Here is a 573,217-nt window from a genome sequence, read left to right as displayed (position 1 = left end):
ACGAACGCTGAACGCATTGGTAGGAATCAGTCCTCATTAATTTGCATGCATGCATGTGCAACTCCAGCTGTGAAGCTTTGTCCCACCAGGGCCTGTGCTTCTATTTTTCTTTTTTGCTGCATCTCTGCCCCCTTCAAAATGCACATGAGCAGGAGTTCAATTCAGGCCCAAAGGCTGCTTAAGAGAGAGATGCAAAAAAATGAGACAGGCAGCCTCGTTCATTGTTTATGGCAACTTGTGAGCAGGGAATTCTTGGGCCGGCTTGCCTCTGAATCTCTCAAACGGACAGCCTGCTGTTTATGCGCTTGCTTATCCTGCAGTGCTGGTCCAGAGGCCCTTGGTGCTGGTGTGGAGCGCGGACTCAGTTCACATCAGCCTTGGAATCGGGCAAACGAGAGCCAAAGACAGGAGCAAAGCGAGGCTGGGATGTGTGGCAAAGCGAGCCATTTCACCGGGATCAAAGGAGTAATTCCAAATGAGAAGCCTACAGACTTGCACACTGTCGATGCAACAGAGGCTGGAGAAGAGGCTCTGAGAAGCTGGCTTTACTCCCCACATCCACAATTCTGGTAGCAATCTGAGCTGAGGCTCAGCTGCCATTTCCACAGGGTCCTTGACTTTCTAAAAGATTCTTTGCCCAAGTGGACCCAGCACGCTCCACACTTGGCTGCGACTCAGAAGACCCGCAAAGTCCCTTCCAGAGCCCTGAAACTCTCTGCATTCTTTGTTTGAAATGGCGCCTGGCTGATAAATGGAAGTGGGTCAGTTCTCAGTTGCAGAGGAGGTCTCGCTATCAAAGGGAACATTTTACTGCTGCAGACCCCCCTCCTCCCTCCCTCTTCAGACAGCTACTCTTTCAGCCATTGTCCTGAATGAATGCATGCTGCTCATATGGGTTTCTTTTAACTTCTGTGAGCATTTTGGGAGCTGCTCAGCTCGGACCGTATAGTTAACGTCTGTATAGTAAAAGCGATGGTTTACCCAGTAGTGATGTATGGAAGTGAGAGCTGGACCATAAAGAAGGCTGATCGCCAAAGAATTGATGCTTTTGAATTCTGGTCCTGGAGGAGACTCTTGAGAGTCCCGTGGACTGCAAGAAGATCAAACCTCTCCATTCTGAAGGAAATCAGCCCTGAGTGTTCACTGGAAGGACAGATCCTGAAGCTGAGGCTCCAAGACTTTGGCCACCTCATGAGAAAAGAAGACTCCTTGGAAAAGACCCTGATGTTGGGAAACATGGAGGGCACAAGGAGAAGGGGACAACAGAGGACGAGATGATGGGACAGTGTTCTCAAAGCTACCAGCATGAGTTTGACCAAACTGCGGGAGGCAGTGGGAGACAGGAGTGCCTGGCGTGCTCTGGTCCAGGGGGTCACGAAGAGGCAGACACGACTAAATGACTAAACAACAACAACAACAACAGCTTGGACTGCGCAAGAAAGGAAATGGCAGAGCCAAGAGAGGAGAGTCAGACAGACAAAGAGAGGAGTTTGCCTGAAATTCAGCCCCTCCCCAGCTCCTAGAGGCCGAGGTCCCTTTGCCCTCCCCGATAAAATATTTGAGGGGGCTGGGCCCCCCAAGGTAGATGGGCATTGCCATTCAGATGGTATGGGTGAGGCCCATCATGTGATCAATTATGTGGGGGTGAGGCTTACTTGCCCCCCAATATTTTATTCAAGTTGGCACCCCTGCTCCTGAGGTCCACACTCTTAGCAGCATAAGGAAGAGACCCCATTGTACCCATGGCTTTGTTTTGACCCTCTCTCCAAAGTCTCTGTCTGCTTTCAGGGCTCAAAAAGGATACGGTAGATCTGGGGAAGCTTCAGCCAAGGGCCACCAAAATGATCAAGTAGTTTATTTCTCACCAATGCTATTTTTCTAGAAAAGGAGGTGCCAGAACTCACCATGAACACCTCCCTTGTTCTCTGGTAATGGCAATGGCGCCCACCTGAGAGGTGCTGGAACTGAGTTCCTGTGAGTGCCGGCTGGAAAACAGCCCCTCTCCTCACAGAGCTGTAATTCCCAGCAACCTTAGTAAACTACCATAGCAAACTTTGACTGTGCTTCAAAGGCGATTTAAAGGCTCAACGTCTACACAGCCGAAGACAGATGGTACGCTCCACAATGACCGGCATTTATTTGCATGAGGTGGCTCAGTGGACAGAGTTATTTGCAGAGGAACAGCAGCTTTTGCACGATGATTTTCCAGACTGAGATGCTCAAAGCATTTCCCATACATTCTTTCAGAACTCTTTATGACGACCCTCTATGACAGCCCATAATCCCCATATTGCTAGTGGCCGTGAAAAGGAGAGGTCTGTGTCGTGTAATGTGAGATGCAAATAATGAAGGATTTCTCAGTTTGGGCATTTGTTTTACCTAGAAGTGCTGTGCTTTATTTTACACACACACACACACACACACACACACCCTTGCTCTTCCTATTATTTTCTGTTTTCAGAGTCTCAGTCTGCAGGAGATGCCATTTCCAGGCAAGTCCTAATTTAAATGCAATCGCATCCGATGTTCAAATGCTGTACACAATTTCAGGGGCTTCTGCGTTTTAATTAGAAGCCTCCTTTGCTCTGCCTAAAGCAGTGTGCTGTGCAGAAGCAGATTAGTCATGTAAAAATATATATATATAAATAGCAACTTCGATTTCCTTCGCATGTTTCCTTAGTGGAGGAGCAACAGAGCAATGAGTGAATGAATGCAGATGAACCGGAGAAGCCTCTCTCTCTGCGTGGATTCAAAGTTCTCTTATGACAGGTTGTGAGTAAAGCTTTATTTTACAGCTCAGTCTGGGTCAAGTCATCCGTCTCAGCCACGTCCAGTCAGGAATGCACTTGGGGGGGGGGGGAATCGCTTTGCTGCAATAGGGCTGTGAAGAGCACAGAGGCGGCTCCCCATCCTCAGGACACTTCTTCCCCCCCCCCCCCCGGAGGTGGCTTGGATCGGATGACTTTGCGGAAGGAATGTGAGAACTTTCTACTGAGGCCAGTCCTTGGGGTTAAGGGACAAGTTATTCTCTGAGAACCTGCATTTTCAAAAGAGCTGATGAAAAACAGAGCATGCTGTGAGCTAGGAGGAGGCCGATAATGCTTTTAAAGTGATAAGGAAATTCCCTTTTGCCTCTCTTGTAATGCCCAAACTGAAGGCTATCCAAGAAGCTGAATGTTAGAAGCTTCGAGACCAACCAAAGGAACTCCTTGCAGGGCACAGTTGGGATTTGCTCCCATCAAAGGATTGGGCAAATGCACAGAAGATAAGGCTCTCATTAGCCGTTAGTCACGCTGGCTGTGTTTTACCTCCGGAATAGCAGTTGCCTGAGCCCTCAGGAGGGGAGAATGTGGGCTTCTCATTTGGGCATCTGGCTGGGCACTTGGAGAACTGGGTGCTGAATGAGACCGACCTTTAGCCAGCCAGAAGCTAGGCTCTTCTTACGTTCTTGTTGAAGGTGAAAAAGTCCACTGATGGCAGCAAGCCTTTCTGTAGAGGGAGTCACTTCGCTTCTCATCCCTCACTGGTTTCTTAAGAAACTTTTCCGGAAGATAGTAAGCTAGGAAGCCACCTCATACTGAGATAAAGGTAAAGGTAAAGGGACCCCTGACCATTAGGTCCAGTCGTGGCCGACTCTGGGGTTGTGGCGCTCATCTCGCTTTATTGGACGAGGGAGCCAGCGTACAGCTTCCAGGTCATGTGGCCAGCATGACTGAGCCGCTTCTGGCGAACCAGAGCAGCTCACGGAAATGCCGTTTACCTTCCCGCTGGAGCGGTACCTATTTATCTACTTGCACTTTGATGTGCTTTTGAACTACTGGTTGGCAGGAGCAGGGACCAAGCAACGGGAGCTCACCCTGTTGTGGGGATTCGAACCGCTGACCTTCTGATCAGCAAGTCCTAGGCTCTGTGGTTTAACCCACAGCGCCACCCGCGTCCCTCTATACTGAGATAGGTCCTTGGTAAATCTATCTCAGAATTGTTTGCACTGACTGGCAATAGCACACCTGGATTTCAGGGAAGATTCTCTCCCTGTTCTACCTGGAGATGCTAAGCAGGTTTGAACCAGGGACCTTCTGCCTGCAGAGCAGACGCACTGGTCCTGAGCTACGGTCCTTCCTCAGTTGTGCTCCTCCAGCCTAGGAGAGTGGGAGCACTCAGGCTCCACAGGCTAGCCTAGGTTCTTCCTCGGGCAAGCATGGAAAAGGAGGCTGCCCCACCATGGCAGATTCACCTGACTTCGAGCATCAAGCCCAGGAGAAGCTCCTGAGGCACTTCCAAGCATATCTCTTTGTCCGCACAGTAAGATCCTCGAAGGATGCTCATGCCTTATGGTCCCTTTGGATGGATGCAGCAAAATTCTCAGAAACACTCTGCCATGCCACGCAGCCGAGCGGAAAGCCCATTTCTATGCAGAGATGTAACTGGAGACAATCGTCTCAGGGAATTTGCTCCGAGGGCTGCCAGACGGCCTGTGCAGTTCCTCTCCAGAACTCTAGCCTCTCCTGATGCGACAATAAACTCAGAGAATCGTCTTGGTTTTATTTCGCTCCCAAAACGCCACCAGCACATCTTTCTGGGAATTAAAAGTCTGATCGCAACCAGCTGTGCATCATGTTTTAAACTACCTTTGCCAATGTTTGTATTTTAATACTTGACTGACATTTCTCTTATATCGTCTGGCTGCCTTCCTCTTCATGCTTCGGCACTAAGAACAAGTTCACATGTGCAGAGGTGCGCACACATTGCCAGACAACTTTGTCACAGTTCTTTTATACCCTAAACAGTATTCACCAACCTGCACTTTAGAGCCAAATTGGAACAAACAGCAAGCTGCAGAAATCCCAATTGCCATTTGTTCCGAGTTAGTGCTGAACTGTGGGTTTTCCTGGGGGAAAGCGGTGAGGTGTGGAAAAGTCCTAAATTTGGCTTGGTCTACCCTTGCATAAAGGGACGCGGGTGGCACTGTGGGTTAAACCACAGAGCCTAGGACTTGCCAATCAGAAGGTCAGCAGTTTGAATCCCCATGACAGGGTGAGCTCCCGTTGCTCAGTCCCAGCTCCTGCCAACCTAGCAGTTTGAAAGCACGAAGTGCAAGTAGATAAATAGGTACCCCTCTGGCAGGAAGGTAAACGGCATTTCCAGAAGCGGCTTAGTCCTGCTGGCCACATGATTCGGAAGCTGTACGCTGGCTCCATCAGCCAATAAAGCAAGATGAGCACTGCAACCCCAGAGTCGGCCGCGACTGGACCTAATGGTCAGGGGTCCCTTTACCCTTTCATGATCCCTCCTGCAAAAGAGGCCAGCTGCTGGATCAGACCAGAAGCGGCCCATCTAGTCCAGTCTCCCACTCTCACAGTATCAACCAGGTGCCCCAAACGGAAGCCTAAAGAACAACCCAAAGGCAACAGCAGGGCTCTCCCTGCCTGGGATCTTGGCCTCTCTGCTACACTGGCTCTCATGCTTCTGCATCATGCGCCTTTGGGGCTGGGCAAGAAGACAACCTAGTGAGTGAGTTTAAGACCCTTCCATGTTTGCACAAATGTCCAAGGCTGCATCCCTCTGTACACTCTCAGTGAACTCAGAGGGATTTACATATGAGTGGACAATCATTCTCCCATTAATTTGGATTGCACATTTACCGTATTTTTTGCTCTATTGGACGCGCCGGACCATAGGAGGGGGAGAATAGGAAAAAAACGTTTTTTTTTTCTTGTTCTCCCCCTCAAAAACAAGGTGCGTTCAAGAGCAGGCCTTGCCGCTGCCCCCCGAGCTTGTGGGGCTGGCGGTGGGGGGAAGCGCTACTTTCCCCCACCGCCAGCCTCAAAGATCCCTGAAGCCTTTGGAGCGCAGCTGCACTCCAAAGGCTTGAGGCTTCAGGGACATCCTTTGTAGCCTCCGCAGGGCTGCGGAGGCTTTGCACAGCCCTCCCGAAGCTGGAACAGTGAGCCGGAGGGCTGCACAGTGCCCCATCTCGCTGCTTTGGCTTCGGGGACAGCAGGCTGCTATCCGAAAGCCTTGGGAGCCCGGTGGGAACTCCTGCCAGGCTCCGCAGGCTTCCGGAGAGCTGCCCGAAGCCTGGGGTGCACAGCACCGTGCTCCCCGGGCTTTGGGCTTTTGGAGTTCCCGCTGGGCTCCGCAGGCTTGCGGATAGCTGCCTGAAGCCTGGAGAGCGAGAGGGGTCGGTGCGCACTGACCCCTCTCGCTCTCCAGACTTCAGCGAAAGCCTGCATTCTCTCCATAGGACGCACACACTTTTCCCCTTCATTTTTGGAGGGCGAAAAGTGTGTCCTATAGAGCGAAAAATACAGTAAGTGGCACGGGCTGTCTGCATTCTCCATTTGTTGGATTCATCTGGGCTTTGTATTTCCCCTGATGCAGAAGCAGGGATCTCCCTTCTATCTGATGTATCCTCTAACTCCTTAGCTTTATGTTACAGAAGCCCCCCCAAAGTAGACTCAACCATCCCTTGGGAGACAAGCCGATGTCACACCCAATTCTTCCTTTCCCCCCTGCTTTTTACAATGCACTACTCTGGTGCAGAATAACAAGGGGACCGATAATGCGCCATGCTGATTACCAGAGCATGTAATTTAATGCCAAGTCACTGGAGAGGATGTGCGGAGCCGAAAATGAAAACTGTAATTTCCTTATCACCAGGAGAACTCATTCCACTGCAGTTATTTTCTCTCTCTCCAAACTAACCTTTGCAAAATACAACAATACAGGTGATGCTCACTCTCTGGTGAGACAAGGCAGGGCGGGGGGCGGCGGGGGAACATACGGCAGCTTGGATGAAACCGAGGAACTCAAATCTTCCATTCTCCCTTTTAGCAATTGGGTTGGTTCACCCCTGAGAGTGTGGGTGAATGGGCTTTGATGTCATCTGGCATCCCAGAAGCAGCAGCAAAACTCCCTTGCAACTGCCCTGAATTGCGAAGCAGCTGTTCAGCTGAATAGCTCAGCTGGTTAGAGCATGGTAATGCCAAGGCTGCAGGTTTAGTCCCTGTAAGGGAAAGTTCTGCATTGCAGGGGGGTGGACTAAATCATGGGTAGGAAAACTAAGGCCCGGGGGAGAAAGGTTGTTTTCTGCTGCTCCAGAGAAGCGGACACGGAGCAATGGATCCAAACTACAAGAAAAAAGATTCCACCTAAACATTAGGAAGAACTTCCTGACAGTAAGAGCTGTTCGACAGTGGAATTTGCTGCCAAGGAGTGTGGTGGAGTCTCCTTCTTTGGAGGTCTTTAAGCAGAGGCTTGACAACCATATGTCAGGAGTGCTCTGATGGTGTTTCCTGCTTGGCAGGGGGTTGGACTCGATGGCCCTTGTGGTCTCTTCCAACTCTAGGATTCTATGATTCTAATCGCCTTCTCAATCCGGCCTGCAGATGGTCCAGGAATCAGTGTGTTTTTACATGAGTAGAATGTGTGCTTTTATTTAAAATGCATCTCTGGGTTATTTGTGGGGCATAGGAATTCATTCATATATTTCCCCCCCAAAATATAGTCTGGCCCCCCACAAGGTCTGAGGGACAGTGGACCGGCCCCCTGCTGAAAAAGTTTGCTGACCCCTGGACTAAATGATCCTCAGAAGGTGTGGCTTCTCCTTCATTGGAGGTTTTTAAGCAGAGGGTGGGATTCTTCAGCTATAATTTCTGCCTTGCAGGTACAGTGGTACCTCTGGTTGCGAACAGGATCTGTTCCGGAGCACTGTTCACAACATGAAAGGAACGCAACGCATGTCTGCGCATCTGCGGGTTGCAATTCTCTGCTTCTGTGCATGCGCATGACGTCAGTTTGCGTGTCTGCACATGCGCGAGCTGCGAAACCCAGAAGTAACCCTTTCTGGTACTTCCGGGTCGCCGCGGGATGCAACCTGAAAAATGCTCAACCTGAAGCAAACATAGCAAGAGGTATGAATGTAATTGGGTTAGATCATTCCAACTCATGATTGTATGACATTAGGAAACTTGAGTCACGGAGCCAGAAAGGACCCAGAGCACACACACACACACACACACCGACATAAGGCAGGGCACCGACCACCCCTCCAACCAGCCTACACAATCCAGCAGCCTTCAACATGCCACAACCAGGGAGAAGGTGCACTGCAGCGCTAAGAGCTTCTAAGATTCAAGTGGCATTGAAACCAAGTGCTAAAAGGAGGGGATTGAAACTGGAATTAAGGGACCAATACTCCAACATGTTCTGACCGGACTTGAACTCACACTTGTCAAGAACAGAGAAGTCCAATGTCCACTTTCCTTATGCAATGTTTGCTCAAGCAGAGGGTTGGGATCAACAGGTCCTGGCTATGAAAATGGCTGATAAATTTCCACCAATAACCTGCACCTGCACGCCACTGCTCTAACGCCTAACACACACACACACTTACTTCCTTGGGAATTCAAGATATGAAATAGTTTTTGCATTGTGCTGAAAAGGTTGCACATCATGGAATCCTTTGGTGTACAACTTCCAGAGGCTTCATTGCTCTCGGTTTTTGTTCCAGACCCACATCACATGAGGAAGGGGTGGGGCGAATCCTGTCTCTTTTATAGCAGGCAACTCCAAATAAGCGTAGGTTAGACTGGGTGAATCTGTGCAGCAGTTTATTCAAAAGATTTGTGAGCCACAGAGAGAAGCAAACATGACTCGCTTTCCCATAAATCCAGGGCGATTAGCAGAATCTGTCCAATTAACGTCACCTAAGGTCAAAGGCTGACTCACTTCTGAACCGGGGCTGCCCAAATCTTGGCCTTTTGCCTCTCTGTCTGGCATCGATCTTATGTTCTCACCATCCCATAATCAGGAAAATGACAAAATTAATTGCCATGACATGAGACTCACTGCAGACACTTCCACACACTTTTACTGCTCACACACAGTATTCTCTCAGTTACTCCACATAATAAACCGCAGAGTTAATAAATACTCCTATTAAATAAAAACAATGACACTCCTGCCTTCTCCCCTTGATGGAACAGCTATTAAACATCTGCTGCAATTTATTCATGCTTCAGTTTATGCGTTTCGATCTGAATTCAGCTGAGCTGGGAAGAATGGGCGGCTTTCTGCAAGCTTGGCTGAGAGGTACCTCCTGTTCTGCTTCTCAAAATATGTCTTCTGCCTGTCCTCAGACACTTCTAGACAGTCACATTTCTGTCTGTCACACCTTCAGGTAAATGTTCTTTGTGCAATAAGAGTGCACCTTCATAATCCGTTCAAAAGCCAACAGACTCTTTGTGATAAATAACAAAGGCCAAATATGCTGCTGTGCGACAAATCCCAAAAACATGTTGGTGGCAAGGAAAAAATAAACAATAGAAAGGATCATTCCTGGATCCAAAACCAAGTTTGGGGCAAGAGAACCCCAGCAGAGTTTTAAAATCACAAAATATGCAGCAAAGTAAAACATGGAAATATAAGCTGTTAGACGTTTAAAATATGCCCTTCTATGTTCCTTACAAAGTTCCCCTCTTCTCCAGCGTAGAAAAAGACAACACAAAGCTAAATATGGTTTACTTACAAACTCTCCAAAGGTCAGATTCATGTGCTTTTCCATACGGCATTCAGACAAAGTTGCACAGGCAGTAAAACCTGGCTTAGTTACAATGGTGAAAGTTCCTAAATTATTGGTATAGGAACCCAAAAGAGGCTTGTTAGAGTCGAGTGGTATGAGCTTGGAGCAACCACGGCAAGCTACTCAGGTAGAAGCTAAAGGTGAGCAAAAGTCTTGATTACCTTAGACCCTAGCAAAGCCTGGCAGGACAGCTTCCTCTATGGTCTTAACCTTTTGGGGACACAGGTGGTGGTATGGTCTAAACCACCGAGCCCCTTGGGCTTGCCAATCAGCAGTTCGAATCCGCTGAACAGCGTGAGCTCCCATTGGTTTGTGCCAGCTCCTGCCAACCTAGCAGTTTGAAAGCATACCAGCGCAAGTAGATAAATAGGTACCACTGCGGCAGGAAGGTAAATGGCATTTCGGTGCACTCTGGCATTTGTCACGGTGTCCCATTGCACCAGAAGCAGTGTAGTCACGCTGGCCACATAACCTGGAAAGCTGTCTGTGGACAAACGCCGGCTCCCTCGGCCTGAAAGCGGAGATGAACACCACACCCATGTCGAATTCGACTGGATTTGACCATCCAGGGGTCCTTTACCTTTTACCTTAAACCTTTCTTGCTTTAATTAGACTTAAGCATGTTGGTTATATGGGGCTGGCTATCCCACAAAATGGTCCTTTCACGATAAGAAAATTGATGGAAAACACAGAATGGTAGCCACACGGCACAATCACGGCACAAATTTTGGGGAAACAATTTGGGACGATTACACTGGAAAATGGCCCACCGCGAGATCATTCTGTTCTCTCTCATTGAGGGCTGAGACGCCAACACTCAACCTTCGCGAACCCATCGTGTCCTGCAGATGGTTTGGAACTACAACTCCCAGCAGCCCCAGCAGAGTCCAAAACATCCGTAGGGCAGGCAAAGCTCAGCAACAGTGCAACAGGTCCAAGGTTCAATCCCCGGCCCTGGAGGTCTCTGAGTTGCCCACCCCTCCTGTAAACCACCAAACCCTTATGAGTTGCCGAAGGGATAGGGATATTGCAGGCTCCAGCTGTAGCTACAGGTGATGGTGGTGGGACTAGCAGCTTCCCGCTCTGAAAACATGACCTTATAAAAGGGACCCCTGACCATTAGGTCCAGTCGTGGCCAACTCTGGGGTTGCGGCACTCATCTCGCTTTATTGGCCGAGGGAGCCGACGTACAGCTTCCGGGTCATGTGGCCAGCAGGACTAAGCCACTTCCGGCGAACCAGAGCAGCGCACGGAAACGCCGTTTACCTTCCCGCTGCAGTGGTACCTATTTATCTACTTGCACTTTGACGTGCTTTCGAACTGCTAGGTTGGCAGGAGCAGGGACTGAGAAACGGGAGCTCACCCCGTCGCGGGGATTCGAACCGCCGACCTTCTGATCGGCAAGCCCTAGGCTCTGCGGTTTAACCCACAGCACCACCACGTCCCAAAAACATGACCTTAGAGGTCCCCCAAATAAGGCCCACAGGCCGGATAAGGCCCGAGGGACTTGTTTATCTGGCCCGCGGTGACCCCGCTGCCTGCTGCCGCCGCCCGCTCTTACTGGCACTGCGCTGTGCAGCTGCCCACTTCCAGGTCGGAGGAGCACTGCGCACATGCGCAAGCATTATTTGCCCATACACAAGCGTTATTTCTGGTGCACATCCGGGTCGGAGGAGGCCTGTGCACAATCTATTTCCGGTGCTCCTCTGATCTGGAAGTGCGCCGGAAATGGCGTGCAAGCACGTGTATGGGCATGTGCTCCCCCATTCTCCGGCGCTGGAGACACTGGCCCGAGGCGCAATAAGTTTGCTGACCCCTTAGGCTCACTCACTCTGCATTTTAACAAAAGCTACAAACATGCCCTGATTCCACTGCCTGACGCTTATGAAAATAAGTGGTTCTTTATGGCAGACAGAAAGCAAAAAACAGGCCCAGTCCAAACCAGTCCCACCGCCCTTGCCTGGCTGTTGTTGTTTTTTCAGGCACACAATTTGATTAGTTGGTGAAAGAGAGAAAAGTAATTCGATTTCTAGAGCCGCCTGCTTTGGAAGCAAACGGCCCAGGCTTCATTTGACAAATGCGGAATTAAACCTACACACAAGCTGGCGTGATGAGTAACAATGACCAGCGCAGGTAGGCTGGTCAGGAGCAGAGAGAAAGCCAGAGGACCATTGTGAAGGCATTCGCCGGTTATCAATTTCTTTGGGGAGAAATGTCTCCTTCTCCTCACTTTCCTATCTCAAGGGAATACATGGCGGAGGAGTAAGGTTTACCTTCCTGCCGGAGTGGTACCTATTTATCTACTTGCACTTTGACGTGCTTTCGAACTGCTAGGTTGGCAGGAGCAGGGACCGAGCAATGGGAGCTCACCCCGTCACGGGGATTCGAACCGCCGACCTTCTGATCGGCAAGTCCTAGGCTCTGTGGTTTAACCCGCAGCGCCACCCGCCTCCCTCTGCCCTATATACTTGGGTGCAATTTCCCTTTGAGTCTTGTGGGAAGAGATAAGGAATCTATTCTTTGCCTCTTTGCTGATCTGCACGTGACTTGCTCTCCCAAACTGAGTTGCCGAGTGTTGACAAAAGGCCCATAATAACCCATATGCAAAATGGGGTGTCATGTTCTAACAATGCCAAAACAGGCTAGTTCTTCCTTCCTCCTCACCCCTCTTCCATCCACAAAATCCATGTTCGACACAAGACCTCGGTCGTTCAGAAAACATGGCAGTCCCTGTGCCGGACGTGTTGCTGGTAATGAGCCATCCACTACAGAGGCGTAGAAAGGTCAGGTGGTACCGGGTGCGAATTTTTAAAAATCTTTTTTTGTAAACTGCTCTGAGTTTTTCTTTTTCTCCAATGAAGTGGTGTATAAATTTTATGAAGTACTAACACGAATGATAAAATATCATTCAGTAAAAGTCTTGGCTAAGCATTCTGCCTTATTAGCCGACTTTGTGATTCATCTTTGCTTGCTACAGTGCGAAAGACTGCAATATGTTTCGGCCGGACTGTGAACTTGCAGAGACTAAATATTTAATCGTGTTAGACAACGTTAGCCAACATTTTCTGATAATGCTTTCCATCTGATACGAATTTGAAACACAGGAAAGGCCAAAGCTATAATCTAATGCAGGACTATCATTTCCTAGTCTACACCCCTGACACTTTGATTCAGGCGTCTTGCGTAAACAGACAACTCCTTTCAAAGTTTTTGTGTTTATTATTGCAAACTTTAGGCAGCAAACTGAAATCCGCCTTTTGCAATTATTCTCTGCCCTGAAGTAAAACAGGCAGGAGCTTCCTGCAAAATCCTTTTGCTGGGTCTGGTGCGGTTCAATGTGTATTATTTGCTGACTGGATGAAGAACCAGGCAGCAAACCTGCCGAATGTGTGGCTGATGCTAAAGTAAGATGAATTGCAAGCATTTCGAAAGAGGCAGCACACTTAAAAATATCTCAGTAAACTGCAGAGCTAAGCTGATAGGGTAAAAAAAAAGTTCAGCAGGGGCAAACGGAGGGAAGTGCTTAGCATGGGAAGGAAGGGTTGAGCGAAACCCCCACATGTTGCTTTCCTAAATCAATGGTTCTATTTGCAATCGCTTTATTTTTTAGCATTCGTTTCAGTGCCTGCATTTAACCAGCCTGCTCGCTGTGCTAAACCGAAGCAGCGCGGGGACTCACTTCCGCGGCGCCAGAAATCGCGTCTGCGCATGCGCAGACACCAGAAATCATGTCTGCACAGACGCAGGTGCCGAAAATCGCGGGTGTATGTGCTCACATGCCCGCGCGATCCAGCCCACAGAGGGATGTTCAACTCCAGTGAACCGGCCCAGGCAAGGTAAACCTTGCCGACCCCTGGCCTAGGGCTTGCTGATCAGAAGGTTGGTGGTTCGAATCCCCGCAACGGGGTGAGCTCCCGTTGCTCAGTCCCTGCTCCTGCCAACCTAGGAGTTCGAAAGCACGTCAAAGTGCAAGTAGATAAATAGGTACTGCTCTGGTGGGAAGGTAAACGGCGTTTCTGTGTGCTGCTCTGGTTTGCCAGAAGCGGCTTAGTCATGATGGCGGCATGACCCGAAAGCTGTCTGCAGACAAACGCCAGCTCACTCGGCCTATAGAGCGAAATGAGCGCGCAACCCCAGAGTCATCGCGGCCGGACTTAATGGTCAGGGGTACCTTTACCTTTAATGAAGAGTAGTGAGGTGTGGGTGGCGCTGTGGTCTAAACCACTGAGCCTCATCGGCTTGCCGATCAAAAGGTTGGCGGTTCGAATCCCTGCGACAGGGTGAGCTCCCGTTGCTCGGTCCCTGCTCCTGCCAACCTAGCAGTTCGAAAGCATGTCAAAGTGCAAGTAGATAAATAGGTACCGCTCCGGCAGGAAGGTAAACGGCATTTCCGTGCACTGCTCTGGTTTCGCCAGAAGTGGCTTAGTCATGCTGGCCACATGACCCGGAAGCTGTACGCCAGCTCCCTCGGCCAATAAAGCGAGATGAGCACCACAACCCCAGAGTCGGCCACGACTGGACCTAATGGTCAGGGGTCCCTTTACCGTTAAGAACTTAACACAAGAACACAAGGAGAGCATTCTGGATCAGGCCAATGGTCTCAGCATCCTGTTCTCACAGTGGCCAACAGAAAGGTGGTTAAGAAAGCCCAAAAGAGACTCTACCTCCTCAGAGTATTGCGGAAGAATGATGTCAATCAACATCTGATGACCTCCTTCTACTGGTCCACAATAGAAAGTGTCCTTTCATACTGCATCACGCTGTGGTACGCTGGTATGACATCAACTGATAGGAAGTGCCTACAGAGGGTGCTGAATACAGCACAAGATATTATGGGCTGTCCCGTGAATACGCTGGATGACATTGCGGAAAAACGTTGCCTCGGGAGAGTGAGGAAAATTCTCAGGGATGATTCACACCCTGGCCGGCTGTTAGGCTGCTGGATGAGAAGATAACAACAGGGCAACTGACTTTTGGGTTTGGTAAACAAGGGGAATTAAGACTAAGAGAGCTGAGTGGGGGGTGATCATGTAATCTCAATTGTACAAGTGACAATAAAGTATTTCCAATTCAGTTTCAACCAGATGCCTCTGGGAAACCTGCAAACAGGATGCAAGCACCAGAGCCCTCTCGCTTCCTGCGGTTTCCAGCAACTGGCACTTGGAAGCATTTCTGTCTCTGACTGTGGCGGCCGAGCCGAGCCATCGTGGTTAGTAGACAATGCACAACTTCTCATATCACACCCCTCTCTCAACACCTCATGCCTCGAAACTGGAAGGTAAGTGTCAGGAGAAAATAAAGTTGGAAAGCAGACAGTTTGCTCTTGGGAAATGCAGACCCACATTTATAACATGGTACGATATAAGAACAGGCCACCGGCAGCCCAGATACACGACAACCGGGTCCAAAAATTCCAGAGTGGAAGGAAGGAGAGTCTCGCTAAAAGTACAAAAGGCCTTTAGCATCAGGAGGACATTCAGCCCTTGCCAACTTGCCTGCTATTTTGGGAGGATAACAGGGCTTGGGGGAGAGCCAAAGAATTGGGCATAACATGGCGGCGTCCAAAGTATAGCTGAGTGCTTCAGATCACTCAGAAGGGGAGAACACATGCATGCCTGTGAGGACAGGCCCTCCAATTGTCCTGCAGCTGCTCAGTGCCTGAGTCTATCTTGCCAACTTCCCCTGCCCTGTCCCAAGTCGGAGGGGAGCTCTGTGATTCCCCTATAAAGATCGCTTGCAGTGTTTTGGGCTTTTCAGTTTAGAGAAAAGGCAAGTACCGTATTTTTCGCTCTATAGGACGCACTTCCCCCCTCCAAAAATTAAGGGGAAATGTGTGTGCGTCCTATGGAGCGAATGCAGGCTCCTTGGCTTCAGCGATAGCAACGGGAAGCCTCCGAAGCGCAGAGGGAGTGCTCCCTCCTCGCTCCGGAGGCTTCGCATTGCTTTCGCTGAAGCCTGGAGAGCGAGAGGGGTTGATGCACACCAACCCCTCTCGCTCTCCAGGCTTCAGGGATAGCCGCCTGAAGCCTTTGGAGCGCAGCGGGACCTTGCGATGTGCTCTGCAGGCTTCGGGTTCCTTTCGCTGAAGCCAGGAGAGCAAGACTCTCCTGGCTTCAGCAGAGAGGGAGAGCTGCGCAGCGCCCCTTCAGCCAAGCGGGAGGAGAAATGGAAGGGGCTCCGTTTCTCCTGCCGCTTCGCTGAAGGGGCACTGAGCAGAGAGGGGGATAATTTTTTTCCCTGTTCTCCCCCTCCTATGGTCTGGTGTGTCCTATAGAGTGAAAAATACGGTAAGAGGCGGCATGGCATAAGTTTCTGAAATTTTGCACGGCACGGAGGAAAGTGGACACAGAAAAGTCTTTCTCCCTCTCATATAACACTAGAACTCATGGACATGCAAGGAATCTGAATGTTGGAAGATTCAGGACAAATATAGGGGCACCCTTCTTCACACAGAGCAGAGTTAAACTATGGAACTCCCTGCTACAGGAGGCAGTGATGGCCAGCAACCTGAATGGCTTTAAAATACGACTACGCAAATTCATGGAGAAAAGGACTATCAATGGCTGTGTGATAAGAATTTTAAGGTCTTAGATGTATAATAAATGTTCATAAATGATGACGTGATGCTCTGGACTTTGTGATTTGGATTTGGGTCAGGGGGAGATTGGAGCTGTGGAGGCCTTTAGCCTTGAAGGGACTTTGGAACATGTCCTGAAACATCTTTTGGATTTTAGTTCTGACTATGGAGTATGGGCTGACCTGTCAAGAAGGAATAAAGGAACTGTCAAGATGGAGTCCCCCCCGGATCTACTCTTTGGTACCAAAGGAAGGAAACTAAGAACAAGCCCAGCAGAAGATAAAGTAAAATCTATGTATAAATATGAAGAAGATCTGCAGAAGGGACATGGAAAAGAATTAAGAGCCTCGGATAGAAGATCACCAGGTTGATGGGCTATATAGAACTGATAGAAAGGACTGACAGAATCCGAGACCAGGGAGAAGAGATGGTGGAAGAAGATTGGAAAAAATTTAAAAAATCTATTCAGAGAAATATTGTAAAATTAATGATTGTTAGGAAATGTTGGAATGAAATTACATGACTTTAGTAGAAACATTATAAGGAGTTAATAAAAATAAACTTTAAGGTTTTGATGGTAAGATAATGTTAAAATAAATTAAGATAATTAAATGACAGAAAGCAGTGAAAGAGGGAAAGGATTTGCTGATATAGTTAATAACTGGAATACAAAAAAGGGAGGTGTGAGGAGGTCGAGGAAATAAGTTAATGAAAGATAAGGATAAATATTGGATGTGTTTTTAATTGTTTTTGTTTCTTTTTGTGTTTGTATTGTGTTTTTTTGCTCTTTTTTATGTATTGATTTTTCTTTTTTTCTTCTCTCTTCTTTCTCTTGTGCTTTTTCTTTTTCTGTAACTTTGAAACTTCTAAAAAATATTATTTAAAATAAAATAAAATAAATGTTCATAAATGTACCAGCCAAGCACGTACATAGATCAGCACAGGAAGACTGACCTGAAACCATTTTTGGCTCCCAAACTGAGCAAATGTTTTCTCTGCAAGGTCAAAGGAAAATGGAAAAGCGTCCCCATTGTCTTTTCCTTCACAAATCGTGTCTTAAGGGTATGTCTGTGTATAAATAGGGTGAGCCTGTGACCTGGCTCAGTAACTAAGTATTTATCATTGCAAAAGACTGGCCAGGCTCCCCAGGGTATCTAATCAAGTGAGCATTAACAGGTAAACCTGTCAGACGAGCTAAACAATGCACTCAGATTTCTGCTGTAGACCACCTTTTCTGTGATGTAGGTATGATGTATCTGGGGGTGGTGGTCTTGGGTTACACCCCTTCTGTGAGGTATGTATGGTGTATGGAGGGGTGGTCTGGAGCTCCAGGGCAGGGAATTTAAAATGTCTATATAAGGGCTGGCACACCTGGGTTCCTGCGTGTGAGGGGAGAACCCTGTTGCAACAGATCCTGCCAACCTAGCAGTTTGAAAGCACGTCAAGTGCAAGTAGATAAATAGGTACTGCTCCAGCGGGAAGGTAAACGGCGTTTCCGTGCAATGCTGCTCTGGTTTGCCAGAAGTGGCTTAGCCATGCTGGCCACATGACCCGGAAGCTGTACGCCAGATCCCTCGGCCAATAAAGCGAGATGAGCGCCGCAACCCCAAAGTCGTCCGCGACTGGACCTAATGGTCAGGGGTCCCTTTACCCTTTTATCTATGATGATGATGATGCTGTTTGTCTCAGGCCTGGACAAAGAGGAGGTCCAGGACTTGAATTTAGGAACCCACCATTTCTCAGGAGCCCACGAGACTTCATGCTTCCTGTGTGGGATAAAAATAATCCTTCTGCGTCAGCTCTGCTCACTGTGATGGACAAGACACCCAATTCCTCTGCGAATCCTTCTCTTCTCTCATTAAGACAATTCCCCGGGGAGGCCATCAAATTAATTTTGGCAGAAAAATAGAAAGATGAGCAGTATGGGCTGTGTGCTTGAATAGGTGCCTTGAATTGCTCTCCTTGGTTCACTGCCTTCCTTGCTCTGCACGGATGTAGCCCATCGTGGGGCATTCCAGCACTGGGAACGAAGAATGTTCTTTAAGAAAAATCAAAGGACTGCAGAGTTGGAAGGTACCCCCAAGGCTCATTAGTCCAACCCCCTGCAATAATGGAATCACAAGAGGAGGACCAGATGTTTCAGGCACCAACTGGGCAGGGGGCAGGATGGAGGAAAAGTGTGCAGGAGATGAATTTCATCAGTTTCCCCCCAACCTGTTGCCCCCCAGTCGCTCTGGACTACAATTCCCATCAGCTCCATGGTGGGTCTGGCTTTGTTGGCAGATTCAGGACAGATCAAAGAAAGCACTTGTTTTTTACCATATGTGGTGGGATTCAGCAAGATTTAAAAAAAAAATGGGAAATGATATATAATGAGTTGAAGAAAATGTTCCATTTAACATTCGTAAAAAAAACCCTGAAGCATTCCTATTAGGGATTGTAGGAAAAGACCTGCCAAGGAAACTAAACATCTTCATGTATGCGACAACGGCAGCAAGAGTCTTAATAGCACAAGGATGGAAGAACGAGGAAATCCCGACTAATGCACTGTGGCAAGAGAAACTGATGGATTATGCAGAATTGGCGAAACTGACACGCAAACTATGTGACAAGGACAACCGTGACTTCAAAGAAGAATGGGAACCTTTTACAAAGTATTTAAAGAAACAACAAAATGAACTGGATTCCTTGGCAGGTTTTGAATAAACACTCACAAACTTTTTATTGGTAATATACAGATAGATAAATTAAGGATTCATACAATGTTACAATATGCAGAGAATAATAGGTGTTGAGAAACCAGAGAGAGGAGCTGAAGGAAGTCTTGTGGGCGGGGTGAGTGGGTGGGTTTTCCTTTGTCGGGGAGGGAAAAAATGGGGGGGGGGGAGGAAGATGATGTATGTTTGATAAATTGTTATGTGGAAATTTCTAATAAAAAAATTTAGAAAAAAAGAAAAGAAAGAAAGCACTTCTTTATACAGCGCAGAGTTAAACTTTGGTTTTCCCTCCCCCAGGAGGCAGCAATGGGCACCATCCTCTATAGCTTTTGAAGAGGGTGAGACAAATTCGCAGAGGAGAGGGCTATTGGTGGCTATGCAATGCTTCTGACTACCAGTTGCTGGAAACCACAGGAAGGGAGAGTTGGAGGAAGTCTAGGCGTCAACCGTTGCACTCTGACCCCTCCACAATGCAGTGAATGAAAAACAAATATTGTAGCTTATGCAGTGGGGATGAGAATCCAGATTGTCCTTGGGACAATGTTGGGAGATGGTGGAATGAACTTATATGACTTTAGTAGAAATATGATAAGGATTTAAGATTTTAGGATTTAAGTATTTAAGATTTAAGGTTTTTTTAGATTGAAGTATAGATAAATTTTAAGATTTTGATGGGAAGATAAGGTTAAAATAGACTAAGATAATTAAATGATAGTAAGCAGTGAAAGATGGAAAGGATTTGCTGACTTAATTATTAACTGGAATACAAAAAAGGGAGGTGGAAGGAGGTCGAGGAAATAAGTCATTGAAGGATAGAGATGTGAAAAATGGATGTGTTTTTAAATGTTTTTGTTTTTTCTCTAGTTGGGTGGAGGCATTGTCTTCTTTTTTGCTTTTTTGATGTATTTTTAAATTTTTTATTATTATTTCTTTTTTCTCTTTTTTATATATATACTGTGTTTTTTCGTTTTTTCGTTTTCCTCTGTAATTATAAAACTTTTAATAAATATCATTCTAAAAAAAAGAGAGAGAGAGAGAATCCAGATTGCCCTGCTCCTGTCTTGCTGCTTCTTTCTGCTAACCATGAGCACAGAAACTGAGACTATCAGCAGCCACTCTCTCAAAAGGAAACCCTCACAAAAGGAAATTAGCCCAGGGCAGCAAAATGTTTGTCAGCTTTCCCAGACAGAAAGAAGCATCGCGGCCCGTCAGAAAATGGAACAGTGCTGTGCAAAATTATGGAAACTTCCCTGGTGCCAGCCCTGAGAAGACTGGTTGTCACATGCTACTTGACAGGGATCCAAAGGGATGGGTTGTTGTTTTTCATGAGATCAAGAGGTTAGAGAAGATGTATGCCTAGCAATTCTGGTGCAGCAGACCCAAATTCTTAATCAGTAAGTCAGCGTACGTTGATTCAAATCCACTGAGCAGGCTGAAGACACAGCAGAATTAAACATTCTGAATCTAATTCATCTTTGAACTGAGGTTTTCTGAGCACCTGATCAGAATATTGTTCTGCTGGTTTTGGTAACACTGCGGACACTTGATATGATATGGCAGTAGATACTAGAATCTGTAATTTGTCACCAGCCAATAGATTTTCACCAGCTATTCCTGCTCCAGGGTCTCCCTTTCATCTCCACACCTGGGGCATCGCATAACATTTGCATGTGTCAATTTACATGTATAGACTCTTCTGAGACCAGCAGGTCGCTAAGATCTCAACAGTATTTGCAGAGCACCCACTGACTGACCTTGGGCCAGCCATTCCACCGACCGTGCCTGCGTCACAGGGTGGTTGTGTAGATAAAGCGAGGAGCAAGAAATAACAGGCATCACCCTGAACTTCTGGGCAGAAGAGTGATATATGAATACTGTTAAGTTGTGGGTGAACATATCAGATGACACAGCGATTCTTCAGACAGCTCTTGTTTATTCACAGGCCAGAACAGAACTGAACTGAAGCCTGTTTATATAGAGCTCAACTACAAGCAACAGTAACAACTTTCTGTAACTATCCAATCACTGAATGTCACTTTCAATCCCTTATTTGCATATGCGGACCTGAGTGAAAACTACCTACAATATCCCCCTGCTGGCCCAGGGTGAGAACTTCAATACATAACAAATACATATCTGTGGCAGCGGATGTGGCTTTTAAAACTATCTCATCCCGAGACCTGTCAGGAGTAAGCATGGACCAAATAGTATGGGAAACAGCCCTATTAGAAAAATTAACCAACAAACTGAAACTGACACTGGGACAAACAGAAGAAGATGCCTTCACCCCAGTATGGCTCCCCTTTATCACATACACAGCCCAACAAGACAATGACAAAAATCCACCAACAGCATACAAATCAATATGGCGAACCTGATCCAAAACACCCACCCACCTCACTCACACATGAAAACAAAGACCACCACAGCCAACCACAAATAAACAGTCACATCCTAGGCCAACCCCAACCTCTCTCACCACCAAAGGAACACAAGCAAACAGCAGAGAACCTGCACAAGCAAGGCTGACACCAAACCCTACATATATTAAGGAAAATAGAAACATCGCCACCCGACCCCACCCCCACCCATCTTCCCCCCCCTCCACCTCTTTCCCCCTTTTCTTCCCAATGTCTCAACAAATGAAACTGATTCGTAAAAATGTTACATGGGGGGGGGGGGATACGAGAGAGAGACATTTTGTAAATCAAGAAAATCTTTTAATAAAAAACAAAACCATCTCATCCCCTTCTTGAGTTGTGTTTTCAGAAGGAAATCTTAGGAAAGTCATAAAGAGGGAGCAAGGAGAGAGCGGTTCAGGACTGGTTTGGCACAAGCAGCCCCAGCAAACGCCACGGGTTTTCAAAAGGCATCACACACAGAGAGCAGCAGGTGCTTTTGCCCGAGGCCCAAACACACTCAGCGCTCTGGGCTGGGCGGCCGAAGATGCTGCAGGCTGCTCCTGCCTGCCAATTGCTTCTCCAACCCTCACCCCGGAGGCAGGGATTAAAATGCATCCAATGGCCTCAGGATCCAGGTCCCATTTATATCAATGAGAGATTTACCACTGACTCTGGGGTTAACTCAAGGCGAAATCAAAGCTTCTTTGCTGTGAGTCAGACAGGGAGGATGCAGAGCAGAGAGGCTGTAGTGGAAACGCGGAAGACAATTGTATTTCGAGGAGTTAGGTGGCATGTCCCTTTCCCTTTAACATCCCCAGTTTGAGGACTGATGGATTCTTGTGTTTCACACACCTGTCGGGAGTTTCTTGAGTTCTTCTGTGTTGCAAGTGGTGGCTGGATGCCAGCTGCAGGTAGTGGGAGATTCTCAGCCGCTCTGTATTAATCATGAGTAATGTCAGGTGCACTTGATTACATCAAGGCGGGCTATAAAGGCCATAGGTGGGAGGGGCCCGGTGAGCTTCTGTCCAGATCAAAGGACCCGATTCTGGCAGACCAAGAGTCGGGGTCTTTCTCCTGCTGCTCTACCTGGGGCTCCGGGCAGCTGAAGGGGAGATTGGGTAGCCTCTTTTGGGTATATTTTATGCTATGCTTTGCATGTCTGCTGTTTATTTGTTAATAAAACTGTTTTGGTTCCCCTTCCACCTCCTCATTCCTTTTGTCCTGCTATCCTTGGAAAGTACTGCTGTATTTGGCAGCACAGAAGTGGGCAGGGGAGGGTCCGCTGGCATCCCCGTCTCCCTCCCAGCTGCTTCCCTCCCCTGATGAGCACTTGGCAAGGGCAAACCAAGCAGCCACCTGGAGCTGCCACCTGCTGGAGAGGGGAAGAGGGCTGAGGACCCAAGACTGTCCTGCTCTGTGGTGTGGAAAGGCATGGCCAATGCCCAGCTGGGCTGTAAGACAAAGCAAGGTTCAGGTAGGACACTGAGAAACTCTGGGTTCAGGCTGAATACAGGATTCAGGCCACGCTCCTCTGGGGAAGAATTTGAGTTCTGATGCTCTTCCAGCAAGGAACAAGCTGAAACCCGAAAGCCAGTGTAATAATAACAATAATTTATTATTTATACCCTGCCCATCTGGCTGGGTTTCCCCAGCCACTCTGGGCGGCTTCCAACAGAACACTAAAATACAATAACCTATTAAACAATGTTGTTGTTGTTTAGTCGTTCAGTCGTGTCCGGCTCTTCGTGACCCCATGGACCAGAGCACGCCAGGCACTCCTGTCTTCCACTGCTACCCGCAGTTTGGTCAGATTCATGTTTGTTTCTTCGAGAACACTGTCTAACCATCTCATCCTCTGCCGTCCCCTTCTCCTTGTGCCCTCCATCTTTCCCAACATCAGGGTCTTTTCCAGGGAGTCTTCTCTTCTCATGAAGTGGCCAAAGTCTTGGAGCCTCAGCTTCAGGATCTGTCCTTCCAGTAAGCACTCAGGGCTGATTTCCTTCAGAATGGATACGTTTGATCTTCTTGCAGTCCATGGGACTCTCAAGAGTCTCCTCCAACAATAAAGGCTAAGCAGGGCTGCCTTCAGAGGTCTTCTAAAAGTTTGGTAGTTATTTTTCTCTGTGCCATCTGGTGGGAGGATCCAGTGTGGATTAGTGATTTGTGTCAGAACAGGACCTGGGAAAGAGCAGGGTTCAAATCTTCCCATAGAGGCAGGATACTCGCTGGGTGACCTTGGGCCACTCGCTCAATCTCAGCCTAACCCACCTCGCAAGGTTGCAAGGATTAAGTGAGGAGAAGGAGCAGACCCATATCTGCCAACTTGAGCTCCTTGAGAGAAAAGCTGGGACAGAAATGCAACACGATAAATCCAGACATATGTAATAAACTCTTGTGGAGGAGTCACAACTAAAGGATTCATGACAGGTGGCCATCCAACCTCTGCTGAAAACCTCCAATGAAGGCGTTCTTCCTGGTGTTGAGTCGGAATCTTAGCAGGAAACAAGCTGGCTCCATCTTCCGTGGAAGTTTCGTGTGGTTTGAGATGTGCTCTGCTTCCTTTTATGCACACACACTCGTTTCTTTTTGGTCCACCGCTGCCTGTGCTCCAAGTGGGCTTCCAGGTTTTTAAAGCAATGCAAGAGGTGGGGTGGAAAAACCCCTGCCAAGCTCATTTATCAGAAATGGCAGAAGTGGGATAACTGCTCTCTCTCTCTCTCTCTCTCTCTCTCTCTCTCTCACACACACACACACACACTGCCAGCAGAGAGCCTTGGTTCAGATCTGAACGGCAGAGAGCTGCCTTCAGATCTCCACCCACAGAGAAGTGCGATCCTGCCGACTTCAACTAATGAATTGCAATCAAGACTCACCAGGTTTGACTAAATATAGTCATTGGCCACATCCAGCTGCAAAAAAATTTAAAGGGCAATCACACATCACCATACGCTCCTCCAACTATCAGGGTATTTTGTTTGTTTTTTTAAGGTGTTTTTACATCGCTGTCTTGACTGGATCACATTTCCAATCACTTCTTAATTGAACTTTTAATATGCTCTCTGCTAATGCTTGCTTTTGATTGTGCATGAAATGTTTATGGAGTAGTTTTGAGACTTCAGAATAACATTAGGAATGTCACATCGCCGGGTGGGAGGTGGGGGTGGCTGGCTGGCTGGCTGGCTGGGACCCACAATTCTGGGGGAGCCAAACACATCCTCTGCACTTTCTTGCGCTGCTCCAGGGACATTTCTCCCAAGGTTGGTTCACTCCAGGTATCAGAGCCAGAAAAGCACCTGCCGCAGTGGGAAACTGGGAGGAAACAGGGCAGAAAGAGGCTCAGCTCCCCTCACCCAACTTTCCACAGCCCTGGAGCTAAGAGCCAACCTTTACTCCTGGCTCCTCAGAACAGTTAGCACAGCCAGGAGCCAATGGATTAGCTAGCCTTTCTCTGTCTCTCCCCCCCCTCCCTTGGTGTGAATCTCTGCTGGAGAAAGGATGCTCCAAATGGCCCTGAATCATCAACATGAGGCATCTCAGAGTCAAGTCCTGCTACAGCCGTCATCCTCTTCTCCAGCTCTGGCCCAGAATGAACTATTTCTTGCTAGTTTTGCTTTCTCACTTTGTTTTGTGCATATGTGTTTTAAAAAGCACAACACATCTTCTCCTCTCCACACTCATTTTCTTTCAGTTTCAGGTGGAGGGGGGTGTCAGGCATCTGAGATATTATTATTTTTTCAACGCACAAGCCCTTTCTTCTATTTATGGAGACAAAAGTTTGTTATTTCCTCTTAGATGAAATGAAATTTCCTAATTAAAAAACAGCGCTGTTGAAACCGGATTCCTTTTCCCAGGTGAGAACAGCCTCTCCCGTTTGAGTGCAAATGCCTACCAATTTATCTTTCTCTCCCAAATGATCCTATTAAATATTTAAGTGCATTTGGGAATCCAGAGGTGCAAGTGTGCATCTGATAGCACACACACCCCCATTTCTGGTTACTGGTGCAGAAGAAAATAATTAGCAGATGAAGCCATTTGGACTCCCATCACTCTCATTCAGAAGGAGTTGAGCCCCTGTGTCTTCCAGGGCCCCGATCGTTAGAAAAGAAGGCAAGCGTGGAAGATCTCTCTTTAGGGAATCTTGCAAAATGGAACAAGAGCTGCCCTCTGCTCTGAGCACTTTTTCCAACCCAAGGCTGAGTGATATCAGCATCCAGGCACTCCACATCTAGGGTTTCAATATCTAAAAGACTGCTGAAAGTCAAGGGATGTGAATGCTAGTTCAGGAGCAATGCCCAGAGCCCCAGTTACCTTTCAGCCTCAGTCCCCCCTTCTATGAAATAGGAATATTAAAGATCCGCCTCAGACAGTTGTGAGAACAAGCAAGATAAACTTTCAGTATCACCATCCTAAGCCTGTTTACAGGGAAATAAGTACCACTGAGTAAGGATGCTTCAAAAAATGGAAGAATTTAGCCAGGTCGGCACACTTTTCCCCCCAGGACTTCTTTGTTCAGGGAGGGCTAAGGCAGGGGGCTTATGTGAAGGGGCTATAAGAATTTTAAGGTCTTAGATGTATAATAAATGTTCATAAACGTACCAACCACGCACATACATAGATCAGCACAGGAAGACCGACCTGAAACCATTTTTGATTCCCAAACTGACCAAATGTTTTCTCTGCAAGGTCTAAGGAAAATGGAAAAAGCCTCCCCATTGTCTTTTCCTTCACAAATCCTGTCTTAAGGCTATGGCTGTGTTTGAATAGGATAAGCCTGTGACCTGGCTCAGGAACTAAGGAACTTTATCATTACAAAAGACTGGCCAGGCTCCCCAGGGTATCCAATCAAGTAAGCAGTAACAGGTAACCTGCCAGACAGGAGATAAACAACAACAGGAGATAAACAACGCACTCAGATTTCTGTTGTAGACCACCCCTTTCTGTGATGTAGGTATGATGCGTCTGCGGGGTGGTCTTGGACTCCAGGACGGGCAATTTAAAATGTCTATATAAGGGCAGGCACACCTTGGTTCTGGGTCCTCCTCCTTTCCTGTGTGTGAGGGGAGCACTCTGTTGCAACAGATCAATAAAAATCAGGCTTACGAGCTGCTTTGCTTCTCAATATTCCCTGCTTGGTCTCTGTTATTTTCTCCTACCAATAGGGAACCTATGTGAGGACTCTATCAGTGGCGTAGCGTGGGGGGTGCAGGGGGGGCCGGCCGCCCCGGGCGCAACATCTGGGGGGGGGGGCGCTCGCACTCGCAGCTCTCTGCCCCTACCTGGCTCACTCTCTCTCTCACACTGCAGTGCTGGCTGTGCGAATCCGATCCGAGCCGCCGGGTCGCCGCCCACTGTGGAGGGGAGGGTGCCAGGCGTGCGGTGCGGAGCGGAGAGAGAGCAAGGGACTATCTGGGGGAGGGACAGTGCAGCGGGGGGGGGGGGCGCAAATTACTTGCCTTGCCCCGGGTGCTGACAACCCACGCTACGCCACTGGACTCTATATGGGCTCTTGGATACCCCATAAGGGAAAAGGGCAGATTTTTGTTTACAACACTAGGAAGAAAAGAGCTCAGAGCCTTAAGGAGGGACAGGAGGGACTCTAGAATACAGGAGTTGCAGTGTGTGTGTGTGTGTGTGTGTGTGTGTGTGTGTGTGTGTTTAAGGCCAGAAAGCCTCTAACCTTAGGCCCGTAATCCACTTACTATATCCAGGCCACAGTACGTGACAGAAAGCAGGCGTACCCTAAGAAAGTGTCTGCTCACGAGATCTGCCCAGGTGGCTGCAGATGCTCCTAGAAAGCAAGTCAAGACACTGACTCTACGGAATTTATTATTATTTTTTTTAAAAAGGTTGCAAGGTCTCCATTCCATTTGTGCTGGGGAAAAATCCGTCCAACGGCTGACGTTGCAAACCAACCCACTGAATCTTCTAAAAACATCGGTGTCTGCTCAGAGTAGACCACTACTCAGTGGGGGCCAAACCCCCAGTGGTGGACCTCTCTGATGCTTGACCCCCAGGTTCCCTGAGTTGCCGGTCACAGTAACCCTTATCGATTAAAATATTGATTGTTGAGATGTTTCTGTTTGGGGGCAGAGAAGCAACCTTCTGCAACGCACAGCAGATCACAAAATGGCAAGGGCGGAGAGCATATTCATGGCTCAGTAGAAGCCTGCCAGAGCCAAGGGGTTGCGTTCAGAAGACTAAGCACCCTGGTCTTTCCTTTCTCTAGTACTATCCCCTTCTGCCATTGAGGGGGAAGGTGGGCATCCATACTGCCAACTTGTCAATCACTTTCTCTGACTCCCCCCCTTTTTAGGGGGGGGTCCAGGGCATAACCAGCCCAGCTCAGGAGATCTTCCCCACAAATGGAGCCATTCACCCTGTTCTCTCTCATTTGTGCTGGGAACCCTTTCAGCTCAACTCGCTTTTCAATCGGAAGAGAGAATATGCAAAGAATGAAAAGGGAAACTCTCCAGGAAGTGGCAGAGCAGTCTGACTTTGCCTCTCCAGATTTGGGGCGGGGGGAGAGAGAAACCCGTCTGCAGCAGTGAACTGGCCACCAAAGGCTAGACCCATTAGGCTGCATTCACACAGCCCCATTGCAACCTAGGTCCAGCTGCCCTATGGCCTGCTTCAGCCTCTCATCCCAGGCTCACATGGCCTCTGGGGTTGCTTCATTTGTTCTTGGGTTAAAACGAACCTTTTCTATGACCCTTCCCTTCCACATCTGCCGGGCACAATTGACAAGGAAGATATAGCCACAGGAAACAAATTGCAGAACTGTTTTCACAGGCAAGTCTCATGGGGAAAGCCCTGCGGGGTTGAAGAGAACATGGGTGGGTGCAGAATTATCATCTGGTCCGTTAATATTCCCTGGGTTTTCCATGCATTAGGGAAATCCAGTATCGAGGCTCAAAGCCTTAACCACCTGCTCTGTATTCTAAAAGCAAGATCCATGGATATTCATCACACTGCAAGATGGCCTCCTGCTGGCTGCAGCGCCTTATCGGAGACACCAGTTCTGCTAGTGTTTCCTCTGAGGAAAATACTCAGAAGTACAGCTCGCCTGAGGTGACACAGACAGACAGACAGACAGACAGGCATCTGCCCCAGCAACAGCCACATTGGTCAGAAAGCACTCACACCAGACAGCAAGATCTTCAGAGAAATAACACCGTAAGGATATTACAGTGGTAACTTGGGTTAAGAACTTAATTTGTTCTGGAGGTCCGTTCTTAACCTGAAACTGTTCTTAACCTGAGGTACCACTTTAACTAATGGGGCCTCCTGCTGCCGCCATGTGAATTCTGTTCTCATCCTGATGCAAAGTTCCTAAACCGAGGTACTATTTCTGGGTTAGCGGAGTCTGTAACCTGAAGCGTCTGTAACCTGAAGCGTCTATAACCCAAGGTACTGTACTGCCATTGAAAGGTAAAGGTAAAGGACCCCTGACAGTTAAGTCCAGTCGTGAATGACTCTGGGGTTGCGGCACTCATCTCGCTTTACTGGCCGAGGGAGCCAACATTTGTCCGCAGACAGTTTTTCCAGGTCATGTTGCCAGCAGGACTAAGCCGCTTCTGGCGAACCAGAGCAGCACACGGAAACACCGTTTACCTTCCCGCCGGAGTGGTACCTATTTATCTACTTGCACTTTGATGTACTTTCAAACTCCTAGGTTGGCAGGATGAGGGACGGAGCAACGGGAGCTCACCCCGTCGCAGGGATTCGAACCGCTGACCTTCCGATCGGCAAGTCCTGGGCTCAGTGGTTTTAGACCACAGCACCACCCGCATCCCTTATTACTGCCATTAAACATATGCTTTAAGGCTGGGGTGGACTTGAATGTCTACCCCTCCACCACTGAAGTTTCCCCACTGCACCCAACCAGCCTGTGATTATCATAAGAAGAGAGGAAGGGGCTGCAGGATCAGGCCAGTGGCCCACCTAGTCCAGCATCCTGTTCTCCCAGTGGCCAACTAGACGCCTGTAAAAAGGTCTATAAAAAAGCACTCAAAAGCACAAGAGCACTCTCTCCCCCTGAGTTTTCCAGCAATTGGTATTCAGAAGTATCGTTGCTTCCAGCTGTGGAGATAGACCATCGCCATCGACTGTCATCTCCTCCATTAATTTGTCCAACCCTCTTTTAAAGCCTTCCTCTTGTGGGAGGGAGTTCCATAGTTTAGCATGTACTTTAGCTACGTGTTGCGTTCAGTGCCGTTCACGTCATCACAGTGGATGGAGTTATAAACTTCCGGCGTTGCTCCTGGCACTAAACCGCAGGGAAGAGTTGACAGGCAGCGATTCTCAAAGGATGCCCAGCCACAGCAGCCGTGTCTGTGGCTTTTGTTGCCATGTTGTTGTTGTTGTTTAGTCGTGTCCGACTCTTCATGATCCCATGGACCACAGCACGCCAGGCACTCCTGTCTTCCACTGACTCCCGCATGCCGTGTTAAACCTGTTGAAACTATCAAACGCTCAGTCTCTTTGCTGGACGAAGAGGATGCGATGGGAGGAGGTGGCAGAGCCGCTCAGAAACAGAGGCTGCTGTTTTGTTTTTGTTTTTGTATTTTTATTAAAGATTTTCTTGATTTACAAACGTATGTGTAATGTCTCTCTCTTGTATTTTTTCCATGTAACATTTTTACAAATCAGTTTCATTTGTTGAGACATTAGGAAGAAAAGGGAGAGGGGGGAGATGGGGGGCGGGGGGCGATGTTTCTATTTTGCTTAATGTATGTAGGGTTTGGTGTCAGCGTTACTTGTGCTGGTTCTCTGCTGTTCACTTGAGTTCCTTTGGTGGTGAGAGAGGTTGGGGTTGGCCTAATGTGTGGCTGTTCATTTGTGGTTGGCTGTGGTGATCTTTGTTTTCAGGGGTGAGTGGGGTGGGTGGGTGTGTTTCGGATCAGGTTCGCCATATTGATTTGTATGCTGTTGGTGGATTATTGTCATTGTCTTGTTGGGCTGTGTATGTGATAAAGGGGAGCCATACCGGGGTGAAGACGTCTTTTTTCTGTTTGTCCCCATGTCAGTTTCAGTTTATTGGTTGATTTTTCTAGTAAGGCTGTTTCCCATACTATTTGGTACCATTGGTCCATGCTTACTCCTGACAGGTCTCTCCACTAAACATCTTCCAAGACGCCAATGCCCATTGACAACACAAAGAACTCATAACCCACCTACTTTCAGCAGCCAGAAACAGAGGCTGCTGTTAAACTGTTCTCAGCGAGGAGCTGCCATCCCAGCAGTCTGGAAAGCTACAAAGAGAATTTCGCCAGAGGGAAGACTTTCCTGTCGCCCAGGAGGCGTGCAAACAACTATCAAAGGAAGGTGTAGAGGGACAAGGGGCAGGACGAGCCCCCCCCCCGCAAAGCTTGCATCTGCCAAGCACCCGACTCTGCCTTCTAGCAGAACTGAAGGAGAACCTTCAATCAGGCTGATGGGTGACTTTCCAGGTTGCAGGAATCTGAAGAGGCTTTTGAGGGAGGGTCCTGAGAAAGAACAGAACAATTTGCCCTGCAATGCTGTGTGTGTTTACTTGGAAGGAAGGCCCAAGTGAGTCTGCACAGGATCACAGCTTGAATTCGGGTGCAGAGGCTGGTGGCTCCCAGAGATGGGTGGGAGCTGGAGGGCTTATTTGGGGAAAGCATGTCACACAATAATCTTATTTATTTCGTAAAATTATTACACTGCTTGATTGTAAAAAAACAAAAACAAAAGACCCCGAAACACACACATCAAAGCGGTTTACAAAAAGATTAAAAAAAACCAAAATCAGGAAAAAAATAGCAACACATATCAAAAGTTAAAATACTGAAACAGATTAAAATTCACACCAGCAATTCTAAGCATTTGGGGAGGCTTGCCCAAACAAGAATGCTTTTAGCAGGTGCCAAAAAGAATACAGGGAAGGTGCCTGCTTGATCTCAGTAGCCAGGGAGTTTTGAAGTTTAATAATAATAATAATAATAATAATAATAATAATAATAATAATTTATTTATAACCCGCCCATCTGGCTGGGTTTTCCCAGCCACTCTTTAGGCACTGCCACTCTAAACAATCAAGTTCTTCCAAATGTGGAAATTGCTTTGCAAAAAAAGGCATACAAAAATGTGCATGTTGTGAGAAATTTGCATTAGAATGCTGATAAATTTTCACTAGGGCTCAAAAAAAGGAAAAAATTGCAAACTTAGAAATGAACTTGAAACTGGGGGTGGGGGTGGGTGGGAAACGAGAAACTTGGAGAAAAAGACATTGGCAAATACACCCATCCCTCATCTGGCCCATGCCAGACTTGAATTTGCGCCCCTCAAACTAGAGTCAGGTCTGAATTCCAGGTTGATTCGCACAGCGGTTTACTGCTGTTGTTTTGTAGTTCATTGGTCTTAGAAAGAAGGATGCTCCAATCTTTCTGGCATCCCAGTTCACACTCCCACACTTCTTGTGAGTCAAGGACCCGCCACCCGCATATGAGTATAATAAGCCACAAAGACACATTATTTTAGGTTAATGGGCAAAATTAGGCCACAACTTTTACTGGTTACAGCATGTGAGTAGTATTGGCTTAGGCATTGGATGAAACAGCAATACAAGACTCCACAGGAGTCATATCAGGGTTAACAAACAGTGGGAGGAGCTTGTTGATGCAAATACAACTGGAAGCTTCCCCATGATGTCACCAGGGGTCGTGCCCTGGCCCAAGCCACCAGCAGGGCATCGGACAGGATCCACGACCGCCGGATTCCAAAGAGGAGGGGTAGATGATGGCCATACCCAATCTTCCAACACAGCACACATATTCCAATGCCTAACCACCACCCGAGCCAAAGGGCTCGTCGTCAGTACCCTCACTGCTGCAACCAATTCCTAATACTTCTGGTGATGTCTGCCAACCACACATCATTCCCTTGATCGGAAAGATTGACGTCATCATCACGAAAAAGAACCAGACTGCTGAAACAGATGTCAGGGTGTGCGATCACGTGGCCATTCATATATAGCAGCTTGCGGACCACCACACCATTCAAAAGTTTCCTGGATTTGTCAATAGCAGGCACAGACTGGGAGCTGAGCGCTGCCGCGGCTGCTTAAATGCGGCTAGCCCCGCCCACCAGCCAGCCCTATTGGTTGGCCAGAAGGTTTGGCCGCAGCAGCTGAAGCAATCAGGAGCAGGGAGCCTTACACGCCCCCCTGCCCCTGTGGGAAGCTGCTCCCGCTCACAACCCCTCCTCTCTGGGAGGAGGAGAGCCCTTCAGAAACAATAGACGTGGCTCTCACAGTGTTTGATCTGGGCAAAGATCCCCATGGGTCTCCCATACACCTGCTTGGCTGAAGGCAGGGGGCAGCTGCGAGTCCGTCCTGAGCATAGCTGTCAACTTACAGATTTGAAAATAAGGGACCAGCAGCCTCAAAAATAAGGGATCAGCAGCCAAAATAAGGGATTTTCAGAGCACAGGTAGGTTCAACCTCTGAGCCCCTCCAAGCCAAAGGCAGAAAGCCCAGCCAGCAGCCAAACAAAGACTCAGACAGTGGTTCCCACAGCGCAGCAATCCGGCAAAGGGGATGCAGCAAGGAAAACCACCATCACCTCTCCGCTGGGAAGCGCTGAGCAAAGGCGAGTCCCCAGGCAACGCGGCCGATTTGATCGGCACAAGGCATGCAAGCTCCACCCCCCAGTCGTTCTTAGACTCCTTATTGGGCGAGCAATGCAGCCAAGCAACCCAGTTGGAGCCTCCCTCCTCCCTGGCCGGCAGGGAGGGAGGGAGAGGAGCTGCTTCCTTTGAAACCCGGGAAATTTAAGGGACATCATCAATAAGGGACAGCAGCGAGACACGGCGCTGGGATAAGGGACTGTCCCGCCAAATAAGGGACGGTTGACAGCTATGGTCCTAAGGCAGGCAGGATGGGATGCACGTCCCATCTGAGAGACGTTCCCTAAAGAACCAAACTTCCCGTCTGGCGCTGAAGGAAACAAAGACTAGGAAAGTCCCCCACGAGGAACCTCCTTGGAAAAAGCTCACCATTTCGCTAAACGCCATTTACCGAGCATGGGGTGAGCTTCTGCGTAACACAGTGGTTCAAAATGCCATGGCGCCGTGGGTGGCAAGACCATTCATCCCCAGAGAATGTCTCTGGCAGAGAGCGTGCGCTTCCTTTGTAATTACAGATTCCCCCCCATTCATTAAGGGATCAGTCAGACAAGGTCCATGCGCAAGCCCACCCCTCAGATTAGCCTGTAGATCACAACTGCTGCTTTCCCTGCGGGAAACACTGAAATTCCTCGGCAAACGCCCCTTTAAGTGTAACAGGCGAGCGAGACCAGAGACAAACTGCGAAGCGAATTTTGTCTCCCTCCAGCTGTCCGTCTCTCCAGCTTGAGCTGCCCTTGCTAACAATGCACAGTGTCATGTTTATCCTCACCATTGGAGGCAATCGAGAAATCAGAGAAAGGGTCTATAAAAAGCACTCAAGCTATTAATACCTGTATGCAAGGGAGAAAAGCAGGACTGAAACAAGACAGGGAGGGATTATTCCTGGCTGTGCTGAGCTTAATTTGTTAGGGTTTAGAGCTGCCGGATGCCAGACAGTTCCTCAAATGCGCCAGAACCCAGATTTGTCTTAATATCAAGCACTGGCTGATATTGCATGGTTTCCGCACCTGCAAGATGGCTGGTTCGTCTTCCTCAGTACTGCCTACACTGATTGGCAGCAGCTCTCCGGTCAGTGCCTCTCCACTTATGAACCAGCCCATCCCTGTGGTCTTCATCAGAAGCCCCTCCGGAGGAAGGTGCAGAGGGTGGCCACACGAGAACAGGTGTGATGGCCTGGGATTCAGACTCAGAGGCTGAACCTGAGGGATCCCAGCCTGCACAGGAGTCCCCGCCTCCAGAACCAGCTGAGCCGGGGCTGGGGCCTGAGCCTGAAGGGTCCTCACCTGTGCTGGATCCTCAGGTGCAGGCACCAGCTGAGTCTGCTCTGGCTCCTGAGGTGATGGAGGACCCATTGCCTGCAGGTGCTCCACTCTCAGCCCCGTCAGGAGAAGGTGAGGTTGCCTCTGGGTCCGGTCACCCTCCAGCCTCTCCTGAGCTGCAGGGGCTCAGGGCAGAGAGGCGGAGGGAACTAAGTTCCTATAGGAGGAGTGCTTGCCTCCAGGCCAGGAGAGGCGAGTCACCTGAGCATCGGGGCTGCCCTGTGCCTCGGGGCAGATAAAAGCCGGCCAGCCCCAGTCCCAGGTTGCGGGAGCAATGTTGTTACTAGCCTGTTCTTGCCTGCACCCTGTCCCTCTCTTCTGCCAGAGTTCTTGACCCCACCCGACTCCCCGCCTTGGACCCAGCTACAGCTTTGACGGACTGCCTCCATACCGCACCTTCGACCTCGGACTGGACTCGGACCTCGCCTCTCAGTTAGCCCCTGGGACCAGTACAACAGGCCTTTTCAGTGGTGGCTCCCCATCTGTGGAATTCCTTCCCCAAGGAGACAGGCCTGGTGCCATCCTTGCCAGTCTTTGGGAATCACCTTGCCTCCCTCCAATGGTGGTGCCCATCTTTTAGTGGGGAGGGTAGGACTTGACCATATTAACAGACCCTCCAATTGTCCCTACTTTCCAGGGATGTTCTTGATGTAGAGAAGCTGCCTGGTTTCTGATTGGATGTCCCTATTTTCATTGGAGAAATGTTGGAGGGTATGGAGTTATCTGACCTTCGAGCCGTCGGAAGGCAATCCTGTATAGGGAATTTTTTTTAATGTTTAATGTTTTATTATGTTTTTATATACCGTATTTTTCGCTCCATACGACACTTTTTTCCTCCTAAAAAGTAAGGGGAAATGTCTGTGCGTCTTATGGAGCGAATGCATGGTCCCTGGAGCCGAATTGCCCAGGGGCAAAAAGCAGGTTATGCTTTTTTTTTTGAAAGAGGGAAGTGGGTGTTGAAACAAAGCCGCTGATCAGCAAGCGATCAGGAGGGAGATAAGGGAGGCTAGCGATAAAGGAGGCTGCCTGGGAGGGGGAGGTAAAAGCCCATGGATCCTCAGGATTTTTGCACTGGGTCACCCCAAATTCACCATCAGACCACATAGCATGTCCATGGCTATACCCTGCACCAAAAAAATCATGCATCCACTGTTTCGTGGGGCCGCAATGGTGCAAAAACGTGGTTACAATGCACGGACCCATATGGATCCTCAGGATTTTTGCATTGGGCTACCCCAAACTCACCGTCAAATCACATATCATGTCTGTGGCCACAGCATGAACCACAAAAATCATACATCCACTGTTTCATTCAGAATATTTTTTTTCTCTCGTTTTCCTCCTCTAAAAAATAGGTGCATCTTATTGTCAGGTGCATCTTATGAAGCGAAAAATACGGTGTGTTGGAAGCTGCCCAGAGCGGCTGGGGCAACCCAGTAAGATGTATAGGGCATAAATAGTAAAATTATCATTATGGAATGAGACATCCCTATTTTCATCGGAGAAATATTGGAGGGTATGTATTAGTATGTTACTGAATGACTATTTTGTATTGTTAATTATTTTAATTTATTTCTGGTTTTAAATTGCTTTTATTTGTTGTATTTTATCCTGTCGAGTTGCTTTGAGTTTGTTTGCTTTTTAACTGATAAATAATATTACACCCCCCCCCTCATTGTTTTAGGCCTCATCCGGACTTTCTTTTGTGCTGCGTTTCCACAAGTCCAAACTTTAAAACTCCACATCGGAGCAATTTTATTTTTGTCTCAGCACTTTCCTTGGGAAAACCCACATTTTACTACTGAAATGGAACAAACAGCAATAGGATTTTCTGCAGGTTGCTGATGCAGAGGTAAATTGCAGATTTCGGTGGGGAAAGCTTTGGGACAAAAATAAATGGAGAAACACTCAGATACAGAGCTTTAAAGCGCAGATCTGTACTTTGAAAGCGCAGCAGAAAAGTAAGTCAGGATAAGCCTGTCAGGACATATATGTCGTATTTGTTGTTTTCGTAAACAGCTTGGAGACTGTTTCAGTATTAAGTGGTTTGCAAATACCGTATTTTTCGCTCTATAGGATGCACTTTTTCCCCTCCAAAAATTAAGGGGAAATGTTTGTGTGTCCTATGGAGCGAATGCAAGCTCCTTGGCTTCAGCGATAGCAACGCGAAGCCTCCGAAGTGCAGAGGGAGCGCTCTCTCCGTGCTCTGGAGGCTTCGCGTTGCTTTTGTTGTAGCCTGGAGAGCGAGAGGGGTTGGTGCGCACCAACCCCTCTCACTCTCCAGGATTCAGGGATAGCCGCCTGAAGCCTTCGGAGGGCATCGCGAGTTCCCGCTGCGCTCCGCAGGCTTCAGGTTCCTTTTGCTGAAGCCGGGAGAGCAAGACTCTCCTGGCTTCAGCAGAGAGGGAGAGCTGCGCAGCGCCCCTTCAGCCAAGCGGGAGGAGAAATGGAAGGGGCTCTGTTTCTCCTGCTGCTTCGCTGAAGGAGCGCTGAGCAGAGAGGGGGAGAATTTTTTTCCCTTTTTCTTCCCCTCTAAAACAAGGTGCGTCCTATGGTCGGGTGCATCCTATAGAGTGAAAAATACGGTATATGCAAGAAATCCTGGCCATTCTGTCTGCTGCTTTTAGACGTGACCCAGACACCTTCCAACCATTGTACCAAAAAATTTGATTGCACAGTGGTGGGACCACGAGGACCAACTCTGCTGCTGAAACTTGAAGCAGCTCTCGCTTAAAACAGAAAATCATTAAGAATTTACAATGAGCAACAACAGCCAGTGTTTTGAGGGTGGGGCTTACGGCAGAAGCCCCATTTGCGTCCTGATGCATTATTTAGTCCAAACTACTTTTGAGTCCCTGCGAGGAAAAGCAAAACAAACAAAATTTGGAAAAAGAGATGTCGCTGCCAGCCTCCTGCATTCCCATGTTTTCTGTACTCCTGCCTTTTTCAAGACCTCATTTGTGGTCACTTCTTTTCGGTAAGCCTAAAACCCTGCTGGTGTCAGGCAGGCAAGCAGGCGCCTTCGCTGTACCCTTTTCGACACCTGCTAAAAACATTTCTGTTCAAACAAGCTTCCCCAGATATGGAGAACGCTGATGAGTTTTATAACCTGTTTTTAGTTTATCGCTGATTTTAATTGCTTGTCAGTTTTAAGTAGATTTGTATTGCTTAATTGATATTAATTGTTTTATTCATTTTGTAAACCACTTTGAGGTTTCAGAAGATAATTGTGCTTCAGTTTGTGCATTGGTTCAAAAAGTGCAAACTAGATACCTTCTTGTTATAATAATAATAATAATAATAATAATAATAATAATAATATTTATATCCCGCCCATCTGGATAGGCTTCCCCAGCCACTCTGGGCGGCTTCCAACAAAAGATTAAAAATACATTAAAATGTCACACATTAAAAGCTTCCCTGAACAGGGCTGCCTTCAGATGCCTTCTAAAAGCCAGATAGTTGTTTTTCCCCCTTGACATTTGATGGGTGGGCATTCCACAGGGCGGGCACCACCACCGAGAAGGCCCTCTGCCTGGTTCCCTACAACCTCACTTCTTGCAGGGAGGGAACCACCAGAAGGCCCTCGGCGCTGGACCTCAGTGCACAAATGGAATTTCTTCTCTGTCTGCAGCCACCCCAAAGCTTGGTGGTGAAATAAAAAAATTAAGGTCTTATGTATATAATAAAGGTTCATAAATGTAGCAAGCATACACGTACATAAATATATAAACCAGCAGCACAGGAGAACAGCCATGAAGCCATTTTGACTCCCAAACTGACCAGGTGTTTTCTCTGCAAAGTCAAATGGAAAAGCCTCCCCAATGTATTTTCCTTCACAAATCCTGTCTTAAGGGTATGTCTGTGTATGAACAGGGTGAGCCGGTGACTTGACTCAGGAACTAAGTATTTATCATTACAAAAGACTGGCCAGGCTCCCCAGGGTATCTATCAAGTGAGCATTAACAGGTAACTTGCCAGACAGGAGGTAAACAATGCACTCAGATTTCTGCTGTAGACCACCCGTTTCTGTGATGTAGGTATGATGTTTCTGGGGGTGGTCTTGGACTCCAGGGCGGGCAATTTAAAATGTCTATATAAGGGCGGGCACACCTTTGTTCTGAGTCCTCCTCCTTCTCCTGCGTGAGAGGGGAGCACCCTGTTGCAACAGATCAATAAAGATCAGGCTTACTAGCTGCTTTGCTTCTCAATATTCTCTGCTTGGCCTCTGTTCTTTTCTCTGACCAATGGAGAACCTGCAAAGGACTCTAAAAGGGCTCTTGTGTCCCCCATAAGGGAATAAGGGCAGATTTTCATTTATTACCGTGGCTAGTTTGGCCCTTGGGTTCCATAATAGCAGCTACAACATGCCAATGTGAAAAGCTCAAAGGGGAAGGGGGGGGGGAGGTATTTTAAACCACATCCTGTAGAGCAAATCAGCCTGCAGATGCTCCCTCTCTGGTCCAGCCTTAAACTGACTTACCTTTGGCATCTTGCGGAGGTTGGGAGACAGCTTCAGGCAGGTGACGTGGCCACGGTCATCCCCGATGATGATGATGGGGTAGATGGCGTTGAACTGGACATGGGTGATCTTGTTCCTCTTCTTGGCCACCACCGGCTGGTTGCAGATGGGCTCGTATTTGTTCACGCTCAGGTCGAAGACATGGGCCTGGCGGGAGACACAGGCGACGGCTGAAGAACGTTCCTTTTCTATTTCTATTTTTTATTTATACTTTTCAAGTTTATACCATTCACTAATTTTTGCAATCATTTTGACATTTCCAAACTTGACCTCCTTCCCCCTCTCTCTGCGGTTCCTTAATTTTTCATATCTTCTGCATATCCAAATGAACTTAATTTGCTCATTTATTCATCTTCCTTAAATATATACTCTTATGAAACTGCAGGTTATTACAACAATCCTGCCAATGTGGTTTTCCCCCCCAAAAAAAATTTATTGATTTTAACAGATATAACATATAAAACATACAAAAGAAAGAACATTACAGTACTAAAAGAAAAAAAGAAGGCAGAGGACCCCGAGCTGCTGCTTCCCTCCCGAGCCGGGTGAGCATGAAACCCGGGAAATTTAAGGGACATCATCAATCCAGGACAGCAGCGGGACATGGCACTGGGATAAGGGAGTGTCCCGCCAAATAAGGGACGGTTGACAGCTATGCTCATAGGTAAACTGGTCCCAAGTCGTTAAGGGCCTTATATACTAATAGATATACCAATAGTAACACCTTGAACCTGGCCACTCCCCCCCCCCCAAATATTTCATATCTCTTCAAAGGCCAAGGATGTTCTCTTTCCAGTGTGCATTTATCCTTTGAAACAGGAAGTACATTAAAGAGGAGCGAACAACAATACCCAACACGGAAGACTGGCAAATCCTAATGGTAGAATATCTGCAGCTAGCGAAAGTGACAGGAAGAGTAAGAGGCCAACCAAAACAAAAAGTCTACAAGGATTGGGAATCTTTAAAGAATCTTTAGAAAACTATGGAATAAAAGGAAACATCTTGGCAGAATTAGACTGATCCCTGTATTGTATAAATGTAAGTTCGTAGGGAAGTAAAAAGAAATTATATAAGAAATATGTAGCTGTGCGGTACAAAGTAATGGATAGATACAGTGAGATTAATTGGAAGTCAGTTTTAAATATCTTCTCTGTAAGTTTTATAATTGTGTTCCGTATCAGGAGTATATATGATGATATTATAATAATCTTCTTGTATCTTATAGTGTGGTGGTTTGTTTTATTTTTCTGTTATTTGTTTGTTTGTTTGTACGTCTGTTTTCTTATAAATGTATTTATTTTAAATTCATAAAGGTATATTTAAAAAGAAAAAGAAACTGAGACCATAGCAGCCACTCTCTCAAAAGGAAACCCTCACAAAAGGAAATTAGCCCAGACAGAAAGAAGCATCGCGGCCCGTCAGAAAATGAATTCTAATAAATAAATAAAGAGGAGCGAACAGGACCAGACGGCCATCTGTCACGGCCGCTTCAGCTGAGATTCCTGTGTTCTGTTGCAGGGGGTTGGACTAGATGACCTCGGGGTCTCTTCCAACTCTGCAGTTCTGTGCTCCTCCTGCTGCTGGCAGCTGCCGCATTTGCACAGGAACAAGGACCCCATGCACCTGTGGCTGGAGGAGGCTGGCACCAATACAGCTCCAAGGCGGGTGGAAGCACATCACTCAGAAACACCATTAGCATCACCGACTCTTAACTGCCCAAGCTAATGTCTAAAATAATCAGGCAATCAGCTCTTAAGTGGAGGGATTCCTGCGCTGGCTGACAAATGCAGAAAGTACACACACACAGAGACACACAGACTTGCTGCCTCCACAGCTCTTGGCTATTCAGGGCCTTGATGATACAATCAAGAGGGCCAGGGAGGAAATTAATGGAGAAGGAAGTCAAGGGGTGGGAGAGAAGCAAGCTGAGCTAATGGATTTAAACAGGGAGGGGATGCAGAGAGGGGGGGGGGGGACTGAACATGATGGAACCTGCCTCCCTCCCTCCGCAATGCCCAGCTCAGCTTCAGAGCCAGAATGTGGGCAGTTTGTGTGTGTTATGTACTGAGTTGAATAGGATCCAGAATGCAGCAGTCTGATTGGTCCTAGAACAACAGGATCCAGAATGCAACAGTCTCATTGGCCCTAGAACAATAGGATTCAGAATGCAGCAGTCTGATTGGTCCACAGGAGCCACCCAATCCAGCTCCAGGTGGAAGGGAATCCGCAACCTGATTGGCCTACAGGTGAATCCCGGAATTAGCCAATCACGTGGAGCCCATTGTGTAAATAATGTATATAAAGCAGACATTCTGGGGGAACTTCCATCCCTCCTCACCACTATGAGCTGAATAAAGAGCATGAAATCCACTCCCGACTCCGAGTATTTTTCAGTGTGTGTCTTGAAATCAGCAGTGAGCAGACCTGCCAAGGAAATTCAAGAACATCTTTATGTACGCGACAAAGGCGGCAAGAGTCTTAATAGCACAAGGATGGAAGAACGAAGAAATCCCGACCAAAGAACTGTGGCAAGAGAAACTGATGGACCATGCGGACTTGGCAAAACTGACACAAAAAACTAGGCGATAAGGACAACTGTGACTTTAAAGAAGAATGGGAACCTTTCACAAAGTACTTAAAGAAACAACAAAATGAATTGGACTCCTTGGCAGGTTTTGAACAAACACTCACAAACTTTTTATTGGTAACATATAGATAGATAAATTAAGGACAGACACAAAGATGTGTTGAGAAACAAGAGAAAGGAGCTGAGGGAAGTCTGGGGTGTGTGTGGGGGAGGTTGGGTTTTCTGTTTTGGGGGAGAAGAAGAAGAAGAAGAAGAAGAAGAAGAAGAAGAAGAAGAAGAAGAAGAAGAAGAAGAGTAGTAGTTTGGATTTGATATCCCGCTTTATCACTACCCTAAGGAGTCTCAAGGCGGCTAACATTCTCCTTTCCCTTCCTCCCCCACAACAAACACTCTGTGAGGTGAGTGGGGCTGAGAGACTTCAGAGAAGTGTGACTGGCTCAAGGTCACCCAGCAGCTGCAGGTGGAGGAGCGGAGACGCGAACCCGGTTCACCAGATTACGAGACTACCTCTCTTAACCATTACACCACACTGGCGGGGGGGAGGGGGGAGCCAATGTGGATGATGTATTTTTGTTTAAATTATTGTGTTGAAATTTCTAGTAGTAATAATAATAATAATAATAATAATAATAATAATAATAATAATAAATAATAATAAAAATAGAATTCACAAATGCATGGGGAAAGGTCTTTCCAGGGTTCTTAGACATGAGAGTTGCATGGATCCTCCACGTGCAGGAGCAGACTACCTCTGTCTGACTGGGTCCTGGGGAAGAAACTAGGAGGCAGGGCATTTGCCTCCTCCTCCTCCTCCTTCTTCCCCTGTAGCATTTCTGTCTTGCTCAGACCTTCTCTATTCTGGCTCCGCTTGGCACATTTCTGCAGCAGTCCGGGGAGGTCCCCAGTCGCTGTTATGAAGAAAGAGCCATCTGTAGGATGTTGTTTTGAAGTGCACAGGCAGGCGCTGACAAATGCAAATTGCTTTGGATGCTGGCTGCAGGCTTTCCAAAACACGACAGCCACACGCAGGCAAGAGGCACCAGGGACAGAGGCTGAGAAGCTCGCAAGCGGGCAGAAGGTCAGAGATAATCAAGTCCCTGAACTTTCCAGCCACAAACTCTGGGTTCCGTGAACTCCCAAAGACAAAAGCTTATTATTTGTTTATTGACTCAGCTACAGAAAAGAATTGCATTTCTCCCTCTCTCTTCTTTTTTTCCTGGCAGAAACCAGAGAAGGCACTGGAAGAGAGTTCAGAAATGCACTTATTGGCGCTCCTGAAATAAAACTGTGTGATTGGCCTAAGTGTCAAAGCAGGAGTTGGGAGCAGGTTGGCATAACTCACACGGTGTCAGCATAGCTGTCAACTTTTCCCTTTTCTTGCGAGGAATCCTATCGGAATAAGGGAATTTCCCTTAAAAAATGGAAAAGGTGACAGCTATGGGTGTCAGTGAAATTAACTCTTTATTCAAAGAAACAAAAACTGCTCAGGCCTAGTGAGCGCATCTTCCCTTGGATAATTTGAGAAGTGGAGACAGCAATGGCTTAGCTGTGATTCCTGCATTGCAGGGGTTGGACTAGATGACCCCTGGGAGCCATTTCAATTCGACAATTCTCTGATTCCTCTTAATTCTCTGTTTTGTGGGCGGGGAGAGAGATTTGTTCTGTTTTCATCTGGTTTCCAAGAAATGTTACTGAAGGTTATTGTTCATGTTTTTATTCTGTTTATATGAAAACAGCTTTCTCCAGACTTTCCTGGGCTCCATGATCACTGCAGATGGTGACAGAAGCCACGAAATTAAAATGCACCTGCTTCTTGGGAGAAAAGCAATGACAAACCTAGACAGCATCTTAAAAAGCAGAGACATCACCTTGCCAACAAAGGTCCGTATAGTTAAAACTCTGGTTTTCCCAGTAGTGATGTATGGAAGTGAGAGCTAGACTGATCACCAAAGAATCGATGCTTTTGAATTCTGGTGCTGGAGGAGACTCTGGAGAGTCCCATGGACTGCAAGAAGATCAAACCTCTCCATTCTGAAGGAAATCAGCCCTGAGTGCTCACTGGAAAGACAGATCATGAAGCTGAGGCTCCAATACTTTGGCCATCTCATGAGAAGAGAAGACTCCCTGGAAAAGACCCTGATGTTGAGAAAGATGGAGGGCACAAGGAGAAGGGGATGATGGAGGATGAGATGGTTGGACAGTGTTTTCAAAGCTACCAGCATGAGTTTGACCAAACTGCGGGAGGCAGTGGAAGACAGGAGTATCTGGCATGCTCTGGTCCACGGGGACACGAAGAGTCGGACACAACTAAACGACAACATGTAAACAGCTCAGAGATTTCATTCCACTCGGTGGTATTAAGATAATTACAAACAGATTTCTGCGCCACTAGAAAAGTCCACCATTAAGTGATTAAAAAGTTGTACCTCCCTTCATGTTGGATAATAAGTACCTTTAATTTTAAATTTATGGGGTTTAATAGATTTTATAGTTCATACGCCACTTTGTCACGATTTTGCAGCGTTTTTCTCAAGTTAGTCAAGAGTGAGGTTTTTATTTCAACAATCCGAGGTGTTTAATTATGTTGTGCATGTGCTTCCAATTAATCAGTCTTAAACCATCCTAGCCTTGATATGGCATGAAGCCGGCCTGGAAGTCTTATCGGCGAGCGAATGAAAGGCCAGTCTGTGTCACCAGATCTCCTCTAATCAGCGCAAGGATCCAGGATGAGTCAGAAATAAAGGCAGCAGCTACAAAGCAAAAGATCTGGTAACCTGGCAACATCGGATGGAATCAATACGGCAAAGAAAGGTGAGGGATGATTAAATACCAACATGGCCTTTATATCCTGACGTGCATCTTTCTGACATGCAGCTTCCGCTGGCCTCGTGGCCGATCCTTTCGCCTCCCTCTGCTGAGGCAGAGCTCAGCGTGCCCTGACACAAACATGCCAGGGTTTTAAGCTGGCAGGTCCTTTGGGGAGAGGGGGTGATAAATTCAGCAACAGGCTTGGGGTGCAGGAGCATCTCTGGTTGTAAGGAGGACAGAACCAGCCAAGGATGCTCCTGTCCCGCTCCAGAGACCACGTTCCCAGCAACGTGCCAATAATAATAATAATAATAATAATAATAATAATACCCCGCCTATCTGGCTAGGTTTCCTCAGCCACTCTGGGTACCAACACAACACTAAAAACAGAATAAAAAGCAAACGTTAAAAACTTCCCTAAACAGGGCTGCCTTCAGATGTCTTCTAAAAGTCAGATACAGTGGTACCTCGGCTTACATACGTTTCAGGTTACATACGCTTCAGGTTACAGACTCCACTAACCCAGAAATAGTGCTTCAGGTTAAGAACTTTGCTTCAGGATGAGAACAGAAATCGTGCTCCGGCGGCGCAGCGGCAGAAGGAGGCCCCATTAGCTAAAGTGGTGCTTCAGGTTAAGAACAGTTTCAGGTTAAGAACAAATTAAGTACTTAACCCGAGGAACCACTGTAGTTATTTCTTTTCTTTATACCTTAAGGAAGGGCATTCCACAGGGCGGGCGCCACTACCGAGGAGGCCCTCTGCCTGGTTCCCTATAACCTTACTTCTCGTAGGGAGGGAACTGCCAGAAGGCTCTCGGAGCTGGACTTCAGTGTCTGGGCAGAACGATGGGGGTGGAGACGCTCCTTCAGGTATACTGGGCCGAGGCCGTTTAGGACTTTAAAGGTCAACACCAACACTTTGGATTGTGCTCGGAAACGTCCTGGGAGCCAGTGCAGGTCTTTCAGGACTGGTGATTACAGTCATACCTCGGGTTGAAGTAGCTTCGGGATGAATATTTTCAGGTTGCACTCTGCGGCGACCCGGAAGTAACGGAGTGCATTACTTTGGGGTTCCCCCGCTCATGCATGCGCAGTCGCTCAAAATGATGTCATGCGCATGTGCGGAAGCGGCTAAACATGACCCACGCACGTGCAGACGCACAGTTCCATTTTACATTTGCTTCAGAATGCGAACGGGCTCCGGAACGGATCCCGTTCACATCCAGAGTTACCACTGTATTAAGATTCTTTTCTCCAAAATCCCCCACACCATGTTCTTCTGGATCAAGCACAAATAAAGCCCCGCACAGAGCAATCCCTGTGCTAGATGCACAAATTAAAAGGTGGCTAGAAAATCTGCAGAGCCAAAAGAGGAACGGAAAAGCGTCTAAGTTCATAACAAGAAGTTTGCCACATAGCTCCTTCATTAGCAACCTGTGCCAGACAACTGATTAATAGGTGGAGACGCTGTGCCCAGACTCGCTTTTCCATTAAGGAGGTGTTGAAATAGCACTCAGCCAATCTACTGGAAAAGACTTTTCTTTACTTGTGATCTTGCAGCTGGTAGCCAGTACTGAACTAGCAGGTCTGACTTAGGGCTTGTCCACACTTCCGCTTGGCTTGCGCCTAGAAAGCAGTAGTTTTGCCTCTGCCCCGCTGCTTTCTCCCAGAAAACCCACTCTTTAGTGCTAAATTGGAGCAAACACCAGTCTAGAGAAAACCCAATTGACGTTTGCTCTGATTCAGCGGCAAAGATCAGGTTTTCCCAGGGGAAAGCACTGGGGAAAGTGAAAAAGTGAACAAGCTCTTAGTAGAAGGCCAGTTTCACACATACGATGCAAACAGGATGCTATCTTTTAATTTTGTATGGACTGCATGCCTGGGAAGACAGGATGAGTGCCACATTTATTAAAGGGCTCCCTGGCTAGACACACATCATTTGCCAACTGGGTGATGAAAGAGCCTGAGGGTTCTTTATGTTGCAGGTGATGGAAGACAACCATCAACACTGCGGAGTACAGAAAACAATATCCTAAATATAGACGCTGCATCCTGTGAAGTCAACCACCTTTGCAAAAGACTCTGAAATCTCTGGTTAGATTTTTAACCTGTGCTCTGTTGGAAAGGCTGTTCTCTATCCAGACTGGGTGGCATATAAGATTTATCTGTTTTATTTATATATACATATGCCCAAATTAAAACCGAAAAAGTCCTCTTCCTTTGCGCAGCGCTGTCAAGCGAACAAGAGGAGAGGAAAGAAATATTGGAAAGAGCAAAGCAGTCAGAAAAGAGATGACATTTCCTTGCTGCATATTAAGAACCACCCAACCCTTCCTTCCTTCCCCACGGAGGCTCTTTGGATCGTGGAATGAAATGAAATGAGAAAGCTGCGTGGCACACTGATTTTTGAGCGTTTCTTCTTCATTATCGCAACGATTCATATAAGCAGCCAAGCAAGGTAGCCCAAATGTGTATTATTGGAGACGGAGGCTTGCTTAAGGGAGTTTGCAGGTGGGGTGAAATGTGAATTGGAGTCTCCTGACTCGCATAACCCTACACACACGTAACTGGCTGTAAAGTAACGCAACATTATATATAATAAAACTGTAATTGTATTAAAAAATTGCAAAGCACAGTTCCTGATGCAATAACGTATCATATTAATATTAACCTTCTATAAGTTTTTATTGTCATAAAGTCCAAGGATAGTCAAGTCCAAAGCTTGTCAAGTCCAACGATTACAATGTACAGTTCCTGTTGGCGATGCCATTTCATATTGATATCTTCCTTCTGCATCATCCTATGTCTTAAAAGTGTAACAAATGAACTTGCCTTCTGCATAGTCCTATGTCTTGAGAGAGTAACAAACAGAACTAGAAGGTAAAGGGACCCCTGACCATTAGGTCCAGTCGTGGCCGACTCTGGGGTTGTGGCGCTCATCTCGCTTTATTGGCCGAGGGAGCCGGCGTACAGCTTCTGGGTCATGTGGCCGCTTCTGGCGAACCAGAGCAGAGCACAGAAACATCGTTTACCTTCCCGCCGGAGCGGTACCTATTTACCCACTTGCACTATGATGTGCTTTCAAACTGCTAGGTTGGCAGGAGCTGGGACAGAGCAACAGGAGCTCACCCCGTTGCGGGGATTCGAACCACCGACCTTCTGATCGGCAAGTCCTAGGCTCTGTGGTTTAACCCACAGCGCCACCTGCGTCCCTTCAACAAACAGAAGTACATAGTAACTATAAAGCAGTCACGTGTGTGTTGTGGAATTCTGAACATGAGTTACGTAATGAGGCAATTGTGGTGTGCTTTCACATAACCCTACAGCAGAAAAGTTGTCGATACTCTGTCTTGCGATGGTGTCCTTGTGCCCTTGTACAAGGAACACTTCAAGTATGACTGAGGCACCTCTTGTGCCAGGGTTGCAAAGTCACTTTTATTAATTACAGAAATTCCTTCCAATAGCACTTTAGAGACCAACTAAGTTTGTTATTGGATTGAGCTTTCGTGTGCATGCACATGAAAGCTCAAACCAGTAACAAACTTAGTTGTCTCTAAGGTGCTATTGGAAGGAATTTTTTTATTTTGTTTCGACTACAGCAGACCAACATGGCTACCTACCTGTTATTAGTTATGGGACATGGTTGGTGATCATTTCTAAAAGGTGGTGGGATCCTAACTCCAGGGTCCAGGAAGTCACATGCTTGGATTCCAAAGTACTGCCCTCAATCCTAGATACAGTGGTGCCTCGCAAGACGAAAAGAATCCGTTCCGGGAGTCTTTTCGTCTTGCGGTTTTTTCGTCTTGCGAAGCAAGCCCATTGACGGAGTAGCGCTATTAGCGCTATTGGCTAAAAAAGGGCTAAAAACGGCTTTTTTAGGGGGGGGGATTAGCGGTTTTGCTGCTAAAATGCTTTTAGCAGCTTAGCGATTCAGAATAAGGGGTTTTGGAGCAAAAAAAAAAAAATTCGATTTTTTTCCGTCATTTTTCGTCTTGCGAAGCAAGCCCATAGGGAAATTCGTCCTGCGAAGCGCCTCTCGTCTTGCGGGTTTTCCGTCTTGCGAGGCATTCGTCTTGCGGGGCACCACTGTATATGCTTGTGGTCATGGCCGTAGCTGAGATTTGCTGCAATGCAGGAAACTCAACTAAAGCATCCAAGAGGGATGGCTATTTGTTCAAATGTTCTGGAGAGGTTGCACCAGTTTGCAGCCTTTGGCACCAAATGGGACATTAGAGAAGTGGTGAAATACAGAATGCGTAAGTTGAGGATTGGGACGCGGGTGGCGCTGTGGGTTAAACCATGCAGCCTAGGGCTTGCCAATCAGAAGTTCGGTGGTTCGAATCCCCACGACTGGGTGAGCTCCCGTTGCTCAGTCCCAGCTCCTGCCAACCTAGCAGTTCAAAAGCACATCAAAGTGCAGGTAATAAATAGGTACCGCTCCGGCGGGAAGGTAAATGGCGTTTCCGTGAGCTGCTCTGGTTCGCCAGAAGCGCCTTAGTCATGCTGGCCACATGACCCGGAAGCTGTATGCCGGCTCCCTCAGCCAATAAAGTAAGATGAGCACCGCAACCCCAGAGTCGTCCGCGACTGGACCTAATGGTCAGGGGTCCCTTTACCTTTAAGTTGAGGATTAATGGCGGAGACTCCTGATGGGAGCAGCGGCCTTGATAAAAACTGACATGGGAAGCCAATTTGGGTTGCCATTTGTTATACAAGCAACTGATCAGTGCTGTTTTGTTGTTACCCTGCAGAAAAGGGCAAACCTCCTTCTTCTGACTGACAGAAAGTGGTTCAAAAAAACCACTGGCAGCTTTCCAGAAGGTCGTTGCGGAGTTTACAGCCTTCTGAATCTCAAAAGGTTGCTCCGTTTAGCAAGGAGGAATTAAAGGCCCCAGGAGCATCCATCGAAGAAGCATTTGAGCCACTCAAGGAAGGCACTTGGCAGGCTGGTATTTATCCTGAGGTCATTTGTCATGGCAAGGATGGCTCCATTACCACCGACGAAGGATCTATCCATCTCAAAATATCTCATTACTACTCAGTCTTCGTGGTCAATACATTAAACTGTCTTGCTTATTTGTATGCCTTTCTTTTCTTTTCCTTTTTGAAAGAGAAGCAGCTTAATTCAATCCTTTGCAACATGGCAGAGAAATTATTTAGCCTTTGATACCTTTTCTGAGAAAAGGATGCGCTTGACGACTCGCATTTTCAAGCTCGCGCCATTAAGGGCCTACCAATATGTTCTGCAAATCCATGTAAGCGAACCCCAGCAGCCCTCGTCTATCAAGAGAGACGCTCAGGAAAATCAAGAGTGCGAAGATAAGAATCACTTTGCTGGGTCTGCCAAATAAGGCAGCTTGGGGAGGAAAAAAACAGAGCAGGTAGCATTTGTGTCCAATCCATTGCTAGGAACCATCCTATTTTGGGGAGAGAAGTGATCAAAAGTCCAATCTGGTATCCCGTTCATTAGAAAACTCTCCCCAACACTGCGTGAGATTCTAAAGCAGTGATGGTGAAGCTTGTTTAACGCAATGGGCACGTTCCTTTCTTGAAAATTTTCTGGGGGCCACATGGGAGTGGTGGGTGGGGCCGGAGTCCAAAATGGGCGGAGCAATGCATGCAATATTTTACCTTTGTGCAGTAGGTTAGCTTCTTCTGCACAGCCCCCACGCAGAGAAGCAAGAGGCATCGCCAGGGTTCGAACATGTATTCCAGGCAGGCAAAAATGCTCATGGGAGGTTCAAAGGAGGGCTGGTGGAAAGAGGGAGCATGGCTAAGGTATGCTGCCTCTGAACATGGAGGCTCCGCTATGGTAGTTCTGCTCTCCCTTGAATCTATGTCATCGTCTTTCTGAAAAAGGCATCCAAACCAGTGGCCGCCTCTGCATTCTTGTGCCTGCAAGTTCCATAGTTACACTCCCTGCGAAGAAGGGAAAGCGCTTTCGTGCAACTCCACGCCTTTGTCGAAATACCGATGGCAAATACACCCATGTGCAAATTAATTGAAACAAAGCATGTTTATAATCTTGTACTCAAAACAAACATGAAAAGTCAGTTGATCATTACAGTGTCGGAAGCCTGCAGCCAATAGAAGGAATGATGCGCTTGCCGCAATATATTGAGGTTCTTCAAAGAGAGTTATTCCAGAGCTGGAAAAGAGGCATCCTGACAGTCCTGGGATATTGCAGCAGGACCTAGTTCCCTGTCACATATCGAAAGTAGTGAAGAAATCCGTGACAGAGCAGCAGATACAGGTACTTGATTGGCCAGAGAATTCCCCGGACGTAAATCCCATTGAGAATTTGTGGGCTATATGCAAAAGTCGCCTCTGTGCTGTAGACTGTAAGACTATGGAGAAGCTCATTCAGGCTCTGATTCGAGTGTGGTACAGGGATCCGAAAATCAACAGTGACTGTTTGAAACTAGCAGACTCCATGCCAAACTGTGTTCAAACGCTGCTTAAAAATAGCGGAGGTCATATCTGTTACTAATGTACATATATGTGAGATTTGTACGTGTATGTGTGAGTTTTGTCTGTAAAACTATGGTTTTCCCAGTAGTGATGGATGGAAGTGAGAGCTGGACCTTAAAGAAGGCTGATCACCGAAGAATTGATGCTTTTGAATTCTGGTGCTGGAGGAGACTCTGGAGAGTCCCATAAACTGCAAGAAGATCAAACCTCTCCATTCTGAAGGAAATTGGCCCTGAGTGCTCACTGGAAGGACAGATCCTAAAGTTGAGGCTCCAAGACTTTGGCCACCTTGTGAGAAGAGAAAAGACCCTGATGTTGGGAAAGATGGAGGGCCCAAGGAGAAGGGGACGGCAGAGGACGAGATGGCGGGACAGTGTTGTTGAAGCTACCAGCATGAGTTTGACCAAACTGCGGGAGGCGGTGGAAGACGGGAGTGCCTGGCGTGCTCTGGTCCAGGGGGTCATGAAGAGTCGGACATGACTAAATGACTAAACAACAACAACATGTGAGTTTTGTACAATAAACTACATTGTTTGTTTCAATTAATTTGCACAAGGGTGTAGATTACAAACCTACGCTGACCAATCACTCATTAGCCCTCTGAAATAGCCAAGCAGCCCTGGGCCTTCACTCTGGCCAGCATCACTACAGAGGGCAACTTTTATTTAACCTGTGGTTCTCAAAGAGTTCACCTCCCTTTCTTAACCTTTTATTTTAGGTTATGGTTGCGGCAGAGAGGAGAACAGTCTTCTGCCACGGCAAAATAGGTGGCTGCTCCTGAATACCAAAGTCCACCCTCCCCTGGCAGTGCCTCGTGTAGCTTCATGTATCCCTATTAAAGCATATTCCTTTCCGGAATTGATGCCAGCAGCACTTCATTAGGGGACGGGATTGAATTATCCGCAGTAATTGAGCTGAGCCATTTGAACAGGAGGGACAAAAAGGTTATGAGCGATTCTCAGCTCCCCTGATGTGGGGTAGGAAAGACTTTATTAGAAATGAATCTTGGGCACATGTTTAAGCATCACCAAAAAGGTCTATTCTGCTCCGGTGAGCTCAGCTACTGCTGCAGCCTTTCCCAAACACGCTGGTCCATGGAGAAAGGACCGTCTTTAAGAATAACTTTGCCAAAGATCTGATCTCCATCTAAAGAGAGATGTCTTGCAGCCGCTCCTAAGGGAAAGCTGAGTTTCTCCCCCTGCCAATTTTTTTTTTTAATCCATGACCATTGCATGGATACAGATTGTTCAAACCTCCAAAGAGAGGGGCAGGAAGGGAAGAAGGAAACTGTTCTTTCCCCTGCCTTTGGTTGTAGCTGATAAACAAATGTTTCCAGGTTGGGGGCATGGGAGAAAACACCCTTCCATGGCCCTGGATTTTATCCAAGGAAGCGAGAGAAAATGCAGGACATTTCTTCACCGCTTCTTCTGCTTTATGCTGAATATTCTTTCGCTTTATGTTCAAAGGCAGGCCTTGCACGTCCTGATACCCCACTAAGTAAACGTCAGCAAGCTTGCTTTCTGCCGCTCCACTGGAACCAATGGGTTCAAATTGCAAGAAAGGAGGGTTCCGACTAAACTTTAGGAAGAACTAGCAACATCAACCCTGCCGTGTGGCAATCCCTTGCAGATGAGCATGGTGCCAGGAGACAGGCAGTCAGGTTGTGCATCCACAGCAGTGACCAGAGGAGGAATGGCCGCTGGGAGGAGCAAAGAGAGAAGAAATGCCCTGGTGTATCTGCAGCAACACAGCTGGATGCCTTCCCCTGCCCCGGCTGCAACAAAACATGTGTCTCACCACAGCAAGCACTGCAACCGTCCAACAGCTCCAAAGTTGCACTTGTCCATTATCTCCCAAGAGAGACGGTTGCCAATCAAAATGTCCAACAGTAAGGGCTGTTCGACACTGGGCCTACAGATGACCTTGGAAGGTGGTGGCCTCTCCTTCCTTGGAGGTTTTCAAACAGAGTTTGAAGCTTTAGCTGTGAATCCTTTATTGCAGGGCGTTAGACTAGAGGACCCTTCGGGTCCCTTCCAATTGTACCGTTTTATGATTCATTGGTTTTTCTGTTCATTGCACCAGCATCGACATCCACCACTTGCTGCCCCTGTTTCCTGTCCACCTGCGGTCCCTGTGTCCACATCTGCCAGTGGTACTTTCCCCAGGGGGGAATGGCCAGCTAACAAACCAAAGATGGCAGAGGCTTTAACACCAGTGAAGTTAGCAAAAATGTATCATACTCATGATAATAAATGCTGGAAATGTAAAGAAAAAGAAGGAACCTTTTACCACATGTGGTGGACGTGCCCCAAGGTAAAACACTTCTGGGAAAAGATTTATAATGAACTAAAAAAAGTGTTGAAAAACATATTTATTAAAAAACCAGAAGCCTTTTTACTTGGTATAGTGGGGGGTGAAATCCCCAAAAAGGATGTTACTTTTTTTCTGTATGCCACAAGAGCTGCGAGAATATTGCTAGCAAAGAATTGGAAGAAACAAGATTTACCAACTATTGAAGATTGGCAGATGAAGATGAAGGATTATATGGAACTTGCCGAACTGACCGGGAGACTCCAAGACCAGAGAGAAGAGACGGTGGAAGAAGACTGGAAGAAGTTTAAGGAATATTTGACAAAATATGTTAATATTTAAATCTTAGAATAGCTTTGGAAGTGGATATAGGCTGTAGGGTTAGAAGTAGAAGATAGGGTATTTTAAAATAGTACTATTTGTAAATGATATAATGTGAAGTTATTTTAAGTGGGGGAGGGGAGATGGTTAGAAACTATGATATATGTAAACTGCTAAAGTAAAATGAAAATCAGATAGGTGGGGCTTGGGGAAGCCCACATAACAATGTTTAGAAAAATAAGGATATGATAAGAATTGGTTTGTATTGTTTGTTTTTCTGTTTGTGTTCTTTATTTGTGTTATAAAATGAATAAACTTTTTTTTTGGGGGGGGGGGGAGATGGCAGAGGCACCACCTACAGGTGGTCAAGGGCTTCCTGCCATGAGAAGTCTGGTCTAGTACCTGTGGGATGTCTGGATAGGCACAGAATATCCATCTTTTCCTTAAGATGCATCAGCATCACTTCTGAATGGTTGGTTATATGCATGTCAAAGCCAAACTGGGATTAACTGAACAGGGCCCACAGTCAAGCTCACCTGAGACACCAGCAGGACCCATCAATCCATGCAACAGATGATAGATAGGCAGGCAGACAATCAGCTTACCTTCCCGTCAGTGGTAACCGCAGCAAAGACGGTGGAGGAATATGGAGCCCAAGCAACATCTCCAACAGCAGAATTGAGGTCGTAGATGAACATGGGAGTCCTGCAAGCAAAAGACCCTGGATGTCAGCAGATGCCACCTTCTGAGTCAGGGCTGGGCAGAATCCGCTCCGGGCAGAAGCAAACCAAGAACAGGCCCAGGCAGAGAGGCAGGCAACCGCGCGAGGAATTTGAGCCAGGCCACTGGTTTAAAGGAAAGGGTTATAGATGGCACACAGAAAGCGGACGTGGATATTCCAAAAAAAGGTAGGTTCTGTTCAGTTCCGTAGAAGGTAAAGGAAAGTTCCCTGGAGGCAGAAAAATTTAACCAGTCTGCCCAGAAGGTCTTTTTTCTGCTCCCCTTTTGCTTTTAGGGCCATTGAGGCCAGTGGGCAGCTGAATAAGTCCTCTCTGGTGTGACCCACTGCAGGGCGAGGATGAAGGTTGGCACCCACATGTGGGCCAAGGAAGGGCATCTTTTGGCCAGAGTCTGCCAGGGGCATTTTGCTCCCCCAAGGGGCTGCACTGTGTGACCTCAAAGCTGTGCCCCCAAAAGGCAGCTCACCTGCAGTGTACAACTGAGTGTGATCCAGCTGTTTGCTCCAGCCACCATCCTCAAGAAGGGGTTTGGGGGGGGCACCTTTTAGATTAGGGACTGCTTCTCTGGCCTCCCAACCCATCTTGCCCATCTGCTCAGGCTGCTTCTTGTGCCAGCCTTGCTGTCTCTAGTGACACATCACCTTTGCAGAAGGAAAGCTGTGGCCATCCCATAGCCGTGGAGAACAGCCACAGAGACTCCTGCCCATGTGGGCATAAATTATTTTCTTTATTTCATAAACTTTATATACTGCATGATTACACACACACACACACACACACACACACAGAGTGGACACTCGGGTTGAGAACGTGACCCATGCGGGAAGCACGTTCTCAACCCGCAGCGCCGCATCTGCACATGTGCGGGTTGCGATTCGGCGCTTCTGCGCATGCGCAAAGCGCAATTTAGCGCTTCTGTGCATGTGCAAGCGCTGAAACCCGGAAGTAACCTGTTCCAGTACTTCCAGGTTCGGCACGGTGTGCAACCCAAAATCGCACAACCCGAAGTGTCTGTAACCTGAGGTATGACTGTATACACCCACACCCACACACAGCATCCACTATCCGCCCCCCCCCCCCCGCTAAATCAGTTTCCTAAATTATAAATAAGAAGCATTAAGAACAACAATTTAAGACACTGAAAAAATAACCACAGGCTAAAGACAGATTAAAACCTGCATCAACTCTCTGAGCAGGCATGTCCAAACACACACAAAAAATTAGTTTTTTAGCAGGTGCCAGAAAGAGTACAGTGAAGGTGCCTGCTTGAGATCAATAGGCAGGGAGTCCCAAAGTTTATCAGCACAAATCACAACTGCCCTCCACCCCCCCCCCCCGGTGCACGGGGATGACGGTAGGGCAATGCACAGACTGTGGCTGGACATACTTTATGTTGTGGTCCCAGATCTTCACTGTCCAATCTGAGCTGCAGGAAATGAAAACCTTGCTGTGGAACGGGTTCCAGCTCACGGCATCAACGGCCATATGGTGGGCATGAAAGATGTCCAGGAATTGCGTCGAGTAGGACTTTGAACACTGCAAAAATACAAGGAGTCGGTGACATTCTGCTGCTCAGCTCTCTGCATTATTTCCTCCCCCCCCTGGAGACGAGTTTTCACTTAACACCTGATACCTGCTTTCTCTCTCTTCGGCACACAGCACGGAGCCCTGATCATCACAGTAATTTCCTCACTCTGCTCTGCAATCCTGAATCCGGCCAGCGAAATTGGGCTTAATGGAAGTATTTTTAGAGCCAGGCTGTTTATTAAGCGTCCATTTCCAGCCCCGTGAAGAATTCCTACTCGCTCCTCGGGAGACGCTGCCGCAAGCTAATGTATAGCAATGCAAAGAACCCGGAGTTCAGATTTGGACGTCAGATTCGGGTGACTGCAACTTCTGCTTCTCATTTAACAGACATGTAGCATAAACAGCGTGCTAGATGCTACACAAGCGACAGAACTAAGGCCATCATGGACTAGAAAACGCAGACAAGGGAGATGTTGGGGGGAAAGGCTAATGGCTGTTCCATGAGTAACTGGGCAGAAGAATTGTCAGACCACGTTTTCCAGAGGCCTTCTGATCATTGGTATTTCCAGAATTTGTTATATTAAAGGGCTTGCAAAATGCCCCCCAAAGTCTGGAAGTACAGAGAAGCGGACACGGAGCAATGGATCCAAACTACAAGAAAGAAGATTCCACCTAAACATTAGGAAGAACTTCCTGACAGTAAGAGCTGTTCGACAGTGGAATTTGCTGCCAAGGAGTGTGGTGGAGTCTCCTTCTTTGGAGGTCTTTAAGCAGAGGCTTGACAACCATATGTCAGGAGTGCTCTGATGGTGTTTCCTGCTTGGCAGGGGGTTGGACTCGATGGCCCTTGTGGTCTCTTCCAACTCTATGATTCTATGAAAGATACCGTTCCCAAGAGATATTTCTGCACGTTGCAAAATCATTCCAAGGGCACAACACTTTTGGTCCAATTCAGGTCCTATGAAGTTTCCCTAATTTGGGTCCTATGCAGAGGGATCCCTTGGGGCAGCGGGGGTAGGGGGGGGTCAAGAAGTCATTGTTCATTCTAGCCAGTCAGGCAATTGATGGCTATCTGTTATGTACTGAGTTGAATAGGATCCAAAAGGCGGCAGTCTGATTGGTCCTAGAACAATAGGATCCAGAATGCAGCAGTCTGATTGGTCCACAGGAGCCACCCAATCCAGCTCCAGGTGGAAGGGAATCCGCAACCTGATTGGCCTACAAGTGAATCCCGGAATTAGCCAATCATGTGGGGCCCATTGTGTAAATAATGTATATAAAGCAGACTTTCTGGGGGAACTTCCATTCCGCCTCACCACTATGAGCTGAATAAAGAGCATGAAATCTACTCTCGACTCAGAGTATATTTCACTATCCATTGAGGAAACAGAAACAAGCTCAGTGAGGATCCTGCTCAGAATACTGAATTTTATGGCCTAACTTGGGGGCTGCTAATTTGGTCTTGATCCAGAGCCATCCGGGCTAGGAGCCACCTACTAGAACAAGCCAAGTTCCCCAGAAAGAGATAGTCTGGAATCATAGAAGAGACCCTGAGGCTCATCTAGTCCAACCCGCCTAAAATGCAGCTTCTTTCAACTCTTGCCAATACATTGCTTTGCACAGACTAATAAGGCTACTGTTCTGGATTTGATTCTAGAATAAGGAAAACCAATCGCACATATATTTACTAAATACTAGACCAGTTCATCTTAAAAAGCAGAGACATCACCTTGCCGACAAAAGTCCGTATAGTTAAAGCTGTGGTTTTCCCGGTAGTGATGGATGGAAGTGAGCGCTGGACCATCAAGAAGGCTGATTGCCAAAGAATGGATGCTTTTGAATTCTGGTGCTGGAGGAGACTCTTGAGAGTCCCATGGACTGCAAGAAGTTCAAACCTCTCCATTCTGAAGGAAATCAGCCCCGAGTGCTCACTGGAAGAACAGATCCTGAAGCTGAGGCTCCAAGACTTTGGCCACCTCATGAGAAGAGAAGACTCCCTGGAAAAGACCCTGATGTTGGGAAAGATGGAGGGCACAAGGAGAAGGGGACGACAGAGGACGAGATGGTGGGACAGTGTTATTAAAGAGACTAGCATGAGTTTGATCAAACTGCAGGAGGCAGTGGAAGACAGGAGTGCCTGGCATGCTCTGGTCCAGGGGGTCACAAAGAGTCGGACACGACTAAACGACTAAACAACAAAAGACCAGTTCATGGAGGAGAGGGCTATCAGCAGCTACTAGTATGTTCTTTGCTAAAAAAACACACAGAGCATTACTGTATTTCAACAGAGAGCATTGTTCTTCCTAGTTCGTACCATAGGCCACCCCACTTCTAAGTCTCACACGAACAAGTAAACCCTGCAAGATCAAAAAATAAACCCATTTTACAGAGGCTGAGATGGAGTCAGTTGGCCACAGCTGGTCAGCAACTTTAAAGCTTATGTCAGAGTTGAACGAGATTGAATTCCAGCATTCAAACTTGGCAAGACCAAATGCAAATCTCTGCTGCACCTTTTCCGAAGGTCACTATCTTTGGTAATCCTCACCGAACTCTAGCCCATGGCTGCCATTAATTTGATTTGAACTGATTTTATAATGAATTGATTTTAGAATGCTGTATTATTTTACTGTTGTTAGCCGCTCTGAGCCCAGCTTCGGCTGGGGTGGGCAGGATATAAATAAAATTGTTGTTGTTGTTGTTGTTGTTGTTGTTGTTAATAATAATAATAATAATAATAATAATAATAATAATAATATCTCCAGTTGACCAGTTCTGCCTGAAAGCAAAGTTATTAATTTCTGACTCGTGGGGTATCCCAGGGCCTTCCAGATAAGCTGATCTTCCCTGTTAAATTGCCTTGGTTCAGACGACAGAGTCGCCTCTTTGGGTGAGTTGGAAGTTCCAGCATCCCTGAAATTTTTATAAATGATTAAGGTGCAGGAATCTTTCCGAGAGGCTGAGCTGCTGGTCCTGCACATAATTATATTGCTAAAAGCGCACCTGCAAAGCAGCAACCCTCCATCATTGCTAATGATTCCTGAAACCAAAGATCAGTATGTTTCCTCACCAACGCCTTCCTTCCGGCAATCAGGCCACGGGCCATTTAACAGAAGAAGGAAGAAGCTGCCTTGCCTGAATGTTTGCCTCTAGTGCAGAAGAGGTTTTACAAGGCTGGAGGGCCAGGAAATATTAGCATTCGGATGGCTGTTGATGATGGTGCTATCTTGGCAGGAAGGCTCCCCTTAGCCCAAACCACATATGGCAAGAAACCTATGAGGTCCGGGCTCAGAGAATGACCAAAGCAAAATTATACGGACAACTCATTAAGGGCAGAACTGCACCTGCTTCCATGGGCGTAGCCAGAAAGTTTGTTGGGAGGAGCAGGACTTTTGGGGGGAGGCAGAACCAATATGACTGGTCAGTTAGTTAAGTATTTCTATTGTTCTACTTGATGGGGGGGCAGCTGCCCCCATGCTCCCCTTGGCTACGCCGAATTTATTATTATTATTATTATTATTATTATTATTATTATTATTATTATTATTTATTATACAGCTGTCTCCCATTAAGGCTTCAAGGCCGGTGTCACAAGGTAATTGGGTGGAAGAGTTGAACACCTATGGTCTTAAGTCCCCATGAAACCTAGACTGGTGGGAGCTCTCAAGGTCAGTGTCTATTTGGGCTTTTGACAGAATCCTGCCCCTACGGAGATTTAAGTGTAAGCCTTTATGTTCATTACCTGGATAAGTTACTGTTTTCTTACCTTGTGAGCTATTTTGATCTGTGCAATTATTTGGAGTTTTTCTCTCTCATTTTAGTAAAATATGAAATTGGGTCTGGTCTCAGTTCCTGAACCCTTTAAATTTGACCACGTTTTTCAGAGCAAGGGTCACCCACCACAAAGCAGATGTCCCAGCATTGGTAACCTCACAGCTGGATTACTGCAATGCACTCTACGTGGGGCTACCCTTGGGCTGGTTGGTTGGAGGTTGCAGCTGATGCAGAACAAGGCAGCTAGATTGCTTGTGGGGCAGCGGTGGTGGCAAACAACCAGTAGCATATGGACCCTCTGCTTGCCGCGCTTTCACTGGCTGACAATCTCCTGCTGGGCCAAGTTCAAGATGTATTAACATCAAAAGGCCTATGCAGCTCAGAACCAGGTTACTTGGTTAGATTGGTCTCAACTAGGGCCAGGGCCTTTTCAGCACTGGCCCCGACTTGGTGGAACGCTCTGTCACAAGAGACTAGGGCCCTGTAGGACTTGACATCTTTCCGCAGAGCCTGCAAGACAGAGCTGTTCCGCCTGGCTTTTGATTTGGACTAAGTCTGACCCTAATGTTTCCCTCCCCTTACGGTTTTGATCTACAGGCTACTACTAAAATGAGGCTGCATTTTAAGTTGTATTTTAACCTGTATTTTAAATTGGTTTTTTTCCCCTATTATGTTTTTACTGTAATTTTACTGGTGTTAGCCGCCCAGAGCCTCGCTCTAGCCGGGGAGGGCGGGGTATAAATAAAAATTATTCTTATTCTTATTATCCCTTATACACCGAAAGATCCTTGCGGCTGGAGGTAATGTCCCTCCTGCAAATATCTCGGAAGCCTGCTCTGCAGAAACTTGGAGCAGGGCTTCCAGTGTGGCTACCCCTCTTCTAGGGAACAGCATTCCTGTGGAGTTAGGGAAGGAAACTGGGTTTCTGGAAACAGTGGGATACATTTTTGTTCCCAGCTGGATAAACTTGTCCTTTCTGTGAGTGACTATTTTATATTGTTTTAGTTTAGTTTTCATCTGATTTTCGCTGCTTCTACTGCACATCACCTTGGGATGATTGCATAGAAGGCAATTAATAGATTAAGAAGGAGAAGAAGAGTTTCCACAAAACTTCTGCGCACAAAGTCGATGCCCTTAGTTTCTTCTCCTCAAATCCCTGCTCCCAGCTCCCGTCAAGAGAGGGGTTTTTTTGCCTGGCAGATTCATAAGCAGGGCATGCACGCGGCGTACGTGGCAGCCGTTTAGGGCAGCACGTCTGCATTAATGCAGAAACAATTTATCTGCAGAAAAGGGCAGCAGATAGGGCTGGGTTTGTAATTAAGATAATCACTTCTTGGCTTCCAAAATGCTATTAACAGAGCTACTCTCTGAAATTTGCCATAATTGTTCTGCAGCCAAAAATTAGAGCATTATTGGGCTGATTGTCGGAAGGCGTTAAAGGCAACGGCATTCTCTTCCAATAACCATTTAACAAACAAGCTCTACAGGCAGCATGGCTGGGCTTGCCGCTCCTCGTTCTTGCGCAGTCTTAAAAAGCTAGATTTTTTATTTATTTTTTGCATGGTAGGGAGTTTGGCAAGGCCAATTTCATTTCCTTCACCGGGGCAGTTCTTCCTGCCCCAAAGTGTCGCTCACAGTCTGGTTCTCCCGGAGGGGGGGAAATCCTCCTCAAACTCAGCCAGTGCAATCTGTTCCCTTGCTTTACTTAAACATCCCATCTTGAGAGGATTCTGGCAAACGCCATGCAGGCGTCGCCGCAGGCAGACACAGAAGCCTTTCAGAGCATATTTTGGGACTGGAAACGCCAGACATCATTCTGCAGAAACAGGCAGAGCAACAGCTTGCAGAGAGAAGGGCCTTACTTTGTAGATTTTGCCTTCTTCTGTACCCACAAGGAACAAATAATCAATCTTCTTGTGAAAGTCAAACGAAGTCCCACAACCTGTTTGGAAGGAGAGAGGGGTATAGATAAGAAATGAAAGTTTGTCATTGAAATATACTCAGAGTCGCAAAGTGATTTCATGCTCTTTATTCAGCTCATAGTGGTGAGGAGGAACGAATGAAAGTCCCCTCAAAGTATCTGCTTTATATACATTATTTACACAATGGGCTGCACATGATTGGCTAATTCTGGAATTCTACTGTAAGCCAATCAGGTTGTGGATTCACTTATATCTGGAGCATGATTGGGTGGTTCCTGCCAACCAATCATACTGCTGCATTGTTCTAGGACCAATCAGACTGCTGCATTCTGAATCCTATTGTTCTAGGACCAATCAGACTGCTGCATTTTGGATCCTATTGTTCTAGGACCAATCAGACTGCTGCATTTTGGATCCTGTTGTTCTCAGTACATAACAGTCATGGAACTCTGTTAGGGCTCCATTTTCCCTGGCAGGATCTAACTATTCAACCTGTTGTTTAAGAAGAGCAATAGCTCCAGATTCACCAGCCGTTTAACTGGGGAAGGGAGCAATCACAGCTCCCTTTGGCCAATGCAGGAGTTATACTGGAATTCCGAAAAAGTGAAACAAAGGGGCTGCAGTTTTCGGCCCAGGAAGAAAACATGGCCATTTTTATCTAGCTGTGCTGAAAAGAGAGGCTTTGCCAAAGCAGAAGAGAGCTGTTGGATCCTGAGGTGTGCACCCATTCTGCATGGGAAACAGCTGTGTGCCCGCTAGCTCCCCACTCCCTTCAACCTCTACGATAACACGGCTGGTTTTGCAAAGACGTCGGTAATCCTTTAATAATCTCTTTCCTCCAGAGGAAACTGCTCTCGGAAACATTCTGAAAGTCTGAGTGACCAAAGGGAAGTGAGCAAAGCGTAACTCTGTGGAGGGAGCCAGGTTTCTTTTTGGAAGGGCTAAGAGTAAGGGACGCGGGTGGCACTGTGGGTTAAACCGCAGAGCCTATGATTGCTGATCAGAAGGTCGGCGGTTCAAATCCCTGTGACGGGGTGAGCTCCCGTTGCTCGGTCCCTGCTCCTGCCAACCTAGCAGTTCAAAAGCACATCAAAGTGCAAGTAGATAAATAGTTACCACTCCAGCGGGAAGGTAAACAGCATTTCCATGTGCTGCTCTGGTTTGCTAGAAGTGGCTTAGTCATGCTGGCCACATGACCCGGAAGCTGTACGCCAGCTCCCTCGGCCAGTAAAGCGAGATGAGCGCTGCAACCCCAGAGTCCTCCGCGACTGGACCTAATGGTCAGGGGTCCCTTTAAGAGGGCTTATTGGAAGGAAGCTGCCTCTAATCACATGAATGGTGGATGCCCATGGAGACTGGCTCCCGAGGGCGGCTGAGCCACTGCCCCATCAACCTCAGCCTGCCCTTGTCCAGCCCCCACCGGCCTTCTTTCATACAACCGGTCCCTGGGGATGGGGGACCTGCAAGTTAGCTTCTTCAGTCTCAGTGTCGCCCCTAGTAGTTGCAGTTGGAGATTCTGGCCACTCCATGTCGTGCTGGTCTCTCTGACCGGCCCCAATAGGCATCAGCAGAAACCACTGCTGGTGGAAACTCGATGTGGGGCAGCTTCTTCTCCGCAGGCCTACAGTCCTTCTGATCAAATGAGGTGGCCTTGCCTTCTCATAGGATCACTGTGGAGTTGGGAGGGACCCCAAGGGTCATCCAGTCCAACCCCCTGCAAGGCAGGAATATGCCGCTGTCCCATATGGGGATCAAACCTGCAACCTAGGCGTTATCAGCACCATGCCCTAAGCCAGGGGTCAGGAACCTTTTTCAGCCGTGGGCTGGTCCACTGTCCCTCAGACCATGTGATGGGCCGGACTATACAGTCATACCTCGGGTTACAGACGCTTCAGGTTGCGTTTTTTCAGGTTACAGACCTCCAAAACCCAGAAGTACTGGAACGGGTTACTTATGGGTTTCGGCAGTCACGAATGCGCAGAAGCGCTAAATCGCACTTTGCGCATGCACAGAAGCACCAAATTGCAGCCTGCGCATGCGCAGACGTGCCACTGCAGGTTGCGAACGTGAATCCCACATGAATCATGTTCGCAACCCGAGCGTCCACTATATTTTGAAGGAAAAAAATGAATGAATTCCTATGCCCCACAAATAATTCAGAGATGCATTTAAAATAAAAGGACACATTACACTCATGTAAAAACACACTGATTCCTGGACCGTCTATGGGCCAGACTGAGAAGGCGATTGGGCCGCATCCAGCCCCCGGGCCTTAGGTTGCCTACCCCTGCTCTAACCAACTGAGCTATCCAGGGTACAAGATGGCTATCACATCCCCTCTTCATCTTCTCCCAGATAAGCACACTTGGCTCCCTCAACCGTTCCTCATAAGGCTTGGTTTCCAGACCCTCTCCTGAGGACACCCCACTTGGGTTACTTTTCTGTGTGTGGTTACTTGGGAGCAAGTCCCACCGAGCTCTGTGGCACTGGCTCCCAACTAAGTTTGCCCGGGACTCCAGCCCTCGGTGCCAGCATCAAACGGGGTCTTTATGGGGCACAGGAAAGAGAGATTTCAGCCCATACCAAAAGTCTGCAGCTGCAGGCCCTCTGGCCCTTCCACCGTGCTCCCTTCCACGAGAAGCTTGATGATGTCTGTATGAACCAGCTCGTTCTGTTGGGGAAAGGAGAAAGAGATCAGAACAATTGCCGGCACTGGCGTCACAACAATGAGGCACCGCTCTGAAACAGAACACTTTGTCAAGGGGGTTTGAAAGAAAAGGAGAGAGAGAGAGAGGAATCAAAACTGCTGAATGTTTCCTGGCGGCGGCTGCCAGTTTGCGGGAGCTGGGTCTTAATGAGAAGTTTGCGAGTCTAGCATGTGCCCTTGCATCCTATTATAAGCACATCTGGGCTGTTCTCTGAGATCAATCTGAGGGCAGTTCCATATCCATCACAAAAGCTTTTCCTCTGGCGCAGAAACATGATGGGGGTGGGTGCTCCAGATGTGTCCAGCAGGGAGGCTCAGACAAGGCAAAGAAAAGATGAGAGCTCTTTCCTTTTGCCTTCAGGAGCACAGGGTCGCAGAACCATAGAACTGGAGAGTTGGGAGGGACCTCCAGGGGTCATCCAGTCCAACCCGCTGCAATGCAAAAATCTCAGCTGACAGAGGCTTGGATCCCAACTAGCTCTCCACAAATAGAAGAAATCCTTCCATTCATGAGGGGAACTGGGATACGGCAGAGGATTCCCCTTGAGGACAGGGGTGGGCAGCATGTTGTTGTTTTTTGCTGGTGTCCCCTTCTTTGTGCAGCCCCCTTTACCACCTCCTCCTTCTGCTCCAGGGGCCCCAATCCTCTGGAGAAGACATTTTCGGAGTCCAGGGGCCCCAGGGGGAAGGAGAGATGGGCGAGAATGCTGCCAGGAACCTTCCGAAGACAGGAACACCCAGCTAGCAAAACTCTGCTCACAGAGCACTTCCACCAGTGAAACCTAGAATACAGTGGTACCTCAGGTTAAGTACTTAATTCGTTCTAAAGGTCCATTCTTAACCAGAAGCACCACTTTAGCTAATGGGGCCTCCTGCTGCCACCGCGCCGCTGGAGCACGATTTCTGTTCTCATCCTGAAGCAAAGTTCTTAACCTGAGGTACTATTTCTGGGTTAGCGGAGTCTGTAACCTGAAGCGTATGTAACCTGAGGTACCACTGTATAAGAAGATCATTCTAGATAAGGGCAATGGCCCATTCAGCCCAGCATCCCATTCTCACAGTGGCCAATGAGATGGTGGGACAGTGTTCTCGAAGCTACCAGCATGAATTTGACCAAACTGCGGGAGGCAGTGGAAGACAGGAGGGCCTGGCGTGCTCTGGTCCAGGGGGTCACGAAGAGTTGGACATGACTAAACGACTAAACAACAAGGCAAACTAAAGGCCCAATCGCCTTCTCAATCTGGCTCACAGATGGTCCGGGAATCAGCGTGTTTTTAAATGAGTAGAATGTGTGCTTTTATTTAAAATGCATCTCTGGGTTATTTGTGGGGCATAGGAATTCATTCTCCCACTCCCACCCCCCCCCCCAAATATAATCCGGTCTCCCACAAGGTCTGAGGGACAGTGGACCGACCCCCTGCTGAAAAAGTTTGCTGACCCCTGCTTTTATGTGTCTTCCCACATTCAGCCTTGCTGGGTGTCCACCTTAGTTAGGGTACCAGCCACAATTTGGAAGGCACAGCCCTTTTTAGCCAGCAAAGGTTTTGCTGTTAATAGAAGTAACACACAAAACAGACATCAACGTTTAAGGGCTAGATTTCACTTCTTCCTAGAGAGGTGTGCTACAATTGGAAAAATCAATGCCTGCACAGCCCTTTCAGCTCCAGAATTGCTGCTTTAGTCTATTGTGCTTTGAAAGTTCCTCCTTTCTTCAAAAAAAAATATAATGGAGTGAATGGGGGGAAGTAGCTTAACATCCTTGGTCTGTACTCCATGAGAAACTCTCAACAAAGCACTGCCAAAGAGCTGAGATCTCTCACCTCAGGAATAAAGCCAAAAAAAAGCACCTGCGTCTCTATTTTTGGAATCTGTTTCAAAAACCTGAATGCCTTTGCACAATGGAGACGTGGAAAGAAGAAGAGGCTTTTCACTGAAACCAGAGACCACAGCGTTAGTCAAGGAGTGCGGCAGGAGAGTCAAGTGAAAGGTTGGCCACCCAGATTTATTAAGGTGGTAAAAGACGCCTGCTTCTTGGGAGAAAAGCAATGACAAACCTAGACAGCATTTTAAAAAGCAGAGACATCACCTTGCCGACAAAGGTCTGTATAGTAAAAGCTATGGTTTTTCCAGTAGTGATGTATGGAAGTGAGAGCTGGACCATAAAGAAGGCTGATCGCCGAAGAATTGATGCTTTTGAATTCTGGTGCTGGAGGAGACTCTGGAGAGTCCCATGGACTGCAAGAAGATCAAACCTCTCCATTCGGAAGGAAATCAGCCCTGAGTGCTCACTGGAAGAACAGATCCTGAAGCTGAGGCTCCAAGACTTTGGCCACCTCATGAGAAGAGAAGACTCCCTGGAAAAGACCCTGATGCTGGGAAAGATGGAGGGCCCAAGGAGAAGGGGATGACAGAGGACGAGATGGTGGGACAGTGTTCTCGAAGCGACCAGCGTGAGTTAGACCAAACTGCGGGAAGCAGTGGAAGACAGGAGTGCCCGGCGTGCTCTGGTCCAGGGGGTCACGAAGAGGCGGACACGACTAAATGACTAAACAACAACAAAATGTGGCCTTTTGCAAAGAGAGCAATTGGAGGTAGTAGTGACTCTGAATACCAGTTGTTGGAAGCCACAAGAGGGGAGAGTGTACTTGTGGTTGGGTCCTGCTTCTCCTATTTGGGGCAACTGCTTGGCCATCATGAGAACAGAATACTGGACTCCTCTTTTGTTCACATGAGCGCGGCTGACAGTGCAACTGACTCCCTAAAGTTTGGGGGCAGCCACATCAAACACCTGAACAGTCCTGCAGAGAAGCATTTGAACTTATGAAGCAGACCAAGAATGGAGGCAGACTGGTTCAGTGCCTTAATGTTCTCAATTTTGTCAACTCCTCTTTCTTTTTTCCTTTTTCCTTCTGTGATGGAACTCCTACTTGGGGACTTCCCTGGCTTTTTTCTGGCCCACGTAGGACCAGTCTGGATAGTTGGCCTTGGAGAAGACGACGTTTTCATCCCAAAAAAAGTTTTTGAGTTTCTGCTGAAATGAGGCTGCATTTTAATGTATTTTAATCTTGTTTTTTAAGTTGCATTTCAATCAATTGTTTTATATCCAGTGTTAGCTGCCCTGAGCCCAGGAAGTAAAGGTAAAGGTAAAGGGACCCCTGACCATTAGGTCCAGTCATAGCCGACTCTGGGGTTGCAGCGCTCATCTTGCTTTATTGGCCGAGGGAGCCGGCGTACAGCTTCCGGGTCATGTGGCCAGCATGACTAAGCCGCTTCTGGCGAACCAGAGCAGCGCACGGAAACGCCGTTTACCTCCCCGCCAAAGTGGTACCTATTTATCTACTCAGGAGCAGGGACTGAGCAACGGGAGCTCACACCGTCGCGGGGATTTGAACCGCCGACCTTCTGATCGGCAAGTCCTAGGCTCTGTGGTTTAAACCACAGCGCCACCCGTGTCCCTATGGCCGGAGAGGGAGGGGTATAAATAAAATTATTTTTGTTGTTTTGTTGTTGTTTTTAAATAGGCATGTGCACTTAGGAATGGTGAGGCCTAATGCGGGAAAGACGAAGTCCCTTCTTTCATAACAGCAGCATCCCCAAACCCCACATTAAACAGGGGCAGGAATGATCGGCTGACAACATGCTTACCTTAACCAGAGTCCAGGACACAATGCGCCCATCGGAAGAGACGGAGAAGAAGTTCAAGTTGTTGTCCATGTCATCTTTCTGCCACTTGACCTGGGAAACAGAAACACAAAAGATTTTCCAGCAAATGAGTCAGTTGAAAAGGTTTCATTTGGAATTTACCGAAAGATGCTAAACTCTGTTCTTTCTCCATTCATCCAGTTAATCCACAGTCCAATTGCCCCCCCCCCCGAGAAGCCCTAAAATTTCACCTTGGTTTGCCTTTCTGCTTAGAGACTTATTCTGCTAGGCCGGTTGGGTGCAGGGTGCGTCCAGCACTCCATTTAGAAGGAATTTGTGCATGAAAAAAACTTGGTGGATCATGCCACCAAGAGCCACCACAGAGATTGGGTTTCTAACACCAGTTTGCAAACTTCCTCGCAGGAAAATGGATTGTGTTTTCTCCGTTTAAGCAAACTTTATACATTACGTAGATCAAGGCAATAGTCTAAGGTTGCAACCATATACTCATTTACCTGGCAGCAAGTCCTCCAAAATGCTCGTTTTCTCCCACCTTACGTCTAAAGTGGGGCAGACAAGAAGTTACTGCCTCGTTTTGCATAACTCTTTGGCTGCTTCTGCAAGGAGAACGGAAATCCACTCTGCATTTTAGCCACCCATGTAGAAAACCAGAGAGATTTGCCTTTCGGATTTTGACAGTTCAGAAGAGGGCAGTTAGAGGAGGATAAACACTTGGAGGTCTGTAAGATAAATCTCAGCTTGATTCAAATGCCTCATAATTGATCCAATTTCCAGATGTGGAAATTCAATCAGGCAGCAGAATAAAAGATGGCCTGGCTTGCAAACTGTCTGCCTGGACCTCCCGATGCATCTATCAGCCGGACCAGCCATTTCCCAATAACATTCTGCGCTGCGTGAAGGTGGCATTTGTCTCTGTCAAAGCCGTTCTGTAGATATAGATCCCTGTTAGCATCGCCTAATGTAAATGAGCCCCATCAGCCGAGAGCCTAGTGCATATTTCTTATGTGACAATCTATTCATACCATATCAGCTCTCCCCCAAAATAAAACCGCAGGCTGAATGGTGGATTTCTGAGCACTAGGCTCCTCTCTGCACTGATTCTGCTCTTAAAGCAGTGGTTGCATGCCAAGGACCCATGACCCCGATGCAATGAAATAACCAGACAGGACAAAGAGTATATATTGGGTCAAATAGGCCACAACTTTTGTTGTTCTTGTTGTTTAGTCATTTAGTGGTGTCCGCCTCTTTGTTACCCCATGAACCAGAACACGCCAGGCACTCCTGTCTTCCACTGCCTCCCGCAGTTTGGTCAGACTCATGTTTGTAGCTTCGAGAACACTGTCCAGCCATCTCGTCCTCTGTCATCCCCTTCTCCTTGTGCCCTCCATCTTTCCCAACATCAGGGTCTTTTCCAGAGAGTCTTCTCTTCTCATGAGGTGGCCAAAGTATTGGAGCCTCAGCTTCAGGATCTGTCCTTCCAGTGAGCACTCAGGGCTGATTTCCTTCAGAATGGATAGGTTTGATCTTCTTGCAGTCCATGGGACTCTCAAGAGTCTCCTCCAGCACCATAATTCAAAATGCTTTTCCTTAGGACGTCCCTATTTTCATCGGAAAAATGTTGGTGGGTATGGAATAGGATGTCCCTCTTTTCATCAGAGAAATGCGGGAGGGTATGCACTTGGCCATGAAACTCGCTGGGTGACCTTGAGCCTGTGGCTCACTCTCAGCCAAACCTGCTTCACAGGGCTGTTGTGGCAAATGTGCTCCAATCCACCATCAGCCTGGATGAACAGCTACATTAGGAGTAAGCGACAGACGCTCATTATGAGAATAGCCTATGATTACCAGATGTACCCGTTTCCCGGGGACGGTCCCCGGATTTACAAATCTGTCCCCGGACAAAACCCGTCCCCGGACGGATTCCTGCATTGCAGGGGTTGGACTAGATGACCCTAGGTTCTCTGCCCCACAGAGAACCCTGCAGGCAAATCTGCAGAGGGAGATCTAGGGATTGCCATGTGGCCAGTGGGCAACCACCTTTCCCCGCTCAAGGACGGGAAAAGGCCAGAACATAAATCCTCTTTTCAAGGAGTAGCATGCATTGGCATGCAGTATTGCACAATATTGGCCCATTTAGAGGTGATATGATATGCGGGGGCTTCTACTTCCCATTGAAATGCACATGGGGACTCAATCCCATCATGCTATGCCATTTCACTACAAAGAGCTGGTATTATCACACCCTTTATCTTCTGATAAGTGGCAGAACTCAAACATTTGCATTTAAAAGGAAGCCCTGATAGCTTTTTTAATAATAATAAAAAAATAACACTGGAGAGATCTCGGGTTTTCTTTTTAATATGAACCAAAGCTATTTATCGGTATCATTCCATCAAGCCTTATTCACAGCCCCAAGTCCTATTTATTTCTCAAAAGGAATCCATTGAAGTCTAATCTGTTGCCGTGAATGAAACAGTCACAGTATGGTTGCACTTGAGAGAAAGCAAACCAGGGTAGGAAAAGCTAGATTTGGAAGAGGAAAAGAAGCTGTGAACAAGCTTCTTGGTGGCACATATTGTGCTGCAGGTCCAAACTTTGGGATGGGGTGGATTTGGGAAAAAGGGGGGGGGGCGGCCTTGGGATCTACCTAGACAAAGTTTCATATGTTTTAAATGTTTGGTGTATTACTGTATTTTAATATTTGGTTGGAAGCCGCCCAGAGTGGCTAGGGAAGCCGGGCGGTGTAGAAATAAATTATTATTATTATTATTATTATTATTATTATTATCATCATCATCATCATCATCATACTGCTCGATGGAATTGCATCTCAGAGGTGTTGGCACCTGGCTTTGGAATGCCCTCAGTAAAGAGCGCTGACTAGCACCCGCATTTACAAACTTTTCAACATCAGTTAAATCCATTTTTTCTTATTTCCCCTGGCCTTTCAAATGGTCCTATTACAGTAATTTGTTTCATTGGTTCCCCTCCTTCTCCGTTTTGTTGTTTGGATTCAAGTTGTTTTTAGCGTATTGTATGTGAACGATTTCTATTGACGCCTGTTGCACGCAGCTCCAGAATCGATTTGGATGGAGGACAATGTATAAATATTTTGAATAAATAAAATAACGGAGACGTTTGTAACCAGCGAACAAAAAGATGATACATCTAATTACACCAAGGTAAGCCTGTTATCAGTGAGTCATGAGTGTGGGAAGAGTCGCTTTGCTGCATGAGGTGACACCTTACCTGGCTCCAGGGCAGGGAAAGGTAGGGCAGGATCTGTCCTCAGCCATCACCTGCAGGAGTTCAGGGTTCAGAGAGGAATTCCCAATAGCCTGCTTTGCTAGCATGCAGTGGGAATTGTGCTTCCAAAACGGATTTAGAATATGTTCCATTGCCTTTTTGTTTTTTGAGTTTCATTGCTGTTCTTATTGTTCTAGTGTTCAGTGTTATCTTTTATTGACTGCACAATCCCCTGACATTTCTGTAGCAGAAAGGTGGTTAGCAGACGGTTATGTATGAATGAATGAATGAATGAGATATATCCCCCTGCCGCAGATATATCAGCCACAATGAGGAGGCCAGGGCAGCCACTCTCAGGAGGGGGAGCTGGAGCCCTGGATATAAGCCCCAGAAGGCGGTGAGATATTCCCCAAGAAGACAAGAACGACAGGCCAAGTAACTCAGCTCCATTCCATCTGGCAGTTTTAAGCTATTTTATTTTCCTGAAATACGCTTTAACATTCTTCTTCCGGTTAGAAAAAAAACTGCTCTAAGCTCAAAGCAGCCAGCAAAATGTACTTCATAAGATGTGATCAGTTTGGTTCTGTGATAAGAATTTTAAGGTCTTAGATATATATTAAATGTTCATAAATGTACCAACCAAGCACATACATAGATCAGCATAAGAAGGCCAACCTGAAACCATTTTTGATTCCCAAACTGACCAAATATTTTCTCTGCAAGGTCAAAGGAAAATGGAAAAGGCTCCCCATTGTCTTTTCCTTCACAAATCCTGTCTTAAGGGCACATTTAAGATATGAATAGGGTGTGAGCCTGTGACCTGGCTCAGGAACTAAGTATTTATCATTACAAAAGACTGTCCAGGCTCTCCAGGGTATCCAACCAGGTGACCACTAAACAGGTAACCTGCCAGGCAGGAGATAAACAACGACAGGAGATAAACAACGCACTCAGATTTCTGCTGTAGACCACCCTTTCTGTGACGTAGGTATGATGCGTCTGGGGGGTGGGATATAAATAAAATTTTATTATTATTATTATTTTATTATTTTACTTTGCAAAGTTGGTATCACTAGATCAAGTTCATTAATTTAGTTTAATTAATTAAGCTAAATAGTTTAAAGTGGATTTTGAATCAGTGTGTAATCAGTTGTTACTGTTTCAAATGTTATGATTATCTTCTGTAGCGGGTTGCGCAAAGTGCTATTTTGAATAATAATTTTTCATAGGGAAGGGAGCGCCGGGGATGAGTTTATAGAACCAAGGGGAAGGAGGCTGAAAAAGATTGGGAACCATTGGCATAGAAAACCCTAAAACTTTCAGAAGTCAAGGGGAAGGTGTTCTGAGAGCACCTCCCCTGTGAAGAAAACGGCGAGTGTGTGGATTAAAGTCCCGCTTTTGAAACGTGGTAGATTGCATGAACATATCAAAGGTGACTGGCTGGCAGAGCTGACGGCAGGACACAAAGTCCTTAGATCCCTCCCCTTTGGCAGATTAACCCACCTGTCCGGAGGAAGGCTGAACAGCAAAGTAGGTCACACAGCTGGATGCAAAATGGTACTGGTGTGTGTATGTGCAAAATAGGCCTTCCATCAGCTTAACTTGCTCTCCAGTCACCCATTTGCACGGGGTGCCATTAATTAATATTTTTTTCTTTTTCTTCTTGGTAGGCATGGTGCTCGCTCAGATCTGACACCCTAAGGCTCTTTTTGCAAAGTGTGTCAATGGCTGCAGAGTCATTTCATGGTGATCGTGCTTGTCAGAGGACTGCCATCGGAACAAGGGAGGGAGGCAGGGGGGGCCGTTGGGATACAGAGAGCCTCTGAAGCTCCTGAGGAGCAGTTCCTCTTCCAGCAGTGGGAAAAGCCACACCTCCAGTGGAGAAGAGAAGGAAGGGGACAGCCAAGCGAGGAAAGGGCTTGAGGATGCTGCTGAGAGCCCCAGTGCCTCACCTAGCCAGGCTGGCCAGGAGGGAAGCACGCCCCTTCCGTCACCCAGATTGCGCAGCGGGGTGAAACACAAGGAGGGGAGGAGGAGGCTTGGGGTGACAAAGTTCTTATGTTGGGGGAGAAGCCGGAAGGGGCCACTCCTGGATTCTGCAAGTGACTGAGACGGACATGAACTTGGTAGATCTGCACTGTAAATAGTAAAGGGTAAAGGGACCCCTGACCATTAGGTCCAGTTGTGGCTGACTCTGGGGTTGCAGCACTCATCTCGCTTTACTGGCCGAGGGAGCCGGCGTACAGCTTCCGGGTCATGTGGCCAGCATGACTAAGCCGCTTCTGGCGAACCAGAGCAGCGCACGGAAACACCATTTACCTTCCCCCTGGAGCGGTACCTATTTATCTACTTGCACTTTGACGTGCTTTCGAACTGCTAGGTTGGCAGGAGCAGGGACCGAGCAAAGGGAGCTCACCCCATCGCAGGGATTCGAACCGCTGACCTTCTGATCAGCAAGTCCTAGGCTCTGTGGTTTAACCCACAGCGCCATCCGCGTCCCTTGTGCACTGTAAATAGTTTTGCACCTAAATAAAACCTGTAAAAGACAGGTCGGAGTCCTGCCTGGTTACTCATGAGCAACCACCACCAGCATCTGACAGTGCTTTTCCAAATTGTGAATTCGACCACTGAGAGGAGGCGGAAGGCGCAAGCAAGATGATGAACCAGTAGGCTTTGGAATAATTGGAACCAAGGCAAAGTCAAGGCTCAAGGGGCTGATCCAGATTTCAGCAAACTTAGGACCATGGTTTCCGGTCCTAAATCACTCAGGATGCAGTTGAACTTTGGAACTCGCTTCCACAGGAGGCAGTGATGGCCACCAAGTTGGATGGACTTTTAAAAGGATTAGACAAAGTCATGGAGAAGGCTACAGATAACTCCCAGATATGGGGTTGGGATGCCTCTGAACACGAGTTGCTGTGGGTTGCAAGGCGGCAGAGTGCACTCAGATCCTGAGAATGCCCTGTAGTCCTGGGAGATACACAAGGATGCTGGGTGCTGTTGCTCACCCTTGAATCTAGTCTTCTTCTTCATAATAATAATAATAATAATAATATTTTATTTATATCCCACCCTCCCCAGCCAAAGCCGGGCTCAGAGCAGCTAACAACAATGAAAGTAACACAGTTTACATAAAATCGCAATCAATTAATTGAAATACATTCTAAAATCAGTTCATTCTAAAATCAATTCAGAATCAAATTAATGGCAACCATTGGGCTAGAGTTCGGTGAGGATTACCGAAGGAGGGGGTCAGGCTGTGCCTTGGCTAAAGGCCTGGTGGAACAGCTCTGTCTTGCAGGCCCTGCGGAAAGATGTCAAGTCCCACAGGGCCCTGGTCTCTTGTGACAGAGCGTTCCACCAGATCGGGGCCACAGCTCTGGTTGAGGCCAGCCTAACCTCTCTGTGGCCCGGGATCTCCAAGATGTTTTTATTTGAAGACCGTAAGGTCCTCCGTGGGACATAGCAGGAGAGGCGGTCCCGTTGGGTTTTAAAGGGCATATTTTAATGGTCTTTTATCTGTTATCTTTTCAGTTGCTAGCTTGCGGTTTTAATTCATTGTTTAGAATTGCATTTACTGTACCAGCATTTCTAATTGTGCAGCTACTTTCCTGCAACAGGTGTCACAGACATTTGAGAGAGAGAGAGAGAGAGAGAGAGAGAGAGAGAGAGAGGTATGTGTTTATAATCATATACTTCCAGATTCCCCCATCACAGTGTTACATGCAAGAGATGTTGCAGCGTTTATTACCGAAGCAGTAACAACAGTGGATTTATTCATTCAGAATGGTGCCATCAATATGCACCGTGTGTTGCAGAATAACGTAAGCAGCAACAGCAGCAGCAACAGAAAGGTCCCTGGCCCAAGAGGATTCCAACATCTATTTCGACAACAGGAAAGATGAGAGGGCGAAAAAGAGAAAGGGAAGAGGTGAGGGAGACAAGAGAGGAATGTGTTTACAGTGGTACCTCTGGTTGCGAGCGGGATCCGTTCCGAAGGCCCCTTCGCAACATGAAAAGAGCACAACCTGCTGCGGTGCGTCTGTGCACACGCAGGTTGCGATTCACCGCATGATGTCATTTTGCGCTTCTGCGCATGCGCGAGCGGCGAAACCCGGAAGTAACCCTTTCCGGTACTTCCTGGTTGCCGCGGGACGTAACCTGAAAGAATGTGACATGAAGCTGTGGCGATCACACAGGGTCCCCAGACGTTTCACCGTCTATTGATCCCTGTGCCACCACTTTATTTCTCGCTGCCACCACCCAGGCCCTACCTGGTACAATACTGAGTCCAGTCAGGGTTAAATCGGAACATAAACTTCTGTTTATTTATTGCAGTTTAACAAGCGTGTGGTTTCATAAACGGTATCGGTCAATTACAATCATGGGGTGCCTATCCAGACCTATAACTTCCTCTACCTGCTCTCACTCACTAGAGCAGTGTTTTTCAACCTTTTTTGGGCAAAGGCACACTTGTTTCATGAAAAAAATCACGAGGCACACCACCATTAGAAAATGTTAAAAAAATTAACTCTGTGCCTATATTGACTATATATAAAGTAATTCTCTTGAATAGGAATCAAATAAACACAAAGAAAGTATTTTATAATTACTTTATTATGAAATAGTAAGTAAACAGAAATATGAAAAATTATAAAATACTTTATTCAGTGTGTAACCTGGGCCTGTTTGGCTGATATTCTGGCTGGAATCGAAGAAAGACACACACGTAGCTCTTCGTCAACAGCTCTCAGTCTCTCTCTGTATTTAGTTTTTATAGCAATCATGCTTGAAAAGCTCATCTCACACAGATATGTAGTGGAAAATGGGAGCAATGTCAAAATAGCTTTGTTTGCCAGAAGGGGGAACTCCTTGGCAGTATCCAACCAAAAACTGTCCAAAGGTAGATCAGCAAATCTTAGCTTGAAACCACGATTTTGTCTCAGTTCCGTTAGTTCCTCCTGCTCCTGTAAAGTCATGTCCTTTCCACCAACTGATGCTGAGCTATAAGGATCCCTAACCCAGTCAAGGCATTCAGTGGAGACTGAAGTGAAATAAAATGACAACTTCTCCGGTCCTCCTGGTGACTTGAGTCGCGACGTCTTCTTCTCTCCGCTGCTGCGCACACTGTGCTCAGGCAGGAAGGAAGTCGGAAGATGATGTCCTACTGTGATAGGTTCAGGCTGGAGTCTGGACCAATCACAGCCCGGACATCAGAAAAGTGGAGGGTGTCCCCCTGAGGAGCGCCAATTGGCGCCCCTGCTGGCCGAGGGTGGGGTCAACCCCCCCCATACCCAGGACACAGTCCGGCGCCCGCCTAGTGGGCGAAAAATTGATTTTTTAAAAAAAAAATCTTTCGAATTTTTCAATTTTCCCCACGGCACACCAGGCAACATCTCGCGGTACACTAGTGTGCCGCGGAACAGTGGTTGAAAAACACTGCACTAGACCACCTCTCAGATATTTACTTGTCTTCCTAGCCCCTAACTGTTCCTGACTCAGCCTATTTCGCTACACTAACTCAACCTGCCCACAAACTCTATCCCTATTCACTCCCCCTCCAACTAACCACCCAACTCCCAACGAACTCCTCCCTTTGCTCCTCCCAGAGCTGGTTTTATAGTCCCTCTGACTCCACCCCCTGGGTTCTGATAGGGTAACCTGTTTAACTATTTCACCTCCAGCACTCTCATATGGTAACGTCACAGTGCGTGACATCATTTTGTGCTTCTGTGCATGCGCGAGCAGCAAAAACCCGGAAGTACCAGAAAGGGTTACTTCCGGGTTGCCGCGGGACGTAACCTGAAATAACGTAACATGAGGTAAGACTGTACTTGAGGATTGTTTCTCCTGGTGGTGTAGACTATTTGGGGGGTGGAGCAATGAAACCAGCAACATCTGGGCTTGTGGGGGATTTTCAAGTGGTGGTGCGGAGACACTCAGTGACATGCTCAAGGCCGCCTTCTCTTGATCGTTTCTCGTGTTTGAAAGCTAAGCCATGGCACAGAAAACAGATTCGAAAGCCAGGCTCCGGCGCTGCCTTGCCTCAGGTTACCCTGAGCCACCCTGCAGAGCCCAGCCCAGCGCTTGCGAAGGCAGCACCGTCACAGAGCAGCTAGACAAGTAATCCGGGGACACGTTCAGCGCCAGGCAAGAAGCCGTCTGCAGACCTGACGGTCTCCGTGCCTGGAGAGCAGTTTAGAAAGAAGCGAGAGCATTAATCACACGCAAACAAAAGACCCAGGAGCAGCAGCGTCGGCTCCACAATGGCTTTGTCCCTGAGTTTCAGAGACTGCTGGGGAATATCCAAGCAACTCCAGTGTTTGGGAGAGTTTGCAGGTCTGGTTCAGTGCTTTGCATGTCCCAAATGCGGCAGGGGAAGGTCTCTGATGCAGCCCAGCCTTCCTCCACCTGGTGATTCCCAGGTGCTCTGAACTACAACTCCCATCAGCCCCTGCCAGGGCACACTCCACAGCTGGCTTATTCAGAATAGGGCACTTCAAAGTGTACGAAAAAATCAACTGCAATGTCAACCTTAAGTTGATTTTTTACCTCCCCACCAACATGCAACAGCATTTGTGTGGATCAGGCTCAACAAGACCACCACATGAAAACAGCACACATTTTAAAGTGATCCAAATAATTCAACTCGTGCAGGGCCCCTGTATCTCAGAACCGATTTCCTGTTTTCATATTCTGTAAGCCGATTAAACATCGTAACACTGTTGGACTTTAAAGCCGGTCGTAATTCTGGCGGTTCAATAGCATGACTTATTGTATTTGTATCTTAATATATATTTAGTTTTATTCTTTCTAAACCTTTTGTATGTTGCAAATTATTAGTAGCAGTAGAATTTCTATATACTATATTTGAATGTAAATACATACAGACACTGTTCTTCAATAACTAATGAGAGTGTGTGTGTGTTTTCCTGTAGTTGATATCAGCATGAAGAACCAGACAACCACCACTGTTGTGACCTGTCCTGCTCACCTTGCACCCCTGGTGCTCCCTGGGAAAGTTTTTAGGATAATCCTCGCCCCATTTACCTGGGAATAAGACCCAAAGCATTTAATACAGTTTACTTCTTACATGGTGGTTAGGATTTCCCCTGTAAGTTACAGCAGTACCTTGGTTACAGACACTTCAGGTTACAGATTCCGCTAACCCAGAAATAGGACCTCAGGTTAAGAACTTTCAGGATGAGAACAGAAATCGTGTGGTGGCAGCAGGAGGCCCCATTAGCTAAAGTAGTACCTCAGGTTAAGAACAGTTTCAGGTTAAGAAAAGACCTTCAGAACGAATTAAGTTCTGAACCAGAGGTACCACTGTATTGCTAAATGTAGCTATTTTAAGGCAGCTGCCATCGGGCATCAAGATTATGGGACCCGTGTTTTCTGTGACGCTTCAGACCTGTGATGCTCTGTAAAAGCAAAGAGGGGAAGCAGAGATGCTTTCTACCCCTGCAGAACTTTTCAACAATGTGTGGCCTCTCCTCCTAGCTTCTCCATCACATCCCCTTCTACCCCTGAAGTGAACAGGGCCAAAGCCCTGCATGTTTGGCTTTGTCAGAAACAAGGACGAGCCACAGAGGCCCTTTGTCTGACCGGGGGTTTCAATGCGGTCATGAAAATGCCAGGCATCAGAGGAGAAACGGCTACCCAACTGGAAGCAGGTTGTGAGTCAAGGACCCGCCACCCGCTAGGAGTATAATAAGACACAAAGACATGTTATTTTAGGTTAATGGGCAAAATTAGGCCACAACTTTTATTGGTTACAGCATGTGAGTAGTATTGGCTTAGGCATTGGATGAAACAGCAATACAAGACTCCACGGAAGTCATATCAGGGTCAACAACCAATGGGAGGAGCTTGTTGATGCAAATACAACTGGAAGCTCCCCCATGACGTCACTGGGGGTCGTGCCATGGCCCTAGGCACCAGCAGGGCATCGGACAGGATCCTTTAACAGAATACCCAAAAGAGGAGGGGTAGATGATGGGCATACATACCCAATCCTCCAACACAGCACACATATTCCAATGCCTAACCAACAATACCAGAAAGTTGTGACGAATTGCTATGAGGTAGGCGAAAAAACCAAGAGGCTGGTGCCAATTTGCCAAATGGATTAAAAAAGTCCTACCTGTTGGCTTTTTGCAGTGTAGTAGCGCAGCAGAGAGCTTGCTGGGGAGAGCTTGCATTAAAAGGGACTCAAAAATAACTTAAACAAGGTTTTAATAAGAAAAACAAAAACTCCTTATACACCAAATACATCTACAAACAAACACGACCCAACCACCAACCCATCCCCAGGGTAAAATGGCAGAGCTAGGTGCTGCTCCTTATATACTGTGGCCAATTCCCAACACAGTTTAATCAGTGCAACTCAGCAGCACCTGCTATGCCTCACAGCTGCAAGGCTGGATCTCGTTAGTTCACTCTGGCCCTTGCTCCGGCCCCTTAAAGGTATACACATTGGGTGAAACAATGATGAACCTTTAGATTTAAAGAAACAGTTCAACACTACCAGGCGCCTTGAGCAACCAAGGCAAGCAACCACAGGTCCATAGGAAGGTCAATACGCAAAAAGAAGCTGAACTAAATGGGAGGGAGATCCGAAGAAAGCAGGAACAGGCTGGGAGCTGAGCGCTGTCACTGCTGTTTAAATGCAGCTAGCCCCGCCCACCAGCCGGCCCTATTGGTTGGCCATACACGCCCCCCTGCCCCAGCGGGAAGCTGCTCCCACTCACAACCCCTCCCCTCTGGGAGGAGGAGATGCCTTATTGATGGCACCCCTTGCCCCCTCTCAAAGACTCGTTTGGAAGACTCGTTTTCAGAAAAGAGGGTGCGGGCGAGGAAGAAAGGAAAGGGACAGAGATATATGCTGAACAATATTCAATAGCTGGGAAGATTTATGTATGTTAATGACATGCCGACATCTTTTAAAGAAGAGAAGAAGAAGAAGAAGAATTTAGATTTGATATCCCGCTTTATCACTACCGTAAGGAGTCTCAAAGAAGGGACGCGGGTGGCGCTGTGGGTTAAACCACAGAGCCTAGGAGTCGCCGATCAGAAGGTCGGCGGTTCGAATCCCCGTGACAGGGTGAGCTCCCATTGCTCGGTCCCAGCTCCTGCCAACCTAGCAGTTCGAAAGCACGTCAAAGTGCAAGTAGATAAATAGGTACCGCTCCGGCGGGAAGGTAAACGGTGTTTACGTGTGCTGCTCTGGTTCGCCAGAAGCGGCTTAGTCATGCTGGCCACATGACCCGGAAGCTGAACGCCGGCTCCCTTGGCCAATAAAGCGAGTTGAGCGCTGCACGCTCGGTCATGACTGGACCTAATGGTCAGGGGTCCCTTTACCTTAAAGGAGTCTCAAAGCGGCTAACATTCTCCTTTCCCTTCCTCCCCCACAACAAACACTCTGTGAGGTGAGTGGGGCTGAGAGACTTCAGAGAAGTGTGACTAGCCCAAGGTCACCCAGCAGCTGCATGTGGAGGAGCGGGGAAGCGAACCCGGTTCACCAGATTATGAGACTACCGCTCTTAACCACTACACCACACTGGCTGGGAACGCCTTGGTGAGACACTGCGGTTTATCCAGGGATCAAGCCAGTTTTCAGAAAGAGCAAGGGGCCCACTCCACTCACCTGCCACACGGGGTCGGTGTGCTTGCCAGACTTGGTGGTACTCTTGTAGCCAGGCTGGGAGCTGGCGGGCTTCTTGAGGTTGTAGATGGCCACATTGCCATCATAGAAACCCACCACAATCAGGTAGGGGTGGTCCACGTGGATGTCAAGGCACATGATGCCGCTCTCACTGTTGAAGATGTACTCCGGGAAAGAGGGGTTCTTCAGGGTGTACAGTAGGAGCATCCCTCGGCTCTGCTTCACAAAGTCGTCTGGGCAAGAGAGAGAGAGAAAGGGTCAATTGGCCTGGAGCAGTAAGGAACTGCATCTTCAAAGGCTCATCTCAGCTAAAGGCCATCGTCACCCTCCGCTCCAGGCAAGGAAATCTGCAAGTTGCTAGTGTGGATGCCCCCAACAGGCATCCCTGATGGGGAGCAGGGGGACAACCAAGACCCTTATCACAGCTAAAAATTGGCCGCTGTTTCTTTAATGCTAAAAGAACTAAGTCAGCATGAGTCAGCAGCCTACAATGACTCATGCAACCTTTCACCAAATTGTACCTGTATATATAGAGCGGTCAATGTTAGTGCTGGGTGTTGGTTGGTTGGATGCTAGAAAGCTGGTTGAGTTTGATATGTATAAAGCTGTTGGTGGTGGTTGGAGAAGATGACTTTTAAGAATACGAGGAGCATTCTGCAAAGTAGTCTTTCTTAAGGACTCTTTGTGCCAACTAGGGTCTGAGGACCAGGCAAAGGAGGTCAGAACCTTTTTGACAAACACTGACAACCCCTTAGGCTTATATTTGCTTTAAAGGGATTTGGGTGGATTGGACAAGAGGAATCCTAAACATAAGGTAGGTCAAGGCTCAGATTTGGTGCCTTGATGAAAGATGAAGGCTCTTACACCATATTAGATCTGTAAAACAACAACAACAACAACAACAACAACATGATGCACCTGGAATTTTCTACACACTCTATAGAAATTAAAAGAGAAGAGACTTGTTACCTATAAGCTCACAACCTAAAAGACATGATGCGTAACAGGGGGAAAGAAGAGAAGGGAAGAGGAAAGCACAGAAATGCAGGTACCAATTTTTGAAGCTACTTAATCTCAACAGTGTCGTATGATCTGAAGGGATTGGAGGACATTTATTTAAAGGCTACCCAAGACCTAAAGTTTCTGGGCAGCAAGAAGTAAGAGTACATTAAAAAGAGCATTTGAAAAGTACATAAAAAGTTAAACCACAAAAACAAAAACTTGAAATACAGCTTTTAAAAAGCAGAAAAAGACCACTATTATAAATCTAATAAGAACAAGGCACGGCCGCACAGGTGAGGCTGATTGGTAATTCACAGCACCTGGTGGCAAGAGCCGGGAAGGAATATAAGGGCAGCATTTCCCTTCGGCTCTTTGCCACAGCAACACATTCCCTGCCTTGCTGCACTTGACTCCATGATTCCTTGCTTCTTGATCCTCAGACCCCTGACTCCGTGACTCCTTGCTTCTTGATCCCTGGACCCCTGACTTCATGACTCCTTGCTTCCTGACCCTCGGACTCTTAGCTTCCTGACTCCTGGCTTCTGGACTCCTGTTGCTGCTCCCACCCCACCAACTTGCCCCCGGTCCCAACGTCCTGAGCCAGGACTTCGATCGCCCGTGAACTGGACAGTGACAGCTTCCAGCTCAGTTCACACACAACACTCTTAGTTGTTGTTCTCCTCCCTAGCAGCTGGGGGGGGAGGGGAGCACCCATTTAATCCATAGCACATCTTTGGTTATACTAATAATGGTGCTTAACCCATCAGCCAAAACCATTACCCAGACAAAGGGACTGGGCTGGCAAGCTTGCTCGCATACAAAGGAATGCAGAGCAATACACTTGGTACCAGCTTGGCTGCAGGAGTTGCCGGAAGGAGGGTACAAGATGCCATCCTATCATCTTAGGGAATTCTGCTCCGGATTTGTGTACGTTTCCTGCTGCATCAACAAAAGTGCTGTCTTAGGCAGCAACATTTGGTCTTCTCCCAGTAACATGACCCTGTCCAGTGTGTGTTACAGTGGGCGCAGGTGGCGCTGTGGTCTAAACCACTGAGCCTCTTGGGCTTGCTGATTGGAAGGTCAGCGGTTCGAATCCCCACAATGGGGTGAGCTCCCGTTGCTCTTTCCCAGCTCCTGCCAACCCAGCAGTTCGAAAGCACATCAGTGCAAGTAGATAAATAGGTACCACTGTGGCGGGAAGGTAAACGGTGTTTCTGTGCGCTCTTGGCACTTGTCACGGTTCTGTGTGCACAAGTAGCGGTTTAGTCCTGCTGGCCACATGACCTAGAAAACTGTCTGTGGACAAACGCCGGCTCCCTCGGCCTGAAAGCGAGATGAGCGCCACAACACCAGAGTTGCCTTTGACTTGACTTAACCGCCCAAGGGTCCTTTACCTTTTTTTTACAACTCCATTTAAATTATAGAACTTTCAAAGAGAAGTCAGAGAGAACCAGGAGTGAATAAATTAATTAGGACCACCCAAAGCATGAACACATGGACCACAAGGGAAGCAGGAGCAACTGCGAGGTCACAACTGCATTTTGGAAAATACTTTTCCAAGCAAGATCTAATCTTCTGGACGGCGGCTACTACATTTCTCATTCACATAAGTTACCCCTTACTCATCATGAAAGCAGTCATTTCCATGACTACTGGTGAATCAGACCCTGGTATATGCCTCTGTCAGGAGAAGGACACTTGCGAATGAAAGGCATACCAAGAAATATTAAAGGAACTAGTACATTCAGCCTTGAGAAAGTACTGTGATGGGGACTGATGCATGAAAGCAGCCTCTGGCTATTATAAAACTGCCATTAAGGAGATTGGGACCATCTGCCCCTTTTTGATGCCGCAGGAACAGATGGACAAAAGCATAGACTGCTGAGAAGCACCACAGACTCCCATTTTCAGGGTTTTCAGATAGATAGGCTTCTGTTTGGAACAGTTTGTTTCATGCAAACTGCAAACTGGGATTGCATTAGTGTGTGTCTTTGTCATTTCCAATTCTTAATCATGTGGATCATGATGCAAATTTTTTTTATGAAGTTTAGGAAGCCAGGGTGAATTCAGCTGCTTTATGAATACGTCTTAGGATGCAAAACCAGTCTTCTTGGGGGCAAATCTCCCGCCAGACTTCCCTAACTTGCTCACTAGTCTGAGTTAAGGAAGTTACGTTGGCAAGTCTTGGTTTTGTTTTTAATTTTTGGCACCGTAACACTTTTATCGAGATACCCCTAAGCTGGAGTGTGGCGCTAACTTGCTGCATTCTGACCTGTTTCCTCCTTAGTTTGCTCATGATATTTTTGGGTTTTTTAAAGGCACTCATTAAATTCCACCATATGAAGTTATGAAATGCAAGAGGTTTGGGAAAACTCAAATGAATAATTTGTTGCCACATTTCATTAGCATATTAGCCCAGGTGAGAAGCTTCCAGTGCCCTTTTCTGCAGCCTATTATCATATCATTAAATATACAATATACATATAAAAGTTCACAGATCATTACAATAAAAGCATCACAGAATCAGCCCTTCCCTTAAAAGTAAGCAGCCCTAATATAGAAGAAATTTTCCAAAGGGCTGAATGTGGAAAGCTACTGATTCAAACCAGTCATATGAAAGTTGGCAAGTTTTAAATAGATGTGGACACGGACACACACAGAGAGAGAGAGAGAGAGAGAGAGAATATGAGTGCAATGCATATTCAACTAACATTGAAAGCATACGATGTCCCCAAAGAATCACAAGAACTGTAGTTTCTTATCACAGAGCTACAGTTCCCAGCACCAGTTGCAGATCTTGGGCTCTCAAATTTCAGCTACGCCTTGTGCAATGCTGAAATGTGCCCCCTCCGCGCCTCTCATGCTCCATTATAGAGCATTTTGGCACCCCCTGCTACGCAGTGACCAGTGCAACCATACCCGTCACACACCCTAAAACGGCTTCTGTGGCACCATTAACTTAGGGTTGCCATACATCCGGAATTTCCCAGACATATCTGGAATACTGTGGTTGGTAGCAATGTCCAGACAGAAATCGCCCCCCGCCCAAAAAAGTCCAGGAAAATCTGGACGCATGGCAACCCATGTCGGTAAACTTTGGGTCTGGATTTTCACTGTTTGAAATATGGCAACCCTAAACAAACTACTGTATTTTTCCACACCAGACCATAAGACGCACCTAGTTTTGGGAGGAGGAAAGCAAGAAAAAAAATATTCTGAATCTCAGAAGCCAGAACAGCAAGAGGGATCGCTGCGCAGCGAAAACAGCGATCCCTCTTGCTGTTCTGGCTTCTGGGATAGCTGCACAGCTGTATTCGCTCCATAAGATGCACACACATTTCCCCTTACTTTTTAGGAGGCAAAAAGTGAGTCTTATAGAGCAAAAAATACAGTGGTTTACAGGATTCTCTGTGCAGAAACTGTTTGTTTTAAATGTGCACTGAATCTGCTTCATACACTTAAAGTAGATTTAAGTGGATGGTACAATTCCACTCCAGGGTGATGGTCCGTCCTCTGACACCTCTTTTTGCACGACACCTTATGCTAGCCTGGTTCACACACTGTGCTAAGCCAAACACACATGCATGCAGGCTCTGGGCTCTGGAAGGGAAGAACTGAGGTTCCTTTACTCCACCCCAGTCATCTTGCTGATATGCAACCTGAGCTATGCCATGGTTTGGCTTGATGTGTTATCTGAACCCCGGGCTCATGGCTTAGCTCTCCGGGATAAACCATGAGCTGTAAACCAGAAGCGAAAGCTTGGCTACTGCTCATAAATGGGCCTGGAGAGAGCTAAACCATAAGCCCAGCTTCAGATGGCATGCTGAGCCAAACACACTAGGCTGAAGGGATCGCTATCGGTCTGCTTCAACAACAGGAGAAAGGAAAGAGGTTCTCTTTAGGGTACGTTTAAGCTATTTAGTAGCTGTTTAGTTGGCAAGCTCGGGCCTAATTTAAGCTGGTGGGCCATCTTAAACTCTTCCATGATCCTGGAGCATTTTACGCACCTCCATTCAATGCCAAAAGGGACGCGAGTGGCGCTGTGGGTTAAACCACAGAGCCTAGGACTTGCCGATCAGAAGGTTGGCGGTTCAAATCCCCGCGATGGGGTGAGCTCCCGTTGCTCGGTCCCTGCTCCTGCCAATCTAGCCATTCGAAAGCACGTCAAAGTGCAAGTGGATAAATAGGTACCGCTCCGGCGGGAAGGTAAATGGCATTTCCATGCGCTGCTCTGGTTTGCCAGAAGCAGCTTAGTCATGCTGTCCACATGACCCAGAAGCTGTACGCCGGCTCCCTTTGCCAATAAAGCTAGATGAGCACCGCAACCCCAGAGTCGGCCACGACTGGACCTAATGGTCAGGGGTCCCTTTACCCTTTACCTTTACAATTCAATGCCAAGTAGTGATTTCACCATGATCACAATTGATTTCAACTGTGATTCCCAGGTAGGGAGAGGCCCCTGTCCATGTAGACCAGGCATAGGCAAACTTGGCCCTCCAAATGTTTTGGGACTACAACTCCCATCATCCCTAACTAACAGGACCAGTGGTCAGGGATGATGGGAGATGTAGTCCCAAAACATCTGGAGGGCCAAGTTTGCCTGTGCCTGATGTAGACAATGGACCAATAGTCTGGATTCATATTAGGCAATTTACTATGTTCTTCCTATGCAGAGAGCACTCTTAGCCAGCGTGTCTACAACCCCATGACATGGTTAAGCCACAGGAATCTGCCTCCTTCCAGGAAAACAGATGAGCACAATTCTGGAAGTAGAACCAAATGAGCATTAACTAGCATTATCACATACTCAACAGATAGACAATGAAAGACAATGAACTAAATTAGCCCTTGCATTTCCATCCTCTCAATTTAATTTTAAAAAAAAGTTTTATTGAAGCATAGCGACAATTACTAACAAGCCAAAAGCATAGTAGTGGGGATATAACATCATACCAAAGAGGAGGAGAAGGAGAAACACAGTAATATATCCATATTTCTTAAGCTGGCACGAATGGTGAATGTTGATCATCTAAGTATAAAGCATAAGATGATATAGAAGCTGGGTTCTGCATCACTCTGGACACCTACAATTTGTATGTTATTTTTTCAGCAATAGCCAAAGTCTCTGAGTTTTTATACCACAAAGACAAATCTAGATTTTCAAAAATTTTCGTGGCTGGACTACTGAAATCCTAGTTGCAGGTAGCATCCATGGGGAAAGTTCTTTAGAGTGACAGGCTCTAATTAGAGAGCTGAGTATATCACTTTAGTGCTTCGTTTTGTTTGAACCTCCTGGACATGCTATCTTTTAGGAGGATTTTTAACATTCTGTTCTTCCCCCCTAGCTTACTGCTCACTAAATATTTAACAGTGCCATCAAGTGGCAAAAGCTTTTGTTAGCTCCAGATTCTTAGAAGCACTCTGTGATTTGCAGCAACCAGACAAGTGAGAGGAGCTTCGGTGCAGAACATCTAATTTGTACATGTCAGCCTTCCTCAACCTGGTGCCTTTGAGATGTTTTGGACTTGTTTCCTTGGTGTGAGGTTTCTCAGTTGGAGAGTTAAATAAATGCTTTGCTTTGCTCCTCTTCAAACCCTAGTGCCAAGCCACTCTCCCTGTCCAGACACCTTCAAATGCACAACTGCAGGCTGCTATCGCAAACACCTGCATGCAGAAATCACTACGCACCTCTCTGCCAAATGGACAGGTGCAGGGTTGCTAGACCGCCGGGGCTGACCTGAAGTCTCCAGGGCTACCTGCCCCCCCCCTCCAGCTGGTGGTACAGGGTTAGGCTCCCTAGAAGGGGTCGAGTAAGTTTAGAAAGATGGGGGTTCAAGAGGTGAGAGAAATATTGCATGTAAAAACAGCAACATAATTGCATTATCATAAAGGGAAATATGATGGGCTAGGAACACTCCCCCCCCGATACATCATCTATCAAGAGGCAGGCTTGGAGCGCTGATTATGTAAGGCTAGATAAACTGATAATTGCAATCACAGCCAAACACCACGGTGAGCTGATTGCAGATTGCCAGCTTTCCCCTGACATTGGTGCTGTGTTCATGTGACTGCCTTAGAGCACGCTGAAGTTACTGGAGTTTTCCCCCAGTGCCGTTTCACAGCTTTCCACATTCACTGTTCACCCCGACAAGGCCTCTTTAGTGTTTACATTCATTTCTGTGTTTTTGGTGGTCTTGAAGGGAATGGGGGGGGGGGCTTTATGCCATGCAAAGGTGTTCACAGTTTGGCTAGAGAAATTATGAGTGGTTTAAGGCATCCAAGCAATGTGAAGCTGGTTTGAGAGACAGGGCATCGGGCAGTAGCATTTTGTGAAAACTACAGGGTGCATGTGCATTTTGGAGAATACAGTGGTACCTCGGGTTAAGTACTTAATTCATTCCGGAGGTCTGTTCTTAACCTGAAACTGTTCTTAACCTGAAGCACCACTTTAGCTAATGGGGTCTCCTGCTGCCGCCATGATGCCAGAACACGATTTCTGTTCTCATCCTGAAGCAAAGTTCTTAACCCGAGGTACTATTTCTGGGTTAGTGGAGTCTGCAACCTGAAGCAAATGTAACCCGAGGTACCACTGTATTGTCTGAACACAGATTAAAAGCCAAGCATTGGAAACACATCAAATACAGAATGAAGTGTGAGCATAGCCATGCACTGGGAATATGCTTTATCACGAGCACATGTACACATGTGTGTGCGTCTGCACAAAACAGTACACTGAACATCACCCGACAAATTAACTGAGATTAGCAGCAATCTCCACAAAGCCCCAGAGCCTATCTGAAGCTGAAGCTCTGGATGCAAAGCAGCGAAGGCCTGGAACTGAATTACTCAGTTTGGGATTGCATCCTCATCAGCTGGGGAGCAGCATGTGAAAAGCGATAAGGAGGCCTTCTAAAGAAGGAAAAGAAATTGCTCTTTCCAGAGCGAACTGAAGAAATATGACAGGTGAGATTTGCACACTGAGGAAGGAGCCTGTGGTGCAACAAACTTGGAATGTCTGGGGGCAGACCAGAAAGAAAGTTGCTTCCTTCTCTTTTTCTCTCTAGCCAGAGACAAGTGAAGTTTTCTGTGTTCTCAGATTCACCACTTGATTGGAATACAGCGGAGGGAAAACCAACCTTTGTTTAAAGAAGATAAGCAAGTTTCCATCCCTTGTAGCTTGGAAATAACTAGGGAGAACTATTGATCATAGAATCATAGAATTGTTGAGTTGGGAGATGCTGTCTAATTGTAGAGTTGGGAGATGCTGCAACAACAAACCTAGACAGCATCTTAAAATGCAGAGACATCACCTTGCCAACAAAGGTCCGTATAGTTAAAGCTATGGTTTTCCCAATAGTGATTTATGGAAGTGAGAGCTGGACCATAAAGAAGGCTGATCGCCAAAGAATTGATGCTTTTGAATTCTGGTGCTGGAGGAGACTCTTGAGAGTCCCATGGATTGCAAGAAGATCCAACCAATCCATTCTGAAGGAAATCAGCCCTGAGTGCTCATTGGAAGTACAGATCCTGAAGCTGAGGCTCCAAGACTTTGGAAGACTCCTTGGAAAAGACCCTGATGTTGGGAAAGATGGAGGGCCCAAGGAGAAGGGGATGAAAGAGGACGAGATGGTTGAACAGTGTTCTCGAAGCTACCAGCATGCGTTGGACCAAACTGCAGGAGGCAGTGGAAGACAGGAGTGCCTGGCGTGCTCTGGTCCATGGGGTCACAAAGAGTTGGATACGACTAAACGGCTAAACAACAAACAACAGAATTGGGAGAGACTCTGAGAATAATCTAGTCCAACCCCCTGCAATGCAAGAACATGCAGCTGTCCCATACAGGGGTTGAACCTGCAGCTTTGGTATTATCAGCAACATGCTAATTGGGAACCACTGATCCAGGTTATTTCGGAGCATGAAATTACCTCCTTCAGCAGCTTCCATGTTGCCCAGCTTGAATCCCGCCCCCCGGCCTTTGTCATTCCCTCCCCCTCCAAAAAAAAAAAAAAACCTTTTCCATTTGTCTTCAGAGAACACACAGGCCAGTGTGGACACTTGAGATTCTACCTAGGTAGAATAAGATCCATCCGTGAGCGTGGGAGCTTTGAGCGTTGCCATATTTGACCTACGCAATCTGTACGGGGGCTCACTCATGGTTTGATTGTCCATCAATTTGTATCAAGACAGTAGGATCCACAAAAGAGATTGACGCAGTGCTCTTGTGTTTGAATCCTGTTTGCGGGTTTCCCTTTGGGGCCTCTGGCTGGCCGGACTAGATGGGCCATTGTGGCAGATGTTCCGGCACCACTTATGTTCTTTCCAGGCATTTCTGCTCTTTCCATAGGGAAGGGTCTGAAGCAGAGCACATCCTTTGCAAGTAGAAGGTCCCAAATCCAATCAATGGTGCCTCCATTTTAAAAAAGAAGACGACTTTAGGTATCAGGTTGGGAAAGACACCTGACTGAGACCTTGGAAAGGTCTGCTGCTAGCAGGTCAGAGGGGCCAGAGTTCACCCATCTATTGCAGTCCAGATGGGCTGCAATGTCCATCAGCTGTGATGGCTGGAGCTGATGGGAACTGTAGTCCCAAACATCTGGAGGGCAGCAGGTTAGTTAACGCCAAAGTAGACAATATAGAATGACTGGTAGTCCGATATTAGCAGAGCCAAACTAGACACAACAAGAAAAGCAAGTGGCTTTTTAATTAGGATTGCTTATTCTGGACGAGTTTAAATTGCCCTGCACACTGAGACTGGCGGTGATGAAAAGGAGATTGGAACTGTTCAAAATAAAAAATGAATAAATGAAATAAGCTCCATGTCATGTTCACTGGAACCGGCAGCTCAGCTCCATGAGTCTTCCCATGTTAGAAGCAAAGATAAACAGGAAGGTTCCTCTTTGAGTGGGAGCAGTAAAGTGCTTTGAAATTGCAGGATAATTTGAACACAAACAGCCAGTGACTGGAACAGCACATTCTTGCTGTAAGGCTATAGCACTTCATTGCAAACCGATGTTCCTATTGCTCCTCTAAAGGCTCATTGTTAGGGATTCCTCCAGCGCTCAGCGGCCTTACGATTGAAATACAGGTGCTTTTCGGAGCAAAAATAGCCCCTGCTTCAAAGTGGGAACAACCACTCACTAAATTGCAGGCTGCGCAATACACTTCGCATTGGAAGAAGTTCTGGATGGAACTCTTCCTTATTCCTGTGTCTGTTATTTAAACAGTTCGTGTTTAAAAGGAAATCATCCCAGGAATGACGAGGGCACAAAGAAGCATGAGGCTCTTTCGAGGGTAAAAGGGCACCCAAAGAAATGCAACATGAATTCCCAAAATGCATTTTAAAGGTTATCTGCCCAGGACTTGAATTGGGAGTGAGACAGGCAATCCATTTACCACAAGAACTGGTTTATAAAGCAAAGAGTAGCGTTTTCAACAATGGAAGAAAAATTATAACATGGTACTGGGCATGGGAATTCAGCATCCCATGAATCTCAAAAAAACAAAAGTTACTAGCCCTCATGGACAGGAAGGCAAGCTTATTCCAGTGAGGAATAAGATGGAATAAGAAGAGGCAGAGTCACAGCCCCACAGCACTGAGGAGGGGCCACCAGTCCTACAGGCATCAGTGATGGCAGGTGAGGGATCCATAGGGATCTACTGCCACCCACTGGAGGGTGCAGATCCAATGCCTGTCCTTGCTCCTTGCCTGTAATTCGCTGTGCTGCAGTTTTCTCAGGCTCCACCTGCTTATTTCCCTCCTTGTTCATAAATGCCACAGGATGGGGCTACATTGCTGGCCAATTAAAAATGAAATTGATATACTGGTGGCCTGGAAGAAATTAGACAAAGTATTGAAGAACTTAAATGACTGAACTGCAATCCAGCTCCCGGCTACGATTGACGACACACTTCGGGACATTATTCTCCATGTGCTATATTTGTTCAGAGGCCGTGCAGTCTAATGAGGGTCGTCAGCTTCACACGTGCCTAGCGATGCTTTATGCTTTGGAAATGTATTAGTACAAGGGATTGCATTAGAGCATTCATTCAGGCTGATTCGCAGAGGCTAATCTGCAACCTCCAGCAATCAGGCAGGAGAGTCTTTAGCCTGCTCTAATGATGATCTCTATGTGGGACAAGAAGCTACATAGAATCATAGAATCATAGAGTTGGAAGAGACCACAAGGGTCATCGAGTCCAACCCCCTGCCAAGCAGGAAACACCATCAGAGCACTCCTGACATATGGTTGTCAAGCCTCTGCTTAAAGACCTCCAAAGAAGGAGACTCCACCACACTCCTTGGCAGCAAATTCCACTGTCGAACAGCTCTTACTGTCAGGAAGTTCTTCCTAATGTTTAGGTGGAATCTTCTTTCTTGTAGTTTGTATCCATTGCTCCGTGTCCGCTTCTCTGGAGCAGCAGAAAACAACCTTTCTCCCTCCTCTATGTGACATCCTTTTATATATTTGAACATGGCTATCATATCACCCCTTAACCTCCTCTTCTCCAGGCTAAACATGCCCAGCTCCCTTAGCCGATCCTCATAAGGCATTGTTTCCAGGCCTTTGACCATTTTGGTTGCCCTCCTCTGTACACGTTCTAGTTTGTCAGTGTCCTTCTTGAACTGTGGTGCCCAGAACTGGACACAGTACTCCAGGTGAGGTCTGACCAGAGCAGAATACAGTGGCACTATTACTTCCCTTGATCTAGATGCTATACTCCTATTGATGCAGCCCAGAATTGCATTGGCTTTTTTAGCTGCCGCGTCACACTGTTGGCTCATGTTAAGTTTGTGGTCAACCAAGACTCCTAGATCCTTTTCACATGTACTGCTCTCAAGCCAGGTGTCACCCATCTTGTATTTGTGCCTCTCATTTTTTTTGCCCAAGTGCAATACTTTACATTTCTCCCTGTTAAAATTCATCTTGTTTGTTTTGGCCCAGTTCTCTAATCTGTCAAGGTCGTTTTGAAGTGTGATCCTGTCTTCTGGGGTGTTAGCCACCCCTCCCAGTTTGGTGTCATCTGCAAATTTGATCAGGATGCCCTTGAGTCCATCATCCAAGTCGTTGATAAAGATGTTGAATAAGACCGGGCCCAAGACAGAACCCTGTGGCACCCCACTAGTCACTCTTCTCCAGGATGAAGTGGAACCATTGATGAGCACCCTTTGGGTCCGGTCAGTCAGCCAGTTACAAATCCACTGAGTGGTAGCATAGTCAAGACCACATTTTACCAGCTTCTTTACAAGAATATCATGGGGCACCTTGTCAAATGCCTTGCTGAAATCAAGGTAGACTACATCCACTACAGCTACAGTTGGAACTGGATATGGAACAACTGATTGGTTCAAAATTGGGAAAGGAGTACGACAAGGCTGTATATGGTCTTCCTGCTTATTTAAATTATATGCAGAATTCATCATGCGAAAGGCTGGGCTGGAAGAATCCCAAGCCAGAATTAAGATTGCCAGAAGAAATATCAACAACCTCAGATATGCAGATGACACAACCTTGATGGCAGAAAGTGAGGAGGAATTAAAGAACCTTTTATTGAGGGTGAAAGAGGAGAGCACAAAATATGGTCTGAAGCTCAACATCAAAAAAACTAAGATCATGGCCACTGGGCCCATCACCTCCTGGCAAATAGAAGGGGAAGAAATGGAGGCAGTGAGAGATTTTACTTTCTTGGGCTCCATGATCACTGCAGATGGTGACAGCAGCCGCGAAATTAAAAGACGCCTGCTTCTTGGGAGAAAAGCAAGGACAAACCTAGACAGCATCTTAAAAAGCAGAGACATCACCTTGCCAACAAAGGGCTGTATAGTTAAAGCCATGGTATTCCCAGTAGTGATGTATGGAAGGGAGAGCTGGACCATAAAGAAGGCTGATCACCGAAAAATTGATGCTTTTGAATTATGGTGCTGGAGGAGACTCTTGAGAGTCCCATGGACTGCAAGAAGATCAAACCTCTCCATTCTTAGGGAAATCAGCCCTGAGTGCTCACTGGAAGGACAGATCCTGAAGCTGAGGCTCCAAGACTTTGGCCACCTCATGAGAAGAGAAGACTCCCTGGAAAAGACCCTGATGTTGGGAAAGATGGAGGGTACAAGGAGAAGGGGACGACAGAGGACGAGATGGTGGGACAGTGTTCTCGAAGCGACCAGCACGAGTTTGACCAAACTGCGGGAGGCAGTGGAAGACAGGAGTGCCTGGCGTGCTCTGGTCCAGGGGGTCACGGAGAGTCGGACACGACTAAACAACTAAACAACAACAAATGATGATTCACAAGACTTTACGACACCATCAGGTTGGTTGCCCTGCCAGTGGGCAATGCCTTCACTTTCCCAACCCAAGCATCTCCCAGCTCATTTGCACAACCAGAAGCTATGCCTGGCCAAACATCCAACTCAAAGTGCAACTTGCCACACAGCCAAGTGGCTGTCAGATGAAACCTGTCTTGTGGCCAAGCCATGAAACTGCCTAGTAACTGGGATAGATGGTCTGTCAATCAAGCCAAGGCCTGCTTTAGTGGCTCACCAAAACCTCAGGTGAGGATGAGGAAATCTGTCCATTTCGGGTTCTCTCTGTTTCTCATTTTTGTAGTCATTGGTTTGCCACATTTCCACACGAATTTCCTTTTTTTGTTTTTAATGCCGTTACGAAAATTCACCCGCATTTTTGTGCCAGTTTCTCTTAATATATAATTTTGCCTACCGCAGAACAATCTGCAAAGCAATTTCCCCTAATAACAACCCGTTTTTGTACGTTATGCCTGCTTGTTTTGTATCTTTCCCATATACATATATGCATATCTTTAGTCTAGAATATGCATATATTTTTTTGTACACACTAGTTGGCTGCAGAACAGCACTTCAAAATCTGGGTAAACATCTATTTCCAAGGATGGCTGTGTTTTGGTTTGCATGTTGCTTTTGTTCTGGACCAGGAAGAGGGCAGGATGGAATGTGAGAACCCCAGCAGAAAATGGTTGCTGACTGTATTAGTTGCTGAAAACCAGAGGGGAAAGTGCTCTCCTGCTCAAATCCTGCTTGCTGGTTTGACACAGGCATTGGGTTGGCCACTGTGAGAACAGGATGCTGGACTGAGCAGCCTATGGGCCTCATCTTGCAGGTGGTGGTTCTTATGGGCTCATCTGGACAAGTTTTCAACAGCGTAGCAGTGCAGCTCCTCTACTTCTCCTGACTGTCCCAATGAGAAATGACAGGATCAGCAGAAGGCGAGCAGGTCAGCGGCAAAGGCACCTTAATGCCTTGTGCTCTGGTTCCATTTGTGAGTTGGGTGTGGAAAAGTTGGGGTCTGCAGCATAACCTCCTTATGCTACGTGTGCCTGTCCATGCCACCGAGTGAGCAAAACAGGCGTACACACATGAAGACTTACGATAACAACAAATGCCGATGGTCAGAAATGAATGAAAGCAGGTTTTCTCAGGAAATAATAATAATAATATATTATTATTATTATTATTATTATTATTATTATACCCCGCCCATCCGGCTGGGTTTCCCCAGCCACTCTGGGCATCTTCCAACAAAAGATTAAAATACCACAATCTATTAAACATTAAAAGCTTCCCTAAACAGGGCTGCCTTCAGATGTCTTCTAAAACTCTGGGAGTTGTTGTTCTCTTTGACATCTGGTAGGAGGGCGTTCCACAGGGCGGGTGCCACTACCGAGAAGGCCCTCTGCCTGGTTTCCTGTAACTTGGCTTCTCACTGTGAGGGAACCCCCAGAAGGCCCTCAGTGCTGGACCTCAGTGTCCGGGCAGAACGATGGGGGTGGAGATGCTCCTTCAGGTATACTGGGCTGAGGCCGTTTAGGACTTGAAAGGTCAGCACCAAAACTTTGAATTGTGCTTGGAAACGTACTGGGGCCAATGTAGGTCTTTCAAGACTGGTGTTATGTGGTCTCGGCTGCCGCTCCCAGTCACCACTCTAGCTGCTGCATTTTGGATTAGTTGTAGTTTCCGGGTCACCTTCAAAGGTAGCCCTACGTAGAGCGCATGGCAGTAGTTCAAGCGAGAGATAACTAGAGCATGCACCACTCTGGCGAGAGAGTCTGCGGGCAGATAGGGTCTCATCCTGCGTACCACATGGAGCTGATAAACAGCTGCCCTGGACACAGAATTGACCTGCGCCTCCATGGACAACTGTGACTCCCAGGCTGTGCACCAGCACATCAACAGAAGCACGAAAGTATTCTGCTTCTTCGCTCTGACATTTTAGAGTAGCATAAGAAGGAAGCAAAACAAGCCTGGCTCCAGATCCTTGGAAGTGCCAGGGTGAAGACATGTGGCTGTCAGGGTTCGAGCCAGAGGCTAGCCCCTGCGTCACCTCCTTGCACTGCCTGGAACTCAGTATTGACAGCAGTGAGCACAGCTTGCTCAGCAAGTGAAAAAAGAAGACTGTTTTGATATGCATTGACCATGCCTTCCCCAAAAGCCCAGAGGCAAGGAGCAGTAAGAATAGCCGGACTCGGCAGACAGCACAGAGAAGAAAGAGACAAGGTGTCCTATGTGTCAGAAGTGGGCAGGCTTGGTCCAGGAGGAAACGCATCAGCCCTGGCAGGGACACCGTTTGAAAAGCTCTTCTTGCACTATCAGTTAAGAAGAATCTCCACCGTCTCATTTAACTTACAAGAGCCGTGTCCGACGATAAACAAATCCTTGTACTTGGGGTTCCTGTAAGAAAAATAGGTATAGGGCCATTAGCATTTAAGCCACCTAAATGGTATGCAGCGCAACATGTTTATACTGTGCACGTTAATAATAATAATAATAATAATAATAATAATAATAATAATAATATATGATTTATACCCTGCCCATCTGGCTGAGTTTCCCCAGCCACTCTGGGCGGCTCCCAATCAAGTGTTAAAAACAATACAGCATTAAATATTAAAAACTTCCCTAAACAGGGCTGCCTTCAAATGTCTTTTAAAGATAGGATAGCTGCTTATTTCCTTCACATCTGAATCTGGTCTACAGATGAGGACTGTGTTCCTGGAGACACTTATGAACAGCGGTGTGTCAATGTGGGCCTTGTGTGCTCAGGCACTTTGGAAAATTCCTCCGGAATATTTTAAGCCAGATGAAAAAATATGGGACCCTCGCCCAGTGCTTATGGATGTGGAGCAGAGATCCAGATTTACATCCCTTTACACCCATTCATATTTGATATTAAAGGCCTCTTTGGCCTCCTGACTTGGCTTCCCTAAGCTTCTAGTTCAGCTTGTTAGGAAGATTTATCGGATGCTAGAAGCTTTGAGATGGAGGCACAGTTCATTAAAGCCAGCGTCCATTGGTCAGTAGTAGAGACAGTGCTTTTTTCTGGGGGGTACGCATTCCCCTAAACATTTTGTGAATCTAAGTTTGGCCTCATTGAGGGGCAGTATTTCAATATGAGTAGGAAAATGAGAGTACCCCTAAACATTTTTTAAAGGAAAAAAAGCACTGAGTAGAGCTCCTGTTGTTCGGTCCCTGCTGCTGCCCACCTAGCAGTTCAAAAGCACCTCAAAGTGCAAGTAGATAAATAGGTCCCGCTCCGGCGGGAAGGTGAACGGCGTTTCCGTGCGCTGCTCTGGTTCACCAGAAGCGACTTAGTCCTGCTGGCCACATGACCCGGAAGCTGTACGCCGGCTCCCTCGGCCACTAAAGCGAGATGAGCGCCACAACCCCAGAGTTGGTCACGACTGGACCTAATAGTCAGGGGTCCCTTTACCTTTACCTTTAGAGTGCATGAATGTTTTGCATCCAAAAGGTTCCACGTACAATCCCTGGTAAAAAGGTAAAGGTACCCCTGCCCGTTACGGGCCAGTCTTGACAGACTCTAGGGTTGTGCGCCCATCTCACTCAAAGAGGCCGGGGGCCAGCGCTGTCCGGAGACACTTCCAGGTCACGTGGCCAGCGTGACAAAGCCGCATCTGGCGAGCCAGCACAGCACACGGAAACACCGTTTACCTTCCCACCAGTAAGCAGTTCCTATTTATCTACTTTCACCCGGAGGTACTTTCGAACTGCTAGGTTGGCAGGCGCTGGGACCGAGCAACAAGAGCGCACCCCGCCGCGGGGATTCGAACCGCCGACCTTTCGATCGGCAAGCCCTAGGCGCTGAGGCTTTTACCCACAGCGCCACCCGCGTCCCCAGGGACAATCCCTGGTATCTCCAGCTTAAAAGGATCTGGTATAATGTGATGCAAAAGGCCTTCACCACAGAGTCTACAGAGGAACTTGCCATCAGCGGAGACAACACAAGGCCACATGAACAGTCAAACCCAGCATAAAACATCTTACCTATGCTCCTAAAAGAAATAACCTTACAATTTCCAGGAGTGCCATTATCCTGGCTATAGGTGGCAAAACAACTAGACTGGCTATTTCCTGGAAAACCACTGAATTTAGGAAATATTGTTGACAGGATTAACTAATAAGGACACTCAGGAAAAATGTTTCTCAAATTCTGAACTCTGCTTCAATTTAAAGAGAATGTTGTCCATGTGGAATGTGCTTGTTGCTTGTTCAGGAATATGCTAACCAATCAAGCGTATATGCTGACGGTTGCTCCTTATATCGATTGACAGTTTTCAGGGAGCCAAATTAATTAACTAGCTAATTTAAATACAGCAATGCGTGATTTTTGCTGTGAAGCTGATTTGTGCACACCAGGGGGAAGAACCAAGCAAGAATGTGGCAAGGTATGGTCTCTGGGCCATACACCGAATATGATTTTTTTTGTCCAAACCAAAGGAGGGAAGAGAGCTCTTGTGCCCAAATCCTGCTTTTGAGTTTCCCAGAGAACAGGATGCTGGTCCAGCAGGCACTTCTTATGTTTGTATTTTTTCTTTGGAATGAACACAAAGAATGATTTCCTCTGTTTCTGTCACCCCCTGGATTAGCTGTGGGATCCCAGGGCCATGCAACAGGCTGTCAGAAGGACCCCAAACCGTAAGACCTTCCCCCTGCCAACAAGAATGTCTCCCTTTTGCTTGGAGGCCAAGAAGAAGCTGAGGGAAAGGGCAAGATGCACATTGTCAGAAATATGTTTAAATGGACTTATAATAAATGAGACTCTGAACCAACTGGAGATCTTTAGAACATCTCACTGGATTTTAAACTAAACAACTACACTGATTAATTAAGGGATTACATTTACATATTGCAATCGGTGATGTAAGAAAATAACGGTATGCATTTCGTTCAGCAACATCTGGTATATAATAATAATAATAATAATAATAATGTTAAGTTGTGGGTGAACATATCAGACAACACAGTGATTCTTCAAACAGCTCTTGTTTATTCACAGGCCAGGGCAGAACTGAACTGAAGAGCTCAGTCAGCCTGCTTATATAGAGATCCAGGACAATGTTACTGTAGCAACTTTCTAAAACTATCCAATCACTGAATGTCACTTTCGATCCTTCATTTGCATAACTATCTACAGTATCCCCCTGCTGGCCCAGGGTGAGAACTTCAGTACATAACAATCTGGTAATTATTATTATTATTATTATTATTATTATTATTATTATTATTAATATACCCCACCCATCTGGCTGGGTTTCCCCAGTCACTCTGGGCAGCTTCCAACAAAAGATTAAAAATACATTAAAACATCAGTCATTAAAAACTTCCCCAAACAGGGCTGCCTTCAGATGTCTTCTAAATGTCAGGTAGGCAATAAACAACTATTTTACTTTTAAAAGACACCTGAAGGTGGCCCTGTTTAGGGAAGTTTTTAATGTCTGATGCTGTGTTGTTCTTGATATTTGGTTTGAAGCTGCCCAGAGTGGCTGGGGAGACCCAGTCAGATGGGCGGGGTATAAATAATAAATTATTATTATAGTTTTTTATTTCTTTGATATCTGGTGGGAAGGGCGTTCCACAGGGCGGGTGCCACTACCGAGAAGGCCCTCTGCCTGGTTCCCTGTAACCTCACTTCTCGCAGGGAGGGAACCGCCAGAAGGCCCTCGGCGCTGGACCTCAGTGTCTGGGCAGAACGATGGGGGTGGAGAAGCTCCTTCAGGTCTACTGGGCCGAGGCCGTTTAGTAATCCACCTCCACTTTATTGTCCCTTTAACTTTTGCAAAAATGTCTTTGCAGGGTCACCTGAAGGCAGCTGTTTTCAAGTCAGGGATATGAGCAGGTGGAATGTTATGCTAACTTTCACAAATGCATTCCAGAAAAGCCCATTTGTGCCAAGCAAACACATAAAAGTGTGTGTATTACAGTGACATTAAAAAAAAGGAAGACTGGAGGCTGTGTACTAACTGGGTAGCTCAAGCAGGTCTCTTTCACCCACTTCTGCGCAAAATTTTGTTTGAATCCCCAAGCAATGAAGCAAACAAAAGCAACCCAGGCGATACCAAACGCATGCCCTCCTTTCGAAGCGCTCTTAATGAAGCAATTGAAAGCTGCATGGAATCGACTCACCAGCAGAGGGCAGTGACTGCCAATCTCTTGGCTTTATCATATTGAAACTTCCACAGTGGAAGGAGGGTCCCCAGGTTATCTCTGTACTCATCAGACGTGTCTTCGAAGTATTTGAAATCTAGGAAGGGGAACAATCACATTCAGAAATAGGTTTTTGATTCATGTACGGCTGGGCCAACGTGATCTACAGTCAGCGCCAGTTTTCACTTGACTCAGGTATAATAATAATAACAACAACAACAACAACAACAAACAATAATAATAATAATAATAATTTATTATTTATACCCTGCCCATCTGGTTGGGTTTCCACAGCCACTCTGGGCGGCTTCCAATAAAATATTAAAATACCGTAATGCATCAAACATTAAAAGCTTCCCTAAACAGGGCTGCCTTCAGATGCCTTCTAAAAGTCTGGGAGTTGTTGTTCTCTTTGACATCTGGTGGGAGGGTGTTCCACAGGGCGGGTGCCACTACCGCGAAGGCCCTCTGCCTGGTTCCTTGTAACTTGGCTTCTCGCAGCAAGAGAACCGCCAGAAGGCCCTCAACACTGGACCTGAGTGTCCAGGCAGAATGATGGAGGTGGAGATGCTCCTTCAGGTATACTGGACCGATGCCATTTAGGGCTTTAAAGGTCACCACCAACACTTGAATTGAGCTCAGAGACATTCTATGCCTATGCTGCATTTGAAGCCAATGTAATTCTTTCAAGACCGGTGTTATGTGGTCTCGGCGGCCACTCCCAGTCATCAGTCTAGCTGCCGCATTCTGGATTAGTTGTAGTTTCCGGGTCACCTTCAAAGGTAGCCCCATGCAGAGCTCATGGCAGTAGTCTAAGCAGGAGACAATCCGCGGGCAGGTAGGGTCTCAGCCTGCGTACCAGATGGAGCTGGTAAATAGCTGCCCTGGACACAGAATTGACCTGCGCCTCCATGGACAGCAGTGAGTCCAAAATGACTCCCATGCTGCTCACCTGCTCCTTCAGAGGTACAGTTGCCCCATTCAGGACCAGGGAGTCCGCCACACCTGCCTGCCTCCTGTCCCCCAGAAACAGAACTTCTGTCTTGTCAGGATTCAACCTCCATCCGTTAGCTGCTTTCCATCCTCCAATCACCTCCAGACACTCACACAGGACCTTCACTGCCTTCACTGGTTCCAATTTAAAAGAGAGGTAGAGCTGGGTATCATCTGCATATTGATTGACACACAGCCTAAACCCCCTGATGATCTCTCCCAGTGGCTGCATGTAGATATTAAAAAGCATGGGGGAGAGGACAGAACCCTGAGGCACCCCACAAGTGAGGGCCCAGGGGTCTGAACACTCATCCCCCAACACCACTTTCTGGATACGGCCCAGGAGAAAGGAGCGGAACCACCGTATAACAGTGCCCCCAGCTCCCAGCCCCTCTAGACGGTCCAGAAGGATGTTATGGTCGATGGTGTCAAACACCGATGAGACATCCAGCAGAACTGTGCAGCAGACACTGACAGCTAAGAATCAAAGAATCAGAATCCTAGAATCATAGAGTTGGAAGAGACCACAAGGGCCATTGAGTCCAACCCCCTGCCAAGCAGGAAACACCATCAGAGCACTCCTGACACATGGTTGTCAAGCCTCTGCTTAAAGACCTCCAAAGAAAGGGACCCCAAGGGTCATCTAGCCCAACCCGCTGCAATGTGGGAAGTCCATTTCCCCCCGATGTGTCCTCTTAAAATTAGGGATGAAGTGAATTTATTTATTCCGTTTACATTCCACTGCTTTCTCAAACGAGCTCAAAGGGTCAGGCATGGTTCTCTCCCCTTCCTCATCTAATCCCCACAACAATCCTGTGAGGTACTTTAAGCTGAGAGGCACTCACTGGCCAAAGGTCACCCAGCTGCCAGCTGAGGATGTCCCCTCCTTCATCCCAGTATTATTGTGCTATGGGTTTGTTTTGTTTTGTTCTGTCCTGCACTCCACTCTGCCTGCTTCCCAGTTTAACTTGGATAATTTCTCAAATTTAATTTCAGACTGGGAGCATATGCAATCTCTATTCCACCACCCCCACTCTTCTGTTACTGATGAGCACACACACATTTAATTAAATCGCGGCGCAAAGGGGAATCCATTTGAACCTGGAGAATCCTGCTACATCACTGCACACATTCACTGGCGCTCGTCGGTGAACTGTTAAGGAGGGAGGGAAGGGTAGGAGCTACAAATTGGAGGAGTGTGGATTTGCGGTGATTTCAACAAAATACGGCAACAAAAAAACGGGACTCCTGGTTACTCCAAAGGTGTCACACACCTTGGGCAATGTCGTCAAAGGTGTTCTGGTTGACCATCCGCTCCACGATCTTTGCTGCCTTCGTCACCTTGGTAATGTCATCACTCTGTTGGGAGGAAAAACAAAACACAAAGAAGGGTCATACCCCTGTCGTGCTGGAAGAAGAGGAATTAGACGGAAGACCTCTGCCGCTGGACTCCCTTGCATACCTCTCTGTTGGAGGAACTGGACATGAATAATAGTAAATAATAATAAATTTTATTTATACCCCACCCTCCCCAGCCAAGACTGGGTTCAGGGTGGTTAACACCAGGTATAAAACAATTGATTAAAATACAACTTTAAAAGATTAAAATACAACATTAAAATGCAGCCTCATTTCAGTAGAAACTCAAATCAAAAACTTTTGGGGGATGAAAACGTCAAATCTTCATCAAGGCCAACTATCCAGACTGGTCCTACATGGGCCAGAAAAAAGCCAGGGAAGTCCCCAAATAGGAGTTCCATCACAGAAGGAGAAAGGGAAAAGGAAAGAGGGGAAGGGGATCAAGTTAATTCCAAGCCAAAGGCCAGGCGGAACAGCTCTGTCTTGCATGCCCTGTGGAAAGAAATCAGTTCCTGCAGGGCCCTGGTCTCATGAGGAAAGGGGTTGGTTTCTTTCACGGGCACAAAGCACTCCATGGATTAGATAAGCTAACAGGTACAAGGTCAGCCAGGACAGTTGTTATGGTAACAGCACAGTGCTGTCTATATAAGTGATTAATGCAGACTAGTTCAGCAGCCTGGGGTCTTGTGCTGAGTTTCAGTCTGTGAATCTGTTTCTAAGTTGGGCGTCTGTGTTATATCTTGAAGCTGGAGCAACAGAGATAACTTTGCACTTGTACAAACTTCCATAAACTATGACTTCTATACGATTAAGCACTACTGGGAGCAATACTGGAAAAAACCTGAAGCATAATCTTCTTGGTTTGTCTCCATATTTCTGTCCTCGAGGCTCCATAATTCATCAATGGAAACCATTTTTTCAAGAATGTCACATTTTAAAGTTCTGGTGGCTTTGATCTCTGCAGGCATCTTATCTCTAAGAAGCAATTCTGTAATCTTGTCAAACTAACCCTTGGCAGACAGTCATCCACGACACTTCCAAGACAAGACTGACAGACTCAGCTGCTGTCTAGAAACCTATCGCATTTAACATCTCCTGGGGTTCCTTTTGCGGAATCAGAATTGCCCAGAGAAGCCACGGACTTGCAGTACAATCCTAACCGTACCTACACAGAAGTAAGCCTTATTTAAATCAATGGGCCTTACTCCCAGGAGGAAAGGGAGGTTAGGACTGCAGCCTTAGTGGAGCTCCCTAACCTGTTATAATTTATTGAAGTGTGAGTGCCTAATACCAAATGATCCTAGGGCAAATATTTCAAAGATGAATGCCTCTTCCAATATGATGCTTGCCATGAAATATAGACATGCATAATCAAAAAGTAAGAATATATGCTTGCTCCAGATTATTTTTACCCTTGTGGAAATTTGAAATCAAGATATCAAAACTCATTAATCAATTAAAATTTAGCTCAGAGATTCACTTGACAAGCGGACAGAACTATTGCACCAGGAAATTGTTACGATATGGATGCAATGCAGCTGCAAACTGCTAGCTTGAAAGCATCACATGATGGAATGTTGGGACTGTTCCGTGGGAAACAGAGGGACAGTCAATTCACAGGGCAATGCACCGGAATTAGCTCAGAGTGTAATATGAGCTCTTCCTCTTGTTCTTGTACAGGAAGTACAGGAAGTCTTTGTCACTCGACTGCTGGAGTTTGAAGAGTGCAGTCATGTTTTCTGTAATGCTCCAAAGACAGAAATAGAAGCATGTAAATATGTTTCTGTCTATCTCCTTTTCCCTGCCGGGAGTGCAGGAGGGAGGGGGTGTGTTCTTCCCACGCTGAGAAGAATCGCCTATCGAGACCTAGCCTGGATCTTGCTGGGGAATGCAGCCAGGGAGGTCAACAGGAGACCAAGCCGGGTGCCTGGGAGTGTTTCCAGTTACTCCCGACATAGGCTTGATTTCCGACAGAAATAACAAACCCTCTTGCACCTAGCAAGCTGGAATGTCAGGACCATGTATCCTGGGTTGTCCAACCATCATGGACTGTGAGCTGAAAATGCTCAACATTGCTCCAATATCAGTCTCTACAGCCACAGCAAGTGCTATAACTCTCCAATAATTTGACTTCATCCTTGAAAGCGCACTCTTCCATTGTCTTCCAAGATGTGTGGATGACAACCAAAAAAGTTGCAAGAGTATCACCATCATCATCATCATCATCTATACTCTACTCCAGGTTTCCTCAGCCTCGGCCCTCCATATGTTTTGAGACTACAGTTCCCATCATCCCTGAACACTGGTCCTGCTAGCTAGGGATCATGGGAGTTGTAGGTCAAAAATATCTGGAGGGCCGAGGTTGAGGAAGCCTGCTCTACTCCGTCCCCCCTGACTGTGCTTTTGGAACTCAACTCTGCTGGGCTCCTCAACTTGAGAAGATTCACCCACACTGAACTGTCTAATCACTTTTTTATTAATAAATATTTCAGTTGAACAAAATAAAATAGAAATAGAAAAGAAATTAAAGAGGGAAGGTATATTATAGCGTTATATATGCAAACAACTACAGTTCCATATACGCTTGTCTAGTATATAGGTAAAGGTAAAGGGATCCCTGACTGTTAGGTCCAGTCGCGGACAACTCTGGGGTTGCGGCACTCATCTCACTTTAGTGGCCGAGGGAGCCGGCGTACAGCTTCCGGATCGTGTGGCCAGCATGACTAAGCTGCTTCTGGCGAGCCAGAGCAGCGCACGGAAACGCCATTTACCTTCCCGCCGGAGCGGTACCTATTTATCTACTTGCACTTTGACATGCTTTTGAACTGCTAGGTTGGCAGGAGCTGGGACTGAGCAACGGGAACTCACCCCGTCGCAGGGATTCGAACCGCCGACCTTCTGATCAGCAAGCCCTAGGCTCTGTGGTTTAACCCACAGAGCCACCCACGTATATAGGTATATCAATGTTATTATTATCCAAATACATAGATACAGTGGTACCTCAGGTTAATAACTTAATTCGTTCTGGAGGTCCGTTCTTAACCTGAAACTGTTCTTAACCTGAAGCACCACTATAGCTAATGGGGCCTCCTGCTACCACTGCGCGATTTCTGTTCTCATTCTGAAGCAAAATCTCAACCTGAGATACTATTTCTGGGTTAGCGGAGTCTGTAACCTGAAGCATCTGTAACCTGAAGCATCTGTAACCCGAGATACCACTGTAGTGTTATTCATACCCAGATATTTTTTTTTATAAACACGTTCCAAATATACTTGTCTGTACATAGCCTACAAGCAATCCGTTCATAAATTGCGAGGGTTGTCATATTTTCAATCCATTGACTGAAGGGTGACATAGATTTATCTTTCTAGTTCATCCATATGTCTTTTGGCCATAGTAAGGGCACAAAAGAATCCATTTACGTTGTCCAGTTGTCAAATTCCATATGACAGGTACATAATTCAAAAGAATATTTTCCTCTGGAAATTTTAACCTTTTCCACTCAGTCATGTTTATACAGCTCAATTCTTTCTCCCAAAACTTAGTGAGCAAAGGACACTGTCTGTGCTGTGATCTTGGGCCAGTCCCTCGCTCTCAGCCTCGCCCTACCGCACAGGGTTGTTGTGAGGACAAAACAGGGGAGAGAAAAACTATGGACAGCATCTTGATCTCCTTGGAGGAAGGAAGTCGTGTTTAAATGCAATGAAATAATAATATGAATAATGCCCTCCAGTAAGTCAAGAGACTTAACTGATTATAGGAAGAGAGCTGTTTTTATGTGGGCCCTGATTCTTCGGAGAAGCACTGTGTAACTGCGCAAAGGGAGTGTTACAAGTTTGTGTGTCAGCAAATAAATATCCTAAGATAATTAGGATTCTCCAGCAGCGAGACGCTCCCTGCGCAAGGTTCGCTGAAGCCACCAGCGCTTCTGATTGGGCCGCCCACTGTTTCCAGGTGTGATTTATGCTGTATTTTATTGAAATGAATCTTCCGAGGAACTGATATGCCTAATTTATCTCCTTTTAAGATCCTTTTGGAATTGATTTTCCCAGCAACGGCTGCTGACTAGCAAAGTCCTGAAGTGGCAGGGCCAGCTTACCAGCACACTAATTCCTTCCTTCTGGGGATATTTAGCGGCATTATTTTATACAACGGCAATAACATTAATGGAAGCATCCGTTATGACTGCGTAATGGTCTGGAGCTAGGAAAACAAACGGCCTGGGCCAGCCATGATATTCATCCTCGATAAAACTGTATGTTTATCTTGGAGCAGCAGGCTGCCTACAACATATAACTCTTCCTTCATGGCCTTTTAATTACCTAGAAACAAACAAACTGCTGTCGTGAGTAATACTCCCCGTGCAGGGGTCTCCGGGAATTTGGTAGGGGAGTAGCTCACATGCCCAAGAAGAAACGTGATGCAGCCCAGAAATGGAACAAAGATCTAGTTTTCTGCAGGATTCTGCAAGGGCTGATACACTTGTCCCATTGGAATTCCACAGACAGCAACAGTTCACAGTCTTGTACAGCAGAGGACTCTGCCATACAAAATGTGCCCTGCCCAAAGAAAGCTAGTAGGTCAATGACCAGGGAAAAGGGCAGGCAAGAATCCTGAAGTGCTAGTTTGCTGTGTGCAGGGAGTATTGTTCTATATTGCTATGGCGGCATTTTTTCATCTCCGCCAAGCTAAGCAGTTGGCTCCTTATCTCTCTCGCCCTGACCTAGCCACTGTGATCCACGCGACGGTCACCTCCAGATTGGATTATTGTAACTCGCTCTATGTGGGGCTGCCCTTGAGACTGACCCAGAAACTCCAGCGGATGCAGAATGCCGCGGCGAGACTCCTTATGGGGTCCTCGCTACGAGATCATATTCATCCGGTACTATACCAGCTGCACTGGCTCCCAGTGGAGTCCCGGATTATTTTGATTGTTGTTTGTTAGCTGCCCTGAACCCAGCTTCGGCTGGGGAGGGCGGGATATAAATAAAATTTATTATTATTATTATTATTATTATTATTATTATTATTATTATTATTATTATTTATTACATGTATTAGTTTCTATCTTTTTTTGTTCCAATGGATCCTTGCAGTCACTGGGCATGGGGAAGCCTGCTCCCCCTGCTCTACTTCTGAGAAGACCTAAGATTCAAAGTCAGGGCAGGACACACCCCTGCTAACCATCCTAGCCCCTCCAAGTTTCGCTATTATCTAAGAATAGTCCTGGATTTACAGATGCCATCTTGGTTTCTGATGTGATCCCGAAATGTCCCACTTTTCCTTAGGACCTCCCTGCTTTCATCGGAGAAATGTTGGGTGGTATGGAGTTATGCGACCCCCCGAGCCAAGGAGATAAGCAGCTATAAAACCTTTAGAAGACATCTGAAGGCAGCCCTGTCTAGGGAAGTTTTTAAATGTTTTATTATGTTTTTATATATATTGGAAGCTGCCCAGAGTGGCTGGGGCAATAAATAATAAAATGATGATGATGGAATAGGGCGCCTCTATCTAGCAGTTCGAAAACATGTCAAAGTGCAAGTAGATAAATAGGTACCGCTTCGGCGGGAAGGTAAACGGCATTTCCGTGTGCTGCTCTGGTTCACCAGAAGCGGCTTAGTCATGCTGGCCACATGACCCGGAAAAACTGTCTGCAGTCAAACGCCGGCTCCCTCGGCCTGTAAAGCGAGATGAGCGCCGCAACCCCAGAGTTGTCTGCGACTGGACTTAACTGTTGGGGGCCCTTTACCTTTTTATTTTCATCAGAGAAATGGGTTTGCCATCCTTGGAAATACACCCTATAACTGACGGACTTTGACTCTTCCCCAGTGCGAATGAGCTAGCTTGCTTTTTTAAAAAAAAAAAGAAAAGAAAACATGTGGTCAGATAACATGACAAAGCTCTGTTTTAATGCCAGGAGGCTATGGGAAGGCCCATAGCACAGCTGTGGAGCATTTGCCTTGTTGTTGTTGTTTAGTTGTTTAGTTGTGTCCGACTCTTTGTAACCCCTGGACCAGAGCACGCCAGGCACTCCTGTCTTCCACTGCCTCCCACAGTTTGGTCAAACTCATGCTGGTAGCTTCGAGAACACTGTCCCACCATCTCGTCCTCTGTCGTCCCCTTCTTCTTGTGCCCTCCATCTTTCCCAACATCAGGGTATTTTCCAGGGAGTCTTCTCTTCTCATGAGGTGGCCAAAATCTTGGAGCCTCAGCTTCAGGATCTGTCCTTCCAGTGAGCACTCAGGGCTGATTTCCTTCAGAATGGATAGGTTTGATCTTTTTGCAGTCCATGGGACTCTCCAGAGTCTCCTCCAGCACCAGAATTCAGAAGCATCCATTCTTCGGCGATCAGCCTTCTTTATGGTCCAGTTCTCACTTCCATACATCACTACTGGGAAAACCATAGCTTTAACTATACGGACCTTTGTTGGCAAGGTGATGTCTCTGCTTTTCAAGATGCTGTCTAGGTTTGTCATTGCTTTTCTCCCAAGAAGCAGGTGTCTTTTAATTTTGTGACTGCTGTTAGCGTCTGCAGTGATCATGGAGCCCAAGAAAGTCAAATCTCTCACTGCCTCCATTTCTTCCCCTTCTATTTGCCAGGAGGTGATGGGCCCAGTGGCCATCATCTTTGTTTTTTTTGGTGCTGAGCTTCAGACCATATTTTGTGCTCTCCTCTTTCACCCTCATTAAAAGGTTCTTTAATTCCTCCTCACTTTCTGCCATCAAGGTTGTGTCATCTGCATTTGCCTAAAGGTAAAGGGACCCCTGACTGTTAGGTCCAGTCGTGGCCGACTCTGGGGTTGCATCTCGCTTTATTGCCCGAGGGAGACGGCGTACAGCTTCCGGGTCATGTGGCCATCATGACTAAGCCGCTTCTGGCGAACCAGAGCAGCTCATGGAAACGCCGTTTACCTTCCCGCCAGAGCGGTACCTATTTATCTACTTGCATTTTGACGTGCTTTCAAACCGCTAGGTTGGCAGGAGCAGGGACCGAGCTCACCCCGTTGCAGGGATTCGAACCGCGATCCTTCTGATCGGCAAGTCCTAGGCTCTTTGGTTTAACCCACAGCGCCACCCACATCCCTGCATTTGCCTAGCAAGCTTCAAATCAGGTTTGACTCAATGAAAGGCAGGCACTCCCTGTTCCCGTTGTCCCTCTGCCGTTTCTCACGGCCATGTCCACCAGCCAGCAGCAAACAAACCCTCCCTTCCTCCCCATTGCTAGCCTGTTACTCACTGGTGCTAATTAATTCCCAAGCGTCTGAGAGGCTCTGCCTCCTTCCTCTGAGTGACCAGTCTGAATAGTTTAAAGGCACATCTGACATCCGGGCAGACTGCGCTCCGAGACCAGGCGGGAAATGGCTGGATTGCTCAGCACTTAATGGATGCTTAATTTCAGTTTTCATCTACGGCTGAGCTAGCCATGACATCTATCATCTCTAATTGGCCGGTGCGCGCCTTTCCCCTGCTGGCTGTGGCTCCTCGGTGCTTCCCATGCAGGAACTGGCTCACATCCAAAAGCTGGCTGGTTTCTGTTATAAAGGCAGCGCCAGGAGAGTCATAGAATCATAGAATGGCAGGGTTGGAGAAGAGCGCTCTAGTCCAGCCCCTTGCAATGCAGAAATCATAGCTAGCAGAATCAAAAAAAGCTGATGGTAAGGTAAAGGTAAAGGACTCCTGGACGGTTAAGTCCAGGTAAAGGCAACTATGGGGTTGTGGCGCTCATCTCTCTTTCAGACCGAGGAAGCCGGAGTTTGTTCACAGACAGCTTTCCGGGTCATGTGGCCAGCAGGACTAAACCGCTTCTGGTGCAATGGAACACCATGACGGAAACCAGAGCGCACAAAAACGCCATTTGCCTTCCCACTGCAGTGGTACCTATTTATCTACTTGCACTGGCATGCTTTCGAACTGCTAAGTTGGCAGGAGCTGGGACAGAGCAACAGGAGCTCACCCTGTTGCGGGGATTCGAACCATCAACCTTTTGATCAGCAAGCCCAAGAGGCTCAGTGGTTTAGACCACAGTGCCACCCCCATCCCTAAAAGTGCAATAGCACTTAAACTGTTAATTACTGCAATTTTCTGGGTTGGCTAATTTGAGCCTGCTGCAGATAAGGGGAGGCAGTGGGGTCTTTTATCAAAATTTTGCATTCCCCATAATGACAACTGGGCCTGCCTTTGACTCTTCTATCTGACACAGGAAGGCACCCTCAGAGGTTGGTTCAAACGGTTGAGATTGCTAGTTCTAGGGTTGCCATATTTCAAAAAGAGAAAATCCAGACAGAAAAGTTGTTGAGCGTTGGTGGGTTTGGGGCCAACGTTTTGAGCTTCTTTTTTTGCAAAATCTCAAAAAGAGTTTTTGAGCTATTTTAAAAGAACATCACCAAAAACGACACTGCTGACATGGGTTGCCATATGCCTAGATTTTCCCGGCCATTTTTAAAGCAATTTTCACAGTATTCCACAGTTTTCACAGTATTCCAGCTGGGAAATTCCAGACGCATTTACAAGGTGTATAACTTTGTGGGGTCCACTTTGAAACCTCCTCCCCCATTTTGACAGTGTTTGTTCACACCCAGTCACTTGGGGGCTCCCCCAGATCACTTGCAGCGCATTTGGTGAAAAGGTGAAAACCCTTTTTCTGCCTCAGCTCCACTTCAAGTCCTGGATTCATCAGGTTGCCGCAGCCGATCACTACAATCTCAGTTCTGCCCAAGATAGAAACCAGAAAGGCTGGCATGGGGCAGTGTATTCACAAGATAAGTCTGGTGTCCTTAACCTGTTGAGATAAGAAGAAATCTCCCCCCTTTCTTCCACAGCTGCCCAATTTAATCACTGGGGGAAGTTTGGGCCAATATTCTCCACTCAACCACCTGGAGCTCTGAGCCAAGCATGTTCCCACCCCTGCGCCCACCACCATCCCGTGGCTCTCCTAGAATTAGCAGCAGAAAACAATCAAGAGGCAAAAGCAAGAGACAGATATCGACAGTCCAAGTGCCAATTTCAGGCTCACAGTGGGAATTAATGAAGCGTGCAGAAGGCAAGGCAATAATGAAGGCCCCCCCCCCCCGGTGGGGGCAATATCTATTTCCTCCTAATGATCTATTTCTGGCAGCCTCATTCTTCTGAGCCAATAATAATGAAGCTGACACAAGACCCAATCCTCATGTGAAAGGAGACTCCCCCCACACACACACACATGGTCCCACTGAGCCCCACACCCAACAAAGAAGCTGCCAAATGGGTTTTTCCCATTTTCTAATTGCCTGTAACTGCAAACCCTCAGTGATTCTCACACCCTGGCAGGAGGGGGCAGCGTGGGGCAAAGTTGATAGCAGGCTGGGGTCTCAGGAGGACACGCCCACGGTTGGGATCTGGAGGAGGGGGGTGTAGGAATTTAATAAAGAAATAAAAAATATACTGTTGTGCAGCACCAGGTGATTCCACCTGCTCTCTCTACAACTGGGATGAAAACGGGGACATGTGTGTGCGCGTTCAACCTCTTCTCCAGCAACAGCTGGAATGGAGTATTTGTAGGGATCATTAATCAAAAACACCAATGCTGGCAATGTAATTTTCCTGTTCATCTATAAATACTGGGTTTCCACACAACCAAATGTGTGATTCTAGCCTCCCTTCTCCCTGCGGTGCTGCAGTGCCACACGGTGCTCTTACTGTTCTGACAGCTGAGACGAAAAGAATCAGGCCCAGCCCAATAGACAGGATACTGGAAAAGATGTCCTTTGGCCTGATCCAGAGGACAGGCTCTTGTGCTGCTAATTTACATAGAAGAAGAAGAGGAGTTTGGATTTGATATCCCGCTTTATCACCACCCTAAGGAGTCTCAAAGCAGCTGCATGTGGAGGAGCGGGGAAGCGAACCCAGTTCACCAGATTACGAGTCTACCGCTCTTAACCACTACACCACACTGGTGGTAAAAAACAGGCAGCATGTGATGAACCATGTACACATGGAACAGGCCAGGTCAAGGGCAAGCATCCTCCACATTGCTTTTTGGTCACACTGCATGGACAGAAGCAGTGCCTTTTACCAGCTTTGTCTGGTTGGCGAACTGCAGCTGTTCCTGTGCAGGGAGGGCTTGACCACTATAAGCCATGTGTGCAGAGGAGGGCAACTAAGAGGATCAAGGGTCTGGAAGCCAAGCCTTATGAGCAACGGTTGAAGGAGCTGGGTCTGTTTAGCCTGGAGAAGATGAGACGGAAAGGAGATATGAGAGCCATCTTCAAAGATCTCAAGGGCTGTCACATGGAAGAGGGAGCACGCTTGTTTGCTCCTGCTCTGGAGGGCAGGACTCGAAGCAATGGCTTCAAGTTACAAGAAAGGAGATTCCAACACAACATCAGGAAGAATTTTCTGACAGTAAGAGCTGTTGGACAGTGGAACGGTCTCCCTTGGGAGTTGTAGACTCTCCTTCCTTGGAGGCTTTTAAGGAGAGGTTGGATGGCCATCTGTCAGGGATGCTTTATTTGAGATTTGTGCATTGCAGGGGGTTGGACTAGATGACCCTTGGGTCCCTTCCTACTCTACGATTCTCTTATTCTATGTGTTGGCAACCTTGAGGCTGGATTTCTGCAATGAGCTCAATGTGGGGCTGGCCTTGGGGCTGGTTCAGAAGCTCCAGCCTGCGCAAACTGCAGTGGCCAGATTGCTGGATCCCAGGAACCCCAAGGGCTGCGAGGCGCAGGCCTGAGAAGCCATGGAGCAGACTGTGGAGGGCCTCCAGGTGATGAAGTCCCAAGGGGATCTCCGATTCCTTTAGCCCGGCCTCTGCAGACCCTCGCAAGGTTCCACCTGCACACAAAACAGTCACACATCCTGAACATGTGGAGATCTGAGATGGGGCCCGATGGCTTTAAACCTTACAGGAAAACATTTGAGCTGAGGTACCACTGGAGAACATGGACTAGGGCAAAAACACAGGGGCAGCAAGTATTTCACCAATGATATAGGGGAGAAAACACCTAGGATGAAGGGAAAGGGATGTTGAAAATATAAAAGGCACAAAGCATTGCCGCGTATTATCACCACAATATGCAGGAAGAGCACCTGAGATTCCAGCGACGTCAGTTTTCTTCCCCGCATCTTGTCTTCTTTCTTTGCAACTGGGGCCTTTTGTTTCTCTTTCTCTTTTGACTTTTCCAGTTTCTGGAGCTCCTCGACATAGGCATCGTAGATTTCCCACTGAAAGAGACCAAGAGTGAATGGTGAGACAGCAAGGAACATCACAGAACTAGTCACAGGTAGCAGAAGGCACTTCTTAAAAACATTCCCCACCCGACTTCCACCCAAACCACCAAGAAAGATGGGTGATAACAATGTAAGAGAAATGTCACCCTAGAGCCCTGTGGCCCTGAGCACATAGAGAAGAGGAGGAGTAGGAGGAGGAGTTTGGACTTGATATCCCGCCTTTCAGTCCCCTTAAGGCGTCTCAAAGAGGTCAACAATCTCCTTTTCCCTTCCTCCCCTACAACAAACACTCTGTCAGGTGAGTGAGGCTGAGAGACTTCAGAGAAGTGTGACGAGCCCAAGGTCACCCAGCAGCTGCATGTGGAGGAGTGGGGACGCAAACCCGGTTCACCAGATTACGAGTCCACCACTCTTAACCACTACACCATGCTAGCTCCATGCTAGAGAGGCAAAATGAGTACTCCAGCAGGAACAGGACCAGAGCTGGAGGGAAGACTGGGGCAAATCCACAGGTGCATGTTGGGATGCAGCCAAGGAATCGGGGGCAATTGGCAGGCCCCCAGCTGGCCTGTGCCAGGCGATCTCCAGTCCTTGGATCAGCATGAAACTGCAACCCTAGCTTCAGAAGCCTTCAGAAGCTGGGCATGCACACTCAGCAGAGTAAAACACTGTGCAACAGAAGTGGCATGGAGGGGTTGCGTTGAGCATATTTACAAGTAGTTTATTCAGCATACATCAGGACAAAATGAAAACATGTATTCTCTCCTTCATGTCTAAAGCAAGACAGCAAAAGCTATATGCAAACGGAAGTTCCCGGCAAGCTGTGCTGGAGTGTAAACAGACATGTGACACACAACAGTCTCATACCTGTCCCTTAAGGTGGAACGGAATATTCTAACAGTGCACACATCCATCCATCCATGGGCAGAGGCAGTTATAAGCCAGATAAGGGAGAAGGAGCTGGAAGAAGGTTGCAGGCAAGAAGGAGGTGAAGCTGGTAGCTGGGAGGGAGCAGGGAAGCAGGAAGGCAAACAGAGAGGAAGAGAAAACGTGGAGCCACACAAACACAGGCCAGTCAAGGAAGAAACAAGGCCTTTCCTGGGCGGTGGGTGACAATTCTGCCCCTTCCTCCTCCCACCTGCAGACACAGGTCTTTTGCCACATGAGATTCTGGAAAGGCTCTTGACTCAAATTCAGTAGGATAGAAAAGGGACTGTTGGCAGGGAGTTGGGGAACGAAGAAAGGAAGAGTTTGAAATATTACTTTATATTCATAAAATGGCCCAAGATGGGGAAGAGAGATGTGGGATTTTGTCCTCTGTCTAAAACTTCAGCTGCGTTCTGACAAATTTAGCGAGTTGCTACTCTGAGCCACTCAAGCTGTGCTCAGCCTGAAGAGAATTCCACTAGCGAGCGAGCTGGAGATTTGCATTTATTCCAGCACTTTGATTAGAAACGCGGGTGTCCCTTTAAAGGACCAATTTGATGTAACAAAGATGCATCCCTTTCTCCATCTCTCCATGTCCTCCTAGGAGGGAGAGCCGCTGAGTCTGTGCATTGTCTTATCTACTGCTGTGTACCAAGTACAATAGACAAAATCAGTGGTAATTGGGACAATTGTCACAGGGACCGCAAGAAATATGTGTGGATCAATTCAACTTCTAGGCAACAGTAAGATTTTAAAAAGGGAAAACGTAAAGAAACAAAAACTGGTTGAATTCCATCCCACACACTTGAGCAGCAAAAATGCACTTATTCTAATGGCACTATTGTTTCAAAGATGCAGATTAAAGAGACACCCCCAGGGAGACTTTGGGGAGGTGATATGTTTCAGCATCATTTCAGAGCCTGCCACAGATGTGTTTTCATCTACACCAAGACAGAGAGATGGGCCTCCACATTTCATCCTGCAGGTCTTTCCCTGGTACCTTCAAACACACCCAAAAGCAAGCAGATGCTTTTATCTCACACACAGGAGAGAATGAAGGCTGCTTACCTAAAGTCACTTACCTGGGATGTACCATATTTTTTGCTCTATAAGACTCACTTTTCCCCTCCTAAAAGTAAGGGGAAATGTGTGTGCGTCTTATGGAGCGAATGCAGGCTGCGCAGCTATCCCAGAAGCCAGAACAGCAAGAGGGATTGCTGCTTTCACTGCGCAGCGATCCCTCTTGCTGTTCTGGCTTCTGAGATTCAGATTTATTTTTTCTTGTTTTCCTCCTCCAAAAACTAGGTGTGTCTTGTGGTCTGGTGCGTCTTATAGAGCGAGAAATACGGTACATTTGAGGAGGCATGGATTGTGCTGTAGGGCATGCCATGCTTTCAATCAAGGATGTGGGTGTTCTCTTGGCCCTGTAATCCTCACAGGCCATTAAGAACGAGCAAAGGCACTGAGGGACTGGCAGGGATTAGATGCACAGACCACCTGGGCATGTCCAGTGTTAAGTCAGAAGACTAAAGGGATGAGATTCCGGCTCCATCCAACTTTCTCTCCCTTAGCTGTCACCTCAGTGGCAGAGTGGGAAGCAGAGCTCAGCTCCACCACGAACCCCCTGGCCCAAAGTTGTGGTGGCTGGTCATTATGGGAACAAACACTTAGAAACTGGTGGCTGAGCTTTGGTTTGTCTGTTTTCCCCTCTGCCCTCCATGTCCCTTTCTCCTTCTGTGTTGTAGGGTTGTAGGTCTTGTGCTGACAGTATGTAAACTGCTCTGAAATCCCCCTTTTTTTTGCTGAATGGTGAGGCACAGATGCTCTAAATTAATATATAAATAAATAGCATTTACCTGGTTGGCAGTGTCAGAGAAGGTAGCTCTCGGCGGTGGCTCCATCTGACATGCCCTGTCCTGGAAGAAAGGATTTGAAGTAGCACACAGTTAATCCCGTTGTCAGTGCAGGATATATATAAAAGTTGGCTCTTGCTTAGCTGCTGAGAAACCGCCTGAGACTTCAGCAGCGCTAGTGGAGTGTGACTTCCCCCCACCATTTATCCAAAAGGTCTGTGCGCTGCGAGGGTATTGCAAATGGATCTGTGTTTACTATCAACGTGACATTTTATTTGTGTCAAGAGCTGGCCTGTTGCTGCGATGACCCCGGGCTCACGTGCGTCCAGGGAAACAGAAAGCACCTCGATAGGAATGTACAAATGGAAGGATCATTGGTTTCGGCAGAAATTGCTGCAAGTTTGCCGCAGGTGGATAGGCTTTACTGCTTCTGCCTCCGAGAGCAGTGCAACACGCGGGCTAACTTATGGCATTCTAGAATTATAACAGCCTATGTAAAAAGCTTGGGCTTACCTCTCTCTGGGGAAAGGGGCTTTTAAAGAAAAAGTTCAAAGCAATCTAAGTTTTCTTCTTTGCACCTGAAGTCTCTGTAAGCAAGGGAGTCATGAGAACTCTGGGGTGAGAGAATGAGACAGAAGAACTGGCCACTGGCTGGCTGCCCACAAGTCAGATTCAGCTGCACTAGAACTAGAAGGGTGTTGCGGAACTGAAGCTGGGATCTAGAAAAACAGGGGAGGGTTAGGCTGTGGCAGAAATGGGGAAATGGGAGACCAGCAATATCTGGAGGGAGACACAGATGGTCTGATATAAAAGCTTTGTGTGGAGCTGGCCAAGGAGCAGAGAGGGCAGAGCTGGTAGCTTTGAGGAGACGCTGCAACAATTTTCTGCTTTCCACATCGGCACGGCAAGACCTATTACATAGAATCATAGAACTGTAGAGTTGGAAGGGACCACATGGGTCATCTAGTCCACCCCCTGCAATGCAGGAATATTTTGCCCAAGGTGGGTTTTGAACCCAGAACCCTGAGATTAAGAGTCTCATGCTCTACCGACTGAGCTATTCCTTTGTAACAGTAGTTCTACGGACATCTCAAATGCCACTAATGAGTGCTTCAGATGCAGCATAGTCATAGGATGTTTCTGAGCACAATTCAAAGTGTTGGTGCTGACCTTTAAAGCCCTAAACAGCCTCGGTCCAGTATACCTGAAGGAGCATCTCCACCTCCACCGTTCTGCCCGGACACTGAAGTCCAGCTCCAAGGGCCTTGTGGCGGTTCCCTCACTGTGAGAAGAAAGGTTACAGGGAACCAGGCAGAGGGCCTTCTCAGTGGTGGCACCAGCCCTGTGGAACACCCTCCCACCAGATGTCAAAGAGAAGAAGAACTCAAAGACTTTTAGAAGACATCTGAAGGCAGCCCTGTTTAGGGAAGCTTTTAATGTTTAACAGACCACTGTATTTTAGTACTTTGTTGGAAGCCACCCAGAGTGGCTGGGGAGACCCAGCCAGATGGGCGGGGTATAAATAATAAATTACTATTATATTATTATTATAGGAACATTAGAATCTGCCTTTCACCAAGTCAAACCACTGGTGTACCTAGCTAACCAACTAGCAGCATCTCTCTGGGGTTTCTCTCTCAGTACTATAATAATTAATAATACCCCGCCCATGTGGCTGGGTTTCCCCAGCCACTCTGGGCGGCTTCCAACAAAACACTAAAATACAATAACCTATTAAACATTAAAAGCCCCACGTGAAGATGCCTGGGATTGAACTTGAGTTCTTTCGCATGCAAAACAGATGGGCTACCACCAACCAGTCCCGTTACACACAACGCTGGAATGAGTTTGCAATTATCCTGAAGTCACTGGTATTTTTATTGTTATGGATCACATTATTATTCATTACGATATTGCTTTCTAGTGTCTGAAGTGCTTTAGGAGTCTTAATTGCATCGTCAGAGCAGATGGCCCAGTAAATCTGTTTGCTTCTCTGCATCTGAAGCCCACCCAAACCCACAGCCTCTGTGTGGGTAGCAGGCATTTGGTCTTTGAAACAAAAAATGAGAAAGGGCACGTCCCTGTTCCTGAAATCAAAGTCAAGGGCAAAAGAAGGCAATATGGGAAACGCTGGACCTGGTGGATCTTCAAGCCGGATCCAGGAGGGCTGTTCCTTCATCCTCTTAACAGTTTCCATGATGCAGAAAGGTTATTTGGAGAGAGACTTCCAACTTAGCTTGCTTTTGAACTGTCAAAGCCAGTGTGGTGTAGTGGTTAAGAGCAGTAGTCTCATAATCAGGGGAACCGGGTTCGCGTCTCCGCTCCTCCACATGCAGCTGCTGGGTGACCTTGGGCCGGCCACACTTCTCTGAAGTCTCTCAGCCTCACTCACCCCCCTTGTTGTGGGGGAGGAAGGGAAAGGAGAATGTTAGCCGCTTTGAGACTCCTTAAAAAGGGAGTGAAAGGCGGGATATCAAATCCAAACTCCTCCTCCTCCTCCCCTTCTTCTTCTTCTTCTTCTTCTTCTTCTTCTTCTTCTTCTGTCACAGCCTGAGAAAGTACCCTAATAGCAGAACAGGCCTGCTAAAAAATATTCAGACATCAGCGTTCCCTGGCTCATCACCTTTCATGGACCATAAGCAGCTGCTTTATGTGCTGCCAAACTCATGGTCTGACTAGGTACAGTTTTAACCACCCTGACTAGCAGGGGGTTCTCCAGGTTTTCAGACTCCAGTCCTCATGATTCTGAATCAAGGGCTGATATAATAGTGAGACAGAAGGAGACAGACTGCTGCTCTATCTAGTTCAGTATCATCCACACTGAATGGCAGCAATGCCTCTCCAGGGTTTGAGGCAGGGGAGACCCCCAACCCTACCTAGAGATGCCAGGAATTGAACGGAGGACTTCCTGCATGCAAGGCAGATGTGCTACAACCCTTCCCTTCTAGAAAACAGCCTGACAAACAAGCGGTTGAGGACAGACCCTGAAAACTGGTGCTTTTGAGGTGGGCAAGGAAGAGTTTGTGTCAAGCATCCACAGAGAGCTTGGAGATGACCGCCATGGATGCTGCACATGCGTAATTCCACCATTTCCAGGGCGCCAGAAACCTCTGGTAGAAGAAGCATCCCTCTTTGCCACTGTGCTTCTAGCTGCCAAAGGCAAAAGGTGTCTTCTATGTCCATCAGCAATTAGCACTCGATGCAGAGAGATGCCCGTAGGCATATGAGAGGAACTTTAGCCAACAGACAAGGGTGTGAAGAGACCAGGAGTGACAGCCTACCCTCACAGGGTTGTTGTAGGTCTGGGAGGCTCTCTCGCTGAAGTTGAACTGGTTGGTGAGCTTTCGTTCACCCACCAGACGGGGACGGTATTCTTCTTCTTTCTCTTCCTGTGCTGCGGCCTGAAAGAGGGGGAAACGACCACAGAATTGTAGAGTTGGAAGGGACCCCAAGGGTCATCTAGTCCAACCCACCCATCTCTTTTTTGGGGGGGGCAGACTGGGCAGAACTAGAAAGGAAAGAGAGGGACATCACAGGCACGTTTTGGTGGTCCTCCTTTGGCTGGGGAGGCAGCACCATGAGGACCTTGCTGTCACCCACCTGGGCAGGGGAAGAGGAAGCGGTGGCAGCAGGGTGCTGGAACCCTGGAGGGCCATCGCTGCCTATCGGTGAGGCAGACGGACCCACGGTCCGATTCAGTATAAGCTTCCTATGTTCCAATGTGTGCGGGCCCTATCCACTACCCCTCCTGGCACCCTTGGCCACTGGGTCAACCATGCCAGTCCCCCAGCATTGTCACCACCCAGAGGTGGGTAAGGGGCTTGCCTGTCCCTGCCCCTGCTCATTGCTGGGGGGGCTACAGAGAGGGCAGGAGGAAAAGGAGGGGAATGACTCTTCCTTGTGTTTTTTAATATACAGTGGTAAAAGGTAAGGTAAAGGTACCCCTGCCCGTATGGGCCAGTCTTGACAGACTCTAGGGTTGTGTGCTCATCTCACTCTATAGGCGGAGAGCCAGCGCTGTCCACAGACACTTCCGGGTCACGTGACCAGTGTGACGAAGCTGCTCTAGCGAACCAGCACCAGCGCAGCACACGGAAACGCCGTTTACCTTCCCGCTATAAAGCGGTACCTATTTATCTACTTGCACTTAAGGGTGCTTTCGAACTGCTAGGTGGGCAGGAGCTGGGACTGAATGATGGGAGCTCACCCCGCCGCGGGGATTCGAACCACCGACCATGCGATCGGCAAGTCCTAGGTGCTGAGGTTTTACCCACAGCGCCACCCGCGTCCCTAATATACAGTGGTACCTCGGGTTAAGAACTTAATTCATTCTGGAGGTCCGTTCTTAACCTGAAACTATTCTTAACCTGAGGTACCACTTTAGCTAATGGGGCCTCCTGCTGCCACCACACGATTTCTGTTCTCTCCTGAAGCAAAGTTCTTAACCTGAGGTACTATTTCTGGGTTAGCGGAGTCTGTAACCTGAAGCGTCTGTAACCTGAAGTGTATGTAACCCGAGGTACCACTGTATATCAAAAGCACCCTTAACAAACTATGATTCTCGGGGTGGGGGGAGAAGAGACATTTTCTGATTTTCCTCAGGTGGCGAAATGTCTTGGGCCAACCCTGAACAGTTCAAGCAAAGTCAAAAATGAAAGCAATACAAGCTAGCTGCTTGCCCGTTGCCACGAAGCCTTACCGGCTGGTCTGTTTTTTCTCCTTCTCCTTCTCCTGCTTCCGGCTGCTCTTCTTCCTTAAGCTCTTCGTCCAGGGCCTCAAAGTCCAGAACAGCCGATGGGACAGGAAGGACAGCTGAGAATCATAAAGAATCATAAACAAAGCTGTAAAGCTGGAAGGGACCACGAGGGTCATCTAGTCCAACCCCCTGCACTTCAGGAAACTTTTGCCCAATGTGGGGCTCAAACACACGACCCTGAGATTAGGAGTCTTGTGCTCTACCAACTGAGCTATTTCGGCTGAGAATAGAACAAGACAGTGTGGCAAACACAGCAGTTATTGCAGCAACCCATATCAGAAACACCGGGAAGGGGTGGGAGAGAGAGTGAGTTTTGTGTCTATAGGTGCAGTAGCTATGGCACTGGGTGGAAGACAAGCATTTAAGGCCCGTCGTCTACAGCTTCAAAGATGTCCCAGCTTCAGAGTGCATCAAAGCAAGTTCTCCATGCAATGCACAATTCAATTATGTATTTCACTACTACAAGGGTTGGTGGTGGCCACTAACAGAGGCAGCTTAAAAAGGAGACTAGGCAAATTCCTGGAGAGGTTGGGCATCATTGGCTTTACAGGATCTCTTTGTTTAGAGGCAGTCACTGAGAAGCAACAGTGGAAGAGGACTGATGACTTCCAGCCCTGCTTGTGGGCTTCCTAGTCAGCCACTGAGGAAAGCAGGATGCTAGACTACTGTAGGTATCCCACTGGACTACAGTGATACCTCGGGTTAAGAACTTAATTCATTCTGGAGGTCCGTTCTTAACCTGAAACTGTTCTTAACCTGAGGTACCACTTTAGCTAATGGGGCCTCCCGCTACCGCCACGCCACCACCACGTGATTTCTGTTCTCATCCTGAAGCGAAGTACTTAACCCGAGGTACTATTTCTGGGTTAGCAGAGTCTGTAACCTGAAACGCCTGTAACCTGAAGCGTCTGTAATCCGAGGTACCACTGTAATCCAGAAGGATACGCCACATGTTCCTGATAGCAGAACTAGGAAAATCCCCTCTCTGAGACCACAGGGAGTCATTACAAGTCAAAATAGATGACAACAACAACAACAACTTATTATTTATACCCTGCCCATCTGGCTGGGTTTTCCCAGCCACTCTGGGCAGCTCCCAACTAAATATTAAAAACACAATACAGCATTAAACTTAAAAAACTTCCCTAAACAGGGCTGCCTTCAGAAGTCTTTTAAAAGTAAGATAGTTGCTTATTTCCTTGACATCTGATGGGAGGGCATTCCACAGGGGCTAGATGCACCAGTGATCTGGCACAGCCTTAGCCAGATCTATATATACTAAGTCAAACATATCTGCTCCTCTCCTGAGCACCAGTTTCCCATTATTCCTACCTCCCGCCAAACTGCTGCATACCCCCCTGTCCAGAGAAGGTATGTCTGCAAGAGACCTCCTACAAACGTTTACCTGTTCAATCATGCTAACAGGGCCCCATGAGACAGTGTTCTCCCACCTAAGGCTACAGGCACACATTTCCTCCGGCGCCCAGAGTAGGTGTGGCGGGCGCATGGCTCAATCGCTCGCTGTCTGCTGACCCACAAAGCCTACCGATAGTCAGGCTCTGCTTCATGCTCTGCCTCCGACCCTCGTCCGAATCTCGGAAGATCAGGTTCCCATAGAGAGTGAAGTGCGTGGCCATCTGTTCCACCACACTAGTCTGCTTGTAGGATCTCTCCTATGGAGAAAGAAAAGACACAGCCACGTTTCTCTTTCATTCATAAAAGGGTTTCTGTACCGCTGTTCCATAATTTATCAGAGTGGTGTGCAGTGATGAAACATAAACATCATTAAGTCTCACAAGGAGGTCAACAGAACTCTCCCCCTTCATAGAATCATAGACAACTGCCTAATGCCTGGAGGTAGGGTTGGTGTTTTTGTTTTTTGCCAAAGCCTCTGAGTGTGTGTGTGTGTTTGTCCAAAGTTTGGCAAATCCCGGACATTTCAGCGATTTCTGCCCGGAAACTGCTTTCGACACCCGATTTCCAGCTACGTCTAGGAAATTCCAGATTTATGGCACCCCTAGTCCAACCCCAAGGGACGCAGGTGGCGCTGTGGGTTAAACCACAGAGCCAAGGACTTGCCGATCAGAAGGTCGGTGGTTCGAATCCCCACGACGGGGTGAGCTCCCATTGCTCGGTCCCTGCTCCTGCCAACCTAGCAGTTCAAAAGCACGTCAAAGTGCAAGTAGATAAATAGGTACTGCTCCGGTGGGAAGGTAAATGGCGTTTCCGTGCACTGCTTTGGTTGCTTTATTATTTAGTATGCTTTATTATTATATTATTATTATATTATATTATTTATTATATTATTATTATTTATGCTTTATTATGTGCTGCTTTATTATTATGCTGTGTATTATTATTATTATTATTATTATTATTATTATGTGTAAATTATGTTCTTAATGTTGTACACACTCTTGGGATTTTAGGATAAAAGCCGCTATATAAATTGAATAAATAAATAAAATAATAAATATATCAGATCTCCCCCGATTCTGAGAAGCCTCCCATCAAGCCAAGCTTCAAAAGCTACCAGATAAAGTCAGGCCTGTATATGTTTGAAATGAAAATTCACAAGGGAGAAATTGCAGAGGAGACAGCAAATTGGTTCTTCGTTTAATCCCCACTTAATGCCTTATCTCCTGGCAACCTAGCAGTTCGAAAGCACGTCAAAGTGCAAGTAGATACATAGGTACCACTCCAGCAGGAAGGTTTCCGTTTCCGTGCGCTGCTCCGGTTCACCAGAAGCGGCTTAGTCTTGCTGACCACATGACCTGGAAGCTGTATGCCGGCTCCCTCGGCCAGTAAAGTGAGATGAGCGCCACAACCCCAGAGTCGGCCACGACTGGACCCAATGGTCAGGGGTCTCTTTACCTTTAAGCTCCTGAAGGTAATGGGGCCCTTTATATGTCCAGCTGTCCTTTGTCAATGGCGACAAAAGTCACTGTTTTTTGTGTTGAATACATGCTATATGGTGATTTATAGACCTAATAGATATCTAAAGCCATTTGCACATGTTGCCATGCAACCAGCCCATGCAGAATCTAGGTACCCTATATATAGAAATGAGCAAACCAGGGATATTTTAGGGAGTAGGCTAGCAGGCGGGGGCCCATTACTTACATCATTGGAGCCTACACAACACAAAACACTGTTGCTGTATGTATGTTTTATTTTATTTGTTTTTTTATCTTATATTTTGGAAATGTACATCCAGTATTTTTCCTTTAATTTTTTTGGGGGGGGCCCCAAGAGAGTGGGGCCCTAAGCTAGAGCTTGTTTAGCTTATATGTAAATCTGGCACCGGATGTGAGCTCCATCCCTGCCTTTCCTCTTTACCTAGACTTTCGGCTATTAAATAAGCTGTATTAAAAGGGGGGGCTGTTATTATTATTATTATTATTATTATTATTTTATTATTATGCTGTGTATTATTTGGGGGAAAATTAAATATAAAAGTTATGCAAAAATTTAAAAAATAAAGCAAATCTTGTCTTATATAACACAATCCTATTAAAGGCCCCCTGAGCTCAATGGAGTTTTCTCCCAGGGAAGCAGGTATAGGAATGCAGGCACACTGTTTCACTGCATATGTATGAAACCACTTTAAAGCGAAGAAAGGCAGTGTAACAATATTTAAAGTAAGCTCGCTAAATTCAAGCATATTGATATGCTATTTTTCTTTTGTTTAAAGCCTTTGCATTCTGCCTTCTTAACTTCTAAGAAATTTTCAGGATGGCTTCCAAGGAGAAACTTGAAAACATCATTAAAACACAAGGAAATGGGAAAAACATAAACATAGTAGAATATGGAATGTAACATAAAAAGGCATGACAAAATCTCAAAAGCAACCCTAAAACCAACCTCACTTATTCATAAAAAATCTGGACAAGCTATCTATCTATCTATCTATCTATCTATCTATCTATCTCTGGCACCTATAATCATACAAATCAGGGGACAAGAAAACATCCCTGCAGTGTCAACAAAGAGAAGGCTCTCTCTCCTTCTGCTACCCACCAAGCCTCTGTGGAAAGGGCTTCTAGAGAAAGACCTCCAAATATCTCATATTTGGATCATGATATTTTGCTTCCAGTTGTATTTGACAGTTGACATGCAATGGCATCAGCCCTCTTTGGTAGCAACATGCAATGGTATTTTTGTATTTGGCAGCTAACGGTATTTTCTATGTGGTGTTTGTCCAAGTCAAAGCAGCCAACAGTTGCCAACAAGCATTATGCTCCCAAAATTAAATATCCCAAATGCAAATTCAAATAGCAGGGTTTTTTTAAAAAAGCATACATTAGTGAAGCAATTGCCCACATCTCATATGAATTTCATTGAAGGGTAAATTACTCACTTTAAAACTGTATCTGACAATGTTCTGTGGAGCATGAGGATTATTGGCTGTCAGGATGCGAGTGATCTCTTCTTTCAATTCCTGCAAAAGGGGAAAAGCTGGCTTAAAACACACATACACCCTTTATAAAGTTAATATTCAGATACATTTGTACCATCCTGTAATTCTTCATGAGCTGTATTGCCACACTGAACTTTTGCTGAGAGCTGCAGGAGACGTCATAAAATGATTTCCCCCCATTAAAAATAATGACAGTACTGATTTGATGTATTTCATGAAAATGTTAGGTTCAAGTGAACATTGCAGGGAGAAGGAAATAACTGAACTTTCTTGATATATTCAGGGAGGGTGTATTATTTTCTTTTGGGGGGAAGGTAAATGTTATGATTCAATGTTTTTCATTTTGTGTGCAAAAATGAGTATTTCCCTTCAGCCAGTCATGCATGCTTCTTGATAAAACAGTTCTCCTTTGTGGGAGAAAACACACAAAGGATAACCTGTGGGACTTATATGACCTCATTTGCAATCAAACAAGCAGAATCCCTTTGGCTTCAACTTCCACGTTCTTAAGATCTGGAAAAGGAAAGGCTCATTTGTTTGTCGGGTACAATTAAACTAACCCACGGCCCACAACTCGAAGAGCTGTTGGGCAATTTTTTTCACGGGGTTCCAAAATCCATCGCAGTTTGGGCTGCTTCCAACAAGGAGGGCCTGTTGCTCATGGGATTAATATGCTCATGGGTTCAATCCCCGTTCCTTCAAGTCTCTTAAGGAGGAGAAATAGGAAAAACTTTTGCATAAGACCTTGAAGAGCTGCTGCTCCCGCCAGTCAGGTTAGAGAAAATATTTGGTGGCCCTCCAGCCCATGACGTTAGCACTGCAAACAAATAATAGCTCTCCTATAAGATCAATAAGACAATCATTTTTCATTTTTATAGCACTTAACTTAAACCTCTTCCATGCCTCATCCCCAGGGGATCATGACTTGCCTGAGCTGGTCAGAGCAGGGATTTGAGGCTGGGTTCCCACGTCCGTTCTCGGGGTTATTATGCATGTACCGTAGGGGCCACCAGATTGGCTGGAACGAGACCCTGTAGTGACTCCCCTCCAAAATATACTTACAGCATCTGTCAGCTCCAGCTGGTCTGGGGGCTTGATTAATGTCTTGGCCTGCGCCCATTCATCTGCCCCCCCTTCCACCTCAGCACCGCCTTCGTCATCCTAGAGCAACAGAGTTAAACAACAGGGTGAGGTGGATTCTGTCTTGCCAGGGCAGCAAGAAATGAACAAATGCCTAATGGAATGGTCTCAGTGATGCGGTGCACATTTTTATTCTTATTTATTTATGATTATTAAAGGTAAAGGTAAAGAGACCCCTGACCATTAGGTCCAGTCGTGGCCAACTCGGGTTGCGGCGCTCATCTCGCTTTATTGGCCAAGGGAGCCGGCGTACAGCTTCTGGGTCATGTGGCCAGCAAGACTAAGCCGCTTCTGGCGAACCAGAGCAGCGCACGGAAATGCCATTTACCTTCCCGGCGGAGCGGTACCTATTTATCTACTTGCACTTTAACGAGCTTTCGAACTGCTAGGTTGGCAGGAGCAGGGACCGAGCAACGGGAGCTCACCCCGTCGTGGGGATTCGAACTGCCGACCTTCTGATCGGCAAGTCCTAGGCTCTGTGGTTTAACCCACAGCGCCACCCGCGTCCCTTATTTAAGATTATTATTTGTAAAAAATAAATAAAAGGAATGTATAAAATTTAAATCATTGTATAAAATTTAAATAAAATAATGAATTAAGGAAAGAAAGAAAAAAGAAAGAAAGAGAAATGAAAAAAAAAAAAGAACAAATGCCACTGTGGTGTCTTTATGGATTGTTTGCAAAGGAGCAGGCTGGAGGCACCATTCTTTTGTGATTCTGTTCCTACCTGCCTAGGAGATATGGGGTTACCAACATGGTGCCCGTGGGCGCAATGGCACCCTTGTGAGCTTCCGCTTCATGACATCCCTCCCCTCCCACAAAGTGCACATTGCTGGAGGAGGAGAGGAGTAAAACTCTTCCCCCGCTTCTCTCTTCGGCAGTAGGTGCTTTTCAACATCCAGACCAGCGCCTGAGTCGCCACTCGGAGCCTTGGAAATCACCCGAGCAGTTGAACGGAAGGAAGGAGGAAGGGAAAGGGACAAGAAGGTGGGAGGGGAAATGGAGTGAGCTGGGAGACTGGGTGGAGACAAAACAGAGTGACTGGAAGCACAGAGAAAACGGGGTGCTGCAGGAGTCAGAGGACAGCAGGAGAGACAATGGAGTGCTGTGGTCACAGATCTACTCTGTGTTTTGCTCTTATCATCTTGTGTACAAATGTGACCCTGGAGAAGGGAGAGAAGCAGAAGGACCATGACAAAATTTCATGGACCCCCAAAGGTTGGTGACTCATGGGTTATCTAATTTAATAGTAACAAGAAGATCCAGAAGATGATGCTTGGAGTCTATAGTTCAACTCCATGGCACTGAGGCGGTGGTTTCCACAGTGACCTCTTTCATCACTACCTATCTTTATTACAGTCTGCATCAAGCCTCTGGAGATCTGGGATGAAGCACCACCAATGACCCCCACCTCTGCTGGTCCTTTTCCGCTTGCCGTTTCAACAACTTGCTTCGGGAAATGCTGCATTGTGACAGCCTTTATAGCTGCAAGGGCTTGCAGAAATCACCTTCCATATTGTATGTCTAAGCACTGCAGAGGTTTCTGGCTTTTGCCCGACGGGTGTTTTCTGAATGCAAAGTTAAGCACCAGGAGCTTGGTTGGAACCGTGTCTATAGAAAGGTTGGCTTCAAATGGGAAGAGGAGAGGGCAGGAAGGAATAACTTTCTGCTCTGCTGTTTTCTGGTCTGCATATCTTTCTGGATTAGTAACTCCTGCTATGCTGGGTTTTTGAGCATCTATTTGTGGTCAATTAAAAAGCAACAACCTAACATTTAAGGCATTGTTAAGTGATATAACATAGACCAAACCCTTTCTGTCTGTCCCATAATATTCACTGTCAATGGACATTTCATAATCAGCTTTTCCAATCTGGCAGTTCAGGAGCCACAAGAGCCTGACCAGGTATGGAAAAGAATGTGGGTGGAAGATCTTGAGGGAAGACTTTTGTCCCAAGGGCTGAGGGAGATTTTGTCATTTGGCGGATAACTTCTAATCAACATCTGTTGACTGAACCCACTAGGATTAGGGTGACTATCAAAGTCACTACCATTCCCGTGGATCATTTATCCCCCCCCCCCATTTTAATTCTCTTTTCTTTTTAATCATCTAGGTTTGAAGAATGACACTTCCAGCTCCTCTGATCATCTTCTGTCCAATTCCTGAATTAGTCACAATTCAATGCATATTCCATTGATGATCTCTAGACAGTGGCTCCTCAAAGGCTTCACAAAATAAAGTAATTTCAAAGTGTCACTTCTGTGAGATGTTTTAAATATGAAGATAGGAGAGGTGGCACATGTTAAGAACCACGTTCTTCCAAAGCTAGCTGGATGTGCAGCACAGCAAAAGAAACACCTATTCTCTTCTGCAACAAACAGAATAAAATATTTAATTATGGGTCAGGGGTGGGCAATAAGGGCATAAGCAGTGCAGATTGTGATTGCCTCCCCTCAAAGTTTCATGAACCATCAAGCTTTTCTCAGACAGATAAGCAGTTTCCAAACTCCACTGTCTGGACCTTCAAAAATGTTATTGTTTACTGCTTGAGTTCCATATAGTGTGGTGTGTTCAGGGTAGAGTGGTTACCCACCAGGCAAAAATATTCCTCTTCTTTGGCTAATTAAACAATCTATGGGATTTTAAACTGGGGGGAAGGTTATTGTTTTTGTTTGTTATTGTGAATTTTGTGTAAACAGCCCTGTGATCTTCGGGTGAAGCTCGATATAGAAATTTAATTTAATTTGAAGATGATGACGATAGCACCCCAAACCTGAGATCATCTTTATGATGCTACAGAATTCTCCATATTTTTGCTTAAGAGAAAGTCTCTTTTCTGCCCAATGTCTTCCTTTGCGACTCTCTTAGGAAGTTGGCTGTGCCTCACACACAGTCATGTCCAATGGGTGCTAGAGTAACTTTTGCTGAATTGCAGAGTTCCTATACAACTGACTTGTAAGGTTCCGGCAGGTGTAACCAGACACAAGCCAGGACTCAGTCAGGTAATCCTAGGCAGGCAGTTCTGGGCCACTTACTCCCTGATACAGATGTCTCCAAGGTCTCTGTACTCTATCTGGACAACACATGGTACTGAGAGGCAATGAATCACTAGGCTATCCCTTGTCCCTGCCTGCTGCCCCTTCTGTTCCAGGTACTTGCCACCAACTGTTGTTGGGGGGTCAGGCCTTGCACACACCTGATGCCCAACACATAGTGGACACATAGTGTCACCGCGTGTGCAGTTCCTGGGAGCTCTTTGTCCCATTGGTAGCAAGAAACCAACTGCAGGAGAAATTAATTTAAATTTATATCCATTACTGGTGTGCAGCACAGAGCCGTTGATTGAAATGAATTCAGGGGCTTGGGGCAATTTCTCCCCTTTGCTCTGAAAGGCTGCCATGAGCTGAATTTCAATACGTCAACCTCCCTTTTCAATCCGGTTTTCCTAGAAGCGTCGCTCAGACCTGTGCCCTGTATGAATGCAGCGGATACGGAATCCAGGGTCTAATTGGATCTTCCTATGCATGACTGCTCTCAGCAAGGGTGAATGGAATATTGATCAAAGGAGCGCTCCATTCACTGTCCGGCATGCACACAAAACAGGGGGTGGGTCTCTGGGGAGCCCTCCCCCCAAACACCAAGGAAAAGACTTCAGGGGAGAAAGCGGTGACTCCACTTGGGAGCAGCTGCAGCGTTATGCATTCTGCTGCGTCCACAGTATCCTTTTTGCTTAACGCAAAGCTGCACACAAATATGCCTAATAATACGAAAAACTCTAAAGGCTAATGAACAGCTTTTTTAAAAAAAAAAAATTAGTTTTAGCATATGCCAGATACCAAGGTAACACCAAGGCCACCTTTAAACGTTGGGTGTGAAATTTTGATGCAGCAGATTCTTATAGATAGTGAATTTTAGAGGGAAGGCTTGCTGAAGAACTCAAACCATATCCTTAAAATGGTCAAGAGACAGCGTTTTATACCAGCCTGATCCTTAACCCGTGTGCATGGAGAAGGGCGTGCGACTTTCTTTCATGTAGTTTAGAACATGATGGACATCTTTCCAAATTTGGGGTGTTAAAATGGGTAGAATGGAGCTTTAGGTTATCCTCTTTGATGGCCCAGTGCAGCATCTGTCTTCCCATGACTTCAGATGAAAGCCAAGACCACGTCTCAGTTTTGTTTTATTTCGTATTCCGTTTTTCTTCATTCTTTTTGACCGGGTGGGAGCTGTTCATTTAACTCAGAGCTAGAGAAGCTGTGGCTCCACGTCCCCCTGCAGTTCCCATTCGCCCTAGCAGCATGGCCAATGGTCTGGGGGCAGGGCTCAGCAAACCTTTTCAGCAAGGGGCTGGTCCACTGTCCCTCAGACCTTGGGGGGGGGGGATTATACCTTGAAGAAGAAGAAAAGGAACGAATTCCTATGCCCCAGAAATAACCCAGAGATGAATTTTAAATAAAAGGACACATTGTACTCATGTAAAAACACACTGATTCCCAGACTGTCCGCGGGCCGGATTTAAAAGGCGATTGGGCCAGATCCGGCCCCCGGGCCTTAGTTTGCCTACCCATGGTCTGGGGGGATAGGAGTTTTAATCCGTCAACAAAATGGAGGACCACAGGTTCTCCACCCCAGAGTTAGCTAGTTCTCTCTCAGGGTAGAAAGATTTCTTTGTTCCTCTGAAAAGGGAATGCTCCAGGAAGAATAAGAGGAAGAAGAAAAATGCCCAGTGCTATTTCTCTAGAAAAAAGAGGTGCCGGAACTGAGTTCTTCCTGCTGAAGAAAAGCCCCGAGAATGCCCTTCCTCTTTCCCCCTCCTTGCCTGCAAAGTGTGCCAGCAACCGTTTTTTTCTTCAAAGGATTGAAATTTAGACCATTAATTCACCTTTTGTTCATTATATTTCCTATACATCTTTGGGGAGAAAGCTTGCCTCCTCCCTCATTGTGTATTTCAACAGGATAAGAGTTGTAGGCAATGCCTTGAAGAAGACTGATGCTCAAAACATGCTGGGATGATCATACGTCACCCTGCTTTCAGATACTTTATGCTTGATAATATAAAATATTAATCCTGCACCTCTGTGATTTTTCATATTTTCTTTCTTTTCCCAAGTACAGAAGTGGCCAGATCTGTGAAGGATGCTTTGGTCCTATGACTAAGAAGCATGTGAGAAGCCTCCCCAGGACACAGCCCCTCTGCCCACCCCTCACCCCTCACTGGCCCTGCCCCACACTGTCCTCAAGTGCTGCCCACTGGCTGAAATCTGATAATGCCTCTGCTGGCTGAACCTTCATACTGGAGAGGCATATGCTGTGTGGGGGTGTAAAAGCCTCTGACTTTTGCACGACTGGAATGTCGTTCCTTCCAAAAGTAAGAGTCACATCCATGGCTCTGCCCACTTTTGCCTCTTGCAATCTAAAGGTCGCATTCTGAATACACACTGTTATTGTTTTTTCCTTTATGAATTTCCATTTAAATCAGTGAGGTCTGCTCCCTAGTAAATTCTTTCAGGTGCTAGTGGACAAAAGAAATTTAATCCAGCTCTCTCCCAAGTCTGCCATTTTAAACACACTCATATTCCAAAACCAACAAACAAAAAGCCATTAAGATTGCTGCCCTGAGTTGCAAGAAAATGAATTTAGAATTGAATCTCTTACCCGTCTCCTTATAGTTGATTTGGAAGGTTTAAGTGTAGGCTGGCTCTAAAAAAAGACATAAAGATGGGGTCAAACATGGTCAAATTTTACACAAGGCCCTTTGACAATCAAAGAAGAACTAGGAACAGTTGTCAAGAATGGCTACTTTAGCCAGAGATCCCAGTTCGTTCCACAGAAAATATTTTTTAAAAAAATAATTCTGTGTCTTTCATTATCTACTGAAACACTTGAATCCATGGTGGTACACGTTTGCTGATAAAAATAAGCAGAATGCTACCAAGAGAACTAGGCATTACAGTCATACCTTGGGTTGCGAACGTGATCCGTGTGGGAGGCACATTCACAACCCGCAGCGTTCACAACCCACAGCGCCATGTCTGCGCATGCACGTGACGCAATTCGGTGCTTCTGCTCATGCACGTGAAGTCGTTTTGCACATCTGCACATGCGTGAGCACCAAAACCAGGAAGTAACCCGTTCCGGTACATTAACATTCGCACCAAATACTTTTTTGGTTTCAAGGTTTTGAAAACTGAGATGTGTATTAGATTTGTGTAAATGCAGTAATATGCACATTGAGGACGACAACCCGTGCTTTTTTTCGGGGGGGACGCATACCCCTAAACATTTTGTGAATCTAAGTTTGGCCTCATTGAGGGGCAGTATTTCAATATGAGTAGGAAAATGAGAGTACCCCTAGACATTTTTTAAGGAAAAAAAGCACTGATGACCACCAAGCAGGCCTGATATTTTGGCCCACGAAAGGGTCACATTTTAATAGTCCACGAGACCAAGCTGCAAAGAATATTCTACAATGATCTGAGTGCCAAATGAAAAAAAAGGCCCTCTGTTCACATGGGGGGGAGGGAAATGGTCATGATCATTTTCTTGTACAATGAGCATACTGGATGCTAGTTTAATGGGATTTAGGGAATACAATTGATAAGAGATTTCCAAAGCACAGATTAATTTAGACCCAATTCAACCAGCAAATTGCTAATTTAAAGCATGCAACAAAGCCTGGCTGCCATTAGCCTCCACAGATGAGTCTATAAAAGTATTTATCTGGCAGGAAAGGCATTGACAAGACAATTGGAAGCTAATTGTTTTGGGCAGTTACACATATTTCAATTAACTTGACATAAAATGCAATCAAGTAAATTTCAGTAAATTTGTTTTAACTATATGGGGGAAAGACCCAAAAGCAAAGCTACACACAAGAAGAGACTGGACATGCAGCAAAAGGCAATTCAGCCCTAAATCTCTGGTCTGGTTCGCATCTCACAAACCCAGGATGAAACGGCTAACTTGTACCTGGACTGTACCAATTCAGATTACAGGTGGGGGAGGCACTTATTTTTAAACCCTGCCATATAAAACCATACCTGCTCCTCAAATTCTCTTTCTCTTTCTTCCTTTGCATCCCTTATTGTCTGCTTGCATTCCTTTTGCCAAAGTTTGTCTTTTTGTTCTCATTTGAACAAGCACTTTCTGAAATAACTCTTCATCCCTCCAAACATTTCAAGCATATCCCTTCCCCAAAGAGTCCTGGGAGCTATAATTTGTGAAGGCTGCTGCAAATTGTCGCTCTGTGAGGCTTGAACTGTGTATTATTCATTAAATTGATATCCTGCCCTTCCAATGAAAAGAGCCCATGGCAGTCAACAACAAGAGACCCCTGGTATAGTGTGTATGTAAAGGTAAAGGTAAAGGGACCCCTGACCATTAGGTCCAGTTGTGGCCGACTCTGGGATGTGGCACTCATCTCACTTTATTGGCCAAGGGAGCCAGCGTACAGCTTCCGGGTCATGTGGCCAGCATGACTAAGCCGCTTCTGGAGAACCAGAGCAGTGCACGGAAACGCCGTTTACCTTCCCACGAGAGCGGTACCTATTGATCTACTTGCACTGGTGTGCTTTCAAACTGCTAGGTTGGCAGGAGCAGGGACCAAGCAACGGGAGCTCACCCTGTCGCGGGGATTCGAACTGCCGACCTTCTGATCAGCAAGTCCTAGGCTCTGTGGTTTAACCCACAGCGCCACCTGCATCCCTGTATGTATGTGTATGTAGCCATAGTCTAAAGTGGTACAACTCGGGTACAGGTTTACAGATTCTTCTGCTGTTTTGTGCAAACTGTCTCTCTTTCTCATGATGAGCAATCAAGGGGCTGAGTAATTTTAGTGTCGGATGAGCAGAAACTGTTTCATGACATGCTGACATTGAAAAGAAGAAAGAATTCAATTTTACTCCAACCAAAATTCAAATCATAAGGAAAGTTTACACAAGGTTTGTCGAGCTCACAGGGCCCCTCATCACTTTGTTTAGGTGCTGGGAGTTGGCCCCCTATCCCTGTTGCTCATCCCCAGTGCCCCGAAGAGGCCCATGCATGCAATGCAACAACCACAAAACGGGAAAGGTCACATGTGGATGGCCACATAGAATAAAAAAGCCATAGTTTCCCATTCCATTTGCCTGGAACCAGTGCAAACCCATACAGCACAGCTTTCCAAACTTTTCATGTTGGTGACACACTTTTTGGACATGCATCATTTCCTGACACAGTAATTCAGTTTTACTAGCAAACCGGAGGTGATAAACTAACCCCTTTCTAGCCCCAGGAGGAGCGTTCGCATGACACACCTACACACTGCAGCCAACACACTAATGTGTCGCCACACACAGTTTGGAAAGCTCTGCCATGCAGGCAGAAAGCTTGCCTCATATTAAATATATCTGTGTTTGCTGAGGCACCAGCCTTGGCTAAAGCCAGGGATAGGATGCGGCCATTAAGCATGAAATATGTTCTCTTTGGGCTTGAAGACACCTAGAGGTGATCCTGAAAGCTTTTAAATCCTGAGCACTCTCCCTGAAGTATACTGAAGTCAAAAGAAGTAATTTCAGAGCCGCAGCCAACAAAGCTATACATCCTGCGATCTTCTTGGGCTTCCATCTTGAAAGAAAGCGCTCCTCAGGACATATAAATGTCAGCTGCTTTAAACCCAGCGAAGTTGCATGCTTAGTCCTGTTCAGTTCATCTGTTTATATTTATAACTTGTTTTATTTGCAAAGGCTTGGAGAAGATAACAGCAGTTGCAGCAGGGAATATGGCAATCCATAAAATATGCATAATGTTGTAACATAAAGCATTACTTATAGCTTTGAGAGATAAAAACGTGACTATAAAAGCATACTTTTCAGAATATACTGCCAAGTTTTACTTGTTAGCTAATTATAGGTTCTGAATAAATAATATATTAGCATCGCTCTCTATACCAAAATGCCTTGAACAGAGACTTAGGGACAATAAAGCCTCTGGGAGTTACAGCTGAGAGTGGCTCTTATGTCAAGAAAGGTTGGGCAGAACGAGTGGCCACTGGCTGGGATGCTCAGAACCATTGTCATCCTGTGTTTATTATGGTCAAGAGGCCAGAAATAAACCATGCGGTAAACCAAAATCTTAAATACAGGACAAATACAGAAAAAGTAACACAGCAAAAGCAACTCCATTAAAACCAGAGAATCCAGAGAGTGGCAGAGCAGGCAGAAAGGAAGTGCCTAGGACAAAAAAAGGCAGCTGCTTCCAAGAGGACAGGAGGAAAATGGGAAGGAGTGAAAGGTGAAATACAGTTGGCTCAGTTCAGGTCCGAGCTCAGCCAACCAAGCCGCTGCTCCTTCTAAAAAGAGAGAGATGAATAACTCAGCTTAGTCTAAGGCTACTTTAGACCTGGTCACACTTGCAGTGACACTACTGAGAATGTGATGCAATCCAAACACCTACTCCAATCTCTGTGAGCCTCCCGAGCCTACATCCATGCACCCTGTAGTTTGCTCCAAACTGTCGGCATGCAGAGGGTTGCAAGGCCAGCTGGCTAGCCCCAGCTGGGTCGTCTCCTTCCAGCCGTCCCACTGCAAAGACCCATCTGCTCTGATGTAAATCAGCGACCCAGGCTTCAAAGCCAGGCACGCTATATCAGCAGAGCAAACTGCGCACACAGAATAGGCCTGAGGCTTGTAGAAGCCTACTACAACTACGGATTTATTAATCATAAATCAGGACAAAGAAACATGTCGTCTCTCTCTTTGTCTTGTCAGAGAGACAGAGAAAAGCAAAAGCTATACACACAACGGAAGTTCCCAGTAAGCCAGTAAGTACTGGTATGTACTTACATACCAGTAAGCTGGTATGTAAACAGACAAGTGGCATGCAACAGTTCCATGTCTGCAACTAAAGGTGGAATGGAATTTTCCAACACAAACAGCTTTCCCATGTATCTGACTTTGTGGTAGCGGCAGCAGGGAATTCTGGTGGTTTTATAGAAGCAGCAGTGGCAGCTGGAGGGCCTCACCCACCTTCCACCCTGGTACCAGCTAGAACACTGCTGTGGCAGCATAACTGGTGCCAGAGACAGTGGGAACTACAGTTTCCCAGGCCACCAGCTGGATCATTTCACGGACCCCAATATTTCTGGAAACTATGGAGCTAAAGGCCATATGGTTTCTAGGACACGATGTCCATGCAGAAGAGTTAAAATGCCCCAGGAAAACTACATTTCCCAGGGAAGGGCCAATTCCAGTTTTGTGGTGGCCCTGGGCAACCCCCTCTATCCCTTCCCTATTACCAGGTCCTTTCTCCTTCTCTCTTACCTGTCATTAGGCACTCATTTCTTCTGCTCTTTTCTTTCCCAGAGTTTGAGCTGGTTCTGGGTGGGCCTATTGGGTGGCCCAGCAGTCATGATGGGGTGATGGGGTGAATGGTGGAGGTGGGAATGGGATGGGCCAGCAACAAGGCAGGGTGTGGCTGAAAGGAGTACTGGTTGGTAGCCATTTGAGTTCCCCTACAATCAACACAGACAAAGTGTTGCTCCACAATGATGCTACAGAGTGGGAGGAGAGGGTATATATATATAGAGAGAGAGAGAGAGGTTGATACCCAATGCAGTATCCCTGGGACACTTCCATGGCAGCATTCCAACAGTTGCCAGAGTAAGTTGGAGAGAACTTCCTACTGGCAACACGGAATGAAAAACCAAGCAGTGTTTTTACCAATGAGGCAGAGGAAGAATGTGTGTCTGAGCCTTCTTAGGAACCTTCTGCAACCAGCTAGGTTCAAAAGTCCTGCTCTATAATCACCAAATGCAATGCGCTCTATGTGGGGCTACCTTTAAAGGTGACCTGGAAACTCCAACTAATCCAGAATGCGGCAGCTAGACTGGTGACTGGAGGCGGCTGCCAAGACCAAATAACACCGGTCTTGAAAGACCTACATTGGCTCCCAGTACGTTTCCGAGCACAATTCAAAGTGTTGGTGCTGACCTTTCAAGTCCTAAATGGCCTCGGCCCAGTATACCTGAAGGAGCGTCTCCACCCCCATCATTCAGCCCGGACACTGAGGTCCAGCTCCGAGGGCCTTCTGGTGGTTCCCTCACTGCTAGAAGCCAAGTTACAGGGAACCAGGCAGAGGGCCTTCTTGGTAGTGGCACCCGCCCTGTGGAACGCCCTCCCACCAGATGTGAAGGAAATAAGTAGCTATCTTATCTTTGAAAGACATCTGAAGGCATCCCTGTTTAGGGAAGCTTTTAATGTTTGATGCATTACTGTATTTAATATTTTGTTGAAAGTCACCCAGAGTGGCTAGGGAAGCCCAGCCAGATGAGCGGGTCTGGGGGAGGGGAATTCTGAGAAGCTTAAACTCCATGTAAGTGTTTCATGGGCCTTTTCTTCTCCAGTGAGCCCCAGGCTGTGGAATGACCTCCCCTGTGGTGTGTTCTGCATCTTCACTGCATGTTAAGGCCACCTCTTCAGTTAGGCCTTTGGGTGTGGGGGTATCTTCCCTCCTTGCTGTTCTGAGCTGCTGATTTATTTTTTGTCACGAGTTGTTTTGCTGTTTAATTTTCATGGTTTTAATGCAAATTGATTTAACTGTGATATGTTTGCAAATCACCCTGGGACCATCAATGGTCTTCATGCAGGTCTGTAACTGAGCCACTGGTTTCAAATAAGAGAGTTGCATTTGCCACTGCTATGTCAGTCTGCACATGGGTCAGGCGCAGTGCCAGCTCCAGGTTCTTCCATTCCACACCATTTCAGAACTGGGTATTGCAACTTGCAATCTCTTCATCCCACCTCATGTTCTGTCAGAGCAATGGTGGCAGTAGGGAATGCAGATTCAACCTTAGACTCATCCTGCCCGGTAACAGCACTTTATCTTTCTGCCCTTATTGCTGTGTCTTTGGAAAAAGCAAAGGCTGATGTGTACTTAAACCCGGCAGGTAGCCCATTTCCTAATCCTGTTTTAAATTTCAGCAAGCCTACACATACCAGTGAAAGGCTACTATAACAAGCAGAAGAAATGCAGTTCTTAGTGTTCCCTGCAGCGGCTACTAGCAGAGCAGCTAAATCACCCCTATTCACCAGTGTGCTTAAATCTGCTGCCTGAGACACACAGAGCTGCCATTGAACTTTTGGAAGATAGTTTTATAAACCTCTATAAATAGCAAGCATCTCTGTAACCACCTGCTGGGTTATGACTATAGTCTTGGGAGACTGCTCACATTTTCTGCAAAACTTCCTTGCAACACTTTGCCTTATGTTTCACAGATATGATTCATACACCATTGAATCAAAGTTTGCCCGAGTCATTAGTTTTCATGATCCCAAAACCAATCACCCAGGGTTGTTTGAAAAGCACCATTATTTGACAATGTGCAGCATCAACAAACTGATCTAAATTGATCCTTTACGGTATGTTCAAGCAAATGTGACTTTTGGCAGATGAACCATTAGAGCAGTTGAATGTATTTGAGGTCATTCCAGAAATTCTTCTTGCCTTCAGTTTTGCTGGGGCAGACATAAAAGGACTGCCAGGCAATCCAGTACATTAGAGCAAGAGAAAACCAAATGTTTTCTTTGGATGTTGCAAGTCCTTTGAGAAATATGTACTGTACAGCATTCCATATCTCAGCTTGCAGGGTCTCCTCGGAGCTGTCCAGGATTCTGATCTGCCAATTAAGGACCCTGGTCAGCTCCATGTGTGCCTTACAGACTGAGCTACAGTTGTTCTCAGCAAAAGACCAGCCAGAAGCTGCCCCATTCTGATGGCTCTGCCCCCTGGAAGAGCTGTCTGCAACCCTTAAAGGGCCTGTAGCTGATTCTGGAGTCACATACTCCTACGTGACTTTGAAGCAACAGAAGGTATAAGGCAGTCATCCCCAGACCAGGAAGGCATAGTAGAGGAGATGTTGAGGCCTTCCCTCTTTGGAGTGGGGTGACCTGTGAGTTGTCCAAATCGGAGTCTACCTTGGGGCCACCGCAAACCCAGATGCAAGGCAATTGATAATAGAGAACTGTTGTGCTTTATAATGATAGAGAACATTACAAGGTCGTTGCGCGTGTGCGCATGCACACACAAACACCCCTCCACACCTGCAACTAGTGAATAAAACTGAAAGTGAAGTACATCTATGCTAATCCAACACTCAAGAGACAAAATATTTTCGTTGTTGGAAAAACGGAATACAAATATTAAATTAAATCAAATCACCTGGGGAGCAGGGGGAGCATACACACAGGTCACTAGGGTGAGGTGGGTTGCAGCTCCATCTAAATTTAGTTACGTCTAAATGTATCTCTCTATAGTTAGCCAGTGCAGCATAGTGATTAGACTGCCAAACTAAGACTTGGGCGAGACTAGGGCTCAAATCCATGAAGCTCTCTGGGTGGCATTGAGGTATAGCATCTGCTTCTCTCAGACTAACCTACCTCACAGGGTTGCTGTTTTGGGGTTTAAGTGAAGAAGAGGGAGAACTACACGACACTTTGAGCTTCTTGGAGGAAAAGGTGAGATATACAGTGGTACCTCTGGATGTGAACGGGATCCGTTCCGGAGCCCCATTCGCATCCTGAAGCGAACGCAACCCACGTCCGTGTGTCTGCGCGGGTCACCATTCACAGCTTCCGCACATGCGCGTGTTGCCATTTTGACCATCTGCGCATGTGCGAGCAGCGAAACACGAAAGTAACGCACTCCGTTACATCCGGGTCGCCATGGAGCGTAACCCAAAAATACTCATCCTGAAGCTACTTCAACCCGAAGTATGACTGTAAGTGCAACGAATAAATAAATAACAAATGCTTATAAATTGAAATACGTGCACATTTTATGCAGATCAGCATAAATTTTTGTCCCTTTTTTAATGACACCCCTCCCCTTTAAGAGGCCACCCTGGCCATGGGCTGTCCCCTTCATGAGGGGATGAGGAACAACACAGGATGGGGGTGCTGCTGATGTTCATCTCACCCGTATCCTTGAGGGGAAAGGTGGAAAGGATGCATGTGGGAATCTTAAGTGCTGTAGGAGGCAAATCACCATATCTGTGACCTTTTATCAGCTGGCAAAATATTAGTAGTCAGTAAGTGGTGCAGTTGTTGTGCTGACTCACAAAATGTGATTTTTCTCAAGGAAACTCATACCACTGTCAAGCCAGGTGTTCCCCATTCTATAATTGTGCCACTGGTTTTTCCTGCCTAAGTGCCTAAGTGCAGACATTTGTCCCTATTGAAATTTATTTTGTTAGTTTGGGCCCAGTTCTCCAATCTGTTAAAGTCATCTTGAATCCAGTTGCTGTCTTCTGCAGCATTAGCTACTCCCACCCCCAGCTTGGTATCATCTGTATATTGGATACACATCCCCTCAATTTCTTCATCAAAGTCTTTTTATACATTGAACAACAACAGGCCCAGGACAGAACCCTGAAGCACCTCTGTTGTAACTTTTCCCCAGGATGATGAGAAACCAGTGACAAATCCACCCAACAGTTACCTCATCCCATGAGAAGTCCAGAGGGCACGAAACAAGAATGGGCCTTTTCTGTGGTGGCTCCCTGCTTGCATGATGCTCTCCCCAAAGAGGCTTGCCAAGCACCTTCATTACATATCTTTAGGTGCCAGGCAAAAAACATTCCTCTTCTCCCAGGCTTTAGCTAACTAAGCAATCTATGGCCTTTTAAACTGGGGGGGGGGGGGTATTTTTTTTTTGTCATTATGGTATGTATTTTTTGCATTTTTATATTGCAAATGACCCTGTAAGCCTTAGAGCCGGCGTACAGCTTCCGGGTCGTGTGGCCAGCATGACTAAGCTGCTTCTGGGGCGAACCAGAGCAGCGCACGGAAACGCCGTTTACCTTCCCACCGGAGCGGTACCTATTGATCTACTTGAACCTTGACGTGCTTTTGAACTGCTAGGTTGGCAGGAGCAGGGACCGAACAATGGGAGCTCACCCCGTCACGGGGATTCGAACCGCCGACCTTCTAATCGGCAAGTCCTAGGCTCTATGATTTAACCCACAGCGCCACCCGTGTCCCTTAAGGAAGTTCGATTAGCTTCAACCAGAGCCAGGGCCTTTTCAACTCTGGCCCCAGCCTGGTGGAACGCTCTGCCTCATGAGACCAGGGCCCTGCAGGATCTGATTTCTTTCCGCAGGACCTGTAAGACAGAGTTGTTCTGCCTGGCCTTTGGCTTGGAGCCAATTTGATTCCCTCCCCCTCTTTCTTTTTTCTTCTCCTTTCTCCTCCTGCGATGAGGTTTCAATATTTTAATGTTGTATTTTAATTTTGTTTTTGAGTTGTATTCATTCAATTTGTTTTTATTATTGCTTGTTAGCCGCCCTGAGCCCGGCCTTGGCTGAGGATGGTGGGGTATAAATAAATATTATTCTTATTCATATTCTTATATTTAATACTATTATTATTAAATATAATAATGTTTAATTATGTTTTTAAATATGTTGGAAGCTGCCCAAGGTAAAATTATCATTCTGGAATGGGACATCCCTATTTTCATTGGAGAGTATGTCAACAACAACAACAACAACAACAACCATCACGGGGGGGGGCAAGTGCACCTGGTGACGTCACGCCCGACCCCCCTCCTTCCCTCCCTCCTTCCCTTTTCTGACCTGCCTGCGCTTGAAAGGCTCTTTCGGGGGCATATCTGCGGCTCTCCTCCCTCCGCGTCAATGGCCGGCGGTGGTCGCCCGACTCTCTTCCTTCACTATTTCAAATCCTCCTCTCTTTCTTCTCACGCCCGGCTTTCGTCGGCCAGCTGCCGGAAGTTGATCTGGGCATCCATGGCAACCAAACGGAAGTGGTTTCCATCGCCGCCGCCGCCGCTCCTTTCGCCCACAGAGATTGGCGAGAAGGCGCGCCCGCCTGAGATTGGCCGCCTCCACCGTCCGTCTCCCTCCGTCCCCGAGTTGGAAGGTCAAAGAGCCAATGGGCGGAGAGAAGGACTCCTGAGGAGGGCGGAGTCCAGCCCGAGGGAGAGCGAGCACCGCCTCGTCACGCAACCCCGCCCCTCTGATGAATATGCAGATTTGGTGGGCGGGGCGAGTGACGAGGCTGCCGGAGAGCCTCCAGGGAGCGGAGCGGCGCTTCCCCCCTCCCACCCGAGTTCGCGCGTGCGCACTGAGAGGGCGGAGTCACCGCGGCCGGCGGTGGAGGGTTTTTCTGAGGCGGCGGCGGCGCGTCTCCTTCTCCTTCCTCGCCAGGAGCATCTCTGAGGGGATGAGGCAGGCAGCGGCGGCGGCGGCAGTGGCGGAGGGCGAGCCCCAGCGACACTGAGGCGGCGGCCGGGCCTCCTCCTCTCCCTCCTCATCCTCCTCGTCCTCTTCCAGCTGCCGGTTCTCGCCCGCCCTCCGCCCGCTCGGCCTTCCCGGCCCGGCTCCCTCTCCCGCCGGCACCATGATGGAGGAGATCGACCGCTTCCAAGTGCCCGCCGTGAGAGCCGAGATGCAGCCGCTGGTGAGTCCGGGAGCGGCGGAGGTGCCTCCCCTCAGGAGAATAATGGGGGGGAGGGGGGCTAAGTCGCCTCTTTCCACCCCCCCCCCCTCAGCATCTTCTCTCTGAGGGGGGGACGACATGACCACACGCACCTGCTGCTCTTTCCTTCCCCATTATTATTAATAACATTATTCCTACACCCCCGCAGGACTCAGGGCGGTTCAATATGAGAAATATTTGGGGGGGGGGGAATAGGGTGCGAGAAGCCCTTTAAGCTCCCCCCCCCCGGTGGGAGGAAGGGGCTCCTCACCCCCCACCCTTAAGGGGTCTCGGGGTTGCGCGGCCGCACCTCTGCGGCAGGCTCGGCCCCGGCCTTGGCTGGGGGGGGGTGGATGGATGGATGGAGGGGAGACGCCCTTCCAGGCCTCCTTCGCAAAGGACACGGCTGGGGGGGGGGGAGGAGGAGAAAGTGATCAGGGGAAATGGGCGGGAGGGAAGGAGATCGTTTGGGGGGGGGGGGGCTGTTTCTCCAGCCGCACGCAGCAAACCCCCCCCCCCAATAGTCACAAGGTGTATTCTTCCTCTTCCTGCCTTGGACACCGCGCACCTTTTGGTGGAGAAACATCCTTTCCCCGTTGCTTTTACTTGGCCAGGATTGGAACTGAGGTCTCCTCTGTGGCCCCTCCTCTCCTCCGGCTCCCCCCCCCCCACGCTTCAAAAGGAAGTTTTGAGAAGATGACACCCCACTGCGTTTTTGATGGTGGGGTGATTGACCTGCCTTTGCTCCCACCAACCCGCCCCCCCCCCAAAAAAAAACATGCACAGGTGAGAAGTATGGCATAAGAGGAGCTGTAGTCCCAAGGGTCTCTGGAGAAGCTTTCTTCAGGGGTGTGGTTTTTTGGGGGGGGTGTTTTGTGGTTTTCCGTGAGACTGTTATGAAGCATTGCTTAGAGATCTCACTCTAGTGGATATTAGGATCCCAATGGAGCCCTGAGAGCCCAGTGCCCATCTCAGGTGCACAAGGTCAGGGTCAAGGCAATTTTATTTTTAAAAGATCAACAGAGGCAGAAATCCAAAACGGATATTTTTCTCAGGATTCAAAGGAAATCTTGTCCTTGAGACTGGTCTCACTTTAAGGCACATTGCTGTGCTGGCATAAGGAGGAACAACATCTACCTGTGCTAAGGTTTCTCAAACCCCTCTGTAGAAGGAAAGGGGGGTGGGAAGCCCCTTTTGCTATCAACTACTCTTTCTGTTGCAGGGAAGCTGCTTACCCTCTGTTTGCTCAGCTGTTTCTTCTCTGCAGCTTTGCTTACCCTCCCTTTTCCTGAAGGATCCCCCCCCCCCACCTTAGCTTGTTCTCTTAGGTATGACATGATGATCTCGTGCTCTAGGGATCTGGTTGCTCCAGGCCCCTTTCATCAAGAGGCTTTGGGAAGCCTCTCTTGCTTCTGGTAGGCACGGAAGGGACCGGAACATGACTGGATGTTTTGGGTCCATGTCTGGCTGGCTTGATGACGTAATCCTTTTGTAAGTGTGTAGGGGAGAGGGATAAATATTGCATGTCGGTAGCATCTACTGGCAGCAAGAGAAAGAACAGATTTGTTACCATTTGACTGTACCTTCGTGCTCAAATCTGTGTTCAGAATCTTTGCATGCCGAGAATCACTACTAGTCATTTTTGCTTTTAAGAGAATAGCCTCGCTGCATGACCAGAGTTGGACTAGGAGGGAAAGGTTGCTGTTTGAAGCCTGGGTTCCTTGCGAGATGTGATGGGTTAAATTAGAAGCGTAGGGCTGTGTGGTAGGTTGCTGTCCCTCGAAATGGTTCTGAAAGAGGCTTAGGCAAACAGTTTTCAGAGATGCTGCCTCCCGCCCAAAGATTCCATATGTAGACCAACTTCTGTGCACCTCCCAATCAGGGGTTGACTCCCTTATTGTGTGGGTGATAAAATGTCACCGTGTCATGGAGTTCATTTTACAGAAGGTGAAAATTGGTTTCTTTGCATTCCTTCTCCTTTCTCACTGACTGCTCCGTATAGTGATTACCAGTCTTCTTGCTTCACACACTCCCTGACACACGCATGTTTCTGATTCCTACTGATTTGTATATGCTTCCTAAACCCAAGCCATTCACATTGTTTACATTATATTTTAAATTACTACAAGGCCGTGTGCTGCAGCTTCCGGGCACCTGCAGTACTTCCAACCATTTTGTTCCATCCTCCACACTCACTTTCTCTTTCTGCATGTACATACATCATTAGTAAGAGATTCTATCCCATTTTCCAATCAAGGGCTTTTTGTCATCTCTCAGATAGTTTGTAAACACTAATTTGATACAGAGAGAGAAGCTAAGGACCTATTGGGTTTGGATTTCCTATATTGTAGTTTAAAACACAGCTCATAGTAGTCATTTGAATTTTAGGGAATCAGAGGGAGTGTCTCCTGCTTTCTCATCAGTAATCATTAGTCTGAACATGTGTCTTCATTGGCAAGCCTTCTGTGCTCCTGTTTGGATGTAACTTTCTTCCCCTTTTCTGTTATACTGTGTTGTTTTCTTCTGCAATGTTAAATGCTAAATGGAGATTTGACTTCTTTTGGCCTCCATTAGTCTTATGAAGTTCTTCTAGTAGTTTTAATTATTTGTCTGTTTACTGACCAGCCTTTAATTGTAGAGGAATCCTTTAATTGGTTATTCTGGCAGGCTCATGCTTTGCTCAGATGTTTAACTTCCCATACAGTACCTGGTATCACCATAACACGTAAAGGTGGTCTGTAATGTCTTGGGAGTTAAAATACTTAAAGCATCAGGGTATGTTTCACTCTCTGATCTTGAAGACTCATGATTGTGAACTGAGTGGTGCAGTAACAGTTCAGCAAAATGTCCCATTAACTGGAGCCTTACAAATTTGAACGCCCTGAAGCATTGTGTCTAAGCTGTATTTCCCCCTTCTCAGTTAACCATATGCAGTTCCTCATCCTTGCAAAAATCTACTTGTTCTTGAAAATAGTGGCAAAAGTGTTGCTTAAACATGAATTTTAGTTTGAGATTGCATTATGAAAATGCTTGAATTATTCAGTTGGCATTATTTGAGGGGATAACCAGCTTACTGCTTCAACATCAGAGGCCTTGCTATACATTGCACCACTTTGAGAGGTATGGTTGGTTGGGACATGGGATGAATCTTTTTTCTACTCTAGTATCCAGGTTATGCAACTCTTTCCTTAGAGAAATGTGTCTGGCTCTCTCTGTTCTAAGCAGGAGTGGGGAACCCTTTTCAGCTTGAGAGCCACATTCCCTACTGGTCAATGTTCTGGGGGCCACATGGGGGGTGGGCAGGGCCAGAGGCAAAGTGGGAAGAGCAGCACAGGTAAATTTTACCTTGGGGCAGTAAGCTGGTTTCTTTCTATACTCCTTTTTTTATTCCAGTCATTAATGAGGTTTAAAGGCACATTCCAGCCAGGCAAAAATACCCAAGGATTGTGTGAAGCAGGGATGTTGAGAAGGGGCATCGTCTGGAGAGTGTTTCCAGGAGCAGACAGAGAGGCCTGGATGGCCTCATTCAGCTGCCAGTCCTGCAGTTTCCCACTTCCACTTTTCAGCTTCAGGCTTGCTGCTTAAATCTTTTTTCTTTTATTTTGTTCATGTTTTAATGTGCTTTGATGCTTTTATCTTCCTGCTTTAAAAGTTGTGTTAACCTGCCCTTATTCTATCATATATATTTTTTAAAAAAAGATCTGATTGTAATTACTTTGAATGTTTTTGTAAGGTTCTTTGAATCTATTTATAAAGAAAAGTGGAGTAGACATATTTGGCTGAATTCAACTAACCTGTTCTGTTAGTGGAAGCCAATGCAAGGACTCGTGCTAGCACAATAGGGTTTCACCCCCTCTCCAACCCCATGTCTCCTGCAAAACTGCACTGGAAGGTCAGAACATTGTACAGCAGCAGGAAAGGGGAGATTGTTCTGATAGCATTTCTCTAACAGTGATGGAACAATCTCCCTAGTGCTTGGTTGAATTCTGCACTTTAACTTTAAAAAAAGGAGAGAATAAAGTGACAATGGAGATGTCAAAGAATATAAGGTGTTGTGCAGCCCATAGAAACACTGGTACCTGCCTTGGAATCATTGTTGGGGTTTGCTTTATTTTGCTTCTTTAGCAAATATAACTATCATATTTTGAATTTTTGCTGCTACAAGAATATAAAACTTCTTAAGAGAAACTATGCCATGATTTTTGCAGAGGGTCTATTCCGTAGCTGCAAAATTCACAAACTATTCAGCGAAGCATGTTATGTATTCAATCTGCTGTCTGCCTTTGTGGTCAGTTTCTCTTGATATTCCATGAACTTTGTCTTACATTTTCACTCTGGCTATTGGAAAATGGCTTTTCAGCCCCTGGATAAGAACCTCTAATGTGTACAACATCTTGCGTGCTCTCATCTGCGGTCCTTGGAAATTTGGAGTACAGGCAGAAATGAATTTTAGATATTTGTGCAAATAGCAGATAAAACTGAAGCTCTTAGTTGTGGCTCATAAAGCATGAGATATAATCACTGTTGCCTGTCTTAGCTTTCCTTAATGTCTTCATGTCAATAAATACCTCTTTTCATCGATACAGTGTTTTGTGTGCAGAAAAGTGTGAGTGTGCATATTTTCTCTTATAGCAAACAGGACTTTAAGGGGAAAAGGGCAACCTCCAGAACTTACCAGTTTTGTAAGCAGGAGCTGGCAGAAGTCATGGTCCCCAAGGACTGGGGGTGTCCTGAGGGAAGAATGCAGGTTGGTAGAGGCTGCTCTTGATTTTTCTGTGAGTCTGCCTTCTCATATGGGGGACCCGTAGAAGGAAAGGTATTGTGCTTGCATCAGGTCTGCTCTTTTGTTGGGAGCACACTCCATAGTGCTTGCTTGTTTAGGTAACAAGCCTTAATTGCTTGTTCTCTTCTCTGGTCCCCTCCATGCAGAACACTTCAGCATCTTTGCTCTTCTCTCTCTCTCCCCCCTCCTCCTCCCAGAAGATGGAGGAGAAAGATCACCTCTTAATCAAGGCACAAGTGCTCTTGCAAGTGAAGTGGCAGGTGGTGGCAATCCTTCCTTGGAAAGGAAGACTAATTGCCTTCAGTGGGATTCCTGCGTAAGCACGCAAAGAGTTAGGCTGCTGGTATGTGAGGTTTTCCCCTCTGTGTTGCTTCCACTGTGTTTTCTGTATATTTAAGCTTGGACGTAAAGGGTGTGGGCCAGTACCTCTAACTGTTGTAGTAAGCAAAGTCCACTAGAGGTATTAAGAACTGTGTAAAAGTGTAACTATGGAGAAGAGGCTGTTTGCACATGAATATAGTGCCTAAATTTCAGCCTTACTGGAAAACCAAGGAAAAGCTGCCAAGTGCTACTGTTCTTTTTGCTTTAGATGTAGAAACTATAGCATGCTGCTATTCAGGTAGTCTTAGGAGATGGAAGAGTGTTCGTTACACATGACATTATCTCCTGTTGGCATATTTGTTCAGAAAACATTTTGATACAGCTAGATAATATTGTATACTTTTTTTAAGATTCCACATAGGTATTAGACTTAACTGTTCTCCATTTTTAAGTTAACTAAATTATGATTTGCAAGTTCAGTATCTATGAGCAGCAAGCCAATTAATTATTTGGGAATCTGTCTTATCTTGACCTGAATAAGTATTCATTGATTATGATCCATTGTAAAGCAATTCCTTTTTAAAGGTTGGTATAATGGAATAGGATAAATCTAACACGGGATTTACTCATATCAGCAGTAAAAATTAATATAAATCATGAATACATTATTAGCTTTTTGGTCACCTCCACTGTTTTAGCAGTGCCGGTTAGCTTCATTCAGTAGACAAAAGATTGTTTTGTCGGGACAGAGGAGAAAGCCAGGAGTTGGTATTTTAATGCTTCAAAGGGAGGAAGAGCTAGATTATAGGTTCAAGTGGTTCCTTACCCTTTATATTGTTCCAAGACTGATTTATAGGATGGCTTAATATACAGTATTTATTACATTTCTGTTACCTTTTCTAAAAAGGGTGTACAAGAATAAATGTGTAGCTTAATATAAAATAAATAAAGCAGGCACTGAATGATTGCCTACAGAATTGCTTTAATCAACAGTAAGAGATGCAAAACCGTAATCAGTAGATGTTTTACCAATAGATGTGGATTTGCTTCCATGCATCTGTGAGAGTGGTATATACAGTAGCTGTCAATGTTGAAGAAACACCCAGTTGCTTGGCTGCCATGGGTACCTTTAAAATCCAGTCTCTTCTTTCCTCTCCCTGTATAGCAATTTGGTGAACATGGGGAAATTCTCTACCAGAGTTTGTGAAAAGGAGGTCACTTACAGCTGATCATGTTTGGAACAGACTATTTAGTTTTCCATATCTTAAGAGCATCTGATCCTTGCTTCCCTACTCCATGAAATCTATGATTAATCCTCGTGTGTGTTTTTCCTGATAAGTGCTTATTTTTGGAGTTCAGACAGCAGTCATTGGAGAGGTAAACTGCAACACTTTTGAACTCCAGGATTTCTGCCTGAGGTTTCTTAAATGTAAATTCACCTTAGTTTGGGCTGGCCTGTGTAGCTTGATAATGCAATTACAGATGTGTGAACTGAGAGCTGAGTGAACCTTTGTAGTTGTGCTTAAAAACTCACCTGAAGCATTTCTAGCCTAAACTCTCCAGCCACCTGACAGTTAAGCTAATTGATTCTCTATCTGTAAATAGCTGTGGTATCACATGATACCTTACTCCATCTAGTAACCTGGTTGGACAGTTACTGGAAGAATAGAAGACCTGGTTGGACAATTACTTTGAAGAATTGAAGACTTAACTCTTACTTTTTTTTCTTCAGTAACTTTCTTCTGCAGTAAAGCAAGACTTGAAAGACTGCTCCATTTCCGAGCAGGTCCTACCCTTCTAATTATTTGAGTGAGTAGCTGAAATAACTACTTAGGACTCAACCGAGGTTACACATGCAGGTAGTTAGAAGTTCAAGAATAAATAAAAGGATTGTAGCTTTCAGGAGGCCATATATGCTCAGGTGGAAAAGCAACACCTCTGGCGCAAATCTCACAGAGTAATTCCATTCAATATGAGATCAGGGACTACTGGAACATAGAATACTCCTCCTAGATATGCAGTAGGCAACCAACCTTTGTTGCATATTCTTCTAGCTTTCCTTTTTTTGTCTTGCCTCATGCTGAGAAACGATTCAGTTTTAGGATGCCATCCATGAACTTGGCTGCTGACAGTGTAGGTGAGTCCATGCAGGGTGTGGACTCATCCAGTCTGTAGAACGCAGAAGAGCACTGTGCTCCCTCCAAAGATTCTTCTGTGACTCAGCTGGTTTCAAATGAGTATTCTCTACTCATAGTCTTTGGTAAGCCAAACAAGTACGAAACAGCTGGGGAAGTAATTCAGACTGTAAGCTCCTCTTACAATCTGAATTAAGATGAGAAACATCCCAGTTCTGTTTGTTGCTTGGAGTGAAATACCGTTTGAGTTGGGCTCGCTTGGATGTAGAGAGTAAGATTCTCAGCAAGACATTATTTTTGAGATCTATATGGGTGAAGTTACTCTGTTTTCATCCCCGGTCCTTGCTAGTGGTGGCTTTACCTCTGACAGCCAAATTGCTAAAACCAGAATTATCTGGGGAAGCCACTCCAACTCATGAGTGCATTTCCTTTCCTAGACTGTGTTTATCTAAACACCAATGCATCAATGAGTATTTAACTCAAAAGCTCACTTCCAGCATATACCTTCTCTGTTTTCTTGCCCTCTGGGGCCAGCATAGCTACAAAGACTTAAAGCACATGCTTGAGAGTAAAAAGGTGGGATTAATATGACTCCTTGAGCTAAACAAAACCTGCTTGAAGGACGCGTTGCCCACTCCTGTCCTAAATCCATATGCAGAAGGTATAGCTGCCAGTGTGCTGCTTTTGTAAAACTAGTTATGTGCTTATGCTTGCTTAAATTGGGCTTTGTGTGCTCTTGCTAAGAAACTGCTTTTTGATTTATTCCCCAGGTCAGTTTAACCTACTCAGATCTGAAGTACTGTATTGTCGGTGACCAGAACAATAGGGCTGCTTGCTGATTGTGCTTTCCCCCTTTTCTGATATTGCTGTAAGCACTAAAAAACCTCCTTTGATCCTGGCTGCAGTAATATGTTACCAGCCAATGCTCTTGGCAGTGGACCAGTGCTTCTGGGCTTCATTGGTAGAAGCTTCTTCTATTGAAGTAGACTGTAATGTACTTTTGCTTGCCTGTATGGGCAGTGATCATAAGCAGAAATCAATGGGACTTTCCTTCCATGTAGATGTGTCTTGAATGTGAGAACTGAACAACTTAGGATGGTGTGTTTAAACAAATATGTGAGGTTAGTGGGAAGCAAAGCCACTTTTTTGAGCTTGAATGCACACATTGATCTACAGTTGCAAGACTAAGAGGAGCCTTCCCCCCAGAGTACTGTAGGATATGCTGAAGTAAATAGTTGAGTGTCACAGTTTTTTATCCCACCCTTCCTCCAGGGAGCTCAAGGTGTTGAACATGTACCAGCACATTGCCCTCATTAGAGGGTAGCTTAGACTGAGTCACAGAGACTGGCCCAAGGCCAACTTGTGAGTGTCATAATGGTGGTCTGCTTTGAACCCAGCTCTTCTGGATCCATTCTCTCTTCTACGCAACATTGATTCTCTTATTTTGGCTTTCTCCTATTTCCATGAATATTCAGATACTTCTCCAGTCAGCTTGTGTATTTCTGTTTCTCACTATTGCTTGTTTTATCCTCTTGTGTACCATGTTCAGTCATATCTCGGGTTACAGCCACTTCAGGTTGTGTTTTTTCGGGTTACGCACCTGCCGAAACCCGTAAGTACCAGAACGGGTTACTTCCGGGTTTCAGCAGTTGCGCATGCGCAGAAGCGCTGAATCGGAACCCGTGCATGCACAGACGCACTGCTGTGGGTTACAAACGTTCATCCTAGAGTGCACAGATCACATTCGCAACCCAAGCATCCACTGTACAGTGGTGCCTCGCAAGACGAAAAGAATCCGTTCCGTGAGTCTCTTCGTCTTGCGTTTTTTTCGTCTTGCGAAGCAAGCCCATTAGCGGATTAGCGCTATTAGCGGCTATTAAAGGCTTAAGGGATTAGCGGATTAGCTGCTAAAAGGCTATTAGCAGCTTAGTGCCTTAGAAAAAGGGGGTGGGGAGTGGGGGAAAAAACCCAGGAATCGCAAGACATTTTCATCTTGCAAAGCAAGCCCATAGAGAAATTCGTCCTGCGAAGTACCTCCAAAATGGAAAACCCTTTCGTCTAGCGGGTTTTCCGTCTTGCGAGGCATTCGTCTTGCGGGGCACCACTGTATATATTTGCCACTTGCTCAACTTCAGACATCAGCATTTAGCTTAGGGTAGCTCATGTCAAACGCAACTATCCCCACAATGCCATCTCCTGTAGTGATTTGTAGTAATTACTATTGTTGTTGTAATTCATTACCTGCTCTTCACTCTGAGGTCCAAGAGCAGGTTACAACAATACAACATGAAAAACAAATTTTAAAATTACAAAGAATGCAATTTTCAAAAATGCGGTGGACCTTTAAAATATGCATATCGGATGTGAAAGGCTGGAGTAAAGAGGTGCATTGACCTCAGGTTGTCTAGTCTGCACTAAGCAAGCTTCTTGCTAAGAACAGTTTCTTTGTCTTCCTTTCTGGAAAAGAAAACATTTGACATAGCAAGACTCCTATGCCATTTTTTAAGAGAACACTTCAAACTATGTGGCTGACTTGAATAAATGGATTCTAGCCCTCAGGTGGTCAGTGAAGGTAAGGAAGCAAGCTCCTTTTATCTTAGAAAAAGAGTGGTTATTGTTTGTTGTTATTGATTTTGATCGCTGGATATCAGTCACTGGCCAGGAAGCTTGCTTCAGGGACCTTGTGGGAAGATAAAACTAGAACTGATAAAGGAAGAATTGCTGTTGGCAAATGAAACCTGTCAAATCCTAAAATTCAAAACAATGTCTGGCCAGAGGCTAAACTTCTAAGAAAACAAATTATTGTCCCAACACACAGGGTAAAGTTTGAATTGCAAATAAATAGTAGTGTAGAATTTCCCCTTTCATTGACTATCTTGTAAGACTGCATTCAAGAGTCTTGTGCATTGTTGAAAAACAGTGCAGCAGCAAATGTATTCCAAGGCAGAATGCTGTTTACAAGGGAAAGAGACACATCATGCTGGTTGCTCATTCTTTGACAATACACAAAGTGCAGGGGTCTCTAAATCCATCATGCATATCAGATGAAAATACTTGGGTGAATTGGCCAACAAAAGAAAATAGATTTACCATCCCTTATACATAATATTTATGTAAAAATTATGCTGAAATTCTGGTTTTACTATGCTGGCTGTTTAGCCGTAATAATAAAGATTCATTCCTATACATTGAGTACTCTAAAATAGCTTTTTGTACCCAAAGTGCTTCACATACATTCTCAGTCATTCTTAATAGTAGCTCTGTAAAAGTAGGTCAGTACTATCCCCATGTAAAGTTCAAGGGACAGGGTTAACTGTAGTTTTTCTAAGACCAACTAATAGCTATATGGATCAGGTAATACTTGAACTTCTTAGGTCACATTCCTGTCTACTACATTGACAGTTCTTTTTTTCTAACTATTGTACATAAGCCATCAGTTTTGCTATCACAGATACAACTAAGAAGATGAGGTGTTCTTACTTCAACATATTGTCTTCTCCTTTTGTCTAAAATAGGAATGTGCAGAATCTCAGCATAGGAATTTGTAGAATCTCAGTAACTAAATCCATATTTGCTTTTGAGTAACTGAAAATGGTGTGGCATTGAAATAATTATGATAATAATAATAATCATTATTCATTTATTTGTACCCTGTCCATCTGGCTGCGTTTCCCCAGCCACTCTAGGCAGCTCCCACAGAATATTAAAAGCACAATAAAACATCAAACATTAAAAACTTTCCTAAATAGGTCTTTGATGCTCATTTGGAAAGGAGTTCTGTGTTTGCAGATTCACACATGTTCATACATCAGTCAGGACTGTTGATGACTTGTGGAAGACGGTTGGTAGTCCACCATATCTCAACCCATGTGATGTATTACCAGAGTAAGCAGAGCCCTAGCAGGGTCTGCAGAGATTTCCTGCTCCCAGCAGAACAGCTTCTTCCAGAGTCCCCAGTTAAGGGGAAAACTCCTCTCCCACACAGTTCTAAGAAGAGGAGGTTAAGGGGTGATATGATAGCCATGTTCAAATATATAAAAGGATGTCACCTAGAGGAGAGAGAAAGGTTGTTTTCTGCTGCTCCAGAGAAGCGGACACGGAGCAATGGATCCTAACTACAAGAAAGAAGATTCCACCTAAACATTAGGAAGAACTTCCTGACAGTAAGAGCTGTTCGACAGTGGAATTTGCTGCCAAGGAGTGTGGTGGAGTCTCCTTCTTTGGAGGTCTTTAAGCAGAGGCTTGACAACCATATGTCAGGAGTGCTCTGATGGTGTTTCCTGCTTGGCAGGGGGTTGGACTCGATGGCCCTTGTGGTCTCTTCCAACTCTATGATTCTATGATTCTAAGGAACAATGTGTTTATTGTCTCCAGACACAAAAGCTAAACACTACTCTCTATGCAGTTCTTCTGGTCTCTAAAGTAAAGGTACCTAAGTACAGAGAGATCCGCTCACACTATCCCCAGGCTACCTAATGCTGCTGTGCAAAACCCACAGCCTCTTTTCCTGACATGCACAGATTCAGAGTCAGACCCTGACACGCAAGCACAATAGGACTTGCACAGGACACGACAAGACATAAGGAAAACAATAGTGCTAGAGACTATTATACAAGTCTCTACACATTGGCATATTTTCTGAACCAATGGGAATGTGAATGACTCAGCCAGTCATATCCTCGACCTCAGTAGTGTTGCTATGGTAGCCCAGTGCACCTGACATCCTTATTGCAGGACATCCAGACCTGGTAGGGGGGATTGTACTCCTCAAGACATGAGCCCCAGCACTGTAATTTAACCCATTGTTCACATTACACCAACAAGGAATTCCATGAAGCTTGTGCTTGCAGAGGTGCGTGCTCAGGGTAACTAAATACCAGTTAGTTATCTGTAATGCCCTTTAACTATTTCTTACTCTCAATAAAGATGGATTGTTCTGCCCTTTCAACCTGCAGCCTCTGGGGGAAGGAAATCTAAACTCTGCTACTGCCTTTGCCCTAAGAAGAGATGTGTGGTTGTACTCATGAATTAAATGACATGTATTATAGGGGTGTGATCTTATTGGTAGTGCTAGTTATGGCATCTGTTCTATCCTCTGGATCTGTAGTTCTACAATGGAGGGATTAAAATTTTAAAAAATCCTGCTACATCCTTACAAGTGTATATGATTTGCCAGCCCACCAAAAGAAGCCACAGTTTTTTGCCCAGTCGCTGTGAATGATAGAGCTGCTTAGAGATTGGGATGGCATGTTAGCTTCCCAGAAGGAGGTGCTGTTTGTCCTGGGGAGATGGCTAAGAGCAAGGTTGTCATAATGGCTTGGAAAAGGGTGAGCGCTCTGCATGTCAGGGTATTGGATGGCAACAGCAGTACTTTGAAGCAGGTTGCCACATGCGTCTGGCTGGAAGAAAGACTCAGAAAAGCACAGACGTGAATTCAGTCACTGCAGAGGGGACGAGATACAGAGTGCATTATTAATGACGCCATCCTTTGTTGGAAAGCAGAGGGAGGCGGCAGTCTATTTGTTATAGTCACTATGCTGAATGAGTTATAAGCAGACCTATTAAGCCAAACAACTGAATCACATTTTCTTGAAAGATCTCTGCCAAGGAGGAGATTGGGGCAACAAGAACTTCAAAGGAGAGCTTCAGTTTGCATGATTGTGGCATTTCACTCCATTTAGTAGATGAGGAAGTATAACTCCGGTAAGGCTCTGACCTATCCCAGCATGTCACTTTAGGGTAGCTCAGTGTCTCTGGGTCTCAACATCCATGAGGAAAATCTTCATCCCCTCCAGTAAAGGACCTTGTTGCCTCACAGAGGAGGTGGGCAAATATAACAACTCACCTCCCTGCCAAAGCCATCTTCTTTGCTTTGTACTCTAGACCCTGGCCGTTGTCCTGGCTAAATGGCACTCATGTTGTTGGAAGGATGGAGCCCCTTATTAGTCAGCGCTGAAAGCCTTTCGGAAAGGGCCTGTTGGTAGATATACTAAATCTCAATATATATGCCTATTTCCTGCAGACTTGCCAATCAGAATCGTAGGTTTTGAAGGTATTTGGGGACAAGAGACCTGTCAAATCTGAATCAATATGCCTTTATGTCTTCAGACTCTTGAATCACTGCTCCTACCTGTAGTCCCCAAACACTGGTTGCCTTGGGTCTCAGTAACAACTCTGTGAAGTGATTGGATAAGCAGGTCATTACATACTTCCACCAACCATTTCAGTTAGTAGCCTTTCTAGGACACATAACATGGTAAAAGATTTGATTTTTTTAAAAAGGTTACTGCTCAAAAGGACTGTGCATCTGTCTTTCTTGATTTTGTTAGAGTAGAACCAAAGGTTACTTTTGTGGGGTACTGCTAACCATTTCTGATGACAACTCCTTTTTTCTATTGACTTAAAACAGTTCATTGTTGGGAGAGTAGCATTACCAGATTGACTATTAGCATATACTTGCAAGAGCTCCTTAAAAAAATTAAAAATTGAACGGCCCCGCTTCTTTCCAGCAGCATTCTTTTGAAATGCAAAAATAGCCCCTCTTGAAATGTAAATAATCTCCCTGGATCAATTAACCATGTCTCCTTGGTGAAAAATAGGCATTGTTTTGGCTTCATGGGTAGGGAGATGAGGAAGAGACCAACCACGGAGTGTGAGGTGTCCCTCTATTATGCAATAAGTAGCTTCTCAAGTACAAAGGTAGCTGTCCGAGTGAAGATGTAGTTCTGCCAGCAAAGTAAGTTGGGATGTATTTTTTATTTTATTTTTTACATTGAAGTCTGCATTACCCCATAGACAGCTGGGATGCAGATACACTGCTAAATATGCATGTATTACTGGATCAGCTGATCCCCTCTAATGATGATGGTAAGCCAGGAGGGAGATTTCGGCATTCAGAGTGCCTGCTGACCCTTCTCTCTGAAATGCCAGAAGATAAGAAAAGGAAAAGGGCAAATTCAATTTGTCTTGCACAGTAGCTTCAAAAGATTCTCTCTCCTCTGTTCAGGAAACTGCTGCTGGTTGCTTAATAGGAAGCAGCCAGTAATTTTCCCTATGTAAACGGTTCTCCTTTTGCAATCTTTTTTCCTCCAGAGATATTTTTTTTATTAAAAATGCTATCTTGCAGACCTCTTTCAAAATCAAGTGTCCTGTCAGTAATGTGCATTGACTAAGCTATTCGCTTGGGTTTCCCATTTTGATTGACTATGGAAAGTATTTATTGCAAGCCTATATACTAGTAGTGAGCTCATTCTCCCAGTGTGGATCATGGTGTAACCAAAACAGCACACCACCCTTGTACAGAAGGGGTGGGGTGCAGGGTTGGGGGAACCCAAGACTTCCAGATGTATAAAACACTGAGACCAAATCCCAAAATAGCCTGAGTAACAACTGAACATATTTTTGGAACTCCTGTTTGCTGAGGTGGGGAATGGGAGGGACTATCCAGGAACAGAAAGTGTGGTTGGATAAGTGAACAGAAACACAATGCAGTACTGTATTTCAGATTCCAGCTAGGTCTTTAAAATGCAGTTTCCCAGCATTCCATTGAACTCTGATCTAACCAATCCAGGGTGAGACCATGCAGGTAAGCCCTGGCTTGAGTGCAGTGTCTGGAAGACGGGCAAAGGTTTAGTACAAACTCCTGCATTCTATCTCGAAGTGCAACCTTTTGCTTGCTCCCATATAGATACATAACTGTATATTTGGGGGCAGTGGCGTAGCGTGGGGGGTGCAAGGGGGGCCGGCCGCACCGGGCGCAACATCTGGGGGGGGGGCGCGCTCGCGCTCGCAGCTCTCTGCCCCTACCTGGCTCACTCACACTCTCTCACTGCAGTGCTGGCTGTGCGAATCCGATCCGAGCCGCCGGTTCGCCGCCCACTGTGGAGGGGAGGGTGCCAGGCGTGTGGTGCGGTGCGGAGAGAGAGCGAGGGACTATGCGCGGGGGGGCGCAAATTACTTGCCTTGCCCCGGGTTAGGGGGCGCAAATTACTTGCCTTGCCCCGGGTGCTGACAACCCACGCTACGCCACTGTTTGGGGGGGCTGTTTTTGTTTGTTAATACGTTATGTATTTTTGTGTTTTTATGTTATAACCTGCCCTGTGATCCTTGGATCAAGTGTGGCATAGAAATTAATTATGTGTATAAAAAAAAATGATTGACATTCACCTTATGGGGGAAAATAAATAGTTGGACAGGGCTCTATTGCAGCAAGGGCAAAACTCTGCCCTGGCAACAGAATTTTGGCAGATTTTGGCAAAATACCATTTTTTTTCAGTGGGAAAAAAGGTTGTAATTTAATGGTTTCTAATCTGTTACCTGAGAGACATTCCAGCTCAGAGATATTAAACCGTATTTCAAGCATCTGGGTAGGCGTGTCTAAACAAAAACCAAGTTTCTTACAAATGCAGAAAAGGTACAACATGACACCTGTAGCAATGCCAGTTCTGCTGATCAAAGTAGTCAAGTGAGCACATGTAGAGCAAGGCGTTCTTGTAGGTAAACTGGTCCCAAGTTGTTAAGGGCTTTATAGACGAACAGTAGCACCTTGAACCTGGCCTGCTAGTATATCAGCATCCAGTACAAATCTCTGAGCACAGGTGTTACCGTATCAGGGGGTCAGCATTTTTTTTTAGCAGGGGGCCGGCCCCCGATCCCTCAGACCTTGTGGGGGGCCTGACGATATTTTGAAAAAGAAAAAATGAACATATTCCTCTGCCCCACAAATAACCCAGAGATGCATTTTAAATAAAAGGATGCATTCTACTCATGTAAAAACATGCTGATTCCCAGACCATCCGGGGGCCGGATTTAGAAGGTGATTGGGCCGCATCCAGACCCCAGGCCTTAGTTTGCCTACCCATGCCATATATGCTGACATGGCCTCAATTGTGCTTGCCTGCAATTGCGCCGAAGCATTTTGTACTAACTGCAGCTTATGGGATCTAGTGCGAGGGAAGCTCCACAGAGAGCCCATTGCAGTAATCCAGCCTTGAAGTAAACAATGCTTGAACTAGTCTGCGACAAGGTTTTCCTGGTCCAGGAGTGGCTGAAGCTGTCAAACCTGTCACAGTTGGTAAAAGGCACGTCTAGCCACCAAGAAAGCCACTTAATTAAGACAGATTCCACCTCAATACTCAATGCCTCTCCATTAGCAGGAGACACCTGCTGGGAGGTGATACTTATTGATTCCTCCTTCTCCTGGCAGCCACCAGCACCAGTTTCCATACTGTTCTGGAGAGTTCTCCAGCCTTCCTGAACGGCTTTTAGGGGGGGGGAGGGGGAGGCCTCCATGTTTCCTTCCTCCAGTGTAAGTGGATCTTTGCTCATCACATATCTGGATCTAGTCCTCTCCTTGCGGCCAGCCTACCTGCGCTTTTTAGATGGCGCAAGTTATTAATGTTGATTGCAGCTGCAGTCTGAATTATATGGTGTTGCCATAGACAACAAGCATTTTCAACATCCTTCTTCTCCCTCAGCCAGTGTTCCCTGTAGAAATTGGGGTGGGTGTAACGTAAATATTAAATAATGCTAAGAATTCTGTTTTAGGGTGTTTTCATTAGAAATTGGAATCTGGGGGTGTGAAGAAATATTAAATGGAATGCTGCAGTCTTACTTGTAGTACAGCTCTTCTTTTGACACTGTATCAGAAAGTCAATTTATAGCTCAAGGTTTGACTTCTTGGGGGATACAAGCCTTCTTGGTTGCTGACTTTGTTATTTATGAAGGCCAAGAAATAGAGATTTCTGCCGCAAGGAAAATCTTATTATTTCTCCAGTTCCATACTAAGAAAAATGGTATTGGTCAGGAATTTCAGCTGAAGAATCTGATGCTGTTTGGTTTTTCTGATCCTAGAACTGTGCTTGTCAAATTACTGAGAAAACACTGCATTGGTTGTGGCTTGCAAGACACATTTTCCCACATCCAAAAAGCAATGGGAGGGGATCCAGAGGACACAGTTTTGGTCCTTCTTTGTGGCCACTGTAATTCAGTTAACAGATTTGACTTGAGACCTGCCTAGTTATATTATGAAATCCATATTAGGACAATACTTTTATTAAACCAACCAGATAGGGTGCAAGCTTTTGAGATCTCATAAACTTTTTATCAGTCTGGAGAGAGAAGAGCTTGGTTGATGTTGAAGCTATAAGAAGAACAGTGTGTATCTACTTATCTGTTTTTAGTTCCTCCATCACAAAGTATAACTTCTTGCAGCTCCATAGGACAGAATGGGGCAGGGAAGAGGAGGAGGATGCATATACTCTAAGGAGGTGCAGGTTGGTGGGCAGGTAAAGGTAAAGCGACCCCTGACAGTTAAGTTCAGTCGCAGACGACTCTAGGGTTGCAGCGTCATCTCGCTTTACTGGCCAAGGGAGCCGGCGTTTGTCTGCAGACAGCTTCCAGGTCATGTGGCCAGCATAACTAAGCCACTTCTGGCGAGCCAGAGCAGCACACGGAAACACCGTTTACCTTCCCGCCGGAGCGGTACCTATTTATCTACTTGCACTGCGTGCTTTCGAACTGCTAGGTTGGCAGGAGCTGGGACCGAACAATGGGAGCTCACCCCGTTGCGGGGATTCGAACCGTCGACCTTCTGATCAGCAAGCTCTAGGCACTGTGGTTTAGACCACAGCGCCACCCGCATCCCTTGGGGGCCAAGCTAAAACAGTGTGTGGATGTTTGCTCCTTTGGGAAGAAGAAGATGCCTCTGCTGCCTTTTTGTTATACCAGTTGATGCAGTGGTACTCCAAAGCTTAAAAGGGAGTCTCGAGGACACTTGGTTCTGATATGTATTTCACCAGCACAACATAGGTGCTTGACTGAGTTATTCTACTGGTTGAGCACCTGCAACAGATCATACTACACCAGTTCTCTATTGAGAAAGATACCATTGCTCCTGCAGGTTGGTATTTATTTTCACATAGATGTTTGAAGGTGGGAATGTTACTTGGCTGTTCAACTTTGAATATGTGAAACACTGTATGTGTGTGCATACACGCAGATATTACTGCCACACAGTAAAATGTATGGATGTTGTCTTGTCAAGACAACCATGCTACCCTAGGGAATGTCTCTTGAAAGCCCACATACAGAGAGAGCCTACTTTCACATGCAGAAATGTCATTGGGGTTGCAGAGACTAGGCAAACAGAAAATGTGCTGCATTCTCATCTGAGCAACCTTCTAGGCATCATATGCCAGTGGTGAGCAGAACCAGAAGCAAAAGTGGGTGGAGCAGTGGTGTACGGTAAGCTAGTTTCTACAGATGCTCAGATGAATTGTGGGGGCATCTGGTAACTAGAGCCTTATATGAAGGTATGCCCTTGATGGTCTCTCAAATACAGTGCACTCCTGATCTCCTCACAAGATGGTTTCTGAATTCACCTCACGTGTTAAAGCTGCAAGCTTTAATCTTGCCTCACTTAGTCTTCAAAAAATTATTTTGGTTAACTATTAGTTTTGTATGATTAGATTTCTAAGGTTCACTTTTCCAGTGCTATTATTAATTATTTACATTTCTAGAGTGAATCCCAGCCTTCTATTCTATTTTCTAAGTGGCCCATTCCTGCCATAACTATGCTTTGTTTTTGCTTTATGTGTGTTGGAACAGTCATCCCTAGCACTCCATTCTGTATGGTTGTCTAGTCATATTTTGACCAGTAAACATCCCCAAGTATCTTTCTTACAACTCTTGATTGATCAGACCTCGCCTGAGGAGGGGTTGTGCAGAAGGAGCCCCAAGACACACCAAACAGTAGAATTCCAGTAATAAAGCTTTATTAAATCAAATAAACAGCAGCTGATCTAAGTTCCTATTATAACGCTGTATACTTACGTCACCTCAGCTGTCTAGACTGCTCATAGAAAAGAAATTGGAAGCTGGTGTCTTGGCAGTACACTGCTGCTTAAAAAAAAAAGTCTCGCCCAACTTGCTTCTGTACTGTGCTCTTACAGCCATGCGCCTGCCATATTTTGCCACACATTGGGCATTTTGTGTGTCTGTTGCTTCAGTGCTAGCATGGCTAGGTGGCCTTGGCCACATCTCCTTGGCAACGTCTTCTGTCTCTCACGGCTTCTGGCCTGTTGCCTAGAAAGAAACTCATACAAACCTATTCACTCCATTCCTCATATCAAGTGTGTTGCAGACATGTTGGCAAGCATGTTGTGTATCAATATGCAGTCGGTATACACTGGTAAAGGTAAAGGTACCCCCTGACCATTAGGTCCAGTTGAGGACGACTCTGGGGTTGCGGCGCTCATCTCACTTTATTGGCCGAGGGAGCCGGTGTATAGCTTCCAGGTCGTGTGGCCAGCAGAACCACAGCTGCGCACGAAAAGCCGTTTACCTTCCCGCCGGAGCAGTACCTATTTATCTAGTTGCGCTTTGTGCTTTCAAACTGCTAGGTTGGCAGGAGCAGGGACTGAGCAACAGGAGCTCATCCCGTTGCGGGGATTCGAACCGCCGACCTTCCGATCGGCAAGCCCTAGGCTCTGTGGTTTAACTCACAGCCCCACCCACGTCCCTGGTGTTATCCTCCAAATAATCGGCGTGAGCTACATCACTTTTCAATTTTAAATGTGCTAGAAGTGTTGGTAATTTAACTCGTCAGCGTAGGTTTACCTTCCTGTAGTTGGCTTCCTGTTTTGTTATGACAGAGAGCATATTCATCTACTGGCTTACCTCAGGACATGACATCTGAAGCCAAAACCAGCTGATTTTCTTGGCCATCTTGCTTTACCATATAGACCAGAATAAAGGCACTGCCACTATCGATCTGCAGACACCTCAGACTGCAATCTGGGAATCAAAATCCACTTAGAATAAATTTTCTAGATGTAAGGGACAGAGCCAAGACTTACATAATTTGTTCTTTGTCTTGTCAACCACTGTAGTGCAAAGCTAGGCTTAAGGCTGATGGTGTGATAGAATGTGCCCAGTCTAAAAGGGTGGAATCACTCATGAAAAAGAAGAGTCAAATAGGCTGGTGAGACCAGCTCTAGCAGCAAAACCTCACTTTCTGCATATTTTGTTTTTAAGTATTAGTGGAAAAGACTCGAGTACCCTTCAACCTTGCAACAGCACGACTGAGAGCTTAAAACTCCTTCTTAGCTCCACAATGTTTTCACAGGCATAACGTAACAGGTTGAATGATAACTGGGCTGCAAAGTCAGAGAAACCAGAAACAGTTGAAGGCAAAATCACGTTTGCCAGAGTGGACTGGAGGGTATTCAGTTAATAGGATGATCCACCTATTAACAGAATATCCTCCAGTCTACTCTCCAAACAGAAATTCATAGTAAATTGTTGTTATTGTTATAGACAAGCCCAGGGGGTATGTAGTGGGGAGGAGAGAAATAGTGGTAATTATGTGATCCACTGGGGAAAAGAAACTACTGTAATTCTGATCATAACTCAAAAGGGATATTTTAGAATTGGAAAAGGTTCAGAAAAATGAAAACGATCAGAGGAACTGAGTGACTTGCCTGTGAGGAAAGGTTGGAGGGTTATGAAGGGTTTTTTGTTTAGAGAAAAGGTATTAAGGAGTGACATGATAAAAAATTATGAAATGATGCTTAGCATGGAGAAAGTGAATAGAGAAGTTTCTCTTCCTCTCTCATAACACTAGGACTTGTGGGCATCCCAATGATGCTGAATGCGGGAAGATTCATGACAGATAGAAGGCAGGCTGGTTGGTCACTGTGAGGATGCTGGACTAGATGGGCTATCGACCTGATCCAGCAAACTCTTCTTATGTTCTCGTATCACAGGCTTTTCCGGCAGCTGATTGGCTTTATATTTTAAGCATATTTAGTCATCTACCAATTGAGAGCTGTTAGTAAAAACGCAACACTCAAAGGAAATAGGAAAAGTGAACTAATTCAGGTCTGTATTAAAGGTGTGAGGCTGAAATACCCGGACAACTTGCTCTATCACACGTGGATTATTGGAAGATTTTATATGTGCCAAAAAAACCTCACCAACCTCTGCTATGTCTAAAAAGTACTATGTATTTTGGAATGGACCACAGTTTCCTTCACAGGTGTATGCAACATGTCGCAACCATCTTTGCCACCATTGGTGTTAAATGGAAAACTACAGTGGTAATTTTCTGTTCTACGTAGCTTTGTCCTCCCTGCCTGAACAGGCAGGTTCATGACATTACTGATGTGTTTGCTGCTGAACTCCCAGAAAAGAAAGTTAGTAGCTTTTGGTTATTTTGAAAGAAATGTTCATCCAATTACATTCTACAGATTGCCACTTGGAGCTGCATTGCGGCTCCTTCTATTTTCTTACCCCTGGTGGCTATTTCAGGATAAATATAGGAGCCTCCATTAGTGGAATGAAAACATAGGATCTCTAAGAAGGAGATTTCTCATTTCACGTGTCCCTTAATTTCTGGAAATATTCCCCATCAGGTTAAACTGTCCAGGTTTCTGCAGGCATGAGAAGTTTGTTAATTTTGCAACTCGTCATAGGTAGCTGGTTATACGTGGGAGAGCCAGTGTGGTGTAGTGGTTAAGAGCGGTAGACTCGTAATCTGGTGAACCAGGTTCGCTTCCCCGCTCCTCCACATGCAGGTGCTGGGTGACCTTGGGCTAGTCACACTTCTCTGAAGTCTCTCAGCCCCACTCACCTCACATAGTGTTTGTTGTGAGGGAGGAAGGGAAAGGAGAATGTTAGCCGCTTTGAGACTCCTTTGGGTAGTGATAAAGCGGGATATCAAGTCCAAACTCTTCTTCTTCTTCTTCTTCTTCTTTAATTCCTTTTTTATCTATAAAAGGATCCTGTTCTTCCCCTGCCCACAAAGGCATGCTTATTATCAACAACTAATACTCTCCTAACAGTTTGCAGTCTGAGACAGTTCACACTTCAAAATAAACATTCACAGAACTGTGTTGAGTTTTTAATCCTAGAATAATTTTCCAATTTCTTTATGAAGCCATTATCTGGAGAGTGTCAGTTGAGTCAAATGATGTTCAAGTCAGATTCCTATAAGCCTTTCTGCAGATTCCAAGATGTGTTCCTAATGTAGCTATATTTATCCAACTCAAAACTTGCTTTGCAACTTCTCTGCCCTCTTGGAGGTCAACAGGCATTGTTCCCATTCTCAGTACAACAGTAAAAAAAAAAAAAACACAAGTTGAAACAGATCAACAGTTATCAAAATAATAATAATCAGTTGCTGCTTGTAAGACAACTCATCTTCCAGTAAAACCTGTAAAAATGGGATGAGGCAAACTTCCAAGAAGTTCCAACAAAATACGTTGGTATCTCGGTTTTAGAACAGTCTGGTTTAAGAACGATTTGGTTTACAAACTGCACAAAACCGGAAATAGTGTCATGGTTTGCAAACTTTACCTCTGTCTAAGAACGGAATCCGAACGGTGGAAGGGCACCGGCAGCGGGAGGCCTCATTAGGGAAAGGGTGCCTTGGTTTAAGACCGGTTTTTAAGAAGGGAGTTACAGAACGGGTTAAGTTCGTAAACCAAGGTACCACTGTACAGTGTTGGAAACTCTCTAACTTCACTGGGCTCTGCGTTCAACAAGGCAAATAACCACAGATTGAAGGTTTTCTTTACTCACCAAAATTGCAGCACACCCCATAGAGCATAAAAAGAGCCTTGCTGGATACCACCAAAGGCCTCTCTATTGCAGTGCCTTTTCCTACAGTAGCCAGGCAGAAGCCCATAAGCAAGACATGAAGGAAAAGCCCATCTTGGCATGTTGCCTCTGATCCCAGAGGACCATGACTACTAGCCATTTGATAGCCTTATTGTCCATAATCCCCTTTTAAAGACATCTAACTTTGCTGCTACATCTTGCAGCAATGAAAAGATCCCTGACTGTAGCCCATAAAATGGAACTTTAAAGACAAACAAATTCTAAGGTGTTTCAGCACTCCTCTGTAGTATGGAGAAAGTTCTCCCCCAAGCAACCGGAGACTAAACGGAAGCCTTTTTTGGTTTGAGTGAACAGTCTGCACTGTTAAGTTGTTCAGTTGTGACTGCTGGAAACAACACTTGTTTATGAGAGGTTAGAGTGACATTCCTATATAATCACCTGCACTAGAATATTTATTGAAGAATTGTGAAGCCTTGAGGCAAGCAATAACGTAAAGTACATTGTTTGCGGTATGCCCCCCCCCTTTATTTTTGTTACAACTATTTGTATCTCAGCTTTCAGGATACAAATCCTTACAAGTAACACAAAAGTACATGTTTTTAAAACCACGATAAACAATATCAACCTATAAAATGCCATCATACTCCTTTAGAGCCAGTGTGGTGTAGTGGTTAAGAGCAGTAGACTCGTAATCTGGGGAACCGGGTTCACGTCTCCGCTCCTCCACATGCAGCTGCTGGGTGACCTTGGGCCAGTCACACTTCTTTGAAGTCTCTCAGCCCCACTCACCTCACAGAGTGTTTGTTGTGGGGGAGGAAGGAAAAGGAGAATGTTAGCCGCTTTGAGACTCCTTCGGGTAGTAATAAAGCGGGATATCAAATCCAAACTCTTCTTCTTTCCACAGGGACGTTGATGGTAAAATGATCCTGGGGTGGAGGAGAGTGCTACTGCAGCAGGCTGCTGATGCCTTCTTCACTTGTCTCGCCTCCCTCTTCTTGGAGTACAGTGGTACCTCGGGTTACATATGCTTCAGGTTACATACGCTTCAGGTTACAGACTCCACTAACCCAGAAATAGTGCTTCAGGTTAAGAACTTTGCTTCAGGATGAGAACAGAAATCGTGCTCCGGCGGCGCGGTAGCAGCAGGAGGCCCCATTAGCTAAAGTGGTGCTTCAGGTTGAGAACAGTTTCAAGTTAAGTACGGACCTCTGGAATGAATTAAGTACTTAACCCGAGGTACCACTGTATTTCCCATAGCATTGTTGGTGGTGAAATCACAAGCAGGTGTCCTGCTTGCAAAGAGGCCCTACACACAAGCAGGAGCTCACACATCAGAGTTATTTTGCAGGCAGTTGTTGCAAGAAGCAGATGCAGCAACAGAGGCTGGGCTGAAAGCATAGGGCTATATTAATCTGTCACTCGAAACCAGTTTAAATTGTTTGCCTAAACAGGAAAACAGTGTCTGCCAATTTTGCATTAGGAGTTCCTGGTATGAGATATGTGCAAGAGTACTTTGGAGCTTCCTGTTGAGTAAGATCTAATGCTGTTCAACCTTAGCACTGACTGTGGCCTTAACTTGGAAATGTAATGAATTGGGCTGCATAAGTACCTCTGGGGCTGTATTATAGCGAGCCTTTGGTCCATCTTGACCAATGTTGCTTATTCCGGCAGTGACTCTTCAAGTTCTCATTGTTGTTGTTTAGTCGTTTAGTCATCTGCGACTCTTCTTGACCCCCTAGACCAGAGCACGCCAGGCACTCCTGTCTTCCGCTGCCTCCCGCAGTTTGGTCAAACTCAAGCTGGTAGCTTCGAGAACACTGTCCCACCATCTCGTTCTCTGTCGTCCCCTTTTCGTTGTGCCCTCCATCTTTCCCAACATCAGGGTCTTTTCCAGGGAGTCTTCTCTTCTCATGAGGTGGCCAAAGTATTGGAGCCTCGGCTTCAGGATCTGTCCCATGATAAAGAGACTTAGTGGTTTTTAATGGTAGGTGTTGTTGTTGTGTTGTATTATACTATCAATGTACATTGATTTATTTTTGGAGTTAAGATTAGGACTGGGATAAATTGTGTTCACAGAGCCCGTATTTTATACAGTTTATATATGATGTTTGTATGTCAATTTGCAGTGTGCTATGCCTAATAAAGGATTTTGAATTGAATTGGAAAAATTGGATCTGTCCTTCCAGTGAGCACTCAGGGCTGATTTCCTTCAGAATGGAGAGGTTTGATCTTCTTGCAGTCCATGGGACTCTCAAGAGTCTCCTCCAGCACCAGAATTCAGAACCATCAATTTTCGGCGATCAGCCTTCAAATTCTCAGGCAGGGCTATTTGCTTGGCTCAAGTAAATAGGGTTCCTTTTAACTGGAGATGTTTGTGACTAAGGACCAAACTTGATAGCATGTTTATTGCATGATTTCATTTAGCATTTCTGCATGCATTTATTTTAAGTAGCAGCCCATGGGTTAAGCTGAGCAGAGTAGACCAATGTGGATTTACCTCTCTTCCCCCCAACCCAATAACCCCTTCCCAAAATGTTTTGTATGCCCTGGGAAGAAATGCTCCATTGGCACAAATGGAGGGTTCTCCCACCTTACTCCAGCTGAGTTTTATTTCTATAGGGTGATTTGCACTGCTGTTGCAGCATGGAGAAAATAGTTATCCCCGTCCATGATATCAGCTCTGCTAGGAGGTCTCCCCACCACCACCATGGGGTTAAAAAAAAATTAAATAAAAAACCACACATCTGATATGCTAATTGCAGTCCTGAAATGAAAATTATGTCTAGTTTAGCTCTCAGTCCCAAGCAAGCATCTCCCATTAAAGGAATGCTGTGACCCCAGTGCTGATCACACACAAATCCCATGAGGCCATGTTTAAAATTCTAAAGCTAGATAAATTCATTACAGTAATGCAGTTAACATTGCATCTAGCTTGACCTTAAACCTCAGACAGTCTGCATGTAAATCACATGCTGCTAACCACCGAGGGCCGAAACTGATATGTCACTTCATGTTGCATTTTTCTTTTTAAATTGCTAATGGTAGAGGCAGGGGCCCCGATTTTCACCAGAAGGGGAGGGTTAGCTTTTTTCTCCCCTACTGCAATCCCAACAAGTTGCCTCCATGGAAGCTTTTCTCCTGGGGCTTATAGCAGGTACAGGTCAGGATCATGTTTTGGTTTTTGTTTAAAAAAACCCAAAAGAACAGAAAAAAGAGTTTTAAACCCTCCACTTGCACCAAGGTGCTAATTAAAAATGTTCCTGGTTAATTGCTAATAACAATTAAAAAGCCAAAGCTGCGACAACAGTAATATTCCTATCATTATGGCTGATTTGGCCCTGACCCATTGCATTTTCTAAAGCAGAGGAGGGCAGTCCTGAGGCTTGAGGGATATTGTTTGTGTATTTTTTCTAGGACCTTGGTAGCCATCATTTGGTATGAAAGAAATACATTTTGGATTAAATAATTCTGAGCCCAGAAATTTGCTTTAAATCCCTAAGGCACACAAGAATCCCTTCCTAGTTACCCCAAGCTTCCCTCATTTCAACAGTACAATTAAGGCAGGTGGAGTCATTTTGTTACTCCTATTATTAAACATTTGAGAGTCAGAAATTATTGATGATATGCTGTAAATCATGCAGACACACCAGTAAATCCCAATCTACCTTCCACCCCCTCCTCCAAAGGCTAACTGGAAGCTGGGAGGAGAAAATGTAAAATGAATACTTCCCAGGTGAGTGGGTGTTGACCTAGCCAATATATTAGAAGCTATCCATACTTGGGTATCTGTTCACATTGGGGGCCAAAAGCATACACCTAGAGCGTGAAAAATATTTTTGTTGAAGTGTGGGTTTCCTTCTGGTTTGTGGGTACTTGTACCCTTACCAGCTAAGTTTCTGTCCTGTGTGTATACAGCCAGCCTCCTTGCATTGGACTCACATTCTGCTGCACAGCAATAAAATAGAGGCTTTCAGGAACAAGCCGCACCTTCCTTCACCTAACCTAAAGCCACTCTGCATTTGCTCTCTGACGCGTCTCCCATTTTTCCTCTTCTGAAAGCGAGACACTGCTGTGCTTCCTAGGAGGCTCTCTTGGCTTTGATTAGCTACTATTGAAGTTTTCACGCAGGCTCTGCTCTCCTTGGGCACAGCAGGTGGCCTCTGCCTTCTCTTAAAGTTCTGCTGCTCTGCTCCTCAGCTCCCAAAGTTAAAACATGTCCGTCTGGTTTCGCTCCTACCACAAATGCGCACTAACAAACTTGTGGAGTGCTTTCTCTGTTGAACGATCCTAGGGTATCCTGCCAGGGTAGATAAGGAAACTAGATGTCCTTAATAATAATTTAAATAATAATTTTATTATTTATATCTCCACACTTCCAACACCCAACAGTAAATGACATAGTTGTAGCCAGTGCTCATTTTTCTCAAAAAAGAGGTGCCAAAAACTGAGTTCCGGCTGGAAAAAAAGCCCTGGTTGTAAAAGCATGAAGTGCCTTATTTTCCATTGTTACTCAAAACCTATATCTCTGGATAAGGTACAGCAATACACAGACCATTTACAAGAGTGCGTCTGGGAAATGGAGAATTAGGGAAGCACAGGGTTTAAGAAACACAACCCAATTATTCACTGAAAGGGAATTTGTTGCCCTACCTGTTCCAGTAATGCAGCCTTGTTTGATCAGTAACCAAGTTTTTGGTCTAACAGAAATTTATGAGCACTGAAAAGAAGGTAAAGGATTTTAAGATTTGCCCCATTGGGCACAATGGTTTTCCTACTTGGGAACTGGAAGGGACTTATCTTTCACAAATACTTCTCTCCCTGTTCCTCTGGATTTATTGGATGCACTCTTTTATGCATAATCGTGGGTGCTCAGCACAAAATTGTAACCAATGATGGCGTTCCAGCTTATTGGAGCACAGCTGCTTAAATTTTGTTGGTTTTGGTTTCTGCATTTTTTACCCTGTCTTTCAAATGTGCTCCCCGGTCAGCTTACAAGGTTTCAGAATAAAATACATAATGAAAGTCTACAACCACGAACGAACAAAAATTCACAGTAGTCCTAATGAAACAGTAGACATACTCAGACAACTAAAACTGGAGTTAAGCCTGCCTCAGTAGCCCTCAGGGCAGTTTACAGAAGAAGAATAAAGTCACAAGCCATTTTTAATGATGCCATGCTAGAATGACCTGCAAACAAAATGAGTTTGCACTCCATACTCTTACGTGCAACATAAGTTTTAGGGAAATAATGTGCCTTTAGTACTGTAAACCATAGAACAGGGCCTAGTTAAATCCTGCTATCCTGAAACTTGCTTTCTTTGATCACAGCGGTTTCTGTGTTCCAGTCGCAGTTCTGCTGCAGGAACCATGGGATACGTTGTGAATTCTGAATGACTGAACTGGCTGTGTTACAGAACTTCTGCGTTCTTTCTTTGGATCTTCCTCCCAAATCACTGGAACTAGCGTTTGGACCTTTATGTGCTTCTGTTTAGTCATTTTCCCAACTCCCCACAGCATCTGGAAGCTGAATTGTAGTTCTCTATAAATTTCAGAGGAGTATCTTGAGTTTACTTCAAGGAACTAAACCCTGGTACATACCATATACAAGAGTATATGGGATGGCCACACAACCTTTTAGCCAAACCACCATTGTCATGTGACTCCTGGTGGGTTGCCCAAGGGTGAATGTGTCACTTGGGCAAAGAAAAAAAGATTACTCATCCCTGCTTTTAAGCATCTTGGGACCCCAGATCCTAGTATCATGAGTAAGTGATGATAACTTCTGGCTATCTATGTTTTCTGCACCATGCATTTTCTGTCATGTCTCCCTTATTCACTTTTTTCCTAAAGTGGAAAGTCGCAAATGTTTTATCTTTTGTTTGCCCTTTTATACCCCTTTCCCAACACTCCAGTATCCTTTTGAGATAACATGACTAGAACTGGAAGTCAGGTAGAAGTGGAAATTTCTAGTCTTCTCCCCTTGGATCCTGGAAGATGGGGAGAGGAGTATGCATGAGGCAGAGACTTGCCTCTGCTTGTTCTGGATACTTCAAACCACAGTTCGAAGAATCCGCTGAACTGAACCTTTGTCTTTTCTTTTCTTTATCTGTGTGCTTCATAGGTACCAGGTGTTGTAGCGACAATTTCTTCTAATAGTAGAGGGTCTTCTTCCTTGCCAGAATATGCTGTTCAGACCTGTTAGTTTAGTTCATGAAGGTCTTGCCTGTAAAGCTTAAAGAGGAAAGAAATTGTCTGCTGTTTAAATTATTTCTTTTTTAAAAAGAAAAATAACTAAAGGTTTTATGGCAGAGTCTTCAATGGATGGCTTTCTGTAGTTTATTTCTTGCTACCCACTATCCTTCTTGGTCTGCTTTCGGAAAGCTGCAGGCAACAATGGCAAGGGCTTGGCTGTTTCCTCAATCTGCAGTGTTAATGACCTGATTTATGCCATGGAAAGGGCACAAGCACCCCCTTATTATTTATGAGGGAACTCATGCAGGCAGAAAACAACAGAATGGGTTTTCAGAGAAGTATTCCATTGTGCACAATGGGGCTCATTCCCTAGAATGGAACATTAGGATTGGAGCTCACCCCAAAATTGGAGCACATTTTGGGTTGCTTGTACTCCATAAATATTTAGGGTTGAATCCAGTGAAATAATTTCACAAGCAGAACACTGGGGTCATAGTGGATAGCTCCATGAAGTGTATGGAAGGAATAAGGAGAATTCCATTCTAAGGCTCATTATGAAAGGAATGGAAAATAAAACTGACAATGCAGTAGAACCTCTACTTACAACCTCCTCTACTTGGGCCTGATCCAAGTTGCAACCGCAACAAACCCAGAAGTAAATACCAGGTTTGCTGCGATTCGCGCATGCACAGAAGCAGTTTCTGCGGTTTGCACATGTGCAGAAGCGGCTGCCGCCGCCTACACATATACAGAGGTGTGTTGCTGCCGTATGCGCCTGCGCACACGGCGCTTCTACCAGCGACCCAGATTGACTTATGGACGGACCTCCGGAACCAATTATGTGCGTAAGTAGAGGTTTCACTGTATAGTAATTGTGTTCACACTTGGAATACCGGTGTATAGTTTTGGTCACTTCACCACAAAAAGGATATTTGTATAATTAGAAAGAATCGGGAAAGTGCATCAAAAATGATCAAGGGGGCGGAGCAACTCACCTATGAAGAAAGATTGCAGCATGTGGAACATTTTAGTTTGGAGAAAAGATAAGAGGTGACACGATAGAAGTTTATAAAATTATGCAGCACATGAAGAAAGTGGCTAGAGAACAGCTTTGCTCCCTCATAGCGCTGGAACTTGTGGACAGCCAAGGAAACCGAATGTTGGAAGATTCAGGACAGAGAAAAGGAAGCCCTTATCCACACAGCACATAGTTAAACTATGGAACTCCCTGCTACAGGAAGCAGTGATGGCCACTAACCTGGATGGCTTTAAAACAGGATTAGGCAAATTCATGGAGAAGAGGGCTATCAATGGCTACTAGCCAAGGTGGCTGTTCTCTGCCTCCACAGTTGGAGTCAGCAATGCGTCTCAATACCAGTCTCTAGAAACCACAGGCAGAAAGAGTGCCCTTGTGCTTGAATCCTGCTTTCGGGTTTCCCATAGGCATCTGGTGCCACTGTGAGAACCAGGTGCTGGACTAATGGACCACTGGCCTGATCCTGCAGGCTCTTCTTACATTCTTTTCAGAAAGCCTTGTGTGACCATTTCAGGTGCTTGCAACATTCAAATTCCCTGACATTGTACTGCGATGCTGGCTGGGTCAAGAGCTTGGATTGCACAGAGTAGATTTGTCCCCTTACGGAAGAGTGGATGCTTCTCTCTCTCAGCCCCCAGGATGACACACTTGCAGACACGAGCGTAGACATGCGTGCTTTCGACAGTACAACAGCACATGTAGTGCCTCCCAAGTGATTCCTTCCACGGTATGTCAAGGCTGAGACGTACTGGAGAGGCTGGGAGGCATCTTGCTGAAATGCTGCGTCTTCCACCCGCCAGAGTGCATGTCGGTTGAGTCACTGGCAGTTGTTGTTCCTTATTTTCCCTGCAGAAAGGAGCAGACAGAAGATGCCGTCACTGCTGTTTGCTTCTGTTCCCAGCGTTGACTGCGTGTTGATGAAACGGTTCCTTCTGCCCCCAAAGAGCTGCTTTGTGGCCACTTGTGATGATACGTTCTGAGGCTAAACATGCCTGTCCTCCACCGCTTTGTCTTTTCCTAGCTGCTTTGGGTAACTTGCACTGGAATTGGGGGGGGGGGGGGCCTTGAAATATTTTTGTTTACTGGGGCCAAGCCCAAAATTTACTAGAACAGGAAACCAGCAGCCATAGACACCTCTTTAACGCAATTTAAGAGGGACCACAGTGCCTGGAATTATTTCAGAGCCCCTTCTGAGCAGTTACTGGAGCTTGGAGAAGTGGCAGTCGGCATAAAATAAATAAAGCTGGGTGTGTGGCTTGGAAAATTAATAGGGCTGCACTTGGAGTTTTCAGTCCATTCTTGCTAAGCACTGCGGAAGTAACAAAAACATGAAGTCTCCGCTTGATTTGCCCCTGTGTAGTTCATACCCCACAGGTCAAGTGAAGTATCATCGGAGCAGAAGAGCACCCACAGACTCCTGAAAACAGAGGAGTTAAAAGCTGTTGCATTAGTTGGTGTCTGGTTCTGGCAGCAGAGATGGGCTACAGGGGCTGGGGAAGTAATGTCTGGCCAAGTCTGGCAGAAGAGATGCAGAAATAAAAATATTTCATGCAGTTGGGGGGAATAGCATTTGTGATTACTCGCAAAAAGTCAAAGGTGAATGAAAATACAGTTTTTGTTAAACATGTAGCCTTAGTGAAGCATTCGCAGGCTGTGGTTGATGTGAGCTGCAATCCAAAACTTGGAGGGCACCTGGCTGGTGAAGACTGCCCCCCCCCTTTTTTAAAGGCAGAACTGGCTTGTTGTTGGTGTTGTTTAGTCGTTCAGTCGTGTCCGACTCTTCGTGACCCCATGGACCAGAGCACGCCAGGCACTTCTGTCTTCCACTGCCACCCGCAGTTTGGTCAGATTCATGTTTGTAGCTTCGAGAACACTGTCTAACCATCTTGTCCTCTGTCGTCCCCTTCTCCTTGTGCCCTCCATCTTTCCCAACATCAGGGTCTTTTCCAGTGAGTCTTCTCTTCTCATGAGGTGGCCAAAGTATTGGAGCCTCAGCTTCACGATCTGTCCTTCCAGTGAGCACTCAGGGCTGATTTCCTTAAGAATGGATGCATTTGATCTTCTTGCAGTCCATGGGACTCTCAAGAGTCTCCTCCAGCACCATAATTCAAAAGCGTCAATTCTTTGGCGATCAGCCTTCTTTATGGTCCAGCTCTCACTTCCATACATCACTACTGGGAAAACCATAGCTTTTAATATATGGACCTTTGTTGGCAAGGTGATGTCTCTACTTTTTAAAATGCTGTCTAGGTTTGCCATTGCTTTCCTCCCAAGAAGCAGGCGTCTCTTAATTTCGTGGCTGCTGTCACCATCAGCAGTGATCATGGAGCCCAAGAAAGTAAAATCTCTCACTGCCTCCATTTCCTCCCCTTCTATTTGCCAGGAGGTGATGGGACCGGTGGCCATGATCTTCGTTTTTTTGATGTTGAGCTTCAGACCATATTTTGCGCTCTCCTCTTTCACCCTCAATAAAAGGTTTTTTAATTCCTCCTCACTTTCTGCCATCAAGGTTGTGTCATCTGCATATCTGAGGTTGTTGATATTTCTTCCAGCAATCTTAATTCCGGCTTGGGATTCATCCAGCCCAGCCTTTCGCATGATGAATTCTGCATATAAGTTAAATAACCAGGGAGACAAAATACAGCCTTGTCGTACTCCTTTCCCAATTTTGAACCAATCAGTTGTTCCATATCCAGTTCTAACTGTAGCTTCTTGTCCCACATAGAGATTTCTCAAGAGACAGATGAGGTGATCAGGCACTCCCATTTCTTTAAGAACTTGCCATAGTTTGCTGTGGTCGACACAGTCAAAGGCTTTTGCATAGTCAATGAAGCAGAAGTAGATGTCTTTCTGGAACTCTCTAGCTTTCTCCATAATCCAGCGCATGTTTGCAATTTGGTCTCTGGTTCCCCTGCCTCTTCTAAATCCAGCTTGCACATCTGGGAGTTCTCGGTCCACATACTGCTTGAGCCTTCCTTGAAGAATTTTAAGCATAACCTTGCTAGCGTGTGAAATGAGTGCAATTGTGCGGTAGTTGGAGCATTCTTTAGCACTGCCCTTCTTTGGGATTGGGATGTAGACTGACCTTCTCCAATCTTCTGGCCACTGCTGAGTTTTCCAAACTTGCTGGCATATTGAGTGTAGCACCTTGACAGCATCATCTTTTAAAATTTTAAATAGTTCAGCTGGAATACCATCACTTCCACTGGCCTTGTTATTTGCAATGCTTTCTAAGGCCCATTTGACTTCACTCTCCAGGATGTCTGGCTCAAGGTCAGCAACCACCCTGCTTGGGGTGTACAAGACATCCATATCTTTCTGATATAATTCCTCTGTGTATTCTTGCCACCTCTTCTTGATGTCTTCTGCTTCTGTTAGGTCCTTACCACTTTTGTCCTTTATTATGGTAATCTTTGAACGAAATGTTCCTTTCATATCTCCAGTTTTCTTGAACAGATCTCTGGTTCTTCCCATTCTGTTGTTTTCCTCTATTTCTTTGCATTGCTCATTTAAGAAGGCCTTCTTGTCTCTCCTTGCTATTTTTTGGAATTCTGCATTCAATTTCCTGTATCTTTCTCTATCTCCCTCGCATTTTGCTTGCCTTCTCTCCTCCGCTATTTGTAAGGCCTCATTGGACAGCCACTTTGCTTTCTTGCATTTCCTTTTCATTGGGATGGTTTTCGTTGCTGCCTCCTGTATAATGTTTCGAGCCTCCATCCATAGTTCTTCAGGCACTCTGTCCACCAAATCTAAATCCTTAAACCTGTTCCTCACTTCAACTGTGTATTCATAAGGGATTTGGTTTAGATTGTATCTTGCCGGCCCAGTGGTTTTTCCTACTTTCTTCAGTTTAAGCTTGAATTTTGCTATAAGAAGCTGATGATCTGAGCCACAGTCAGCTCCAGGTCTTGTTTGGCAAGTTACCAGCTATTAAAAGGCTGTGTTGCTTTAATCGTACGAAAGGGAACAATTCATGTGAGAAAACTGCATGTGAAGAAGAGCAACAATTGCAGAACACAATCTAAGCTAAAGTACCAATAATGTTAGGCGTGTTGGAGTAGTCCTGTTGCTTTTCAGAGTGGCTTAAAATGCTCTGCTGTCATAACCACACTTTTCTTCAAGCATATTCCGTGCACAGCTAAGGGGCTTGATGCTGGAAGAAGGGTTGGTTGGTATTATGGTTGTGGCATTTTGGAAAAACCATTTCACTCCGTTTCTCATATTGTTGGCAGGGAATCTGTTGCTTATGCACTCTGCCTCTTTCATAATCCTCTTGCAATCAGAGTCTGTCAAGTCAGGTACCTTTTTGCATGAAAGGGAGCTTGGTATATATGGAGTAAAATGGGGGGTGAGATTGAATGTTGCCACCCTTACAAAAAAGACATATTCTAATTTTCCTCCACGTTGAGGTCAAGAGTGGTGCTTCCGTTGGCAATATTCCTTGAATTTGTAATCCACAAATCATGCATCTACACACAAGATTGTCTGTTTAGTTTCTGGTGGGGGGAAATGAATAGGTTTTGTCAGTCTGCTCTAATTTCGGACCTCGGCTTAATTCCTGAAGAGTAGCCATGGTTTGTTGGTAGCAAGAAAAGATAAAAACTGTTCCAGCTCCTTAGGAACTGACAGGCCTATTGTGACATGAGCTTCAGGGCAGCAGCTTACTCTTTCAGATGTTTTTAAAAGAATTAAGATCATTCGTAGCTTTGAAGTTGGCACTGAATGCATTTTAGAACATTTTGAATCAGCAGTGGAATTCTGTTTCTCGGTAGCATGTGTTAGGGGATTCCATGGAATAATATATCCTAGAATGCAGTGTCTCATGGATATTGTGCAGATTGCATGGAGGAAAGAGTCTTCAGTCTTTTTTTCTTGAAAAGAACTTTAGAGCAATAAGAAAAGCACCTAAACAAGCCTCAAACAAAGGGTTAGGAAGTGAAAATTCTGTCTTTGGTGATTATAATTGGGAACCTCACAAGATCCAGTGCCCTTCGTTTCTGTGGGTTCTACATAGAAGAGCTTCTTGGTGGATTGTGCCCAGGCAAAACCTATTTATATGCGCAAGCATTTTAAAGTTTTAAGATGGAATTAGTCTGCGTTGATTCTTTTATCTGTCTCCATATGTTTGGCGAATATGCTTTGTTGTTTTTGGTATACTGTCGTTTTCATAGGTATAGATGAAGAGCAGGTAGAAGAATAATAGTAATTAGTTACTAAATCATCATCTCCTTGACATAACAGTAATGTCAGTCCGTTGGGGCCAACTCTATGTGAAGTGTTGACGTCTTCTAGGAATCAAGGTGAATCAACCAAAATATTTTGTACAGGCTGTTTACCACCTTTCACAGCTTAATGGGTTTCGGACATGACCAGCGTGGAGTGTATTTGATCTAGTGACCTTGAGATGTAACTGTCCCCACTCGCAGAATTCTGTTTGCAGCCTCCTGGATGATCCATCATAGAAGTCTACAGGCCAACATTTTTAAAAGATAGCAACCTTAATTCAAAGCAAACTTAAAGTATCTGGACTCTAACCTCTTGAATATAAATCAAGTATGCTTTTCCTGCCTCGCCAAACGCAAAAACCAATATGTTATCCCAGCTCTAATTTAGAAGGTACAAAACATTAATGATGTGATATCTTCCCTTGTTCAAACATAGCTGATGGTTTTCCTTTTCTTCCAACAGGATCCAACAGCAGCCTCTATATCTGACAGAGACTGTGACACGAGAGAGGGAGAAACTGTAGCTATGAATTACAAACCATCCCCCCTACAAGTGAAACTAGGTAGGTTTTATGCATCTGGGCATATATTGAAGGAGCTCTGTGGTTTGGGTACTTGGCTATGGCAGTTGCACATACAGTGGTACCTTGGTTCTCAAACTTAATCCGTTCCGGAAGTCCGTTCCAAAACCAAGGTGCGCTTTCCCATAGAAGGTAATGCAAAACAGATTAATCCATTCCAGACTTTTAAAAACAACCCCTAAAACAGCAATTTAACATGAATTTTACTTTCAAGCAAGACCATTGATCCATAAAATGAAAGCAATAAACAATGTGCTGCAGTCACACAATCAATCAGTAGCTTAACTGGGTTCCACACAGTCGCAAAAACAACAACAAAAAAAGAGCTACCAAAATGCAAAGTAAATAGCAAAAACAGCATAACGCTCAAAACGGAACTGTGGCACTCAAATCAGAAGTGTAAGACTCAAAACGGAGCACATTCAGCTTCTGAAAAATGTTCACAAACTGGAACACTTACTTCCGGGTTTGTAGTGTTTGGGTTCCAAGTTGTTTTAGTCCCAAGGCGTTTGAGAACCAAGCTGCCACTGTACTTAATTTCCTAGAACTTGTCTCCATCTTGTTTTCCCCTTCTCTCTCTGCCTCTCATGGCAAATGTACACTGGCAACATACACTTGTTTCACCATCATCTCTTTCCTTTAAAGAAACCTTGGAACTGCATGTGAGAGTTGGGGGGGGTGGTAAAGAACAGAACTCTTGGTGCCCACACTAAGCTGCAGTTCTCAGGATTTGGGCTAGAGGAATCCATGACAATTCATCTTTGTATGAAGCCAGTATGATTTAATGGTGTACACATACAACATTCTTTCTCCTCTCCCACATAAGAACCCTGTTGGACCAAAGACCTAGTCCAGTATCCTTTCCCCCCACAGATTAGAAACCAGCAAGCAGGACAGGGGGAAAATAGTCTTTCTCCTACTGCTGATCCTCAGCAACTGGTATTCAAAGGGATAATGCCTTTGATCCTGAAGATGGAATCCAGCCATCATGCCCAGTAGCCATTGAAAGACACATTCTGTTGGAATTCCTGCTCCATGATTGCAGTCATGGGATTGTTGTCTTTCACATGTTGGTGTATATTTTGACTCCACAGAGTGAGAAGTGACGGAGACAGGATGTTTGTGTTACTGTGAAGTGGGACTATTGTCCCTTGTTCTTTCTCTTTGCTGTCTGATGCTAGAGAGAGAGGGAGCCATGTTGCAGTGCTCTGTGTGTTTATATGTAAATAAAGTAGATTAGCCAAAATGCTGAGTCGCTGAGGTCTGTCACGCAAGATGTGCAAACTCTGCGGATCCCTAAATGTGCCGGTGTCGGTTGGCCTCGGTTGCTGTGATGTTTGGGCTGAAGAAAGCTTTTGAAGCTCCCAAACGAACGACCAGGAGGGAGAGAACATGCCAGTTGGGCATGTGTCTCTACCAGTGTCCTACTCAAGTGTAGGACGAGCTCCTGACACATTCTCCATGAATCTGTCTAGTTCTCTTTTCAAAACATTCACATTTGCCTTCTCCTCATTTCATGGTGAATTCCATAAAACAATATACCATGAGAAGAAGAATTATCTTTTGTCTGACTGACCGACCGACCATTCAGCTTCATTGAATGACACCAGGTTCTAATATCATAGGAGTGGAAGTAGTGCCACTGATAGGAACCACCATAGGTTTTACCATTTTATTAATTTATTTAATAAATTTTTTGCACCGCTTGATGGTAAAAAACAAACAAGCCTCAATGCGGTTTACCAAAAGATAAAACACTTAAATTGATGAGAATTCACAGCCATACTATGTGTTGTTGTTGTTTAGTCGTTTAGTCGTGTCCGCCTCTCCGTGACCCCCTGGACCAGAGCACGCCAGGCCCTCCTGTCTTCCACTGCCTCCCGCAGTTTGGTCAGACTCATGTTTGTAGCTTGTAGCCATACTATAAAGCACCCGAAAGCTGAAATACTAAAACAGATTAAAATTACCTCAACTTTCTAAGCATCAGGGTATGCTTGTCAAAACAAGAATGTTTTAAGCAGGTGCCAAAAAATACAGTTAAGGCGCTTGCTTGATCTCAGATAAGCAGGGAGTTCCAAAGTGCAGCTGCTGCCACACTAAGCAATAGAGTTCTTGCAAATGCAACCATGACCTACTATTTGAAATTGATGTACTATGCAAAAGGCATGTAAATAGATATGTCTCTAGTTGCTGTGGGTCACTGATAATGTTGCAACCTTGAAGACACCTTCTTGTTTGGATGCCTTGCTTGTTACCCATATCGGTAGGATTTTCCCTGTTGCCACTTCGCGGCTTCTGTTTGGTCATCACCCCTGCCCCCATTTATTTCTACTGTTATTCTGCTCTTATGCAGGCCTTCCAATGGGGACTGATAATTTTATGTTGTCTGTTTGCTTTGGCATTTGTGCTTATTTTGGGTGACAGGTCATTTTTAAGGATAGGCACCTTGTCATTTGTTTGGGAAGTTATATGGTAAATGGTAAATGACATAGCCTTGGGAGTTAGAGGCAAGAGGGCTCATCTGAACAGATGCAAGGCATGAAATTAATAATGGCAAGCCAATGAAAACATGTCAGAGCTAGGAGGGGACAAAAGGTATCAAAATCCTTCTATAATAACAAACGTCTTTGAAAGTCCGTTTTGTAGAGCAGCAGACTTGGGGGCGGGGAGCAATTCCCAGAACTGCACAAACTGTTGTTAATGAAGCTTATGCAATCTTAAGTAGACCTTCTGGTTTCTAATGAAATCTGTTGATTCCTGGTCACCTCTACTGAATATCATGTGCTTAACTTGTAAAATGCATATTACAACTCCTGTAAAAAGTGAAGATCTAGTCCTAGAAGGGAAAAGAAAAGCAGGTGAGATTTTTCAGATGTACCACCAACTCACTATGCTTAATACTTTGCATTTACATAGCATATTAACTTACATGCATTACCTCAGTAATCATTAGACGGGGAGTAGGGCGCTGTGGGTTAAACCACATGCCGATCAGAAGGTCAGCGGTTCGAATCCCCATGACGGGGTGAGCTCCCGTTGCTCCGTCCCTGCTGCTGCCAACCTAGCAGTTCGAAAGCAAGTCAAAGTGCAAGTAAATAAATAGGTACCGCTCTGGCGGGAAGGTAAATTGTAGGAAAATGGTTGCTTATATATATTGGCATGGAAAGAAGTTTCTTACTGGACAAAGCAAGATGCTGCTTGGGGCATGAACAACGCGTGGACAGTTCATGCCAATGTAGCGATTGGTCCATGTAACATGATCTTAGGGGGCGTGATGTACTGTACATTCTTTATCTGCTAGCTGAGAGATTGTTGCAGAGAACTCCTGCAGAGACTTCAATAAAGGTGGGCAGCAGCTTTTGAGCTGTGTGAGAGAGCCCTTAAAAATCCAGCTTGGTGTGTGAGATTCTTTTCAAGCTAACTTGGTGAAAAACTGCCTCATCCCAGAGAAGACGAGCTGGTTCTCGTCATTTGGCGCCCCGTGTGACTGACTTCGGACTTCACGTTGCTTCTCAGCGCTCACCTACGCCCGTGCAAGGGCTCCAGACGCGTCCTTCATCCGTTCTTCGGATCCCAGGTGAGAGCGCTCCCTTACGTTCTGCTATCATGGGGCAGTCCCTTTCACCACCACAAAAGAATTTTTTTGATGAACTTAAGTTTCTCCTTGCCAGCAACAATCTTGTTGTGAATGATGCTGATCTCAAAGCCTTAATTGAAGTTCTTGACACCCATTTTCCCTGTTACCCCCAAGATGGTACGTGGGATTTGACGGAATGGGAGAAAATAGGACATTTTTTTCAAAATCACCCGGAGATTGATGCAAGAATTTTACATGCTTGGTGCCAAGTTCACAAGGCTATGTCTTTTCTAAATCCTGCAAATATTCTTCTTGCGGTAAAACCTTCTGCACCTTCTGTGTTTTTGTGTCCCTGCCTGCCAACGGCACAAATTCTGGACCTGCCGGCTTCTGTCTCTTCGAAAGCTCCAGATCCTCCCGTATCTACAGCTCCCCCACCCTCCCTCTCTCTGCATTCCTGGCCTCTCGGCGCCATCTCCACCCCCTCGTCCACCCCTCTTCAAGCAGCTCTTCCGCCGTTAATTGCCTTTGATTCTGCTACACCTAATCTTTTCCCTGTGCTTGCTCCCGGTGGAGGGCCTCACAGACTTGAACAATTTGACTTGCAATTTATAAAAGAGTTCTCTTCCTCTGTTGCCGCTGCTGCTGGCATTGTGCCATCTCCTCCAGCCCCAGCCATGCTTACACAGGCTGAGGTACTCGATGGACTGCCGGGAGGGAGAAATTTCCTTACCATTGCTCAGCAATTGCCCCTGGATCCTCAGTATTGGGAAGCTACCACCGTTGCCGTCACTCAGGATGCTTTGGCTTCAGTCCCAGATGACAAAAACAAGGGAGGGGGTCATTGGGGCACTCTTAAAAGGCAAGTTCAGGATGTGGCAGCCCAAGAAGTGATTGTACGTCAGCTTGCAATTGACAATGCAAATAAAGACTGTAAGCAAGTGCTACGCCCTTTGATGACAACTCCTAATATGGCCATTGCAGATATGCTCAAGGCCTGCCAATCTGTGGGCAAGGCTTGTCTGCTGTCCTCCACTGGATTTCAAAATTTTGCTAAGGACAAAACTTGAGAAAAGCTTGCAGTGGTTTTTCTTCTGCCATGGGGGGGGGCAGAGGCACCTGTGTGATTCAGTTCACAAAAGACAGGCCGCACCGAAAACATATTACAATCTTTTTTCCTCTCCCCCTGCACAGACTCTCACATAGAGATGTTGCTTTTCACCTTTTGGCTCTGTTCCCAGAAATATGTTGCAAATCAATGTACCTAGACAAGGTTGCCTTAAATCTGAGAAAGTGAAAGCATCTTTGTTCTCGGCTCTGGATTTTTTACAGCGATTTTTTTTATGGCTTGGCTCGTGTGTTTTTTTTTTTTGTCTTAGAGGAAAATGCATTTTTTAAAAATGTTTTGTTGTTATGGGAAAAACCCCATACTTTGAAGACTGACAACGGCTCTGCATATATTTTTCTGGCTTTTTCTGACTTTTGCTCTTTGTGGGATATTAAGTTGCTTTACAGGACTAGCAATCATTGAGCGTGCACATTTGACTTTTAAGACCCTCCTCAATAAGCAATTAGGAGGACGTTTGGCTCCTGTCCCTGAAATACCTAACACTGTGCATCAAGTGTTATTCACCTTAAATCATCTGTTGTATCCTCACAACAGGAATTTTACACCTGCTGAGCTTCACTTCAGGAGGGAAGAAGTGTTGCAGCACCCTTTAGTGTCTTACAGGTTGCTTCCAGACCCAGAGTGGAAAGGTCCAACTCCCCTGATTTCCTGGGACACCAGCGTCTTGAAACCATTCTTCACGCTGTCTGCCAGTGGAGATCTGCCATCTGACTTCAATCCACATTGCAGCTGGAGACATCGCCACATTCCTTCCAACTGTGCCTTCCACAGCTGTTCCTGTGTTTCCTGGCATGCTGAAGGGCCATCTCCGTCCTTATCGCATTGGCCCTCCTACTCACTGGGAAGCCAATTTGATTACCAAGTACCAGTACAGTTTTGCTGCATCTTGCCTGAGGAATTGCTTGGGTTTTATTCCCCAATTACGACTACCCCATTTGTGTTGCTACCTACAACTGGGGTTGGAATTTTGATTCAGTACAAGGAACCGTGAATGTAGCCTATTTACAGCAAATGGGCTCTTGTGTTTGCAAAAATGGTTGTGTTGCCTCTTCTGGATTGTGGTTTTTACATGCCAATAATCGAGCCTCGAAATATCACGCAGGTTGCTCTGAAGCAGCCATTGGAGTGATCTACCATTCTCATCCTTATTGCCCCCATGAACAATCAGTTTGGCATGGGCCCCACAACTCTAAACACCTGCAGAACTTTGTAAGACGCTGCCGTGATGCTCCCTTACAAAAAGCAAGAAAACCTGAGATATATCATCAGATTTGGAGTAATAATATCTATATTAAGGACATAAATCATTTTGCTTTTATGCTTAATCTTTCTGATTGTTGGGTGTGTATGCATATTCCTCCTTATTCAAAGCGGTCTGGCATATTATTGCATGTTATTTTAGTAAATGCTTCATATAAGATTAGCAATAATATGAAGGATGTTTGTATAAGTTTATCTCCTGTGTTTTTGTCGCTTGTAGAAACAGCGTCTCATTGCTTTTTTTAAAAAATTACAATAGCAGTAAATTTTTAGGTCATTATCCATATGTTTTTGGAGTTTGTGCTTTAATTCATTTTCATTTTTGTATGTATATATCTGATTAATCAAATCAATATTTCTGCAACAATTAATTGTTGGAACAAATGATAGCTCATAATCCTTTGAATCCACCTGAGGGTTTTGACCCATGGGAATGGCTTTTCTCTTGGTTACCTAATGGTGAATGGTTAAGAAAAATTTTGTTGATTATAATTGCATTAATTGTTGGATTTATAATTCTCTGTTGTTGCATTCAATGCTTACCTTCCTTGCTTGCTCAATGCAGTGCCTGGTGGAATAAACCACGTCCAGCCTCTGGGCTGACTAGAAGGATTTATGTGGCACAATATAAACGCTTAGCAAATTCCGTGTATGATGCTGATTAAAATTGTTTTCATTTGCGCTTAAATATATAAAGAAAAGAGGGCATGTAGGAAAATGGTTGCTTATATATATTGGCATGGAAAGAAGTTTCTTACTGGACAAAGCAAGATGCTGCTTGGGGCATGAACAACGCGTGGACAGTTCATGCCAATGTAGCGATTGGTCCATGTAACATGATCTTAGGGGGCGTGATGTACTGTACATTCTTTATCTGCTAGCTGAGAGATTGTTGCAGAGAACTCCTGCAGAGACTTCAATAAAGGTGGGCAGCAGCTTTTGAGCTGTGTGAGAGAGCCCTTAAAAATCCAGCTTGGTGTGTGAGATTCTTTTCAAGCTAACTTGGTGAAAAACTGCCTCATCCCAGAGAAGACGAGCTGGTTCTCGTCAGTAAATGGCGTTTCCGTACGCGGCTCTGGTTCGCCAGAAGCGGCTTAGTCATGCTGGCCACATGACCCGGAAAGCTGTACACCAGTTCCCTCGGCCAATAAAGCGAGATGAGCGCCGCAACCCCAGAGTCGGCCACGACTGGACCTAATGGTCAGGGGTCCCTTTACCTTTAGGGAACCTCCAGATGTTGTTGGACTGCAGCTGCTATCAGCCCCAGCCAGCATGGCCAGAGGTTGAGTTGTCGCCCAGCAGCTTCTGGAAAGCCACAGATACTTCATTCCTGCCTTAGCACAATCCTGTGTAAGGTTCAGCATTATTTGTATGTTGCAACTCTGGGATTGAGGCGGAAAGTGTGATTTGCCTAAGGCTACCACATGAGTTTGATTTGAACTGAGGGTTCCAGGTTGGCAGCTCCGTCTCTTGTAGCATTTAGATTTTTTCCCCCACACCTCCCAGTGTGGAGCATGACTTTCACTCCTTTAAGTATGGGAAATCCATAGATCAAGAAATGCCCCCCAAGGTTTGAACTGAACAATGCCATGAAATTTTGTTATATCTTGCAGGATGAGTTGAGTCACCCCAAGTAATTATGAGGCCTCCAGTGCTGAATTGCTACAAGCTTGTCTTGTGCTAATATTGGAACACTAAAGTATTAAGCATTAGGGACTGCCAGTTGTAAACCAAAATTCCTTCTCTTGACTATGTTATCTGCACTACAGCTACTTTAAAAGTGCTTTGAATGTCTACATAGTGTGGGTAAAGCACCTCTTTTAGTGGTGATCATATCAGAACATGAGCTGGAAAACTGCAACTAAATGTGTATGTACATTGCAAGAAATTAATATTACTAAAGCCCTGGTCTGTTTGCTGTGTCCTTCATTTCCACGTGTCACCAGGAGCTGTGTTAACATGTGAAAACCTTAAAGCCATACAGTCTAGAAACATATTTGTTTCAAAATGAAAGCCAAAGTTCACACATTTCAAGCAGATAGTTGTGCACTGAGCTGTCCGGTTCAGAATTGTGTAGGCACATAATTCCTCTTCCCTCCCATGAAGTGGTTGTGTTAACTCCAGGCTTCAGTGACCTCAGGTTAATGGATTGTCTCTGCTTTTCAGAGGCTGTCTTTGTGGATGTCAAAGGAATGATATGTTTGGGGAAGTAGAAAGGAGGCGGCAGAGACTGACTTGCACATGTCATGTGGTGGTCTTGTCTATTGAATTGTATTGATCCATCAGGGGTACTAAATTGCTCTGCTGACTGGAAGAGGAAATAAGGGAAGGAAATACTAATCATTGTCCATTCAGAAGGTGACACAGTTCCAGCATTCAAGATAATGGCCTCATGTTCATGTCTTGACAGTTTGAAATCTTGATTGATGCACCCCTGACTTGGGAAAGGGAGTCTGCACCCTCCTCCCTGCATCTCCCAGTTTCCCAGAGCAAATGCTATTTTTCCTCAAGAGTACCTATGCGTTTGGCCTTTATGGGAAATAGAATAACCACCACAACTGTATCAAAGAGCAGGTAGAATCATAGAATCATAGAGTTGGAAGAGACCACAGGGGCCATCGAGTCCAACCCCCTGCCAAGCAGGAACCACCATCAGACCACTCCTGACATATGGTTGTCAAGCCTCTGCTTAAAGACCTCCAAAGAAGGAGACTCCACCACACTCCTTGGCAGCAAATTCCACTGTCAAACAGCTCTTACTGTCAGGAAGTTCTTCCTAATGTTTAGGTGGAATCTTCTTTCTTGTAGTTTGGATCCATTGCTCCGTGTCCGCTTCTCTGGAGCAGCAGAAAACAACCTTTCTCCCTCCTCTATGTGACATCCTTTTATATATTTGAACATGGCTGTCATATCACCCCTTAACCTCCTCTTCTCTAGGCTAAACATGCCCAGCTCCCTTTGCCATTCCTCATAAGGCATCGTATTTGGTACGATACCAAATATAGGTATTTGAGCATTGCTATGAACCCACCGACCACCACCCCACTCCCTGAAAAACTCAATGAAATGCTAATAACATAAGAAAAACCTCTGGATCAGGCCAGTGGCCCATCTAGTTCAGCATCCTGTGCTCACAGTGGCCAACCAGGTGCCTATGGGAAGCTAGCAAGCAGGACCTGATTTTACAACAGCGTTTTCCCCACAAGACATTCCCAGCAACTGGGATTTAGACATGGAGGCAGAGCATAGACATCATGGCTAGTAGGCATTGATAGTCTTTTACTCCGTAAATTTTGTTTAATCCCTTTTCGAAGGCATTCAGGCTGGTGGTTAAACAATGCCTTTGAACAGCCAGAGTCAAGTTCAGAAATGGATTTGATATCATAAGAAACCTGTAATGGTCCATCTGGTAACAAAAATGTGAAACATCAGGAAAATCAGCCTGCTTATTTGAAGATTTAAAAAGGTAAAGGGACCCTGACCATTAGGTCCAGTCGTGGCCGACTCTGGGGTTGTGGCGCTCATCTCGCTTTATTGGCCGAGGGAGCCGGTGTACAGCTTTCCGGGTCATGTGGCCAGCATGACTAAGCCGCTTCTGGAGAACCAGAGCAGCGCACGGAAACGCCATTTACCTTCCCGCCAGAGCAGTACCTATTTATCTACTTGCACTTTGACGTGCTTTTGAACTGCTAGGTTGGCAGGAGCAGGGACCAAGCAACGGGAGCTCACCGCCGCAGGGATTCGAACCGCCGACCTTCTGATCGGCAAGTCCTAGGCTCTGTGGTTTAACCCACAGCGCCACCCACGTCCCTATTTGAAGATTAGGCAACCACTGTATCACCAAACCTAAAAATGACACTGGGGAATTGCAGGCCTCTCTGCACGATATCTGCGCTCAGTGAATTGCACTAGTAAAGCTAGATTACAGATCACCTTACGAATAGGTAACTGTTTAAACAAGAATCAAAGAAAGGTAAGAAGACTACCTTCACAGTGGTGGGAAGTGAACACACACACACATTTGCATCCCCTTTGGGGTTGCTGCATTCTGCTTATAAATCATCTGGAGTTAGATTGGGCAGTAAAATAGTAAAGTTTTTGGTGGCATGAATTATTAAGTATGCCAAAACCTTGAAAAGATACAAAGAAGGGCGCAAAATACACCGGTACATACAATATCTAGATATCCTGTGGACATATTCAGAATCTTTATGAAATTCAGTTTTCCAGGGTCAGCGTCAGGTCCCCCATAAGGCATAGTGAGGCAGCTGCCTCAGGCAGTGGCATGTTGGAGGACAGAGCTATGTGCCCTTTGCCACCTCTACTTCACATTAATGCACAAGGTATGGAATTTGCTGCCGTGTGATCAGCACTGCCTTCGATAGCTTTCAGAAGGAGTCAGACATATTTGTGGAGAATAGGCAGTATCTGCAGCTATTAGTCACAAGAGCTAAATGGAACATTTTAGAGTTGGTATAAGTGGAACCTGCAACATAATACTGCTGTGTAGAGTGCTGGTGTTCAGAACTCAGCCTTTCCATCCAATTCCACCCCAGCCCATTCTCCCCCTCCCATCTCTGACCCAGATTTCAGCCCTCCCCACCCCCCACCCAGCAGTGGGTCAGCATTCCACAGTACTGAGTGTGCTCAATCCCTGTTAGGCTGTTTTGGTTTCTACTTTTCTTTTTCTAAGTAAATGACTGGAAAAATCAATGCCATTTGTGTGGTATCTCTTGTTGATTTCTTGAGTACTGAAATTTCCCTAGCATCTTCCGTAATGGGGCAATTAATGCTGATTAGCTATTTTTGGGATCAGGCTTTCTGGGCGGATTCTTCTGAAGGATGCTATAATTTACCTGCTTGGCTTCTAGCTCCTGTCTCTAAAGCTGCAGCTCTCCTTCTCCTCAGAATTACCGTATTTTTTGTTCTATAAGACTCACTTTTTCCCTCCTAAAAAGTAAGGGGAAATGTGTGTGCGTCCTATGGAGCAAATGTAGGCTGCGCAGCTATCCCAGAAGCCAGAACAGCAAGAGGGATTGCTGCTTTCACTGCGCAGCGATCCCTCTTGTTGTTCTGGCTACCGAGATTCAGAATATTTTTTTTCTTGTTTTCCTCCTCCAAAAATTAGGTGCGTCTTATGGTCTGGTGTGTCTTATGGAGCAAAAAATACGGTAAACAGGGACAGTTGTCTTCCATTAAGGGACTCTAATTCCCCTTTAATCCTTTGTCTTCCTTTACGGCAGAGAATAAGTATCTGTAGAAGCCAGAATGCTACCCCATCAATGAAAAGTGCTGTCTCTCGTGGGTGGACTAGACGTGAAAGGAACAAATTTAGGGTTCCCTATGTTGCTTAGGGCTTTATACTGTGTACATTCTTAGATTAGAAGTGGGGGATTTGTGGCCCTCCTGATGTTGCTAGACTGCAACGTCCAGCATCCCTTACTGTTGGTTATGCTGGGAGCTGAATTTCCACGATATTTGGAGGCCCTAACTTACAGCTTCTCTGCTCCAGTTCATAGAAGCAACCTGCTTGCTTTCTCCTCAAAAGAGCCTGTGCTGTCCCTGGAAGCAGTTCCCACAGCCCTGAGCAGTGAAGCAGAAATCCAATTTTAGCATCTTTTGTCCTGTTTCTTACTTTATTACCTCCATAGGCTTGTTCAGACATCAATCATGCTTGCAAACAAGATGCTGAAAGCACTTACCTGTGGCAGTGCTCCATGTGGAATAGGAAATTATGGAAAACCTTAAATTTACTTATTTATTTATTTTATTTATTGAATTTATATACCGCCCTATACCCGGAGGTTCCTGTGGGTTCTTGTTTTTTTTTTTTTTTTTTTGAGCACAACGTACCTGGCACAATTGCTTAAGTTTCACAAGGCTCAGGAACTTGCCCCTTGTATATGAAGCCTCTGACATGCTCCTACCGCCCTTCTTTGCACATCATGATAATGTGCTTCTCCCTTACTGCGCAGGTCCCCGGACTGAACCCAGACCATGGTTTGCTTTTGTTCCAAACAAACCACAAGGAGTAAGCCAGAAGTAAACAAAGAACAAATATTTGGACCCAGATGGCATGTCATAATATGGCTTGTTTGAGCTACACAGGAACCACACAGACTCGGGGAGTTGTGCAGGGACCCAAGTGGCACATTCCCAATTGTATCATGGTTTTTGTGGTGAATGAACCAGGCCACTGAAACAATCTGTGTTTAATTGCACTGTCAGAAAGAGATGGGAACGTTCTGTCCTATTCGGAGCTCCTCTTCTCCCTACCCCCAATTCAACAGTCAATTTCCTTGGTATCTCTTTGCCTTCATGACAAGAGTAACCACCCACAGCTACCAAATATTCCCAAGCAAGGCAACAAAGCCAACCTTGCTGCCTCCATTGCATCCCTGTTATGCAATGTGGCTTGACAAAAGCTCCAAGGGCCAGATAGGGAGTCTTGGAGGGCCACATTGGGCCCTTGAGCTTAAGGTCACCCACCTTAGGTCCCCAGAATGCTCTTCTGTTGCTTTAATTTATATTCCGCAGTGAATTGTTCACAGAGTGACTCACAGGAAATCTCAAAATACAGCAGCTTAAGCAAGATGTCTGTGTGAGCGGGCATGAGCTCATACTAAAACCCAAGCACCTGCGAGCTTGCACCTTGTGCTGTTGTCTTTTGTTCATGCACTCTGGTGCACAGTCCAGCCTTCATGTGACGTAGTTTAGGCCTTTTAACTCTCCTGCATCTCCATTTATTTTGGTTTTTAGGCAGCAAATCCTTCCTGACCCAAGGAAGGTTGTGGGAGAGCCTGGCTTTCTGAGGAGGCCTCAGCTCTTGTGGACCTACAAGCACCATCATCATAGTGTTTAAATGCTACTCCTTGTGTGAAAAAGTGTTGCAGTATAGCATGCACACTTTTCCTGGGTGATAAATGTTCCTTTTCCCTCCCAGAGCATTGTTAAGAGATAACTGCTCCTGTGGAGTTGCATTGTGGGGCTGGTAATGGTGTTCTCCCTTCCTTATGACAATGGCGCTATGCTTCAGTCTGGGTTTTTTCTACTGTGTTTGTCACTTTAATGGAAACATAGTTAGTCATCTTGAACGCTCCTTAATGGAAAGGAGAGGGTGGCACACAGGTGTATTCATAATAAATGATTGGCGGAATACTGCAAGCTTACCTTGTTCACTCTTCCAATGGCCCTGGGAGGGCTTGTTCTTGTTATCCTACTGTTTGCAGCAGCTGGGCCATGAGCACTGCCGTTTTATAGGAACAAGTTGCAGGTGACCGTAATCAGCTCCCATGGACAAATCCATGAAGCCCATGGTCAGGGTCAGACCAGAGGTCCATTGCACAGTATTGTCTGTACTGATTAACAGTGGCTCTTTTCCTTGCCCTCCTTGAAGATGCTGGGGGTTGAAATTGAGACCTTTTGCATTCAGTATGTATTCTTCCAACGCATTTGGAACCTCACTGAACAGCTTGATATGCTCCTTCCTGTCTTTTCTTTCTCTCCTTCTCCTCTGTTTTCTCCATCTTCCCTCTCACATTCTCAGTGCTGCTGGCCAATCAGTTCTGCTGTCTTAGTTGTGAGCGGCATGTCCGTAATGGCTGTGTACCAAGACCACCGTCAGAGGCTGTATGTGTCTGAATACTAGTTGCTAGGAAGCACAAGGAGGCAGGGAGCGCTGTTGCATTCAGACCCTACCTGTGGACTTCTCAAATGCATTAAGTTGGCCTCTGTGAGAACAGGATGCTGGAGTATAAAGGCATTTAGTCTGATCCAACAGGGATTGGCAATAGGCTCTTATTGGTTTGGTTTGGATGCTATTGGGTTATGCAGGTGAGTGGCCAGGGAGACTTTGAAGTGTCCGCAGTTCAAACCCTCTATTTTATTTTATATGAAAATCTTGTGCTATTAACAAGAGTTAGTGGGGTGGAATGATGAATTTGAACCTGGGAAGTCTCTGGTTCAGATTCACCTTTGCTACCTGAGCGAGCTAGCTTTTTCTTTAGATTTTAACACCACCCCAGGTATGAACATGCTGGGTGATCAGGAGCAATATTTTATTTCCTTATGTGTAATAAGCCCCCTCCAGGCATGCCAGGGTGAACACATGTGAGCTTAAAGTGGGAAGATTCACACATGCAATCTCTGTCCCAATGCTTCCCTCACCCTCTGCACTGGCTCTGCTTTAGATCTTCTTGCATTGAAAGGTGAGGTCTGAAGGGTGATTCTAACCATGTTCAGGTAAAGCCTGAAGAGAACTATAATTCCTGCCTAATAAGTTATTCCACAAATAGCTGCCACTTCTTGTAAAATGTGATATGTACATGAATAAACAAAAATTAATTTCTTAGCAATATTAATGGGGGGAAGCAATCATTTTGTTCACTGTTTCTTAAATAACATATTGAGAGTTCTTGTGATCCTAGAGTTTTCTACATGATACTGTTTGAAATGGTGGTTAATGGCATAAGAAGTGCCCTTCTGGATCCAACCAGAGACCCATCTACTCCAGCATCCTATTCTCATGGTAGCAAAACAGCTGCCCCAATGGGAAAGGCCACAAGCAGGACAGGAGCTTAATAGCCCCCTCCTGTTCATGTTCCTCAGTGACTGGCATTCAAGTGCATCTTCTGATCCAAGAGGCAGCATAAACCTGTCATGACTAGTAGTCATCGATAACCTTACGCTCCATGAATGCGTCTTAATTCTTTTTTAAAAGCTGCCTAAGTTATTTGATTTTGTACCAAGTGCTGAGAGAATATTGTTCTTCCAAGGTGATATTTTGGTCCGTAATCTTGGATTCTCCAGTAGCAGGTAAACTTGTTAAGATTTCACTTCTACTTCTTTAAAAAGGTCACCTGCCCTAAAGAAGATTAATTTTTGTGGCAAACCTAGCCTTTTCCCTCAGGACCCCCCTTGTGAATCCCCTGGGCTGACATTCATTTTCCTTTCATTAGAAAGTGAAACTGAAAATTAGATCCTGGATTGCATTTCCTACAAAAGCCTGGGCTGAGAGAATGAGCTTTTGGATTAATGCCTAGTCTTTCACCTCTGGAGGCCTGGAGCAGGCTTCTTGTTAATGGGTGACTTGTGGTGTTCACCACCACCCTTCTCCGATCCCTTACCCCATTCCTTTGGGAGTGATTGCCTGCATTGTGTGAAGAAAAGACTGGTGGGCATATTGCTACAAATGATACCCCCTCCCCAAAAAAGATCTGTGTGAGTTTTGCATGTAGTGTCTCAAGGACACCCAAGGACATATTCACATCAAGCTCTTATTTTTAGAGGTTCTGACTTCATTACCATCTATGAAAAGAGAATAGGACACAGAGTTCTGGCATCCTCACCACACACAGCACCTACAGAGTGACATATCCCCCAATAATGCACTGGATATCCCTGCCTCATACTAGTGCTTTAACAGCACATGAAATTTCAGTACTTAATTCCTGATGGCGTGTGGTTTAACTGCAGTATATCTTCTGCGAGCATGCTAGGAACTCTGTAACGTAAGCTGCTTACTGCCTGATTCCCCTCTTTCACATCCTTGAAAAAGGGTTCATGAACACAATTGAAACAAAGCAGAGACGCTGGTGGTAGGAGGTTCAGCTGATCATGTAAATTATATTTGGAGTGTTCTGGTTGGGGTTGCACTCCCCCATCGGGATTAAGTTCAGAGCTAATGGCTGCTTCAAGACCCAGCTTCTGTTCCAGATGCCGGTGGAGTCTGTGGCACAGAGCACTTTTTACCAGCTGTGATGTACTAGCTGCTTTTGATCTTGGACAGGTTGATCTTGCCACTGTTATTCGTCCTTTGGTAATATCTGGGTTGGATTGCTGCCTTTGAAAAGTCTTCAGAAATATCATCTGGGGGGCTGGATCATTTTATGTGTGCAAAGGATCAATGCTTTGTGTATGTTCATTCCCCTTCCCCTTCACTAGGGCCCCCAAATCTACCTAGGACGGGAAAAGGAGGGTGGCGGCAGCGGCCTCTAGCTTCTCTGTGGAGAATCATCTTCCTATCAAGTTGGGCACAAGACGAAGTGTCCCAGCATGCCTGTCAATATCATTATGCTAGTTGTGTCCATCTTGATCGAAGTGGATGTAATTAGAGTCACGTTCTTGCAATACTTTTGGAATAAATGATTCATAAACCGCTCTGTGCATCTAACAAGAGAAGAGAGGGTAACGTCTTTCCTGGGATCTCAAAAGATGAGATGGCATCATGTCGTGTGGCCACCAAGCCAAGAAGAGGGATGTTAATGGCCAGCAGACTCACTGGGTGCTTACAATTCGCTTGTAGATGGGATAGCCTTCCCCTAATATAAGAACTGCACCAAGGTTCTATTGCAGTACGAATAGACGCATGCACACAAAACCCAGTACTGTTTAGGAAAGCTTTTAATGTTTGATGGATTACTGTATTTTAATATTTTGTTGAAAGCTGCCCAGAGTGACTGGGGAAGCCCAGCCAGATGGGTGGGGTATAAATAATAATAATAATAATTTTAATAATAATAATAATAATAATAATAATAGTATTACTGCAGTTGGGCAGGAGGGGGAGCTGGTGAAGGGGTGCCTGTGATAGAGCTGATCCTTTAAGGATGTCGCCTGCCTGACACAATCTCTTTTTAGGCAGACTCTTAGAACCTGCTGCAGGTGAGCCAGTGGCCTGACTGCAGTTGCCCCTTTAATTTGGCACTGCCTTCCAGAGAACAGAGAGGCAGCACTGTTTCTTTTTGTGTGAAGGGGCAGAGCTGTGCTCTAGCTGGAACCCAACGGGACTGGTGATTAGGCCTGCTCTGCTGCTTCACCACCCGCTGCTGGAAAAAGCAAAGAGAGTTGCTGGAGCAGCTTGGTGGTGTCCCACTCGACTTCTTCCCCTTTCCCCACAGGAGACTCAGCACATACAAATCAAGAGAAGTCTCAAACTGGTATCCTCCTGTATCCTGAGTATTCTCCAAGAGCTTCTCCCCTGTTTTCCAGAGGGCATTTGTCAAAAGGGCAGTGCATCTTTTGGCTCCTGTGAAATCAGAGCCATGATGTCAGCAGCCTACAGTGGTTGAGTGTGGGACATGTTCTCTGAACTGGGAGGACAAAGCATGTTTTTCTTGACATCATGTGCCCTTTAAATAAGCACACAAGGGCTGTGTCTGCTGTCTCAGGCAGAGATAAAAGCTGCATCCATGGAGGTCTTGGCAGACTTAGGATATCGTTTAGTCATGCTTGTAAGGCATTTGTGGATATAATTAAAGAGAGCCAGCGCAAGGGGTGAGGCATTGAGTGATGGGTTTTGTAGCCATTTCACTGCTGAGAGCCTGCTTTTATATACACTGGGAACAATTCGGAGAGAAGTATTAATGCTTAAGGCTCATCAGTCTAAACACAAAACTTTCTTTGAATTGTAACCGTGATCTATCAACATAGGCTTTAGAAATGTCATTTTCAAAGTTCTGTTTTTGATATGCTTGTTTTGATGCTGAGAATAAACGAAGCGTTGACTCTCTTTATTCAGAACAGAAATGAAGATGCTGAGACCAAAGTGTTGTGTCCAAATCGATTTTTTAAAACTGCTAGATCAAGAGCGTGGTGTAGCTTGATAAACAGCTTTAACCCCTTTTAGGAACTCTTAATTGTTTTGGAGAGAAAGTAAGAAGCCTCATGGGTGCTGTTTAGAATTGGCTTCTTTCAGCAGGTTAACTGAAGTGATAAAAAGCAATAAGAACCTTGAAGAAAAATGGAACAACATAATTTCCCTAAATACCAATCTATTGATCTGATTGCTCTGATGTGCACAAAAAGAGTTTTTTAATTTCTTCTTGGGAAACAACCTTATTGGCTTTTTCAGAAAGTGACTTTGCTGCTGCAGTCTCCAACTTTTTTGGATAGGCTATCCTGAAAAGGAAAATATTCCCCCATTTGATCCTAGCTAATTGAGGGGTGGAGCAGAATGCAACAGCAGACTCTTCCAGATCTGCAAGCAGCTCATCCCCATCCCTTCATTTGTTTCCCCCCACAAATGATTCTCAAAGCAGCTCATAGCAATAAGAACAGCTACACATCACAACAGCATCAGCAGGCAGTTGGCAGAGTGCTGCCTTGGGTGTGTCTTTGGAGAAGCAGGTTGGGAAACATTAAGAATTCTGTGCTGTTAGGCAAGAAAGAGCAGCTTATGTTGTGTCCCATGTGCTTTTATTTATTTATTAAATTTCTATACTGCCCTTCACCCGGGATCACAAAAAATACATAGCATCATAACAAACAAAAACAATACCCCACTCTACCCCAAGCTTGACTTGTGCAGTCATACACCAGTTCCTTAGTTGTAGTAATGCTGTGCTCCACACAAGGGACTGAGCAGGAGTCATTCTTAGTTGGCTCAGTCCTGTCCTATCCTGCCAGTGTGTCCAGAACAGAGTTTAGGGTGGGGCTATGCAGATGAGAGCAGGCTTGGTTTTGAGTTTAGGGTGGGGCTATGCAGATGAGAGCAGGCTTGGTTTTGAGTTTAGGGTGGGGCTATGCAAATGAGAGCAGGCTTGGTTTTGGGTTTAGGGTGGGGCTATGCAAATGAGAGCAGGCCTTTTTTGGGTTTAGGGTGGGGCTATGCAGATGAGAGCAAGACTTGGTTTTGTGCAAATGCAAGTTTTAAGTATCCCTAAGCAACCCATGGTCCTCCTCACCTATGGGAAAGAGGAAACCGTCATCTAGGAGCCACTGCAATAGGAAGGGCAAAGCCTGCAGTCCCCCTATCCCCCAACACTGGATGACTTAGGATGGGGCTGTTGAAGTGAGTTTTGGCACAGTGCTTGCATTCCCCCCCCCCCCTCAATTGTCATAATGATGGGCATAGTACCAGGCCAAACAGCATGTGAGGTGGGAGTTGTTTTTTAATCCAATTTCCCCTTCCCTGCTATGTTTGCTGTTTGTTTGCTTTGGAAGGCATGGAGGTTATAATTGTTGGTCTGATAATCTTATAACCAGCCTGAGCTATATTGATGAGATAACTTTCTTATCTGTGCAGAGCTCAGACACACACGCACCCGGCTGCCTCCTGGGTATGAGGCAGGGAGGGAGCAAATGCTCTGCTCCAGGCGGGAGATGAGGTAGAAGATGGCTTCTATTTGAAATTTATTTTCATTTAGTCTTTGTTAGGCAAAGTGACTGGCTGGGATTCTGAATGGAGGGATGTGGATGGTTGTTCAGCTGTGGTTGAATAGTATAGCATTATTAGTTTTTTGTTTGGTTACATATTGTATTTTATTTGAGTTCTGTTTTGTACACTGCTTTGATATTCATTTGAATGAAAAGTGAATATTATAATATAGCTTTGTAGGAAGCGATTAAGGCATTTCCTAAATAAAAAAAAGTCAAGTAAGTTGCTCTGAACCTAGTCGGTACAGTGGTACCTCGGGTTACATACGCTTCAAGTTACAGACTCCGCTAACCCAGATGTAATACCTCGGGTTAAGAACTTTGCTTCAGGATGAGAACAGAAATTGGGCGGCGGCGGTGCAGCGGCAGCAGGAGGCCCCATTAGCTAAAGTGGTCTTCAGGTTAAGAACAGTTTCAGGTTAAGAACAGACCTCCGGAACGAATTAAATACTTAACCTGAGGTACCACTGTACGTAGATCAGTGAGGAATCAAGCCTGGCAAGCTGCCTCATCGTCATGGTTGCTCTTGCTTCAGCTAGAAGGGGAAACTGTCTCCTATAGTATGTAACCAGGGTAGGGAGTACAGGCATGACTGGCAGCACAATTTGGACGCAGTTCTTGCCAACACAAATCACTTTACTTCACTGACTGCCATCCCTTTTATGGCAGGGCATAATGAAGGGTACTCTTCTCTCAGGGCTGACCCTCCTGCATTCTGCATCATGCTACAAAAACTAAATGCTGTGCTTCTCCTCTGAGTGAAAGGCTTTGAGCTGCCAACAAAAGAGCGTAGCAGGTCAGGAAACAACCGTGGCCTTTTGCCGTCCTTTTCCTGATGTTGAATTGCAGACAAGCGCAAGGCTTTGTAATTCCCTGAAGGCCTTGCATTGCCCTTCCTTTCACCTCCCTATTAACAAGCCACGCAGAACTGTGAGAACAGGATGCTCGTCTCCGTCTCTCTCCAACCAACCCTCTCTTTCGGGTTACCATTCCGTTTTCATCTGCTTGCATGGCACTTTAAAATTTTTCATATGTCGCATTTGTTTGGAGCAAACTTTACAACGCTGTGTGTGTGTTGAGCTGTCAGTCAAATGAAATGATGTTCTTTTGTGTGAAAATTACCTAAGAATCCGTGCTGCTTTTGTAAGGTATGTTAACTCTGTGTCGCATGTGATGGCGCTTCCTTGAGACTGACACGGAAACAGCCTTGATAGATAGAGACCTTACAATTATTTCTCTTTTTAAGTATTTTTAATATAATCTAGCTCACAAATACAGATTAATATAATACACTAAAGCAATCAACACCGGTAGAAGGAGTGCTGTTTGGCAGGTGTCACTGATCTTTTTTTTTCTCCTTTCTTTTTTTAAAGTAAGTCTCTAGCCCTCCTAGAAAGCAAGGTATAGGGCAAAATGTGCAGGTACCTTCTAAGCAATTTCTATGTTCCTGTTGCTATAGACCAGGGATGTCCAACAGGTTGATCGCGATTTACTGGTAGATTCCTGCAATGTTTTTGTCGATCGCGGTCAATCCCTGGTCCCCTTCCGGCCCTGCATTCCATTGTTGGAGAACAGAAGATGGAGTTTACAAACCGAGGCTGTTTTTCCCCCAGCGATCCTTTTGTGAGTTGCTGTTTCTCTTTCTCCCCAAAATACTTTAAAAATGTGGCGCTCCCCTCCCTAAAATAAGCAAAGAAACTTCATCCTCCCCCTTCCGGCCCTGCACTCCATTGTTGGAGAATGGAAGATGGAGATTACAAACTGAGGCTGTTTTTCCCCCTGCGATCCTTTTGTGAGTTGCTGTTTCTCTTTCTCCACAAAATACTTTAAAAATGTAGCATTCCCGCTCCCTAAAATAAGCAAAGCAACTTGCAACTTCATCCTCCCGAACCCCTTCGCTAAAAAAACCTCAACAACTGTGACCTTAATCCCCAAAAATAAAAGGTGGCTTTTTCCTTCCCTAAAAAAAGCTGAAGAACTTTGCCAATTTTTAATTCTGTGAGTAGATCGCAGTCTCTTGGAAGTTGGCCACCCCTGCTATAGACGGCAACAACATGTGGGGAGAGGGTGTAAGTAAAATCAATTTCAGGTATTTTCCTCCAGCCCGGGACCAGCAGGGCATGTCTAGCCTCTCATGGAGGTTATGAAAATTATCCTACCACCTCTGAAATGACCCTTGGAATTACTAAATTAAGCCCGCAACTTACATGGGGGTTATGTCCCAGAGCTTACACCTAAAGCCAGAATCGTGTCGAGTCAAAACTTTGGGTTCAATGGCAGGCAGGGTTGCCAAAGTCCCCAGTTCCTTTCCGCCCCCCTTCTAAGTTTTTTTTATATATTTTTGCCACCCATGTAAAGCTGAGTGGGCACACATTAAATATGCATATGTTGTAGGTTTACTGTATTTCGCAAATAGTCAAATGCACCATTTCTGTTCTGCGTGTCAAAGCAAAGCTTCTGTTTGGTCACACTGGAGCCCACATCCAAGCAACAAAAATCATAAGACCCTTTTCCTTTGAGATTGCAAGCATCCTTTGTTTCATAGCCCACTAAGAATGTGGAAGTGGTAGGATAATTTTCAGAGAACGGGATTGATAGTCTGTGGCTAACCTTGCTATAATTAATCAGCGTCAAAGGAGAAGCAGCCTCGCTAACTTGGATGTTAATGTCTGCCTTCCTTCTGCAGAGAAACAGAGGGAGCTGGCTCGTAAGGGGTCCCTGAAAAATGGAAACATGGGGAGTCCAGTTAACCAACAGCCCAAGAAGAACAATGTGATGGCACGAACAAGGTAGACCACTTCACAATATTCAAGTGCTTATTGTATTTTTTGCACCATAGGGCGCACCTGACCATAGGGCGCACCTAGTTTTTAGAGGAGGAAAACACACACAAAAATATTCTGAATCAAATGTTACACTAAACTATTTAAAGCAGCAAAGCGGGCGGCTCCTGTCCGCTTTGCTGCTTTAAATCGAGCCTCAGAGGAGGGTAGGAAGGGGAACTATGGCTTATCTAAGTCCAGTTAATAATGCTGAGCCTGACTTATGGCCATCGAGATTAGCCTGGCCGTCTCAGTGGAAATCTGGGGAGGCTGAGGTGGACTTTCCAGTGGTCAAAGTGTGGTTGTGTCTTCCTGCCCGGCATCTTTTTCCTGCCCTCTTTCCCCCCTGCACCCCTGCACCCTGCTTCAAGGGAAGGAAGCGGAGCCATGGATCCTCTGCTCGCAACTGCAGTGGATTCCCTCCACTTTGAAGCAGGAAAGTGGGAGAGGAGCTCCCACTTTGCTGCTTCAAAGGGAGTCCAGGAGGAGGGAATCCTCTGCAGCCGCAAGCAGAGGATCCATGGATCCCCTTCTTTCCCTCCTCCGTGGTTGCTTTGAAGCAGGAAGATGGGAGAGGAGCTGCTTGCACGAGTGTAAGCTGCTCCCCTCCCACTTTGCTGCTTCAAAGGGAGCCGGGGAGGAGGGAATCCGCTGCAGCTTCCCCCACCTCCCGGAGAGCCCGCAGAAGCTGCCAGCTCTTTAAAGGGGCTGCGCAGCTTCTCCTGGCTTTTCTGGGAGGTGGGAGAAGGGACTGATGCAGCCAGTCAGTCCCTTCTCCCTCCTGGGAAAAAGCCCGCAAGAGCACACAAAGCTTGTGTGCGGCTCTTGGGGGCTTTTCCCGCCTGCCTCCCCCCCTGCATTCGCTCCATAGGACGCACACACATTTTCCCTTGCTTTTTAGGAGGGAAAAAGTGTGTCCTATAGAGCGAAAAATACGGTAATTTGTAAACCATACCAGTGGACCTCAGTTTGGGTAGGCATGCCCTGTTGTTCATGCAGAACTCTTTTGGGAGTAGAGTTTTGTCAATAGCCACTAGCTTAGAAAATGGGTTAAATGACTCCATAGTTCTGCTTGAGTTAAGAGGTAAATCAGCACCTGCTGATATAATTGTGTCTGCCTGGGAAAGAGATCAATTGTGTAGCTTTTCCCTAGTATAGGTAAGAGCAACAAGTGAGAAAGCTGCAAAATGTCCAGCCTTTTGAAGCACATTTCAGCTCCACAAGGATGGAAAAATCTTACCGAAAAGGGTTTCCTGTTCCACTACAAAGGTCAAATTAATTTAGCAATTTAAGGGCAATGTTAATTCCAATTCTGCTGTTGTGATTGTCATTGAATTTCAGATATTTCATTTCATTGGCATTTTGCCCCACTGTTCTTTACACACCCCACAACTGTGTGTGTGGGGGGGGGGGAGACAGCCCCCCCCCACACACACTGTGGGCAACAACTTTGTGTACCTGACGACGTGGATTATAGTCCATGAAAGCTAATGCCATAATACATTTTTTGAGGTACTCTTTTTGTTCCAAAGTGTTTACAGCAATGTGAAGGTTTGGGAAGAATTTTGAAGTGTGAGCATCTTCTTCGGTCATGGAAGCTCCTTTGTGGTAGCTTTTATTTTTTTTTTATTTTTTTATTTTTTACAAAAATGTCAAAGATAGCTTAGAATTCAGAAAACCAAACAGTACTAAAATACCATGTTTAAAAATAAAATGAACAGATAACACCATTGGAGTTAACTAATTTTAAATGTCTAGGTATTAAGAAAAATATTGATATGATACATTATTCCTTTTGTAAACTGCTTTGAAGGTGTGTGTTTTTTGCAGTCAAGTGGTATATAAATTTTATGGAAGAAATAAATCCTGGAATTTTATGGAATAAAATACAGTGGTGCCCCGCAGGACGAATGCCTCGCAAGACGGAAAACCCGATAGACGAAAGGGTTTTCCGTTTTGGAGGTGCTTCGCAAAACAAATTTGCTATGGGCTTGCTTCGCAAGACGAAAATGTCTTGCGATTCCTGGGGGGTTTTTTTCCCTCCCCCCCTTTTTCCCAAGCCCCTAAGCCGCTTAACAGCTGATCTAAGCCGCTTATCAGCTGATCTAAGCCGCTAATAGCCTTTTAGCAGCGAATCCGCTAATCCCTTAAGCCTTTAATAGCCGCTAATAGCCGCTAAACCGCTAATAGCGCTAATAGCACTAATCCGCTAATGGGCTTGCTTCGCAAGACGGAAAAAACCGCAAGACGAAGAGACTCGCGGAACGGATTCTTTTCATCTTGCGAGGCACCACTGTAAATCAATCCTGGAAAGCTCCACTAGGCAAGCCTTCTGGAGAGAACATTCCATAAGTGGGGGGCAAACGAAGATCTTATCACTCAGGTTCATAGAGGAGGCCAGTCCTTCAAATATCCAGCTTCCAAACCTAAGAGACTACCAGATTACAGTAGTCTAATCTTGATGCCTTGAGGGTTACTCAGATTGTAGTTGGAAATAGGGGGCTATGTACTACTCACACCAGTCTTCCCTGTATTCTGTAAGGTATCTGGATTCACTAGAGCTGACCATATTTGCCAGATGTTTCATGCTTCCTTTTACAGCATCCCTAGAACTAGATTGCTACCATTTCTCTCAGCAGCTTCTACCTAATCTCCACATCCTGCCATACTAGGTCCTCTGATATTCTGAAACTAAAGGAACAGCTTCACACACCCCTTGCTCCTTGCTTAACTTCTGCTTTCAATGTTTACATGGTGATATGTATAATGTTTTCTTTTTAATTTCAGGCTGGTTGTTCCCAATAAAGGCTATTCCTCATTAGACCAGAGTCCTGATGAAAAGCCATTGGTAGCACTGGACACAGACAGGTATGGATTCAGATGATTGCAGTAAAATACAGTTGTTCTCTTGGAAATCTCCTGAGAACCTTTTCCTATTTTACATACCACTGTGATCAAATCAAATTTGCCCGGCCAGCATGGCAAAGTTTCTCAGTCTCCAGAGCTAAAACATGGAATTTTATTTATTGTCTGTATTTCACAGGAGGGATTCAGTTGCCTATTGGGAAATTAAATCCAGTTTAAGTGGGTTAAAATGCTTGTCTCCCTAACACAACAAATCCATTTGCAAAAAGAGCCTGACTTCTTAGCAAAGTTGAAGTCAAAATGCATTGAGCAGTGTGGAATGAAAGAATGATTAACGGGGAGACCTCATAAGTAAATCGGGATGCATGCTCATTGTATATTCTCCCTGCAAAAGAAATGGGGGTGGTCAGTAAAAACCAGGTTGTAATCTAATTTCCACATGAGCTTTGTGCAAGTAGCTCTGGAGGAATGCTCAATAAACAGGTCCTCTGGATGTGCCCAAATTTCTGGGGGAGGCCTGCCAGTAGCCACTCCTAGACTCATGCACAGTGTACCTTCTGAATGAGCGTCAGGTGTGAGGAACAACAAGAGAAGAAAGGCATTGCTTGAGTGCTACTTGGAGGCATCTGGGTGGCCACTCTTGGAAGCAGGTGCTGCTGTTGATGGATCCTGCAGATCTGCCTGCATGGTCACTCTGTGAACAAGAGTGATGTGGCCAGTGAGCTCTGGAGGATCCCTCTCACTCACTGGGTTCTCTTTCCTCATTGTGCTTTTTCTTCCTCTGCAGTGATGACGACTTTGACATGTCCAGATATTCCTCCTCGGGATATTCTTCAGCTGAGGTGAGTTCCTGTGCCTTCAATTCATTCCCCTTAGTAAGATTCAGAAATATTTTTCTCTTTCCCGAAGGGACGCAAATTTCTGACTGCTGTTTTTACAAAGGCAGCATCCCTTAGTGGTGGTTTTCTTTCGCTGAAGCAACCAGTCGTCCCTGTATTTCAGCAGCCCAAATCCAGAAAGTGGCCTAAGAAGACCTTTTATAGAGTTTTATCACAGAAGTGAAAGAAGCCTAAGGACAACACCTTGATGGGATAGGACCCCTATGTAGCTCATTCAAATCTCAGGTGTTACCAAAAATGTTCTTGTCAGACTACCGTATTTTTCGCTCTAAAAGACGCACTCTTTCCCTTCTAAAAAGTAAGGGAAAATGTGTGCGCATCTTATGGAGCGAATGCAGGCTGCTCGGCTAAGCCTCCGCAGGGCAGCGGGATGAAGGCACCCCGCTGCCCTGCGGAGGCTTCACAGGCTATCCCAGAAGCCAGAACACCTCCGTGTGCTCTTTAAGGGGAGTGCGGCTCTTGCAAGCTTTTCCCTGAGGAGGGAGAAGGGCAGCCCGTCACTAACAGGCTGTCCTCCTCTCACCTCATAGAAAAGCCCACAAGAGCCACGCTCGCTTTAAAGAGCGAACGGCTCTTGGCTGGCTTTTGCGAGAGGTGGGAAGGGACAGAGGGCAGCTTATTCCCCCGCAGCGTCTTCTGGGCAGGGGAAGCCTTTATCCCGCTGCCTGGGAGAGGCTTCGGCGGCTATCCCAGAAACCAGAACAACAAGAGGCTATCCCATAAGCCAGATCCCTCTTGCCGTTCTGGCTTCCGGAATTCGGAATTCTTTTTTCCTTGTTTTCCTCCCAAAAAAAACTAGGTGCATCTTATCGTCTGGTGCGTCCTATAGAGCGAAAAATACGGTACTTTGTATCCAAAGTAGACAAGTGACACATCAGCCCAATGTTTTCCGTCTGCAAATGGGAATTCCACCACCACGTGGCCCCTAAATCTGCTCTAGGGATTCCTCCAGGCCTCTGAGCAGTTCTGAGGAAGACTCAGGGTGCTGGGGGCGAGGGTGTCCCACCGCATAAGTGAAAATCCTTGTGCTAATGGGGCATGTTAATTGGATTACACACACAAATCAAAAGCAGAGTTGGTAATAAAAATGAGTAACTGTCAACGAAACTTCAGCAACCATGCTTAAATTTCAAGTAAAAGTAACTTAGGAGGCCTGTAATGATGATCATAATTTTGTTACTTATACCCCGCCCATCTGGCTGGGTTTCCCCAGCCACTTTGGGCAGCTCCCAGAAGAATAGTAAAAACACCATAAAACATCAGACATTAAAAACTTTCCCAAACAGAGCTGCCTTCAGATGTCTTCTAAAAGTCAGAAAGTTGTTTATTTCCTTGACATCTGAAGGGACATCTGTAAGTCATGTTCCATATCCATTTGGTTCTCTGGTAGCAGAGCTGGGGAAAATCTTTGCCCCGGTAATTTCACCCTCACCTGGTTACTTTCTAGGGTCTCAGGCAGGAGGATTTCCTCCTGCGAATTGGAGAAGCTGTGAATTGACACCTTGTGCAGAGCTGTGGCTTCCGTCTTAGCACTTGTCTCTTTAAAAATGGACCAGGCCGTTGCCGTTCAGCCATGTTGGGTATGGGAGATGATGTTGGACTGTCAGTTCCTTGACTCGTTGACTCTTTGTCTGCAGCAGATCAACCAGGACTTGAACATCCAGCTGCTAAAGGATGGCTATCGGTTAGATGAGATCCCAGATGACGAGGACCTTGACCTCATCCCTCCGAAGTCGGTCAACCCCACTTGCATGTGCTGTCAAGCCACCTCCTCCACTGCCTGCCACATCCAGTAATGAGGGAAGCCTGGCAAGGGTTGATCAGTGCTTTCCACTATAACTGTAAAACTTAACAGCCATTGCTTCCTCCTATGGTAGGACGTGCACCTCTTTGTGTTCATGGAGCCAGGAGAAACCAAAAAATAATATATATATATATTATTCATTTTATGATCCTCTTCTCATTTTTATTTTAAAACTACAGTAAGTGAACCAGATACGGCTCCTTGGTCTGGAAAGCCCTTTGGATCCCTTTGGACTTGGGCTCAGCTTGTAAAATTCATATACAGGAGTTTGGAGGGGGTGGAGGAGATCAGATGTAGCTGCTGCAGTTAGCCCTCCCCAAGTTCACTCTAGCGGGCAAGAGTTGAAATCAGAGTTTGAAACGCAAAAGTCTCTGACCAGAAATGAAAGAACGAGCTGGAATCAATCTTGGGGAGCCTATGTCTTCTGTGATGGACTGGCCCTGAATAAGGAGGTGGGATCAGGAGTGAAGTACAGGAAGGGAAGATCTAGTCAGCTAGGAAGAATCAACATTAAAAAACTGATTATAGACAAGATGCAAATGGCAAGAAAAGTTGCATTTGCAACGTGCTTCCAAATAAGAAGCATTAAGCAAAGGATAATGCATTGCACAGCCTAATAATACAACATTTTCTGAAAAATTAAGTCTACCCTTATTTGTCCTTTGCTTGTGTTTGCAATCCTGAATACCAGCCTGTCATTGTAAAAAAGCAAAGCAAAACACCATGTAGTTTATCGGGTTTAAAGTGTTGCCTGAAGTTCCCATGAATGGGAGTTGAGAAGCGTTTGTATGACTTTGGAGACAAAGTCCGTGTACCCATACCCTTTTAATGGCAACGAAAGAGATGCTTTGCTGTTGCCTGTGTGCCCCTGCCTGCATTAGCGGAATGAGATTTTTCCGGCTCCAGGGACCACACAGGCTGTGTTGGTCAAGCTTCTATCGCTGCCTGGCATTGTGTAGAGCTAATCCCAAAGGCTGTGTGTGCTCTGCGCATGCAAGAGATTGATCTTAAGGTGTTGGCTCACCCAAACATACACCCAAACTCGTGAGTGGCTCTTCAGCTCCCAAAAACCAGGTGTTTTGATTGCCACAAAGTGAAACTTCTAAGCCAGGGAGGGAAAGGGACCACCCTTGCTTCTTCTGCTCATCATACAGTGCCTGTGTTGCTGTCTTGACACCAGCATCACATTGCCATCATTAACAGACTGGTGCCCTGAGATGTGTCCCATCAATTATCAGCATGGCTAGCCAGTTTGGTGCTTGGGAAACTCTCCAGCATTTGTATGGCCACAGACCATCAGTGGTGATGGAGGCATGCAGAAGCAAATTGGCAGATTTGATTAACTCCCGTATTACTCTGCTTGCTAACTCAGGTTGTGTCAAGCTTTGTAACAAAACAGATGAGCTCTTTGCCTTTTTTTAAAAAAATGATTTGATACTCTACCTCTTTAGAGGGCTCTATTGGCCAAGCTTCAAACGCCATAAGCACACGACAGATTGGTTTGCCCTGTTCCTCGGAATGCCAAGTTTCTTGCCCCAAGTAGACTTTCCACTGGAGCTGTGCTTGTGAATTGCCACAAATCTGTTAGAGAACAAAGAAGTGGATTTCAGTCTCCTCCCACCCAATGCAGTATTCTCACCTGGGGGGACTACATATCCCAGTATTCCGTGCAGGTCGTCCTTGTGTCAATATGCAGAGTGATCTCTGCTCTTTCCAGAAGAGTATTGGTTGAAAGGCCACTGTCACTCCCATTTGTTGTTCCAGGAGAAATAAGGAGCAGGAGGGGTTGCAAATGAAAACAAAGATTGCCTCATTGAGATTTGGGGGTAGGGAAATGCCATCAGGAGTTTGGGTTCTGAGCAAGGTGTTTGAAATGAGATGACTAAGACCTAAACACAGGAACAAATGAGGTGCAAGTGGTGAATAGCAGCCCAGCAGAGACTGAAAACTCTGAACCTGGAGTGAAACTACCTTATCAGAAATAATACCTAGGCCTAGGATGATTGATTTGGAAAACACATTTTAATTCCTTTTAAGAGCTTCTCCCCAGAGATTAACTAATCCATATTTAATTTGCACACCGTATTTTAAATTGTTAATGCACAACCCCTAGTTTTTATTTTCTTACTATTTTCCACCAGCCTTTTGGATTGTGACAAGAAGGGCTGCGCTTTGAATTTAACCTTTTTCGTGCGTGCATAGAAGAGATGAGATTTGAAAATATTTGTCCTACATGTTATTTTACTTACCTGTGAGCTGTTCCCCCTGGTGTGTGCATTTCCACAGCAGTTCCCTTTTCCTTGTTCACCAAAATCCTCAGTAGTGACACAGTTTTAGTGAGGTCAGTGCAGAGACATAAAACGGAAAACAAAACAAAAAAAACCTTTTGGCTTCTCCTGGCTCCTAGGCTTTGTGTCTGTATGTTTTCTGAGGAGAGGGGTGGATACAAGAGTGGGGGAGAATAAGTGATGCGGTGTTGCCATCAGGAAAGCTGGATGTATTGACCGAAGCCCATGCGGCTGCCACAGAAAGCTTGCCAACAATCCTGCTATATTGCAGTTTCTTTGGGCCATTTCCCACATTGCACAGAGACCAAGCTGGGCATCAGTTCAGCCCACCACAGCACCTCAATGGGCATATCAGCCTCGGCCAAGCTGGTGCCATCCACATGTTGCGGGACTATAGGCCTCCATCAGTTCTAAACAGCACATCTTTGTATAGCCCAACTGCTGGAGGGCGCCTGATTGGCAAAAACTGATGTATCTGCAGCACGTGCTTCCTGTGTTTGCATTCAGGCTTTTCATCTCCGGGTTATGCTTGAAAACGGATGTGGCAGGGGGCCTTCTAAGAAACTTGAAGCAGCTTTATAAAAATTAAGGAGTTTACATTATGGCTGCCTCTCAGTCTCTGCAACATGCAGGCCTTGGCTCTGAGCAGTCATCTTTCCATCTTTCGCATTTTAGCTTCAGATTTTAAAGAAGGGAAGAGCCACACCCATAGGTTGTGGGGATGTACTTAACTGCTTCCTAGCTCTGTAATTCAGGTGGGGGTGGAAGGAAGAGAACATACTCTGGAAGATTCATTTGCCTTTTGGAAATCCTGAAGTAGGAAGAGCTTGCCACCCCAGACAGTTCTGTTTGGAAAGAATTTGTTCCAGTTGGATCACACTCCCCATAAGCAGGATGGTATTCTGGAAGGAAGAGGATTTGGTGTCTATAGATATTTTGATCTCAAAGCCTTTCTGGACTGCCTTGATTTACATTAGAGCATCAAATAGCATAAAGGAAGGGCCCGGTTTCACTTGTGGCCATGCAAATACCTGCTAGCTTAAATGCTGCAAATGTACATTTAACCTGCAAGCCCCCATTAGTCATTCAGTCTTAATTAATGGTAAGCTTATGTCCTCATTTTGAATGCACTTGGATATTGGCTTCTTGTTTCTGGTGCTGCTGGGGGGAAATATGTGAAATGAGGCATCCCTTCCCACAAGTTGCTCTGGGCAATATTCTGCCTGTCAGTCATCTCCCTTCCTCTCCCCCCCCCCCAACCCAAAACATTCTGAAGACTCGAAGCAGCGACTGATTTTAACCAGGCTTCCATCACAGGGTGTATTTCTACCTATGCACCCACGATACAAAGTCTCAGCCTCCACAGCTGGTGGAAGTGCTGACTTTTCCTGCTGCATAATGTCTAAAGGCCATATTTTTCATGCAGTGGAGCTGTGGATCCTCCTCTTGGGCTCCAGGGTGCTTCCTGGAGCGAAAAACTTCTTACGGTAGAAAACCCAACAGTGCTTGCAGCCAGATTGAAGTGGGTAGTATCTCTTGGCTCCACCTGGAGGGAAACCAATGAGTCTGCTAATCAAAGCAGCAGGAGTGGTTAGCTGCTTTCGTCAAGAGACCACAGAAGCTGTTCCCAGTCAGTGGGTACAAGAAGCAGAAATTGCTGATAAAAATAGTCCATCTCTCCCTGGACACCAAGAATTGTATACAGCAAACGCATTGCTAGAATTGAACAACTTTAGCTCAAACAATGGAACTTCTCATTTCCCCCATGCCACCACCACCACCCCAATATGCTCTGGGGGGGTTCACCCAATCCTCCAGAGCATTTTTTGTGGTCAGGGGGGACGTGACTGCAGTGGTACATGCAAGGAGGAAAGGGAGTGGAATTCCTCTTACATGAGCAGAAACAATTGCAGTCATGCAGCGACTTCATTGGATACAATCCCAGCTATCCAGCTTCCTGCAGCAACATTGGAATTGATTGCATACATAATGGCAGGGTGCAGCACAGAGACAAAAGAGAGAAGGCAGTATGTGCCCCTGCAGGTAGCTTGGCCAGAATGTCTTTGTGGGTGGCCGGATGGTGTCTCTGCATTCCTGCAGCCTATGCTGCTCTTGACTTCCCGGCAGTGCAGCCTCCCGAACAGCTAGAGGAAAAGACAAAGTGGGACAGTGAATCCCCAGGGCACAGGAAGTAGGAGAACAGAATAACCAGCAGGATCCTTGGGGTAGCCAGCACACAAGGAACATGAAAATTCCTCCTTTCTTGTGCGCACAACAAACTAAGTTGCAATATTCAGTTCTCTTGTATTTCAAGCTCCTTCTTGAGTCTGTTGTTGTTATTATTATCTTCTAAACCTTGCGGAAATGTGGCTACTCTTAGTAGAGAATGAAATATGCCTTGTTGCATGTTACTAATTTTTGGACATGGCACTATACCTTTCAGGTCTCCTGTTCTTTGCTTACCCCCTTCCCTTTCTTTCTTTCTTTCTTTCTTTCTTTCTTTCTTTCTTTCTTTCCTCCTTTCCTTCTTTCCTTCTTTCCTTCTTTCCTTCTGCCTGTGACTTTCTCTGCTTTTTGTGCTCAGAACTTGGTAATACCTGGATCCTTTTTGCTCTCAGCCTCTTTTCATACATACAACAGGACTGGAAGAGTTGCTCCATTACACCCAAAGCATGGCCTGACAGTCATTTTATACAGGCGTACCTTGGAAGTCGAATGGAATCTGTTCCAAAACATTCAGAAACCAAAGCATGGCTTCTGATTGGCTGCAGGAAGCTCCTGCAGCCAATCGGAAGCCACGGAAGCCCTTTCAGACATTCTGGTTCCAAAGAACGTTTGCAAACCAGAACACTCAAGATGTTCAGGATCCAAGGTATGACTGTATTGAGGACTCCTGTGGGTTTGCTTCATGTACATGAAGTTACATGTACACACATCATTTGGGAGCATGTAATTGTTTTTGCCTTGCACAAAATATGTCAAAAGTGGCTTCTGAAAAGTGAAGCCACTTGGTAGGTTTTGCTCTACTGCATTCCAGCACCTTGGAGTCTCATGCAGAAGGATTCCGTCTGCATGGCAGGCAGCTTCTTGCAGATTTGCCTCCATCAAGATTCAAGTAAGTCAGCAAACCATGGCCCTGTCTTGCATTCTGGGACCTGTAGTTTTTCACCACCCCACTTCTCAGAGTCAGTGGCTGCTTCAGAGTCTGTGAATTGCAGTTTACAATTTCCTCTTTGCATTCTTCATCAGCACTGCAATTCTTTTAATCCGTCATATCAAGTAGACTTCCGCTATTTTCCGAATCCCGCACTTGTTTGTGCCTGTAGGAGAGACCCCAGGGTTCTTCCAGTGGTTATCTTTAAGGGAAAACGGAGCTTATTTTTTCAACTTCATGTTAGACGATTTGGCTGTGACACAGCTGTTTCCATAGCAACAAATTATGATCTAAGAAGTCGCCTGACATCAAGGGAGACCAAGATTATGATAGAACTCATTAAAATTCATGCTGGAGACAGGCTGACGCTCTGGGAGAAATCTCACATGCTGAAGGGATGCTCAGTCTCACATGTCTGTGCTTTCCATGTTACACATCCGGACATCTGATGCCTTCTTAAAGATGCCATCTTTTAGGGCCTCTGCAAACTCTAAATAGTCCAATCTCTCTGGTCTCGTTGGTCCTTGGCTCCTTGTGAAAAAAGCACTGAGATTACTTTATCCATTTGTCGCACACCTGAAACTTTTAAAAGAAATCCTAACTGCTTTCTGCATCAGTTCCATCCCCTTTCATCACAACCTTAGCACACATGACCTTGGGACTGCTCTGATCTGTGCTCAGAACATGAGTGAACATCTCAAGGAAAACTTAACGCAAAGCAATGGCATAAGTAGGGGTCGGTTGGTGAGGGAGGCTTCTAATCCCGCAGGAAGAGGGAGGGCTACAGCAGTCCCCAAAATGCAGAACTGGCATTGAGAGCCACCAAAGCTGCTTGGTGCTTTTAACTTGAGAATTAAGCGAGCCGGTTAACTACCGGGAAAGAACCTATCTCTTGTTCATTGCTATTACACAGAGGATACTATATAGATGTACATTTGGAGATCAGTAAGGACATAATCTGGTCATGCCAAACTAAGGATCGCTTGACTTGTGGAGTGAGTGGGGGCACCCCTCAGCTGCATTGCTGGAGAATTCCATGTAAGCTTTTAAAAGTACTTGATCTTGTCTGTGCCCTCTTCAAACCTCACCGCTGGGGGAGCATTCAATCAGAGCATTGCCCTTTCCTCTTGGCTTGACATGCTTGTACAGTGGTACCTTGGTACTCAAACGACTTGACTCCCAAACAAATCAGCTCCTGAACGCCGCAAACCTGGAAGCGAGCGTTCAGGTTTGTGAACGTTTTTCAGAAGCCAGACGTCCGACGCAGCTTCCGCGGCTTCCGCTTGGGTGCAGGAAGCTCCTGCAGCCAATCAGAAGCCGTGCCTTGGTTTGCAAGCGGTTTCGGGAGTCGAACCGGATTAAGTTTGAGAACCAAGTTGCCATTGTACTTCAAAACAAGCAGTCTGGATGCAGTCTTCCCTTGGCTTAAGGGATTCTGTCTCATCTTAGTTGATCTTTGAATCCTTGCCCTGATACACTACCGACTGCTTCTGTCTCCCTTTGGGTTGCAGTCTCCGCTCTGTGTTGTTCTGTGTTCCTGTCCTATTGGAGGGAGGAACCAAACTCTTTTTCTCAACTGCTTCTGTAGCCCGGGAGCAAGTGCCGATAGGTGACAGCTGAACACTCTGCGGCTATTAGCCAAGCAGGGAGACAGGTTGTCTGAGCACTGTCTCCCGTTGGGCTTCTTGTTCAGTGATGGCAGCTGTTCTCTGAAAACTCTTGGATCTGTCACGAGCACAGCCAGGAGTCTCTTCTCTGCCTGGCCGAGCCCACCAGTTCCAACTGGCATTTGAAGCAGCTCTGGCAAACAGGGAGATACTGTGACATGTCACAGCATCCTTTAGTAAAGCTCTGTGTTGTACATAGGCAAGATCAGGGTCCCTCTGTTGATGTGCTGCAGTGAGGGAGTTAGGTGAAAACACAAAATCGTAGGATGCCATGCCACATATCCCCCTCGGTTTCTAAACAAAAGTTTAGCGAGAACTAGAGGAGTTGCAGGCAAATAGGGGGTGGTTGAATGGCCGCAAGAGCCGTACAAGTGTAATTTAGTTGTCACAGGTAAACCTTGGTATCCGTGTCCAGTGGTTAGTTCTAGACTCACAAGCCTTGTTAAATTGCACAAATCCATCGTTCACACCTTGATTTTTCACAGTTAATGTTTTCTTTCCCACTTCCTCCACACCCCCCCCCAAAAAAAAACCCCAACAGTCCAGGTCTGTTCTGTTGAAATGGCCCTCCCAGTTGGCTCTTTCCTAACCTCGCATTTCTGGCACACAGGGCCTGCCCTGAACACCCTGAAACAGCTGCCCCACACATTCCAAGAGAGGCACGCCACAGCGCAGTGATGTGTTGGAGGATTCTGGAGCGCAGTTCCTTCGTGGGCGCGCATAGAAACATGGCAGCCATGCCAGCTGCTTGGGTGTCTTGTGCGTTTGGTGGTTACCGTGGCTGCAAGTGGCTCTGTGGGACATAAAAGGTGGCTACAAATTGTTTTCCACTCCTCACCCCGGCCAATCCTTCACTCATGGTTGTTTCTTTTAACCTGTGTTGTAGCAATTGTCTTTAACGGGACGCTGGGAATTCTTTCGGAAGTCTTAGTTGACCTGTCTGTGGCTTTTGGGCAACCCGCACCTCACTACCAACGGCGGATGGGTAAGATCTGCCCTGACCTTTTTTTGCGCACACGACAATTCATTTGGGAGAAGTGGAGGGGTCCTGCCCATGGAAGAAGCTCGCAGGAAGCAACTGTTTTCCTTTTTATTTATTTTGTGGAGGGCGAGGCGACCTTTGTTTTTTCGTTTTTACCTTTTTGCACTATCTGCTGAACCGCGCCTGCCCTCCACTCTGCTCCGTGGCAAAGTTATCAGGGCTGCTGCATCAGGACGTGATGCTGTTCTGGTACAGCGGACATGATCCAGTGCATGACTTCTGTGTTCTCCCTGTAATATGTGCCATGACTGTGTGTAAACGTATTTGCAGAGGAAGTGGTGTCTTCGAGAGAAAGCAGTCTTAGAGGAAACGCGTCTTACGTGTGTCTGTGCTCCCAACAGTGGCGTAGCGTGGGTTGTCAGCACCCGGGGCAAGGCAAGTAATTTGCACCTCCTAACCCGTGGATTTTAGCACTTGAGTGCGAGCGCCCCCCCCCCCCCGATGTTGCGCCCGGTGCGGCCGGCCCCCCCTGCACCCCCCACGCTACGCCACTGGCCCCCAAACTGGAAAAACGTCTCTTTAAATGCCAATCCTTTCAGGAGTGTACCACCTCCTCAGAACTGTGTTCTGCAGGGCCAGAAAACCTGGATGACTGGGCATCAGTTGCTGAGACTCTTCCTGCAGGAGGAGCCCTTGACATACATTGCTGATCACGAGCCAAGCTTTGAATTCCCACCAACGTCTGGCTCTTGGGTGTGCCAGACAACCAAAAGTGAGATGGGTACTCAGTCTGAATCAGCCTTTCCCAATCGCAGCTGGCTGGAGCTGATGGGGAATTGTAGTACAAAACGTCAGGAGGGCACTAGCTTGGGCATAGCTGGTCTAAACTATTGATTGATTGGAAAACCATGTTGGGTGTTAAAGCTTGGCTCTGTTCTGCAATGCTTTGGGAGACACCTATTGCCTCGCTGCCCTTTTAACCTTGCCACAGAAACAGGTTTAGGGTGGTGGAGTTGGGACTCTCTCATATTGGTTTATGCCCACTCATAGTAAGCCAGCCTCCGTCTTCTAGCAAATGTTTGTCTTGACTTTTGCTTTCTGATTCAAACGATGTAGTACAGTCCTCATTTTCCCATCATGTAGAATACTGCCTTAAACAGATCCGTTCAGTTGTGTATTATTATTTTTTTATTATTATTATTGTTATGATTTACCAACAGTTTATGCATTAATTTATTTTTGAAATGTGGTTTTTGGAAGACATGAAACATGTATAATATTTTTTTAACATTTCCATTGCAGTATTTATCATTGTTACTGGTTGTGTGTAGTGTAACAGAATTAATATTAAAAAAAAGCATAGATATGAAACCTGCCTCTGCAGCTTCATTGGGTGTCTCTCAACCGCTGGAGAAGAAGAGAAGAGGACGACTTTCTCCCTGTAATTCCAAAAATCTGTCAGCAAATAATATAAAAACCTTTTGCTTGCTTTTGAGCCTAAAACATGATGCCCAATTACCCTTCCACATCCCTTGCTGTCGTTAGTGTGCAACTTCTCCAGTACCTAACAGGTGTGTGACCTGCTCCTTTTAGCTCGCGCACCACTTTCTCAACTGCCCCGTTTCAGTCAAGTTCATTTTCTGCAGGACATACAACCTCCATATTGTTGGCAATAGGTAATATTTATTGCAATGTAGACGGACCTTGCACATCTGTTAACAGAAGCTGTCCTGATCTTGAACATTCCATGACTAGCACCCTTCAGTAGTTAACCCCAGGAAACTTGTGAGCTTGAGGGGCTTGCATGCAACAGCCTAATTTTTAGCCTGTGACAGATGTGCATTACAGACACACTTTTAACCCACCTCACAACACGGGTGTATGGTCTCTAAAGGAAGCTACGTGGCAGAAGGTTCTCCAGGGGTGCCATGTGGCAGAGCATTTGCAGGAACCTGGCCCTTCCACAAACAACCCCCCCCCCACTCCATCCCATTGTACGCACCGCACAGAGAGACCAAAAATGGACTTACGAGGCTGGGGTTTCCTACTTCCTGGCAAGCCTTGCTGCACCTATGCCATTTGCAAAGCAGCTGGCCTGAACAGATCTATGAAATCTAGTTAAGCTGTTGCCGCACTCTGTACAGGCCCAGTTCTTGAATCATGTCCAAAGCAGGCTTCTCTGTGCTTCCGATCCAGTCAATTGTGTCTTGTTTTTTCACGCACATATTTCTATAAAAATATGTATCCGTGCCCCATAGCAGAGATGAGAGTAGAAATAGGGACTCTCCTCTTCTTCCTCCCTCCCCACCCCATGTGGCGGTTTGATTTAAACCATTGGTCCTCACTCTTAAGGGCTGGTTCAGAAGATCCTTTTGCAGTGCTGTTACGTGAATATTCCACCAGTGAGGGTCACTTGTGCACCGATTCCACAGCAGGGAGCAAAATACAAGCTTTGATCCAGATGTGGACTTCCAAGTGATGCTTAGTGTCATTGTGCAGATGATTTCAAATGGTGCATTAAAGAACTTTGGGGACTTCTCGGTCAGAAGATGAGCAATAGCTGACAAATTTCCCTACCAGAAAAATTGTTTGCTATTACTGATCATCTGTGATAGAAAGTGCAAGGGAGTGTGTTGTGCTCTAGTGTGCGCTTGCAGAATACACTCGGGTGTGGGGGTGTCTGTACCCCGTGACAGCTTAAGTATACACCATAGGATATGCTTCTACACTCTGCAATGTAGCAGCTGCTCTCAAGAGGTTCTTTTGCAGACGACTTGATGTGCGAAGTTTAAAAAAAAATGCAAAAGCCCATTAGTCCCCACAAGAGGGAGCATTTTGCAAACTCACAGGCTCTGTGCTCTGAAGAGGAAGGGCTGCGCAGATCCTTCCTCGGGCAAGAGGACGCCACAGAGCAGCTTCCTCCCATCCATTACCTGCCACAGTCTTCTCCTTGACCTCACTTTTCTAGGTCTGCATGACCCAAGTGCTTTTGGATAGGAGAGATTCCGCTACAGGTTTTGCTAGCATCTTGTCTGCCTATCACAACAGCTTAAAAACAGTAATAAACAGGATAGCATGCAATGTGCAGCTAGGCAGTAGATCGCTTGCTAGGAAGGGAGAGAGGATTTCCAAGGCAGGACTCCTCCAGTGGGAGAGGGGACCTCCCGCTGCTTCTAGGGTGCAGCAAGGCGCAGATTCAAAGCGAGTCAGCCAGCGCCCCTTGCCACAGAACCAGCTGCTTCTCCCACTCAAAGCCTTTGGCCCTTATCCCCATCATGCCTGTCTGGGTCTTCTCCCCCCACTTCTGCAGCACTGACCCTGCCAACTGTGACATCACACATGATGCAAGAGGCTGGCTGCTGGGAGGGGCTATGACCCTCAAGAAAAGCCACTCGCCAATTTTGCCCCACCGGCATGAAGAGCCCCTCTCCCCTTCTGACCACTTACGGCAGCAACAGCGGGGGGGAGATCCGTGAACTCGATGAAGTTGAGGCTCAAGACGTCCCTTCTGATGAAGTGTGCCCCACCAGTTCTCCCAGTGACTGTTGTGGTGACTCCCAAGTTCTTCAAGATCTGCCAATCCCTGAGTCAAGATGTTCCTCTTCGCCAACAAAACCAAGACCCCCATCAGCACCTACACAGACTCCTACAGGGCTCCGAATACCATGAAGAAGGCCTACGATGAGGCTCCGTTGGCCCTGTGGAGTGAAAACAAGTTCCTGACGCAGGTACAACGCTTGGGGGGGGGGGGCATTTGGTCTAAAGCAGCCTTTCTCAACCTGTGGGTCCCCAGACGTTGTTAAACTACAACTCCCATCACCCCAGGCTACCAAGGCCAGAGCTCAGGGGTGATGGGAGTTGTAGTCCAACAACAACTGGGGACCCACAGGTTGAGAACCGCTGGAGACATGACAAAGGTGTGTAAAATTATGCATGGCACAAAGGAAACCGTCCGTCCCCCCTTGTAACACTAGCAGCACTCCAAGGAACGAGGGACACAGGTGGCACTTGGTCGAAACCACTAAGCCTCTTGGGCTTGCTGATCGGAAGGTCATTGGTTCGAATCCCCGCGACGGGGTGAGCTCCCGTTGCTCTATCCCAGCTCCTGCCAACCTAGCAGTTTGAAAGCATGTCAGCGCAAGTAGATAAATAGGTACCGCTGTGGCGGGAAAGTAAATGATGTTTCTATGCACTTTGGCTTCCATCACGGTGTCCCGTTGCACCAGAAGCAGTTTAGTGCTGCTGGCCTCATGACCCGGAAAGCTGTCTGTGGACGAACGCCAACTCCCTTGGCCTGAAAGCGAGATGAGCGCCACACCCCTTTGGCTGGACTTAACTGTCCAGGGATCCTTTGCCTTACCCTTACCTCTCCAAGGAAGCTGAGTGCTGCAAGATCCCAAAGAGACAAAAGGGATTGTCACACAGTGCATGATTAAAAGTAGAGATGGCCACCAACTTGGTTGGCTTTGAAAGAGGATCGGACAAGTTCATGGCAGAGAAGGCTCTGTTGTTGGCTATTAGCAGGATACCTCTGACTACCAGTTGCTGGAAACTACAGAAGGAGAAAGTGCTCTTGTGCTCCCCCTCTGCTTGCGTGCTTCCCATCTGAGCCTCTGCTTGGTTGCTGGAAGAAAGGGCACTGGACCCGAAGGGGCGCTGGCCTGATCCAGCAGGGCTCTTGGGTAAAACTCCCATGTGGCAATAATGCCTCTGCACAAAGGGGGTCTAACAAGGCTTCCTGGCTGCAAGAGATTCAGGAGCCACACAGAGTTGCTGGGTCTCCCACCGTGTCCAGCCAGGTGCCCCAGGGAAACTTTGAACAGCAGGTTCCTTACCTTTGTCGCTATTTAAATTCATTTTGTGAGTTTGAGGTTGCAGTTAGCAATGGGGGGTTAAGGGGATGGAGCCAGAGGCCTTGCAGGGGGAAAAGAGCTTTGAAGAGAGTTATAATGAGAAGGAAGGGAAATTGTGCATTAATAGGCTTTGAGAGAAGCAAGTTTCCCCCCGAGTTTTGGGACAAGGTGGGCTCCACACCCAACCTGAGCTTATGAATAAGGCACTCATCATTAATTTTATTTGTATCCTGCTTTTCCACAAAAAGAATAGTGCTCAACATGGCTAAAGGGATGCGGGTGGTGCTGTGGGTTAAACCACAGAGCCTAGGACTTGCCGATCAGAAGGTTGGCGGTTCGAATCCCCGCAACGGGGTGAGCTCCCGTTGCTCCGTCCCTGCTCCTGCCAACCTAGCAGTTCGAAAGCACATCAAAGTGCAAGTACAGTGGTACCTCGGGTTAAATACTTCATTCGTTCCAGAGGTCCGTTCTTAACTAATGAGGCCTCCTGCTGCCGCTGTGCCGCCAGAGCACGATTACTGTTCTCATCCTGAAGCGAAGTTCTTAACCTGAAGCACTATTTCTGGGTTAGCAGAGTCTGTAACCTGAAGCGTATGTAACCTGAAGTGTATGTAACCCGAGGTACCACTGTAGATAAATAGGTACTGCTCCGGCGGGAAGGTAGACGGCGTTTCTGTGCGCTGCTCTGGTTCGCCAGAAGCGGCTTAGTCATGCTGGCCACATGACCCGGAAGCTGTACACCGGCTCCCTCGGCCAATAAAGCGAGATGAACGCCGCAACCCCAGAGTCAGCCACAACTGGACCTCATGGTCAGGGGTCCCTTTAGCAACATGGCTTATAACAGGAGTGCACCAACTACTGGAAAAAGAATTTCATAAGAACGTAATAGCAAATATCACAACATTAAAAATCCTCAATGTTTTGGTACTATAAATGTATCAAGCTTACATTATCAACGTTCTGTGGCTCCATGCCTCTTGGCAATAGCAAAAATAACAAGGGAGCTTGGCCGTGGCGATGCTCAGAGCCCTTCTCCTGAAACAACCTCTTGTAACGTTTCCAAAGGAGTGTCTGGGAAAACTCACCCCATGATGTCGCTTCCATGCGCATGCCAGCTTAGAGAGATCTGGCGGCTGGGGGCTTGGGGGCTTTTGCCGTTTGGCCTGGGGATCCCACTATGGCAAGTCTGGGAATGGGAGAGGGAGCTGGCTCCCCAGGAAAAGATGAAGATGGTTGTGTGAAAACACCAAAACCTTCCTGGGCTTTGGTCTGTCATTGGGAAGGCAGCGCCCTCTGCTGTGTAGATGGCACACAGGCAGTAAAAGCTCATTCAGAAAAGTGGTTTCTGTCCAAGGCTCTGTCCCTAAGCTAGCTTCCCAGCTTGCATGCTGCCAAACCGGACCCCCCAACTGGTGGTACACTATGCACTGCTCCCCCCCCCCCAATGTTTGCTAGGTTTCCATCGAGCAAGACCTGCCTTTCCACTAGTACTTATTTATTTAGTTATTACATTGATATCACAGCTTTCTAGATCATGCCAGAGCCCTACTCCCAGAGCCAGCACCCAGGACGGCATGAGCCACGCCACCCTGCCCAGTTCCTCCCAGTTCCGCCGCTAGCCTCACTGGGGTGGTCCAGGTTGGGCAATCCTGCTCCAGCAACCATGCGCTTGGCTTCAGTCTTGTTTACTAGGTCCTCCCAAACCCATTGTGCGTGTATTCTTCACTCGTAGATGCCTTGGGCAGTACAGTGGTATCTCAGGTTAAGTACTTAATTCATTCCAGAGGTCCGTTCTTAACCTGAAACTGTTCTTAACCTGAAGCACCACTTTAGCTAAATGGGGCCTCCCACTGCTGCCGTGCCGCCAGAGCATGATTTCTGTTCTCATCCTGAAGCAAAGTTCTTAACCTGAAGCACTATTTCTGGGTTAGTGGAGTCTGTAAGCTGAAGTGTATGTAACCTGAGGTGCCACTGTATTGCATGCAGTTATTTCACAACAACCCTGTAAGGTAGGCTGTAGAACCAAAGAGTTGGAAGGGAATCGCAGGTGTGGCTTGTACTGGGCAGCCAACAAGCTAGATATTTTACATATATTTTTGTATACCCTCCCCTTTCTCCAATCTCGAGCCCAGGGCGGCATAGCATCAATCACAGGTGGGGAACTTCAGGACATCTTAGGCCTGATAGCGGTCCCAATTTGATATGCAGGGCTGTTTCCTTCCTGCTACGCTCTGCTCCTTGCAGGTAAAGCCACCTGCTTCTTCTTTGCAAGTCCAGCTTGAATTTTGCACTGTTTAAATCTGCTACCCAATGCCATCTGCGCTGCCAGAGTCAGGCCCACTCAGGAGTTCCCAAATTCAGCTGACAGCAGCTGAAAGGAGCACAGCATGCATTATGTCATAAACAAAGACCAAAGCCCTATAACTTGCCCGATAAGTATCAAATTCAAACCCCACAATTAATTTAAAAACCATTAATGGCAACAACAACCCACATAACCGCACCCCCAGTGTGGTGCAGTAGTTAAAGTTTCAGACTAGGATCCGAAGATATAAATGCAATTAACAAACTAGCCCCAAAGAGTGCAGCTTTTGTGACCCAAATGCCTCAAAAACTGCAACCATGCAGCTTTCGTGATCCAAATGCCTCAAAAACTGCAACCATGCTATGCTTAAAATAGCAACTATGGGGGCATTTTTCATAGTTTGTGTGAGTTGGCATTTGATTATTTGCTAAGTTTATACGCTGCCACTCATTTGTTAAGGGGTGCTGTGGGTTAAACCACAGAGCCTAGGACTTGCCGATCAGAAGGTTGGCGGTTCGAATCCCCATGACGGGGTGAGCTCCCGTTGCTCGGTCCCTGCTCCTGCCAACCTAGCAGTTCGAAAGCACCTCAAAGTGCAAGTAGATAAATAGGTACCACTCCGGCGGAAAGGTAAACGGCGTTTCTGTGCACTGCTCTGGTTCACCAGAAGCAGCTTAGTCATGCTGGCCACATGACCCGGAAGCTGTACGCCGGCTCCCTCGGCCAATAAAGCGAGATGAACACCGCAACCCCAGAGTCAGTCATGACTGGACCTAATGGTCAGGGGTCCCTTTACCTATTAAAAAAACAACAACAGTAAAACAACTCAAAACTCCACTCAGCCACAAGATGTTGCACAGAAACGTCATAAAACAAAGGCAGCCACGAAATTATGCAGCAGAAATAACATTTGCCTGTCCGCAATTTAGTTTATTGAATGCATTATGATGCCAAACAAGCCCAGAAAGATGGGGTGGACGAAGGGGCATACATTAATGTGGTTAAAGTTTGTACGTATTTCAAAACTGGGAGGAGAAAACTATGAATAACAACTGCTCCGTGTAGCAGTTACTGGGAAGGGTGGTGAGCTGACTCCCGTGCCTTGCAGACTTGGCCTTGAATCCAGCTCCCTGCTGCGGTTTTTAAACACAACAAAACTAGCAGCACTCCTTATCTTCATCAGCAGATGTCCACAGACAAATAAGGCGGATGCGCTGAATTATCTTAGCTGCGGAACTTGTTTCTTGTGACTGTGTGCTATATAGTCAGTTGACTCAATGCTGGGCAGGGTAAGGAAATAACTTCCACAGTGGTTTAAATTTTTAAGGAACGCTTTGACCTTAAAAGCATGCTCACGTCCTCCTCTCCAAACCCCCAGATTTGGGAAGCAGCGGTCTAGTAGGTTTTGCACACAGCAGGAATATAACAGCCCATACCAGTCCCAAAGCTGTGACTGAGAGCACAGGCAGGAGGCTAATAGGTCATTTTAGCAAGGCGGCCAATTGACGCCCGCAATCCCACCTCCTCTGCAGGGCGGAAGTGGCTTTGCGAGGGTATCTTGGGGAGAGGAACATAACCCTGCTGGATCAGACCCATGGTCCAACTTGTGCAGCATCGTCTGTGGAAAACTCATAAGCAGGATCCAAGCGCCAGGGCAATTCTCCCCACTCCTGTGATTTCCAGCAAATGGTATTCAGAAGCATTGCTGTTTCAAACTGGGGGTGCAAAGCAGAGCCACCCTGGCTACTAGCCATGAGTAATAATAATAATAATAATAATAATAATAATAATAATAATAATAATAAATTTTATTTATACCCTGCCCTCCCCAGGCTCAGGGCAGCTAACACCAAATATAAAAACAATTGATTGAAATACAACTTAAAAAACAAGATTAAAATACAACATTATAACATTAAAGCCAGGGAAGTCCCCAAATAGGAGTTCCAACGCAGAAGGAGAAAGGGAGTAGCCCTCTCTTCCCCCATGAATTCGTCTAATCCTCTTTTAAGGCCATCTAGTTTGGTTGCCATCACTGCTTCCAGTGGGAGAGAGTTCCATAGGTGAACTCTGCGCTGGGTGAAGAAGTACTCTCTTTTATCCATCCTAAATCTTCCAACATTCAGCTTCACAGAATATCCACGGGTCCTAGCATTATGAAGGAGGGAGGAAAAGTCTTCTCTATCCACTTTCTCCATGCCATGCATGAGTTTATAATCCGTTGTGTCCCCTCACCCTTGCCTCTTATTCCACTGAGAAGTAATTCAAAAAGTCTAGCTTAAATATATCTCTTTGAAACTATACTATTGCACCCAACTTAAATACTAGGCAAAGCAGCTTAAAAAAAAACAACTACTTCTCAACCCAGCTGGCCCTTGTAGCTAAGAAATGGTGTGGGGGTTTTGTATTTTCCTCCTCCCTCCCCATCCATGGTTCTTTCTGTGTCGTGCCTTTTAGATTGTAAACTTAAGGTGTTTTTTTATTAGCATTATTGATCTGAAAGCCACGGTAGGACCTTTTTCATACGACATGCAGGATTTATATATACAGTGGTACCTCGCAAGACGAATGCCTCGGAAGACGAAAAACTCGCAAGACGAAAGAGTTTTTCGTTTTCTGAGTTGCTTCGCAAGACGGATTTCGCTATGGGCTTGCTTCGCAAGACGAAACGTCTTGCGCCTTTTTTTTAAAACCGCCAATGCATTCCTATGGGAAACCGTCAATACACAACGGTGCTTCGCAAGACGAAAAAACTCGTAGAACGAAAAAACTCGCAGAACGAATTAATTTCGTCTTGCGAGGCACCACTGTAAATAAACAACGTGCAATTAAGTCAGCTGGCAGAAGTCTAAAACAGATTGGAAGGGCTGGATATAGCTTGTTGGACCTGCTTTGTGTGAAAATGAGGTGCAAAAGTGTATTGTATTAACTGAGCATTTCGTATAAAACAGCCAGAGGGGTTGGACTGGGCGCCTCTTGGGGACCCTAGAATTCGATGGTTCTGGGATGCAAGACTCAATGGCCACTTCGGCTAATCTAAGCAGGGGGACGGTGGCGGTTCTTGTTATGCATTTACACCCCAGGGGAAAATCTCTCCTTGTTCTCAAGCCCTTTGACACAGTCCCCCTGCCTGACACCCCCGCCATTTTTTTAGCTCACCTGTATTATGCCCCCCTCCCTGACTGTGACATCACAGCTGATGCAAACAGGGTCAGTGTCAGGGAGGGAGGCTGTGAGTTTAGAGAGCCATTAGCAGGTTGTAGTTTGTTACTAGAGTGCAAAGCGTCCCCTTTCTATTTTCTTACCTTAAACTCGCACCGAGCTGTTTAGTGGACCCTTTAGTTTAGCGTGGCGTACGGGGAGGAAAGAAGCCCTTTTGCTAGAAAACATAGCAGAGAGTTTAGTTTAGGCCCCCAGGTGGAAATCTTCAGGGAAGGTCAACCTGTGGCAAGATGTTCATCTTTGCGCATAAGACAGACACCCCCATCAGCACCTACAGGGACTCCTACCGCGTGCCATGCCGCACCGACAACTCCTACAAGGAGCCAAATCTCAGTATGGGCGACATGAGCCACTGCGTGTCCAAGGTAAATCTTGACGTGTGTCCGGAGTCAAGGGGGTGGTGAGGACACAAAGGAACTTCTCAAAGAAGAGTTGCTTTCCTAAAGAACAACTGGGGACCAGTTTACCGAGGAGATCCGTATGTGTTCAACCACTTTGATCCAGTGGCATAGCGTGGGGGGTGCAGGGGGGGCCGGCCGCATCGGGCGCAACATCTGGGGGTTAGGGTTAGGGGGCGCAAATCCACGGGTTAGGGGGAGCAAATTACTTGCCTTGCCCCGGGTGCTGACAACCCATGCTACGCCACTGCTTTGATCAGCTTGTTGAATGGTCTCTTTAAATCTGAAGGTTCATTATTGTTCTGCAAGATGTGTATTTCTTTAAGGGCCAGAGCAAATAACGTGACCCAGTTTTACAGCTGTGAAGCAGTATAGCAGGTGCTGTTAAGTTGTGTTAATTAAGCTGTTGGGTATAGTATATAAAGAGCAGCACCTAGCTCTCTCAGTACCCTGGTGGTTGGGTCATGCTTATTGATATATTATAATTAATGTAAAAGGAGTTTTTGTTTCGTTATTAAAACCTAGCTAAAGTTGTTTTGTGTTCCTTGTAATGTGTGGTCTCCCCAGCACGCCTTCTGCAGTGCAACTAGTCTGCAAATAGCCAACACAGCTGACTTGCCATTGCTAGAGTTGCCTAATAATAATAATAATAAATAATTTATTATTTATACCCCGCCCATCTGGCTGGGTTTTCCCAGCCCTCTGGGCGGCTTCCAACAAAACACTAAAATACAATAACCTATTAAACATTAAAAGCTTCCCTTAACAGGGCTGCTTTCAGGTGTCTCCTAAAAGTCTGGCAGTTGTTATTTCCTTTGACTTCTGGTGGGAGGACGTTCCACAGGGCGGGTGCCACTACCAAGAAGGCCCTCTGCCTGGTTCCCTGTGACCTCGCTTCTCGCAGGGAGGGAAACGCCAAAAGGCCCTCGGAGCTGGACCTCAGTGTCCATGCTGAACGATGGGAGTGGAGACGCTCCTTCAGGTATTCTGGACCAAGGCTGTTTAGGGCTTTAAAGGTCAGCACCAACACTTTGAAATATGCTCAGAAACGTACTGGGAGCCAGTGTAGGTCTTTCAAGACCAGTGTTGTGTGATCTTGGCGGCTGCTCCCAGTCCCCAGTCTAGCTGCCGCATTCTGGATTAGTTGTAGTTTTCGGGTCACCTTCAAAGGTAGCCCCACGTAGAGCGCATTGCATTAGTCCAAGCAGGAGATAACTAGAGCATGCACCACTCTGGCAAGACAGTCTGTGGGCAGGGAGGGTCTCAACCTGCGTACCAGAGGGAGCTGGTAGACAGCTGCCCTGGACACAGAATTGACCTGTGCCTCCATGGACAGCTGTGAGTCCAGAATGACTCCCAGGCTGTGCACCTGTTCCTTCAGGGGCACAGTTGCCCCATTCAGGACCAGGGAGTCCTCCACACCCGCCCGCCTCCTGTCCCCCCCCCAAAAAAAGTACTTCTGTCTTGTCAGGATTCAACCTCAATCTGTTAGCTGCCATTCATCCTCCAACCGCCTCCAGACACTCACACAGGACCTTCACCACCTTCACTGGTTCTGATTTGAAAGAGAGAGAGAGCTGGGTATCATCCGCATACTGATGAACACCCAGCCCAAACCCCCTGATGATCTCTCCCAGCGGCTGCATGTAGATGTTGAAAAGCATGGGGGAGAGGACAGAACCCTGAGGCACCCCACAAGTGAGAGCCCAGGGGTCTGAACACTCATCCCCCCCCCCCCACTTTCTTGTAGGCATATCGTGGAGTGGGGAGTGGGGTCCGGAGGGAGCACACTTCCCCACCAGCAGGCAGCCACAATCTGCCTGCACGCCTGACCCTGGGTTGCAGGAAAAACTCCCCCTCAGACAAGTCATAGCTGTCCAGAACATCGTTCCCTCGGTCTGACCTTTTGCGGTCTCAGCAGTCAGCGGTGTCCTGTCTGTGACCTTTTTCCCTGAGACCATTTGTCTCCTTCGTCATACACTGTGCAAGGGGAAAAGGACGCTGTGGAACAGGTGCCAAAATAGCTTTGTGCCACCCTACGATCTCGGGATGGAAACAAACAAGATGAACTTCAACAGGGAGAAATGTAAAGTATTGCACTTGGGCAAAAAAAAAATGAGAGGCACAAATACAAGATGGGTGACACCTGGCTTGAGAGCAGTACATGTGAAAAGGATCTAGGAGTCTTGGTTGACCACAAACTTGACATGAGCCAACAGTGTGACGCGGCAGCTAAAAAAGCCAATGCAATTCTGGGCTGCATCAATAGGAGTATAGCATCTAGATCAAGGGAAGTAATAGTGCCACTGTATTCTGCTCTGGTCAGACCTCACCTGGAGTACTGTGTCCAGTTCTGGGCACCACAGTTCAAGAAGGACACTGACAAACTGGAACGTGTCCAGAGGAGGGCAACCAAAATGGTCAAAGGCCTGGAAACGATGCCTTATGAGGAATGGCTAAGGGAGCTGGGCATGTTTAGCCTGGAGAAGCGGAGGTTAAGGGATGATATGATAGCCATGTTCAAATATATAAAAGGATGTCATACAGAGGAGGGAGAAAGGTTGTTTTCTGCTGCTCCAGAGAAGCGGACACGGAGCAATGGATCCAAACTACAAGAAAGAAGATTCCACCTAAACATTAGGAAGAACTTCCTGACAGTAAGAGCTGTTCGACAGTGGAATTTGCTGCCAAGGAGTGTGGTGGAGTCTCCTTCTTTGGAGATCTTTAAGCAGAGGCTTGACAACCATATGTCAGGAGTGCTCTGATGGTGTTTCCTGCTTGGCAGGGGGTTGGACTCGATGGCCCTTGTGGTCTCTTCCAACTCTATGATTCTATGTGTAAAGGTCACAGCCCAAAATGTATCTGCCTGGCTTGCATATTTGTCTCAATACAAGGAGGCTCCACAGGAATGGCAGCAGCTCGCTTCAGCCCACCTGTGCGCAGCTCACATGATGATCAACACCTGTCTTGGGCCTTCACTTCACTTTCTGAACATGGCCCAGGAGGAAGGACCGTATAACAGTGCCCCACTTGAACGTTTAGTTTGGCATCTCCTTACATATTGGAACTCCCTGCCTATTGATATGAGACAGGCGCCTTCAGTGCATTCTTTTCTGCAACTGACGAAGACATCTTTATGTAGACAAGCTTGCTGAGACGTTTAGAAAATCTGCATGAGTTTTAATTTGTTTTAGTCTTACTTTATTGTGGGTTTAACTTTCTGTATGTTTTAAATTATGTTTGTACTTTTTTGATGATCTTATTTTATCTTTCTGCATAAACGCTTTAAGGTGTGTGTGGGTGTGTGGGTGTGTGTGGGTGTGTATGGAAATAAATACACAAATAAACCTTTGGAAATGGAGCGTAGATGGTAATTTAAGAGCAGTAGCACATAAGGCTGGGAAGGTTAAGTCTGTAAGATTTGGATTTTGAGAACAGGAGGGAAAGTATAAGATCCAAGGAAGTTGTTGAGCCTTACTTATTTTATTCATTCATTCATTTATTATTTATTTCTCTTTTTAAAAACCCTCAAAACAGTTTATGAAAAGAAAAAAACAATAAAAGCATGAGGGAAAATACAATAGTTTAAAATATACAAAGCATTAATATACTAAAACAGGTTAAAATTCACATCAGTTAAGTGGCTTTGTCTTGCCCAACGTAGCCAAAGCAACTTACAGCCCAACAGAACGAGAATGTTTTTCGCAGGCGCCAAAAAGAGTATAGTGAAAGCGCCACTTGATATCAAGAGGCAGGGAGTTCCAAAGTGCAGGGGCTGCCACACTAAACCATCCAGTTCTTGCAAATGAAGAAGGGGTCTTATTTGGTACCTGTCGAATCAAGATGGCAGAATGAACCTTTCGAAAGAAACTGTGCTGATTTTAACCACTGACACAAATAACACCTCTGAAATGGAAGGCAGAAAGAGGGGGGGGGGTCTTCTCCAGATAATAATAATAATAATAATAATAATAATAATAATAATAATAATAATAATATTTTATTTATTTATACCACGCCCTTCCCGGTTCAAAAACCGGGCTAAGGGCAGCTAACAACAAATTTAAAACACTTAATTGTAAAAGCGGCATAAAATACAGTATAAAACCATGAATAACAATAAAATTCAAAGTTCAGAAATCAATTTAGGGGAAATCCATCTAATAAGCATTAGATGATCCCCAGGGCTGGCTGAATTGGTCCTACTTGGGCCAGCAAGGAGACCTGGGGAGAATTAGCTGTGGGGTCTCAGAGTGGGTGATCTTCATAAAAGGGCAGGGGGAGGGAAGAGAAGAGAAGGGAAATAAAAGATCAGGCTGAATTCAGATTAAAGGCCAGGAGGAATAGCTCTGTCTTGCAGGCCCGATGGAAGGAGGTTAAATCCTGAAGGGCCAGAGCATTCCACCAGGTCGGAGCCATCACTGAAAAGGCCCTGGCCCTGGTGGAGGATAGTCTGACTTCCTTAGGGCCCAGGACCTATAAACTATTGTTATTCATGGACCTTACGGTTATCAGGCTCCTATTAGCCCCTGGCCAACTTGGCTGATGGGCCAGGATGGTTGAGAGTCCAGCAACAGCCCCTGGAGAGGTCTCCAGCCCTGCAGGAAGCGAGTTGCCCAGGGCCACCACATCACCAGCACCCCCAAACAGGGCACCCGAGGGTTCATGAGTCTTTTTTCTGCCTTGTAGGGCTTGAGCGTGCCCAGAATCGACCACCCGATAGACCAAAACCGCCTGGAGAATATGGTGAAGAAGGCAGTGCAGGAATACACCTATAAGAACTGCATAGACCCAACAGCTTACCGGCCGTACAAATATTGGGTGACCAGGGAGGAAGGTATGTTTCGCTTACTTGTGCGCAAGGGGTTGCTTCCATAGATATATTTGTTAAATTTTCTGTTTTACAATTCAGAATATACAGTGGTGCCCCGCAAGACGAATGCCTCGCAAGACGGAAAACCCGCTAGACGAAAGGGTTTTCCGTTTTGGAGGTGCTTCGCAGGACGAATTTGCTATGGGCTTGCTTCGCAAGACGAAAATGTCTTGCGATTCCTGGGGGGGGGGGGGTTTGCTCCCCACCCCCTTTTTCTAAGGCACTAAGCTGCTAATCGCCTTTTAGCAGCTAATCCGCTAATCCCTTAAGCCTTTAATAGCTGCTAATAGCCGCTAATAGCGCTAATCCGCTAATCCGCTAATCCGCTAATGGGCTTGATTGCAAGACGAAAAAAACGCAAGACAAAGAGAGTCACGGAACAGATTCTTTTCGTCTTGCGAGGCACCACTGTACATTTAAACAACCTTAAAATATCAATGACTTCCCTTCTTCTCTTCCCATGGCTCATTTTGCATAGTATAAGTCCCTGCATATCTTATGTTAACTAAACCGTTCAGTATTCCATTATTACTTCCATCAAAACTTATTTACACTATTGAATTGATCTTAATGCTGCCGATGTTTTCAAGTGTACACAATTCCCTCCCCCATATATTCAAGAAACATTTTCCAAACTTCTTTAAACGAATGTTCTTCTTGTTTTCTTATTCTGTAAGTTAGATACGCAAGCTACACATATTCCATCAGTTTAAGTTGCCATTCTTCTTTGGTTGGGATCTCGCTCGTTTTCCATTTTTGGGCTAACAAAACACAGGCAGCCGTAATGGCATACATAAATAACCCTTTTTGACACCTGGGAAGCCTTTAGGGCTCCCTTCGAGCTTTACAATTCTATGATTCTATGACTTATTAAAAAATATTTATTGATTCTTTTGAATTCTGGTGCTGGAGGAGACTCTTGAGAGTCCCATGGACTGGAAGGAGATCAAACCTATCCATTCTGAAGGAAATCAGCCCTGAGTGCTCACTGGAAGGACAGATCGTGAAGCTGAGGCTCCAAGACTTTGGCCACCTCATGTGAAGGGAAGACTCCCTGGAAAAGGGAAAGATGGAGGACACAAGGAGAAGGGGACGACAGAGGACGAGATGGTGGGACAGTGTTCTCGAAGAGACCAGCATGAGTCTGACCAAACTGCGGGAGGTAGTGGAAGACAGGAGTGCCTGGCGTGCTCTGGTCCATGGGGTTACGAAGAGTCGGACACGACTAAACAACAACAACAATAATTTCATTTTTAAAAATGTCAAAGCAATTTACAATTATGTATGCATAAAACCATACAGCTGAAATCCATATTTGAAAAGGTTAAAAGCAGGCATTGATTAGGCATACAAGTTACCAGAAAAGAGATTCTGACTTGTAACTTGAACCCATTGGTCATCCAGCCTTGAGGTTTGGAAGGCATGGACTACAGTGCTCTCAGGCTATCCCTGTCCAGGAATGGCCATCGTTGGTCAACCAGACAGAGCTGTTAAACCAGCCTGTGATCCACATTGACTCTTATTCCCAGGCATTTCCTGCCCCTGACAGTAGAGATGGAACATAATTTTCTATAGGTAAAGGTAAAGGGACGCCTGACCATTAGGTCCAGTCGTGGCCAACTCTGGGGATGCAGCGCTCATCTTGCTTTACTGGCCGAGGGAGCCGGCGTACAGCTTCCGGGTCATGTGGCCAGCATGACTAAGCCGCTTCAGGCGAACCAGAGCAGCGCACGGAAACGCCGTTTACCTTCCCACCGGAGCAGTACCTATTTATCTACTTGCACTTTGACGTGCTTTCGAACTTCTAGGTTGGCAGCAGCAGGGACTGAGCAGCGGGAGCTCACCCCGTCATTGCGGGGATTCAAACCCCTGACCTTCTGATCGGCAAGTCCTAGGCTCTGTGGTTTAACCCACAGCGCCACCCGCGTTCCATAATTTTCTATAAGAGGCATTAAAAAAAGAAAAAGTACCTGCTGAGAGAGGCAGCAGTTTTTACACACTTAATTTCACTTGTCCTAAATCATTTGCCTACATTGGATGTCCCTGTTGAGTTCGAGCATGGTGAGAGAGAGAGAATTTTTTCCCCATCTGCTCTCTCCATGCAATACAGGATTTTTACACGCTCATATCACCTCTTTTCTCTAAACAGAGAAGACCCAAAAGCTGTGACATTTCCTCCTAGGGGAGTTGCCGAAACCGCTTCATCATTTGGGTGGCCCTTTTCTGACCCTTTTCCAATTCTACAGCATCTCTTCTTAGGCGAGGTGACCAGAACTGCTCACGGTATGGCCAACGCAGTGGCACCATAGATTTGTACAGCCAATGCTTTGGTCCTCAGTTCCTTCCTTTTTTTGCCCCCTCTGGGCTTTCCATCCTCAACCCTGGCTGCAAAACTCTCCCGTCTCCTTTTTAAATCACAGAGAGGTTCAACCCGGTCTTCATCGGTGACAACAGGTACGCAACGTGGAGAACGGGGCCCTACAACAGCGCGGCGTGGAATCGATACACCACGTACCTTCCACGGATCCCTCGGGTAAGCCTTGTGACTTCGCGGAGATCCGGGGTGGGGTGAAGGTCCCAAAGGAGGCCCCTGCTGTGGACAGTAACTGCCCCTGCGCACCTGGCAGCAGAGCGGCAGAGGGCCAGGCTGCAGCGAAGTCACTCTTAAGCAAGTAATATCCAAGGCAATCACATAAACAGAAACACTGGAAGTCACAAAATATGCACTCTTGATGGATTCTCTAGAAAGCATACAACCAAATAAATATGTCTTATAACCACTGACTTATGACCACTGCTCCATAGCAATTGTTGTTATCCCGTATTTTTCGCTCCATAAGACGCACCTGACCATAAGGCGCAGCTAGTTTTTAGAGGGGGAATGCAAGGGGGGAAATTATTTAAAGGGAACGCTGAGCAGAGCCTGTATGCATCCCAGGCTGTGCTCAGCGCTCCCTTTCACGAGCCGCGTGGAGCGTGTGTGTGGCGCTTGCAAGCTTTTCCCCTCCTCAGGGAAAAGCCCCCAAGAGCCGCACACACGCTTCACGCGGCTTGTGAAAGGGAGCGCTGAGCAGAGCCTCCTGCCTGCATTCGCTCCATAAGACACACACACATTTCCCCTGACTTTTTAGGAGGGGAAAAGTGCGTCTTATGGAGCGAAAAATACAGTACTTTTCCATTCACCATATAGATGGGTTTATGAAGCAATTCTGTCTCCTTCTGCTCTGCTGAAGAAGAATTCCACAAAACAGTAGGTATATCCAGAATCACTGTTCGCAACTTCTGTTTGCGAACTACTTCAGCAGTGTTGGACGCCATAAACAAGGCTTTACAGCCTGTGTTTTCACCAGATAAGAATCTGATACACTGCTTCTTTCAGAGACTTATAAGACTTATGTTTATTTGGTTTTATGTGTTCTAGAGAATCCCTTAAGAGTGCATATTTTGTGACTTCCAGAGATTCAGAAGTTTTCTGTTTATGTGATTTCATATATTTCATATTATATAAAGAGTGTATATCGATATTGTATCATTGTATTTGGTCATCGTGTTGCCTTGGATAGTACTGACTATTGTTGGCAACACAGGGGTTAAATTGTTTGGTTACTCTTAAGCAAGGCCAGCTCCACCATCAGACAGAGTTGGGCAGCAGCCTTGGGCGGCAGGTGCTTGTGGTGAGGAATTATAGAGTTGGAAGGGACCCCAGAGGTCCTCTAGTCCACCCCTCTCCTGCAATGCTCCGCTAAAGCGTCGCTGACAGATGACCACCCAACCTCTGCTTAAAAACCTCCAAGGAAGGAGAGCCCAGCACCTTCTAAAGGAGTTTCTCCCACTGTCAAACAGTGTCCCCCAGCTTAAATTTGTGCAGCTGGTTTTCCAGCCTAGAGGAAGAAGAGGAGGAGTTTGGATTTGATATCCCGCTTTATCACTACCCAAAGGAGTCTCAAAGCGGCTAACAATCTCCTTTCCCTTCCTCCCCCACAACAAACACTCTGTGAGGTGAGTGGGGCTGAGAGACTTCAAATAAGTGTGACTGGCCCAAGGTCACCCAGCAACTGCATGTGGAGGAGCAGGGAAGCGAACTTGGTTCACCAGATTACGAGTCCACCGCTCGTAACCACTACACCACACTGGCAGAACCTTACATTGGTTCCTCATGAAATTCCTTTCCCAGTTTGGGCCCCGGTTCTCCTGCCTCCATGGAGCATTGAGGGGGACACGGGGTCCTGAACTTGAGCATTGCGCTGCATCGTGCCAAATGCACGTGTCCCTGCATAAATCCCAGAGAAATGGGCTCACACTGTGCAATCTTTCCTTGCAGGAGGCTGGGTTAGAGTCGATCCTTCGCGGGATGCCCATGCAATACCCTCCGAAACCTGAGCGTCTCAACAATTACGGTAACTCCTCTGCAATCTTGCATGTCCTACCTGGTTTAGGAACATAGTAAAGGTAAAGGGACCCCTGACCATTAGGTCCAGTCGTGGCCGACTCTGGGGTTGCGGCACTCATCTCGCTTTACTGGCCGAGGGAGCCGGCGTACAGCTTCTGGGTCACGTGGTCAGCATGATTAAACCGCTTCTGGCAAACCAGAGCAGCATTGCACGGAAACGCCGTTTACCTTCCCACCGGAGCGGTACCTATTTATCTACTTGCACTTTGACGTGCTTTCGAACTGCTAGGTTGGCAGGAGCAGGGACTGAGCAACGGGAGCTCACTCCGTCACGGGGATTCGAACCGCCGACCTTCTGATCGGCAAGTCCTAGGCTCTGTGGTTTAACCCACAGCGCCACCCGCATCCCTGTTTAGGAACAAAGGAACCTGCTTTATACTGAATCAATGCTGTCTGTCTGCACTGATGGACAGAGGCTCTCCAGGGTTTCAGGCAGGAAGTCTTTCCTAGCCCTGCCCAGAAAGGCTGGGTATTGAACCCACAACCTTCTGCATACAGAGCTAATATTCTATGCCTGAGCTATGGCCCTTCCCTTAGTTTTTCTCCACATCATCCTGCAGGTCTCTTAGTCACCCATCACTGTCCTTAAAGCCCATCTGATCCATCATTCTTTGTCCAGCCCCCAGATGCTTTTGGGTGTTGGGGTCATAAAAACCAGCAGCTCATCTTTTGAGAGTATACTGCGTCTCAACCTGGAGATTCGGTTTAACTGTCTTGGCCTAACAGCCGTCGGCGAGTTTCGTCATCTGTCAGCTTGGATAACAATCCCTTTTAAAGGCACCTGGCTAGCAGCCATCGTCATCACAAGCAATCATTGCGAATGCCCCTAGTTTAAATTGAGCTGTGATTCCTACATTGTGGGGGGTTGGTCTAGATGGCCCATGGGGTCCCTTCCAACTCTGCAATTCTATGCGCTGCGAGAAAAGGGGCTTCCTTTTCTCTGTTGCCCTGAAACAACTGGTTTACTTGGCTGGCTGGCAGGCAGCCTGCATCCGAGTGTTCGCTTCACTGTAGTAATAATAATAATAATAATTTGTACCCCACCCATCTGGCTAGGTTTCCCCAGCCACTCTGGGCAGCTTCCAACAAAGATGAAAAATACATTAAAATGTCACGCATTAAAAGCTTCCCTAAATAGGGCTGCCTTCAGATGTCTTCTAAATGTCAGGTAGTTGTTTATCTCTTTGACATCTGGTGGGAGGGCATTTCACAGGGCGGGCGCCACTACCGAGAAGGCCCTCTGCCTGGTTCCCTGTAACCTCACTTCTCGCAATGAGGGAACCGCCAGAAGGCCCTCAGCGCTGGACCTCAGTGTCTGGGCAGAACGATGGGGGTGGAGACGAGGCCGTTTAGGGCTTTAAAGGTCAACACCAACACTTTGATTTGTGCTCAAACTTACTGGGAGCCAATGCAGGTCTTTCAAGACCGGTGTTATGTGGTCTCAGCGGCCGCTCCCAGTCACCAGTTTAGCTGCCGCATTCTGGATTAGTTGTAGTTTCCGGGTCACCTTCAAAGGTAGTCCCACGTAGAGTGCATGGCCGTAGTCCAAGTGGGAGATAACTAGAGCATGCATCACTCTGGTGAGACAGTCTGCGGGCAGGTAGGGTCTCAGCCTGCATACCAGATGGAGCTGGTAAACAGCTGCCCTGGACACAGAATGGACCTGCGCCTCCATGGACAGCTGTGAGTCCAAAATGACTCCCAGGCTGCACACCTGGTCCTTCAGGACCAGGGAGTCCTCCACACCAGCCTGCCCCCTAAGAACAGTACTTCTGTCTTGTCAGGATTCAACCTCAAGCCATTAGCCGCCATCCATTCTCCAACCGCCTCCGGGCACTTGCACATAAAACTCCCTCCTAGTTTTCCAGGGGCACAAGCTCTCCTCTCTCTCTCTCTCTTCCCCACCCATTTTCTTCAGAACGGGAAGTGGTGGTGAACATGCTGAACAGCTTGTCTCGGAAGCAGCTTCCGTCCATACAGCACCGTTACACCATCCCGGGAAGGATGCCTTATCAAGGCTACTACAGCCCCTGCACGGGACGCCATTACTGCTTGCGAGGGATGGACTACTACGTCGACGGGGCGCCCACCAACGAGCGACAGATCAGCCAGCTAGTTGAGAAGATTGTAAGGTTCGGAGGGTTTTGCAGACCACACCCCAACTCCTCCCTCTCAGGGCTCTTGCAGGGGGGGGCTTGGAAAGGGGGGGGATAGAAAAGACTCTGTGCTGGGCCCGGGGGTAACCCATGAAACACAGTCCAGGTCCAGTCCAGAATCCGAAGGTTCTGCTAGGAGTCAGTCCGACAGGGCCAAGGCAGGACACGAGGCAGGAAACCAGGCAAGGACAGGCACAGGATCTCAGGCGGGATCTGGCATACAGCAATGTTGCTCCCGCAACCTGGGGTGGGGTCCGACAGCCTTTTATCTTTTGTCAGGGTAGTGGCTGGTCCTGATCCCCTGGCGACTCACCTCCCTGTCTCGCCCGAAGGCGAGCACTCCTCCTGCGAGTACTCAGGTCTCTCCTTCTCTCAGACCTCAGTCTCTCCAGCTCGGGAGACTTCGGTGGGTTACTAGACCCAGGGGCCATCTCAGCCTCCCCTGACCCAACCGGTAGTGGAGCAGCTGTAAGTGATGGCCCAGCTGGAGGCAACAAGGTCATCCCCGCATCTAGAGCCAGGGCAGGCTCAGGCCCCTGACTCGGCCCAGCTGGTGTTTGTTGCAGGGGAACCTGTGCAGACTGGGACTCTTCAGGATCAGGCCCCAGACTTGATTCAGATAATGCCTGAGGCAAAGGATCCGGTGCAGACTGAGACTCCTCTGGCTCCAAGTCCCAGCCCATGACCCAGGCCATCACAGACTCCACCATAAGCTCCTCATTGGAACATATACACAGGGTGCACACTGCAATGTGTCCTCATGTGGGGTGGGTTTTAATAGGTAGGAGAGGATAAATGAATTGCGATTCATCCCCCCAGGTGCCCACATGTTTGTGTTGAACAGACATAACATCAGCTTACTGTATGCATTTAAATGCGAAGCTGAGTTGAAAGTCCCATCCTTAGCAGTAAATTAAAAGCGTATGAATTAGGCTGCAAAGCCTTCTTTTGAACAAGTCCAACTGCAGAGCAAGATGGTTCCCCCTTTTCTTGCGCTCCTTAACAAAGAATCAGACAGCAGGCTGTGAAGTAAGTTTAAAATGGAGTTTACTTACTCATAGCTATGCACTGGGTTGTCAGCAACCGCAGCAGTAAAAATTTGCAGGTAAAATACTTGCATTTGCAGAAGGAATAGCCTCAGGCATGCATGTGTGTGAGCTGGAGCAGTTAGACTAATAATAATAATAATAATTTATTATTTGTACCCCGCCCATCTGGCTGGGTCTCCCCAGCCACTCTGGGCAGCTTCCAACAAAGATTAAAAATACATTAAAATGTCACACATTAAAAACTTCCCTGAAGATGTCTGCTCCGAGCACTGATCGAAGAGAGGGAAGGAGGGGGAACAGGAAATACTATTATGTTCCTTTCCCCTCCTGTCCTGAGGGGGAAATGACCTCACACAGAGCCCTCTCTACCAATTACATGTCTATGGCTTGAGTCTTCCTATCAGCAATACAGCTCTGTGATCTTACCTCCTACTCATTCTAACTGGCAAGAATATGTGTTGTTAGATTTGGCTGCTAATCTCCCACATCAATTGCATGCACAGTTTTATTAAAGCACCCAAAGTCCCATCTTTGACTCAAAGGTTTTCAAAAGGATCTCTCGGTCGAGGTTTGGTGAAGATGCCAGCGGTCATCTCTTTGGCAATACAGTGGTACCTCTGGTTGCAAATGGGATCCGTTCCAGAGTCCCGTTAGCAACATGAGCAGAACGCACCCCGTGTCTGTGCATTCATGGGTCGCAGTTCACCGCGTCTGTGCATGCACGTGACATCATTTTGAGCGTCTGCGCATGCGCGAGCGGCGAAACCTGGAAGTAACCCTTTCCAGTACTTCTGGGTTGCCACAGGACGCAACCTCAAAACGTGCAACCTGAAGCAAACGCAACACGAGGTATGATTGTAGGCCAATTCAACTAGGCCATTGCGCAGGCAGCGGTACTCACCCTGACCCTGACCCTGACCCCCTGATGTGCTTGGTTTTCCCTTGAACTTCTCGCTCTGCAATACCTTTGGAAAAGCTCTGCTTGTCTTTCATCTGTCAGATAGGTTTCTCCTGCGCCAACCCCAAATCCATAGTCCGCCAGGCCAGCTCCCTGCATGCTCAGCCACAGCTACATACACTGACTCTGTGAAAGACAAAGCTACACATCCTTCTTTATAACTGCCGTGAGAAAGGGGACCGTTTCCAAACATAAAGACATACCCACCTGGTTCCCTTGTAATCTTTAGCGCCTCCAGCCTGGTCAGCAACCGGTCAGCCTAACAGTTCATAGTCAAGGTAAAGGGACCGCTGACCATTAGGTCTAGTCGTGGACGACTCTAGGGTTGCGGCGCTCATCTCGCTTTATTGGCTGAGGGAGCCGGCGTACAGCTTCCGGGTCATGTGGCCAGCAGGACTAAGCCGCTTCTGGCGAACCAGAGCAGCGCACGGAAACGCCGTTTACCTTCCCGCCGGAGCAGTACCTATTTATCTACTTGCACTTTGACGTGCTTTCGAACTACTAGGTTGGCAGGAGCAGGGACCGAACAATGGGAGCTCACCCCGTCATGGGGATTCAAACCGCTGACTTTCTGATCAGCAAGATGTGGTTTAACCCACAGCGCTGTGCTCCTCTTTTTATGAGGGCTCGATCCATCTCAGTGGGAGCACTTCCTTTCCTGCTTAGAATTCCCACTGCATTTGCAATGTCTGGTCTCGTTGTCGTGGTAAGGTGCAAATGTTTCCCTATTGTTGACCTGCACTGGTTGTGGTCAGGCAAGAGCTTTGATTCATGTTTGCTCTCCAGGAAATCGACGGTCATTGGTGTGGCTACTGTGTTGGCTTCTCGCAGCTTCAGGCTGTCAAGCAATTCAGCAACTTTCCTCCTTTGGCTTAGAATATAAGATCCATCCTCCTAAATTTCAATTCTGACACCCCAATAGTGGGAGCCACTTCCTAGTTCTTTCACCTCCACTTCTTTGCCTAATAATAATAATAATAATTTATTATTTGTATCCTGCCCATCTGACTGGGTTTCCCCAGCCACTCTGGGTGGCTTCCAACAAAGATTAAAAATACATTAAAATGTCACACATTAAAAACTTCCCTGAACAGGGCTGCCTTCAAATGTCTTCTAAATGTCAGGTAGTTGTTTATCTCTTTGACAACTGATGGGAGGGCGTTCCACAGGGCGGGTGCCACCACCGAGAAGGCCCTCTGCCTGGTTCCCTGCAACCTCACTTCTCACAATGAGGGAACCGCCAGAAGGCCCTCAGAGCTGGACCTCAGTGTCCAGGCAGAACAATGGCTATGCTCCTTCAGGTCTACTGGGACGAGGCCATTTAGGGCTTTCAAGGTCAGCACCAACACTTTGAATTGTGCTTGGAAACGTACTGGGAGCCAGTGTAAGTCTTTCAGGACCTAAGTGTCTTAAGTGGCCAGCAGCCTGGGAGGGAGGGGTCAATTAGCCATGATTGTTAATTCACCATGATTGTTAAGTGGAACCTGTGCAAAAGCAGAGTACCTCTACTGGGAACCAAAAACAACACACACACACACCCAACACATTAGGAAATGGTCATCAACTTTGCGCCCTGGCTGTGAGAAGCTGCTGACCACTCTTGGGCACAGAACACTGGGCTGGTTGGGTCTTGGTCTGATCCTGCAATGCAGCTCTTCTCTAGTGTCCTGCTTTCCCCTCCAAGTTCTTCCCCATGGCTCTAGCTCTGATCCACCCGCTGAGATGCCAGCCAAGCTCTCCTGCAGCCCTTTAATGGCAACCTCTCTCTTTCCCCCACTGCTCTTCCAGGAATTTCCCGTACTACGACCACCACCACGAGATGACTCTTTGTGCACGAATGCCCGACCTGCCGCCTGGTTTCCCGTATATGAACCTTAGGTGAGGAACCCAAACAGGTTTGGTGAGGGGAAGGAGCTGGGCTGGGGAAGCGTGGTTGCGCACAAGGGATGTGTGTTGCCTGGGGACCGTTCCCGGAGACCAAACCTCGTGAACAGATTTTCCCCAAGGATAGCTTGGTTGCCAGCAAACCAGATAATAATAATAATAATAATAATAATAATAATAATAATAATAAATTTATTTATAACCCACCCTCCCCGGCCAGAGCCGGGCTCAGGGCGGCTAACACCAATAAAATCACAGTAAAAATATAATGGGGGGAAAGGGGGGGGGACCAATTTAAAATACAGGTTAAAATGCAGTTTAAAATGCAGGCTCGTTTTAAAATAGCAGATAAATCTAGACCATAAGGGGAGGGAAAACATAATGGTCAGACCGAGTCCAAACCAAAGGTCAGATGGAACAGCTCTGTCTTGCAGGCCCTGCGGAAAGATGTCAAGTTTGCAGGGCCCTGGCCTCTTGTGACAGAGCGTTCCACCACATCGGGGCCAGTGCTGAAAAGGCCCTGGCCCTAGTTGGGACCAAGCTAACCTCCTTGAGGCTCGGGACCTCCAAAGTGTTGTTATTTGTGGACCTTAAGATGCTCCACGGGGCATACCAGGAGAGGCGGTCCCGTAGGTACGTGGGTCCTATAGCCACATAGAGCTTTAAAGGTCAAAACCAGCCCCTTAAACCTGACCCTGTGCTCCACCGGGAGCCAGTGCAGTTGGTAAAGCACTAGATGAATGCGATCCCGTGGCAAGGATATTGTAAGTAGCCTTGCCGTGGCATTCTACACCCGCTGGAGTTTCTGGGTCAGCTTCAAGGGCAGCCCCGCGTAGAGCGAGTTACAGTAATCAAGCCTGGAGGTGACCGTCGCATGGATCACTGTGGCCAGATCAGGGCGGGAAAGGTAAGGGACCAACTGCTTAATACGCCGGAGATGAAAAAATGCCACCTTTGCTGTGGCTGCAACCTGCGCCTCCTCTAGCAGGCAGCCAGAGGCGGAGTCTGGATAATAGGATCAGCGCCTGTTGGATCAGGCCAAGGGAGACTGGGTTACACAGTCAACCTTGGTTGACTGGAACAACTGAAACACAGGTGCTACCTTCTGCTGGGGGATGAACGCAACCCTGCCTTGGTCCAGCAGGAGAAATGAGGCAAGGAAGGTTTCAAAAGTCACACAGCGGACCTCTGGGTGATGTTTTCAGCATTTGCTCTCTAGTGCGTCTTCCTCAAGAGAAAGTCAGACCCCTGCTCTGGTCAGATCTCACCTGGAGTACTGTGTCCAGTTCTGGGCACCACAGTTCAAGAAGGACACTGACAAACTGGAACGTGTCCAGAGGAGGGCAACCAAAATGGTCAAAGGCCTGGAAACGATGCCTTATGAGGAACGGCTAAGGGAGCTGGGCATGTTTAGCCTAGAGAAGAGGAGGTTAAGGGGTGATATGATAGCCATGTTCAAATATAGAAAAGGATGTCACATAGAGGAGGGAGAAAGGTTGTTTTCGGCTGCTCCAGAGAAGCGGACACGGAGCAATGGATCCAAACTACAAGAAAGAATATTCCACCTAAACATTAGGAAGAACTTCCTGACAGTAAGAGCTGTTGGACAGTGGAATTTGCTGCCAAGGAGTGTGGTGGAGTCTCCTTCTTTGGAGGTCTTTAAGCAGAGGCTTGACAACCATATGTCAGGAGTGCTCTGGTGGTGTTTCCTGCTAGGCAGGGGTTGGACTCGATGGCCCTTGTGGTCTCTTCCAACTCTATGATTCTGTGATTCTATGATTCTATGATTCTATTCTAAGTGGAGTGCGCCTCCAGGGGTGAAGTCAACCAAAGTGACCTCCTTGGGGTGCGAGCTTGGGGAGTGTGTCAGTGGCGTCACAACAGGGGGCAGTGCGCCCTGGGTGCCATGTCTGGGGGGGGTGACAAGAAGACACTCCACAGGGGCTCGCGGCAGTGTGAGCAGCCATTGCGCCACTGCAGCCGCATGTGGAGGATCCCGCAGCCGGCGAGCAGAGGATCCCAGCGCCAGCAGCAAACCTCTATGTACAGCGCATGTGCGGCATCGCACGCATGTGCTGTACGTAATGACGATGCACATGCACTGTACATAGCGGTTTGCCCCCAGCGTTGCTCCAGCACTGGACGGACAGCGATCCTCCACATGCAGCTGGAGTGGCAACGGAGGGGTCCTGGCACTGTCCATGTGGACATATGCCCTACATAGCGACGCCTTGCCTCGGGTGTTACGGTGCCCTTGTTCGCCCCTGCAGTGTGTAAGGGCAGTCCTAGGCTGCCCGGATGACAGGACCCCCTTCTCACCCTCGCTGATGAGGGCTTGAGACCCATCGGCTGCCCTCACCTGGCTTAGCCAGCCAGTTGAAGCTGCTCCCAGGAAAGGAACGCTGTTTTGCGCTGGCAGCTTCTAGGAGCCACAGGTAAGAGCTGAGTGCAGGGCGAGGACCAAAGGTGGACAGACTATTCCAGAAGTAGCACAACGTGTGTCCACCCACCCCATAGGTAAAGGTAAAGGGACCCCTGACCGTTAGGTTCAGTCACAGACGACTCTAGGGTTGCGGCGCTCATCTCGCTTTACTGGCCGAGGGAGCCAGCGTACAGCTTCCGTGTCATGTGGCCAGCAGGACTAAGCCGCTTCTGGCGAACCAGAGCAGCGCACAGAAATGCCGTTTACCTTCCCGCCAGAGCTGTACCTGTTTATCTACTTGCACTGGCGTGCTTTCGAACTGCTAGGTGGGCAGGAGCAGGGACAGAGCAACGGGAGCTCACCCCGTCGCAGGGATTCAAACTGCCGACCTTCTGATTGGCAAGCCCTAGGCTCCGTGGTTTAGACCACAGCGCCACCCGTGTCCCTCCTCCACCCCATACACCCCTCTAAAAGGTATATCTGAAGAATATCAGAAGATATACTGCAGGGACTGACTAAGCCATCCTTCCGCAGCCTAGTGCTTTCCAGATGTTTTGCTCCCACCAGCTGGCTGCGGCTGATGGGAATCGTAATCCAAAACATCTGGAGGGCACCAGACTGGCAAAGGCTGCCATAGTGATTGCTTCTGTGCGTCTGTGTCCTGGAAATGAGGTGGATTTCTCTGTTTGCCAGGCAGTTGGAGGCTACCTCTCTCTGCCAGTACAAATAAAATCTGGTTTTTTGCTTTCCGAAATCCCTACACGGAGGGCATTTAATTGGGAGCTTCACCATGAAGGCAATGGGGAGGCAGTATGAACAATTTGACAGGTATGTGTTGAGCAGGCATGTCTCTCAATACCTGGGGGGGGGGGGGATATATATTGTATTGGCCCGAATATAAGCCCCACTTTCCCCCCAAATTCCAACCGTCTAAAGTTAAAGTGCAGCTTAAATTCCCGACCTTACAAAAATTGGCTTTTACGATACCGCTGCTGAAATAGACATACGGCAAAACGGACCAAAAAAATGTTTTATTGGCGATTTGCAAGCTTGAGACTGTTAATTGGCCATTTATGGGTGTGAGTGGCTGCGGAATTGAAGCAATGAATACCGATTTGTGATTTTAGCAATTGTACGGTAACGTTGCGGGCTTGCAAGATCAAAGGCTTAATTAGGCTCGGAGTTACAATTCTACCAACCGCAGCGGTTTTCAGCTTGTACCCCGTGCATAGGCAAACTCCGGCCCTCCAGATGTTTGGGACTACAATTCCCATCATCCCTAGCTAACTGGACCAGTGGTTGGGGTGATGGGAATTGTAGTCTCAAACATCTGGAGGGCCGGAGTTTGCCTATGCCTGCTGTAACCCAATTTTAAGGGAGCGGCTTATATTTGGGTATTGTCTTTTTTCTCCCCCCCCCCCCGAATTTTAAAGGTGTGGCTTATTTGTGGGTGCGGCTTATATTCGTGCCAATCCAGTATATATCCACCTTTCCCTTTCCAGGGCCATTGGGGTGTTTGGGTGGTTCCAGATAAAACACCTACATGGATATAGCAGGACCACAACAGCAGTCAGGTGGGGGGCAAAGGGGCACCGCAACCAACTCTCAGCCCCAGGCCTTGGACATTTCCAGGTTTTCGATTCCTGTGATGTTGCAGCACTCACTGGAGAAGTCAGATTAGGATAAAGGCCTTGATTAGGATAAAGATTCGTTCTAAAGTTCACAGGGTGTATAGATGGTTTGTTTACTGAAGGCACTTCTAACCTGCCCTTTAAGCATAAAACAGGCCAGCAACAAAAGTTAAAAATTAAAAAGAAAAGAGCATGGAGAAGGAGGCTAGAGGCTGCTGCTCACATTGCCATCTTGGCACTTTAACTCTGTTTAACCAAAGACGTTTCTCAGTGCAGCTTACAGAAATAATCAGTGCTGAGTAGTCCTTCTCCTCCAACTCATACTCTAAAAAGACATGGCAAAAAAGGGAAAAGAGAGGTGAAGAAAGATGCATGCATGTACTGTATCTTGTGGGTCTCCATTCTAAGTTTCTCCTTGGTTGCACTCACAAAGACATAGCACACAAGGAAAAAGGTAGAGGAGGGAAGATATATCTTGTCGAGGTCCACCTTAAGCTTTTTCCTGGTTGCACTCATAATGTTCCCGCTTCTGAGAGGCCCTTCTCATTATTCATCGTCTCCTGGAGCTCTGCCCTGTGACTTCCTTGTACTAGTCAGTTTGCCTTCCACGTCTTGCAGAGCTTTCAGCGAGATGATCGCAATTGTGGCGTAAATTCTGAGCTTGGGTTGGCAGTTTTGAGTGCATGTCTGATTTCAGTATTTGCGTTTCCAAAAGTGTAGCAGTAAAATAACGAACCTCCAGGGGCGTGGAAATGCAGAGCATCAAGAAAGTGATGTCATAGCTTTGCGAAAGCTGAGCTGGTCCAAGTGTGAGCAATTGCCTGGTTAGATAAAGTCTGCTTAACAGCCGCCCCCCCCCCCCGCCCCCATGCCTCCTTGGATTCAACGATGGAAGTAAAAAATGAATGTGCCAAAAGAAGCACGTTCAAATTGCGCTCGAGAGGAACGCAGATTCCACCCCCACAGATGCAAATCAGTCCTACTTATGGAAAAAGGGAGTGTCTCTTGCAAAATTGCTCTGTCTGTGTGCTGACACCGGTCTGGAATCTGGAATCCTGTGCCAGAAGGAGAGGGGAACAGTCTAGAAGGGCCAGGAAGGAAGGAAAGAAGGAAGGAAGGAAGGAAGGAAGGAAGGAAGGAAGGAAGGAAGGAAGACGGAAAAGTGGTCCTTCAGAAATGAGTCATGGGCATAATTGGCTCTTTAGGTTGTTTTTACTATCTCAGCCAGCATCAAGGAAATAATGTTGAAGACAACGCAGAAAGAGTACTTAACCTCAGTTAAACTTTCATATACAGTGGTACCTTGGTTTACAACCATAATCCGTTCTGGAGGTCAGGTTGTAAGCCAAAGCAGGTTGTAACCCAAGGAGCGCTTTCGCCAATGGGGCCAAAAAATGGGTTGTAATTTTTTTTAAATGGTTGTAATCCAAAAAAAAGGGACACGCACTTCCGAGTTTGACGTGGTTGTAATCTAAAATGGCTGTAATCCAAAGTGGTTGCAAATGGTATACATTAAAAAATACTTCACCAATGTGCTGGCGCAAGGAAGGAAGAGGCAGCCATATGGGCTGTTGTGGTGGACATGCCCAAAGGTAGTAAATTTTGGGCAAGTGCTTAATGATATAAGTAAAATTACACATTTAAAAGGTGAAAACTTGAATGCTTGGTACAGGAGAGCATGCTTGGCTTATTGCCCTTATGGAAAAATGGGCTCGCAAATCAGGACTAGCAAGAGGAACAAAGCACAAATATACCTTTGCGGGACAAGGGGGACTCTTCATTGGGTTTCCAAAATCTCCAGAAAACCAAAGACCAGTTTCGAAGGTTTATAGAGGTTTACTGTTATAAGTCGTGGTGCATGTATGGGAATACAGGTTTTCATAATGAAATTTTGTGCTTCTCCGGGCAAATAAAGAAAGTTTTTTTAAAAAAAGTTAGTTATAAAATATTTTTAATAAATAAGTAAGTGTGCATCACTACCACCTAAGTACAATGGAGACAGCTTGGGAGGCCCCTTACTGAAATAGTGTGAGAGAAAAATATGTCTGCATATTTCCTGCATCGCAGGGGGTTGGACTAGATGACCCGTGGGGTCCCTTCTCTACAATTCTACATGTGGTGAGTGTGCATGTGGTCTGTAGGTGTGCTGTATGGGGTTGTATATCTCATATGTGGCCCATTGAGTTGTGTCTGACCAGCAACGGGACCCGGAGGTCAAAAAGACACACGCACAATCGCAGTCTGCAAATCAAAGTCATAGTCTGCTCCATGTAAAACCTTTTTTCTTTCTCTCTCCCTGCCAGGTGGGATACAAGCCATTTTAAGAAGGCTGGAGGGGCACAGAGGGACAGCTTTATCATTCATCCTGAATTTGTTTCGGAATCATTCCCCCATCCACCGTGTTGGTAGTAGAGAGTTGAGACAGGCTGCCATTAAAATTGCCGCTGGTGACTAACTGTGCCTCTGTCCCTTCCTTGGCCTCACAGAGTTCCTCCTTTCACTTGTTGTTGTTGTTTAGTTGTGTCCCACTCTTTGTGACCCCCTGGACCAGAGCACGCCAGGCTCTACTGTCTTCCACTGCCTCCTGCAGTTTGGTCAAACTCATGCTGGTAGCTTCGAGAACACTGTCCCACCATCTCGTCCTCTGTCGTCCCCTTCTCCTTGTGCCCTCCATCTTTCCCAACATCAGGGTCTTTTCCAGGGAGTCTTCTCTTCTCATGAGGTGGCCAAAGGATTGGAGCCTCAGCTTCAGGATCTGTCCTTCCAGTGAGCACTCAGGGCTGATTTCCTTCAGAATGGAGAGGTCGGATCTTCTTGCAGTCCATGGGACTCTCCAGAGTCTCTTCCAGCACCAGAATTCAAAAGCATCCATTCTTCTGCGATCAGCCTTCTTTATGGTCCAGCTCTCACTTCCATACATCACTACTGGGAAAACCAGAGCTTAACTTTTTCACCTCCGTTCACTGCAGCAACCAAATCACCGGTCGGGACCAAAGTGTGGCTCTTTTGGCCCAGGGAGGACAGCATCATCTTCCTTTCCACTCCACAAAAGGAGAGATTTTAACCTGGCTCAGAATCCGTGACTGCCCTGTGGGAAGATCTGTGTGCAGCTGGATGGCTCTTGTGCAGTGGTCGGCAGCCTAAGGCCCATGGGCTGCAGGCAGCCCAAGGGGGTCATTTAACTGGCCCATGGACCCCCGCTGCCCGCTCGGTCAGCTCCCATGCGCCGTGCTAAACCAGCGCAGAGCAGGGGCCACTTCCCGTGACACTGGCCGGCTTCCCATTGGCTGCGAGAAGCTCCTGCAGCCAATGGGAAGCTGTGCATGCCTCTGCGCCGGAAAGAGCGCCAGAAATAGCATTTGCACATGCATGCATGTATGTGTGTACACACACACACACACACTAGCCCACCGCAGCGTCTGCAGGACCGTGAACCAGCTCAAGACACAAAAACTTTGTCGACGCCTGCTCTTGTGTAATAATAATAATAATTTATTATTTATACCCCGCCCATCTGGCTGGGTTTCCCCAGCCACTCTGGGCAGCTTCCAACAAAACACTAAAATACAATAGCCTATTAAACATTAAAAGCTTCCCTAAACAGGGCTGCCTTCAGATGTCTTCTAAAAGTCTGGGAGTTGTTGTTCTCTTTGACATCTGGTGGGAGGGCGTTCCACAGGGCTGGGTGCCACCACTGAGAAGGCCCTCTGCCCGGTTCCCTGCAACTTGGCTTCTCGCAGGGAGGGAACCGCCAGAAGGCCCTTGGTGCTGGACCTCAGTATCCGGGCAGAATGATGGAGGTGGAGACGCTCCTTCAAGTATACTGGACCAAGGCCATTTAGGGCTTTAAAGGTCAGCACCAACACTTTGAATTGTGCTCGGAAACGTGTAACCCCAGAAGCCAGTTTCAAAAGCCCTAAGTGTCTTGTACAAACGTAACAATGGAAGAAGAGGCTGCTGGGTCAGCCCATTGATCCATCTTAGTCCAGCATCCTGTTCTTACGGCAGCTAATCAGATGCCTGTGAGAATCCCGCAAGCAGGATTTAAGAAGATTCTGCTTCTGGGAAATGATCCATAATGAATTGGAAAAAAATATTTTAAAGTACTTTCTCAAAAAGAGAGAGAGAGAGAGAGTCCTTTCTGTTGGGGATAATTCAGACTGAAATTCCCAGGTATCAAAAAAGGTTATTTATGTATGCTACTACTGTGGCCCGTGTTTTGTTAGCCCCAAAATGGAAAACGAGTGAGGTCCCAACCAAAGAAGAATGGCAGCTTAAGTTGACAGAATATGCACAGCTTGCAGACTTTACATATATAAATAAGAGAACAAGAAGAATGCACGTTTAGAGAAGATTAGAAAACGTTTATTGAATATATGGGAAATAATTGTGTACTGCTGAAAACGCTGGCAGCATTCAGATAAATTCAACAGTGTAAATAAGTCTTGATGGATGCAATAATGGAATACTGATTGGTATAGTGTTTGTAAAATATGCAGGAATTTATGATATGTAAAAGGCACCGTGGAAAGGGAAGAAGGGAAGTCACTGATACCTTAAGGATGTAAAAATGCGTATTTTTAAATGTAAAACAGAAAATTTAATAAAAATTATATACGGCAAAAAAAATAAGAAGATTCTGCTTCCAACCCCCAAAGTTATGCATTGATGTGCTGCTATTCTTCCCCAAGCTGAAGCCTTTGTAGATTGTTCTGCGCAGAGCTGTTCTTTGAATTCCATCAGCAGCACCGCTTGGCTTCTGTCTGCATTGTTATCAGGGACAGCCAGGGCCGGATATACTATGAAACCCTAGTAGACCCAATGGAGCCGCACAACTCAAATCATTCTATGATGCACCATGCAGGTATCGTGCACCATTTATCTAATTTTCATCCCCCCGCAATAATAATTTGCAAACTGTAATCATAGAATCTTAGAGTTGGAAGGGACCCAAAGATTGGAAAAAATTTAAAGTATATTTACAGAAATATTGCAAAATTAATGCATGTTAGATGAATATTGGAATGAAATTATAAGGTTTTAGCAGAAGTGTTATTAAGAATTATATGAACACTAAGTGTTTAATGTGTCAAATTGGGAAATTGAAAGTTAAATTATGTTATGATAAACTACAGACTAAATTGGAGAAGAGGGAAAGGATTTGTTGAACCAGATAATTTGAACTAGAATACAAAAAAGGGAGGTGCGAGGAAGTCAAGGAAATAAGCTAATGAAAGATCTGGATACAAAAATTTGGATTTGTGTTTTTGTATTTTTTTTTTCTTATGTTGTATTGTTGTATTGTATTTTTTCTTTTCTTTATTTTTCTGTTGTTGATGTATTGTTTGTTGAATTTGTGTATTGTTTTTCTCTTACTGTTTTTCCTTTATAAGTATAAAATATCTAATAAATTTTTAATTAAAAAAAACAACAGAGGTCCTCTAGTCCAACCCCCTGCAATGCAGGAATCTCAGCTAAAATGTTATTCGCACTTTGACATGTGAGATAATCCAGTACAGCAATTTCATTCCAAATATGAGATGTAGTAGTTAATTTTAAAAAATAATATTAATGTTGTGATCTGTCATGGATAAACCCCATTGAAAAAGGTAAGAGGGGTTCCCCAGGCCTCACTGCTGGTTGTGAAGGGGCCCCCATGACAGTTCAAGCTTCAGGGCCCCCCAAATGTAGGTCTGCCACTGGGGACACCCACACCATTTCCCCCCATGACTTACCCCAAAGGATTATGAAGACTGTCGTTTCCCCCTTGCAGAGCCACAATTCCCAGGACCCTTTTTTCCATTTTTTTTTAATTGATTTTCCAAATTTGTAACAAACATAAATAACAAAAAAGACAAAACATTACAATATAAAACACAAACAAACATACAAACATTTATCCTAACTATTATAATCATACTTCTGTTGCCATTGTTAAATGACTTCCTCAAATCCCTCTAGCTGAGTTTCCATATAACTCAATGTAGCAGTTTTGCAATACTAATTTCCAATAAAATTATCTTAATCAATTAACATCTTTCTTTCTTATCATATTCACTTATATTCATAGTATTATACAATTTAAAACATTTAACTCCTAAGCGAATTTGGTACTCACAAATGCTACTACTTATGTTATCTTAAAATATTTTACTAAATAGTCCTTAAACTTCTTCCATTCTTCTTGGTATTCCTCCTCCTTCTGTTCACGGATTCTACCGGTCAGGTCGGCCAGCTCCAGAAAATCCATCATCTTCATCTGCCACACAACTCCCAGCACCCTTAACAAACTACAGGCCCCAGGATTGTTTGGGAGACGTCATGTGCTCTAAATGTGCATTGGATGTGCTTTAAATGTACCGTGTGGATCTGCTCAGAGCATTATTGTTACATCTGGTACATCTAGCTCAATATTTGCGTCGACTGGGTTTCAGAAGTGGTCCAGCTCCGAGGGCCTTCTGGCGGTTTCCTCACTGCGTGAAGGGAAGCTACAGGGAACCAGGCAGAGGGCCTTCTCGGTGGTGGTGCCTGCCCTGTGGAACGCCCTCCCATCAGATGTCAAAGAGATAAACAACTACCTGACTTTTAGAAGGCGTCTGAAGGCAGCCCTGTTTAGGGAAGTTTTTTATGACTGATGTTTTTAATCTTTTGTTGGGAGCCGCCCAGAGTGGCTGGGGAGCCCCAGCCAGATGGGCGGGGTATAAATAGATTATTATTATTATTATTATTATTATTATTATTATTATTAGCAGCAGCAGCAGCAGCAGCAGCAGCTGCTAATCATCAAGAGAGGCTGGGGACAGATCCTAGGACGTTTTGCAGCATTGTTAGCTCAGACTCATCACAGATCAGAGCTCAGCTGAGGTCACCTTGTTTTCAATCGAGACAATGCACACATTTTGTTGCAAGTCAAGCACTGAGATACTGAGTGATTCATACTTTTGTAAGCCAGCCCAACCCGGTTTATTGTGGAAGGAGTTTTTCTAGGTTCATTCAGCTCCTTCAGATGAGACTGCGAGACAGTGACCTTTTCTATCCGCCTGCTCTGGAAGGGAGGACTCAAACCAATGGCTTCAATTCACAAGGAGCCATGGATTCTTTAGTTGAGATTCCTGCATTGCAGGGGGTTGGACTGGATGACCGCTGGAGATCCCTTCCAACAGTATGATTCTAGGATAAGCCAGATCCGTTTCCTAACTGCCTGGAGTAATGCACCATCAGTGCTAAGCCGAGGGGGTGCAAAATTCAGAAGATCCATCATTGAGAAGAGCCATTTGGGGATGCCTAATTTTGGGCCCATACTGTGCATGGTATTAGAAGAAGAAGAGAAGAATTTGGATTTGATATCCCGCTTTATCACTACCCGAAGGAGTCTCAAAGCAGCTAACAATCTCCTTTTCCCTTCCTGCCCCACAAGAAACACTCTGTGAGGTGAGTGGGGCTGAGAGACTTCAGAGAAGTGTGACTGGCCCAAGGTCACCCAGCAGCTGCATGTGGAGGAGCAGGGAAGCGAACCCGGTTCACCAGATTACAAGACTACCGCTCTTAACCACTACACCACACTGGCTCTCAATTATGAAAGATTACTCAAGTATGTGATAGCAGGTTCCCCAAGGACATGCCCTGCCAAGCCCTAGGCCTGCCAGCAGAGCAACTCTGCATGGTGAAGAGGTCTGCACACATGACATGAAGGCTGGCAACATCATCCCCGCCACGTGGGAATCCCTTGCGGACGACCGCAGTGCCCGGAGACAGAATGCCAGGTTGTGCATCCCTAGCAGTGACCAGAGGAGAAATGACAGAGAGAAGAAATGTCACGGTGCACCTGCAGCAGCACAAACAGACGCCTTCCTCTGCCCCAGCTGCAACAAAACATGTCTCTTCCTCGTCGGTCTCTGCAGCCACAGCAGGTGCTGCAAGTTCCAAAGGTTTGACTTCTCTCTTCCATGGTCCCCCAGACAACTCCACTCATGTTGTTGTTTAGTCGTGTCCGACTCTTCGTGACCCCTGGACCAGAGCACGCCAGATACTCCTGTCTTCCACTGCCTCCCGCAGTTTGGTCAAACTCATGCTGGTAGCTTCAAGAACACTGTCCAACCATCTCGTCCTCTGTTGTCCCCTTCTCCATGTGCCCTCCATCTTTCCCAACATCAGGGTCTTTTGCAGGGAGTCTTCTCTTCTCATGAGGTGGCCAAAGTATTGGAGCCTCAGCTTCACGATCTGTCCCTCCAGTGAGCACTCAGGGCTGATTTCCTTGAGAATGGATGTGTTTGATCTTCTTGGGGTCCATGGGACTCTCCAGAGGCTCCTCCAGCACCAGAATTCAAAAGCATCAATTCTTTGGCATTCAGCCTTCTTTATGGTCCAGCTCTCACTTCCATACATCACTACTGGGAAAACCATAGCTTTTACTAGTCGGACCTTTGACGGCAAGGTGATGTCTCTGCTTTTTAAGATGCTGTCTAGGTTTGTCCCTGCTTTTCTCCCAAGAAGAAGAAAACTCCACTCATAGAGTCACCCTAGTCTCTGCTGGACCGCATTCCCAAAAAGAAACGGGGACCCTGAGCTCGAGCGCCTGAATCCATTGGACTCTCGCCTCCCTCGGAGACCGTGATGGCTTGCAACGGGAGTGGATCTTGGATCTACAAGAGATCCTGCAAGAGCAACTCCAAAGCAGCCGCCGCTGCGCTTTCTTGGCGCTCGCCTGCTTGCAGCTGGGGCCGGCGGAGAGGCGAGGCGCGGAGGCGGCGGCGGCGGCGGCGGCGCGCACGGGATCCTCCTCGGGGGCTGCTCCTCCCCTTGGCAAACTACATCTCCCAGACTCCTCTGCCCTCCCTCTTCCCTCTCTCTCTCCCCCCTCCTCCTCCTCACACCTGAAGAGCAGCCCGGCGGCGGCGGCGGCAGCGGCAGGAGCAGCGGCAGCACCAAGTCAGCAGCCCGGCGGCGGAGGCGCCTCTTGCGCCGGGGACCCCGGACGGAGGTGGGCAAGGCGCGCGCGCGCGTGCAGGGGGGTGGCCGCCGGCTCCGGGTTTGCAGGCGCCTCGGGGCGGCGGCCGGGCCGACCTCGGCTGCCCTCCCTCCTTCCCATGGCCCGATAGGGGACGCGTAAACAAGCCGGAGCAGCGCCTCCCAACCTCCCCATCGCGGGCCCACTTGGCAAGGCTGACAGCGCCCTCCCCCACCCCGGGTGGGGGTGCAGGGGGAGGTGGGGGCTCCTCTCTCCCTGGCCACATCCTGACACGGTGCTGGGTCCTGCCCTCTCTCTCCCCGTTGCCAGCGCGCGTGCTGAATCTCCAAGCGCTCCGCCTGACAGGCTCGCTTTGCAAAACGCTCGGCGGCTGCAGGTCGAAGTTGAAACTTCTGGCCTGTTGCAAGAGTTTGGGGAGGGGGGTTGTTGTTGTTGCTCTTGCAGAGCCAGGAGGAGGGAGGGAGGTTTGGAGGCAGCCCGATTTGGGAGTGGGGGGCGAGAGGTCTTTTCTGCCTCTTTGCAATTCTGGGTGGGGGTGCCTGGAAAGTTGCACAACACCCACCCACCCCGTTCCTTCTCTGGAGTGTTTACAACCAACAAACCCCCTGCCCGGATGAAGGCGCACTCTGTGACCCCCATAAATAGCGTGCCTTCCCTCTTGCCCAGAGCCGGAGAAGGAAAGTGGGGGGGACGTGGTAGCCAAGGGGTGCCGGATCAGCTGTTTCCCAGCGCGCAGCCCCTTCCTTGAGTCTTCTCTCTCGCTCCTTCCACTTCCCTCCCCGCCTTCTTAGCTGTTGACTTTGGTCGAGCCGAGGGAGAAGCTGTTGATCCTCTAGTTAATAGATAATACGCCCAAGTTCTTCGTGGAACACTAAACTCTTGTTTCCTTGCAGCCGCCGGCGGGGGGGGGGGGGGTCCTTGCCACGTTATCCAGCAAACCCCAAACTGGTTCCCCAAGGCAAATCTCCAGCGACGCAGGCTGGATGCTCCTTGCTCGCTTTTCTTGTGGGTTCACGAATCCCGGGATTAATATTGCCTCCGGCTGGATTTGGTGTGCGTTTTTTGTGTACAGCAAGTCACCTCTGCCTGTCACTGCAGCGTGCATCTGTTGCGTCCTTGGAGAGCTGCCAGGGAGCCATGGGAACCTGTCAAATTATGTGTCATTCTAACCCAGTTTGCCTCGTGCTCTGACTGGTGGCTGCTCTCCTGGGTCTCCACTTCCTGCTTGTTCCTCCTGACTAGAGATGCCAGGGGTAGCCTTATGGCAAGTCAGGCTTCTCATCTACTCTACCTCCCTCAGTGCTGTCTGCACGGACTGGCAGCAGCTCTCCAGGGTGTGAGGCAGGGAGCCTCTCCTAGCCCTGCCCGGGGATCGAACCTGAGACCTTCTACAGGCAAAGCAGATTCTCTACCGCTGAGCTACGCCCCTTCGCCTGTATGCCCGCAGCCCCAGAGCTACAGTCATCCAGGCAGTTGTGTGAATGTAGAAGTGGGCAGGAGGAGAAGGGGGAAATCCCCATTCCGGAGGCAGGTTCAGTCCTGCCAGTGAAATTTGCCCTTGAATAAGAAATGGCACTTTATATTTTAAAATCATGGAATTGTAGAGTTGGAAGGGACCACGAGGGTCATCTAGTCCAACCCCTTGCAGTGCAGGAATCTTTTGCCCAACGTTGGGCTCGAACCCACGACCCTGCGTTTAAGATTCTCGTGCTCTCCAAACTGAGCCGTCCCAGAAGGTGATGTCTTGTCTGCCTGTCTCATTTCTGGATTACTTAAGGAAAGGTGAATGGATATTATAGTGTTTATCTTTTCCTTTCTAGTGATTTGACAGGGAAATACCAGCCCCACCCTCCCCATCAGAGGTAGAAGCAACACACACACACACACACACACACACACACACACACATTTTCTCCTAGTCCCTAACTAGCAGGAAAAGAAAAGTGTCCTGGTCTAGTTTTGGCTTGTCAAACTTAGCAGTAAAGTCTAAAAGTAGGGAAGGAATCCGTCAGGTGCTTCACAAGGCAAAACTCTGCTTTTGCTTAAATGCAACCAACAAAGCATCTTGCCTTCTCCCCCCCCCCCCGACCCCCGTGTCCCTGGGTCTGTAGGGGGCGGGATTGTGGAGAAAGACTGAACACGGACACAACTTTTGTGTGTGTGGTGGAGCCACCCTGGAAACAGCAGCACTGTGTTCAATTCAAATGTATCTCTTTCTTTAGGGCTCAGCCGTGGGGTGGTGATGGTGCAACTTTGATGCACAGCACTGACTGGCTAGTGCCTGTAACATCATCAAGAAACTGCTCCCTCCCCTGAGCAGTTCCGCAATTTGAAAAAGCTTCCTTTTGAAAAATACACATGAACAGTCAAATGCCTTAATGTTCCTGCAGAGTTTAAAACTGAAACTGCAGATAGGCAGCTGGCCTGAATCATGAGAGGAAGCAAAACTGACAGAAGGCTCTGATTTGCCCCAGCAAATGAATGTTTATAATTTCGGTTGCAAAGCCGGGCGGAAGCTGAGCAGTCCCTGTGGCGGCTTAATTTTTTAAATATCAGTTCCTGCCTTTCCAAACAGTTCAGGGTGGTTTTTACCGCTTGCTGCCTTTCAGATGCAGCTTTTCTGGGGAAGAGGAAAATGTACCACCAAGATAAAACTGACAGTGTAAATGCATATTAATAGTGCGCTTAAAACAAACACGCACACTCAGATTACTATTTTTAAAGTTGTCATAATGACTGGAAATAAACAGCTGCTGTACTAAAAAATGAGGGGTTCTCATTTTAAGCCTCATCAGGGCTAAGTGGCCTTCCTAAATCAGTTCCCTCGTTCCCAAAAGTGCCTCTGCATAGTGAGAAGCCTCTGCTTGACTGTAGCAGCTAGTGGTTCCAGCAGCCACCCACACAGAGCTCCCTTCCAACCGTCTCTCTCTGCTGTCTTTCCATCAGCCACATGCTCTGGTAGTGCCTGCCTGTACTTGCAGGAGAGGAATATGGCAGTCAAAGGCACTGCGATTCATTTGTCTGGTTTTTGCCAAGAAAACAGTCAGAGGTAGTACGGGGGATGTGACTGAGCCAAGGGGGCAGTGATAGCACTGAAAGAATCCTGGAGGGGAGTGGGTTATTGCATGTGTCTGTGACAGCTGTCAGGCCAACTGGGCTGCTACAGTCACCCGGAGACTTCTGGCTGTTTTTGGCCCTCATTCACAGGCTCCTGCGCACGTACCAGTTCTGCAATTCTGACGAGAGAGCCCTTGAGGATGTGCACACTTACCGAGGTGTAAGCGGCTTTGAATTCAACGAGACTTTCTTCCATGTAAACATGTCCAGGGTTGTGCTGACAGCCCAATTTTGCAGGCTGTCTGTTATTATTTAGTTGTGCCCAACTCTTTGTGACCCCCTGGACCAGAGCACGCCAGGCCCTCCTGTCTTCCACTGCCTCCCGCAGTTTGGTCAAACTCATGCTGGTAGCTTCGAGAACACTGTCCCACCATCTCGTCCTCTGTCGTCCCCTTCTCCTTGTGCCCTCCATCTTTCCCAACATCAGGGTCTTTTCCAGAGAGTCTTCTCTTCTCATGAGGTGGCCAAAGTCTTGGAGCCTCAGCTTCAGGATCTGTCCTTCCAGTGAGCACTCAGGGCTGATTTCCTTCAGAATGGAGAGGTTTGATCTTCTTGCAGTCCATGGGACTCTCCAGAGTCTACTCCAGCACCATAATCCAAAAACATCCATTCTTCGGCGATCAGCCTTCTTTATGGTCCAGCTCTCATTTCCATTCATCACTACTGGGAAAACTATAGCTTTAACTATACAGACCTCCTCTTCTCATGAGGTGGCCAAAGTATTGGAGCATCAGCTTCATGATCTGTCCTTCCAGTGTGCTCTCAGGGCTGATTTCCTTCAGAATGGATAGGCTGTCTATAAGTGGGTAAATGCTTTTAATGGATAACACACAAACAGATATGATCAGCTGGGAACATCTGCTCCACGAGGCTCGCCGAAATGAATGGGGCAGTGCTGTAAGGTGGAAATACATGCTCATTTTCTGCAGGATCTTAGGGCGAGCTGTTCTCTTGTTTTTTTTCTAATTAGGCGTCCTGAATGTCAAATGACTGTAATGCTTTTTAAGAGGCGGGCTGTGTTGCTTAGAAGAAGCCCTCTAATTTCCCCATCTGCCGTTCTCTCTTTCCCCTCCACCTCCCAAGTCTGTAATTCAAGGAACAAAGTGAGCAAAGGTTTGTGTACATCAGCCTTCCCCAAGCTGGTGCCCTCCAGAGATTTTGTGCCTCTGCAGGGCACCATCTTGGGGAAAGCTGATGTGCAGAATGCATTCACCTCATTTGATCCAAACAGGAATAGGCGAGACTTGACTCTCTTTCTGGATCAGGAACGGAAGCCTCACAGCTCCTGTTCTGGCTCCAGTGGTGCCCTCTACCAAAGAGGTTAGGGTCAAATCAGTGTCAATTAGGAATTAGACCTGGATCATCAGGGAAGTGTGGGTCCAAGGCCCATCACTGCAAATGGAGATGGAGATTTTGCAGGACGTTAATGAAGCTATGCAGGGCTGCTAAGACTCCTCAACCGTTTGACACCTGCTCTGGGCTCTGAGCTGTCCTAGGAATCAGCTTTGCATTTCCGAGCGATTTGACAGCAACCATGAGGACTAGCCCCTTGGTTTGAAAACACTTTTCCTCAGCAGGAGACCCATGAGGCACAGCTGTTTCCCGCTGCCTCTTCAATCAAGCTAAGCAGTTGTGATTTAAGGCAGAGGATTTTCTTTTAAGACATGCAGGGAGCAAAGTATCACATTGTTGATAGAATCAAATTGTTGATTGAATCATAGAATTGTGGAGATGGAAGGGACCCAAAGGGTCAACCCCCTTGTAATGCGGGACTTACACAGTTAAAGAATCATATACTATGGTATCTTGGCTTAAGAACAGCTTAGTTCATGAACAACGTGGATTAAGAACACTGCAAACCGGGTAGCAGGTGTTTTGGTTTGTGAACTTTGCCTTGGAAGCAGAACATGTTCCCCTTCCTATTGAGTGTAAATTGAGTCCTCCGCTGCTATGGGAAAGCACACCTTGGTTTAAGAACGCTTTGGTTAAAGAACAGACTTGTGTGGCGAGTTCCCGACCCCCCCAGGTGGAAATAATGACCATGACACAATTATTAAGGTTAATGGGCTAAAAAAGGCCACAACTTTATTGGTGATGAGCGGTATTGGCTTAGGCATTGGTCCTAACTGACTATATCCGACTCCAGCCCGTCCACTTGAGGTCCGGGAAGGGTTAACCACCAGTGGGGGGAGTCCTGCTGATGCACATCAACTAGGAACCCCTAGGGGGCGTGCCTCAGGCCCTCACCTCCCCAGGCTTTGGACAGGGCCATGCCCCCGGAATCTTTTCTCGGACTACCCCTCAATATGTGGGGCAGGTGATGGCTCTTCCTCCCCTCTTCCACCTACAGAGCAATACCAATGCCTAACCGCCAATACCAAGGAAGTTGTGACGATTTGCTATGAGGTAGGCTAAAACCAAGTGGCTGGTGCCAATTTGCCAAGTGGAAAAATTCCTACCAGGCCCCCCAACCAAGGTCCATAGCAAGGTGAGGGAACGAAAACCTTATAGGGTGGGAGGGTGGGAAACAGGAACAGCTGGCAGGTGGGGAAAGAGGGGGATCCCCACCATATCCTGCCTTTATAGGGCAGGCCACGCCCCCGACCCAGCCGATTGGCCAGCCAGGGGGTGACACGGCTGGGAATCCCCCCAATTGCATGGGGCTGGCCTCCACCCGCCATGTGAAGCCCACAACCCCACCTCCTCCTTAAGGCGGAAGTGGCTTTCCGGAACGGATTGAGTTTGTAAACCGAGGTACCACTGTATATCATTTTGGGGCAGCTGATGTCTGAAGCCTTCAGGGCGGGACATGCTAGCTATGTGCTTAGAACAAGTCTTCAGACCTAGTAAATTAAATACAGCCTCACCACTGAAATAGGTGAGCCCCCCAAGGGCACCAAAGAGCTTCCTCTTGTTTAATTTTTGCTACACGCTTTGGGCTGCAACACTGGAGAAATCTGGCATGACACCTGTGGACAGGGTTATGTTACTATTAATTGTATTTATTTATTGCATTTATATCCATCCTTTTTCTCCAAGGAGCTCCAAGTGATGTAACTGGTTTTCTCCCTCCTCATTTAATCCCCACAACAACCTTGTGAGGTAGGTCAGACTGGCCCAAGGTCACCCAGTGAGTTTCAGGGCTAAGTGAGGATTCGAACCCTGGACTCCCGGGTCCTTGTCCAACACTCTAACCGCTGCACCTCACTGCTCCAGCAGCTTGATGAGTCACGGGTTGTCCAGGTCTCCCAACTCTGTCAAGATGGGCACAGAAAGTGTTAACAGGATCAGGTTTAAGGTGCTGGTTTTGACCTTTAAAGCCCAATGCAGCCTAGGACCCATGTACCTAGAATCATAGAATCATAGAATCATAGAGTTGGAAGAGACCACAAGGGCCATCGAGTCCAACCCCCTGCCAAGCAGGAAACACCATCAGAGCACTCCTGACATATGGTTGTCAAGCCTCTGCTTAAAGACCTCCAAAGAAGGAGACTCCACCACACTCCTTGGCAGCAAATGCAACTGTCAAACAGCTCTTACTGTCAGGAAGTTCTTCCTAATGTTTAGGTGGAATCTTCTTTCTTGTAGTTTGGATCCATTGCTCCGTGTCCGCTTCTCTGGAGCAACAGAAAACAACCTTTCTCCCTCCTCTATGTGACATCCTTTTATATATTTGAACATGGCTATCATATCACCCCTTAACCTCCTCTTCTCCAGGCTAAACATGCCCAGCTCCCTTAGCCGTTCCTCATAAGGCATCGTTTCCAGGCCTTTGACCATTTTGGTTGCCCTCCGCTGGACACGTTCCAGTTTGTTAGTGTCCTTCTTGAACTGTGGTGCCCAGAACTGGACACAGTACTCCAGGTGAGGTCTGACCAGAGCAGAATACAGTGGCACTATTACTTCCCTTGATCCTAGATGCTATACTCCTATTGATGCAGCCCAGAATTGCATTGGCTTTTTTAGCTGCCGTGTCACACTGTTGGCTCATGTCAAGTTTGTGGTCAACCAAGACTCCTAGATCCTTTTCACATGTACTGCTCTCAAGCCAGGTGTCACCCATCTTGTATTTGTGCCTCTCATTTTTTTTGCCGAAGTGCAATACTTTACATTTCTCCCTCTTACAATTCATCTTGTTTGTTTTGGCCCAGTTCTCTAATCTGTCAAGGTTGTTTTGAAGTGTGATCCTGTCCTCTGGGGTGTTAGCCCCCCCTCCCAGTTTGGTGTCATCTGCAAATTTGATCAGGATGCCCTTGAGTCCATCATCCAAGTCGTTGATAAAGATGTTGAATAAGACCGGGCCCAAGACAGAACCCTGTGGCACCCCACTAGTCACTCTTCTACCTACCTAGGGGACTGCCTCTCCTGGTACGCCCCGCAGAGGACCTTAAGGTCCACAAATGACAACATTTTAGAGGTCCCAAGTCACAAGGTGGTTAGATTGGTCTCAACCAGGGCCAGGGCCTTTTCAGTACTGTCCCCGACTTGGTGGAACGCTCTGTCACAAGAGACTAGGGCCCTGCGGGACTTGACATCTTTCCGCAGGGCCTGCAAGACAGAGCTGTTCCGCCTGGCCTTTGCTTTGGACTCAGTCTGACCCTTATGTTTCCCTCCCCTTATGGTTTTGATCTATGGGCTACTTTTTAAATGAGGCTGCATTTTAAATTGCATTTTAACCTGTAATTAAATTGGTTTCCTCCCCGTATTATGTTTTTAGTGTGATTTTATTGGTGTTAGCCGCCCTGAGCCGAGCTCTGGCCAGGGAGGGTAGGGTATAAATAAAATTATTTATTATTATTATTATTATTATTATTTATTAGCAAGCTTGCAAAATGGGAAGCGTTTCTGTCTTCGGCGATGGGAGGAAAGGTCACCTCAAATCTTTGAACGGTCACCTTGCTGCTAGGAACGCAGAATATTGGCTGCTGCTGTTGCTTCTCTCTCTCAGTGCTGATTACTTCTCCCTCTTACAGTGTGCAAATGAGACCTGCTAATCTGCTTTGTCCTATAACAGCATTTGCTGTGGAGTGAACACACCGCCTGGCTATGTTGTTTGCCCAAATCATAAATCGTAGAGCTAGCTGTCAATCTGGACGGGACCCAAATGGTCATACAGTCACAATAATCACAACTAAATAATAATTCAGGCCCAATTTATTGTTCCTTACAGAAGCTCTGCATCTTTTTGGGGAAGGGGGGGGAGCAGAAAGAGAGGGGTTTATTTGGTAAGCATGTATTTTTAAAGCACATCCTTAAGGTAATGAATAATTTGACCTTCTGGTTACACATATTTGAGTGTAACATGTTCTGAACCCAGAAGATGATCTGGCCACCACACCAGCCTCAATTTGTCGTGCCTCCCTGCCTGCCTTCATTCTGGTCTGCCCCGCAGAGGACCTTAAGGTCCATGAATAATCATAGTTTAGAGGTTCCGGGCCCTAAGGAAGTCAGACTATCCTCCACCAGGGCCAGGGCCTTCTCAGTGATGGCTCCGACCTGGTGGAATGCTCTGTCCCATGAGACCAGGGCCCTGCAGGACTTAACTTCCTTCTGCAGGGCCTGTAAGACAGAGCTATTCCACCTGGCTTTCCATTTGAACTTAGCCTGATCTTTTATTCCCCTTCCTTCCTTCCCTCCCTCTCCCCTTTTTATGAAAATTTCCCTCTCTGGGATCCTACAGCTAATTCTCCCCTGGTCTCCTCGCTGGCCCAAATAGGACTAATTTAGCCAGCTAGCCCTGGGGATCATCTAATGTTTATTGGACGGATTTCCCCCCTAAATTGATTTTTGAATTCTGAATTTACTGTTATTCACATTTTATACTGTATTTTATGCTGTTTTTTTGTTGCATCAATTAAATGTTTTAAATTTGTTGTTAGCCGCCCTGAGTCCGGTTTTCTGAACCAGGAAGGACAGGGTATAAATAAAAATTTATTATTATTATTATTATTATTCACAGAATTGTAGATTTATATACAGTGGTACCTTGGGTTACAGACACTTCAGGTTACATACGCTTGTGGTTACAGACTCCGCTAACCCAGAAATATTACCTCAGGTTAAGAACTTTGCTTCAACATGAGAACAGAAATCGTGCTCTGGCGGCGCGGCGGCAGCAGGAGGCCCCATTAGCTAAAGTGGTGCTTCAGGTTAAGAACAGTTTCAGGTTAAGAATGGACCTCCAGAACAAATTAAGTACTTAACCCGAGGTACTACTGTAGTTGGAAGAACCTCGAGTCTCATCTAGTCCAACCCCAATGCAGGAATCTCAGCTAAGCATCCCTGACAGATGGCCATCCAGCCTCTGCTTAAAAACCTCCAAGGAAGGAGAGTTCACCACCTCCCAAGGGAGACCGTTCCACTGTCAAACAGCTCTTACTGCTTAGTCAGAATCTCATTTCTTGTCATTTGAATCCATGGGTTTGGATCCTTCCCTTCAGAGCAGCAGAAAACAAGCCGGCTCCAACTTCCATGGGAAAGCCCTTCAGATATTTGAAGATGGTTCTCATATCTCCTTTCAGTCTCCCCTTTGCCAGGCTAATATACCCAGTTCCTTCAACCGCTCCTCATCAGGCCTGGTTTCCAGACCCTTGGTCATCTTGGTCACTTCCCTGCTCGAAACCCTGGAGCTCTGATGTCAGTCAGCGCCGACAACCCTGAGCGAGATGGCTCAGTTGTCTGACTCACTACAGTGGACGCTCGGCTTGCGAACGTGACCCAGGTGGGATGCACGTTCGCAACCTGCAGCGTTGCATCTGTGCAGGCGCAGGTTGCGATTAGGCGCTTCTGTGCATGCGCAAAGCGCGATTTAGCGCTTCTGCACATGCGTGACCACCGAAACCCAGAAGTAACCCATTCTAGTACTTCTGGGTTTCGGCGGTCCGTAACCAGGAAAAAACACAACCTGAAGCATCTGTAACCCAAGGTATGACTGTACAAGGCAACTTCCTTCATTCCTTTCCCCAGGGCCTACACAGCATACCCTCCAACATTTCTCTGATGAAAATAGGGGTCTTATTCTATTATTATTATTATTATTATTATTATTATTATTATTATTATACCCCACCCATCTCACTAGGTTGCCCCAGCCATTCTGGGCGGTTTCTGACACATATAAAAACTTAATAAAACATAAACATTAAAGGATTTCCCTCAACGGGGCTGCCTTCAGATGCATTCTAAAGGTTGTATAGTTACGTATCTTCTTGGCTCGGGAGTCGCATAACTCCATACCCTCCATCATTTCTCCAAGGAAAATAGGGACATCACGGTTCGAATCCCTGTGACGGGGTGAGCTCCCGTTGCTCGGTCCCTGCTCCTGCCAACCTAGAAGTTCGAAAGCACGTCAAAGTGCAAGTAGATAAATAGGTACCACTCCAGCGGGAAGGTAAATGGCATTTCCGTGCGCTGCTCTGGTTCGCCAGAAGCGGCTTAGTCCTGCTGGCCACATGACCCGGAAGCTGTACGCCGGCTCCCTTGGCCAGTAAAGCGAGATGAGCACCGCAACCCCAAAGTCGGTCACGCCTGGACCTAATGGTCAGGGGTCCCTTTACCTTTAAGCAGAACCATAGCTAGGTGATCTTGTGCCCCTGGCAGAACTGTCCAGATTGCGCCGCCTAGCCACTTCTTTCTGCCTCTCCTCCATTCAATTCACCCTCAATTAAAAACCTTTTCTTATGAGCCAATAATCAATATTTTTATTTATAGACATATTTCTGGACACATTTTTAGCCGATTTTGCACACACACCCCTCGCCTGCCCCCTGGCGGGGGCCCATCTTACCACCCTGTATCTACGGCCCTGATCCTAAGGAAAAGCGGGGCATTCTTGTATCACACCAGAAACTGGGGGACAGCTTCTGTAAATACAGGACTGTCCCGGGAAAATAGGGACACATGGAGGGTCACTTCTTGCCCAGATGTTTTAAAAGGCTGCAGAATGCAAATCCCGCAGGTGGGATAAAGGATGCAGATCGCTGCCTGACCCCGAGCGCATGATTCATGTTGGTGCTCAGCCATTGGTTTCCTTGGTGCTGAGAGCGGCCAGCATGGGGATCTGTGAGTGAGAAAGGCCTTTGCCATCAGTCAGGTGCAGCTGGCCTTTGTTTAAAGCCACCTGACACCTGATCTACCGAGGTTTATCTGCTGCAGGCCTGTTTGGGATCCTGCCAACTCGTGGCAGTTCAACACACACACACACACACACACACACACCCTTGGCAGCTGCCTGGGAAAATGAGAGGCTCTGGATCTGGATCCCACAAGTGGAATGTTAGCCAGGCGTATTTTTAAACGTGGTTTCAAAGACGCAGAGGCAGCAGACTGCAGTTGCGAGCCAAGTTACACCCAGAAGCCTTAGAGGGGCAGGGTGGTGCTGAGAGAGGCAGGCGTAGAGCCAAGGCAATTATTTCTTTTATTGCGTTCCGTAAAATTTATACACCAGTCTTTTTGCATTATTATTTCATGTTATAATGTACAGTGGACACTCAGGTTGCAGATGTGATCTGTGCAGGATGCACATTCGCAACCCTGCGCACTTCTGCACATGCGCAGCCACCAAAACCCAGAAGTAACCGGTTCCGGGGTTTTCCTTCCCACCCTCTGCCAAGGACCCACAGATCTTGGGGCTTAGAGTAGGATGGGAAACCTGTGACATACACAGTCCAGATGTTGCTGGACTCCAAATCCCATCAGCCCAAACCAGCATGGGAATGATGGGAGTCGTAATTCAGCAATAGCTATCAGGCCAAATGTTCTCCACTCCTGGCCTAGAGCTTTCCCATGAGGTGGACAGGTGCTCATCAGGGCAGGCCCCTCCACCTGAGTCAAATCCTCACTTCTGTGCAAAGCCCTGACTCTCCCTGCCCCGCTGCAAACATCTCTCATTAAACATTTGCAGTGTCGCGCTCAGAACTTCACGGCCGGATCAGGACACCTAGAGATGCTTCCACCTGCATAGACCTTAACCTGCCTTGCCTGTCTCACTTGAGGTTTAATTGGAAGGTAAATGGACGCGGGTGATTCAAACTGCCGACCTTCTGATGGGCAAGCCCTAGGCTCTGTGGTTTAACCCACAGCGCCACCCGCGTCCCATTTGTGTTCTGTACCGTCTTGCTATTTTACGCAACATCTGGGGGGGCTGCAGCTGGAGGTGAAGTAAGGACTTGCAAGAAACTGGATCTGAGGGGGAGATAATAGCCCAAATTGGTTTGCGTTGCCATGCCTGATGGATCTGCTGTGCTGAATGCCTGTCCCTGGCGTTGGGTAATCAGCGCTAAATCTGATGTGGCTACCGGTGACTCTCTTTGCAATCTGATGAAGGAGCCTCATCTCGCCTAGGAAAGGTCAAGCCGCAATGAATTCGTTTCCAGGCTCTTTGTCTATCTGTCTCTCTCTTCCGCACCTGCCGGAACACCCAGCAAACGCGCCAAACAAAGCAGAAAAGAAGCCAGGTGAAAAATAGCCCGCCGAGGCTCTGATAATGTTTATTTTTTGCAGGGCATGTTGGACAAAGGCGGCAGCAAAAAGGGCAAGGAAGGGCACCGGCGGAGACAAATTCGGTCTGTGCACAGCAAATGCATTGGCAGTCTTCGGGGATAACACAGACATGTGTCTCCTCTGCCCATTTCCCCTCATCTCCTGTAGAGCTTTACTGGGGGCTGCTGGGCCTCTGCAGGGAGATTAACTTGACTCATGCAGGTACAGTTTTTCATGATCCAGTTTCACGATCCGTGCGCCAGTTTCAAGCTGTTCTGCAGGGCCAGCTATCCTGTTAGGCAAAGTGAGCCAGATATGGGAACATGGCCGAGGCAGCCACCAGGCCATTACTAAGGCTGGGTGATATAATAATAATAATAATAATAATAATAATAATAATAATAATAATAATTTATTTGTACCTCGCCCATCTGGCTGGGTTTCCCCAGCCACTCTGCACGGCTTCTAAAAAAGACCAAAAATACATTAAAATGTCACACATTAAAAGCTTCCCTGAACAGGGCTGCCTTCAGATGTCTTCTGAATGTCAGGTAGTTGTTTATCTCTTTGACATCTGGTGGGAGGGAGTTCCACAGGGCGGGCGCCACCACCTAGAAGGCCCTCTGCCTGGTTCCTTGTATCTTTGCTTCTCGCAATGAGGGAACCGCCAGAAGGCCCTCAGTGCTGGACTTCAGCGTCTGGGCAGAATGATATATATTGATATATCGTCCAAAACTGGTTTTAAGTCCATATCATGATATCGGTTTCGTATCTTTTGACCTGGCAATATATCACAAATCGTGTATGTGTGCTATATAAAAATCACAATGTGAGCAAAACCATGAAGCCAGCCAGTGCCTCTGCATAGCTCCATCCTTATTTCAGACATTGTGATTATCAGGATATTGTGATGTTTAGCTGGTGCTATATCACAGTGTTGAAAAAACCAGATATCACCCAGCCCTGGCTGTTACCCTCTGCCAAAGGCAGAGATGACAGACAGACAGACAGACAGACAGACAGACAGACAGACAGACAAACTTAGTTGGTCTATAAGGTGCTACTGGACAATTTTTTATTTTTATTTTATTTTTATTTCGACTGCGTCGGACCAACACGGCTACCTACCTGAATCTAGAGACAAACAAACAGACAGACAGATTACTCTAGATTGTCACTGTTTGCTAATGAGAAAAACCCTGGAAAGTCACTCCCAGTCAAAGGATAAAATTACCTGGGGCAGATGGACAAACAGTCGGACGTGATATAAGGCATCTTCCTATTCTGGGTTTGCAAAAGATGGAGCCAGGGTTTCCATAGAGCGGCAAAAAATAGTGTTTAGAATTGCTGTATAGACTGGCCACCATGCAGAATATTGACAAGTGTTTGATCTGTGGTTGCAGCCATTCACCTCGTTTTATTTATTTATAAATAATTTTATTTTATTTTTCCTTATACATACTTTTACAATACAATACATTAAATCACATAAATACTTTTAGCTCTGCCGAGCTGGCGACTTCCCTCCATTCCTTCAGCGGGTATCTCTTATTTTCTTATATCGTGTATTCTACTTTTTAACCTTATAACTGTCGTACATTGTAAGAGCTATTTCAATCCTGCCAGTGTTTTTAGAGTTTTACAATCATCCTTTATACACACCATAAATTTACTCCAGCTTTCTTGAAACCTCTGATCATCCTGATCCCGAATTCTTCCCGTCAGTTTGGCTAGTTCTGCATAACTCATCATTTTCGTCTAGCGTTCCGCAATAGGAGGAATTTCTTGGAATTTCCAGTTTGGGGCAAGCATGTTTCTTGCCAAAGGCTTCATTTTCATAGCCAGCCCCTTCTCTTTTTTAAAAAAATAATGTTTATTGTTTTTTGAACAATTTAAACACTACAAAACCAAACAAAAACAAAAAAAGAACAATACAATACAATATAAAGACACTACATAACACTGAACACATTAAACTAACAAAACCAAACAAATACAATTTAAAACACTCAAACAATTTCAATATCTTGTCTTTCATTCACTTATTTCACCGACCTCCTCACACCTCCCTTTTTGTATTCCACTTCTGTCAATTGTTTCAGCAATTCCTTTCCATCTTCCTCTGTTATCTGTCCTATAATTATCTTAACACATTCTAACCTTATTTTACCTTTAAAATTCTATTAATCTATTTATACTTAAATCCTTATAACATTTCTACTAAAGCCATATAACTTCATTCCAACAATCTTTTAACATTCATTAATTTTGCAGTATTTCTGTAGATAATCTGTAAACTTTTTCCAGTCTTCTTCCACCTACTCCTCTCCCTGGTCTCGGATTCTGCCAGTCATTTCCGCCATTTCCATATAGTCCATCAGTCTCATCTGCCATTCTTCCTGGGTGGGTAGATCTTGTGTCTTCCAATACTTCGCGATAAGTATTCTTGCTGCTGTTTATAGCCAGCCCCTTCTCAGGCACCCTGCATGTTCCCCGTTTCTAGAGTCTGAAATGGCTTCTGTACAGTAAAATCCTTGGCAGTTTCAAAGCCAGCAGATGCCAGACTCCATTGGGGCACCAGTCTCTGTCTTAGGCTGATTTTGCTTGCAAAGCCTGTCCTGTCCGTTGCCTTCCCTTCAGAGCTTTGTTTCTTTCACACTCACAAAGGAAACATCGGCCAACTGGCAAGCGTGGTGCAGAAATTTGCCTGCAGCTGTTTTAACTGAAATCAACGTGCTGGGAGGCAGGAGCGATGATCTCTCTCTCTCTCTCTCTCTCTGCACATGCAAGTGGGGTCAGGATGGGGCCTCGGCTTGCCCAAACAGCACATAATTAGCTACCAAGAAGGAGAGCCAGTCAAAGGCCCCTTCCCGGATAACCGGATTTGAGCAGGCAACAATTGCTGTGCAATAGAAAATAAATGCTTTGTTATTAAAACTGCAATATTATTATTATTATTATTTTATTTATATCCCGCCCTCCCCAGCCAAAGCCGGTCTCAGGGTGGCTAACAACAATAAAATAATACAAAATTCTAAAATCATTTCATTATAAAATTAATTCAAATCAAATTAATGGCAACCATTGGGCTAGAGTTCTGTGAAGATTGCCAAAGGAGGGAGTCAGGCTGTGCCCTAGCCAAAGGCTTGGTGGAACAGCTCTGTCTTGCAAGCCCTGCGGAACTTCTGTGCATGCGCAAAGTGCGGTTTAGCGCTTCTGCGCATGCGCGGAAACCCAGAAGTAACTCTTCCAGTACTTCCAGGTTCGGCATGGTGCACAACCCAAAATCACACAACCCGAAGCATCTGTAACCCGAGGTATGACTGTATAATTTCAGTTCTGGAAAGGAACCTCAGGTTACATACACTTCAGGTTGCAAACGCTTCAGGTTACAGACTCCGCTAACCCAGAAATATTACCTCGGATTAAGAACTTTGCTTCAGGATGAGAACAGAAATTGTGCTCCGGTGGCAGTGGGAGGCCCCATTATCTATAGTGGTGCTTCAGGTTAAGAACAGTTTCAGGTTAAGAACAGACCTCCAGAACGAATAAAGTTCTTAACCCGAGGTACCACTGTATAGATATAGATATAAAATGTATTACATATAGAAGAATACAAATGTTTGAGAGATGTAGAAACGAACAGGGGCTTGACTGTTTGACATCATTTGTGCCGCAACTTACGAAAATGATGGAGAGCAGAGGGGTTGAAAACAATGCCACGAATAGTAAGACTGGGATTGCACAGAAGCACAATGGAGCAGTCGATAATAAGTCCTGGAATACGGCCAAATCCAGGCAAAACCATACTTTGCAAGAACCTGACAACCGTGTCTTTTGATATATGGTATGTCTGGAACGACCCCCGTGTAGCTACATAGGTTTGTCTTTGCACTTGGAAACTCGTAAATAATGGGTTTTTCGGATATTGCAATAAATAGGACCTTCTTCGAACCAGGTATTATGAAGAGGAAAGGGCAAGTTAGTCCTCAACGGTTAGTTGAGCAAATCAATTATAAGGCGGCAAACAAATAAATTATAAGATCAGCATTATCACTGGGGAAGATGGACAGCAAATGGAATTGAGGATTTTCTGAATCTCATGCAGCCAAGGGAAAGCAGTCTGTGTGCAGCTGCCTGATTCTGATGACAGCTCATTTATTGTCGCAAACTAGTATGGAAAGCCCTGGCAAGAGCTCATGTCAAACTGTGTCTCTCACTCTTGGATACGGGAAACTCAGTTGCTCCTAAGTGCATTCTAGCCTGCAGCCCAACTCAGCAAGCTTCTCGTGCTACCGTCTGTTGGAAGCCCCTCTTGGATTCTTCCAGCTCGCTCTCCTAATCACAAGATTCTTTGTTGCTCTTGTTACGAAACACATGAGCTTCTGGCAGAGGCGGTTGTGTTGCTGGCACAGGGCAGAGGCAGCGGGAGGAACTTTGTAGCTGGAGGCCGGAGGACTAGGATGAGGCAGACCAGAAACCTGTCTGCACCCGAAACAAATTCTCCAAACGCTGGAATATCCTCTTTCCGCCTCCTTTGCAGCCTTCCTTGTCTGACTTGATGTACTGTTGCAAACATACAGTACTTGAGGAGTTAATTTCTGAGCAATGCGAACAGAGCAGAATGTGGAGAGAGAAGAGCAAGCCAGAGGCTGGGTCTAGACATATCAAAAAAAGATTTTCAGAGAAATGCGTGGTAAATTTAAATAGGGAAAACAGTTAGAGAAAAACAGGACGCCACAGCACCATCTGGTGGCACAATGTTATATCGCATATACAACACATATAAATTGCTTTTTCATTAGCAATCTAACTGAGTCCAGAGGTCAGAATAACAGCTCATTTCTCTGGGGGGTGGGGTTAAAGTAATGTGGTAGCTTGAATGTCAGGGAAGAAGTCCTGGATTCAAATCTTCATTAAATCACAGAACTGTAGAGTTGGAAGGGACACAAAGGAATCGCTCTATTTAAAAACCTCCAAGGAAGGAGAGTCCATCACTTTCCAAGGGAGTCCATTCCACTGCTGAACAGCTCTTAGCATCAGAGTGTTCTTCCTAATGTTTAGTCAGAATCTCCGTTCTCGTAATTTGAATCTATTGGTTTGGGTCCTGTCCTCTGGGGTGGCAGAAAACAAGCTTATTCCCTCATTCATGGGGAAGCGCTTCTGATATTTGAAGTCTTACCCCGGCCATCAATTTGCTAGGAACCCTATTCTTGCAGCCTGACGATTCTCTTGCCAGCATCATCATTGCTGTTGCTTATGGATAATAATTAAAGGTAAAGGTACCCCTGCCCGTACGGGCCAGTCTTGCCAGACTCTAGGGTTGTGCGCTCATCTCACTCTATAGGCCGGGAGCCAGCGCTGTCCGCAGACACTTCCGGGTCACGTGGCCAGCGTGACAAGCTGCAACTGGCGAGCCAGCGCAGCACACGGAACGCCGTTTACCTTCCCGCTGTTAAGCGGTCCCTATTTATCTACTTGCACCCGGGGGTGCTTTCGAACTGCTAGGTTGGCAGGCGCTGGGACCGAGCAACGGGAGCGCACCCCGCCGTGGGGATTCGAACCGCCGACCATGCGATCGGCAAGTCCTAGGCGCTGAGGTTTTACCCACAGCGCCACCCGCGTCCCGCATGGATAATAATTATTGCAATACATTTCTGCCTTTTGGTAAAAACAAAAATACACCCAAGAAATTCAGAAGAAGCAAGCAGGCGCTGTAAAGCACCCGTATTAAATGAGGCCAGAAACTAAAAACAATATTTGGCAAATCCAGAGAGACACCAAGTTCTGAAAAGTCCACAGGAATAGTCCAGCCTGGCGATGGAGCCTGGTCTTCCTTGCTGGGGAGACCCTATACTTTGGCTTTCATAAGTTTGAGCAGAGTGGGATGGATTTACTGTATTTTTCGCTCTATAGGACGCACTTTTCCCCCTCCAAAAATTAAGGGGAAATGTGTGTGCATTCTATGAAGCGAATGCAGGCTCCTTGGCTTCAGCGATAGCAATGCAAAGCCTCCGAAGCGCAGAGGGAGCGCTCCCTCCTCGCTCCGGAGGCTTCGCGTTGCTTTCGCTGAAGCCTGGAGAGCGAGAGGGGTCGGTGCGCACCAACCCCTCTTGCTCTCCAGGCTTCAGGGATAGCCGCCTGAAGCCTTCGGAGCGCAGCGGGACCTCACGCTGCGCTCCGAAGGCTTTGGGTTCCTTTTCTGAAGCCGAGAGCTGCGCAGCGCCCCTTCAGTGAAGCGGGAGGAGAAATGGAAGGGGCTCCATTTCCCCTGCCGCTTTGCTGAAGGGGCGCTGAGCAGAGGGGGGGCGTTTCTTGTTCTCCCCCTCTAAAACAAGTTGTGTCCTATGGTCGGGTGCATCCTATAGAGCGAAAAATACGGTAAGTTTGGTGTCCTTTCTCTAACCTTCAATCCTGTCCTACATCTGCTCAGACCTTCCATAGCTCGTCTCCTTTTGAACAGCTTGCAATGGGATGAAAACCAAACGTTTTGACTTCCCTGCCCTGGTTGCAAGGACCCAGCACTGACGCTTTGGTGTCACCCCCTAGAAAATCAGCCTTCCTCTTTTGCTTAACGTGACTTCGATTTCTAGATGAAACAGGAAAAGCTTGGCTGCAACGGGAGGGAAATGATATTTTTAGTAATCTTGTTTTTCTCCCAGGATCCACTGCCATAGAAAAGAAGGGGGGGGGGATGTGCATTTTTTTTATGGACTTGAAAAGAAGCTGCCTGTGAGAGACTTTGTCGGTGGAGGCGTAAATATATTAATAACCCACCGCTGTCATATTTGTTTTCAAGCATCTATCATTCCTGAAGAAGAGAAATGATGCACAAGAGTGGAAGGGGGATGAGGACGATGAATAAGAAGATGCTATATTAGATGATCCATCCATTTAATCGGGGGGGGGGAGGGTGTGAATCTGTGGCTCTCCCTGATCTCGTTGGACTACCAAGTCTCATCCTCTCTGACCATTGGTCATGCTGGCTGGGACTGATCTGAACAGGGAGGCCAACAACATCTAAAGGTTCTTCATCCCTGGTTTTAATTAGCCGCGGAATCTTTTCTCCATTTAAAGTGGTGCTCCCTAATAACCAGGCAGCTGGCTTTGGGGGAAAAATTGGGTCGTATCCAATGTTTTGCAGGGTTTGGAATAAATGACCTTCGGGGGTCTTTTCCAACTCTGCAATTCTGTGTTGTTCAGCTGATGGGCCAGTAAGCGATATGATACGATAATCTTTATTGTCATTGTCCTATACAGAACAACGAAATTGAAAAAATCTACATCAGACATTCAAAAACTAACAAGCCTGTTATCCCAGCTATCCCAGCCTGGTTAGCCCCCTAAAAACTCTGATACCCCATAATTAAATACAATATACTCCCATAGAGACTACCGTAAAGGTAAAGGGACCCCTGACCATTAGGTCCAGTCGTGGCCGACTCTGGGGTTGCGGTGCTCAACTCTCTTTATTGGCCGAGGGAGCCAGTGTACAGCTTCCAGGTCATGTGGCCAGCAGGACTAAGCCGCTTGTGGCAAACCAGAGCAGCGCATGGAAATGCCATTTACCTTCCCGCCGGAGCAGTGCCTATTCATCTACTTGCACTTTGATGTGCTTTTGAACTGCTAGGTTGGCAGGAGCAGGGACTGAGCAACAGGAGCTCACCCCGTCGCGGGGATTCGAACCGCCGACCTTCTGTTCGGCAAGTCCTAGGCTCTGTGGTTTAACCCACAGCGCCACCCGCTACCTTACACTGCGTTTAAAACCAAAATCGCATTTGGATAGAAACTGTTTCTCAGGCGGCTAGTCCTACTCTTTATAACCCTGTACCTTCTTCCAGAAGGCAGAAGCTGAAAGAGATCATTTTCCGGGGTGTGCATTATCCTGCGCTATCTCTGCAGCTTTCTTATGGCACCTGGAAGCGTAGATTTGATCCAAGGTGGGAAGAGTGCACCCAGTTATTCTCTCCGCAGTCTTTACAACCCTGGACAGCATTGTTTTTTCCCTGACCGTGCAGCTCCCAAACCACACACACCAGACAGTATACGATGGATGGGAAAGGATAAGTCTATCAGTGGCCACTAACCACGATGCCTCTGTTCTGCCTCCACTGTCAAAGGCAGCATGTGACGTGGGCCTTTTGGCTCCTGCAGAAACTGGCGTGAGTTGGCATCCCCAGACTCTAGAGGAGGAAGCAGAAGGAACAGATGGAGGAGCCAGCAGGGATGGGGGGAAGAAGGCCTTCCCTTCTGTCTCTAGGTGTCAGAGAGGAGGAAGGAAGCCTGTTGGCCTCATTGGGGGGAGGGAAAGGACGTGGACCAGCCAGAAGGTGAGGCTGAAGAGGAGGAGGGTCATTGGAGCTGGACACAGTCTCATTGCCAAGGGACTCCTTGTCAAGCTTTGTAGATAGGATTGTTGGTATTTTATTGTAATTTGGTGAAAAGAAAAATACTTTATAGAAAAGGAGAATTCCCTGGATGCCTAGATCCAGGTTTGGGGCAAGTCCAGCCTTGGTCCAGTATACCTGAAGTAGCGTCTCCACCCCCATCGTTCTGCCCGGACACTGAGGTCCAGCACCAAGGGCCTTCTGGTGGTTCCCTCGCTGCGAGAAGCCAAGTTGCAGGGAACCGGGCATAGGGCCTTCTCGGTGGTGGCACACGCCCTGTGGAATGCCCTCCCACCAGATGTCAAAGAGAACAACAACTCCCAGAGTTTTAGAAGACATCTGAAGGCAGCCCTGTTTAGGGAAGCTTTTAATGTTTAACAGACCACTGTATTTTAATACTTTGTTGGAAGCCGCCCAGAGTGGCTGGGGAGACCCAGCCAGATGGGTGGGGTATAAATAATAAATTATATTATTATTAGTAGTAGTAATAGTAGTACTCTTTGGTGAGAGAGCCCCAGCAGATACTTAAACTCACAAAATATGCAGTAAACTAAAAGCGGGAAAATATTTTCTGCCAGACCTTTAAAATAGCCCCTTCGAAGCGGCTTCCAAAGTTCCCCGTTCCCCTTAGCATAGGCAGAAACTGCACATTTGGTACGTTAAAAATGGTTTACTTACAAATCCTTCAAAGATCAAATGCATGCGCTTTCTCATACAGCAGCAAGAAAAACACAGGCGGTGAAACTTAGGTTCCAAAAGTGGTAAATGTTTCAAAATTATTTGTATAGAAACACAAAGATGTAGGGGGTCCACATGGTGGAATGGGAAGAACAAAGGCTGGGGCAACCAAGGCAGATTGACAGGGTATAAGAAATAGATGATGATGATGATGATGATGATGATTACCCCTTCCTCCCAAGGTGAGGAGGAGTGACCTGGCTAAGCCTGGCAGGGCAGCTTCCTCTACTCTTCATGCATTTATTAGATTTAAGCATGCTGGTTATATGAGGCTGGATGTCCCACAGGGATTAAATGAGCCCACCCAGATGGAGTGAGCAAACCCAAAGGCTGAGAAAGACCCACAAATGAGTTCACTCTGTCCTGTCTTTAAAAGCTTCGTAGGAGGGGATGTGTCAACCGTCAGAACATCTCTATAGCTTCCGTTCGATCATGAAACTCTCACCTGCCTCGTGTACCCTGGAATCTTGATTTGGAATGATACTCTGCTGAGCCTGTCAGTCTTTCAAATAAGGGTTGCAACTCTGTTTTGGGATGTGTGCTTCTGAATTCCAGTTGCTGGAGACCTCAGGAGGGGAGAGTGCTGATGGGCCCAGATCCTGCTCGTAGGATCTGCTTTCAGCGTCTGGATGGCCACTGTGAGTACAGGATGAGGACTCAATGGACCACTGGCCAGCTGCAGCATCAGGGTGGTTTTGGGGAATGCAAAGGTGCCTTTCCAGACTCACACCCTGTGCTGGAGCAATGTGTAAAGGTAAAGGGACCCCTGACTGTTAGGTCCAGTCATGACCGGCTCTGGGGTTGTGGCTCTCATCTCGCTTGATTGGCCGAGGGAGCCGGTGTACAGCTTCTGGGTCATGTGGCCAGCATGACTAAGCCGCTTCTGGCAAACCAGAGCAGCGCATGGAAACGCCGTTTACCTCCCCGCCGTTTATCTACTTGTACTTTGACGTGCTTTCGAACTGCTAGGTTGGCAGGAGCAGAGACCGAGCAACGGGAGCTCACCCCATCATGGGGATTCGAACCACCGACCTTCTGATCGGCAAGTCCTAGGCTCTGTGGTTTAACCCACCGCGCCACCCGCGTCCCAACTTGTAAGAATAGTAAATCCCACTACGGAAGCATCATGTTCTCTGGATGCAGCCCAGTGCTTCTCCAGATAGCCCTATGCCAATTTATGCATATTTAACCGAGAGAAAACTCTCACATAATTAATTGAAGCCTTTAATTGGGTAGTGCCCTTAATGGGTCGCAAAGTGACCTCCTGCCTCTTTCTGCCCTTAGTGCGGGGACTTGGCAGCTGAACGCTTCCTTTGGTTAAATCTGTCGCTTGCTGTGGCTAATCTCTTCTAATGCCGCCATAATCCCATTATTGAAAACAACTGAAAAGCTAGGAGTTAAAGGGATGAAAAGATTTATTTAGTCCGTGCTGCTGGGTGAGCGACTTTTCTGCACTTTTCTGTATGGCTGCCATTCAGCAAATCATCTTCGGGTCCAGCCTGCATTTTTCCACCACCCAAATTTATGATTGCTCTCCCTGCTTCAGCTAACTAGTGACTTTCCTGGACAGTTCCCAGAATTCCCTGGGGAGAGGAACAGACAGCTAATCCATCCCTCTGGGGGAATTGTACCTCTGTTCAGGGAATGGGGGTCTCCAAACAAATCTCAGCCTGCTTAACAAACCACAGTTCCCTGGGTTCTTTGGGGAAGCCACAAGTGTTCAAAGTTGTGCATGCTCTAGTTATCTCCCGCTTGGACTACTGCAATACGCTCTACGTGGGGCTACCTTTGAAGGTGATTCGGAAACTACAACTAATCCAGAATGCGGCAGCTAGACTGGTGACTGGGAGCAGCCGCCGAGACCACATAACACCGGTCCTGAAAGACCTACATTGGCTCCCAGTACATTTCCGAGCACAATTCAAAGTGTTGGTGGTGACCCTGAAAGCTCTAAATGGCCTCGGCCCAGTATACCTGAAGGAGCGTCTCCACCCCCATCATTCTGCCCGGACAGTGGGGTCCAGCTCCGAGGGCCTTCTGGCGGTTCCCTCCCTGCGAGAAGTGAGGTTACAGGGAACCAGGCAGAGGGCCTTCTCAGTAGTGGTGCCCTCCCTGTGGAACGCCCTCCCGTCAGATGTCAAGGAAATAAACAACTATCTGACTTTTAGAAGACATCTGAAGGCAGCCCTGTTTAGGGAAGTTTTAATGTTTGAAGTTTTATTCTGTTTTTAGTGTTCTATTGGGAGCCACCCAAAGTGGCTGGGGTATAAATAATAAAATGATGATGATTATGATGATGATACTGCTTTAAATGTTTAGTGTAGATGGGGTTTACATTTTGACTCAGGTATCCAGTCAAGTGACCTGCTTCATGAGTCACCTGCAGCCTAGAAATGTTGTGTTGGAGCCAGAATTGCAGACCCTTTCCTAGACCCGTGCCATCTGCATTTGGCCAAAGCGAGGGAAAAACAGCCATGTGCTGTGGCTGGATATGCCATCTCAGAAACTGGGATTAGCAGGCCCATCTTTTGGCAGCTGATACTGTTCCAAGCGTTAAACCACAGAGCCTAGGACTTGCCGATCAGAAGGTCAGCGGTTCGAATCCCCACAACGAGGTATGCTCCCATTGCTCGGTCCCTGCTCCTGCCAACCTAGCAGTTCAAAAGCACATCAAAGTGCAAGTAGATAAATAGGTACCGCTCTGGCAGGAAGGTAAACGGTGTTTCTGTGCACTGCTCTGGTTCGCCAGAAGCGGCTTAGTCATGCTGGCCACATGACCCGGAAGCTGTACACCAGCTCCCTCGGCCAATAAAGCGAGATGAACGCCGCAACCCCAGAGTCGGCCACGACTGGACCTAATGGTCAGGGGTCCCTTTACCTTTACTGTTCCAAGCAGCAGCAGCGAGTGTGGGGAGTCAGGCAGGAGGATGGCTGCCCCTTCGGAATATTCCCTAGAGAGGCCCCAGGGTCTATTAGCAAAAAATAACTTGCTTCTCTGACCAGCGGCATTTGGATAAGATGACAACATAGGGAGTGGGATAGGCGCTCCCCGTGCCAGCCGCAACCTGAAACCTCCCTCGGGGTTACGCGTTCCTCTTCCAGCGAAAGGTGAAACCTGATTTTGCAGGTTTGTGATCCCTATTTAGCGTCACCCTTGGTAGGATATTAATTAGCATGGCTTCGTGGAGGTGCTGAGGACAGCGGTTTGGCTCTGAGCGAACAAACAACACAGCAGCTGCCTTCGTTGCAGCAGATGTCTCAAGGCCACCTCCTTTTACTTCACTGAGCAGGGAGGGACCTCTGAGGTCACCAGGTTCAAGCCCCCACTCAGTGCAATCCGACCCCTGCTTCTATATCTCTGCCCTCCTTCCCTAAGAAAGCTCTGCTCCTTTGCTGCCATTGGCAAGCTTCTTCCTAGAGCTTAGCCAAAGTCTGACGCCCTCTAATTCCCACCTACTGACTGTATCCCTGTAGCAAACAGTATTGAAAGTGGGTTTGTGTGTAACCACCCACACACCATCCTGAGCAAAAACCACCAGCAATGCACAGTAAAGGGGGGGCGTTCCTGGAGGGTCCCCATTTAAATGCTGTGCGTGTGAGCATTTAAGCAACCTTGTGCAGAACTGCCTGTAATGGATTTAAAGGCCAGGGACTATGGGATCCCTGTTATTGGAGACGGGAACAAATCTGTCTCCTAAAGTCAAGGGAGCAGTTCTCATTCATACAGGCAAACAGGAGACTTCCCAATTCTGTATTTGTCCTCTAATGCAAATATGGTGGGGAGGGCATATTAGGATTTGCAGGAGCTACGTAAAAGGCAATGTGTTGTGCCAAATTCAGGCATAAAGGCAGCAGGACAGTTGCCACCACGGGGGGGTTGTTCTGGGGGGGGGGCGGATTATAGCATTCCAGCCACATGGAAGCAAATCTGTGCCATTGGTTCCCTTGCTGTTGTGTCCCCCCCACGCCAAGCACCACCAGCTGTTTTCAGCTGGCAAAAGCAGCCACTGGGTTATGAGGCCTTGCATTCATAAAAACCAGTGGTTAGACAACCAGCCAGCTTAATAGTTCTCCAGTGGATACACTAAAGGACATATAAACCTTTTAAGCCTGGGGTCCCCAACATGGCACTCGTGGGCACCATGATCTTGGCACCTACCAAGGCTCCTGGCCCCTCCCAGTTTTTAGTTTTTATTCAGTTGTAAATTGAGGGGGGGGGTTTTGTTTTTACTTTTGAGGTGGGTTGTTTTGGGAATTGCCTGTTTTTCTGTTTTTTTATATATATGTGATTTGCCTGTTGTGGGGAGCGGGAGGCAATTCTGAACATGTTTTAATTCAGTGATATTTGTATTTCATTCTTTGATTCTGAAATGTGTCCTCAAAGGTTGGGGGCCCCTGTTTTCGCTCCATCGTTTTCCTGGCCTCCTTTCCTCATTCTCCCTCTTTTTTCCCTTCTTGCCTTCCAGATAATTGCATTCTGACATTGAATTGGACCGGAAAGAAAATGGTGTGTATTCTAACGAAGACAAATGCCCTTATTTCAATGAGATAGACCCATTCATAAGGAGTGGAGGGCAGAGAGCTCTTTGCTACAAGATAGATATTTGCAGATAAGGTGACGCAATCTCTGTTTTGGAAAGAGCTCCTCCAGATTAGACACGGCCATGTACTCATTTCTGCCGGAGAACTTCACCCCTGTGAAGCAGAAACCAGTCAAGGAGCTGAAACCCATGATAGTGGCCATTGTGCTTGGCCTCATCCTGCTCATCGCAGCCGTGGTGGCCTGGTGCTACTACGTGTCGTCCCTTCGGAAGGCGGAGAGGCTGAAGACGGAGCAGATGGACCTCCATCAGGATGGCTTCACCATCAAAAACCAGGATGGGGAGATTGTCTTCAGGCTGGCCTTCCAGTCGGGTATCCTTGACTTGGAGTCTTGCTCCAGGGAGGGTGCGAATCTAACCTGCACTAGGACTGACAAAGGGAAGCTCAACTTCTTCATTAAGATCGTCACCCCAAAAGACACGGTGATGTGCTACCGGGTCCGGTGGGAGGAGTTTGTGGCGGACACCGTGGTGGAGCACAAGATGTTCTGGGGGGACGCCCACTGGTATGGGGGCTGCGAGATGAGCGTGCAGCACTGGCCCATTAAGCTGCCCGGGTACCAGGAGCCCATGCCGTTCGTGACCAGCGACGTGTACTCTTTCAGGAACAGCTTTGGGGGCATCCTAGAGAGGTACTGGCTGTCCTCCAAAGCAGCCGCCATCAAGATCAACGACTCCGTGCCCTTCCACCTCGGGTTCAACGCCTCCGAAAGGTCCCTCGTCTTCCAGGCCAGGTACAAAGATTCCCCCTACAAGCCTCCGCTGGGGCAGCCGCCATTCCCAGAGCTGAGCTACCGTGTCTGTATCGGCTCCGACGTGACCTCCATCCACAAGTACATGGTGAGGAAATATTTCTACAAGCCTTCAAAGATCCCATCAGAAAATGCCTTCAAGTACCCGATCTGGTCAACCTGGGCCTTGTACAAAAACGACATCGACCAGGACAAGCTGCTGCGCTTTGCTGAGAAGATCAAAAAGTACAAGTTCAACTGGAGCCACATCGAGATAGACGACACCTACACGCAAGCGTACGGGGACTTCGACTTCGACCCGGTCAAGTTCCCGAACGTGACGGAGACGTTCAAGAAACTCAAAGAAGACGGGTTTCAGGTCACTCTCTGGACGCACCCGTTCATAAACTACAATTCCTCCAACTTTGGGGTAGGAATAGAGAGACAGCTTTTCATCAAGGAGCCGACAGGGAGGCTTCCTGCTATGGTTGAATGGTGGAATGGAATTGGCGCCATATTGGATTTCACCAACCCTGCGGCCAGGGATTGGTTCCAGAGCCACCTGAGGCAACTCCGCAGTAAGTACGGCATCTCTTCCTTCAAGTTTGATGCTGGAGAGACCAGCTATCTTCCCAAACAGTTCAGCACCTTCCGCCCCCTGTCGGACCCCAGCATTTGGTCCAGGCGCTACACGGAAATGGCCATCCCATTTTACGAGCTAGCGGAAGTCAGGGTTGGCTACCAGTCTCAGAACATCTCCTGCTTCTTCCGCATCATTGACAGGGATTCTGTCTGGGGTTATGAGCTTGGGCTGAAGTCCTTGATACCGACCGTCTTGACCATCAGCATGCTGGGATACCCTTTCATATCGGCCGACATGATTGGTGGAAACTTCTTCCCCAACAAGACGGATGGGGCGGTGGAAATCCCAGACCAAGAGCTCTACATCCGATGGCTTGAGCTGTCAGCCTTCATGCCTTCCATGCAGTTCTCCATCCCACCGTGGCTTTACGACAGAGAGGTCATAGACATTGCCCTGAAGTTCACCAGGCTCCACGAGTCTTTGGTTGCTCCCCTCTTGTTGGAGCTGGCCGGGGAGATCACCGACACCGGGGACCCCATCATCCGGCCCATCTGGTGGATTTCTCCCCACGACGAGGCTGCCCACAAGATCGATTCCCAGTTCCTGATTGGGGACACCCTGATGGTGGCTCCCGTCTTGGAGATGGGCAAGCAAGAGCGAGACATTTACATCCCAGCTGGCAAATGGCGCAGCTACAAAGGGGAGCTCTTTGAAAAGACACCCACCTTGGTGACGGATTATCCCGTCGATTTGGATGAAGTAGCTTATTTTGTGTGGGTGTCCTAACCGTCTTCAGCTACTGCCGCCACCACCAGCTTTGAAACTTAGTGAAAGTCAACCAGGCCTTATTCTAGGAATATTAACAACGAATAATTCTAATCCGTTAAGGAGGCAGAAGGGGGTGGGGACTGGAAATGGCTATATATTTGTCCCTTGCATATGCTGTAAAGATCTAGCTTCGTTCTTGTGATCTAGAAAAATGCTGGATCACAATGGCGTGGGATTTGCACATTCGAGGAAACGGCCTTTCCGGTCCCCCCTCGCAAGGCCCATAACTGCACAGGATCTCCCTCCCAAGCAAATTTGTTCCATTTTTCGATGTGGGTCTTGGGGGCCTTTGCGATGCCAGCTGCGATTATTTACAAACCCATCTGTAGTGTCTCTGGTGCCTCGGATTGGGTGCACGTCGCAGGCTGTTAGCCAGACCGTCCAGACTGGATCCTTTTTTAAGCTGTGGGAAGCTGGTCCCTGCCTATAGCTTTTCCAAATATGAGCCAAGGGGAAACCTTGCGCTATGAGCAAGGGATCCCTGCCCTTCTAGGGAAAAGGTTCTTTCCCCAGGTAGGGAGGTGTTCAGGGTTGCTATAGCACAACTAGCCTTACATTTTACAGTGCAGTAAGCTATTATTCGAAATAACTGGGGAGGTTTTCCTAAAGAGTATAACTTCGGTTTATTACAGGCACAGATACCCACACACACACACATATATATATATTCCTCGTCTGGTGTTAGATGAGGCTGGCTTATCATGTTGTGTAGGCCTTTAGTTACCAGGCTGGGCTGGTTACTCAGCTCTGGGGCTTTTGAACAGGACTGGCATCTCAGCTTTCCCCTTGCTGATGCCAGCCACCTTCTTGCCAAGGCAATCCTTGGCTAGCAAAAAGGATGGTAATCTCCGATATATGGATGGCATGCTTGCTCCCACAGTGAACAGGTGTGTTTTAGAGGTGTGGATCGGGACTTAAAAGCCCTTCCTTGCTGCTGTTGTTGCTGCTGCTCTGGGGTTATTTTCAAAGGTGCCTTTGCAGCTGTGTTGCCAATAAAGGATTGACTTTCAACTCATCAACGGTTCCCAGGAAGAAGAGCATCACCAGACTGTTCCAGACAAGACGGCAAGCTCTTGTTGGCAGCCCACGGGACTCTTGTGTGTTCAAAGAGGCAGCTGGGGAGGGTGAGAACAGGGGCATCAAAGCTCTACTGTTAACTTACTAATAGGACCCGGAATAAAAATGGTTCGTCCTGCTCCCAAATGATGCTGCGCCAAATGGGAAGGTTCGTGGTTTCTCCTTCTGGAAGGCTAACTGAAGCTAATGCAACCTGGTGTGTCATTGTTTTCATTAGGATTTGAGAAGGGGAATCCTTATACTTATAGTCAACTGCAGTAAGGAATTTTTAATGGGTGGGAGATCTACACTCCAAAAGCTCCTACTCAGCTCCCCATTGCATCATGGTGACTGCCAATAAGGGGGGGCAATTGACAGGCCGTATTACGATGTGCTGGTAGCCTTGAGAACACTGTCCCACCATCTCGTCCTCTGTCGTCCCCTTCTCCTTGTGCCCTCCATCTTTCCCGACATCAGGGTCTTTTCCAGGGAGTCTTCTCTTCTCATGAGGCGGCCAAAGTCTTGGAGCCTCAGCTTCAGGATCTGTCCTTCCAGTGAGCACTCAGGGCTGATTTCCTTCAGAATGGAGAGGTTTGATCTTCTTGCAGTCCATGGGACTCTCCAGAGTCTCCTCCAGCACCAGAATTCAAAAGATGGAGGGCACAAGGAGAAGGGGACGACAGAGGACGAGATGGTGGGACAGTGTTCTCGAAGCTACGAACATGAGTTTGACCAAACTGCGGGAGGCAGTGGAAGACAGGAGTGCCTGGCATGCTCTGGTCCAGGGGGTCACAAAGAGGTGGACACGACTAAACGACTAAACAACAACAACAACATTACGATGTGCCCTCTTCCCTGAGTGGTAGACATCTTAAGGACCTTTCGCTCCCATTTTTACGCCCTCCCAAGCTATGTATTTTGCTTTTTAAAAGGAAAAGCGCTCAGAATCCTGAAAAGAGGAAGGATGTTCTGTGCTGCTGAGGACCATGAAGAATGGCGCCCAGGAGCAAAGCAGAATGCAGGGGAACCTATTAGCTGGGTATTCAGGGCAGCATAAACAGTAAAGAAAACCCTTCACTTATGAAAGTATGGGTTTATTATTATTATTATTATTAAATTTTATTTATACCCCACCCTCCCCAGCCAAGACTGGGCTCAGGGCGGCTAACACCAGTATAAAAGCAATTGATTGAAATACAGCTTAAAAACAAGATTAAAATACAACATTAAAATGCAGCCTCATTTCAGTAGGAACTCAAATCAAAAACTTTTGGGGGGATGAAAACGTCAAGTCTTCACCAAGGCCAACTATCCAGGCTGGTCCTACGTGGGCCAGAAAAAAAGCCAGGGAAGTCCCCAAATAGGCGTTCCATCACAGAAGGAGAAAGGGAAAAGGAAAGAGGGGAAGGGGATAAAGTTGATTCCAAGCCAAAGGCCAGGCGGAACAACTCTGTCTTACAGGCCCTGCAGAAAGAAATCAGATCCTGCAGGGCCCTGGTCTCATGAGACAGAGCGTTCCACCAGGCCGGGGCCAGTGTTGAAAAGGCCCTGCCTCTGGTTTATGGAACTCACTGCCGCATGGTGGGGGAGGGGCTGACCGCTAGCTTAGATGTCTTTTAAAAGAGATGAGACTTTCATGCCAGACAGATCTAACAGTAGCTATTAGTCATGACAGCTAAGTGGAACTTCCATGTCCAGGAATAGTATCTCTGAATTCCGGGTGCTGGGACATGAGCAGTGTGGTGGAAGGCTGTTGTCCTCATTTTCTGCTTACAGGCTTCCACCGGGACACATGAGAAAGAGGGTGCCGGGCTTAGCTGGGTCCCCTTTGGTCTGATACCTTTGGAGCTTCCTTGATGCAACAAGAGGAGCGTACATAAGCTAAAGGTCCAGCCTGGATGTCTTTGGGTCTTGTGCTTGCTTATTCACAGGGCGGCCCACTTCCCATACAAGGCAGGGGGTGAAACCCGACATTTACAACATGATGTGTTTGTGGGTGAGAGGAGCAGATCCTGCACATCACCCCTTTTGCTTCCGGCAAGTTTCTGTCCAGTTTCTGACTCCGTTTCTGGGCAGGTGCTTGGTGAAGGCAGGGGGTGAGGCTCAGATCACTCACCTGAGCACTCTTTCACAGGTAAAAAAACAGATCCCCCATCTCATAGATTGATCGATGGAGCGGTTGATTAATAATAATAATAATAATAATAATAATAATAATGTCACCCGCCCTGTGGAACGCCATCCCACCAGATGTTAAAGAGAAAAATAACTACCAAACTTTTAGAAGACATCTGAAGGCAGCCCTGTTTAGGGAAGCTTTCAATGTTTAATAGGTTATTGTATTTTAGTGTTCTCTTGGAAGTCGCCCAGAGTGGCTGGGGAAACCCAGCCAGATGGGCAGGGTATTATTATTATTATTATTATTATTATTATTACCCCGCCCATCTGGCTGAGTTTCCCCAGCCACTCTGGGCGGCTTCCAATCGAGTGTTAAAAACAATACAGCATTAAAATATTAAAAACTTCCCTAAACAGGGCTGCCTTCAGATGTCTTTTAAAGATAAGATAGCTGCTTATTTCCTTCACATCTGAAGGGAGGGCGCTCCACAGGGCGGGCGCCACTACCAAGAAGGCCCTCTGTCTGGTTCACTTCTCACAATGAGGGAACCGCCAGAAGGCCCTCGGCGCTGGACCTCAATGTCTGGGCAGAACGATGGGGGTGGAGACGCTCCTTCAGATGTACTGGACCGAGGCCGTTTAGGGCTTTAAAGTTCAGCACCAACACTTTGAGTTGTGCTTGGAAACATACTGGTGGCCAATGTAGGTCTTTCAGGACCGGTGTTATGTGGTCTCTACAGCCACCCCCAGTCACCAGTCTAGCTGCCGCATTCTGGATTTGTTGTAGTTTCCGGGTCACCTTCAAAGGTAGCCCCACGTAGAGAGCATGGCAGTAGTCCTAGTGAGAGATAACTAGAGCATGCACCACTCCGGCGAGACAGTCCATGGGCAGGGAGGGTCTCAGGCCTGTGTACCAGATGGAGCTGGTAGACAGCTGCCCTGGCCATAGAATTGACCTGCGCCTCCATGGACAGTTGTGAGTCCAGAATGACTCCCAGGCTGCGCACCTGGTCCTTCAGGGGCACAGTTACCCCATTCAGGACCATGATTTGAACATAGGGAACACATGAAAAGCAAACATGGCGAGTCCATGTTTAGGGGAAGGGCTGTAAGAGCATCTGCGTTGGAATCTGAAGCCCCCAAGTTCAATGCCTGATGTCTCCAGGTTGGGCTGCAAATGTCCCTTGCATGAAATCCCCGAGAGCCACTGCCAACCTGTGTAGACAATACTAAACTAGATGGGCCAGGGTTTTGCCTTCATATAAGGCAGTGTCCCGGGTCTTAAGGACCGTAGCTGAGTGACAGAGCATCATCCACTCTGCATGTAGAAGGCCCTGGGTTTGAACTTCAGTCTCTCCCGGTACAGCTGGGATCGCTGCCTCTCTGAAATCCTGAAGAGCTGCTGCCAGTCTGAGTGGGCAATACTGGACCCTAGGTCGGCCAGTAGTCTGGCGCAGGATCAGCCAGCTTCCTGTGTTCCCTGTTCTCCCACCATGACTTTATTGTTGTTTAGTCGTTTAGTCATGTCCGCCTCTTCGTGACCCCCTGGACCAGAGCACGCCAGGCCCTCCTGTCTTCCACTGCCTCCCGCAGTTTGGTCAAACTCATGCTGGTAGCTTCAAGAACACTGTCCCACCATCTCATCCTCTGTTGTCCCCTTCTCCTTGTGCTGATCTTTCCCAGCATCAGGGTCTTTTCCAGGGAGTCTTCTCTTCTCATGAGGTGGCCAAAGTCTTGGAGCCTCAGCTTCAGGATCTGTCCTTCCAGTGAGCACTCAGGGCTGATTTTTTTAAGAATGGAGAGGTTTGATCTTCTTGCAGTCCATGGGACTCTCAAGAGTCTCCTCCAGCACCAGAATTCAAAATTATAGTGACCGTGACCTGGGTTGGTCCAGAGATAATTGTCGTATGGAATCATAGCCCCCTGCAATACAGGAATCAACTAACAGCTGATTTGCAGAAAACAGTCTCTGAAAACTGAATAATGCAGTTCTGGGATGGTGATAGTTTGATCTTATGCTGACCACCAGATAGCCACATGAAGCCAGATTGTAAAGTTATAGGAGCCATCATTTAAAGGCATCTCAGCCCAATCTCTTGCAAGTTGGGCAGATGGCCTGTTATTTTGTTTTAAAGCAACACATGTTCACTGATGGAGTCATCGCTCGCTTTTCCCTTAAAGAAAAAAAGCAAGCCACAAACATTTAAAGTGCTCTGCGAATTCTGCGATTGTGATGGTTTTGCCTTTGCTGCATAGAGGTTGCCACCCAAAACACGCCTCTGTAGCTGACACTTCCCTGTTGAAGGACAGCCCCTTCAAAATAAAAATAAATCACACAGAGCTGGGAAATATGTCCTCACCCCCCACGCCACCCCAATAGATCGTCCAAGGACAGAAATGTGTGTCTTTTGCAAACGGAACTGCAGAGTCGCTAGGAAACTGCCTGGGCCGCCCCGACAATGTTGCGTTTCAGCTCCAGGGCAAAAAGGGAGTTACCTGAGCTCATTTTTTTAAAAAAATTAACATGTTAACATACAGTCTGTCACTGCCAAATAAGGACAATCCAGTTTAAAGCAGTGAGTTTGAACTGTATGGGTGGTTGTCTGCATTTCTGCTGTTTCATAACTTACCCAGGCTTGAGATGCAGCTTTTTCACACAAACCATCGGAAACACAACCTTCATCGAGTCACGGAATGGTAAGTTGGAAGGGACCCAGAGGGTTACTGAAATATACTCAGAGTCGAGAGTGGATTTCATGCTCTTTATTCAGCTCATAGTGGTGAGGCGGAATGGAAGTTCCCCCAGAATGTCTGCTTTATATACATTATTTACACAATGGGCCCCATGTGATTGGCTAATTCCGGGATTCACCTGTAGGCCAATCAGGTTGCGGATTCACTTCCACCTGGAGCTGGATTGGGTGGCTCCTGTGGACCAATCAGACTGCTGCATTCTGGACCCTCTTGTTCTAGGACCAATAAGACTGCTGCCTTTTGGATCCTATTCAACTCAGTACATAACAGTTACCTAGTAGCACCCACTGCACTGCAGGAATCCTGCCCACAGCTACCCCTGGGTGGGCTTGAACCTCCAACCTTCAGGTCAGCAGCCACACAGGCTGGCCCATCGCACCACCTGCTGCGAACAAGCCAGAGGGTCCTGGATTCGCAATGGAGGTGGTTGATTCTAGAAGAGGGGAAGGGGATCTCAGGCTTGGGGGCCAAATGCGGCTCTTTATCTGGCCCTGGGACTCTCCACAGCCAACCCCCTCTCCTCTCAGGCCACAGCCCATTCCAGCTCTTACTTCATACCTTCCTTGGGAGTTTTTGCCGGGGTGGGATATATCCTTGAACTCTGGTCATGCCTCTTGGCTGTCTGGAGGGGTCGCGCGCAGGTGCATGGACACCAGTCTGCTGTAGGTAAAATTTACATCAATTGCTCCGCCCTCTCTTGTCTTTGGCCCCACCCACCACTGCCACGTGGCCCTTGGGAGGTTGCCCAGACAAGAAAGTGGCCCCTGGTCTGGAAAACGCTCCCGGCACATGTTCTTGAAAGTTGCATACGATCCCCATCATTTCTCCAGTGTCTTCTGCGTCCTGCCAAGGTGAGAGGCCTCCTTTGTCCAGAGAACTAACCCTCTCGTCTCTGGAGAAAAGGTTTGTCATTTTTTCCTTACAGGAATCAGGATGAAAGCTGCCTCTTCCAAATGCAGATCAAGTTCAGAGCAAGGCAAAGGAGGAAGTCCTGGCTGGGACTGAAACAGGTTTCAAAGGTTCTCAAGTTGCACACCCTCCAACATTTCTCAAATGAAAATAGGGACATCTTATTCCACCCCCTTCAGCATTTTTCCGACGAAAATAGGAACGTCCTATAAGTGAGAGCTGGACCATAAAGAAGGTTGATCGCCAAAGAATTGATGCTTTCGGATTCTGGTGCTGGAGGAGACTCTTGAGAGTCCCATGGACTGCAAGAAGATCAAACCTCTCCATTCTGAAGGAAATCAGCCCTGAGTGCTCACTGGAAGGACAGATCCTGAAGCTGAGGCTCCAAGACTTTGGCCACCTCATGAGGAGAGAAGACTCCCTGGAAAAGACCCTGATGTTGGAAAGATGGAGGGCACAAGGAGAAGGGGACGACAGAGGACAAGGTGGTGGGACAGTGTTCTCAAAGCTACTGAGTTTGACCAAACTGCAGGAGGCAGTGGGAGACAGGAGTGCCTGGCGTGCTCTGGTCCAGGGGGTCACAAAGAGGCAGACATGAGTAAGCAACAACAACAAATTCCATTGCCTCCAGCATTTCTCCAGTGAAGGAAAAGAGGGACATTTCAGGATCAAATCGGAATGGCTTCTGCAATTCTGGGAGTGTCCCTGGAAAATCAGGACAGTTGGAGGGTCTGATTGCAGGCTTGGGAAATACTGAGACAGCAAAGAACCTCTGCTAGTCTTGGTGGACAATATTGGGCTTGATGAGTTGCCGGAGTAAGGTACCACCACATTTGGGTTCGAAGCGAGTGGCAGAGCATCTTTTCCCCAAGGATCCCACATCCTGTTCCTGGCATCTCTGGCGAAGAAGGATCTTGGGCAGTAGATTACTCTCTGTTTGCCATGAAAGCTACTGCCAGCCAGAACAGGCAATGTTGGGTCTACATAGGCAAATGGTCTGGCTTGGTCTAAGGCAGCTAAACCGCCTGTTGCTATGAAGAGAAGGAAGCCAAAGGGGTGAATTTCAGGGTTCCATTTTCACCACGGTTCTGCTGGCTTTAATGGTGCAATGTTTTGCTATCACGGAAAAGCCTCTCTTGCTGATTCAGGTACCTAGGGAAACATCTGACAAGGCTTTTCTTTGTATATTTCCACAAAGGGAACTGCGAAAAGGAGCACCTTCCTAGCAGAGAGATTTGAACTGCTTTAATAAGCAGATCTGCTGTGGATAACTGGCTGCCAAGATTAATTATTCAGGGGCATTTTTTTTAAGTCAGTGCAAAGGCAAAACAGCAGTTGCCTCACCTCTAAAAGGATATTGCAGAGTTTGGAAAGGGTCACAAAGGGCGAACAAAGTGACCCAGGAAGATGTAAAACAGAGGTGTGGATGATGTATCATATGTGGTGGGGGTGCAAAGTGGTGAAACAATTCTGGATTATGATACATGAAGAGTTTAAAAAGATATTTAGGAGCTCAATCTTTAAAAAAACAGAGGCATTTTTGCTGGGTTTGGTATTGAGTGACATCCCTAAGGATAAAAGGAATTATTCCTTTATGCAACCGCAGCAGCCAGAATTGTAGTGGCAAAAAATTGGAAAACTGATAAAATACCAGAATTATTAGAATGGAGAACCAAATTTCTTGAATTCGCTGAAATTGCAAACTTAACAGCATCAATTAGAGGCTACTCTAATAAAAAAAAATTAAAAAGAGTGGGAATGTGTTAAGGATATGAAAAAAGTCGGCGCTGGAGTTTAAAAATTAATATGCAAAAGTTTAAAAGGCACAAGGAGATAGGATAATAATATATCAAGGATGGAATAACAAATAAAGTGAATAATGCAACAATAACAAAAATAATAGTAGGTCAAGAAGATCGCACACAGGTGGAGGGCAATACTGGGCCATGGGGGAGGGAGGTGAAGGGATTAATTGAAATTGTTAAAGAGTGGTATAGTATTTAAGAGATTTAAATTTTTATAAAGATTCTATGAAAGCAGAAAGCCCCCTTTGGCCTGATCCAGCGGCCAGGCTCGTCTTTACATTCTTAGTGGGTTGGGGTTGGTCATCTTGAGCCTACACAACGCTTGCAAGCATGTAAATCCTATGGGATTAGGATTTGCACTGAATTTAAGCTAGATTTCTCTCAGCCTCCTTGCTCCCATTTCATGGATATAATTTTATTAGATATGGGGACTCACCATAGCTCAGCAAGGGACGCAGGTGGTGCTGTGGTCTAAACCACTGAGCCTCTTGGGCTTGCCGATCGGAAGGTCAGCAGTTCAAATCCCCGCGACGGGGTGAACCCCCATTGCTCTGTCCCAGCTCCTGCCAACCTAGCAGTTCGAAAGCAGGCCAGCACAAGTAGATAAATAGGTACCGTTGCGGCAGGAAGGTAAATGGCGTTTCCATGCACTCTGGTTTCTGTCACGGTGTTCCGTTGCGCCAGAAGTGGTTTAGTCCTGCTGGCCACATGACCTGGAAAGCTGTCTGTGGACAAATGCCGGCTTCCTCAGCCTGAAAGCGAAATGAGCGCCGCAACCCCAGAGTCGCCTTTGACTGGACTTAACTGTCCAGTGGTCCTTTACCTTTACCTTTTACCATAGCTCAGCAGCAGAGCGGGCATTGAGTCCAAGGTTCAAGAAAAAGGAAATGGGCAGTTGTCTTATACCATTGGACCATCAAGCACTGACTGGCAGTGGCTCTGAAGTTTCAGGCACAGTACCTTTCCAGTCCTAGCTTGAGAGAACACAAGGATTGAATTTGGGACCAGTAATCTACCACTGAGCTGCAGCCCTTTCCTCTAAATCCCAGGCACCTCCAAACAGGAAAAGGTTCTGTCTGAAATTCTGGAGAGTTGTGGGTTTAGACCTTTTAACCTCCCCCTTAAATATATTCAGACAAGACTCAAATTTTGGTTTGGTTTTTGGCAGAATTTAAGCCACAACTTTATTGATTACATCAAGTGAGTGGGTGCATAGGCTCTGTTTCGACTAGCTCCCTGCACTGTAGCAGGTAGCGCTGACCCAGGGCACCAGCATAGGTCAGCCTAGGGTGAACACCTGGAACAGCGGAAAGCCGGGGTCAGGCTAGTCCAACACCCAGATGTCCTTCTGGACTCAGGCATGGGCAGAACCCATAGAATCATAGAATCATAGGGTTGGAAGAGACCACAAGGGCCATCGAGTCCAACCCCCTGCCAAGCAGGAAACACCATCAGAGCACTCCTGACATATGGTTGTCAAGCCTCTGCTTAAAGACCTCCAAAGAAGGAGACTCCACCACACTCCTTGGCAGCAAATTCCACTGTCGAACAGCTCTTACTGTCAGGAAGTTCTTCCTAATGTTTAGGTGGAATCTTCTTTCTTGTAGTTTGGATCCATTGCTCCGTGTCCGCTTCTCTGGAGCAGCAGAAAACAACCTTTCTCCCTCCTCTATGTGACATCCTTTTATATATTTGAACATGGCTATCATATCACCCCTTAACCTCCTCTTCTCCAGGCTAAACATGCCCAGCTCCCTTAGCCGTTCCTCATAAGGCATCGTTTCCAGGCCTTTGACCATTTTGGTTGCCCTCCTCTGGACACGTTCCAGTTTGTCAGTGTCCTTCTTGAACTGTGGTGCCCAGAACTGGGCACAGTACTCCAGGTGAGGTCTGACCAGAGCAGAATACAGTGGCACTATAACTTCCCTTGATCTAGATGCTATACTTCTATTGATGCAGCCCAGAATTGCATTGGCTTTTTTAGCTGCCGCGTCACACTGTTGGCTCATGTCAAGTTTGTGGTCAACCAAGACTCCTAGATCCTTTTCACATGTACTGCTCTCAAGCCAGGTGTCACTCAGGGTTGATCAAACCATTGAGTCCCTGGATTCCCTTAACAGAATACCCTTCACATAGGGATGGCGAGAGCGTTCTCCCATCCCTATCGCCTGAACCAGAGCCTACCCGCAACCGTACAAGTTGTGACAATTTGCTAACCCAAATGGCAACAGCCAATCAGCCAAGTGGGGGACATTCCTGCCATGCCCCTGTCCCAACGACAGATGACAGCATAGCAAGGTCAAGCACAAGCCCTAAATATAGGGAGAGGTGGGCGGGTATTCCGATGCCCAGGCCCAAAGAGGAAGCTCTGGGTCACGTGCATGGGCATATATAGGTCCTTCGATCCGTTTGGCTAGTGTCCCATTGGCCTGATTAAACCCAGCATCAAGGGACCTACCAATAAGGTGTTGTGGCTATCCAATCGTACCCACCAACAACACAGGGTTTGGTTGCCGGGTCGCACCACAAAATGTGCCCTCTTTGAGGGAGGACACGATCTGCTGAAATCAGTGCAGGCAATGGGACGCGGGTGGCGCTGTGGGCTAAACCACTGAGCCTAGGGCTTGCCTATCAGAAGGTTGGCAGTTTGAATCCCCGCGACGGGGTGAGCACCCTTTGCCCGGTCCCTGCTCCTGCCAACCTAGCAGTTCGAAAGCACGTCAAAGTGCAAGTAGATAAATAGGTACCGCTCTGGCAAGAAGGTAAATGGCATTTCCGTGCGCTGCTCTGGTTTGCCAGAAGCAGCTTAGTCATGCTGGCCACATGACCCGGAAGCTGTACGCCTGCTCCCTCAACCAATAAAGCGAGATGAGTACCGCAACCCCAGAGTCGTCCAAAACTGGACCTAATGGTAATTTACCTTAATGCAGAGCTGGGTGGAACAATGTCTGACTTTGTGCCAAAGGTTGCCTTGGTGCAAAAGACTGACTTGGTGCAAAAGGTCGAGGATGACAAAAGCAACGGGTGTGTCTTTCCGGAACCGTCCTCTTAAAAGCCGTATTTATTATTTAGCATTCCCGCAGGATTTCTGCACACACAAAGCCTTTTTGTCATCTGCATCTCATTCATTATAGAAGACCACCGAGGGGAACGTTAATCCGGAATGCGAAAATGTGTTCCTTGCTCCCAGATAGCGGCAAAACATATCTTTGCTGCCAGGTTGTTGTAGAAAATAATTTATTTATTTTTAATGCATCATGGGAAAAGAGCAGCCTGCTTTTTGCAGTCAGGCTCAGCTTTTCATTACTTGGGTTTCTTTAATTAATGAGGTATGAACTGTAAAGTACTGTGTATACACAAAAGTGCCGTGCAAATCGGAGGTAATAAACAAGACTTAAAGAACTGGCTTAAAGAGGTCTGTTGCCTGGGGTTACAAACTTAAGCAAAGAGCAATAATGCCTTTTTTATTGGGGTTAAGTAATCTGGACACAGCGGCCAAGTTAATTCAGTAACAGCTTCTTATTCTTAACCAAGTTAAGGCTTGCAGACACCCCTCCATTACCATCTTATCGATCCAATATCTGCACATGATTCCTTGGAATTAATGCAGTCAAATTCACAGGAGTTTGCTACCCATGAATACCCGCCATCTTATGCATACTCATTTGGGTATGAGTGCCATTCAACCCAGCGGGTCTACTTACTTCCAAGTAAAAAATGCAAAGGATCAGGCTGTGTGGCTGCAAAATACAATTTAAGACTGAAACAATTTGCAGAGGGCGGCTTAATGGTTAATACCACAATCTCTCTCAGAAGCAACTGTTTTCCCTTAAAAAAAACAAAAACCAAAATCTTCAACATCCAGTCTGGGGGTGAGTTCTGTATAGCTCAGAAGTCTGCACATGGCATTGTGAGCATTTGTTGGTCCCAATAAAGCTATTGATTTTACTGATTCTGTGTATTTATGTGCTGTTTTTATGGTATTTTGTGCACTGCCCTCAGATGCCTGAGGGTGAAGGGTAGTCTAGAAAAAAGCGATCTTAAAATATTCTGTTCAAGTGGACTGGCACTTGAACAGAATAATAAAATTATTATTAAATTTAATTAAATTAAATTATTATTAAATTAAATAATATTGTTATTTTTATAGAGCAAATAAAAGGTTAGACAAGTAAAAGCTTCTCATTTCATAGAATCATAGAATCATAGAATCATAGAATCATAGAGTTGGAAGAGACCACAAGGGCCATCGTGTCCAACCCCCTGCCAAGCAGGAAACACCATCAGAGCACTCCTGACATATGGTTGTCAAGACTCTGCTTAAAGACCTCCAAAGAAGGAGACTCCACCACACTCCTTGGCAGCAAATTCCACTGTCGAACAGCTCTTACTGTCAGGAAGTTCTTCCTAATGTTTAGGTGGAATCTTCTTTCTTGTAGTTTGGATCCATTGCTCCGTGTCCGCTTCTCTGGAGCAGCAGAAAACAACCTTTCTCCCTCCTCCATGTGACATCCTTTTATATATTTGAACATGGCTATCATATCACCCCTTAACCTCCTCTTCTCCAGGCTAAACATGCCCAGCTCCCTTAGCCTTTCCTCATAAGGCATCGTTTCCAGGCCTTTGACCATTTTGGTTGCCCTCCTCTGGACACGTTCCAGTTTCACTCGCTATCTTTTCTCATGCAGCTACCAGCCTGCTAATAATTTACTTCTGTGTCCTCACAAAGAATCACAGTTAGCAAAGGAATTGCACAATTGATGGTGAATCTAGTCTGGTCCTTACATATAGCTAGTTACCCAAGCGTCCGCCCTGCTGCTACAACACACACCCAAGGCCAAATCTCTGGGGGTTATTTTGGGCTAGAGAAGGGAAACAGACCAAGGAGAAAATGTTGCAGAAATAGGTATTTCAACTCTCCTCACACTGACTGTGTAAAAGTGCGTTCAAATTTTGACAGAGAGACAGACAGCATTCCAAGATGTGACAGCAGACCCATTAACTGCCCCAATATAATAATAATAATAATAATAATAATAATAATAATAATAATAATAATTTATTATTTGTACCCCGCCCATCTGGCTGGGTTTCCCCAGCCACTCTGGGCGGCTTCCAACAAAGATGAAAAATACACTAAAATGTATCAGGACACCCCTGAAAGATGCGTATTTTGGGGGGCCATGCTCTCGTTGGGGGTTCACATGACTCGCACAGGATTGTGGCCCCCGCCAAAGACGTGCAGCCTCATTTTCCTCTGGGACATGTTGGAGGATATGTGGGAGATGACTGGACCCAACTGGACCCTCATCTTAATCCTGAAAAATTCCTAGGCTCTGGTGCAAACATTGCTATACTAGTCAGGAACGATGACTAAAGACTCAGCTATACAGCTGCAAATAAAATGTTTTAAATGTAAAGGGCAATGTACACATGTGACACAAGATGGCGATAGGGAGCTATGCAAAATTTGATGGCGTTTTCAAAACTTTTTTTTAAAAAAAAAACATTTTCACAGCGTTTCTTATATGTGGGCAGATTCCACCTAAGTGTTGTCAAACACACATACACATACACACACATACCCCAACACCAACACACCAATATATCACCTCTCCTCCAAGCAGCTAAAAGTGGTTCCCCACCCCCAATTTCATCCTCCCAACACCCCTGTGAGGTAGGTTGGTCTCTCTCAGGTCACAATCTGACACCTTAACCATTTAGTAAAGGTAAAGGGAGCCCTGATCATTAGGTCCAGTCATGGACGACTGGGGTACCGGCACTCATCTCGCTTTATTGGCCGAGGGAGCCGGCATACAGCTTCCAGGTCATGTGGCCAGCATGACTAAGCTGCTTCTGACGAACCAGAGCAGCGCACGGAAACGCCATTTACCTTCCCACTGGAGCGGTACCTATGTATCTACTTGCACTTTAATGTGCTTTCGAACTGCGAGGTTGGCAGGAGCAGGGACCGAGCAACAGGAGCTCATGGCCACCTCATGAGAAAAGAAGACTCCCTGGAAAAGACCCTGATGTTGGGAAAGATGAAGGGGACGACAGAGGACGAGATGGTGGGACAGTGTTCTCGAAGCTACCAGCATGAGTTTGACCAAACCGCAGGAGGCAGTGGAAGACAGGAGGGCCTGGCGTGCTCTGGTCCAGGGGGTCAGGAAGAGTCAGACACGACTAAACGACTAAACAACAACAACATATATCTACATCTATCCTGAATGCAAAGCTCCCCCTTCATGTCAGTGGGGCTTACGCAATAAGCTGGCAACAAGGAGACTGGGCCTTCAGTTGACATTTACGTCAATCATCTTGCTGCCGCTTGCAGTCTGGGAATGGAGCAGACAAACTTCCAGATGGGGGAGCCAGGATGGCTGGCGTTGTGCGAAAGTCTTGTTGTGCTTCCAATCTGCTCTTCAAACTAGAAATAGACTTTGCTGTTCTTTCCGCACACACACCCCACACTTCTCACCCTCCAAGACGAAGAATGAAGCTCCTCAGAGCCAATGGGAAGATGGCAGAAAGAACACTCTGTCTTCAGTTATTTAAGAAAACAACCCACCACTTTTTAAAATGATGTGTTTGCATCGACTTCTTACTCTCTATTTCTAGTACAGAGAAAAAGAGAGAATTCTCCTCATGATGAAATTGAGTAAGTCGAGTTTCCTGTCCCCAACACTTCCATCGGACTAAACGCCTAAACAACAACAACAGCAACCAGACTTAAAACCATGGAGAGACCTGGTCTGAATAGAGACATGGATTCTTATCTCATTATACATGATAAAGCTATTTGTGGCCATCTCACCCCTTGCTTTTTCCTGTAAGACCAATTGCAGTGGTTAACAGTCGTCAACAGGTTTACCACCCCTATCAGCCAATCACCCATTCCCACCACCCTCCTGAGTAATACCCCTCCCCACCCTCTCACCATATGTAAGGGTGCGGTGGCTTCTGTTTCAGCGTATCTGAAGAAGTGTGCATGCACACGAAAGCTCATACCAAGAACAAACTTAGTTGGTCTCTAAGGTGCTACAGGACAATTTTTTAATTATTTTTTTTATATATTCCATCCTGGCTGTTAGCCATCAATAGCACTCTCCTCCATGAATTGGTCAAACTTGTAACATGAATTTGTTGTAGGTAAAACTATGCAATGAAATCCACTCCGCCGTAAGTTATTTACTTTATTATTGTATCTTGATACATTCCCTGATAACAGAAACATAGGCAGCTACTGCACAGCAGGCCAGACTGGTTTGGTTTGGTAGTTACACGCAGGAAAACAAGAAACCTCTTTTTCTAGCCCTGCCCTCTGGACTGTTTGCAATAGCATTACCTTCAAGACATGTCTGTCAGCATGCCACTCATGCAACGACTTTGTATTTGTGTTGGCCTTTTTTCCTTTCTTTCTAGTAGATACACCTCTATTTGTCCTACCCTTGGACCATTAAATACAGGCCCTGATACTGTGATAGGAATTTTGAGGTCTTAGGTACATGTTAAATGTTCATAAGTGTACCAACCAAGCACGTACATAGATCAGCACAGGAAGACCGACCTGAAACCGTTTTGATTCCCAAACTGAGCAAATGTTTTCTCTGCAAGGTCAAAGGAAAATGGAAAAGCCTCCCCATTGTCTTTTCCTTCACAAATCCTGAATAGGGTGTGAGCCTGTGACCTGGCTCAGGAACTAAGTATTTATCATTACAAAAAAGCTTCCCAGGCAATCCAATCAAGTGACCATTAAACAGGTAACCTGGCAGACAGGAGGTAAACAATGCACTCAGATTTCTGCTGTAGACCACCCTTTCTGTGATGTAGGTATGACTTTCTCTCTCCTACGTGTGATGAGTGAGGACCCTGTTGCAACAGATCAATAAATGTCAGGCTTACTAGCTGCTTTGCTTCTCAATATTCTCTGGTTGGCCTCTGCTATTTTCTCCTACCAATAGGGAACCTACATAAGGGCACTATATGGGCTCTTGGATACCCCATAAGGGAAAAAGGGCAGAGTTTTTTGTTTATAACAACACAGACTGTAGCTTTTGGAAAACATCAGCATTGCTTAGTTTAAAGGAAAAAGCTTCTAGACCTCATTGAGAACATTTTGCAATAGGTCAGGCAGGGTTTCCAGTGTCTCAGCACCAAAGGACACTGAAGGCAAGGATGGAGAATGTGCAAAGTCCTTGTTGAACTCAAACCCATCAGCCCCTGCCAGCATGCCCAATGGTCAGGGGTGGTGTCAGGAGTCATAATCCAACAATACTTAGAGGGCTGCAGGTTCACCAAACACGACTTAACACCTTCTTTCTTCTTGCCGAGTGGCAGGTAATGCAAAGCCCCATCTCTTCCTGCCTCTTGTGCCTACTATCCAGCCCAAGACTTAACCACAACCATCGCTCAGCTCCACCTCAGCCCTTGCTAGATTCTTCTGAATTCTGAAAATCACTCTTTCTCTTGTCCTGAAAGACCTACATTGGCTCCCAGAACGTTTCCGAGCACAATTCAAAGTGTTGGTGCTGACCTTTAAAGCCCTAAACGGCCTCAGCCCAGTATATCTGAAGGAGCGTCGCCACCTCCATCATACTACCCAGACACTGAGGTCCAGCGCCGAGGGCCTTCTGGTGGTTCCCTCCCTATGAGAAGCAAGGTTACAGGGAACCAGGCAGAGGCCTTCTCAGTAGTGGCACCCGCCCTGTGGAAACCCTCCCAGCAGATGTCAAGGAAATAAATAACTATCTGGCTTTTAGAAGACATCTGAAGGCAGCCCTGTTTAGGGAAGTTTTTAATGTTCGAAGTTTTATTCTGTTTTTAATCTGTTGGGAGCCGCCCAGAGTGGCTGGGGAAACCCAGCCAGATGGGTGAGGTATAAATAATGAATTATCATCATCGTCATCGTCGTCATCATCCACCAGGCTTGGTGGGGGGCGTGGAGGAAAGGCAGTTCAACTGGAGGAAAGGCAATTCAGGTTTTCCCTGGATTGAGATTTGTTCTGATCTATTGCTAAAGAGTAGGAAAAGGGAAAGCCTCATGGCACAAGCAGAACAGAACGAGCCCTCAGTTCCATCTAGTGGTGCTAATTATTGTGCAAAAGTGCATGCTTAATTTATTCTGAAAGACAAAAATTCCACGATGCATAATTTGGATAATTTTTGGCGTAGGAAACCCCCGCTTTTGCAGCTCACAACAGAAATTGCTTTGACTAGCGAGAAGCGTCCAGCTCACAGAACGTTCTCTGCAGTGCCCGTATCTATTTTCCGTGATGCTGTCACTGCATGGTTCTCTGTGGAGAATCATTCCAAAGGACCCCTGTTGCAGTGTGTGCGCGCACATCTGCGTGTAGAATTGGACCGTGATATCGAAAGCCTCCCTCCATACTCACGAAACGTCAATGAGTTAACCTGGTCCTGACTTTCGCCTTCTGCAACATGGGAGATAACAGCCCTTCCCCATTCTGGAAGAGTGAGATAAAAAGATTGCGAGCTGCACAGATTCAGCAGAACTAAAAGCCAGATGAGGTCTGTAACGAGAATACATTAGCATTAAAAAAAAAAAAAATCTCTGTGAAGAAAGAGCTTTTATTTTATGATAAACTGATTAACTCAAAGTCACCTTGAGGGCTAGAGATGAGGTCGCTCCAAGGCCTTTCCCTGGCCCCAAGGCAGCTTACGAATTCAAAACAAAATAAGGCGCTTCGTCCAAAGGGACAGAGTACTCCTTAAGAAGAAGGGGTGTTTTTTCAAAGAGCTCCCCTTTGTAGCTGCGCCATTTGCCAGCTGGGATGTAAATGTCTCGCTCTTGCTTGCCCATCTGCAAGACGGGAGCCACCATCAGGGTGTCCCCAATGAGGAATTGGGAATCGATCTTGTGTGCAGCCTCGTCGTGGGGAGAAATCCACCAGATGGGCCGGATGATCGGGTCCCCAGTGTCGGTGATCTCCCCAGCCAGCTCCAGCAAGAGGGGAGCAACCAAAGACTCATGGAGCCTGGTGAACTTCAGGGCAATGTCTATGACCTCTCTGTCGTAAAGCCACGGTGGGATGGAGAACTGCATGGAAGGCATGAAGGCCGACAGCTCAAGCCATCGGATGTAGAGCTCCCGATCTGGGATGTCGACAGCACCTTCCGTTTTGTTAGGGAGAAAATTCCCGCCAATCATATCGGGCAGTACAAAAGGGTATCCCAGGAGGCCAATGGTCAGCACCGTAGGTATCAAGGACTTCAGCCCAAGTTCATACCCACAAATTGAGTCCCGGTCAATGATACGAACAAAACAAGAGATGTGCTGGGATCGGTAGCCGACTCGGACTTCTGCAAGCTCGTGAAATGGAATGGCCATTTCCGCATAATGCCGGGACCAAATGCTGGGATCTGACAAGGTGTGGAAAGTATGGAATTGTTTGGGAAGGTAGCACGTCTCACCGGCATCAAACTTGAAGGACGAGATGCCGTACTTAGTGCAGAGTTGCCTCAGGTGTCTCTGGAACCATTTTCTAGCCGAAGGGTTGGTGAAATCCAATATGGCGCCCACACCGTTCCACCACACAACCATGGCAGGGAGTGTCCCTTGTGGTTCCATGACAAAAAGCTTCTTCTCTATTCCCACCTCAAAGTTTGGGGAACTTTCATGTACAAAAGGGTGTATCCAGATGGTGACGTTGAAGCCATCTTTCTTAAGCTTTTCAAACATATCTGTCGCCTGAGGGAACTTTGAAGGGTCAAAGTCAAAATCACCATAATTCTGTGAGTACATGTCATCAATTTCAATGTGGCTGTATTTGAAACCGTGCTTTTTAATCATCTGTGCAAATCCCAAAACTTTCTCCTGGTTAATCTCCTTCTTGTACATGGCCCACGTTGACCAGATTGGAAACTGGAACATCCTTTCTGAAGGCACCTTCAAAGGTTTCCTGAAATGGACCTGAGCCATGTACCGGTGGACAGAAGTAATGTCTGAACCTATGCAGACATGGTAACTCAACTGTGGGAAGGGCTCGTTCAACGGCTCATATGGAGAATCTTTATACCTGGCTTGGAATATGAGGGACCTTTCCGAAGCGTTGAACCCAAGGTGGAAGGGCACAGAGTCACTTATCTTGATGGCAGCTGCTTTGGAGGACAACCAATACCTCTCCAAGATGCCCCCAAAGCTATTCCTGAAAGAATAGACATCACTAGTCACAAATGGCGCAGGTTCTTGGCTTCCAGGTAGGCTGATTGGCCATTGCTGTCTGCTCATCTCGTAGCCTCCATACCAGTGGGCGTCCCCCCAGAACATTTTGTGTTCCACCGCAGAGTCTGCCTCAAACTCTTCCCAGCGGATGATGTAGCACGTCACCGCCTCGTTGGGTTTGACAGTCTGGATGAGGAAGCTGAACATCCCCCTTTCCGTACCGGTACAGCTTAAAACTCCCCCTTCCTTAGAACAAGATTCCAGGTCAAGGACGCCTGATTGGAAGGCCATCCTGAAGACCACTTCTCCATCCCAGTTTTCAATGGTGAAGCCTCCCTGCCACAGGTCCACCTGCTTCACCTTTACCCTCTCTGGCTTCATAGGAGGAACCGTGTAGCAATGCAGACCCACGGCCACAGCTATGACGAGTCCTGCTGCCAGCAGCGCAGCTCTTCCAAGATAACTCTGCCGGGATGTCTGAGACTCCAGAGAGGAATGAAGAATTGGTTTTGTCCTGGAGCCATTTTCCCTCTGACACTTCTCTCCTTTTCCTTGGCGACGGGACAACTGAGCTTCCATAATATCACAGATCTAATAGCTGTGGCCAGTGGTTGCTTGGCCCTCGTGGTGGCGAGTGTTTTTCTCAGCTTTATAAAGACTGTGTTTAAAAACAGCTCTGCCCTCTCTCTCACTTGCTGTATCCAGGAATGCAGATCACTACCCTTCAGAATGCAGCGACAAAACACATCTCAGCCAGGCTAATAAATGAGCTTAATAAATTAATCCTGGTTAACGGGAGCAAGACTTCTCTGCCGCTGCAACCTCTCCTGGAGCCAGCATCCTGCTGCTTTTCTCGACTGGATGAGGCGATCAGCTGACCGAGGAAGGTTATTACGCAAGTGAGAGATGGCACAACTCCCTGCAAAGCCTCAGCCAGGGGTTTTTTTTTCCTGGATGGGGAGAGGGAGCAAAGAAATTGCTTCTGAACGAGAGGCCCCAGGAGTAGGAAACCAGGCGATTCAAAGACCTACAACTGTGTGCAAAGGCCCCAGAAGCAGGCTGCCGTTCTCTCTGAAGGCAGGGGAGTCCTCTGGCGGCTGCATCTCATATCTTGCTAGCTGCCCTTGAGATGTCTTAGCGTCGCTGCTCCCTGCCCTGGCATAATTTTCTCTGCGGCAGTTCAGCTTCATGAATGACTCTGACGATTTGGAGTGATCGCCCTTTCTTTTCTCTTGGATTGGGTTTCTTGTGTGACCTTTGGTGGCTCTCTAGTTATATTACTAGATGCATGCCTTAACACACTGAAAAGTTATATTTGTGATAAATGGAGATACGTCCGAGGAGCTAACAGAAGAGAAGAGGAAGGGGCTGGTATGAGAGCCAGGCCAGAGTGGGTCTTCTCAGGGTGGGAGACTGAGGAAGAGGAAGGTCTCCCAGGTGGGAGGTGGGAAGATTAAACTTTTAAAACGAATTGATTTTAGAATGCTGTGTTACTTTTATTGTGGTTAGCTGCTCTGAGCCCGGCTTCGGCTGGGGAGGGCGGGATATAAATAATTTGTTGTTGTTGTTATTCTGTATGTGTGAAGATTAAGAGAAAATGCTGACTGAGTGCGACATAGATATATTTATAATTTTGTGTTTTATGAGGATCATATGAGGATTGTTATATGGAAAGCCCAGCCAGATGGGTGAGGTAATAATAATAATAATAAATGTATTTTCTGATTTTTTTTCTTTTCTTTTCTGATTATTTTTTTTTAATTCTCTTTATTTTAGTTTCAATTTTTTATTAGGTTGAAAACCTTTAATAAAATTGATTAAAAGATCCTTGGAGGTTTTTAATCAGAGGTTGGATGGCCATCTGTCATGGATGCTTTAGTTGAGATTCCTTCATTGCAGGGGGTTGGACTAGATGACCCAGGAACCCCTTCCAATTAATCTAGTCTATTATTCTATGCTAAAATGCTCTATTGCCCTAGCACAACAAATCCACTTTTTTATTTTTAAAAAGCAGACTTTTGAGGCTCCTAGGTTGAACATTCACCCTAATGAGCATAGCTGTCAACTTTTCCCTTTTCTTGTGAGGAATCCTATTCGGAATAAGGGAATTTCCCTTTTAAAAAGGGAAATGTTGACAGCTTTGCTAATGAGCCTTCATCCTAATTTACTTGCATAGTGGTTACATGCCTTCCTGTTAGTCATTTGTGCATTTTACATTTCTCAGTGCATTACCGTGTCAATTTCCAAGCTGCAAAAAGTCTGGTAAACTCCCCACAAGCAAATCAGGGTGAATGCAGAAAGGATGCTCGCCGACCTGAAAACAAATAAGAATGAACTCTAAATAAAGACCAGATATAATCTAACCTCCATGTATACTTTGTGCAAGCAAATTGAGATGAATGCTCAATTAATAGATTGGCTGAAGGGGCCCTTGGATAACAATCAGAGCACAAACTGTACCACCCGGTCACAAAAGTTTCTGAAGTTTTCCGGCTGCAATTGAACTTGGCTCCTGAAGGTGGCAATGGAGGGAAAGCAATTTAGATTAAGGGAGTGAAGGCTGCATGAAGCCACCAAGGCAAAAACAAGAGAGGAAACTCTTGATGTACAAGATGAAAGTTTATCAAGCTCCGTGCATTTCAATCTAAATTTTCTGCAAGGGGAATAAAAGGCTGAAACCCTTCTGCAAATTCTGTGTTGCAAAGTAGGCTCTGACTTGACAGTTGGAGCAGCCGGGTGGAAATCCATCTCCTCCTGCAAAATTTCCCTGAACTGCCGACCTTCTGATCGGCAAGTCCTAGGCTCTGTGGTTTAGACCACAGCGCCACCTGCGTCCCACGAGAACCAAGGTACCACTGTACAAATTAATTTGCCCCTGTGAGAAGGATGATTCCTCCCCCCCCCCCCTTGTGCTTTTTAAACTTCTGGGGTATATTCTTGCCCTTCTTTCTGGAATTTTGCTACAAAAGAGAGAAGGAACGCCGGCTGCAGAAAATGACGCTGCATCCTGCCCCTGCCCCCCCCCCCGGCAAAGGACATGTTTGCAAGTGTCTGTGGCTCCCACTGAATTTCGAGGAAACTCTTTATTCAGAGAGGCATTTTGATGGTTCCCAATAAAAACTGCGAGGGGACGCGGGTGGCGCTGTGGGTTAAAGCCTCAGTGCCTAGGGCTTGCCGATCGAAAGGTCGGCGGTTCGAATCCCCGCGGCGGGGTGCGCTCCCGCTGTTCGGTCCCAGCGCCTGCCAACCTAGCAGTTCGAAAGCACCCCTGGGTGCAACTAGATAAATAGGGACCGCTTACTAGCGGGAAGGTAAACGGCGTTTCCGTGTGCAGCTCTGGCTCGCCAGAGCAGCGATGTCACGCTGGCCACGTGACCCGGAAGTGTCTCCGGACAGCGCTGGCCCCCGGCCTCTTTGAGTGAGATGGGCGCACAACCCTAGAGTCTGTCAAGACTGGCCCGTACGGGCAGGGGTACCTTTACCTTTTTTAATAAAAACTGCAGAGGGGAAAAATGGTCTGGAGAAGTTTGAGGAGCATATAAACATCTTTCTCGATAAAGGATGCTTCCAGACAGATGTTGAATACTTGCTGGAAGCAGGTTGCTGAGATATTGCAAATGGGTTGTTGGCAACACAGTTGTTTTTTTTTTAACTTACTGGATTTCTACACTTAATCTAGATTAAGTGAGGGAGGTAAAAATACATTCCTGATGACAATAATAGTATGTGAAAGCTGGGGGAAAAAACCCAAAACCTTGCATGCATGGGGAGGGCAGATTTCATGATAATGGCCTGTTTTGAGGCACCCAAAGTTTCCTCCTGGAATCCCCACTTGTGGTCTCATGATGCCACAGCTCTGATCTAATTTACACTATTCACCACCAGAATATTAATATAAAAGGTTAATAAATGGAAAGAACGTCTTTCATTCTGCAGCAAAAAGAGCACAGCTAGCCAAAGGCAGGTGCGGGGAGATCAATACGAGGACGCTGAGGAATAAAGCAAAGGATCTTTCAAAAGTCTCAATTTTGCATTGGGGGAAGAGTTTCTCAGTATATTTCCTATTTTCCTACAGCTGCAGCTAGCGATGGAGGATATATTCGGTTCGAGGTTTAATGTGCAACATGCAAACTTTAAGTGTGGCACTTCTCAGAGTTTTGCGAACCAAAAGATACACATGAAAAGGCATTTGTAAGTGGAAAGTGTGTACATATTTGTGCTATGCTCTTCCCCTGCACTATGGCCCTTTCCTTTAAAAATGAGCTAAGATTCTAGTCCTCATTATTCTGAATGCAGGTGTGATTCCAACAGGAACATGGGGAGGAAGCCATCTTGCTCAGTATTGTCTACACTGGCCGGCAGCAGGGGTTTCAGGCAGGGTGAACTTCCCAGCCCTGCCACCAAGGATTGATCCCGGGATCTTCTGCAGCAAAGCAGGTCTCTCTACCGCTAAGTGATGGCCCTAAGGACCAGACTGGATGGGCCCCTGGCATACATGTTATGTATTCAGTGGTCTCTGTTTGCCCGAGCTTGAGTCTGGAGCTCCTCTGTTCTGATTTGATACAGGGTGTCAAATCACAGAACAGTTCAGGATTTCGGCCTCTGCCATTGGCCCTTGAACTCGTGAGTAGTGATTCGCAGCTTGGAAGTTTAGACAGCCAATCATGTTGGGAGTGGGAGTGGCCCAGGCTTTCAGAAATGTATATAAGCAGTTGCTTTGCCCCTGTTTTCCCAGTTATGTACAGTCATACCTCAGGCTGAAGTAGCTTCGGGATAAGTATTTTCGGGTTGCACGCTGCGGCGACCCGGAAGTAACGGAGTGCGTTACTTCCGGGTTTTGCCACTCGCGCATGCACAGACGGTCAAAATGACATCACGCGTATGCACAGAAGCGGTGAATCGCGACCCACGCATGCACAGACACGCGGACTCGGGTTGCGTTTGCTTCTGGATGCGAACGGGGCTCCGGAAAGGATCCCGTTCGCATCCAGAAGTACCACTGTAGTTCAATAAAGGTTCTTGCTGTTATCACTGTGTCTTGCCTCGTGGGAACCCACGTGTGATGGCCTGGGAATCTGATTCAGAGGCTGAACCGGAGGAATCCCAGCCTGCCCAGGAGTCCCCGCCTCCATGGCCGGCTGAGCTGGGGCAGGGCCTTGAATCTGAAGGGCCTACACCTGTGCCGGATCCTCAGGAGCAGACACCAGATGAATCCACTCTGGCTTCGGGGGTGATTGAGGACCTGTTGCCTGCAGGTGCTCCTCTCCCAGCCCTGTCAGGGGAAAGTGAGGTTGCCTCTGGGTCCAGTAACCCTCCAGCCTCTCCTGAGCTGCAGAGGCTCAGGGCAGAGAGGCGGAGGGACCTAAGTTCTCACAGGAGGAGTGATCACCTCCAGGCCAGGAGAGGCGAGTCACCTGTGGGCCGGGACCACCCTAGGCCCCAGAGGAGATAAAGGTCAGTCAGCCCAGTCCCAGGTTGCGGGAGCAACATCACTGGAAACCTGTTTCTGCCAGCACCCAGACCTGCTCTTCCGGAGTTCCCGACCACGCCCGGCTTCTTGCTTTGGACCCCGCTTCACCCTTTGTGGACAGTCTCCAGACCCTCGACCCAGGACCGGACTCTGACCACACCTCACGGTAACCTCCCCCCGGGACCAGCACACCACACTTCAATACGAGCAGCTTCGTAAGTTCTCGTGCAAACGCCACAGGCTTTCTAAGTGTGAAAAGAGGATCCGCAGCAAAAGGGAACGTCCTAATCTGGGAGCCCAGGGGCCTCCCCTTTGCCTTTGTGGGCTGAAGTGTCTGTTCTGGCTCCCCTCCAGTTCCCAGCAGCGACCTCACCAGCAACAGCTCGAGTTCTTTAGAATTCTCTGTCCCTATTCAGGAATCACAACTTGTAAAGAACGGAGCCCAGCAGCTCTGTTGCTTCTCCCTTCCCACTCCCCACGTTGCTGCTGCAATTACTGCGCTATAGTTTTTTATATCCTTTTAGGGCGCCACTCGCCACCCGGGCGGGAAGGTGGTCTTCTTCCCCAAACCCACCATCACCCTGCCTGAAGAAGAAGAACTCTGCGCTTCTCAAAAGTTTCCCTTCTTTTCCATCAGCAGGAGCTAGCCAGCACTTTTTGCAATTTTTGCTGGGAAAGCCAGGATGTGATATTCCTGGGACATGGGCTTTCTCGCAGCACTTCCCCTGGGATCAAAACCCTGCTGCTATCTTGGGTGCTAAAGGGTGCTGGCCAGGAGAGACAGAACTTGCTGCCTTAAATTGTATCTTCGTCTTTTGTCGCATCCTGTTCCTCCCTTTGGATGAAAGGCAGGCAAAGCAACTTCGCAGTTCACTTTGCCCTTTGCAAAGGCTCTTCTCCCCATCTATAACCCCCCTCAGTTTCTTTCGCCTGGGAGACAATGAAGCTTTTCAAGCTGAGCTTGAGTTGGACTTTCTTCCTTCCTTGGCTGCAGGGTAAGTTTGCTTTCGCTGCTCCTTCTTTGCACCCCTTTTTTCTCCTTGTCCGTAAGATTATTACTTTTACATACAAATACTTCCCCTGCATGGACAGTGTTTCAGTTCGCCTTTGCTGGCTAATCTGTGCTTGTTTTGATTGTGAAACGGATTCTCCTGGCAACGAGAGGTGGGTGTTTTTTTTATGTACCCTTCTCTGTTTGTGTGCAGCTAGGTGACCATTGAAGGCTATTTGAAAAGGAGCAACAAAACTGTTCTAGGAATTCTGGGACCTACAAATGTTGTTATGCAAGTCATGAATATGCAAACCGCACATCCTAAATTTTTGAGATCCTGCGCAACAAAATCAATAGAGGGTTGCAGTTGGACCAGGGAGTGTTCACCTAAAATCTGTGTGAGTTCAGCCTCCATGAAACACTGGGTGGCCTTAGGGAAATCACAAGCTCTCAGTGTAGCCTACTCATAGCTGTCAACTTTTCCCTTTTCTTGCAAGGAATCCTATTCAGAATAAGGGAATTTCCCCTTAAAAAAGGGAAACGTTGACAGCTATGAGCCTACCTCAAAAGAAAGTTGTGAGGACAAAGTGGGATATCACACTGTGTTCAGTCTCAAGGACCTTGCAGGAAGGTGATAAAATAATAAATAACCACTCATATTTTGGGTTGTCTCCAACGCATATTTTAGCTCTACTAATTTGGAAGGGGGAATCTGGGATATTTAACTGTTTTAAGGATCGCACAAATGTTGGGTGCTTTCTGGGTGGCAAGTAGAGCGCTGGCTTATTCTTAGTGTCAGCTTCAATCCTGCACAGTGGTCAGCAATGCAGTCTGTTCTCCAGATGTTTTGAACTACAAGGTGCTGGAGAAAGTTGTCATCCAAAACATCTGGAGCATACCAAGTTGGCGTAATATGTAGCAGAATCTGCAATGGATGGAGCCCTTCAAATGTTTCTGGAGTATCCTCCCTCTTTTTCTGCAATTTATGTATTTATTTATTTTGTTCTGTTCAATCATCATTCAAAAATTAATTTAAGAACATACAAAACACACTCATAAACAAATATACCATATATATGGTATATTTATAAACAAATATACCATATATATATATATTGTGTTATCTCTTCATGCTAGATAATGCAGATGTTCATTTTCTTCCAATGTTTCAATAGTATACCATCCCAGTGGTATCTGATCTCAACTTTCCTATCATACACCTCACTGATGGATCTCATTTCCTTGTGCAATATTTCTTGTGAATGTGTCATCAAGGCAACCAGTTTTATACTAATGCCCCTGCTGCTCCCAAATCTCATCAAACAGTTTGGCCTTACATTTGGTTACTTTCCCTTGTTTTAGCAAGCACATACTTCAGAAAGGAAATATTAGCAAAATATTAGCCAGCAATCAGGGCTATCAGGGCTGTCTATCAGCAGCTGTACATCCCTAAGGCCAACCTTCCCAGACCTGGCATCTTCCAGTTGTTTTGGACCACAACTCTGCTGATGGCTGGGGCTGAGGGGAGGTGTATTCCAAACATCTGGAGGGCACAAGCTTGGGGAAGGCTGCTTTAGACATGCCCTCACAGGATGGCCAACAGGAGAGGCTCCTGGCACCAATGTATGGAAACATTTTTAGAAGATGAAATGGGACCACTTTCTCTGCCTGGTCTTCTTCTGTTTTTAGTGGCTGGTTGAGACATCACCTCAGTCAACCCTCAGCAAAAAAAATCTCCTCTTTTCCTTCTAAATCCCAAAACTGGGAGGAATGCATATCAGGCGCATCAGATTTCCTTTAAGAAAGCAATCCTTTAATCTATTGTGTGCTGTTCCCCAACCTGGATTTCTGTTTAGAGTGCAGATCCGTTGTTTTGGCCTTCCCTGGTACCTCCACATAAGGGATTGTTCTTGCAAAGGACAGGAAATTCTGCAGGGCTTGCTGTTTGCTCTGTAGCAAACTTCTCCCCACCCCAGCCCTGCCCCCACTGGGTGCCCCCCTGGAGGTAGCGGGCAAGGTGCCAAATAATTTGTTGTCATTTAGTCGTGTCCAACTCTTCATGACCCCCTGGACCAGAGCACGCCAGGCCCTCCTATCTTCTACTGCCTCCCGCAGTTTGGTCAGACTCATGCTGGTAGCTTCGAGAACACCATCTTGTCCTCTGTTGTCCCCTTCTCCTTGTGCCCTCCATCTTTCCCAACATCAGGGTATTTTCCAGGGAGTCATCTCTTCTCATGAGGTGGCCAAAGTACTGGAGCCTCAGCTTCAGGATCTGTCCTTCCAGTGAGCACTCAGGGCTGATTTCCTTCAGAATGGAGAGGTTTGATCTTCTTGCAGTCCATGGGACTCTCAAGAGTCTCCTCCAGCACCATAATTCAAAAGCATCAATTCTTCGGCAATCAGCCTTCTTTATGGTCCAGCTCTCACTTCCATACATCACTACTGGGAAAACCATAGCTTTAACTATACAAACCTTTGTTGGCAAGGTGATGTCTCTGCTTTCTAAGATGCTGTGCCAAATAATATCCCCTTCCAACTGATGCAATATGCCTACAGGGTTTCTCAAACTTGGGTCCCCAGCTGTTGTTGGACTACAACTCCCATCATCCCTAGCTAGCACAGGGAGTTGGGAGTTGTAGTCCAACAACACCTGGGGACGATGACCCAAGTTTGAGAAACACTGCCTTTCCCAACCTGGTGCCCTCCGGATGCTTTGGAGTACAACTCCCATCAGCCCCAACAAACACGGCTGTGCTGATGGGAGTTGTAGTCCAATACATAGAGCAGACTCGCATGGCAGGGGTTGGACTAGATGACCCCTGGGGAACCCCTTCCAATCCTCTGATTCTGTGGCAATGCGTATAAATGCAATGCAGTTGCTTGGAACGGGCTCCCTCGGGACTCTCGCTTCGCTGGAAGTTTTTAAGCAGAGGTTGGGGGGCCATCTGTCATGGATGCTTTAGTTGAGATTCCTGCATTGCAGGAGGTTCGGCTGGATGACCTTTGAGTGTCCCTTCCAACTCAATGATTCTATGATTTTACATGCTGTCCTTACTCATTTGGAGAAGCAAGGGAACTTTGCGAGATTGTGATTTGTAGACTTTAGTTCTGCATTTAATACTATTATTCCGCATAGATTGGTGCCCAAACTATTAGACCTGGGACTTCCACCGTGTTTGCGCAGGTGGATATTAGATTTTCTATCAAACCGTTCCCAATGGGTCAGGATGGGTTCCCACGTCTCTGCGGATCTCATCATGAATAGGGGGACGCCGCAGGGGTGCGTGTTGAGCCCGCTTTTATATACGCTCTATACAGCTGACTGTGCCCTCAAATACCCCAGTAATAAGATCATTAAGTTTGCAGGTGATACAAAGGTGGTTGGTTTAATCACAGCTGGAGATGGGGAGGAGGCCTATAGGAAGGAAGCTGAGCAGTTGGGGGAGTGGTGCAGGAAAAACAACTTACTCCATAACTTAAAGAAAACAAAAGAGATTATTGTGGACTTTAGGAAATGTAAATTGAATATTCAGGCACTCATTATTGAGGAGAAGAGTGTGGAACAGGTCTCGGTTTTTCGATTTCGGAGAATGGAGTTGAGAGATGACCTAACCTGGGGAGAAAACAGCAAAGACCTGATGAAGAGAGCACAGCAAAGGTTATATTTTCTGAGAATCCTCCGGAAAAATAATCTCTCAAAGGACCTGTTGATGGCACTTTACCATTGTACTGTGGAGAGTGTATTAACTTATGGTCTGTGTGTGTCGTTTGGGAGCTGCACGGTCAGGGGAAAAACAATGCTGACCAGGGTTGTAAAGACTGCGGAGAGAATAATTGGGTGCACTCTTCCCACCTTGGATCAAATCTACGCTTCCAGGTGCCATAAGAAAGATGCAGAGATAGCGCAGGATAGTGCGCACCCCGGAAATGATCTCTTTCAGCTTCTGCATTCTGGAAGAAGGTACAGGGTTATTAAGACTAGGACTAGCCACCTGAGAAACAGTTTTTATCCAAATGCAATTTTGGTTTTAAACGCAGTGTAAGGTAGTCTTTGGACATGGGTGGCGCTGTGGGTTAAACCACAGAACCTAGGGCTTGCCGATCAGAAGGTCGGCAGTTCGAATCCCCGCGGCGAGGTGAGCTCCCGTTGCTCGGTCCCTGCTCCTGCCAACCTAGCAGTTCGAAAGCACGTCAAAGTGCAAGTAGATAAATAGGTACCGCTCCGGCAGGAAGGTAAATGGGCGTTTCCGTGCGCTGCTCTGGTTCGCCAGAAGCGGCTTAGTCGTGCTGGCCACATGATCCAGAAGCTGTACACCGGCTCCCTTGGCCAATAAAGCGAGATGAGCGCCGCAACCCCAGAGTCGGTCACGACTGGACCTAATGGTCAGGGGTCCCTTTACCTCTTTATGTGAGTATATTGTATTCAATTATGGGTTGTCAGACTTTTTAGGGGGCTAACCAGGCTTGGATTGCCAGCTTGTGGGGTTTTGAATGTCTGATGTAGATTTTTTCAATTTTGTTGTTCTGTATGGGACAATTACAGTAAAGATGATTGTATCGTATCGTATTCTTCCCCAGTGCCGGGAGGTGATGGCTTCCTCATCAGGAACGCCCGTTTGCAAAAGTGCATCCACGCTTCGTCCCACGAAGTCGGAAGGGTTGCCCTGGCCGACTGCAAGCCCCAGTCTGCGCAATATCACTGGACCTGGGATGCCGCCACCCGGGCCATCGTCCACTGGAAGACCGGGCTGTGCCTGACGGTCCCCGAGGCGCAGGCATTTGCACCCGCTCAGCTGGAGTCCTGCGGAGGAGACAGGGCGCGCCAAGCCTGGGTTTGCAGCAGGAAAGGCCACCTCACTTTGCAAGGCCTGGGGCTTCACCTCAGCACCAAGCAGGAGGGACACAAGGCCTTCCTGGCCCGAGAGAAGGACAAGTTCAGCAGGTGGAAGACGGAGACGGAGGAGATCGTCTGCGCTGCAGACCTGGCAGCGGCCCCTGTGCTCAGCGTCCCGGTGGAGGAATTTGTAGACCCCCAGGTGTGGGTCCCTGAAGGTAAGGCAAGAGGGATTCGCTTGCAGAAAACCGCTCCCATCCGAAACCAGGAGCTCTCTCCCCCTCACCACTCAATGTGGTTATTGCGCTTAGAACCGGCGCTGCATTGCTGCAGCTAGCTAAACCCAGCAATGCATGAGCTGGGAAGCTGCATCGTGAGGAATAATAATAATAATAATAATAATAATAATAATAATAATAATTTATTTATACCCCGCCCATCTGGCTGGGTTTCCCCAGCCACTCTGGGCAGCTTCCAGCAGAATATTAAAATACAATGGTTCATCAAACATTAAAAGCTTCCTAAACAGGGCTGCCTTCGAATGCCTTCTAAAAGTCCGTTAGTTGTTTATTTCCTTGACATCTGAAGGGAGGGTGTTCCACAGGGTGGGTGCCACTACCGAGAAGGCCCTCTGCCTGGTTCCCTGTAACTTCGCTTCTCGCAGTGAGGGGACCGCCAGAAGGCCAACGGAGCGGGACTTCAGTGTCTGCGCTGAATGATGAAGGTGGAGACGCTTCTTCAGGTCTGTTGGGCCAAGGCTGTTTGGGACTTTAAAGGTCAGCACCAACACTTTGCGTTGTGCTTGGAAATGTCCTGGGAGCCAATGTAGGTCTTTCAGGGCCAGTGTTATGTGGTCTCAGTGGCCGCTCCCAGTCACCAGTCTAGCTGCCACATTTTGGATTAGTTGTAGTTTCTGGGTCACCTTCAAAGGCAGCCCCATGTAGAGCGCATTGCAGTAGTCCAAGTGGGAGATAACCAAAGTATGCACCACTCTGACAAGACAGTCCATGGGCAGATAGGGTCTCAGCCACGTACTATATGGAGCTGGTAGACAGCTGCCCTGGACACAGAATTGACCTGCACCTCCATGGACAGCTGTCAGTCCAAAATGACTCGCAGGCTGCACACCTGGTCCTTCAGAGACACAGTTACCCCATTAAGGACCAGGGAGTCTCCCACACTTGCCTGCTCCCTGTCCCCCATAAACAGTACTTCTGTCTTGTCAGGATTCAACCTCAATCTGTTAGCTGCCATCCATCCTCCAACCGCCTCCAGACACTCACACAGGACCTTCACTGCCTTCACTGGTTCTGATTTAAAAGAGAGGTAGAGCTGGGTATCTTCCGCATATTGATGTACACCCAGCCCAAACCCCCTGATGATCTCTCCCAGAGGCTTCATGTAGAAGAACACATATGAACATCAGAAGGCAGGATTTGACAAAGTCAAAGACAAATTTGTTTATCTCTAAAGCAGGTGGCTTGATAGCAATGATTATTACTTACTTAGTTAATTAGGTAATTTAATTTCCACAGTTAGAATCCTCACAGGAGGATGAAATTACCCTCCTCTCTCGCCAATGCCAGCAAACCCACCAAATTTGCTCCAGAGGTTTGGGGACCCCCTGGAGCAGATTTGAGGGGGGCTACATGGGGGGGAGACGAAAGAGAGGGATGCGGGTAGCGCTGTGGGTTAAACCACAGAGCCTAGGACTTGCTGATCAGATGGTCGGCAGTTCGAATCCCCACGACGGGGTGAGCTCCCGTTTCTCGGTCCCTGCTCCTGCCAACCTAGCAGTTCGAAAGCACGTCAAAGTGCATGTAGATAAATAGGTACCGCTCTGGTGGGAAGGTAAACAGCATTTCCGTGTACTGCTCTCGTTCACCAGAAGCGGCTCAGTCATGCTGGCCGCATGACCCGGAAGCTGTATGCCGGCTCCCTCGGCCAACAAAGTGAAATGAGTGCCGCAATCCCAGAGTCGGCCACGACTGGACCTAATGGTCAGGGGTCCCTTTACCTTTGTACATGGGGGGGGGGGAGAGAAAGGGGAGACACATTTGCACAACCTTGGATATCACATGAAACCTCCACGCCTGGCTTTGCCTATCTGGCCTGAAAAAGAACTCTGGAGGAGTTGGAAGCTTGCTCATTGTTTTGTGATATGACAGCTGCACCTAATACAGTGGACGCTCGGGTTGCAAACGTGATCCATGCAGGATGCACGTTCGCTATCCACAGCGTTCGCAACCCGCAGCGGCGGATCTGCGCACACACAGGTTGCGATTCGACGGTTCTGCGCATGCGCAAAGTGCAATTTACCGCTTCTATGCATGCGCGACTGCCAAAACCCGGAAGGAACCTGTTCTGGTAATTCCAGGTTTCGGCGGTCCGTAACCCGAAAGAACACAACCTGAAGCGTCTGTAACCCGAGGTATAACTGTAAATGGATTGCCCTCATATCCCTCTCCCCCCCCACCACCTTCCAGATAAAACTACTGTATTGTCAGAGATCGGCACCTCCTTTATAGACACCAGACCCACATCTCCAGCCATCGTTGAGGAACCTAATATCACCAGCAATCTTCCAAAGAACGAAGATGTCATGCTGGAAGCAGATGACGGTGAGTACGACAAGCAGGGTGGGGACTTCAGCTTGAAGAACAAAGGACCGTAGGATTGCAGAGTTGGGAGGGAATCTGAGGATCATCTAGTCCAACCCTCTGCAATGCAGGAATATGCAGCTGTCAAACCTGCAACCTTGGCATCAGCACCATGCTCTAGTCAGCTGAGCTACCCATGCAGGATAAAGCAAATGGTCCCAAGCAAGCCAGAGCTTCCCGTTTCCAGCAGAGCTCAGGGGACTCTCCTCCAGGGCTTGCAGGAAACAGCTCTCCTCAGCAACTGGTATTCGGAGGTAGACTGTCTCTGAACCTGGAGGTTCTATTTAGCGACCACAGTTAATAGTCAGGGATAGACGCGTGCTCTTCTATGGGTTTGTGTAATCCTTTCAAAGCCATGCAAGCCAGTGGCCAGCACTGAATTAGATGTTTAAGCTTTAATTCTGGGCGCCTTCCAACAGAATACAGCAGAACACCACACATTAAATGCTTCCCGATACAGGGCTGCCTTCAGATGTCTATCAAATGTTCATCTCCTTGACATCTGACGGGAGGGCAATCCACAAGGTGGGCGCCACCACCGAGAAGGCCCTCTGCCTGGCTCTCTCTAACTTCACTGCTTGCAGTGAGGGAACTGCCAGAAGGGCCTCGGAGCTGGACCTCAGTCTCCAGAGTAAATGCTGGGAGTCGAGATGCTCCTTCAGGTACACAGCACAAAATCTGGCAGAAAAAGAGATATTAAGCTGTCCTTCTTGCTTGGATTTAACATGTGCCTGCCTTCACCCACGTATGGTTGGAATCGTGCAAGCTGCATGCATGTAAGGTGCAATTGTATTGTAAGTATCACCCTGCTTGTGAAAAACCTAGCTCACCAGGATGTAGGGTTCTGTAGGCTGCCCTAGACTATCATGTTTTTACAGGGACGTCCTCCAACACGTAGGGATGCGGGTGGCGCTGTGGGTTAAACCACAGAACCTAGGACTTGCCAATCAGAAGGTTGGCGGTTCGAATCCCCGCAACGGGGTGAGCTTCCGTTGCTCAGTCCCAGCTCCTGCCAACCTAGCAGTTCGAAAGCACGTCAAAGTGCAAGTAGCAGCTCCCTCGGCCAATAAAGCGAGATGAGCGCCGCAACCCCAGAGTCGGCCACGACTGGACCTAATGGTCAGGGGTCCCTTTACCTTTACCTCCAACACGTCAATAGTGCATTCGTGGTGGATTTACAGGTATACTGGACCCTCCACACATAATTTCACTCTCTCCATTGCTCTGCAACGCTTCTTCAGAGTTACTGCATTATTGCCATTTGCAAGCAATATGCCCTTTGCATTTCTCTCCGTTTCTTATCTTTCCAATTTCAATTTCAGTTCTCCCCATTTCTGGAGCAAACTGCAATTTTAAAAACCCTCGTGAAAATTCACCAGCGTTTTAGTGCAAAGGTCTCCAAGCAAACACATTTTTGTAGGCAGTTCTGAGTGACGTACATCTTTCTGCAAGCAGTTTCCCCTAACATAATGTATTTTTGTAGGTTATTTTCACTGCAGGGCCGATTAAAGTTGAACCTCCTTCAGTTAGACTATTATAGCAGCAGGAGTCCTGCCCACCCTAGTGTGATTTCTTGCCCTCCTTCTCACAGCACCTGCCTGGGCTCCCTGGCCTTGTTCTTGCTGAAATAGCCAATCTACACCCCGTGAGTTGCATGTGGCATCCCACAGGAGAGAACACTCCTCCATACAAAACAACAACAAAACAAAAATCCCTGCACACAGAAGACTAGCATGCCAGGGACACTTTTCCCTGACACACTGTTTTTCTATGTGCAGGGATATTTTAATTTTTTTATGGAGGAGGGCATGCCTTTGGCAGCACACTGAAGAAGCCAGGTCCGCAGCCCACCCAGAGGTTGACCTCTGCAGTGACAACAAATCCTGAGTGTAGCTGACCTGGAAACAAAAGTGCGGAGGCGAGCGAAGAATGCGAGATTTTCTCTTCTTGCTCCGAATCCTTTAGTTTCATTCTCCCTCTTTCTCTCCTTGCCAGAAAGGCACATGCCTCATAAGAAACATCAGAGGAAGGGCGCAGCTCCCCGATCTACAGGTATGATGGATAGCGAGTGGAAAATGGAATATTCACTGTAGCTACTAGTCTTTTGAAACAATAAATAAATAAAAGCCCATATTAAATTCACAAACACAAAATGTGGTATTAGCCACTGGCCTGGATGGCGCTAGGATTAACTGAACTCAACAGGGAGCTTAGTAGAGCCTCCCTGGACAGAGACACTGTACCCTGAAATACAAAGTGAGTTCAGCAGCAAGAGCCACATGCCCTCATAGCTGAATTTCCGGGGTCTGTACGTCAGTTTTGGGTGGGGTCTCCCAGAGGGAGCCAGATGGGCGGGGTATAAATAATAAATTATTATTATTATTATTATTATTATTATTATTATTATTACGCACACATTCAGATACACCCATTCTCCTCCGTAATGCACATCCATTCATTGACTCTCTGCTCCCGCCTCCCCGTATCCCAGCAATCCAGCTTGCAAGGGAAACAATCTGGGAGCCCTGCTACCCAACCCCTGCTGCAATTTCACAGAATCATAGAATTGTTGGAAGGGACCCCGGCGGTCATCTAGTCCAACCCCCTGCAATGCAGGAATCACAGCTAAAGATGGCTAATCCAACCTCTTTTTAAGAACCTCCAACGAAGGAGAGGCAGGCCGTTTCCCCAAATATTCCCCACCCACCCAGGTGTACAAGGAAACCGCCTTAAGATGGTAATACAGGAAATGTAGGCAGAGCACAGGAATGATGTAATTAAACATACAGGGTGCAATGCACTTTCAGGGACCAACTGGAAGACGGTCATACTTGTCCTGAGCCCGCTGGCCTTTATCCTGGGAGTGACAATCCTCATTCTCAATATCCGGTACAACAGGTAAGAGGACCATTCGTCCCACAGTGTTGCTGTCTCGCCAGCAAAGTCTCTGTTTTGCTCCGCTTTCTCCCCTCTGGATCACAAAGGCCCTGGCTTCAGATTCTGCCTCCTCTGGTGTAAGTTCCCTTCCTCCCTCCGGGGCCTCAGGCTACAATGTGGGAGCAAATAACACTGACCCCCCCCCCCCCATGGCTGTTGCACAGATTGCAAGAAGACATTATCTGTTGAGTGCTTGAGCTCTCCAAAGCGCCATAGGAATACCAAGCCAGAGCGCCTTGCTCTAGGTGCGCCCGCTTGACCACTTTGATCTGCGGAACTGGCACTATTACACGTGCCACATATTACCTGTTCCATACTTGTAAGAACTCGATTGCTTAGTGTTGGACTTTGGAACTCCTTGCCTCTTGGTATCAGGCAGGCGCCTTCACTGCACTCTTTCCGGCACCTGCTAAAAACATGGTTTAGACAAAACTACCCAGAAAGTTGATGCAAGTTTTAATGTTTTTAGTCTACAGGTAACTCACGTCTTTCACCTGTTTTCCTTGCATGATCACAGTTTTGCACAGGAGGGGGGAATAAATAATTGGAGAGTGGAGGAAACCCACTCTCCATTTACCTGCACAAAGCTGTGCTCATGGGCTTAACCAGCTTTTGGAAGGTGGGACGAGGGCCCTGGCAGCACCCCAGAGCCCTCGAGCTGCCTCCCCAAAGTCTTGCAGGGGGGGCAGTTCCAAGGGTTCTTAGCTCTACACATTTTTGTATTTACATTTGGACCCCCTGAACTGAATCCTCGTGTAAGATGCGAGTTAACACTATTGTTCTTTTAATAATTTGACAGTCTTAAATCGTTATTCATTCTTCTTGATAATTTTCTTTCCTTTTTTGCAAACTACTGTGAGGGCTTTTCTTTTAAAAACAGCCGAGCGGTGTATGCATTTCATAAAACAGAATAAAATTTAAATTATGCAGTGACCAAAACCACCAGGTTGCAAAGAGCTGAGAGTTTGGTGGTAACTGCATGGGGGAACACTTCTCTACTGGCATTTCGTAAGAGTTTTAAGAGGAGCTCTCATTTTTTAGCAAGTACTTGCCTTGAAAATAACCAAGCCTGCTGCCCTGATAATCAGGTTTGGGGAAACCTAGTCAGATGGTCAGGGTACAAATAATTAAATTATTGTTATATTTCAAATGGATCAAAACTGATTCATCAGTTCAACTTCGTGGCTGCCTTAAATTGGCCCCACAGAATATTCAAGATGCCACTTGCCTAATAGGCCTCACAGGTACTGTGCAAATACCATTCTGGGTCTCTCAGTAATTTCAAAGCATAACCTGCTGCTGCTTCCTGCTTTAGGAAGAAGCGGAAGCAGAAACTGTCTCCTTTGAAGAGCTGCCGCGTGGTTCACAAGGAGCGGCCACCCTTACCTAAGGCGCCTAGCCCCAGCCCCAAGGGGCAGATCATCCCAGCGTCCCCCACTCCTTCGCTGAAGCATGGCGATATCTTGATCGAATGGAAAGATGGGACAGTCACGCCGCTCTTCGACAACATGAACTATCAAATATGCTGAACGTGACGGGCGCTGACTCTGTTGCTCTCAAAGCAAGCGTTTCTGGCAGGGTTCGTTTGACCAAGATCCATGCAGCCAATTTCATTAGACTAACAGTCCTGATAAGACAGCAGGTCACTTAAGATAATTTTTTTAACAATCACATCTGCACTGCAGAGCTACGCAGCTAGACACAGAGCTTCGCTTTGTCTCAAAATGTGCAGCCGGCGTTGCCTGAATTAAGAAACGGCCGAGGGGCTAGGCTAGGTTGCTGCTCTGAGATGGTACGGTCCTCGCACAGGAGATGTATTTGCATGAAATCTAATTCTGGATCAGGCAGGTTAGTTGTCAAGCATATCTGCCACCCCCATGTGGCTGGCAGGTATGTCAAGATGGCATCTTCCCATCTTACGCTACTGTGGTACAGTCCTCCCATTAGAACCAGTCAACCTCAGAAATGCAAGTATGAAATCAGCCTCTGAAAGGACCACCTCGATGGAGATCGTTTACATCACAGTTCAGGTCCTTGTGCTTCTTACTGTCTGACTGCAAAGGGCTTTTTCCAGTCCACACTGGGTGTGGCGAGCCTGAGACAACACCGGAGAAAAGGCTTGGGATACCTGTGCCCATGCTGGACCTAAAAGAGGACAGCAGCAACAAACAAGAACCAGCTTTTTGTGCAAGGTCACCTTGGGGCAATCTTTGCTCACCCCGGGCGAGCAGCTTGTTTGCAAGCAGCGAAGGAGCATTAGAATGCAGCTGTATATAGAACTTTGCATTCAGCTAACACAGCGCTTTCTGGGAGGCTAACAAATACGATCTCCTTGGCTAAGGCTTAGCTTCTAATAAGGACGTACCAGGCATTACAGAATGATGCAGGGATGTTAGTTCCTTGTCTGGAAGGTTTTCACTCTCCAGGTCTTCTCTAACCCAGTGCCTTCCTGATGCTTCGGGCCACACCTCCCATTATCACTCACTATTGGCCACGGCTGCTGGGAGATAGTGCCCCAAACCTAGGGGAGGGCACCAAGTTGGAGAAGGCTGCTCAAGAAAAAAGAGGTTTGGGGGAAAGCTGAGTGATGAGCAGCCCCTTGGGCAAGAGGATGCACAGGGGAGAGTGAGCTGTTCTTAAGGACTCTGTAGCTTGCTTTACTCATGTCTGGTTTTCAAAGGCAATCTGTGGCTCCCGGAAGCAGTATGCAGTATTAAAACCATAGTGATACAATTACATCCTTAAAAAAAAAAAAGCAATTGAATTCTACCGTGCATGACACGCATTCCAATCACTCTCGGCAGATATTAACTGGAGCATGCTGCTGCTCCCAGCTTGATTGTTCCGGAGGTCACTAACTCCAGCCTGGCACCCTCTGCCTTCATTCAAGCGGCTTGTTTTAAACCAGGCTCAAAATAAAGGACTAAACCTGAATGGGGATTCTTTATTTATTTTTAAACAAAAAGCACACATCCACACACAGAGAATTGATCACGAGACACGCTAGTTTTGTGCGATCACTGTACAAGGGCTTTCCTGTTCCTGACATGGATTTTCCTCAATTCGCTGTAAACTAAGTGGAGTCCAGTGGCCTACAGGCAAGACCTGACTTGACCTGTGGGATGAATGGATGGAATTCTGCCCAAATTGCAGTACTGCAGTAGCACTGGGGACAGCATTGGTGCAGAGAGGACGTCTGTGCCACACACAGGAACGTTAGCAAGCTCTTGAGCTTCTGTGCTTTGTCAGAAAGGGGTGTGTGTGTAGCAGCGCGATCATGTCGACACGTATTTTATTATTTTTATATCCCGCCTTCTTCCCTCCAAGGAGCTCAAGGTGGCGTACGTGGTTCTCTCCTTTCCCATTTTAGCCTCACCACATCCCTGTGGGGTAGGTTAGGCTGAGACGCAGCAAGTGGCCCAGCATCACACCGAGCAAGCTTTATGCCTGAGTGACGATTTGAACCCTGGCCCTAGCCTGAAACTCCAGCCACGATACCAGTCCTGGCTCAAAGGCAACGATGAAAACCCACAAAGGCGTTAAACAAGGATTTTGGGGTCAGGAAAATGGCTAGGTTTGCCTACGTGAAAACTCTCTATCTCACATATGGGCAAACTGCTTGTGGCCCTTGCAGGACTTCAGCCTGCGAGGGTGGGTTTCTCATATGTGACTAATTTGTCCCTGCTGCTGCTGCTGCTGCTACAAGTTTATACAAATGCATAAGACACTGCCTTGCTGGATCAGACCAGAGGTCCATCTAGACCAGCATTCTGTTTCCAATGACACACAAATGCCTCTAGGAAGCTCACAAGCAGTCACAATGTCGACAAGTGTGTGTGTCTCTACTATTTGCTGCCTGCCGCTGAACCTGCCACTTAGTTAGCATGGCTAGCAGTTCTTGATAAAACTCTCCTCCATGAACATCACTGAGCGCCACAAACTGCAGGGTGCATCCAGACCCTGTTTCGCCAATTGTCAATGCGCAGTATAAAGGCTCAGCATATAACTTATAGAGGCTGTTTTGAATTCTGCTCGCGCTAAACATCCCTCTCTAAGAATTGGGGGGGATGGAAACATCCATGCTTTAAGTAGCTTGACATAATTAAAGTGCATCTTTTAAGATTTTTGCATTTCCCCCCTAGTATTCTCTGCTTTTATTTTTATGGAATCGTCAGTTAAACTTTCAGCTAAAAAAAACAAAAACAAAACCCCATTCCTGCATCCCCTGGAGCATTCAGCCTTTGGAGCAGAGAAAGTTGTGTGCTTCCCTAAAGGCGCCTTGCATGTCCTTGAACTCTGCAAGCCTGCAAGCCTCATTGAGGGTCAGCCAGCAAAAGGCCTGGTGCTCCGATGAGAGCTTGACCTCCGTGTTGTTGTCCTTCATTTCAGCCAGCCAGTAGATGACGGTTTTGGCTTTGCCGTTGACAGTGTAGTTCAGCTCCTTTTTAAACCCGTCAATGATGGTGAACTGAGTGGAGTCCAGCCCAGCCTCTTCCTGCGTCTCCCGGAGGGCGGTCTGCAAGTCATCTTCCCCAGGATCAACGTGCCCTGACACGAGGAAAGGAAAGCAGAATTTTCAGGAAAGCTGAAACAAGAGGGTCTGCTTTTTATCTCCTCCAGACACTTGGTTCTAGAATACTTTTATGTTGTCACAGAAAAAGGAAGTGTTTTTGTGGTTGGCTCCAAACATCACCATGCTTTACTGCAGAGCTGCCTGCATTGAATGTGTCTCCAACATATTTACAGACCACCTTATCCTCAGGGCTTTGGACAGGTAGCAAGGCAGAACCATTCTAAATCAACACTTTCCAGATTTAAATCTGAGCACCAAAGGCCAGTCTAAACAGAGGAAGCTGCCTTGCGCCAAACCAGACTATCTGCAAATCCAGCTCAATTCTTTTCTACTCTGACAGTCAGAAATGGCTCTCTAGGCTCCTTCTCAGCACTTGCCACCTGATGCTTTTTTGAAATGGGAGATTCTGGGATTGAGGCTAGGATGAACAGGGGCTTTCTGCAGGCCCACTATTTCCTTTTTACACACTTGCTGTCTGCAACTGACGCAGCAAAGGCCTAATGGGTCACAAGTAAAGAGACAGTACTTAAGGTGTGTCAGATCTAAGCCATTTATTCACTGAAACATTAACTGGCAGCACATAAGCTGTGGCCTTTTAGAAGTGGGCGAGATGTTTTTAATATATTTCTTTTTCCTCTTAGTTTTAATGTATTTACGTGAGATGTTTTGTCTGTTTGTTTGGCTGTAAGTCACTTTGAATTGCCGTGAGTAAGATAAAGCAACTAACAAATAGATAGATCTGTGATAGATAGATAGGCAGTGATGGTCAACCTGCAGCCATCTTGGACTCCAACTCCTAAAAGCCCCAGCCAGGATGACTAAGAGTCAGGAAAGATGAGAGTTGTAGTTTGGCAACATCTGAAGCGCTACATATTAGTCACCAGAGTTTAATTTTTGCAATGGTCACTAGTGCAAAAACAGGAGTATCACTGCCATAAAATTAAGGAAAATGCTACACTTAAGTTATTTTGAGGAAAGTGAGTAGGGCTGGGCAATATATCGATATAGCCAAAACCAGCTTGAAGTCCGTATCATGATATTGGTTTCATAACTTTTTACCTAGCGATATATCATGAATGTGTGGGATTGTTATGCAAAAATCACAATACTGTATGGGGGAAAACCGTAAAGTCAGCCAGTGCCTCTGCACAGCTCTATGCATATCTCAGACACTGTTATATATCAGGGTGTCGTGATGTTTAGCTTGTGATATATCGTGATCTTGAAAACTAAGTATTGCCTGGCCCCAAAAGTGAGTTGAACATGGGGAAAAGCACATCTGGGGAAGGCAGCTATCCTTGCCAGCTACACCATTATTTCTAACACAAAGATCCCATTTTCAGTCAGGTATAAATATAGCCTGTTTTCAAGCTAGCTTTAGCATTCCCTGAGAAAAGTCAGCCTTTGCTTTCACACAGATATATTACGGACAGAAATATAAACACAGCAAGCCACATGGGGTCTAAGAAAAACAAAGGCAACATAAATAATGCCTAGGCCAGAGCTCCTGTCCTGAAATACCATAAACAGCCAGCCAAGGAGTCTTATCTGTAACACAGCGACTCCAAGAGCAGTTTCCAGGAAGCAACAGTCCAAAGAAGACTCAAGAGTCAAGGGGAAAGGACTTCTGAAGTCACAGCAGAACGGCATGTATCACACTATGTCAACATTATTATTATTCACTTGCAAAATAGAAGAAAAACATGCACTTGTCTTAAAATACAGATGATTTAATTCAGGCATAGGCAAACTCGGCCCTCCAGATGTTTTGGGACTACAATTCCCATCATCTCTGACCACTGGTCCTGTTAGCTGGGGATCATGGGAGTTGTAATCCCAAAACATCTGGGCGGCCGAGTTTGCCAATGCCTGATTTAATTCCTTGATCAGTGGACAGCCCTGTTCAGAATCTCTCTGAAGTCGCTAGATACCATAAAAACTTAAGACACACCTTTCGGAGGCGTCCAGTGATGAGACCCATAGGATGTCTGCAGGAGAAGGTACTCAATGTTGTTCCCAGCAGCAGAAGCAGACGATGTCTCACGCAGTTTCCTGAAGATAATCAAGCCACATGCTCTCAATGACATGATTGTCCTATCCAGAAAAAAGTACAAATGAGAGGTATTAGTAAGTGCAAAGTCATGGTGGGGATAGCCCTACAGTGAAACAAAGTAAGGTTGGGTGGAATTGGAGAGGCTAGACCTGTGGGTCACTGCGAAACTCCATATCTGACCATGAGCCATGGGAGTTGTTGTCCAAAACATCTGGAGGGCACAAGGTTGGGGAAGTCTGCTTTTGAGTGTTTAGCTTATCGTTCTTAAGAATCTTCCTAATTTCACAGGGTTCCTGATTTTGGGGCAGGGGCTTCTAAGTTCTTCTAACAATCCTCCTAAAGAACTTCCTACTCAAATGCAGAAATGCCCTGATTGGAGCAGGAGGATCTGGCATATTCAGGGACACTGGGGTTGGCAGTTGTGCCCCACAAATCCAATATAATTTATTCCACTGGGGTGGAAACACTTCCAGTGCTTTATTTTTCCATGGAAGGTTTTTATTTATTAAATGTGCATACCATCCAAAGAGCAGAGGCAGTTCACAACATAAAATTACAAAATGAGAACACAAAATACATTATAAAAGAAAAACAAACCAATAACACTCCTCTCACAAACGTATTTAAAAGGTCATAGAATGTTAATCAGCCAAAGGGCTGGTTATAGAGAAATGTTTTTGCTTGGAGCCTAAAGACATATAATCTTGGGAAAGCATTCCACAAATGGGGAGCCACTGCAGAAAAGCCCCAGTCTAGTGTTGCCATCCTCCACCTCTCTTGGAGGAGGCACACAAAGAAGTGCCTCAGATGATGATCACAGGGTCTGGGTCAGTTCATATGGGGAGAGGCGGTCCTCGAGACAATCCTGAACTTTGTGTCAAAACCAGCTAATTGGTAGCTAGTGCAGCCGAGCCAGGATCGTTACAAAAAAACCCCATCTTGTCCCAGTGAACAGTCTGGTTGCCAAAATCTGCATAAGTTGAAATTTTCAAACCATCTTCAGAGGCAGCCCCACTTATAACGCGCTGCAGTAATCTAAACTAGAGATTAGGTAAAGGGACCTCTGATCATTAGGTCCAGTCGTGACCGACTCTGGGGTTGCAGCGCTCGTCTCACTTTACTGGCCGAGGGAGCCGGCGTACAACTTCCAGGTCATGTGGCTAGAATGACTAAGCTACTTCTGGCGAACCAGAGCAGCACACAGAAACGCTGTTTACCTTCCCATTGGAGCAATACCTATTTATCTACTTGCACTTTGACGTGCTTTCTAATTGCTAGGTTGGCAGCAGCAGGGACCGAGCAACGGGAGCTCACCCCGTCGCGGGGATTCGAACCGCTGACCTTCTGATCGGCAAGTCCTAGGCTCTGTGGTTTAACCCACAGCGCCACAAGCGTCCCTTGCAAACTAGAGATTACCAGAGCAAAAATAACAGGCTGTCCCTGTCCATGTAGGGGCACAGCTGGGCTACTAGTCAAAGCTGATGGAAGGCACTCCTTGCCACTGAGGCCACTTGAGCCTCAAGCGACAGCAATGGATCCAGAAGCATCCCCAAGCTACATACCCACTACTTCAAGAGCAGGCCATTTCTCATCAATCCAATCTAGGGAACCACCCACTTACAGTGCCTCAGTCTTATTTAGATTGGGCTTCATTAGTAACAACGAACAGATACCAACTGCAAATAAGATGTTAGACAAGATTGGCAGTCTTACAGTTGCAATTAAAGTTTTTTAGGTTATTATCCTTAACAAGCATGTGAGTTAGCATATCATGCACCATTCTCTGGGCACCAGGCTGGCGCAGTATTAATGGAAAGATAAAGTCTTTATTTTTATGTATTTTAAGTAGGTCCCTCTCCTTCATTTTGCTGCTTTAAATTGCCTTGGTCGCAATCAAAACATGCTGCTTCCACCTCAAGCTGCATTACAACTATGATGGCAAATCATGATTACTCAACAATTTTAGATCAGACGGGTAGACGAACGAGTCTGCTGCAGCCAGAACATCAGTCTTGCGACACTTTGAAGACATTAATAACTTTTAACATGGCATAAACAGATCACTTAATCAGATCCAGGAAGTCTTATACTGAGTTGAAGGCATTCATACCTACATTGTTGGAAGGGTTGTGTATGTGCAATTACAAAGTGGGGTCAAAAGGAAATGAAAACCAGAGAAGTACAGGAGATTATAATTTCACTATTAACCTTGGACATTCACTGTTAATTTGTTTACTGACTTTTCACTGGTCTGCATTTTCATTTACCTCTGATATCACTGATTACTATTCCCAAGACCAGGGCCTTGTGGTCCCTTCCAACCCTATAATTCTACGATCAACAATATTACCATAATTAAGATATCAATTAACAACATTGCTGTCATTATTAACAATAGCATTGCTATTATTTGAGTATATAACTAAATTGTGTGGAGCAAAAAAAGCAGTCATTAAGACATGAAGGAAATACTAGCTAAGTAAACAAATTATGTAGAGCACCATAATTATTATTCTGATAATCATAAATAAATAAGAATAAAAATGTACAAACCCACCCCCCAAAACCATTCCATTGTAACTATCCAACCTTCCAAAATTGCAATGGTTTGACCCCTTTTTGTTTTAACAGTACAAATTCTACAAACACTTTCCACATCTCCTGGAAATCATTTCCCCTGCATATTCCCTATCTTAATGACACATGTTAATTTATCATTAATAGCTATCTCCCCCACCTCTTTATACCATTCTTCCATTTTATATTCTGCTTGCGCCTTCCTCTTCTTAGCTAGAAATAAATTTGTGAGCAAGTCCTTCATAGGCTGCGAACCTTCCACCCCATCGTAAATTGATAATAATGCTACCTCTGGACTTTCGGCTAACTTTAACCCACTGATTTCTATTATCTCCTTACAGGATTATTATTAAGATATTGAGCAAATAACAGACTTTTAGGTGAATAATTGCAAATTAATGAAACACGAGAATGCAGTGCTGCTGTTGTTACTGAGATATGAAGCACGCGATTTTGATGAGTTATTGCTATTAATTCACCAGATTGTGAGGAGAATTATTAGGACGGTTGATTCTTAAAAAATCAGGTTATTATTATTTCTTAAGGTATTGAAGGAATATTCTGATTACGCGAAGCAGGAAAAGGAGCAGCTCAGGGGAACGGCCTCTTCCAGGCCGGACTAGCGAGCGCTGACTGGAGCTTCTCCAACTTCCCCAACCGCGACCGCTTCTCTCACCTCGAGGCAGCCCGAATGGGAAGGAAATTTCCCTCACCAGAGCGCGCACTCAAAGGGGCTTCCCCATTGGGCAACAGGCCTGCCAATCTTTCAGTCACCTCCGGCCTCAGCCCAATCACAACCCGCGGGTAGCGGCCCGAAGGAAGTCACGTGGCTGGCCCTTGGCAACAGCGCCCGCCGCCGTGACTACGAAATCCAATCAGAAATCGGGAGGCGGGCAATACGTCAAAGTCGAAAAACTATTGGACTTTTTTTATCGCAATTGACGTGCGCCGGACGAATAGCAAAGAAGCATCCGCTTCCGTCTCATGCTGCGCGAACAGCCAATAGATGCTGACGCGCGGGAAGAGTGCCGCCTCTAGGATACCCGCTTCCCGCCTTTTTTTGGTCGCCTCTCCAATTGGCGAAGAGCGGGGCTTTCCCCCCCCTTGCTCAACGTCCTATTGGGCGGTTTGAGGTGACGTCGTACGGCGCGACATATAGGCGCGAGTCTTTAAACGTAGGCTTGGCGGCGTCGCCATGGAGACGCGGCCTAGCCGGGCGGACGGAGCGTTCCCAGCGCACCCTGAGGGAGTCCTTAGCGGGGGTCGGACAAATCTGGGGAGGGGGGAGACGCGCGGCGGGAGAGCCGTGGCAGAGGAGAAAGAAGCCCAGTTGCCGCAGCCGTTCCCCGCCCCACACTCGGCTAGCTCCGACCTCTGCCCGGTTGCCATGGCGACGGGCTCGTAGAAGCGGGAGCGTCCACGAGGCCTAGCGGCGGTTCAGGCCCTCCGCTTGTGAGAAGTTTCTGAGGAAAGTCAGGAGAGGCCGGCGCTGGTTTTGCGCTGCACCTGCCGGATCCCGCATATTCGTACAACCCCGTTAGGACAATACGCTTTTCGGATTTCGTTGGCCCTTGAGCCATTATTTAAATGTGCAGCCAGGCCTTGTTTGAAAACCAGTTTAAAATTTTTAAAGTGGGGGCATGGAGGAACCGACCTAGGATCTGAAAGGACTGACAGGCCGCCTTGCTTTTCCCCTCACATAACGTTTGGCAAGATTTTGGAGGCATCAATTTTCAGCAGGTAATGCTTGTTGCACGTATCTCTGGTGCCGTTTATCTTCAGTGAAAGCCTGATCTAAGGTTTGTTTTTGTTTTTTGTCTCCTTGTATTCCTGGCAGCCCGCTCTTCAGTTCAGGAAGGATTTTGTGCAGCTGTTTGTGCGAAATCCGAGCTTGCCTAAAGCGATAAACTCAGAAAATCCAAAATAACGATGAAAGTGGAGTCTGGCCTGGATGGTATGAAAAATACAAAATTCGGAAGAGAATGAAAATCAGCAGTTCTGAAAGACCTGGGAATATAAAAAGAAAAGAAGGAAAAGGTATCAAACTTGTTGTCTGGCAGATCTCCCTGGGGAAAGAATTGCAGAGCTGGTGGCATCACCACAAAGAAGGCTCTGCCATTATTATTGTCTTTGTCACTTCTGCTTCTACTGGATACAAATAAGGTTTTAAAGAACCTATATTCACGGGCAAGTTCATGTGGGAGAAAGCACTCCTTATGATGCCTGGGTCTTTAGCTATTATCTGCTTTGTGGTGGGGGGGGGGAGCGGTTAGAGGGGTCACAGAGACCCAGGTTCAGATCCCCATGAAGTATACTTTCTGGCTGGTCAACTCCTTCTCTAACCTAACACAGCATTGTTGAGAGCAGGAATTGAGTCATGGGAGAAACACTTTTGCCACCCTGAGCAGGGTTAGGGAGCTGAATATGGCCGGCAGGGCAAAGTCACCATGATGTCAGGTAATCTGTTTCCACTTGTGCAGATAATCAGTTGATTACCAGAGCTTGTAAAGCACCAGGCTCTGCTGATCAGCTGGTTCTTGGTGCTTGCAAAGCCCTGTGCCCGCAGGTCTGCAAATTCCCTTTAGCCCAGCTTGGTGTAGTGTAGTGGGTAAGAGTGGTAGACTTGTAATCTGGTGAACCAGGTTCGCATCTCCGCTCCTCCACATGCAGCTGCTGGGTGACTTTGGGTTAGTCACACTTCTTTGAAGTATCTCACCCCCACTCACCTCACAGAGTGTTTGTTGTGGGGGAGGAAGGGAAAGGAGAATGCTAGCCGCTTTGAGACTCCTTCGGGTAGTGATAAAGCGGGATATCAAATCCAAACTCTTCATCTTTACCTGCCCCACACCTGATGTCATATGTGGTGGGTGTGGCTTGGCCAATAGGTTCACCACCCCTTTAAGAGAAACGGCAGTCTCTTCCCAATTCATTTCTCCTCCAGAATTTCTCAACACTGAGCAAGATTCTAGCATGATGCTCTACTAGCATCAGCTGCTTAGCACCAGCTGCAACTATGCAAATTGGGCTTTGGGGGAGGGGAGATGTGTGAATTCTGGGTAAACAGGTGCCTTGTCGTAGATGGGACATTGCTTCTATGAGACTGACCTCATTTTGAGCACGCAATCTTTGTTCAATAATTGGAAATGAACTGGGTTGGGGCATTGTTTCTTGTAACCTCAGCTTGTATCGGATAATGCATTCCTATTTGGAAAAGCAAACAGGCTGAGTCTTTCTCCTCAGCATCTTCTAGGCTGCAGTCTTATGCACTGTGTTGCAGCCTAAAGATAGAGAGCGGATTCTATGCTGGGGTCATTCTGTTTGTGGTTCTGTGTGCTTATACATGCCCAGGAATTACTGTAACGCAGCTGCCTTTGGGGAGGGGCCTTGCAGATACTTGAAAGCAGTGCTGTAAGCACATGTGCGTTAAACTTTGTAGTGCCAAATTCTTTGTGTGGCACAGTTGGCTATACTGGCATACCATACTAAGCCTATTCCTGCTTCTTGCTGGGAGCCTCACCAGCGCTGTGCTTTGCAGTGTGCTGAGCTGCCCTATAAGAGGGAGAGAAGCTGTGGGATCATAGCACCCTTGGTGGAAAGCCAGAGAAAGATAGGGAATGATCTCTCCACCCCTGTGCTGCTTCAGAGTGTGGTGTGCCCTGCTTCTCCGTCAGTGTTTTCCATGAAATAGGAAAGGTCAGTATGTGGTGAATGAATTCCCCATTCTGTTTGTTCACTAGTTTATCTTGTTGGGATTCACATTGTGTCCTGGTGCTCCTCTAAATTTCCTTTGGCATTACAGTAACACATCATTTCAGTCTTCCAAGCAGTATACTGCTACACATCCTCCCAAGTAGATTTACTTTAGTGGATGTTTCTTTGTATGCCAAAAGGACTCATTCTCTGTCCTGAAGCATTCAGGCCTCCCTCCACCTTAGCTTGATTGTCGGGAAGACCCACGTTGATCCTAGCGAGTGGCAGTAGGCACCCCCCTCCTCGGCCAACAAATATGGCAAACTTTGAGAGGATCCTGCTTCAGTGCTGAGATTTGGACCTAGTGACCATAAGATGAATCCTTTCATCCCAATGGATGTTTTGTGAGACTTCTGCACTGCGGGGATTTTGCTTGCCCTTGACACCTCTTGCCCTACAGTCTGAATACTCGGTGCTGCCTTTGTCTGTGGGTAAACTCAGTAAAAAGAATGATCCTCTCTGTTGTTCATTAGTTATGAGCTACAAATTGCAGCATAGCTTAAAAGCCCCATTAGAGCTTTGGAATGTCTTTCCCCCCTGAGCTGGAACAAGAACTTAGTAAAGTATAGGCAGCTTGCCTCCCTCCTATCATTTCTATAACTCGAAAGGAAGAAGCTGGTTGCTATGTAACAGAAACCATTAACATGGCAACTGAAGCACGGGGAATGAAGCAATAATAGCTTCAACTGTGTAAAGACAGATTTCCTTTTATATAGAAACATAATGAAGAAAGCATTCTTGGATTTCTGAAAGCTTTCCTTGCAGGAAAGAATCGCGTGCAATTTTTAAATGACTAGCTGCCCACTATAACTCAGACTTGTTTTATTCACGTACCAGGAAAATGAGAAGTTTCCAGGAACCACAACAGCTGTTGTCTACAGCAGTTGTCCTACATCAGCTGTGGAGCAGAGGCTTTTTCACTGAGGCCATCAGGCTAAAATTAATGTTAAAGAATGATCAGAAAATGGATCAGGCTGCTGTATTTGAAATTAGTGATGAGAAAGAGTAATGCTAAGTGGCTAGCTTTTAGCTACATTACAAAGTAGGTAGTGTTTTCATTTTTATTTGATAAAACTTTTATTAGCATTTTCAGTTTTACAGAACTATTTATGTAGGCAGTATGAAGAACTTAAAAGCACAGACTAGAGTTTGTGAGATTAAAAATAAATGAAAAATGAATGTATTGGAGAGATCCTGGATTGCTATGATTTGCACAGGCAGACACACACACACACACACACACACACCAAGGGTGTAAAATATTTTATATGCTAAGGGAAGGGTAAGCAAACAATATTACTTTGTGGATTCCATTGCCACTTTTCAAGGGGCAACAGTTTATGATCATCCGTGCAGTTGAAGATGGGCAATAAAACTGTATTGGTAATAAGCTCTTCTCTCCCCACTCCCATCTCTGAGTACATCAGGGTACCATTAGGTGAGGCAGAATATATATCTCCGCTACCCCTTTCAATGTAATGCTGGTCATGTTCCCTAATGCACTCTTGGGTTCATCGGTTGGGTGCCAGGTTAGAGCTGGAAGGATCATATAGGGAGAGCTTCTCGGCTACTCCTGTCAACCAGGGTTGTGCCCAGTGGTGTCCACACACATGCATACCACTTGCACACAGGCATTTTTCCTCCCCTCTCTCCCAGTCTACAAATCTGTCATTTAGACAGAGTACCAGAAGATTCAAAATATAGTTCCTTTGTGAAGGGGATGTGGTGGAGCTATTTCACTGTGTCTGAACAAGGAAAGATAATCTGCTTGTCTTTGTGGTTCCACTATGTGCCCTGTGGCCACTTTGCACTGGAGTAAAATAGAGCAGAATAGAAAGCAACAGCTGCCCCTTGTGAAGCTGAAATTTAAATCTGAGCAGCAAATTCCACCCCACGCCCTAACCCAGATCCTTACCCTGGTGCCATTTATTCCTGTGAATGAATTTCCTGTGGGAAATGTATGAGCGCAGGAGGTGTAAATGATATTCAGCATGCATTATTAAATTTAAAGTGATTTTTTTTCTGGAGGCCAAGGTTTTCTCTCTTTTGTACTTATGTGGATATCATTGCCTCATGGGTCTATAGCATGGGTAGGCAAACTAAGGCCCGGGGGCCGGATGCGGCCCAATCGCCTTCTAAATCTGGCCCGTGGACGGTCCGGGAATCAGCGTGTTTTTACATGAGTAGACTGTGCCCTTTTATTTAAATTGCATCTCTGGGTTATTCGTGGGACCTGCCTGGTGTTTTTACATGAGTAGAATGTGTGCTTTTATTTAAAATGCATCTCTGGGTTATTTGTGGGGCATAGGAATTCATTCATTATTATTTTTTTCCAAAATTTAGTCCGGCCCCCCAAAAGGTCTGAGGGACAGTGGACCGGCCCCCTGCTGAATAAGTTTGCTGACCCTGGTCTGTAGCCAAATACTGTATTTACATGATGTGATAAGTGGCTTTTCCCTTCTGTACCAGCAGGTGGCACTGAAGATAAGAATGTAGCTTTTTTCAATTATTATTTTAAAGAACTCCTGTTCTTTCCTCAGTGTAGCTGGAAAGATATGCTTGCTTTTGAGAAACGCTTTTTGCATTTTTAAGTGGGGGTCACAACAGTTAGGAAACAGATGAGGCCACAGGCCATGTTTTCAAACTCCTGTTGTATAACAGATAGTGTTTGGGCAAAAAATTGTAATTCATTTCTGCCATGAAATTTGCTGAATGGCCCTGGTGCCTAGCCTACCTTACAGGGTGGTTGTTAGAATAGATGGGAGATAGAATAGAATAGAGGGAGAAGGAGACCCATGTATAATGCTCTGGGGCCCCTGGAGGATGGGTGGGATAAAAATGCAACACTTTGGATTAATGGGCTGGAGTAAACCTGACCCACGATGGCTAGCTGCTCTAGAATACAAAATCCAGCGGCTGCAGTCCAGCTGAATTGTGAACAATGGGAATCCTGCCATTGGCTTCAGGGTAGAATGCTTCTTAAACGTGCTTTTTGCATAATAAATTGACCTGATTCTGCTTGTAGCTCAGAATTAATTCTCTATGCCCCTGGTAGGTCGTGGCTTGATCATTCAAACTCAACTGCTGAATTTCTAGATGTAGCATAACATTTTAAAACGTCTATTTCATGAGGCACCGGGGCATAACCAAGATAAATAAGTGAAATAAACATGTAGAGAATGGGAAAAGGTTGTTTTTTTACAGCCTTTTTTACAACCTGTTCTTATGCTTTGTTTGAAGCAGATCCCATTGATTTCTGTATGCCTAGTACTAGGTCTTAAAACCACTGTGTGCGTCCAAAATTGGTATTCTTGTAGATCAGGTGAATTTTCTTAGCATTTTTTATTTCTCCTAAATGCAAACTAAAAATTATGTGGTTAGTTCTCTCTGCATCTCATTATCCAGAGATCCCTCCCATGTAGCAAATGGTTCTGGGTAGTTAAAACATGTTGTTGAGCCAGTGGTTGTTTTAGCCTCATTCTTCATAACTTGTTCCACCACCCCAGTAATGTTTAATCATCCTTTTGCCCATGTTTCTGGCCTCCCAAGTGAACAGGATATTATTAGAAGCACCTTTTCAGGTGCGCTTGTTGGTTTGATTGCTTCAGTCTTACTTTGTTATTGGATTTTGACATTTTGGGGGTAGTTGTTTTGTTTATTGTTGCTGTTTTTATTATGTTTTGCTGTATTCTGTTTTATCTTGTAGCCCACGTTGAGGAGGCTTTTATTTTTTTATTTATTGCACAAAATTTATATACCACTTGATTGTAAAAATTGCCCCCCAAAAGCCCTCAAAATGATTGCTCTGAAAGGTGACCTGGAAATACTTTAAATAAACAATAGAGCATTTGATTTCAGTAGATTCAGCTAACAATTTGCTTTCCTTCCAGCAAGTCTTCTTTCTTTAACACTGAATTGCTGGTGACTGAGGTCATAATCGGTTGACAAAGCACGTATGAAGCTTTCAGCATTTGTTTGATCAAAAGGGAAATTCCACCAAGAAACAAATGGAAGTTTTGTTTGGGGATTTGTGAGTTGCTATCAAATAATTTTATAAGAATGCATCCTGGATGTAGGTAGAGGGAAGTGTCATTAGCTTGAATGTGAATATGAATATGAATAAAATCCTATTTAGTGCATCAAGATTGTAAGATTTTCTCAATAATAATAATCAAATGGTGCGCAATAAAAAAGGAAATATAAACTTGAAATTGTGTATAGTAGCTCATCTTAAATACACTTAGGTTGGAGTGAAACTATTTGATTTCCAGAGCAGCAGTAGCACACTTAAGATTGGAGCAGAACCTCTCATATATATATATATATATATATATATATATATATATATATATATATATTAATACATGCAGGCACCCCTTTGTCTTTGTGACATAATGACCTTTTGAATTTGTCCATATCCATTTCACTGCCTTTTGATCATTAGCGGTGGGGAGCCTTTGGGACACATGGTCGGCCTGGAAGAGGCACATCTAAATTTAGGCACATCGCTTTCCTTAGCTGGTGGAGTCCATCTCTGCAGCTTGTAGCATTAGTTGTAGATACTTTGCAAGTGTAAGAAGCCCGGGACGCAAGTAAGTGATTGCACGTTCTAGTATGTGCTTCTCAGTGTAGTGTTATCGTATACTGTGAATATTTGTGTATGACTAACTGTCTGACTTGGTTAATTGACTGATTCCATTTACACACTGCAATACTGCATTAGAGGTGCTTTTTAAGGCTCCTGAATGAGGGTCACAATTTAAGAAGATCTACTTATCAGTTTATTGGAGAAAAAGAAGCAATATTTATTATGATACAATTTGTGTTTGAAGTAGGCACTGTTCTGCCTTAGGTTCATAAGTTTAATGGGTAGATTTGGGGCTTCAGGATTCCATTCTCCTCATAAACTCGTATTCTACAGCTATGATTTTAAAGTCACTTGTTCGTTAATTTTGTCAGAGTGACAAGGTGAGCACAATGAGAAGCATTGCTGAATACCTTTTGATGAAAGCACTGATATACCTGGATATCCAGAGTTTCCTTTCTCTGTTCTCTGTATTATTTAGCTCCGGAAAATGATTTATTTTCTTTGATTTATTTTCCTTTGATTTGTTATTTTAAATTACTCAAAGCACACACAAAAATCATAATATGGCAAAACAGTAATCCAGCAATAACAACAAAACAATTAAAAATCTAAAAATTAATAAGCAATCAGAATAAAAAGGGGAACCAGAATAAAAAGGGGAACCATTTACAACAAACAGAAACAAACCTAGTAATTCCTAATGTGTTAAATGTACTGAAGTAGCCAGTGCAGGACCATTTCCAAAGATGGCAAAGAGTCCTGTGGGACCTTAAACGCTAATTTTTATGGGAAGTGTCAGTAGCTTAGTAACAGAGCTACTGGCACCTCCAGTTAGGGCTGGGAATGTCTCCTGCTCCCAGTCAGTGTACAGACAATACTGAACTAGAACTAGCAGTCTCACTTAAAATAAGGCAGATTCCTAGATATCAGTGGTGTCGGCTTTTGTGGAATAGAGGCCACTTTGTTGGAACCACAGATTGTTGTCCCGTTGGCAGGTGCACATTTCTAAAGGGAAATGAGATGCAAGCCAGAAGGCTTCTGTTTCCAATCTCGTCAGCTGTTCGCTCACTGGGGAGTTTCGCTAAGCCACTGTTCTTCAGCTCCCTCCCTGTAATAGGATAGTAATATTACTGGCCTACTTGACAGAGTTGATGTAAGGATTACTGAAATGGCAGCTTCACAGATGAATGGGAATGAATCTGAACTTGGGTTTTCCTTTTCCGCTGGTACTAATGGCAGTGTTATTTTCATGTCTAGAAATAATTTAAATATGAATAAAACTTTGAATGGTGAGGTACTATCGACCAATAAACTCTGCCATCTAAGCACTGCTGCTGCTGCAAGACCCTGATTCATTTTTTGCCGGATCTTTGCCCTATTTCCAGTCAGCCCTTTAGCATGAAGCAGATGCTCTGTTGCAGCTGCCCTTAATGGATAGTTTCCATGTTTTAAAAAAGTCACTGTTTCATACAGACATGTTTCACTTTGTCCTTTTTGCTTTATTTAGCAGACCTTGAATAGAAGATGGCCTCCTGTCTATACGATTGCCTTTGTGAAGCAGAGCTTGAGAAATACTTTCCCCATTTTAGTGCCCTTGGCTTTCAGAGGATTGATGAACTTGCCAAGGTCTCCATGAAAGATTACACCAAGCTGGGAGTGCATAACATGAAGGACCGCAAGCGCCTCTTCCAGCTCATTCGAATAATCAAAATGTTGCAGGCAGAAGAGGAAGCAATGAGGAAAAAACAGCATTTTCAGACAGGTGCTCTCTACGTCCGGCCTCAGGCAACGAGATGTGGCCCTCGAAGACAACTGCACTTTGATTCCCTCTCGGAGGAAAGAGATGGAGGGAGAAAACAGCTTGAGCCTGAATTGTGTGCCTTATCCAATTGCTCTGTAAATGAAGATAAAGATGATTTAGCTGCAGTGTTGAGCCACGAAGCTGAATACAAAAGACCTAGGAAGGACTCTTTGAATGCTGCTGCAACATGGACAGAACATAAACTGGGCATTCCAGCTATCACTTCATCTAACGATATTGCTCCTCTCCTAGGGGATGCCGAAGCCCCCATTGTACAAAGAGTAGCTCATATTTCAGGTTATAATTATGGAGTGCCTCATTCTTGTACCAGGTAATAACCATTTATCTGTATTCCTTTACATGGAACAATGTAATTTTCTCCTTCATACATGTGGGGGAAGTTAAAAGTTACAAAATAAAATAAAATTCTGCAACCAATTATCCTACATACTCTTTTAGGAATACATTGTGCATACATTTAATTTGCACGTATAAATTTCTATAGTGTGGGCTGACTTTGAAATTGCAAATTTAGCATTTTTGACATCCTGTGTTTCGCAGACCTAATGCTTCTGAGAAGGAGACCCCGTGGACTGAGACTGACAAGATCCGTGTGTGCGTCCGGAAGCGTCCCCTTGGCTTAAGAGAAGAGAGGCGTGGGGAAGTGAATATCATCACAGTAGAAGATAAAGAAACCCTCCTGCTCCATGAGAAGAAGGAGGCTGTTGACCTCAGCCAGTACATTTTGCAGGTTGCAATATTTTGGCTCCTTTCGTCTTGTATCATGTCTTAAAGTGTTCAAGTAATGGTATCAAACTGATCTATTTACAATCAAAGAGGAGATAAAACAACAACTTCCCACAGCAGAACTTGGAGTACTAATCTGTATTCTTAAAATTTTGTAAAAAATAAAATAAATCTGAGCATACAAAACAGTAAAAACGGTTAAATCCAGAATATTCATCAACACCTTATCCACTGAATATTAAGCCCTTTTTTGAAAATGAGAACTTTTGCATGGACTTCCATAGGCCCAGTGGATAAGGCTTTAGAGACAGGAAAGGTGAGAGAGGAAGCTGCTTGTGAGAGAGGGCATCTTTGTGCTTTTGCAGTGGCTTGCCGACAGGTGGAGAAGGATCTCCTCCAGAAATCTGAATGACTGCTTTAGTCCCTGGGGTCTTATCTTAATGGATGACACTGTCCTTGGGCCTAGGAAATAAGAATTTGAAAGTTGAAGCCAACACCTTGACTTGCCCCTGGAAGCTGAAAGGGAGCAAGCGTAGTTGTAGCAGTGACAGCAAGCAAGGAGCATTGCAACAGTACTGCAGTCTGTAGGAGAATGCTATAGTGTATTGTAGGCCAACAAAAGGCAGATGTCTTCCAAGGTCCATGGACCCCTATACTCTTTGTTTATTTTAGATATTTTGGGACGTGAGTGACACTGTGGTCTAAACCACTGAGCCTCTTGGGCTTGCCGATCGGTAGGTCAGCAGTTCGAATCCGCACGACGGGGTGAGCTCCCATTGCTCTGTCCCAGCTTCTGCCAACCTAGCAGTTTGAAAGCATACCGGTGCAAGTAGATAAATAGGTACCACCACAACGGGAAGGTAAATGGTATTTCTGTGCACTCTGGCACTCGTCATGGTCCTCCGTGCACCAGTAGCAGTTTAGTAATGCAGGCCACATGACCCGGAAAGCTGTCTGTGGACAAACGCTATCTCCCTCGGCCTGAAAAGCACCACACCCCATAGTCGCCTTTGACTGGACTTAACCATCCAGGGGTACTTTACCTTTACCTTTTAGATATCTATTACATTTATAGCAGCAGGGAATTTGACATTACCAGAAAATGATTGCATAATAATTAAGTGTTGCTGTATTATATTCTCATATTGCACAACAGTGTTTCACAAATCATTCTGGTGTGAATGCCTATGGTACAGTAGAAGACCATATTCCAGATGCCATATTGTGCTCTAGGGAGATATTCCTGCCACATATGAGCCACAACCTGTGATTGGCAGGTGGCGAGAGGAGGCATCTTAGGCCAGTACTGGAACACTCCCCAAATAACATTACAAGTGGTGCTATAAGGATGACATGATCCAAACTTTTACTTATCTAGACTGTGATAAACATACAATATCTCTTGCTAGAATGTTTTCTGTAATTTTGTTGGACTTGCCTCTGATTTACACTCTCCCACCAAAAAGAGAAATGGGTATTTCTAACGATTAAATGTTCTTCTTTGCATTGTCTTCTCTCTTTTCTGTTGGAAAGTGAGCATATTGTAATTACTGCCCGAGGCGCCTGTGCTTAACAAAGGCAACAGAACTGGGCTGCCAGCCTAGTGAATTCCCTTTCCCCCGGTTTCCATTGTACTAGAGAGCAAGGTTCTCACAGGCCTTCAGTGCTCCAGTTCTCGCTGAATGATCTATGCTCTCTCTTCTTTTGCCCTCCTTCCCCTCTGTGGTTAATGATTTTTCTTGCATCTTTTCTCTCTCTTGGTCCCAGGTACCTTCTGCTGCCTAGATCAAATTCTCATTCCGATTGACAGCAGCAGGAAGGTAACCAGTCTGCAGAGCAGCATGTCATGTACACACATGCCCCTCCTCCCCCCGGTGCTTCAGTTCAGTGGAGCTCTTGCCAAATAATAAATAAAGTCCTCATAGATTGTGCCTACTGACACAAGCAGCTTAAGAGGAAGAAGCCTTAAGTGCAGGAAGTTTTACTTCTGAAATTGTGAAATGAGGATTTCCTAGAAATGTCTTTCTAGGTTTCTAGTTTCCTTTGCCTCAAAAATACATCAGAATTTGGTAGTGGAAGTTCCTTTTCAGCAGCAAGAATCCACGGCTTGATTTTGGACCTTAACTTTTATTTTGCATCATTCCATGTTATCATTGCATACCTGTTCGCTTAAGGCAAGATGAAGTATTCTCTTCTCCCTCCCTCCCTCTTCCCTTTCTTATTTTAGCTCTGCTCACAGCTTTGTTTCCAGAGACACTTGCTTGGTACAGTTGCTGAATCCATTAGTTTGCTCTGGCTGATGGTGATTGCATGATGTCTGAATTTGGCTATGCGGGGTCTGAGCTTCCTGGTTTCACTCTGAATGGGATTCACATCCACAGCTGTGTATCTTATCATCATGGGTGGGTGAAAGGAGTGGAATTCCTTTTTGTGTAAATATCCCTTTTCTTTTTGCAGCATGTGTTTTACTTTGATGAAGTCTTTGGGGAGGCCTGTTCCAACCAGGATGTGTACATGAAGACTGCCCACCCCCTCATTCAACACATTTTCAATGGGTAGGGTGTTGTTGTATCCTTTCCCTCTCTGTGCCTATGAACATTTTCGTTGTTTATATATATTTATTGAAGTTTTCATGGTGCTCACCTTTCTTCCTCTGTTTTTCTTTTGGTGATGGTACACACACACACACACTATCCTATATCTGAATTATGTGTCATTTTAAAATAAATGAGCAGATAAGAGAAGGAAAGTAAAAATTGTTTTCCTTTTTATTTGTTTAGATTTATATCCTGCCACTTGACAAGGTAGCTCACAATTTGAAAGGTGAATAATCAAATATAATAATCATAAAACAAATAAGAAAAACAAAATGTGTAGTAAAAAAGGGCATCCGGTATAAAATCAGTGACAGGCGTAGCATAACTCAGTTGTTCCCACCATCGTAACCCCAAAGCCAGAACATTTTCATAGGTGTCTTGAAGACTTCCATGGAATTGCTGTGATGGGCACCCACTTAGGGAAGTATTACCTAAGGTATGCCATTCTAGCAGATATTCAGTGGTAAAGGGGGTCTGACGTAGGGTTTGCATTGGCAGCTGCAGAAGCAAGCTTTCCACTGGACGACTTAGGCCTTTAGAGGTCAAAACTGGTACTTTGAATGGAGCCTGGAAACCAACCAGCAACCAGCTAGGCACCAATTCTAGTCCAGGTGCTGCTTCTTAACACCCTTTCAAGGATAGTCCCATATGAAGTGTTTCATGTGTGTGGGGGGGAATAGAAATCTCCTTAACAATGTAAATAACAATAAAACCCCAAATGGCATCATGCCAAAGCCCCACAGAATGAAGGGGAACTGCATAAGCACACAAAAGTATAATGGGGTTGGTGGTTGACTTTCAGGCTGGCAGCACAGATCTTCTGTATTACCATGTTACATATTTTTGTGTTTTTATATTGTAAACCACGCTGTGCTCCTTGGATGAAGGGCGGTATAGAAATCTTGGAGCACTGCAGCAGGCACATGACTTAGGAGGAGTGTCACCTCCCCACCAGTGTTCTCAACCGCATTAGGGAAATGTGTAGCTTTTGAAAAGTAATGGTGACTTGTATTTACTTCTGTAACAATGAACGATCAGAATTTTTTTATTTTAATAGTTAAAAAAAAAAAGCAGGGTCCCAAGGTGCTTTAAACACTAATGTATGTGTCAAGGGACACGGGTGATGCTGTGGTCTAAACTACAGAGCCTAGGGCTTGCCGATCAGAAGGTCGGCGGTTCGAATCCCCGTGACGGGGTGAGCTCCCGTTGCTCAGTCCCTGCTCCTGCCCACCTAGCAGTTCAAAAGCACGTCAAGTGCAAGTAGATAAATAGGTGCCGCTCCGCTGGGAAGGTAAACGACGTTTCCGTGCGCTGCTCTGGTTTCGCCAGAAGCGGCTTAGTCATGCTGGCCACATGACCCGGAAGCTGTCTGCGGACAAACGCCGGCTCCCTTGGCCGAGATGAGCGTGCAACCCCAGAGTCGTCTGCGACTGTATTTAACAGTCAGGGGTACCTTTACCTTTACCTTTCTGTATCATGGCATGAACTTTCATGGGCTATACCCACTCTGCTTTTGAGAGATTACAGTAGCTACTTGTGGTTGTTGTTACTGCTGCTTTATTGTGAATCAAATCAGCTCATGGGCTGGAAAACCAGTGCTGATGGTCCCAATTTGTTTGTTAAACTAAGGCTTGCTTCTTTTAATGCCACCTCACTCAGCTAGAAAAAGAGCAGCCTCTTGTGGCCATTCAGGATTTCAGATGCTGTTTCAAAATAAGTCTCAGTATGGAGTGTCAGACTTGAGTGTCATCTGCTGGAGGCGCTGCCCACTAATTTTTGATGCCAGAGAAGTCAGCAGAGATTTGAGTAATACTACCTGGGTTATAAGCATTTTGTGGATTGCATCTTGGGCACACGCAAAATTTCTTTCCTGCCATATCCCAAATGTTCAGGGTGGATTACAATAGATAAGCTGGGCCAGGGACATTAAAAATGGTGCCCTACTGATGGTGCCGATTTGCAAGGCTCCATTATGACTAAGCAGGGTTTCAAATCTGGATTTCTTCTGCTCTGCATTGCACTGCAAAATAAAATAAAGGTACTTCAGAGACAATCTTCTTTGGTGTAAGTAGAAGAAATATTTTTTGCAAGGTCATTGCCTTGTACCACTGGTCTCTGCTTCTTTAACTATACCAATTTAGTATAGTCCCCTCCCCTCCCATCTTTGATGTTGCTACTTAAAACAACAACTGGTATTCAGCTACATAAAGAAAACCCACCAGCACGATTACATTTTGTTTTCAGCCTTGTGACTTTTGGAACAAAGTCAACTAGATGAAGTTACTTTTAGAATGCAACCATATTAAATCAGAGTGTAACTTGAGAAAGGTCAGATATAATACTGCTCACAACTTTTATATCAATATTTTTATCTTTACCATTCAACTGTACATACACACAGACACAAGACGCTTTCATATTTAAGGAAGCAAAAAGACCAAATACCTTCTCTCCATCTTACATCTTGCTATTCTGATTAGTTAGACTGAATATCACAAAAGATTAAACTCCACATTTTTGTCACCATTATAATGGAAACATAATCAATTATGGTGCCAGCTTAATGGAGAGTGCCCCATGCTGTGCCCAGGCCACAGAGGCATCGCACGGGAGTTCTTTTTGAGGCAGCTGGGAAGGTTATTATTGGAGTGACAGCCGCTCCTAATGGAGCCATTGTGTTGTGGAACATGCAAGATAGGAATCCAAAGGAGGGCAAGCTGGTCCAGGGGACTGTTTTAAAGGGTGCCATCCTTGCCCCGTTAGCCCACCAGGGGTAAGACTGCATTAGTGTTGAAGGCAGAAAAGCTTAGCTCCTGTAGCTTATGCTGGTTCTCTTGTATAGCCACTGAACTTCATGTAGCAGCTCTGTACATGATGTTCCCCACTGATGGCTCTTCCATATGCTTTGTTGCCTTCTCTACAGTCAAGCCTTTTGAGAATGTCTTATGTGCAACAGATCTAAACAGGATGTGAGAGGACATCAGGAGATCTCTTGGAGGCTGCTTCCATATCTCCACATTTGATTATCCCACAGAAGTAGTTTTGGGCAAGCATTCAGTGTCTGTGATTTACCATAGTCTGTTACACGCTAATAGAAGCTGCTAAATTAAAAGGTGCTTCTCTTTATTTTGTTACAGCGGCAACGCCACCTGCTTTGCGTATGGGCAGACGGGTGCTGGCAAGACCTATACTATGATTGGCACTCACCAAAACCCAGGACTCTACGCCCTGGCTGCTAACGATATCTTCAGGCAATTGGAAGCATCTCAGACTAGAAAAGACCTCCACGTCTGGATCAGCTTTTATGAGATCTACTGTGGACAGCTTTATGACCTGCTAAATGGAAGGAAGAGGTGCCAAGAGTACAGCTTTTGAAACCAAGGCCATTCATCAGATAGAGCTGAACAGAATTAGAGTTGCTTGGGACAGAGGAATCTGGGGACAAGTGGGTTATTGTTGTTTTTTTAGTGAAGGGATGCACAATAAAGTTCTGTCCCAAGAGCTGTGCAGCTTGCTCAGTCTGCCTGAAAAAGGAGGGATGCTTTGATTTTGTAGTTTCATAAGTGTTTAGGAGTTAGTAGCTAGATGCCCAAAGCCAAATCTGCCCCCAGAGAAGTATCTACTGCTCCTTCTGTTGCCAGGGCTACACAGCAGGGCTTGCTGTCAGTCCATACTGAGGGAAGGGGGCGATGGAGCCTGATCCCTCCTCCCCATAAAATTAGTTGCTGATATAGTTGGTTCAGTAAAAGCATTAAAAGCCCACCCCCCTTTTTGTGTGTGACCATTCTAGCAACTGCTGTAACTCGATCTTATCTTTTCAGTAAATTCCAGAATGGAGACACCTCCCGTGTGGCTCAGTCATGTCAGCTTTTGTCCTTCCTTTGACAGGGTGACCTGGGGGATGTGTTGCTGTTTGCATGGCACAGGGAGCGCTTTCCAGCAGAGAGGTGGCGAGAGCGTTTTCTCGTGGGGGCTCTGTGGGGATGGAGGACTGCAAACACTTAATCATCTCTCTGGGTTATTAATTCTGCAACAGGCAGAGGACAATTTAAATATCAACATAAATTAATTCCCCCACTCCTGATTGTTCTAGCTGATACACTCAGCAGTGTCTGCTGCCCCTGCGATTTCAAGTGTGAAATGAAATGAGGATCTCCCGCTGGGAAGTTTCAGCTATCAATTCTGCTTTAGAATGGGGTGGACTGTGCATTGAAATAAAACCAATTTCCCGTGAATGGCTGTGTCTTTCAAGGGCAGCTGGTGCTATCCCACTGTTGGCAGGGTTGGGTGAGGATGGGGACGTGGAATTGTGGAGCCTTACCTTCTGTTGTTCATGGTGGGATTCATATCTACTGGATCAGGTGCTGTGTGTCTTTCTGTCCTTTGGTCATGCTTTTCAACCAGTGAGTGAGGTCATCAATAAAGTTTGGCTGAGGCCACTTGAAGAAGCAGGATGTTGCTCTAGATAGGCTTTTGGTCCGATCTTGCTGGGATCTTAATTATTGGCATGCTGATGACGCTCAGCTCTTGTGTTCGTCTAATTTGAGTGTGTCAGGGGATGCCCCAAGTTTCTGGAGTTAGTCAGGGGTTGGGTGAGAGCTAATAAATGGAAGCTCAACCCAGGCAAGGTGGAGGTGCTGCTGGTGGGTGCCTCAGCTGTGACTGATGGCGTTGCACTCATCGAGGGACAAGTTCAAAGCCTGCAGTTAGATCCAGCCTTGACTGATTGCATTTATATCCCACTTTTCCTTCAATGAGCTCAAGGTGATGTTCCCCTCCTCCCTGCTTTATCCCCACAGAAACCCTGTGGGGTAGATCAGGCTGCGAGTGAGTGACAGGCCTAGGGTCACCCAGGGAGCTTAATGGCTGAGTGGGGATTTGAACTCTGGCTTCCCAGGTCCAACCCTGATCACTACACTGCGCTGGCTCTTTGATTGTGTATAGAACAGTGATGCCTGTGGCATGAAGCACCTTTTAACCAACTTTGGTGCAATGGTTGCAATATTTCTTGGAAAGAGATGGACTCGGTAACATGGTTCCACTTTTCAAGATTACTTGGATACTGGAGTTGGTTTGGAGTATCATGGCCAGGTTATTGATGGGAACCTGCTGGACTATGACTCCCATAATTTCTGGCAATCTGCCATGGTGCCTGGGACTGACAGAGTTGGGGTTCAGCAACATCCCTGATCCAAATGTCTAGTGCCCAGGACACTGACTTCTGTCATTTGAACCCATCCATTTATAGAGATCATTGTCCAAACATCAGTCAAGGCTCCTTGTGCCCCTCCCCTTCAGAGATTTTTAGAATAGGGCATTTCCTGTAATGACAGCTTGATTCTGAAACACGATTTCCAAGAGAACTCACATGGCACCCATCCTGTGACTGTTGAGGAGCCAGCTTATGGTTAAAATCAGCATTATGGTCTTCCGTAGTTTGAGTTTTGTTCCGCTGCCCCTTCCTTGGACTCTGTTGTTTTTCTAATTGTTGTTACATTGAATTATTTAATGGGTGCTTATTGTAATCGGCTCTATTTGGAAGTGGGGGCTAATAGTAAATTTCATGTTTTGAAAATTAAAAATGGGCATTTATTGAACCTTTCCCCAAGCACTTTTGCAACTAATCTATGTGGTTTCCTCCCCAGGCTTTTTGCAAGGGAAGACAGTAAGCATATTGTGCAGATAGTCGGGCTGCGTGAGGTCCAGGTGAACACGGTCAGCCTGCTACTAGAGGTAATTCTGACCACCCAGACGTACACATTTTATTAAGCTTTGAGGGTGCAGGTATCATGGAAATACCACTGTGCCCCACGTAAAGGTCATTAGATGTTTCAGGATGTGTACAGAGTGCATGTGGCCAATTGTTCTCATTCAGCGTTTTCTTAAGGAAAATACTGAACATACCTGGGCTCTCATTAGATTATTTCTTCTCTCTCTCCTCATTAGATTCTTAAGACTCACAGGTTTTCTTAAAAAACGGATTTCCCTTGAAAAAAAAGTACTAGAAGGAACCAAAACAAAAGTTAGGTCTCATCACCTCTGAGCCCAGTTAATGACGTTAAAGAATTTCTTTCCCCACTTTGGGGTTAAGAGTTCTGAGGATTTTATTAACTTACTTGGGGCATCCTGTTCTGCAGTGCCTCCCATCCTGCCTTAAACTAACAACAAGCAGTTTTCATTGCTGAGCAACTTCCACAATTTGTTTCTTTCAGCTTTCAAGCAGTGCAGTTGTTCTCTCCCTCCTCCCACCCCCCAATATTTTTGTGCTGATAGGAGCTTCAAAGTACTTTGTGCACTGCAATAGATGTAGAAATGATATTGCAAAATTTTAACACTGTGAGGGTCTCAGCCCTGGCACCAATTCCTTCTTTTGTTCTGTTGACCAGAAATTGAAATTGCTGTGCACCCCCACCTGCCCAGCTGCTTTGTTTAGTCATGTCCGATTCTTCATGACCCCATGGACCAGAGCATGCCATGCACTCCTGTCTTCCACTGCCTCCCACAGTTTGGTCAAACTCATGTTCGTAGCTTCGAGAACTTTGTCAAACCATCTTGTCCTCTGTTGTCCCCTTCTCCTTGTGCCCTCCATCTTTCCCAACATCAGGGTCTTTTCCATATTGGAGCCTTTATGGTCCAGCTCTCACTTCCATACATCACTACTGGGAAAGCCATAGCTTTAACTATATGGACCTTTGTCGGCAACGTGATGTCTCTGCTTTTTAAGATGCTGTCGAGGTTTGTCATCGCTTTTCTCCCAAGAAGCAGGCATCTATTAATTTCGTGACTGCTGTCCCCATCTGCAGTGATCATGAGCCCAAGAAAGTAAAATCTCTCACTGCCTCCATTTCTTCCCCTTCTATTTGCCAGGAGGTGATGGGACCAGTGGCCCAGCTGTTTACTTTGGCAGTCTTTTCTTTGCTGTTGGCTATGGAGACAGATGAGCAAGCTGGCCTTTCGTAGTGCACTGAACTGATTGTGTGTCCCTTCACTTTCTGGCTCACTAAATCCTTTGGCACGCTTGGAATGTGTAGTTTCGGGTAGGGGGGTGAGAAGAGAAACTGTCCAGCTTATGTCCAGCCTTAACGAAATACATTTTGCTTTGCTCATTTCCAGTGAGTGATTGTTGCACATGGGTAGGATTTTCAATGAGTTTTTCCAGATAGTGATAAATGGGCCATATGAAAGGACCTTGTGGCAGAGATGAGGACTCCACAAGTTGCTGGGCTTAAATATGCTGCCTCCTGGTTTTGTGGCAATGCTGGTGATGATGGAAGGAAATATTTAGGGGGGTGAATTACCTGCCATCAAACTGCCATCAGACATATAAGTTGCAAGGACATTGAATTTCCTATTTCTCTTTTTTAAAGTAATTTTTATTGGGCTTTTTGATATAAAGGTAAAAACATAAAACACTAGATGAAACAACTCAAATATGGAATAACAAAACAAAAAAACAAAACAAAGAAGAGTAAGGATCAAGCAGTTAATAAGCAAAATAAAGTAATTTACAAAATATGGCATAAGTAGATGTTTCTACAGGATAAAAAAGAAAAAGACAAATTAATATAATGTGAAGACTATAAAGTTCCCCAATGCCCAATGATGCTGGAGTTTTGCCTCTCTCTGAATGAGTGGCGTGGTCTCCCTTGAGTCATCTGGGGCTGGTTGGACTGTACAGTGGTACCACGGGTTACAGATGCTCCAGGTTACAGACTCCGCTAACCCAGAAATAGTACCTCGGGTTAAGAACTTTGCTTCAGGATGAGAACAGAAATAGCGCAGTGGCAGCAGTGGGAGGCCCCATTAGCTAAAGTGGTACCTCAGGTTAAGAACAGTTTCAGGTTGAGAACGGACCTCCAGAACAAATTCAGTTCTTAACCCGAGGTACCACTGTACTAGTACATATGCAGTTTCACTGTGGGGTTTATGTGGGGAGTCCTGGTCTTAGTTCTGCTCCTCCTTCATTCCAGGTAATTCTGAAAGGAGGAAAAGAGCGCAGTACCGGGGCAACTGGAGTCAACTCGGATTCCTCCCGTTCCCATGCTATTATCCAGATTCAGATTAAGGACCCAGCAAACAGAGTGTTCGGGAGGTGAGTGGTAAAGAGCTGGAAATGTTCCATTCTGCCTCCAAGACCTTGCAATGAGCCTTGCAGGCCTCTTCTCAGAATACAGCCGCCATGTGGAGAGTGTATGTACTCTGCTCATAGGAAACTGCTGGTGAAGAGCTTGTTAAAAAAATGTACACCTAACCCGTCCAGCAGGGACGCGGGTGGCACTGTGGGTTAAACCACAGAGCGTAGGACGTCGATCAGAAGGTTGGCAGTTCGAATCCCCACGACGGAGTGAGCTCCCATTGCTCGGTCCCACCTCCTGCCCACCTAGCAGTTCGAAAGCACGTCAAAGTACAAGTAGAAAAATAGGTACCACTCCGGCAGGAAGGTAAACGGTGGAGAAGCAGCTTCGTCATGCTGGCTACATGACCCGGAAGCTGTACGCTGACCAATAAAGCGAGATGAACGCTGCAACCCCAGAGTCGGTCACGACTGGACCTAATGGTCAGGGGGCCCTTTAACCCCTCCAGTGTACTTGCTTCACTTAAGGTGGTTTACAACAAGAATGGAAATCCCATAAAAGAAATGAAACAACATAAACGTTCTGAGGTGAGGGTCTACTTCTAAGCCTAGAAAGACAATTTCTTTGTCGAAGTAGGAAAGTTTTAACCAGCCGGCCAAAAAAAAGGAACAACGAGGGAGCAAAATGCAGCTCGGTGGGCAAGGTATTCCATCATTTAAGTTCAGCCATCAGGAAGACCTCTGTTCTCCTGAGTAGTCACCCCCCCAGCTACAGATGGAACATGGAAAAGGTCCCATACCGTAGATCCTGCTGACTGGGCAGATTGATGCTGGAGGCTCTCTCTTGGACATAAGCCGCTTAGGGCTTACCATTCTTACGTTGACTGGTTGGGGATGGAAATGGCTCAGGTACTCTGATGGAATGGCTGTCATTAAGTGATAATAGGAGGGAGGCCCAAAGGCAGCAGCAGTGAAGGTGGAAAAGCTGGCTTAAATGGCTTCGAGGAAGCCCGTCTCTAGGTGTTGAGGATAAAACCTTGCTCTGTACCCGCTGGAAGAATTAATTAATTAAAAGATGGATAAAGGTAAAGGTACCCCTGACCGTTAGGTCCAGTTGCAGACGACTGGGGTTGCGGCGCTCATCTCACTCTATAGGTCAAGGGAGCTGGTGTTTGTCCACAGACAACTTCTGGGTCATGTGGCCAGCATGACTGAGACGCTTCTGGCAAACAAGAGCGATACCTATTTATTTACTTGCACTTTGATGTGCTTTCGAACTGCTAGGTGGGCAGGAGCTGGGACCGAACAACGGGAGCTCACCCCGTCGCAGGGATTCAAACTGCCCGAGATGGAGTGAACTCCTGTTATTCAGCCCCAGCTCCTGCCCACCTAGCAGTTTGATGGATAAGGTTGTGCTAAAATGATTTTGGTTTTCCAGAATCTCCTTCATTGACCTGGCTGGCAGCGAGAGAGCTGCGGATGCCAGGGACTCCGACCGGCAGACGAAAATGGAAGGTGCAGAAATAAATCAAAGTCTTCTAGCTGTAAGTTGATGTGAATTGTGCTTCTTTTGAGATTATTTGAAGGGCTGCGATACAGTTCCTAATATTTGATTTTTAAGAAGATGGCATTGTCTCTGGGATGAGAACTCTGTGCAGGGCCGCTTGTGTTCAGTAGAGTACCAGATCTGGATGCTGGTGAAAGAATAGGAGACGTTTAAGATTGAGCCACAGTGGGCCCTCACAAATGTCACATCCAGTTTTCGGCTTGCAAAAATCCTCCACCGTGGACATAAAGTGATGCTCTTTGCCTCTGCTGGGTACTATATCTTTCTTTCTTTCTCTCTCCCTTTTTTATAAGACAGATGGTTCCAGAATGAGGACAGAATGCATTGCCCTAACACTGATTTGGCTTCAGAATGTTATCACTTTACCAAATCTCATTGGCTGCATTGCATAGTCAAAAGTCAATCCTGAATCTTCTAAGAAGACTCAGAACCTGATTATGAACCGGGTCTTGTCCTAGAAGCTACAAATAAACCTGCCGAAAGAGGAGATGGGGGGGGGGGAACCTTTGCCTCGGAGAGTCACTGTCAGTGAGACCAAACGAGGCTAGATGAAGCAGTGGCCTCATTCAGCAGAGGTCTATGGCCACACAGAGAGAGCAGAAATCCTGAAATGCTGTATTCGTGGGCTTTTTTGTGCCAAGGGAAGACTCTCTAGGCATGTAACACGGAAAAAGGAAGTTTGCAACCTTCCTTCTTGCCCTTGGTTTTTAGGGGCAAGGGGCGTATAACATAAACTGCCCCCCCCCTAAAAAAAAGCCACTGGAGAAAGCAACAGACGGTTGCTCCATGGTCCCAAGCACTGGTGACTGACCTAAAGATTGATACTCTGATGCCTGCTCCAGGCAATGCAATCTTGAGTAGAGCCAGGGAGGAACTGACAATATCCCTCTGCTTGCAAAGGCCCATCCAATACAGTGGTACCTCTGGATGCGAACAGGATCCGTTCCAGAGCCCCGTTCGCATCCTGAGTAGAACATAACATGTGTCTGTGCGTGTGGTGTTTCGCCACTTCCGCGCATGCATGAGATGTCATTTCATGCAACGTGCTCCGTTACTTCCGGGTCGCCGCGGAGCATAACCTGAAAACGCTCAACCTGAAGCATATTTAACGCAAGGTATGACTGTACTTTGAGAGCCTCTGCTATAGAGCAAAGTGTGGTCTTGTGAAAAAACAACCCTGTGTGCTGGCATTTTTACACTCACTGTGTGAGGCCACCTGTTGTTGTCTTTCTCTAGCTGAAAGAGTGCATCCGCGCCCTGGATCAGGAACATGCTCACACTCCCTTCAGGCAAAGCAAACTCACTCAGGTAAGGCCCAGGTCAACACCAGAACACTTCCCCCAAAGGCTGCTTTAAACAAGCGTTACTCCAGGGTTTGCAGATGGGAAGAAAAGCAGCGTTAAGGAATGGGTTCAAGTTACAGGAAAACAACACCATTCTGTGCTCTAAACTTGCTTTGTTTTTAAACTTGCACATGGCTTTTTCCTCCTCAGTGAGCTCTGGGAATTGTAGTTTTGTGAGGATGCTGTACATTGCCTGACAGAATCCCAGATCCCCACAGTTGCAAAATACAATGTGGTCTCCTTGGATATCTGGAATAAATTCCATCTAAACCGTTTCCCCCAGAAAGTTTGGACTTCCATGGCGGGAGGAAACCTTGGATTGGCTGGCTTACATCCCAGGCATCCGGTTGAGGTCAGGAGTAGTGTACATATCAGGCTAAGACTGAGGTGCACTTCATGACACATTCTCTCAGCCTAGCCTACCTCACAGGGTTGCTGTGAGGATAAAATGGGAAGTTTTTAATATTTAATGCTGTATTGTTTTTAACACTCAATTGGGAGCCGCCCAGAGTAGCTGGGGAGGCTCAGCCAGATGGGCGGGGTATAAATAATAAATTATTATTATTATTATTATTATTATTATTATTATTATGGATACATGTATGCCACCTTGAGGTCCTTGGAGAAAGGGTGGGATATAAGCATATAAACTTTTGAAAAGTAGTTACCATTGTTTATTTAGTTCTGTTTTATTTAGTTCAGAGTGGGTAACAACAATCTTTGAAAATGTGTTTGGGCTAAAGCGCTTTAAGATGTGCCTTCCGTCCCTCTCCCTTCAAGGTCCTGAAAGATTCTTTTGTTGGCAATTCCAAGACCTGCATGATAGCCAATGTCTCCCCCAGCCACATTGCGACTGAGCATACCTTAAACACCTTGCGCTATGCAGACAGGTAAGTGGTGGGACTGAACCAAAATGGACTCACTGGAATCACTCCTGGGCCCAGTGAGATTCCAGATTGTGCAGTTGTGATGCAAATATTACCTTTTGTTGCCTGGCTTCACTTATAACGTGATGTGTTGCTGGTTCCTATCTTTAACTGTCACTTCTTGTCAAGCGTGGGTTGAAGATTGAGCTCTTCCGTCCCTCCAGTTCCAAGGAATGAGCTGCTGGCCTTACCATCAATCCATGGTTTAAACTGATGAGCAGCCTTGGTTCATGATCTGAGCTATGCTGGCAGCTTCTTTTCTTTATGGGAAACAAGACGAATGGCACATTCCATCGGGAACTTTCTACACTGCAAGCTTCACTGAAATTACCAAGAATCACACAGTGATAAAGACGCCTGTAAAGCTGGGCTGCCATCCAGAAACATAAACAAAAATGCAGCTCCAATTTATTGGTGTCTTGAACCTGTTTTAGATGCTAGAATCTATATTTAGCTAGTGGATTAAAATGACTGGTGGAGTGAACATTTCTAGCCAAATTAACTTGCTTAACTCTGGCTTGGTCCATTGCAAGAAGCAAGTGAAAAGCCATTTCTTGAGATTTTAACAGATAGTTATAAATGTATATGCATTTTTTTAATTTTCACCCCACCATTCCTCCCAGCTATAACTATTAGAAATCTTCCAGAGTTCCTACTTGAATGGCACTATTCTATTGGAGATGCTTGTCTAGGTCTACATCCTGATCTCCCCCCCCCCCCCCCAAAGGACTGGCAATGGATGTCAGCGAGGGCAAAGCTGAAGAATCCTATGTTGACAAAGGACAGTGTGCTGGGTGCTGTACAAAGAAACACAAATCCAACTTAATGGTGTAATGTTGGAAAATGTCAACCACTTTACCTACCTGGGCAGTTATCTTTCCACAACGGCTGACATTGATCCAAAATCCAGCATTGCCTGAGCTCTGCGAGTGTGGCTTTCTCCCGATTGAAGTGCAGAGTGTTTGAGGGCCGGGACATTCGCAGGGAAACCAAAATGCTTGTTTACAAAGCTGTTGTACTACCAACCTTACTGTTCGCTTGAGAAACATGGACCACTTATAAAGGCCGTCTCCAACTCCTCAAAAGATTCCCTCAACGGTGTCTCTGAAAAATTTTACACATCACTTGGGAAGACAGGCGAACAAATGTCAGTGTACTGGAAGAAGCAAAGATCACCAGTGTCAAAGCAGAGATTCTTCAACGTCAACTTCGTTGGGCTGGTCATGTTGTTCAGATGCCTGATTATTGTCTTCCAAAGCAACTACTCTATTCCCAACTTAAGAATGGAAAGTGAAATACCAGTGGACAACAAAATAAGTTTAAAAATGTTCCCAAGGCAAATCTAAAAAAATGTAACATAAACACTGATAACTGGGAAACACTGGCCTGTGAGCGCTCCAACTGGAGAACAGCCTTTACCAAAGGTGTTGTGGACTTTGAAGAAGCACGAACTCAGGATGAAAAGGAGAAACGTGCTAAGAGGAAGGCATGTTTGGCAAACCCTCACTGTGATCAACTTCTGCCCAGAAACTATGGCCTCCACAGTCACTTACGGACTCACTGCTTAGACTGTTTTCATGGAAAACCATCTTACTCGGCTACAAGTGATCACCAAAGAAAGACAAAAAACCCCCACAAAATAATGAAGTGATACAATCCGTAGCAAGGGGCTGGTAGTTACATGAGGTGCAGTCAGCAGTGAGGATCTCGTGACAGTAGAGGAGCAGCGGGGTGAATTGGGGAATTCAGGAAAAGCTTTGCTGCAGCTTAGATCTTGAAGAATTTTAAAGAGAAGAGTTGGTTGGTGAATTAAGAGGGCTTTGAAACACGTAGCAAAAGCTGGGAACTGGAACCAAGGAAGGAAGCAAAAGGACCCAAAGAGAGGCAATATTCAGGGCAAGTGAAGAGTTGGGAACAAAGGGGGAAGCAGCGTTTATTTTTTAAAACAACTTCACCACACACCCAGATTCCTATTTTCTCAAAGCATATGCAGATTCTCCCTTATATAACTTTTGACAGGAGCAAGATGGAAAGTGCCTAGCGAGTCAGTCTTGTTACCTCCTCTCTGCATCTGTGCCCCAACCAAAGACAGCATCTCCATTTACCCTGCAAGCCCCAATGTGTGGGAGTCCAATTAGGGGTGACCTCACCTCAAAATCTATGGAATCCTCTCCTATGTGCTTTTGAGGGCCTGGACCAGTATAGATTAAGATTGCTGTTTATTCTCAGCCTCAGATCTTACAAGATCTGAAGACCTGAAATGGACACAAATGAAGGGAATAAAGCTTGCATCCATATCCTCAAACACAACTGCTAACTTATGTCTCATTTCTTCCTGTCCCCCTGACTTGCCACTAAAGAGACCCTCTTCCACTGAGTAGACTCCCAGCCCCTGGCAAAGTATCCCCCCTCCCCCATATTGGGTCCTGCTACTCTTTCTCTGTCCTGTGAAGAGATTCCTAAGAAAGAAACTCAGAAGATGATGTGTTTCATAAGCGAATGAAGAAATCGGGCAGAAACTAAATAAGGGCATTTGTGTTCCACCTTTGTGTATCTTGAGCTGAAAGATTTGTGGAAATCCCTCCTGCCAATGTAGAGCCATTGGTTCTGACGGAACTGCAGCAGGATAAGTATTCCTTAAAACTGCCCACAGAAAGAGCTCATCTGGTACTGTGGCTAATGGGCTCCACTACAAATTGGGGAGCCTCCAGTTCAGAACTGAGCAAGTGGCTGCGTTGAGAGGGCTGTGATCTTTATTGCATGGTTGCTGTAAGGCCTGCAAAGAGATAATGTATCGCAAGGGCCCTGAACACTTGTAAATACTAGAGACATTCTAGGCGTTGTGTGATAATAAAATCTGGGCCTGAAAGCCTTTCTTTCCCTAATGTCCATCTTTTCATTCCTAGGGTGAAAGAGTTGAAGAGAGGGATGAAATTTTGTACACCTGTCGCACAGCGACGGCGAACGCCAGGCAGCGTCTCTCCCAAACGCATTCAGAGTTCTCTTGGCCTGCAAGGTGGGGAAAAGAGCTCTCCTAAGAAAGTGAAGCTGGGGTTGCAGCACCCCCCAACTCCTACAGCTTCCAAGGCGAAGGCTTCACCTTTGGGGTTTCACCCGCTCCACCCTCCTTTCTCTTCCACCCCGAAAGGACAGGCCCGCAAAGGTCATTTTGGTGCCCTGTGGCTCGGCCGCACCAGCCCAGTTAAAGGCCTTCCGAGGGCAGGACCAGCGGCCAAAAAGACAACGGAAGACTCACTGCTGCATCCTGGGAACAGCCTCGTTGGGAAGGACTTTGGGTCTAGGAGAGAAAGCGTCCAGGCAGACAGACCTCGAGCCAAGTGCCTGAAAGCCCAACCTGTGCAGAAACAGCTCATTTCCAGAGCTGATTTTCCCCTTGCCGACACGGACCGACCATCCTTCCGCACGGAGGACGGCGGGAGAGTGTTTGCAGAGCAGTGCAGTGCAGCATGGACAAGGCTCCCGCCCCACCAGAAAGACCGGGAGCAGCACCTCCGCCTTTACCACCAGCAGTTCCAGCAGCCTCCTATTCTGCAGCAGAAGCTGAACTACCAACCCCTGGAGAAGTTCTTGGCCCAGTACATGCCTCAGGAGATCCGGGTGAAGCAGGAGCCCCCTTGCCAGGCTCTGGCGTCTCCTCCCCAGTGCCGTGACGAGACGATGCAGCTGGAGGACCTGGAGGATAGCGACTTCAGCGAGGATTCCTTCTCCGTCGGTCCCAGCCGGAGGAAGCCTGAGGCAGAAGCCGGAAGGGAATGCAGCCAGGGGGGTTCGTTTTTCCTTCATCAGAGAGAATGCGCTGAAGGGCAGGAAGTCCAGGGCGGGCAAGACCTGCTTTTCAAACCGTGCGAGCTTGAGAGTAAAGGCACAGCCTTGCCGGGGGCGGATGAGGCCTGCATGAGCTGCGAGGAAGGCAACAGCAGTCTGCTGGACTGGAGCACAGAGGACACCTCGGCAGGCAGTTCTTCTCCAAAGAACGACGTGCCAGAGAAGCCTTACTGCTCGCAAGACAACACTGTGCGCGACAGGCTAAGCACCGAAGAATCGCTTCTGGGGCAAAAAGAACTCGGATGCGCAGATCTACCTCTAAGCTGCCCTGATGGACAATTCCCTGGGCCAGAAAAGGCAATGCAAAGCCCACCTTCAGCCCATACCTTGGGATCCCCAAGCTGTGCTGTGGGCGGCCTGATGGAAGACTCTTTCAAAGGGAGAGATGGTCCTCTTTCAGGAACCGCAGGAAAAAGGCATCTCCAAACAGGAACAGGCCTTTGTGGGACTCTGGATTTTTCAGTGGATGTTGCTGCTAGAGAGATGACCCCTTTGGCTGTAACCCTTCTCAACGCTTTGACAACACGCAATCCAGAAGACAACCCTTCCCACCAGCAGCAAGGAAAGGCTCCACAGAAGGAGGAGATGGTCCAAAAGAAACCCTTTGGCCCCAGAAAGCAATTGGACGAGGGCACCAGGCACCTTCATGGGGGAAAAGCATCCCCTGCGCCCAGTCTATATGAAACGGGTAATTGGAGGGGGAAGGTTGGCTTGGTGCTTTCGCCGCAAGCCAAGACTGAGTGGCTTTCGCAGCCTTGTCAGAGCCCAAAGGTTTCTTCTCCCTTGGGCTTGAGTGAACTGTATGGTTGTATTTGTGGATACTCGCCCAGAGATGGAGGCCTGGTGGATCTCCTCTCCCCACACAGAGACAGCGGGGGCACCCTGCTCCTTAGTAACCTGCAGGTCAGTGAGTATGTGACCAGCCCACAGTATGATGCAGACACCGAGGCAACCATGATTTCCTCGTTGAGCTGTTCAGGGCAATTCAGCCTGGGGGAAGAGGATGGCTCCAAGTCCACGACACAGCTCAAACACACCGATACAGGGAGGAAAACCTCCATTTCAAAGGCACTCTCCATCTCTAATGATTCAGGGAAGAAGGAATTCGCTGGGGAGAGCATCACACCGCAGCCCAGCTTGGCACTTGGGAAACTGGAACTTGGCCATTTGCAGGAAGCATTCAAATTGACGTTCAGTAGTGATGAAATGGGGCTTCTTAAGAACGAATTTTCTCAGAATATGCTTATGCACACACCTTCAAACGATGCAGAACAGGATTCAGGGGTTGTCTCCAAAGAGGTGAACACCAGGTCTTCCAAGAACACACTGAATTCTTCTAGCCCACAGGATTTATCTCCAAGCTCACTCCAGTATAAGGAAGCTTTAGGAAGGTGAGTTTTCTGGATTCTATCCTCCACCCCACTCCCCATTTACAATGGTTGGCAGCTGGTAGAAAAACATCTTTGCCACTGGGTAGATCAGAGGGCTATGTCCTTTACAGAGAGCAAAACCCATGACCATTTCTGTAGCAACAACCATGTGTTTCTAGTGCAACAATTATGAAAACATGAGTGAGCTGTGGAGAAGCTCCCACTTCAAACCTTGCAGGCAGCATTAGGCAAACCATGGTCTCTCAACCTGTCATTTGCAGTATAGGGACAATTAGACTCTGGGTGGCTGTCAGAATTACTGAGAATGGGAGTGGCGTGCTCTGAATGCTTGAACACTAAATAAAGGCTACATACTGTCTGTCCCCAGCTTTCCCCTTTTCCAGAAAAAGGTTTGTCAGGATGGCTGCAGAATGGGCCTGGCGAGCTGGTTTAGCTTTCGCAGGCCAAATCTGAGAGTTGACAGTTGCAACGAGGCAACACTGAGAATTTTGTTACCAGGGTTTTTATTTTTAATTGTGCCCAATAGGCAGTTTGTGCTCCAAATCCATCAGGAACAGCTGGATGAAATGGCAGCCCTGTGTTTCCAGGAAGAGGGCTTGATCAGTAAGATGTCAGAGCTGGTGAGTCGTGTTTGAATATTCTTTAAAGTGCCCCCCTCCCGCAGCCGTGCTTATTTCTCCATGGATCATCTCTTGTTGTTTGGAGATGCATGCGCTGCATACTGTGTGCAGTCTGCTGGGGTTGTGAAGGCAAGCCCCTTCAGCAAACATTGAAAAACACAGGGCAAGCAACTTGCAACTCTGATTCTAAAAGTACCCTTCACTTGTAGAGTTCGTGATCTTTAACACACCCATCCTTATTCCTTACATTTTCCCTCTGCTAGGATTTCGAGGACTTTGTGGCGCAGCTAGATGAAATCCTGGCGCTGAAATCCAAATGCATCCAAAGATTGCGAAGCCAGCTGCAGCCTATTCTAGCTGCTCCTGCAAGTGGGACGGCACCAGACAACTTCCCTATGAAATAGCAGCATGGGTGAGGACTGTGCTGAGGCATTTGACCTTCAGTGACCAGCAGCTCAAGACAGTGAGGACTTCCAAAAGTTTGGGTCTTCTACATGGCATGTGCTTGAAGACTTAAGGCTTAACTTTAGCAGCATAAACTCAGCGGAAGTCCAGATTGTGTGCTCTGCCATTCATCTAAATACTTGACCACTGTGGCAAGACTTTGAGAAGTGGATAAAGTGATCCCTTTTCTCCTGCCATCACTCAGGCAACTTAACATTTATGGCAGTTTTGCGTACTGACAAAAAACAATAGAAAACCCAGCCAGATGGGCAAGCAGAACTAGTCCTGTTCTCAGGCAGTGTAGCCTTTGAGAAAGCGGTACTAGCTACTACCAAAGCCCCGTATGGCTAGGCTGCTTTGGCAGTTTGAAGTGTCTAAAGTATCAAGAGAGCCAGTGGACCTGTTTATTAGCATTACAGATCAGAGACACAGAGTTCACATTCTTGTAGTTATCCCTCTCTTCTCCCTTCAGCCCTATTTACCAAGCATTCTACACTTGTGCCTTGGCGATCTGCTCATCAGGTGCTTCCACACTAACTAAAAAGGTTTATTTTCAGATTTGCCCTTTCTTTTAAAATTGCATTTTATTTTCAGGATTCACTTTCTTTTACGGTTGTATCTTTTTTTGACTGTAAGCTTTAAAACTGTTTTTGATGTTGTATTTTATATTGTTGTAACCCATTCTGGGACCTTAGTGTGAAGGGCAGGCACTAAATTAAATAACAACAGCTGATTTCAGTCAAGCCTGGGTGGGCATCACTTTGCTCCACACATGACCTTCAAGAGCTTCGTGAAGATGGGTTAGAAGAAGCAAGCCGACAGACTGCAAGTGGGAAGGCAGGGTGACATGGTGCCTGAAGCCTTTACATGACTGTCATAAACATAATGTGCCTAACAGCTCTACGAAATTGGTGCTCTCGTCTTGCTAGGCAGGATTTCTAAGCAGGAACTTTTGACAGAACCAAGCCACTTTTATCAAGCCATCAACACTAGTCTGAACGAACAGAACTCAATCCAACTTGTACAAAAATAAGTGAATACTTGCTTTATGGCAGCAGCCCCAAAGAGGATGCAAGCATTATGGACAATAGCTTTGCAGCATACTAGTTCATCTTGTGATTGAGGCTTTTCCAAGATGGTGGAGAGAAACAATATTAAAAGGATTCACAGAAAGTGATAACTGGAAGTTTTGAAACCCCAAACAAGAGCATAGGGCAGCAAAAGCCAGTATCCTTTAAAACCTTGCCTGCCTTGGAAAACGCAGTGCTGCACATCACTATAGCTGCTCTCAATTTGTTTCCTTCCATGCGTCAGGAGACAGCACAGTCAGGAGTTGAGATTTACTCTGTCAAGCCCATCGCTTATGAAAGATGGGCTTTGTATCCATTAACAAGGTTGTTCCACCCCAAGGTTCATCTAAGTTGGAAGCTTAGCAGTCAGGCGGCAATATTTTCCACTTGGGTGGTGCCTCCAGACTACATGGGTACCTTTATTTCACAAGAGTAGCATCAGCATTCACATGCCAATAGATGCCTCATCTCACCCCGTTCTGGCTTGACCTTTGTGACTTGAACACAACAGTTCAGGGGTCACAGCACTGTCCTTACAGCAACATTGGTCATTCCCTTTCCCACATACCAAGCACCAACTAACCAAGTCACATTCAGAGCAGCAAAAGCAGCTCTTTGACTAACCTTTCCCACTGCTAAAGGAAATCATGTGCACATTAAGTCCTGGTGCAGGTACGTTCCTTGGCAGGTATAAACCCAGCAGGGACACAGTTCCTGCTTTTCAGGTACAACTTAACCAATTAGTAAAATGGTCGAGGTTCTAGCTGAGTGGCATTACACGAGAGCTGTGTACTACAATACATGGACGTGTTTTTAAGAGTTCTTTGTTTTAAGAGTCAGTAGGTTAAAGTGAATTCACTTAGAATGAGTATTATGCATGTTGCTTTTATACTGAATTTTTAATTGAAGTAAAAAGATAATTGAGCAAAACTTGCACAGAGGTCTAAATTGTGTCAAATTCAGTATTCTGATAAAATTAATTTGGTTTGAATGCAAAAGTAATTCACAGCATGGCAGAAGTGCTAAATAGCAGCAGCTGCTGCTGAGAAACAAACTCTGATGTGCAACAGGATCAGTAGTTGCTTTTGGCTGCAGATATGGAAGGCTGACAACATCCTGATCACAACTCAAGTAAATTGCCCAGCAGCAGAGGCCTCCCTCAAGGGAGGAAATGGCAGAAAGGCTTTTCTGCCAGTACACACAGTGCAGCAAATCACATTGCCCTGTGCTCTGACCATTGCAGCAGTTTGTGGCTGCAGGATCTACACATGACTCTCTAAGTTTACAGATGCAGACAGAGCACTTGATCAGCAGCAACTTACTTTGGTTCTGCCGCCAAAACCTGCACCTCAGATTTTGTTGCCGCATTCTTCCCTTCAGTGTCTTATTTAGTAATGAAGCGTCTCTTGTCAAAGCTGTTTGATCCTTCCCATGAAAAGCCAGCGCCAAGCTGCTGTCATTAGGAAAGCGATAGGTAAGGGCTTACATTATAACTCAGGTGTAAAAACATGGTCAGCCATAGGGCTCTGCTCCAAATTCATCCATCGAGTGCTTGTTTACAGTAAAAATTCAGACACACTATCAGGGCTTTACTATCAGATCTCACCACCTACACCTGGGGGTGGTAATTTATGCATGAGATATAGTTCCTTTTCTGTTCAAAGTGATTTGATACATCTAAAACCAATTCTAATCACAGTCACTGCTGCTGTCACAGGACACTACTGCTTGGGTCACTGACAACACAGCATGTCCCCATATTGAATTATGAGCTCCACAGATAAATTCTACTATTGTTTCCATTATCCCTTATGGTAGTGGAGATGGCAGCTTCTACCGAGATCAGTGGCTCCTAACTGAACTCAAATCAGGTATTGAAAAAGTTTGGTAGTGGGGTGTCGCCCCAGTTGTGTGGGACAGGCCCCAAGATCCAGGTTGCGGAAAGTGTTTTCATACTGTACTTGCTGAAGTCTATGTACTGACCTGCGCGGGGGGGGGGGGGGGGGCAGAGAGAGATTACTGCAGGGATGTTCACTGGAGAGTTGGAAACGTTTTTCCAAAGCTCAAACTCAAGACACAAGATGTTCTAGAGATATCAGAGATTTATAACCATTCCAGATTCATTCCGTTTCTTTTCCCTACCGCTAAACCTCTAGAGCAGGAGACCACCAGCCACATTTTAAGGTTTTATTAGTATCTCTTTCTGCAGAACCAAATACTTAGCAAATTACTCCAAATATCAAGACTGCTTATATTTTTTTATGTATTTAGATCTTTTTAACCATGTACAACATAATACACTATTGTACTATCAAAACCAAAAGTCTGATTTCTATTACTAGATGTTAATAGATTAATGATTACTATAGCAGTGTGGAAAAAAAGGAACCAATGCAGTGAATATTAAAAAGAAAGTGCTTGAAAGACAGACCTCCAATTTCACACTGTGTATTTATTTTAAACTAATGGAGTAGCCGAGTTCCCAGATGGGTCTCTGCTTAAATAATAATAATAAAACCTACCAGTCTGGGGAGGACAGTAGAGCCAAGAGGTTCAAGTCTCTTCCTCAGACTTCAGAAACCAGCCAGCGGGCAAGAGGTCCAGGTGGGGTTTCACAGCTTACCTGTTCTGAGAACTTATCTGTTCAAGCACACTGGCCAGAGCGTGTGGGCAGCCAGGGCCTAAACACCAGAAAAGGAAGCAATGCAGCTTCTCTGTATGCATAGAGGCAGTTTCAGAACCAGTGTCACACTTAAATTACACGCTAACCTTCAACCAAAGCCTCCCCCCCTCCACCAAATAAAACCGAAATTCCATTGCACTAAAGGTGGACTTGTGTTAATCTTGACCAAGGGTCAAATGTTTTCAGTAGAAGCAGACGCACAAATGAAAGCAGCTTCAAGGAGCCAAAGCATTGTTCGTTTCAGAGCCAGGCTGAGTCCAGTGCAAGACGTGGGAGTGGGATGGGGAGAAATACAACTCGCCTGGTCTGACTATGTACAACTCCAGTCAAGATTCTCCGTGGCCGAGCCAAAAAAAGGAAACTTAGGAAAGGACACTTAAACTTTAATCGAAGAACGTGGGCTGGGGTCTCTCCGCTGGGAATAGCACCCTGGAATGATGCGTGCCCACGGAGATACTACCCCAGCTCTCTCAGCATCTGGGAGAGGCAGGATCCTTGCGGTGTTGTCCTCCTTCCAGTGCCTGCAGGGAGAGCCACATGATGGTGGCGGCAAAGGGTCTGGTGAGCAGGGCAATGTCTGTGCTCCTTCCCGCATTCTTCAACTGGCTCCTGCTCGGGTCATTAGATCTTCCAGTGCATTGTTCTGGTCATTGTTGTGTAATAATAAAACCTCTTTAATGTCTTTCAATTCAAATCCCATTTCTTTAAATTTACTCATTAGCTGGAGAAGTTCTGTTGTCTATGAAAAAGGGGGGGAAAGGAAGAGGACATCTTTAAGAGCATGCTAGGAAGAGACCCCCATCTGGAAGGAAGATTACTTATATCCTACTGTGCATCTCTGGATCAGTCTTCCATCATTAAGGAGTAGCCACGGAAAAGCACAGAGCCCCATGCAAGAACTTCCAAGACGTGACATTTAAGAATTTGCATTCAAGCAATTAAAAGACACTTAAGAATACAATTACATTAAGTAAGAGCCAGACGGATCTCTTAGGTTAGACAGTTCTTAGCAACCTGGGCATTACACACCTAAATAAATTTATATGAAGCCAGTGGATACCATCTGAACCAAATGAAACCACTATTGGAGATGACCCAGTAATTGGAGGTGGCAATGGGTTGGATGAGGGGGGAAAACTGAAGCTGCATCCTAACAAGACCGAAGAACTCCTGGTGGGTAGTTCTCTTCTCAAAGAATTGGGGTGTGATGCCTGTTGATGGAGTCTTACTCCCTCATATAGAACAGAACTATGGTCTGGGGTACTCCTGGATCCAGCACCGTCACACTTAAGACCCAGGTGGTGAGAAGTGGTTGTTATCAGTTCCAGCTAGAGCATAAGGTACACCTGTTTCTGAAATGGGGAACAGGATTTCTACTGTGGTGCTCCTTTCCTCAGATGTTGTCATGCAAGGCACCAGGCCCTAGCTCCACCCTGAGCCTGGGATGAAGCTGGCGGGGAGCCGATTACAACGAAAGAGTCACAAGTGCAAGACAACTGCTCCTGATATTCAGAATAAAAGCTAGAGGATCTGTCAGTCACTACAGTCAAAAAGCAGCACCAGTAAGATTAGCAAGCCAAGCACTCATGATTAAGCTGAATCACAGGAGTAGTTCTACAGCACCACTGCACACCCAGCAGCTGAAAACTCACCTTCTCCTCTGAACACTGATACATTTCAAGAGCAGCTTCTACAAGGAGTGGATCAAAGCCCTTCTCGCAGAGCTGCCCATGGACAAATAGGTAGTCAAGGACCTACAAGGAGGAACAGGACAGTATAAAGAGATGAAGCTATACTAGGTCAGACCATTGCTCCATCTAGCCCAGGAGAATCTACTCTGGCTGATAGCAGCTGCCCAAGGATTTAGATAACAGGTTTTTTTACCAATCTCTGGCACCCACGTTCCTTTGGCTTGAAATTCTAAACCTGGGACCTTCTACAAGCAAAACATGAGCTGTACCACTGAGTTATAATGCCCTCTCCCAGCCTCCACAATTCAGAGATTGTTTTAAGTCCAACTGCCTACAAAGAACACTTATCACAGACATAAAGAAAGCAAACTAATACGGCCATAATCCTAAGGTCTGAAAATATTTTGTGGCTAGTTGTTGCCCCAAGTACCCCCTTCCCCTGCTGGAGCACCATAAGTTCTTGGGCCCAGTATTACCAAGATGTGTAGGATGCAAGGATCTACAACCCACATCCTTTCAGACATTGTACAGCATCTACCATTCAAAACCCAAACTAAGGCCAAAGTTGGCTTTCATCCAGTCTCACTTCCTTTTCCTGGCTTGCTTAAGCAGGGAAAAGGCTCCTCTTACCTGTTCTATGTTCTGGCCCTTCTTCTTCATTGCTTTCAGGACATCCTCGTAGGAATAGCCCATGTTGACAACAGTTTCAACACACTGCCGCTCACTAGAGGAAAGGGCCTGCAGCATGTTGATATACGTGGAGCCGCCGGGCCGTTTTGCACAGCTGGTGGTATTGGGCACTTGAGACGTCAGGAAACTTTGGTGAGTTACCTAGTTGAACAAGAGGGAAAGGAACCTCTTTCAGGAAGAGAGAGAAACTGGGATGCTGCAGTCTCAATGTAAGTCTTCCTATAAACCCGTAATAGCCATTGGACAATACAGTTGACACTCGGGTTGCGAATGTGATCCGTGCGGGAGGCATGTTTGCAACCCGCAGCGTTCGCAACCCACAGTGCCGCATCTGCGCACACGCAGGTTGCAATTCGGTGCTTTTGCGCATGCGCAAAGCGTGATTTAGTGCTTCTGCGCATGCGCCGAAACCCAGAAGTAACCTGTTCCGGTACTTCCAGGTTCAGCACAATGCGCAACCCGGAAACGCACAACCTAAAGCGTCTGTAACCCAAGGTATGACTGTAATAGAATGTGACTGATCTGCGGTCAATCCCCTCCTCCTCTGTGGGCAAAATAATAGCCAAGAGCTCAAGAACAAGGTGGAGAGTTACAGGTAAGTACTTTTGGGCTCCATGCACAGCTCCTCCGAGAACCACATGAGGTCCCTCCATGTCTAAAGCTAATCTTGGCGTGGCTAATAACTGGACGGGAAGCCACAGCAAGGCTCATACCTCAGAAAGGGGCGAGCCCAAGAAAGACAGCACCTCCCGGCAACATTTGATTTCATATCCTTGCCAAACCAGAATGACAAATGCATGGCAAGCAAGTCCCAGTTGGTGACTAGAACAGAATGATATATGCTGCTATAAAGGGTAAAGCAACCTACCCCTTTCCCCTACAGAAGCCTGTTGCATTTCCATGGAGGCCAGAGAAGGGAAACTCCTTTTTTTCCAAGCACAGAAGCGAAGCGAGTTGGCTTCGCTTGCTGCTATGGAATTCCTTGTGACCTGCTTCTAGCAGGCAAGTACTTGCATACAAGGCTGCTTTGTGTTAACTTTAAGACACAATCTAATTCCAAGTAGGGCTGTGCAATATTAGTTTTCAGTATCGCAATATATCACCAGTTGAACATCGTGATATATCGATATATCATGATATCTGGAATAAGGAAGGAACTACGCAGAGGCGAACAGGATAATGTCCTGGCAACTGCTACTACTTAGGGATCTAAAATGGATAAATGATGGTATCAATCACTACACAGTTTCATCAGCAGGCAAGCCAAAATGCATCCAAACAGGACTCGTGGTTTTGGGCTTGGATACCAAATTGTGGTATTCAGGACAATCCAAAGTACAGCAATGAGTCATAGTGAATACAAATAATCTGGGTCTGCCAGCAGGCCTGCTTGGCAGCAGAAGCAGAAGCGGTGGTGGCAGAAACAGCGGTGACCTCGCAGGCCTTGCCATGGGACGTGTCAGTAGGAGAGACAGCCTGCAAGGCCTCGTGGCAGCGGCAGGAGGCGGCAGCAGTTGCAGTGACGGTGATTGATAATATCATCATTTATCAGTTTTAGACCCCTAAGTAGTAGCAATTACCAGGACATTGTCCTGTTCGCCTCTGTATAATTCCACCCTTATTTCAGACATTGTGGTAGACTGCAATGTTTAGCTGATGATAGCAGCCCTCACACACATTGCAATTCACGATATATTGCCAGGTCAAATATGGTTATCACAAAGTGAACTTCAAACCAGTTTTGGATGATATATTGATATATCGCCCAGCCCTATTTCCAAGTATGTTCTAGTTGCAGAGCAACTAGTTGGAATATATAGTTTTCAAAATGGGAACCTATCCATAAATTGCATTGCTGTTTTTAATTCTTAGCTATTAAAGTCAGCTTTCTTGAAATCAATTCATCCTTGAATGACAGCATTTGGGAGGAGAGGGACCCCTCTTTAGTCTGCCAATGTAAAACAAAAAACCCAATGAGCTGGCCTATTTACCATTTACCTGCCAGGAAACCCATAAAAAAGTAGTAAGCGTAGCTAGAAGAACTAACCTGGGAACACATTTATGGAGACCAAATACTCTCCCAACCTGACTGCCTTGTTTCAAGATTTCCCTAAAGGCAAACACAGTTCAGTGTAAACTAGACAAAGCCCCTGAATAGCTAGGCATACTGCCAGCTTTTGCCATGCCAGCAAGATCAGTAAGACAGGCAGAATCAATTACACGCTGGAGATAAGCAGCTGGAGAAAAAGCAGGTCCTGCAAAAAGGAGGATTCCCTTTAAAGGGATTTCCTAAAACAAGAAAACCCAGAGGAGAAGTAACAACCAAGGCAAGAATCAACAAGAGACTCTGCTGCAGGGAAAGTTACGAATGAACTCTCATACCTGCACGGCCAGAACTCACATTTCAGAGACTCGTCATAGGAAGAAGCCTTGTAAAAATAACTTCCAGGATGCGCAATAGGATTATGCTTAATCCACACAGGCCAAGAATCAGGATAATCTCTACTGGGAAATATACTCAAGTCACTGCAACATTTCAGCTTGCTAACACCTTCTCCAAGGGGCCGAGTTTTTTTTTTTTTTTTTACATGAAAAGAAGTCTTGTGGCACCTTTTGCCCTAACCAAAATTTATTATGGTATAATAAGTTTTCGTATGCTAGAACCAACTTCATATTGAAAAGGGCCCTAGTCCACAAAAGCATGATTGAATCACGTATGACCACGTATACCTGCAACGCCAGGGAATAAAAAATAGATTCAAACCAGGAAATGGCATGCGAGAGCTAGAGAATCCTTGTGGCTTGTGAGGACACCTTCCCCAGAGCCCAAAGAGGACTTCAATGAGGGCAGAGGAACCCCCAAGGAAATCTGAGGCGCAGTGGGCCGTTTTCAAGGCTGCTCAGCCTCCCTGGCTAGCAGCTGACACATGCATGGGAGCAGCAGCTGCTTTTCCGCATGTCCTCCAACCAGCCCCAGAGCTTCAACTCTAGTTGAAGAGACAGTTGTATGGTGAGAGAGCTGGAGAGCAGGAACAGACAGGTGCTGAGGCTTTTAAGAGGATGCTACCCACTGACTCGATTTTCACTTACGTATACGGGGGCCCGGAGTGTAACCCCTGCATAACCGGGGTGGGTGGGATGGGACGCCTGTATTTTAGGATTTAAAGGTGCCCAGCTTCCTAGAAATCAGTTTCCACCGCACACCCTGTTACAGACTGCATAGCCATCCCCAGGGAAAGCCATGGAATATACCAGATTGTGCATTCAGCCACGCTGCCAACTAAATCTGAACCAGAGCAACCCTCACTAGCTTGTTCTGCAAAAACACTAAGCTAGCCAGGCAGTATAAGTGGCAGAATAGCTGCTATGAAGGGAAGGGCTGTACACTTGCACGCCCTGCAAAACAAACATTTGCTTTCATCAATTTATTATGTATTGTATTTATATGCAGTGGACATTTAGGTTGCGAACGTGATCCGTGCGGAAGGCATGTTCGCAACCCACTGCGTTTGCAACTCGCAGCGCCGTGTCTGCGCATGCGCAGGTCACGATTTAGTGCTTCTGCACATGCACCAAAACCAGAAGTAACCCGTTCCAGTACTTCCGGGTTCGGTGCGGTGCGCAACCCGAAAACACGCAACCTGAACCGTCTATAACCCGAGGTATGACTGTACTGCCCTTCATCCTAAGATCACAGGGCAGTTTACAGTATAAAAAGGTAAAGGTACCCCTGCCCGTACGGGCCAGTCTTGACAGACTCTAGGGTTGTGCACCCATCTCACTCAAGAGGCCGGGGGCCAGCGCTGTCCGAAGACACTTCCGGGTCACGTGGCCAGCGTGACATCGCTGCTCTGGCGAGCCAGAGCCGCACACGGAAACACCGTTTACCTTCCCGCTAGTAAGCGGTCCCTATTTATCTACTTGCACCCGGGAGTGCTTTCAAACTGCTAGGTTGGCAGGCGCTGGGACCGAACAACGGGAGCGCACCCCGCCGCGGGGATTCAAACCGCCGACCTTTCGATCGGCAAACCCTAGGCACTGAGGCTTTAACCCACAGCGCCACCCGCGTCCCTAGTATAAAAACCACAAAAATACCGAACATAAGGGCACCTGTAGGCATTAGGTGCAGGCAGGAAGACTTGTCGTAGACCCTCATGCAATACAACGCATCGATCACCCCAACAGCAACAGCATGGCAACAAGGCATCTAAATGTGATTTGGGTTATTTTAGCCAGCTGCAGCCCAACCCAGCCTTTCCTTCCCCTGCCCACATCAAGGTCTCCAATCCCAAAGCAATGTTTCCAGTTGCGCAGGAACTTACCACCGTGGCTGTGGTGAGCGCTGGGATTTCATCTGTACATGCTACTGAGCTGGGCAGGGAAGGCAGTCTGGACGTGGGGGGCAACGTCTGTGCCTCTGGGCCACCGTCCACGCTGAGGTCAGAGAGCCCAGCCACGTGGTGCCCATTCAGTTCGCTGGCTTTGCTCTGCAACGAGCTGAGGAGAGTGCCGTTGCGAAGGCAGGCTGTGCCGGGGAACGTGCTCGCCAGCTTTGCCGCCTGCAAGTCGCCCTCGTCCGAGTCGAGCTTCGGGAAGGAGAGCGACTTGATATTGCTCACCGACGTCACGGGTGAGAGGGACACTTTGGAAGACAGGGACATCTTTTCACAACTCCCCAGCTGCGGTAAAGCGATAAGACCGTTTGGCTTGTGAAGGGGCTTGAGGTCCAAACTGGCCCTTTCCAAAGACGCCAAGACCTCCTGGTCTTGTAATACAGACTCAGGTGCTACTTTGGGCAAGCTATTGTCTAGAAGTTGGGCCACGATTGGCCCCGGAGTACCAACATGGAGCTGCAGAATGTTCTTCAGCTCCTCTTTATCGTCGAGTGTTTTTAATTCCAGTTTGTCAAAGGGGTCTTCCTCGCACTCGAAATCCGCCGGGTTGAAATCAGCCTTCGCATGGGGCGGACTCAGAACTTTCTGCTTTGCGGTGCTGCTGTTGGCAGGGGTAGGAATGAGGATGTAGTTGTGATGCAGGCTAGCCATGATGGGGTTGATGGGAGGTGGAACAGCGTTCTCTGGGCAGCCGCTGTCCGGGAAGCCTGCTTGCTTCTGCTCCTCGAAGGTTGCTTTTTTATTGGCTAGGGCCTCCTCAGCCCTCTGCTCAGCCTCTTGCTGGGCAGCCTGGATTCGTTTAATGTTCTCAGCCCACTCAATAGTCCTCTTTTCCAAGGAGAAGTCATACTGGGGGGAGAGGAAAACACAAGACAACAAGGTAAGAAAGAGCTGCAGGAGCTATGCTGGCAAACACATCTTCTCCAAAGCTTACTTTGGAAATCAACCCCTGCCAAATTAGGAATGGAACTACAGAGGAATCATGCCTCCAATTTCAAGAACCTTTTCAGAAGGATACTGTGAGCAATGATGCCAAAGGCTGCTGAGACACTAAGGAGAATTAGCAATGTCACACTCTCTCAAGAATGTGAGGGGTGGTACCTCTAATGACATGGCTAAGTGTATAAGCAATTTGGGACCTACTGCCAAACTGAGGATGAGCACTCCAGTTTGTCCAAAAAATTGTTTAGCCTAAGCTAACATGGCAGCTTGGCCAGGGTGGGAGAAAAGAATCACCACAGTTGCCCGTACGTATTGCAGGCCGTGAGATGTCAAGATACGTTGCACAGAACCAAGAGCCAACATGAAGCACAGAAGACTGAAAGTATACCAGATACAGAGATGCTTCTGTGCCTTCATTCTACTGCTTTTGGAGAATGCTGAAAGGGCACCTCTTTACACTCGAGGTTTCTGTTCTTAGGACCTACATCACGCCATTTATATTCCAAATAAATATCAAAATATCCCATCGGGGTGTACATTAAAAACAAATCTCAGAGCATCAATGAATGAGAGATACAGTGGTGCCCCGCAAGACGAATGCCTCGCAAGACGGAAAACCCGCTACACGAAAGGGGTTTCCGTTTTGGAGGTGCTTCGCAGGACGAATTTGCTATGGGCTTGCTTCACAAGACAAAAATGTCTTGCGATTCCTGGGGGGGTTTTTTCCGCTCCCCACCCCCTTTTTCTAAGGCACTAAGCTGCTAATAGCCTTTTAGCAGCTAATCCGCTAATCCCTTAAGCCTTTAATAGCCGCTAATAGCCGCTAATCCGCTAATGGGGTTGCTTTGCAAGACGAAAAAACCGCTAGACGAAGAGACTCACGGAACGGATTCTTTTCGTCTTGCGAGGCACCACTGTATATATGGAATACTGACAGACAGCATAATAATAATAATGGTTGTAAATGGTTTTAAACTGTTTTTAATGTTGTGCTTTTAATGTTGTGACCTGCCCGGTGGGCCTTAGGGTGAAGGGTGGAAAACAAACAAACAAATAGATACTAGGGTGATGACTGCTGTTTCCAGGAACTCTTCTGGTTGTGAGACTTTTATGGGTGAGCTGAGAATTTGTTTCGACCCTGGGTGAGAACCCAGAAGCTGAGAGGAAGATTTTGTCAGAAGGAAAATGAACTGATATTGATTTATATATGTATTAGTAACTGTATTCATGTAAAATTTTATATGCAACTGCTATTTCTGTAATATTTTGTTAAACTGTTTGTTGCTGCTTCTGTTTGTTCACCGCTTAGATATATATTTATTATATTAAACAGCACAGAAATTAAATAATCTAATCAAACCAAATATTATATGCCACATACTGGAAGAAAAGCCAAAGCCAAACTAAAATAGAATTAAATATGAGATTATGCGGACAAGTGGGAATGATTAAACTACAGCAATGTTAGGAGAAAAGGAGGAGGGTGATAAAGAAGAGCTAAGTAACTGGAACCTTGTGGTCAAATATATTAAGGAAAAAATAAGAGCTGCTGATATCAGCACAGATTTTCTTCTTTGCGCATTTGCACGATAAAGGTTAGGCCCAGATGAAGCAGGACCATTTTGCAGTAGTCTGGTTGCCAGTAAATGCAATGATTTATTGATTATAATCATCATGAATTATACTCAATATTGTATACTTCTCTTTTATGAAATATTAACCGAATATTTAAGTTATTAAATAGGAATAATTCCCTTTTTTCAAAACCTTTTTCTACTCCATGATTTATTTATTTTTAAAACCTAGAGGGTCTTTCAGAGTTGTCAGTTCCAAATGACCTGAAATTGCTGTTTGCTTCTTGAGAGCACGCAAGGATTTATTTTTAATAACTATACAGAAATAATAAGGCAGACTCCCCCTGTGTTAGTGGATAACATTCACCTGGAACAGGATTAAAACCCTTAAATGTATTATTTTTACAGTTTGCAAAGGTTAAGTGAGGCCAATATCAACCAGCTGTGAAGACAAAGCCTTTATCCAGCAACTTTCAGAACACCCTTAAATCAAGCAAGGGAAGCAATTCTTCTTCCTTATCTTCAATAAGAATTTTCTGCTGTTGGCTAACAAAGGTGGGTGTTGCATTGATGACTTGAGCTTGCTTCAAAAGCTACTTCTGCTTATTTGGCTTTGAGATGGATTAAAGCACACACAGGGCAGGTGTTGACAAACTACCCAAATCTATTTTAAGGGAACCAGAAGCAGCCGTTCCAGCGCAGTTAACAAAAGAGGGGCCTGCTTCAGTTGTTCAGAGTGAAACACTTTTAATCTTGGATAGTAGGTTAATGCAGAATAATCTGTTACCTAAAAGCGCAGTCCTGAGTATGCTTATGCAGAAGGAAGCCTCCACAAGTTGTAGACGACTTTCTATTGCAACCCTGTACAAAACAAGCAAGTCTCACCTGGGCTTCCCTTACAAGCTGTGGAGAGTCAGGCAAACAAAAGCCAATGGGCAAGCCAACTTTGGCTGGTGCTCTGAACTTGTCTCCTATCTTGAACGGGACGTCATCGAGGTAACTGAAGGTCCCTAAAGAGAGGGAATGAAACATATCAATGACTTTGCATTTGTCAGTCAATACAATCCCATTTCACCCATCTAGGACAAATCCCCAGTAACAGGAAGGTTTTAAAAGTCTGAAACCAACAGAAAAGCAAATGAATGTTGGGGTTTCTATTCAATTCAAATGTGACACGGTGTCTGGCTCTGCAAAAGCCTTCCAAAAACTGCTTCATCCCAATTTCCCCGAACACTGATAAAAATAACCACACTAGCAGTTTTAGTTAGAAATCGCCTTCTATTTTTATGCTTGAAAGTTCATGTTTTATATAAACATGAACTTATATAATAGTCAGCAGCACCTATATAATAGGCAGCAGCAGATGCCTTCAGTTAAACAGCCTCCATAGATGGGAGATGGGCTTAATGGGATTCCCAGGCACCTTGAGCTCACACACCTGCTTCCAACAGCTGCTGGCATCCCAAGTCTATTTTTCATATTGCTGCACTGTCCAATATTATCAGGCAGGGGAGGGACAGTTCATAGTATTATGCAAGCAAGAAGAGCCAACAGGAACCAAAGGGGAGAGCAACAGATTCAGAGGATCAGCAGGCCTTATTATGCAGCTTGTAAGGTGCATGCATGTTGGATATATTAAGCTGCTCTGCACCAAGCCAGCACATTGGTCCATCTGGCCCCCATCCTGTCTACTATCCTGTCTACTCTCTGGGAGCAGCTGCTTCCCAATTCAAAGTCCAGGTCTGAAATAAGAAAAACAAGGAGGGCATTGCTCTGAGCATCTTGGAATCTCCCATACTGGCTGCTATCTAAATGGCCAGTGTAACCCTGCATAAACTCACAGGCTGGAGAACCAACACAAGAGTCACCTTCCCCACAGCCATGCAGCCACTCAATATCTCCAGTCTGCACTGCTCAGTACTCTGCACTTACAATGTATGCCTTGGTCAGTTATGGAAAACAGAGGAGGCTCAGAAAACAAAGAGAATGCAAAAAAGGGAGAAAGCTAGGTCTCAAAGGCGCAAACTAATAATACTTATTGCTGGAAAAAGAAGAAAAATCCCGCTTCAGAAATGAAATACCTTCTTGGACAAAGGAGCAACATTTGCGTAAAGCACCTATCTGGCACTATAGGCACTTCTCTACAACGAACAATAATAGTTCCTCCTTTCTACTACTTCTTGGTCAATTACATCACACCCCTTTTATACATAGTGATCACCTTAGTACAAACTTCTTTTTATGTGCAAAAGAGGCCAGCTGAGACAGTCTTGACAAATATTACGCATCTAAGTGACAAGGCACAACTGGTGAGGAAGTCCCCGAAATAAAAGGCACATGCGCCATATTCCTTCTTCTCAGCGTGTTTCCAGTTACAGTCGTCCCCCCACCAATGAATTTTCCCTTGGCAGAGCTGATACAGGATGGCAATCACAAGAGTCCTGCAGCTCATAAGTCCAGTTTCTGCACAGATTAGTGGTAGAACATATGCTTTGCTCGCAGAAGAAGAACCCATGTTCAATCTCAGAAATTTAAAAGGGTCTCGGGTAACCAAACAGATTAAAATCAAGCAGCAAACAAACTGTGGAAGAAGAATGAATGGGTTTGCGGTTCTAAAATGCTAGCGGATTCGATCACTCAAACGTGGTATTAGGCAAAGTACAGACATTAGTCGGGGAGGGAGGAGGTGTGTGTTTTGGCTGAAGGGGAAAATATTTATCTCAGCGAATGCTTAGTACGTTGTACAAGCAGGACAAAAGAAAGAAGATATCTGTGCTGTTCAGCTTGCAGTCTCTTCTTCTTTTGTATGCAGAGACACAGCTTGAACTATCCAGAGCTGTGCTTGCTGCAAAGCTCTCTTATGTCATCATTAGCTTCCTTTAGGTGGAAATTTTGTATTGTCAACTTGAAATCACATCGGGGGGGAAAGGCACTGTTCAGCAAGAGCCACAGGATAGAAAACCAGAACAAGGGCTATGTGACTATGCACAACCATCACCCCTCCCCTACCAAGTGGAGCACGACATGTTTTTCTCTTCTGTCTTCCAACCTACTGCATTTTCTTCTTCCAGGTTAAGGCTGCCCATTAAAGGCTAGCCTAATTGCTTATCTGAAGATGGCTTATTTTTAGGTTGACCCCTGACCAGACTGAACCGACTATTGTCATCTCACTAGTCAAAAGGGAATGCCTTCCAATCAATATTACTATTTTGGGACCAGAGATCATCACCGCATCTCAGGTTACAGATCCCAACTCTGTTATAAGCAGGGGTGACCCAGGAAAGGGCCTTGTTTGCTGTGGTGCCAAACCTCTGGAACTCACCCCCTGTGAAGCTGAATTGTCACCATCAGTTATCATTACAGTGCCCTGTTAAACTTTACTTTTCAAGATGCTTCATTCTGACTGATGGCTTTACTTAGCTTCACACTGCTATTCTGTTTAATGCTGTATAAATCTATTTGCTGGCACAGTTTCATTTTCAACATTCTGTACACCACTTTGGGACACCGTGTACCTGAAAGTTGTATGTAAATGCTTAAAAACAACAATGAAGCTAGCTCTTCCATGAATACCTTCACAATATTTCTTATCCAATTGCTAAGGTAAAGGTAAAGGGACCCCTGACCATTAGGTCCAGTTGTGGCCGACTCTGGGGTTGCGGAGCTCATCTCGCTTTACTGGCCGAGGGAGCCGGCGTACAGCTTCTGGGTCATGTGGCCAGCATGACTAAGCCGCTTCTGGTGAACCAGAGCAGCGCACGGAAACGCCATTTACCTTCCCACCGAAGCGGTACCTATTTATCTACTTGAACTTCATGCTTTCAAACTTCATGCTAGGTTGGCAGGAGCAGGGACCAAGCAATGGGAGCTCACCCCGTTGCAGGGATTCAAACCGTGACCTTCGGATTGGCAAGCCCTAGGCTCTGTGGTTTAACCCACAGCGCCACCTGCATCCCTATCCAATTGCTTAGGAACACCCTAACCTATCTTTAAAAAGACAGCCCCCCCTTGCCACACCTGAAACAAGAGACACACATTTCACTTACCATGAAAGTCGGACCTTGACTTCGGAGCAGCCATTTAGAATCTGAAAGACATTTTGAAACAGCATTAGTGACCTTGCATCATCACACCTGCAACACGTACTCTCCATCCAGTGGAGTCATCCTGTAACTATTAGCTCAGCTTTTTTAATGTGACAGGTAACACAACCTTCTTTATCAACAGAGTCCCCTGTGTTCTACACACCTGAGATCTGGCATAAAAATTTCGATCCTACTTATCACCATTTTTGGTTTTTTAAAAAAGGGTTATGAGAACCAGAAACAAAATTGAGGAGAGGGCCTTATGTGGGCGGGGAGGGGGGAATGTGCCTCCTTTGGCCACTAAGTTTTGTGAAACAACTTGCCACTGTGACTGCTCAGATTGCTATTACTCCATTCCTTACTACAGTCCTCTCCAAACTCTGCTTCCAAAATATTGTGATCCCAATTATGCTATTTGTGCATGCATGTTAGCACAACTCTTAGTGTGCAATCAGGAAACCCACAGCTTGTCCAGCAAAAATGACTGCAAGAAACCATGAAGTGTCAGTTTATCAAGACCCCCCCATCTATACCCAACAGCCCTTTCCCCTGCACAGCCTCTACGCCATAAACTGTCAAATGTCAGTATCAATTATCAGCAAAGCAAGGGTCTGTCTGTTGCCCCTTCAACAATCTAACGTCCAAGGGGATACAAACGTACCAGTTTCACAACACAGCTTACACCAGGCAGACAGGAGGAAACTTCAAGCCTAAAGGCTTCGCTTTCAGTATGATCAAAATCTGCAAGTCTGGATGCTACTGATCTAATCTTACAGATGTGCTGGGTATTCCAAAAGTGTTTCCACACATGCACATCTGTGTAACTCAAGGCCTGGCCTTACCTGCAGGAGATCCTGTTGCAACAAAACTGCTTCTATTCTTTACCAGCAACCGAAAACCTGAGGTGGGGGCACTTTCACTTAAAGGCAGTCCAAGGTTCTGTATTCTGAAGAGTATTTTTGACATGGACACGGCTACACCCTCCCCCCAATTACTTGAGGCATAAATAAATCAAAGGATGAGTTAAGTCCCTGACATTACTGGGGCATGACACAGGCTAGAACTGAACAGGGATTATGAAAAAGGAGTCTCTCCCTCAAAAAAATGAAGGTTTGGGGGATATTGAACAAAGCACAACCACTTGGCTTCAGCCGAAAGAAAAACGTGAAGTCATGTGAAATTATCACTGTATTGAAATCTGTGTCAGAACAATGACACAGCATTCCTTTGGCGATTTTGTTTTCTGTGTATTATCACAAAGAAGAATATACTCTTTAGTTTTTATCCTACGGTATCCCAAGTGACAAAAATGTAAACTTAAAAGACATTCACTTTTATCAAAAGAAATTTAATGCTGTGAGCTGCCCTCTGATCTTTGGATAAAGGGTGGTATATAAATTTAATAAATATAAATTAAAATAAATCCACAGTGGACATGAAGATTAAAAAACCCGATAAACCCCAAACGTATCTACACACACAGTACTCTCTCTGGTATAAAGGACTCAACAGATTCAAGTTTGAAACAGAGGTATGTCCACACCTATTCTTATACAGTGATTCAACAGGAGACTCCTCTGAAATTGGGCAGTTCTGAATGAATCAGGACAGGGTGGGGAGCAAGTTTCCCCATTTTCCCCAAACTGCACTGCTTATAAACCGGATCTAATTTAGCATGGACTTGGACTATAGCATACCTTTCATTGATTGTCATTCAAGTGAGAGCAAAAACTGCAAAAAAATTAGCAGGGGCAATTAGAGTAAGATCTATTATTTGATTATTGATGTAAACCTCCAAAAATTATCTTGTGTACATATTCTGTACTATCTTCAGTACATTTTTTATTTTATTTTACTGCTATGGCTAGTAGCTGATGCAAATAAAGATTCTTCTGATCTGATCTTTCATTGACTGTACCTGTTTTATTCCACACTATTGTCACAACTGCTGTACTTCATAGACCACTGACCTGAAGGTTGAGGGGGAGAAGTGTTTCTTAAAAGCAGCTTGGAAGAGACACACTGATATCTCTGTTGTGACAAGTGGTGCAACTATCCATGTATATAAAAATGGAGCGCTTGCAAATCTTTCTATCTCTGTCACATGGAACATAATGCTGTTGGAGAGAAGCAACTTTTGTGAAGCATTTCCTAATGATGCAAAATCCCTCACCATTACTCTTAGGACCTGATTCAAAACAGTATTTTTTGACAGCCAGCATGGTCTAGAAAGAACAGCAGCCTTCCTCACTCTGCAGCTCTCCAGATCAGGGGTCAGCAACCTCAGACCTTGTGGGGGGCCAGACTATATTTTGGAAAAAAATATGAATTCCTATGCCCCACAAATAACCCAGAGATGCATTTAAAATAAAAGCACACATTCTACTCATGTAAAAACCCGCTGATTCCTGGACTGTCTGCAAGCCGGATTGAGAAGGCGATTGGGCCACATCTGGCCCCTGGGCCTTAGGTTGCCTACCCCTGCTCCAGATGTTTTAGACTACAATGTGACTTCAGCATGCCTGTTTGTTAGGACTTAAAAGCAGGTCAAGCCCTGATTTAAAAGCCCTTCCTCTGCCATGAGCTCATTGCGTGACCATGGGAAAGCCCAGTTCTGTACATGGGAGTAAACTGGCTTCATCTCATAAAGATAAACCTAATGAAAATGAACCATATAATTTTAATGAATAGATCAGGGGTGGCCAACCTGGTGGTACTTCTACTGAAGACTTGGGTCAACAAAGATAAATCAAAAGTAGCTTTATTGTATGAAAAAGAGCATTAAACCCAATAAGGAGAAGCCTTCTTCTGAGCCTTTTCTCACTTGCCACTATCCTTCTGTAACTCTTCTCCCAGTTGCATTCTTCTAGCATAGCTCCAATACAGTGGTACCTCGGGTTAAGAACTTAATTCATTCTGGAGGTCTGTTCTTAACCTGAAACTGTTCTTAACCTGAGGTACCACTTTAGCCAATGGGGCCTCCCGCCGCCGCCGTTTCTGTTCTCATCCTGAATCAAAGTCTTAACCCGAGATACTATTTCTGGGTTAGTGGAGTCTGTAACCCGAAGCATCTGTAACCCGAGGTACCACTGTACTTGGTTTCCTGGTCAAAGTGGACCTAAATGGCTGAAAGAGATCTCTGGGAGAAATGAGGCAGATAGAGAGTGGCTTTTAACCTGTAATCTGTCTGCAACCTCTCTTTCCCCCACCCCGCTTTGTATGCTGGAAGCAAATTCAGGGAGAGGAATCCTGCAGTTGTTGAGGTTCTCATTTTGCCCTTAAGTACCACCTCTATATCTCTCCCTGTTCACATGCAGGCCCAAATAGGTTTGCCTCATATTTCTCTCGCACATTAAATCGAGCATTTAATTTTCAGCTTCTCTGTTATACGTTTAACCTGTAATTGGATTTCGTTCAGGGAACATTAAGTCATACATTTTTATTGTCTTCATGCAACTATGCAATTCCATACTAATTACCATCTTTCACCTTCAGCCTCAATGAGGTGTATATAATAAGCCAGCCTTTATCTCTCCTACTATAGCAGCTTTTGCAAATCAGTAAGAATTAAGCAGACAACACACATCATCACAAGCTAATGCACGGTTCCCTTAAATTAACCAGCCCTCTTTCCCTTAGTATTTCAATGGAAACACAAACCAGGTGCAAAGAATTTACAAAATGGAGCTGAGTAGGGCTAGGATCCTGGATATCACACTATCGATAGTTGGGCCAAGGCACATTTCATCCACCAATAAGCAACAGTAACCCACCTAGAGGGAGATATCAGGAGACACAAATGCTATGGGAGATCTGTGGCTTTCATGCCCGACTTGTAAGCTTCGTAGAGGCCTGACAGCTGGGTAACTGATGTTGTAAAAAAAATAATGCAGGACCAGATAAACATTGGGTCTCAACACATAGGGCTCTTTTATTATTGCTATACAAAGTAATTTGCATAAGCTTTTTTTTCAAAAGGGCCAAACAAAAGATGTGGGCATCATGCGGAAGGTCATTTTGACGGCCAAAATGATGCCAATGAGTGCATGCCAATACTTTCCCCATTCTTGCATGCCACCTCCTTCCCATCCCTGTCCACTGAACATTTCCAATCTGACTGAATCGCCCAGTGTGCCATAGCCAAGGCTGCTCACTTCATAAAATAAATCCCATGCTTCATGGCCACGTGGAGACAACTGGAGTTCTTAGAGAACCAAAGGGTGTGCTGTTCCAGCCACTCTTAAGTTTGCTCCACAGGAAATTTGTGACCAGAATACGAAAAGACACTGCGGCACAGCTGCCTCTTACATAGTAGGCAAGCCCCCAAAGTTCTCAGTAGTGATATTGAAGCAAGTGAATAACAGTATTTCCCCTAAGGTTGAGTAACCAAGTACAACATTTGGCTAAGTAGATTTCTACTCCTAAATAAATGAAGGGTGCAAGGCAAACAACTTGGCATCAGGTTACCTAAATGACTTGGCCCCTATATCGTCAGAGAATACCACATGCCTCAGGGGTGCACTTGGTTTGAACTGTAAGCTGGGATCTTATTGTTGTAGCTCCAGACCTCTGGAATCAGTTACCGGCCAAAATTAGACCAGCACCTAGCATCTTGATGTTTAGGCAGCTACTGAAGACATTTTGGTTTAAAAAGCCCTTTCCAGAAATGTGACCCAGTCATTTAATGAAATATTAATTCTATAATTGTAACCAATGGTTTTTATTGTTTTAAAAATCTAAATTACTTGTAGTTTATCTTATTGTACACTGTTTCAATAGCTTTGGCTGTGAAGCAGTTTATAAATCTGTTAAATAAAAAACAGTTCTCCTGTTGGACAAATATGATATATCCACAGTTTACTGGAATGGTCAATAGAGGGACGTCCAACTCGCAAGAGACTGCAATCTACTCACAGAATAAAAAAAACTGGCAGTGATGGGGGGGTGTCAGGTGGAAGTTGTTGAGCTTTTTTTTTTTATAGTTGTTGACCTTTACTTAGGGAAGTGTGTTGACCTTTTTGAGGGGATTTAATCAAAGTTGTTGCTGTCTACTAGTGACTGCAAGCATGCCCAACCAAGATCGACAAAAATCTGGAACAGAAAATTTAGGATGAGAAGTGACCACATGAACACCAAAGCCTTCTCTCTCTCTCTCTCTCTCTCTCTTTTAAGGCAGCTGGAATTTTGATTTGCAATAAAGGCACAACAAACCCTGCTGTGGTCTTCTTGTGTTGCCCTTGCAACAAAGAGTTACATTAAAAGGTACTTCACACTTAAGACTATTCCAAAATATTCTGCAATAATATCAATCTTCTCATTCATCCAAAGATTTTCCAGATCATTAAAAGGTAGTTTTGCCCATTCATACAAATTACTCATAGGATGGTGTTGAACAGACAGGATGTTCGCCTATCAATCCACTGCCTTCTCTCTGTACACAAAGAACATTTGTGCCTTTCTCCCCCCCCCCCCCCAAGGACAAGGGTCAGAGGACCATGCAGCCTTCATCCAGGCTGATTTTCTGGCAGCTGAAGCAAGTCCAATTTTTAACACAGCACAGCTACAGGGTAGAACAGTCTTCTACTATAATAAGTAACTGCTGTCTGTCATTGGGTCCAGTAACTCATTCTCAAAGTATGTGAAAGATTATTACCTTGAGAAAATACACACACAGGCTACACCCAAAGGGTCATGACCTAAATGGCACAAAATCCATGTAGGAAAGAATCAAGCTCAGCTGGTAGCATAAGCTGAAACTGATCCCACAACCAGTGTTGAAAACTCAAATATATAAGCTAGGCACCCTATAGCTACGTGAACCAAGGTTACAGTCGCCAAAATGGAATGTCTAGTTGACATTTTGATGGACTGACTAGTGATGTAAGGTGAGAATATCCTCTGCTAGAAAATTCTCCGGAGAATGTTCTCCACAAACTGTAAATTCTAATGTAAGAACCAGTTTTACAACCCACATTAAAAAAATCTAGTAAATAATAAGTCAAGCTGTGATATTGCCAGTGTAAGTAATGAGTAATGATTTTTTTTTATCCAGTTACATTACTGAGCATTGTGTCATTCACCACTGGCAGATCTGAAACGTGAACAACAGAAAACATTTTTTTTTTTTTAGTTTTAAAAATGTTATTCATTTAATTTGATGAACATTTGGATTCGTATGTATTTCAACTATATGTAATAGCCTTTTTTCTATTTTGGTGTGATTTTATTCTTAGTAATTCTATACCCTTGGACATACAGTGTGATTATTTTTATTTTTTTACAGAAAGTCACTTTAATGCTTTATACACTTAAATTACCTAGGCCTATACAATTATGTGTAACAGCATGTGAGGTGGCCTTGATTTAAACAGTTTCTATATTTTTATTTAATGCCAGTAACTGGGTTTTGCAGTGCCATTCAATGGTAAAAGGTGCCATTTACCAGAGATTGACATACCGAAATATATGATCATGTAATGATCATATATTTAATGTTAATGGCTTCTTTTTTATATGTATGCATATAGTTTTGTTTATCAAGCTGTGTTTTAGTCACCAAAACAGTTATTAAGTGTTAGAGCTATTAGAAGCACAAGATAGCCTATTACTGAATTTACTTGTATCAAACCTTCACAGCATTGCCCCATTGAATAAAAGTATCTGTACAGTTTTTGGTTGCCATCTGAACAAGTTTACCCATGAATAAACATGTATATTAACTAATTATATCATTTTCAATGCATTAAAATGGTATCATTTTCAATGCATTAAAATGAATATTCTCCTATTTTAAATGAAAATCTCTAATATTCTCATTAATATTCTCCAAAAGATTATTCTTGAGAATTTAACATCACTAGGACTGACTGTGATCAATTATCAGTTAAACATCTGGGGTCATTCCACATCAAATCAATGCAAAAAACAAGGGTTTTGCCACCCACCGTCTCGGATTTTAATGAAACTTGGTGTACACCTGTGATGGGATGAAGAGCTGCTTGTGTGTAAATTGCAATCCCTCAGAGTTTGAACAGCTTCTCAAAACTCTGCCTGTGACGGAGCCCCTCCAGCATGGCTGCGTCAGTCGCTAGCAGAATCCGAAAGTGGCTGCTTTCGGAAACGTTTCCAACATAAAAGCTCCTTAACGGAAACACGTCTTCTGGACTCTCTGCGTGACAGTTTCCGCCGAGGAACGGGTGTTCCTATAGGCGGTCCTGAGACTTCCCCACTGTTTTCACTGGAAGCATCTCTGAGCCATTCCTCCGACTCTCCTTCCCTTGACGTTCCTGTTCGCCCCCTACTGGTTCCCTCTTCAGGTGTCAAGTCTCTCTCTACCTCAGAGAGCCTTGGCACCTCCTGTCCTGCCGATGGCAGTTCCCTGACATCCACCTCCCCTCCAGGGCCCCCTTCACCCCCTCCCGTCTCCTCCCCTACAGGTTGTGAGGAGGTAAAACCCCGGAAAGAACCTTCCTCATCGTCTGAAGTTTCGAACACCTTTCTCCACTCGTTGTGGTTCCTAGTCTCTCGGTACTCCTCGTCATCTGAGTCCGTTCCTTCTTCCAACTCCGACTCCGCGAATCCTTCCAGTTCCTCTTCCTCGTCTGTGGTGCCGAAATACTCCCTTCTAAACCTTGCTACCGGCTGTGGTTTCCGCGGGAATCTTTGGTGGAACGTTTCTGTTAAAACCTCGTCATTGACCTCCTCTGCAGTCACCCAGGTGTTTTCTGACTCCGGTTCCCCTTCCCACGCCACTAAATACTCCACCTGATTGCCCTTCCACCTGGAATCGAGGATTTCCGCTACATGGTTACTGCTTTCCCTCTCTTCCAAGACCGGTCCCCTGGTGTGCTCCTCTTCACCTCCCCCCTTGTACGGTGACAGTAATGACCTGTGGAACACTGGATGCAATTTCATGTGGTTGGGTAACCGGAGTTTGAAAGCCACTGGGTTGACCTGCTGAATGACCTCAAAGGGTCCCAATCTCTTGGGTCTTAATTTCTTACAACCCCCTTTGAACGGCAACCCTTGGGTGGACAACCACACCTGATCCCCCACCCTTATGGTTTCACCTTCCCTCCTGTTCTTGTCTGCCTGCTTCTTATATTGAGCCTTGGCCCTTTCTAAGTTGAGCTGAAGCTGACGATGGATCGCTTCCATCTCTTCTACAAAATGTTCGGCCGCTGGGACGCTCCATCTCTCGCCCCCCTCCCCCGGGAATGCCCTGGGGTGACACCCGTAATTAGCCAAAAAGGGGCTCATCCCTGTGGACACATGCTCCGCATTGTTGTAGGCAAATTCTGCCAGCGCCAGCTTTTCTACCCAATCATTCCCTCTGTCATTGACATAGCACCTCAGATATTGTTGGAGGATGCCATTTGCTCTTTCCGCCTGCCCGTTGGTTTCCGGGTGCCGGGCCGTCGAAAAATTGACTTCCACGTGCAGCAAGCTCATGAGCTTCCTCCAGAACCTGGAAGTAAATTGTTTCCCGCGGTCCGAGACAACCCTCAAGGGGGCGCCATGCAGCCGGAAGACGTGTTCTACAAACAACTTCGCTGTTTCTTCCGCTGTGACTGCATGTGAACATGCTACAAAGTGGCACATCTTAGTTAACAGGTCCACTACTACCATGATGGCCGTCTTCCCTTTGGATTTGGGCAGATCCGTCATAAAATCTATTGATACCGCCTCCCAAGGCCGTTCTGGCGTGGGTAGTGGTTCCAATAACCCTGCCGGCGCCCTTCTTTCCCCCTTGGCTCTCTGGCATTGGTCACACCCTCTTACATACTCCTTTACATCTTCCCTCACCTTGGGCCACCAAAACTCCCTGGTGACCATCCACATGGTCTTGTGTTGTCCAAAATGTCCCGCCGTGGGACTATCATGCAACTGCTTGAGTACCCTCCCTCTCAATTCACCTTCTGGTATATACAGTGCCCCTTTGTAATACAATGCCCCATTTCTTTCTTCAAAACCCTCCGGGCTCTCACCCTCTCCCCTGAGGCCTCTGAGCTTATTTTGGGCATATTCGTCAGTTTCCGTTTCTTCTACCAGCTCTCGTCTCCCCACCAGCGCCGCCCCACACACCCAGCGGTCCTCAGGAATGACATGTCTTTCTTCGCTTGCCCCCTCCCCTTCCAAGTACTCTGGTTTGCGTGAGAGAGCGTCCGCCCTGACGTTCTCTGGGCCTGGTACATAACAAATCTCAAAGTGGAATTTGGAAAATTCCTGTGCCCATCTCACTTGCCGTTGGTTGAGTACTCGAGCTGTTCTCCAATACTCCAAATTCTTGTGGTCGGTGCACACTTGCACCTTGTGTTGTGCCCCAATCAATAAATGTCTCCACCTCCGGAACGCCTCGTGAATGGCAAGTAGTTCTCTGTCATACACCGTGTAGTTCCGCTCGGACTTATTCAGCTTCCTCGAGAAAAAGGCACACGGTCTCCACTCTGACGTATTTCTTCCCGGCTGAAGAAGCACAGCCCCCACCGCTCTGTCTGACGCGTCTGTCTCCACCCTCATGGGCTTCTGTAGGTCCACATGCAGAAGTTGTTCTTCCGAAGCGAAAGCCCTTTTCAGTTCTTCAAAAGCTCTCTCCGCCTCCGCCGTCCAAACAAATTTCTTCTTGCTACTGAGGCAGTCGGTGATGGGCGCCGTCAAGTGTGCAAAATTCTTGATGAACTTCCGATAAAAGTTCCCAAACCCCAGGAATCTTTGCACATCCTTCTTGGTTTTCGGTGTCTTCCATTCCAGCACCGCCTGGACCTTGCCTGGATCCATGGCCAATCCTTGGTCTGACAGGCGGTACCCCAGGAATTCCACCTCCTTGGCATGAAACTGGCACTTCTCCAGTTTCACCCACAGCTGATTGGCTTGCAGCCGGCCCAACACTTCTCTCACGTCCCTCACATGCTGCTCTTCATCTTCCGAATACACCAACACGTCATCCAAAAAGGCCACACAATTCTTGTAGAGCAACGGCCCCAGGACGTGGTTGATGAAAGCTTGAAAACATGCGGAGCCGGCTTGGAGACCGAAGGGCATTACGAGGTATTCAAATGCTCCCAAAGGGGTGAACATGGTGGTCTTCCATTCATCCCCCTTCCTTATTCGTATCAGATTATACGCCCCCCGCAGGTCCAGTTTTGTAAAAATCTTCCCCTTCCTCACCCTGGTCAGAATGTCATCAATTCGGGGCATAGGAAAGGCCAGGGGTTCCGACACGGCGTTTAGGGCCCTGAAATCCACTACAAGTCTCGGCTTATCTGTGTTTTTTTTGTCCACAAAAAACACTGGGCTGCCCCCCACCGCTCGGGACTCTCTGATGAAACCCCTCTTCAGGTTTTTGTCAATGAACTCCCTCAGCTCCTGCATCTCCCTGTCTGACATGGCGTACAGCTTGCCCACTGGGAGTTGAGCCCCCGGGAGTAGGTTGATTTGACAGTCAAAGGGTCTATGCGGCGGCAGTTTGTCCGCTTCTCTTTCGCTGAATACGTTGCTCAGATCTGCATATTGCGGAGGCACCTCCCCTTGCTTCATTACCTCCATCCCAGCTAAGGTGATCTTGGCTCCCCCTCTCTGCATCCTGAGCCCTCCTTTCTTCCAGCCTCGCCGTCTGCAAGGCAAGCTGGATTTCCAACGTCCTATACCTTTCCTCCAGGCTTGGACCTCCTCCAGCTGCCCCTCCGGTTCCTGCTGGTTCGCTCATGATGCCTCTCCCTGGCACAAGCTAGCTGTCGATGACTTTCGGATTGCTGTGATGGGATGAAGAGCTGCTTGTGTGTAAATTGCAATCCCTCAGAGTTTGAACAGCTTCTCAAAACTCTGCCTGTGACGGAGCCCCTCCAGCATGGCTGCGTCAGTCGCTAGCAGAATCCGAAAGTGGCTGCTTTCGGAAACGTTTCCAACATAAAAGCTCCTTAACGGAAACACGTCTTCTGGACTCTCTGCGTGACAGTTTCCGCCGAGGAACGGGTGTTCCTATAGGCGGTCCTGAGACTTCCCCACTGTTTTCACTGGAAGCATCTCTGAGCCATTCCTCCTACTCTCCTTCCCTTGACGTTCCTGTTCGCCCCCTACTGGTTCCCTCTTCAGGTGTCAAGTCTCTCTCTACCTCAGAGAGCCTTGGCACCTCCTGTCCTGCCGATGGCAGTTCCCTGACAACACCCTTCCCTTGTGGTTGAAAGAAACCCCCTTAAATTTTTTCCCTCTATCTCAAGCGGTTTTAATTTTATAGCACTTCAAAGTTTCATGAAATATGTGTTTCTGTTCCTCTTGAGATCCTCGGCCTTGTGTGCATTTTATATTTTTTCTCTATAACCAATGATCAGATCTCTTTGAAATTTTACACAGCGCTCAATAACATGATGAGGATTTCAGGAAAAAATACACCAGCACTCAAAAGATTTTATAAATGCCTTAAAAATGTATAAATGTAGTTTTTTGGTGGAAAAATGAGGTTTAGAAAACCTAAATTTTCAGTGTGAGGGCACGATGGAATCAAAAGTTTCTGATGGTGAAAATTATTGCAAAGACATGCTCTTTCTCAACAAAGAATAAAATTTATGGGTCTGTTATGTCATGCAGGAAGCAGTCCACGGAGGCTGTTTAGCCGGCCCACAAGCTGCTTCTGACCCGAGCCACCCGCTCTGCGAGTCCCCACGCACTGCACTAAACTGGCGCAGCGGGGCACAAGGACTCTCTTCCGCGGCTCCAGAAATCGCTTCTGCGCATGCCGACGCCAAAACTTGCTTCTGCGCAGGCGCAATTTTGGGCGTCTGGGCATGTGCAAAATCAATTTCCAGCACTGCGGACATGTGCAGGCCCGATTTCTGGCGTCGCACTGCACTCGTCCGGCCCGCGGAGGATCTCCACGGGAGTGATCCGGTCCATGCCTGGTAAGCCTTGCCGACCCCTGGCCTAAGGTGAAAATGATTCCACAAACCGTTCTCAATAGTGGCACTGGGTACTTCAACCGGAGCTGCAACAAGCAAAGAATCAAGGCCCCTCTGAAGTCATCCTCAATATGTGTAGCTAGTTGGATCCGGTGGGTTTTCCTGGGGCTTCAGAGGTCCCTCCCCTACATGGGGAGTCAGTAACCTCCAGACTATCCAAGATAACTCCACTGGCCTGCTACTAGAGAACATAATGCGAGGTGCAAAATGAACCTTTTTGCAGCCCACACTGCCACATAAAGGTAAAGGTAAAGGTAAAGGTACCCCTGCCCGTACGGGCCAGTCTTGCCAGACTCTAGGGTTGTGCGCTCATCTCACTCTGTAGGCCAGCGCTGTCCGCAGACACTTCCGGGTCACGAGGCCAGCGTGACAAGCTGCATCTGGCGAGCCAGCGCAGCACACAGAACGCCGTTTACCTTCCCGCTGGTAAGCGGTCCCTATTTATCTACTTGCACCCGGGGGTGCTTTCGAACTGATAGGTTGGCAGGTGCTGGGACCGAACGACGGGAGCGCACCCCGCCGCGGGGATTCAAACCGCCGACCATGCGATCGGCAAGTCCTAGGTGCTGAGGTTTTACCCACAGCGCCACCCGCGTCCCACACACACTGCCACGTAGCAGACACTATTATGTGTACTTACCAGTGTTCGACTGACTTCAGAGCGAGACTTGTGCCATTTAATAATCATTTAATCAATGTGTTTTTTTTCTGTACCAGGTCAAGGATTTAACATCAACAAGAACACATTTTTACATCTCTGCTTCTAATGTCCTGCTGTATGTCTATGCAACTTAATACTGCTCGCATGGACAATTGGAAAGGCCTTAGCTGCCAGGGTATCACGGAGATTTACATCTCCAGCTCTCAACACATTTGAATTAAGTGAGCTGTACTGAACACCAATAGACCTTACTTTCAGGTAAACAATGTTAGGATTGAAAATGTTCAGAATCCTTTTAATTCCTGAAGCTCCTCAACATCTTTAAAAGTAAGTATCATCCCACAGAAGAACACTGAGAGCATTTTCCCTATCTGAAAACCTCAGTTGAAATGTTTCTTTTAAAAGCTGTCACAAGACAGCACACATGTTAACATCTGAAGTTAAAGAACACTCATGATTCAGATTACTTTTTGCTTGTTATTTATTATGCCAGCCTTAGGATGGAAGCCAAAATACTCGGCATTCCCCTAACTTTCTACAGAAGATCAAATTGCAACAGCATTGCAAGCAGTGTACATTGCTTAGTTTGCAAGAATCTTATGTTTGCATAAAATTGGGTGATGTTCAACTCAGTCATACTCAGAACAGACCCAGTGAAATCAACAGACGTGTCTACTCTAGGTGTGACTTAGCTGGAATCACCAAGTGTGTTTCATCCCCCTTTAGCTGCATGGCTAACTTCTATAAATGTAAAGTGAAAAGTTATTCAGGCCATGAATTAATTCTTGCTGCACACATTATCATCAAGTCTAAGTGCTACCTTAGTTTTAAGAGAAGATTCATTTCTCCAACTTTACTCAGGGCTTGAAATTAGCAGGGAGCCAGGCACATTTTGCGCCAAAAGATTCTCCATTTGTGAACACTTCAAAAAGTCTGGGTGCCATTTATTGGAACCTTGCTGACACTCAAGGATTACTGAAATGTATGAGATTTGAAACCTCAAAGTATATGTTAAGGAAACACAATATGTTAAGGAGTTTAACAATAAAGAGTAGAGTGTTTTGAAAACTGAAGTATGTTACCAATGACACTTTTGTGTCAATGCAAAAGTGAATTGCAAATTAAGTCATGCTTATCAAAATAATAAATAAAAAGTGTTGCAGACCCCCACAGTGGGGACTAGATGTCCTGTTTTGGTACCCACAACCCAGGTCCCAGAAGCCATTTAGCTCCTACCTCTTCTATTCCAGTTTCTAACACTGACTTTACTATGCTCCAAATAACCACAGTTTGGAAAGCTAGTGTGTTCTAGTGTTTACAGTGTTGGGCTAGGATTCAGAGCACAAGGTTGAAAACACTATTCAGCCTTGCAGCTCACTGTGGGACCTTAAGCAAGTCACTTTTTGCCTAATCTACCTCAGAGTTGTTGGGAGGATAAAATGGAGAGAGCAAGTACCATGTAAGTCAGCATGAGGTCCTCTGGTAAGAGATGGAATATAACAGCAATAATCAATCAATTAAATATACTGTAGATATATAGCCTTTTAATATTATATGTTAATTGTGCCAAACAAAGTCCCATTCATCATCACCTCTGCTAATTTTTTAAAAGGTTATGTCTGGAGGACTGGCAAGGAACCCATGAGAAGACAACATGCCAAATGAAGTAACTGTGACTCAGTAAAAGGAAGTTGCACTGCACACTAATTAACGGTGTCATCACCTGCAGAGTTCCCCACCTCAGGCAAACTCAAAAATTGAAATAAAAGAACAAAGCCTATTATAGCCATCAGAGCACAGCATTCCTCACCTGAATTCTCTTGTCTTTTAATTTTAAATCTTGCTCTTCTTTGAGGGAGCTCACGATAGCACATGTGCCCCACCAAAGGTTATGCTCACAACAACTATGTGTGGTAGGTATGGCTGAGAGTGTATGACTTGCCCAGGTCCTCTCGATGAGCTCAGGGCAGAATAAGGATTTGAAACTGGGTTTCCCCAGTTCTAGCCCAACACTTTAACCACCACACTGTTTCACTGATAATGGACATTGATTAGAAAAGGTATTTACTTCCGCTGGGATCCATGTCCCTTACAGTATGTGTGTGTTTTGAGTTGACTGGAATCCACCCCAGGCCAGAAAAAGGCCTATTGTGCTGCCCTTCCCAGTCAGAATACCTAGTAAACACAACTGTCAAAACTACTACAGAGAACAGTGAAAGCATTATTCTATTCCAAAGACAAGACGGAAGGCTTTTGGGATGAAAGCCTGCAACAGTGTACTGTATTGAGAAAGGTGGTGACCTATGTTCCCAATTCTGAAGTGAGTGGAAATTAGTAGTATTAGTTACAGCACAATCCCATGCATGTTTTACATGGAGACCTCATGTTAAACTGGGCTTATTCCCACGCACGTAATAAAACTGTGCTGCTAGGCTCTACTCAAGATATAAGGGGATCATTGGAGGATCAAAGTTGGGGAACATCACATACAAAACAAAGTCTCCTATTCTTCAAACCTTTCATAAAGGTTTCCAATAAATAATGTGACCCAAGAGATTTTTCACATGGGAAGCTACTCCACATGGGATGTTTGAGAAGAGGACTCCACATTAAAATGACAGAATGCTTATATACTTTGGGATCTTACCAGTCAAAAATGAGATTTTTTTTCTCAAGACACACAAGCTCTGTAAGTCCAACACCAATCAAGTTAAGTAGTGATATCCCTCTACCCTCTCAAGCAGCCAGAAGCATATACTGCTAAATAAATACACATATTTGCTTTGACCAAACCAGCCAAAAATTTATTACCTGTCAAATGATGCAGTTCCTCACTTCAAGAGAAATGTACATTTTGAAATACTGATACTCTGCATTAAACAGTGACAGTGCTGTGTTCCACACAGTCAAGTCAATTCAGCCATTAAGCTCAGCAAAGAGAAGGAGTGGGACTTGAACTCTCTACCTCAAGGAAATGTAGTTGGGCTAAAACACTGGTCTAAGGCTCTAAGCTATTTTGAAGAAGGCAGGATATATATGACAAATATATCTCCATAAAATAAACATCTCCTCTGTCGAGCAGCCTTAATCACCTGCTCTACGGTCTGCTCTGAGAACAGTAATCTCTACAATATCCTTCCAAAGTACACCCTCATTATCTCCCTCAAAATGAAAGTCAGAGACCAATGAGTTGTTTCCTTTAAACTACTTATCAAGAACCAACAAGGGTGAGATTTCAGAACAGGGAACTTCTGTTGCTATTTGTATTGCAACAGCCAACGACTCATATTTAAACAGAGCTTACACTGTTCAAAGCACTCAAAACACACTATCTTTTCCAGAACTGGAATATGCTAGTCACCAAGATGAGTCTGAGCTACAAATCAGGAAATCACCAGTTAGCTTCTACCCCTCTGCCACAAACACACAAGGGCACCTTAGGGAAGCAACTGTCACTCAAGTTGTTCCAACTCACACAACCAAGAGCTGGTAGGTCCTGCTTACCTTAAGGACTGCTCTAATCACAGCAGGATAGTGCAACATGAAGGCCTCTGACTAATCAGGAGCATTTCATTCCTTACAACAGCCCTGTGAAGTCGATTGGATCCTACAATTCCCATCCGTCAGCCAAAGGAACATGAGTCACCTATTGCTATTCAAGAAGGAATGCCAGCCTGGACGGAACAGAACACAAATGCATACAACTCTCCATTTTGCTTTGGCCTTGAAAAACTGATCGCCCCAGAGATCGACTTTTCACCCCACACACTCCTTTAACTGGCCTCTTTCCTATTCCTATTGTATGGGTGTGGGGGTTGTTGGTTTGTTATGTTTTTCTTTCTATTATGCCTTTTGTGTCCTCATCCTGTATTTCTATGCTGTGAACCGCCCTGAGACCTACAGATGAAGAGTACAAGTACAATAATAGACAAACCAACCAAATTCTGCAACCACTGTTGCCAGGAGAGGACCCAGTCTCTCCCTCTTTAGCCAACCGGAGGCAACAATGGCCAGAAAGGCAAGACATAAACACACACACAATAAATATATATATATATATACACAGACACACACAGTGCTTTTTTCTGGGAGGCTGCAGAGGTACGCATAACCCTAAACATTGTGTGAATCTCTGTACTTTTGTCAATTTACTGTATTTATTTTTGGCAACCTGAACTAGGAAATGGTGATTTCCTTGAGTCAAAATGAGAGTACCCCCATAACACACACACACACACACACACATATTATATTTATATATATACACAGTTCTTCCCTGTACTGTGTTTGTTTGTGTGTGTCTGTGTGTTTATATATGTGTGTGTGTGTGTGTGTGTGTGTACATATACATATAGTATCTAAATCTATACCTATATAGTTAGTTAGTTAGAGACACTGAGCGTCAGTGAGGGCCACCTGAGGATGACAAGCCGGGCCGCGAGGGTGGAGCTGGGGCCACCGGCGTTCAGACCCCAGAGGCGGGGAGGGAGGGGGCAGCGATCTTGATTTCGACCAGAACTCGAACTCGGGACCTTCCAGACCAGGGGGGCTCTCGCGACCACCGAGCCCTCCCTCCCTCCCGGGGGGGGGGGGACGGAGAAGCGAAGCCCCCGAGTCCCTGTCAGGGACGGAGGTTCGCCCGAGGGGCGCCGCGAAGGCAGCCTGGGCTCATCCCCACCTGCGGGGGTCTTTCCCTTCCCCAACCCCGCCCGCCAAGGCGCGCCTGCGCAGAAGGACGCGCGCGCGCGCACACCCCTCAGCGGCGAGGAGAGAGGCGCGTCGCCCCACCGACACTCGCCCCCTACCTGAGGGGCGAACTCCGCCGCCGCCGCCTCCGGCCTACTCACCCCGGATAACGGCTGCTGCGGCTGCTACTCGTAGTCGTCACGCTCGCCCGCGGCTCTGCCAGCTACAAGTCCCCGCCGGCCGCGGCCACCACGAAGACGACGAGCCGCCTCCCCTCTCCGTACCCGCCTCGGCAACAGCGCGACGCCATCTTGTCTCCCCGCCCAACGCGCACGCGCGCAAGCTCGCACGCACGCGCCCCCCCTCCTCTCCGGCCGGCAGCGACGCGTGGCGTCACGGCGCCGATGACGCGACGCGGAAGAGAGCGAGAGTCGAGAGGCGCTTCCGGTTTGCTGGATGCGGCCGCTTGTCGTTGCCATAACCCGGGAGGGAGGAAATAATAATAATAATAATAGCAACAACAACAACATTATATCAACAACATATTATTATTATTTCATTTCCATACTGCCTTTTAAAGAGAAACTTTTATTGCTTTTTAAACACAAGATATGCCGCTTTATATTTGTAAAGGGAGAAAAATCTCAGAGCGGTTTACAGCACATTAAAACTTCAAATAAAACAATCCAGAACAAAATGTTCCTGAAGAAAGTCAAATATAAAGTGCACGTTCAGAGCAATGAACAGAAAACTAAAGATTTGAAAATAAAACATTGCTACATGGAGTCCAATATAGAATGGACATGTAAGGCAACACAATTAAGAAGAGGTTAAATATTAACATATGCATAATACATATGCATTAGTTGTTGTCAATCCAGCCAGTGGTGTGGGTGTTGTGTGTGTGCTGCCATTGGTGCTGGATTATGATTGTTGTTGTGTTCTGGTTATTGTCTTGTGTTACCTCCTTGATGTTTCTTTTGAAATAAATTTATTATTATGTATCATTATTATTAATTAATAATTACCCAATCAAGCACCAGCAAAGCACAGGCATCAATTTACTAATTTATTTTAAAAAACAATAGCAATAATTTGATATTTGTGAAGTACTCTACTTCTCATGGAAGGGGCGGGGAACAGAACTTTGTTAGACTTCCTTACACTCCACTGCACACTCGCCCCACCACCATTTTTCTGTTCTAGAATCATAGAATTGTAGACTTGGAACGGATCCTGAGCATCAACCCCCTGCAATACAGAGATCTCAAGTCTTTTTATTAAAGTACACTCCTCCCCCCACCCAACTTGAGGGCGTCCCTAATGTCCAGTAGTTGTTGGCATCCAACTGTCTCAAGTGACAATATATTAAGATAATGTAAGGTAATCAGATCCTGGCAAATATTGCCAAAGAAGAAGAAGAAGGTCTGTAGGAGGTTTGGCTCAGAGGAATTAGTCCAGCTCCAGACTGCATGATTATAAGTTGTTTTAAGTTGTTTTTAAAGTTGTGTTTTCATTCTTGTAACCAGCCTGGGACCTAAGAGTGAAGGGATATAATTGCTGATGATAATAATGTTACATGTAAAGTGGTTGTTGTTGTTTAGTTGTTTAGTCCTGTCCGACTCTTTGTGATCCCATGGACCAGAGCATGCCTGGCCCTCCTGTCTTCTACTGCCTCCCGCAGTTTGGTCAAACTCATGTTCGTAGCTTCGAGAACACTGTCCCACCATCTCGTCCTCTGTCGTCCCCTTCTCCTTGCGCCCTCCATCTTTCCCAACATCAGGGTCTTTTCCAGGGAGTCTTCTCTTCTCATGAGGTGGCCAAAGTCTTGGAGCCTCAGCTTCAGGATCTGTCCTTCCACTGAGCACTCAGGGCTGATTTCCTTAAGAATGGATAGATTTGATCTTCTTGCAGTCCATGGGACTCTCAATAGTCTCCTCCAGCACCATAATTCAAAAGCATCGATTCTTTGGCATTCAGCCTTCTTTATGGTCCATACTCTCACTTCCATACATCACTACTGGGAAAACCATAGCTTTAACTATATGGACCTTTGTTGGCAAGGTGATGTCTCTGTTTTTTAAGATGCTGTCTAGGTTTGTCATTGCTTTTCTCCCAAGATGCAGGCGTTTTAATTTCGTGACTGCTGTCCCCATCTGCAGTGATTCTGGAACCCAAAAAAGTAAAATCTCTCACTGCCTCCATTTCTTCCCCTTCTATTTGACAGGAGGTGATGGGACCAGTGTCCATGATCTTAGCTTTTTTGATGTTGAGCCTCAGACCATATTTTGCACTCTCCTCTTTCACCCTCATTAAAAGGTTCTTTAATTCCTCCTTACTTTCTGTGGTCATCTGCATATCTGAGGTTGTTGATATTTCTTCCGGCAATCTTAATTCTGGCTTGGAATTCATCCAGTCCAGCCTTTCTCATGATGAATTCTGCATATAAGTTAAATAAGCAGGAAGATAACATAAAGCTTTGTCATACTCCTTTCCCAATTTTGAACTAGCTGCAGCTTCTTGTCCCACATAGAGATTTCTCAGGAGACAGATGAGGTGATCAGGCACTCCCATTTCTTTAAGAACTTGCCATAGTTTGCTGTGGTTGACACAGTCAAATGCTTTTGCATAGTCAATGAAGCAGAAGTAGATGTTTTTCTGGAACTCTCTAGCTTTCTCCATAATCCAGCACACATTTGCAATTTGGTCTCTGGTTCCTCTGCCCCTTTGAAATCGAGCTTGCACTTCTGGGAGTTTTTGGTCCGCATACTGCTTAAGCCTGCCTTGTAGAATTTTAAGCATAACCTTTCTAGTGTGTGAAATGAGCGCAATTGTGCGGTAGTTGGAGCATTCTTTGGCACTGTTCTTCTTTGGGATTGGGTTGTAGACTGATCTTCTCCAATCCTCTGGCCACTGAGTTTTCCAAACTTGCTGGCATATTGAGTGTAGCACCTTAACAGCATCATCTTTTAAAATTTGAAATAGTTCAGCTGGAATATAATCACTTCCAATGGCCTTGTTATTAGCAGTGCTTTCTATCATACCACTTTAAACAGTCATGGCTTCTCCCTAAGAATCCTGGGAACTGTAGTTTATAAGTGCTGAGAGTTCTTATCTTTACCTCAGAGAGCTACCAAGGTGGTTTAAGGATCGATCCCACTCCTGGGAATATGGTAGCTCTGGGAGGGGGAATAGGGGTCTCCTAACTGCTCTCAGCACCCTTTGGGGAAAGCCTGAAGTGTGCTTAGTGCTGCTGCCTTGAAATACAGAATAGAAAGACAAAGAATAGAGTGGTGGCATTTTTTAAGGCTTATGTTCCAGGAAAACAAACTTTGAGGGAGTAGGTCACTGAATAATGTGAAGGGAAATGCATGTATCATGGATTAGAAGGATGGGGTGGAGATGGCTTCAAGGTTAAGGCACATTGTTAATAAAATATATAATGAAGCATGCTGGTCTTGCCTGCGGCCTTCCCTTTGGGGCATCTGGTCAGTCACTGCAAAAACAGGATGCTGGACTAGACCACCTTGATGTAGCAGGGTTTTTATTACTGCTATAGGTTTGGGAAGGGATCTCCCTAAACCCTAGGTAAAGGTAAAGGGACCCCTGACCATTAGGTCCAGTCGTGGCTGACTCTGGGGTTGCGGCACTCATCTCGCTTTACTGGCCGAGGGAACCGGTGTACAGCTTCCGGGTCATGTGGCCAGCATGACTAAGCCGCTTCTGGCGAACCATATGTTCACCAGATGATGGACTCAAGGGCATCCTGATCAAATTTGCAGATGACACCAAACTGGGAGGGGTGGCTAACACCCCAGAGGACAGGATCACACTTCAAAACGACCTTGACAAATTAGAGAACTGGGCCAAAACAAACAAGATGAACTTTAACAGGGAGAAATGTAAAGTATTGCACTTGGGCAAAAAAAATATGAGAGGCACAAATACAAGATGGGTGACACCTGGCTTGAGAGCAGTACATGTGAAAAGGATCTAGGAGTCTTGGTTGACCACAAACTTGACATGAGCCAATGGTGTGACGCGGCAGCTAAAAAAGCCAATGCAATTCTGGGCTGCATCAATAGGAGTATAGCATCTAGATCAAGGGAAGTAATAGTGCCACTCTATTCTGCTCTGGTCAGACCTCACCTGGAGTACTGTGTCCTGTTCTGGGCACCACACTTCAAGAAGGACACTGACAAACTGGAACGTGTCCAGAGGAGGGCAACCAAAATGGTCAAAGGCCTGGAAACGATGCCTTATGAGGAACGGCTACGGGAGCTGGGCATGTTTAGCCTGGAGAAGAGGAGGTTAAGGGGTGATATGATAGCCATGTTCAAATATATAAAAGGATGTCACATAGAGGAGGGAGAAAGGTTGTTTTCTGCTGCTCCAGAGAAGCGGACACGGAGCAATGGATCCAAACTACAAGAAAGAAGATTCCACCTAAACATTAGGAAGAACTTCCTGACAGTAAGAGCTGTTCGACAGTGGAATTTGCTGCCAAGGAGTGTGGTGGAGTCTCCTTCTTTGGAGGTCTTTAAGCAGAGGCTTGACAAGCATATGTTCTGGCGAACCAGAGCTGTGCACGGAAACGCCGTTTGCCTTCCCACCGGAGCAGTACCTGTTTATCTACTTGCACTTTTGATGTGCTTTCGAACTGCTAGGTTGGCAGGAGCAGGGACCGAGTAATGGGAGCTCACCCCGTCATGGGGATTTTCCCGGTGGGGAACCACTGACCTTCTGATCGGCAAGTCCTAGGCTCTGTGGTTTAACCCACAGCGCCACCAGCGTCGCCCCTAAACCCTATAAATTAATAAATAGTAGGATTTTCATTATTTGTGATAGGAAGTGAAAATACCACCTGCAGAGGAATTCCTGGGCTACCCTATGCAAAATGACCTGGCCAAACTAGGACCATTAAGAAACAATACAGGGCCATTGAGGGCCATACATTAGCAGTACAAGAGAACTGTTCTTCTGCCCATGCCCTGAGGTATGACTGGAGACAAGGGATTTGAAAGGTTGCCAGGCTATAGAATCATAGAGTTGGAAGAGACCACAAGGGCCATCGAGTCCAACCCCCTGCCAAGCAGAAAACACCATCAGAGCACTCCTGACATATGGTTGTCAAACCTCTGCTTAAAGACCTCCAAAGAAGGAGACTCCACCACACTCCTTGGCAGCAAATTCCACTGTCGAACAGCTCTTACTGTCAGGAGGTGTGATGTCAAAGGAATAGTTTGGGAAAGGGGCAGAAGGATCTTGGCTGGCTGGCTAGTGGCGGGTGGGGAGAGATGCCTTGGACTCCAGTACTGCACTCTGCTGTGGGGAACAAGCCCCTCTTGCGATGACCGTACTGCAAGATCTGACTCTCTCCATCTAATTCCAGGTTTAAATATGTGAATAAATATTTTTAAAGCTTTTGCCTTATATTCAGTTCTCCAAAGGAGCACAGACCCTGGTTGAAGGCCAAGACCCCTGGAATGTCATGCACGGCTCAGCAGCTATTGGGGTGGCCTGCAACATTATGATCTTAATTATTTTATTTATATGCCACATTTTCAAAGTTAAAACTATGCATAAGGCGGCTTACAATGTATAGATTATAACAAACATATCAAAAGTAGTAATAAATAAACAAGGCATCACAACGTGCACAAATTGAATAAAGTCCACATCATTCATAAGATAAAAATAAAGATACTATTATAAGATAAAACTGCTCCTTTATCCCTCAATGGTATCCAAGAGCCCTTATAGAGTAGCTTCTCTCCTGTCTGCCTGGATACGGGATAATGATTGCTTTTTCTGGCCATTCCTTTGAGATGCTAAATACTTGGTTCCTGAATCCCTTATGCATATTGATAGTGTGATCAGCTTAACAGATAATTGCCCGACTGTATTTGAAAAGGGAGGTGTAAGCCCCTACAGTCCAAAGACCATTGGAAAGCTTTTCCCATTTCCTTCCTCCTTACAGAGAAATATCTGAGGTCCATTTGGGAGAGTCAAAATGGCTTCAGGATTCTCCTGTACTATTTCAGACACGTCGTTTATATACTTATGTATGTGTTTGCCTTGTACATTTATGAACATTTATTTTATATATAAGACCTTAGAATTCCTATACAAAAAATTAACATCAGCAACCCACCCTAACAACCCCCCTAAACAACACGCCAGCCAGTGCCTATATCTAGCTACTGTATATATTATTATTATTATTATTATTAGAATTTATATTCCGCTCTACACCCGGAGGTCTCAGGGCGGTTCACAGAATCAAATCAAAATATAAAACCACAAATAACAAAAGGCGACTAAACCTATTACAGTATTTAATTTAAACTAAATAAGGAAGTTGTTGGGGGAGGACGCAGCAGGCGCGCGTTCCTCTGCTGCCCTCCAGGGGGCTCCATAACCAACCCTCAGCGCGCGCCTTGGCCAATGAGCCCCTGGGGGTGGGATCCAGCGCGAGTCCCCGGCGCAGGGCATTGGCCCGCCCGCCTGCCTCCCTCCCTCCAGTTGCCCGGCAACACCCCGAAGGGACCGCCCCTCGGCAGAGCTCCCGCGGGGCGAGGCTGCCGTTGCCGGGCAACCCCGCGCGGCTGTTGCGCAGGCGGGCGCGTCATTGGCCGGACGCGCCGCAAAGCGCGCTCGGGGCCGTAAAGCGGCTTCCCTCCCTCCCTCCTCCCCGTCTCGTTTTCCGGGCGCAAAATGCCGTGAGCGGCGCCCGGTCGGGCGGGCCTGTGGAGGGCGGTCGGTCGGTCGTTCGCTGGCTCGGTGAGGGAGAGAAAGAGAGAGGCAAGGCCAGGCCGAGAGGAAGGGGAGGGGGCGACCCGCTCCGTCCCATGCTCCGTCGGCGGCGGGCGGCCCTTTCCTCCCCCTGCCCCTTCATGCGGGGCCCGGGCCGGGGTCGCGCCGGAGATGGCCAGGAAGACAGTTAGCAGGAAGAGGAGGGCGGCGGCCCCCGCGGCGGGGCCCGGAGGAGAGCAGGTAGGCCCGCCAGGGGGGGGGCGGAGAGGGGCCAGGGGGAGGTGGGGGGGCTGGCCCCCAAATAATGCATTTGGCCCTTGGTTGGGGAGGAGGTGGCTTGTTTTGGGGAGATGGGGGGCTGGCCCCCAAAGAATGCATTTGGCCCTTGGGACTTGGTTGGGGAGGAGGGGGCTTGTTTGGGGGAGGTGGGGGGCTGGCCCCCAAATAATGCATTTGGCCCTTGGGACTTGGTTGGGGAGGAGGGGGCTTGTTTTGGGGTGGTCGTGTCGGAGGACGGGGCGAAGCAGCCTGGTGAGAGGCTTCCGCCCCAGATGGGCAGAGCCTGCTCTTTCTTATGGGGGGGGGGTGATAGGAATTTTCCTCCTCCTTTCCTGCGTGTAAGAGGAGCGCCCTGTTGCAACAGTTCAATAAAGATCAAGCTTACTAGCTGCTTTGCTTCTCAATATTTTCTGGTTGGCCTCTGTTGTTATCTTCTCCGACCGATGGAGAACCTGCAAAGGACTCTATATGGGCTCTTGGATACCCCATAAGGGAAAAGGGCAATTTTTGTTTACAACAGGGGACATAGGCGTGCGCTTCGAGGTCCGGTTGGCATCCGCCTGCCTCCGGACACACGGAGATGTGCCATAGGCAGACGTGAAACATACGTGTGAGTACACACGCGCGTCCTCTGCTCCCTGCCGATCAATCAGTAATATAGTTCAGTGTATAATCAATATATGATATAAGGTAACGTGCAGGTTATTGTGGGGGCAGCGGCGGGGAGCGGGAGAAACGGACGGGAGCGAAACAGAAGGTAAAGCGGGAAGGCGGCGCGTAAATGCAAGGAGTAAACAATGCGCATACATGTTTGCGCGGATCTGTGGGGTTACCTATTTCCTGTAGGTACCGGATTCCCGCCAAGGTGCCCAAGGCAGTTTGCAGTACTGTATATTTCGCTTCCGTCGATCCGTACCCAACACCGCCCCCATAATAACTTTAATATTATAACCGATCGATCGATCCACACGATAGTGTGTTGCTTTGGATGACAGAGAAAGGCCGGAGGGCCCGACTGTTCCATTGTCTCCATTATTTGCTGCTGCCCCCCACCTCAAAGCGCAAACAATGAAATCGGCAAATGAAACCAGTCTCGTCCCTCCCCCCCCCCCCAGAAAGCAAGTGAGGGTTTGCGCGCGTTAGCTCCAAGCCGCGGGTCCCAGCGCCTTTTCTCCCCATCCCCTTCTTCTGCCGTGGGGACCCTTTTTCCTCCCGCCGCTTGCTTTATCGGCGTTCAGAGGTAGGCTGCCCCTGAATACGCAGGCTCCATTTCCTTCCCACCGCGCTCCTCCCGGTTGGCTCTGATCTCTCCAAGCTGCGGCAGGTGCGTGGAGTTTGGAAAGGGCGATGAAGCCGCCCGGATCGGTGCCGGTGGAGGCGGCGGCGCAGCCAGATGACACTTCCCGGCTGCCCAACCCCCGGGGCCTTCTTGCCACCTGCAATGGCGGTGGCGAGGGTTGCTGGATGCGTCCTTGGACCGGGATGGTGGTCGCGGAGCCCAACTGGAGAGGGGGCCTGGGCGCACCGCAGCTGCGCCCTGGAGAGCGCCGGAGGGCTGATCGGTGCCTGCTACCCGGCCGCCCCCTGGAAAGACCTGCTCCCCTCCTCTCTCCCTCCAGCCCGAAGGAGAAGCCAGCGGCTCTCGGGAGCGCCCGAGCCCCGGATTCGGCGTTCGGAGCTTTGCAACCGCCTCGGCCCCGAACGCCAGGAGGGCACCAGGCGCGCCGGCCGCTGCTCCGCACCCAGTAGCGCCCAAACGCCGCCCGTGCTCCCGATGCTGCGGACCGCGTGTAAACGGAGGGGGTGGAGGCGGGGCTTGGCTGGCCAGAGGAGGGCGCATCAGGTTTGTTTTCGGGGGCTGGAGTAGAAAGGGAAGCTGGGCATCCGCGTGAGCGAAAAGCCAAGGCCCCCATTTCCCCGAACCTCGCTCGCCAATGTAGCCCCGACGAGCTTGCTGGCTGGGGCAGAGTCCGTCAGAAGCCGCTGGCAAAGACTATTAAGACTTGCCTGATTGAATAGTCCTTCATACAGAAAGAGGGAGGGAGTGGAAATCCCTGTTGGTGAAAACAACAACAAAGCAGCCCATCTGGAAGCTTGGGTGCAGCCGACTGACCTGCCAATTTCCCGTGTGCAGGGATTTCATTTTCAGTTTTGTGTATTGGAGGAGCATTCTATGATGTAAGTAGGAGTTGGCCCTGCTGCCCGAAAACCTACAATTTAGATGCAGTTTATTGTCTCGGGGAAATTAAACTTTAGGTGTTTGGGTGAGCTGAAAATGTAAATTTATGTGAACACATCTTGGTCCTCTGCAAGCGTCCACATTGTAGTCCATCTTCATGGTACCGATGGTTCATTATTTTCTATTTTAACCCAAGGTGTAGGCACGATAATGCCTCAGAAATTAAAGGTAGCTGTACTGGCTAGTAAGTAAAATTCCCAAATCCGCATCGGAGCAATCAATATCTTTATTAGGCAAACCAATATGCCACGAAATGACGGGCAACCTTTCCAGGTCTCCAGAACTCTTCGGGCTAGATGGTAAACAAGTGAGGGAATGGCTGGTCATAATTAGAAATGAATTAACCATAAAATGTAAAAAGAGCTAAAAATCGAATGCTTATCACTTTACAATAGATTGTCAAAAAGCATGTGTATCATATGTACAAGACAATAAAAAGTGTTAACAAGACACCTGAAATAAAACAAATCGGTGCCATGTGAATACTGCTGGAGAAGAGGGTGTTGCATAAAGTGGGGGCCACCACAGATGAAGTCCTTCACTTGTTTGCCGCTCACCTAACCTCTGAAGGCAGGGAACGTCTTAAGAGAAACGGACAGATTCCTTTATGAAGACGTGTCATTATCATGATTTATTATTCAGTAATAATAATAATAATAATAATTTATTATTTGTACCCCACCCATCTGGCTGGGTTTCCCCAGCCACTCTGGGCGGCTTCCATAGAAACAAAAAATACAGTAAAATATCACAGATTAAAAACTTCCCTGAACAGGGCTGCCTTAAGATGTCTTCTAAATGTCAGGTAGTTATTTATCGCTTTGACATCTGATGGGAGGGCGTTCCACAGGGCGGGCGCCACTACCGAGAAGGCCCTCTGCCTGGTTCCCTGTAGCTTTGCTTCTCGCAATGAGGGAACCGCCAGAAGGCCCTCGGAGCTGGACCTCAGTGTCCGGGCAGAACGATGGGGGTGGAGACGCTCCTTCAGGTATACTGGGCCGAGAGCAAGATCCTAGAATATATCTCTGATCCAGTGAAAGATGTGTCATATTCTTAAGGGGTCTCTGATGTTACATGAAATGGATCTTCCCTCTGGGGCAGAAAGGCTGAATCCTTTCGAGGTCATAAGTTACATGAACTGTTGGTATTTCCCCACAGTATGGCTGGGACCACTCAGCTCACAAAAGGAAGCGGCTCCCCCCAGTTAAAAGGTCACTGGTATGCTACCTGAAAGGAAGAGAGGTCCGGATGCAGGATGAGGCCAGCTACCACCGACTCCTGCACGGATATGCAGCCCAGCAACTGCCCAGTCTCCTGAAGGAAAGAGAGTTTCACCTTGGGACCCTCAATAAAGTGTTTGCATCTCAGTGGCTGAATCACCGGCAAGTGGTGTGTGGGACAAAATGCAACACAGTAAGTGGAAATCTCTCTCTATCTCCTTAAGCTAGAACCACTCCAGGATATTGCGTAGCTACACAAACTGTTCAGAAAAAGACCAAGGTGAGACCGTTTAAAACCTTGCCTGCTTTTTCTTAGCATTTGCTGCATTTTCATACACACTTTCTACTTTTTCTTTTAGTTTTATCTGTAATAAGCTGCCTTGAGTCCTCATCAAGGGAAAAGACTGGGTAGGAATAAATATACAGTATAGTAATTATTATGCAACATTTGTCTTTAATTGAAAGTGAGTTCATTACTGTATTATTTCAGCCTTGTATATAAACTGCTAGAACCTCCTAGCCTGCAATTTCTTTTTACTAGTGTGGTCGAGAGACCTTTCCTCCTCTGCCAGCCCATTTATTCGCCTGCCTGCAGTTCCTGGTTTCCTGTTGCAAGCCTGCTTGTACCTACCATAAATCTAAGGCTACATTATTGTGTATATGCTCTGTGGTACATTGCCCTTTTTGAGGTGAGGCAACCCGTACTGTGGGCAGTATTTGAAGCGCAGTTGCACCATAGTTTTGTATAAAAGCGTGATAAGAGAGTTTCTTTTTCACTTCCTTTCCTAATGATCCCTAGCATGAAATTCACCCTTTACGCTGCTGTCTCTCACTGTGTTGGCATCATTGAACAATCCAGTTACAACCCCAAGATCTGTTTGATCTGGTCAATCGCTGCCAGTTGATACCATGAACTTATATGTGATCCATTTTTTCAAAATAGGTTTTACATTGGTCATTTTCTAGTCCTCATTTATGGAGGCTGATTATAGAGACAAGTTACTTATTTTTGTTAGGAGGTCAGCCATTTCTCATTTAAAAACTTTTGGGTGGATGCCTTCCAGACCTGGTGATTTGTCAGTTTTAATTAATCAGGCGGGGAATAATGCTGCATTTAATCAGAGCAGAGAATCTTGATCTGGCTACGTATAGGACTGTTTCATGTGTTCTTAAATTGTGTGAATGCCAGTTTCATTGTAGAACACACAGAGATCACTTTTTGACTCACAGTTCTTTTGTTTGAATGAGCTGTTAGCTTCAGTTTGGTGCACTAAAATCCATGTTTTCATTTCACTGACAATCCTTCTAAATGGGAAATTTTTACATATAGGCAACCCTCTATTATCATGGGGTTGCGTTCCTGGCCCTTGTGTGTGTCGGCGGAGCACGCACAAGCCTGTCCTCTTCTGGGTTCAAAACTACCCGCGCTTTAGTGGTTGCACATTAATTGAACATGCAAAAAATTGGTTTCCTGCTTGTTTGATACACTTGACTAAGTTCATTTTTGGTTCATTTGGGTTTTAGTTTGTGTAATGTAGTGGAGAGATGCATGGTGAACTGGAATAGTCAGGCTGATTGAAGAAGTCAGGGTACGAGTTGTATCAGAAGATGGTCTTGAAGACATGTGTTTAGGTTTTTTTTTAGCATATGTAGGGGAATTGCATCAGCAGGCTTGAGTTTTACAGATGAGCTGAAGCAAAACTAAGCAGTTTCGATTAAATTCAAATTTGAACTGTATAATTTGGGTTCCCAAGCTAGCATGAAATAGGCCTTGAGACCTTGTGGGAAAGTGTTTTGTATCTGGTGAGCAACGTTTTACATGCCTGAGCAAGAAGCAGATGACTGAAAATTTCCCAGTCCAGGTCTACAGTATTGCTGCTGCCAACTTTTCTGCAAGGAGCACATCAAATCTGAAAATGGATTCTGTGTCTGATTTATGCATGAATTGATTTAGCTTTGAGTGAGCAACTTGCTAGGCTTCCTAGCTACAGTTAGGATAATGAAACGAGTTCATTCATCCACTAATAAGACCAGTAGTAAAGCAAACCTGGAAAGACTTGGATAACCTCTCCCCCGCTTATACAGGTTTCTGCACACTACATGGTTAAATTGAAATTAGTAGTTTACTGCAGAATTGCACCCCATGATGTAAACGCTCCCTCTTGTTTTCATAATGGGGACAGTTGCTTTGCCATCAGTTTAAGGATTTCTTGTTTGACCTTTTAAAATGTATTACTTGCATATTATGCTTCTGCCCGTGGTGCTACATACTGCATTTGTTGGATTGTTCTGCCTGAGTCTAAAAACGGAACTTCGATTTAAAATGGCTTGCATGCCCTCTGGCAGAGCTGGGCTGTGCAAGACCCCAGAGGGAGTTCTGGGTAGCTGATGGGCTTTTGTTACTCCTCAGAACTCCAGCTCCTCATTGTCTAAAGTGAATTTCTAGCCTTCCGGGATGCAGAAAAGCAGCATAAAAATGCTCTGTATGTATATAGAAGGCTGTCATATACAGAGCCGGGCCCATTGATAGAGCTCAGTATTGTTGTCAGTGCCTGGCAGAGGCTCTCTAGGTTTTCAGACAGGAGCCCCTCTCCTAGACCTGTCCGGAGAGGTCAGGGATCGAATCTGGAATGACTGAGCTACAGCCCTTTCCCTTGCGGAAATATTCATTGGTTGGATGCGGTGTCTGAAAGGGGCCCCTGTGATTTGGCTTCCTGATTGTATTTTTCACGGCGTTCCCCTAGAGCAGAACAAAGCATCTGTTTTGTAGGCAGCTGCAACCTGCTAGGTTAGCACGCCAGGCTCTGCAAGCAACCTCTTGTTGACTCTTCCTTAATAGATCTGGAGGAAAGGCAGCCAAGCAGGATAGATCTGTGTGAAGGTAGCAGTGCTGCAGTGTGGTTTGGTGGGTTGCATATTTCCCCTTCTCTCTATTACGTTTGGGTCTCCAGAGCACACAAGTGCTTACTTGGGTTCCTGCCTCTATCTGCTAGCATGGGTAGGCAAACTAAGGCCTGGGGGCTGGATCCAGCCCAATCGCCTTCTAAATCCGGCCCACGGACAGTCCAGGAATCAGTGTGTTTTTACATGAGTAGAATGTGTAATTTTATTTAAAATGCATCTCTAGGTTATTTGTGGGGCATAGGAATTCATTCATCTTTTTGTTTTTCAAAATATAGTCTGGCCCTCCACAAGGTCTGAGGGACAGTGGACCGGCCCCCTGCTGAAAAAAGTTTGCTGACCCCTGTGCTAGAGCATACTTGAGCAGCTTCCCAGCTTGCACTTTGAATGGAGACAGTAGTGGGATCACATTCCCTCAGGTGATCTGTCAGATCCCAGCTGCTGGCGGTGCCAAAGTTGTTGTGGGGAAGGAACACCAAAGTCATCTTCACCTGATGCAGAAAAAATGCTATTAATAGTAATATGCTTTTTCAGTGTTCGTTGTTTCATGTTATCTTGCTTAAATCCTGACAACAGCCCTGCGTGGTTGGCTAGCACCATCCCTATATTGTGGAGGGTCATAGAAGAATTGAACCAGTGACTTCCTGGTTCTTTGTTCACCTTCTTTGGGCATGTTACCACAAAAGCATGGGCTGCTGCTTCTCTTCATGCAAAGCACATTTGGTTAAAAATGTCCTATAATCACAGTGTTCTCTGTGCAGATTCAGGTTTAGGAATGACCACAGGTGTGTCTTCCTCCCTCCCTCCCTCCCTTCCTTCCTTCCTTCCAGTTGTTTGTGGTCGATGTCCAGACGGGTCAGATTACCAAGATTCCAATTCTGAAGGACCGAGAACCAGACATGGTGAACCAGCAGGGCTGCGGGATTCACGCCATTGAGCTGAACCCTTCCAGGACCCTCTTGGCTACGGGAGGTGACAACCCAAACAGCCTTGCGATTTATCGCCTGCCTACACTTGATCCTGTCTGCGTGGGAGATGTAAGTGCCCCTACATGCTTCAGACATTTTATTTCATTTTCATGGAACTTCTGTCTCAAATCTGATGATGGGTCCATTCGGTGATGGGCAGATTAAAGAGGGCATCTTTATCCTGTCAGAAGTTGGATGGGGTGATGTATTTTTACATAACTGGAATGTTTAATATTGTGAAGATGAGTCAGACATTGCAGGGAACTGGACTTGGTTGACGTCCTGTGTAGTTGTTTATAATCTTCTAGTGTAAAAATCCAAAAACCGCCCCCTCTCATCATGCATCTCTGGTTGCCTTTTTGGAGAAAAACCTTGCATGCTTGTTATCAAGAAAAGCGGTTGCATTTATTTGATGTTTAAGGAAATACATGAAACCTTTACCTTGATATATGAAACCTTTACCTTGAAAGAATTCTCCTGCATCCTCATTTCTTCCTTCCTTTCTTTCTCTAGGACGGCCACAAAGATTGGATATTTTCTATTGCATGGATCAGTGACACCATGGCTGTTTCTGGTAACTTCTGCTAATAGCTTTATTTCTGTGCGCCCTAACATCTAACGGACTGTAGCTTCTCTTGTAACTCACAAGCTCCCCTCAGGCATTGTACACGTGTGTAAAACCAACAGGAGTGGGAACGTGCGTGGTAAACTCAGCTCCCACCCTGTCTCCATCCTTTTCCAGGGTTCCACGTCCTAGGAAGCCTCTGTGAAAACCGGGAAGATTCCTGCTTCAGGAAGTTGCTTTCCAGGTCGTGGAGTGTTATGACAATGGCGATTAGCATGCCCGTTGCTTTTACACATGAGTAGAATGCCTGAGGCTTCAAATGTGTCTTTTTGAATTTTTAATCATATCTATCTTAAGTACTTAAGCTGATTGTGGCAGCTCCTTTTTCCATATTCCCCCTACCCATCAACCCAAAAGAAAACTGCACTTTTTGCAAGGAGTTAGATGTCTCTAACATCTCTGTGTCCTCCTCAAACTATATATCACACCGTTCCTCCTACCCCCTTGCAGTTTGTTTTGGCTTGTATGAGAGAATCTCACATTTTTGGCACCCAAGAGCTTGGTTCCCTGCCCCCCAAGAGTTTTGGCATTCTATTCTAAAATTCAGCATAGAACAAAAGGGCATGGACTTAGGCATGGAGGGATAGGTGGCCACTTGCAGGTTAGCAGAAAGGTGAATTTTTAGCCATGGCAAAGTGGCTAAGAAACTCTGGAGAGAGCACTGAAGTCTTCTGAAAGACCTACCATGCTCCCTCTAGTTTCTGAGCCTCATTGTGGATCCACACATGGAACATAATAGTGTTTTTTCTGTAACCAGAAAGGGTAGAGGCTTGAGGTTTCAGAGGAAATCTCATAACCACCCCCCCACCCAACTGCCAAACTGCTTCCAATTCTATCCTAAAGTTCTGAAATACTGATACTTGAACCACACACCTGCTCTTAGAAGCTGGGATGCTTGGCCCCAGTTCTGCATTGCCGCTTCCTTCCCTGGAAGCTAAAATGGGCTTCTGAGCTTTTCCTGTGTCACCGTATGCTGTGATAATGGTTGCAGCATTTGCATATCTTCAGAATAGCAAATGAACCATGGCAGATTTCACTCTTCCATAGTGATTATAATTGCGCTGTGTTACAGCCAAGCTGAGAAACAGCCCACAGGATGTACTGAGCGACACTGACAGCGTTCAGCAGAGCTCCAAAGCCCTCGCAGTGGAGGCTGACTGGACTTTGTCCCACTGTAACACATCCAGTGGAGAACTGCCAGGACGCTGTTGCATGATCTTTATTTTTTGCTCTTGTTTACAACCTTCTGTAAAGACTACAGTTGTGCCTTTGTCAGGTTGCCCTGCAGGACTGCGTTTACACAGTTTGTTCTGTAGTGTGCTAACCAAACAGACGGTTGCAGGAGGCTGTCAGAGTTCAATTAATCTTGAAAGAATTCCAGATGTGTGCCCCTTTTGGAATGCATTCTGTGTGCACAACCTTTTCTCTGCGGGAAACTGGGGGTTCTGCTCTCCTTGCTTGCCTGGAACATCCTGCGCCAAGATAGACAGTGCAGTGTTCCTGGCTTGGCCTGCGGCAGGCAGAGAGCTGCGTTATGAGTGGTGCGTGACTGAATACGTAGCGCTTGCCTCTATTTAGACATGTGCCCCCCATCGCAGTCAGAGAGCGGCATAATACTAGGAGGGCATGTGTTTAATGTGTCCTTGGGTCTGCTGTCCCATGCAGGCTCCCGAGATGGTTCAATGGGGCTCTGGGAAGTGACGGATGAAGTCCTAGCCAAGAGCGATGCAAGACGCAACTTGTCTCGAGTTCCCGTCTATGCTCACATAACACACAGGGCTCTGAAGGACATCCCCAAGGAGAACACCAACCCGGACAACTGCAAGGTTCGGGCACTAGCTTTCAACAACAAGAACAAGGTCAGTAAGATAAATAAGTTCCGAGGTATCTGACCATAACCTTCTCATTGCCAGTGCTGTAAATACGTTGAAAGTAGCTACGATCCCAAGAATTTCAGCGTTGGAATTGTTGTTGTTGTTGTTGTTGTTATGCACTCTGCTCCCACCCCCACTTTCTAGCTCTCAATCCTTTGGTTCCTTTTCTGGCTGAAACCACATTAAGTAACTGAAAAAGTGTGTGCTGAAAGCTCAAAACAAAAAACGGCATATTTGAGTTTTCCAGGAATTCGCATGTGGGACACCCCCCCCCCAACCCATAACACCCAGCTGGGCTTCCCCTCCCTTTTGCATTTTTACTTAAACACCTCTCACCCATTCTATCATTCCGGCCTGCCCCAGAATGCAAATTCTTGATGCTGGGAGAGGTGGAAGAAGAACACCCATATTTCTGCAGGTGTTGCAAATTAAACAAATTGTGATGACGTTGAGGCAGGCGCCTGCTGTGCTTCCCATTGGTTTGCTGACGCAGACACTGAAATCGAAGGGGGGAAGCCAGATGCAGTTATTTGTCCTGCAAATGGCAAAGGCACTGAGGGTGTCATGCCCCATGGTCTCTGTGGAGCAGTGATGTTGTGAAATAAGGGACTTGTTTTTAAAATAAGGGCTATCTGGCAGTCCTGCTTGGCTTTCGCCATCAGATTTTTGCAACCTGTGCCACTGATTCTGAGGTCTAGAAATTGCTGAGTGCTTCATTTTTAAATAAAAACTAGGGCACTCTGGATTCTTAAGAGCTGCACACAGCAGCCTAGAGGTGCATGCAGTTCTTCTCTTGACCACTGTTGGATATAAGCTTGTGCTGTTCTTTCTTCTTGTGCTACGCTTCTGAGTTTTAATGGTTTGCAGGAACCCACTGAAAAATTATAGTGCGCAACCTGTGGTTCTGCTAATGTTGCTTAATAATAATTGTTGTTGTTGTATTTATTTATACCCCGCCCATCTGGCTGGGTTTCCCCATCCACTCCTGGCAGCTCCCAACCGAATATTAAAAACACAATACAGCCGTAAACATTAAAAACTTCCCTAAGCAGTCCCATCATGCTGTGCTGGCTGGGGCTGAAGGGAGTTCGAGTCCAGCAACACCTGGAGGGGGCTACACTTTCCCTATCCCTTTTCCAAAGCATTTTGTTTTAAATTACTTCAGTAATCCTTGGAAAAACCATCCATGTTAGGTCAATGGTGGTTGACCCCACATTGCAGATGGGGGCGGGCAGATGAGATTCTGAGATGGGGTCTCTGTTGTTTTAGCATTGTACATTGGCAGACTTTTAATACTGATTGGTACTCTGCATGGATCTTCTGCGGTGGCCGAGTGGATTATGAAGCTCTTTCTGTTCTAGGAGCTGGGAGCCGTGTCCCTGGATGGATATTTCCACCTCTGGAAAGCAGAATACACACTTTCAAAGGTAACCTGCTAGTGCAGGGAAAAATGTATGCTTTCTTGAAAGTATACTTTCTTGATACTTCATTGCATCCTATTGTTCATCGTCCTCTCTACTGCTTCTCATGTGGGTTGTTTTCTGTCTTCATCCCCCCCCCCCCAGCTGCTGTCAACGAAGCTACCGTACTGCAGGGAGAATGTGTGTCTGGCCTATGGTCAGGAGTGGTCTGTGTACGCTGTTGGATCTCAGGCACATGTCTCCTTTCTGGACCCAAGGCAGCCTTCCCACAATGTCAAGTCTGTCTGTTCCAGGGAGCGAGGCAGTGGTAAGGATTCTTCGTGAGAAAACCTGAGCAGTGGAGCTTCAGCCTTTACACTAGGCAATCTGTTACAGCGTTCCTTCACTGGATAATGTTGGCAATGGGATTATGTTGTACATTCTCTAGAAGTGGCAAGGAGGAAAGCTGGTGCTCTTGCAAGGATCTCCTCTGTGCCCCATGGGTTGCTCTTAATACAGTCATACCTCGGGTTACAGCCGCTTCAGGTTGCATTTCTTCGGGTTGTGGACCGCCAAAACCTGGAAGTACCGGAACGGGTTACTTCCGGGATTCGGCGGTTGTGCATGCGCAGAAGCGCTGAATCGCAGCCCATGCATGCGCAGACACAGGTTGCAAACGCTGCGGGTTGCAAACGTGCATCCCACACGGATCACTGTATTCCTTTTAATACAGTGTTATATGGTGAGAGCTCTGTTTGCATGGACAACTTGCCGGCTACGACTGCATTCATTCCCCAGGTTCTTGCGACGTTTGTTGCCCAACCACAGGTCTTTGCAATTACTAATTCCAGCATCTCCATTTCTGCCCTTTTCCCCAATAATCAATTCATTTTTAAATTGTGATCATAACTTCTGAAGTAGTTGCAGTTTCCCATTTCGATGTCCTTTGAAATTCTTGCCTCCAAGTCACTATTGTATTGCTGTGATAGTACAGAACATCAGTACTGCAGTTCTTCTATTACTCAGGCATATTCTGCACAGTTTTCTAAGCAGTTATATAAACCTCCTAATTCTACACCAGGTTGGATTTATGAGCATGTCTTGTGAGACACCGTGTCTGAAGGTCTTTTAAAAATGTAGGTCTCTTAACCTACTGGCTCTAGCTTATCAATAAGATGTGCCACACTTTTAGAGAGAAAAATCAAATATGGCACGGCATTCATTAAATCTGTGTCTTTTATTGAGCACCACTTTAATGTTTTCAAGGATCGAAATTGTTCTGTTTCGTTCCTACATCTTTCCTGGCATCAAAATGAGGCTGACTTGTCCAAAATCCCTGGGTTTTCTCCTCTTTGTTCAGTTATACTTCCCAGAACCTCGCTGATCTTTTATGATTGCCAAGGCCTTATTTTTAGCCAAATCTTGGGCCTCACTTGATGGCATAGGCCACGTCATCTGGCTGCTCATGTTGGTTGATATACGTTAAGAAGTCAAAGCAGACCTTGCACTGGCTCAGGGCTGTGCGATAATAATTCTTTCCTGTCTAGATTTTTTTAATAACACAGTTTGGTATACTGCGGCATTGAAGTGTAATTCATCATGTTCTTAAACCACAGCAGCAAGGTTCTGTGACTAGAAGTTTGTGCCCAAAATAGTTCAGAGAGTGGGTGCACACGAGAAAAGGTTTCCCATTATCTCCAGGTACTATTTGTGCCTGTGCATGACATTAAATCATTTCATGTTCAGAATTTTGAGACTGGTTTTTGAAGTATCATAAATTTCAAAATCTGTTCTCATATACTCCCCCTTTCACCGCCCCAGCTAATTGGCATATTGTTTATCTCCTTCATTTATTTTGTAATGTGGAAAGGGGCATTTTTTTGCTACTAATGAGACATAAAGCACAGCAGTTGCTGACATTCAGGGTCCTGTTAATAAAAGTACATTGGCGTTGACAGACTGGAACAAATCAAGGGGGTCTGTGACCTTTTCTCCAACTGTGGGCTTCTCACAAACCTGGCAGGGTGATCACCATGTTGTCTTTCTCCACCACCTAGTAAGCAGAGGTAATGTAATGGTAATGGGGCCCCTGACCATTAGGTCCAGTTGTGACCGACTGGGGTTGCGGCACTCATCTCGCTTTATTGGCCGAGGGAGCCGGCGTACAGCTTCCGGGTGATGTGGCCAGCATGACTAAGCTGCTTCTGGCGAACCAGAGCAGTGCACAGAAACGCTGTTTACCTTCCCGCCAGAGTGGTACCTATTTATCTACTTGCACTTTGACATGCTTTTGAACTGCTAGGTTGGCAGGAGCAGGGACCGAGCAACGGGAGCTCACCCCGTCGCGGGGATTCAAACCGCCAACCTTCTGATCGGCAAGTCCTAGGCTCAGTGGTTTAACCCATAGCGCCCCCCGCTTCCCATCTAGTAAGCAGAGGTACACTGCTGCTAAAGATGGAGGTTTCAATTCTAGCTGTTCTGACTAATTGTCCACACTGACACTGGCATTAATGAGGGAGAAGCAACTCCATCATGTCCTTTGATATAAGCAGCCCAACTGCCATCAAGTCAGCTGTCTGTAGAGCTTGGGGGGGGGGGGAACCAAACAAAATGGGAGGAAATAAATATTCTTCCCATTTTTTTTGCTGAGGCCTCATTTCCTTGTAAAAGTTGTAAATTTGTAGAAATGCTGGAGGAAAATCCTCCTGGGCAATATTTTCTCTCTTAGAATGAGTGAAATGCTTTTGAAGATTTTTTATTTTTTGAAAAAATGAAGGCAGCATTCTGAAATGATGATGATGATGAAAACCATGGGCACAGATCTTGCCATTAATCACCTTCCCTCCACAACAGGTATTCGCTCTGTGAGCTTCTACGAACACATTATCACGGTGGGGACTGGGCAGGGTTCCTTGCTGTTCTATGACATCCGAGCCCAGAGGTTCCTGGACGAGAAGCCGCCGCACAGTTGCTACGGAACAAAATTAGGAGGAAGTGAAATTCTCAAGTTGTCGACTGGCAAAGGTTGGCTGGTGAGTAGCTTGCAGCTTGAACGAGAGGTAGCCTTGCCACAAAGACTACTTTTTAAGGGCTCTTCCGCTGACTGAGGGCTCTGTTTCTGGCAGCGTTGCCAGATACAGGTGAAATAAGCTGTTTGCTCTTTCTAGTGAATGGATATGCCAGGCTATTAGAAGCGCTTGCTTCTCCTTTCCGTAAGGGTTTGGTCCGCAGAGCCGACACGAGATTGTGCCAACGGCCTCTCCACATCTTCTCCCTCCCCTGCTGCCATCCCTTCCTCTCCCTTCTGGTGGCAGCGCTCTTCATCCTCCTCTCTCCATCCTGCCTTGGTCTAGGTAGGGCCAAGAAGGTCCTTCCTCACAGTGAGGCATTCTGTGCTAGGAGGACGTGAGAGTGCTGCTGCCGTTTAAAGTTGCAGTACAAAGTGTAAAGGCTCTCCTTAGATGGAGAGGGAGGGTGTGGGAAGCCTCGCCTGGCGGGCAGCAGGCCTGCGTGAATTTGCCACCTTCCTGTACCTGCCACCTTAGTCACTTGCCTCATGAAAAGGACTTGCCTCTTAATCAAAAGGGGGTGGGGGTGGCCTCGGTCTAGTATACCTGTATACTAGTATATCGTTCTGCCCGGACACTGAGGTCCAGCTCCGAGGGCCTTCTGGCGGTTCCCTCGCTGCGAGAAGCCAAGTTACAGGGAACCAGGCAGAGGGCCTTCTCGGTGGTGGCGCCCGCCCTGTGGAACGCTCTCCCACCAGATGTCAAAGAGAAAAACAAGTACCTGACATTCAGAAGACATCTGAAGGCAGCTCTGTTTAGGGAAGCTTTTAATGTTTAATAGACTAATGTATTTTAATATTCTGTTGAAAGCCGCCCAGAGTGGCTGGGGAAACCCAGCCAGATGGGCGGGGTATAATTATTATAATTATTATTATTATTTGGCTGAAAACCAGGTTCAGCTTAAATTGGTGGCTCTTATTTTGCTGCTGTTCTCCCTCTTGTTAAACAGCTTGGGTTTCCGAGCTGGTCTGCAGCTTCCCAGTTCCCTTTGAGTGCTTCCGGGGATGCGCAGCAGCCAGTTGTGGGGAAGGTCATGACTGACACAGTTGTTGCCCTTTCCTTTGACAGAATCATGATGAAACCTGGCGGAATTACTTTTCAGACATCAGCTCCTTCCCAAACGCTGTTTACACCCACTGCTACGACTCGTCTGGCACGAAACTCTTTGTGGCAGGAGGTCCCCTTCCGTCTGGACTCCACGGGAATTATGCTGGTCTCTGGAGCTAAGAACAATTTCCAAACAAAGATCTTTCGTGCAAATTATTTCCCCCTCTGCATTTCTTTTTTAAAACACAAAGGAATTGTGTGACGACTACACTGTTCTCTTCTGGTTTTGATGCAACTTGGGGTCAACCTTTTCTTTTGTTTTCTTTTCGGAAGGGGCGCAGCATCTTCCACCCGTCTCCCAACAGTTTTTGTACATTTTTTGAACAGTTTTAGTTTTGGTTTAATCTCCTTTGATCTTTCTACAACGGGGTTTATAAACCTCTCTTTTTATTGCATTTCTTAAAAATGGCTGGGTCTTTGCCCTGAGCTTAGGCTAACCAAACTTACATGCCCCCTTCTCCCCTTACCTTTGCTGTGAGGTAGAAATCCTCCATTAGATCGGCTGCTGCCAAGCTTTCTGTGAAAGCCCAGGGGCTGCGAGTGCGAGTGTGTGTGTGCGCTGGGGTGTATGTACGTACGTGCTGGTACTTTGTCAGTCACATTACCTGGAATAAAAGCTTCTTGTAATTAAAAGGAAAAAAATTAAAAAGTATTTATATAATGAGATACGTTACTACTTTATCCACAGAGCCCAGCTTGCACCTGGCTTCACATTATTTTGAAAAGTACAAGTTTAATGATGCTGTACTGGGTCCAACATGTGACCTGTGTTCTAGGTCTGTCTTGCCTTCTCTTTTCCCCTTTCCTCCTCCCACAGATCCACAGGAAGGATATGAGTGTATAGATGGTTGCAGGGCGAAATTCGTGGTCCATGAGAGCTCTGTGAAAGAGGTGGTGGAGGAAGAAATGGCCAGTTTTCACAGTCCACTTGTATTAGATTTTTAGTTCTGCTGGGTGAGATGCTTTCTGAGACTGGCCCCATAGATCTGCCAAATAACTACCCCTAATGGCCTCCAGCATTGAAAATTGTGTGTGGCCCAGCTCATTAAACGCTGAAACGTCTTTTAGCACTGCAGGGATAGTGACTAAAAACCTAAACCCTACATAGCCCTGTTTAACATGGAGTGGCAATGTCTGCCTTGTGTTGGTTTTATTAGCAAGGCAATCCAAGATCCCACAAGGAAGCAGCACAAGCCACAGGCTGGTCTTCTGGACTTAACTGCGCACGAGCGGAGACTTTTTGCCGGTGCCTGGCCTTTGGGGCTTTCTCGATGGAAGTCCCACAGGGACCCACCTGGCTGTTCAGCTGCTGACCCCGGTGCAGCTGCACCCTGTAATTCGTAACCCGTCTAAATTGGACCATCCAAGAAAATGCACTTGCTGCTCGGCATTTGTTGCTATGGCAAAATGCTTGGTTTGCTTCCTCTCTGCCAAGACAAGAAACAACACCGCAAGACAAAATCGGAGCTTTAAGCCCTTCTGCTTCTTCTCAGCTGGAGTTCAGTTTTCTGCCCAGTTTGCCAAAGGATGCTGCTGCTGCTTCTGTGCCACAAAGAAACTGCACTTGTGGTGCTGGAAATAAGTAGTCAGCTGAAGAAATCCACATCTTAGGCGAGACTGGCTGATGCGTCCCTCTGTGTGATTTAATGCTGTGGCCTGGCATTCTTCCATGCAGCTTCTGTTGGTTCTGGATAATGTTAGCCCCATGTCTGCACTGGGCCTGGTGCAGGGCTTTCTGCCTCTGCTATTGTAACGAAGGAGCCAAGAGTATTGGCCTTCGGCTGTGGTTGTCCATTGTGTCTTCGGTTTCTTTGTTATGGAGGCCTGTGTGGAACACAGACTCATGCAGAAGAAGGAGCTGTGCTCCTCTGAGCATTGAAGGAAGCCCTTTCTCTGAATGGCATAGTCTAAAAGTCAGCCTGCTTTTACCTCTGGGGTTGGGCAAAGAGATGGATGAAATATGCCTCCAATTTCTAATTTATATGATGGGTTTTGGCTGTCAGAGGTCTGAGATCTAAAGAGAGCCACTGCCGTGATACTTTTTTGGCGAGGGGCAGCAGCTGGCATTGAGTTGCGGCTTTAGTACTGTGCAAGCTTAAAGGGTTCATTGGAAATGCAATTTGCCCCTGACTTTGGTCTGGATCCTGAAGAAAGCATATTTCATGGTAACATTAGCTTCTCTCATTCCACTTACGATCTGAGATTCTTTCCTACAAAAGGGGGAGAGAACTTCTAAAAGCACCTGTGGTGTCAAATGTTGAGATCCTTGTTAAGTCCTTATTTCATCTTCCATCTTACGATTGAGAAAAGCGGAGGCCGCAAGAAGAGCTTATGCCTCCAGACATTTGAGGCTGCATCATGTATTCCAGGGCAGCCATTTTAACAGCGATGCTTTTGATCCGTTTTGTATTTGTTTTGTGGTTCTCTTTCGCAGGCTATCTTGAAAACCTAGATTAATAAAATTCAAGAAAAGCAAAAACCCACAGTGAGCCCAACACACAGTGTGGTGCTGCCTGTCAGCTCCAGCTCCTAGGTGTACGTCCCTTCGTCATAAACATAGTCATAAACATGAATGGTACAGTTTTACATGTGTACATGTAAACACTCTCTATAGGCACATGGCTGCAAGGGCCTTTGTTCATGCATTTATGAGACTTCGTTGAATAACTGCCCCCCCCTTCCCTGAATAAAAGTTTCCAAAAAATCATTTCCACTCTTAAGTGCCTGGACACACAGGAAACACTGAGGGCTGCTTCACAGATCATGTGTCGCAAAGATGGGCCTGCTAATGAAACATGGTCAATAGGAGGTCTTAGCCAGGGTTGGACCCCCAGCCAACAGCTATACGATATACCAGTTTGCAAAGGGTCTGACATCTGTATGGCATGTTTTGAACTTTCTGCTTCCAACATCTTAGACATAGGGTTGGGTCCAGTGGCGGTGCTCAATTGGTGGTAAAACATCTATCAGTGGAACGGAGTGAAGCAGGGTTTGGGTTTTTTTTTTTTTTGTAATTCCCCTTTCTACCCTACACTATGCCTATTAAATCCGTTGCACAGCAGTCAGGGCTCCTCTAGAGCAGATTTAGGGGAGGCCCCGCCCCCTAAATTCCACTGATGGATACCTGAGTGTCAGGTAAGCTACACTGTTAGATACATACCCTGGGAAAATTGTGAGTCCGCTCGTAAGTCAAACCAAGTGGGGTGTTTCTGAGACATAATACCAGCAGCTTTGGAGACGGTATTGTCCTTCCCAGCCGTTCACAAAGAATTCCGTTTCCTTCCATTCCCTTGAGGTGAAATGAATGTCGTCATCTGGGTGCTGGATCTTAAGCCTCCTTAAACTTGTACTTTTAAAAATGGGCCTGTGCACCTGGTCAACTCTTGCTCATAGCCTCCCACAGTCTCAGGGTTATATGTCACTACAATTTTCATCCAAATGACAGCACACAGGACCAATCAGAGGTTAACGTGCCTTTCTCCTACGGTACCTTGATCTTTGCAAAGCTGCCTACAACAGGATTTGCTGTTTGTCACAGTCTTTCATCTGGATATTGTTTTGTCTCTTTTTCTAAAATATACATATATATATAATGATAATGAAATGTTCTAAGCTGCAACCAACCTGTTCAGTGAATTGTAACTTTTTTAATTTGATGTTCAAGAGTGGTGTATAAAATCAAATGTGTGGATTTGTCTGAAGTGCGAGTTTTTCCGCTGCCACGCTTAACTTGTTGAGGGGACGGTGGTGCACCTCTTTATTTCCGGATGGTGGTTTGCAAACTGCACTGCTTGGGTCCAAATAGATGCTTATTCAATCCAAACAGATGGTTCATTAGGCAGATAGTCTAAAGCAAAGTCTTTTTATTTCCTCAAAAGCTTTCTCTATACATCTGTGATGGATGGACACACACACACACACACACAGAGAGAGGGAGAGAGATTTGCAGAGTTTTCAGAAGCTTCTGGAAAAACCTGACTTTGAACTGACACGCAGGCTTGAGAGAGAGGTAACATCACAGTTACGAAAAATAGAATAGCCCTTGACAATATATAGTTTGGAAACTGCGTATTTGAAATTGCATGCAGTTTGCATTTTTAATCCTCTTGGAAGCCTGTGGACTGCATGAGGAACCAATACTATGAGATGCGCAGAAGACGACTTGGAAGTGTTGCTGCATTAAAGCAGTGAGTGGAGTGGGATGGGGGTAAACTAATGACTAATAAAGCCAGAATTGCTTCTGCTGCCTTCTATATTTGAAAGCACGATATGCCCCATATCAGTCTGTTTTCCAGGATCACATTAAACTGGCTGTTTGGTGCTTTTCAAAGTAAGGTCTGTAGCTGAGTGATAAAACACATGTGATGCATGCAAGAGTCCCCAAGTTCAATCCCTGATATATCTCCAAGTGTGGTTGGAGAAAACTTTGCTCTCTGAGGCCCTGGAGAACTGCGGTCAATCTCTGGACAATCCTGAACTAAAGAGAACAATGGTCTAACCAGGTGGCTTCCTATGTTTGCATGTGACAGAAACAGTAGGTTCCTAGAATGGGTAACTTGTATGTAGAGGTGGTCAAAACTAAGCATGGCTTTTACACTGCTGGAACAGCTTCTTACTATTAAAATCTGCATACCACCCTGTACCTATAGATCTCAGGGCAGTTCACAACATAAAATGACAATATAAAAGATACATAATAAAAATAAAACAAAGACAAACCAATAAGAAGTATGCACCTGCCTGGGACACGTGAAATAATAATAATAATTATTATTATTTATACCCCACCCATATGGCTGGGCTTCCCCAGCCACTCTGGGCAGCTTCCAACAAAATATTAAAATACAGCAATGCATCAAACATTAAAGGCTTCCCTAAACAGGGCTGCCTTCAGATGTCTTCTAAAAGGATGGTAGTTGTTTTTCTCTGACATCTGGTGGGAGGGTGTTCCACAGGGCAGGTGCCACTACCGAGAAGGCCCTCTGCCTGGTTCCCTGTAGCTTTGCTTCTCGCAGGGAGGGAACCGCCAGAAGGCCCTCGGTACTGGACCTCAGTGTGCGGGCAGAACAATGGGGGTGGAAACACTCAGATATACTGGACCGAGGCCGTTTGGGGCTTTAAAGGGCAGCACCAACACTGAATTGTACCCGGAAGCTTACTGGGAGCCAGTGTAGGTCTTTCAAAACCAGTGTTATATGGTCTCGGCGGCTGCTCCCAGTCACCAGTCTAGCTGCCGCATTCTGGATTAGTTGCAGTTTCCGGGTCACCTTCAAGGGTAGCCCCACGTAGAGTGCATTGCAGTAGTCCAAGCGGGAGATAACCAGAGCATGCACAACTTTCAACATCCGTGGCTTCTCACCAGCATAGCAGGAATGATGGGAGTTGTAATGCAACTCGGCCATCCAGATGTTTTGAGACTACAGTTTCCATCACTGGTCCTGCTAGCTAGGGGTCATGGGATATGAAGGCCAAAAACATCTGGAGGGCCGAGTTTAAGGAAGCCTGCTTTAGAGGGCTGCAGGCTAGCCACACTTGCATAGCATGGGCAACATGGTCCTATTGTGTTGACTTGCTGCCTCTGTCAGTATTGTGCAAGCTGTTGTGCTTAGCTGTGATTTCTGCATTGTAAGGGTTTGAGTCCCATCCAACTGTACAACTCTATGATCCTGTTGTGGTTTTAGGAGGAGCTCTGAATGTGCCTGCAATACAGTGCCCCACAGTGCCTTCTGCTTTCCTTCCTTGCACCGTGAATTTAGTTTGGATACAACCTAGGCTTGGTTCACTTCCAGACAGCTTTGCACATTTCCATGGGTACAGCCGCAATGCTTCCTAGAGGTTTGCTAAGGGCATGTTTGCTCAAAAACACATTTTGTCCACTCCCAGTTGCACATGCTAAAGGTAAAGGGACCCCTGACCATTAGGTCCAGTCGCGGACGACTCTGGGGTTGCGGCGCTCATCTCGCTTTATTGGCCGAGGGAACCGGCGTACAGCTTCCGGGTTATGTGGCCAGCAGGACTAAGCCGCTTCTGGCGAACCAGAGCAGCGCACGGAAATGCCATTTACCTTCCCGCCAGATACCTATTTATCTACTTGCATTTTGACGTGCTTTCGAAGTGCTAGGTTGGCAGGAGCAGGGACCGAGCAACGGGCGCACACACTCCATCTTGGGGATTCGAACCGCCGACCTTCTGATCGGCAAGTCCTAAGCTCTTCAGTTTGACCCACAGTACCACCCGCGTCCCTGTTGCACATGCTACTACCCCCCAAAAGTCAACCGAATCCTTTCTACCGTGGCTTGCTTAAAGCAGCCTTTCTCAACCTTGGCTCCCCAGCTGTTGTTGGACTACAACTCCCATCATCCCTGACCGCTGGTCTTGATAGTTGGGGACGATGGGAGTTGTAGTCCAACAACATCTGGGGATGGAATAGTAATAATAATAATTTATTATTTATACCCCACCTATCTGGCTGAGTTTCCCCAGCCACTCTGGGTGGCTCCCAATCGAGTGTTAAAAACAATACAGCATTAAATATTAAAAACTTCCCTAAACAGGGCTGCCTTCAGATGTCTTTTAAGGAAGGTTGAGAAAGGCTGCTCTATAGTCATTGTTCTCAAGTGGAGTTCGTTTTTTGTTTCTCCCCCTACTCACCTCTCCCTTGAGTAACTGAAGTAGCGTGAACTGAAATCTGGTGAGGGGAAACATTTCTGCATCTTAGTATGGGTATCTCAATAAAGTGTATTTGCACAGTGATCCCAAGTGCTTTTTTTTCACCCGTTTATGAGCTTCCCAAGAAGCATGCTGGCTTTGGCAAAAAAATATTAGTTTTTCATCTGAGAAAGTTGGTGCCTGGCAAACCTTTTGGGGGGGGTGTGTGCAAATTTCAGAAGCAGGGCACCAGAGAAGACCCGGTCTGCAGTTCCTGCCTGCCTTTTGTCAAATAGCAGAGAGGCCTAAAACCAGGTCTGCAGAGGCTGGTCTTAGCATCTAGGCAGGCTCGAGTGCTAAAATGCAGACCTTCAACCTGTGCTGTTTTTCTTGGCTGTGCGCATAAAGGTCACACTTCTTGGATTATGGTCTGTTGTGCAAATGTAAAAGGCACAGAGCTTTTGCTGGGCAAAGAGGTGTCAGCTCTATATGGAAGAGGCTGAGAGATCCACTTTTCTCTCGCTCTTAGGTTGCTAAAACCCAGCATTCACACTGGGTTGGGCAGGTGGCTCCTTCGTACCAGCAAGAAGCGAAATGATGACTCACTTTGGCACCAGTGTGGGCAGGCAATTGTCTGCTTCTGCTGATGAGCGAAGGTGCACATGGAGTTCCTTACCTCTGCTTGGCAGGCTGCTGCCCACACAGCATACAAACAGAGAGGGTGGCTTCAGGCATGACAATCCTATGCAGCCAGTCAAACCCATGCTTGCTTGCTGCAGCAGCTATGCATGGCATCTGAAAAGGATTTTGCAAAGGGATGTGGCTGTCAGGAGTTCAGCCTACACTCGAGTAGGACCCTGGCAGAGACACATGCCCGACTGGCATGTTCCCTCCCTCCTGGTCGATCATTCGGGAGCTTCATAAGCTTTCTTCAGCCCGAACACAGCGACCGATGCCAACCGACACGGGCACTCTTAAGAGATCCACAGAGTTTGCGCAGTTGCATAACAGACCTCGGCAACTCAGCATTTTGGCTAATCTACTTTGTTTACATATAAACACACGGAGCACTGCAACATGGCTCCCTCTCTCTCTAGCATCAGACAGCAAAGAGAAAAAGAACAAAGGACAATAGTCCCACTTCACGGAACACTCTGTCACTTCCCACTCTGTGGAGTCAAAACACACACCGTCATGTGATAGACAAAAATCCCATTACTGCAATCATAGATCAGGAATTCTAACAGTGGCCGAGGCTGTAGGGGGAGATTCTTTAGAATTCCAGTTGTAGGATCATAGTCCAAATGGGCTAAGTAAGCTGTGTGACGCCTGTGATAATATTATTTCCCAATCGCTCAGCGATCGCTCAGCATAATCTTCTTTGTAGCATTAAGCAAAATATGAGTTGGGCTTACAACAAAGCATCACAATGTATCCCTAATGTGAAGCTGTCGGCAGCTCCTCCCAGATTCTGTTTTACTCATGAAACTTCTCTAAGGAAGGAAAGGTTGATGTGCTGGTGTTTGGAGTAAAAAAACAAAAAACTCAGCAGAAGTTGGATTTCTTAGTGAATCCCTGTTGGGATTTGCAGTGTCACATTCAAACCGTGCCTCTCTAGTATCAGCCCAAAGGCATCTGAAACTGCTGCCAGTTTTGCTCCACAAAGGTACCAGGTCTAGGCCCCTCCGAGAAACCCTATACATATGCATATACAAATCTATGCATCACATTTGCTATGTCAAACAATTTAAAAAATGACTTTTGTTAACGTAATCAGTTTCATAACCGCTAATACAGTGGTACCTCTGGCTGTGAACAGGATCCATTCCGGAGCCCCGTTCGCAACCTGAGTAGAATGCAACCCGCGTCTGCGCGGGTCGTGATTCACCGCTTCTGCACATGCACGTGACATCCTTTTGAGCGTCTGCGCATGCGCAAGCGGCAAAACCCGGAAGTAACCCTTTCTGGTACTTCCGGGTCGCCGCAGGATGCAACCTGAAAACGCTCAACCTGAAGTAAACGCAACATGAGGTAAAAAGGTAAAGGAACCCCTGACCATTAGGTCCAGTCGTGACCGACTCTGGGGTTGCAGCGCTCATCTCGCTTTACTGGCCAAGGGAGCCGGCGTACAGCTTCCAGGTCATGTGGCCAGCAGGACTAAGCCACTTCTGGCGAACCAGAGCAGCACATGGAAACGCCGTTTACCTTCCTGCCAGAGCAGTACCTATTTATCTACTTGCACTTTGACATACTTTCGAATTGCCAGGTTGGCAGGAGCAGGGACTGGGCAACGGGAGCTCACCCCGTCGCGGGGATTCGAACCGTTGACCTTCTGATCAGCAAGCCCTAGGCCAGGGGTCTGCAACCTTTAAGACAAAAAGAGCCACTTGGACCCGTTTCTGAAGAAAAACAACAACTGGGAGCCACAAAACCATTACGACATTTAAAACAAATATATCTCCGGAGCCGCGATCTGACAGCGGGTGGGAAGGTGACGTCGGGACGGTGTGTGACTAACGCAAGCACCGCCCCCATGCGACGTCACAGCCAGTACAGCGCCTGTCACAGTGGGGAGTGTTGGGGTGCACAATGCGCCTCCTCCCCTCGCTAGTATCCGCCCCGGAGCCGCGGCAAAGGTGTAAAAGAGCCACATGTGGCTCCGGAGCCGCGGGTTGCTGACCCCTGCCCTAGGCTCTGTGGTTTAACCCACAGCGCCACCCGCATCCCAACATGAGGTATGACTGTAATTAAAATTCACAGGACAGTATAATTATTGTTTTTAAAAGTAAACGGCACCCCTCAAAAAAAGGAATAAAATAATTGATATGCTGCCAGTTTGCTGTTACACCGCCCATACATGACTCAACTTTTAGCATAAACTGGCCACCTAACTGTCTTTTGTAGAAGTCTTGCACAAAATTTGGCCTGTGCAGAATTCCTCCCTGCTCCAAAGTTCTTAGGGAATCAAGGAGCTATAGGGCCTTTGTCCTGGAAAGTGGCAGCCCTGATTCACCTTTTCCAGGAGGTTGTGATGCTGCGACATGGACAGGTGACTCCCAACCGCAGCTCCCCCCAGCGTGATGAAGCACTCTCCTCTTCAGCTTCTATCTTTGTTGCTGGGTGCTGGTTGCCAACAAGCCATCTTCATTAGAAGGGGGATGCCAAGTCACGATTAGAAGATGCTAATAATAGTCATTAGCACTGCGCAGATTAAGTGAGCACAGGCACTTGTTTGTGGCAAAACGGCTCTGAGACCTGCAATTATTCCCCCTCCCTGGTACAGAGACAATGCAAACGAGCAAAGCCCAACTCGTTTAGGCCTGTGTCTCGATCAGCTCGGGTCTCTTTCACACACCACGCAGCAAAAGAACAGGGCTTGCCATGGCGTGTACAGAGTGCCACAAGATCCATACCTTGGTAATGGAGCATGTATGTGCTTTGGAACCAGAAAGGCCGGATCTCACCTAACCAAACCCATCTGCAGAAGTGCTACGCAAGGACTTCTGCTGGTCCAATGGTGTTTCCTCGTCTCTACTCACTCAGCGCCCCCTTAAATTGGCTCTGGAGGGTGTGGTGGGGCAGCCCCTGAACACTGCACATGTGGAAGGGGTGGGGTGTTCTTTTTTTTAATATAATTTTTTATTAGTTTTTTTAAAAAAAACCTATTTTCAACAGTAATTAAACATACTTTTACGTCTTATTCAAATTTTTGACCTCCATCAATCCTGTCTGAAAATTTTCCAATCTAATCTCTCAGTATGCATTTCTTATCTTCCCTATTACATTTCAAACTCATAACCAAAATCTCTGTCTTTTTCTACTTTGTAACACTTCTTATATTTCTCCTTACAAAACTTCTTGTAGTCCTACTAGCGTAATTTGTTGATTACAGGTGCTCTTCAAATAATTCATATACTTCTTCCAATCTTCTGTAAATCTCTGGACCTGCATGTTTTGAATCCTTCCTGTCATTTTGTCCAATTCTGCATAGTCCATTAATTTTGTCTACTATTCTTCTTTCATTGGAATTTCTTCTTGTTTCCATTTCTGGGCTAACAATACTCTTGCCGCTGTTGTTGCATATAATAACAATTTAACATCTTGCCTATTAATGTCCTGACCTATAACACCAAGTAAAAATACTTCTGATTTTTTAAAAAATGTATATTTCAACATCTTTTTCATCTCATTATATATCATTTCCCAGAAGTTCTTTACTTTTTTACATTCAGGGGTGGGGTGTTCTATCTAGCAAGTGGATACGCTTGCGCAGACGGAACATTTGTAATAGAGTGCTGTTGAACTCCACCTCATGGTCTCTGGTTCAAGCCCTGATGTCTCCAGGTAGTGTTGAAGCTGAGCTAGGTAGATCAGCAGTCTGACTTGTGCGGCAGCTTCCTGTGGTCCATAGCCAATCACGGTTCCTTGCAAAATGCACCAGTGACATGCATTTGCAAATATACCATTGTGCTCACATTCATTTGAATAATGCTCACCCTTATTTTATACTGGCCTGGAATGCACTGTATAAGGGGGAAGTTTAGAAATAATTTAAATAAATAATCGCTTTATTCCCCCCTCCCTATATATGCTTATAAAAATTTTTATTTATTAATTTATCAGAAAGGTTTTTATGCTTCTTTTCGTTTACAGAAAGAAATGCCAAAGCACTTCACACAATACATACCAAAAAGAGAGAGAGAGAATGCAGTAAAGTTAATGATATCCAACACTAGTCATTGATTTCAATGGATTCGATTGGGGTGTGACTTAGCTGGCTGTTACCCAGTCAATAAAAAGATCAAAACAACTAAGGACTGCTTTATGTTACCTTATATGATATGTTTATATTAGCCTACATTTATATAACAAGTTCATATTGCATAATGCATATAATATAATATAATAATAATTTTTATTTATACCCCGCCCTCCCCAGCCAAGGCCAGGCTCAGGGCAGCTAACAAGCAATAATAAAAACAAGTTGAATGAATACACCTTAAAAACAAGATTAAAATACAACATTAAAATATTGAAACATTAAAATATTAAAATGCAGCCTCATCACAGGAGCAGAAAGGAAAAAGAAAAAAAATAATATATATATATTATTTATATATATATAAAATAATAATAATATGGAACAGCAACAAACTTCGCTGCTTGCCTCTTTAAGGACTAAGCATTCGACAGCGAATATAACCCACGGCGGGCCGACAACGTCACCCTTTCATCTCCGACACGCCCCCTCCCAGGCCGCGCCCCCTCTCATGGTGACGTATGAGGCCCGCAGCGACTACGCCACACGCGCACACTCTCTCTCTCCTTCTCCTTCTAACCGTAAGTGAAGTGGCGCTGGAGGTCACGTGCGAGCGGACGTAGCCCGGCTCCTCCTCCATCTCCTCCGGAGGTAAGAGTCACGTGGGGAGAGGAGAGCGGCAGCAGAAAAGAAGCTTCTTACGAGAGCCTTTCTCTCTCTCTTTCCCTCTCCCCTTGCTGCGATCACGTGGGAGGGAATGAGCCGGCGTGATTGGCGGGGGTCGTGCATGCGTGCCTGAGAAGGGGAAGCGGCGCGGGGGTCCGCCCGCCGTACGGCGCACGCGCGGTGGGGCGGCGAGAGCGCGCTCACGCGCGCGCCTGCAGCCGTGTCATGTGGTGAGGGCGGGGCTGCGCAGGCCGCAAGGGAGAGACCGAGAGAGAGAGCGGGCGCGCGCGCGGGAACGCGGGGGCGAGGCGAGGGGAGGGCAGAGGCGAGGAGTCACGTGACAGTGGTGGGCGCCGCTGCCGCCGCCGCCGCCGCTGCCGCTTTGTGAGCACATTGGCAGGTAACGAGCGCGCGACCGCGGGCGGGGAGAGGCGGATTCGGCGGGCTCCCCTCCCTTCACGGGGGAAAGAAAGAAAGACAGACAGACGGGGGGGGGGCGGCTGAAATATTAGTCCGTGTGGGGGGGGGGTAGAGAAAGGAAGGAAGAGGCGCGCGCCGCCTCTCAGCCTCCCCTCAGGGGCCAGTGGGGGGGGGAGGGGGGAGACCGAAGGAGCAGAAGGACCCCCCCGAGCTCCGCTTAAAGGAGGAGGGGGCGGCCTAGGAGGTCCCCATGCCGCCTTTTAAGTCCCTCGGAAGGGCGGTGGGGCCCTCGCTCCCCCCTGAAGTGAAAACGTGAGAGGGAAAATGGCCCCCCACCGCCTGTGAGTGCGTGTGAATACCGTCCATGGGGAGGGGGGGGCTGAGGGAGGAGGGTGCCCCCACTCCTGTTGTGAGGGGAAAGCGGACGGTGGGGGGGGGGCTGCTGGAGTTTCCCTCCCGTGTCGGCCACGCGCTGGCTTCCCGAAACGCCTCTCGTGGTTTTTTGAGGGGAAAGTGGGTGTGTGGGCCCTGGGGGACCCTCTCTCCCCACCCCCCCGTAACACACACGCTCCCAAGGGAGGCAGGGGTGGGGACAAATAAAGCTTAAAAACTCCTGGAAAGTTGCTGAGTTGTTTCTCACTCTCTTGCTCTACTCCCCCCCCCCCATCTTTTCACGACTATTTGCTCCGTTTTGAGGTGGAAGTGGTGGTGAGGACCCCACCCTACAGGAAGCTCTCATGCCCTTCTCTCCTCCAGCCCCAGAAACCTTTTCTTTTCTCTCCAGGGGGCAAGAGAAGTTCGCAGACTGCCCCACCCCAGTGCACCGTCATGTTGGCGATGGAGAAGGACGGGGATCGTGGCAACAGGAACACTCTCTGTGGAGAGGAAAGGAAAAGTTCAGGGAAAATGCCCCCCCCCCCAGCCCCCTTCCCCGGGATAAAGGCGAAATGATGGATACCAGGCCCTGGGACAGCTTCTGCCTTTCAGTATCCCTGCTGTGCCAGGGACCAAAGCCAGCCAGCCTCCTCTCTTCACCCCCACAACCCCTCTAGTTTTATTTTGGGAGGTTGGTGATCCCTTTCCCTGGGTTTGGTGCCTTTCTGCACTTGGATCTAGCGTTGGCTGCTTTCCCAGTAGGAGCAGTTGCCAACCTGTCTCCCACCCTTGCTTCCTAGAACAGGGTCTCCTGATACTTGAGTTTCTCTCCCCCCCCCCCCCATCTGCTTGCAGTGTGTTTGGTCTCAACTCTTCCGCCTGATCTGATTGTATCACCCTGTAGGTGCATGTGAGGGTCTTTGGTATGACCCTCTGAAAGGGGATTTTTCCATCCCTCAAACAACCTAACAGGGTATGTTAGGGTCAGCTTCAATTATGCCCCCCTTTTAAGAAATCATTGATAACTGAAGGGTCTCTGTAAGCAATGGCACCACCTAAGGAGCTAGAGGAGGTTACTTGAGGACAAGACCTGTGAATAGTTATCAGTCTGCTTGTTGCCCTTATGCCTTCCCTGCATTGTCTCTCTCCTGTGTTTGGGCTTGTGAGGAAATGGAAGCTGGGGCAGGGTTGCGTTCTTGGAATTGCATACTTAAAAAACAACAACGAATAATTCTGTCTTACATTGCTGCTGTTTGTGAAAGAAATTGCAGCAACAATAGTGACCCATTTTCTTCAAAAAGTGTTGAGCATTCTAAAAGAGTCACTTGCTATTTCAGGTCTGACTGCAGTGAGCTCTGGGGATTCAGGGGATCATGGGAAGTTTGAGGAGTATTGCTAAGTATTGAACTAAGCATGAAACTGTTTTGGTTCGGTACATCTTCCTTCTTAGGTTGCAGTTAAACAATTTTAAGGCCAGCCTGTGTTTGCAGTTCACTTACACCTTAAAAAGGGTGATGATCCTGCAGAACTGAAACTAGTACCTCTGTGCTGTGAATTTCCTGGTGGTTAACTTGGTCTCCTGTAAGTGACTTCTAGACTAGTTCAGTCCTGCCCTCTTGGTGCCAAAGAGCCGCCTGTCTTCCTCTTCTCTATTGTCTTTATTTGAATCAGTGATGAAATGAGTTATAATAATGTAGCACAATTGAGGGGATATTCTTTTGGGTGGTTTAGGCAGGAAAAATTGAGGGCCTATTCTGTGTTTGGAACAGCTGCTTTTTTCACCCAGGAAGGGAAGTAGGAGCTGGATTTAAATACGGAGAAAAGAGGGGAGAAAGAGCAGATTTAGAACAGCAATGCTTCTTTCCTAAAATAGCATCATAAAAGGTGTTACTTGCTTTAGTATCCTTAGCAGCTGTTTATAGTAGTTCCTCGAGTCACATCTTTCCCTGGAGTCTCTGTTTGCACATTTACCTAACTAGCTTTGTTTGTAAAAGCCATACATTGTCTGCTGCCTTTAGCTTTGTGTGAAACAATATACCTCCAAAGCTAAAATCAGCTTGCAGTACTGGAGTGGTCTTTTTTTACTCCAAATGTGCTACTTGAAGGTGTTGTGTTAATTATTGTAAACACATGATAATGCACAGTCTGGGGGAAGTGAAGGTGTTTTAGGTTTTTGTTTTTGTTTGTTCTCCCAAATATTTGTGAATTTTAACTTAAGCTGTGAATGGGTCTTTTTTGTATCTGGCACGTTTTACAGTATATGTAGAAAATGCTTTTTTAAACATGCTATTTCCTACAAGTTGGGTGAAAGCCTGGAATTCAGGTTAATCTCTTTTTGCCCTTTCCGCTTGAGAGATAAGTAGATATGTTCCAAGTTGTTGTTATATCTTTAAATGTATTTGAGTTAGAATTTAAGAGTGTTCTAGGCAGAGTTCAAAAATCTTAGGTTTCCAAATGTGTTTTGTCTTGTATTATCTTTCTTTAAACATAAAAATAGGGCATCTTGGAAATAGGGAGGCTGAGTTTCATATTGTTTTTGCAGCAAACTTGTTCAGTGGCTGTTTAAAGGTTCTTTGTGTTGCTTTTGCTGGCAACCGTCCATATAGGTTTAGTTGCATTGCTAGGCAGCCTCCTACATATCTTTATTCAGAGCTGTTGTATGCAGTGTTTGTCAAATACAGGATTGAGAAAATCTTCACTTTAAAGACTTACTTTCATAGAATCATAGAGTTGGAAGAGACCACAAGGGCCATCAAGTCCAACCCCCTGCTAAGCAGGAAACACCATCAGAGCACTCCTGACATATGGTTGTCAAGCCTCTGCTTAAAGACCTCCAAAGAAGGAGACTCCACCACACTCCTTGGCAGCAAATTCCACTGTCGAACAGCTCTTACTGTCAGGAAGTTCTTCCTAATGTTTAGGTGGAATCTTCTTTCTTGTAGTTTGGATCCATTGCTCCGTGTCCACTTCTCTGGAGCAGCAGTGTCTTCTCTTCTGGATCTCAGGCACCTCTCTCTGCAGGTCTGCCAAAGTCTGAGCTTGTGCATTGTCTGTATGCTATATTAAATGTGAGGTTATAAATGGGGCGGCCAGTGTCTGGTAATAGACTTGTGCTAATACAAGAAAGTGAAACTGCCTAAATCTTGCAACTAGGAAACTGTGAAGAATTGGGTGGAGTAAGAATATCTGAGGCGCACGTCTTCCGAGCTCAATTTCACTCCTAATCCCTTAGATGGCAAAAGAGTAGAAGAAGAAAGGGTCATTGTTGTTGAGTGGGCAATGGATTGGGTTTGGTGGGAACATGTGACCTCTATTCCCCCATTGCCCTCTAAGCTTTAGTATGAAAGGCAAGTGCGCCACTAGGTGGGAAGAGGGTGTTGTGATACGGTGCTATTTTATTTTCAAGGATGATGGAGGGTCCTTTTGGACAGGCCTCTGCAACATGACTTTTCTTTTAAATATAATCAGTACTTATTGATGTTATCAGTGATGTTTTTATGAATACCTTTGTTAAATTTACTTTTATATTCTAATGCTGAGTTTGCGGTATTCCAAGCTGCACAAGAGACTTAGATTTTCATTGTAGGAAGAACAAGATGTGTAAAACTTTTGACAGCAGGAAAAGAAGTGGAGCACAGAAAACTTTAGAAAACTTGTTGCCTTTTCTAATGTTGGCAAACTACCTTTGGCCTGAATCGCTGCTTCCTCGAGAGGCTCTTCTGTGTGCTCCAGAAATATGTTCCCTCTGGCTACCTTTTTATTCCTTACTAGTATGAAAGTACCGATAAGCGCCAGTTACTTTTTTCTAAGCTGTGAAGTAGCAGTGAGGCTTTGTGTGTGTGTGAATCACAAATGTTCTAAATTCTTATACTGTACACTGAAATGGAAAAGCTGCAAGCTGTACAATTATGAAGTATCAAGGCATGATTAGAGGTGACCTAGATGTACTCTATTTTTCATAGTCATTTCCAGCATCACTTGTCCTCAGTGATTGGCTACATAATACTGTGATGTCATCCTGCCTCTGATTAGCTGATAGCCAATAGCAACTGGTGGGCCACAAGTGGGGTGTGGGCTATATAAGTAAACCCAAAATAATTAGTGCTTTTAATTCTTAATTGGTATGATGAACTCTCCTGCAACTTTTGTTGACATTTTAAAACGCTGTGTTGATGTCACTTGTAACCAAACGTCAGAAACGCTTGAGTCTTTACATTTTAACAGTTGGGACCGCTGTGTGGCAGCTGATGCGAAATCCAGTGACAGTTTGTCACAAGGAGCTTGTACAGAGTGTTCTTTTGAGTGACTGTGCAACAGAGGCAAACTGTAATAATCGCTCAAAACAACCCTGTATGAGCGAGCACCTTGTGGCAAACTGTCAATTGGTCTGCTGCCAGGGTTAGTTAATAGTTTAGGCCGGGGTAATTTGGAGTTTGTGAAGTCAAAATTTGCCGACTGCATTTCTGTTGAAGAAATAGTAGTTTGAATGGACATGAAACCTGTTTGCAACTGAAGTCACAAAGTTGTCTTTGTGCAAAAGGAGCAGCTGTTGTGTCCTAGGACCCTCAAAGATGAGCTTCGGGAAGTGAGGTTGTCTGGATTTTGGCTTCATGTTAACAAAATTACCCAGTTATTACTGAGTATCTTGACTTTGCTGCCACCATTTGGTAGTACATATCTTTAGGAGACGGGTTTCCCACAATGATTGCTATGAATGCATAATACAGTAGCGGGCTATGCATCCGCATGGATCTGCTTGTTGGCAAAATGCGAGCTTGGCCATCCCAGTGATACTTCCCCTAATGGACTTCATTTTGAATTAAAATATTAAATATAATCCTGGTTTGTAATATCGAACAATGCTTGTGTAACATATGTTTTTAGAATAAATTCTTATAGCTTATATAAATCAGTATCCTCATTGCTTCATTTCATTTATCCTACACATTGTTTGCCCATGTATATATTGCATTGTGCGTAGTCTGTGGTTTGATCATATATCTGTTGATTGGTGCCATTCTTTGTCGTGAGCCAGTGCCCCAAGACCCGGGACACCTCCGTCTCCTTTGTTTAGCTGAGTAGCGGAACTTTGGCAGACACGTGGATTCCAATAAGACACAGAATGCAGGAAATGTCGTTAGTAGAGTTTACTAGGGCATAAATCATACAGTTCATTGCTAGATCCATAGCAAGGCAAAACTTAGTTCATTTAGAGCAAATCCAGTTTCCAGCAGTTAAAAATCATACCACACAAATATAAATGCAAAAATGAAAGTAAAAACAGAATAGCAGTAGGAAAGAAAGAGAATAATGAAGCAGCCTTGGCAGTCAGTTGATATAGTCAACAGCCTTGAAAAATAGAGATAGCACGGTAGGAAAACACCATCTGTGCTCTTTCTGCCTTCCAGAAGACCTGAAAACCTTTTAAACCTTAGAATATACCAGAATGCTTCTGGTGGCTTCTGTACTTCATTCGCTGACATTATTGTAGGAGGAGGATTTCCTATCGTGTGCTGTTGAGATTTTCCATTTGTGTCACTGCAAGAAATGCTTTGAGGAATACTGGACAGTGGAACCCTTCTTACAACTTAATTCAGTCTTCTAACAGATTAGCTGGAGGAGATGCTAACCTGCTTAAGTGGAACAGCTTGCATTAAGATCAATGGAGTATTGAAGGAGCTTTGATCTTTCCCTATTTTTTTAAAAAAAATTCTAAATATTTCTTTTGAGAGGGTGGAGATTTTTTCTTTGTTCTACTTTTTTAAAAAAGTTTAAGATGAGTTTTAATCTTGTTTTATGCTTTGTATACTGTTTTATCAGTGTTTGTAGGATACAACTACTAAATGAATCTGGTTACTTGGATAGAACAAAAACATTTTCCTGATTTATGTGTCTGGGCCATTGAAATAACTTGACTTAATGAGGAAAAAGACTCATAGTTCTTTAGATAATTGGTGGTAAGATTAGCTTCATACAAGAGTGGCTGTTCTCTTTGGCAGCTGTTAAACAGAAAATCCTTATTAATGCAGTTCTGCAACAGCATTTCTCGCTGAAAATGTTTAATCTGTTCAGCACTACAAGGTTACTTAAGGAGAAGAGGGAGTTTGCCCTAGGGCCCCGACTGATATTCTTTTGTGACTTACCGATTATGGAATATATACATTTTGTTGGATTAAATGGTGCTGTTGTGGTTATTAGTTTAACTCTTTACAGTGTTAGAAACTCAGATATATAAGCTAATTGCCAGATGACACCTTAATTTAGGTTATGGTCACTGCAACAGAATGTCTAGGAGCTTTTTTTTTGTAATGGGGTTTACTATTATTATTGTTATTCATTTCATTTCTATACCCCTTTATATATAGGTTTGCCTCCTAACATCTCCATCTGGCTGGCTGGTCTGGCTACAATGCTGCAAAAGTCAGCTGGTCTGTGGGGCAGCCCAGCACCAGAAGACAGTCCCCACCCCAAACATTTAAGTTTAAATCTAGCACAATACTTTACATAACAGATATATGTGATCAGTTTAGAATGTGCCTGCCAACTAAGCTAAACTAGATCAGATGTTAATGTTTAATTTATTTTAATACTGTATCAAGGTGGAACAGAGGCTAGATGATGGCTGAGTTTGAGTATAGTAAAAGAGACTTAAAGGAATAGAGTGGTATGATTTTTTTTTCATGTTTTGGTAGACTTCAGGTTATATTTTAGTGAGTAAGATCTAATTTATATATTTTAACTGCTGCTATATCTGTACTGTCCCTGTTATACTGAACTGCCAATTTAAATGTATCCCTATTGTGTTTCATGACTTCCCTGATTTTGTATGTGAGCTGGAACTGGTCTGTGACCGAAATAATAAATTCATTCAATGTTTTGGTTGGAACAGATTTCCATGTTGCTTGACCCATGTATGTAATCTGAAGTTGTTGTTTTTTAAATTTATTCTGCTATGTTTGAACACACAACAGATAATGGCTAGGAATCTTGCCTTTTTTCTGTCCTGTCTGAAAGTCTGTGATACCTTCTTGTGCATAAGATATTGTTATGTTGATTGGTGCACATTATAAAGTGGTTCACTGTTCCAGGGGCTTCAGCAGGAGCTATAGTGTACTGTATTTAACCAGAAATGGCCATTTTGTCTAGTTTAGAAAAAGACTGCATCTTTGGGTAGTAATAACTGGCAGTCGTGTTACTATCTTTCTTTTGTTACCTACGGGAAGGGTTAGAAAGCTTTGTAAGAAATTGAAAGCTGTTTTAACTGCTGAAATTTCTGTTAAGAACCCACTTTGATACCTGAAATGTTATCAACCACTGCCTGTTTCTTTTCCAACTTATGTCTAGAGTTGCAGCAGCTAGAAGATTATGTAGTTAGGTCATACTTCATTTTTTCATCCAGGTGAAAGAGAACTTAGTGTGGGATGGGGGCAAGGAGAAGTTTGTAAACCCTCACACATCTGCTTTGCGCCTTGAAAATCATGTGAATAACAAGGACTTATCAAGGTTGCTGTTGCATTCTTTATGTGCAGTGAGCCATGGTGCCCCAACCTTTTCTTGTCAGTGCAAGTGATTTTCAAACATCGCCAATGTATGTGGGACGTTTCTTCCTGCTCACGATAAAAATAGTTTTGTATCTGCATGCACAGACTTGGAACCTTTGTAATTTGTAGTATAATTCAGCACCAAGTTAAATGTACCAATATATTTATTTCAATTAATATGGCTTGAATATGAATACTGAATTGTGCATAGCATCTTGGGAAATCAGCTTATGGGTTGTATCCAACTAAGTTCAGCTTAAAATCAAAACACTGAAATTAGTGGAAGATACTAACTTGAGTTCGCTATTTTCAGTGAGTCTGTTTCATGTACAGTACAGCTTGCTTAGATACAACTTCAAGACACTAAATCAATTTTGTAGTGTATTTCCTGATGCTGTTTCTTTAAGTCCTCTTTACAGTTACCTATGCACAATTGAAGGACTGAGTCTCACTTTGCATTGGGCTATATATACTAAAGTACAAAAGGCAAAGCTGGAGGATGCACACATGTGCAGTTAGATGAATGGTCTTCAGAAACCTCTAGTTGTGACTGGGAAAAGGATCTAAACCTCCAGATTCAAGTCTGAGAGTTATCTGCATGCCTTCCACACTTGATAGGTCATGTGTGTATTTTGCAATGGGATTGTGTACCTGCGAACAAAAATGTAAAACGAGAGCCACCTTTCTTGTGGTGCCATCCTCAAGACTCATTGAATGGGGATTATCATAGGGAAGTTGGCCTTGGATTCATTTAACTGCTTTGATATAATGCCTGAAACCCTTGGTCAATATCTATTTGTGTAGAAAAACTGCATATTATTTAAATATGACATCTAACGTTTCAGAAACTTCTGGAAAGTCCTTTTTCTTCAGGGTTCCCATGGCACTTTAGTATGACTTGAAAAAAATGCTAGTACTCTGGGAGAAACAAAGTCCTGTGAGGTTCTGGATATTTTCCCTTCCAGTCAGCTGTCAGTGAAGGAGGAAAATTCTGCAGTCTCTGCATAGGAGTCAGGAAGTGATCTAATCACACTCAGAACAGATATGCTCAAGAATTTATCTCTCAGCTTAGGGAACACAGCTCTCGTCTCCCTTTGAGCCTGGGTGTCCAATTTCAATTTTCTTGTCATTTCTATGGTAGCTAAGTAGCTGTAGAATAGAACTGGAATCTTAGGGTGTCTCATCTTTTTGCCTAAGGAAGGAAGTCTTAAGTTTACAATATCCTTGGCACATGTTGTAAAGATATGCAAGTCAACCATCTCCCGGGGCGCCTCTTCATAGTGAACCCCCTCACAGTTAAAAAGCTTGTCCTTTCTAACAAATTCCCTGAAATGTACTTTACCAGTTTTTAATTTATTGTTGCCAGCTTCATTCTCTCATGTACAGTGGTACCTTGGGTTACATACGCTTCAGGTTACAGACTCCGCTAACCTGTGTGTGTGCTGGTACTAACCTTTAAAGCCTAAACAGTTTGAGTCCAGTTTACTTGAAGAAGGGGGAAAGGTGTGTTGTGGCTGAAATGCCTTTTAGTACCCCATATACCTTTTGGGGCCAAGTTACAGGTGAACTGATTGCCTTTACAGGTGAACCGCCCACAATGAAATCAGTTGTGACGGATGCTCTGAAATCCCAAAGTTGGGGTGTCTAATTCATACAGGGCTTTGCAAAGAGCCTTGTATGGTGCTTTAAAGCAGTGTTTCCCAACTGGGGGCCATATGCTCCCCCTCAGGATATTCCAAGGGGGCCACAGGTGAAAATTACATAAATGGCGGCCCACAGAGGGAAGTGAGAAGAAAAGAAAATATTTTTTTTTAAAAAAAAAAATCCTGATTGGCTGGCTATCTGCTTGGCAGATCACAAGCAGGTAAGGGGGTGGCCCACCAGGGGGCGGCCTAGCACTTCATTTTATATTGAATTTGTATAGTCATGGTTTGTTTACAGTAGGAGAGGGCTATCACTGAGGCTCCCATTTTGACCACTGTTTGTAGGTGCCGCCAGTGCTGGGCCAGGTGGCAGCCTGGGCCTGACTCTGCAAGGCGCGGGGTGCAATCCACCCCAGCACCTAACCAAGCAGGGTCATCTGGTGCTGCTGACTTGTATCTAGTAAATAACTAAGTGTTGTGAGCTCAGTGGGCCTCACTCTCAGGTAAAGGTGGGGGGCTATAGTGTTTTATCTAGGCAGCCAGGGCTCCTCCAGATGACAATATATTTTTGCACCAAGTCAGAGAGGACTACTTGCTTTTAATTCCCCCCCTCCCCATATATACAGAACTCCCTTTTGCAGACCCTCCAAGTGTCCCTATTTTCCAGGGACAGCCCTGGATTTAGAGAAGTCCCAGTTTCTGATTTGATACCAGAATGTCCCACTTTTCCTTAGGACGTTCCTATTTTCAGCAGAGAAATGTTGGCGGGTATGGAGTTATCTGACCCCCAAGCCCTCTGAAGTCAGCACTGTATAGGAAAGTTATTTTAATGTTTAATATTTTATTACGTTTTTATATAAGTTGGAAGCCTTCCAGAGTGGCTGGGGCAACCCAGTCAGATGGGTGGGGTATAAATAGTAAAATTATTATTATGGTATATGATGTCCTTATTTTCATTGGAGTAATGTTGGAGGGTATGCTTTTGGAGTGTTATTTGTAGTTTTCCCCCTCTGTCAAATAACTGGGGTCAAATAAGTGTTTACATTGAAGATGGATCTCCTTCAGGAGGTTCTGGATTCTCCTTCCTTGGAGGTTTCTAAACAGAGGTTGGATGGCCATTGGTCATGGATTCTTTAGCTGAGTTTCCCACATTGCACTAGAAAGTTGCACTAGAAAGATGACTCTTAGGGTCCCTTCCAGCTATGTTTTTCTGCTTCAACAATATTTTTTTATTTTTCTATCATTTTATGTAATTGTATTTTGTATAAATTATAGAAATTAGGAATAAAATATTTCTGTTAACAAACAGAGCATTTAAATTGCTACCTTTCTACCGGTAGGACGGGGTGGAAGGCCACAGGAAGAAAACAAGGTCAGAAGGGGGCCGTGATCGGGAAAAGGTTGGGAAACGCTGCTTTAAAGCACTTGAGGCTTCAGAGATCTCACTAGCAGAGCCAACCCAGCAGGCTTTGACTCTACCACCCATCAGCTCAGGGGTCTTAAAGCCAAAGCCCACTTTCCCTTGCCAGTGCAATTTTAGACTCCTGATGGTGCCTTGGCAGCCACATCTACCTTCCCCATACTTGATGACATATGATGGCAGGTGGGTGTGGTTTTGGGGAAACGGCTTTGCAGGCCAAGTTTGGCCCATGGTCCTGAGGTTCCCCACCCCTAACTGCTTTTTCAGCACCTCCTAGTGTCATTGGAAATCTATTCAAATGCTAAGCAACATTGATGGCAGAAAGTGAGGAGGAATTAAAGAACCTTTTAATGAGGGTGAAAGAGGAGAGCGCAAAATATGGTTTGAAGCTCAACATCAAAAAAACGAAGATCATGGCCACTGGTCCCATCACCTCCTGGCGAATAGAAGGGGAAGAAATGGAGGCAGTGAGAGATTTTATTTTCTTGGGCTCCATGATCACTGCAGATGGTGACAGCAGCCACGAAATTAAAAGACGCCTGCTTCTTGGGAGAAAAGCAATGGCAAACCTAGACAGCATCTTAAAAAGCAGAGACATCACCTTGCCGACAAAGGTCCGTATAGTTAAAGCTATGGTTTTCCCAGTAGTGATGTATGGAAGTGAGAGCTGGACCATAAAGAAGGCCGATCACCGAAGAATGGATGCTTTTGAATTGTGGTGCTGGAGGAGACTCTTGAGAGTCCCATGGACTGCAAGAAGATCAAATCTATCCATTCTGAAAGAAATCAGCCCTGAGTGCTCACTGGAAGGACAGATCCTGAAGCTGAGGCTCCAAGACTTTGGCCACCTCATGAGAAGAGAAGACTCCCTGGAAAAGACCCTGATGCTGGGAAAGATGGAGGGCACAAGGAGAAGGGGATGACAGAGGACGAGATGGTGGGACAGTGTTCTCGAAGCTACCAGCATGAGTTTGACCAAACTGCGGGAGGCAGTGGAAGACAGGAGTGCCTGGCGTGCTTTGGTCTGTGGGGTCACAAAGAGTTGGACACGACAAACGACTAAACAACAACAACAAAGCAACTTCTGTGGTGTGAACTCTGCCAGGGTTTCATGCTTCTGTAGTAATTCAGCAGTGAATAGGCTAGGCTGAGTACAGTTAGAGAAAATAAGGCTTTCAGGGAATAGAACGAAAATTTTAACATCCCTGTTTGCCCACTTAAATCCAGTTGCATTTGTATTTGTATGGTCTGATTTGCAGTCAGTGGTCTCTCCTGCCTTCGGCAATATTCGGTCTTGAATTTGAAGAGTATTCTGCAGTACTGACCTTGTGCCAATTACTGTGACAACAGAATGATGTCACAAATCCAGAGTTATGGCTTTGGCATTGTGCATCAGGTTTTGCCTCAAGTAGGTCTCAAAGAATAGAAAGGAAGGTAAATGTTTTTAGTCTTCAATCTTGCTGCTGAGGAAGATGGACCATAGAGAGGTTAGGGTAAGGACTTTGGGGTGGGGATGGGGGCTGGCTTTCAAGGGTTGTGGTGATTAGGCTGCTATTGTTTACATCTCGAGTTTGAGAACAAAGGATATTGTACTAAGTGATACTTAATATACATTTTTTTAAAAAAGTGTAGACATTATTTTTATCTTTTTAAATATATATTTGGATATTGAATTGGAGCGGAATAAAAATCTTAATAGCCTAGTCCAAGGGCCAGCAACCTTTTTTAGCTTTTTAGCCGGTCCACCGTCCCTCAGACCATGTGGTGGGCTGGACTATACTTGGGGGGGGGGGGAATGAATGAACGAATTCCTATGTCCCACAAATAACCCAGAGATGCATTTTAAATAAAAGCACACATTCTACTCATGTAAAAACACACTGAATCCCAGACCGCCCACGGGCAGAATTGAGAAGGCAGTTGGGCTGCATCCGGCCCCCGGGCCTTAGGTTGCCTACCCCTGGCTTAGAGTGATGAATGGGTCACCATGTGATTCAAAGTTCCTATGAAGTTGCTTTTTCAACTCATTTATGATGACACCTTGAGTTACAGCAACTACCGTAACTTACAACTCATTGCCGCTCTGCCAGTAAATTGCATGAGACTGTCCAATAAATGATTCCAGGAATTTCTCAGTGTCCGCTGCAGATGAACATTTGATCATCAAAACTTTGAAAAGGTCTACACCTGGTTTTATATCATCATTTTTTTTGTCAGTCCTCTCTCTCCCTATAGCTATGTGTGAGAGAGTGAAACATGTTTACATTTATTTATTTATTTGCAAGAGAGCTTTAGTGTGAGCAATTGATTTGGTCTTCTTTATTACATTTCTGCGTATCTTGCTTTCTTCAATGATAGATCTCATACGTTGTGTTCTTGGACATGCTGCCATCCAGGCAATCTTTAGGCCAGACCTGCTTAGTTTCAGCAAGGTTGTTGCATAATTTGCTTTCAGCCCAAGGCCTGGTATCTTCAGAAGGTGCCATGGTGATAAGAATGAGCAATGTGCACTGCAATGCTCCATTCAGTAGTCATAGAATCATAGAACTGTAGAGTTGGAAGGGACCCCAGGGGTCATCTAGTCCTACCCCCTGCAGTGCAGAATCTTTTTGTCCAACGGGAGATTCAAATCCATGACCCTGAGATTAAGAGTCCCATGTTCTGTCCACTGAGCTCTGTGTAAAGCAGGATGATTATGAACAACTAGTCTGGTTGAGCGCCACAGCCGCATAGTCGCCCTTGACTGGACTTAACCATCCAGGGGTCCTTTACCTTTACCTTTTAATACTAATGTAAACAATGGCTTAGCAGGAACAAGCAAGTGTCCCTTTGCACATTGAGAGCATTGCAAGCAAGCAGTTCCTTTCCTGCTTCTGCAACCCTGCCAACACCTAAGCCCTAGTTTAGCATAGATTGTGATTCAGGATATTGTCTTGAGTTCATAAAGTAAGTATTTGGATTTGGATTGTGTTTGGATAAAGATACTAGGTGGTGGTGCTTGTTCTGCCTTGTATAAGGAAATTTCCAGTGGTAGCTGGAGTTTCCTAAAGATTTATTCTCCTTTGTTAGCTTCATGGCAAGGGAAATCTTTCAACTCAAAAGCATTTGCACAGGAAATGTTCTAGTGGACATTTTGTGGATTTCAAACTACTCAGAAAGGAAGTTCCTGAGGAAAAGTGTTCCTAAGACAATATATGTTTTGATACTTTGCTATTCTCTGCGGGAATGAATGGCAACAATGAGCTGTACTACATTTTGAGCAACATGCAAGTGTTTGCAAACCCCTTCCCTCCAGTTTGCCCCATTTATTCCATTGATGAATTCAGAGGGCCTGAGGCTTCGAAGGAAGACCTCATGCTTGGCAAGAGTGCTGCGCCTTTCCTTTGGAATGAGCGCTCTTACTCAAGTAGTGCTTATTGGTCAGCAGCTCTTAAGATGATTGCTAAGTAGTTCTTTGAGGGTTGGATTTCATGCACTTACAGAGTTGCAAACCCCATCAGCACAAAGCTCATCCTAACACTTGGCAAGATGTCAGGCTGTCTGGAGTGGTATTGGGATGATTCACTGTCACGGTGCCATCTAGGCTGTGTCGTACCAAAACTCCGTAAAGATTGAAAGTACAGGTGTCATCCCACTTATGTCTGCGCCAGGTCAGGAAATAAATAGAGTCAAACAAGGAAATGGTGGGAGAGAGCTGAAGAGTCCTCCCTAGTGGCTTGCGAGGAGACCCTCCCTGGAGCCCGAAGAGGACTTTTCATACCTTATTGTCTTATTTTAAGTCTTCCTAGAATATTTTATAACACTGAGTTGGCTAGCAGATGACTGATTAGTCATGCCCAGCTTCCAATAACCATGGGTAACAACCAGATGCCTAAATAAGGGAATGCGACTTAGTGAGATTCCTTAACATTATACATTCTGTCGGTCATATAAAGCAAGACAGCATAAAAACATACCTGGGATTTGCTTGTGGTAGCAATTAAGCTAGAAACCCAAACTTTATTAAATTAGATTGCTGGTTTCCATCAAATAATTCACCAGAGGTGTTGCTTTTAGCTTGGGACCAGTTTGCCCACTTCTGTCTGCAGACCTGGCATTGTTACAAGTGCCACATAATACCTGTTCCACTTGTTCCTTCATTGTGGCAGCACCTACCCTTTGGAACTCCCTGCTTATCGATACCAGGCAGGCACCTTCACTGTAGTCTTTTTGACACCTGCTAAAAATATTTTTTGTTTAGGCAAGCTTACCCAGATACAGTGTACCACTGGATGCGAACGGGATCCGTTCCGGAGCCCCATTCGCATCCAGAAACGAACATAACCCGCGTCCGTGGGTCGCGATTCGCAGCTTCCGTGCATGCGCGTGACGTCATTTTGACCGTCTGTGCATGCGCAAGCGGCAAAACCCAGAAGTAACGTGCTCCATTACTTCCGGGGCGCCACAGCGCGCAACCCGAAAATACTTCTCCCGAAGCTACTTCAACCTGAGGTATGACTGTATGTAGAATGCTTATGTGTGTTCTAATTCATTTTTAGTTTATTGCTGTTTTTTATGTTTTAAATAGTAGTTTTTAACTGTTTCTACTGATAATATGGTTTATTCTCTTTGCAAACCTCTTTGAGGTTTTATTTTTTTACAGTCAAGTGGTGTATGCATTTTACTGAATACTGTAAATAAATAACTCTGGGAAATGTTTTATTTTTTAGGGGGCAGAGGGAGCCGAGGCTCCTTTTCATTCCTGTGCCACTAACAAAGCAACAGTTCCCAAGGTTCCTTAAAAGTTTAATGTGTATGTAGCGTATACATGGCCTGCTAACCTTCCTAGCATTAGTCCCCGGCTGCTGAAACCTTTTGTTCTTTTTTGACATTGGCAGTTGGGCTCTCTTGGTCCCTTCCTTCTTCTGTCTTTCAACCAGCTGATGTTGCCCATTACTTTTGTGCATTAGGGGCAGATATATGCTTCTTGGCCAGGGGCATTGGGAGTATGGTCATCTGTGATCTCCCGATTAACTTCTGAGCCCTCAGCTCGGCTATTTTTAGCAAGCGTTGCTTCTCTGCTTCTATTCTGGGGAAATATTTGAAACTTGTTCCAGGGGGAGGGGGAGCAGTTTAGAAAGTTCAGGAGAGTGCAGCGTATGAGCTTGTGTGTAAGCAGAACACACACGAATTGTTCCCCTCATCTGGCAAAAGCATGCAATGTTCTAGTCTTGGCTCACTGCACTTTGTTTCCTTGTACGTTGTTAGGTTTATAAGAATCTTGCTCTTAAATGTAAATTCCTAGCAACTGCATGTAGCTGTTGTGCCTTAGGCTTCTTGAGTAGGATTCAAAGCCGAGTGCTTCGTCTAGCCTTCGCTGATCCGGTGCCTTCCAGATGTTTTGAAGTACAGCTGAATGGGACTGTTTGGAGTCATGGTTCAGAACATTTGGAGGGCACCAGACTGGGGAACACTGGTTTATTGGCTCACTTGAAATTTAAAATGGTCTCGTGGATAGAGGCTAAGATCTGGGTTCAAAATATAAATGTTAAACAATAACCACATCCACCTTCTCTCCTCACAATCTTTAGTCTCTGGCCCCATGGGCACAGGCTGAGCTAGATTGCATGTTGCATTAAACCACAGTTAAAAAACAACACTTATGCCCACGTACGCTGCTGAAAAGTTATTGTGCTCCTTGCCTATTCTTGCTGCTGTTGTGATGCTGGGAAACAAAGCTGGATTTTGTCTTGTTGTGATGTCCAAACCTAGACCCATGGTTTAGCCATGAGCGGTTGACTAAGAATAAACCATGGTGGAGAGCAACACACCATAAGCCTCAGCTTGGACACCACAACAAGCCAGAGTGTGGCTGGGGTAGGGGAGGAGTGCAGCAGAAGCATCTCAGAAGTGTTGCACCATCATATTGTTTGTTCACATTAAGCCAACCCATAGCTGATTTTTTAAAACTATGACTTCTTTTTAATTGTTTCGGGACTGTATGAAATGTTTCTCATTTCTTCACCCCACTTTTCAACTCATACTTTTGGTTTTTCTGAAAAAATCCATACCATCCTTGAAGCCTAAAGGAAACAGGCCAAGCAGACCCAGCCATCTTAAAAGTATAAAATAGCCAGAACTTGAGTTCTAGCTGAGATTTTAGGTCTTGACTGATCCTCTTCTCTTTCCACACACAATGATTCTCTTCTCTCCCCTCAATCTCCTTCCAGTGTGCCACCCCTCTCCAAACTCAAAAGCTCAAACCCTAGGTATAAGAACACTATTACCTGCTTGTTCCTGTAATGCTGAGTTGCATGTTAAAGTAGTCTTCGGTTGAGTAGACCTGGAGCATTAATAATAGGCTTTTAGTCTTCCATCCTCTAGCAGGAACATCGCAATGCCATTTATAAACATATTTTAGGAGTACAAAATGCTGCCCTCTGCCACATCACTATTGTAAAGGAATTATAGGTTCTATAAGAGCCTGATTTTCTTGCTCCAGTTCAGGAGGAGTATGTGTCTTTAAAAGAACGATTGTTATAATGTTCAGTTATTTGCTTCTACTTGACCTATACCTTGTAACAGGGGAATCTTCCGCAGTTGTTGTTGTTGTTGTTGTTGTTGTTGTTGTTGTTGTTGTTTTTAATTCTTAAAACACACAATTGAACCAGAGGCCTGCATTCTGAGACCTGGAGATGGTGCTATGAGTACAGCAACCCCCATGTTACCCAATCTTTCCTCTTCAGGTGGAGTCAGGGGAGAGGAAGAATGCATTTCTGTGCTTCTCTTTTCTCTAAGGCAGATGTTTTCAACCTTTTTGAGTTCATGGGTCCCTTGACCAACTGCATTCTTTCTGCGGCACCTCTGTGGGACTCAGGAGCCCAGTTATGTCACCCTTTGCATGCAGAGCTGGCAGCCTCTCACCCTTTTTCGAACACCCCTTGTGGAGTGTGCCCTCAGCCTCCTTGCAGCAGGGAGCAGCAATGTCCCTCTGGCCTCCCCAGGAGCCTTTTAGCTGTTCTGGGCGAGTCTGGGCCCTGCCTCCTGGACCAGGTAGAAATTGGAAAAGGTTTCTCCAATATATTTTCATTCTGTAGAGGGAATATTTAGAGTTATTAGGAGAGCCAAGGTGGCTTTTTGGGATTGTTCTGTGTGCTGAAATTATGTGTAATTTTCCCAGGGAATATTTCCTAAAATTTGAAGGGTGAAGGATTGGTTTTCTGTGGAGTATGTGTCTGCTGTGTGTGTATAACCTAAAATTTTATATAGCAACCTTGTCATAAGCAGATTGCCTCTGCTCCAACCTGAATAAATAAATTCCAGCTTTTAAAGCTGCCTTTCCAGTACAAAAAAGATCCAAAACAAAAGAACGGGAAAACATCCTTACAATAAGAGAACAGACCAGTTACATTCTAATAGCCTTGGAACTGTTAGATGGTTGCAGATAACGGGTAAGAAATGTGTGGAAGCTGCAGTGAAGAAATGGCACAGTGAAAGGGAAAACCTAGCTCCTTGTAAGCCCTTATTGCCTCAGAAATCTTGAAAGGTCTTGGATACAGAATCTAGGCATCATTGCAGATTTTTAGGGAGCAACTTTTTAGCCCTTTCAGTGGAAGGTGAAGGTACAGCAAAATTTATCTGTGAATAGTTCTGGCAAAAGAATTGGGGCCAGTTCAAAGGGCCAGTTTAACATTCTAGTGGCGGCATAAAGTTAGTATTTTGTGACCTTATGAATGCCCTCACTTGCCTTAAAATGAGCAGTCAAATTGGGTGTGCTTCATGTCTTAGATTAAGCAGTACCTCAGAAAAGCTTGAGCTATAGACTTTCTGCACATCGTATCACACAAGTAGCACTTTATGCCTCTTCCTTTCCATACTGCTATCACGTTATATGGCTTTTGCAAATGGGCCTCAAGTAGTGAAAACTCTGCTGAGTAGGTGATCTTCGATCATCTTCAAAGTAGCAGACAAGCTGGGCTTTGCCAGGTTCGGTCATAATGGAATGTGGTCTTCTGGGTCAGATCCTGCAGCCATTTCCAGGTACAGGCAGCTCTCTTTAGTTAACTATGCAAGAGCTCAAGGAAGTGGTGGTTTGTTTGTTTGTTTGTTTTGCCATATCTCTGGAGTGATTTTTTCTTTATTGCATTCAACGTTTCAGTTGCTGGGTATATAGGCTTGGCTAATAAAAGCTAAATTTGTTAATAGCTGGAAGAGGAGGTTAAAATTAAGACTGTGCAAAGCTACACCCAGCTTTGTCAGAGTTTCCTTCTAAATGAAATTCTCAGGACTTCAAGGTGGGGTAGTTCTTGCCTGTCATCGTATGAGCCAGTCCAATGACTTCCTTCCTTCACTCCCACATTTTGGGTGGGTTTTCACACCCCACCTATGATCCATGAAATGTTGGGAAATTGAGGAAACTAAGGCATTTGGATCAGCCCTAGTTAGAATGCTGGTGAGACTTGCACGAGTCCGCAGTGAAATGTCAGATGACTGTAGAATGCTGTGTAAGACTTCTTCAGATAGATAAAATAGATAAAATGTTACGAGTTTGTGTTTGCAGTTGTTACTGTTTGCATATGGCAACATCCCACAGGTTGCTCATTTCTGGTATGTTGCTTTGACCTAAGCAATCACTGGGACCTCCTCTCTCCCAGATTTTTTTGATGAGCTTGTGAAGTTGTTGTGTAAGTTCAACTCCACCGACTTTGAAGACTTCAGCAGGTATCCCATCAGGTCCACTGGCTTCCTTGTTTTTCATTTGGTTAATAGCTGTCCCAGATTTGGAGATACTAAGCCACTTGGTCAAAGGACCACTGTGACCACCCATAGCCATGATTACACCTATGTTCAGATGTGTGGAGGCAGCCCCCCCCCCCACATATGAGCACATGAATTTACAATTAGAAAAAGTGGAATAGGAGTAGGTAGCTCTTCTTAAATCACCTTTACTCGTACCTCACTTTTCTCCACAGTCATACCTCTTGTTACATTTGCTTCATGATACGTTTTTTCAGGTTGTGTCCCGCGGTGACCCGGAAGTACCAGAAAGGGTTACTTTGCGCAGACGCGCAATGACGTCACGCGCATGTGCAGAAGCGGCGAATTGAGACCTGCAGATGCGGGTTGCGTTCCTTTCAGGTTGCGAAAGGGGCTCCGGAACGGATCCCGTTCGCAACCAGAGGTACAACTGTACTTGCCATTTGAACTGATATTAAAAGGAGTTAAGGCCTTGGATAATGTAGAAACAGAGTTAATTCAGATGTCCCCCCATCCTTTGTGGTGAAGAACCCTTGATGGGAGTCATCTCATTAATCTCATGTGGTAGCAGCTGATATGGACCACATTAAAGGAAATCTTTAGGTACAAAAAATGCAAACAACCGCACAACCCATTTTCTGTCTTCATGTGGATTTTGGGCTTGCAGTTTCTAGACAGCTCGACTTCTGTGCTGCACGGGAAACCACTTTTAAAGTTGGGGTAGGTTCCTAAAGCAGCTTTTAAAATGTCACCTGAGCCTCTTATTTAAGGAAAGGAAGTCTGAGATCTCTCAGTGTTCAAGCAAAGTAGCCTTTTGGACCCTGGCCCCGACCTGCTCTGCAGATAGGAGTTTTGAGGTACTGCCTTGCCAGACTTTTTAGGAAATGCATTTCTACTTCCCATGTGTGCAAAATAAAAATAAAAAAATGTCACATTGCTACTTGGGATATGAACATAATTAGCTCTCTTTTGTGTTAATCTGTATACTGTCATTTATGCCAGTTTTTCATATTAGGAACAGTGCTTAACTCAGCTGGATTTTCCCTCTCTCTTTTCAGATTTTCTATTTTGTACATACGTTGTTTTGTATATACTGTATATGATGACTTCGGTGGGCAGTGAACGTACCCGGGGCACTCGAGACAAAGCGCAGATTTCAGCCACGCAGCTGACGCAACCACAGAAACCAGTAGTACAGGTAGGGATGCGGGTATTCTGGATCCGTGTATCGGTAATTCTGAACCTGTAAGAATTAATCAAGATCAAGAAATGATGTTGAAAATACTATTGCTCAGTGGGTTTATACACATGACAGCCCGTAAGATTCATCTTATCTACTTGAATTAGGAGTGCTTACCATCCAATCTAGGATTGCAAACCCGTAGCCTTTCAAATTTTGCTCTAACTAAAAGTTCAAATTTTACTCAAATTTTAAATGAATTTTTAAAACTTAAAAAAAAAAAAGTTTTCTGTAGCTGACATTTCAGAACTGCCAATGGTGCATGACACAATGCCCAGTAATGTAACTGGATCAAAAAAATCATTATTCATTACTTACACTGGCAATATCACAGCTTGACTTATTATTTACTAGATTTTTAAAATGTGGGTTGTAAAACTGGTTCTTAGGTTAGAATTTACAGTTTTGGGGGAGTATTCTCTGGAGAATTTTCTAGCAGGAATATTCTCACCTCACATCACTATGCCTAACTGTTTAAAGGTTGCTTTCTTAGATGTATTGGCTAAAAGAACACCAGCCTTTATTTCTGGTGGCTTTTTCCTGTTTGGGCAGTGGGGGGAATACCAGTACCCCTTGCCCCATTCTACCAGCCAGAACCATGCCAGTGCTCTGAAATGAACACTTTATTGAATTAAATTGTGTGCAAAGATTGAGTGACAGAATTAGGCAAAAAATGGGCAGGAAATTCAGGGGTTGTAGTTCTCTAATTAGGGCTCATAATAGGCCATGCACCCGAACAGTGGTTCCTTTGATAATTTAGATAAAACTTAACAACTTTGTCTTGTGTTCAATGCTAAATTATCTGCTTTAAGAACTGTTCTGTGAGGGATCGGCACTGGTTGTTTTTTTCTTATATTTGCCTGCAATCTGTAGTTTGGGCTTGTTAGATAGGGAAGGATGCCTCAATGTTTCTTCCCTTGGAGTTAAAAATAAAATAGGAGTGGGGAACCAGTAGACTTTCAGGTGATGTTGGACTCCCAATTCCTGTCCACCCTAGTCAGCATGGCCAGGTGATGATAGGAGTTGTAATTCACCTGTATCTGGAGTGCCGCAGGTTCCACACCCCTGGAACAAAAGAACAAATTACGGGAGACTCAAGCATTTGGGGAAAATTTTGGCTTTGCGTGTGTATTTCTATAACCGATCTGTTTGTGCTTCCCAGGCAACAGCGGAACAAATTCGCCTTGCTCAGATGATCTACGATAAGAACGATGCAGACTTTGAGGATAAAGTGAAGCAGGTATATGTTTTCCCCCTGTCCCTGTTGAGTGGGCGGGTTGGCTTTCATGGACTGGTGAAGAATACCCTTTGCTACCTCAAGCCTGTTTCAAGTCCACTTGCTTACTAAAACTTCAGCTTGAATAATAGTAATTATGAACTGTATTCAGCTAAGTTTCAGTCAGAGTAGACTCATTGAAATTAATGGCCATGATTAACTTGGATCCATTCATTTAACTTGGATCCATTCATTTCAGTGGGTCCACTCTAACTGAAACTTAGCTGAATACAGTGCTATAACCAGGCCCATGCAGAGCTTGTCTGAGGCCTGGGGCAACTTGTATTGCTACCCACTCAGTGCCTTTGGGATGGTGTGTGTGTATATATATAATTGTAGGTATATTTTTAACCTATTTTTCCACTTGTTGCCTGGACTCCCTTTGTTGTGTTATCAAGGTCTCTTTAACGTGACTCATATATTTGTGTTTTTTTCCAGCTTATGGAAGTGACTGGGAAGAATCAGGATGATTGCATAGTGGCTCTACATGACTGTAATGGAGATGTAAACAGAGCAATCAATATCTTGCTGGAAGGGAACTCTGACACAGTAAGGACTCTAGATCCTTTTCTTAAGCCTTGAGAGTAGCCTTGCCTGAAGAGTTAATACGTGGAGGCTTCCTGCTTTTCATTGGGGAATGAAAAGCTGTGGCCAAGCTAAGAAAGATGTCAATTACTTATGTTTTAGAAACAACTTTGTTATATGTAGGTTTCAAAAACCTTTAAAACTAGTGAAACTCTGAAATTGGCCCCCAGCTCACTCAGTTAACATGTATCTTAACTGTAAGGAATTCAGTTGTCTATCACTGGCAAAAGAAATGATTTCTAAACAGATTTGAGCCCTACTGTCAATAACTTTCCAAGAAATTAAACACTGGAAAGAGCTGGTGAATTTTAAGTAGCCTGAGGTTATTTTGCTGCATGACATCACAGTCACAAAGTGGTGGCTTGATTTGTCACAGCCATAACATCTCTGTGTATCAATTTCTGATGCTCTTTAGTCTTAGGTAATAACATTATCCCATAGCACACCAGTAGAGGTGACCAGAACTGTATAAACAGTATTCTAAATGTCGTTACACCATAGATTGTATAGTGATATTATAATATTGGAAGTTTTATTTTTCAGTTGCTACCCTAATGATCTCTGTTTGGAGAGGTGCTTTGGGAACATTTCAGTCTTTTTGTTTTAATGTCCTTGAACAGTTTAGTATCATCAGCAGACCTGGCCACCTCACTGCTCAACTTTAGCTCTAGATTGTTTATGAACAGATTAAAAAGCACAGGTACCAATACTGATTCTTGCAGGACTCCACTTTCAACGTCTCTCCGTCTGGAGGACTGTCCATTTTTTCCTACTCTCTGTTTCCTGTTACTTAACCACTCACTGGTCCACAAGAAAGTCTCTCTTCTTATTCCATGACTAGTAAGCTTACTCAAATCAGGAGTCTTTGGTGAAGTATTTTGTTGAAAGCTATTGGAAAGTCCAAGTGCACTATGCCAACTGGATCACCTCTATCTATATGCTTGTTGATACTCTCAAATAATTCTGAATAGGTTCATGAGACAGGACGTGCCATTGCAAAAGCCATGCTGGCTCAGCTTCCTCAAGGCTTGTTCTTCTCTGTGCTTGGTTATTTTATCTTTACCAATACTTTTTACCAGTTTTCCAGTTAAGTATCTGAGGAACAAGTTAGAAGTTCAGCAATTACTCATTTGAGTTCTTTGATAACTCTCAGGTGGATGCCATTCAGACCTGGTGTTTTGTCAGTTTTTATTTTGTGTGTTAGGCCTAGAACTTCATCCCTCATCACCATTATCTGCCTCAGTTCCTTAGACTTGGTTCCTGCAAAAGTTTGTTCAGGTACTGGAGTCTGCAGACCAGGCTTGTGAGGATCCAATTAATTTTACTAGAACCCTGAGATCCACCAGCCAAAGCCGGGTATAAAATAGTGGCAGGGAGGGGGGCAATAACCTCATAATTCAGGAAAAGGATTCTTTGTAGGGGAGTCCTCATTTTGAGCCCAGGAAATTGTTTTCAGTACCAGGACTGAGCTTACACTAAAATCTGCTCTCCCCCATAAATTCACACCCCCCCCAGCCACTTTTCTTCAGCTCAGCAGCCTAATTTAGAAGGGAGGAAAAGGTCTTGTTGTTCTTATTAAATAATTTAGTGTCAGAATCCTTGCTGAGCCACTGCAAATTTACTGGTAGAACCCTAATCTACCCCTGTTTTACTATCTCCCTCCTGCCCACCCCTGTTTTAGAGTGCCACATGCTAAAAAGCAATCCACTGTAATTATCACCTAGATTCATCTTTCTGTCCTGCTACCAGTTAGAATTTCTGATGCAGTTTTCTTCAAACAAACAGGACATTGACCCTGGATCTGGAGAGCCTGGAAGCCTCTAAGTCTAAAGGAGCAGGTGAACTGGAGGTCTGCCCTGGAAAACTGGCAAAGCACTTAACTTGTGCACCTGCTTAGGATGAACTATCCCTGACCCGTGATACTTGCTACCAGGGTTCTGTAATGTGAAGGTGTATGCAAATGCTCAACTGGGGCTCTCAAATGTAACTTTGACTATTCCTGCATAGGACTGTGTTTGAGGTTTTAAAAAATAAGGCCCCAAGAAAACTAAAGCTTCCAATTTTACTTTTTTCTTTCTTCCCTAATTCCAGTTTTGCTAGTTATGGAGGACAATGAATTGTACGGGGTATTTTAAGCTGCTCCCCCCACCTTTATTTTGGGAACTGTTAGAAAGTGGAACGGACTCCATAGGGAGGTTGTGGACTCTTATTCATTGGAGGTTTTTAAGCAGATGTTGGATGGCCATCTGTCATGGATGCTTTAGAGGAGATTCCTGCATTGCAGGGGGTGGACTAGATGACTCTCAGGGTCCCTTCCAGGCCTACAATTCTATAATTTTTCAACCACCTCTCTGGCTTCTGAGATATTAGTAGGCATTGCTCCCACACACTCAAGTATCTGTTTGCAACATAAGGTGTAGGAACTTGAAAAATAGGAGCTCAGATTCTCTGGAAGCTGAATTCTGTGTTCAGCAGCTTATACTCCTCTACTATTTCTTCTGCCCTGTAGAATTTCGATAAGAAATCAGCCCCACTTCTGACCTTTGTGGCTCACTGTGTGTAGAATGAGGGTGGAGAGCTCTCTGCCTGCTTTATTACGATAAAACAAGAAAACCTATCACTATATGTTTGTGAGGGACTGTGATGCCCCCTTGAGCTTACTATCTACCTTTTGAATTGGGACAACAGAGACATAAGTCTTCTTCATAGTCTCACTCTCATATGTGGAGTGAGACTGTACATTACCTAAATCAGGACTTTCTAGAGTAAAAACAGCTGGTATTTCCTCCCCGTCATATCCTGGGCTGATTTGCACACTGTTGGGGGGGGGGAACCTAAATCTCATTCCCCGCCCCAACTGCTCCATGAGCCAGCATCAGAGGGGATTCTCTTTCCTTGGAACATAAGAAAAGCAAAAGCTTTTTGGGCCTCTTAGTGGGTGCAGGAAAGATTCATTTAGATTCTCTTTTGCTTGCTGGCAAATTGGCTATTGAGTTGGGGGTTAGGGAGAGATGACATTGGTGGAAAGCATGTTGGTAGTCAAGTAACTTTGAGACGTGCATATATTTTTCTTGGTATATTTTGCTAGGATTTATGCTTTGCTCTTTGACAAGTCCTGGCTGGGCCAGGATATTCCCCTTGTAATTCAGGTTAAGCTATGCAGATCAAGCAAATACCTGTATGTTACATTCATTCTGAATTAATAATTGAGTGACAAAGCTCTGGGCATGTCTTTCTCAAGCGAAGACTAGCCTGGCACCAACTGGATTTCCAGTCGTCATTTATATACCACCATTGGCATTGTCAGACTGATCTCCTCCTTCCACCTTCTCCCTCCACTCCCTTCTCATTTGTGTCTTGTGGAACAGCATCTCGTTTTTGTTTGAACTGATATGAGACATTTTTGGAGACAGTATTTGCCTGGAAAGTGGATAAAAATAAAGTACAAATTAGTCCAAAAAAGCAGCAAAACTCACCTCCCCGCCCGCCAGTTCTTGCTGCTTAACCAGCATATGCATGTGCCACAACTCAAGAACCAATAGACAAGATATTCTGGGAAATTTCCCCCCTTTGTCGTTGAACATGTGAGTGTTGTCAGTTGTTGCAAGACTTGAGCAGTCAAAAAAATCCCCACTTCCACCATCCATGGGGGCCACATGAAATGAGGCAGCAGAGTATAATGGTAGGGTTTTGTACCCTAATCCGTAATGCGGGAATGTGTCTCAAGACAAGTTGGGATACAATACCAAAGTCAGTCATGAGATATTAGCATAGCCCAGGTGCAACCGGGCTACACCCCCACGCCCCTTGTCCACTGGCCATGCTTGCTGGGGGATGTTGTGGGTTATAGTCCAACAATATCTAGAGACCCAAGGTCAGGGAAGGCTGATATAAGAGGGTGGGGATGCAGATTTCAGTTCTGGGTTCCATCCCCTTCTCAGACACAGGTGTGCCGGTGATCGTGGGCATGTTGATATCTGCTTATGAAATGGGCCTAAATATGTCCTGCCTTAGCCATTAAAGAGGCTATGAGCCAAACACCTACATGGTATTAAACATGTGGCTTAACGTTGTATGGACTTTTTAAAAAAGTAGATAACCAGGCTTTTGCCAAAAAACAGCAACCCACCTCTGATAATATTTGGCATGAGTGATAGCCTCACTCCTGTGCCAAATAGCCATAGATGAGAGGGGTGATTTTAATCAGGACTATAGTATTTTGGGTGTGTGAGGTCTGGATCTTGATTTGCCTATTTATAGTTTAAATAAATAAGTAAATAATGTTAAGACCCTGTTTTAATGCCACAAAGTTTGTCCCTGTAAAAATGTTTTGCCATTAAAATGCCACAGGGATTAATTCCATTCCAAGGATGCTGGGTTAGTGTTGATGGTTTCTAGGCTTTGCAGGTGCCCCCGAGGGTTTGTTTGACAATGGACCTTGCATGTCTGACGGGCTGTAAAGGGTTCCCATAGAGCTTAGAGGTTTATACTGGAAGATCTTCTCAAGGCAGTCTTTAAATCCCTTTTGAATTGTTCTGTGTTTTCCTTCTCCACCCAAATAGACTTCGTGGGAGACAGTGGGAGGAAAGAAGAAAAGTCTTGGAAAAGAGAGTTCAGAAAACAAAGAGAACAGAGAAAAGCGAGGGGACAGAGAAGTGAGCCGTGGACGGGGAAGTTCCAGCAGACGAGGAAGAGGGGGCAGCCGTGGTCGAGAGTGTAAGCGCAGGCACCTTGCTCCTAGGAACGCGGTTGCCTTAGTTTGCCTTTGCGTTCACAGAGGAGCGTCTTGTGCTTGAGTTGCTTTGTTGTATGTTTGCAGTAGAGCACTGGGGGAGGAACCACAAACCATGGCACGCAGAGCTGTTTCTCTTCAATAAAAGGATTTGCCTAGTTTGGGTACATTTTATACGGCCATGAGAACCTGATACTGGCTTGGTTTAATGACGCTTTTCTCCTCTTCAAATAATAATAATAATAATAATAACAACAATAATAATAATAATGGGGTGTATTTTCTGTATTGAGTATGGGCACATGAAAAATGTCTGAAAGCTGATCAAATATTTTAATATGGGCACATAGCCTGCTCACTCTTCAACCTCAAGGGAGCTGTTAAAGCGGCTCACAAATATTCAAAAACAGCAAATGCTCATCACACACACTCTGAAACAGCAACACAGTATAAAAACAAGGCCAGTGCCGTGCATATTGAACACAGAGTCCTAAAATATATAGCTTGATAAAAGGAAAGACATTTTATATTCAAGGCAGGAGCTTGTGGAAAGATTTGGGCATGATATCATCAAACCATTTATCTCTGTAGGCTTCTTAGTGACAGGCAGAGTAGCACCTGCAAGTCCAAATCCTCGTGTCTTGTTAGGACCCCTCACCCTTTCCATTCTTGCTGTGTGGTTCTGTCTCCTGCGCAGTTGAAAAACAAAAAGCCTGATCGAGTGGGCATGCTATCAAATTGTATGTAGTAATGTTTTGCTTTCTGTATTTCTCCTTCCACATCTAGTTAGAGTAGAGGAGAATGGAGTGGATAACAGCCAAGGAGAGAGGCCTTCTGATCGTGGGAAACGTAGCAGAGGGAGAGGTAAGACAAACCTATGAATATTTTTGTTTCCCCTTCTCCTTGAAAAAGGAACCTTGCAAGAAATAGCTTCTGTTAAGAGCCCTCCACCCTCCAACCCTGTGCTCTACTTGCCTGATAATTCTTTTTCTTGCCCCTAAAGGGCTGCAGGACTTGAGAGCCATGCAGGCAACCATCTAGCCCAGTAGGCTGTTCTCACAGTGGCCAACCAGTGTCTAGGGGAACCACTTAAGCAGGACCTGAGTGCTGTTTTCATTTTGTCCATGTGAATGTGGCCTAACTACTGGCATAAGCACTAGGATCTTGGTGCTTCCTGCTTAAGAATATCCTGGGACATGGCTGAAAACCAGCACCTCCTTTGCAGTTGATGCAAGATAAGCCTGAAATACTTTCAGCTCAGGGAGTATCTTTTTTAAAAAAACATGCAGAAGAATACCCTGCTGTATTTCATAGCTGAAGCATGCCATCACCCTTTCACATGTGGCTTGTATTGTAAATTGTGTCCATGTGCAGGGCATGGCCAAATTAAATGCTGAGGCTTGAAGGCTGATAGCTCCCGCCTGCATTTTTAAACATCTAATCCATTTTGTATTTTGGGTCCAGTTTGTCACCCTTGATTGGTGTGTTGGTGGCTCTTCCAGACCACATGATTAAAAGCAGCCTTTGTAGAATTCAGGAAGCAGAAATGTGTTTGGTTAGGCTGTCTTCAGTTCAGTGTTTCAAAATAGTGCAGCTGTGAAGATGTCCTTGTAGACTAGTGATAACAGTGTAGTGTTTTCATATATGGAGAGATTATTTTGCTGGAAGGTTGCAGAAAGAACAGGCAGGTGGGTGGGGGGCTTGTGATGAGATTGTGGGTAAAGAGGAAGGGGTTTGTTTGAAGTAAGACTTTTCTTATCCTTTCCTAACCTGCTCCCACCCCAGCTGGCCAGCAGCCTTCTGTTATTTTAGCTGGCTCTTTGCTCATAGTACCAAGCTTCCATGCAGAGGGGCCAACATTAGAGTAAGAGTCTGAGGAGAGTGTATAGTTCCCTAGCTATAGGACTGAAGACCATATAAGTTGGTTCTGGGGACTGAGGCACAGTGGGTGAGAATCATTGGATCCTAACCTGCAAATTGTGGAGAGGGCCACCTTGGAAAATAGGTTTCAGGGCCTGGCTGAAATCTTATATACTTACTTATACCTTCAGTATTGACATATGACAAAGGGGTTTGTTTTCAAACTGGATCTAGCATCTTTAAAAGATAACTCTCCCCCAGTCTCCTTTGCTTGCAGCTGCAGGGTAAAAGAATAAGTTCTCCCCCATCCCATTTTATCCCCACAACAACCCTGTGGGGTAGGTTATGTGGAGAGACAGTGGTTGGTCCAAGGTCATTCTTCATGGCTGAGTGGGGATGTCAACTCTGGACTCCCAGTCTTCTAACCACTGCACCACACTGCCACTATCTGGGTTTTCCTCTAGGTATTTATGAATAGGATAGAAAAAGAGTTTCTTTTCTGCTGTCATGTTGTATTGCTTCCTTGTTTAAGAAGTGAATGTGCTGTTTCTGAAGGAAATGAGAAGAGGAGAAATGGCTGAACCCTACTATCTCAAGTTGACCCTCCTGAAACCTTGGGAGCTGAATGTTCAGCTTATCCCTCTTTCACCTTTAAATGAGGCTCTTTCCTCCCCACAGGATTTGGACGCGGCAGAGGAAGAGGAGCAGGGAGGTTTTCAGCCCAAGGCATGGGGTAGGTTCTTTACACCATGTCAGTGAAAGAAAATATATCAGCTAAAATAGGACCTGTCAACGCTGCTTAACTTTGTATTAAAGAAATTACACAGATCCATGTAATGGAGAATCTGTTAAATGTTTGACTGTATTGAGAGGACTTATTGACTGCCTTCGTCCTGATATCAGGAAACTTTATAAAAGTGAGGCAGTGGAAACACCCAAGTCCTTGTGAAATGGGTGCCTTCACTATTACAGCCTGACAGGCAAACTCTTGAGTAATTCAGCAAAACGTCCGGAGGCAGAGAGGGATTGACAACCTCAAGCAGCCGATTTGTTGCCTGAGGTAAGCATAAACCCAAGATGAGAATTTGTTCTATCAAATTGTCCCAAGAATTTAATTAAAACACGCAGAGTGTCTCTCTCTCACACACACACAAACATACACACACACAAAATGCGGAGTGCAAGCTGGGGCATTGTAATATTACTGAATAGTAAGGGTTTTTTGTTTGTTTTGCCAATCATATTATTATGCATTATTATTATTATTTCCAGAAAAACATCTGTATCTAAACAGAATATTATGCTATTAATATATTCATAGCAGAATTATAACAATCACTTAGGTACAACTGTAAAATTATAGTGCATTGTGAGTCTCTGTAACAACAAACCTCACACCTGCTGCAGTCAAGACATGTACTGTTTGAGCAGCATATGCACAATTGCATTTCACAACTTCGTGGATAGCACAAAATGGTTGTGTTATATTGCTGCTAATATGGGGAGGGTGCCCTTGAAAATACTTTGTAAATATCAAAATAGCACTTGCAGGTGCCCAATAGGATTTGGAGATGCAAAATTGCAAAAGCAATTTTTTTTTTTTAGTTTTTATTGGTTTACAAATACAAAAAACAAAATTGTACATTTCAGCTTCTTAATTACATCTTAATTCCATTTTTGACTTCCCTCAATTTGTCTGAGCTTCCTTCATTTTATCACTTTTAACACATTCCTACCCCTTGTTATTAAAACTATTAGATTCAATTCATTATTTTACTTATTGTTACATTTTCACATCACAGAAGCTTCTTTAAAACTTACAAACGTAATCTGGTTATCACTTAGTTTTTGCAAATATTGAATAAACTTCTCCCAATCTTCTGTAAATCTTTGATCTCGTCGATTCCGGATCCTTCCTGTCATTCTGTCCAATTCCGCATAGTCCATCATTTTAGTTCTCCATTCTTCTATCGTAGGCAGCTCCTCTTGCTTCCATTTCTGAGCCATCAATATTCTTGCTGCTGTCACTGCATATAAAAACACCTTCTTCTCTTTCTTATTTATCTCATTCCCTGTAATGCCTAGTAAAAATGCTTCTGGTTTCTTAGTAAAAAAATTGCAAAATAAATGTTAAGGGGTTTAAATAATCTGAACGTAAAACTTAACCTGGACTTGCAGTATCTGTTGGCCTTGTGTTAAGAATGTTTAGGATACCGTGGAATAAATTGACATCCAAATCAAAGAGTCTGTCAAATAAAAAAACAAACAAACCAGCATTGCCTTAGAACAGGGGTGTCAAACTCAAATTCATCGGGGGCCGCATCAGCAGTTTGGTCACCCTCAAAGGGCCGGTTGTATCGGCCTAAAATATTTGAGCAGGCTGAGACCCCCGAAGTTGATGGGCTTTGACATTTAAATGGGGTGTGTGTGGCATGTGATAAATTATGTGAGGTTCGAGCTGGTCTTTGACCAGTAATAAATTATGATGATGATCATGATGTGAGGTGGGGCCTACCTGCCCCCCCCTCAATATTTTATTCAGGCTGACACCCCTGTTATGAGAGATTACTAAAGTCTGCCCCTGTGGTGATGTATCATAACATTGTGCAGGCCCAGTCTGAGGGCATCTTTACTGGACTGCGTCTTGTGGCTGGGGCTTGTCTGCGCCTTCTCTTCCTTCTCCGCCTGTTGCTGCCTCCTCCCTGTGCCAGGCGCTGGCGGGGGGGGGGGGGAGATGTGCCGGTTGCACCCCAGTTTCTGACAGGGGCCAATGCTGCTTGTTCCTCCCTCTGCTTTTCAACACTGCAATATATTGCTACCGTATCACAACATCACTATCACAATGTCGAAAAGTTGGTATCGTCTGTTTTTAGGGGCTGAGGGGCTTACTCAGTACGGACAGGGGCACTCCTAGGAATTTATTGGATTTCAAATCCCTGGATTTCAAATCCCATTGGGGGGGGGCAGGGGCGGACTTTGGTAATATGGCACCCACCCTGAGTGAGGACAAAATTTGGTGCCCCCCCTAATAGAATAAATAGGCATCGTTATCTTGTGCTCCCTTGGCTCGGGGCAGGTGAGGCGCCCGCACGGCCCCAAATCTGGTGATGGTGGAGGAAGCACATTTCCACAACGGGCCGAGCTGCCCCTGTGGATCCTGCTGCCTGAGGCAGCCGCCTCCCCTTGCCCTCCGTGGCAAGCCGAGGCTGAGGGGGACGTTGCTGGCACGTTGTTTCCCATGCCGCGCGTCCGCGCCGCGCTCCCGCCTACATCTCTGCTCGCTCCCTCCCGTCCTCCGCGCCTCGCCTGCCAGACTCGCATCCCTGCCCGGTGGCGGCGGTGGCGCAGCGGCTGCCGGGGTGCGCGGAGGAGCGTCCGGCCGGGCAGCTCTGCTCCGTTTGCTGCTGCTGCTCACGCTGGGCGCCTCCTGGGCAGCAGGCCCGCTGGACCGGAGCGGCCACCAGAGACACGGCAGCTCGCGGGACGAGGCGGGCGGCCTGTGGGGTCGCGCCGGCGGGGGACCTCCGGAGGCAGCCTCTCTGCTCACCACCTCCTTCGTGCTGAAAGGTGACGCGGTGCACAACCAGGCGATGGTGCACTGGATGGGCGAGAACAGCAGCGAGAACGGCGGCTACACGGGCCACATGATGAGGTCTGGCGGGCCGGATTCGGCCCGCGGGCCTTGTGTTTGACACCCGTGCCTTAGAAAGTGTGAAGGCTTGCTAGCTGTGCTCTTGAGGTATTCATAGGCACGGCTGTGGTGTTGGGAGCCTGTTTTCTTAATCTCAGAAATGGTGACTAATGGTGGCTGTTATATTAGCTGCCCACCCAATGCACATCCGGTGAAGTGGGCTCACCCACTGAGGTTTAAGGCATGATAAATATGTTTAAGATGCTGCAAGACCCTTCTTTGTTTTTGGTGCACCATGCTTACCCCCTGGGAAGTCACCATCTCAGCACTGTTGGAAGCATGAGCAGAAGGTGTTTTTGCCATCTAATGTAGGCAGCAGGGCGTGGCGGATAAGGAGTTAAAAGGACTACTGGAGCTCATTCACCCCAACTATACTCCAGCTGAGAGCTTCTGAAATTACATCCTCTGCTGGCAGTAGGTGGTGGTTGCTCCTTGGCACCATCTGGCAGGGTCAAATTAATCGCACATTCGCTCATTCACTTGCAACGCCTCTCACTGTGCAGTTAAAAACTTACCAACCTTGGCACTCTTTCCTGCTTCCCTCATGGTACGCTACAACATGAGCACAGTCAGTCTAAATGATAGTTTTGAGGCACAAGCAGACATGCTTTTTAAGAAGCACAGTAGTGGCTAAATTGCCCCTCCCCTCCATGTTTTCGGAATGCATTGAGATCAGGGATTTGTTGGCCTCCTCACTGTGTATAGAAGGCACATCCAGCTGTACAGGTTTATTCAGTGCAAGGTTGCTCGCTCGTTGTTATTCCATCCCATGTTTCCTCAGCCATTGAGTTCTGTTCAGATAGCTGTGGGATCTCCCAGTTCAGATATTGTTGCCTTTATGTGACGAGAAGAGCTGGGTGGGAGTGTGCAAGGTCACAGATATTGCTGCACGCAGTGAGAAGGGAGTATATTTTATTTAAACTGCTTTATAGTCTGCTGTTTTACAGTATAGTCTACAAGGTGGCAAGCATATATATAAAATGCAATTCAGATCAATAAAAGACCATGTGGAAGCACCATTCAAGTGACTATACCAAAATAAACACCTATTATTATTATTATTAAATTTACATACAGTAAAGCTGCAAATTTAACTTGTGCACATTCAGCTTTGTGCATGTGGCTAAAAAAAAAAGTTTAAAAATTGGAAATAAGGTGGGTTTCCAGGAAAGTTGACTTTGACCATCCCACCTGCTGAGACGTTTTCAATGTTTGATGTTTTAGTATGTTCTGATGTATTGCTGTGAGCCGCCCAGAGGGGCTGAGGAAACTCAGCCAGATGGGAGGGTATAAATAAAATAATAATAATAATAATAATAATAATAATAATAATAATAATTAGACTATATGTTATTTGGGCTTTAGATGTGATCCCTGGAGCGTAACACTCGCATAAGTTGCATGCTTACAGTACTGCTTACATGCCCAAATGGCTTCTAAGCCATTTTATAATATAAGCAGAAGGACCCTCAAGCTGTCTCTCATTAAAATTAATTTGTTATAAAGTTTTAATGTGCCTCTGCAGTCAACAAAGTGGTAGTAGGATGGAGGGGCAAGGGAACGTCTCTAGGAAGGTTTATCACAGCCTAGGTACTGTCACTGAAATGGCCCTTCCTTGTTACCTGTCTGACCTCCCAAGAGTGGGGTATAGGATGATTATTCCAGCGAACAAGCAGACTCATATAGTCAAATATGTTGACCATATAACGCCATCCTTCTGAATCCCCCCCAGAAGTGCACTGGCAGCTAGTGAAGATGTTTTTAGTTTCCAGACCATTTTATAAAACAGTGCAGTGAGATTGCTGGCCTAATGTCCATAGGCAGGGAGTTCCAAAGCATAGGTCCTGCCACCCTGAGAGACAGTGGAGAACAAATATTGTATGATACTGGTGGAGTACAGGGTCAGATTTAAGGTGCTGCTTTTGACCTTTAAAGCCTTTCATGGCCTAGGACCCTCGTACCTACGGGACCGCCTCTCCCGGTATGCCCCATGGAGAGCCTCAAGGTCCATAAATAGCAACACCCTCGTGGTCCCGGGCCCTAAGGAAGTTAGATTGGCTTCAACGAGAGCCAGGGCCTTTTCAGCTCTGGCCCCGGCCTGGTGGAACGCTCTGCCTCATGAGAACAGGGCCCTGCAGGATCTGATTTCTTTCCGCAGGGCCTGTAAGACAGAGTTGTTCCGCCTGGCCTTTGGCTTGGAGCCAATTTGATTCCCTCCCTCCCTCTCTTTCTTTTTTCTTTTCCTTCTCCTCCTGCGATGAGGCTACATTTTAATATTTTAATGTTCCATTATTTTATGTTGTATTTTACTTTTATTTTTTAAGTTGTAATCATTCACCTTGTTTTTATTATTGCTTGTAAGCCGCACTGAGCCCGGCCTTGGCTGGGGAGGGCGGGGTATAAATAAAATATTATTATTATTATTATTATTATTATTATTATTATTATTATTATTATTATTATTATAGTTCTGTACAGTCTGCACAAACTGCAGTTTCCAGACCAACCATAGGGAAACTTTGGTGCATTCTATTTAGTTAGTAATAGCCATTTAAGAAATTGATAGGAAGCTGTTTTTTCCCATCCACCTATCCTCTAATCCAGTTTTAGCGATGCTAAAGAAGGGGTTTCTTTTATGATTGCTGGGTTTGCATGTTCATAGTGGCACTTCCCTATTCCAGACTTCTCTGGAAGAGCACATGGTTTGCCTGCACAAGACCCTAGAGTCAGTGCCCTCAACTTCCCAGATAAGTGTTGCCTGTTGGAAGAGGCAGTGTTAGGCTAGACCAACCAACGGTCTTACTCTGTCTAAGGCAGGTACACAAGCTCATCTTTCTGTATATTTCTGACTTTCTCAACTCTCTTGACCTGTAGGACGTTTAACCCTGCAGATTATACGGAGTCTTCTGCTACAGATGGCTTTGGAACAAAAGAATCTTGGGAGTCTGGGCAGAATGAGGGAGATGATGGAACAGGTGAGGCAACACCACCGAAGGTTTGAGAATGACAAATGTGCCAGAGTTAACGTTAGCAAAAATATTACTATCATTATTCATAATGATAATGTGCTTCACCTGGGTTACAACATTAAAACACAACATTGTAGTGTGCGCATGTGCATGTCCTCACAGGATATAGATAAGACGTTTGGGCATCCGAAACTGAAGGCAGGGAAGTGCCTTCGAATAGTGTTGCAATTGTGTTGCTGATTCTGATCCTTTATCTTAAAAAGGAGGCTTTCTGTGGCCACCTTTGTACTACAGTGGCAGAGGAAGGGATTGGGACCACCTCAGTAAGAGAATTCTGGGGGTTTTTGTGTGTGTAAAAGAAGCTCCTTAGATTTTGTGTTTGCTACACATCCTGCGCTTCCACAGTGTTGGATCAGGCTTTGCTCCTGTAGTCACACTGGGCTTCAGAGGTGCCCCAGTGCAATGGCAACCTCCCTACTCCCAGCTCCCAACTGATTTCAAAGGCTCAGGGCAAGTCATTATGAAGAAAGTAGATGGTCTGTGCTCCTTTTCTAAGATGTTGGCAACAGGTGAGACCTAGCTGTTACAGAAGACAATTTTACACATGACCTGAATAGAAACTTAGAGGGCACTGCTTGAACTGTATGGTGCAATCCGGCCTATGTTGCTCGAGTTTTCCTTAAATGCAACAGTGGGGTTTTCAAAATACAGTGGTACCTCGGGTTAAGAACTTAATTCATTCTGGAGGTCTATTCTTAACCTGAAACTGTTCTTAACCTGAAGCACCACTTTAGCTAATGGGGCCTCCTGCTGCCATTGCACGATTTCTGTTCTCATCCTGAAGCAAAGTTCTTAACCCGAGGTAATATTTCTGGGTTAGCGGAGTCTATAACCTGAAGCGTATGTAATCTGAAGCATTTGTAACCTGAGGTACCACTGTAAATTGTAGGGAAAAAACGTTATGCTCCCTAATCTTTGCTCTGCCAGCCTTCATCTCTATCCTAAAACACTGCACCATTGATGACAGCACCAGCAGATGGATGCCCTGAGCATTGGGAGGCAGTTGTGGGCTTGTTTTGAGCTATTTCAGAAAATAATAATTCTGTTGAATTTAGACAGTGTTAATGGAGGATTCATTAGGTTGGCTGAAAGCTATCATAATAAGTATGGTAATTAATACCTTGCAAGTTTTACCCTAAACTTCTATTTCTTTTCACATGGGTTAGGGATGGACCTCTCAAAGGGGATGTATGGCACCAGGAATTGTGGGTTGATTGTTTATCTTTTCTCTCTTTTATTTCCATAGGAGCATGGAAGAACACAATAGAAGAATGGACTGCTGAAGACTGGAATGAAGATGTAAGTCTGTAATTATTGGGTAGGCAGGAACACTGAATTCATTCTCTGATCAGCCAGTGCCACATCCTTCTGAATGAGCTACCTAGAACGTTTTGCTAGTTTTTGGGACACCTTGTCTTGAACGTTGCCTGAACTTTGACTAATTTTAATCCCGATATATTGTTCAAATGTCTCTTTTCAAAAGAACCTTTGCTGCAGCAGGGCTGGCCAAATCTCATCTAAGCTGTGTTGCAAAAATTCTTTGGAAAGAAATGTTTGAACAGTATCCCAAGTTCAATGGTAAAAGCAGGACTACACAAATTCTCTCATTAGTTCTGTTGACTGAGCTACTTCAAAGGCAAGTGTGGGATATAAACTGAGCAAATAAATTAAATGTGAGAAAAACATTTCCCACTTTGCTCCATCCCATCCACTCTACTTCTTCCTTCATGTAAAGTACACAAGTAGTGTGTGAAAGGAGCACTTATCCCTTGATCATCTTTGGTAACTGATATTCTTAGGTAGTTTGGGGCTGCGCAGAAGCTTTTTGGTTCAAATACTCTGTGAATTTGATGAATGATGGACACATTTAAATCTGCAGCCTACCCCCGAGTTTGCTTCTGAACAGATGATTCTTGCTAAGAGGGGCTCAGTGTGGCAATGAGACTCTTGCAAAGCAACTGGCAACCACAAGTCATCATCTGTTTGTTTCGAGGAACTTGCCAAAGTGCCAGTGAGAGATTTTTGTTGTTGTTGTTTGCTTTTGTGCCATGATTGGGCTCGCCCAGAAGCAGATTAAATTGCTTCCCAGAAGCCTTATTGGATTCTGTGTAACAAAAAACTTTTCAGCTGCTGGGAACATCATCTGATCTGATAAATGCCACCGTCCTCAGCAGGCTCTCTGAGCCATCACCCGTTTGAAAATTATTCCCAGTCTGTAGCATCAGTTCTGGCCACAAGGACAGTGCAGTCTGATAAGGTAGCTGATCTTGCCGAGAAGAGACTCTTCTGCCTTTTACTGCTTTTGGAGGGGTTGGAGCTTGCTTGACACAGTGCTACACAGTTCAACCCAGGATTTATCCCAAGAGACCACTGACCCACCTATAGGTTACCTGGGCATCAGAAAAAATAAGATCCTCACGGGAAGCTTCCTTTGTCCTTCTAAAGGTAAAGGTAAAGGTACCCCTGCCCGTACGGGCCAGTCTTGCCAGACTCTAGGGTTGTGCACCCATCTCACTCTATAGGCCGGGGGCCAGCGCTGTCCGCAGACGCTTCCGGGTCACGTGGCCAGCGTGACAAGCTGCATCTGGCGAGCCAGCGCAGCACACGGAACGCCGTTTACCTTCCCGCTAGTAAGCGATCCCTATTTATCTACTTGCACCCAGAGGTGTTTTCGAACTGCTAGGTTGGCAGGCGCTGGGACCGAGCGACGGGAGCGCACCCCGCCACAGGGATTTGAACCGCCGACCTTTTGATCGGCAAGTCCTAGGCGCTGAGGCCTTCTAGGCTATCATAAAGTAAGGCACTTTCAGTCTTGGGAGTGAGCAGGATGTGTTGGATCCTGAGCTGGCCCCACCGCTGTCTTGTGGTTGCATTGGCCTGATCGCTCCAGGCCAGCATAGCATTCTGTCTCTCCCCTCACCCCTTCTCCTTGGCCAGCATGTGCCTTTGGTTCCTGTTACGTATTGGCCACTTAACAGTAGTCTGCAAACCCTCTTTACTGAGAGACTCTTCTGCTGTAACATCCCTTGATTCTTTAATGTGTTTATATGCACCCCTTCTTCCCAGGAGCTCAGAGCACTTTGTCATGGCACCAGACAATCTCCACCTTATATATACTGTAAAAGGTAAAGGGACCCCTGACCATTAGGTCCAGTTGTGGCCGACTCTGGGGTTACGGTGCTCATCTTGCTTTATTGGCCGAGGGAACTGGCGTCCAGCTTCCGGGTCATGTGGCCAGCATGACTAATCCACTTCTGGTGAACCAGAGCAGCACACAGAAACGCCGTTTACCTTCCCGCCAGAGCGGTACCTACTTATCTACTTGCACTGGATGTGCTTTTGAACTGCTAGGTTGGCAGGAGCTGGGACAGAGCAATGGGAGCTCACCCCATCGCGGGGATTTGAACCTCCGACCTTCTGATCGGCAAGCCCTAGGCTCTCTCTGTGGTTTAGACCACAGCGCTACCCGTGTGTGTGTGTGTATGTGTGTGTATATATATATATATATATATATGTATGTATGTATATGTTGCACATATACACACACACACACACACACACACTCACACATACACTCACACACTGAGGGGAGGCTAATTTCCTATCAGGCTTGAGAACCCCTTTTTTTGTATCAGTTTCCTTCCTGAAATCAGTTTGTACGGGCCATAGTTCTGAGGCAAGCTGATTGGCTAGATGGAACACTTTGTCTTCCTCAACATGTCTCTTCTTGTCTTTCTCATGAATATTGTCTCCTGAAAAAGAATTGTGTGTTTAATGTGGCTAAAATTCAATTTCTTTCTCTCTCCACCCCCATGTCTCAGCTTTCAGAAACAAAGGTCTTCACTGCTTCATCTGTCCCAGTGGAGAACCACGTTGCTGCTGGCCAAAGGTATACCTTTCCCTGCTCTCTCTCTGTTCCACATCTAGGCGAGCCATTCACACAAACTAGTTCCTGCTGTGTTTGTGCTTTGAAATGCAGTAGGTCACTGTGCGCATCAGTGAAATGGGTGCATATTTGAAATCCCATTGAAAAAGCCTGCAAACACCCCGTTCAGCCCTCACCCCACCTCTGCCCCCTCTTGCTCTGCCCCATTTTGTGACGCTTTCAGGTTACTTCTGTGTTCGGCATGTATGTGCAGTCGCACCTACATTGAACATGGCATAAATCGGGGGTTGCGTATATTGGATCTTGTTCTAAACTTTTGGCTTAAGTCATATAAGTTTTATCTCAGATGATGGAATAGTTGACTTACAATCAGTTTGATCCTTTAAGAAATTGAATCTCTTTGTGTGTGTGTGTGTGTGTGAGAGAGAGAGAGAGAGAGAGAGAGAGTGTATGTGATATTACACCCACAAATAATGTGGGCTGCAATGCAGATGAGAAACCACCGCTTTCAGTTTGTATCTGAAAAAATGAAGGTGGAATCAGGGGTCAAGAGTGTGGACCTTTTCTTGCTCCTCCCTTGTATATGTTACTTATTTGCACTGGCTTCAACTCTTCTTTCAGTTTTTCTGGCCATCCATCCCTTATCCTCCTTTTTGCTGCCTCCTGGAGCTCATTTATGACTAATTCTAAATTCTCTGAAAAGCCGGATTATGGAAGAACAGTACACCATGCGAAGAAGCTGGCCAATTACTTGATTGTGCTGTGTTTGAGATTCTTTTGTGAAGTGTAATCCAGCTTTCCCCCCCAAAGATTTGATTAATTTAAGATTTCATATTTCAAATTAAGATAATGATTGAAGTGGTGCCAGTATCTGGTGATTTACAGACCAGGTCTGTAAATATGACTTGGAACTTAAGAGTAATTTACATGCTCAAAATATCCATATTGGGATCTGCCTCTGTCCTCTTTCTCTGACAGGGCATTCATTGTTAAAACAAATTGCCTCCCTTGCATTCAGGTTTTGGGTGTCTCTCAGGCAAGATAAAGTGAAACTACTTAGGAGTAGCTTCTTACCGCAGGCAATATTATAATGTCCGAAAATGACATAATCTCTTTGGACGCTGTCAATAAAGATGTTGGACAAATACTTGTCAGGGGTGCCTCAGGTGTACAATACCCTAACTTGCATCATTGAGTACGAGTGACCAGAGCTACTTCAAGTCAAAGTATGGTTTCCTCACATCTGTGCCTCCTTTGCGTCTTGACATCCTGAGTCCATAACTCTCTGTCTTGTAGCATCGACCTGGTGACGCTGCTTCAGAAGTCTGTAACGTCTGGCCAAGAAACTGAGGCAAACTCCTTCGAGACTCCTCAGCAGCAAGGCTTTGGGCAGGCTTTGGTCTTCACAAATTCCCAACACGATTCTCAGATGGCCTTGGGAGCAAGCAACACAAGCACTGTGAACTCCTACTCTCCGCAGAGCCTGGTAATGTCGCCCTGGATGCTATTTAAAAATGCCAGGCAGTCCTGTGCCCTGAATAATGTTTGCCGTCTTGCCTACTTATTTGCAAAAGTGAAGTTAGATTGCCATGACATGGCATGTGAGCCTGTTCTTGCAAAGGATAACCTTAGTGTTCCCAGCCTCGCTTGGGGAGCCCCATATTTGGTATACTGACTTGTTCCCTGTCAGTGGCTGAAGTGACCTACTTCTATTGATTCTCGAAAGTACAGCAGAGGACACTCTGTGCATATTAATTAAAATAAGGCAGTTTTGCTCGTGAAATTGAGAGCGCTTCCAGGCTGGAGGACTGTGATGCATTCTTTCCAAGCACATATCTGACTGCTGCATGTGGAAATGAAAACTTTCTGAGTCTTCTAGCTCTGCGAAAATTGCTTTGCTAGTACAGGCAGGGTATCGTTCTCCAAACAAATAATGTTTCACTATATCTGGCACAGCTTCATCCTTCCCTCCCCCTAAAACTATCCCATAGGCATGAATTTATAAATTTGTTTGTATTCATTTCCTACTTTCTATGTCATATTTACTACTACAATGATTCCTATGGGAGTGTACAGAGTAATGTAAGCAAAAAAGCAGATTTCTCCTCCAGGGTGTTCACAAACCAAATATCGACAGAAAAGAAGGAAGGGAGAAAGGTCAAAGGGGTCTATGCTCAAGAACAGTTGCATGTGCTTAAGCTTAGTTCCAAACAGCGGAGATTGGGATCCTATAGCCTGTGGGCCAATCGCGGTCGGCTGGAGGTTCTGTTTGGCCAGAAAGACCATTTCCCCTGAACCATGTCCATATGTCCATGCCCTGAAGATACCGGGCAACATCAGCTGATGGGCAGGGTTGAGTCCTGCTGGGTGCTCCTTTGCCAGGGCATTCCCTGTAGGGAACGTGTTGGCGAAGCAGACTTGTCTCCCACACCTCCATAAGTCAACTTTGGCAGTTGGGTGGGGCTGCCCTCCTATCACTCAGCTGCTGTCATGATTTACAGGTGGGCTACCCCACCTGCCAAAGTTGGCCCTCTGCAGGGTTGATAATGATCTGGCCTGCAGGGCCAAAAATGTTCTCATCTCCGGATGTAGAAGGCAAGCACTAAAGATACCAGAGATTCCCACAGACATGTGCGTTTTTAATAACTGGCTGTGTATAATGTATTTGTATTATTCTGTAATATATTATAGAACATGAATTGCTGTGTATTATGTCTAGTGAACCTTGGTGTGTTTTTCTTCTCCCCATTCTCGTTAGTCTTCAGTCCTCTGTTCAGGGTTTGGAGAGCTTGGATCTTCAAAGCTGGCCAATTCCACTGGATCTCAGATTTTAGACCAGTTGAAATCTCCAGGCTTGGGCCAGTTCCCGTCGCAAGGTTCTCTCAGTACAAACTCCCCCATTTCCACAACCACAACATCATCCTGGGATGTAAAACCGTCAGTTTCACAGCCTTCTATCCTCAGTCAGTTTGGTAAGTGTTCATTGACCCCTTGGATTAAAGCGGGGTGGGGTGGGGGGAGGGAACAAGCAGCAACTTTATTTCTGTCTAGTGAAACCTGCTGACCAAGTAGCAGTTTCTGGAGCAAGGGATGATGTAATTGTTCATTTTCTCCCCTTGGTCTTGGTGCTTAGACTTCAAATCCCAGCCTGAACCATCCCCAGTTCTGAGTCAGCTGACGCAGCGGCAGCAGCAGCAGCAAACACTGGCAGCCCCTGCCCCACCTCCTGGATTGGAATCCTTCACCCCACAGAAAGCCCGGGAGCCATCACCGGTTGACAGCTCAATGGCTGCCAGCAAAATGCTGCACCTCCCCAGCCTGTCTGCCGATAGCCAGGTGGCACCTTCCCAGCAAACGCAGCAGAAACAGATCAAGCCGCCAAAACGGAGGATACCCCCAGCTTCAAAGGTGGGTAAAGCTGCAGAGCTCAAGCATTGGCAGTATTGCCCTTGCTAGACATAGGCGAAGGCCGTCAGCTCATGAAAGAGCTTCACTCAATTTGTTGTTGTCGTTTAGTCGGGTCCGCCTCTTTGTGACCCCATGGACCAGAGCATGCCAGGCACTCCTGTCTTCCACTGCCTCCCGCAGTTTGGTCAAACTCATGCTGGTAGCTTCAAGAACACTGTCCAACCATCTCTTCCTCTGTCGTCCCCTTCTCCTTGTGCCCTCCATCTTTCCCAACATCAGGGTCTTTTCCAGGGAGTCTTCTCTTCTCATGAGGTGGCCAAAGTCTTGGAGCCTCAGCTTCACTCAATTACCTGCCTCCTAACAGATTAAATAAATGTACAATATCGCCAAGCCTTCATATAGGTGTCTTTTTGAGAAGCCTATTTTGCAGTAAGCAGTATATCATAGAATCATAGAGTTGGAAGAGACCACAAGGGCCATCGAGTCCAACCCCCTGCCAAGCAGGAAACACCATCAGAGCACTCCTGACATATGGTTGTCAAGCCTCTGCTTAAAGACCTCCAAAGAAGGAGACTCCACCACACTCCTTGGCAGCAAATTCCACTGTCAAACAGCTCTTACTGTCAGGAAGTTCTTCCTAATGTTTAGGTGGAATCTTCTTTCTTGTAGTTTGGATCCATTGCTCCGTGTCCGCTTCTCTGGAGCAGCAGAAAACAACCTTTCTCCCTCCTCTATGTGACATCCTTTTATATATTTGAACATGGCTATCATATCACCCCTTAACCTCCTCTTCTCCAGGCTAAACATGCCCAGCTCCCTTAGCCGTTCCTCATAAGGCATCGTTTCCAGGCCTTTGACCATTTTGGTTGCCCTCCTCTGGACACGTTCCAGTTTGTCAGTGTCCTTCTTGAACTGTGGTGCCCAGAACTGGACACAGTACTCCAGGTGAGGTCTGACCAGAGCAGAATACAGTGGCACTATAACTTCCCTTGATCTAGATGCTATACTCCTATTGATGCAGCCCAGAATTGCATTGGCTTTTTTAGCTGCCACGTCACACTGTTGGCTCATGTCAAGTTTGTGGTCAACCAAGACTCCTAGATCCTTTTCACATGTACTGCTCTCAAGCCAGGTGTCACATATCTGTTACGATTATTTAGGTATAAAAGTATTTACCGTATATACTGCTATTTCACAAAATATTAGGAGGTTTACAACTATATGTAAACAATAAAACACTAAAAAAAAACTTTTAAAAACAGTACTTTTATGTTAATAATAATGAAGGTGTGTGTATGTTCACTTATATTTAAACAGAAGCTGCTGCTCATGGTTGTGGGGAGAGGTGATCTTAAACATTTTCACCAGAGTCAAAATAGCTTCAGAAACAAATGGGTGCCCTTAACTTGCCTTCCCATAAATTAAAACATGCTTTCCATAAGCCTAATTTTGTACAGTTGCACAATGCAGTTGTACTTGGGCTGTAGTCTTGTTTTGGAGACAAAAGAACCTACATTGATAGATCTTCCTCAGAATGTCCCTTATCTGGCTGCTTGTTTTGTTTTGTGCAAGACGGTAGTCTGGCTTTTGTAGCTGGATGCTGGAGTTTAAAGTTTAAGCTGCTTAATAAACTTAGCAGGTGTCGAGTGCTGTGCAGATCACATAATCTTCAAAACGTTAATGCAGCTGCCTATGTAGCTTTCAAAATAAGGGTAAATTTGAACAGCATGCACTTGTTGGCGTTCTGTGTGCAAATCTGGGAATTCTTGAGATGTTTAGAAGGTGGGAGCTTGGTATTTTTCCAGCGACGTTGTTGTACAAATCTGTCCCAAACTCTGTTTGTGGGGGTGTGAATGCCTCTTGCAGCTATGAGATGAAGTTTTTATTTGGCTTAATCTTCATTACTCCCACTGACTGGCAGCAAATACATTCCTAAAAGTCAAGGTCTCCTTAATCTGAAATCAAGTTGTTTCCCTGTTTCTTTGCATCCCATTTTGTTTCCTGGCACAAATGCTGTGTGTCTTGGCCGATAAAGCTGTTATATGGTTTGGGACCAGGGTATAAACCTGCCTGCCCTTTTTGAGCTCTTCTCTGAGGACCATTGTCCCTGCCTTTTAGAGGTCACGTGGCTGGAGAGCGGGGCCTTTTCTGTGTTGTTGCTGCAGCTTTGGGATTCCCTACCCTAGGACCCTTATATGGCACATGGCACTTTCGACTGCAAGTTGAGACTGTTTTCTTCTCTTGAACTCGTAATGTCTGTTGAATAGTATTATTCTAGCTTTTGCTGTTAAATTGCACCACACTGTTTTTCTGGGATTTGTGGGGGGTACATTTAATTGCATTTGGAAATCTGTTTTATGAGCGGGATATTCACGCCTTAAATAGAAATAAAGTAAATATATTGTACAAAGCAGCATCTGTGCGGCAGAAATTATTCATTCTGGTGCCAAATCAACAGATTACCAACATGTTCCTTCATTTTCAGATCCCTTCCTCTGCTGTGGAGATGCCTGGATCCACAGACGTATCAGGGTTAAATGTGCAGTTTGGCGCTCTTGAGTTTGGGTTGGAGCCTTCTCTCTCGGAGTTTGGAACTGCTTCAAGCTACGAGAACACCAGCCAGGCACCCAACAACATCCTGTACCCAAAGCCCATAAAGTACGCACACTCTTCCGCTTCTGTCCTCTGCTCTGCTTCTCACTAAGCTTGATTTTGTGTCGGGGAAGATGTCTGAAGATAAAGGTGTTTTGTTCTAAGGACTCTGTGGCACAACCCTCCTGGGGCTGAAACAGATCTACATGTAAATAAGAGAATCCTGGGTGTAGGGTTCTAAATGTAAAGAAGTTTATTACTTGCTGGCTGCAAGGACCCGCATTGCAAATCAGGCTGGAAGTGGAAATGGATGCTGTGAATGCCTTAGCTTTCCTATGAACTCCCTAATTATGTAAACTCTCCCAGCTGTCTGTAGTACAATACAAAATAATAATTTATTTCTTATACCCAGTGCACCACTCTGGGCGGTTTGGCTTCCCATTTATTCCTTGGCAGCATTGGGCTTGGGTCTTAAAGTGCTACATGAGAAGACTTGAGATTGCAAATAGGAGCTCAGGAAGGGACAGGCTCTTTATTGAAATGAGCCTCAATAGCAACAACAGCAACAAAAAAGCATCCTTTTCATCCATGAGCGTTGCAGAGGATTTGGGCTAAAGATGAGGAATTAGCTGGCCTGAGGTCCAGGTTTATATCCCCAGTTCAAATTTTCCGACTGCCAAACGAAGCAGCGCCCTAAAGGAGAATGCACAGGAAGAAGAGCACAAGTCAGAATATGAAGAAAGTGCACCACACCTTGTGTGCCCTGGCTCTGTGCCGCTACAAGCATTGACAGTTTTGTCGCTCAGAGATGATCATCTTAATGTACTGACAAGAGTACTGTGCAAGAGCATTTTGTAGCTCAGGGTTACAGTGATAAAGCAGATTCGTACAGCTGTGGCCTTGTGAGTCTACTGAGTAAAATGACAACTGAGTTTGTGAAGTAGGGAAGTTGTCCTTGTGGTGCACATAGGAGTCCTGCTGGATTAGGCCAAAAATCCAGCTAGCCAGACGCACACAAAGTGGGGCATGGCAGTATCTCTGCCCCTTTTCTGTCCCCAGCATCTCAGGATGCCTTTAACAAATGAAGGCTTTGTTTAATTAACCTGGCTAATAGCCTCAGAATAGAGCTATTTTCTGTGAATTATCTAGCGATTCTTTACATCATCGTGTCTGGTGGCAGTGAGTTCCATTAGTTAAGTCTTCACAGTGGCTTAAGTTTGCCTTGGTTGTATATATTATAATTGCTGGTCCTCAGTCTCTCTAATTCTCAAATACAGTATTTGCAGAGATGGGGGATCAGTCATTTTTGTGTCCTTCCTGGGAGGCCTGGGTGGAACCTACAAAGCCCCTGAAAGGGCCACATGTGAATGTCTGCTACCTCCTCCCACATTCAATGTTAAGACTTGTAGCAGGTGCAGACATGGATGTCCTGAAAAACAGCCTTTTTTCTCTCCCCTCCTTCCCCCGTGTTTTTTTATTATCTAGTCTGATTATGAGGGTTTTTTGGGCTGGACAAACAAGTTCGGGACTTACTAATTGGCCTAATAAAGGCATTGGCCTGACAAGGTATTTGGATTTTTCCTAATGGGCCAAGAAAGCCACTATTTGGTTTTCTGTGTTTACCTTTGGTAGCAAGCTCAGGCAAAACCAGCCCACCCATGTGGCAGGGTGAGGTGACTGCCTCAGGTGGCAGGATCCACGGTGGTAGCAGACCCCAATGTAGATCTTTATTCCCCCTTGCTCCTGATGCAGGGGGAGTAGCATTTTGTGGTTCACCTAAGATGCCCAAATGTCTTGGGCCAGCCCTGAGCTCAGGACTGCCAAAGTGGGTTTTAATGCTGCAAGAAGGGGAGGCAGAACATTTCCCCTCTTGACACCATTCACAACTATTATGTCTTCCCTTGGACTTATCTTAAAAGCCAGGAGCAAAGTCTTTTTACCTGGAAACGGTGACGCAGAGCCATGGGAAACAAGTGGTGTCGATTTACTTCAAAGGTCATCTCAAATTTTTGACTTCACCCTTGTGGCAGGACTCCAAAACCTCATTTTAAAGGCCTCTTTGTTTTGGAGTTGTGTGAGCATCCAGCATAGGCCTTTCCTTATTTTAAGCTGTTGAAACTTGCATATCTGGTTCAAAGCAGCTCTCTGGAGAGTTGGTTAACTTGATGGTGCTATCTGAATCCATGTTAACCGTGATGTCAAATGACTTTTGTTTTTTTCCAGCGATCCTTTGAATACCTCTTTGCCAATGTCCAATACAGTGCAGGAGCCCACCTATGCCACCCCTGCCATCACTTCTGCCAGCCTCAGCGGCTCCTCCCAGAGTGCTAGTCCCATAACAACCACGTCCTCCTTTGACCAGGCCTCTGTGCATAGCAGGATAACATACCAAAGTTCCGTGCCTCTATCAGAACCAATCTCAGCTGCTGTCACGGTGAGTAGGCTTTGCAAAGCATCCGCTGTGGAAATGTCACCATAGTGCAGCTTGCTTATGGAGTCCAGGGTTGAGATAAATGACCTAAGGCCTAATTCATCCATACTGCTCACAGTGTCTCAGGCTTAGCTTCAGATATCGTTGACCGAAGTATTTTATTCTGTTTATTAGACTTTTGTCCTTCCCTTCTTCTCAAAGGAGCCCAAGGTGGCAAACAACAAAATGATGCATTGTAAAAGAACACATTTAAGAACAAACCATCTTTTATCAGATTTATATCGCACCGTTGTTTACATCCCAGCTGGGCAGCATCTAGCAGCAACGCCATATTGATTGCTTTGTCTTTTCAAATGAAGCCACAATGTTTTGGAGTCGATGCAGCTTGAAAGTCCTTGAGCAGTCAAAAGTGCTTTGCACATATGCTCAGTAATCTGCAACAACCCTGTAAAGTAGGCTAGCAGCATTATCAAACCAACACTGAGAACCACAGTCTTTCCTGAAGACTGTCTAATGAGTTGGGGACTAGCATAACTGATTACAAAACGTCAAACAGTACCAGTGATCAATTGGCAGGAACTGTTCAAACTGCAAAAGACTTAATAAGCTTAAGAGACAGTCACTTGTCATAGTAGGGGATATTTGGAAGTCTAGGTATGCTTGCTCAGACGCAGGCAGCACTGTGGTCTAAACCACTGAGCCTCTTATTCTTGCTGATTAGAAGGTCAGCGGTTTGAATCCTCACGATGGGGTGAGCTTCCTTTGCTCTGCTCTAGCTTCTGCCAACCTAGAAGTTTGAAAGCATACCAGTGCAAGTAGATAAATAGGTACCACTGCGGCAGGAAGGTAAATGGTGTTTCTGTGTGCTCTGGCTTCCATCACTGTGTTCTGTTGCACCAGAAGTGGTTTCATTGTGCTGGTCACATAACTCGGAAAGCTGTCTGCGGACAAACACTGGCTCCCTCGGCCTGAAAAGTGAGATGAGCGCTGCACCCTGTATACACTACAACGTACACAAACCAAGACATGTATTTGCAGAACTTGCACTTTAAAAGTGCCAGGCAATAGTCACTTATCTCTCAGCATGCTTTGAAAATCCCTGCCTTTTAACAAGCATCCTCACTAAACTCTGGCCAGCTTATCCCCTCCCTCCCTCTGACCAACCTTACATTTTGCATCACTCATTTTAATACTTTAAAAGTGTAAGCCACCTTGGCAGAAAGATGATATATGAAGGAAGGAAGGAAGGAAGGAAAAGAAAGATGCATACATGCATACAAACATGCTGTACATTTGGAGGGGAATGGCCAACCATGGTCTTATTTGTTTTTTCGCCTGCTCCATCACACAGGCTTACAGAAAACAGCAATGACTTTGAAAAAGCATTTGTCAGGTTAAAGCTGGATTTTAAAAGATAACATTGCTAAAAACCTGCCACACTTTAGATGGACTGCCCCCAATGTGTCACAAGGTTCTTTGAGTTAGTAGAACAGACCCCTTACACGTATTTCTCACTGTTTTTGCATGTTAGCACCAAAAAATGACCTTTCCTTTCCTGCTGTGTTAGCTGAGGTTTGGCTACCTGTTTCATTTCACTTTTGGAGAGCTGATCCGCTAATTAATATTATTTGATTACTCTTCCAGAATGGACACAGCAGTGTGCGAACACAGCCAACCCTTGACAGTAAGTTCACAAACCTTTGTTATGCATGGAGTTACGAGTTTTTCCTTGCTGTGCACTTTTGTAGTATGAGTTGATAGCCTTCTGCTCTCGGAGATCAGGGTGGTGAGGACGGTAATTTGTACTTGGAGTGTTTATGCTGGTTTTCCATGCAGGTCTTAGTAGTTCACAGTCAAGCCAGCTGTGTGAAGCTTGCCACCTGGTGTACAGATGGGTGTTAGCAGTTAACTATATTGAGCTCAGGCCATTTCCTGCTTCCTTTGCATGCACCCTGTGCCCAAGCCCAGACTTTTGACAGGGGTGACACTGCATCCCTTTTAAAAATCATTCACTAAGAATACCTGCGGCAATCCTGCAGGGAGCTGGCATCCTGTGTGAGGCCAGCACATTTGGTGGCTTTTTGTGGTCTCTGTACAGTTGCATATGTGAGTTCAGCCACATTCGGGATATTTCCCAAGCTAGGCTGAAGTTTAGTCAATCCTGGACTGAGTTAGCATTCTGCTGACTGCCAGCACTTGATTTGTTGCTCTCCTCTTTTGGGGCATGGTTTTCAGGTCTGATGGCAGATCGCTAGGCTAGTCTACTTCCACTGAATAACAGTTACTTGGGAGCACAAGTGGGGAGACCTCTGTTGCACTCAGGTTCTGCTTGTGGGGTTTCCAGAGAGATCTGGTTGGCTGCTATGAAAATGAAGCTGGACTAGATGGGCCTTTGGCCTGATCCAGCTGCAGGGCTTTCTTCATACGTTTGCTTCAGTTTTCCCACTAATTCCCTTGTTCTCTCGCAGCATTTTGCTTGCCTGTTACTCTCAAATTCACATTCCTGGCAAGGGAAGCTGCCTGGACCAGCTCTCAAAAGGAATGCATTGCTTTAATGTCCTTTACGTAGGTCGACTAGTTAAAGCTTCAGACTAGATTGTTAGTGAAGTGTTTTGTTTTTTCTTCAAGTGCCATGAGCTCACAACTGTGAGTGCCTAATTGTTCTCTGATGTGTTTGCTCCTTCCAACAGTTGCTGGGTTTTTTAAAAAAAATTCATTCAAAGTAGTTAAAACTTGACCTTAAATTACTTGCTAGGCTGTCTGGCGGAGCGAGTCTTGCTGGAGCAACTTGGTTACCCTGTGGAATCTAGCAAGCCACAATGAATAGACTATGATGTTCACCTTCCAAGCACATATCTGATACAATATGCTGTGGAAAATCCTGTGACTGAGTCTTTTCTGCTAACGTCTAGAGAGTTATGCTCTTACATTTTGTGTGTTTTTAGAAAATAGGGCTGTTAAAATTTTGCAAAACCCAGAAGCAATTTTTTCAGCAATGCCCTAGGGGTGGAAAGCAAGTCAATTTTTAAAGCTTATAGCTTTCCCTTGGGAACCTCCAGACTTTTCCAGCTATTTTTGTACAAAACAGCTTTACTTGGTGGGATTTTTGTTGTAATTAATGTACCAAGAGAACCAGACCAGCTGACCTACAAGACACTCCTTATCCTTACTGCTGGATAAGGAAATGGGTGAGGCTTATCAGGAAGGAAATCCACTGAGCTTAACATCACATTTGGGCCAAAGAAGTGGTCCATTGACATCTTGGAAGTTTGCCTTGCATGAATCGTTCTGGGTTTTTTTTCTTTCTTTGTAGTATCCTTTGATCTTAGCAGTCATTTTTGGGAGGCTTCTAGATTTCTCTTTTAAGCAGGGATTCTTCATGAGACACATTTTGCCATAATAAAACATAGATTTATACATTAACACGTTAAAATAATTCTACTTGACACTTAGAGGCAAAATTCGTGGTTGTGATATATCTGTCACTGGACTGGAGTGCTTCAGAATGCGGGCTTGAATGCTTCTATATATTTTGCAGCCTTAATAGATTGTTTATTTGCTTGAGTGGCTGATATCTGCCCCTTGCTTTTGGAATTGTCCTTCCTGGCCAGTAGAATCTGCCAGGACCAGGCTGTCAGTATGGACTTTGGAGATGATAAATACTTAACTGAGGGAGAAGGTAGTTCAGCCTCTCTAAAAGATGCAGTGGTAAAGATGCTGCTGTAGAAGCCAGATTTAAGTCCATTGAAGTATGGGAAATCTGTTTTGGATGGGGTTCAATTACTCCTGAAGAATCAGGTACAGAACCTGGAGGTGCCCCTGGCTTCACCTCATTCAGTGAAACTGCAGGAGACACCAATGGCAATAATTCCTTTAACCAACTTTGACTGGTTTTCCAGCCGCTGACAATATCTAGAGTATATAGATCTTGCTACTGTGACACTCAGGTTATATCCATTGTGCTTCATAGGGCTGCCTTTAAAGACCGTTTGGAAATTTTAACATTTCAGAATATGGGAGCAAAAACGTCAGTAGAGGCCAAGCATGCAGAACATACTACACCAGTTCTGTAACTGTTACACTGGCTGCCTGTTTGTGTCTGAGCCCAGGTCACAGTGCTGCTTGTGATCATTTGAAGTCCATAATCATTTGGAACCAGGTTGTCTGAGGGACTGCGTGGTCCCATACAAGCCTGTCTGGAAGTTGTAATCCATCACTGAGACCCTGCTGTCTGGTCTGTCCATAAGAAATATTAGGCTGAAGAGAGCCTTTTTAGTGATGGCCCCATACTTACGGAATACTCTTCCCTGGGAAACATGAGCCTTTCCAGCTTTGGAAACTTAAAAGAAACAAAACATGTTTATTTCAGTTTGATTTCTAATTAATAGCTGCTATTCAGTTTTAAGGGAAAGTAATACAGTGTGGTTGCAATTTGATTGTAACTTTATTATGTTTTATTGGTATTCTTGAATTTGATAAAATACCACCTTGAAGGGGCAGTTGTATGAATCTGATACAATCAATAAACTCTGTGTGTGTTCCCACTCCGTCCTGTGCACAGATATCTGAATCATACAAGATAGCTCGGCTCTTTTAACGACTTTTAGAAAGATGTTGCTGGGTTTTTTTTCATGTTTAACCTGCGCAAACCTGTGTGGACTATTCCTGGAGGTTTGCTTGTTCTGCGCACAATAGAGAAAACTACGTTGGCTGGCTGTTGACTCCTTGGCAGGATAGATCATCATTCACAGATGCCACCACTCACAGCATCATTTCTTGTTCTGCTCTTTGCTCCTTCCAGATATCCTGGCGGTTTTCCGCTTGGCTGAAATAACACAGCCACACTTGCTTGTTGGGGAGCTGAATGGGCTGAGGGAGAGAACCATGGTGTGGCAGAGGCATTACTTTTAAGAGTAGATCAAATATATAAAAGGATGTCACATAGAGGAGGGAGAAAGGTTGTTTTCTGCTGCTCCAGAGAAGCAGACACGGAGCAATGGTTCCAAACTACAAGAAAGAAGATTCCACCTAAACATTAGGAAGAACTTCCTGACAGTAAGAGCCGTTCGACAGTGGAATTTGCTGCCAAGGAGTGTGGTGGAGTCTCCTTCTTTGGAGGTCTTTAAGCAGAGGCTTGACAACCACATGTCAGGAGTGCTCTGATGGTGTTTCCTGCTTGGCAGGGGGTTGGACTCGATGGCCCTTGTGGTCTCTTCCAACTCTATGATTCTATGATTCTATGTACAGCCACTGGGCAAACAAAGTCATGGTGTGTGGATAATGAGAACCGTGTGGACTTGTCATTGCTCAGAGTTGCTGATGCTTTCCTAATGCCGTTATGGCCCAGTGATTGGATATATGTTTTTTCTCACGCGCGTGCCATTTTACACATACACCTTCCCGACCAGCTTGGTTGTGCTGTGCAGCAGGCCCCTCCTCTGAATTGCTTTTCCCAACTTATTTCAGCCACTCCATCAATTCCAGCCTCTAAGACAGAAACCTCTCCTCCGGCCCTGCCCGCCAAAGGCTGCTCCTTGCCTAGCACCACGGCCACCACAGCTTTGCTTCTACCTTCGGCACCACCGCATACAGCAGCACTTCCCAGCTTGCCGCAGTCAAATGACTTGGTCAGCAGCTCACTCTCCCAGTTAAGCAGGTACAGCAGGGTGGTAAGGGGTGGGCGTGAGTTGGAGGTGGGTGGGCAGGCGCACAAGTGGTGCTCCTCTGTGTCTCCTTAACCTGCACAAGGCCAGCTTACTCCAGTTTCATTTGACACACTTCCACCAAAGGCCCATGTTGCACAATGATGCAGACACATGGCTCACCCACCACCACTGGTTACCAAAAGGAAGCCAGTTAGGCTGCTGGAAATGCTGAGTTTGGGTGGTGCTGGTGACCGGCTAACTCTTAGCACCTATATTTGCACCTGCTGAAGCTTCTGGTTTACAAGTCTAGCCTTGAGGTTACAAGACGTGGGTGGCTTTCTTTTAATGGTGAGAATTGCCCAGTGACCTACCAGCTCTTAATCTACCTGCCCACTCCAGTGCTGGTCATTGTTGTTTTGAAAGAAACCAGATATGTCCCCAGATGACAGTCTCCCCCCTCCCGCTATGTGAACTGACCCTCAGTTATCTTATCCCTCACACTTGTTTTCCTCCCAGTTCTCTCTCAAATCATCAGAGCAGCCTCTCATCTGCCTCAGCACTGTCTTCATCTACATCACACACGGTAAGTTCCTTGCATGTTTCAAGAGCTTAAATTATCTACCCTTACTAAAAATTAGGCTCTCTTGCAATGGAACGGGTGTCTTCCTTTTGACTTGGAGTGAGGAATCGTTTCCCTTATACACAATCTTTTTGTCACTCGTTACCTGCCAGAACTAATAGTTCTGAATGATTTTTTTCCCTTCTCTGTGCCTCAAGACATTGAGGTTTGCCTGCTGGGTAGCTTCCACTATAATCAAAGGGGGAAACGGCACAGCATTGGAGAAGGATGCTACTTGAAAGTTGGTAGAAGCAGCAGGGGAGGGGAGATATCCAAGATCCACTTGTATGTGCCAGCTGACAACAGAGAATTGATAATCTTGTAAATGATGATGGCAGAATTTTGGTGGCAGCTGGCAGAACTTTATCTTGATGCTTTGTGCTTGAAGTAAAAACTCCCAGATGCTTGAATAGCTTTTAGATTCATATTTCACAGTAGGCTGGTCACCAAGAAGTGAGAAATCCTAGAATCCCCATTATTAAAGCATACAGTGGTACCTCGGGTTACATACGCTTCAGGTTACAGACTCCACTAACCCAGAAATAGTACCTCGGGTTAAGAACTTTGCTTCAGGATGAGAACAGAAATCGTGCTCCTGTGGCACGGCAGCAGGAGGAGGCCCCATTAGCTGAAGTGGTGCTTCAGGTTAAGAACGGACCTCTGGAACGAATTAAGTACTTAACCTGAGGTACCACTGTACTGTTTAACATTACATGAAACCTCACATCCAGAGGTTTGGAGTACGTTGTCAGCAATATGCTGATGACACACAGCTTTACTCCTCCTTTGCATCTGCAGGTGAGGCAGTGGAAATGCTGGACCATCGTCTCGCCTCAGTTATGGACTGGATGAGAACCAGTAAACTGAAGCTCAGTCCAGAAAAAGACTGAGGCACTGTTAGTGGGCAGTTCCCCTGGCTGGTTGGGAGGTTGCCTGCTCCCTCTGAAGGAGCGTGTACATAGCTTGGGGTACTTCTGGGTCCTTTGCTGTTGCTTAAGGCTCAGGTGGCCTCAGTGTTATGGAGTGCCTTCCATCAGCTTCAGCTAGTGGCCCAGCTGTGCCCCCATCTGGACAGGGACAGCCTAACTTCAGTTGTCTATGTTCTGGATTACTGAAACACATTATGCATGGGGTTGCCTCTCAAGATGGTTCGGAAACTTCAGCCAGTTCAGAAGTTAGTGGCCAGATTGTGCACTGGGGCAAGATGGTTTGAACATATGATGCCAATCCTGGCCCAAATGCACTGGCTACCAGTTAGTTTCCAGGCCCAATTTAAAATGCTGGGTGGCAACACAAGAAGGGGCCTTTTCTGTGGTGGCTCCCCATTTGTGGAATGTTCTCCCGGGGAGGCTTGCCTGGCACCTTCATTATAGACCTTTAGGTGCCACGCAAAAACTTTCCTCTTCTAATTTGACTAATTAAACAGTCTTTTAAACTGTATATTGTGGGTGTGTTGTTTTGTTTTGTTATTATGGTATGAATTTTTATGTTTTCATATTGATAACTGCCCTGTGATATAGGGTGATATAGAAATGTAAGTTAATAATAATAATATTATTATCCTGGAGAATGTACTACAGAACTTTAAGAACGATTTTCGGGTGGCAGAACAAGACCCTTCTCTCCAGCTTCCCATGCTGCTTGCTTACAAAGTTTAGCATTTTTTTCCAGCCTGCCAGCCCCCTTTGCTTGCTCTTTAACCCCCTTTCTTTGTGTGTGCGTTTGTCTTTCCTTTCCAGCACACTAGTGTTGAGAACTCCGCTGCGCTCCAGCCTTCTGCTGCGCTCCAGCCTTCCACCACCTTTTCCGTTGCTTCAACCTTGGCCGCCACCACCTCTTCGGTCTCCAGCATGGCCAACTCTACCAACAGCCTTGGCCTGAATGTGACCAGTGTCTCTCTGCCGGCTCCCACCACGCGGGCAGCTCCCTTAGTGTCTTCAGGTTCGCAATATTAACCGATCGTGTGGATATAGCGAGAGAGGACGTTTGTCTGCCTGTTGAGCACCTCTTGTCCAGCCATAAAAACTGTGTTGAGAAATTCTATGCCTTTTCTAAAAGACTTCGCCTTTGCAGCATGCTTTGCACAGTGGCCTGTAAAATAAAAGTTGCCTGCCTTTTTAACGCGTGGGAATATTTGATGGGGGAAACCGCTGTCAAGCATTTAACTTGCTACCTTGTCTATATATATATATCTCCCCACCCCCACCACTGGTTGTAAGGAAAAACAGAAAAGTGTCAGGTTCTTCAACCTTGCAAAAAACATTTCCAATTATCTGAAAATTTTAATCATGGAAAGCGAAATGTGTAATTTTTTGTGGGTATGGTTTTCACAATTCTTTTAACAGAAGTTCCTCTGATCTCCACCCCAGTCCTTTTGTCTAGCCAAGTAGGTTCTATTTGTGTTCCAGCAAGCTCTGTTCCCTGTGAGTGCATAGAACAGGAATGGAACGGTGGGTGGGTGCATTGGCAAAAGAGGCAAGGAAATGCGTCCTCACCAATCCCAGGGGGTCTTAATGGTCTCTTGTGCTAAGTCTTCAGGGAGAGAAGGTATAGCTTGTTTCTCAGGCGCATGCATTGCCCTCCAAAGGTTCATCATCTTTCCTGGCATTTCCCATTGAAGTATCTTGAGAGACAGGGCTGGGAAAGACCTTCCTATCCTCTAAGACATTGGAAAGCTGCTTTCAGTCAGAGGAGACAGCTGCAGACTGACTGTACAGCTTCAGAGGCTGCAGTCCTAACCACCCTGGCCTTGGAAGTAAGACACTCTGGATTACTTCTAAGCAGGCATGGCTAGGATTGTGCCGATAGCCCTTAAATTCTTGGATTGCAAGGAGTCAGATCTTGCATACTAAGAAGTCTCAGTTGAATGTTTCCACAAGGAATGGGAAACACAATAAATTATCAAGGGAGCTGGCAGTTAGCTTGATTGAGTCAATCTTTATTATTTAGCAGTGGGAAATCTGTGGCCCTCCAGGTGTTGGAAGCATGGAATTGTAGAATTGGAAGGGGCCACGACAGTCATCTGGCCCAACCCCCTGCAATGCCGGAATCTTTTATCCAATGTGGGGATCAAACCCACAGGCCTGGGATTAAGAGTCTCATGCTATACTGACTGTTATGGACCATAACTCACACCAACCCTGACTGTTGGCCTTGTTGACTGCGCCTCATGGAGGTTGTAGTCCAACAACATCTGGAGCGTCACAGGTTTCCCATCCCTGGTTTAGATGCAGACAGTTGCAAGCTTGGCTTAAATTTACATCCTGCCCTGTCACTTAAAACTCTTGGCATATCATATTTACTAACACTTTGTTGTTGTTTAAAAAAAACAGTTTAAGAAATATTGAATTGCCTCGCAGCTACCCTCGGATATTAAACACTTTCCCAGATAGGACTTGTGCCACTTCCAGAAAATTATGAGTTCTGCACTTTTCTGACTCAGCCCTCCTGCTTACACTGTCTACGATAAGAGCCCTTTTTTCTGTCCTTAGCTCTCCCGACCCCTTCAGGACAGAGTTGCAAAGTGCTGGAAAGTGAAATGGAATGTGGAAAATAAATTAAGACCTTCCAAATTGGAATGTTATCAGTTGGGCCGTTCCAAACTCTGGCAAGAGTTTAGTCAGTCTATATTTGGAGACGTTTTGTGGCCAAGGTCAGTGTAGGTAGACTTTACTATCCAAAGGAATAGAAAATGGTTGTGAGAGTCTACCTTAAGATTCTAGCATCCTTTTGCCTGAGTAGTTGCCCCTTCATGAGCATAAGCATGCTCTCAGTGGAAACTGTGCTCTACCAATGTAGTATTGAACTGATATTTCTTAGCTAAGTTTAATAGAACATCTAAGGGTGCATCTCTAACCAGTTTAAACAATGGTCTGCTTTGCACATCATGTTCAGCCAAACCATGGCTTCGTGGGAGCATGTGGGTTCCCAGAGAGGAGATTACAGCCACATGGTTCCTGGTGGTTCTAGTACAGCACTGCACTGAGCAAAGCTTTGGTTTGGTTTAATGTACTGTATTGTGCAAACTCAGTCTGGTGGTTTAGCTTTCCTGGAGAACTTGAGTTGTAAATCGTAGGACAAACCTTGATTACAGCTCATGATTAGTCTGGAGGGAGGAGCTTAGATCACAAGCTCAGGGAACCGACAAGAGAGCTTGTTGTTTCTCCCCACCTAGGAAGTGTAAAAAGCTGGCTAGCAAAGAAAACTGCTTCTTAATAACTTTTCTTGTCGTGCCTGCTGGTCTCAGAATTAAACTACTGCACGGTATAGAATTCCAGTCGCAGAGAGTTTACCTCCCCGGACAAAGACAAGAAGTTGAGGACATGGGACCAGGGAAGGGTTACAGAATGGGGAGGAAATGAGGAAATGAGACTGCTGCAGTCCAGGAGAAGGCATCAATGGGAAGATGGAAGAGGCAGAAGAACTGGGGTAGGGGTATGGGAATAAGGTGGAGGCAGCAGCCTGAAGGAGCCCCTTCCTGGAACCCAGAAGAAGTTGCTGCCTGAAGTGTAGACAAAGCTGAGCAAGATGGACCATTGGCAGATTCCTATGATAAGCGGTGACTGAAGCTTGTCAGAAGGTGCCTTCAGACTCTCAGTATTTTGCAGGAGAGATTCGGGCGCCTACTGGAACATTAGGTTTCCTCATTTAAAGTGGATTGAAGTGCTCTGCTATCCTAGCACAACAAACCCCCACAAAAAACAAACAAACACAACCTGGACTTCTTACTGTTTGGAAACGCATTGAAAAATGTTGGATAGATGAATGATAAACAGGAAGACATGTAAACAGCCCACAAGCAAATTGGGAGGAATGCAGAATGCATGCTGCTTTGACATACTGTATAACCACCCCACCCTCAGATCAGAATAGTAAGAACTGAATATATAGTTATCTCCATGTAAGCAAATCAGGATGCATGCTGAGTAAACACGTCGTCTGAAGGAGCCCAAAGAGCATATTTCAGACCCCGAAACTTGTCTCTCTCTCTTTTTCTTCCTTTTTTTGTTGGTATTTTTGTTTTATATATTATATATAAAAACATGTCTTTTGGTTCTGCAGGCAAAGCACCCCCCAACCTGCCCCAAGGTGTACCACCCTTGTTACATAACCAGTATATTGTTGGACCTGGAGGACTTCTGCCAGCCTACCCAGTAAGCGGTTTCCTTGTGCCTCCTGCAAATAAACTTGGCTTCCACCTCCATGTTGCAGGCGTCTAGGGCAGAGTGTCTGTCTGTGTCTGTCTGTCTGTCTGTCTGTCTGTCTGTCTCTCTCTGTCCCAGCCAGGTTGTGTAGAATGGGCTGTCTGTGGACCACCGACTTGTTCTGTGGCTCAGTTCTAAAGATGATAATGAGAGTTGTACTGCTTGGGTTGCATGCACAGCTGGGCCCATCCTGAACCTGAAAGATAACCCATTTTGCCAGCCTGGGGCCTTCCAGATGTTTTGGATTGCAGCTCCTGCCGGGCCCAGCCAGCAAGAGCCCTTACTCCTCTGACCTCTGAATTTCAATTGACTTAACATCTAATCTGGAGTATAGCAACAGTTTCTGAACTGACTTTTTGTTTCATAGAATTGTAAGAGTTGGAAGGGATACTGAGGTTCATCAAGCCCCGTCCCCTGCAATGCAGGAATCTCAGCTAAAGCATCCATGACAGATGGCCATCCAACCTCTGCTTAAAAGCCTCCAAGGAAAGGGTGGTCAGGGATGCTTTAGTTGAGATTCCTGCATTGCAGGGGGTTGGACTACATGATCCTTGAGGTCCCTTCCAAATCTACAACGCTATAAGTCCGCTCTGCTGTTGGAACAGCTCTTACTGTCAATTGTCCCCTGACAGTTGTCTCACAAAGTCATTCACAAGCATCTTAGAAGTACAAAGCTTTGCTTTCAAGCCATAGCCTTGGAACTGATATTGGGAGGAAGGTGGAAGTCTTGGTTTCACTGTAGGCTTGCTCTTTCTTTTGACAGCCACAAGTTAAAAGTCCAGTACAACAGGAATTGATGGGGGGGGGGCGAAAGTAGGAAAATTGTATGTTTATTCAGAATGCATTGTCTGATCCTGGCTGTGCCTGCATTTTTTGTCCCTTATAGAGTTAACTGCAGCAAAGCTTAAGAGGGCCTTAAGCCAGGGCTAGAAAACCAGTCTGATGCTACTGGACTAACATTCCACACACACACACACACACACACACACGAAAAAACATTCCTGACCATTGCCCATCATGGCTGGAGCTGATGGGAGTTGCAGTTCTCTAAATGTTGATGGACTCCACATTCCCCATTTCAAAGCAATATTCTCTCAGCCTGAGAACCCCTTCCCCCAATCTACAACAGAAATACAGCCATGCTAACCTACCTTGCTGGGCTTTTGTATGCGTGATAAGAAGACTGTGTGGATGAGCGGTATAAATGCTAGGCACTTGAGAATGTGATGCTGCTTCTGCTGAATACTACGAATTGCATTTTCATTTAGCCAAAAGCACCAGGCTACTGTGCTTCACAGGGTAGTGTAATAAGCAAACTCTATCCTTCAAAAAGTGCAGCAGTTCCTCCAAAGGATGCTGTTCAGCCACCATGACATTTGACATAACAAAAACCTGGTGGTTTTAAAATCCTGCTGGATTGAGAATTTGCCAATCGAAGAGGTTCCTTGGGAGTGCTGCCTTACAACTTATTTCTGTATTTTCTCCCTCTTCCTCCTCCTCCTCCTCTCTGTCTTCAAGCAGATTTATGGTTATGATGATCTCCAAATGCTGCAGTCCAGGCTGCCTGTGGTAAGTAGAATTTCCTCTGTTGTTGGTTTTTTCAAGCTGTACCTGAGCTGGTTTCATTTTTTTGAGGTTCACACTGGTCATAGAGTAGTGGAATGTTCATGGGCTCTGAGGTGTATTCTGTCTGCTGTGATGTGTTTATTTGCTCTGCAACTGCCCGTCTCTGTTTCTTTGCTTGCTTGTTTTAAACAAATTGCCCCTCTGCGATGCGCCTGCTTTTGGAGACCTGTGTATCCTGTTGGATTCCATTATGTCCTACAGCAGCCTTCAACAACCTGCTGCCCTCCAGAGATTTTGGACTATATCTCCCATTGTCCCTGACCATTGCTCATGCTGGCTGGGGCTGATGGGAGCTGTAGACCAAATATCTGGAGGGAATGGGTTGGAGAAGTCTGCTAAGTGTCGTTGTGGGAAAAGGAGGGTTAATCCAGGACGGGATTTTGTTGACATACTCATGCTGCAACATTATATAGCAGCTGTTCTCAACCTGTGGGTCCCCAGATGTTGTTGGACTACAACTCCCATCATCCATGAGCTCTGGCCTTGCTAGCTAGGGGTGATGGGAGTTGTAGTCCAACAACATCTGGGGACCCACAGGTTGAGAAAGGCTGTTATATAGTATATTGTGGCATGACCAGCCTCCTGGGAAGAGACCGTGATGCTCCCTGTTTTGAAGAAGCCTCTTTTGTCTCTGCACTGGGTAGGAGTTAAGCAACTCCCAATGGTGGCGCTTAGATGGGGTGCTGGAGGTGTAAATGACTATCAGACTTTGAAAAGCTGATATCACCAGATCAAGTTCATCAATTTTCTTGAATTAATGAGAGTTTTAATTGGATTTTGAGTAAATGTGCAATGAGTTGCTGCTGCTTTGAATTTTATTGGGCGGTTATCTTCCTTAGCGGGTCATGGAAACTGCTATTCTGAACCATGCTTTTTAGAGGTTGGGTGGGCTGAATTTTGAGGGGGAACCGCTGTTCTAGAACTGCATCGGCTGAGGTTCACGCCAAGATTTGGAAAAAGAATGGAGTAGCCTTGGTGGGGCAATATTGGTCTTGAGATTGATGGGGAAGAGGGTCACTCCTGGTGGGGATTTTGTCATAAGTGATCATCGATCCCTTCTGACCTCGACAGATGGATAGATTTTCTTTCCTGGAGTTGAGGGCACATTCTTCAACAGTCCTTCACAAGGTGGTATTGGTTGGCTGCTGCCATGCTCTGAAATATTGGTTCACAAAGTTCTATCTTGTGCTGAACACTGTTTAATCTCTTTGAGTAGCCAGAGGGTGCAGCCAGCCAAATTGATTTTGTCGCCAGCAAACACATGCCCAACTCTGTTTAGTATTTGCATCTGATCCAGGAGTAGCAGTTGGTTCTTTTGAATGAATGCTTGAATGTTCTTATGGGCTGGCTGAGGATCAGTAAAATGAATCCAGCCAGGACAAAGTGGTTGGTGGCCAACAGGTCTGGGGAATTTGGGTTGGGGGTGATATTCTGTACAAGGTTCTCCTCTTTATCACCCTCACCCTCAAAATGATGTTCGAAGTTTAGGGGTGCTCCTGGGCACTCTTGTGCTATTTAATTCACAGTTGTTGGTGGAAGAAGCCGGGAGTGTCGTTTACTAGCTTTGGTTGGAAAGAAAAGCTGCAATCAGGACCTTGTTACTACAGTCATAAAAGGTACCCCTGACCATTAGGTCCAGTCGTGACCGACTCTGGGGTTGTGGCGCTCATCACTTTATTGGCCGAGGGAGCCGGCGTACAACTTCCGGGTCATGTGGCCAGCGTGTTACTTCCGGGTTTCGCCGCTCGCGCATGCGCAGACGGTCAAAATGACGTCACGCACATGTGCGGAAGCGGCAAAATGTGACACGCGCAGATGCGCAGTTGTGTCTTACGTTCTATTCAGGATGCGAACAGGGCTCCGGAACAGATCCTGTTCGCATCCTGAGGTACCACTGTATTCATGTTACCTGCCTAGTTAGATTACAGTATTGTAGCATCCTTAACCAGGTCTACCCATGAAGATGGCTTGGAACCTTCTGTGAATTCATAGTGTTAATTTTGCTTGCTGGTTTGTGAAAGAGAGACTTGCCCAAGTGCATTGACTGCCTGTGAGTTTCTGGACACAATACAAGGAACCAGTGAAAGTACCTCAGATCCTACACACTTCCTGGAGCCCCTTCTCCCAAAGTGCCTTCTGCTGCACTCAAATCATTGAGAGAAGCCTCCTTCCTTCCTTCATTGTGGTTAGACTGGAGAGGCTGCTTGTACAGTGGTTCCCCCCCCAAGACGAATGCCTCGCAAGATGGAAAACCCGCTAGACGAAAGGGTTTTCCGTTTTGGAGGTGCTTCGCAAAACGAATTTGCTATGGGCTTGCTTCGCAAGACGAAAATGTCTTGCGAGTTCTGCGGGGGGTTTTCCCCTCCCCCCCTTTTCCCCCAGCCCCTAAGCCGCTTAACAGCTGTTCTCTAAGCCGCTGAACAGCTGGTGCTAAGCTGCTTGACAGCTGATCTAAGTGGCTTATCAGCTGATCCACTAAGCCGCTAATAGCCTTTTAGCAGCTAATCCGCTAATCCCTTAATAGCCGCTAATCCCTTAATAGCCGCTAATCCCTTAATAGCCGCTGATAGCCACTAAACCGCTAATAGCGCTAATCCGCTAATGGGCTTGCTTCGCAAGACGAAAAAAACCGCAAGACGAAGAGACTCGCGGAACGGATTCTTTTCGTCTTGCGAGGCACCACTGTATAACCCACCCCATTTTTGTCTTCCAGCAAGTGAAGACATTTCGATTTGCAAATAAAATGCCAGGTTCTGTAATGTGTCAGTTCATGTGTTTGAGGCTGTCGGTTTTGTTAGTGTTTTATGGGGGTTGTATTATTTGCAGGTTTTTGCCCTGTCAGTTTTTGTCCTTATTTTAAAAAGGACCATCTGATCTAAAACTTGTGTAGAAACCTGCCTGGAGCACTATACAGTGGTACCTTGGTTCTCAAACGCCTTGGTACTCAAACAACTTAGAACCCAAACACTGCAAACCTGGAAGTAAGTGTTCTGGTTTGTGAACTTTTTTGGGTAGCTGAATGTGCTTCGTTTTGAGTGTTAACGTTTCCGTTTTGAGTATTACACTGAGGTCTGTCTTTTTTTTGCTATTTATTTTGCGTTTTTGTGGCCCTTTTTTTTTGTGACTGTGTGGAACCCAGTTCAACTACTGGTTGATTGATTGTGTGACTGCAGTACATTGTTTATTGCTTTCATTTTATGGATCAATGGTCTCGTTAGATAGTAAAATTCATGTTAAATTGCTGTTTCAGGGGTTGTTTTTAAAAGTCTGGAACGAATTAATCCATTTTACATTACTTTCTATGGGAAAGCGTACCTTGGTTTTGGAACTCTTTGGTTTTGGAACGGACCTCCAAAACGGATTAAGTTTGAGAACCAAGGTACCACTGTATAGCAGACTTTAATAACTAACTAACTAACTAACCTACCTTATAAGTAAAGACATCTTTGTTGTGTTTTGGTCTAAGTAGTTTTAAGGGATTCAGAAGCTCTTTGTTTTATACATTTGTGAGTCACTTCAATACAGTGGTGCCCCGCAAGACGAATGGTTCACAAGACGGAAAACCCGCTAGACGAAAGGGTTTTCTGTTTTGGAGGTGCTTCGCAAAATGAATTTGCTATGGGCTTGCTTCGCAAGAAGAAAATGTCTTGCGAGTTCCTGCGATTTTTTTCCGCTCCCCACCTCCTTTTTCTAAGGCAGTAAGCTGCTAATAGCCTTTTAGCAGCTAATCCGCTAATCCCTTAAGCCTTTAATAGCCGCTAAACCACTAATAGCGCCAATCCGCTAATGGGGTTGCTTCGCAAGACAAAAAAAACCGCTAGACGAAGAGACTCGCGGAACGGATTCTTTTCGTCTTGCGAGGCACCACTGTACTTTTTTTCTAGAAAGTGAAGAAAGATGCAATAAATAAACAAATACTTTAAATTGTTTTAATATAAAATTAACAAAAAATACATAAATCTGCATCAAATAAATAAATAAATAACACATATCAAGCTTCATAAAAAAATAAAACATTCAATATAATAAAGCCCCTTTAGCTCTTCCCATTTCTTTGGCAATTTCAGTGAGGTGGCTTGTAGCTTCCTTAATTTGTCTCTGCGAATGTTTCACAAGTATTCGCTGTCAGTTTGTCATTTCTCCGCTCCGACGGTTCCTCGAGCGATGGTTGCAGAGGTTTGCTACCTCCTCATTCTCTTTGTCAGTATGTCAACGTACATGAGTCCTGCTCGGACCTCCTGTTGCACGCTCTCCCAGCAGCAGGTGCTGCCTCCGTTCACGCTGAGAAAAGTTCTGATCCTTCGAAAATACTTCTTCAGCTTGTTTCTCCATTCCTCATACTTCCCCGGTGTAGATTTTTTCCCTCCGAGGCAAGTCTTGAGGACTTCGGTCTGCGCATGCAGCATCTGGAGAGACCTGCAATAAAAGTGTGGCGGAGTTTGAAGAGAGGGAGCAGACACAAATCTCTCTTTCTGCTGCCCGGTCCTATCCCAGCCCTTACCACCCACTCCTGCATCATGGAGAGCAGAAACCCACCTCTCTCTGTGTGTGGCCTTCCAGACAGTTTTCAGTGAGTCACTGCTCAAGATGTTAAAGAACCCACGGAGAATTTCGTAGATTGCTTCCGTGGCAGGTTGCGACTCGCGTATTTCCAGGATCTTTGTAGGAAAGTTGAACGTGGTCGTTTTCTTCAGGCACTCTGGAGAGAACGTTGTGCTCATCTCTCGCCACAGCTCCAGGCTCTGCAGATTAAAGACTTTTTGCCGGTGTTTCAGAAAGTTGCAGTCCAGCGCTGAGACTTGGACAGAAGACAGGAGCACCAGGCAAACGAGCCCCGCATGCAGACGCGTTTCGATTTTCATGGTGGTTCTCAGGCGGTTTCTGCCGGGGCTCACGTAACTTATCCACTTGCGATCCATCTTTGACTATGTGCCGGTCCTCCTGCATCTTCTATTTATCCTGCAGGACAGCTTTCCTTTCATCATTTGGGTTTTCCAGGTTTCATTTTCACTTTCCACTTGCCTGTTCAGCCATGCAACTGAACCTAAGGAGCTGGACTGTGGTGGGTCCTTAAGGGAGTTTTTTTTCTTCTCCTCCTCTGGTAACCCAAGATATAGTTTACTTTAGTTCCTCCTCCCCACTCCTCAAATTTCAGGAAGACCACAGGGCTATTTGTTTGCCTAATTTGTATACCAAATACACTCCTCAGAGCCATGGAGGCTGGCATGTATGCCATCCCAGGCCACCCTACCCGCTGGAAAAAAATCTGATTTGTGAACCTTTTATCGAAAATGGGGGTCTCATGACCCTTATTAGGTAGACGTCTCCCAAAATCACCTATAAAGCTGAAATTTGGTGTGCACAAAATATGAAGGCTACTGGTTTACAAGGCATACTGACTTATTTCTTTAAATGTTTTAAAAACCCTTCCTTTTTATTGTTTTCTGGTTTGCCACCCTGCACATCTTTAGGCGTAAAGGCAGGATAAAAATCAAATAAATAAATAAAAGCATGCTTTTTTGCATGCAAATCTTCAACCCCAGCATATCATTGCCCTCTTTCTATGCCATTGAGACCTCGGCAACATGTCTGGAAATAATCACTAAAGGTTGTGTGGAGTTAAGGAAGGAGTACACCTCAATTCAAGCAATGCATTTAATAAAAAGATCTTATGAACAGCGTGCATTAATGTAATGCAAGCATTGGAGGGTTGGAGCTAGTCGTTCAGTCTTGACAGCTTGAGAGAGACCCTGAGTGTACAAATAAATTAGGAAGAGAGGGGAAAGCTGCAAATTCTGGATGGGATTTCAGTGGTTTGTTGGTTTGTTTGTTTTGTGGGGTGGAGGTGAGGCTTCTAAGCCTATATATCAGGTGTGGTTTGAAGGTGGTTATAAAATTGTCCGGGAAGAAAAGGAAAATGTTTTGGGAGTAGTTAGTTTGTGGGGAGGGAGAGAGCAGTTGGTTCACAGCGTGGGAGAGGGAAATGAGTAAAATTCTGAGGCAAGGATGAGACCTCCTACCCTATTAAAAAGCATGAGTCAGAAGAGTGGTTTGCATGGCCCATTAAGATAACAACACAATGAAATTCAAAAAATTAACAATTAATGGCACGTTTTTCCAAGATCTAATTAAAGCTCAATAATTTAATTAATTCAGCAGCATGGATGAACTTGATTCAGTGGTCATCAGCTTTTCTAAGTCTTGATAGTTATTTAAACCTCCAGTTCCTGCCCGCTCCCCCTCCCCCTCGGCTCTTAGCACCCCCAGGTGCTCCCACTGACCTCCACTTTGGGAACCACTGGACTGGACAAAGGAGCGTTGGTGCCTCTGTGGGAGTAGCTTGGAAGCAGGGTGGGTTTTTGGGGTGCTAGTGGAAGTGGGAAGGAAGCTCGAAGGCGGAAGGCAGGCAGTAGCCCCTGAAATTTATGGCTTAGTGGGAGCTGGGAAGGGGGGGAGAGAAGCAGGAATGTGGCAGGGAGGAGAAAGAATTTGAACTCTCCTGCCCTCACCTCTCAAACCTGAGAGGCCTTTAGCTAGTAGATATCACAAAACCTTGTTCCTTGGTCTTTGCATCCACCAGTCACCAAACATTTTGATGCCGTCTCTTCACAGAGTTGGGCCTCTGCTCTGGCAGCTTCCCCCTCACCATTGCTTACCATTCTTGACTGGTTAGCGGCTCTCCAAGGTTATTACTATCCTGTTCCTTTTAAGCAGAGGCACCAGGAGATGAGCCTTGTGCACAAAAGGCACATGTTTTGTGTCCATCTGGCTGCTGCGCCCTCCTGGCCAGCGGCGCATTTGCCGCTGCTTTCCCCTTTTTTGCATCGCACCTTTGCTCAGCCTTCTACCCCTGCCTTCCTCCGCTGCCCATGAAGGTTGAATCCCACTTGCCAGGCCTGGCGTAATTTGTTAATATGCAGCATTTGCACATGGAAGCTGAAATAAACAGCGTGTAAAGAGGTTCAAGAGGAGGTGGTTAGGGAGGAGGGGGCTGCCATAGATCGTCTACTCCACCCCTTCCTTAATGCAGCATCATTTATTCCTACATGTGTGTTGGGCACACACACAGACTTTCCCACGGATGAATCCATCATGGGTAGGCAAACTAAGGCCCAGGGGCCGGATCTGGCCCAATTGCCTTCTAAATCCAGCTTGCAGACGGTCCAGGAATCAGCGTGTTTTTACATGAGTAGAGTGTGTCCTTTTATTTCAAATGCATCTCTGTGGGACATAAGAATTCGTTCATTTGTTTTTTCAAAATATAGTCCAGCCCCCCACAAGGTCTGAGGGACAGTGGACCGGCCCCCTGCTGAAAAAGTTTGCTGACACCTGATCTAACTGCAAACAGAGAGAGACACAAAGGCGACTAAGTGTCCCATGTATTCAGAGCCTTTGGTGCTTAATCTCAGGGTAATGGGTTCGAGTCCCACTCTGGGTAAAAGATTCCTGCATTCTAAGGGGTTGGACTAGATGACTCTCGGGGTCCCTTCCAACTCTGTGGTGACATCGGTGATGGTGACGCTCAAATATTTGGGGCGGCTGTTTTAAATGCGTAAGCCAGGTATCTTACCTATATTATGGGCAGTGAATAAAGCCAGGGTCGCTAGCAAGTCTGAAATGGAAGAAGCTGGAGACCAAGACAGTATCCCAGCCCTTGGTCGTCTCATGAGTCATTGAACTTGTGTACGTCTATCGCCTCCCTCCTCTCAAGGGCTCAGGGCAGATAGGTCAAAGCCCAGCTACCCTGGAAGAGGCTGTGAACCCCAAATCGAGAAGAAAGGGGTGGTGAGGGCAGCCCATTCAGGTGCAGAAGAGGAACCAGAAATCGAAATTTTGGGTAGGGAGGATTAGTCTCGCGGGCATTTTTGTAGCCGCTCCTGGGAGCATATTGCAATTGTCAGTTTCAGTTTGGAGAGCTCATGGGTACTTCCCCTTTTAAAAAAAAAATTCCCCTCAAACATGATTGTATCATTTCAGTATCAAAATGTAGGATTTAAACACAAACAGTGCAGACATCTGGATGACTTTTTGCACCAGAGACATTTTTTTAAAAAAGAGTTTTTGTTGACTTTCGTTACCCGTTGCATTGTGTTGGGGTGATCTGCCAAGAAACCGAAAAACCCAACCGTGGTAAAACTACAAAAGTGGCACATTTAGATGAGCCAGAAAGGAATGTTCTAATTGTTAAATAAATGCCGAAGTCGTCTTGTGACTTGTAGAAAAGTGCTAAAGCCGAGTTCTTTCGGTTTACGTCCAGTCTTCTGAAATCTCCCCCCCCCCCCCGGCAGTCAAAGTGTGTGTTAAAGGAGCTTTATGCAAACAATTATGAAGCCGTTCTGTATTGCTGTGTGTTGAAGCTGTGTCCCCATCCTTACTTCCTTGGCTGCGAGCCATCCTTCTCTGTTTTGGAAACCCGAAAACGGCAAGGGGAAATCCAGCTGAGATATCGAAAGTAATATTGGCCGGAACCAAAAAACAGGCAGGGCTGCTCCAAATATGGGCACAGAAGGTGTGGGCTGAGTTGAGATGTGTCACTCCTCAAAGTGTTTTGCTGCTGCAGCCAGAGAGACAGAGGCATGGGGATTAAAAAATAAAATAAAATTGAGTTCATCTTCTTGCAATATTTTTGGGTTGGACATATCACTAACTGTCTAGGAATTATAACCCTTTAAGAGAAGAAACAGAACTTGAAAGATGAATTATAAAAGGAGAGAAACAAGAAGCAGCAAATAAAAAGTATACCGATGCCCATGTGGCAATGTGCTAAAATTCGGCGGGGGGGGGGGCATGACAAATTCCCATGTTAGAAGGATGAATGATAACTGTCTGGGAGAGTTGGTGCCCATGAGAAAATTATTGTGAAAGTGAGAGAAGGCAAGGAATCTAATTATTTATTGAAAAGTGAAGATTTTCATTATGCACGGATGTAATAAGACACAGGAAAAAATATCTACATACCTTGCTGAAAACAGTGTAAGGACTGGTACAGCATATTTATATTTTCTTTTTTGTTGCTGATGATTTCTATATACTAATTATTCACAGAAAAACAACCCTGTACATTATTATGCATACACATATTTATCTCTCTCCCTGCGTATAGATAGGTATACATCATTTTGTATAATGTATAGCATAGTATGTACATTACATTTTCTCTGCGGCCTGGAAAAACCTACAAGACTTCTAAGAATCTTTCCAATAAGTGTGTTGCTGTTCTTGTTTCTTAACCCTTGATTGGTGCATTGTTTGTGCTTTGCTGGAAAAGACACTTTGGCCATGTTAAAAGAAATGGCTGCTTAGGAGTAGCCCCATGTGGGGCAAGATGCACGTTAAGGACAGTTGTTTATTTTCCTTGCAAAGTGCTCTGGCTAGTAACACTGAACAAAAGGCTGTGCAGAGAGATCCTAGCTGGCTTCACTGTGAATCTAAACATTGCTCATGTTGGTTTCTCCTCAGGATTACTACGGAATTACATTCCCTGCTCCAGCAACCTTAACGGGCAGAGAGGGGAGCCTTGCTAACAACCCTTACTCAGGTGAGTCTGGGTCCCAAAATGTTGCCTGTGCCAAGTGAAGAAGGTGAGGCTTTGCTCATTGTGGCTGCCAGGTTTGCTGGTTCCATCTTTAAGGAATAAAAGTATGTATGCAACCTGCAGAATTCATGCTGCCAGACCTATGGCTTAATATGGACACTTATTTTCACGGGGGTGGGGAGGGACATGCTTGTGAGCTTGGTGGAAGCATTAATTAATTAATTAAACGTATATCCCACCCTTCATCAAAAGATCTCAGGGCAGATTCACAGCATCTTTCTGGCCACCGTTAGAAAGACAAGGGGTAGATCTTTGGGCTTGATCCTGCTTGGCTGCAGCACTAAGATGAGTTGAGGGTTGAGTATAAGATGCGTACGCTTAACAAAACTCACCTGTTCTATAAATGCAATTCAGTATTGCTAAATTTATGAAAGCGGAAGGATTTGGGCTTCACCCCTCTATAAGGGCCTCTGCTGGCCTCTGGGTCTGCCTAGATCCTTGAGTTTAGACAGCCACCCGATCTCCCAATGGGCTTTTTTTCTTTTCTTCCCAGGTGATGTAACAAAATTTGGTCGGGGAGATGCTGCCTCGCCTGCCCCGGCCACCACTCTGGCCCAGGCGCAGCAGAACCAGGCGCAGACTCACCACACGGCTCAGCAGCCCTTCCTCAACCCCGCCCTGCCACCCGGGTACAGCTACACTGGGTTGCCCTATTATGCCGGCGTGCCAGGAGTCCCCAGCGCATTCCAGTATGGGCCCACGATGTTTGTAAGTCACGGGGGGGGGGGGCGGAAGGGGTTGCACCTCAGCTTTGGCTTGGATTCCTCTGAAATGGTGCCTTGGGGATTCCACAGGGTGGGTGAACAGCCTTTGCAGAGGGATTTTGTCAGAGTGTGTGGGTTGTGGGTGTACAAAACCAAACCCTCTGTGGCAGTGTGATTTGAGAGTCACCACATCGGGCAGTTCACCCCGTAAAGTTTTCTCCCAGGAAAGCTCTGAGGATGGGATGGCCTCATGTTTGGCATGCAAGGATTCACATCGTCCTCTGGTCAAAGAAGTCCTGTCTATGTCTGTGGTCTCCTGGAGCTCTTTGTTCTCTGGTCACCTTTGGGCAAGGGATTTGCTGCAGTCTCATTCCTGCATTGCAGAGGGTTGTATGATCCTATGGTTCCTGTTTGTCTAGATTGCCTACGTTTGTGAGGGAATGTCCCTGCCAAGAGGGGTGACCTGCCATGGCTTGCAAAAAGGCATTGCCATCTGTGCTGTGAGAACCCAAGCATGTGTATTTCAGTCAGAAAAGTGGGGCAGTTGGTCAGCTTTTTCAATCCTGGGAATTGCCTCACACCTCAGACTGAAGCATGAAATTCACTTTAGGATATTTGGGGGGGGGGGTTCCCCGCACTGTACACTTTCTTTCCACCTTCCCCCCCAAAACCCCAATTTTTTAACAGCAGCAACAATTGAAATGGTGTTGTTGCCACTGGTGTGAGCAGCTGTAATTCATGTTGCAGCTTCAGAGCCTGCCGTTTGAAGGCAAGAATGTCAGGAGATGGGACAATATGTCACAGGACTGTTTTTGTAGAGGACAGAACTCAGGAAGTGCTGGATGAGCATACCTGAGGAGGTCTAGAATGAGCTAGAAGCAAGTGTGGAGGCCCTGAAATGCCTGTGAAGAACACTTGAAGTTTGAATTCTCTCGAATTTAATGGAATTCAAATTGTAATATGATAAAGTACAATATAAGAAACAAAAGAAGCAATAAAAATACAATTCAAAATCATGATGCATTTAGCAGAGCATATTACAGCTCCCAAACAGGCAGGAAAATCGTTAAGTGGTCCTTGGGTGGGTGGGAGATTGGGAACCACTAGACTGAAAATAAGCAAATGAACTACAGACTCAGGAAAGAACTGAGTTTTGCTGCTACAGAAAAATAAAGCACCAGTTCAGGAGAGATAGCTCTTGCACAGACCCTTTAATTTTATGGATTTTGTGCACTCCATATTAGGTACCTTATATTTGTCAGGACACAGATTAAGAAAAGCACATCGACCCAGGTGCATAAAATGCTACGTCAGTTTTATTTGCGGCGGGAAGGCGGAACCGAAGGTGGGAATAATAACTTTTGCTGGATGTTACTGGGTCCAGGAGAAAAAAAAGGGTGGATCTTGCAGAATCTCCAACAAGCTCTTGATTTTTATTCTTAGGGTTTGGGTGGGGAGACATCAAGCTCCATACTACCACCATGATAACGGTTCACACCATTTATCAGGACCAATATATTTCCGAGTCGGATCCAGAAAGATTAGTGCACCCACCTTGTGTGTTCTTTCCCTTTTGCAAAACTGGTTAGCAAAGCATGTCAGCACAGAGGTCAGATCAAACGGACATTGGCGATACTTCATAGAATCATTGAGATGTAGTGTTGGAAAGTCCAACCCGCTGCAATGCAAGGATCTCAGCTAAAGCATCCATGACAGATGGCCATCTAACCTCTGCTTTGAAACCTCCAAGAAAGGAGAGTCCACCACCTCCCAAGGGAGACCGTTCCACAGTTGAACAGCTCTTACCTGTGCTGCTCCTTAGCTCAGTGCCCTTTAGGTATACAGTGGACCCTCTGGATACGAATTTAATTCATTCCAGGGGTCCGTGCACACCCTGAAAAATCCGTAACCAGAGGTGCCACTTCTGCGTGCGCACACAGCGCGATAGAGCGCTTCTGCACATGCACATTGTGCGCAGTGTGCTTCTGGGCTTGCGGCAAAATCTGGAAAAATACTTCTGGGTTTGCTGCTTTCGCAACTCGAATATTACGTATCCAGAGAGGTACGTAACCTGAGGGTCCACTGCGGTTGGGAGCTGCCGGCTGGGCACTTGGTCTCCTCCCATGTGTTCTCTGCTTTCCTGCCTGGGGTGAGCTCTCCTGCTCCCTGTTCCTTAGCCGAGTGGCACGGGCTCTTGAAAACAGAGGTGCCTCTTTGACATGTCCACCAGGTGGCAGTCGAGAACTTCCAGCTGCTGCCACCTGACTCCTTTATCTGCCTTCTTCCAGGTCCCGCCAGCGTCGGCCAAGCAGCATAGTGTCAGCTTGAACACAGCCACGACACCCTTCCAGCAGGCGACTGGCTACGGTCAGCACAGCTACGGAGCAGGTAAGAGGGGAGCATAGGCTGTCAGTTCTCTGGAATGTGCAGAGCAGGCACAAAACAGCAACTGGACTTGCTGTCTCTTTCTAATGCTGCTTCTCTTAGTTATGGGGAGAGGACCCCCCTGGAATGAGATACTGCTGCTCCCACCCCCCCTCTGGGAAGCAGGACATAAAAACTCCATGAAGTTGGTGGGCAGGAGCCCCGTAAGAGTTTGTTGTGATGCCCTGCTGCTCTTGAAAACATGGGGTGGAATGAAGGGAGGCAGGAGGCTTCAACGGAACCAGAGTTCCTTATTTAGGCATTTGGAGGGAAGGCTCCTTTATTTTTCCAGCTCAGAAATGCTTGGCTCCAAGTCCCTCACAGTTCCCCGCAACCCAGTATCTTCCAGATATTTTGAACTTCAACTCCCATCCCCCCGACCGTTGGCCACACCAGATGGGACTGATGGGAGTTGTAGTTCCAAGCCATCGAAAGATGGCGGAGACGTGTGGTGTAAGTGGGGAAGTCATCTCTGCTCATGGGAAGCCTTTTGAAACCAAGACCACTATTCCAGCGGTAGTGTCCTGGGCTGTAGAGGCAGAGTAAGGCTTGGCTGAGGGACGCGGGTGGCGCTGTGGGTTAAACCCCAGAGCCTAGGACTTGCCGATCAGAAGGTCGGCGGTTCGAATCCCTGCGACGGGGTGAGCTCCCGTTGCTCGGTCCCTGCTCCTGCCAACCTAGCAGTTCAAAAGCACAAAGTACAAGTAGATAACTAGGTACCGCTCCAGCGGGAAGGTAAACGCCGTTTCCGTGTGCTGCTCTGGTTTGCCAGAAGCGGCTTAGTCATGCTGGCCACATGACCCGGAAGCTGGACGCTGGCTCCCTCGGCCAGTAAAGCAAGATGAACGCTGCAACCCAGAGTCGGTCACGACTGGACCTAATGGTCAGGGGTCCCTTTACCTTTACCTAAGGCTTGGCTTATCTCAGAGCCACCAGAAAGCAACGCCTGCACAAGATGTGATTGTACTTTAGGCACAGATGTGGTCCTGCCAGGAATCAACATATCCCACTTCTTGTGTTTTCCTCCAGGCTACGATGACCTGACGCAGGGGACGGCAGCTGGAGATTACAGCAAAGGGGGATATGCTGGGTCGGCGCAAGCACAAAACAAATCCTCTGGCAGTGGACCAGGAAAAGGTAATGTAGCCGTTGATGTAGGTGCCTTCTCTCCCTCTGTTGCATCAGAAGACCCAGAGCAGGGATTTTTACGCACATTACTTAACATTACATCAGGCTCCCCCTTCAGCTGTCATCTGTAGCCACCGTTCCGTCAAGCTGTAGAGGGAGGTAGGATTGCAGAACCTTTTAATCGGCTCTGTTGAAAGACTAGCATCTTTTAGCTTCACCTCTCACTGAAATTAGATAGTCTGCCACTGGGGGAAGCCCTTTGAATGACTTTTGAGAGTGCCTTACAGTTTTTGAAATAAATATATGTAGGCATTGTTTTATAGTTCCCATTCAGAGAGCTTTCTCCAGTTCCTTCCAGGCAGAAGAGATGCACTTTTATGTTTTCTCAATTAAGTGTTACGAGATTAAACAAACCTCAGCATGCCTGGCCCAGAGCAAAGGGTTGAGGAAGACGACCAGGCCACTGCAAGCAGGACGTGAGAGCTGAATGGCCATTGTGTGCTCCTGTCCACGGCTGCTGAGAGACATTTTATTACATGCATGGCCACTGACGTTTTATTGTACCCTCCTCTCCTCCTGCAGAAGACACAGATATGCATATGACAGGACACAAGCAAACTTTATGCAAAACTGTGTCCTCCTTTGCCAGTGGTTTGGAGGGCTCAGTCCCCGTGTGGATTCTCTCAGGGAACTAGTCTTGCCTCCCATCTTGGCAGTTGCATTTTGCTGCCACAGCTAGCAGCTGCCTTCAATGAGTCTGTCAACATAGATTTTAATTGCAGCTTGAAAGAGCAGCAGATCCTTCTGGGGTTTGGGAGGAAGAACCGAGCTCAGTGCTCCAAAGAAGGGTGAATATCACCAGAGACAGTTTTTGGGCAGTACAAACTGCAGGGGACGCCGCAACTATGCTGTAGAACGGAGCGTGTTTGCAAATTTTCACATTGCACAGGGCACCCCAATGCTTGAGAGCCCAAAGTCCGCCACTGACATCAGCTGTGAGGCTTGAGAGATCCCATTGCATTTGACAGTTTTGATAACTCGTTGTTCTCTCTTTTCCTTCCCTCCCTCCCTCCCCCCTCAGGTGTTTCTGTGACCTCAAGTAACACAGGTGTGCCTGATATTAGTGGTTCAGTCTACAATAAGACTCAGGTGAGGAACTGCCATGTGTCCAGCCATTTTTGTGCCTGGGGTTCTGCTTCCTTTGACTCTCCCAACTGTTGGCATTTTGACATCCCTGTTGGTGGGTCATCTTTGGGCTCTCTTTAGGTGCTTCTGCACAGAGACCTTGGTGGGAGTCGATGCCGAGGCAGAGCTGACTTCTCTCTCTTGAAAACATCTGGGGCTCTGTCTGGGCAGCTCATCTGCCCACCCCACCCCAGACGAAAACACTGATCCCACAAGTACACCCCTGCCCATGTTTCTGTTCTCCACACATGTGGAATCTGATAGTGACAACTCTTGATGGCCCCTTTCAAGCTCCATGTGCAGTGAAATGACTGTACATATACACAGAAGTAAAACAGAAGCAGCATAGAGGTACAATGCCGCATAACAGATAAAACCATGATCGAGGTGACTGGAGTTACATGCCTATATTGGACAAATAAAAACATCCATCACCAGGCACAGAAATGACATCAAAGGGGAGGCCTCCATCCACAGGCCAAGTGCCATTGCTTTGAATGTTGCTCTAGCCCAGAGGTGGTTAACCTTTTTTAAGACTGAGGGCTACATGCACCCGTGGCCAGCCTTCTGGGTCTGCTTGGGCAGGCCTCCTTCCTCCAGCTGATCTCTACAGATCTCTTCATGCGCCTCCTCCACAAGGTCCCAAAGGTGGCAACGCGGGAAAGGGCCTTTTCTGTGGCACCTGGCAAATCGTTAGGCGCCAGGCAAAAACAGGCTTTTGGCTAATTAAACTGTGTACTGGGAGGGTATTGTTTTCATTTATTACTATGTTATGTATTTTTATATTAAAAACTTCCCTGTGATTCTTGAATGAAGTTAGAGATTTAATTAATCTCTTTTTAAAAAAAATCTCCAACGGGGGTGGGGAAAGAGGCATTATTACTCACTCTGCTCATCAAATGATTGACCCGGTAATTGTGGAGGGGGCAGTGTACAGCACCATTTTTTTGTTTCCCCACTGGCAGCATACATGATCTGGTTTCCCCCATAGGAGCCTTTTCAGTCCCTGAACCTGGGATCCCCCCCCCCCCGACTGTATCTGCCCCAAACTGAGCCTTGCCAATGGAACATTTCTGAAGCGGAGCCCTAGTTGTTCTAAACTGCATTCAAATCAAAACTCTGGTTGCAGATAGGTAAAGGGACCCCTGCCTGTTAGGTCCAGTCGTGGCCAACTCTGGGGTTGCGGCGCTCATCTCGCTTTAGTGACGGAGGGAGCCGGTGTACAGCTTCCAGGTCATGTGGCCAGCATGACTAAGCTGCTTCTGGCGAACCAGAGCAGCGCACGGAAACGCCATTTACCTTCCCGCCGGAGCGGTACCTCTTTATTTACTTGCACTTTGACGTGCTTTCGAACTGCTAGGTGGGCAGGAGCAGGGACCGAGCAACGGGGCCGACCTTCTGATCGGCAAGCCCTAAGCTCTGTGGTTTAGACCTGGTTAGATCTCTGGTTGCAGATACTGATTCTGTAATAAGGGTTCGGAGAGAGTTCCCTTTCTGTGTGTCAAAGTGTCTTTTCTTTTTTTTCTTCCTGTGCAGACTTTTGACAAGCAGGTATTCCATGCCGGCACTCCGCCCCCCTTCAGCCTGCCATCAGCCCTGGGCTCTGCAGGGCCCCTGAACCCTGGTGCTGCCCCCGGCTACGCTCCGGCTCCCTTCCTGCACATCTTGCCTGCCCATCAGCAGCCTCATTCCCAGATGCTGCACCACCACCTTCAGCAGGACGGGCAGGTGAGTTGCCCTGGGGGAGAAATGCAGTCACAACGCCCTGAAAGGCACCTGAGAAGCGCAAGACTGGGGAAATAACTGCAGCAGATTAATTTTAGGGGGTGGGGGAGAGAAAAAGAGGGTGTCCCATTGCGTGAGCGGAACCCTGTTTGCCCAGCACGGAGTGCAGCCCCGAGGGATGATGGGGACAAGGTGGTCAAGCCCAGAGCCCCCTCTGACCCGCCCAACTTCCCCTCCCCTTCTCTCTTTCCAGGGTGGATCTGGTCAACGCAATCCACCGAGCGCCCTGCAGCAGAAGTCTCAGGCTACCAAAACCGCCTATGGAACGTCTCCATACTGGACAAATTAACCCAACACCGGAGGAGGAGGAGGAGGAGGAGGGAGGGAAGACTCCCACTTCTCGGACTCCCACACCTGCCAGGAGACAATCCGCTAGGAAGGGGTGGGTGGGCTTGAGACAAGGCAACCAAGCGCTCAGCCCAGGCAGGGCAGATCCACACACCCCCTCCTTGTGCGCGCGACTCCTTACCTGCTTCCTTTATGATTTGCTGTTGTATGTAATATATTTATGTATGTATTTGTAAATGTAATAGAGCCTAATGGTGGTTTCTGCATTTTTGAAGCCTGTTTATTTCCTTAGAGGTAGCTTGGACATGACACTTACCCTCTCTCTGAACTTTTGTATTTTTCTGAGGATTTTTTTACATTTTCAAAGGACGCAGTGTGCCATTTTCTTTCCTTTTTTCCCCATTTTGGAACCAGAGGCTTGATTCAAAAGCAGGTCTTAGCTCAGGCGAGTTCGTCAGACTCACAGGAAGAACCAGGGGCTGGGTTTTGTCTCCTCCTAGCTTTGTACCTGACATCCTGCTTTCTGAAGATTACATGGAGCTGCCCTCCTCCCCTTCCTGCCAGCACAAGGATTGTAACATTCACGAGAAGTCCCATTGCACCCCTTTTTATTATTGAGTTTTTAAAACACAAAAGCTACAGTGCTGTCTCCGCCACTGTTCATTTTTGCAGCCAGCGCATACGGACTCTCCATCACATCCCAGAACTTTGCGTCTGCCAATTGGGCACAGCAGTGTAGCTGTTCTGTAAATAAGAAGGTGCGAAATAATTGTGTTTTGCAATTTGGCCTTTGGCTTCATGCCACAAACCTGAACTGGCTTGACAAGAACCAGTGATGTCTCCTCCAGCCCCTCAATTTTGGGAGTGGGGGCAGGGAGATCAGAGGGGTGTTTGTGGGAAGACACCTCGTTCTTCCCCACCTACACCAACACAAGTGAATGTTTTAGAAATTTCATTTTTTATTGGCCTGAACTCCACCTAATAAAAGTTCTGAGCGTGTCAGTACTGTTTGCAGAATCAGTTGTCAAAAGTCTTCCCCTCCCACCATTACCCTTAGCAGTTCTTAAGAGCAAGAGAGAACCCGTGACACTCTCTTGGCATCCGATTAAGTCTTCTAGGTGCCACAAGACTCCTGGCGGTTTTATTCTTTAGCAGTTTTTCATGCTGGGTTGCCAGTGTGGCACCAGATCAGAGTTATAGTCCTAAATGTCTGGAGAGGCAACAAATTGAACTCTGGACCCACCAAGTAAGGCTCTAGTGTAGCTCAAAATGGGCACATTGGGTGTTTATCCTACTTTTGCTGTCTGGGTATCAAAATACTATGGAACCTTTGAGCAAGGAAGGGTAAGGAACATTAAAATGCACTTAATTTTAATTTTTTTGGGACGCAGGTGGCGCTGTATGTTAAAGCTTCAGCGCCTAGGACTTGCCGATCGCATGGTCGGCGGTTCGAATCCCCGCGGCGGGGTGCGCTCCCGTTGTTCGGTCCCAGTGCCTGCCAACCTAGCAGTTCGAAAGCGCTCCCGGGTGCAAGTAGATAAATAGGGACCGCTTACTAGCGGGAAGGTAAACGGCGTTCTGTGTGCTGCGCTGGCCCGCCAGATGCAGCTTGTCATGCTGGCCACGTGACCCGGAAGTGTCTGCAGACAGCGCTGGCTCCCAGCCTATAGAGTGAGATGAGCGCACAACCCTAGAGTCTGGCAAGACTGGCCCGAACGGGCAGGGGTACCTTTACCTAATTTTTTATCACACCTAAGTTCCCTCTCGTTGCCTGTAGGTTGCTGTATCTTCATAGCAGGTATGGCTATTAACCCATCCAGCCCACCAGTCTACTCTTGCAGACACAGGTCTTTTCCCATTACTTGGCTGCCCAGTCCTTTTAACTAGAGATGAAGTCCAGCTATTCCTCCACCTCCGGGAAGGATCCAGTTCTGGAGAATGCATGCATCCCTCTACTAGGCATGTGGAACCAGTGGCCCTGAGAGCCAGTGTGGTGTAGTGGTTGAGAGCGGTAGTCTTGTAATCTGGGGAACCGGGTTCGCATCTCCGCTCCTCCACATGCAGCTGCTGGGTGACCTTGGGCCAGTCACACTTCCTTGAAGTCTCTCAGCCCCACTCACCTCACAGAGTGTTTGTTGTGGGGGAGGAAAGGAAAGGAGAATGTTAGCCGCTTTGAGACTCCTTAAAGGGAGTGAAAGGCGGGATATCAAATCCAAACTCTTCTTCTTCTGATCTCATCAGTCAAGACAGATTCAACAGTCGGGACGATGGGTGCTGAAATTCAGTAACATCTAGCAGGCTGCAGGTTCCTTACCCTGCCAAAGAGGGTTTCTTTTATTCCTGTTTTGCAGGTACGAAGCAAGTAGAGAAGGAAGATTTATGTGAAGAAAGCTCACGTTCTTAACCAGCTGTGAACTAAAGCACCAAACTCTAGCTTTTATTTTACAAAATGCATTGCAAAGTGCTTTCAGACGCTCAACAATGACACACCCACCCCCTTTGCTGGAATTAGGCTTGAACATATGCTACTGGGGGTGGTGTGGGGGTCAATAGAAAACTACTGTCAAACCTAAATGAGGGCAAGGCCCCATGGGGTTCCATCAAGTCTCTGGGTCACCAGTTCCTCACTCATTATAGATTAGGCCCGTCACTTTTTCCCCAGCATAAGGCTCCCTCTTACCTATGTCTTGGGTGCAAAATGATGCTGGTAAATGGAGACATCTGCAATCCTAAAATGAGGAAATTTACATAGCTTTTATTTGTACAATTTATTCTCAAGAGGAAAGAAATCGGGCTTCCTTTGCATTCTTTCTGACACGTGTGCTGTCTGACCTGCCTTCTGTACATGGATCCACTAATGGCCACATTTCAGTACTGAAATCTACTGAAACCGTTCATCTAACTTCTGTTTAGAATTTTAACCCACTAATGCCATCTTTAATTCCCTAAAGTGCAGCCATTCGTTTTTGTAAACGCACTGTTACACAAAAGAAGTTTTTCCATACTGTACTAGATGCAATCTCTGCCTTTCTAGGAACATAAGATAGCAAATTTCTATTTAGGCACATTTTCAACTTAAGTAATAATTTATGGGCAGATCCGCCTGAATTTATGTAACCAGAATAAGGATTTCAAATAGCAGCCTACTGGTGCCTTGTGTGGGAAAATTATCCTGCATAGGTGGTTTACCTTACGAGCCATCACTTTCCCAAGTTCCTCTTTTACCTGCATTTTATTCCATAATTTTGGTTTACAGCAGTATTAACCCTGGAGATGCTCTTATCAAAGCACACGAGACCCCTTTAATCCATCTCATGATGTAGGTTCTGCCTTCCACAAGCTTATGCCATAATAAATTAGTATTTAAATGTGCTCTGTTAAGATGTATGCAGTTTACCCTACATAATTGGTCAATACCTCAGTGGCAAGTTTAGGTGGTACTTTTAAGAAAACACATTTCTTTCACTTTGCACCTGAATAAAAGGAAAAGGTAGGATTAGTGCCCTAGGATCACTTTTTCTGCTGTCACAGAGAAAGCAACTGTTGGGCAAAATCAGAACTTTTATCTCCTGGGTCAAGAGAAAGGCAGCAGAGCCAGAACCCTCTGCAATGGTGTAATCACAGCAGCAGGTGTTGCGGACTCCTAGGCTATAAGCCACGTTTCCAAAAGCAAGGCACATGCATCACTAGCCCAATACTGAGGTTGCAAAGGAATAAAACGGATCATTCATGCAGCAAAATTATATCATAGAATGGTAGAGTTGGAAGGGGCCACAAGGGTCATCTAGTCCAACCCCCTGCAATGCAAGAATCTTGCCCCATGTGGGACTCAAACCCACAACCCTGAGTCTCACACTCTGCCAATTGAGCTATCCCCGGTAGGCTAACGACTATAAACAGGATGCACACAGGAAAACCCTAGATGGGATCTATTGCAGAGGAGAGGTTTACAACAGAAGCCTATAGCAGGCAAGTCCAAAGTCCATTTCGGGGACCTAATCTGGCCCACCGGTCGGTTTAATTTGGCCCCTGTGGGTAAAATCTCCACGGCCCTTCACTTCCATCAAATCTGGCCCTCTTTGAAAAAAGTTTGGACACCACTGGCCTATAGGCTTCCATACAACTATACCAATTAGCAGGCCAGGTTGTCTCTATGGAAAAGGAAGCTCTATTCCAAGTATCCTGGAGTAGCTGCCAGTAAGGATGCAGGATTCTTAGCCAAAGGCCCATAGAATCTACTTGAAAGCTTGCTTGCCATTTTTGTGGTTAAGGGAAGTAGAGGGTTATAATACTGGACCTAACCGCATGAGCATGTTCTCTTAACAGATCAGCCATTCTCAAAGATTTCTTTAAAAGACCAGTGAAGAAACTTAAAAGCCATCCACATCTATTCATTTAATTTTAGAAAAATACCTGAAGAACATGAAGATGTCTACTTAAAAAAAAAAGTTTTCTTTTATTACAATTCCTATAGGGGGTCAGTGGAGAGGCTGTTCCTTCTGAAATGGCAAAAAAATTGAAAGCATGAGCTATCTTGGTGTGACTTCTCCTAACATCCTGCTATAACCTTCATGGCACTGAAACATTGCTTCCTAAGTAGAAGTTTTCCAACAGCCCCTACCCTTTGCCTATTTTTCCTGTTGTGGTTATGGCGCACATGGCAGGTGGTTTGCTTGCTTCGATTTCCACATCAGTTAAGGGGCAAGGCCCTGAAACACTCAGGTAATGCCTTCTTGGGTTCAGAGAGGATTCCGGCTTATATTTGTGTGTTGGCTGTTCTGCAGATTGCTGAAACCGATGCTACCCTGCAGGCCACAAGCTGGAGGGATGGAGCAAGCTCCTGGGTTTGCTCTTACCCATTTTCTCATGAAGGCAACACCCACCTTTGGAGGGGGGGGGGAATACATTTGAAGCGTACTGTACTATTATGGCATGAGCTAGTACGCACTGCTGCTACCACCTCACTTGGTACCCGCTCCATCAACATGCAAACCCCAGTTGCACCAGGTGGGTTCAGAATGCAACATCTGTGGCCAGGGGGAAAGCAAAAAAAGGGGTTAAATGAGAGAAGCTTCCTTAGCCCCGTGCGAGTATGAGCAGAGAAGTGCTTCATAGATACCACACCTTATTTTGTGTTTTAGAAAGGCATGCAGGGAAAACACATGGCTGAACATGCACTCCTAGTGAGACATGTCTGTAGTGACAATAGGAGCCACTAGAGAGAGGGCTCTCGTATTTTGTCACAGGGAAGGCCACATTCTGGCTGTTTCCAGGCGATCACTTTTGCAAAGCAGTTGGAGGAGCAAATGGAGTGGGGGCCGGGGGAGAGATTACAGGAGGTCTCACCTCATGTGAGACACGTAAGCCTGTGTTAACTAATAAAGGTGGCTTCCGAAGAGGGAACTAACAATAGAGGTGTACTTTATTTCACATTTTATTAGTAGACAGATGTGCAGAAAAAAACAAAACTAAATTACCAAAGGAAAGGGAGACAAAACACAAAAAGAAAAATATGCATTAGTTAAATCTGGTCTGGTAAGTTGCATCAACCAAAGTGGGCGAGAGGGAGAGGGAGGAAGAAAAACATCCAGGATTTTAGCACTGAAAAAAAGAACATATCAAGATAGAATTCTAGTGCTCCCTGCTGGTTTCAGAAGGATTTAAGAACTGCATCTGAATTGGTTTCTGAGTTGGAAATGTAAACGCAGACACGGGTGGGGTAGGAGAGAACCAGGCGACCGACCGCTGGCTCCAGTAAACATTTGTCCTCAATCTCTTTAAGTAGCTTGATAGTTGCATTTCGGTGGGTTGGTTGGATCTCAAGAACAAGGAAGCCAGCAAGTCAGCAGGCAGTGACATCATGATGGGCTGGGGAGAGTCTGCCTGGCCAAGCAAAGAGGAGAGCACAAACTCCCAGAAACAGGTGCTCCCCGCCCCACAAAAAAAGTGTTACGGCGAGGGGAGGACAGAGGTATAATAATGCATCTCACACCACCAAGCTTGAGAATACAAGTCACTGGAGAGCATACAGTGAAAACGGTCAAAGTACAAGAGAGAAATAGCTGAAAGACGCAGTATCCTCATTTCAGGTTGAGCCAAGAGCGGCAATCCACTCCTTCCTCTCCTCGCCCAACTCAGGACAAGGAGCCACCCACAAGCCTGAATTTGAACAAAAAATGGTAACTTTTATTGGCTGCCCTGTTGGGAGAATTGGTGGCTGTACTTGCAGTGCCCATCTACACACACACATACGTCCTCCAAAGCATACACACAAACACACTCCGGATTGTCTTATGGCTAGTTGGAAGGGCTATGCATTTCAGTTCCTCTGCTTACACACTAACTGTGGCCAACATCATGTCCTCTCCCATCTCTCTGGCTTCGCTCAAGTCCCCACATATGAACTCCACAGCAGCACCAACAGCCAACGCAGTCGGCAATCACAGCTGCAACGGAGTTAGAAAAAGCACAGATCCTCGCCCCAGGCAGCAGGAGACTGAAAGATGAGCTGCCCGTGCAGAGGAACCAACAAGTTATCTGCTGGGTGCTGGGCCACCACGAGAGGTGCATGTGGGGCACTATTCAGTCCACAAGGGCTCCCAGAATGGCGAGCTATAAAGCAGGATCACCCCCCTAAAGTCCCAGCAGTGGGGTCATGGTGAATACCTGGGGTAACTCATCAGACCACCTCAGATGGAACTTGCTTGCTCCCTTTCCTGTAGAACCAGAACATTCACAGCAGGGATCCCAACATTTGAGAGGCAAGCTGAGCTGGAATGGGGGCAGAGGAAACGGCTCTTCTTGCGGTCGTCTCTCATCACAGAGCTTCCCTTTCCTCGGTAAATTCAAGGCCTAGCAGAAATATGTCACAGGAGCACCACAGAAGCTACCATACAGCCAATCCTTGTCTACTGAACCCACCACTGCTGCAGGAAGTGCTCATGAAGCCCTCATTAATCCCCAAGGCTGTGAGCAGCTAACTTTCTCCACTGGAACACTGTTGTTGTCTGAACTGTGCACAAGAGCCGGCCCCCAAGGATGGTGGGCGCATTTCAGGACAAGCATCGAAGGCAGCAGGCGAGGCTGACATCCACAGCAACATCATCTCTCCGCTCCGAATGCCATCATGCAGCAGAGGGAATGTTTGCATGTGTCTAACTCATACTGGCTCATCCAGACATTTAAGACAAGGTGTGTCTACGGCCTCTGGTATCTTTTAAGACAACCAAGGTTGAGCAATTAGAATCTGCCTTTGAGAGTCTGATCTGGGAGCCCTCAGGGAATCCCGCCCCCCCAGACCCAAGGACTGTCCCTGCCAAGGCCCAGCCCCCCATCACCTGGCAAGAACGCTCTCCCCTAGACGGCATGACAGGCACCCATCTGCCTTCATGGCGTTATGAATGCCACCTTCACCCAAGGGTCCTTCGGCATCCTGCTCCAGCTGGGGCTCAGAGAGCGCTTGCCAGGGCTGGGGCCCCTGCAGGAAAGTGGCAGGCCACAGCGTTTCAACTACCTTTGCCCAGAACTAAGAGGCTGCTGGGGCTCTGCATTCGGAGGGGCCACAGCTGCCAGCATTTATCCCCTACGGAAGACCAGCAACTAAAAGGGCTCAGTGGGACAAGAATACAGAGAGTTTTGAAGTGTTTATTGGAAGGTTCATATCACAAGACAACCACCACCCTCTCCCCACCCCAAATCTCCGGGTGGGGAGGGGGAGTAGATCCTTCCCCCCAACCACCCGCCGTCCCCATCCCCACACGCACTTAGCAGAACTGAAATGGAATACTGGACCTTTCAGCACCAAATCTTGTCAAGCTCAGTACAATGGAGCTTAGGCTCTCTGCCCAACACCTTAGAAAAGGGGGGGGGGGGGGAGGAGAGGAGAGAAAAACCACCACCACAAGGCTAAACAAGTGCGCACGCGGTCATCGTCAACGGAGCAGCAGCGAAACCTCGGGAAGTGCTCTGCAGCAGAGTTGCATTTGTACTTGTCCCTGTTTAAATGCAGCTCGTGGGGAGCAGCCCCCCACAGTCTCCGGCGTTAAATACATTAAACATCTTGATCAAAGACTGTTTAATTCAAGATCCTAAAGACAGAGCAAACCTGTTTTGAGTCAGGTTGTGAATGCTCCTGGAAAAGGCGGCGGGGAGAGTGAGAAGGGGGTGTGTGCGGAAAGAGCATCGCTTTCTTCCTTTCCTCGAGAGAGAAACAAAAAAAACCCAGAACACAAGTGACGGGGGGTGGGGAAGAATGCAAGAATGGTGCCGTTCTGCAGAGGGGCTTCCTTCCAAGCAGAACAGAAAGGGGTGGCGGGAAAGACCGAGATCCATACAACAGGAGAAAGCAGGAGGCGCGGGCTTGGTTGGTATCCCCCCCCCCCATGTATATATGTATTTTTTTTGCTGAACTGTCACTAGGTTACCGCTGCTCCTCTCCCCCTCTGGCACAGCAGGCGGAGCGGGGCGGGGGCCGGAGGGAGCAGGTCACGACTCCTCGTTGCCAGAATCATCGTCGTCGTAACAATCGGCGTCCTCCTCCTCTTCCTCATCCTCGTCGTCAATGTCATCGTCGTACAAGTCGTCATAAAGCAAATCTGAGCTGTTGTCACTGGAAGGCACTTTAGTTTTGATGCAATATTCTGCCAGCGTGGTAGGAACCTTCACCCCGTCCTTTTCCGCTTCCGCCTTGGTGGCCTGGACTTGTTTCCTGGGAGGCGGGAGAAAGGAAGGTGCCACACGGTTAGGACTGCCCACCAGGCGGCCATGGCAGGCAACCTTGTCTTCAACAGGCCATCGCTGTGTGCACCCAAACTGCACATCCACCCAGTTGGCCCTGGGCAGAACTAGGAGCCCCCTTCCCCTTGTTGCAGGGCAGAAGGTAAGAATTTAAGCAGAGCCAATGGCCCGTCTAATCCAGCCGCTGTTTTCACAGTGGGCCAACCAGATGCCAATGGGAAGCCAGCAAGCAGGATTCGATCACAAAAGCAGCCCTCTCCTCTTCTGTGATTTCCAGCAACTGGTGTTCAGAAGCATTACTCTGCCTCCTACTGCAGCATAGCCATTGTGGCTAGTAGCCATCAGTAGGGCTCAGCGATTTTGTCTAATCTCCTGTATACCTGAAGGAGCGTCTCCACCCCCATCATTCAGCCTGGACACTGAGGTCCAGCTCCGAGGGCCTTCTGGCGGTTCCCTCATTGCAAGAAGTAAGGTTACAGGGAACCAGACAGAGGGCCTTTTCGGTAGTGGCACCTGCCTTGTGGAATGCCCTCCCACCAGATGTCAAAGAGCACAACAACTACCAGAATTTTAGAAGACATCTGAAGGCAGCCCTGTTTAGGGAAGTTCTTAATATTTAATGCTATATTGTTTTAAACACTCGATTGGAAGCCACCCAGAGTGGCTGGGGAAACTCAGCCAGATGGGTGGTGTATAAATATTAAATAATAAATATTTATTATTATTATTATTAGCCATCCAATTTGGTGGCCATCACTGCCTCCATAACTATGTGCTGTGTGAAGAACCTGTGCAAATCTGTGCCACATTTTGAGAGCACCAGACATACCTGACAGCCCCTCTCTTCTGTCCTCCTGCCCCCACCCTCTCCCTTCTGTGGCTGGCCGTCTCCTGAACCCCAAGGTCGGCATACAGGAAAAAGCAACGGCCACTGAGTCAGACAATGGTTCTGGGGTGCAGCAGGTCAGGCTTTGCTGGTGTGGTCACAGGATCCCTGGCTACTGCCTCCAAACTCTGCCCGTGTAAGGAAGCTTCTACAGCAGGGCTAAGGGATCTGTGTCCCGTTCCCCCACCAGCTGTTGCTGGAGTACAACTGCCATCATCCTGGACCACAAATTAGGGACCAGCAAAAGCTGGAGGCACACAGGATCTCCACCCACTGCTCCGATATCTTTGTTTTTCCTTAGGGAATTGTTTTGGTCTGATGGTGGTGAGATTTAAGAGGTCTCTGAATCTGTTCACAGAACACAGAAAGCGTGTTAATGCTCTTGTGTATTTGCCTGGTGCCAGCACAGTCCCACCAGCTTGCCTGGACGTAGCAGCCAGAGATGGAGAGACAAAAAAGAGGAACAGCTTCCCCTTTTAGGTTTAGGTGCACTGCGACTCTCTGGGAGTTTCACGTCCAGCAAGGGGGGAAACTGCAAGCGAAAAGGCAGAGGTGTCACACAGAAAGGCCAGGTAGGAGGAGGAGGGGCGCACCGGTAAGAGAGGGGGAGGAGGGGCATGTGAGACCACAAACACCCCAAATGAAAATCTGGCTCCCAGGCCAGGCTGCTGGGAGAGGGACCAGAGCAGAGGCCAAGTTCTTCCAGTTCATGCTCCTACACAGCAGAGGTGGGGAAGGCCTCTAAAACATTGCTGAGGCCAATGGTCTGGACCAGGAGGGGGCTTTGCTCTTCTCACACATTCCTCAAGGTTTGGCCCCAGAAAGGAGAGCCGACCGCCCCCCCCCCCCCCGGGATATCCCACCCACCTGGAGTGAGAGCCGGGTTCTGCTTGGCTTACCGAATGATCTCAGCATATTCTTTGTCTTTGCCTTTGCTGTCCCTCCATTTCCTGAACATGACCGAAGCATCGACGTTCGCCGGAGAGAAGGTGTTGGGCTCATTAAGCAGAGAGATGACGCTCAGTAGGATAGTCCTGGGAAAAAGCATGAGGAGGAGGAGGAGGAGGAGAAGGAAGAAGAAGAAGAAGATGGGGAAGGGGAAGAAGAAGAAAGAAAGAAAGAATCAGGGCCACAGCATTGGGCAAGTCTGCACCTGCAAGGATGAACAGCAGGTTGTGATTCTGAACAGGTTTTGTCACAGAGCAACCACACTGGAGGGGAATTTCTCACTGGCAGGGATCAAGTGGATTCTAGCCTGCCATTTAAAGCAAGGGCCCTTTAGGTATTGTTGGGCTGCAATCCCCATCACCTCTGGCCACCTGGTCACTTTGCCTTGAGATTGATGGGCATCTCACAACATCTTGGGGGCTCATCCCCAATTTGAAGCTTGCAGCCTTAACCCCAACCACTATTTTTGTACATTCATGACAGGCAAAGCAATCTTCCATGGAGACTACAGCTGAACTTCTTTGTGGGGTGCTGGCAGGAGTTCTTACACAGCAATGAGGTACTGAAAATCTCTGCACCCAGGACACAGATGCCTGGTTCCTCAGACCCGATGCTTTACTTTACTATTCTGCTGGTGCATGGCCCTGTCAACTCTCTTGTGAGCCTCACAATAAATAATAACAGCCACCACTGCCACACTAAACCCCCCATGAGCTTCTGGACTTGTGTGTGACCACGGCTCATGCTTAAAAGATAATAAATAAATAAATAAATAAATAATAAAAAAGATGGAACCCAAGTGTCTGCTGCAGATCTGGGGTTCAGGGTTTGAAGAAGCAAAGCCAACATGATGCCCCCCCCAGCTGCTGCTAGACTACAGCTCCCATCAGCCCTCAGCCAGCACAGCCAACAGGCAGGGAGGATGAGAGTCGGGGTCCAGAACATCTGGGGAGCATCACGTGGGCAATCCATAAAAGGTTCTCTGGTGGTACCCAACACTTCTTATTTGCAGGTTGGAAAACGTAATGTCACTAGAGAAGGAGGACCCCCAGCTCCAGAACCGAGTTGTGCATTGGTACAGAATCCTCTCTCTGAAGGGCCTTACCTGACATTCTGGGTTGGGTTCCATCTTTCAGATGGCAGCTCTCCACTTTGAGGGTCATCTACAGGTGGGTGAAGGATTGAAATACATACATCTCCATTCTACCAAAAGAGAATACACACACAGGAGGTCAGCTGATGCAAAGGACAAAACACCTTCTGCAGAGTATACAGAGCAGGGCTGAGCAATATATCGATACAGTCCAGTCCATATTGTGATATTGGTTGCATATTTTTGACCTGGCAATATATCGCGAATCACGATGCGTATGTGTGTATGCTATGCAAAAACCACAATGAGGGGGAAACCCTGAAGCCAGCCATTGCTTCTCTCAATTTCTACAGCCCGTTAATTCTGCCGGCTCAACGATCCCCTGCCTCCTGCAGGGGACAGAAAATCACAGGAGCCTGCAGAAATCGTGATACGGGAAAAACCATGAAGCCAGTGCTCCATCCTTATTTCAGACATCGTGGTCTAATGTGATGTTTAGCTGGTGATGTATCACAATGCTGAAAATCAGATATCGCCCAGCCCTAATACAGAGTGGCCCACAATAATACAGAAAACCCACGACCACACATACACACCTCTACTTATCTGGTTATGTCCTGAACTGAACCTTTTTCACTAGAGGGAAGGGTGTACTTTCAAATGTTAGCCACCAAGAAAATATACACTTCCAACCTTAAGAATACAAAATATTAACCACTGCTTAAGCAAATCCCCTCAAAGTGCTTCCTACAACCCCTTGTAAAAATATACATTTATTTCTTTAAGCAGTGTTCCAAAACCACAGTATTCCAGAAGGGGGAGCCAGAGCTCTCCGAAAAAGGGGAATAAAGTTGCCATCAGCGCTTCCTGATTTAGGAGTTTCCTGCCTAAACAGAAAAAAACCCTTTTGCTCCAATAAAAGGGGGTGAGAGAGATACTAGAGGCCAGCTGGCAAACCTGATATTAAAGAAGAGTTTAATTCTGCCATTCTGGCTCTGCAGATGAACACCCCTTTAAAAGAGCAAAGCCCAGAGGCTCTGGTGCTCTGCCATATCCCCCGCTAGTGGGAATGGAAGCAAGAAATACGAGACTTGGGGTGGGGGGAGAGATGCAGAGCAGCTGGGCTGTTGCTCTCCTCCTTCAAGGGGCCAGAGACAAGGTTAAACATGCAAGTCCACAAGTGGAGAGTGTTGGGCCTCTCTGACCTTAAGGCTCAGTTCACACATCCAAAGCAGGTCCTTCTGAGGGGCCAACCCATCAGAGAGCACACAGGTTAAGAAGCCCAGGACAGCAGCATGGATGGAAACAAAGAAACAGCCAGCCCCTAATCCTGCTTTTGCAGGAGAGAGAAGTGGAAGCTGCTGCAGCAGGAGCAAGAGTTTCAGCCAAGTGTGTCGTCAAGGAGAAAAGGACCAGGCAAGGCTACCGCTTGGATTTCAGTCTCTTTCTCGCTTCATGTGCTCCAGATAGTCCCATTTATCTTCATGGCGGAGAAGAAGGATTAAATATGGGGAGGGGGGGAGGAAGACAATGATGTAGAGAAAGAGAAAGGAGGAGAAAAGGGAGGTTTTGATGTCCAGGTAAGGAAGGAGGCCACAGCAGTTGAAATTTTGACACCACAAAAGACACCTACCTCATAAATGTTGGGATGCCACATTTTGGTCAGGAATCTGAAGGTAGGTGGTGAATATGGGTAGTCCATAGGAAATTTAATATGCGCCTGGAACAGAGAACAAAACCCCAAATTTAAACGCTTGTTAAGCTCAGCAAAGCAGCAGCAGCAAAAAAAGTCACTCCCATGCTGTTCCACTACCTCCACATTTGGTGACCCTGAGTTTGGAGCTGGACAGACAGAGTGTCGTGGGAGTGAGGATCTCACCTGGGGGGGGGGGGGACAGCGAGAGAGAAGGCAGCTGCCCATGTTGGAAGGGGGAGCTTTATGGTAAGAATGAAGTGACAACCACAAGAAGTTTGCAAGCAAGAGAAGGCGCAGGAGTAGTGGCTACGGAAATATTTGGCAGAGTTGGAATTAAAAAGTAAGAATCACAGGAAGAGGGGGAAAGGGGCAGGCCGCAGAGCTCAAGGGGTGAAGAGCTGGAATAAGTTGTAAATGCATGGACTAAAAACTTGAACTTGAATGTCGAAAAAGGAACAGCTTGTCTAGTCCAAGCCCTAACAAAGTCCACTATTACTGCATCCATGAAAAATGTGGGAAACCTCCAATTATTAGATAACGGAGCCTCAAGAAGAGGGGAAACTGTATCCCAACATAAGATTTTAGAAGTCATACACAACATCCTAAAAAAATATAGGCAGACTTGGACTATGGAAACATGGGTACAAAGTTCAGACACAAAGTTCACAGGTTGGCCTTAGGTTAGAATAAATGGTAGTGATTATTCAAGGAGGAAATGGGGTATATATAGCGTGTGCCATCTCAAGTGCCTTGGAGGAAAGGCAGAACATAACAATGTAATACATGATAAATAATAAATTTCTGGGCAAGACCAGGGAAACTAAGCTTTCTGTGAGTCCAGGGATATAGCAATGGCATTTCATAACTTTTAAAAGCATTATAATATTAGAAAACTACTGTGGCCCAATGCAGATAGTTTTGGAGACGTCTGAAGTACAGTGCTGGTAATCTGTGAACCTAGCAGTTTAGTGCAGCTTCAAGCAACACTTTTATACGCAACAGCTGGTGTTTCAAAGTGGCACCACATGGCATAACCAAATCTAGTGAGACCAACTCCAGTTCTGACCTTCAATCAATCAATCAATCAATCAATATTTTATTTTATTGCTTATACCCCGCCCATCTGGCTGGGTTTCCCCAGCCACTCTGGGCAGCTTTCAACCGAATATTATAAACAATACAGCGTCAGACATTAAAAACTTCCCTAAACAGTGCCGCCTTCAGTTGTCTTTTAAAAGTAAAATAGTTGTTTATTGCCTTGACATCTGCTGGGAGGGCATTCCACAGGGCAGGCGCCACTACCGAGAAGGCCCTCTGCCAGCTCCAGGTTATTAATGGCTTCTGGAAGGTCTATGTGTTAACACAGACTTCTCATTCAGCAGCTGCCCCCAGCTGAGTTAATGCACCTCCCATGCACAGCTTTTTAAATGCACAACTATGAAAAAAGGCAAACGACAAGGTGGACAGAATTCACCGGAAAAGGCCACTACAGAAATGTTTAGCGCAACAGCAGCATGGCCACTTCACTGAGAACAGGATTCCCCTTGGCTTTTGCCTGAAGTAGGTTTGCCTGACGGGAGAACTCTCACGTCTCCTAGGAACACACCAGCGGCTCTAGCAGGCAAGGAAAACCCTCCAGCAGGCCTGGCTCAGGAAGTGGTAGCAGCAACTAGGCGACTGCATTAAGATTAAAAAACAAAAGATGTTTAGAAATAACATACGTGAGCATGGCTTTGATATTTATAGCTGAAGGCGTTTCCAACCCCAAAAGCAGCAGATTGTGATTTTGGAGTGAACACTGAACATTTCAGCCCGATGCATTTGAAAACAAGCAGATGGTCACTTTCTAAAAAGGACAGTTGAACACAGGGATGGAGGCAATGCCTCATGCAGAGACAGGCCACCAACCCCTCCAGCACCACACTGTCCACAATGACCAGCACCAGTAGCCAACTCATCCAGGCCCCCAACAGGTGAACCAGAAGATGGGGAAATAGGATGGGTGCACATAATGACAGTGGTGATTCACCCAAAGCTACCAAGGTGGGCACAACATTAACACATATTAAGAACAGTTTGAAACAACTCACAATCACAAAAATAAGATGGCTCCTAAAAACACAGACCTCAAATGTCAAGAGCAAGGGTAAGGAGGTGCTTCACCGGAAGCTATGCAATGAAGGTGGCAGGGGCACCTCATAGGGAGGGAGCACCCCAGCTTAGGGGCCACCACAGAGCAGTGTCTTCTCCTGGGCTGCCACCTCCCTGAGCCTCTGAGGGCAGAGGACCTCCCCAAGAGGGCTCCCTCTGCTGATCTCAGCACCCGAGAGGGTCTGTAGGGAAGGAGGCGCTTTTTCGGGTATTTGGGGCCTAAGCCGTTTACGGCTCTCAACACGAACATGAGCACCTTGACTTGGGCCTGGAAATGAACTGACAGCCTGCACAGCTGTTTTAAACGGGGGGTTGTAAGAGAACACCAGCCAGCAGTAGTACATCTATGGCCCCCCCTGAAGCGCCACAGAAGCAGAGTCACTCCCTCGGACAGCACTCTCCAAGGGCTGGCTTGCAGGTGACAAAAACTCACCACAGATGTTACGTCTCGTTTTAAATGCATGCCATGCTTTTGTGTTTTAAACTGTTTCTAATTATCTCATGTGCCATTTGCCTTGAGACGGTTGCTTAGAATGCAATTAATAAATCGATGATGGTGATAATAATAGAACCACCAACATGTTTTTCAGCGGAGGCGGTTCAGAGCGACTTGTGAGTAAAAGAGCAACAGCAGGGTGATGTAATCGATGGGTGAAGTCAGCAGGCAGTGTACAGCTGAAGGCTATTTTGAGGAGAAGAGTCCTGATCAAGCAGCTCTTTATGCAAGCAAGGGATTCTTCGTCCACTTCGCTGTCTAGGGCATCCCTAGCTCTCCCCAGGGCACCCAGGGGTGCTGCTAATGGTCACACCAGCCTGGCAGGAACATGCTTGCACATTAGCGTTCTGGCAGAGCTCCAGAGCAAGCTGCGGGGCTGATGTATCTTTGCTGGGGGGAATCCTCAGGTTCCTAGAAGGCACGGCAGCAGCCAATAGTCAGTTTCACATTTGCGGTCTCTCAAGCCAGTTAGAAATTTAGCAAAGAGCCGTTTCTTTCATCTCAGAAGACACCCACATGACCTTACATTCAGAAATGTTACATAATCACAACCACACACACACACAAAATATCAATTTAGAAGATTGGGTGTGGGTGGCTGGGAAGATCAGAAATGATTACATTACAGAAAAGGAACACACAGAAGTATATTCAAACCATATCAAATGCGGTTTTTAGAATCAATGTACCATTTTTTATTTTTAATGATAAACAGCACCCTCACCACCAAAATTTAAAGTACCAATTCCAAAGCGAATCCATGTGGTTGACAAAACATTTATGGCGCTCATAAGAGAGCTACCATAATACCTATAAAATACAGGAGCTGTATGTTGAAGTCTGTTTGATGGGTGACTATTATTCAGCAGTGCGGTAGTGCTTAATACACATTTAGGGAATGTGTTGCACTTTTTAGCAGACTCTAGAAAGACCCTGATGTTGGGAAAGATGGAGGGCACAAGGAGAAGGGGACGACAGTGGGACAGTGTTCTCGAAGCTACCAGCATGAGTTTGACCAAACTGCGGGAAGCAGTGGAAGACAGGAGGGCCTGGCATGCTCTGGTCCAGGGGGTCACGAAGAGGCGGACACAACTAAACAAAAACAGAGTTCTGGAATGCAGAAGCACCCCATGTTTCCACTTGCAAAAAGGGCAGTGTGAGGCCAGGCGATGGTGTTGTGGTGGAGGCCCCCTCCTCCCTCTGGATAGGCTTTTCTAGCACTAAGCACAGCGGTGCCTTGGGAACGTGACATCAATTGCATAAGCCGTGGGATTCCCTCTGAACTTGCAGCAGCAGCAGCTGGACCCTGCTGGCTGAGGACATAGCGGCTTTGACAAGCATCTGAATTTGAGAGTTTCCTTTCATTTACCAGGGAAGATTCCCCATTAATAATAAAGGAGGGTGGGAGGACATTCCCAGATTGTTTCCATGGCAACAGCTCAGAGCTGGAGGTTTCTATTCTGGTTCCAGGAGATGCACAGGAATTTCTTCCCATGAAATAATTCCTCCTCTTCTCCACCTTAAGGTAACAATCAGTGCAGGATTGTGAGCCCATTTTCCATGGAGGAAGAAAAAGAGGGTAACTCTTCTCCAGACAGACATTTATGGGGATGGGGGAAGAACAGATTCCGGTGCAGCCTGATGGGGCCAGTTTTTACCCCAAAACTGCCTACAAATGCAGTTGACCCATAGGAGGGACACTCATCGGGTCTCCTGCCATTTACACCTGACATTTCTGGATGCACGCACATCTCATGGCACACCCAGGCAGTGCATGTGAGGCAGCCAGGCAGCTGATGAAGCTCTGGAGCTCTCACTCTTTGTCAGTCTCCCGAGTCAGCAAAATAATAAAAAAAGAGGTTCAATTAGCCTCAAGTTGTGAACAGGATACACTAAAACAGTTGGCAAAAGAGAAAGAAAAGGTAGAAAATATCTACATGCCAACCTAGACAAGTCCAAGAATTCTCCTTTTGCAATGGCTGCAAAGCTGAGCCATGCCAGATGCTGGAAAGGCAATCTGTATGTTCCCTTCAGCCCTCCACATAACTGCTAAAGCCTCTGGAACAAGAGGTTTGCATCAGGCTTTGATAACAGCCTGTTGCCCCAGTTGTGGTCTCCAGTGAAGGGTAGGTATGAATGGTGGGGGAATCTGAACTAGTTCTCAGCCAAGATCCAGGGGCACAAGTACCCTAGCATTTCACGGCCCAATGTGGACAATGTTTAAAATTCTTCTTAACACTATCTCTTCCCGAACCAAGCTCAAAGTACTTCCTCATTAAGCATCCATTAGGAAATTTAAAATAAAGGAGCCAGCATATTCTAGGGAGACTTTGGGGCGGCCAACCCACGTTGCACAATTGGGTACTCCCATTTGCTTTTCATTCTACCTGCTCTACCCTTCCTTTCCATACCTAAAACTGGAGAAGCAGGTGGTTGTCCAGGTCTTTATTTCAAAGTCTGCCTTGACACTCTCAGATGTCTGCTTGCAGGATGAATTTCAGCTGTTAGGCAATCTCAGAAACCGGAAGCTGGCCTGGAGCAAGCCTACCTCCTTGCCCTCAAGTGCTGAGGATGTGATTTTAAAATTAAACGTCCTTATCAACATGGAAAGGCAACGTCCTGCTCAAATCACAGCTCAGCTGCAATTCAGCCGCCAGGCTGCAATGAGAAGCCAGCAAAGTGGGTCACGGAGCAATGGCCAGCCTTGAAACGAACCGTGCCCAGTGCCACTGCTGGCTCATCATTCACCATCTCTGCACACTAGGTGGTGTTTGGGCTGAGACTCTGGCAGCCAGAAGCAGAATCTTGTGGCTCCACTTGTGCTGGAGCAGTTTTTTTTTCCTTTTCTGTAAATGGCAGAGACGTGATGAAGCAGAGTACAGCTCCTCCCTTGGCAACGGGCAGGCTGCATGTTCTGAAGCAATCCTTTCCCTTGCCAGGCAGGTTTTGCTGTCTGCTGCTTTGTCAGCACAGGTTGCCAGTGTCCGCCTGCAGCAGGGCCTGAGCACCACAAAATGAGGAGGGGAAGGAAGCAGACGTGTAGCACAACAGCTGCAATTTTCCCCAGTTACAAGCGGAGCTGGACCTTAGGGTGGGCTGGTGAGCTGCACCACACTCAGCGGAGAAGCAGCGGCAACACTTTCAGAAGGAAAAAGCAAGAGAAGTGCACCAAAAAACAGAGAAAGATAGGAAAGCGAAGGAAGAACGGGACAGTTCTAGGAAGAAGCTGCAGTTCCGCGTCTGATTCAGGAGCATCTTTTGGGGCGGAGAGCCTGTCTCAGCCCACATTTCATCAGGAGAAACCTTCCAGGGGCTGCAAACCAGGTGGTGGGCAGGGGCAGAGCCAGGAGTGAGTGGGTGTGAATCTCTGCACATAAAAGCCAGAGGCTTCTACACACAAACACCTCCCCCCATCCAGGCAAGCAAGACACGTTTATCACGTACAAGCACACATTCTGCCTAGAAACAAGAACTCAAGGAGGGTACGGTGAGGGGTGTGGTCTGCAGAGAGTTCCAAGGGCCAGACAGAGAAGTATGGGGGCCATACTTGCCCCATGGGCTCGGAGTTTCCCCAGCCCTGCTTTAGGAGACACTGCCAATATATTCTGCTGTCTAATGCTGTGCACAGGTTTGCTAAAGCAGGTTGGGCTTGGGCAGGTGTGAAACGCAACTGATGGAGATTATAAGATAGGAAGTATCTGGATCCCTCCCCCTCCCATCTCGCTACCTCTGCCCACTTTGTTGAAGGACCACCACATATACTTTGAACGGGCAGAGAGAGAATGGAAAAGCAATTCAATTGTAGACTAAAGGGTAAAGGGACCCCTGACCATTAGGTTCAGTCATGACCGACTCTGGGGTTGCGGCGCTCATCTCGCTTTACCGGCCGAGGGAGCTGGCGTACAGCTTCCGGGTCATGTGGCCAGCATGATGAAGCCGCTTCTGGCGAACCAGAGCAGCGCACAGAAATGCTGTTTACCTTCCCGCCGGAGCGGTACCTATTTATCTACTTGCACTTTGACGTGCTTTCGAACTGCTAGGTTGGCAGGAGCAGGGACCGAGCAACAGGAGCTCACCCTGTTGCGGGGATTTGAACCACCGACCTTCTTATCGGCAAGCCCTAGACTCTGTGGTTTAACCCACAGCATCACCCGTGTCCCAATTGTAGACTAGAGGAGGCAATAAGGACACTGTTGAGGGACTGGTATCACTTGGTAAGAGGCACCGCCTCCTGCCTTGGGCTTCTTAAAGGAGCAGGCAGAGCACAAGACCACACACCTTGCAGCGATTAGCATGGTGGGCTGCATTCCACACCACACAACACCAGCTACCATTATGCGAACCAAGAATGGACTAAAGAATGGACTGAAACACCCCTTTTGTTGTATTTTTGCACCAGGGATATACTCTGCAGAGGCATGTATATTTCTTTCACAATTCTTTATATAAGAACTGAAGCACGCCAAATATTTGTGATCAGGTTGATCCAGTGTTTACCTGCATCTAGGAAAGACACCTTCCACTCCCAACTGTCAGCGCCCCTGGGGAGTCCTGAGCCAAGATGCGCCTGTTTCTGCCGCTCCCAGTTTGTAATGTGGGAATAAGGACTAGCCTCACAGGGCAGTTCCAAAAAGACAAACAAAGGAGAACGTGCCAAGTGCTATACAGTTTAACAGGCTCCATCCTCGTGTTACTCAAAGGCATAAACATGTAAAGAGAGGAATGAACTAACAATTCAGGCATGGTTTGCTTGGCACAGACCAAAGCAACCTGAAACCAACACCCACATTAGCTTCCACTCGGCTGGCAGAGGCACCATCACTACACATGAATACGGACATATTCTGTACTACGAAGTATAGAATCTATGAACAAACAGTAGCAGAAGATTTGGCCTTTAGTTCTCCTTCGCGCCCCTTATAAAAACTCACACTATTAGCAGACTGTTACAGTCTTCTTGCATTGCAAAAATCCACTAACACAGGTGTTTTATGTGCTAAAATTATGGCCATGCTATTTTTCCAGTTGTATGCAATAAGAGAAACTCACATGCTCCTCCGCTGCTGCCTTTTCGGTGAAGCACAGACATATGGTTCAAAAGGTGCAACTTGAAAACTGGATTTCCAAGTTTAAAAACCACAATTGAACATGGATTCTGGAGTTTCGGGGAAGCACATGTGCTTCTTGATAGGCCTGGGAAAGGTTCTCTGACAGAAACCCTAGAAAAGTACTGCCAGTCAGTGTAGACAATACTGAGGTAATGGGCCAGGAGTACAAGGCAGCGGTCTATGTTCTTATAAGTTCAGCCTCATGACTGCCAAAGGTAAGATTCCTCCACTCAGCCATAAACACAGTGTGGGACCTGACATGTTTTCTTAGTGCAATCTCAAGAGGATCTGAAACCACACAAAAAATGGGACCAGAGGATATACTGTTAACATTGCTTTTAGGCACAGTGGTTTGTGTGCAAAAAGGAATCCGATGACCGACCAGCCCCTGAATGTTCATTTGGGTTTAACAAGAGGTGGCAGCGGCAGCAACAACTTCTGCCAGCCAAGAGCAGAGAAGTGACTCAGCACTTTGAGGTGTGTTACAATCTGGAACTTGCCCTCGTCACAGAGCAATTAGCAAGAACCGTTGCTGCACCAGATGGAGCCGAAGGGTAAGCAGATCCCCCAATAAAAAACAGCACAACACTTCTTGCTGCCGAGGAAGAATTGGCCAGAGCAAGCTTGCAATTAAGCAACGATTTCTGCTAGACTAGGAACCACTCAAGGCTTTAAGCAGCCCTGACTATCAACAGGCTGTCCAGGTTGGGAGCCGTCCATGTCAACAATAGCAACTAAAACAACCTGGCTTGTGACCTGGGGGGCCAGCCACCGCCTCTCAGCCTAACCTACCCCTCAGGGTTGTTGCAGGGATAATAAGGGGAAGGGGAGAACCAACCTGAGGTTCCTAATAAGGAAAAGCAGGATGTGAAACATAGGAGAGGCAGCATTCTACTTATGCAGGCAAGCAGGCCCCTGGAGTAAACACTGGGGGTGGAAGTGTGTGGGAAAATAATAGAATCACAGAATTGCAGAGTTGGAAAGGACCCCAAGGGTCATCTAGTCCAACCCCTGGCAATGCAGGAATCTCAACTAAAGCATCCCTGACAGATGGCCATCTAACCTCTTCCAGGTGTGCGGCCTGGGAGCCATTTTGGACTCACAGCTGTCCATGGAGTCGCAGGTCAATTCTGTGTCCAGGGCAGCTGTCTACCAGCTCCATCTGGTACGCACGCTGAGACCCTATCTGCCCGCAGACTGTCTGGCCAGAGTGGTGCATCCTCTAGTTATCTTCCGCTTGGACTACTGCAATGCTCTCTACGTGGGGCTACCATTGAAGGCAACTAATCCAGAATGCAGCAGCTAGACTGGTGACTGGGAGCGGCTACCGGGACTACATAACACTGGTCTTGAAAGACCTACACTGGCTCCCAGTACGTTTCCGAGCACAATTCAAAGTGTTGGTGCTGACCTTGAAAGCGCTAAACAGCCTCGGTCCAGTATACCTGAAGGAGTGTCTCCACCCCGATCATTCTGCCCGGACACTGAGGTCCAGCACCGAGGACCTTCTGGCAGCTCCCTCATTGCGAGAAGCCAAGTTACAGTGAACCAGGCAGAGGGCCTTCTCGGTGGTGGCAACCGCCCTGTGGAACGCCCTCCCACCAGATGTCAAAGAGAAAAACAACTACCAGACTTTTAGAAGACATCTGAAGGCAGCCCTGTTTAGGGAAGCTTTTAATGTTTGATGCATTACGGTACTTTAATATTTTGTTGGAAGCCGCCCAGAGTGGCTGGGGAAGCCCAGCCAGATGGGCAGGGTAGAAATAATAAATTATTATTATTATTATTATTATTATTATTATTATTATTATTATTCCAAGGAAGGAGAGTCCACCACCTCCTGGAGGTGTCTGTTCCACTGTCGAACAGCTCTTACTGTCAGAAAGTTCTTCCTGATTTTGAACTGGAATCTTCTTTCCTGTAACTTGAATCCATTGGTTTGGGTCCTACCCTCCTGAGCAGGAAAAAACAAGCTTGTTCCCTCTTCTAAGTGGCAGCCCTTGAGATATGGAGAGTAGCACAGACTGTCAGCAGCGGGAAGCCACAAGGGGAGCTTTACATCACAACTTTAAATGAACGAGCATAAGGAGCAAACAGAAGAATTATTATATGTATTTTTAAACCACTTTTCAGAAGTATTCCCACGGTAGTTCACAAGAACTAACAAATTTTTAAAAATTTAAATACAAACAACCCTTAGACTAAAAGGCTGCACAATTACCAAGGTAGCACGAAGGTGCTAAAAAGGAATGGTTGTTTGAACACCACCACTCTCTTCTTTTTCAGAATCCTTGAGATTCCATTTCTCTTTTTTGTTTACATCACTGGGTGCCTCCTGTTTTTTTGTGCATTTCCACAAGATAACAAAAGCAGCGTTAGCAGCCACTAGGAATGAAATGTCATCTAAGAAGCTTGGGGAAAATAAAGAGTTCTTCTCCTGGAACCCGAGGATAAGGTGCCTCTTTGAGGGAGTGTGTTCCACTACGGGGTGCCACTACCAAGAAGGCTTCACCTCAAGGACAGGGACATCTACAGGAGGCTGGTGGCCCGGAGGTCCAGAATTCCTGCTGGCCCTATGTGGGCTGCCCTGTAAGCTGGGCAAAACTTGTGCAAGGATCTCAAGCAACATGCTGCAGAGTTTGGAGGGGTCTGCCCTCTGCCTGCTTTGTGGGGAGATGGGGAGCCGTTTAGGCATTCGACAAACAGAACGGCACTCGCTTGTGATCAACGCTCCCCCTTGCTCCTCTTAAATATTTTAGGCAGCGCTTTTAAATTGGAATGCCAGCAATACCCTCCAGCTAACGGAGCGCTCGTGAGTCACTGGCTGACAGATCCACCTTGATTCAGTGCCTCCTCCTCCTCTTATGCAGTTCAATCTCTTATCAGCTCAGATTCCCACCCCCCCTGGACACAAACACCCTCCCACTTCTCTCTTCCCTCCACCCCCTGCAGTCACATGCTCTGTTAAAAACACAAGGCAGTCACCTCTATCGCAAGCAGTCATCGCCCCACTGGAAGCAGCAAGGCGAAGGGAATTATTTATAGACTGGGAAGTGTAAACCAAGGCATTGCTGCAATGTTACACAACTCCCTCTGCCTTCTCGCCATCCTTCCAGGCAGCGATCCCTCCCAGAAGGACACAGCCCAGACCCTGCCGCCTTTCCAGAATCAAGAGCATTCTGTCTGTCAGCTGACAGGCCACTTTCTAAGCCATGCAGATGTAATAAATGGCACGGGGCAGACTCCTCTCCCCCCCCCCCCATGCCACCCCATCAATAAGCATGTCTATTTCTCACTAAGCCACTCCAGGCTTAGAAAAAGGACACCAGGAAAAGACCTGGGGGGACTGGGACATTTACTGTTCCCTCCACATCCCCCCCCCCCCTGTTTTTTTCCTGGGCATCTCTGTTCAGGCTGCAGGAGAAAATTTAAATGACTGGGGAGTTTCTTCCACACAGGAAACCAGCATGCTGGAGAGAAGGGCACCCTAGACTCTTCCCCCAGCTTTCCATGTGGATGAAACTTTTTTTCATATGGAACAGAATTCAAACAGCAAACTGTCCCCTCCCTGCACGTTAGGTGTAAGCCAGTAAACTCCCTGGGTCAAGCCTCAGCTTCACCATGAAGCCAGCATCTGATCTTAAGCAAGTCACTATCTGTTACAGCCCTTTCCTATCGGCAAGAAGAAGCCAACACCACCAGCTTCCCAATTGTAGCTGAGACTGCCATTGTGGATTTTAAGTACAGTACGAGGATCAGTTGCAGAAGCTTCTCTGCAATTGTGCCGTTCGGAATCTCCTCTGCCTGCAAGTGTGGGGCAAAATCCTGTAATACCAAGAGGCCATATTTCGCAATTGAGAAATTCTGTTTTAGAAGCCATATATAAATAGTTCCTTAAAAAAACCCCAAACCACCTTGCAGTTCTGGTGTAATTGGGATAAAAGAATCTCTCCCCTCTCCCCAGATAGTCCCCCAACTAAGCAACCACCAGCACCAGGTTTTGGATTCCCTTCTGGGCTTAATCAGTGACTCCATTCTCACTCTATCCATGCCCTGCAAAACACAGTCCCATTTTTAAACTGCTAAATTGCTTTGGAGAGCAGCACGCTTGGTAATAAACAGGACGCTGACCCCAGATTCAGTTTTAACTGAAGAGTTCTGGAGGAGTCTCCATCTGTACTGGAAAAAAAGTAAATCACTGCCTTTCTGCCCTCAAGTTCTTTTTAAAGGGATTTAAACTGCAGAGGATTGTGCTATTTTAAGTTGCTTCTAGGGTGCAAAGCAATTGTCTGCCTTACCTTTCTTCAGTTTCTGAGAGCCCAGACTGACTTCTTCAAGCTACACAAAGAGGGTCTCTAGTGCAGCAGCAGACAAGAGAGCTAATGGCCAGAGTGAACCATTGATTGGGCACAGAGGATCAAGTCCCAAACATTTGGGAGAAAGAGCTTATTTCAGAGATGGAATTTGGCTATTCAAGATGTTCAGCCTGTGTGCTGGATTCCTTAAGATCTGTTACCTTGGGTCTGGCTGCTTTCTTATTCTTGATGTGCCTGATTTTGCATTTAAGCCTTTAGCATTGTTATTAACGAGTAGTTTTGAAGTTTATTTTAATATTGACTTTTGATTGTATACATATATGCTGCAAGCTGCTTTGTTAAGAATGTGCCTGAAAAGCAGATTATAAATTCCTTAAAAGACCAGTGTCTTTTTATTCCTTTTTTAAAAAATCAAGTTTAGTTCAGTGCAAAAGCACTTGGGGGGAGGTACACACAATACAATCCTCCCGGGATAGTGCAAAATGCAAGTGGGGCTTTGCATCTCTGGACGTTCCCTTCACCAAAGATTCCCTTCATATGGAAAGCATAAGCTTATCTGGATGGAAGCTAGTCCTTAGCTCTGGGGGGAAAGCTTGGCTAGAAAACTCTCCTCCCAACATTCTAGAAATACAGGCAAGCTAGCTGTCTTACTACTGATTCACACCACGAGTCCATCTAGCTCAGTATGGTTGACATTATCCGGCAGCCACTCTGCAGGAATTCAGGCTCTTTCCCAGCCCTAAATGGAGATGCTGGGGATTGAACCTGGAACCCTTGGCACACAAGGCAGACGTGCTGCCACTGAGCTGGGGCCCTTCCACAAGCTAACAACATGCAGAGTGTATTGTAAATACTAGAGTTCTCCCCCAACCTGCAAATCTTCCCACTTAGTTGGGTCACACCTGTGAACGGACACCAAAGTCAAATCTGTGGACAAGCAGTCCAAGAACACCAGCCGTATACCATTCAGTACCAAAAACATACACCATTTTGCACTTCTGCTGTACAGAAAATAGGCAAAGGGCTCAGGTGGAAACTGCTGCAGGTAAGGTACCATATTTTTCGCTCTATAAGACGCACCAGACCACAAGACGCACCTAGTTTTTGGAGGAGGAAAACAAGAAAAAAAATATTCTGAATCTCAGAAGCCAGAACAGCAAGAGGGATCGCTGCGCAGTGAAAGCAGCAATTCCTCTTGCTGTTCTGGCTTCTGGGATAGCTGTGCAGCCTGCATTCGCTCCATAAGACGCACACACATTTCCCCTTACTTTTTAGGGGGGGGGTGAGTCTTATAGAGCAAAAAATACAGTAGCTCAGAACTCCATTTAGCATCATCAGATGCAGTTGGTGCCCAAAAGGAAAACTTGCTCAATTTTATTATTACATGGAATATCTGCATTATCTTTTATTTACATAATTTGTGGCCATCCAAGCAACATGCAAAGCTAAAGATTACTGGGCCAGAAGCTTCCATCCAACTCATGAGAGAAGACAGCTGCACATCAAAAAGGTGGGGTGACAGCATACCTGGAAAGGAGAGGGGGTGAGAACTGGCAGAGAAGGCGTCTTATTTTAGCAGCCCAAGGCTTAAATAAAACACTACTTACAAGACTACCTGCAGTGAGACAAATTGAAAGCTCCATTTCACACCAGCCTTAAACATCCCTGGAAATGGGACAGTGACACATGCCTTTGTGAGAAGCACCTGACCCCTGCTAGCACAACCTCCTGACACTGCTCTCCGCAAGTCTACAGGACTGAACAGAGACGAGTCTTCCTAAAGCACAGAAGCTGAAACAGAAGAGAAAATCTCATGCCACCTTTCAGGCCAACAGAATTACGTATTATGGTTTGCGGGCTTCGGGTCTAGCTAGTGAATTGAGCGTTATCCTGAGTTAAAGTGTATATTCTACAACTGATGGGAAGGAACTGTAAGCAGTGAGGTCAGAATGAAGTGCACAAAAGTTATGATGGTGAAACCATATTATTAAGGATGGCCATTACATACACAAAAATTGGTTAACCAATTAACACAAGTACTGCTCCAATACTTTGGCCACATCATGTGAAGAGAAGACTCCCTGGAAAAGACCCTGATGTTGGGAAATATGGAGGGCACAAGAAGAAGGGGACGACAGAGGACGAGATGGTTGGACAGTGTTCTCAAAGCTACCAGCATGAGCTTCACCAAACTGCGGGAGGAAGTGGAAGACAGGAGTGCCTGGCGTGCTCTGGTCCATGGGGTCACGAAGAGTCGGACATGACTAAACGACTAAATGACAACAACAACTGTGATTAAAATTGCAGGGGTGCCTACTCAGAGTAGACCCACTGAAGTTAATGGATGCACCTTAGTTATGTCAATTATAGTTTCAGTGGGACTACAAGCCCTTTTGCCCTGATTCAAGCCACACTAAACTTCTTGATGGTTTCAGGTTGCAGCTTCCCTTTGCAGTAAGGTCAATTAAAAAGTGAACTGGGGTGGTTGAATGTTCTCCCCCACTTGCTTTTTGGCTCTTGCTCTGCGACCTGCTAATGAAGGATGATGATGATTATTATTTCTGGTGTCAGGTGAGCAAGTGAAGATGAGCAAGTGATTTCCTGATGTTGTGGATGACAAGTGTCAGTGTCTCTAGAGAAGTCACGGTGACAAGTCTGGCTTTGGGTCTACCTCAGGACCTGGTCCCCGTTTCCATATCTGTTATATGGATTGCTGCTGTTGGTGAGTAGCTATTTTAGGCTGGGGGACTATTTGCCACCCAAGGCCTGAGAGGCGGAAGTTGTTATCATTGTGCAGTGAGTAGTTTCAGCTGGGAACAGTTCTGGCACTCAGGAACAAAGGAAGGCCTTCAAAGAGAAAGGTTTATGCCCTAATAAACATGTTTAGTCCTTAAGGTGCCACAGGACTACGTTGCTTTTGCTGCAAAGCCTCTGAAAACTATTACAGAGCACATCCATGAACTTCTTTTTACTAGTGCATTAAGTTGACAGTCTTGCACATCACCCATGCTCTGGCTGGCAAGGAAGCCAGATCGAATTGTTTCATTGCCAGCTTCTCCTCTTCACGGCTTTACCAACTGAATGCCACCTCCCACATTTCTGCATTCCAGAACAAGGCTTCAGGGCCAGTGAACCTGGCTCCTCTTACCTTTTGTTTTAGGAAATGGAATAACTGGTTGCTTGTGTGAGCACAAATCATGGCACTTTGTTTACCGGTTTCCACTGTGGGAGTCTTACTTACTTACAAGCTCCTTAAATAAGATAGAAAACTGTGAGATGAGTTAAGAAATCAAAGTGGAGGGAAAAACTCATCCAAAGGAAAGAAATGTGGAAGTGAAATCTAAGGCAGACTTCCCCAACCGGGCACCCACCAGATGCCCATCAGGCCAAACCAGCACAGAGCTGTAGTCCAGAACAGGCTGGTCTAAAGATAAGCAGCAGCCTTAAGCAGCCACCCTTTGGGTGTGCGAGCATGCGCCTTATCAGGACAACCCAGCCATGATCTCTTGCCATGGTGTCTCAGTCTTCAGAAAGGCTAAAGAACTGTTCTTCCAGAACTACTCCTTCAGCCATAGGGTTAAGGAAAAGGGAAAGAAGGGGTAACTCCTCATTAAACAGGTCATTTATTACTTGCAAGAATGGCATACTGCATGTACAGGTTCCACACACAAAAGCCCCCATCCCCAAACAGCCAGCCCTCCGCTCCTTATTAACAACAACTGGGAGGGGAATAGTTAAAAAGCAGCGAATGCTAGGAGCAGAGGCTGGCTAGAGATGCAAGTTCAGAAACACTGTTCAAAGCTGAAACCCTAGAAAGCCAGAATGTCTGAAGTACTTATCAGGTTTTAAGATCAGCTACATATAAGATGAGATGCAGCAAGCAGTTTTGAGGTAGGAGACGTGAATTCAAGTCCTCGCTCCACAGCTTACAAGGCTGAACCAATTTGCACCTGCAAGATACAGATACAGAATGCTGACCTTCCCTCATACTTAATGCTAACAAGATTACGAAACAGCACTCTGAATACACGCAGACAGGTATCCTGGGGTGGCAGGCTAAGCTCTCCTGCTCCACACTTTAGCAAATATGCTGGATGCGTTTTCCCCCTTGGGTCTCATTTCAAGTGTAGGAGTATAGCATCTAGATCAAGGGAAGTAATAGTGCCACTGTATTCTGCTCTGGTCAGACCTCACCTGGAGTACTGCGTCCAGTTCTGGGCACCACAGTTCAAGAAGGACACTGACAAACTGGAACGTGTCCAGAGGAGGGCAACCAAAATGGTCAAAGGCCTGGAAACGATGCCTTATGAGGAACGGCTAAGGGAGCTGGGCATGTTTAGCCTGGAGAAGAGGAGGTTAAGGGGTGATATGATAGCCATGTTCAAATATATAAAAGGATGTCACATAGAGGAGGGAGAAAGGTTGTTTTCTGCGGCTCCAGAGAAGCAGACAGGGAGCAATGGATCCAAACTACAAGAAAGAAGATTCCACCTAAACATTAGGAAGAACTTCCTGACAGTAAGAGCTGTTCGACAGTGGAATTTGCTGCCAAGGAGTGTGGTGGAGTCTCCTTCTTTGGAGGTCTTTAAGCAGAGGCTTGACAACCATATGTCAGGAGTGCTCTGATGGTGTTTCCTGCTTGGCAGGGGGTTGGACTCGATGACCCTTGTGGTCTCTTCCAACTCTATGATTCTATGATTCTATGAAAGTGGTCTCACCATTGATGCTCAGTGTGTTTCTCTTAATTCACAACGTGCCATCAACGGAGAGAAGGTGGAAGGATCTCCCTTGCACCTAGAGCACAGCACCATCACCATTCTGCCTCGTACCAGAAGGGAGATCAGACCAGACCCTGCCCACTACTGGCAGCCATCCCCACATTTCTTCTCTATTCTGAAAAGCTTTTTCCATTCTTGCTGACCTCAGCAACTCTTAACTTGTGAAATTAACAAAAGCTACGTGTTGGCAGTGAAGCACTGCATTAACACACAATTGGACACTTGTCAACTTAGCAGGGGGAAAGGAGCGGTTCAGAGTGAGAAGGCTGGAGAATTAGAAAGTATGGGCAATGCTAAAATGGTTTCCTTCCACCGCTTCTGAGATGCGTTTGTTTTGTGGTGAACCACTTCACACTCCTGAGGTGAGTTGCCCTTTGCTAGAGACAATGTGGAGGGGCACCTGGGAGATATTCCATGGCACTACCAAAACAGCAGGGAATATCCACTGGTTTGACTGTGACTGTAACACTAAACCACAGTTTAGCACTATGAGAATAAGCCTAACCTTTACCGCTGTCACCTCCCACCCCGGAAAGCTTATAGTATTTGGGGCTTTTTAATTTAGAGAAAAGGGAAGTAAGAGGTGACATAATATAAGTGTATAAAATTATACGTGGCACAGAGAAAGTGCGTAGAAAAACTCCCCGCCCCTCATGACCCTAGAACTCATTGTAATATGAAGAAGCTGAAAGTTGGAAGATTAAGGCCAGATAATAAGGAGCACTTCTTCACTCTGAGCACAGGCAAACTTACTCCCACAAGAGGCAGCAATGGCTACCAACTTTCAAAGAGGATTAGACAAATTCAGTGACAATAAGGCTATCAGTGACTACTAAGCCTGTTGGCTATGTATTCCTCCACATATACTGCTGGAGGCAATGCACTTCTGAATAGCAGTTGCTGGAAAGAATAGAAGAGGAAAGTGCTGCTGCACTCAGGTCCTGCTCGTGGGCTTGTCATGGGCACCTGGCTGGAGACTGCAAGAACAGGACGATGAAACAGATGGACCACTGGCCTGATCCAAAGGGCTCTTCTTAAACTCCTATGGTCTCTCCTCCACAGGCACAATGAGGAATTTGCAAACTTTTCACTTACATTTTTTTCAGTATCTACAGATTTCCATGTCATTTGAACCTGGACAGATATGATTTATCTCAGCTACAGTTAGTGGGAAGAAGTTGGCTTGTTTCCAGTGAGGGTTATGAGATAGAAACCAGAGTTTTGAGTTCAGATGACATGTTAAACTGTGGTTAATCTAAAATGGAAACAGAAGCATCTGATTTCTGTTTAGAGTAAGGAGTATGCAAGGTCAGAGGAGGATAGTCTTGTTCTAGGGTTTAGCATTATGTCTGAACAGACTAGTTACCTAGTTCCTACAGCTGTTCAAGGTTTTATGTCCCGGAAAAGCACTAGGACACCAACTTTGCTCACAAGAGACTTTTCAAAGATGCAACACAAATATTCCACATATCTGCATGTGTAGCGTAAGTGTTGCATATGAACCCACTACTATGTAATGCCAACATCCACTTACGTGCCAAATAGGAAGCAGCAAGTGACAGAGGGAGAAGGCTTTATTACATAGCCTGACCTCTTGTGAGGGGGCTAAGTCATGCAGCAAAGAGACTTTTTGCCCTCCAACAACAGTCTGGAGGGACTTCATCCCCCAAAGAGGGAATTGGATCAAGGAAGCTTGCAGCCAACTGGAGTTTAAAAACCGCTGTGCAAGAATTAAGGGGAAGAAGCATTAACATTAGTGAGAAATCATTACTGCCTATTGGCTCGGATCCAGACAACTGTAAGCAGAGAGAGAAAACTTGGTTGCCTGAAACACACCTGAACCGTTCACTGAACTGTTGAGCAAACACGAGGGGGATACTTCTCACAATTGAAAATCACAATGTCTTGCAACGGTGCTACATGTTAAGAGAAACAGTAAATAAAGCACAGATCAGTAAATAAAGCACGCTCACGGAAGAACCCTGACCAAACCTAAGAGAAGGCGTGTAGTGGTGATAGGGGATTCCCTACTGAGGGGAACAGAAGCAGTGATCTGTGGGCCTGACAAGATGTCTCGGGAAGTGTGCTGTCTCCCCGGGGCTAAGATCCAAGATGTAACTGAACGACTGCAAGGAATCATAAAACCCACTGACAAATACCCCTTCCTCTTGGTTCATGTGGGAACCAATGACACTGCAAGCAATAGCCTCCAGAAGATCAAAAGAGACTACGAGGCTCTGGGCAGGAAATTGAAGCAATTAAATGCACAAATCGTCATCTCATCTGTCCTCCCAGTTGAACGACGTGGCCCAGGGAGAGAGAGGAAAATAGTGGAAGTAAACAGCTGGCTTCGCAAATGGTGTAAACAGGAACGGTTTGGATTCTTAGATCACGGACTGCAGTTTCTTGAGGATGGACTTCTGGCAAGCGATGGGCTGCACCTCACAACGGTTGGGAGGAATGTTTTTGCCAAAAAACTAAGAAACCTCATCAGGAGGGCTTTAAACTGACTAATGTGGGGGAGGGAGACAGTGCTCCTGAAGGTAGGAGTCTATTTGATGAAGATGATCATCCAAATGTCATAGACCAAATGGAGCAAACAGCAAGCAGACCTAGTGGTGGGAGGAAAAAATCCTTAAATAAGAGACACGGGGGAATGACTAATGGACTTCAATGTCTGTACACTAATGCACAAAGCATGGGAAATAAACAAGATGAGCTTGAGCTCTTGGTACAGCAAACTAAATATGACATAATAGGCATCACTGAAACCTGGTGGGATAAGTCCCACGATTGGAATGTAAAAATGGAGGGATACAATCTATTTCAGAGAAACAGACCAGACAAGAAAGGAGGAGGAGTGGCGTTATATGTCAGGGATGTGTATACCTGTGAAGAGATCCAAGATTTAGAACCTCAAAGCCAAAGTGAGAGCATTTGGGTCAAAATTAAGGGAGAGAAGAATAATAGTGACCTCATTGTGGGAGTTTACTATAGATCCCCAAGCCAAACGGAGGACATAGATGATGCCTTCCTGGAACAGATGGCCAAGCATGCAAAAGGAAGGGAGATGGTAGTAATGGGGGACTTCAATTACCCAGATATTTGTTGGATGTCAAACTCAGCCAAGAACATAAGGTCAAACAGATTCCTCACTGGCCTTGCAGACAACTTCATTGTCCAGAAAGTGGGAGAAGCAACAAGAGGAACAGCCATTTTAGATCTGGTCCTAACCAATGTCGATGACCTGGTTAATGGGGTAGAAGTGGAAGGATCATTAGGCGCAAGTGATCATGCTCTTCTGAAGTTTACTATACAACGGAAAGGAGCAGCCAAGCATACTAGGACTCAATTTCTTGACTTTAAGAAAGCCGACTTCATAAAACTTAGGGAAGTGCTGGGTGAGATCCCATGGACAGTAATACTAAAAGGAAAGGGAGTTCATGATGGCTGGGAGTTTGTTAAGAGGGAGATAGTAAAAGCACAACTTCAGGCAATACCAATGAGACGGAAACATGGAAGGTGCCTAAAGAAGCCAGGGTGGCTATCTAAAGAACTTTTAACTGAGTTAAGATTAAAAAAGGATGTGTACAAAAAATGGAAAAGGGGGGAAACCACCAAAGAGGAATTCAAACAAATAGCCAGCACGTGTAGACACAAAGTCAGAAAAGCTAAAGCACAGAATGAACTCAGGCTTGCTAGAGAGGTTAAAAGCAACAAAAAAGGCTTCTATGGGTATGTTCGTAGCAAAAGGAAGAACAAAGAAACATTGGGGTCACTCAGAGGAGAAGATGGTGAAATGCAAACAGGGGACACAGAAAGGGCTGAACTCCTCAATGCCTTCTTTGCCTCAGTCTTCTCCGATAAAGAAAACAATGCCCGACCTGAAGAATTTGGAGGAAATGATTCAGCAGAGGAAACACAGCCCAGAATAACTAAGGAGACAGTACAAGAATACTTGGCTAGTTTAGATGTATTCAAGTCTCCAGGGCCAGATGAACTGCATCCAAGAGTATTAAAAGAACTGGCAGATGTGATCTCAGAACCACTGGCAGTCATCTTTGAGAATTCCTGGAGAACAGGCGAAGTCCCGGCAGACTGGAGGAGGGCAAATGTTGTCCCTATTTTCAAAAAGGGGAAAAGAGAGGACCCAAATAATTACCGCCCAGTCAGTCTAACATCAATACCAGGGAAGATTCTGGAGCAGATCATTAAGCAAACAATCTGTGAGCACCTAGAAAGGAATGCTGTGATCACCAATAGTCAGCATGGATTTCTGAAAAATAAGTCATGTCAGACTAACCTGATCTCATTTTTTGACAGAATTACAAGCCTGGTAGATGAAGGGAACGCAGTGGATGTAGTCTACCTTGATTTCAGCAAGGCATTTGACAAGGTGCCCCATGATATTCTTGTAAAGAAGCTGGTAAAATGCGGTCTTGACTATGCTACCACTCAGTGGATTTGTAACTGGCTGACTGACCGGACCCAAAGGGTGCTCATCAATGGTTCCCCTTCATCCTGGAGAAGAGTGACTAGTGGGGTGCCACAGGGTTCTGTCTTGGGCCCGGTCTTATTCAACATCTTTATCAACGACTTGGATGATGGACTCAAGGGCATCCTGATCAAATTTGCAGATGACACCAAACTGGGAGGGGTGGCTAACACCCCAGAAGACAGGATCACACTTCAAAACGACCTTGACAGATTAGAGAACTGGGCCAAAACAAACAAGATGAATTTTAACAGGGAGAAATGTAAAGTATTGCACTTGGGCAAAAAAAATGAGAGGCACAAATACAAGATGGGTGACACCTGGCTTGAGAGCAGTACATGTGAAAAGGATCTAGGAGTCTTGGTTGACCACAAACTTAACATGAGCCAACAGTGTGACGCGGCAGCTAAAAAAGCCAATGCAATTCTGGACTGCATCAATAGGAGTATAGCATCTAGATCAAGGGAAGTTATAGTGCCACTGTATTCTGCTCTGGTCAGACCTCACCTGGAGTACTGTGTCCAGTTCTGGGCACCACAGTTCAAGAAGGACACTGACAAACTAGAACGTGTACAGAGGAGGGCAACCAAAATGGTCAAAGGCCTGGAAACAATGCCTTATGAGGATCGGCTAAGGGAGCTGGGCATGTTTAGCCTGGAGAAGAGGAGGTTAAGGGGTGATATGATAGCCATGTTCAAATATATAAAGGGATGTCACATGGAGGAGGGAGAAAGGTTGTTTTCTGCTGCTCCAAAGAAGCGGACACGGAGCAATGGATACAAACTACAAGAAAGAAGATTCCACCTAAACATTAGGAAGAACTTCCTGACAGTAAGAGCTGTTCGACAGTGGAATTTGCTGCCAAGGAGTGTGGTGGAGTCTCCTTCTTTGGAGGTCTTTAAGCAGAGGCTTGACAACCATATGTCAGGAGTGCTCTGATGGTGTTTCCTGCTTGGCAGGGGGTTGGACTCGATGACCCTTGTGGTCTCTTCCAACTCTATGATTCTATGATTCTATGATTCTATGAATATAAACTGGATATGTGCAAAATATTGTCCCCAACATACGCAGCCTTTCAGAGGACCCAAGTATTCCCTCAGGCCCCCTGGGGTACTTCCCCCACCCCACCCCGGTTTAGCTCATACTGAAGACCCATTTCTCTCCAAAGTGATTACAGCCCAACAGTGATCACCAAAAGTTACTACATCCTGTTGTTATATTGCTAGACTAGGCTACATGACAAAGTCACAAATCCAATCTGAAGGAAAGGGCTTGTTCCCGTTCATGGCTGGTCAACATTTTGGCAAAAACACCCTCTCTTCCAGCTCAGAACTATTCAAGGCAACTACAGTGGTACCTCTGGTTGCAAACGGGATTTGTTCCGGAGGCCCGTTCCCAACATGAAAAAAGCGCAACCTGCAGTGGCGCGTCTGCGCATGCACAGGTTGCGATCCACCACTTCTGCGCATGCACGTAATGTCATTTTGCGCTTCTGCGCATGCGCGAGCAGCAAAACCCGGAAGTAACCCTTTACGGTACTTCCGGGTCTCTGCGGGACGTAACATGAAGGAACGTAACATGAAGCAGACGTAACATGAGGTATGACTGTATCTGAGAAGGGTGTATTGACCATACAATGGGGGCAGCCAAAGCAAAACCTGAACCACCCAATTAATAGAAAAAGGGAGCCGGGGTGGGAGAAGAGATGTGTCTGAACAGAGACGGCCATATTGGAAGGTTTCTAGAGGGTACTTTCAAATATAGCGAGGGCTTATACTGTCAAGGACACCACTAGATCACTGCTTGTGGACAAATTCCAAGCTGCCCTGGTTTGTCTCACCCATGCCTCCCAAGCCATGGTTTAGCCTCTTAATTCCAGCCAGGAAAACAAGGCATCATCATCTCCCTCTAGGTCTGATGGCTCATTCGACACACATTCTTTTCACACCCTGCTCCAATGTTAAGGACTAAGAACAGCAAGACACGCAGGCTTTTAAAAGCAGCATGTTGGACACATAAAGCCCAGGGCCTCGAAATTCACCCACACTTGTTATGACGAAAGCAGCAGAAGGACACTGTTTTTCAGTCCCTGCTGATCACTTCTAGCATTTAAAGGCTTAAGGGATTAATGGACCACCCACCTTTGCACTGAACAAAAGTGCATTCTCCCCACCCCTCTGAATTCAAGGCCCTTTAGACCACAGCAGACATTTATGCCTTCCCCATCCTCTCCCCTCCCCATTCTCCTATGAAGTAGCTCATTTGCAGAAGCCCACTCACTCCTTGCAAAGCCTCAAACTGTAGCCCCAGCCTTGCCTAATAACAACTCCTTTGCTCCCCTCCACATTCCCCAACCACCGCAATGCTAGCCTGACCCTTGAGGTTGGGACAGGCAGCTGGGGTAGCTAGTCTGCAATATACCCCCCTAGCAGAGCAAAGCAGAAACAATATGGTGCACTCTCTCTCACTTCAGTGCTTAAAGGGACTAAGATGCAATACTGAAGGGCGGCGCACAACAACAATGGTGTAGGGTTTTCCAAACTTGGGTTGGATTGCAATTCCTATCATCCCTAACCACAGGTCCTGCTAGCTAGGGATGATGGGACTTGTAGTCCAAAAACAGCTGGGGAGCCAATTTGGGAAACCCTGGCATAGAACATCTTCCCTGGGGTGGCCCAACCGCGATCATGAGAAAGTAGGCAGACAAGCAACATTGGCATACAAATAAAGATGGCCAGTCAAATGGTGCCGTCAAATTAGAGGCTCTGGAGACTCAGCTTTCCCAAATTGGTGCATGTGGAGGACACCAGCCTGGGAAGGCTGCTTTGTAGAAGAACAAAGATTTATCTCAATCCTATGCTGGATTGAGCTATGCTAGCAAGATCTAAACATGTATTCCCTTAAAGCAGAACAATAACCCACCTAACTGGAATACAAGGCGGAATGTGCTACGGAACCTAGTGCTCACACCAACTTTGCTGGGAGGTACGAAAAGTCCCAACGGATCTTTGGCATCCCCAACCAATATCTCATTTTCCAGATCTTTACCGGAAGCACTACAGCACAAAACAATAGTTAGGATTTTATTGTGATGGTTAGAACTCTTTCAGCAATCTAAAAAATATATATAGAATGATGCTGGATTGCTGCCGTGCTTCACACTCCAGGGTGCAAATGCAACCATGAAGGTTTTCCCAAGAGAGCCTACAACCTATTTCTATCACTCATTCCATCTTCAAAGCTGATAAGCAGAATTAGCAGCTGCTTTTGGCACCAGCAATATCAATTAGGTCAGCATAAATCAAGTTTTTCTTGGCACATTAAGAAAATGCTCTCGCACACATGTTTTGGTACAACATGTTTTTAGGAAAGCCACTATTGCTGGGTGTCTTTTTTAAAAAATCAACACTTTTCAATCTAGGTTTACCTAGGTAAGAATGATTTTAACTCCAGTAAGCTGGTGAATAATGGAACGTGAAGCCTGGGGCTTACATGCCCTATTATTATTACAAAAGATGCAAAAGTTAGTAAAAACTGGCCTCTGTCATGGTGGTTATGTTGTAAATTCACCCCCTGAAACAGTCTGCCTTCCTTCAACCGCTTGTCGACATGAAGCTGAGGTTTTGCAATATGTAAATTTGGATTCCACTGATTAGCTGGGTAAAAGCCTGTTTAATTAGAATTACACTTACTCATATGTACTCTGCTTTTATTTCTAATCAGCCTACTTTCTCTAGTATAGTGAGGCCTACCTTAAATTTTGCAAGCTGCACCCTTAGTACTTGGGATTTATAGCACTTCTATGCTTAAATCATTCAGCTGCTTTGGGAGCCTTTTTAGGGCCAAAAAAGTGGCTTAAATTATATTATAAATACAAAAACAAATGTGCCAAATCACCGGGGCATGTTTATGATGAGGGGCAGGCAGACCTCAAGCTTTTCAGATCAACTTTTGATTTTAATTGCCCCAGCTAGTACCCCAACTAAAGCAAGGTGTGAAGACAGTCAAAATTAAAGAGCAGAGAGCCCTGTCCCCCCCCCAAAAAAAACCCTCACATTCTGCGCATTGGAATTTATTTTCAGAAACAGTTCGCCCATGTTATATTGTACAGTATATTGCCTTGAGTTAACTGTGCAGGAGATTAATTAAATAGTAATAAATAATAACAATCCATTCCTAAATAATAACAATCCATTCCTAAATCAGCTTTCATTTCAGCAGTTTACTTACATGACAGTAATTTTACTGTGAAACAAATGGAAGTCAGAAACCCTTGCCAACCAAACAAGAGACCTACCAGTAGAGTGAATTTGGCTTTCTTCCAACTCCACTTACAGCCACATAGCAGATTCAGGTTTGAGCAGAAGTCTGAACAAGGGGACTCTATAGCTCAAACCTTAACCTATATAGTGTACTCTTGATGCCTGTCTATGGAAGACATGTTATAACAATGAACATTCTCTAATTTAACACTAATGGACTCAACTTTGGCAGAGGTGGGAATTTCTATTACATTTTTATGGTGCCTTACTCCAATGCAGGGTGACTACCTAAACTTTCTAGTGAGGACCAGACACACAAATCTGCTATGTGGAGAAGATTCTGTGTGCAGAGATGTAGCTCATCCTTTATTTCCCAGATCACCTTTCCCCCTTCTGTGCAGGTTGGAGATAACAGGAGGAGAATACAGTAAACCCACAACTTACATGGAGGTTACATTCCAGGGGTTGTAAAAGGTAAAGGTAAAGGTACCCCTGCCCGTACGGGCCAGTCTTGACAGACTCTAGGGTTGTGCGCCCATCTCACTCAAGAGGCCGGGGGCCAGCGCTGTCCGAAGACACTTCCGGGTCACGTGGCCAGCGTGACATCGCTGCTCTGGCGAGCCAGAGCCGCACACGGAAACGCCGTTTACCTTCCCGCTAGTAAGCGGTCCCTATTTATCTACTTGCACCCAGGGGTGCTTTCGAACTGCTAGGTTGGCAGGCGCTGGGACCGAACAGCGGGAGCGCACCCCGCCGCGGGGATTTGAACCACCGACCTTTCGATCGGCAAGCCCTAGGCGCTGAGGCTTTTACCCACAGCGCCACCCGCATCCCAGGGGTTGTACCTAAAGCCAAAATCGCATGTAGTTAAAACACAATGGGTGTAACGGCGGGTGGGATTGCCAAAGTCATTTTTCCCTAGATACCGGCCCTCTTTCCATCCCCTTTTTATTTTATTTTTATTTTTTTGCCAGGCATGTAAATCTCTATGAGCACAAGTTAACTGCATGTAAGTTGCAGGCTTACTGTAGTTCAAAACAGCTGGAGGGTTGGCATATGTCCTGCATTTTAAGTTCCAAGCGAGAATGGTAGGCAGGATTTGCTGGTGCTTCAACTAAACTTTTTCCTGGCTGCAATATTAATGTTCTAGTGTGGCAACACCTATTCTCTGTAACTCCCGCCTGTTAGTATTAGGCAGGTGCAATTGCTGTATTGCTTTGATGCCTGCTAAATATTTTTTTGTTTAGGCGGGCCTACACAGACATGCAATTTAATTAGGTACATCTGTTTTTAATAAAGCTGATTTCATTTATATTTAGGTCATGTTACTAAGTTTTTATTGCCACCTTAATGAATATTTTATCTCATTTTTATCTCATTAATATTTCATTAAGCAGTGTATAAATTTTGCTTAATAAATATTTGGAATTTATCTAATGGTGGGCTACTTAGAAAGAATTCACTGAAAGCTCCAGGCTATGCCCAGTCAGACCAGCTACAAAACACATTTTGCATTATCTGTCTCTTAGGTAAGGTAAAGCATTTACCCCACAGTATTTTAGGAAATAATCTGAACAAGTCAACTGCTGGGACACTGTGTGCAGATTTTCAGCGCAAGATAAGGAATCTACACCGAAGCTGCCCAACAGGGAGGTGAAGAATTCCTTGCAAAAAAAGGCTGCTTTTGCTGTGACACCTTCGAAGACCAGAGGCCACAAAGATACAGCAAGAGCAAGGTGGCTGGAGAAGATACCGGCCTATTTTAGGGTTAATCATTGTGCTGCCTCAAGTTTTCACAGTATGTACACTTGCTAGCTTGTGTGTGCATCAAATGCCACGTGTGCTTTCCTCCTCATGATGGTAAACATCACTGCTAGAAGCTAGGAAATGGTTTGCCTCCCAAATCATAGCCAGGGAAGTAAACGTTAGCCATAGTTTACTCCTAACCATCTTTAATATCAGTGCAGGAGTAGCCAGGAAAAAAGGGGGCAAGCACAAGCTCTCAGCCCAATTTCTTAAGCACAGTTAAGGTAATGCAGGTTGGATGGCCACCTGTCAGGATCCTGCATTGCAGGGGGTTGGACCAAATGACCCTCTGGGTCCCTTCCAACTACAATTCTGTGCTGCACTACATCTGCACCAACCCTTGGTGTTCAAGCAGTTATCCCATAGGACAAGCTGCTGTAGCCAAAATCTAATCCTACCTCAGTTTTTTAATATAGCAAACTACTTATACGAGGAATCCTCACTTTGGCCAGTTAATATTCTATGGCCTTTTAAATGTGTTGGGGGGGGGTCATTGTTTTGTTTTTGTTTTAACTATTTATTTTGTGCTTTTATCCTGTATTTTTATCTGGCTGAAGATATAATATATATCAATTAATAATAACAACAACAACAGGCTCCATTCCAGGACATGTGTGAGTGGGGATTCCCCTATTCCCTCCCCTGCCCCATTCTGTTCCATTCTGCCCAGGCCTCTTTCAGCACATTTACAGCATTTATGTTAGTTGGAGCATGCATGCCGATTGCACAAAAGTGGGGAGACTCCTGTAATGTGTATGTACATGATGCCTATATCATACAAGCACCTATTCAATTAATCCTTGAGTAATGCAGCACCTCTCTGGGAGACACAGTGACCGACCACCGCAGCACCCAATCTATTATGTGCATTTGAGCAATGATTACCTCCCACTTCTGCATTTTAGCTGCCAATCCCTACCCTTAATAACAGAGATTTTTAAACAGAGGTGGACAGAGGGCAACTTGCAGCTGATTGGGCAACCGCCTGAATCAAATGCCCTGTGTCAGCAGCTTTGTTTGGAATATTCTACAACAGGCAGACATTGAACTATCTGGTTCACAGTATCCCAGGAAACCAGAGATAGTCGCTTGCTCAGCTAGCAAACTAGGAGAGCAAGGCCTTGCAATTCTCCACTGGTTGCAACAGCTTGTCTAAAAGCCCGAGTTAAGTAGGACTCTCTCAAATGTATTTCAACACTTTGCATACCACTTAATCACACTAGTTTCTAACCGATGTACAGGAGACAAAAGATACTAAGACTAAAAAGAAACTGAAGTATAAAAGATACGCCTCTTCCTAACACAGCTCCTTCATGTGAAATAAGGGTAGAAAGTAGTTTCTGCTTTATCAGTCAAGCAAGGTACAACCAATTTCTATCATGCGATAAGAGTGATCTTAGCTAGGCTACACTTCTGTGGAGATACTGTCTACTTTTCACCAACAGAAACTGGACCACTTGTATACTTGCAACAACCTCATAATATCAAGGGAAGATGTGTGTGCACACATACGCTGCCCTGAAACTTCTCCATTCATTAAATTCATTATTGTTATTATTACTAATTAAATTTCTATACTTTATCTGAGGATAACAAGACAGTTTAAAACACAAAATATATAGCATAAAAACAACCCCCCACCCCACAGTTTATAAAGCCATAAGATTGTTTAAGTAGAATGTTTTTGCCTGGAGCCTATGTAATGAACAACAAACCAACCATAAATATATACCCTCATAAACCAACTAGACATGAAGCCAAATAGATAAATTTGGCTTCAATTGATCATTTGGCTTTGCGCTTCCAGCTAACGACCACTTGAAGAATGATTTCTGGCAACCGCTCCTACATTTATTGCTTTGTGCGTCCAGTGAACAACTATTTGTTCCAAACTGTGTTAAGACATATTTATCGCATACATAACCAGTACAGCAATGAGAGAGACATTGGTACAGTCTATGTTTATGAGTATCTCCAGGCTTGGTTATGCAGACTGCACTTCAGTTTGCTCACTGTCTAGTTGGTTTATGAGGCTATATATTTATTCCAGTAAAATTGTTTTTTATATTCATAAGCCAGTTCTGGTGTTGTTGGTTTGTTGTTCAATTATTGTTATAATGCCTATGTAATGAAGGCACCAATTGGGCTTCCTCGGGGAGAGTGTCTAGGGCTGGGCGATGCTAGGTTTTCAACATTGTGATGTATCACAGCCGAACATCGCAATCTGGCAATGCATCCGGATGTTTAAAAGGAAGGGGCAAGCTGCCTTGTCCCTGGCCCTATGAGGTGCGGGGATGAAACCACCTCAGCTTGGAGTTGAGGTGGTCCCACCCCACTGCACACCCGTGCTTCTCAAATGAGAAGTCTAACGGAGCCACCACACCATCTCTGGCTTGCAGAAGCCAGAGAGAGGCAAGGTGGGGCCTCCTTTAAACTTCTCTGTTAAGTGGCACACAGCCGCCTGTCTGTGCATGACATGCCTTAGTAGTGTCCATGCTTGCATACACACTGATAGCTTCCTGAGGGCTTCTTCCCACTCCTGCCATTTCACTCAGGTACCTGCCCCTGCAGCACGCAACAGGAAAATTAAACTTTAGACACCTTGTGGGGAAGAGCATCATGAGAGCCTTAATAGCCACCCCAAAAAATGCAGGATAGGAGCAGGGACTGCTAGAAGTCATAAGGCATATAAAATGCAGTTTCTTTCATAAGCACGATCAGCATCAGTGTTGCTGTCAGCACAGAACAGTCACAGAAACAAGATAATCTGATTCTTCTAGTTGGCGACGGAATCTGTTATGCACATCAACATCTGCCCGTCTCAACCAGTTGCCACCTTTCGACAGCACCTTGCCAGGATCCCATGCTGTTTGATGTGAAATGCATCTCATGCGACTTTCTTGACCCAGCTGCTGCTACTGCAGTGTGCTAGCTGCCAAGGGAATCTCGGCACGGGGAAAAGATGCATTAGCAGAAGCTGCTTTTAATTTAAGGAGTTCAGCTCTGAAAACAAGGGCTAAACCCCCACCTGGAATATCTGAGAATTTGGCTTGCCTGCTGCTAAAGTGTAAATGATACTGGGCCTATTTTATGGTTGGCATCCATCTGTCTTGGTAGACAATAGAAGGGTGTGCCTTTGGGGGTGAAGTCAAACTGTTGGAGAGTTACAGCGCCTGTTGTAGCTGTAGACACCGATACAGGAGATACATGTTTTGTTGAAGCTGGGGCAGATGAAGATTTACAAGATCAGTTATGGTGGAATAAGTCAGGAGCCAAGTTAAGGAAGTGGCAGCCTGTTTTATATCTGAGCGAGCCTAGGTTGAAGGGTCAAGTATCCCTGGCAAAAACTAAAGGCTTTATTCAACATTCTTTGCTTGCTAGTGGAAGACCCCCTTGCCCTAGCGGTCGGGAGAGTTTTAACACTGCACAACAGAGGAATCCCATTGCAACAACAGCACTAGCAGAAACTCATTACATAGGGTTGCACGACAAATTGTGCAACAAAGTTATCAGGAACCTGGTTGTGCATTCCTTTGTGAAGTAAAGTCCCCCGGCATAAAACTTTTTGCCAGTGGAACAAGTACACTGCCATGTGTCTTTAACTTGGAGCTACATTGACTGCAACCCTCTCACTCATGGGTAAGCAGTCATGAAGAGTACAAGAGGGCTGTGTCTTATACTCACAAGGGGGCTGAGGCTCGAGTCACAGGCAGGCAGGTAGACAATGAAGTGAGGTGGCCAAAATGCCATGGAATCGGTGTCCCTGCAAACAGAGGTTGTCACTTCATGGAAACAAGTCCACGAATAACCTCAATTGCTTAACACAAGATCACTTAAACTGACATAAAAAACCCCAGCTTAACATCCATTTATATCTTACAATGTTTCTATTTATGGGCCATGAAAAGTTGGAAGGATTTAAAATATCAATTCAAAACCATTTTAAGAAGAAAATACTGCCTTGTGAGAACAGTGGAAATCAACAGCATGCAATATTGTAGCCTAACATGAAGCCACAGTAAGCCTCACGGCTGTGAGATTTCCGCATCTCCTTTGGTGTGGCTGCAAGGAGGAGTTTGGAAGTGTTCAGTTCTGGTTTCAATTATCTACTTTCTATCCCAAATATAGTCAATGATAAGTATGGTTTGTTTAGGCAAGCAAGCTTTGTGCCCCATTGTTTAAAGTTGGCTTGTTTCAAGCATAGTTAATATACCAGAGTTTCTCAAGTTTTGATGTGACAAACTGTTGTTGATCTCAAATGGAAGAGTTAGGTTTCCAAACTACCCCTTGAGAGGGCTTCCTGCAGATCACTCTCACCACCATAACATGACATCCAAGGTATCCAGCCTAGGTATCAACAGAAGTCAATCAAAATGAGGTAGTCAATCAGCATCTGCTTATGGACACAATCCAATGTCAATTCTTCATGTGCAAGATCCAACGAAACAGAATGGACTAGAGTACAATGTCATTGGATTGCTTTGGTGCCCTCAAAGGTTTCTGATGCAACTGGCATTTTATACCTTTGATTTTTATGATTTGAGTTTTAGCATTTCAGATATTTCTGTCGAGAACACATCAGCTTTAGCTGCATTGCACACAGAGTAGCTTAAGAATGCATAGCCAAGGGTGAAGAGCTTTTGCAAACACACACTAGATAAAGTTGAGAGGGTTGTTATTTTGGTCTTGAAATGTTCATTAAGCAGAAAAAAGGCTTAATGTGAACAGCACATGAGATGATTCTGATGACATCTGTGACAACACCCAGTTTCCTATGCTACTCCAGTCACACAATTTAAGATCTATGGGATAATCTGGGAGATATATAAGGGCAGGTGGTTTGTGACTGAAGCTTGCAGCCCTGGTGTACAGCAACTGCAGAACTTCTCAAGATGCTAACATATTCAGGTCTGTGGTCAGCCCAGAAAGCTTATCTAAAGCACCAAAAGCAAACTGCTGGAACATGAAAAGGCAGCATGCAGAGGACACTGAAGTCTGTGTGTGTTCACTGCCACAAACTTTTGCTTTGGGACAGTCTTAGTAAGAGAGGTTAGCTGTGTTTGTAGTGCACACAACAACCCTGACACAAACTTGATGGGATGCCAGGTTCCCAGTAGCCTGTACTTCCCTAATATGGAAAATGCAAAGTCATCAGATGTTTGGGAAATGACCTCAGGGAGTATTACAGTACGATCTGCTCAACATTTATGGAAAGGCTGCCTGATGTTTCACAAGAGCCAGCTTGCGTTTGAATAAAGGTGCTTAAAAACGTGCTGTGCAGTTTGTGCATCCTAAAAACGCTACAGGAAGTTTCAGGCACAGGGCATGGGAATTTTCAGACTCCTATATGAGCATGATAAAAAATCCTTTTGCATTAATTGCACTAGTAGAATTATTCTAGTAGGCTGGTTGGTTTCAATGTGTGGCAATCGATTATGGATGGAGGAGTTGCAGCATGTGGAACAGCCCAAAGTTTTACAGATTACAACACACACACACTCCAACACAACATGCCTAACAGGGAGCTGTTTTTAATTTGACAGAGGGTGACATGACCTGCACTGAGTAGACAAAGTTAGGGGTGTCATCCTGCAGAGAGACAAACAGGTCCAAGGGTGGATTTGGACAGCTTAACACATTCAAGCAGCTACACTCAGCACGTGAGCAACGGCTGAGGATTTTAGATTCAGATACCAGCTGCCACATGATGAAATTTTAAACAAAATAAACTCATCCAACACCCAAGACTCAACACAATTTGTACAGGGGTAATTTAAAGCAAACGGTCCTGGATCTAAAAGAGAATCCAAGCATTAATATTGCTTATTTCTATGCACTCATTAGCTTAGAAGTCTGTTCTGCCTCTTCACTAATCCTCTTCATTTTAGACACACTGAGGCTTCTGCCAGTTCAAGGGAACATTTGTAGCAGTGCACCTTAGTTCTCACTTTTATCCTCCAGTATTACTTCTAAATATCCTGCATCCCAAAACAAGCCATCTTAATGGCATGAATCATGAGCAAGAGAGTGCTATTCAAGTAGGCCAAGGAAGGTGCAACATTTGCATCTGAATATTTAAGCTTTCAGATGCAATATAGCTTCTGTCCCCTGTACTGGTTAAAGTACCATTACACTTGCAATTAAGGTTGCTACTGATGTAAAAGGACCTGGCTAACAGTTCAGCTCTGTGGAACAATGTGTTCTGCTACCCAATTCAAAAACCTGTGTGCACCTCACTCAAAAGAAGGCATCACTGCAACTTTTTTCAAAACATGTTCTGCAAGGTCAGCAAAGCAACTAGACCACTATTTCCCAAACTTGGGTCTCCAGATGTTTTTGGACTACAACTCCCATCATCCCTAGCTAGCAGGAACACAATGGTCAGGGTCCTGTAGTTTTGCAGTCCAAAAACAGCTGGAAACCCAAGTTTGGGAAACACTGAACTAAACCAAGAGCCTTTATCTCTAACCCACCCTCCTCCCCACCTGGTAAGGAAAGGGGGCATGGGGGAAGAAGAGAGAGAGTCTTATCCCCTGCTTTGCCCCCAGGGGATAAGACACAAGACAATTCTTGGTTAGAAACCTATTTCAATTCTTCTTCACAAAGAGTTTTAGCATCCCATCTAACAAATGACCAGCCAATCCTTAGTGTTTTTCACATGTGGTTGGAATTAACTTTTGCATGCACCATTGCTTGGTTTCATAAACACTCCTGCAAGAATCTTTACAAACCGGGATCCACATAGAATCCTAGGAGTTGCATCACCTCCTTATCTACCTACACAAACAGAACTCAAGAGCATTTCACTTACAAGTCTCTACTGCCTAAACCGGCTGATTCTGAGAGGTATGTAAAGCCAAGGCAAGGGCTCCAACAACCCAAATCCCACACACTGAAAAGAATACACAAGGGGGCCTTATGCATGCGTGTGGAGCTGTTCCATATGAGGTAGACCCCAAATGTACCAGAATCATCCCTCACATGGAAGAGCTCCACAGGTGTACATTAGAATACCTTAACATGCAGCATGGATGGCAAGCTAGTTCATGCAATCTCACTACCCCTAGGCCTTCTTTCAGTGCATGGAAGCATGCGGCTCTTAAGTCCACCAACTCCCACACTAAAATGCTAGGTACAGAGGATGCTAAATGGTTTTTGCTAATAGCGCATGTACTGCAACACAAAACGCACTGGAGGAAAGAATTAAAGGAACACCTAATAGGTTTTTGAAATTAAACTTTTAGCTATTTACACAGATCACTTCCCTACAGCTCACTAACTTGGGCAAAGTTAGAGTGGCTTTGAACAGCTCCCAGCAAGTTAGAGAAATGGCAAAACTGCACTTGCTTTGTGCATCCAAGAAAAAAAGTTCAATGAAGATAAGAGCCTCCACTTTTATATTTGGGCTTTAGACTAACAAAAAGCTACTTCTTCATGCTTCTAAGGACAGATAGATCGGAGAGCTTTGTAATCAGGAGTGTCTTAACATCACTTCTGGCATGAAAGAGAAGGGCCACTCACTACATCAGGGGTGTGGAATTTCTACCCCACAGGCCAAGTTAGGCCCAGACAGCAGATTCTGACTGGCCATACTCACCTGATGCCATATGACATCAGGTGAGAGCAAGTGAAGCCATAGGTCACCCCATAACTTCACCTGGTGTCAAAAGCACCACAGCATAGGTGCCAGGTGAGTCTGCTGTGGGAGGACATCTCAAACCCCGGGTGTCACAACCAAAATGGTCCTCTTGGTTGCAGCCACCCACCTCACCTCATTTGGCAGGGACACCCAGAGAAAGGGTGAGACCCCATACAATTTAGAACTTAAAGGCGAGTTGTAGCACTCTTATTGGGCCTGGAAATGGACTGTCAGTGCAAGGTGAAGGAGCAGAGGAATAATATGCCTGTGAGTGGCCAATCCCATTTAATCTTGCTGCCCTGTTACAGACTTTCTTCAGATGTCTGGACAGCTTTAAAAGGCAGCCCTGCACATAGAACATTGAAATAATAAAAAAGGAGGTTACTGGAGCAGAGATAACTGTAGCAAGCCTATCTGTATGGACAGGTCACATGGGGTCACAGCTGGTAAACCAGCCTAAGCTGTTAAAAAGTATTCAGAGGCAGAGGTTACCTGTGCTTCCAGCACTAGTACGATTAAACAAATCAACACTAAGACACCAAATAATAAAACCACAGATCAGTGCTATAATAATAATAATAAAAAAGCAAAGCTACCTTAAAACCATGGCTTCCCAAAACTAGAGGAAAAAAGTAAGTTTCAATTGATGTTGTCACCATTTGAGGTTCCAGGGGGAGGGAGTTCCACAGGTGAAGCACCAGTAAGAATGTATCCCTATTGTGTTTTATGACTTCCTTGATATTGTACGTGGGCTGGAACTGGTCTGTGACTGAAATAATAAAACTCAAATTCAAGCACCAGTAAGGGTAGAAAGGTCTATTCCCGGTCCCAAAGAAGTCTTCCACCCCACTGACAATCTCAGGCTGAGAAATATGGGACAACCCCATACATGCAGTCCTGGAGAAAAAGTAGCCTGGAACACTTCAAGGCAGCTTGTGCATATACGTGTGTATAATAAAGATACACCAAGTCTGGGTTTCTTGAAGTAACCAAGTTTGAAGGCAGAATATTCACATCCTGGGTATAAGTAGCTCAAATGGCACCTCCTTGCATTGAGAGGATCCTCCCTCAAAACACCAAGCATCCATGTTAATTTTATTTTATTTTTTAAAATAATATTTATTAGAAGTTTAAAAGTTACAGGAAAAAAAGAGAAGAAAAAAAGTAAAAAATACATAAAAAGAGAACAAAAAACACAATACATCAAAACACAAAGAAAAAGAAAAACAATTAAAAACACATCCAATATTTATCCTTATCTTTCATTAACTTATTTCCTCAACCTCCTCACACCTCCCTTTTTTGTATTCCAGTTATTAACTAAATCAGCAAATCCTTTCCCTCTTTCACTGCTTTCTGTCATTTAATTATCTTAATTTATTTTAACATTATCTTACCATCCAAACCTTAAAATTTATTTATACTTAACTCCTTATAATGTTTCTACTAAAGTCATGTAATTTCATTCCAACATTTCCCAACGTTCATTAATTTTACAATATTTCTCTAAATAGATTTTTTAAATTTTTTTCCAATCTTCTTCCACCGTCTCTTCTCCCTGGTCTCGGATTCTGTCAGTCCTTTCTATCAGTTCTATCTAGCCCATCAACCTGGTGATCTTCTATCCGAGGCTCTTAGCTCTTCTCCATGTCCCTTCTGCAGGTATTCTTCATATTTATGCATACACTTTACTTCATCTTCTGCTGAGCTTGTTCTTAGTTTCCTTCCGAGGAGCAGATCCCGGGGGGACTCCATCTTAACAGTTCCTTTATTCCTTCTCAACAAGTCAGCCCATACTCCATAGTCAGAACTAAAGTCCAAAAGATGTTTCAGGACATGTTCCAAAGTCCCTTCGAGGCTAAAGGCCTCCACAACTCCAATCTCCCCCTGGCCCAGATCCGAATCGCAAAGTCCAGAGCATACCTTCATAAGGGAGTCTGTCCAACTTTCCTTCTTCGATCCAAGCAGGCCACCATCTCTCCAAATCTGACTTTCAAAATCAATCACACATGGCATCAGCTTATATCCATCAAATTGTCTCTGTGAAGACGAGGCCTCCACTTTTATTGCTTGAAATTCAAGAGCAGCTTTTTCCATCGTCTTCTCCACAGCTTGCCATTTCGAGACGGGCATCCACATTAATTTTAAACTGGTTGTCGTTTAGTTCTTCGGGCAGAAATGGGCTGTGTTAGACTGACAATGAAACTTAACAAAATCACAGCTGACCTTGATAGAAACGTGAAAGTCATTTTGAGTTTCACTTTCCCTCCCCAAAACGTGAAATAATAATAGTGATAATCAGGGGCAATCAACAGCCCGCATTATGGGTGATTTTAGGAAAGCTGCTGACTATTCCACCACAGATTTGAGTTGTCTCATGGTTTAACTATTTGTCCTTAAAACAGTAGCATGAGCCTTATGAGCCATTTGGTGAGCATAAAACTTGGGAGCCAGAAACTTGCAGTACACCTCCCTTTTGCACTGCTAACAAAATTACTCAGCTGTCCATGCGATGTAAGTGTCCTTAGGAAGTGGTGACTCACAACCCACGCATGCGCAAATGCGGATTGTGTTCACTTCAGGATGCGAATGGGGCTCCGGAACGGATCCTGTTCGCATCCAGAGGTACCACTGTATTGAGAACATTCCATCCAAGCAAAAACACAGGGTCCCCCAGCATGGTCTACACTGGCTAACAACAAATATCCAGATTTTCACACAGGGGACCTTCCCCGTCTTTCCTGGATATGTTAGAAGTTGAACCCAGTACCTTTCGCATGACCACTGAGCTATGACCCTTCCCCAAAGGACTGTAGACATCAGTATTGTCCTACCCTAGTCACACGCTGCCACCAAGATCTGCAAAGAAGGGGCAGAGACATAGCACTGGTGGACAGGAAAGCAAATGGTGGCCCTCGGATTCAGGATGAAAGCCCTGCTGCCATGGCCAGGGTCAAGTCTCAGTCTCCCACCTGCCTAGAATTGAGCAGCTGTAGTATATGATCCTCTCTAGTGAGCTGTATGGAGTTGGGCTCAATCTTGGGTTTCTTCCAGCCTCGCTGCTGTAGAGGACTACAATTCTCGGGGGACAATGCGGTGGATCAAGTTTCATTTCCCAGCAACTCCAGCCTTTCCAAGATGCCAGTGTTATTATCGGTACATGCAATCTTGCACCTACAACTACTAAGAGGGGAAAGAACAGGAGGCAAATGCTAAGCAGGAGACCAAATAGTGCAATTTACACTTGCCCTGCAGTCTGACTCCAGCCACTCCAAAAGTCATGCTACAGAGGGGTGAGAAACACTGTCTGACTGACCCCTTATTTTTATTACTTTTTACCTGAGCATTTGCACTGGTTTTTTTTTTTAAATCTCAGTGTACCTTTAAAGCCACAGTGTGTTCCACAGGCAGAAGCACTTAGATTTGTACTAGACATACATGGTCTGAGCTTGCAGCTTATATTACTTCTCCTGACTGGCTTGGGGAGAGGGAGTAATGCTTTGAGCCATATGCCACATGTACCAAACCAAATACTGACAGTGCCAAGGAGGCAGCCTGTTTTGCTTTCTGCTCCTCGTGGTCTGGGGAAAGGGATTATGTGGTGCTGCAGTGCGCTCTGATAGACGACCTTAAAGCACTCCGCAGCCTCGCATAATCTGGCTTCCAGGTCAACAGCGAAGGGAAGGCAGCCAACAGAGCCACCTGTCTCGCCCAACCCTTAGAAAGGCTTACAGAGCAGACCTCCTCAACAGATGCCAATATTTGAATAATCCTGTTATGATCACGAAACCTTGGAATGTTTATCCACACCCCTTCATCCCCCCCCCAAATAGTATGTGAGATGTAAGGTTGCTCATGTGACAGGTCCCAGCCAAAAAAAAGAAAAAGGAACAGCAGTGTATACCGTATTTTTCGTCCTGTAGGGCGCACCGGCCCATAGGACGCACCTCGTTTTTTTGGGGGGGAAATGAATTTAAAAAAATTATTTCCCCCCCTCAGCTGCGGCTGCCGCCCCAAGCCTTGCGAACACCCGCCAGAAGCAAGGGGAGCCCTCTGGAGGGCTCCCCGTGCTTCGGGCGGCAGGCTGCCGCCCCAAGCCTCGCGCGCTCGGCGGGACCTCCCGTCGGGCGCGCAAGGCTTGCGGACACGCCCCCGAAGCACGGGGAGTCCTCCGGAGGGCTCCCCGTGCTGCGGGAGGCTGCCGCCCCAAGCCTCGTGCGCTCGGCGGGACCTCCCGTCGGGCGCGCAAGGCTTGCGGACACGCCCCCGAAGCACGGGGAGTCCTCCGGAGGGCTCCCCGTGCTTCGGGCGGGAGGCTGCCGCCCCAAGCCTCGCGCGCTCGGCGGGACCTCCCGTCGGGCACGCAAGGCTTGCGGACACGCCCCCGAAGCACGGGGAGTCCTCCGGAGGGTTCCCCGTGCTTCGGGCGGCAGGCTGCTGCCCGCAAGCCTTGTGAGCCTGTGGGAACTCCCACAGGGCTTGCAAGGCTTGCGGATAGCTTCCTGAAGCCTGGAGAGCGAGAGGGGTCGGTGCGCACCGATGCCTCTCGCTCTCCCGGCTTCAGCGAAAGCCTGCATTCGCCCCATAGGACGCACACACATTTCCCCTTCATTTTTGGAGGGGAAAAAGTGCGTCCTATGGGGCGAAAAATACGGTACTCTGTGCTATAATATTCCCTGTAGTTACATATATTTTAGTCCTCCGGGGTTTACAATCAAATTAGTCTTCTCAATTCTGGAGTTTTGAGCAAAACTCACCATAAGCACATTTTGTAGGCCCAGGAAACAAACCCCACAAACAAAAGGACACTCCCCACGGCCCCGTGGATGAAGTGCCTGCAAGTGATTTGAGCAACTTGGACAGTTAACATGGACCAGATCCTGTAGAATTTTATTAGTTATCAGCACAATCAGGATGAATTTCAGGAACCAAAATCCTTTTTTTCCTGTGTAGCCTGAGCAGGAGCAGAGAACAATGTTATATTTAATTGTTGTAGCTTGTCTTCACTTACCCCACCTCACCGCCCTGTTCACAGTTGTGAAAAATATCCTTACGTTATGAATGGTCTCTCTCTATATATGGACAGTCCCTGGATAAAGTGACTTTTCTTTTTTGCCCTGTGTCCTTTTTAAAATGTGGCTCTTTTGTGGAAGGGGGATGTTATTGGGTTGTTTTTATTTTGATTATAGATATATTGTGGTTTTTATGTTGATCTTCTCTGTGAACCGCCCTGAGACCTCCAGGTATAGGGCAGTATATAAATTCAATAAATAAAAAAACTCCCCAGCTTCAGCTGGGGAGGGCGGGATATAAATAAAATTTATTTTTATTATTATTATTATTATTATTATTATTATTATTATTATTATTATTATTTAAGCTCTCAAAGTTCATAACCTAGCTCAAGGTTGTCATCTGAACTAGCCAGATGTTTAACTGAGAATCAATCAATCAGTCAGTCCATCATTTGAAAAACAAGACTTTAGAGCCATCTTGCTCCAAAATGGCAACTACACATTCCATTTTGGCAACTGTAACCTTGATTTAAGGAGCCATTTGGCACCTAAATTCTATTATCTGAGTCTAACACTGTTTTTTTACGCCTGAAACCCAGGTTCCGGGTGCCATGTAGCAAGTAGCCTTTATATCCCAGTTTTTAACACTGTCTAAAGGGAGTATTTTAGGAAGCAGCCTTGCAGTTAAAACCACGAAAGTCCCAAGCCCATGAACACCGCCCCTGCTTGTCACTTGTGGCACTCCAACAGAAGCAGCAATTGAAACTCCATCCCCATTTGAAGAGAGCTTCTCTCTTTTACCACAGTGTTCGAGGCAAGTAGTGCTTTTCAAACGTGTACTTAAAGCAAGTTAGATATTAAACATTTTTTAAAGCTAGGTCCTTAAGGCAGTTGGGGGCCCCTACAAAGCATGGAGCACTCTTTTTATGCCTTCAACACAAGGACCCAGCTGCTAACCAGGCTCTGCACTGCCACTGAGCTACAAAGAATTCATTGTTTTGATAGCAAAAACATGTTCCAATTTACTGCACTTGCTCCTTTAATACTGTGTCTGGAGAGGTTTTGTGATCAAGATGTTAGCTCTTGCTTTAAAGGCAGACTTAAATTGCAACATACTGCGGAAAAAGGTAAGATACAAGTAAGATCCTAAACTAGAGGAAGTGTTTGCCAAAAGGGGTTGGATGTGGTTGGTTTTTTGCATTTGTTTTGGTTTCTGAAGAGTTGCCATTGCAGAAGATCATGTGTTCTACCCAGTTTGTCAGTGAGTGCTGGAAGGTCAAGATTTTCCTAAAGTTTATCCCCACCACAAGGTTTTCCAGGCAGGCTACAAAAGTCAAGGAGTTATTGCCACCAACTCACTTTAAAGGAGCTAAAGTAAGCGACGACAGAAGACAGAAGGCACGGGTGCTTCCTTGTTTTTCTGGACTAGGGCAGGCCAGTAGGCATCTAGCTAGCTTGCTTGGTGATTTTATGGCACAGCAAACATCTAGGCATACTGTGCCAGAGCCCAGATTACATTTCAAGTAGCCATCTCCAAGTTTCCATTCCATTCATGCATAAAACTTTGTCACCAGTCATCTCTCATTAATCCTCAAGAGCTTAAAGGGTTCTGAATTGCAAACTTACCCATGATGAGGCACAAAGGAACAGCAGCACAGAAGCTGCTCCTCCTGCTCTTAGTTCTCCATTAAGGGGCAGTGTATAACAAGAGGCGTCAAGAAGTAAAGCTTTTGCCTTCTTTCAAGTGCAGGCAAGGTGTTCCTTCCTAACAGACGAAACTGCCTCTACATAGAATTTTTTGGCAATGTAGAGGTCAGCATAGCCTTCTCCCTAGGGAAACATGCAACTCTTGTCACCCACAGCTTGAAGTGCTAATTGGGGAAAAGCTTTATCAAATGCCAAGTGGCACACTGACATCCCTAGCTCTGGAGTAAGAACCAAGCAAATATTCAGGCCTTGCTGCCATTTCTTTGTAGACTTTAGGAGTTTTAGAATAAAGCCAGTTTGTTCACTGGGGCAAATTGGGATTTATAGATAGGGCAGTTGGTGTAAGAGGTTTCATAGAATCATAGAATCATAGAGTTGGAAGAGACCACAAGGGCCATCAAGTCCAACCCCCTGCCACGCAGGAAACACCATCAGAGCACTCCTGACATATGGTTGTCAAGCCTCTGCTTAAAGACCTCCAAAGAAGGAGACTCCACCACACTCCTTGGCAGCAAATTCCACTGTCGAACAGCTCTTACTGTCAGGAAGTTCTTCCTAATGTTTAGGTGGAATCTTCTTTCTTGTAGTTTCTGCCACAGCAGCAGCACCTTTAAAAGCTGGTACCGGTAATTTGGGAGACTGGGAGTGGAAATGCATATCCAACCCATGCTTGATCACCAGTCATCAAGCAAATCCTCCTGGCACGTTGCCACTTGCCAGGCCTTCTGTGGCAACTGATAATTGCTTCTGGGCAAGTGGCAGGTTTCTATTCTACTAGCTTCCTCACTCAACAAATGCTTAAGGCTCTACCGCAAGCATTCTATTTGACAGAGCCCCCATTTAGTTATCAGACCTGGGAACTGCTACTAGCTGCCATTGCCCCCAGCAGTCAGACGGTGCACGTCTAGTCACTGTAACATAACACAAGAAGCCTGGATAGCTCAGTTGGTAAGAACATGGTGCTGATAATGCCAAGGTTGCAGGTTCGCTCCCCATATGAGACAGCTGCATATTTCTGCATTGCGGGGTTGGACTAGATGATCCTCAGGGTCTCTTCTAACTCTACAGTTCCATGATTCTATGAAATCTATGATTCTAAGGAGCACATGGAAGCAAGGCTCCTCTGAGGCAAAACACATGCTTTGTACACACAAGCTGCCAGATTCATAAGAGCAGCCCTGCTCTAAAGACACATCTGGTCCAGTATCCTGTTCTCCCAGTGGCCAGTCAGGTGCCTATGGAAAGCTGAGTGAGGCAGTGATTTCCAGCACCAAGAGGCATGTTGCCTCCAGCAGCGGAGGAAGAACACAGCCCTTGTGGCTAGTAGCCATTGATAGCCTTACCCTGCATTAATTTGTCTAATCCTCTTCTAAAGCCCATTGCTACACTCAAGTCACCATTTCCAGACATTTAGCTAGTAGGAGAGAGATTTCTTGAGGTCTTTTGAGAGCTACTGCTTTTAGAGTAAGTATTCAAAGCAAAACGGACTAATGGTCTGCCTAAGCTGAGAGCAGTTTCATATGTGAGGTCAAATCCATGCAGATTAGAACTGGGATGGGCGTACAAGCAGTTCTGTCACCATGACACACTTACAAGGGCAAAAGAGGCTACCAAGCCCCAGACAGATAAATGCTCTCAAGGCACAGGGCAGACCAGGGAAGAGATGAAAACAGCAAAGTTTATATCAGTGTAATGGAGCTATATGTGTGAAACCTCCTTGTGTGATAGTGGGAGTGAGGAACAGTAGATTTTTGGGGAAACAGAAGGGCCTGCTGTGCTTAAACTGAAATAATAAAGGGGGGAAGCTTAGTTTCAGAAACCCCACCTGGCCCCTTTGTTCCAATTCAAGGGTGCGGGAAAGTAGGCGGGAAGGATTTGGCAATTTAATGGAACAGCAGTACAGTATTAAGGCCACATCCAAACAAACAAATGGCAAGGCAGTAAATAGGAACAGGATAACAAAACCAAATGGAAGAGACACCACAGATGTTCAGGCACTAAGCAGACCAACATTCCTTAACCCAGCTGGCAGGAGCCTCCATTAGCAGCAAAGTTTTGGAATCTGTTAAAGACTGGTTTGTTGCAGCACAATGTTTGACAGTAGTCTATTGCACAGGTCCAACTCAAATGAGTCTCCACTAAAATCTCTCTTGGCAAATCTCTCTTTGACTCTTAGGACAAAGTCCCTTCAGCTTGTGCTACAAATGCTGCCCCACAATTCACTCAATACCGTGCTATTTCCCAACTAGCTCACAGCAACAACACATCTGTTTATTACCATAGTTGGAACCTAACGTCCAAGACATCTCTAAAACTTTCTAAATCCCATGAAAGTGAACACACATTTTCCTTCAAAAGTAAACAATTACAGAAGTGCCCATTAATCCTTAATTTCCACCTACTGCAAGAACTCCAGAACTGTTTCTCCAAAGGATCCTTTTGGATACTTAAGAAGCAACAAAATTCCCTTTCCCAATTTCCCTGGTAACTTGGTGGCAAATATCTTTAGGGACAGAAACTGTTAAACATGGCTTGCTAAGATAGTATTGACATGGCCTCTGACAAAGGGAAAGCTTGCCTCATCAACCATTTGTATAAAGTAATCCAGCGAATATTTGTACTTCCAAAAAGCTCTTGATAAATTCACTTAAGCTCCTAAAAAAACCCTCAGTAGTCATAGGATAATAGGGTATGCATCTTGTTAAAGATGGACGATTATTACAGTATATCAATAGCTAGCATCATGACAGCTAATTGGAACCTCCAGGCAGAGCTACCATTTTATTTAATTCAATTATTAAGTTATCTAATTAAACAAAATCCTCTAGACAGTGAAAAATTTGACTGGCAGATGCTGCACACAAAACAGGGGGTGATCACCTACATCCCATCCCATTTACAACCTTTCCAGAAGTATTTACTTGATAGCTATTGGTTTCATTCAGGACAGTTATATTCTTAACACATACTTTAACCTGGAGGATTAACAAATTCATCCACCTTGCACAATTTTTCCCATAAGGTTCCACCCAACCAGTTTTGTATTTGGGATACGAGAATCAAAATTCTGCCTTTTAAAACTGCTGCTCTTCACTTCTATGCTGTCCTCTCTCTGAAGTGATCAGTGCAGCATGCATGGGTTCTCTCCCCATGCCATTTCTGTCTTCACAACCACCATAGGGTTGTGTCCATCTGCTTCCTGCTCCCTCCAGGATGCCTACTTCTACAGTTCTGAGATAGTACACTTTGGTTATCATTCTGTCTCATGTACAGAGGCTAGTGGAACAACGTTTTGGGAATGTGCTGGGTTGTGGTGAAAGGTGATAAAATTCCAAATGTTTACACGTATCTGATCTTGAACAGCATCTTGTCCCAACCTACTTCTTTCCAAATGTATCCTCCTTGGTAATGGGATGTCCTTCCACTCACCACTGATTTTTGCCCTCTAGTGCCAAAAGTCTTATGACTGAAAATATGACAATTTTCTAGGCAACAAAATATCTGAATATCAGATGATGTAAACAAACAAGGGGTGATAATGAAATTTGCCATTTAATGATCAATTATTCAAAGCATTTCGTAGAACTGTAAAGATATGCCAATGAGAATATGTTACCTTTTAAAATAAACTCCAGAGTTCTCCTCTCATGATTAGTTTATTCAAAGCCAATGTTAAGTAACAATGTTATAAAAATATGCCATGGCTGCTGAGAAGAGCCAGACAAAATTAAAGGCAAGTCACTTTTTAAAAGAGGCTATGGATAGTGCAAAGCAGGGTATGCCTTTTCCTGAATGGGGAATGCTTGTATACCTAGACTCCTACACAGCTGGAAGAAAGGAAACAGGAGAAAAGATTTCTATCAAGTTAACACTGATAAAATTGAGGTTTCAGACCTAAGCACACTTACTAGAGTTAGGTCCCACTGAATTAAGCAAGGCTTGCATCAGACGAAAGAGGCACTTAAGAAAATTCTTAGTTTCGTGAAGTTGGCCATGTTGCTTTGCTGTACTTAGGGATCTCAACAACCAAGCATGTCAAGCATTTAACTGTTCTACAGCTCAATGATATCCAAGTGAAACGGAACCGGTACGGGCTGGGTGCAATAAAGGTATCCCAATATAAGGTAAAAGGTAAAGGACCCCTGGATGGTTAAGTCCAGTCAAAGGCAACTATGGGGTGCAGCGCTCATCATGCTGCAGGACAAGGGAGCCAGCATTTGTCCACAGACAGTTTTCCGGATCATGTGGCCAGCAGGACTAAACCGCTTCTGGTGCGACGGGACACCATGTCGAGTGCCAGAGCGCATGGAAACACCATTTACCTTCCTGCCACTGATTTATCTACTCGCACTGATGTGCTTTCGAACTGCTAGGTTGGCAGGAACTGGGACAGAGCAATGGGAGCTCACTCCATCGCACTGATTCAAACCACCAACCTTCCAATTGGCAAGCCCAAGAGGCTCAGGGCTTCCCACCACAGCGCCACCCACTCCCAATATATAAAGCTCCTAGCTAAGGCTCAGTGTCTGTTACTAGAATTTGCAAAGCACCCTTAACAGCTCATTCACATTCATTTTACAGTTAACTGCAGATGCTGCATCCAACAAGTTCCAACCCTACCTAGCTGAATACAATAAAAGGTGGATCCAGGTTACTCAGATTTTAATGTGCAGGTTTTAACAGTACTCAGGGCGCCAGTGGAAAGAACTTTTTATTAAAGGTCTAACAGGAGATGGCTGAAATATAGCCATTACAACTATTCACATTAGACAAAATCTCAGTTATCCCTTTCCTTCAAAATTAAATGCGCTCAATTGTTTTTCCTTAAGAAGCACAATGTTTAAAACCCCCTCAAAGGTAAAACTCCAGTATCAGAGATCTGCATGTAGGCCTGATACATGGGTTATAGTAAAATTCATGCAACACTCACTGGAACTAAGCACACTGTCTCTCTTTACAGGGTAAATAGCACAATGTGGCAAGGATGATATGGGAATACTTTCCTGCTCAGCCTTGCACAATGACAGTTTTCTTACACTTGGCGAAACTACTTTGTATGTAGGAGGGAATGCCCACTCAACACTTCCCCCAGTGACAGTGATCTGGTTTTCGTATGTCCTTTAAGAGTTGGACATAAGAACTGAGGGGAAAGGGTCTTTACATCTGGTTGAGGTGTTAGACTATGTGAGGAGACTGTGCCCAACACTATTTTGTGCTTCCAGGATCATGAGGTGGCACATACATGGGACATTATATGCTGCTGCTCTAAACACTCTAAGAGGAGCTATAGCCAACAAACTATCAAGATGGTGAAAGGGGCGATAAAGGGGGTGGGCAGAGAACCAAGACAATAGGTAAAAGACACCACCTCTCACACTGGCATGCAAACGGTGAAAAATAAAACAGGGGAGCCAAGACAGTGTTTAGTGATTAGGGGCAGGGGTTCAAGACTATGGAGAAGCTAAATCAATCCTTAGGGATGTGTGGGCAAGAGAAAAGAGTTGCTCTCAGATGAATGGCAGTGACAGGGAGCAATGTTTGGGACCTGCATCTACTGAGAAAGTGCTTTTTTAGTGGGAAAGAACAGAATGCGTCCTAGGAGACTACCCTATATAGAGACAAGTTATAGAAATCTGGAGGCTTCCACATGAGCAGGGGAAAGTAGGCACGACCTGAGATACTCAGGGAAATCTGAAGCATAAAGGAGAGAGGAGTGGGGGTAGAATCCCGAAGTGTCAGCAGGAGATTTCTGCAGACAAAGAAGCATAAACAGTGGCAGTATTGTTGAAAAAGCCAGAAAGATGTAGAGCAATTTTGGGGGGAAGGGGCCATTTTGAACGGAAGAGAGAAGGTGTGTGGGTTCATGCCTGCGGTGCTGTGCTGGCAAAGGCTCCGTTCAGAGCAGCGAGTTAGTTCTAACACAGAAGAAATTCACTGCTGCTGCTTACATAACAGAATATGCTGCAAAAAAGGGGGTGGACACATCATCCTCAAATATAAAAAAAAAACTTATCAGGGCAACCTCACAGGAGCTCCTACAGAAGGTTTTGAATGCAAGGCACTTTCTAGCACCACTTGTGCTCCAGAGGTGGAGGGGGCACAGAAGTGACCCCCTCCGCTCACTCAGGGGCATAGCTGTCGTTTCCCTTTTTTAAGGGAAATTCCCTTATTCCGAATAGGATTCCTCGCAAGAAAAGGGCAAAGTTGACAGCTATGCCTAGGGGACTGTGTCCCAGTTAGGACTCCTGTGGGTGGGTGGTGGGGGGTGTAGGCAAGACTGGGCGGGCGAGGGGGCTATATGTGTGTCCACCCCCCTCGCCCCTCTCTCAGGGGAAGGGGTGCCGCTCACCTTGAAGTAGCCTCCCTCGTAGAGGGTGTTGGGCGGCCCGAAGATGGCCACCTCCCAGTTGTAGAGGTCGGACTCGTCCACCAGGGTGATGCGGAAGCCCTCGACGGGCTCCTCCTGCAGCCCCTTCAGCTCCAGCATCAGCGCCTTCTGCGAGCTGCTCACCTGCTGCTGGGCCATCGCGGCGGCGGCGGCGGGCGAGGGCGGCGGAGGGGCGGCGGGGCGGGCGAGCGAGCCGCCGAGGGGCAGTCAGGGCCGGCCGGCCCGCGGAGACCCCCTGCAGCTGCCGCCCTCCGCCGCCCGCCCCGGGGCCCCCGCCCGCCCCCCGGGATCCGGATCCCCCGCCCGGCCGCCGCCGCCGCCTCGTCGGCCTCCCTCAGCGGCGGGGGCGGCTCCTCGTCGCGAGGCCTCCTCCGGAGAGGGGCTCCGCGGCGGCAAGGCCTGCGGGGGCTCCGGCCAGGCCTGGGCCCGGAGGCCTCTGAGGGGAGGAGGAGGAGGAGGGTGAGGGAGGCCTGCGAGGAAGGCTCCTCCTCAGACGCCTCGGGACTCGGCGAGGGGGAGAAGCGGGGCCCGCTAGGCCGGTCGGTCGGCCAGCCGCCCGCCGGACGGACGGACGGACTGACGGACCCTCAGGCCTCGGCCTCGCCTGCCTCCCCGGGCGCTCTCTCCACACGGGGACAGACGGACGGGCGGAGAGACGCGCGCACGCGCACACACACGGTCGCCAGAAGCAGCAGCAGCAGCAGCCCCGCGGCCGCCGCTTCCTTTTGTGACGGCGCCGCCGCTCGGCCAGTGACCTCAGCGCGCAAGTTCCACCGCACGCCCCGCCCCCGCCGGTGTCGTCATCATGCCCCGCCGTCGCCTGCCGCTGCTGCTGCGGCCGCCCCGACACATAAGCCGCGCCTTCCCTCGCCCGGCCCCCAAATGAAGCCACCTCCTTGAGGTCCGCGACTGCTTATTGGCCCGATTTGGAACGCCCGCCTCCTCCTCCCAGCAGTTTGGCTCTCGCGCTGCCCATATAAGGCCTCTGCCATGCCTCCTTCTTGCTTATTGGCTCGATCTGCAACCCCGCCTCCTTCCAATCCCGGAGCTATTCCCCGATTGGGCGCGCCGCCGGCTAAACTACGCGTCCTCTCGGAAATTTAAGGCTTTCCTCCCATCTCTCATGATTGGTAGCTGGTTGCAAAGCCACGCCCCATCTCCCTCCTATTGGGTAACGTTTGCAGTTGATCCCGCCCTTCTCATCGGTTTAAGTTCGTCTATTGGCTAAAGGACCAACCGTATATATTATGTAGCTATCCCGCCCTCTGGGGCAGCGCCTTCCTCCTCATTGGCCATGGTGTCTCTTTTCTAACTTGCTGCCTCCCTTGTCTATTCCCTGATGCGGAACCAATCTCTTCCTTAGGTCCATCCTTTCTTAAAGGGGCAGGGCCATTATTTCCTTCCTGCCTCCTAAACAAAGCATTTTCCCCTCTCCCAGGATATATGTAAAAAAGTAAATTGAGAAAGTTACTAAGGAAATTGCATGATAATGGGCTGTTTGCTACAAAGTCTTACTGCACTGAGTTAGTCTTGTGCATTCATATCAATAGTTCTGCTAAAATAAAATAAAAATCTATATATTTGTTTGTTGCATTTCTATAATGGTTCTCTCCCCCTCTTCATTGAATCTCCAGAACAACAGCCCTGTGAGGCAGGTTAGGCCAAGAGCATTGGCTGCTCCAGGATAGTGGAGGGCGTGTGGTCTATGTCCCATAGGTATAGTGGTAGTGGAAATGCTCTGCAGGGCGTGGGGGGGGGTCAAGGAGGATCAGTTGTTGGGAAGTGAGAAATGTCCCCTTTTTCATCTGGGGAATATTGGAGGGTATTATATAGAGTTTTATACCCCAGTAGTGAAAATCCAATTTCAGGAGAAGTGTACCATGTCATCAGAACTTTGCTCCAAAATGCAACTGTGCAGCAGCATTTTGCAACTACCTGAACATTCCAGACCAAATTCAGGTGCCCCCTTTATAAGAGGTATGCAGTACAGACATAAAGGAGATGGCCTTCTCAATAGCAGTGGCTAGCAATGGGAAAGAAATTATATTCCGTTCACATTTAAACCCATCAAATTTGCACTTTCTGAAACAATATGAGAACCAAAGAACACCAAGCCATCCAAATTTGCACTTACTCAAATTTTGCAGTGCAGTTCTCCAAACAAGCTTTACAAAAGATAAAGATATTAACAGATTTTTTTTATGTTAAAAAATGCATTGTATTATGAGAAATACACAAACCAATTTGCATTAAAATGTCAAGCATTAATTTGGAGACCTGAATGTAAGATTGGAATAATGAAAAGCTGAGCGTGCCGAAATTGACAGATCCTTTCACCCCTAGTGATGACACCCAAATTATGGAATTGACTCCCCACAAAAGAAGTCTAACCCAGCACCCTTGTTGCAGTCTTTCCAGCACCAGTCCAAACCATTTTTATTTACCCAATAATTTGATTATATTTCTTGTCGTTTCTAGTTCTACCCCCAGAACTCACCGTTCAGTGAAACCTGGGACACCCAACAATAATTTGTTAGGCGTCTGAAAGAAAACTCAAGCGCTGGGCCCAATGATATTAAATGGTCAGCAGTTGAGATACTCAGAGAAAGGGATTTGAAATGTACCCACCATATTAAAGCCAGTTAATTGGACGGAATAATTTCAGAGATGCAGAGCTGTGCAGCATTGTACTGGATGTACTGGTTCATTAAGCCTACAGGCCGTTCTGAATGCAAGTTATAACTTACATAACTCATGTCATAATTGACATGAGACCAAGCACTTTGAAGAACAGTAAGCCACTTCTGGCGAGAGCCCCATATTTCACTTGCGAATAAAAGAGCTTGTGATTTCTTCTTTCCCCTCCCATCTTTGCGTCCTTTGTCTTGTGGCCTTGGGGCAGAGCTCATCTCAAGAGCTTACAGCTGCTCCCTTATCAGAACACAGAAGCCTTGTTCATGTCGCCTCAAGGGCCCTTGGCTGAAGCCGAACAGCCAAAGGTCTTTTGCTGATTGCCTCTTTTTCTTGAGGAGCTCATCTTCCTACCCTGCAGCTCAGTGCCCAGCATGGGCGTCAACCATTGCCCCTTCCCAGCTTCAGAAGTATCGTTAGCTTCAATATCCTGTTGTAAACAAAATCTGCCCTTTTCCCTTATGGGGTATCCAAGAGCCCATATAGAGTCCTTACGTGGGTTCCCTTTTAGTAGGAGAAAATAACAGAGGCCAACCAGAGAATATTGAGAAGCAAAGCAGCTAGTAAGCCTGATCTTTATTGATCTGTTGCAACAGGGTCCTCACTCGCCACACACAGGAGGGAGGAGGAACCCAGAACAATGGCATGCAAGGCCTTATATAGACTTTTGAAATTGCCACCCTGTAGATCAAGACCACCCCCAGAAACATCATACATACATCACAGAAAAGGCGGTCTAAAACAGAAATTTGAATGTTGCTTTTCGTGTTTGCCAGGTTATCTGATTGCCTTTCCTGATAGTCTGTCACCTGTTAAAATGCTGATTATTCAATTCCTGAGACAATGGGAAGGCTCCCTGACCCCCCCCCCCCTTGCAGGGAAAACATTTGCTCAGTTTGGGAATCAAAATGGTTTCAGGTTGGTCTTCCTGTGCTGATCCATGTACGTGCTTGGTTGGTACACTTATGAACATTACCATATATCTAAGACCTCAAAATTCCTATCACACTCCACACATACGTCCTCCTCTCACAACAGCCCTTCTTGGATTTTGACAGTGATTTTAAACATGTTTGTCCATCAATCCTCTTCTTCAAACGTCATTTCGCCCCTCTGTGCAACCACAGATCCTTGAGCACATTCTTCCCAATGTGC

The 573,217-nt window shown here is 46.2% G+C and overlaps 13 protein-coding genes and 3 long non-coding RNA genes across 36 annotated transcripts in view; 9 read left to right on the top strand and 7 right to left on the bottom strand.

The window, feature by feature from the left end:
* DNAI1 (dynein axonemal intermediate chain 1) overlaps window positions 1–142,467 on the bottom strand; it is a 147,028-nt gene extending 4,561 nt beyond the window's left edge. Inside the window, exons 1-19 of the mRNA XM_083402835.1 lie at window positions 142,239–142,467; window positions 132,287–132,331; window positions 126,556–126,654; window positions 125,434–125,514; window positions 122,620–122,746; window positions 121,017–121,129; window positions 119,599–119,718; window positions 116,321–116,380; window positions 113,397–113,531; window positions 102,244–102,328; window positions 99,956–100,073; window positions 96,162–96,205; window positions 80,488–80,738; window positions 67,575–67,664; window positions 63,806–63,893; window positions 61,163–61,242; window positions 55,390–55,538; window positions 53,868–53,967; window positions 38,728–38,913 (exon numbers count right to left, since the gene is read on the bottom strand). Of these exons, the coding sequence (XP_083258961.1) occupies window positions 38,728–38,913; window positions 53,868–53,967; window positions 55,390–55,538; window positions 61,163–61,242; window positions 63,806–63,893; window positions 67,575–67,664; window positions 80,488–80,738; window positions 96,162–96,205; window positions 99,956–100,073; window positions 102,244–102,328; window positions 113,397–113,531; window positions 116,321–116,380; window positions 119,599–119,718; window positions 121,017–121,129; window positions 122,620–122,746; window positions 125,434–125,514; window positions 126,556–126,654; window positions 132,287–132,331; window positions 142,239–142,271 (2,004 nt within the window). The 5' untranslated portion in view covers window positions 142,272–142,467. The remainder of the gene's footprint in view (window positions 1–38,727; window positions 38,914–53,867; window positions 53,968–55,389; window positions 55,539–61,162; window positions 61,243–63,805; window positions 63,894–67,574; window positions 67,665–80,487; window positions 80,739–96,161; window positions 96,206–99,955; window positions 100,074–102,243; window positions 102,329–113,396; window positions 113,532–116,320; window positions 116,381–119,598; window positions 119,719–121,016; window positions 121,130–122,619; window positions 122,747–125,433; window positions 125,515–126,555; window positions 126,655–132,286; window positions 132,332–142,238) is intronic.
* Window positions 142,468–142,740: 273 nt separating this feature from the next.
* Window positions 142,741–214,132, top strand: FAM219A (family with sequence similarity 219 member A). 2 transcript variants are annotated; one of them, XM_083403238.1, is made up of 6 exons: window positions 142,741–143,082; window positions 178,877–178,976; window positions 200,802–200,904; window positions 203,725–203,805; window positions 204,590–204,644; window positions 206,342–214,132. In XM_083403238.1, the coding sequence occupies exons 1-6, from the start codon at window positions 143,023–143,025 to the stop codon at window positions 206,495–206,497; spliced, it is 555 nt and encodes a 184-aa protein (XP_083259364.1). In that variant the 5' UTR covers window positions 142,741–143,022; the 3' UTR covers window positions 206,498–214,132. The 2 variants fall into 2 exon arrangements, with proteins under 2 accessions (XP_083259364.1, XP_083259363.1); XM_083403237.1 differs by having other exon boundaries at window positions 142,749–143,082; window positions 206,339–214,132.
* Window positions 214,133–217,989: 3,857 nt separating this feature from the next.
* On the top strand, window positions 217,990–247,252 carry SPMIP6 (sperm microtubule inner protein 6). 2 transcript variants are annotated; one of them, XM_083403180.1, is made up of 7 exons: window positions 217,990–218,324; window positions 230,064–230,211; window positions 232,668–232,780; window positions 234,569–234,644; window positions 236,616–236,824; window positions 240,649–240,738; window positions 247,101–247,252. In XM_083403180.1, the coding sequence occupies exons 1-6, from the start codon at window positions 218,190–218,192 to the stop codon at window positions 240,736–240,738; spliced, it is 771 nt and encodes a 256-aa protein (XP_083259306.1). In that variant the 5' UTR covers window positions 217,990–218,189; the 3' UTR covers window positions 247,101–247,252. The 2 variants fall into 2 exon arrangements, with proteins under 2 accessions (XP_083259306.1, XP_083259305.1); XM_083403179.1 differs by having other exon boundaries at window positions 217,992–218,324; window positions 236,616–236,829.
* A 5,949-nt stretch (window positions 247,253–253,201) lies between these two features.
* LOC310659411 (myogenesis-regulating glycosidase-like) lies at window positions 253,202–283,499 on the top strand. Of its 2 annotated transcripts, none has more exons than XM_083402869.1 (2): window positions 253,202–253,777; window positions 279,954–283,499. In XM_083402869.1, exon 2 carries the CDS (start codon window positions 280,152–280,154, stop codon window positions 282,186–282,188), a length of 2,037 nt encoding a protein of 678 aa, XP_083258995.1. In that variant the 5' UTR covers window positions 253,202–253,777; window positions 279,954–280,151; the 3' UTR covers window positions 282,189–283,499. The 2 variants fall into 2 exon arrangements, with proteins under 2 accessions (XP_083258995.1, XP_083258996.1); XM_083402870.1 differs by lacking the exon at window positions 253,202–253,777 and adding an exon at window positions 276,093–276,241.
* A 14,549-nt stretch (window positions 283,500–298,048) lies between these two features.
* LOC310659409 (myogenesis-regulating glycosidase-like) lies at window positions 298,049–303,611 on the bottom strand. Of its 2 annotated transcripts, none has more exons than XM_083402863.1 (2): window positions 300,498–303,611; window positions 298,049–300,405 (listed from the first exon to the last, which is right to left on the bottom strand). In XM_083402863.1, the coding sequence occupies exon 1, from the start codon at window positions 302,634–302,636 to the stop codon at window positions 300,552–300,554; it is 2,085 nt and encodes a 694-aa protein (XP_083258989.1). In that variant the 5' UTR covers window positions 302,637–303,611; the 3' UTR covers window positions 298,049–300,405; window positions 300,498–300,551. The 2 variants fall into 2 exon arrangements, with proteins under 2 accessions (XP_083258989.1, XP_083258990.1); XM_083402864.1 differs by having other exon boundaries at window positions 298,049–300,339.
* A 3,705-nt stretch (window positions 303,612–307,316) lies between these two features.
* On the top strand, window positions 307,317–321,883 carry LOC310659501 (uncharacterized protein). Of its 2 annotated transcripts, XM_083403151.1 has the most exons (6): window positions 307,317–308,522; window positions 313,097–313,570; window positions 315,839–315,973; window positions 318,008–318,064; window positions 318,820–318,910; window positions 320,265–321,883. In XM_083403151.1, the coding sequence occupies exons 1-6, from the start codon at window positions 308,468–308,470 to the stop codon at window positions 320,476–320,478; spliced, it is 1,026 nt and encodes a 341-aa protein (XP_083259277.1). In that variant the 5' UTR covers window positions 307,317–308,467; the 3' UTR covers window positions 320,479–321,883. The 2 variants fall into 2 exon arrangements, with proteins under 2 accessions (XP_083259277.1, XP_083259278.1); XM_083403152.1 differs by lacking the exon at window positions 318,008–318,064 and having other exon boundaries at window positions 307,526–308,522.
* On the bottom strand, window positions 321,880–328,852 carry NUDT2 (nudix hydrolase 2). 2 transcript variants are annotated; one of them, XM_083403252.1, is made up of 3 exons: window positions 328,722–328,852; window positions 325,474–325,616; window positions 321,880–323,497 (listed from the first exon to the last, which is right to left on the bottom strand). In XM_083403252.1, the coding sequence occupies exons 2-3, from the start codon at window positions 325,607–325,609 to the stop codon at window positions 323,184–323,186; spliced, it is 450 nt and encodes a 149-aa protein (XP_083259378.1). In that variant the 5' UTR covers window positions 325,610–325,616; window positions 328,722–328,852; the 3' UTR covers window positions 321,880–323,183. The 2 variants fall into 2 exon arrangements, with proteins under 2 accessions (XP_083259378.1, XP_083259379.1); XM_083403253.1 differs by having other exon boundaries at window positions 325,474–326,615; window positions 326,982–328,841.
* A 377-nt stretch (window positions 328,853–329,229) lies between these two features.
* KIF24 (kinesin family member 24) lies at window positions 329,230–363,431 on the top strand. Of its 6 annotated transcripts, XM_083402641.1 has the most exons (16): window positions 329,230–329,892; window positions 329,990–330,189; window positions 334,246–334,311; window positions 335,793–335,932; window positions 338,001–338,622; window positions 338,853–339,042; window positions 341,496–341,593; window positions 344,773–344,988; window positions 347,281–347,368; window positions 349,606–349,727; window positions 351,148–351,253; window positions 352,513–352,584; window positions 353,400–353,509; window positions 356,452–358,782; window positions 359,309–359,402; window positions 359,666–363,431. In XM_083402641.1, the coding sequence occupies exons 5-16, from the start codon at window positions 338,015–338,017 to the stop codon at window positions 359,804–359,806; spliced, it is 4,176 nt and encodes a 1,391-aa protein (XP_083258767.1). In that variant the 5' UTR covers window positions 329,230–329,892; window positions 329,990–330,189; window positions 334,246–334,311; window positions 335,793–335,932; window positions 338,001–338,014; the 3' UTR covers window positions 359,807–363,431. The 6 variants fall into 6 exon arrangements, with proteins under 6 accessions (XP_083258767.1, XP_083258768.1, XP_083258764.1 ...); XM_083402638.1 differs by lacking the exons at window positions 334,246–334,311; window positions 335,793–335,932 and having other exon boundaries at window positions 329,231–329,892; window positions 330,002–330,189; window positions 337,998–338,622; XM_083402639.1 differs by lacking the exons at window positions 334,246–334,311; window positions 335,793–335,932 and having other exon boundaries at window positions 329,231–329,892; window positions 337,998–338,622.
* UBAP1 (ubiquitin associated protein 1) lies at window positions 363,090–394,684 on the bottom strand. The gene is made up of 7 exons (XM_083402993.1): window positions 394,435–394,684; window positions 376,937–376,977; window positions 373,776–373,900; window positions 370,303–371,223; window positions 365,921–366,121; window positions 365,252–365,353; window positions 363,090–364,338 (listed from the first exon to the last, which is right to left on the bottom strand). The coding sequence occupies exons 2-7, from the start codon at window positions 376,968–376,970 to the stop codon at window positions 364,198–364,200; spliced, it is 1,524 nt and encodes a 507-aa protein (XP_083259119.1). The 5' UTR covers window positions 376,971–376,977; window positions 394,435–394,684; the 3' UTR covers window positions 363,090–364,197.
* LOC310659605 lies at window positions 388,654–390,743 on the top strand. The gene is made up of 2 exons (XR_014502855.1): window positions 388,654–389,168; window positions 389,544–390,743. It is a non-coding gene; the product is annotated as an uncharacterized lncRNA (long non-coding RNA).
* Window positions 394,685–400,817: 6,133 nt separating the features above from the next.
* Window positions 400,818–420,401, top strand: DCAF12 (DDB1 and CUL4 associated factor 12). Of its 2 annotated transcripts, none has more exons than XM_083402937.1 (9): window positions 400,818–401,269; window positions 404,706–404,960; window positions 408,499–408,705; window positions 409,150–409,210; window positions 410,927–411,120; window positions 412,497–412,562; window positions 412,701–412,863; window positions 415,389–415,567; window positions 416,672–420,401. In XM_083402937.1, the coding sequence occupies exons 1-9, from the start codon at window positions 401,201–401,203 to the stop codon at window positions 416,828–416,830; spliced, it is 1,353 nt and encodes a 450-aa protein (XP_083259063.1). In that variant the 5' UTR covers window positions 400,818–401,200; the 3' UTR covers window positions 416,831–420,401. The 2 variants fall into 2 exon arrangements, with proteins under 2 accessions (XP_083259063.1, XP_083259062.1); XM_083402936.1 differs by lacking the exon at window positions 400,818–401,269 and adding an exon at window positions 402,735–403,151.
* Window positions 420,402–428,635: 8,234 nt separating this feature from the next.
* Window positions 428,636–508,117, top strand: UBAP2 (ubiquitin associated protein 2). Of its 9 annotated transcripts, none has more exons than XM_083402706.1 (28): window positions 428,636–428,768; window positions 449,977–450,116; window positions 451,321–451,398; window positions 451,873–451,983; window positions 456,582–456,735; window positions 457,538–457,615; window positions 459,290–459,344; window positions 465,177–465,277; window positions 466,578–466,630; window positions 469,153–469,220; window positions 470,514–470,703; window positions 471,976–472,189; window positions 472,351–472,625; window positions 475,111–475,283; window positions 477,441–477,651; window positions 479,293–479,332; window positions 483,115–483,304; window positions 483,810–483,876; window positions 485,652–485,853; window positions 488,974–489,065; window positions 490,635–490,685; window positions 500,202–500,280; window positions 500,831–501,045; window positions 503,330–503,429; window positions 504,495–504,602; window positions 505,675–505,742; window positions 507,315–507,506; window positions 507,757–508,117. In XM_083402706.1, exons 2-28 carry the CDS (start codon window positions 450,018–450,020, stop codon window positions 507,850–507,852), a joined length of 3,360 nt encoding a protein of 1,119 aa, XP_083258832.1. In that variant the 5' UTR covers window positions 428,636–428,768; window positions 449,977–450,017; the 3' UTR covers window positions 507,853–508,117. The 9 variants fall into 9 exon arrangements, with proteins under 9 accessions (XP_083258832.1, XP_083258834.1, XP_083258830.1 ...); XM_083402708.1 differs by lacking the exon at window positions 428,636–428,768 and adding an exon at window positions 428,782–429,183 and having other exon boundaries at window positions 490,638–490,685; XM_083402704.1 differs by lacking the exon at window positions 428,636–428,768 and adding an exon at window positions 428,945–429,183.
* Window positions 494,762–496,476, bottom strand: LOC310659545 (interferon type A3-like). The gene is made up of 2 exons (XM_083403235.1): window positions 495,279–496,476; window positions 494,762–495,158 (listed from the first exon to the last, which is right to left on the bottom strand). The coding sequence occupies exons 1-2, from the start codon at window positions 495,659–495,661 to the stop codon at window positions 494,924–494,926; spliced, it is 618 nt and encodes a 205-aa protein (XP_083259361.1). The 5' UTR covers window positions 495,662–496,476; the 3' UTR covers window positions 494,762–494,923.
* Window positions 502,086–505,662, bottom strand: LOC310659661. The gene is made up of 2 exons (XR_014502916.1): window positions 505,008–505,662; window positions 502,086–502,739 (listed from the first exon to the last, which is right to left on the bottom strand). It is a non-coding gene; the product is annotated as an uncharacterized lncRNA (long non-coding RNA).
* Window positions 508,118–510,076: 1,959 nt separating the features above from the next.
* On the top strand, window positions 510,077–514,647 carry LOC310659624. The gene is made up of 2 exons (XR_014502878.1): window positions 510,077–510,202; window positions 510,430–514,647. It is a non-coding gene; the product is annotated as an uncharacterized lncRNA (long non-coding RNA).
* UBE2R2 (ubiquitin conjugating enzyme E2 R2) lies at window positions 513,256–569,538 on the bottom strand. The gene is made up of 5 exons (XM_083403215.1): window positions 569,333–569,538; window positions 521,148–521,234; window positions 519,527–519,624; window positions 518,373–518,507; window positions 513,256–516,558 (listed from the first exon to the last, which is right to left on the bottom strand). The coding sequence occupies exons 1-5, from the start codon at window positions 569,507–569,509 to the stop codon at window positions 516,336–516,338; spliced, it is 720 nt and encodes a 239-aa protein (XP_083259341.1). The 5' UTR covers window positions 569,510–569,538; the 3' UTR covers window positions 513,256–516,335.
* Between the last annotated feature and the right edge of the window lie 3,679 nt (window positions 569,539–573,217).

Source organism: Podarcis tiliguerta, assembly GCF_965153285.1.
Source record: "Podarcis tiliguerta genome assembly, chromosome: 11".
Classification (NCBI taxonomy): Eukaryota; Metazoa; Chordata; class Lepidosauria; order Squamata; family Lacertidae; genus Podarcis; species Podarcis tiliguerta.
The sequence above is the reverse complement of the archived record's forward strand: the minus strand, read 5'-3'. Positions and strand labels throughout refer to the sequence as shown.

Bases quoted from the DNA above. Each gene is read 5' to 3' on its own strand.
- FAM219A (XM_083403237.1), top strand. From the start codon at position 143,023: ATGATGGAGGAGATCGACCGCTTCCAAGTGCCCGCCGTGAGAGCCGAG. The intron at 178,977-200,801 runs GTAGGTTTTATG...TTCCTTCTGCAG, and splicing joins CCCCCTACAAGTGAAACTAG to AGAAACAGAGGGAGCTGGCT. The intron at 204,645-206,338 runs GTGAGTTCCTGT...CTTTGTCTGCAG, and splicing joins CGGGATATTCTTCAGCTGAG to CAGATCAACCAGGACTTGAA.
- SPMIP6 (XM_083403179.1), top strand. From the start codon at position 218,190: ATGTTCCTCTTCGCCAACAAAACCAAGACCCCCATCAGCACCTACACA. The intron at 230,212-232,667 runs GTATGTTTCGCT...TTTAAATCACAG, and splicing joins TTGGGTGACCAGGGAGGAAG to AGAGGTTCAACCCGGTCTTC. The intron at 232,781-234,568 runs GTAAGCCTTGTG...CTTTCCTTGCAG, and splicing joins ACCTTCCACGGATCCCTCGG to GAGGCTGGGTTAGAGTCGAT.
- LOC310659411 (XM_083402869.1), top strand. From the start codon at position 280,152: ATGTACTCATTTCTGCCGGAGAACTTCACCCCTGTGAAGCAGAAACCA.
- LOC310659409 (XM_083402863.1), bottom strand. From the start codon at position 302,636: ATGGAAGCTCAGTTGTCCCGTCGCCAAGGAAAAGGAGAGAAGTGTCAG.
- LOC310659501 (XM_083403151.1), top strand. From the start codon at position 308,468: ATGAAGCTTTTCAAGCTGAGCTTGAGTTGGACTTTCTTCCTTCCTTGG. The intron at 308,523-313,096 runs GTAAGTTTGCTT...ATTCTTCCCCAG, and splicing joins CTTCCTTCCTTGGCTGCAGG to TGCCGGGAGGTGATGGCTTC. The intron at 313,571-315,838 runs GTAAGGCAAGAG...ACCACCTTCCAG, and splicing joins CCAGGTGTGGGTCCCTGAAG to ATAAAACTACTGTATTGTCA.
- NUDT2 (XM_083403252.1), bottom strand. From the start codon at position 325,609: ATGTCATTGAGAGCATGTGGCTTGATTATCTTCAGGAAACTGCGTGAG. The intron at 323,498-325,473 runs GTGTGTCTTAAG...TCCTCGTGTCAG, and splicing joins TCACTGGACGCCTCCGAAAG to GGCACGTTGATCCTGGGGAA.
- KIF24 (XM_083402642.1), top strand. From the start codon at position 338,015: ATGGCCTCCTGTCTATACGATTGCCTTTGTGAAGCAGAGCTTGAGAAA. The intron at 347,369-349,605 runs GTAATTCTGACC...CCTTCATTCCAG, and splicing joins CGGTCAGCCTGCTACTAGAG to GTAATTCTGAAAGGAGGAAA. The intron at 359,403-359,665 runs GTGAGTCGTGTT...TCCCTCTGCTAG, and splicing joins TCAGTAAGATGTCAGAGCTG to GATTTCGAGGACTTTGTGGC.
- UBAP1 (XM_083402993.1), bottom strand. From the start codon at position 376,970: ATGGCTGCTCCGAAGTCAAGGTCCGACTTTCATG. The intron at 371,224-373,775 runs GTGAGACTTGCT...CTCTCCCCCCAG, and splicing joins AGCTTGTAAGGGAAGCCCAG to TATGACTTCTCCTTGGAAAA. The intron at 365,354-365,920 runs GTAAGAGGAGCC...TCCTCCTTGTAG, and splicing joins AGGGCCAGAACATAGAACAG to GTCCTTGACTACCTATTTGT.
- DCAF12 (XM_083402936.1), top strand. From the start codon at position 402,750: ATGGCGGTGGCGAGGGTTGCTGGATGCGTCCTTGGACCGGGATGGTGG. The intron at 409,211-410,926 runs GTAACTTCTGCT...TGTCCCATGCAG, and splicing joins TGACACCATGGCTGTTTCTG to GCTCCCGAGATGGTTCAATG. The intron at 412,864-415,388 runs GTAAGGATTCTT...CCTCCACAACAG, and splicing joins TTCCAGGGAGCGAGGCAGTG to GTATTCGCTCTGTGAGCTTC.
- UBAP2 (XM_083402706.1), top strand. From the start codon at position 450,018: ATGATGACTTCGGTGGGCAGTGAACGTACCCGGGGCACTCGAGACAAA. The intron at 470,704-471,975 runs GTAATGTCGCCC...CATTCTCGTTAG, and splicing joins CCTACTCTCCGCAGAGCCTG to TCTTCAGTCCTCTGTTCAGG. The intron at 475,284-477,440 runs GTACGCACACTC...GTTTTTTTCCAG, and splicing joins CTGTACCCAAAGCCCATAAA to CGATCCTTTGAATACCTCTT.
- LOC310659545 (XM_083403235.1), bottom strand. From the start codon at position 495,661: ATGGATCGCAAGTGGATAAGTTACGTGAGCCCCGGCAGAAACCGCCTG. The intron at 495,159-495,278 runs GTGGGTTTCTGC...CTTTTATTGCAG, and splicing joins AAGGCCACACACAGAGAGAG to GTCTCTCCAGATGCTGCATG.
- UBE2R2 (XM_083403215.1), bottom strand. From the start codon at position 569,509: ATGGCCCAGCAGCAGGTGAGCAGCTCGCAGAAGGCGCTGATGCTGGAG. The intron at 521,235-569,332 runs GTGAGCGGCACC...TCTCTGTTCCAG, and splicing joins ACGAGGGAGGCTACTTCAAG to GCGCATATTAAATTTCCTAT. The intron at 516,559-518,372 runs GTAAGCCAAGCA...CCCGCCTCCCAG, and splicing joins GAATATGCTGAGATCATTCG to GAAACAAGTCCAGGCCACCA.